This window comes from Bombus bifarius, unplaced genomic scaffold, assembly GCF_011952205.1.
Source record: "Bombus bifarius isolate JDL3187 unplaced genomic scaffold, Bbif_JDL3187 scf7180000008401, whole genome shotgun sequence".
Classification (NCBI taxonomy): Eukaryota; Metazoa; Arthropoda; class Insecta; order Hymenoptera; family Apidae; genus Bombus; species Bombus bifarius.
Genome location: NW_022884639.1, coordinates 1 through 488,336, shown reverse-complemented (window position 1 = coordinate 488,336; position 488,336 = coordinate 1). Strand labels below are relative to the sequence as shown.

At 35.6% G+C, this 488,336-nt stretch overlaps 12 protein-coding genes, 4 long non-coding RNA genes, 1 other non-coding gene and 2 pseudogenes across 48 annotated transcripts; 10 read left to right on the top strand and 9 right to left on the bottom strand.

The window, feature by feature from the left end:
• The first annotated feature begins 21,230 nt into the window (after positions 1–21,230).
• Positions 21,231–55,791, top strand: LOC117212842 (protein patched). Of its 4 annotated transcripts, none has more exons than XM_033457900.1 (9): positions 21,231–21,442; positions 23,169–23,238; positions 29,999–30,096; positions 30,941–31,154; positions 50,755–51,162; positions 51,941–53,779; positions 54,030–54,518; positions 54,767–54,890; positions 55,086–55,791. In XM_033457900.1, exons 1-9 carry the CDS (start codon positions 21,246–21,248, stop codon positions 55,226–55,228), a joined length of 3,582 nt encoding a protein of 1,193 aa, XP_033313791.1. In that variant the 5' UTR covers positions 21,231–21,245; the 3' UTR covers positions 55,229–55,791. The 4 variants fall into 4 exon arrangements, with proteins under 4 accessions (XP_033313791.1, XP_033313790.1, XP_033313793.1 ...); XM_033457899.1 differs by having other exon boundaries at positions 55,083–55,791; XM_033457902.1 differs by lacking the exons at positions 21,231–21,442; positions 23,169–23,238 and adding an exon at positions 29,724–29,872 and having other exon boundaries at positions 55,083–55,791.
• A 1,056-nt stretch (positions 55,792–56,847) lies between these two features.
• LOC117212843 (DNA topoisomerase 2-binding protein 1-A-like) lies at positions 56,848–62,863 on the bottom strand. 3 transcript variants are annotated; one of them, XM_033457904.1, is made up of 20 exons: positions 62,378–62,863; positions 61,176–61,925; positions 60,961–61,100; positions 60,736–60,862; positions 60,560–60,667; positions 60,281–60,487; positions 59,988–60,204; positions 59,806–59,919; positions 59,652–59,731; positions 59,399–59,568; positions 59,222–59,327; positions 59,046–59,130; positions 58,839–58,976; positions 58,596–58,777; positions 58,364–58,524; positions 58,088–58,293; positions 57,874–58,025; positions 57,598–57,807; positions 57,467–57,520; positions 56,848–57,383 (listed from the first exon to the last, which is right to left on the bottom strand). In XM_033457904.1, the coding sequence occupies exons 2-20, from the start codon at positions 61,278–61,280 to the stop codon at positions 57,327–57,329; spliced, it is 2,619 nt and encodes an 872-aa protein (XP_033313795.1). In that variant the 5' UTR covers positions 61,281–61,925; positions 62,378–62,863; the 3' UTR covers positions 56,848–57,326. The 3 variants fall into 3 exon arrangements, with proteins under 3 accessions (XP_033313795.1, XP_033313796.1, XP_033313797.1); XM_033457905.1 differs by lacking the exon at positions 62,378–62,863 and having other exon boundaries at positions 57,874–58,013; positions 61,176–61,280; XM_033457906.1 differs by lacking the exons at positions 57,598–57,807; positions 57,874–58,025; positions 62,378–62,863 and having other exon boundaries at positions 57,293–57,383; positions 61,176–61,280.
• Positions 62,864–63,586: 723 nt separating this feature from the next.
• On the top strand, positions 63,587–67,438 carry LOC117212853 (UPF0692 protein CG33108). Of its 7 annotated transcripts, none has more exons than XM_033457929.1 (5): positions 63,587–64,054; positions 64,707–64,893; positions 64,975–65,160; positions 65,243–65,575; positions 65,668–67,438. In XM_033457929.1, exons 3-5 carry the CDS (start codon positions 64,991–64,993, stop codon positions 65,867–65,869), a joined length of 705 nt encoding a protein of 234 aa, XP_033313820.1. In that variant the 5' UTR covers positions 63,587–64,054; positions 64,707–64,893; positions 64,975–64,990; the 3' UTR covers positions 65,870–67,438. The 7 variants fall into 7 exon arrangements, with proteins under 7 accessions (XP_033313820.1, XP_033313819.1, XP_033313815.1 ...); XM_033457928.1 differs by having other exon boundaries at positions 64,953–65,160; XM_033457931.1 differs by lacking the exon at positions 63,587–64,054 and adding an exon at positions 64,072–64,260.
• Positions 67,439–71,808: 4,370 nt separating this feature from the next.
• Positions 71,809–265,109, bottom strand: LOC117212852 (phosphofurin acidic cluster sorting protein 2). Of its 5 annotated transcripts, none has more exons than XM_033457919.1 (13): positions 264,951–265,109; positions 107,059–107,127; positions 98,054–98,357; positions 95,305–95,595; positions 93,272–93,374; positions 92,993–93,172; positions 90,317–90,421; positions 84,775–85,043; positions 83,844–84,049; positions 82,433–82,771; positions 81,382–81,779; positions 79,255–79,371; positions 71,809–77,600 (listed from the first exon to the last, which is right to left on the bottom strand). In XM_033457919.1, the coding sequence occupies exons 1-13, from the start codon at positions 265,052–265,054 to the stop codon at positions 77,467–77,469; spliced, it is 2,619 nt and encodes an 872-aa protein (XP_033313810.1). In that variant the 5' UTR covers positions 265,055–265,109; the 3' UTR covers positions 71,809–77,466. The 5 variants fall into 5 exon arrangements, with proteins under 5 accessions (XP_033313810.1, XP_033313811.1, XP_033313812.1 ...); XM_033457920.1 differs by having other exon boundaries at positions 90,317–90,418; XM_033457921.1 differs by having other exon boundaries at positions 92,993–93,148.
• A 456-nt stretch (positions 265,110–265,565) lies between these two features.
• On the bottom strand, positions 265,566–267,224 carry LOC117212847 (protein YIF1B-A). Its single transcript, XM_033457915.1, has 4 exons — positions 267,016–267,224; positions 266,629–266,714; positions 266,223–266,555; positions 265,566–266,154 (listed from the first exon to the last, which is right to left on the bottom strand). The coding sequence occupies exons 1-4, from the start codon at positions 267,044–267,046 to the stop codon at positions 265,627–265,629; spliced, it is 978 nt and encodes a 325-aa protein (XP_033313806.1). The 5' UTR covers positions 267,047–267,224; the 3' UTR covers positions 265,566–265,626.
• Positions 267,225–267,766: 542 nt separating this feature from the next.
• On the bottom strand, positions 267,767–267,838 carry Trnac-gca. The gene has a single exon. It is a non-coding gene; the product is annotated as a tRNA-Cys (tRNA).
• Positions 267,839–273,999: 6,161 nt separating this feature from the next.
• Positions 274,000–291,798, top strand: LOC117212845 (ankycorbin). Of its 6 annotated transcripts, none has more exons than XM_033457912.1 (16): positions 274,001–274,428; positions 274,699–275,033; positions 278,421–278,697; positions 280,414–280,662; positions 281,859–282,283; positions 283,810–284,068; positions 285,897–286,942; positions 287,121–287,603; positions 287,679–288,026; positions 288,081–288,463; positions 289,112–289,450; positions 289,591–289,667; positions 289,961–290,115; positions 290,550–290,620; positions 290,841–291,177; positions 291,211–291,798. In XM_033457912.1, the coding sequence occupies exons 1-15, from the start codon at positions 274,223–274,225 to the stop codon at positions 291,006–291,008; spliced, it is 4,821 nt and encodes a 1,606-aa protein (XP_033313803.1). In that variant the 5' UTR covers positions 274,001–274,222; the 3' UTR covers positions 291,009–291,177; positions 291,211–291,798. The 6 variants fall into 6 exon arrangements, with proteins under 6 accessions (XP_033313804.1, XP_033313803.1, XP_033313802.1 ...); XM_033457911.1 differs by having other exon boundaries at positions 287,673–288,026; XM_033457914.1 differs by having other exon boundaries at positions 274,002–274,428; positions 287,121–288,026; positions 288,234–288,463.
• A 3,656-nt stretch (positions 291,799–295,454) lies between these two features.
• LOC117212849 (glucose dehydrogenase [FAD, quinone]-like) lies at positions 295,455–300,832 on the top strand. 2 transcript variants are annotated; one of them, XM_033457916.1, is made up of 5 exons: positions 295,455–295,526; positions 295,624–295,800; positions 297,383–297,595; positions 298,120–298,290; positions 298,703–300,832. In XM_033457916.1, exons 3-5 carry the CDS (start codon positions 297,412–297,414, stop codon positions 300,241–300,243), a joined length of 1,896 nt encoding a protein of 631 aa, XP_033313807.1. In that variant the 5' UTR covers positions 295,455–295,526; positions 295,624–295,800; positions 297,383–297,411; the 3' UTR covers positions 300,244–300,832. The 2 variants fall into 2 exon arrangements, with proteins under 2 accessions (XP_033313807.1, XP_033313808.1); XM_033457917.1 differs by lacking the exon at positions 295,624–295,800 and having other exon boundaries at positions 295,462–295,526.
• A 3,548-nt stretch (positions 300,833–304,380) lies between these two features.
• Positions 304,381–305,003, bottom strand: LOC117212851 (annotated as a pseudogene).
• Positions 305,004–305,326: 323 nt separating this feature from the next.
• On the top strand, positions 305,327–307,437 carry LOC117212850 (annotated as a pseudogene).
• A 298-nt stretch (positions 307,438–307,735) lies between these two features.
• LOC117212854 (glucose dehydrogenase [FAD, quinone]-like) lies at positions 307,736–309,810 on the top strand. The gene is made up of 2 exons (XM_033457932.1): positions 307,736–307,875; positions 308,288–309,810. The coding sequence occupies exon 2, from the start codon at positions 308,290–308,292 to the stop codon at positions 309,787–309,789; it is 1,500 nt and encodes a 499-aa protein (XP_033313823.1). The 5' UTR covers positions 307,736–307,875; positions 308,288–308,289; the 3' UTR covers positions 309,790–309,810.
• A 10,556-nt stretch (positions 309,811–320,366) lies between these two features.
• Positions 320,367–322,978, top strand: LOC117212855 (glucose dehydrogenase [FAD, quinone]-like). Its single transcript, XM_033457933.1, has 3 exons — positions 320,367–320,550; positions 320,881–321,051; positions 321,461–322,978. Exons 1-3 carry the CDS (start codon positions 320,367–320,369, stop codon positions 322,960–322,962), a joined length of 1,857 nt encoding a protein of 618 aa, XP_033313824.1. The 3' UTR covers positions 322,963–322,978.
• An 8,862-nt stretch (positions 322,979–331,840) lies between these two features.
• Positions 331,841–336,060, bottom strand: LOC117212844 (glucose dehydrogenase [FAD, quinone]-like). The gene is made up of 4 exons (XM_033457907.1): positions 335,877–336,060; positions 335,181–335,351; positions 333,273–334,770; positions 331,841–331,876 (listed from the first exon to the last, which is right to left on the bottom strand). Exons 1-3 carry the CDS (start codon positions 336,058–336,060, stop codon positions 333,281–333,283), a joined length of 1,845 nt encoding a protein of 614 aa, XP_033313798.1. The 3' UTR covers positions 331,841–331,876; positions 333,273–333,280.
• A 10,791-nt stretch (positions 336,061–346,851) lies between these two features.
• Positions 346,852–450,417, bottom strand: LOC117212856 (trafficking kinesin-binding protein milt). 8 transcript variants are annotated; one of them, XM_033457938.1, is made up of 13 exons: positions 450,223–450,417; positions 435,064–435,271; positions 416,791–416,895; positions 406,520–406,624; positions 357,055–357,131; positions 353,937–354,312; positions 353,579–353,814; positions 353,204–353,394; positions 352,885–353,109; positions 352,422–352,759; positions 351,794–352,147; positions 351,408–351,607; positions 349,735–350,220 (listed from the first exon to the last, which is right to left on the bottom strand). In XM_033457938.1, the coding sequence occupies exons 1-13, from the start codon at positions 450,400–450,402 to the stop codon at positions 349,735–349,737; spliced, it is 3,081 nt and encodes a 1,026-aa protein (XP_033313829.1). In that variant the 5' UTR covers positions 450,403–450,417. The 8 variants fall into 8 exon arrangements, with proteins under 8 accessions (XP_033313830.1, XP_033313828.1, XP_033313831.1 ...); XM_033457939.1 differs by lacking the exons at positions 435,064–435,271; positions 450,223–450,417 and adding an exon at positions 422,440–422,457 and having other exon boundaries at positions 346,852–350,220; XM_033457934.1 differs by lacking the exons at positions 406,520–406,624; positions 416,791–416,895; positions 435,064–435,271; positions 450,223–450,417 and adding exons at positions 389,443–390,563; positions 400,958–401,128.
• On the top strand, positions 381,543–384,337 carry LOC117212858. Of its 2 annotated transcripts, none has more exons than XR_004488537.1 (3): positions 381,543–381,588; positions 381,797–382,166; positions 383,091–384,337. It is a non-coding gene; the product is annotated as an uncharacterized LOC117212858 (long non-coding RNA). The 2 variants fall into 2 exon arrangements; XR_004488536.1 differs by lacking the exon at positions 381,543–381,588 and adding an exon at positions 381,687–381,702.
• On the top strand, positions 403,674–404,973 carry LOC117212859. The gene is made up of 3 exons (XR_004488538.1): positions 403,674–403,848; positions 404,002–404,167; positions 404,495–404,973. It is a non-coding gene; the product is annotated as an uncharacterized LOC117212859 (long non-coding RNA).
• LOC117212857 (zinc finger and BTB domain-containing protein 12-like) lies at positions 429,571–461,873 on the top strand. Of its 3 annotated transcripts, XM_033457947.1 has the most exons (9): positions 429,571–429,700; positions 451,516–451,690; positions 453,543–453,643; positions 454,662–455,203; positions 456,956–457,150; positions 457,817–458,071; positions 458,345–458,480; positions 458,634–458,747; positions 461,132–461,873. In XM_033457947.1, the coding sequence occupies exons 4-9, from the start codon at positions 455,015–455,017 to the stop codon at positions 461,608–461,610; spliced, it is 1,368 nt and encodes a 455-aa protein (XP_033313838.1). In that variant the 5' UTR covers positions 429,571–429,700; positions 451,516–451,690; positions 453,543–453,643; positions 454,662–455,014; the 3' UTR covers positions 461,611–461,873. The 3 variants fall into 3 exon arrangements, with proteins under 3 accessions (XP_033313838.1, XP_033313835.1, XP_033313834.1); XM_033457944.1 differs by lacking the exons at positions 429,571–429,700; positions 451,516–451,690 and having other exon boundaries at positions 453,478–453,643; XM_033457943.1 differs by lacking the exons at positions 429,571–429,700; positions 451,516–451,690; positions 453,543–453,643 and having other exon boundaries at positions 454,598–455,203.
• Positions 461,874–467,155: 5,282 nt separating this feature from the next.
• On the bottom strand, positions 467,156–468,572 carry LOC117212848. Its single transcript, XR_004488535.1, has 2 exons — positions 468,383–468,572; positions 467,156–468,307 (listed from the first exon to the last, which is right to left on the bottom strand). It is a non-coding gene; the product is annotated as an uncharacterized LOC117212848 (long non-coding RNA).
• An 8,775-nt stretch (positions 468,573–477,347) lies between these two features.
• On the bottom strand, positions 477,348–479,625 carry LOC117212846. Its single transcript, XR_004488534.1, has 2 exons — positions 478,516–479,625; positions 477,348–478,387 (listed from the first exon to the last, which is right to left on the bottom strand). It is a non-coding gene; the product is annotated as an uncharacterized LOC117212846 (long non-coding RNA).
• Between the last annotated feature and the right edge of the window lie 8,711 nt (positions 479,626–488,336).

The window sequence follows — 488,336 nt, the reverse complement described above, 5'->3', positions numbered from 1 at the left end:
GGGCGTCGCGAGAGAACAGATACACGTGGAATTGAGGAGCAGTTCAGGTTATATTGCCCTGTTTCGCCACCTATCCGCGGAATTTAGTTTCAGAAATCTGTCACGTGGTTCAGTAATGGAGTGCGTAGCTAACTACAAGCGACGGCGAGTATATTCGTCAAACGCATTCAATGCGTTCAGTTCAAATTTATTTCGAATCCAGTTCGAAATATCGGCAACAGGAAAACTAGTTCTCTGTACGTAGCTTCGATAATGCAACAAAAGTGTCAACGCTTGGACCACCATTTTGCCAACCCAATACTTGTCGAAATACTTGCGGACGATGGTGTATGTTGGATCGTTTGAAAGGACGCAACGACGACATTCCGCGGATGGAAAAGAAGGAGAGTTTACGACTCGGTCGTGCGATTTGACGATATTCAGTAAGTGGGTGTGAGGCTAAATTTCGTCGGCGAGAGATCGATAAACGTTGCTTTATGGTTTCCTTGATTTCGCTCGTTTACTCTGTGCTCACGGTGGAACACGAGGAAAGTAATCGAGAAGGTTTTATCGTCGACACGAAGGGGGTCCCTTCGTTTCAACGTTCATTGTTTAATTGTTCGCGTTTTATTCGCAGAGATTCGTAAGATGGAGATCCTCCGGCTGCTTTAAATCAATATACACCGGTGCGTACAGACAAACGAGGAAAGTGTTCGTACCAGAGAAGCGAATTGTTCGACCACCTGCCGCTTTGCTGTTCCAATGTTTGAACATTTTACTATTACAGTCGAGTCTGCTGTAACTCGAGCCTCAAGGGAAGACCTGCATTCTTCGAATTACAGAAGTTTCGACTGATCAAACTTTTCAGTAAGACAGGCATAGCAAAGGAAAATTCGACATACAGAAGTTTCAGACAAAGGGAAAATTCAAGAGTGTTTGTAGAAAACACTGTAAGTGGCAAGCTTGACAAATTTTGACTTTTCATTGGGAAATGTTTTATATACCAGTGAGGATACTGTAGCATAGAACATGGGTGCAATTTCCCTTTCTAAATAATTATTAATAATTCCAGATGATGGTGTTATAGTGTTGTCTTTGTAGAAAAATATATGGACAAATAAACATTAGTTAATTAGTTTATTGGTAATAAAAAAGACCGTCTATGTTTCTCGTGTAAAAAACGCGAAATTACTCTCGGAACGATCGAATGGTAGAGAACGTTCGAGATATGAGCTATCCGTCGGCACGAAACGAACATGAAACACGTGACAAACCAGATCACAAGCAACATTTCCTGTGTAATTGATATTTCCGTTAATCCTGCCAATTAACTGTGCTAACTGAAAGTCGGGAAAGCAACGAAACGTGTACGAGTGGAAACGGATCGGTTTTCATAACGCGCAGCTTCTCATTAGAATACGTCATTGACGTATAAACGGCTGAACGTTATCAGCGATCGAGCGGATGCGCGTAATGTTAGCCTCAATTTTGCACGATTATTTTCTATTTGCACGCTGCTCGACACCGTACACCGACCGTGAAGAAAAACAAGCACTGCCAGGGGATGTTGTTTTCAATCACCCGCGCGCCTGCGCCCGTGTACCTGTTACGCGTTTCCTGTTCGGTTTATTTTACGAGCTTGAATCTCTGCCCCTCCACGTATTAGTTTCTTCTTGACGTTTCTTTTATTTCGCGGACAGCGTGAAAATAGAGAGAAGGTTAAAAGGAACGAGAGAGATTAAGATCGTGATGCAATTTCGGCGTGTCAGAGTGAGGCAATGATTCACGTTTCACCTTGTTTCTGCAGCTGCGATTCGAATGCGAATACGAGTATGAGATCGGCGGCCGATCAGGGCGCAATTAAAAATCGACCTCGAGGCGGCAGATAAGATCGAAACGAACGAAACACATCGCGTTACGACCAATGTATGTACCGAACACTTCCGAACACTTCCGAACACACTGTACTGAACTCCACCGAAATGGCAAACTGATCTCCAAATGAGCTAATGAAAAGGTTAATAAAATATCACGTTCTTACAAAATCAACAAATTAGAAATTCAAATTCTATTCTATGTTATAACACGTACATATAAACGTATATATATATTACACTATTTATTACTATTTTATTCCATTTATTATATTACATTATATCATCATAAATTTGCTATTTCATACACGTCAGACGCGTCTTCCAACACGAAATATTAGACCGCGTAAAATTTCTTTGAATTTTCCGGTAGACTTAACAAGCATCCAATAATACGTTTATCGCTTCTGATTAGCTCAGTGTGGTTAAGTCAGGTAAACTGAGTTGTGGTACGGTCGTAATTATTCGAGATTACGCTTTGGATCGCGGGAATATTCTGTCGAATGGGGCGCAGGTGGCACAGTCTCGCTTTTGTGAATCGAACATCGAGAGCGTCCACTTAATTCAAGCTGTTTTGCCTTTATTTTCGTGTACACACCGCAGCGGCGCGCGCGGTAGGTTCGCTAAACAGAGAAGCCTTGGCACACGCGCCGATATCTCTCCGTCTCGTTCGCTCCGGCCTCTTTCCCCTTTCCCTTCATCCGAACATCCCTGTACGGAGCAAGCGGATTCGTTTCGAATCTAGAGAGGAAAAGACGGCGCCTCGATCGCGGGAAGATCGGAAGAGCGGTTCCTTTGCCCTCTTTTGGTCGATAATACGTTCGTATGGCGGTATAGGTCATTCCAAGAAACGAGTGACAAGCTCCTTTCTTATATTTTCGAAAGATACAGCTTGTTCTCGTCGATGGATCGATGTTCTTGTTTCGTTCGTTTGTTCCCTTCTGTTAGCAGTGTTCGAAATTTACTTTGCATTGTGACTGATTCTCTGATTCAATTTGTAATTGCCTTTGGCTTCAAAATTTAATTTATGCTCGTAGTTCTTAGTCGGACTTGATTTTAAACAATTTCAAACACAATTACACAATTATAAGTTCACAAGTACAATTATAAGTACACAATTATAAGTAATATATAAGATTCTGTTTCACGTGTTTCAATCACGTGTGTTTTATGAATGTACAAATATAAAATAATATTTACATGATCGTTTTATTGTAATACAGTTGTTTCAGCGCTGTTAATCAGTAGATAATTAGTTAGTTGTTCATTAACTAGCAAGCTGCCACGGTTTGCATACTTCCATAGGCGAATGATTACGAAGGATCAAGTTTAGGTTATGTATTGTACTTTCAAATTTGCTAGCGAAGTCGATGTTCGACGCTGTTGTCAGTGCCGCAATATTCATAGGGAATAAGATTCTGTCACTTTAAATTGTTATGGGGAATTTCTAAAATTTTTGGAAAACTGAACTGTGCTATTAGTGAGCATTGTATGCATTAGAAAAATATTGAAACAAATATGTTTAATATAGCATAGAGTAGTGTAGCTTACCTTAGCTCTCCAGTGGATCCGCGGCTTTACTTTAAGCGAAATATTCACATTCACTAATTCGACAATTAATCATCTGTTTAAATACTTTTCTGATCTCCGCGAAATTTATACTTGCACCAAATATCCTTTAATTTCTACCGATAAATCCACCAAATTCTAAATTCCATATATCGTATTTCCTGCATTTTCAAAAACCAAAACCAGGCACAGATTAGTCGACTTTCTGAAAGGGACGACGTCGCATATACGTCTGACAACAAATGTTTTTAAATTGACCATAGCGCGGCAATGCACCTTAGGTTTTCGCCAAGTGGATCCGCGGCTTAAGCCGGTATCGGCCTCTAGAACTCGGAAGTGTCTAGGCAGCGTCTTCCTGGAACGACCTGTACCGAGGGCCAAGCGGCGCAAGCAGGCCGCGACGTTAGGGCGACAAAGACAGACAGAGGACGAAGGCACGACCGTGCACGAGGGTCGGCCGACTGCTTACATCTTCATTAGGCCCCCATGTCTCTGAGTGCGACGAAGAGGGTGTACAGTCGGCGGTTAGACGGAGACCGGCGCGCGGTGAAGAAGAAAACGATGATGAAGAGCGAGAGGAAGACGAAGAAGGGGCGAAGCATCGGGTCCATTGGCGAGAACGAAATGGAGAGAATCCGTAAGGCCGCAACGGGGATAAGAAAGTCAGAAGACCGTCGTCCAAAGACCCACCGGGAATCTGTTGTTGTTGCACCGACGGACGGACGGACGGACGAGAACGGCCGCGTAAACAGAGGATCTCATCTTCTATTTACTACTCGCGACTCCTCCAAGCTGCCTCGTTGAGCCAGCAGCTGCTGGATCGCGAGCATCCGCTGCTCGCTGGAACTTGCGCTTAACGCTAAGCTTAGCAGTTCATGCGACAGGTTTCAAATTTTTTGAATTGTACGTGTATTGTTCACCTAAGTTGATGTAAATTCTTATATCAAGAAAAATTGAGAAACTGATTAGTCGGACGATATACGAACTTGCACGAAGTCAGACGAAGTAAGGAAATAACAGTGAATGTACAATTTTGAAATACCTGACCAGGCCCGGTGAGCTTATTAGTGTCAGAGAATTTCTTCGATGGAGCAATCTCGTGAGAGGAAATAACAGTTGAAATTTCCCTGTACATCGTCAAGCGAGTGGAATTTAAACGAACCTTATGTGTCATCCTCCGGCTGTTACAAATAGTACATTGCTTTTGGGCATCTCGTGAATGCCTGCACCGACGCGTTCTGTACGTTTCCGCGCGTTTCAACTTCTCCCGAGCGCGTAAACATCCGCAGCACACGAGCAACGTTCCAGGCCTACGAATCTCGCTTCTCAACTGCAACCTACTCGCAGCGCTTCCTCTTTGATGCTCGGACGCGGTGGCAAATCCGCGTTAGTGAATTTATCTTGTCCAAATAAAATTCACTCGCTCGAGCTAGAAAGCAATCGCAACGCGTCAGATTTCCAACACCAAAAAGGATTCGTCCGTAACGAAGACGCCTGGCTCGGAACGAGGTTTGCGCAAGTAGAAGAGGCGCTGGTTTATCGATGAAAAATCGCGCGATACAGGCGATAAGGTAATTCGGCGTGGTAAAAAGCGTGGTGGAGAAAATGAGAACCGCTGGGATTGGATGGGGCTCGGTTCCGGTGAATGGTCGCGGTGGGTGGCCCGGTGGGCTCTGTGTGTGCGCCAAGCCAACCCAGCCAGCCAACCAGCGGTGGGCCTGCGTGCCTGAGCGATTGAGCCAAGTCTCAGCTCCTCCGTGAGCCTCAGAGAGCTAAGCCTGCTTCGAAGGGCCCGTTCGTTTCTTCTCTCGTCTTCCTTCTTCTCTGTACCGGCGCGACCCCTCGAAACTCCGTGAAGGAACCCACAGAGAAAGAGAGAAAGGAAGAGAAAGAGAAGAGAAGAGAGGAAGAGAGTGAGGAAAGGGGCCACGAGGGTTTCTACTACGCCAAGTAGCCTTAGCCCGGCTTCATCCGAGCCCTTGGCACCGCGCGGCCCGTCCTTTTTCCATCTTCGCGCCATGCCGCGTCTCTCTGTACTATCCATTCGGTGAGCATCAACCCCGAAATTTTATCTGTACGACCTAGGATAATGAAGCCACCGTAGGATATGGTTTGGGGGCAGCGTTCGCAAGCGGTAGGTAATTAGGCGTATCGGCGGGACCTTTATTCCTCGACCGGACCCATGGCCAGGTTTATCGTGGTCGTCGGCTTGCCATATAAATCAACTTTTATTGACTCCGGCTAAAACAGTGTTCTCGTACACTTGCGGCTTTATTGACTCGATGCTCGGCTATTGTTGCCTGCTGGCGATCACACCGCATTTATTGGGTTGGTGGATTTGTCAATGCCATCTAATGACAAAATCCGCAATCACTTAGTTGCCAATCAAATAGTTAACACTTTACTGACCGCTAGCGGTTCAACAGCATACGCACGTCCGACCGGCAGCTGAGGCGCAGATTCTCCGTGGCGCCGGCTCTGTTTCGGTTTAGACTCTCCAATACCATTCTTTTCGTTCATCGCGAACGTTAAGTTTTTCAAATTGGTATAAAACTTTGGGAGCTTACAAAGTAACATAACTGACGCAACCGAGGAAGGTATCTTAGTACTAAGTAACTAATTGTTGCTCAAATAATGAGAAAGATTGTTGGCGACAAAAGGCCGATTAATAGGCTATCGGTCGGTAAGCGTTGGCGACAAATGCCGATTAATTGGCTATCGGTCGATAAGCGTCGGCGACAAGAAACCGATTAATTGGCTATCGGTCGGTAAAGTGTTAACGCGTATCGATGGGCCAGCGAGTTCGGGTAATCGTTCGAATTTAGGTGGATCGCCTCGGCTCGCAGAAATTTCTATCTATTCGTTTTATTGTTCCGATCGTGGCTACGTTGTTCCACCTATTTTTCTCATTTTCCAATCCGTACTGTTCCTGTCATCGATAGATACATTCGATCTTATGGTAACGATTTCTGTTGAATGGTCTTAACAAGATCGAGAGGCGAAGTTTCGACGTGTGCGACGGTGACGCCATCGAAACAATCGGAAATTTCACCATCGATTCGTATGGTTAGGTCAGAAAAGTGCGATTATCTCGTGAAATTTTGCTTCAAGTCTTTTCAAGCTATTAATACGCAAAAGCTGAATCGAGCTAAAACCAGCATCCAGCAAGCACGAGATATAGATGTGCATGCTGTGTGTGTGTGTGTGTGTGTGTGTACGGTCGCTAAATAAATCGTTCAAGGAAATGTCACCGAGCTTCTGGCTGGTTTCATCGCTGCTTCAGAGGGGAAAACCCGACACACCCTTGGCAAAGGGAAGAACGTGATTTTTGTATTTTCACACGCCATAAAGCTGTCCACACGTGCGTTTTCACGACGTTGACATACGTTCAATCTTGTTAACACCAGGAAAGGCATCAGCTTCCAGGACGGAAGAATCCACTTTCCGGAACTTATCCGTAAAGTGTCAAGGGACAGCGTTTCGTGGAACGTTGATCCAGCGACAGATGTCGGCCCATAGGCGCTGCATTGTCCGATTCCACAAAGAGAAAATAGAATACGTTCGGTCCTCCACGACTTTCACCTATTTTATCGTAGAGTGGATCATAGGTGGGCCACGCACGTTTACAGAAACTTGAAAGGGTGCGAGAAGCTGTAAAGAGCACATAACGTACGAAAGTACAATTTCAATCACAAAAATTGTGCAGTTTCTTTCGTGCAATGAAGTCAACTGTTTGGTGATACGACTAGCGACATCTCAATGAAAGAAACAAAATTACTTCCCGAACAAATCGGGCAATTTCTTAATCGATCGTTCAATAATCGTCGTAATTTACGGAATGTCCAGCTGGACAAATTGTAAAGTACAAATTAAATAATAAAAAGAACAATAATCGTCGATTACTTCGGACATTTCGAAACGAAGTATCGTACACTATAGATTTGTGTGACAGAAAAGAAATGTTTCAAAATTTAACGAAGCATATATATAATGAAGCGATAAGACTAGAACTATAAGTTTACATCTATTGGCTTGGCAACTAGGTGATTGCGGATTTTGTCAATAGATGGTATTCGTATGATTTTCTGTTATACGATGCAGCTGAGTCTGCAAGAATTGCTTCACGCCGTAAATTCGTTTGATGAAACGTATTACACGGCTGCAACGAATATGATAATTGACAGTAACAGATTTTAGGATGCGTGATTGGTTCGCGTGACTTTTACCTACACGTTGTAGCGCCAGGCTTTCAAAAGTTTACTTTTAGCTGCTTATAATACGCGTGCCTGTACTATGTAATTACAACAAATACGATAATCGAATGCAACCAATTTCGCAACGCGTGAATGGTTCGCGTGATTTTTATGCAACGCCTGGTGCCAACCATACGACGATGGCGTGCGAAAAATATAACAAGAGGTGCCACGCGAATACTACACGCGGCTGCACACGAAGGTACTCGGCTACTCGTACGAGTCTTCCGTGAAGATATGGGCCGCTCGGCAAGTTTTCGGAAATCATTGCACTTTTTAAGGAATTTGGTCGATGCCAAAAATCGTATTGAGAAGTTTCTCGCTGGAAAACCTGAGAACCCACGTGACTCGGTAAATGTACGTCGAATGTAAACGTATTGGGTTGGCAACTAGGTGATTGCGGCTTTTGTCAAAGTTGCTTAGTGGCGTAGTTGCCAAGCCAATAAATCGCAATATTACGCGCGCTATGCGAAGCGTTTGGAAATCGCGTTCGGTCTGTACGATCGACAACGATGGACGACGCGCGCAGCGGACAATGGCCACGGACGCTCGATTAGTTGAACGTACGGTGAAAGACGATCTGTTTTGCTCTGTGTGCGTTATCTGCGCAGTTCCTCTGCCACTCGTGTTACACGACTCGTGGCATTTTTACGAACGCTGGCGAAATGTAGAAACCACAAACGCCACAAACGAGTCAGGTAGTTTCTAAGAATCGACGGAAGGCGATGGTTACGAAAGAAGGGAGGAAAAATGCTGGCCAAAAGGTGAATCCCATTCGGCTTATCCACACAGAGAGACCAATGGACGGCAGTATTTTCGACTAAGCGTTTCGCGGTTAGCGAAGAGAGCTGTGGTAGCCTTTTGGCTAGCAATATCACGAAATTAACGTATAACCGGTAATTGGACGGAATATCCCTTTAACGATTTCACGATCGCGTCCTACCTTGTCCGGCTGTTAAACCTCCTCGTTTGAAATTTAAGGAGGAGAAGTTAAGGAGGGTTGCCACCGTGGTTGTTTGTGCCGCTGCCGAGGCATTTAAGGACGAAGCACGAGAACCACGAAAAAGGGGGTGGGAGTGATCCGTCTGTTTCTCTCTTTGTCTCTCTCGCCCACTTTCTCGCTCTTGCTCGCTCTCGGTCGTTTCTGTTCGTTGCACGGAATCAAAGGGCCGCTCGTTGCACCTGTTCTCTCCCTCGTAGTTGTACGAGCCATGTTGGTTGGTGTTGCGAGAGAAAAGGAACGAGCTGTCCGTGTTGTGCTCGCTCCGTCGTTTCTTCTTTCTTTTCTGCGTCTCCCTTTCCACTCTTTTCCCCTTTTTCTCCGGACCTTGACCATACTGTTGATTCAAGGCTCTGTCGGTCGTGTCGGTCCGGTGGCCGCACTCTCCATTCCTGCTATTGGGGCGAGCATCGAATTATCGTTAAACGTCGCTTCTTCCTTCTCGCCGACAGCAGATGAGAAGAGGAGGAGGACCGCTGCGTGCTGGTTTTGTCGCATGTGGCAGAAGCAGCCCGTTTTATTCTCCGGGGAACCGTCGCCTAATTATTTTCCGGTACGTGCAATTTCCAAGGCGCTCGTTAAATCGAACTGCAGCTACGGGCGGATCGTCCGTTTCCCGAGATTCCCGCGAACGCAATCGTCACGCTGATATACACCGCTCGTCCGCACTCGGACCGCGCGGCTACGGAACCTGAATACGCGATGCTAACCGCAAGCAAGTACTGTTACTTCTAACCGAGCTCGGTGGCAACGATTAGACCGAACATTGTATCCGCTTACGGGGGAATTGAAAATTACGGAATTACGAAGTCGCAAAATCTATAGAGTTCATACAGCGCGGGAAAATACGCGAGGTATGCGAAGCATATATTGGCTTGGCAACTAAGTAATTGCGGATCTTGTCATTAGGTGGCAATGAGAAAATCCGCAATCACTTAGTTGCCAACCCAATTTGAAACAAAATTAAGGCTACGGACATAATTTCTATTTTTTTTTTTTTTTGTATTTAATTAAAAATTCCTAAAAGGGAAAGAAAGTCTAATTTTCTTCAAGTGCTTGGATGTTGTGAAAGACGATGATTTCGAACTTTTGCTCGGCAATGTACGTACAATCGTAGGTTGTCAGTGTGCACGTGTGATCACAGGCAGCTGAACGATCGTGCAATTGGTTTACTCGTTTGCGGTTTGGTATTACGAATTGCTGGTTTACAAACCTGACATTCGCTCTCTCGTTTGAGACACGCTGACGTTGGACGAATAGCGGTACGTTCGAGAAGTAAAAAATACGCCAAATGTAGAAATACGAAGCGTATTACCGCAGCTCTCTGCCTCCCATCCTTGCCTATCCGTGGCAATAATTAACGCGATTACCGAGACTTTAAAAATCGGAAAATTACTAAAATTACTCTCGACCGTCACGTTGGAAGTGATCGAAATTTTATGAATAATCATGACATATTTTCAAATTAATAATCTTGTATTAGAAAATACGCTCAGTCAACGTGATTCTTAACACGACTTTGTTCGCGATCACGCAGGTGCATAGAGTGTGATAGACAGATAGATAGATCGAAATCGAGCTTGTTTAAAAAATATCTCAGAAATTATTCCTTTTGAATCCCGCCTTTTTACGCAAAATTTGACGATTTACTCGAATTGGAGAAAAACTATTTAGACATTCCATGAGCACTGGAGGATCCCATGAGGATCCACGAGACGTTCGAAAACTGAAGGCGACTGTAATATCTCGTTACAAAACTAAGGTAACAGAAAATGAACTAGAACACCGTACGTTGCCCTAGATATCGTGCAACTTTTATTTGAAACATCTTCTCATACAACTGACGACTAACTTACGAGCTATTTTAAATGGTCGCGTTAGAAGACTCAAGCTGAACAAACAGAAAATTTGGTAGACTTACGTTGTCTTAATATACGAACGAAGCTAAGGCAGTTTTCTATAATACCTTCTACGGTATTCTGTATACAGATAGTACTTTCTCGATTCTCGTAAAAATGCGCCAATGAGAAGCGATGGCAGATCGAAGACGAGTGGCGCGATCGAACGGCTGACGATTCGTGGCACCGTCTGCGCTGCGCTGAGATCGCAATCGCCGCAACGCGACGATCTGTCGATGGAGCGCGCCACGTGGTCGATCTGCGATCGGCAAACAAACGGACAGAGCGTGCGTGGTTGTGTCGGTGGCGGCGACCCGACGCGTCGGCTGAATGAGACGGGGTGGACAAAGGCGAAACACGCGGCCATTCAAAGGTGCCCCGGAGGGACAGAGAGCAAAGTAGATTCTTACACGGTACGATCACGGTAGCCGGAAGGGCGCGGATAGACCGGGAACGCGATCTTGCCCCCGTGTGGCAGACAGGGACGGAGAAATAATTATAGAGACGCCCCGCCGATAAATCAAGATGCGCGTTTCCTCTCCCCTTCCTTCCTCTTCTTTCTTCTCTACCCTTGGCTGAATCACAGGCGCTCGGTATATTCTCCTCGCCTCTTTTCCCTTCCAAGCTTCTTCTCTCTTTCTCCTCAGCCTCCGTCTCCGTCCTTTTGCTTGCTTGCCTCCGTTAAGACGCATGTTTCGTGCTACGCAGAGCGTACAGAGAGAAAAAGAGAGAGAGAGAGAATAGTGTCTTTATTACGCTCGATGGTCCGCGCTGCATTCTACAGGCTGATTCATCTTGTACGCGGAGCGCGTGCGCGCAGAGGCTGCGCGCTCGTTCACGTGGGCGGCACCAGGCACGGAGAGGGGAGATCGAGAAACTCGTTGTAAGTGATTCCGTTCGTAAGGAAACGTTCGGCTATGAAACTCGCGCGCCTATGTTTGTAAGATGGAGTCCGCGGTCTAAGTACAGGCTGCCTCAGATCTACGGGTCCTCTGCCTCTCGCAGCGCGCGTTTTCCAGCGTTTCGATCGTCGCACCGGTAAATGTTTGCCGTTTCGGTCGCGTCTCTCTTATGGCGCTGAGCGCGACGCGGTAGCTTGCAGATAATTACAGACATCTACTTTTCCTATTGTTGACTCGATTCCGAGAAGATTCGCGGATATTCCGCCACCGCTTCTTTCTTATCTTCTTTTCTGCGCGGCTCTCCACGGAGAAATAAACGTGTACTCGGAAGCAGCTCGCTGGAATCGCACTCGCCTCGTCATGGGGCGAATTCCGCGAGACGGTTTTAACCAGTTGACTGGGGAATTTAGTTTGAGAAAGCTGTGGACGTAAATGAAAACAAGCGACGACGAGTGTACGCGTGGGAAATGCGCAGGGAGAATGCTCGTGTTGTGAATTTTACGACGAAATTAAAGCGAAATGACGGTGGCTTACAGTTTTATTCGAAGAAATGAACAGTTGATCGTTGGAAAAGTTAGCGTTATAGGAAATCTGAAAGTTGCAACGAAATAATCAAATTCGTAAGGAAGAAGAAGTAAAAGAAGATGGAAGAGATTTAGTTGGTTTTTTCAGCGTGGCGAAGTGGATTTGCTTTTGATGACATAGCTGGTATAAAATTAGGCAAATGTTTTCCGATGAGACGCGTAGGTTTTGTGGTCGACCAACTTTCAAAGTTTGCGTTTGTGGAATTGCATATTTCTCAATAATTTGTTCGACACATTCGACTAAAAAATTTAATCATACTATATTTATTATACTATATTTTCATTAAAATAGTGTAATGTAAAATATTCACCCAATTTGTAAGGCGATAAGATTACACAGACAATTCGGGCATATCCAATATAACGGGGAAAATAATAAACTTAGTTTGTAAAAAGGAACACATTATACGGAGAATAATTTTTATTTTAAATTAATCAAATTTTTTGTTCATAAAATATATAGCAGTTTTACTGACAGTATAACGTAAAAACATATTACTAAATAACATTCTTATTACTTCTTACTAAAATTTGGATTTTTTATAGTAAATGGTAACTTGTTTATTTTATACGACGAGTATACGCGTCAATCGCACTGAAATAAAGTTTTGGGTCGACGTATATACGCGACGAACGCAGTTGATTGGTTAAATTTGCAATGATTCTTCACGCTCCTAATTCTTCTTTAATATTCTCTTCAATAACTCCCTAATATTTTGCGTGTTCTACTTAAAACGTATTCTAAAGACAGCAAGTTGATGGGAAGCAATTTAAACAATTTTTTTTATCAATTACTGTTCAATATTATTATTAACATCATTATTGTTGAATACGTTATAATATTATCATTGGTCATCTAAGTAAAACAAATATCGCGCAATGTGATTCACATTGAAACCGACAGCTTAAAGATGTCTAGCGAATGAAATCAATGTGGAGTGACTGGATAAAAAAGTCGGAATAGTTGACACTAATTTCTAATTATTACTTACTTATTAATTATATTATTTCATTATTTACGAACGTAAATTCTTCTTAAATTCCATACTTCCAACGTTCCCATCGTCACGTAGGACGTTATACGCTAGTCAACAACGTTGTGTATTTTTTGCGCTCACAGCTAAAAGAAGAGGTTACCTAGAGGAAGCGTTCGATTACCATAGCACGTATCAAATATCACTTCGTCCTCGCAATAATCATACAGATCGGCCGTGTACACAGAAACGACCTGTAGCGCGTGTTGAAGCCTTCAAAGTACTCGATACCCCGTCGATAAAGTGATTTGAGTAAATGATCCCCCTGTGTACGTCGTCCGGTATCAATAACCGCTACAACACGGTTTGTTACAGCCGTACGCGTGCCACAGTGCAACAATAAAAATGATCTGTACTACGTTTTCTCGAGTGCTGTCATTGTAAGTTGAAACTGGCCGATAGCTCGCTCGGTAAGAAGGTCGCTGCTATTGTTGTCCGTGAACAAATACGTAGCGGTTTTCGACATTCCACGCTGTTCGTAGCGCACCCGTAGGAAAGAAAAGAGAAAGAGGCAGGAGGAAAAGGTCGAACGTGCGCAATCAGGTTCCCTTCTTCTTCGCGCTACCTTCATTACCGTGTTGGTCTGCCCAGAGTTTTACGCTCAGGGAGTATCTGTCCCTCTTACCCAGGTCGGTAACGATGACCCTTTATTCCACCAAAGCTAAATCGACTGCTTTCCTCGACCGTCTACGATCGTGTCCCTTCCCCCTGCCCCTCCTAGAACGGTATTACATAACGTCTCGTAACGACTTTCATTAACTCGCGTCACGATACGCGTGTATTATACAAACAGTCTATAGATTGGAGGGTAGATAAATACGGGCAATTATTTCTGATTAATTATCCGGCGTTCGTTAGCTGGCGATAATTCAAACGACCGCACACGCCCGGAAACATATTTTTTGATGGAGATTTTATTACGGGTGAAAAAGAATTCCATGTTGAGTGGAGTATACAGTGGAGGACAGAAGTTTCAGGTGATTCTTTACTTGTCGTTAGTTTACAGTCGACATTTTCTTCTACGAAATTCACACGGATAAAATTCTCTAATTCACTTCAACTAAAATTAAAACCCGGTAAAGCGTAAAATAAAAATTTTTGCAATTTGCACTTATACATTCTGCACTTAGCCCAACCTAACCCCAACCTAACCCCAACAAAACACTCAATCACGTGAATACCAAGGATGCAAAGAATCAGAATAGAGTTGGACAGTAATTGATTATTTTTTAATCGATTTCTGTAATCGATTATTTAATATAGTCGCAGTAATAGTAATCGTCAATCAATCTATGCGATCGTTAATAAATAAATCATAGTCACGAATAACTTGTATAACGGAGGATCATTAATCAATAATTTTTAAATCACTCAACGATTCATTTATATTTTATAAGCACCTGTAACGTGTATTTGTACATTTTGAAAATTATACAATACGGCTGACCGCGCATGTTTATAAAGTTTTTTACATAATTCTGATTGGCTAGTATTGTACGATTCGGTGGAACTGAAATATTCATGGTGTTGCTATTACGGGAAACCTACGGAGTAAATCGTAATCAGAAACGCGATGATTAATGGGATGATTGTTGATTAGTAAATTAGTCATTGATTGCAACAACTTTTGATTCTGTCTTTGGTCATTAATCATTATTAAATAATCAGCAATCTAATCAGCAATAATCAGTAAATAAATTCTCGTTATAATTATATATAATTATATTTGTCAAATATATTTGTATTAGTCAATTTCTCAATTTTTGTTAATATATTATATCATTGATATAATATAAGTCAATTTCATCAATTAATCATTCATTAATATAATACCAATCAATTTTTGTAAATAATATAATGTTAATCAATTTCTCAATTTTCGTTAATATATTATATAATTAATATATTAAACAAAATTGAGACATTGATTAACATATATAATATATTATTAGAAATTGTATATTAGAAATGGATTGAATTAATATAATTATAATTAATATATTAATTATATAATGTATTAACAATAATTGAGAAATCGATTAGTATATATTATATATTAGAAATTGATTGAATAAATATATTAGTATATTACAATTTTCTTTAATATGTTAATTACATAATATATTAAGAAAAATTGAGAAATTGATTAATCAGATAAAATAGGAATTTACATAAAGTCACATGTACAAGAGGAATGTACAATTTGAAATTAAATTCTGATACCGGCCACTTGACTTAACATCAGTTAATCGAATTACGTTCCGCCCAACTCTGGTTACCAGAGTGTGTGATAGAAAAAAAATCTTACAGATTCCAATCCACGCTGTATATTCGAGCCGTTCGAAATTCCATAGGAATAGGAAGGGAAGCCACGCGGTCGCGCGTCGTTTCTTCACGCCGCCCTCATTATTGCTCGTCCTTCGAGCTTTACGATCGCGGGATATTCGTCCCTGTCCCTCAGATTGGTCACGATGAGGCCTCTGCTATCCTCGTTCGTCTTCGCTTCGTACACCCCTGAATATCGACTCGAAAGACCGCCCGCCGTCTCCTCAGCCAGCTGGCTTCTTATTCACTCGCATTTCGTACGTGATGATGTAATCTGGAACACATCGAATCGTCCCAAAGCAGGTTGTTAAAAAATGGCCATTTTTGGACCTTCTTGCGAAGGAAGAATTTTTGCAGCACATTTAAGAGCGTTTCTCTCACAGGAGAATAAAAGTTACTAACATTTATTCGGCGTGCGACGATCGAGTCGTAGAAAAATTAGAAATATCAGGGATGAGAAAATGGCAACGCTGGAGGCGAATGTTGCTCGTGCGTTACACACGTAATCTTCGTGTTCTTCGGATACTGTTCTTTCTGATCCTATCGATATTTATAAACGCGGACAGTGTCGCCGTTTGCTTCTTGTCATGACTGTTATCTTATTTCCACGGTGTCGGCATTTCCAATGGTTTCATAAATAAGGATAAGACTATCGCTTTTTAAGAATCGTTTTATCAGCGTAACACGTGTTGAAAATGTTGATCGTGTTGCTGCGTATACGTAGCTATACTCGTCCGATTGAATTATTAGCAACACGAGTAGAAAGAGAAGTCGGATACCTCGGAATTTATAATTAGCATACGGGCACCTGATGGATTTTCAAACTTATTTCTCTCGGAAACGAAGCCTCGAACGTAAAAATGTTATTCTTCTTTTTCCATTTGTTTCTTTATTTAGAATCACCGCCCAAACGCTTGTACCATGCTTTCGGAGATATTTTGTATATGAACACTGATAAAATCAAAATGTGTTGTTATTGGGGAATATTACGTTTAGATGGTACAGCATTCGGATATTTACATATTACATTATTTTATTATTTCCTGATATTATTAATATATTTAATGATGTTATAATTATATGAATGGAGTAGGTTACAGTACTAATATTATAAAATATGTACGTATTTGAAACAGAAAAAATTCATTACTGGGAAATATTACGTTTGAGTGGTATTCAACATTCTGATATTTACATATTATATTATTTCATTATTTTCTGATATTACTAATATATTTAATGATATATATTATTTTATAATAGATCATATAAATGGATTATGTAACAGTACTAATATTATAAAATATTTACTTTATAATATTACATTATTATTTCATTATTATAATTAATATTATATTATTAAATATATACTATATTTTTTATAAATATTTAAAAAAAAATTCATTACTGGGAAATATTACGTTCAAATGGTATTCAATATTTTGATATTTACATATTATATTATTTCATTATTTTCTAATATTACTAATATATTTAATGATATATATTATTTTATAATAGATCATATAAATGGATTATGTAACAGTACTAATATTATAAAATATTTACTTTATAATATTACATTATTATTTCATTATTATAATTAGTATTATATTATTAAATATATACTATATTTTTTATAAATATTTAAAAAAAATTCACTATTGGAAAATATTACGTTCAAATGGTATTCAACATTCTGATATTTACATATTACACTATTTTATTATTTCTTCATATTACTAATATACATTTACTGGTCTGTTAAATAAATTGACTATATTATACATATATACAGTATTTCAATATTACATTATATAGACTGGTACGTTTACTGATATAATATGGGCAATATTTACCGATATTTACTATATCTAACATAGCATTCGATTAGAGGGGAGGGGGTTATTGTTTTACTATATCGAATTAATACTTCGAATTTCCATAATTTTAAAATAGTTCGACTAACTTTTCTCCGAGCTGCGGTTTCAAACATCCAACGTTAGTTACGTCTCATGTGGACGATCCTGTAACGGCGTTGCATGATCGTGGATGGTTGAGAACCGTCTTGATAGCGGGCAACACGGGTGGTCTCCGGAGGCCGCGCCGTGGCGGAACGAGCAAATACGCCGTCGGCATTTTTGACGGTGAAATCCGACTAGGTGGGGTCCCGACGTACCCCGTGTCAGACGTCATTCTCGTGCCCTTCCCGCGTTGCTTTCCGATGAATACGCGTATCCTTGGTTCGCGCGAGACACGGAACCCGGGACACCCACCTCTTAGTCCGATCTTCTGAATGGTTTTGTGGCTCGGCCTGTCAGTTTCGAGTCTTGGGTCATCCGGTATATTAGGAGCCTTGGAATGTATGGATTTGACGGTCTTTTTATTTTTTATTTTGGAAATCGTTCATTGATAGTTTAAAGGAATGTAGGATTTTCGATGCTCGATGTTGCTTGCGTTCGCTGTTGGAATTGTTTGGAACGAAATATCCGATGCGGGTCGTGTTTCGTTTCTTGTAATTTTGTACGGCGTGTTTAGTAATATAATATGGTATAATACGATAATGCTTTCGTTGCGAACAAAATTAACTTTGAGATTTGTTCTTTTTAACTACTTGTATGTAGTTGTATTATTCGTTATGTTTTATGTAAGTAAATGAATACATATTATTTTAAATATAAATACCAAAAATAAGTGCAAACGTAAATAACATGTAAAATGCATACATGTTTATATTATTTATACATTTACGTATATTATCATATTTACATATATTCATATGTATTCATATCAAAATATAAATATGTATTTATCATAAAATGAATGCATAATAATATGTAAAAGAATACATGTTATTATATATTATTTATGCATTTATACATATATTCATATAAATCTATAAATATGCAATCATCATTAAATGAATACATAATAACATGTAAAATGAATACACAATAATATGTAAAATGAATACATATTATTATATATTATTTGTGTATTTATATATATTATTATTTTTACATCCATTCATATGTATTCATTTTACCTATTCTGATTTATATACATCATTATTTTTCATCATTTATTGTCATTCACATGTACCATCATTTTTCCATATATTCATATGTATTCACTTTACATACATATTATCATATATGTATTTATTTCTCAGTTAAACATTTTTGCACATTATATGATAAAAGAAGCAAAGATGGAAATAAAATCTTTCATGGTATAATCAATTGAATTTACAAATAAGCGCTTCCTTATTTGTTTGACTTTTCTCAATCTTCAATGTTGAAATATTGTGGCTTCTTTGGGAGGAGAGAAAATATGTTTCTATTAGCAATAATTATCTATATGAAAATCTTTGCTCATTCGAAGGAAACACGAACATAAAGGAGTTGAGGAAACTGATTTCGTAATGGATTTAGAGGGGGCGTGTTTTGTTTTATGGAACCGGTTTTAATGAAACCGATTTGCTTTTCGTTAATGAGCAATTTGTTCGCCTCTGCCGGAGAAATCAACTAAAATGATTGTATAAGAAACATGAGACTCAGCAGGTGGATAGTAAATAACCATACAGTGTCGTTTCGTTTAATGAATCTTATAGTTTATTTATTTGTTATTTTAGGAACTTATTAAAAATCTAATGCATATATTATAGCCTTGTCGGTGTAACAGATGTACAACATAATGCTATTGGATTTAATTAACGTTGCAATTAATCTATATACATGTACAATATAGAGAAAAGTTAGAGAAGAAAAATTTGTTAATTATAACGCCATTTAATATAACGTCAATAGTAAGATTTCATTTGAAAGATTTCATTTTGAATTGCAGCTTTTGTTTCAATCTTTTCTCCAATTTGCAGCCTGAAGTACTAATTCATTTCTTGAAAGAAAGTTTCATTATTGACATTTGTAATTAATAATATACAATCAATAATAATATAATAATTAATAACATAATGTACAATTATTTAGGAATATACATATAAAATTTAACACGAATATTACAAATGAAGTTTGTTACACTTAGTTCTACTTGCTTTATATATATAATTTTATTATATTAACTGGCACTATTGTTTGCAGATTTATAAAATCTTTTTTCTTGACATTTCTGTATGCTATAGATATATATACAATAAAACTATATATATATGTATATATATAGTTTGTTATTATTATTTATATATATAGTTTTGTGTGTATATATACAAAACTGATATAACTAAACCTAACAAACCTAACCTAACCTAACAAACTATTTCTATTCTATTTCTATAACTATTCTATTTCTATCTCTATAATATATAAAATACAATTAACAATTTTAAATGGATAAACGATGCGGTATAATTGCAAAGCAGTTTCTACACCTTAACCAGTGAGAAGCTACAAATATCTATAAATATCGTCTAATAATAAAATAGTATAAATTACGTTTTAAATATGTGCAATTTACAAGCAAACAATCTGTCCAATTGCAAACCACAGAATAATTAGCATGAAACGTTCCGTGTTACGATTAATACGTTTAAACGATACGGACGGTGAACGTGTAATGACTCGTTCCGACAAGATCGATGGGGTTGTCGTGTACGTGACAGCGAGGGCGACGGTTGCGACCCATAACAGAGCTATTTCCATGTCTTCTTCGGCGAACGCTTTCATTGGTATCCTGCCAGAAATTTTTCCCGGTAGGTATATATCCGTAAAGCTATAGAAACGTGTGTTACGACACCGGGCCAGCTCTCGATGTTTCTCTTCGAGGAATCGTCTCGAGCATAAACATTACCAGGCCGTCGAAAGCTTAAAGTGGCACGAGTCGCGAATAAAGCAACCGGCCAATCCCCCTGATGGTCTGCCTCGTGACTCTGGTCAGCCGCGGTTCCAGCCAACTGAAAAGGGTCCAGGTAGTGAGTTCGCCCTTTGAAGAAAGACAACTGCGTTCCAAACCTGTATTTTAGACGCGGCATTCTTTGACGAATTACCAGAAATTACCAGAAACTATCGTACCAACTAAATACACCCGAGGAAACGCCGGAATAGGCTGTATATTTTCTTTTCTTTTCTTTTCCTTTGGTCTTCATTTTTTCTCTCCTTTTTTCTTTTTTTTTTTGCAGTATGTGGAATAACGTAGAAATGCGTTGGTAAGAATAAGAAATTTTCAAACGTACGATACTTGGCTGTTTAGTCTGGGGCACTTGACTCCTTGTTCTTTTTTACCCTTGGATGGTCAAACAGAAATATTGGGTTGACAACTAAGAGATTGCGGATCTTGTCATTAGGTGGTATTGACAAAATCCGCAATCACTTAGTTGTCAACCCAATAACAATGGATAGCACAATGACGAAAGAGAAGCAAACAGAGATTCGTTTCATTTATTAATTAGCAGCTACGTACATGAACATTACTTTGTATATTTTGTGTATTATGTATTTGTATATGTATGTGTATTTGGTATATTATGTGTTATATATTAATCACTGTGTTTTATAAAAAATCTTAGCATACATTTAAAATGAAAAATAACATAAGAACATACAGATGGTAGAAATATAAGAAATAAACATAGGTATAATAATAATACAAATATAAATTAATAATAAATATAAGATAAGAAAAAACATAAAAATAAAGTATCTACCTAAGTGGTAAATAAATCGCGCAGTTAAAATATCGTAAGGATCGTTTGAAGATTCGATAAATAAAATTTTATCAATTAACCCGGGTTTCAAAAGCTTCTTCTTGCACATGTGTCTCGTTAGACAATTTTCTCTGATTGAGATTCACGTGACGCGTATGGTATTTTTTGATGGTAGAAGGCGGAAGGTTGCAAAAAGAGTTGACCTACACCTCGGAAGCACTGGGCGAAGCAGCCGCCTCGACGCATCAGCTGGTGATTCAAACACCAAGGCATCCCGGGGCGAATATCTTGCACCCTGCCGCACTCAAGGAACACTTAGAAATCCTGAAGGCGGCCACGCAGGTCACCGTACACCTGTTCGACACGTAAGTTCATTTTTTATTTTCTTCTCTTTTTCTTTCTCTTACTCTTTTCTCTTGTTCGCTCCACCGTTTCGCCAGACACGTGGAAATGTATACGAAGTTGGCGGAGAAGGACCACGAATTTTCATTTGAATCTGCATAGGACGAACTGTTGAATTCGTATATCGAATGAAATTTTCTTATAATATGTAAGGCGAGTGATCTCGAATTTTACTGAATTATAAGGTACGAATCAACGACATACTCTTAAAGATAGGAATTTTTCATATATATATATGATATGCTATATATAATACTAATAATAAATACCATGATATTATAGTAATATTGTAAAATGTATATTTTTATAGTATATTTTACAATATCGTAAATATTGTATTGTAATATTGTAAAATGTAAAATGTATATTTATATAGTACATTTTACAATATTGTAAATATTGTATTGTGATATTGTAAAATGTAAAATGCATATATATCTAGTACATTTTACAATATATAGTATATATAGTATATTGTACAACATTGTAAATATTGTATTGTAATATTGTAAAATATAAAATGTATACATATATATATTACTTACAATTAGCATTTTTCTTGAAATAGGGGAATCTTCTTAGTCTCTTTATTAATATGAAAGAATCTTTTCAGTCTTTTTTCTACAAACTATGTTTAGTGCATGCTAAATACATTATATATAGTACATTTTACAATATTACTTACAATTAGCTTTTTCTTTTTCTTTCTTTTTACCACATTGGAAGAATCTTCTTAGTCTTTCTACTAATCAGTCAGAATCTGTTTGCAGTCTTCCTTATCGACTTGAAAGAAAGTTTCTCATCTCTGAGACTCATATGCCCTGAATTTTCTATTATTTCATATCAGCTGTTACAGATCAATTTTATCGCGTCGCACGATATTCTGCGATATTGTCGATCTTTTTATCCATAACTTCACTTGTTCCAAATTTCATTTGTTTCCATCTTCAGAATTTCTTCCCATTCCAAACTATCCTGCAGGGAATAAGCAGAAGTTAACTTTCCATCAATTTATTAACACTTTACCGACCGCTCTGTTTCGGTTTAGACTCTCTAATATCATTCTTTTCGTTCATCGCGAATGGTAAGTTTTTCAAATTGGTATAAAACTGTGGGAGCTTACAAAGCAACGAACTGAACAAGGTACCTTAGTACTAAATAACAAATTACTGCTCAAATAATGAGAAAGATTGTCTGCGACAAAAAGCCGATTAATAGGCTATCGATCGGTAAGCGTCGGCGACAGAAACCAATTAATAGACTATCGGTCGGTAAAGTGTTAAAACTGGCAGTATAATTTTATGGTTATAGAACGAGTTTCTGGTTAAGAGTGCAGCACGGTTGTAACACGTTGGTCGTGTAATTAATAATATACGATTCGTAACGATGGTTTACGTTATCCTCTGAGAAAGAAAAAAAAAGAAAAGAAAACGAATGAACATATAAAAATTGAAATTGATTTGCCTGGAAATAAAACGTGAATATGTAAATACCGCACGATTTGCCTATTTTCCAAAGACTTCGTAGACACCCTGTGAGTGGCGAGGAGACGGCGAAGAACAACGATTGCCATCGTTTCGATGGTGTTCGCAAGAGTCGATTCCTTGCCGCTGTTATCGGCGAGACGGTGGTTAAAGGGATGCAAAACTTGTTGTATTCATGAATGCATGCTTTCTGTGTCGTTTGCAGCGAGTGGAGGCTGAAAGACATGTGTTACGCGCTGAACATACCCAACTTCGACATGCACTACATCGACCAGGTAATTTAGAGCTACCACTTTATCTAGATATAAGTAGATACGCGATGTCACGTTCGTGTTCGTTGGCTGTTCAACTGTTCAGGTATTCGACGCGTGAACCACTCTATCGCGTTATCGTGCGTGCACCGTGACTCTTTCGATTTCTCATTAGGAAATTCTGAAACTAGCGATGGCTACGATAGCTACGAGACGAAGAGTAAGCTCGAGGAGCAGACAATGCTTTTCACATTTATTCATTTAGATCTTTCCTTTGTACTAGATGCAAGGAAATTTTGTTTAAAATATTACAAATGTTACGGTATAATTATACAATGTTATATATTACAATATAATAATATTGCAATATTATGACGATATTATATTATTACACATTACAATATTATGAGAAAATTTGATCACAATTATATGATTTCCATCCATCATACAATCACTTGCTGTTTTCTGGATTTTTTCTTTGCATTAGATGCATGGAAATTTTGTTTAATATATTACAAATGTTACGGTATAATAATATATGTTACAATATAATTAATATTACAATATTACGAAACTTATGAATATTATATTATTACACATTACAATATTATGAGACTCATGGATATTATATTATTACACATTATAATATTATGAGACTTATGGATATTATATTATTACACATTACAATATTATGGCAAACATATTAGTGTAATCATGTTCAATAATTAACTGAATCATTTGGTGCCAATTATATGACTTCGGCCCATTATAAAATCACTTGCAGTTTTATGGATTTTTTCTTTGCATTAGATGCAAGGGAAAGTTATTTAAAGTATTATAAATATTACAGTATAATAATACAACATTATATATTACTATATTATGACAAACACAATAGTACAATCATGTTCAATAATTAACTGAATTATTTGGTACCAGTTATATGACTTCGACCCATCGTAAAATCAGTTGCTGTTTTATGTGATTCCTTACAATGAATTTACGATTCAAGTGAGCTGCTACTTATTGCCAGGCAAACTAAAATATCCACGATTTTATATTATGAAATAAAGTTAGCATTTATGTCGAATATCGAAATGGTAATCGCGCGGAGAAAGAAAGTCTCGACTGCAATTTTGTTGAATTTCGGATACGTTGTAGGAGGGCGGGGAGACGAGCAAATGTTTTGACAAAAAGAAAACGATACTTTACATTTATTACAATTTAAGAGTTTGACTTGATTAAAAATGTGTTTGACGAAAAGAACATATCACTTGTTACATTACGTTTACTTCGATACAAGATATTAAAAATGAAATTGTATATGCATTTGCACAGAATTGCCATCCTAATAGCGGTAAGGTATGGTTAGATTAGGTATGGCTAGGTTAGGTTAAGTTATATCAGATTAGGTTAGGTTAGGTTAGATTAGGTATGACTAGGTTAGATTAAGTTATATGAGATTATGTTAGGTTAGGTTAGATTAGGTATGGCTAGGATAGGTTAAGTTATATGAGATTAGGTTAGGTTAGGTTAGATTAGGTTAGATTCAATGGGTGGCTCAAAAGATCTAACCTAACTTGACTTTTGACCTACGATCGTTCCACGGCTGGGACAAAGTGTATGTTGCTCAAGACCCTCTACAATATATCTCAAGGTCAAAATCATTAGAGTCAAGGCTATTGTAATTACGTAATGTCAAAAGTACATCATAATAACTAAACTGCGGATTTCTATGCGTTTTTTCAAAATTTGAAGGTGCAAACACGAAATATTTGAAGTATAGTATCTGTTATGATATTTGACCCTCGTTCGTTCCTCATTTTTGCAATTGAACGTGTCCTTAGTGCGTCAGATTCACACAATGGCGGAACATCGATGAAATGAAAAGATAAATAATTCATGTTGCTATTCGTGTCGTTAGCATACAATTCATCGCGTGTCAAAAGTCAACAAGTTTCAGGAAAATTGTTGTATAAGTGGTCAAACGATACAATTTTTTACCAGAGAAATGTGCAAAATTGACACGAGGGACCGGCGAGAGTCAGACGATGAAACAAATCTCCGCTTAAGCTTTGTTTCCTTAATTGTGTTCATAAGAATCTGAATTTGCATAAATATCCACTGTCTAATCGCAACGATCATTTTTGCCTGAGTAAGCAAGCGTACAGTCGCTTATGGACTATGAACAGAGACATATTAATAATATTTAGAATCTATGTAAAATCATGGTAAAACAAATTCTCATGGTAATCTGTGTAAATTTATGGTAAAATCCCACTGATGATTCTCGTAGTCATCATCAACAATCCTTAGCAATAGCTTGTGAGCTTAAACGCACAACAAAAGAAAGAGAACAAAATCCCCTTAGGTTCCATTTCTAAAAATATGAAATAGTTGAATATATTATATATTGTATTTTATATCTGTATATTGTATATCTGTATTTTATATCTATATATTATATCTGTATATCTGTATCTATATATTTATATTATATATTGTATTTTACATATATTATATATTATTATATGTTATATTATATAGATATATAAATAATAAATATATTTAAATATAATTTAAATATAAATATATAGTATAATATAATTTAATATATAATATAATATAATATAATAGAATAGAATAAAATAGAATATATAATTTAATATATTATAATATTCAATTTAATATATAATATAATATAATAGAATAGAATAGAATAGAATAGAATAGAATAGAATAGAATAAAATAGAATAGAATAGAATAAAATAGAATATATAATTTAATATATTATAATATTCAATTTAATATATAATATAATATAATATAATAGAATAGAATAGAATAGAATAGAATAGAATATATAATTTAATATATTATAATATTTGGTTTAATATATCATTTTATATAATATAATAGAATATAATATATAATCTAATATAGTTTAATTTAATATATAACTCAAATATAAATTTGAATATAATAATTTATATTACATTTATAATTCTACATATACATAGAATATATATATATATGTTCATAGGTGTTCGTGAAAATACGTTTTCCTTGTAATCTAGCAACGACGCGAACGAAGGCGACGCGTAACGTTAAACGGATCGAAAGATTCTCACAGTTTAGTTTAATAGGAGAAGCTTAAGGGAAAATCGTGGCCATCGCTAGGCGTAGCACGTATCCGCGGCGGATCTGTTCGTTCGTGTCCTGGAGTCCAGTCACCATGTCGCAGCGTCGTTCCCCAACGACTCACGTACAGTCGTAAACGTCGAAAATTGAATACGACGCTTGAAAAGCCGAACAAACGTCGCGCCGGTTTGCACGTACAAAGTCGCACGCTCGTTTCCGCGCGCTCACGCGTGCTACATCGTTTCTTGCGCGCCGCTAACGAGCGGACGCGTTAGACGCGTTTCGAGCGGCTGGGAAAAGGGAAAAGCACGAAATTACCTCAGCGTGAGAGACGCCGCGACGTCGGACGCGCCGCTTCCGCGATGTTACCAGCGCGAGTTTCACCGAACCGCACCAAAGTAGCAGTTAAGGAGGAGACAAAACTGTTCGGATAATGGAATTTTCAGATAATGGACAGTAGAAAGATAATAGAACAATAGAAATACGGATTAAGATTGATCGGTAGTTTCTTCAAATTTTTATGGATGTCATATGTTTCTGGCTGCCAAGTCAGATAACTCTTTCAACACAAGTAACCACACGGAGTGTGGTTATTCTTCTTGCATTTCCAAAAATTAAATTTTTTGAGTGTCACGAATGCCTTAATATGAGGAAGCACCTCTTCTCTTACCATCTCCATTTGCTCTTTCCATTTGGATGAAATCGTCGTTATTAAACTGCAGATTTCCATGCAGTTAAACTGGGTCCAAATATTCAATTTATAGGAATTGCAAGAAATACGTGGTATGATATACGCAGAGAGAAATTTCAATGAAAAAGGAAGAAAGAAATTGAAGGATCGAATATGAGATTTCTAGGGATTGCGGATTTTTATGCAATTAAATCGTGTCCAAATATTTAAGAAAATTCGCTAGGTGTATGTAGACTTTTGTAACTGACTGTAGTTCGAAAGAAACTCCGAGGATCGACCAACATCCGCGCGATTCATTATGTTTCAATCTCGAAGTTTCTGTTGAATGATAGATGTTCCGGTATGCAGGAATTGCCTGAAGTAACAACCGTCTAAATCACACGGCGGTCTCCTGTATCTCAGACAAACAGGAATATTATTATCCCAGCGCTTATGTACAGGATGTTTCACTTTTAACGCGACCGCGTCCTCTTATCCCTGTTCACTGGATCTCATCGATTTACAATCGCAGACAAGATTACTGTTTACACGAATAACCTAATTGAAACTATATATATATGTCAGTTGTGTATAAAATATATTTATAGAGCTATGCACTCGTGTAATTCGTAAAGTTCTAGGAGATTTAACTGTGCGAAGTTTTTATTTCATGGTTTGAATTAATCGAGGTTTGTACCCTGTACGTATGCAACCGAGACGAATACCTTTGTCTGCCTGGTTGCCGTGACGCAGGCACTTTTCTTCGCCAAAATTGCTTTCCTGATTTTAGGTATAGATTTTGTATTTGAAGAATAGTTTTTGGCAATATTCGAATGGCAAATTATTTGGGCTACTGATACTTTTATATTTGATATAAAAATGTTCGATACTGGAATTTTAAACCAACAGAAGTTGACGCGTAAACCGACATTTTGTAGATCTTGGGGCGGGATTTCGAATTGTCTTTGTTCTGTCACTTTATAAGTCAATCACAATGGTTTGAAGAGATGGTTGGATAGAAATAAAAAACGCGAAAATGCACGACGTAAACGAGTCATTATCAAGGATACAGACATATACAGTTACGCACAGTATCCGCTGCAATTAACACGATAGACTGGTGATAAGTAGACAGCGGATGTTTGTGCATTTTTCGGAAATTTAAGATTCCAAAAATCGATAGAGTGCGTGTAACATGCAAAAGTGTATACAATATTTAAAATACAGCACTTACTATGATGTTCGATAGACGAGACAAATTTCTATTTAGATAACGTTTCTTTAAATTTATCATACGCGTGTAAGCGCTAGATCGATTCTTAACTAAACACGTTCGAACTCTGTTTTCTTGAAAATAAATCCTTAAACGGAAAGATTATTTATTTTACATCTTTTACCTACTTTCGCTTCTATGATGACATCTTATCGATCGTTTACTCGTACCAGTCGGTAATTAACCATACGGTAATTAGTATACTCGATAAACGTTCAAACTCGATTTTCTCGAAAATTAAACCTTAAATGACAACATTTTATTGCACATTTTGTTCTTATTTTTTCCAAAGGAATCACCTCGTGTTCGCTTGTACGTGTTATTCGCTCGCGCCCTGTATATGTATGTATAGAAATATATCGAATATATGTTTGCAACGAGTATCATGTAACTTCTATATAGATTTTCAAATTAGTTTCAAATTTCACCGTGTCACGTTACAGTGTCAATAAACCGTGAAACGTTTTATAGAGTACGTGTTCGTACGTATACGAGTCGAAGAGCTGCCACGAATTCAACGTAGATGATTCGTAGCAAAATTTCACCTTGTTTCATTTTCGTTCAAACTAAAAATTTCTTCTCTCACACAAAGTACCTTCGATCACGCAGCAAACGTGTGTTAAATCGCCGCTGAAACCTACGATTCGTCGACTGAACGTGCAGTTGAAGTGAAAGCCTGTGTAATCGCGTTAGTTGGAAAAATGAAACAGTCGATGGGCAAAAAACGAGCTTAACGCGTTCTCGATTAAATTCGTGGTCGCGTTACTCGACCAGACCACCGCGACGATGGTGTAACAAATGTCCGCTAGGTTCCTCGAATCCTATCCAAATTCATATTATTCGTAAATCAAGGGGGCCGAAAAAACGAAACGCTTGGCTGGAGAGACCGCCCTATTCGAGTTTCCGAGAACACACAGGTGGCCTCCCATAATGCCTTCCTACCAAGAAAAACCTTATGGCGATCGTTAGTGTCCACTATCGAAGAAAAGGAGAAATAATCGTAAATCGGTGCCGGGAACGTAGCATTCGTCATCCAATAATCCATTAAATACATCAGAGCATGACAATTTCTTTCGTCTAACGCTGCTAGGGAAAATTCTTCCGCGCTGATGGCTGATCGTTAGACCGCCGATTTTTTTCCCTTCCTCGGACATTCCATGGGTTCGAAAGTGCGCGTGATATGCAAAAGTATGCGAGATATCGGAAGCGTCGTATCTCTTACGATATTTCCTAGGGACAAGCAAATTTCTCTGTGGATTTCAGTTTTTTAATTATATTCTATAATATAATTATGTGTAATTGTATAATTACATACAATATAATTATATTAAATTATATTTCAAGACATGAATGTACATAAATATCTGTCATGATTACTACGTAGCTACGGTGTTGAACCGCCATCACTGTGATGATGTGATCGATTTCTCGAACTCGCCGAATCGATAATTTCCGCGATATATCGCTCAGTCCTCGCTTTGTCTTCTCTCAGTCTTCCAATTTCTCTCGTATCTGTCATTGATCTGTTCGACGAATGATTCGAATTCCTGAACAAGCATCGGCATACGCGATTGTATGTAAAGAAATTGAAAAGATGTCGCGTGATTTGTTTGTAGTTCGATATAAATAGATTTCGCGCGAGCTTTTCTCGTTAGATATAAATACCGTGGACCAGTTTCTAACCAATTTTTAATTGCAGATCTTCGATAGAATTATACCATGCGCCATCATTACACCCCTCGACTGTTTCTGGGAAGGTAGCAAGCTCTTAGGACCGGACTCTCCTGTGTATATACCGTAAGTATCATACATATAATGTGTGTATAAATATATGAGTATATAAATAAGTAAAATTGAATGAAAAAAGTAAACAAAGTATAATTAAATTAAACGAATGAGAAATAAGATAAATGTATATAAATGAATAGGAAACAATAAACGAAACAAAATATTGGGTTGGTAGCTAAGTGACTGCGGATCTTGTCATTCGGTGGTAATGACAAAATCCGCAATCACTTAGTTGCCAACCTAACCTAACCTCAATAGTAGAAGAGATATATGTAGATATTTACATATAACGTATAACCTTTTTTTTATATATATATATGTTATATAAAATTTATACATGTGCAGTGTCACGTAGACTTCGAAATGTTTCATTTCATCTCATCAATATCTCAGTCTAACCATTAGACCACGGATTTCTATGCAAACTCACTTGTCCATGGATATAACAGAAAATACGAAAACTGGTATTGAAAATTCGTCTACCTATGAAATATCAGATAAGCCATTATACTCTTGATATTTGATACGTTATTATACATATTTATATATTACACACTTTCTATAAATTGTTCGCACTCTACGTAATAATATTGGGTTGGCAACTAAGTGATTGCGGATTTTGTCATGACCACCTAATGGTAATATATATAACAATGTATAATAATATATATAATATAACAATATAAATGTTTCTCATAAATGCATGGGATTCCGTAGTCTATTAATCATTATCAATATATCGTTCTACAAAGAGAAATAAATAGATGTATATATATATATATATATATAGAGAGAGAGAGAGAGAGAGAGTGAAGTGGTTCATTTCGCCTTTGAATTATTTTTTCCACGGTAGCGGCACGCAGATGCACAAGCCAGTGCACTGGACGAATCTCAATCCATTGTGGATGCTGGACGAGATGAAGAAACTGCAGTTCATGTTTCCCTTCAAAACTCTGGAGGACTACATGAAGAGGGCCGGGATAACGAACGGCTACCAAAGCAAGCCCTGCCTCGACCCAGCGGACCCTGAGTGTCCGGAAACCGCGCCCAACAAAAAATCCCAGCAGGTAAGCAAGCAAGCAACCAGGCAACCAAGCAAGCAACCCAACAAACGCACCTTGTCTCCGAGATTGTAGTACCAGCGGAGCCGTGTGTCGACCGATTAAGGTGAAAGTCTTGGCGTGTAATTGTTGATACACGGGTAGTCCCGGCGCGTTTCGTGGCGTCGTCTTTTGATACCGACAAATTCGGATTAAATTGCGCAAAAAGGATGCTCGTAACAGTCGCTGTAAATTAGCTTGGTAAAAAGAAAAAAGAAAAAAAAAGAAAAAAAGAAAAAAAGAAGGAGGGTACCTTGGAATGTACGAGTTTTCTTGGCGTTCTTTCCTCCTTTTTATTTTTCTATCTTTCTTTCTTTTTTTTTGTTTTTGTTTATTTCGTTTACTCGCACCGCGTTGTATTTCTTTTTATTTTTGTTTCTCTTTCTTTTCTCTTGCGTACGATTATCACGTTCTTCTCTCGTAGGTCAGCCGTAAACTGCGATGATTAGCAGAAGTAAAATCGCTGGCAACAGTAGTAGAATGGTGTTTGACGACTCTGATGAGGCGAAATAGGGGTGAAAACATGGCTTGGCGAGATAGGCTTTTTTTTTTTCGATTAGACGCTCGTCTCAGGAACAGGCTTTTTTTAACTTGGTTTTAGAGAGAATTTTTATTGTCTTTGATACACTTGTGACATGATAACATCTTATATATTAGGTGCTTTTCTTGGTATATGAACAGAGTATCGGATTAAATGGTATTTCTGCGCATCGTTTAGATATAATTACTTGCCTTTTCTCAGTTTTAACATCAACATTACCAAATGGCCGGTTTCAATGTTTAATGTAAAATTGTACATTTACTGTTATTTCCTTTATTCATCTAATTTTATGGAAGTTCTTATGTTATCCGATTAATCAATTTCTCAATGTTTATTAATATGTTTAAATGTTATTAATTTCTCAATGTTTATTCACAAAACACACGGTTCTTTGGATCTAATTCTTCTGAACTTTGATTACAATCTTTGTTTCTTTTTACGAATACGCTTCGCTATCGAAAACATACAGAGAATGGTGCAACACACTGTCAACAATAATTTTATTGGAAAAGTACAGCTACGTTTTAACTTTCAATTTTACTGTTTTAGACATTTTCATTAGGATCTTCGTTTCTTTCTATACTTACACTATACGTAGATCAGCCTCAACTCTAGTTTGATTAGAAAATTAGAAAGTTTCATTAGTTTTCATGAAAACACACAGTTTCTGTCTGAAGCTAATTTTCTAAATTTTTATTATAATATACAAAATCCAAAACATCCGAGGAGGTTGCACGCACGTGGAATTATAATTAGAAAATTAGAACTAAATTTCATCCATAAAAATACGCAATTCCTGCCTGTGTCTAATTAAACAATTTTTTAAATTGTAAATATTTTTACTACAATCTCTGCTTTTTCTCGCACGTTGATATGGAAAACTATCAAGAACGTTGCACCGCACGTGGAATTATAATTAGAAAATTACAACTAAATTTCATCCATGAAAATACGCAATTCCTGCCTCTGTCTAATTAAACAATTTTTTAAATTGTAAATATTTTTACTACAATCTCTGCTTTTTCTTACACGTTGATGTGGAAAACTATCAAGAACGTTGCACCGCACGTGGAATTATAATTAGAAAATTACAACTAAATTTCATCCATAAAAATACACAATTCCTGCCTCTGTCTAATTAAACAATTTTTTAAATTGTAAATATTTTTACTACAATCTCTGCTTTTTCTTACACGTTGATGTGGAAAACTATCAAGAACGTTGCACCGCACGTGGAATTATAATTAGAAAATTACAACTAAATTTTATCCATGAAAATACGCAATTCCTGCCTCTGTCTAATTAAACAATTTTTTAAATTGTAAATATTTTTACTACAATCTCTGCTTTTTCTCGCACGTTGATATGGAAAACTATCAAGAACGTTGCACCGCACGTGGAATTATAATTAGAAAATTTAAACTAAATTTCATCCATGAAAATACGCAATTCCTGCCTCTGTCTAATTAAACAATTTTTTAAATAGTTACAATTCATTAAATAGTTACACCATCAGTTACAATTGCAATAAAAAATTGAAACTAGATTCCATCCACGGAAGCACACAATATTTGCCTGCATCTAATTAAAAAAAGAATCTCTAAAATTGTTACAATCTTCATTATAATCTCCTCCTCTTCTTGCAAATTAGCGCCGATATGGAAAACTTTCCTCGACCGTGTAATTTAACTGAGACATGAAAACTATGTTTCATTCACAGGAACACGCAAGCCTCGTCTACACGTAATTTCCTTTTAATTAACCTTCTTTACAATTTCCGCTTCCTGCTGACGCGAGTTCGCGTCCGGATATCGGTAAGTCCGAAAACTGCAGCGCACGCGTGCACGTGCATTGCGTTTTCTCGATTAACCAGCCGTGTATCCCAAGTGGGCAAGTTCGTGACACGCTTGTTACGTCAGAGGCCGCGCGCCGAGACCATTGGCAAACGTGGAGGCAAAAAGCTCGCCAACCGCTTATTAACACGCTTGTTCGTGCGTCAGACGGATCGATGTTATAATTCATAGGGCTACGTGCAATTATGCCGGGTCCGTTTATTAGCCTTAATTCCGTCTTGGCCTCGTTAATGGCGGGATTTATGGCTGCTATCGATCTGTCGTGGGAGGCCAACGCGGTTCAAGCTGATGCACGTAAATAATCGTCTATTGCTATTACGAAACGCTATTGGGAAACGTTCAATTAGAAAGCGATCGACAAGTTGGTAGAGAAGTTGGATGCAGGGTAGTCGACAGTATCAGGCCAGTTGCTGAGCAAAGTTTCCTGAAGTATTCGTCTTTATGCGAGTCAGGCTAATGCGCTGCTGTGTAACGTTTGACAAGAGGGTGGATTAGGACTGTACTGTAATTTGTACTGTAATTTGTACTGTGCAATTTGTCCAGCTGCGTGGAATAACAGCTAAGTGATTGCGGATTTTGTCGTTAAGTGGTATTGAGAAAATCTGCAATCACTTAGGTGCCAGTCCAATAATTAAAAATATGTAAATTGATATTTATGAGATGGATGAAAATATATGCAGGATGGAAGGTGATGTGTTAAAATGTTACATGAAGCTGTTATTATATTGAAGAAAAAGAAGACAAGTGTGAGGAGTTGAGGATGCTGAAGCTTAACGAGCACGAATCGTCAACCTGAGCAATGTTTCAATGTATGAAAAGGGAAGAACATTTTGGATTGTTAAATTCTTTATAGGAGTTAGGAAGACAGAAGGAAGAATATTCGAGTTGATAGTTGAACGTATGAAGACGCACCATGATAAGTAAAAAATATATTCTAATTACTCAAACTACATTCCAATCCATAGGAAATGTTGAAGTGATTACTTCAAGAATAACTTTTGTATATCCATGACCTGGAGACCGCTGTTGCGAAGAGAATAGAATTTAGTGAAGAAAATTCAAAATAACGAGAGGTCCATATTACTGTGCCCTTGAATATAAATTTTGTTTTTGGGTTACAAGCTCTAGAAACAAAAGAGATATAAGTAGATTTCTGTTGCTGTTTCTTGTAGCCTTCAGCTAGAGCTACACACCAAGGTTAGCTTTTTGGTAATGTTCTTTGCTATAAATATATGAACGTGCTCCCTATCAGCTTCCTATTGTATTGCAATACTGTAAGAGTGAGGATCTGGATCAGCATAAACTATACCTGTACTTATACCTATACTTATTTCAATGTATTTTCCTATTACAATTTCATCCACTCGTTGCTGTATCAGTCAACCTCAACAGAAGATGGTGAAGTTTTTCAAAGAGCAGTGGCGACATGGAGCGATTAAAGTATTAACACTAATTTTACCAGGTCCAGTCGAATGGCAGGTTTGAAAATTTAATTTGAAGTTCTAGAGTCGTCGTTGCTTCTTTTCTTCATCTACTTTATGTCAATTCTTATATGCAAAAATTGAACAATTGATTAACCAGATAATAGAAGAATTTACATAAAGTTAGACGAGCAAAAGAAACGACAATGCGCAATTCCAAATGAATTTTGAAATCGGTCATTTGAAGGTCCTGTAAGGTTGGCGTTAAGGAATGCACACTTCCACTGAGAAAGACGTAAAAGATATAAAAACACGAAGAATACAGCGGCCCTGGGAAGAAATAATTTGCACCGTACAATGTTTCCCTTGGAACCAAACACCTTCTTCAAGCAAACTGCAACCCCAGAAATAAATCCCATTGCTCTCGCCTAAATGTAACACTCCGCCATCCACGAAACTGCATTAGAGCGTTGCGTATAAAACGACGAAGACAAAATGAAGAAAGAAAAGGAAGAGAAAAATGAGAAAACAATTCGTCTTCAGCTCGTAATTCCCTGAAAATAGACACGGGACAGCGCACTCCAAAATCAAACAGAAATCGCTCGATATCGGTGGCTGCTGTAAATTCGCCAGAAGATCGCAGACGTCTGGCGCGTGTCTGAGAAAATGCCGAAGCAAAGGATCCATCGTATCGCAGCGAAGAAAAGCGTCGGTGGCCCAGTGGTAGGGGAAGGAGGTCAGCTAAAAATTCCTGTCTATCGGCTGGTAGCGTGAGACGTCGCCGGGTCGACGAAATTGCTATCAAAATACCATCTCGTAGCGACGGAATTACCGAGGCCGCGGCGGCTACGATGTAGGGGAAGGCTGCGGATGCCTAAGATTCGTTTCATAGGATCGATGTCCGGAATAACAAGTGGTCACTTGGAATTCCGCGACCGATGACGACCGGTTGCGCGCGCGTAGCGAGTCCGGTAGGTCCTGGACAGCCGCACTCGTCCATTCCGCTTTGATGTCCGCGGCGCGGAGCAGATATTCCGCTGGCCGGAGCCGGCGACCTAGCCGCGGTAATGAATATTTAATTGGCCGTGCTTTGCTTCTTTGTTGCGCCTGTCTCTGTGTGCAGATACACGGCGCGGGCGCGTGCGTGCGTGCTGCATCGTCGCGATCAAAATGGAGAATTTTTTCAGCGCGTGAAAAGTCGATGGAGAATGCTGATTTCCAAACGGTGGATTCACCAACGGCGACTTCCTGGGGGGGCCGATGGAAGCGCGAGTGGAGGGTAGGAGGAAATACGTGCGGTATCTGCGCCAGGATCTGTAGAACCGGAAGTGCGAGGCAAGCGAGCGTGAAGCGTATTCGTGAAGCACTTGGGGCTTCAGCCTCGGCTTTTTATCGATGGATTGAGTTAGGGGTGGAAGCAATGATCGGGGTTAGGTTTTGGTTTGGGCTAAGTTTGACGATATGGAAGTTGAGCAGTGTTGGTAGACGTTGTTTTTTGAAGAGCGATTTTATGGAATTGTTATTGATATGGATGTTTGTAACGTGATAATGAATCGTGAGAAGGTTTGGTTAATTACTGATAATTGATATTTGATTAAGTGCAAACGTATTGCCCATGATACAGTTTTCAGCTGATTTTTTATGAAATTGAAGAATATAGAAATTAAGAGTCGTATGAAATGCATTGTAGATGTTGAAATAGATTGTTTATAACATATTAATGAATCGTATGAGGGTGTGGTTAATTATTGATAATTGATATTTGATTAAGTGCAAACGTATTGCCCATGATACAGTTTTCAGCTGATTTTTTATGAAATTGAAGAATATAGAAATTAAGAGTCGTATAAAATGCATTGTAGAAGTTGAAATAGATTGTTTATAACATATTAATGAATCGTATGAGGGTGTGGTTAATTATTGATAATTGATATTTGATTAAGTGCAAACGTATTGCCCATGATACAGTTTTCAGCTGATTTTTTATGAAATTGAAGAATATAGAAATTAAGAGTCGTATAAAATACATTGTAGAAGTTGAAATAGACTGAAATAATATACTAAGACAATGTTATTTCCATTACTGTATATCCTCCAGTCTTTAAATATTAACTTTTTCAACATGCACCAAAAGGACTTAATTTATTAATGAATATCTATCAATGTTCATAGATATCAAAAATTGATATAATATACTTGTACAATTTAGATGACTCGTATTAAAAGCAACTTCATTATTGGATTCACTCGCGCTCATAATCAATTGGATTTAAGTATTTCCATTTTTACTAAAATATACCGTACAAATGTTCACTTATTGACATTCACACTCAACTATATTTATTGTTGCCACTCGATCTGGCCATTTCTTTCACCAGTGTATTGTCTTGCTTATACTCACACTCAGCTACACTTAAATATTTCTATTTTTATTACCAATTCTTTCGCCAATGTATTGCCTTGCTTATACTCAAACTCAGTTACACTTAAGTATTTCCATTTTTACTAAAACATATCGTACGAAAGAATTGACTTATTCATATTCACACTCAACTATATTTTTTGCTACCACTTGATCTTACCAATTCTTTCGTCAGTGTATTGCCTCATTTATACTCACACTCAGTTACACTTAAGTGTTTCCACTTTTATTACCAATTCTTTCGCCAGTGTATTGCCTCACTTATACTCACACTCAGTTACACTTAAGTGTTTCCACTTTTATTACCAATTCTTTCGCTAGTGTATTGCCTCACTTATACTCACACTCAGTTACACTTAAGTATTTCCACTTTTATTAATCCATATCGTACCAATGAATGCATTCATCGTCAAATGACTCAAATACTTTCTTTGTTACCAATGGATCCTAACTTCCCAATACATTCTCATTCACGATCCTTACTCACACTAACGCTCAGTTACACTTAAGTGTTTCCACTTTTATTACCAATTCTTTCGCCAGTTTATTGCCTCACTTATACTCACACTCAGTTACACTTAAGTATTTCCACTTTTATTACCAATTCTTTCGCCAGTGTATTGCCTCACTTATACTCACACTCAGTTACACTTAAGTGTCTCCACTTTTATTACCAATTCTTTCGCCAGTTTATTGCCTCACTTATACTCACACTCAGTTACACTTAAGTACTTCCATTTTCACTAAAATATACCGTATTGTCTAATACATTGTCTCGCCCACACTTACGATCAGTTACACCTAAGTATTTCCACTTTTATTAATCCATATCGTACCAATGAATGCATTCATCGTCAAATGTCTGAAATACTTTCTCTGTTACCAATGGATCCTAACTTCCCAATACATTCTCATTCACGACCCTTACTCACACTAACGCTCAGTTACACTTAAGTGTTTCCACTTTTGCTAAAATATAGCGTACGAATGAGGTCACTCGTTGTCAGCTACACCCTGATATTTCCATTCTTATCGATCGATCCTATCGGTGCTATTCTTTCGCCAATATATATTGCCTCACACTCGCTCGCATTTCAAACTTGCTGCGCACCGGCACGTTTGCGAAACCAGTCATCGAATATCTTCGGAAATCGCACTTGTACAAAGTTGCAGCCATCGAATGTCCGGCGATTCGCAGGCGAAATTTCAGATGGCCCGATAAGGTACCCTCGGAACGATCAATTTTGGGTCGTAAAATCGTGGACGTAGCAAAGGCGGGAAAGAAAACGGGACAAGTGGACTGCGTTGAATGAAACGATTCCCATGCGAGGATCGGCGAATGCGTATGCGAGTCGCGTGGGCCGCGGCGCTCGGGACCGACATTAAAATAATAAAATCGAGAGATGCGCGTCATTATTGCGCCACGTCGGTGGTCGCTGCCGCTACACACCGGCATTACGTACGCTTTTTCGCCGCCGACACATTACGCGGCCGTCGTTTCGCCCTCATTAACATACGATCTGAATTCCGCGCCTGTCGCGCGTCCACGGATCACGTTCGCGCGTAAAAGCTCGTCCAGGCTGACGGACAATTTACAGGTTTACAGGCAAAGCGGTACGGCTAACGAATAAACAGCTTAGGTTTCCTACGTATTAAATTTATATAAAATATCCAGAATGGGATACTTGTTGTAGTAATATCTAATAAATGAAATAGGTCGTTATTTACGTAGAATTTTGTATAGTTGAAGATCCGCGGTGCAGTATTATAATTTTTATTTATTTCAATTAATCAATTAATTAATTTTATTTATTTCAATCAATTAATTAATTTTATTTATTTTAATTAATTAATTAATTAATTTTATTCATTTCAATTAATTAATTAATTAATTTTATTTATTGAATTTGGGATAAAGTTAAAGCTTGATCTAATGATGAATATGTAAAAGTAATAAAAACAATCATAATAATTAGTATATGGTGAATTAATTATACAAATTACTTATTATTTGTTTAAAGTTAGAGCTTGATCTAATAATGAATACGTAAAGGTAATAAAAACAATCATAATAATTAATATATGGTAAATTAATTATACAAATTATTTATTTCATTTTATTGGTTGTATAGCAGACTCGAATGAACTAGTATAGTTTTATACTACACAGAGATAGAGTGCTATGTGTCTACTATATTACAACGTATGCGTAACTATGGTTTCACATAGCAATTTTTCCTACTGACAAACAATCTCTTTTTCGTATTTATGGAGACACCTGTGCTCCTTCAATTCCTACCTTTTGTTTCACGTCTTATTGTATGAATCGTGTAAAGGTTTGGTTAATTACTGGTGATAATTAATGCGAACGTGTTTCCTATAATGCAGTTCTCAAAAAGCCAAGATATTATTGTTAAAAAGAAAAGCCAAGAAACGATTTCACTACGAACAAAATTGCGCATTATTCGCTGGTTAGAAGAAATTAAAATTAAAGAGAAAAACTCTTTTCTCATTGTCGATGATATGTACATGTGGAATATTCTTATTTTCATTTTTCTCTTAAGTAGGAATATTCGCCCCTATTATTACAAATTATTTAAAACAAGCTCAGAGCGCCGGTTGTTATCGTAAAAATCCAATTAATAAGAGATTATATGTTTTTCGCTTTCCAATCGTTAATTTAACATTTTATGTACCGTTGCGTGGAAATGATTTAAACGCGATATGCGCGGGTTATCTGCTGACAATTGGCCATAAATCTGGAAGAATCTTAACGACGAGTCGCGATCGCTTCTCGGAATATTTTGGATAGGAAGTAGACCCTGTTCGTACGCGGAAACCGCAAAATGACAGGCTTGTCCGTTGAAATTCTAGCGTAATGACGGGTGGAGACGGCGCGGTATGATCTTTGGGAGGAACGTGTAATTAGGGAGAAATTTGGGTTTGATTGATTGCAATTGGTGCTTGGGTGGTTGGTGAACGTGGCCGAGTAGCACGAAATTTCGAGTTGTTCTTTTTTTTTCTTTATTTTTTTTTTTTTTAAGGTGGATGGGTTAATTAGGGTAATACGAAGTATTAACGAATTCGCAGCCGATGCTGTAAAATTGCGTTTGTTTTTTTTTTCCGCAAACTGCAGCTGATTGCCACAGTTCAGGTAGAATTATGCTACCGACGCGACGAGAAGCTTGAAAGCAACGGTGGCTTTTTAATAACACGATTTATGTTTCTTTATTGCAATACAAATTACACAGCGATAAAGAACCAAATATTATATAATACTGATTTCAGTTTTACAAATTAACAAACCGTTCGATCTTCTTGAAATGAAAATTATATTTTTTAAATTTTTGTTCGACGTCGATTTTTGTTTAATTTAGTAATTAAAAATTTCTTCAACTATTTTCGACAATATTGTATTGACAATAAATGTTGACAATGTTGTCTTGACAATATGCATGGACCATATATGTTGACAGTATGTATTGACACTATATGTTGACAATGCTGTATTGACAATATATATGTTGACAGTATGTATTGACCAAATATGTTGACAATATGTATTGACAATATATGTTGACAATATGTATTGACAATATATGTTGACAATGCTGTATTGACAATATATGTTGACAGTATGTATTGACAATATATGTTGACAGTATGTATTGACAATATATGTTGACAATATGTATTGATAATATATGTTGACAATATGTATTGACTATGTATGTTGACAATACTGTATTGACAATATATGTTGACAATATGTATTGACTATGTATGTTGACAATACTGTATTGACAATATATGTTGACAATATGTATTGACTATGTATGTTGACAATATGTATTGACAATATATGTTGACAATGCTGTACTGACAATATATGTTGACAGTATGTATTGACAATATATGTTGACAATGCTGTATTGATAATATATATGTTGACAATATGTATTGACAATATATGTTGACAATATGTATTGACAATATATGTTGACAATCCTGTACTGACAATATATGTTGACAGTATGTATTGACAATATATGTTGACAATGCTGTATTGACAATATATATGTTGACAGTATGTATTGACCAAATATGTTGACAATGTACTATTGACAATATATGTTGACAGTATGTATTGACCAAATATGTTGACAATGTACTATTGACAATATATGTTGACAATATGTATGGACAATATATGTTGACAATGCTGTATTGACAATATATATTGACAGTATGTATTGACCAAATATGTTGGCAATGTTCTATTGGCAATAAATGTTAACGATACTGTATTGGCAATAAATATTGATAATGTCGTGTTGACAATAAATGTTGATAATGTCATATTGACAATATTGTATTGACAGTACATATTGACAATATTGTGTCACAATATATGCTGACAATATATGTTCACAATATGTATTCACAATACATGTTGACAATGTTGTATTGACAGTACATGTTGACAGTATTGTGTCGACAATATATGTTGACAATGTATATTGATAATACGTGTTGACAATATATATTGACAATATGTATTGACAATAAATGTTGACATTGTTCTATTGACAATATATGTTCACAATATGTATTGACAATAAATCTTGACATTGTTTTATTGACAATAAATGTTGACAATACTGTGTCGACAGTACATGTTGACGATATGTATTAACAATAAATGTTGACAATGTTGTATTGACAATAGATGTTGACAGTATGTATTGACAATATATGTTGACAATGTGTATTGACAATAGATGTTGACAGTATGTATTGACAATATATGTTGACAATATGTATTGACAGTACACGTTGACAGTATGTATTGACAATACATGTTGACAATGCTGTATTAACAATATATGTTGACAGTATGTATTGATCAAATATGTTGGCAATGTTTTATTGACAATATATGTTGACAATATGTATTCACAATATATGTTGACTATATGTATTGACAATGTGTGTTGACAATATGTATTTACAATATATGTTGACAATATGTATTGACAATATGTATTGAAAATAAATGTTGACAATATTGTGTCGACAACATATGTTGACAATATGTATTGGCAATAAATGTTAACTATATTATATTGACAATAAATGTTGACAAGATATATTGACAATAAATGTTGACAATATGTGTTGACAATATGTATTGACAATATATGTTGACAGTATGTATTGACAATACATGTTAACAATATGTGTTGACAGTGCAACTATTACCAAGGAGAAATTGTTCCTAGTACCTTCGTATATACATCCACAGGAAAGCTTTTCACATTAAACAAACAAAAATGAATATTAATTCATGCTAAAGATACTCATTAGAGACGAACAATGTCGAAGAATTAATCTCGCGATATCAAGATTAACAGCGTGAATACTATGAAAGCACATAATTCCACGTACCTCTTCTTATGAAAAGATACAGCTCCATCTTATTACCTTGTCTTTTCTTCTTCCTTTCTCCTACCTCATCCACTACGTCACAAACATATTACCTGTTCACGCGGTCCATAAAGTACAAAGCGACGTAACAAAGTCCGAGACAAAGGTACAATGAAATTTATACACAAAGTTCACGTAGGTCCGCGTGCACGATACCGAGAGCTTCACGCTGCAGTAAGTACATACTTACACGCAAGCTGGACGTGCGAGAAAGAGGGAAGGGAGACTCGGAGAAAGAGGGAAAAAGCAAGGGAAGGGAGAGATTGCAGGGAGAAGATACAAGGCGCGGTCAATTAATTTCGCATAATTGAAAGCATGGATTTATGTCATCCGATCTGGAAAGGGAGAAGAGGCGTCTCTCTTCTTCTCTTCTTTTCTTTTTCCTTTCTCTTCTCCCTCCACCCCTCTCCTTCTCATTTCTTCTCCGTTCGTTTCTGCACCACGTTCGCCTTTCGCCACGCTCCTCTCGTGTGTCTCCTCTTTCTTCAAGCGTGGCCCCTCATTTCTACTTCTATTTCCATACAGCGTACGCGCGCCCGTACTTAACGTAATTACACTTAATGGCCACGTGGTGCAGTCAGCCCTCTCCTCGGGCAATCGGCGCGTAGCTGCGGGCACGGAACGTCCCCTCGAAGCTTACGCGGAAAGGGGAGAAAATCGATCTGCTGTATATACCCCGTGTACTTGCTATTTTCACTTCGCTGCGTGTCGAGTCACAGTTGGAGCGAACGAAATATTACGATACCGATAATTTCGAATTTGTTTGTACCGATGGAGGGTTCGAGTATTCGAGTTCGTTCTATGAGCGCGAAAATCAAAAATTCTTTCGGGGTAAAATACACAGCTGGGAATTAGAAGGAAGCATTGAAACTTGTTTATCTTTCTTGCGGATAGCGACAGATTTTTGTATCGATTTTACAGTAATTGATCTTTTTCTATCGCAGCAAGCAGGCGAACCAACTCGAATTGTCTTTGAAATTTCACATAACCGCGTTGAGTATTTTTTTGAATCGCGCGCTTATTCGTTACAGGCGAATAGAATCTCATTCTCTGATAAATTCGGATAAGATTAATTGACGAAAAATAGCTTCAGATGAAATTTCGCCCGGAAAATATTCTCCAGCGATGGAAAGTCCCACGCAAACCGCTTACAAATTTAGTCGTCCGAGAGCCTCGCGTCGTTCAAGGGTTTACCGTACTCGAGCAGCACTCGTGGCACTCATCACCTTCGCGTCGAGCCTCTCGACCGCTCAAAGTAAACGGATACGCGTGGCCCGTTATGCGAAGGATCCGCGGCCGATTAAGCTCTTAACTGTGAGGTTTAAGTCGGTCGGCTTAATTGTCTTACGGATCAATTAAAATCTAGTTGGCGTCGCCACGATCTTCTCCACACGTGCACACGTGTGCGCGTCGTCCGCTTCGCTGGCTCGTTAAATTCTGCAGAACCGAGAACGGTGCTGCTTTCTAGGGAACACGGCGATAACGATGGCCACCTCTAGCCTGCGGTCTTTTAAAGATTCCTGCTTTTCATGACTGTTTAATGCAATTATTATCCGATCCATGCCGATCGCATAATTAACGAACACCGGTCGTCTGCGAGCCCGACGATCGATAAAATCGTCGATCCGGCGCAGATACGCGATCGTGCAATGGGATGGCAACTGCTTCCTGGGAAAATCGTTAATGCGCTCAACAGCTGCTCCGTTCGGCGATCCAAGCGGACGCGATTAATTAAAAACAAAGTGTATTATTATGTATCGACTGAAAAAGAAGCGTTTTATTCCTCCGTTTCTCTAACATTTGTTTATTTGGTTCCATTGACGAACCGACGAAGGCCGTACGAGCTTGCACAGACTCGTAACGTAATTTCACACTAATAGCTCTTTCATAGGGTTTTGGAGATTTCAAGGTCAGCTGGCGTCTTCATTCCCCATAGACGATGTCTAGACGCGCTCAACGATCCTTAATACGAGGTTACACGATCTATAGTTACCCCATGTTACACACTTTGCCCTATATGATCTGTTGCGAACTGGCAATTTTAACACTTTACCGACTGATAGCCGATTAGTCGGTTTTCTGCCGCCAATACTTACCGGCCGATAGCCTATTAATCAGCTTTTTGTCGCCGACAATCTTTCTCATTATTTGAGCAGTAATTTGTTATTTAGTACTAAGGTACCTTGCTCGGTTGTGTCAGTTGCGTTGCTTTGTAAGCTCCCACGGTTTTATACCAATTTGAAAAACTTATCGTTCGCGATGAACGAAAAGAATGGTATTGGAGAGTCTAAACCGAAACTAGCGCCAGGGAGAATCTGCGCCTAATCTGTCGTACGTGCATATGCCGTTGAACCGCTAGCGGTCGGTAAAGTATTAAATCGAAACACAACTGTTAGTTCCTCGCCGAGGCTGTCAATTTCTTGAACGTAATATTGGCTTGGTATTGACAAAATCCGCAATCACTTAGTTGCCAAGCCAATGGTATCTTCGTTTAGACACTCGTCGCTCTGTCACCTTCTATTTCTTTCCTTTTTTAATTTCTTCCTATTAACCTTCCCATTCTGTTTGTTTATCCCTGTCGCGCGTGTGTCGTGTTTTACTTCTGCCGATAATTGCATTGTGACTTGTAACTGCTGCATTGAACGAGTGAAACGAGCGAGTAGCGCTCGCTACATCGAATTAAACGTAAAATCTGTCGAATGACAGAGAAAGACGCGGTGCATCTGATATAACGGAAGCAAATACTGGACATGGGGAAAAATGGCGGAAGGATGGAAGAAGGAGGAAGAAAGAGGAAGAGAAGAAGAGCGACCAGGTGGTGCGAGAGCGGTGCGCGATTCAAGTGGCATATAAGAAACAGCTACTAGTCGGACACGCGGAGAAAAAGAAGAAAAGCGTGCCAGTAGTACGTTGACGTTTTGTCACAGTACGGCGGCGTAGCGCGGCCGTTCGTGGAATTACATAACGCGACGTCCGCCGTCCACGTGCAACGCGTCTGCCGACACCGAATCACAGGTAGAATCACGTTCGCCGGCCTTTATTTGGTATGCCAGCCTGACATCCGGTAGCGCATCCATCGGCCAGCCCTCTATATTTTATACTCAACGTGAAACGAGGGCCGGCGATTTACGCAGGTGATCGCCAGATATAAAAAGAGCATGCGGATGAGAAAAAGTTGCGCTAGTGTGCTTAAAAAAAGAAAGAAAAGGGAGGGGAGGGGGGAGAAAAGGAAAGAGTGAAATGAAATAGGTGTGTTGGAGAAATGGAAGAACGAAAGGTTGTTTGATGACCTACGAATGTTTAGGAAGGGAATTTTTCGAATATTCCACGCACAAGATTTGCATTCGTGTAGCTCAAAGAAATGGAACAATAAAACGCTTTTCGGTGGCCTACGAATATTTAAGGCGGGAATTTGTCAAATATTCAAAATAGAAACTTTGAATTGGTTAAAAGAATTTTAAAATCTCCTGGCTTATGTGATTTTATACTGTCGTTTTACTATTTCCTCTCGTTCCGCCTCGATGGCAAAGAAGATAGAAGTATTTGACTGGTTTAAGATTAAGCGAACAAAAGTGTTCTTTGACGTGAACTACGATAGAACTGCTTTTATAGCTTACATGAACTTGTTGGTGGATAAATGAAGTCCATACAAGATATTTAGTCCATCACTATATATCTTATGAGAATACGAAAACATTTAAAAAATCAGTGAATTATCAATTACATTAATAAATTTCAAAACCCAATATCTTTACCATAACGTACCATTTTCAACGTATTCAAAATGGCTCCTCGTTCTATATATTAATTTTCTAAACATTTTCAAATCATTCTCAAATTTGATCATATACCGGGTGTGGTCGAATAACACTTACAAATGGACACGAGGTGATTCCTTAAGAAAAAATAAGAACCAAATATGGAACAAAGTTCTTTCATCGATGGTTTAGTTTTGGAGAAAATTGAGTTTGAAAATTTATCAAGTATACTAATTACCGTATGGCTAATTACCGACTGGATATAAGCAAACGATCGATAAAATGTTATCCTAGAAGCGAAAGTAAGTAAAAAATATAAAACAAAATTCTCGCATCTAAGAAAATAGAGTTCGATAAATTTTCAAATTTATTTTTTTCGCAAACAAAGCGCCCTGAGAAGAAATTTAATTCCGCATTTTCGACTTATCCTTCCGATTATTTAATACTGTCAAGTCCGAAATTAGCCATGTACAAGTATATGGTAAATTGGTCAATTTTACAGCTCGATTTTCTCCTAAACTAAGCTTTAAATGAACAAATTTAACTGCGTATTTTGTTCGTAATTTTTCACAAGGAATCACCTCGTACTCGCTTCTATGTGTCATTCAGCCGCACCCTGTGTGAATCAGGAATTTTGTATGCGACAGTCAGTGCTCATTATCAGTGCTAACGAAATGTCGAAATATTTTATACGACGCACGCAACATACACGTACGAAGTCTTCCACGCTAACTCGCGATCGCATACGCTGGCTTACGCAGCATCAAAAATATTTTCGAAAATTCCTTTCGTCAAGACAATACGTTTGCGATCGCTATCGTACTGTCCATACTATCCATCCCACGTTATACCTTGCCGAGCTTAAATCTACGGTGAAACCAAATCCATTTGAACATTCGCAAGAAACCTGCAACCGATAAATTAGATTTCGCGCGTGCAACTCGATCAGAATTGCCCATACGATCGTAGTCTCTTGGTGGCACGCGCTTGCGCCGGGTAAATTGTTTGGGGATCGATGTTCACGGGACGATTTTCAAAAATCAGCCAACAAGATATCGTGACGGATCACGTAAGGTCGTGGACTGATACTCGAGACACGCGATAATCACCGTGGATCAGTTCTAATGTTACGTGCGTTTGTGGTACGCGAGCGTCGTGAGCTACACGATATCGTCTCGCGTTTCGCCAGCTGTCAGAAGACGACTTTTTTTTCGTCAACGTCGAATCGAAGAGCGTTTCGTAGCAGAGTTGGACATCGTATGACGAATATGTTTCTACATGTCATTGTCGTATAACGAATCGTTTGGAATAAATATTTGTCTGTGATAATTATTAAATATTATTATGTATAGTGTATATATTTATTGTATAATATTTTTTACATTAATTGGTAAGTTAACAGTGGAACCAGCGATAGTTAAGGCGAAGCTATTGCCACCTAATGACAAAATCCGCAACCACTTAGTTGCCAACCCAATATTTCTACCAGAACCAGTGGAAATGACTGGTGTGATAGTTTTGACTATTGTTAAATAATGTGTAAATATAAAATTAAAATATTACATAATAATGTATTATATAATTATATAGAAATGTAAGACACTGCAACTTTTAATTTAACTTTCTTCCTCTATCGTTTTTCGGCTAGGAAAAAATTATTTCGTTGTTAGCATGAGCTACATTTGTGCAAAGTTTCAAATTTTCCAGCTGACGTGCTTCCCTTTCGTATGTTGTATTCGCGTGGAATTTATCGTATTTTAATAGTTTCGAAAGTGTAGTTTCAATAAAAAGAACGTGGGCCATCGATGGCCACCGTGATAGCAAACGCGTTAATAAATATCGTAATTTACAAATAGAAGCAAAGGTAAGGCGCGAGGCCAATTTCTGCGCGATTCGCTCGTTTGCTTGCTGTGCGATAATCGACGAATTAATTACTGGTAATTAGCACTGGCTCGTTAGTATGCGATTAACGTGCTCGGTATCTCGCGTTTTTGCGCTTTCGTTTTTCGTCGTTACACTCTCCCTGCCTCTGCCAGCGCTGATTTTCTCCAACTCCAAGTTTCTTACCTCTGAACTACTTAATTAATCACTATCGATGCTTATACACGCGATCATCGCAGAGTAATTCAGCCAAACATTTTGTACGATATGCGATTTGTCCGAGGGGGAAGATCAAATTGATCGACTGCCGAGGGAAAATCTGCGAGAAATTGTCGAGACGATAAGATTTGACGTGTGAATATCTCCAAAGACGATCTATCTTTGATATATGATTTTTACATTCGTTTTGCATTTATCGTAACACGAGCAGAAAGAGAAGTCGGGCACCTCGAGACTCGCAATTAGCACCAACGGATATTCAAATTCGTTTTTCTCGAAAACGAGCCCTCGAACGAAAAAATGTTATTCCTCTTTTTCCACTTATTTTTGCATGCAGAATCACCACCCGACCGGTTGTACCGTGATTTCGGAGACAGCCTATATACACATACATATGTCCATATACAGGGTGGTTGTCTATATACTGTCTATATACTGTCTATATACTGTCTATATACTGGTGGTACAAGCGGAAAGGGGATGATTCTACGCGAAAAAAGAAGTCGAAAATATAGAATAAAAATTTTTTTTTTTAATTTTTCCATCGAGACAACGATCTACAGTGAGATCCGTTATAACGTACCGCACGCGTACCGAGCGAAAATTCAAAGTCGATTTTCTCGAAAACAAAGCCTCGAACGAAAAATTGTTATTCTATATTTTCGACTTCTTTTTTCGCGTAGAATCACCCCCTTTCCGCTTGTACCACCAGTTACCAACCACTTAGTTGCCAACTCAATAGAAGCCTTAGGAAATCACGTTAGGAATTTCTTTGCCTGTTGAAAGAATGATTGCGATTGAAAGGAAGATTTCGGAATGGATGGTTGGTTTGGTGGGCCAGGAAATGATAAAAACGCGATCGTAAGTGGAACGATGGCATAGGGTACTGCAGACCTCACACCGTGATTTTATGGGCACCTATAAAAGGAGCATAGCAGTGAGCACTTTAAACGATCGCCGTTTAGTTGGTTGGACGTTGTCCAATGGTTCGCTATATCATGCCAAGATAAATAACGTGAACAGGATGAACCGTGTCAAGTGTGCAGGGGCCTAACCTCTGTAACGAATGCATTGTGCTAGTCTGACGATTCATTAGTGTCCGTTTAATGAGAATCGATAAAGAGAATGATGTTGCAGGTGGCATTCCGGCTGAAATATTTCGTTTGCTGAATGACGTGCTCGAAATACCCGTACAATCAATTGATACGTTCGTTTCCTATAGATGCGCGAGCAAACATAAAGTCAAATATACATATTGAGATACGTGCTACACTGAATTAGCCGCGTAGTTGTGGCACACATATATGAGTATGAGCGTGTGTGGGAGTATGTGCGTGCGCAGCGTCGCAAGAAACGGAAGAATGCAACTGTTCCGTACGCATGGTGGAAAAGAAGATGGCGAGACAAAAAGATTGCTATGGGTATCTACGAATATCTTGTAAATCACATATTAAATAAATATGAAACTATTTTAATATCATTTCTACGTGTACTATAAGTGTTCCTATACATTTATTTCGGCGACTAAGATCCACAATTCTCAACATATACATAAACTTTTGTTCCGAGTTCTTCTAAGGTTGTAAGGGCGTGTTCCAAAAGAAGATCCTTTATACCATGTATTATTGCTGTGAAAATAAAGAAAGATGTCCATTGTCTTATGGCTATACAGCTTTCTCAAATTATTCCCTAAACTAAACACGATATTGAAAGGATACTTTGGAGCGATGTTTGGGACAACCGGAACTGTCCAGAACAATTTTGACGCTTCCTGTTTCATGAAAATGTGGGCTGGACAAAGATTCACTCGTTTGGTGTTGTTTCTCTGAACCCTCTCAAACAATTCATTATTCCTTTGCACCAACTTAGAACAATTTTGAACGAAGACAAAAAATACGAGATTAAAAGAGTAGGAAGAAGGGAGGGGGACTATCTTCATACAGACACCGAAGATGCTCATGAAGCTGCACGATTTGTTTCGCCAGGTACCAGACATAGGAGCGGAATTAACGGGAGGCTGTTACGGTTTCGCGGCCAAGTTTATGCACTGGCCCGAGGAATTACTCGTCGGTGGTGCTAAGCACAATAAGACTGGTCACTTGACCCGTGCAGCTGCGCTTCAGACCGTTGTGCAGCTGATGGGAGAACGAGAGCTTTACGATTTCTTCGACAACACCTACAAGGTACATAATATCGACTGGTCCCAGGAGAAGGCATCGCAAGTACTTAAAACCTGGCAACGAGCGTTCAGCAATCAAGTGAAGAAGCACCTGGGCGCGAATGGCTCAGCGCCGTACAATCTGTACGCGTTCAGCACAACCACCATGAACGACATACTTGGGAAGTACAGCGAGGTGTCCGTTATGAAAATCGCCATAGGCTGCGCACTGATGGTCAGTATAAATATTATTACGGTTTCTAACGCTTTCGTGGATACTCTAAGTAATAGATACGTTACGTTGGTCTGGTACATTGATCCTGTACAGTTTCAATTATACAGGGTGCTCTCTGAGTGGTGGTGCAAACGGGTAAGGAGCGATTCTACGTGAAAAAATAAGTTGAAAATGTGGAGCAACGTTTTTTCATATAACGTTTCGTTTGCGAGAAAATCAAGTTTGAAAATTTGTCGAGTATACTTGAACTTGGTTAAGTACGGACTAAGTATCAATAAATTAAGGAAAAGTATAAAATCAGCAGGAGGTTATTCTACGCGCGGAAATAAGTAAAAGATGTGAAATAAAATTTTCCCATTTGCCACCTCGTTTTCAAGAAAATAAAGTTTAGTCGAGGACTGGTCTTGTGCACACGCACGATGCATTTTCCAATTAATTTTTCTTCAAGGCATAGCATCTTATGACAAAATGTTATTCTACGTTTCTGACTTATTTTTATGTGCAATTTAACTTCCTGTCGTTTATATGCTCCTGTTCAGTCCGGGATTAGCCACGTCGAGGTATACCTACCGAATTTTCAAACACAGTTTTCTCGGAAAGGAAACATCATATGAAAAAAATGTATTCCATATTTTCGACTTGTTTTTTCACGTACAATCACCTTCCACCAAACTGTATCATCTGTATTTGACATTCTTATTTCGCCTGATTAGAAACTTGCTAAAATTTGGCTATATATAATTAAAATTGTATAACTGGCTATATAATCTTCTTTCAGGTACTGTACGCGGGTATAGTCCTTCTTCGATGGAAGGATCCAGTGCGTTCGCAAGCTGGCGTGGGCATAGCCGGTGTAATGCTCATCTGCGCAACTGTGGCCGCTGGTTTGGGGTTCTGCGCCCTCCTGGGAATCCCCTTCAACGCAGCCACCACTCAGATCGTCCCTTTCTTAGCTCTAGGACTCGGTGTTCACGATATGTTCCTATTAACTCATACTTACGCTGAGCTCTCGGTAAACGAAGTGCCCAGTGGAGAACAGACAGGAGTGGTTTTAAAAAGGACCGGCCTATCTGTCCTTCTAGCAGGAATCAGCAACGTGTCAGCGTTCTTCGCTGCAGCGATAATCCCAATTCCTGCACTCCGAGTGTTCTGCTTTCAAGCTGGTATCTTGTTGCTTTTCAATCTGGCCGCTATGCTGCTTGTTTTCCCAGCTATGGTAAGTTTGGACCTGAGAAGACGACGTTCAGGTCGTTCAGATATACTCTGTTGCTGCCTACCATCGAACGCTGGCAGAAATAAGTACGCCAATAGAATGAGCAATGGTACCGCGAAGCAAACTGTAACGAGGGCGATACCACCAGAACGCCGTGAAACCTGCACGCAAATCCTGACATCGCAAAACGTGCAGAATGAGTCCTGGGTCGGTGGAAATATCGAAGTGGACTCGGATAAGCAGTGTAGCGAAGAAGACACCCTAACAGGATGCAGCCAAGACGACTGTCTCACTTTCTCCTTAACCCAGTTAGCTGCGAAGCATTATGCTCCCTTTGTCACCAGACCAGCGACTAAGGTCTTTGGCATGATGATTTTAATCGCAGTTCTTGTTGGCTGTGTTTGGCAAGCTGTAAGGGTGAACGATGGTCTAGAGCTGACCGATCTGGTTCCACAGAATTCCAATGAACATGCTTTCTTAGCTGCCCAGGCAAAGCACTTTGGATTCTACAATATGTATGCTGTTACCCAGAGGGAATTCGAGTACCCTAACAATCAAAGATTGTTGTATGAGTATCATGATGCCTTCATGCGGATAAAGAATGTGATCAAGAACGATAACGGAGGATTGCCTGAGTTTTGGTTAAGTTTGTTCAGGGACTGGTTGAAAGGACTGCAGAACGCGTTTGATAGGGATTATAGCAATGGATGTATTACACAGGAAAGGTGGTACAAGAATGCTAGTGACGAGGCAATTCTCGCTTACAAATTGTTGGTACAAACTGGTCACGTAGACAATCCTATTGACAAATCGTTAGTCACTCAAGTCAGGCTAATCGATTCAGAAGGGATCATCAATCCAAGAGCGTTTTATAATTATTTGAGTGCATGGGTGTCAAACGATGTTTTGGCTTATGGTGCTTCTCAGGCCAATTTAAGGCCAGAACCAAGGCAATGGATTTATACTAATGATCATGAATTAAAGATTCCAAAAAGCATGCCTCTGACGTACGCTCAGATGCCATTTTATCTGCATAAACTTACTGACACGCAAGAAATTACAGAACTAATTGGCAATGTTAGAAAACTGTGCAAAAAATTTGAGGAACGAGGACTACCAAATTTTCCTTCTGGTATACCATTCCTCTTTTGGGAACAGTATATGGATTTAAGAAATTGTTTGGGTATTGCTCTGTTAGCTGCTTTAACAGCCAGTGTTGCTGTCGTTGGAATATTATTGTTGAATTTCTGGGCAGCTTTGTTAGTCGGCACTTCTCTTGCTGCTGTGGTACTACAACTCTTTGGAATCATGGGCCTCTGCAATATAAAACTGAGCGCTGTTCCTGCTGTTCTGTTGGTCGTCAGCATTGGAATTGCTGTGCACTTTACAGTGCATATTTGTCTGGTTAGTATAAATACTAGTCGAGGATAAGTTGAGACATTGAGAACAAAAGCAAACTACTCCCAATACCTAAGTAGCTAAACGAACAATGTAACAGAAAGTAAGAGTGTACAGAAAGAACATTGCTTATTCCACTTTGGTGCTCAATGTCTCAATTGTAAAACTCGTTATTTCGTTCATATTATATTATATTCTTAAAATATATTATTCTAATATATTCTAATATATTATATTCTTGTTTTTATTCTTGCAGAGTTTTGTTACGAGCATTGGAAGCAGAGATAGAAGGATTCGGTTAGCTCTGGAGCACATGTGCGCACCTGTAATTCACGGAGCAATAACAACTTTATTAGCAGTCGTGATGTTGGCCTTCTCCGAGTTCGACTTCATCGTTCGGTATTTCTTCTTGGTGTTGCTGTGTCTTATTGGGATCGGTTTGGTGAATGGATTATTCTTTTTCCCCATCCTGTTGTCTTTGATCGGCCCATCTCCAGAAGTAATACCCAATGACCATCCGGATCGTATTTCTACGCCAACTCCACCTGCCTCGCCAATCGTCAGAAGATCGAAACCTCCTGCACCCCCCAGGAGATCGTACAAAATTGATAACGCCAGGTTACACGCTGAACCATCTCTCACTACCATTACAGAGGAACCCAATTCATGGCACAGTACACAGGAGTCTTGTATTATTGTTCAGCCAGAGTTGAAGGTTGAAACGACATCAACTTGTGGCAACCAGGTACGTTATATAACATGAATATTAACTGTTTTGAAATATTTCCTGTCTCACGTGGCATTTTCTTCCAAATGTACTTGACTTGAGAGTGCTTTTGATAATATCTACCATTTGGCTTTCTATCTCTGTAACTGCTTACACATTACTCAAAATTCTTCTTATTACCCTACATACTATCTCGCGTGAATGATACCGATACTCCAAATCCACGAAGCATGATTAACGTGTGTGCTTTTGTTTTTAACTAACAGAACTGTAGCGGATCAGATACAAGTGGGTCTAGTCGAATGTCACCAGTGACATCTACGTCTCATATCACAACCAAGGTCACTGCGACGGCTAATATAAAGGTTGAAGTTCATACACCGTTAACTAGTGAGTATCTATTGTAACGTTTGACTAAAAATGTTTCTTGTCATGATTATATTACATACTTATCATAAAATTCATCGACTTTCAATGTAACTTATTCAAGTATCTTAAACAAACAATATACATACAAGCAATATGATGGAATTATTTCTTGCAATGCTCTACGTGGATATTGATTTCTGTGTAAAATTATTGTAGGTACAGTGGATCGTAGCGAAAAATGCAGACACACGACTTCCAGTAGCCGAAGGAGCTCGCGCTGCAGTGCGAACGTTAATGCTGGGGAGTCTTCCGGTTCCGGTTCTGAACCGGATTCAGACACTAACCCAAATAAACACTAATAATAAGTACCGGGAAGACCGGCAGCTGCTGCTCAAATACCATGCAAAGCGGGAACATACAGAAGGCTGACTAGGATAGATTTATAGTTTCTTTTCTTCTTTCTTTTCTTTATACATCGTATGGCGATGTGCGGGTACCCAAAGTTTAAATAGCAATGGCTTTATTCGAGATAAGTTCGCGTAATGTTCTCACATGACACGTTTCACCTCTCTCTTAATCTTTTGTAAACTAGATATACGAACTAATCTATTCACTGCCCTTATTTTATATAAAACACCGCGGACGAACAATGTGGAAAGCCAATGATCAGAGTTTACCAGGTACTCTCACATCGTTAATAACGCAACGTGCTTGTCCTCTTTGAATTAAAGAACAAAAGTATTATGACTCAGAAATACTGAATCGATACACGCAGTGATACATTGTATATAAATGTCCGCGAAGATGCATTTATATTTGTATCGTACGTCCAATGCGGGCCATACGTACGAACAGAATGTTCGTAATTCACTTTCAACGCATTGAACGTGTGATAAATTATTGGGATATATATATATATATATATATATATATATATATGTATGTATGTATATGTATAAAATGATATTTTTAATGAATCTACTTAGGAGCATGTCAAAGAAAATGCTTTACTACACGCTCTGTGGTATACGACAGTTTCCATGAAACTATAAGGATATTATTTTATGAACTAGAAAAATTTCAACGTCTGTTCTATAATTGTTAATAATACGACGAAGATTGAAAAACTGGAAATGTTTCGGGTGTTTATAGAACTTTTCCTAACAACTTATTGTAAAGTCCGTTATACAAAACAAACCTATTATATAGTAACATATTTTTGGAAACGTTTATCCGTCAGAAATATATATGTATATATATATTGAGACGTTTTCTTTTCTAGAAGATACTAATAGTATTATGCGCATAATATGTAGTTTGAGATTTTTGCGGACAATACATGACTTTCTTATTGGGTCTAATTACGTGCAGATTAATCGTTGGTACCCTTTTGGGTATATAGGTGACCGAAGGTTTACAGATTACATTTACGTAATACTGTTTAGGGAGAACTTTCTAATTTAGAAGTAATTACGACGATGTAGCTCTCTTGCGCCGTTTTTTTGCAACGACTACAATGTGGTGCCTTGAAAATGATAATAAAATTTCGAGTAACTATTTATTTTATACACTAACAGTTATAGTGCAGTGTGTATATGACTTCGAGCGATATTAAATTTAAAATCTATTTATTATTTATTTCTACGTGTCTACTTTGATATCACGATTATTTAAAGCGTTTCGTTTTGTACAATGCCTATTTCATATGATAATTTGTAAAAATACTTCATTATTTATGTCACCCTATATATTTTTATATAAAATCGTTACTTAATTTAATAAAATAAGTCGATCTATCCGATTCGTACCTCTTATGTAAAAAGGTGTAATATATTATTCCACAGCCAATATGTATGTATGTTTATGTTTTTTTTGTTAGGTATGAGACAGAATTATGTACAATAAGAGAAGTATTTTTATGTGAAGTCAATCTTGTAAACATACAGAATGCAGATAAGGTATTTAATGAAAGAAGACGTTCTATTAGAGATGTAGAATCTTTATTGTGCATAAAAAACACTTTCATAAGAAAAAACATAGTCAGTGTGTACCTCCATCGTACTTCCTAAATTATACCACAAATTCCTATTCAAATACAGTTATAGTAAAACGTTTATTTTTTCGATCGTGTTTCAAAATATAGAGCCAGTACTTCTTTTGATTTTACAATTAAATTGGAGGTGCAATAATTAACTTACTACTGCTTTTAGTATTATAGAAGCTAATAATTTTTATATATTGAATATAGAAACAATTAATTGTATGATGTATAATCTTCATTTGTATATAAATACAATGATACTATTATAATAATTTTGGAAGTACAGTCAATTACTGTTCTTAGGTCTTTATGAATATTTGCATATTTCACATACTTTGCTTATCTAAAACTTTCTTTTAACTTACATATTAATTCCATTTGTCAGTTTTACCATTGTCATCTGTGTCTTCTAATTTCTACCAGTTGAAATCATCGTTTGCTACTGCAGATAATGTCTCGTCTGCATTATAATTCTATAATGTTGTAGTATTTATTAATAAATATATATAAAATTATTTATCGATACACATATACATATATAAATGAAGAATATTACCTCTGGTAACTTTTCACTTTTTTCCTGCCAGCTTTTGGTAACTATTGAGAGAACCTATAAATTCAATTATGGTAATATTTATTAGATATTTATGTATTATGTATATAATTAAGCTTACAAGAAATACTAACTCTAGTAAATGGCCTACTCAAAGGAGGTTCTTCTTTTATTAAACTTGAGGAATAACTAATCTCTTCCAACCGAGATCTTTCTGTCTCTAGTGAAGGGATGGGTTCAAACACTTGACTACATAGTGTTTCTGATGGTTTAGAAGTTGTGTTCATAGGTAAGCTGAGTTCATTATTTAGTAACAACATGTCATCAAAATTATTATTTTGAATCTATAATATATTTTTTAGTAATAGATCATAAATTTATAATAAAGGAAATATGTAAAAAATATATACTTGTAAATTTGGAAAATATTCTTTTGGAACAATAATGTTGTGGCTTCTTGAACTACTGGCTACTGGTTCAGTAGAAAGAACTATTTGATTTGTGATAGTTTGAGGTAAACTTAAGTCGAATTTCATCGGTCTTTCTGGGCCTTTAGACGGGACTAATATTATACAAATTTTTGTATATACATATATAATATGAATTTATTAAGTATTTATATACCTAAACTTTCTACGACAAGAAATGGCGTTTCGTCAACCCATGTTGATTGAGCCGCACAGACTTTTAACCATTCTGCGGTAACAACTGGTATTTTCCACTTTACTGCAGCGTCATACTTCCTCCCGTTTGGTATTGGACAAATTAAATGTGTGTTTTTATATAGATCTCTGTCAATAATTATTTCACGAGCGAAAACATTTTGGTATCTGAAATTAAACAATGCTTTAATACTTGATTCACTCTAGTTATCCTTAAGGTATATGATAAGAATAATACATTGCACCCAATTCCATAGCTAATGTTACAAGATACGATCGTTCAACTCTTACATATGTGCTGATTGTAAGAACACAACCTACTAATACATGCTTTGCTACAGATACTGGTCTATGATAATACATAATTTCAACTATTCGATCCTGATTTACACAGTCTTCCTATAAAAAAAAATGCTAATACTAAAGAATATATCAAAATATGAAAATCGAAATAAAAAGCTGAAACTTACAATAAACAAATCGGTAACAATTTCTTTCACTGTACAATTTAAAGGCATACCACATTTTGGCACAATACCATAATCTGGAATCGTAACGAACGTATCTGGAACTACTCTTCCATTCATTGCTACTATACTTTCAACCACATTATTATACGTGTTACAGAAGGCAGATACGACAAATGTCAGACCTATATGTATATTTTACCATTATTTTAGTTCATTGTTGTACATATTCTACCACAGCATTACCTTCAAATAGTCTATTATTAATAATACCACTATTATCTGTTCCAGGTAGCATTGAATACTCAAGACTTTCTGGCGTTTGAGACAAAACAGGTATATACGGCTCTACATATTCTTGCACCTTTTCATCAGATGCTGAAGCTAGCAAAAAGTAAGATGTACATTCAATTTCTTTCATAAAAAGTGTAAGCAATTATTTACAGATACTACCGATCGTATTTTGTAGCTCCTGTTGACCGAGATTAAATGATTCTTCCCTTTGTTCTGGCATCCTTTCTTGCAGCAATTGTAAATTCTGGAAAAATATATGAACATGATAAATACCTATATTACGTACTATATTTTTATGTATATATCATAATTAATGAAGATGATGGTTCTGTAACCTTTTGGATTGCACTATCTTCTTGTTTGTATAAGAAATATTCTACTGGCGCGATCCGTTTTAATCTAATACTCTCTTCCAACCACTCCAGTTTCAATATATATGGACTACATCATATATCCATTAAATTACAGAATTTTAAATAGATATTAATTTAGACATTAAAGTAACATTATACCATAATCCTCTTGATTTCAATAATTTTAGTTCACTAGCTGCGCTATCTTCGTCCCCGACAATAACATGTGTTATAATGTCACATATATAATCAAATCGCATTGCACTACCTACATGCAATATTCTGTTAAGTTTATCCCTTTGATAAGAAGTAAATCCAGCTAGGTAAATCTGAAGAGAAGAAAAGAATTAATTAGAGAAATACCATCGGAGAGTATTATAGAATATGAAAAATGTAAATGCAATTTACGCACAATGCAACCAAATAAAAATGGACCAGCCGTTTCTGCTTCATTAAACATAGGTCTAGCCAAAACTGTAGTAACTGTAGAAACTGAAAGTTGGAATAAATTTAAAATAAAATTTATCTTTGCTGTAAGTTACTTTCATGCATTTTGTAATACTAACCAGTAGAAACATTGCTCATTGTTGAGATTTTAAATGCGGTTTCATCTATATAATTGCTGCGCTGTTTGTCATATGTTATGAAACTTGTTGTAGAACAACTACAAGTTTCACGTACTGAACATTAAAAAAATTATATTAGCCACCAATTTATAGATCTATAACACTAAAGAGATATTTTTTACCATTTGATCTTCTTGAAGAACAACATTGTTTTACTGTTTGAAATATATAGTACCTAAAAGGCAAAGCATAGCCGACTTCTATACTTTGATATAGCCAATTTAGTGTTAAACAAATAATATCTGCTTCTCTTGCATGTTTGAGCTTCTGATTTATTGGACTATTTTCTGGTGTAAGTACTACATTAACTCTGTCTACACTCAAATTATTCATATACACCTAAAAAGAGAATAATAATATAAGGGAATAGTTAGCTAAAATATAAAAGAAAAATTTTAAACAATATGTATTTTACTCCTCCATTATTTCTAATTAAACGTGAAATGTCTTCCTTTTCACATTCCTGAATATTTGTTGCTGTTACAACTAAATTATAGAACATAGGAACTTTATATTTATCAAACCTCTTGTCATCTGGATCAACATAATCTGTCTTACTCGCTTCCCATATTGCTTCAACCCATTCTTTTGTAACTATTGGTATTTTCATATGTATCGCCTTCTATTAGAAAGAATTAAATGTTATAATAAAACTATATAATAAATATAATATTAGCGATATAAATTTACTTACCTCATATTCAGCAGAGAAAACAGATGATGTTACAAGATGTGTTACTTTATCATATAACTCTATTGCAAAATTTCCACCCATCTTTGCCACTAATGCTTGTATGTATCTCTATAATAATAAGATTTTTTAATATTTCCTCTTTTATTGTGTGCAGAAACAATCATTAGTGAATATACCTTATCTTCTAAACATAAATGAGAACATGTACATATACAAAGATTTGCCATGACTGTTGTATGCATTAGACTTCTTCTACCTGGTGTTGCACTAAGAAAAGATGGCAAATATTCTGATTCAATTATGCTGTAACATTAAAATAATATTGATTAATATCATGTAATCTACTATCTTTGCAAAGTTTATGTAGCAGTATATTACATCAATATCAAGCTTCTACTTACTAACATTCAGCTGTTATTAATTTTTTCAATGGAATTTGTTCACGATTTTCCACCACAAGGATATCAGATGTCGTAAGTTCCAATTTAGTAGAATTTTTTTTACTGATCCATACTGGTTCCATATCATATTCAAGGCATTTCTGAAAGATCAATTCATTATATCGTTTTTATTGTTGCTTAAAATATATTATTTATGTAAAAATAAACCTACTAACATTGTACGCACGCATCATATTTTCACTACATATTTTAGACTTTTTCGTCTTTGATGTAACAAAATAAATCTTGGACTTTTTTGTAGATTCACTCTGTTTACTCATTTTTAAATACTGTCTAACTGGTTATTTATATATGATATGATTTTTATTTAACAAATAAATATTCAATGAAAAATAAAATCTTTATGTGTCACACAATTATACGTCAAAAACTATACCGAGCACTATATTAAGTATTGCCAGGGACGAAATTTGTTTTTAATCGCTTGATACGATGAAATAACTTTATATTTGTCAAAATGACATTCACTTGACTGATATAAGGGTAATGTAACGTTTCCACTCCCGGACCATCGAAATAGATATTTTGTCTTATTTTCATTTTTATTTATAAAGAATTGTAAATTTTACGTTATAATAGGTTAGATTTTCTTGACAAAGGTGTAGTTAATTAAAAAGATCATTAATTTTGAAAAGATATTATTTTATACCTAATAAAATAGTATTCAAAACGTTTAATTTAAATTTCTATTTAAATTTTTTGTTTAATTTTTTATGTTTTATTTTGTTTAAATGGTAGAATAACAGCAAAACTAGGTAAAATCACCGAAGGGATATAGAGGAGAAAAGTAGACGTGACCCTCCATGACCCCCACATCGTGTTCGCATGCGACGTTATCAATTCAGTTTAGTACTGTTTTGAATTAAACCTAAAACCACTGTCGCAGAAAATAACCTTCACATGTGCTACAAAATAAAAATTTTATAATTCATATATCAATTAATAACAGTGATAATTATTTTAATTTAAAGAAATGTCTTCTTTTATTTTTCAAGATAGTTTCGTTATCAATTCTCAAATTGCTAATTATTAATCATTTTGAAGAATGATAATTGTTTTTAATAAATGCATTCATAAAACAGCGTAGGACAATTATTTCATTTTTTTCTATTTAATAAGATATTATATGTAGAGTGATATGTAGAGACGAAGAAATTATATGTAAGAATACTACAATCATTTTTGAATAATATTAATTAAAAATAATCTTATTTGCCATTATAAAAATTGTTGAAATTATTTAACAAGTATGACCTATATCGATTAATCAAAATACGCCTCGATCACTGGCAATTCAATAAAGAATGAAGAATATCGGCTGGCACCGATAGACAAACTTGGTTTAAACATCTTGTACCTCAGTTGACCTAAAATATCAAGGATCGCAGTTGACGAAAAGATTCGAATAAAATCTCGTTTCAAAATATCCAACCGATGATCAGTTTGGATTAATTTGCCGCATCGTTTGGTATTCCCGTCATAAACTGTTTGATATAAATCTACGCTATTCTAAAACGTAATGGCAAATTGCTGCTTGCAAATTGGGACTGAAAATATGTAGTACAGATAGAACCGGTAGTCCAAAAAAAAAATGACTTCTGATATGGCGTTGTTCGTTTTAAATGTGTAAAGGAACTGTCCGTGACGTGATGAATAATATGTTTCTATCCTACACCTCTTTGACTACACATATCACAACATTACATATTCAAAAATTTGAAAGAATATTATTTTTCCTGAAGTTACAGTTGCAAGAAACATTGAATGTCATGTCTATTCTGTTCTTCGTCGATGCGCATACGTTGTCACGGATGCTCAAATAGGCAGAAATGTACTATAATAGTAGCGATAGTTTCTTGCGAAAAATTTCAGAAAACAAAACCGATCGCCGATTATATACATAAGAAAAATTGTACAAAATGATATATTTCAAAATCATCAAAGTCGGAGAGGGAGTACCTTTCTACAAGTTCACATGGCACATACCATATCTATATACATACATACTCATGAACTGACATGCACGTATACGCACACGTGTATGCTGCACTAACAGTAAATAGCATTTTATATAAATTATAATAGTCGCCTTAGTAAATCATAGAGGGCGTAAGAGACATTCTGATCTTTTTCTCGGTCGGTATTTCAAAACGTGAGACATAAAGTTCTATTTAATGCCATGTCTATCCTATCCTTAAACAATGATAAAACTTTGTATAATCGTCAAAAAGTCAGATCAATTAGATCTATTTTTGCTCGCCACAAAATTCAAGAAAGCAAAATATGATTACGAACATTACTATTTAAACTATCAGAACTTTGAAAATGTACAATCATATATAAATCCATAAAAAAGTTTAAATGTCAATCGCAGATTGCAGACATTTGCAGAATTTAGCTCTATTTTCGATCCTTTTGCGTGATATATTTTATATGCAGCATTTCGATGCGTCGAATTATGTCCAGCAATGGGCAACGATTGGCGTATTCGAGACATTTCAGCCAATCAGCTTTCATAGTACTATTAGAACTGCATTAAACCTATTATCTATGACAATAGTATAGGAATACGGTCTCATGCGATACGTATCGAAATCCCCGCACCTGTTTCAATTCGAGTTCGAGTCAGAGTGAAAAGAGATAAACAATATATTTCCCGAGGCTAGGGTTCTTGCAAACAATGCACTTGCCTAAACTGGTGAATCATCTTCGGAACTGCAGCACCTACGAGAAATTTCTTATCAGACTGTATATCGTGACAGACGCTTGCGAATAAGACATAGTGCGCTATGCCAGCCTGAGAGAGCTCTCTCAGAGAGGATTTAAATTTCAGTCGTATCGGGGCAGTAATCGTAGTTCGTTGGAGAATTGTCGCGCATCCGAACGTACTCTTAATACCGTCACGTCAATGCACTCGAGTGTTAATTCTAATTTCTATCGAAGAATTATATAATATATGTGCATGAGTCACAGGGTGAATAGGGGGGACGTGCAAACGTCAAAATCGTGCTGCACCGATTTTGTTGCATTTTAGGTACGGTAAACAAATACTGATCACCCGATTGATTGCCCGATCTAAATTTGATCTTCCGTGTACAACAATCGTATAATATTGGATCGATAATCATCACTTGATATGTATATTGTATATTATCGTCAACTGCTATTCCGTCCAATGTCGATCGTGCGATGTGCTGCCATTAGAACTTTTGCAACGAGTTCATCCTTATATTAGAGGCCGTAAGAAGTATTAAATATATCTCGAAACTCGGGTAAAAACATCACTGCCAGTTGTCGCGCGACCTGATTGATTTTGTCAAAAACGGCTACTGTCGATGATATCGTTTAAAATTTTTTTGCAATTCACGTTCATCGAGCTATGACAGATACCGTATAAAAACATATTCCTCAAGGTTAAATGAGTAACGGATAAAAGTAATTGTAATAATCCAGTGACTGCGTAGTTTTGTTTCTTTTTTCTATCATGTTGAAATCTTTTCGTAATGAAGTAATGGCACAAAAAGTGTTTTGTTAGAGCAAAATCGATATTAATATCGATATGTTACATTATTTACTATTTTTAAGTACCACATATGAATTGTCTTAATTTTTTTGCTAATTAATTATTATTTATGGTTTTGATTGTACGTTGCAAGTCGCATGCTGTTTTTCTACTGATATTTCAGCTTGGATCTTTGCAAGAACGTTCAATAGGATTGCATTTACGATGAACTGGAAACATTATGCGTCTTACCAGTGAACAGGAAGACTATCACTAAGAAATGGCAATTTTCAAATTGAAAATACTAAAGCGTAGGTGCATGATTTCATAGCTGTGGAAACTACCATCATTTTATTGTAACGTGCGGCCAGGTATTTGTTAATTGAACAAAGTAACTGTTCGTATCGTACTTATTATTGAAAAATGCCAGCACCACCTCCACCTCTCTCAAGTTTGCCAGAGGCACCTATGTGTGAAAAAACTGAAGTCAGCGATGCAGACTCCCTGCCTCCTTGGGCCAAGATTACCCTTACATCTGCTGAGGCAGAAATTGAAAAGCTGATATCCCGAAATGAACTGAAAGATGCAGAAGTCACATATTTTTGTCAAGTTGAACCAATTTTGCAAGACGGACCACAGTGAGTTTCATCTGTAATTTATTATTTATAGATGAAACACATAAATCTAAATAATAACAATAATTACGTTACTATTTAACAGATGTGGTTTAGTAGCACTTGCTATGGCATCGCAAGAATATACAAAACCAGTTTCTGTGAGTCAACTCCTAGCTGAAGCTCGTGTAAGGGGTTTTACACAACATGGAGAAGTGTATAGTGTTGATTTTATGGGCACACTAGCGGCTGAATATTTGCCTGACCATAGACCGGATATCTTAGTGGATTTACAGCAATGCCCAGACACATTGACACACGCTTTGGCTCATGGTGCAATGGTACTAATTCCATACGATTCTGATTTCAATCATGCTCCATGCTTAAAAAGAGGCCATAAAGCTCATTGGGCACTACTTGTGGGTCTAATTTCATCTAGGTATGCCACATCTTTTCCTATTGTTTTCAAATTTTAATTGAAAGTAAACATTCTTGTGACTGATATGTATTTCACTGTGATATGTATTTCAGACAAGGATATCATGTCTTAGCACGTCATGGAAAATCACGTCATTTAGCTTGTTGGCCGTTACGCGATTTAATCGAGAGCAATGGTAATTTGGAAGAAGAAGGAACAGCTAGACATGCTGGAGGATACGTGATACCAAAAGGAGGAGTCGGAGGTCAGAGAGGTTTGCGTGGTAGGGCACTGGCGTTGCACCCATACATATAAGATCTTGTACAAGAATTGTAGGTAATTAATATCACAGCGAAAGACAGAAATTACTATTATAATATTACTGTATCCATGTTACAGTATATGGTAAATATTCAAAGGCATAACGTTTGCACAGCTGCTACGGAATTTAATTACTTGTAAAACCGTATTGCTTTTAAGTAACATGTGTTTTAACTTGCAATGCATTTTTTGATCAACATCTGAAGGGGGGTATTAAGATTCTCAAAAATTCGGCATTAGATGTAATGAATTGACGAGAATATCATTCATTTAGTTTTAACATGCAGTGTAAATAATGATTTATTATGTACGTTTGACTGCACCTGACGGTTTGAAAGATTCTTTCTTTCGTTGTTTCGACGTATCGAGCTTTTCCTGTGGTGCGACACGTGTTAAGTGCAGGCAGAAGAAAATAAATTGGGCATGTACACGTGCATGAAAGAGACAAACGTTAACGAGGAGAAAGAAAAGTCTATAAAGAATATCTGCATAAAATAAATATCTACGTGTATTAGCTAGGATTTATTGGGATCGTAACACTAGCTGAAACAAAAAAAAAACCAAGTATATTTATTTAGCGAAGAAACTGTAGGTTTTCGATCAATAATTATGAATCTTTGTTTTATCTTAACATTGTGAATAAAGACTAAATCTATCTATAGCAAGAGTCTCGCAATTGCATTTGAGGCAATACAACTTAATGTTCGTGTGTACCGGATTGTTGGGCGCATTGCTTTTAAGATACGGAATGAATTATTATATTTGCTAGATACGGTAGACTAGTTTCACGAAATCATACGAATTAAGACACGTTTCATTATCCAACATAAAATGTGCGATTTACTTTCAAATTTATTACATATCATTTTTATATTTATGAAACAGTCTTTCAAGCTTTACTCATAAGTAGTAACTTACAAATGACAAATTGCCTAATAACGATAGGATAGCGATACATATATACACTATATCTTTGAAATTATATACTAAGCTTTAAATTGAGATTCCTATCAAATTTTCCCGCATTTTTTCAAACTTTTATCAAACAGAATTAAATGTATCTTCTCTGAATCGTGTAAATCGAGAATTAAATTTATCACTTGGTAACTATATCGAAATCTCTTTATCGAATATACAAATACATATAAAAATATCCAAACTTACACTTAAAAATCTATAAAAATTCATTTTACGAATATATCGTCAAATATCACTTTGCTGTACCGAAGGTCTTGGAAGCAACGCGCTATAAGGAGAGGATCTTACTGTGTAGAACTCTACGATATGCTTGTTTTACTATGTATTTACCGGTATGTAAAGTACGAGCGTAGTTTTTACTGATATTAATACGTAACGATCGTAAAAAGAAAAAAGAACGGAAAGCTATAAAAACCTGGAGATATCTTATGACTGGCTCGTCTTTCCAGTTGTACGGTATCTTAAGCGTTTTCTTTATCAAATTCGTCGGATAAAAACGCGTAAAGCAGGTTCGAGAGAGATGCTATATTATTTGTAGACTCCGTTGAGTAGTTTCGGATCGAATACAAAACAACAAAGAGCAAAGAGAAAGTTAAAAGAAGACAAAGAAAAAATAATAAAAACTGTACCCAAGTGCCGCAAAGTAACGAGGTTCATTCATTAAAAAAAAGGGAAAAAGGATAATTGTATACCGTGCCTATTCTCACATCGCGAAGCTTCTTCGATTTGCTGCCCTGTCGCAATCAAAAGATACTCTTGTAAAGTAAAACGAATACGACGAATGCTACTTATCGGTGCACGTACATGGTTTCTCCGTTTTCCATGATGTTTCTAATGATAATCAAAAAGGAACAAAAAAAAAAAGAAAATTAAAATAACACGTATTTTTTCTGCTCTAACTTCGTGAAACTCGTACGAATCGCGTAATAGAAGAAAATAGGGATTTTCAAGAGTAATAAAAAAATACGTCTTCCGTTACTTACCGCGATACAGTCTTTTCATTGGAGTCGGAGAAGCAGAGTTGAACCTTTCATTTCAAAAGCATTTAGAACACGTGAACTTGTTACATCTTCTATATATACCTATCGCCTTTTAATCGATGGGAAGGAAGTAGTTTCGATTAATGGGAGTTATCGAGCTTTTTTCTTCGAAGGATTTTAGTTCGTGCCGATGTATAAATCGTCATCGACTACATCGATGTACGTCGCGCCTGTGTGGTTCGAAAAGTGTAAAAGCCAACGCAACACAGAGCCAAGAGAAAGCAGCGGTACGTGGTGCCGCGTTACGTTATAAGAGATTAATATTGTGATCATTGTTAACACTTGTTTCTTTTTTCTGTAACTCGCGTAATTTTTACTTGATTTGTTGTCGGTATTTAGCTTTAAACGTGATACAAATATAAAGAGATGTTATCATTTACAAAGCATGTTTTCATTAAGATTTCTTTCCGTGTATAGTACATGTCTTTCTTTCTCTATCATCTATCTTTCACTTTTACACTTTGGCCGTTACTTTACGATGAACATCGTTAAAACGATATCCTATGCGAAAATCGACTGTATCGGGTATGGTTGGTGCTAGAGATTTTCTGAACTAGTGAGACAAGCGTGCCAATCTATATCTTTCAATTACGAGTATACATACTGCACGACGAAAGATTTACTTTCTTCTTTCCTGTTAGGAGTTTGAAAACAGAACGCAATAGTGACGTTTGAAGAGTAACCAAAAAAAAAAAAAAAAAAAATGAAGAAAAATGAAGAAAAAGGAAAGAAAAGGAGGATGTAGAGAAAAAGAAAATAAGAAATAAGAAGATATTAAATCGTTCGGATGGTACAGGTGCACTGGGATTGTAATAGAATATCGAGAAACTGCGTTACATTTATATTTCAAGCTTACAAACATCAACAACATAGTTTTTTTTCCACTTTTATCCTTTTAAAATTGTAACTTTTCCTTATTGTTGTTTTCGCTTTCTTTTTCCTTCTCTAAGCATACAGAGTTATTACCACAAGTTTATTTTTTGTCCACTATTTTCTAATTACATTATATATCTACTTGTGTCCTGAGATGCGACTGGGAATCATCGATCAATGTCCTCCCTCTTTCTCGTCTTTTGTAAATACAAAAGATCACGCCAGACGACTCGCACGCGACGAGAATGCGATTACAGTTTCGTCGCTGGAACAACGATCCTCACACGCTTCTTTTATTGAATCTTCGATCGTGGGAGAGCGTCGAAAGTCAAACCATATACATAAATATATTTCACGCGGATGCCACTAGACGAATAATTATATGTATATTTCTCTATAAAACGAAGCTACAATCTATTTTGCCGTTTTATATTGTACTCTGCATAGATGTATGTATACATATACATACGGTACTATACTGTGTATACATATATGTATACATATGTACATGTAATATATTAAAAAAAAAAGGAAAAAAGGAAAAGAAAAAAAAAGAAAAACAGAGAGAATATTCTGTACAACGATTACACAGCGTTCACAGTATAAAACGACCACGTGTTACGCCCAGGACACAAGCCGTCTCTAATTATTCTATAGATTAATAACAATGATATCCTGTATCCGAATATTATGTTTATAATAATATATATCACATATAGGTATTTCATGTTCATTATATCAACAATAGGGGAGTTGAATTAAAAAGAAGGCTAGCGTTCACTTATTAGAAATTTATTTTCTTTCACTACTTTCTCTCATTCTCTTTCTTTCCTCCTTTGTTTTGCTTCACCCGATCTACGCGTGTGTATTCACGTTCAACTTGAAAAAAGAAAAGAAACGAATTATTCGAGTCCTACAAAATTTTCCTCGATCATTGTGACATCTTTTCTTTCTTTTTTGTTCTTTTAACCCCGTTTTAGAGCAATTAACAAAAGGACCTCGGTAATGATAGTGTTTACTCGCAGTTCGTTGGTCGTGCGAGTTTTATGAAAAAATCTCGCCTTTGACTCTCTCGCTTCCGCAGTAATCTCATTTCACGAGCAATTCGGGAAAAATTACGAATAACTTTATCCTCTATCCTCGTGCAATTTCGTTCGCGAAATATTTCCGTAAATCGCTTACGTTGAATAATTTAACGATCAATATAATTTTTCGACTAATACAATTATAGTTAACGTAGTTTCTAGTTCGGGAGTAAAAGGGTTCAAGAGAAACGGCACGAACGTTCGCGCGTTATTTGTATTTTAGAAACTTGGGCGGAATTATTCGTTTCAGCCGCGAACGAAGTTTATTGCCAGGTCCGTAACGAGATCCGTACAATTAATATGTTTAAAACGTGTCTACGATATATATATATATATATGTATATATTGCGTGCGTAATAAAATTCTGTACATCTGACGTTTGGAGAAAAAGCGTGAAACAGAAGAAACGCGCAAACGTGTAGAACGAGATACCTGGAAACAGTCGACACGCGTATCAAATATCAACAAACTACCACGTAATTCCTCTTCTAATCCTTCTTATCTTTGTCAGTCTAATTGTTCGCGTAGAATTCGTGGAACGGGTTTTTTCTTCCGTAGCTTCGTCGTGCGACTCGCCGGCTTAATTCTCGAAGAGAAGGAGGAAAACTGTAAAATCAGTGCGAAAGATCTCGCGACGGGAACGCGCAACAAAATGGAAAAACGTGACTTTGCTCGTGAAGATACACGCGGAGGCCATGTTGCCCCCTCCATCTTGTCTCTTCGTCCGCCCTCTATCAATTTCGTTGCTGCCAGTTTCCCGCGCGGGAAGCCGGCACACGCGTTTTACAGCCCTTTTAATTGAACTCTCTGATATTATTGATAACAAGTTAATCATATGTACATGTACAGTTTAGACATCGGCCGCCGTAAGCGCAATAAAGACGTCTAAGAACGCCCGTGAAAGTCAAACGCCGTATCTCTGACCGATCCATTTGTTTTTTCGCTTAATTCTCTTTTTAATTATTTTCCTATTTCGCTTCTTTTTCTTTCCGATCGCTACGCTCTGGTACCGAAAAACACGCGCTCCACGTATATATTTATACAGACATATATATATATATATATATATATATATATATATATATATATATATATATATATATATATATAGATATGTGTGTATATATATATGTTTATATATATTAATTACCTCTTTTTTTTCGTTTAATTATTGTAAGCTTTGAGCTTGGGCCTGGCTGCCCACACGTGTCGAAACTTACTATACGCTGACAAAAACAATAATCGTATCGTAGCAAACGCTTTCGCAGAGTATTGCGGCCCAGGCGTACGTGCTCACGGTCCTTGCGGTCCATAACGATCGCATTCTCGCGCTCAATCGTCTGACATTGAGCTTATCGATCCATTCTTTTTTGCTGCGCTTCGCGAGACTCGCGGAAAACGCGCTGGAAAATTCGAAACCGAATGGCGACGCTCGTTACGCGGATCGATCGCCACATCGCGGATTCGTGCGACGACGGTACCGATTGCCTCGTTCGAGAAGAATCTTGAGTTTTGACTAGAATCGAGAGCTACGAGAGTCGAAGTTCGCAGCGATCGCTGCTTGTAGCAGCCTTCAAGGGAACGAATTCTTCGACGAATCTTACGATGCTGTTGTGGACCGCGGACGACAGGTATCTGACGACTGAATTTCAACGTTCGCGTGCGTCATGGAAACAGAACAAGCAAACGAACGTTCTCGTCCTCTGTCGCAGACAGTTTGCTTTGAATGTTTCATAGGTTCCCGCGTTTCGTATATTTTTCTACGTTTCAATTTTTCATAAATCCATTCAGTTTAGCTACGAGTGCGACGAGAGGAATGGAAGGGGAAGGAGAACAAAGACTGTGAGCACGCGTCACGGGTGTATCGTCGCACGTCTCTAAAGACGCTAAAATCTCGTATTACAAAGCTTATTTATTAATTGCACAACTTGGACGAGTCGAAATTAAAAAAGAAGAAGAAAGAAGACGCAAGCGTTTATTTGCGAACCAACGATAAAAGCAAAAGGAAGTAAGGTAAAATAGGAGGAGAAGAGATCGAGGAACATTAAGGAACACGCGAAGTCCTTTACACGCTGTCGTGGATTAAAAGAACTCGTTTCTGCTTCAACATTGAATACGTTCGTAAGACATAAATATGCGTAGGTATGCGTGTACGACAGTTGGTGGAAACGATATAGCAAAATCGCAGATCTCTTATAACGTTATAGAGCTTCAAATTGTACATCTATGCCATATGATCATCCGTCCTGATGCCTCCATCTCACGTCATATCATCGTACTATTGCACTGCATTATTGTACTGTCGCTGTGTTGTTGTGTGGTAACAAAACGTCTATCTATCGCTGGTCTACAATTTTTATTCTTTTCCGAATTTCGATCTAATTCCAGTTACAGAAAGTTTAGTAATCGTATTACAGAAGTAACTTGGATAAAATTGCTGGGTGTCATTTAGTGATTGCAGAGTGCTCGTAGGAAAAGCTGTAGGTGCCAAGGAACAAGCTCTCGAGGAAGGAAATAGGAACCTACGCATTCATGTTTGGGTTGGCAACTAAGTAATTGTGGATTTTGTCATAGATGGTAATGACAAAATCTGTAATCACTTAGTTGCCAACAATAGTTCAAGTTTACCAGAAAGAAAACCGTGTTCGTAGAAAAGCCTGTACGCGTCGTCTCTCAGCTGCAAGAAGAACTCAATGTTTGGTTAATTATGATAAATGGCATAGACAAAAGCCAAGCAGCAATTAACTAATTTTTATTGGCACTTATATTTCTCTATATAGAGGCGACCTTGTCACACTATTTTCTGCTATTATTAAGAACTATTTGGAATGGGAAATTGCACTTGGATCTGACGTTAAGTAATACTCGATGCTAATAATAATACAGCAGTATCTTCGTGGGTATGTGGAACATGGTCCAATAAAAAAACAAAATCTTCCAATCGTGGCACTTATAGCGTTTTCTACAGGCACTCTTCGATTATGGAAATAGCCAGTGGCGCCTGTTAATGTGTCGAAGACGCGATATTTTACAGTTTCGCAACTTTACAATTTCGCAATTTTAGCCAGCGATATTTATTGATTCAAGCTACGGTAGCTTATATTGAAAAATACATTTTTTTATACTGTTGCATAAAATTTCACTATTGTCTACATATATCGACGATGCGGGAATAAAAGGAAAGCTTGTACGTTGAGAGGTTGGTTTTCGCACGGAGACAGTCAACGACACATTGAACGACTGTTGTTCCGATTCTTGTAACGTACACAGCGTAACGCACGGCCGATTCTATGACTTCGCTATGTTCCTTCCACCAGTTACGGAACGGTATGCACGAACGTAAACGTTTTAGTCTTTGCGTTGTACAATTTACAGCCAGGCTTCCGGTGTGGCCGGAAGTATGCTTCTTCGTCCGTTTAATTTATTCGGATTCTCGACCACTGCGCGTCGTCTCCTACGACGTGTCACGATCGAACTTGCATTCGCATTGCCGGCCGCTGTTCGTCGCAACAAATTTATTGGCTTTGAAACTTTTCCATCATTGTTTTCTTTTTTTTTCTTTTTTGGCGTTCCGTCGAAATTATACCGATAAGAGACATCATTGAACACGCCTTCTGACAGAAAAGCAAAACGCCATCGTGCAAAACTGCGGAACGACGTTCTCGAACGCCTCGTTCAAACTGTGCGAGTATATATGTACAGGGTGTCTCAAGTGTTTTCGTTCAAACGACGCGAGTATATTCTTCGAGTAAAAATAATCAATTTTATACAAACGTGGACCTATGGAAAGCTTCGTGATCCATTGTTGACAACATCCTCGTCGTACAACATCAATCGTTCGTAAACGAGTACGCATAGTCATTGGCGGGCATTGTGTCAAATGAAAAATCAATCTCGCGTTATTTCGTACTTTTTTTTGTTGAATTTCTTCCTCAAGTGCTTACGTTCTACATTCCTATCAAACTTCTTATTTCTATTCGTAGAATATGCTGCTGAAAAATCATGGGTCACCCTATATATATATACACACACACACATAGTATCTATACATATGTATATACATATATTTATATGCATATGTACCTATAGAAATATATATATGTACATCGTATGGCAGGTTCGATCGCTGAAAAACGATTCAGCATATGTTCAATGAATCTGACAACGAGGCAGTTAATATCGCGTGTATGTGTGCGCGTAGCAACGTCTCTTTGTTGACTTTTCATCGTTCGCGTGGCCTGCTGGCATAGTTTCTTTCCTTTAGACTTCAGACTTGTCGCGTTCAACCGCGCTCTTATTTCTCGTGATAATGTGCGCTGCTACTGAAAACTGACACGGGTTTGAAAGTCTTTCCCGAGGGTCGCGTGCAAACGTTGATTGATCTACCGTGGCCTTTCCTCCCCTCGCACCTTTTTCGCCAAACTAACGCAACTCGAACCGACCGACCGGCTCTTCGAAAACTGCCAACGAGTCTACTTCGATACGATAAAATATTACTTTGTTAAATCCAGCGATAGTAAGAAAAATATATCAATACTTTTAAAATAGGAACGAACGTCGTGTTCATCTCGAGCTTATCGTTGTGAGGGGACCTTAAAGGACAAGCCGCGCGTCAACGCGTTTCCTTTAAGTCGTGTCACTCTCGTAAGAAAGGATCGCGCAACGTGTCGAATAAAACTTCTTTTATTTTGCGGGATCTCGCAACTGAATTTTTTTAAATGAATTAAAATTTACATACACACACACATATATATACATAAAATATAATGATAAAAAATTTCAAGACAGAAATTGGCAATTAATCAGAAGATCCGATCTCATCCACGAATTCTCTCGAATGTGAGTATCCGATCGCTCTTATCGCTCCGATCATCTTTTTTTCTCTCAGCACAGTCTCGCGGAAGGCCATCGCGCGTCGAAAAGCAGAACGTTGCCACGTACACACGCCCCGCTCGGCAATAACTTGCCAGTGCCTCGAGCTGCTATTCAAATCAACTACTTATCTCGCGGGGTAGTTCGCAGAAAACGGGTTATTGCTCTCAGCCGCTGAAGGATGTGAAATGTAGGACTACGATTTGCACAGTTCGATACTCGTTACAAACTAATTGCAGACTAGCAGAGAACAGGGGAGGGGGGCGGGACACAGAGTACGTACTATCGTATGGTATGCGTGTGTTCGTGTGCGAGTGTGTGTACGTGTACATGTACCGGCACAGGGTAAAGATTTTGCCTGTAATTTTATACCGGCGAACGTAACTTCGCCAATGTACCATAAGACGTTATTATCGATTTCCTCTTCGCTGTTTTACGCACAGTGATAGAATGCTCGTGTTCCAAATGTATTTTCTCTGAATTTAACGAATGATCGAATGGACGATCGGTTTTTTCTCCTTCTCTTTATTTCTGCTCGAGCCTTTCTCTCTCTCTCTTCTTTTTCGATTTGGCATTAGGCAGTCAGCGCGACGTATATGTCGCTGGAGACACCGAGCAGTAAACTGCTGCGTCGTTACTTCTAATTTTTCCCCCTTTTTCTTTCTCATCTATTCTCTTGCTTATCCGAAGCTACATTCCAAAAACGAAGAAATCGGAAAGTACGTGACTGCTGCACGCAGCTATCGTTCGAACGGTGCTCGTTTTCTTCTCGTGCAAATTATGATACGTGTTTATTTATCTCGTTTCTTCTTTTCTTTTATTATCCACAGTATTAAACGTTAGTCTTTATCGTTTCGTCGTGATATGACTCTATTTCTTTCTTCTTCTTCTTCTTCTGAGGGACAAGAGGAACTTACGGCCTTAACTTGCAACGCGTGACAGGCGGTTGATTTTGAACGGCGATTTAAAGTGAAATTCAATAATCAATAAATGTAATTAGAAAGGAGGAAGAAAACGCGCGAGCGCGTTTCGATTCTGTCTTTTCACCACGATAATTTCATTATCGATCGATGGTATGAGAAGAACGTACTCATTCGATATCTTTTTTTTTCTTTTTTTTTCTTTTTCTTTATTCCCTAATACCCTCGTCTACGTCTTTCCAACGAATTTATTTCTATTAAGTCTTGCTCACTCTCGCCCTCTCTTTCTTTTTCTTTTTTTCTTTTTCTTCTTTTATTCCTACCGGCTAAACAATAATACGCGGATGAGTATACTCTATACGTTACATCGAAGTCGAAGGGTGAGAAGGTCGTCTAGCAAGAATCAAGTATCAAATAATCAAATCTGAAAATAGAGTATTTAAACTACAGCAGCCTGCGGCTAAAAGTCTATAAAATGGAATACAAAAAATATGTCGAAATCTTAAACGAGAAAAGGAGTATAACGTATATAATAACTAATGAGCTAATTCGTAATCGTCCTAATCGTATTCATCATCTTATTATTCTTCTCTTCCTTTCTCTTCCCTTTCGTCTATCTTCTCTCTCTCTCCCCGGGGAAAACTTCCCGAAAATTCGCGAAACTACATCGTCTTCTCCTAAACAACAGGTTTGTGCGCTAAGAGAAATGTTTTGCCTGTATCACAGACTTCTTTCGATAACGTCGCTGTATGCTCCATTGCTATATGCGATCGTATATATATATATATATACGTGTGTGTGTATATACACACATGTGTAAGTACACACACATATATATTTACCTATGTATATGTATATAGAATACACGTTAATTAAATAAATACATAATTTAACGCTAACCTTTGCTTCGCTACCTCGCGATTTAGACGAAGAACTATCTTAGCAAATACGCGTATCAGTTCGACTCGCAGGCGAAACCGATCGATTTTTCCTATGCTCGTCCTTAAAAAAATTTCTATATGTACACGCGTTGACGGCTAGGGAGTGGGGATGCAGGAGAAGGGGTGGGGGTGGCTTGCTGAACCCGGTTCCCGAACGATTCTTCGTAATCCATCGCATGTGCCGCTTCCAACAGGAAAATCGAATATCCTATTCGTGCAATTCGCTTCCGCTGCGGACATCGTGCTCCTAACGATGTAACCGCACGTTCCCTCGCTGTATGGCATTCGCGTAACCAACGAGATCCATCGTCATCGTCGTTATCTTATATTAATCGCAATACGATATGTTTGTTGGCGTTATGCGTCTACCGGTCTTCGATACGTCTCAGTTACGCGCCTACTCCTGGCGAACTGCGCATGCGCGACGAAGAGTCGCGTCTCTTTCTTTCTCTGCGTTTCTCGCTTCTCTATGCCTTGGGACAGTTGGCAGCAAAAACGTTAACAGATCGCACAGTTTCCAAGTTTGCTTTTCGCTTCTCGAAACGTAATCGAACGAACGACCCGAGCGTAATGCAACACCGTGGGCCAATTAAACGAACAGGCAGCGTCCAAACACTGTAGAAGCCTGTACAAGCTGCAACGACTTGCGGTTTCAAGCAGCAGACTGTCCACTGTACGAACTCTGGCGCTCTATCGCGCATTACCTTCCGCTCTGTCTCGCTACTTCTTCCCTTTCTTTTCTCTATTTTCCGACGTTCCGAGGGTTTCATGGCTTTCGGGTTTTGCGCGATAAGCTAAGCGGTTGTTTCTAATTGGCAATATCCATGAACACAAACGAAATCTGGCGAAACGTCTGGCCGCTGACGGGAACGAGGCAAGCGTTTACGTGGGGTTCGCTGCTTGTTGCTGGGGGCTGTACTCCAACATCGCTATCGGGAACGTCTTGATGTGCGTCTGCCACTGCGCCGACAGTTGGAAGAATTTCACGCCGTACCACTCGGTACCGTCGATGCTCACTGAAGAAGAACAAGTTATTCGTGTAATTTCAACGTTCCACGTGCTAACGTTCCTCTGCACAATTTTCCCACATTTTACCTACGTTATTCCCTTTCTATTAAACTGTGCCAGAAATTCCTTGCGTTTTATGAGCAAACGATAGATGCAAATTGTTTGGTTCATGTTATTTTATTGAAGATATTTCTATCGTTCTATTATCGCTAAATAAAAATAATATAAAAGAAACAATGTGCATCTATCGTTTTCTTAGAAAAGCAAAGAAACTTTTCGGACAACCTGATGAATTCCTTGAGTCAAAGAAATTAATAAACATGATCTTAGGAATACAAAGACTTGAAACATGACAAAGTTGTAGACGTGTCACTTAGAAATTTGCCTTTTTGTGCGTACAATAAATGTCTGTATAGTGGCCTTGAAAATGAAAGAGATACGAAATAAAAAAAATGGAAAAGTTGTAGAATATTTTAACCTTCGGTTGTCGTTAAGTCATTAAGGTCATTTAAGTTTTACTTTGCAAAGAAATATCTTCGAGACTCTTCTGTTAATTTGCAGTGTTTTTTAAAATATCTGATGATCACGCTGCTAGACTTAGTAATGGGTCATATTGACCCAACTATGGCAAAGGTGTATTTTTCGCTGCAGCCGAACGTGTTTTATCTCTGTGCAGCTTTTGCATACATATTTTCGCGCAAGAACTGATTGAAATCATTATTACACTTTTTTACACCTAAATCTACGCATACAATTAAAACAAAAGATGGTTGTACCTGTACGTGCGAGTAAATTGATTTTCTCATTATATACAGGGTGGTTGGTAACTGGTGGTACAAGCGGAAAGGGGGTGATTCTACGCGAAAAAAGAAGTCGAAAATATAGAATAAAAATTTTTTTTTTTTTAATTTTTCCATCGAGACGACGATATACAATGAGATCCGTTATAACGTACTGAACGCGTACCGACTGAAAATTCAAAGTCGATTTTCTCGAAAACAAAGCCTCGAACGAAAAATTTTTATTCTACATTTTCGACTTATTTTTTCGCGTAGAATCACCCCCTTTCCGCTTGTACCACCAGTTACCAAGCACCCTGTATATTCACATAATTGTATTGTTCTTATTCGAAAACTATTTCTTAGAGTAACACGTCTTAAAACATGTTAAATTTTTTACGAGAAAACGTAAGAAGAGTTACAGCATTTTTCACTTAAAAATGTTTCTCTATCGAAACCTACAGTTACAAGGATTCTCTGTTTTTTTTAAATAATCTCAATTGGTTTGTTAACCGTTTTTCTTATCAAAACGTATTCCAGGATGTTGAAACTACGTTCCCAATTTTTTCCACTGAATATCTCTGTTGTTTTTATAACAGCAGCTTCGTGAAAGTTCCAATTGGAAATTGGAAAGTTGAACAACTTGGCTTTGGGCGAACCCCAGTGCGACAACCGACGGTTAAACGTAAATTTTCATTCTCTATAATTCTCTTCTAATTGTCGCTATAATTTTAATTAAATTATGAGTCTAATAGCATTATCATATAGCGTAAGAAGAAAATTTCCAATGAAAATTTCGATTTCTCTTATCCTAAAAAATACTGTGATTTTCGTACGTTTTGTATACACGTAATATTAGGAGAAAACTGGGACGTGTTGTTACCTCTTAATGGAATGTTGTGAGTCTTCGCAGAGCATATAAGTCGTGTCACGCCTTCCACCGTTTGACTCTTTGGCTCGTTTTCCTTCTCTTTCTCTTTCTTCTTACCCAGTCTCATTACTGCAAATGAAACGGACAAACGTATAAAATTTTTTCTGAAAACTAATACCATTTCAGAAGAATACAACGTAGTTAGATGTGAATTATATTTAACTCCTAATTGCTCGCGTGGGATTTTCTCGTTTTAATTTAATTTAATCTCATTTTATGCTACCAGTTTCGAATATATACTCACACATATGATCCACGTACGTATAGTATACGTGAATAATTACAAGCTCAACTGTATTTTTAGATTGTTCGTAATATTAAAAGAAAAATTGACCGAATCGTTTGTACAATTTCGTATTACAATGTAAAACAGAATTGAAGATTAGGGAAACGTTAAATTTTCTCTTAAAATTGTGCCTCTGCTTCTGGCTAAACATACAAATTCAGTGTTAATTTTGTTACGTTTTCGTTCCATATTTCGTGGATTCTCCTCTGTTTTTGATTACTATTATTAATCCCTCAGGTGTACTAATCGCGAACTTATTTATAGTTTTGTTTTGAATATCTTCCTACGTGGATTTTGTGCTTCTTTTGGGGCTCTGGGTCGTGTTCGGATTAAGACTCGATGCTGGCCATCGTCATAACTCTATTCAGCATCGTCTTGTTTGAGAAATTGTCTTTTCGTTTGCAGTTTCAGTTATTGAAAAAAATAATCTTCTTACGTAATACAGCGTTCAATTTAGCCATTTTCAAAAACAATTTCACTTAACATATTCAGGCATTTAATCAGTGGTTCCTTAGAAATATCGAAGAAACAACACAGAAAATGTTTTTGAGTTTACAATTGTCCAAAATAATGTACATATAAATAATTGAGACTAAAAATTGCACGTATGAAAATTAAATTAAAATTATACGTATATAATATACCAATGACAGTAAATATACATATATACACACAAACATATTACATTTTACTAAAAGTTATCATTAACCAGTTAGTTAGTATATTGCGTCCTCTTTGAAAAGTGTGCATCTGAAATGTGTGGCAAAAAGTGAGTGATGACGAGTATACTCGTCAAGCGCTGAACATGCGAGGCTGTTATAAATTAGAATTAAGTTAATTAACTAAATGGCTGTTTTACGGTTTAACTTCATTACTGCAATCCACTGCAATTACTAAATTGGAATTTAAACAACAAATTGTACTTGTTACGCGTGACGAGTATACTCGTCAAACGTAGAATACGCGTGGCTCTTATAAATAAGAATTAAATTAATTAACTAAATGGATGTTCTACGGTTTAATTTCATTACTGCAATCCACTGCAATTACTAAGTTGGAATTTAAACAACAAATTGCACTTGTTACGCGTGACGAGTATACTCGTCAAACGAAGAGTACGCAAGGCTCTTATAAATTAGGATTAAGTCAATTAACGAAATGACTGTTTTACGTTTTAACTTCATTACTGCAATCCACTGCAATTACTAAATCGGAATTTAAACAACAAATTGTACTTGTTACGCGTGACGAGTATACTCGTCAAACGAAGAGTACGCGAGGCTTTTATAAATTAGAATTAAGTTAATTAACGAAATGACTGTTTTACGTTTTAACTCCATTACTGCAATCCACTGCAATTACTAAATTGGAATTTAAACAACAAATTGTACTTGTTACGCGTGACGAGTATACTCGTCAAACGTAGAATACGCGTGGCTCTTATAAATAAGAATTAAATTAATTAACTAAATGGATGTTCTACGGTTTAATTTCATTACTGCAATCCACTGCAATTACTAAGTTGGAATTTAAACAACAAATTATACTTGTTACGCGTGACGAGTATACTCGTCATAATGCGAAATATCGCCGTTTCCTCGTGACGAGTATACTCGTCATAATGCGAAATATCGCCGTTTCCTCGTGACGAGTATACTCGTCAGAAACAGCCAACTGGTTAATCTTGCCAGTGGTACTCGCATACTTTTGGCAATTGCAAAGTTGCCAAAATTCGTCATCTGAATAAAAGTTGGTTAGTCAGAAAGTTACAAACGACGCAACTTGACACGTACTTTTCTGTTTCTTCTCCTTTGTGGTGTAGTTCATGGACAAATAGTGGCCAGGAGTTTCACCCAGAGGCGGAAGTCTCTGAACGTGTAACGCCCTAAACGCCTGTCTTAATGTGTTCTTGCCCTTTTCACCCTGTGTTTGCTTGCTCCAATAATCGAGTTGTAACTCGACCGGTTCCCAGCCTTCCCTCGTTGGTTGACCGACGTTCGGGCTGCTTGGTGGCGTTAACCTACCAGGAAGTGGAACAGGTAATGCAGGGGGTGGCAGAGAAGGTGGAGAGCCAGACATGGTCACGTTGCTCTCTTCGAGGTCAACCGACGCGGAGGAACTGCTGTCCGGACAACCCACGCGGACGTCGTTTATGAATGGGATGAAGATTTGGCTGCTGTCGTCTGTTTCTCTGCAAAATTAAAGCGCAACGATGTTTGGTTCTTGTTATGATCTCTGCTTCAGCGTACGAACAGCTAAAGTCCCAATTTGTATTTTTATACTTTAATATCTTCTGTAATTTGTTTTCATAATAATTTTTATAACAAGATTTTATGACGATTCGTGTCAGTAGCAGTTGGTTTTAACAACTTTCTATTGTGAAACATAAAAGCAACTTTCGAGTTTGGATGGAATTTAGACGCTTTTATGAAGATACAGTAGAGTCAGAAATTTATTTTTTGAAAGGGGATCTTTTGATTCTTCGAAGAAGATTTCTTGCAAGAAACGGGGATTAACAAATTTCCCAGCGATGCTACACTTATCCGCACTTTTTTCTGCAAATTCAAGCCGAATGGGGGGGGGGGGAGTGAAAAAGGACTAAATTGTTTTCTCAAAGGACAAACTCTATATCTGCAAAAGTTAGAGACTCGAAGTTCGGCATAGAAACTCTTTATTAAAAATAAACAAACACGTGTTTAAGCTTTTTTCGAGATTCAACCCCTAAAAGCATCTCATAAATTGAAAATACTGTGCGGGCAAAACCACTCGGGTAGCCTAGTATCGTGTAAAGAAAATCCATAATGTATAGACGTAAAAATCAATTGAACCGCCTGGATATTGTACCTGTAGGTAACCATGGCTTCCGCAATCGGCAGTAGCAAGGTTGTACCAGCCGAAGCCAAATACTCGGAAACTCTGGCCGCACCCTCGCTCGCGCCACCGCCCTCCCTTTCCAACAATTCTTTCCACTCGTCACCGAACAACATCGAGTACTTGGCGTCTATGGAGCCGAGGTATTTGGACAACGTATTGGAGCCCAGAGGCACGACGAAGAACTTGAGATAACTCTGCGGTCGGAAACTTAGCTGATCCACGTAGTGGCGGAGCACTGCATTCACGAAACCGTCACCACCGGCAATGACTACTTTGATCGGTGCCGGCGGCTTAGCGGAGCTGTTACAACTAGAAATGACAAGATGGTTTCGTTATTAATAAATATTATCATTGTTATTAATATTTTCAATATTCTACGATATTTATATTTATATTGTATTAGAATTATATCTTCCAGTAGATTCGCAGCGAAGTACTAGTGAGGATAAACCGTTAATTAATCAGTTTTGACGAGTATACTCGTCACGAAGAAATGGCAATATTTTGCGTTGCGACGAGTACGCTCGTAGTTGTTGCGGACTCTTTGAAAACTTCGAAAAGTGTGCACATAAAATGTGCCGCAAAAAGTAAGCGACGACGAGTATATTCGTCAAACGCAGAGTGGCTGTTATTAATACAGAATCAAGTTACAATAAAATGACTGTTTTGCTTTCTCGTGGTAACGCGGAATATTACCATTTCTTCGTGACGAGTATACTCGTCAAACACAGAGTACATGTTATAATACAGAATCAAGTTACAACGAAATGACTGTTTTGCTTTTTCATGGTAACGCGGAATATTGCCATTTCTTCGTGACGAGTATACTCGTCAAACGCAGAGTGGCTGTTATTAATATAGAATCAAGTTACAACAAAATGACTGTTTTGCTTTTTCTTGGTAACGCGGAATATTGCCATTTCTTCGTGACGAGTATACTCGTCGAACACAGAGTACATGTTATAATACAGAATCAAGTTACAACGAAATGACTGTTTTGTTTTTTCATGGTAACGCGGAATATTGCCATTTTTTCGTGACGAGTATACTCGTCAAACACAGAGTACATGTTATAATACAGAATCAAGTTACAACGAAATGACTATTTTGCTTTCTCGTGGTAACGCGGAATATTGCCATTTCTTCGTGACGAGTATACTCGTCAAACACAGAGTACATGTTATAATACAGAATTAAGTTACAACGAAATGACTGTTTTGCTTTCTCGTGGTAACGCGGAATATTGCCATTTCTTCGTGACGAGTATACTCGTCATGACAAGAGATATCGTAATTTCTTCGCGATGTGTATACTCGCGAAAAACAGCTAACTAGTTAACTAAAGGGAAGATCGTTATGTCGTTAAGTAAATTATTAGTTACAATTTCTGTATTCGCGTGACCAAGCACGTGAACGTGGCACGAATATCCGCCGGAGAGGCGGTCGTCAGGACCCTGTGGTTCCTCTCTTGAAGTCTCGTGGCCAGCACAGCCGCGCCAGGATCAGCCAGCGACACCAACGACACAGCGTCCGGCAAACTGTCATCCGGCAAAACTCGGCTTAATTGCTCGACCAACGCTTTCCTCGGCTGAAACAATACGTGGCCCGCTTTAAATACGCGTGTCCAGCTTAACGTACGAGCGAAACGTTTCAAGATCACGATCGCGACTGCTCTCATGTTCGAGCGCAATTAAATTCTATCATGGACAATAAATTGAATATATCGAGAATTTATACGCGTCGCTGATTACGAAGATACGTACGTAAATAAGGGAACCGTGGAGAATCGAGATTCTCATCTGTTTTATGTCGTATCGATTTGTATTTCTATGTTGTGGGAGAATCTTTTTCGTCAAATAGCTGCGAGACGAGCGACGATACGGTGACGTCGCTTTCGTATTTAATACACCGTACACTATGTGCGATATCAAGATAAATGTATATACTAGCAGTGATACACTACTGTACATAGTGTATAGTGCACATGGTCAGTGTAGTGCACAGTGTACATACTATACAGTGTATATGCCGTATAGTGTATACACTGCGTAGTGTATATAGCGTATAGTGTACACAGTATACAGTGCATAGTGTGCATGGTGTATGTAGTGCATAATGTGCATGGTGTATGTAGTGCATAATGTGCATAGTGTACATGGTGCACACGGTGCATAATGTGCATACTGTATAGTGTACACAGTACATAGTATATGTAGTGCATAGTGTACTTAGTGTGTATTGTAATTCTAGCAGCGATACACTGTAGACTATATACGATACGATATGCTGTGTACGATCGAATTTTCCATCTACCTCCGAGCTATTCAAGTCGGCAGGAGGCTTCAGGTCCACACTGAGGCTATGCTTTTTGGACTTATTGGTGGCCGGCACGCCTCTGTCACGAGTAAAAAGCCTGCTCCGTTTGTCCGTGTTCTCGGCCTTGTTATGCTGTTCCGATTTGGGCGGCGAACCCGTCACGTAATTCGGCGGATCGTTCGCCTCGTGATCCGTCCAATTTTCCGGGTGCGAGTCGCTGTCCGCTCTTCGGGAACTATCGTCACTTTGCCTATCCACGCCACGTTCTGCAACGAAATTTCATTACTCTTCGTCGCGGTGCATTTGCCTAATCGTATCGCAGGAAATTGGCCGCGCGTTACCGACCGTAAATTCGAGACATAATTTGTAAATTCCCATTTCGTTTATTTCTTCATCTTGTCCGAGAAGAGGCAGAAGATGTGGGTTACGCGTAGAGAATATCTGAGGGATATTTCGAAGGTTCGGTTTAACATTCGTTCGAAATTACTAATTTGATAGTAGAAGAGAATTTGCGAATAAAGAGGTTAATTTTTTTTTTTTTAGGGAAACAGCACCACATTTTCCTCTATTCTGCGATTTATTAGGAAATTAAATTAGATTTAGGCGAATCAAGTTGCTCTTTTCACTCGTCGATTATGGTCCCAACTTTACGATCAATAACGTACGTGGCAATTGATTAATGTGTGATCGATTAACCCGCGGAGAAGTACACACACACACACACATACTCTATTATGTGGCTCTATTAACGCGTTCAAACGAATCGTACACTACGCGTTTAATTAATCGACGCGATGGCTCGGTCCGACACATTGTACGCGTGTTGTCAGTTTGCCAGAAGTGCGACACCGCTAAATGAAGATCAAGAGACGTTTAGGTAGCTTTTCCTGGAAATCCTGAATTTCCAGAGAACCTGATGCAAACTCGAAATTATCAATTGCTCAACCATTCAGCGATAAAGCAATTTCTACTCGTTACCACTGTACAATTTGCAGCGACAAAGTGGCAACTGCAATGTGTTCAAACTGTAAAAGCAGGGGACGTCTGCGAAGTTGATAATTTGAAGTTCTCTTTTTCACGCGTATATTCGTGAAACGCAGTTAACTGATTAATTACTACGCACGAAGTTCATATACATCGCCTAATTGAATTTCATCCTCCGACAGATTAGCCTGGGGATCTCTGAACGTAAATATTCATTTCCTATCGGTGGTTTGACAAACGTCCATTTAGCCGGACTACACTTTTCAATTGAAATGATTATGATACCCTCAGAAGGTAAAAAACGATTAAAGCAATCGATAACTGTGTTACTATAATTGTGTTATTATAATTATACATAATAACTATTTTAATATTTTAACAACATTTACTAAATATTCCTGCAAAATAGCAGGCGAGATTCCCTCAGGAGTGACAGTTCCCGAATATCCAAAAATCGATGATCCCGCAGATGCGTCGCTCTTCTGTTAAACCGACGATATATTGGGTTGCCAACTAAGTGACTGCGGATTGTGTCAATACCACCTAATGGCAAGTACAGACGTTTTGACGACGTACAGACGAGTGGGACGTCTCACGATAACCAGCAGATTTGCCTAGGTGCAGGCGTTTGCGAGATCTCAAGGTGACCTTTGTCCCTTTAAATGGAACTATATATTTTTTTCACAGTTGTTCGATGCAGCTTCTAATTCTCTACAAAAAAGTATCTAGGTACTTGTATCCGAAAATGGACAGTTTGAAAGATATTGCAATGTTAACTTCGTTGGGTGCAGCGCATGGGAGACACGGAGAAGGCGAACGTAAGAGCACCATATTATCTTCCCTTGTCTCTCATACAACGAGTCTTACAAGACTAAAATGGTATAATACTTTTTTGTAGAGAATTAGAAACTGTATCGAACGGTGTATAAGAAAGTGCCTGGTTCCCTTTAGAAGAGCGAAGATCAGCAATATTGACAAAATCCGCAACCGCTTAGTTGCCAAGCCAATATGTACGTACATAGATAGTATGTATAATATATATATATAAGAGAACTTACTAAAACGTATCAATGGAAAAGGATACACCACACGAATCTGCGCGCAAAATGCAACGGGCAACAGGCGTTCGTGATTCGAGACATGTGTTTTTCTTTTCTTTTCTTTCGCTTCTATTCGTTAAGAAGATCAGTGAAGCTTCAAGAACACTCGCAATTGAACGTGTGGCGTGTTAATCGGTACAGCGACCATAGATAGATAGATAGAAAGAGAGAGACAGAGAGAAAGAGTAAGAAACAAGTAGAGTTAGTAAAAGAAGAGAGACAGCGATAGATGTAACAATATAGTTCATAGTATAAAAAGAGATACGTACGTACAAGTAGATAGAGAGAGGCAGAAAGAGAGAGGCCAGCGGGCAGGGTTTTTGGTGTTGCAATTTGCTTTTCACTTTTGTTCAAATTCGCTACGTACAGACAGGCGTATAAAAAGCACACAGACACACGGTTAACACAATCTCTTCTGCAGCAACGATCTGGACGTTCGATTCAAGGGGAGAGAGATCTGCCCGCTCTCTTTCCTTTTTTTTTTATCGTTGAGAGAAATCGAACTGGATTTTCATTGTGTCGCGGAAGCAAACAAAAATGACTACAAAAGAGATTAGATGGCAGATAAACGTTTATTTCCATCTCATTTCCTTACAGATATATCAGTATCGGTCTTACAGGTGTGTTCTAACGTCTACCACGAACGAGGGCTTTCTTGTCAGCGTGCTGATCGCGTACGACGCAAGGATAATGGAAATACGAGGGCCCTTAACCAGTTAGCTATGTCCGACGAGTATACTCGTCATGAAGAAATGGCGATAATTCGTATTATGACGGGGCGTGTCGGTGACTAAAATTGCAAAATCAAATTGTCGCTTCGTTACAACTTCATTTTATGTTGCAGAATATTGCAGTTTGACGAGTATACTCGTCTTACAGCTGACTGGTTAAGAGCAGTAGAATAATTTCGATATATTGTATGCAGCGTGAAATCACTTTGATCAGTTATATGAAGATGAAAGAAGAGCATTCGGCGCAAAAACGAGCGTAATTTTGCGGTGTTAATTTATTAATAAACAACCAAATGGGATAACTCGTTCCGATTGGCGTACGTTCGCGTCGATCAACATGCAACAGCAGAGCAATTGTCTTTTTTGAGGATGCAACTGAATACTTTTTCCTCGCACTTATTTTTCACATCGAATTATTTTGTTACTCGATTTGACGACCGTTGCTCGTCTTTCCACCGAATGCTTCGTTCGTTTGTGTTTTCTAAAGGACAGAAGAGAAATGAGCCAGGATACGAAAGGTTTCTCTTTTTGACTTGGGTCATTTGTCGTGTTAAGGTAACTGAAACGTCCAGTGTCGCAGTGAAAAGTGATGAAATTATCGAGGCTGGCTGTGATTTTAGCTGGTAGTGTATAGGTACTACGAGGAAGAAATTGCACATTGAACGATCATTGCTGGTGTACGGTGGAACTAATAGACATCTAATTACCGAGTCGGTTAGCTTCTGTCGGTTAGCAAGAGGTCATTCACGCGCTCGAGTTCCTTCTGCAATCTACAAAATTGCGTACACCGCCATATGTAGCTACATGTTTCAGTCTGCCAATTAACAATAAGCCAAAACTGACTAAATACACGTTGGCCAGATACTAGCGCGATTGTCTAATTTTAATTATTTGTCTACTTCTTCCTCTCTACGCTCAAAACTTGATACTGGACGAGTAACTTTGAACCGACCCACGCAAATATTAATTTCATTAAATACCAATTAAATTATTTATAAATGATGAATAAATTATTGGAAAAAGTCTGCCAGATAAAATTTGTTCTGTTTCGAGTGGGACGTCTCACGATAACCAGCAGATTTGCCTAGGTGCAGGCGTTTGCGAGATCTCAAGGTGACCTTTGTTCCTTTAAATGGAACTATATATTTTTTTCACAGTTGTTCGATGCAGCTTCTAATTCTCTACAAAAAAGTATCTAGCTACCTGTATCCGAAAATGGACAGTTTGAAAGATATTGCAATGTTAACTTCGTTGGGTGCAGCGCATGGGAGACACGGAGAAGGCGAACGTAAGAGCACCATATTATCTTCCTTTATCTTTCATACAACGAGTCTTGCAAGACTAAAATGATATAATACTTTTTTGTAGAGAATTAGAAACTGTATCGAACGGTGTATAAGAAAGTGCAGGGTTCCCTTTAGAAGAGCGAACATCAGCTTGAAATCTCGAAGGCACGTCCGCCTACATAAGATCGACCATCGCGAGATGTCGCCCTCGAAACGAAGCAAATTCTGTTCGAAACGCTTCTTCAGCCTCTAGATTCGGAATATTTCATTGTTTTATATATTTCTTGCTATGATTCATTGAAAAACATTGCATGGCAAACGATATTTGGAATAGTTCCTCAGATTATTTCATATAATAGAAATATATCACTTTCGTGTATTATAGCATTCTATTTAAAAAAAATTTTTTTTTTTTTACAGATAATTACAAATGTTTTAATTTCGAAAATGAAAGTGAATTTCAAATAGGTTCATTTCGAGTAATTAGAGAAATAATTGACCAACTGATTTTATTGTTCCTAAGGAGAGAGGAAAGAAGTATGTCGTTATATGAGTTGCGTTTTAAACTACAAAAGTGTACGTGCTGTCAGATATGTATATACAGGGTGGTTGGTAACTTGTGGTACAAGCGGAAAGGGGGTGATTCTACGCGAAAAAAGAAGTCGAAAATATAGAACAAAAATTTTTTTTCAAGATTTTTCCATCGAGACAACGATCTACAGTGAGATCCGTTATAACGTACCGCACGCGTACCGAGCGAAAATTCAAAGTCGATTTTCTCGGAAACGAAGCCTCGAACGAAAAATTTTTATTCTATATTTTCGACTTCTTTTTTCGCGTAGAATCACCCCCTTTCCGCTTGTACCACCAATTACCAACCACCCTGTATATGTGTATAATATTAATACAAGGATACAAAGAATATTAATATGCGATTGCGCTGCGATCAATCGACATAAATCTTCCACTTGACATGAAAAATTGCCCTGTTTCTGTAAGAACAAAATTACCCTCGCGAAACACGTTACACCTTAAAACGTCAATTTTACCGATTACATAATTACCGAAAATCACCAAGTATCGTGCTCCTCGTCGTGTAAAGTATATCATAACATGAATTTCCGCTACCAAGCACATTTTCATAGCCACGACAGCACGAAAATACCAAAAGAAAAAAATAACGACAAAAGGTCTACAATCAAATCAACTCGTTCGATCTACACTTTGGCCGATGAGCAGCAAAATCGTCGCGAGAAGGTCAATGAAAAAATGAAAGAAAGACATGTCATGCTGTTCAAATTCACGCAGGCATGCTCGTTCGGCGGCGAAGCGAAGATTCTTCAAAACAAAAGAAAAAATAAAAGAAAGAAAGAAAGAAAAACGATCCGGGGATAATTTGTCCTTGGAAATCGCGACGATCCGGTGTGCCTTTACATACCTGGAGTGGTGTGTCCGATACGCTGTTTCTCTTTAGCTGGCTGACCTGCGCTCTGCTGACCTATGGCTGTCGCAGCAGTGTTTCCGGTCTCCTCGTTGGTTACTACTACCGAATCGTAACATGCAACAATGCAAAGCCAACGCACCAGACTTTCACTTAGTTAAACAGATCTGAATCCGTATTGGCAACGAAACAACATTTGCGCTTCTATTTTTACTAAAAAATGATCGGTACTCAACGTGCGATATCTGTCGGTTCGTTACTCGTGTTGCATCTCGACGACTTTGCTAGTCGTATTTCGAATCTGTGCTATTCAAACGAACGAAGAAACGATCACGGACGATGGTAAATAATTTGCAAAGTTTCTGGGACCTGGGACGCAGTCGTATCGCTCCGAGTACAAATGAAACGATTACGGATATTTCAATTAAATTATATTGTTCAGGATGTTCGAATTAGCGTTGAAAGATTTTAATTAATATCGATTACTAGAAAGGAGGATTAATATCAGGAGGATATTACATAAAACTTGAATGTAATTTAACAATAATATTTAGTATATGATAATAATTTAATTATTGATTACTTTACTGTTTATTATTATTAAATATTTTATTGAATACTTCACAGTGTATTGTATAGGAAAAACTACTTTGCCATATTTCTCATTATTTGCCTAGGAATATCACAATATTATATCAAGTTTGCTAACTTTTATAATTATCAGGCCTGTAAGTATGAAACCGGAATTTGTCTATAGATGGACCTAGCTGATAATGCAGTTATCACTGAACTGCATCATTGATGCCAAAAGTCTTTGTTGGCATCTCACAAACATTTTCCACTCAGAACAATACGAGTTTCATACGACAGCATAGTTTGTAATAGCGTTGAACATGTCAAATTTTGTGCCTGGAAACGACGATTTGCGGACAGCATTGACTTTCTATTACCATTTGAAGAAAACTGATGCAGAATCGCATCGAATGCTTGTCGAGGCTTACGGTGAGCACGCTCTTGGTAAATCTTGGTGCTTTGAGTGGTTTAAAAAATTCAGAAGTGGCAATTTTGACGCGAGGAACGAAGAACGTGGAAGACCACCGAAAAAGTTTCAAGACAGCGAATTGCAAGCATCGTCGGATGAGGATGACGCTCAAACGCAACAACAACTCGCTGATCAATTAAACGTGACACGAGAAGCCGTCTCCATACGTTTGAAAGCCATGGGAAAGATCCAGAAGGTGGGAAAATGGGTTCCGCATGAACCGAACGAAAGACAGCAGGGAAACCGGAAAACCACTTGCGAAATGCTGCTCGCCAGGTACAAAAGAAAGTCATTTCTCCATCGAATTGTGACTGGCGATGAAAAGTGGATATATTTTGAGGATCCTAAGCGTAAAAGATCATGGGCAGCCCCAGGCGAACCACCGACATCGACTACAAGACCAAATCGCTATGGACGGAAGACAATGCTCTGTGTTTGGTGGGATCAGAAGGGTGTGATCTATTATGAGCTGTTAAAACCTGGCGAAACCGTTAATGCTGAGCGCCACCGACAACAAACGATCGATTTGAATCAAGCTTTGCGTGAAAGACGACCAGAATATCAAAAAGGCAACACAAAGTAATTTTGCTTCATGATGATGGACCATCACATACAACATAACCGGTCCAGGAAACGATCGAAGCGTTCAGTTGGGCAATACTTTCGCACGCGGCTTACTCACCAGACTTGGCTCCGTCCGATTACTATTTATTTGCATCGATGGGACACGCACTTTCTGACCAGCACTTCGCTTCTTACGAGAATGTACGAAAATGGCTCGATGGCTGGTTTGCCTCAAAAGAGCGACAGTTCTTTTGGCGTGGCATCCACCAATTGCCAGGCAGGTGGGAAAAATGTATAGCTAGCGATGGGCAATACTTCGAATAGAATATCTTTAATCATTTTCGTACAATAAACGTTTTCTATACAAACATTCCGGTTTCATATTTACATGCCTGGTACACGTCCTGGCCACGCGGGTTCTTTGATAAACCTCCGCTGAGGTTTCAGACAATCGATAAAAAGAGACGACTAGGGTACTCGTGTCAAGCGTTCAGCGTAATATATTTTTGTAGAATATCAGAATTTCATGTCGAATGCTTCTAAATGAATATTGTAGGTGTTTGCTGCGATCGCTAGGCTTGTTAGAATTGCGAACTCTTGTCCTACGCCTACGACACAACTACGAAAAGACTGCAAGACAGGGAATTAGAAATCAACAGCGATTACATTGCTCAAACAAGTAATTAGAAATAATTAGATAAATAAATAAACGAAGACAATTGTTCCGCTAGGTCGTCTTCTCTACATGTAGAAGGTGTTCTTGTCTTTTTACTTTCTAGCAGAAGCATGAATGGAAACATAGGTAACACTCGTCAAGTGTCACCATATAACCACAGTGTTCCTTACCGTGTGCGCAACTATTTCGACAGAGGCAACAATTAGACCGATCTGTACAGGTCTCGCGTTATGTACACCTGCTGTATATTTTCTCTTTTCGCTCCACTGTTCTTTACGCCGCACTGATCGTCGTATCGAGCAACTCGTATTTGCCAATCGAGATTCACATGATCACAAAATCTACGATACTCAACAATGTATGGACGAACGAAAACGAGCGATTCACTTACCGGAGTGAGGAGGCGCGAGAAGAGATCGACTAGAGCTGAAGAAAGGGCGCAGGGACGGCTTGGGCGTGCTACTGACGGACATCGTGTCCAATTCGGGGCCACTGTCTGAAAAATTTTCCAGTTCGTCGAACAGTTCCTCGATTTCCATTTCTGCCCCTTTAACAAATCCAGTTAACGAGTCTATAAAATAATCAATAAGACGATCGGTGAAACATTGGCACAATTCTTCACGTGGCTACTGTGTTTTGGGATAGGAACAGTTGATGTATGTGTACTTACCTGACAGCTTTTGCCCGATCTCCTCTTGATCTTGATCGAGGTCCTCGGATACCCTGAACCGTCTTTTCAGCAGTGCTATGAATTTCTGCTTTAGATTTCTTTGCTGCAAGAATAAAGATGATTCTATTGATGATTCTATTGATGATGACAATCTGGCTATTTGCATTGACGTTTATCGCAGCAATTTCTTTAATGTTGTTTAATTAAGATTTGTTTGGTCCCTATGCTCTTGTATAGTTGGGAGGAAGGAATTGTTATTGTTTCAATATTAATAGTAATAGTATTAATAGTACATAGTAATACAATAATAGTATGATTGTAATTGAACTGTGGATTCTTATAGGTTTATAGAAAATTTGTGCAAAATTGCACAGAGTACATATAAGGTGAAAATATATATGAAATATACAGAGTGTAGTGATTTCTATAATATTTGGTAGGTAGAGAACAATTTTCTGTTCAATTGTCTTATTTATTATACTTTGATAATATGAACTTGCACAAAAGTTTGTAGTTTAGGTATAATATTAAAATATTTTCATTTCTTTGGCAGGACTATATCTTAGCTAATAATTATTGCACCTTTGTTACTATAATCGAAATTGTAAAACAATCGCTGGATACTCGGTCCACTCATAGCAAAGCAAAACTAATTAGATTTTTGAAAATTATTCATTGAAAAATGAAATACTGTGATGTAGTAGGTCTATTACAATTTATTGCGGCTCTCGAGGGAAAATATTTATTGGGTTGATCAGAAAGTTCGTCTTTGTTCTCGTAGCAAGATGAATCTGTGTTTAAACAATGTATATTAACTTTAATTTGATCCAATTGTAAGCTGGGATTGTTGATTAATCAACGGTTAACTGTAGAGAATGAAACAATCATCTTTGAGAGTACTTGTTTCTTGTTGGCCTGGTACAAGTTCACACATGGTTCACCAAAACAACGCAAGAGTTTGAGCTATTAGTCTTAAGTTAATTTAATTGTAACTTGGTATTGTTCACTAGTCAACAGTTAATTGTAGAGCGTGAACAAATTTTTTTTGTTGGCCTGGTACAAGTTCACACATTGTTCACCAAAACAACACAAGAGTTTGAACGATGGCTATTAAACCTTAATATAATTCAACTGTAACCTGGTATTGTTGATTAATCAACAGTTGATTGCAGAAAATGAAACAGACACCCGTGGAAGAACTTGTTTCTTGTTGGCCTGGAACAAGTTCACACATGGTTCACCAAAACAACGCAAGAGTTTGAGCTATTAGTCTCAAGTTAATTTAATTGTAACTTGGTATTGTTCACTAGTCAACAGTTAACTGTAGAGTGTGAACAAATTTTTTTTGTTGGCCTGGTACAAGTTCACACATGGTTCACCAAAACAACACAAGAGTTTGAACGATGGCTATTAAACCTGGTATTGTAACTGTAACCTGGTATTGTTGATTAGTCAACAGTTGATTGCAGAAAATGAAACAGACACCCGTGGAAATACTTGTTTCTTGTTGGCCTCGAACAAGTTCACAAATGGTTCACCAAAACAACGCAAGAGTTTGAGCAATGGCTATTAACCTTAATATAATTCAACTGTAACGTGGTATTATTGATTAGTTCGTTTCTTTTTTCGTAGCAAGATGTATCTGTGTTTAAACAATGCATATTAACTTTCATTTGATCCAATTGTAAGCTGGGATTGTTGATTAATCAACAGTCAACTGCAGAAAATGAAAGAATCATCTTTGGAAGTACTTGTTTTCTGTTGCCCTGGCACAAGTTCACAAATGGTTCACCAAAACAACGCAAGACCACATTGGTCGGACAAAAACTGGTGCAACATCGAAAGGAATTGGTGCACACATTCATCGAAAACAACACACGTAAAGGAGAGAACACATCCTCGAGTTCGGCCGTAAAAGCGAAACTTTCCGTTCAATCCAATAAAATTCGCGTGGCAGACAACATACATATTAATGATACATTCATCATACACAAACAAGGAAGCAAATTACGTATGTAATTCAATTCACGTACCCTGGCGTTGGGCGGAATCTTCGCCCGGGTCTTTCGTCTGTGTCCCATCTCAAGAGTTGGTTCGCTGTCGCTGCCTTCCGCTTCGCCCTCTGAGCTGAACTCTTCCTCCTCGTCGCTATACTCGGGGCAGAGCCTCTCGTTCGGGTCGTTCATCAGTCTTTTGTCCTGGTCGACCGGCTGGGAGCTGAGCGCGACCACGCTCACGCGGGCTAACACAACCGAGTGGCCACCGTACTTCTCCGCCTTGTCAGACACTAGCTCCAGCTCCAGGTCCATCTGCTTCTGGAGAACCTGTGCACGCACGCAAGTGTAACAGTTCGATGAGAAACGAATTGCTTTTTTCTGGCCTAGTCTCACATGGCAGCCGGTTGTTTTTGTTTCAGGTGGACGAACCTGAATTTACAAAATTACACGGCGAACAGAGGTTCGGCTAGGATGCCGAAGACGTCGACACCGAGTGGTTAGTTGGAGTATGGACTTTCCTTTTAATTTTGAAGCTGACGAGTAGAACTAGAATACGTGGAGAAACGATCGTGTGCGAAAACAGTTATGTTATTGCAGAGTTTAAGCATGAGAGGCTGTTACCTCGAAGAGGATGTTGACGGTGCAGATACTGTAAATGGGCGATAAATTCGTTGGAAACCTTGTAACTCCATAGGGAACAATATGTGTTTAAACAATTTTTATTTTAACGAGGAATGAAATCTTTAGGTACGCACTTACGAAAATATCGAGAATGTGTTTAATTTTGATAAATTTTAGTACGATAGCTATTCACTGTATATGTATATAATAATTATAATTTAGGTTTTCGAAGATTACTCGATTACTTATTGACTTGCATTTATTGGTTTATCGACTAAATGAACTGTTTTGTGGATTATGAAATAGAAAAATCATTTGTCAGATTGTGTACAGTAGAACACTTTTTACAAATTCGTTGTTTTGAAAACGCTAGAGAGTTTGATCGAATGCTATAAATAATTTTCTAATGTTGTTTTGTTGTTTGTTTATTTTGTTGTGTTGTTGTTTGTTTATTTTGTTGTGTTGTTGTTTGTTTATTTTGTTGTGTTGTTGTTTGTTTATTTTGTTGTGTTGTTGTTTGTTTATTTTGTTGTGTTGTTGTTTCGTTGTTTTGTTGTTTTGTTCATTTATACTGTTTCGGTAACATAATAATCACGTAGAGAAATAAATTGAACGAATGAAATTGTTACGTGAGAATTTAACAGACTGCGAGAAAATTAGCAGTAAAATTAGATTTTTCATTTGTATTAAATCAAATTATTTGTTTAATATATAAAATATAATTAAATTTATTTCATTAAATTTATTTAAGATGTTAAATGAAATTAGCACTAAAATTAGATTTTACACACTAAAATTGAACGATAATCATTAATAACAATTTAAATAATAAAACTGATGAGATCGGACGGCTAGAAAACTGGATATTCCCTGATACTTTTTTAAATAAATTCTTGATAATATATTAGACAAGGATATTAAATTAGCTGTAATTCTCCTTTCACTCACAACCTTAATTCGCATATTCGTAGCTGCATCATGGCACAAGGTGTCCCGATTTAGCCTAATGCATTTGTAATCTAATCTCTAGAGATTCGAACGCCGCTATAATAACAGCACAACAGGGATGATGTATAGCTAAATTTCAAATTAAGCTGAACTTTCGCAGTAATAAATATGTCAATTGTACTCCAGCGCTACATATATATGTATAGTGATTTTGATAAATTTTTATATCATAGCTATTTACTATATATATAATTATTATAATTTAGGTCTTCGAGAGTTACTCGATTATTTATTGTGTGGAATAAAATTGTGGTATAGAACAATCATCTGCCAGATTGTGCACAGTGGAACACTTTCCACAAATTCTTCGTTTTAAATTTAATAATAAAATAATAATAATAAAATAAGAGTAAAACTGTGTGAAAGAAGATAGTTCAATTGATGCACATAAAGAAATATATTTTCTTCATTTTGCAAATTAACACTAGAACTACCACACCAGTCGAATTGACTGGTTCTACAATTTTATAAATGTGGCAACCCTTGTTTAGGGATCTTGGTCCCAGATGGATTAATAATACCAAAAATGTACCACATAACATGGAATTGCTTCTGTAAGAAAGTAATAAATCGAAAAATATAAAAATATTCCACTATTACATATTTTTTAAACATTTTCATTGATTTTGGTAAAAACAACGTCGTGTTAACTATCGATAGTTCTAGTGTTAATCGATTCGCAGTACACCTGCAACTTCTCTTACAATTTCTTCCACTCGCACGCTAAAGCAGCCGTAGATGTCTCTGATCTCGTAGAAAGATAAATAACAACGAAAAACAGCATTTGTTTTGTGCCAGTTTGGTCGACGTAGGAATAGAACCAACAGATAAGCTGGAAGGTCGTTAGAACGTAAACAATACCAGTCTCGATTTCAAAGACACACGAGAACTTGTCCGGCTCGTTGCAAAAAATCAGTGAAAGAAAAAGCGAAACGTAGGTCGTCGCAGCCGACACGAGACGATCAGACAAAGGAAATTTCAAACGACGAAAGTAATTTTCTTCTCGCTGATAAGAAAGTCGTCGTAGTGACGACGCATAAAACGAGGATTTTCGAGAAGAATATTCTTCTGTATCTTGTACTTGTCGTATGCTCGTGTATCTATCGAATAGAACGTGCTTATCGAATGTAGTTGTAGGTCGAAAATTGCTTTTTACCTGAGCCATATTGATAACTCCCTCGGCTAGCGTCTTGTACCCGAGCATCGTGCGATTTTTATAGCGTTTTCTCCTCTGCAGTTGTATCAGTAGCTTGTTGCCGTCCCTCTTCAGGAAATGCGGATACTGAAGCGCGAATTGCAGCTCTAGTTCGGTGTCCAGCATGCCACCGGTTGGAATGGCCATCTCGTTGGAGCGCAGCGTCCTCTTCGAGCTCTGCATCTTCACCGCGATACTAATCGACGTTAAATCGGAGCCTAATGGCCGTAAAATCACCAGCCGCGTCAAGGTCAACGAGCATAACCTAAACAAATTGCAAGAAAAACGTTCGCTTTAGATTTTGCAAATAGTTGGTAATACAAAAATATATCTACTTTTTCTTAACTAATTAAAAAGCCAAGAATTGAAATAAAATATTGGGTTGGCAACTAAGTGATTGCGGATTTGGACATTGGTGATAATGACAAAATCCGCAATCACTTAGTTGCCAGCCCAATAGTGGAATTTCACTCGTTCGCTACGTAAGTTTTTGCATGGAAATTTACTTTGGGATTTCAGTACGCTAACTTCTGCCAGGCACATGAAAAGCACGAAAGTTTCTAGCGAAAGTTTTGTTGAGCTAAGCGTAAGGCGCGTACGCAAAATTTTGTTAAGGTACACGCGAGCAAATTTGCCGCGGAAACTGTGTGTTCGTGAAAAGAGCGCCAACTCCACGAACAGCCGAGTACAATAAATAACGAACATTGTAGTTATCAAATTATCGATTCAGTGTTTTTCTTTCTTCTTTTTTCTGTTTTAGATAGGCAGCGTCACAGCTGACGTGATTATCAGAATTTTAATTTAATTTAATTGTCAGAAACGTCGCAAGTGTGGAAATTGAACAATTTCCCTTTACTTTAATACAGAAATTGTGAAAAATTGTGAAGGAAATGTTTTGAATAGCGCGATAGCCCTTTGTAAATTGTTATTAATACGCTGCTGATTTTTATGCAGCCAGATTTTATTTTTATTTTTATTTTTTTTTTTCGTGTCGAAATGTTCTACCTATACGAAGGAAACGTGTCACATTGTATAAGGTACGTGTCAAATAACGCAGGTTACACATATGCACAGAACAACTTAAATAGAAGCGGAAGAAGAAATTTGAAGACAGAATATGACTATTAAACCGTAGATTTTTACTCAGCTGAAACGTGTCCGAATATTCAACTTATTATATATATTATAAATTATAATTAGAAAATATGTGACATTACGTAAGGTGAATGGCAAATAGTGTGGAATACATACACTGTGTATATAAATAGGATAAATATAAAACACAAATATGAAAAAGAAATATAAATAGAATAAGATAAATTGCAAAATGTAGAACAAATAGAATAAGATAAATTGCAAAATGTAGAATACCTACACATACATACACATACATATGTATTACATTGATATTTACGAAATATGAATCACATTCATACGTGTACCTACATTTATTGGTAATGTTTTTAGGTTAGGTTAGGTTTAGGGTAGGTCCATTAAGTGGTAATGACAAAATCCGCAATCACTTAGCTGCTAATCTTATAGTTATCGTTATACTGCGGATTTTGATACATTTGGAGAAGGTTCAAAAACTGCAAGAACGCACAAAGTGCACGTAACATGCGAAGATATAAGAAACTCGTTCAAAGTGAAGCAGTTGTTACGACGTCTAACGGGTGAGATGAATATTCGCGTAGGTTCCACCTCTGCAGTTGTGTTAACGAAATTAAAAATAAAAATCCGCAGTCTAATTATGAGAATTTGCGTTACGATAAGTAATAACAGGTTTTCCAAGGTCGTTTAAATCGCAAGACGATCTCGCTCACGTGAAAGCATTAATTTACACATCGAAGGAGATCGTTCGGCGTCATGAAACCTAACTGAAGTGTACATATTTCAATTTCTTTAAATTAAACAAAATTATATGGATATGCCTGCAAAATTCTTGAAATTTTCAATGTCGAGTGATAACTAACATTTCTTCATCGAATACGACGAAATTTTTCTCCTATTTGTTGATCGCGTGACATAAATCGGTACGAAATCCACTTTTACGCGATTGACCGCTGTTGTGTACGTCCCTTAAAGGTATTAAAGAAATTCAAATTGTCCCGCTTGTACTTCGTACGAACTGATAAACTGATTGTACGATGATTATTATACGAAAGTATCAGGAATCATGAAATTAGAAATAAATATGTAACATGTTTATTAACGTGGTTTATGTAAAATACGCGAACCCTATGTCATATGAAAAGTACGAAAACTAAAAATTCGTGGTCCGGTTATTAATAACGCTAGAAGATGTGTATCGTAACGTCAACTTTGTAGAAATCAAATCAAAGAGTTAATAAACATTTCTTGGTTTTTGCTTATGCCATCTGCCCAAAACGAATGGAACGAATAAGTTTTCTTTGCAACTGAGACGAAAGGTGGCACTAACGTGCTTCGCATCTACAGATACACTTCTCTCTTTCATGAATTTGGCCTAGATCGATGCACAAGTTTTCTTTCGCTGTTGAAAAACTTGTTTCTCGTCGCTGGACAGTGTTCGTCAATCATCGACGATTACGACGTAATTAACAACGTAATTGCGACACATTACATTAGCTTCCATCGCTTAATTACACACCTGATTTATGTGAACCGCGAAAATGAAGTTTGCCAGTATAAAAAGAGAAGATAAATTAGTGTAAAAACAGAGGTTAGTACGTGTAAACTTTAGAAGAATTTCAAGCAGTTTTTGATACAAAAGAATAATGACGTTTCAAAAACAAACTAATTTAATTTAATTTAATTTTACACCTAATTTATGTAAACCGTAAAAATGAAGTTTGTTTGAATGACGTTTCAAAGACAAAAATAAACTTTATTCATTACCAGTGTCGCTATCCTAATTCAAAACACTCAATCTTTGCTTTTTAAAATTTCTACGAACGTATCATCTTCATCGCTTGAATATTTGCAAGTTCGGCGTCATTTTCGTCCTCAACCATTTTCGTCATTTCCTCACACGATTCTTTTTCAATCTTTTCTTCCACCAAGTTTTCCTACATTTACTGATACCGTCGCTACGACATTTCATTGAATTTTGTCGAAATTTTAAGCTTCGTTGGACGTTCCCACTTTTAAATAAAAGAAAAATAAAAAGTAAAATGCAATTTACCACGTAAGAAACAGACTCGCGTAAATTGAGCGTCGGTTACATCTTAACACTTTACTGACCGCTAGCGGTTCAACAGCATACGCACGTCCGATTGGCAACTCAGGCGCAGATTCTCCCTGGCGCCGCCTCTGTTTCGATTTAGACTCTTCAATACCATTCTTTTCGTTTGTCGCGAATTGTAAGTTTTTTAAATTGGTATAAAACTATGGGAGTTTACAAAGCAACGCAACTGACGCAACTGAGCAAGGTACCTTAGTACTAAATAACACATTACTGCCCAAATAATGAGAAAAATTATCGGCGACAACAAGTCGATTAATAGGTTATCAGTCGGTAAGCGTTGGCGATAAAAAACCAATTAATCGGCTATCGGTCGGTAAAATGTTAATTCATATTGTGCGCTTCAAACCATAATTGACCATGAAACACCATTAAACACCATTATCGTTGCAAGATAAATAGAAAATAAACTGGAATAACCCAATCTGCAGACAATTGTCAATCACGAACCTTCGATACGGTAAGCTAAACACGACAATATGCTCGTAATAAATCGGTGAAATTTATCGGCTAATAAAAGATATTCAACGAGCCAAATCGGCGATATTTTATTGGAATATCGCAGCCTATCGGTAGACATTTGACGCTGTTCGACGAGATTTATGGTGGTCGACAGGGGCCCGTTTCGAAGTGTTACAAGTGGACAGTTTTATTGCTATTGGTAATCGAGGTCGCGTAGCATATTTAGAATGATTGATGGAAGTCGTGAGATTTGTACAGAAAATGTAGGATAAGAGGATCTTCGTCAGAAAGTTTCAAACTTTCGCTCAACTTCTTGCTGCTTTGTGATAGTTGCAACACAGTTGCAAGTGGTTCAAGTGCGAGGTTTTAGTGGCACACCTGACTAGCTGCTAGGTGTTCTTCTTTCGATTTTCATATACAGGGTGTTCGTTATTAGCTGACCATTTTTGGATGTAAACGAGAACGATAGACGTGTATGTGTAATGTAAATGTTCTTGTAAGATAAGTATAACGTTTTTTGTGTGAAAGTAAGAAAAAACGTAGAATAAAATTTATTTTGCCTCGGAAACCAAGCGTTTGGAAACTTTGCGAAATGAAGAAATGGCAACATTTTCTGCTACGACGAATATACTCGTCATGCGCAGAAAGCAGTTACAATTCTCTGTTTAAGTTGCAATTTTAATAAAAACCAAAATATATTCGTAAACTTTAACATGTTTTTTAGTATTTTCAGGCCGAGATGAAATAAACCGATCAAATAAAAACATGTAAATAATTATTATAAACAAATTGTACATATAATATGAAACAAAGTATTTCCTCTTTCCTTTGTTTCCTGCGAAAAAATGATTAAGGCAGAAATATTCGCGTGATTAAAAATCTTGTTACATTTATTATACGTAGTACTATTATATATATATTATTATTCATTATATAATATTATACGTAACATTTGTGTATCTACAAAGAGCTGTGTATGCGTGTGAGAGGAAAAACAGCTTCAGAAAATTACGTGTAAATAGAAATTTATTAATAGAATAATTTATTAATAGAAATATAAAAATAGGAATTTATTAATAGAAATTTATTTAATAGAAATAGAAATGTACGTAAAAGGGATTATAACTTTTAATTCAACTTTTCCCTCCTATCCTATATACTTTCTAAAATATTTATGATAACATGAAAAGTCAAGATTTCTTCGGAGTGGAGTTTTCACCCCTAGGACCGTTCCACTGTTCAGAGAAAATTGTTTCCTTCTTAGCATCTCATGAGCTACATTTGCCAAGTTTCAAACTTTTCTCAATTCTCCAGTTGCCAAACCTTCCCCTTGCCAGTTAAAAACTTCTCCACTCAAATAGCCCAAGAAGCTTCACGATGCACGTTATCATCCAGCAAACCAAAGCTCGGGAGAAATAAAAACGAAAAAAACTCGATCGATAACCTAAAAAGGAATTTTCCCTGGAAACAATGAGAAAATCTCTTCGGACGAGAAAAATTCAACGATATAATACAAATAATAGAAGAATCGAGACTCTCATCCGCATTCCTCGCGTATCTTCTTTCCACGTAATTTCCATCGGTGAAACTTGGAAAGGCGGATCGAAGATTGAGAAAGAAAGCCCTGAGCTACGAGACAATTTGTATCGAAAACGAGCGGAGGATCTCGCGGAGGCTGGTGCTGAGCCTTCGCTTTGCGAAAACGAACGAGTCCACTCGGCTCGTGGAACCAGGCCGAATTGATGCTCGAAGCAAAAACGCTGCTGCACAATGCTATCGATCAGACGGCTACGTAGACAAAGAGATAATAATCACGCCGGTTTGAAGACGTCACCGCGTGTACGTTGCCATGTACAATGATATGAAATATGGATACGTACGACACGACCAACGTAGAACGCGTCCTTGCGGTATCTTTGTCATCGAAGACATGTTAGTTGGAAGCGGTGGCCTTTGACACGAGATCGCTAGAGTGTCTGACGTTTTAATTGCTTTGGCTGGCGAGAATTAGGTTAGGTTCAAGCAAAAGCGTTCGCGATAACGAGGGCAATGTTTCGACGTTGACTACGATGGATGAGAAATTGCGAGGTTTTGGCCGTTGACGATGAGATTGTTCGCCGAGCTTCGCGAAAGCAAAGTAACAGTTTGGTAATGAGATGGTAATGCGTAGTATTGTATTGTAGTAGGTAGATGGGTAGTACAGTTGTTAAGCAAGTTTAAGAGATTATCTAATATTTGCATCATTATTTTGTAATTACGATGTAGCGTAATTAGGATATTTAATACATGAAGTGGATCATTTGAGATTTTGTTTATTGTAGTAGGTAGATATGTTATGCAATTATTATACAAATTTAAGAAACTATTTATTTGCATAATTATTTTTCAGTCTAATTGCAATATTTAGTGGATGATGTGGATCATTTTCGATTTTGTTTATTATAGTAGGTAGATTTGTAATGCAATTATTATACAAATTTAGGAGACTATTTATTTGCATAATTATTTTGCAGTCTAATTATAATATTTAATACATGAAGTGGATCATTTTTGATTTTGTTTATTATAGTAGGTAGATATGTTATGCAATTATTATACAAATTTAGGAGACTATTTATTTGCATAATTATTTTGCAGTCTAATTGCAATATTTAGTGGATGATGTGGATCATTTTCGATTTTGTTTATTATAGTAGGTAGATATGTTATGCAATTATTATACAAATTTAAGAGAATATTTATCTGCATAACTATTTTGCAGTCTAATTATAATATTTAATATATAAAGTGGATCAGTTTCGATTTTGTTTATTATAGTAGGTAGATTTGTAATGCAATTATTATACAAATTAAGAGACTATTTATTTGCATAATTATTTTGCAGTCTAATATGCAATATTTAGTGGATGATGTGGATCATTTTCGATTTTGTTTAGTATAGTAAATATATAGATAATACAAATTTATGAAAATAAGTATTTGTACAAATTTAACAAATTATTTATGTGCATAAAAATTTTGCAATATAATTGCAATATTTGAAGGTAATTAATGCAATGTCGCTTTTATTTCTTGAACCGTATTCACCCCGGACTAACCATAATTATCAAGACTATACACGTAGACTGCATTATGCAATTCCTATTTCTTTAAATAAATATTTTTCTTTAATATGTCGTGTAATCCAGCGGCCGGAATATTGACATTCTCGCACAATTCTCTCATGGTAATGTACAATTCGTAATGTATCTGCTATTTGCATATGTGCATTACGTAAATCTCACGAGACATTAATAAGAGGAAAAAAGAAATTGTATTCGTAAAAATATGTATCATCGTATAAACTTCCACAGTTCAGTTATCACAGAATCAATTATGTTGTTTCTAATGATTTCTGTCCTTCTGATGAATCCTTCCGTCTTCGCGATTTATTATATTGAGTTGGCAACTAAGTGATTGCGGATTTTGTCGTTACGTGCTAATGACAAAATCCGCAACCATTTAGTTGCCAACCTAATAGTACGATGTATAAAACATTAAAGAAAATCTCGTAACGATGCACAATTGACAATATATGCAATTTTCACGTGTAAATTACGTAAATCACATGAGACAATTAAAACTAATAAAAGAGAAACAAAATTACATTAATAAAAATATGTATTTGTATTTTGCATTGTATATGTATTGTATCTTACTTATTTCACGTAACGTGTACATGTACAATATTTTAAACATCCACATTGCAGTTACTATAAAGTAAATTACGTTGTTTGTGACGCGATTGTCTGATGATATACGATATTTGTCTCCGACTTTCTAATAGTTTCTTTCGTCTGCGCGATTTATTGCATGGTTATAGCAGCCACGCTGTACAAAATGTGGAAGAAAATGGCACAGGAGAGCGATTCCAGTTGGACAAATAAATCTGGCGACACGTAGAAGAGGCGGGATAATACGGTGCAGAGTAACTTTCGTTGAAAAAACAAGCCGAAAATTGAAGGTACGAGTTGGCATTTGGAAGATCGTGGCTCGGGAGAAAACACGAATTGAACAAGTGAACAAGGAAATTGCTACGAAAATAAAACGACTTGCACACTGAAAAATAAATTTCTCGATATATAGAATATATTCACGAGGGAGGAAATCAATAGCGTGGAATGTTTTCCTCTTTCCGGAAAAAGTATTTCCCCTTCACTGGAAATAATTAACGTAATGTTCTAATAAATAACGTCTATCTGTTTCACATTCAATTTTGCAAAGAAATAATTCGCACGTACTAACATCAGATAATTGTGATACTTTTAGCATCGCGAAAATTGTACGCGATTTTTATTGGGTTGGCAACTAAGCGATTGCGAGTTTTGTCGCACCACCTAATGACAGCCAACTTAGTTGCCAACCTAATAGATTATCCCAAAAGTGTCTGACATTTTATAAGAAAATAATTAGATGCGCAATATTTTTTCTTTCGTATTATTTTATTGAATTTTGAGTGATCCATTTTGCAGTAATAGAACAAATTTTTGTATATTATTATTAGTATTATTATATTATTTTAGAATTATCTGCAATTCTGATTATATTATTGTTGAAAATGACAACGTGAGTTCGTGCTCGCCATCTATATGCAGATGCGTTAGTTACAAAAAATAACTAGAAGATAGTTCTAGAGACAATCGATAGATTTAATCGATAGGTTTAAGATGTTCTTTTGTTTTTATCCCTAGTCCATGTAAGAATGTGTAAATAAAGGTTTTTCTGGCTCAGAACGGTGTGATAGATTTATCTATAGAATATAATAATAGCTATTGTGATCCTACCTTTGAATATAGAAATAACAACAATTATATTATATTGTATGTTATATTATTTTGTAGTGATAGAACAAAATGGACGGTACATAATTCGATAAAATAATATAAAAGAGAAATGCAATATAAAAGTGCATCTACGTTGGCAACTAAGTGATTGCGGATTTTTTCGTACCACCTAATGACAAAATCCGCAGTCACTTAATTACCAACCCAATATTTCCTGATTAAACGAAAGGGACTTTTGGCACAAGCTAATACTTCGCATTGTGATGAAACGCGATAAATAAAATGCGGGACATGAAACGACGAACAGCGAGCAGTTCGCAGTGGAATTTACTTTCGTGATGTATGCACACGTAAAACGGAAAAGTCTAAAATGGTATCATTTGCTTGGACGTAATACATAGTTACAGTTATAGCTAAAAACTACCGACGTTCAATCGATATTCCATTTCTTGGCTTACCATTTGCAGTTCTTTGCTACTTTTCCGCGCATTATGCGAACGCTTGATCTCTTCCTTTCTTCCATAATTCTGCAAACCAACAGCACTTGAACAGATCTATTTATTCTTCGTGTTACACTAGATACAATTTTATGTTTGTTTATACTTTTTGTTTTTTCTTTCTTTTTTTTTTTTACACGTGACACTCGTGAAAGTATCGTAAAATGTGAGAAACAGAATTTACGAAACGTACGTACATCTGGAGATAAGAAGCTGGTGAATTTTGAAAACTCAACAAGAATTACGGATCACTGGAAAATAAAACTTCTAATACAGACTTATGCGTGAAATGAATAACTGGCCAAGGAATTAAACAAAAGAAAAGAACATAATGAGACATTGAAAAGATTGGGAAAAGTAAAATATTATGCAGTGCAGAAAATAATAAGCCAAGTCTCGTCGAATCATTGTATTCTACAAGATTGTACCGATTCCCTTTCTTAACTCTCGGTTGCCTTTATGGGTCACAGTGACCCATAGTTTTGTTTTGGGAAGAAACATATTCAAGATGTGACGCTTGCAATGACACTACTGCACAATCTACTGTTAATTTGAATTAATATTTTTTTTTGTATTATTTTATTGAAAGTTGCCTTTATGGGTCATAGTGACCCATAGTTTTGTTTTGGGAAGAAACATATTCAAGATGTGACGCTTGCAATGACACTACTGCATAATCTACTGTTAATTTGAATTAATATTTTTTTTTGTATTATTTTATTGAAAGTTGCCTTTATGGGTCACAGTGACCCATAGTTTTGTTTTGGGAAGAAACATCTTCAAGATGTGACGCTTGCAATGACACTATTGTACAATTTACTGTTAATTTGAATTATTGAATTATTTTTTTTTTATAATATCTGATGATTACACTGCTAAGAATCCTGTCAGTTTGCGTCTGGTAACTCTGTGAAGTTAGTGATGGGTCATTATGACCCAAGTGTCACAAATGTGCATTTTACTTTTGTGCAAATTTTACTGACAGAAATCACTATTACAGTTTAAAAAATTTTAATCTAAAAATTGTTTGCACCTGTGTGTGTAATGAACTGATTTTTCCATCTTATTCAAAAACTGCTCTTCCTCAACATGTCAAATAAACATCTTTTTAGGAACGCGCACTAAGAAACTATTTTCCCCCTCAAAATTGCACATTTAAAAAACATTAAATCTGAAAATTGTAGCGAGAAATGTCGAAACACAAGAGAGTTACAACAATTTCTCATAAAAATGATTTTCCTCGAAACTTACAGTTTCAAATATTTCCCTTTCTTTCTCGGAAACAACGTCACTTCCTTCCTTAGACTTTCATTTTTGTCAAAACATATCCCAGGATATTGGAACCGTATTCTCAAATTTCCTTTGATCCGATATCGCCGCTATCCTTTCAACAGCAGCTGCTTGGAAATCGAACAGTGGGTCAGATTGACCCGGCGAAGCGAGCGTGGCAACCGAGGGCTAATAAAACCCGTGAAAACTAAACCGGCAAAGTAGAGAAATCACCTTCCAATAAGAAATTCAACACGACACCTCTGGTCTCTCTTTCTGCTTAACCCAACCCCCCCCCCAAAACAAACAAAAACAACAAAACAACAGAATATCAATCTTACACTCAATTGTCTAAATTTCCAACAAAACAATTCCACCTGCAAACTCGTCGAGTTCGATCTCACACTATTTCAAGTCCAACGCACAACACATCTTTTCCTAAACGCTTTTCCGATTCTCGTTGCTGAGAATTAGAGAAACGACGCTCGAACACGTTGCGAAACACCGAACCGGGTTCTCTAGACGTCGCGGTAGCCTCTCGAGGTTCGCGTGGGTCAGCCACAGCCGACTGTGCAAATGGCGAAAACCATAGAAAACGAAGCGCAATTGTGGTGAAACAAGCCCGTTTGCTACACGCGAGCCGGCAAGGTAGTTATTTTTATTTATGGTAAGCTTCCCTCTTCGGTTCGGGGGCGAGCTCGCTAACTATAGCTTTACGGCGCTAAAACTACAGGTGGTGTTTCAGTTTCGCTGTACGTGTTCGCCTGGCGAGCCAAGCTACCATACACGACGATGGTGGTCGGTGAGCCGGCGACAGACTGCGGATCATTTCTTTTTTCCACCTACCAACCGCCCACGACGGGTCGTCGGTGGAGGAATAAATAGGAACCGGGGGCAGCAGACGCGGTGCAACAGAAATGATTCATCTGTCGAAGAATCGATAAACGAGCGGTAAGGTTGTCGTCGTTGTAGGTAAATTAGTCGCGTACAGAGGAGCACGTACGGTGGAAAGGCAATTTTACTCGGTTCTATTCGATTCTTTGTGTTTTTTATTTTTTTTTTAAACTTCCATGGCTGATTTTATAATTTTATTTTAAAATTCCTATTTCCTGGCGATAACAAGAGGAATAATATAACGAACAGTAATAATGGAATTGTATAATAGAAGAGGAACAATATAATGAATTTTCTGTGCTTCTATTTACTTGGAATGGAAATAATTTTGTATCGTTTACCATACCAAAGCGTGGAAGTGTCCTACGATCTGTTTACTGAAGCTGAATGAGCTATTGCTTTGCCTTATCAATGTGACGCGATAAATAGTAATCTCATATATTAATAAATATTGAGAAATTGATTAATCGGATAACATAAGAACTTACATAAAATTAGACGAATAAAAAAAATAACACTAAATGTACAATTTAACATTAAACATTGAAACCGGCCATTTGGTAATGTTAATGTCAAAACTGAGAAAAGACAAGTAATTGTATTTGTTGGGTTGGTAACTAAGTGATTGCGGATTTTATCATTAGATGGTATTGACATAGTTGCCAACCTAATAGTTTCCTTATTTTCTGCAACTTACCACGTGTCTTTAACAAACGTTAGAAGTTTTGCAGACTTGTGTTTTATAGACTTTCGAAATTTATCAGGCAATTTTCGTAATACAACAAGGAAGCAAAAAGCATTTTGATCAATTACGAAAATTGTAAACGACAGTTTCCTTATTTTTCAGATATTCTGCTCGTTGTTATTCCGTATCGTAGAGCTCAACTTAGTGTCACTTTAAAATACTCATCGGATAATGACGAATTTCAGCGTATAGTTCTCTTCCTTTCCGCTTTATATAAACGTCTGTTTTCTTTATCTAAAAATCGTTATCGTCTTCCGATTCTGAGATTCTTCTTTTATCTATTTTTACCCACTTATTTATAAAATAGCGACAATCTCAGAACTAATTGGAAATATAGAATCATTATCTGTCTATTTATTAATAATTTATATCACTGACGTTAACCGGAAGTTATCCGCCGATAAACAATTTCACTTTCGCTGGTCGAAGCAATTGACTAATAATTACTAACGATAAAAGTAGAATTTTCGCTCCTGAGAAACGATACCTTCGACAGCAACGCAAATATTTCGTAAAAATACCAATGAAAATATTAACACTTTACCGACCAATAGCGATTCAACAGCATACGCACGTCCGACCGGCATCTCAGGCGCAGATTCTCCCTCGCGCCGGCTCTGTTTCGGTTTAGACTCTCCAATGCCATTCTTTTCGTCCATCGCGAACGATAAATTTTTCAAATTGGTATAAAACTGTGGGAGCTTACAAAGCAACGCAACTGACGCAATTGAGCAAGGTACCTTAGCACTAAATAACAAATTACTGCTCAAATAATGAGGAAGATTGTTGGTGATAAAAAGTCGATTAATAGGCTATCGGTCGACAAGCGTCGGCAATAGAAAGCCGATTAATAGGCTATCGGTCAGTAAAGCGTTAATAAAACAATTTGTACAATCGTTGATCTCTGGATGACACGCGTAAGTTCCATGGAACAAATGAACAACCTTCCACGCCATTGAAAAAACGACAAAACTTCGCTGGTCAACCAATAGGATAAATGGAATTGCTCCGCTTTTATAACAAACAAAATAATTTCGCATCTTCGATCGCCAGACAAATTTACACTGACCAACTTCACGCACATACACCTGACATTGCTTTTACACAATTGAAACAATTGATTTGCGAAAAAGCATAAAACTTGCGTTTCATTCGTTAAAGGAAAATGAAAAAATATCATTTTCTGAAAAATCCGCATTTTACTCGTCGTCGATGTCCATTGGTATTGCAACGAATACGATTTTCGTCACTCAAAATATGTGCCGCCCGATCGTTCTGTATCAGTTGCGACGACGTGTATTTCGTTGTTGTTGGGTAGATGATACATTTACACTGTACATGTGAATGTGTGTGTAAGCGTTAGGGGGCGTCCAGGTCTTAGTTGAGACAAAAGACTGTTGCCAGATGTTAGAAGCTTCTAGAAGGACAACAAGCGTGCGTGCAAGAAGGTTATCGAGATCTTCAGAGTGTAATATATATGTATAGCTGTTGTGTGTGAAATAAAGTAAACTATTTGTATTTCCGAATCCTTTCTATACCTTAACAGTTGCGTTCTTGTACAAATTGAGGAAATTTGAAACGATATAATTTCAATTCTGCTCGAGCCAAATTAAATTCTCTTTACACGATCAAGTTCTGACTGTTGGTGAATGTTCAATCTGCGGCTTATTGGACGAACGAACAACACCTTTCGTTGTTTCTTTAAACAGAATGAAGAAATGTAAAACGATATAATCTCGATTCTCTTTGCATCGAATCAAGTGATTCTTTGTTCGCTCAAGATCTCAGTTGTACGATCTGACGATCGTTAAACAAATGAACAGCATCCTTCAGATGCTGTATGCTCTTACCGCGACTCTAAAACAGTCGGTTGTTTGTAACAGCGATAACAAAGTAGAATTTGTGTCTTGATGAAGCGGTTCTTGGAAGGTTCGTCGGTTTCTTCGGTCCGAGGATAAAAATAAATGAAACGTGTGAAAAATATCGTTTAAAGGTAAGTAAAACGTGCTAAGAAAACTGTGCAAATATGAATAAAACGTGGTAAAAAAAGAGTCGCATAACTTTAACCAAGACGTGTTAAACAAATCGTGTAAAAGTTAATAATACGTGCTAAAAGATCGTTGTAAAAGTGGATCTTGTAGAAAGATTCCTAGGTGTAACTAAAATTTCGATACTAATTTCATAGCAAACTATAATTTCCTTTTCGATAAAAGCCGAAACAAAGTGGAATTGAATTTTTTCGAAAAATGAAGTTACCCCACTTTCGTGATAAACGGTTCACGTATTCTACTTTAGATTAGTCGTCTACTTTTTACCTAGCTGCTACGCATATTGTAATATGACATATTAATAATAATGCAATATTATGTTATACAAATAACGTATATAATATTATATATTACTAGTATTTTTGTTTTATTCTACATTTATATTATATATTTATACTGTTATTATATATATAATTATATTATATTATACAACGTACCATTATATAATATTTAATTTTAATTTATATATTTAATTACACGCATAATTATACATTAAATATATAATGTTACATATAGCATAATATGTTACTATATGTATCACAATATAAATAATTTATACACATATACGTATAATGGTATATGATGTATATATGATAATATAATATATTATACAAACATATATATATTTATATTATACAACGTACTATTATATAATATTTAATTTCAATCTATATATTCAATTACAGGCATATTTATATATTAAATACAGCATAATATATCACTATATGTACCACAATATAAATAATTTATACACTATGGTCATTGGGACAGAATTCTGTTTAAATTTGTGATTTCCACTGAATTTCTAAGGGCTGCAAATGAATATCTTTACATTTCGTGTCCCTGCTGTTCAAGGAACAAGTGTTCCAAGGGTATTGTGAATTGCTGATAATTTTTCCTATTTTTTATTCGCCCCCTATTGTGCCGGACAAAAGCCTCGAGTAAGAGAGAAATGTGGAGATCGAGGAAAGAGATACGGTACGGTTGGACGTGGATTGTGGACATAATAGACTGACTATGACGCCGAGGAGAAATGGAGTCGCTTGCTATGTACCGTATTTTTCCCCTTCTTTTTAAAACTTATTTGTGCGGTAAAACATTACTCGAACGAATTGTTGGTAAAACAAATTGTTTGCAGAGTATATCTTTGAATTGTGAAAACATGTAATTTCCAAAGAATTTAATATAATTTAAAACGTTTATGCGTATCAAGATCATAAAACACGAATGTATCATATTATAGATATGCATCATAACGCGCATAAAATAATTCTTCCAAGTATACGAGTGTACGTATTATGTATACAAGTGTAGTAACATTAGAATTACTTTTTTAATTCCAATTAGCCACACGTAGTGGTATTTTTTTCGAGAAGATTTACATATACGTGTTTTTTATATTTTCTATGACAATTTCTTCGTTTGCAATTCCATTCTTCTGGCGATTCTATATGCATATTCTATATGTGCATAAATTTAAATAAAATTTCATGAACGTCGAAGACTCGACTAATAACTCTCTGTGTTTATGTAATGTATATTATTTATTATTATTTATTATAATTATATACATTATACATTATAAATGTATATATAAAAATGTATATAATAGGAAATATCGTGCAGATGAAATAATATTCTGAATGAAATATATATATATACATTTTTTTATTTTATTCTTTATTTAACGCTTACCTCTCGACAACTCCATGTACATGCACATCTACAATAGTAATAGCGTATAATTTCTTCATTTAGTGTATTATCTCCTCTGTTCGACATTTCCTATTATATACATTTTGTAGAAATAAAATTTCATTTTCTTAAAACTTCCACGAGCAGGTGAAAATATTAATCTAGAAATGTGTTTTAAACTCCGTACAATGCAATTAAGCTCCTTACCTACTACGATAGACGTACACGTGTACACAGAGCAAGTGTAAATGTGTTAATTTGCAGATACGAAATATATCTAAACGTATCGCGTATTAAATTACTCAACGTGCTATTCGTTTGTGCAAGAAGGCGTAGTGCAATTCTACGAATCACACGGTGTCAGCACACGAACGCATTGAATTCACCCTCTTTTCATGCCATTCATTATGCAATACCGCACTTTCTTGCCCCTCTTGGCAATTTTCTATTATTAAAACGAATCGATCGCAATCGTCTATCGCTTGGAAGAAAACCACGTATCCACGCTGATATCGATGTTTTGCTGTCGAACCAGCCAGTACATATACCTAAACACATATATAGGTGCTCGGTCGTTTTCGTATTTTCGTGCCGCGACTTGCACTTTATCGTGCGATCTTTCACACGCGTTTTCTCCTTTCTAATCATTACATGCCTAAGCTTTTTAATTTACAGACCGATCCAATAAACGCTTTTCAGCTTAATCGCCGTTCCAATAATATTTCGCCACCTCTTACAATTCTACACGACAATTTTCTAACCTCACTTTGAAGCTTCGTTACTTTATTTCTTATTTTACTGTGCTTCGAAATTATCCGGTCAGAAATCGTAATTTTTCGAAGCATTGAGAGCTCCGTAGATAAAATCCGATGAAATTACTGTGCTAGAAATATACGATCGAACGATCTGCTGAGTTTCGAATTAATTGCAGTGGTACGTGATGGCTATAGCGCGCAATAAATTATGTGTATGCAATTATTATTTTAGACAGATTACGAGACACTGATTTCGTGAATGCAATATCGTATTAAGATCGTCGCATTTGCTTTTCTCTTTCGTGCTGACAACGCCTCACGTGTCAACGCCAACTTATTTCTCGAAAAAATTGCTCTCGATAAAATCGGCGTGAATCATCGATGATTCACACGCGCTACGAGAAAGCACGTTGGACGAGTGTGTATCTGTCGGGCATAAAAAAAGTATGACATAGGACAGGAAAAATTGAAGAATTGTTTAAGTATCAAGCGAAACTGTTTCCTTTGTTAAAGATAATAATGTGATTTATGTTATTGAGCGTAATATCAATAAAAATACCAGACGTGTAGCTAATGTGCAGTACACCCAACAATTCCAAAGATTAATTACGGTTTTCACGTGATTCGTATTAAATTATCTTCTTACGAATTGCAAATATCGATGACACATTTAAAACATCGAAATGTTGAAACATTATTTGAGTGACGTATCGCGTTATTTGCTTCTCGAACATATTCCGGAATAATTAATCGAATAAAAAAAAAAACGATCTCACAGAGAATTATTTCTACGGCCAAATAAAACAGAATTCTTTAGAATTTAATAATTTAGAATTAGAATAAAAATTAGAATAGGATTTAATTTCTTTACGTTTCCCGAAATAATTTCTCGTTCTGCTATATCAACCGTGTCAGAAATCCGCATTTCCTCGCGATACCTAACCTACAACACAATTCCACGCATTTGTTATTCCAGGATAATTGAAACGAGAACAATTAACGTTGCCTCGCAAAGCAATCTTTATCGTTTGTAATTGAAACGCGCGTGAAGCACGGCTGTTCCAATATTATTTCCAAGCGTGGAAATAAAGAAATTGCAAATAAATTCCTCGAACTGTCTCGTGCTCATTGCAACATATACCGCGCGAGACAACAAATCAACTACATTCGCTGGAAGAAAGAAAGAACTCGCGTAAACATCCGCAGTCTACTGCTAATTAAAACCTTCCTTTGTCCGCTTTCGCAACTCGCAGCGATTTCGTTAACCAATTTTCCTCGCGCAACTATGCATCCGCATAAACATCCGCAGTCCACAAATCATTGGACGCAGCGACGCGAGGTAAACGAACCAGCGAACCTACCAAGAAATCCAGGCGAGCGCGTCAATCTCGTGACAGATGCGCGGCAACCAGTTGAAACTATCGTGAAACTTGCGCCAAACTTTCGTCTGGCCGTGTCACGAACTAGCGTGGCCGAGGTAAGTAACCTGACCATGGTATCGACGAGTGTGTAACGAGCGCACGAGGCTCGTGTGTATACGCTGTACACACGACAAGATGGGTAAGCGTCGATAAATAGCGGTGTAATTATTACGGGGAAGATCGATCGAGCTGCGTTGATTTGGGGCGCGACGTTCGCGCGCATCAGCGACGAGCGAAACGCTAACGATATTTCGAACGTCGATGCTTTTCCATTCAAATATCGAATATTAATTAAGTATGTTAAATATGAATATTAAATATGTTTAATGACACCGTGTATTATGCGCTGCGGTATCACGACGCTTAACTTCTGAATATCGAAACTGTCGAACGAAATTTTCAGTTGATATCAGACGAGTCAACAATACACTGTTTGAGTGCCAAACAGCGTGATCGCGCTGTTTAGATTTTGTGTCGATAAGTCCCGGCAATGACAAAATCCGCAATTACTTAGTTACCAACTCAATATACATATTTTGACAAATCTTCGCAATAATAGCTGTAATGTAAAAAGTATAGGATGTTGAATACAAATTTTCAAGACTGGCCGCCATTAGTATTGTTAATAGTTTAAATCTTCCAACATTGAGCAAGGGAGAGACGATATCCGACGTAATCTTCTGTTCTGAAAGAAACTGTAGTCGCATAAATCGTATGGACAATCGCGTAAATTCTTATCACACGAACATGGAAATTCTCTTATAGTGTTAATTCTGCGTAATATTTTCAAGACATTCTTTCGAGCGTTTTCTATGACAGTGTTGCGTTCTAAGTTTTCTTTATACTTTTATGCTTATGTATTAATTATTCAAATGTACCGCCATCACTAACATGCATCATTTCAACTCGTAAGTTAACGAAATCAGACGCGTTCTTGTGGCATCGACCAGCGTCGCGTCGTGTCATGGCAAGAGAGACCATACAGTATAGCATACACACACGGTTCGCGTGTGTCACATGAATCACCGAACGCTGTCGGCTGATGAATGAGTTCCTCGTCAAGTAGCCCTCCTCGTCCAACCCTCCACTCATCTCCTCGGCCGACTATCCTCCACCCCCGCAGCCTGCGGCCAGAAGCGGCTGGCCACGCGATTCGCGTACGCATCTTGACCTCGCTACACCCTTGTTGCTTTTCAACCACGTCTCGACCAAGTACGTAATCGCGCACTTAGGATACTATATATGTATGTAGTTTTTCTTCTTTTTCCTTTTATTTTCTTCTTTTTCAATTGTTTTCTCCTCTTCTTTTTCTTTTTTTTTATAAGTTTAAAGCTACGTTTCAAGGTGCCAGCGACTACGATAAGAGTAGTTAGCGAAAAATACAGTTACCTATGGTCGGTAAAAATCGATATGTCTGAGGAATCAGTAAGGTTAGAATCTTTTTGCAAAGACTTGCACAGAGTCGCAAGCACTCGAGTTTCGAAGCGTGTCTAGTAAATTAGTATCGTGTGTGGAAGATTTGCGCTCTTTTCGTAGCGTCGTTGTTTCGTATTTGTTTCAAGTCGCTTGTTATCTATAACAGGTAAATCGACATGTATCGGTAAGGTTAGAGATGATCGTTGATAGACAAAAGGTATCGAAATCGCGAGGAAGAATTGATATTTTGCTGTTTAAAGTACCGATAGAGGAGAGAGAAAAGAAAATCGAGTTACTTTACATGTTTGATATATCGAACAAAGTTGTATGCGAAAGAGAAGCGTAAAGAAATGTTTAATTCATATTATACGCAGGTATGTCTGTACTATTTTACTATTCCAAGTATCTTGTAAGAGATAATCCAAGCAACGTTAAGAGTCACGATATATGTTCATTATAATCTTTCTCAGAACGTTTTCTATTCGATTCTTTGGAACGTGCGCGTCTTGCGACAGAAAACTGACGCTTCGACGTGGCGGAAAACAATCACAAAGTGGTGGCGCGATTTTTTGAACTACAACAGTCTTACTGCAAACAAGTGCAACACACTAAACTTTACACGCGTTGACACGCGTTTGCTTCGGCGTAAAGCAATGGCGCGGCGTGTTGAATTCAACCACGCGCTGCAAATGCTTTTGCAAATACCGGGTGCAAAATATGAATATCGACGTGGGGCAACAAGCGCGTGGAAACTAAGCCAACGACAACGACGATAAATATTCATGGAAATTAGCGAGCTATTCATCGAAACAAGCGTAGAGAGTCGGCGCGACGAAAGACAAAAGACGAAACCCTACGATTCGATGACCTGGCTTTCTAGAGAGAAGCTGGAAATTAACGTCGACGCAATTTGATTCGAAACTGGCGACGAGGACTGCGTCAATTCCCTCTATTTCAACATTTTACACTTGCCATTTGTAAAATATTGATATCGCCCTTGTTCGTCTGTCGTTTCAGGTAAAACTGAAAATGTAGATTAATTGCTGCTAATAAATAAAAAATAATAATATTATATTAGGCTGTCCCGAAAGTTCCTTTCGTTTTGCAAGGAAATAATACACATTTTTTCTTTCTTATGTTATTTTAGCGAATGACGTATGGTACATTTCGTAGTAAGAAAAAATGTACGCCTATTATTATTATTTTCCTACAAAACGAAACAAGTTCAGGTTATTTCATATTGATTATTGTTAATTACTGACCATTACTATTATTTTAGATAAACTCACAGGCAAGTTTGTGGAACTTTCCAAATACGTGTGCGATATGCATTTCTGACGTAGATAATAGACCACACGCGTACCTAACCTAACCTATGCACATTACGTTTGCTGTGCACCGAGTGAAATAGCTGGTGGGGCGAAGAATATTCGACTGTTCAGGTTTTTCATATTGATTATTGTTAATTACTGACCACTACTATTATTTTAGATAAACTCACAGGCAAGTTTGTGGAACTTTCCAAATACGTGTGCGATATGCATTTATGACGTAGATAATAGACCACACGCGTACCTAACCTAACCTATGCACGTTACGTTTGCTGTGCACCGAGTGAAATAGCTGGTGGGGCGAAGAACACTTAAAAATGCATAAAAATTGGATAATCTGGATTCGTGTCGTGCGGCCGATAATTGTTTCGCGTATAATTTCATTGTGAAATAGTAATCAGACACGACGTATAGTTTAGCTCAATTCCATTAGGATCGATCGTTGTACCGTGCATACGTAATTCGATTATGACGCGGCTAATGATCTCTCGCGGACAGAGTTGTACGAATTCTACCAATTCTGTCGCCACGAGTCACTTCTTCTATCAAATCGTATGGTGAAATTGCGAGGATGCTCGTCGTTGCAGAATTCTATCTGTTCCGTTATCGACGGAAGATCGATCAAGATAAAAGATTGGTATTCATATTTAATCAGCCACCTTAACGGTTATTATCGATGCGACCAGAAGTTGCAGTATAGGAATCTGTAGATAAGTTTGACTGATTTTCGTTACCGATAAACATTATCAGTAAGATAATTTTCTTTTTGGTTACCGGTAACCGTTACATGCGAGAGAATTTGTTTCTTTGGTTAACCATTCTATGTGAGACAATTTTTTTGTTACCAATAACCATTATTCGCAATGGAATGTATTTTTTTTTTTGGTTATGGATAACCACTACGTATACGAGAATATTGTTTGGTTACCGGTAACCTTTATCGACGAGAAACATTTTTTTCCTGATTGTCCGTAACCACTAGGTGCACGAGAATTTTTGTTTGGTCGTAGATTACCATTATACATGACGAGATTTTTCCTTGGCCATCAATGACCATCGTAACCAGAATTTCGTTTCAGCACCAATAACCGTTATCTGTGACAGAATTCTTTTTCGTCACCAATAACCACTTAATCAGGCACCCTAACGGTTATAATTAACGTGACAAGAAGTTGCAGTGTAGGAATTAACAAATAAGATTAACTGATTTTGGTTACCGATAATTTTCTTTTTGGTTACCGGTAACCATTACATTATTGAGAGAATTTTTTTTGGTTACTAATAACCATTCTATGTGAGAGAATTTTTTTTGGTTCCCGATAACCATTATCGACGAGAAATATTTTTTTTACTAGTTGCCCGTAACCATGATGTAACCACGAGAATTTTTGTTTGGTCATCCATAACCATAATCCATGACAAAAGTTTTCCTTGGTCATCAATAACCATTATTAGTGACAGAATTTTTTTTCATCACCAATTCTAATTTTTTTCGACAGAATTCTGTTTAGTCATCAATAACCGTTATTCGCAACGGAATGTTTTCTTTTTTTGGTTATGGATAACCATTACGTATAGGAGAATATTGTTTAGTTGTCGATAACCATAATTCATGGCAAAATTTTTTCTTGGTCATCAATAACCATTATTCGTGACAGAATTTTTTTTCATCACCAATTCTCATTTTTTTTGACAGAATTCTATTTAGTCACCAATAATCATTATTCGTGACAGAATTTTTTTTCATCACCAATAATCATTATCTATGACAGAATTTCTTTTCATCACCAATAGTCATTATCTGTGACAGAATTTTTTTTCATCATCAGTACTCATTTTTTTGGCAGAATTTTTTTTGCACACCAATAATCATTATTCACAATGGAATGTTTTCGTTTTTTTGGTTATGGATAACCATTACGTATAGGAGAATATTGTTTAGTTGTCGATAACCATAATTCATGGCAAAATTTTTTCTTGGTCATCAATAACCATTATTCGTGACAGAATTTTTTTTCATCACCAATTCTCATTTTTTTTGACAGATTTAGTCACCAATAATCATTATCTATGACAGAATTTCTTTCCATCACCAATAATCATTATCTATGACAGAATTTCTCTCCATCACCAATAGTCATTATCTGTGACAGAATTTCTTTTCATCACCAATAATCATTTTTTTGACAGCATTCTTTTTGCACACCAACAACCACTATTCACAACGGAATGTTTTCTTTTTCTTGGTTATGGATACCCATTACGTATAGCAGAATATTGTTTGGTTGTCGATAACCATTATCCACGACGAAATTTATTTTTCGACACTTTCGAGTATCACCAATTTTGTATTAACATTGCTGATAATCATCCGGATGAAGTAGCTTAAGAAATAACTCTCGATGACCTGCGTGCGAGGTCTTCTCGTCTGCACCTTGTCATCGGCAATGTTAACAAAAAATGACGACAGATTCTTTCTTTTTAATTATTCACTTTCCCAAAAAATCCATCAACATTTAGTGATCACTGTCTTTCTATTTAAACTAAAAATTTAAGGATTCTTTTCATAAAAATTTCAAGGATAACAGAATCCTTTGGACCCTGCATTTAATACACAAAAAAGACAATTGCAATTTCGTTTTTTATCTTTTTCACCTTATCAGCCTGCAGATGTAAAAAAAATTCACTTTTCCAAAAAATTTATCAACATTTAGTGATCACTGTCTTTCTATTTAAACTAAAAATTTAAGGATTCTTTTGATAAAAATTTCAGGGATAACAGAAATCTTTGGACCCTGCATTTAATACACAAAAAAAACAATTGCAATTTCGTTTTTTATCTTTTTCACCTTATCAGCCTGCAGATACAAAAAAAATTCACTTTTCCAAAAAATTCATCAACATTTAGTGATCACTGTCTTTCTATTTAAACTAAAAATTTAAGGATTCTTTTCATAAAAATTTCAGGGATAACAGAATCCTTTGGACCCTGCATTTAATACACAAAAATAACAATTGCAATTTCGTTTTTCATCTTTTTCACCTTATCAGCCTGCAGATACAAAAAAAAAATTATTCACTTTTCCAAAAAATTCATCAACATTTAGTGATCACTGTCTTTCTATTTAAACGAAAAATTTAAGGATTCTTTTGATAAAAATTTCAGGGATAACAGAAACCTTTGGACCCTGCATTTAATACACAAAAAAAAATTGCAATTTCGTTTTTTATCTTTTTCACCTTATCAGCCTGCAGATATAAAAAAAATTCACTTTTCCAAAAAATTCATCAACATTTAGTGATCACTGTCTTTCTATTTAAACTAAAAATTTAAGGATTCTTTTCATAAAAATTTCAGGGATAACAGAATCCTTTGGACCCTACATTTAATACACACACAAAAAAAAAACAGTTGCAATTTCGTTTTTTATCTTGTTCACCTTATCAGATTGCACACACACACAAAAAAAAAAAAAAAGAAAGAAAGAAACGTTGCTCGGATTACAATAAGCGGAATTAGCGAGTTAGCGTTTAATATTTCAACTGGACGTTGAGATTCGACATTAAGAAACGACTATTTGTCACGCAGTGCGCATCTAAATTACGTCGTTTTCTTCGTACGTCGACCTCCCGTTTTATTTTTGAAATTGACAAGTTCATAAAGAGGATCACGGGTAAATTTAGCGTTCGACTGCAAAAAGGAGGACAAGTGTAGCAAATTAGCAGTCCTGGTGTTCGCTGGAATTTTCGTTAACCACGTTCGTGCCCTATCTGTTCTATCGTTAGTCCCGCTGATCGACGATCTATGGAAACTCGTGCTGCAACTTGCACGACAAGCCTATCGTCGCCGGTTTTCCGTGTAAGAAAACGAGACCGTGGGAAAATTCGAACAACGGTTTGCTCGTGTGTAAAAAAAAAAAATCCTAAGCTTCCACGTGGCTCGTCATAATTTTAACACTGTGTCGCACTAAGCTGATTTCCCATTTCCCATGTTCCGCCCGGTATACGGTGCATTATTTGCATATTTTGATTAAAACTTAGGTTGCATGGTTTCTCTACAAAGATCGACACGCTGTGACGTGCAACGGACGACCGTGTGATTCTCGTCGATCGAAGAATATTAATCGACCCATTTTCCCAACCATATTTCAACTACACTTTCACATACGTATTTTGTTTAAATTTAATATTTTGTAAAACGAACGTTTGCTTTCATCCATCGTGCAATATTCATTGACCTAGTTCGTTTGAACGTTCGAACACTTGGAAAAAAAATCCCGGTGAATTTTTACTGTCGCCGCGAATTTGCCAGTTTGCTGCGCAGAAATATCGCCGTGACGAAGAAATATCATCGCGAAAAATATCGCCGGAAAATTTACGGAATCAGTGATCCCATACACGTTCGACGTACGTACGTTTAATGCCGTTACATCGACAGGACCATGTTCCTATCTTGGTCGCATGTTCCACTAATCCGCTTTGATACCGTCACAGATACTCCGCGCGCATAGTCCTCTAGAGATAACGCGATTCTAGCGTCGCGCTGCATCGATTTTTCTTCACATTTTTGCACAGCGAAACGAATGCCTGGTTCGCTTCGCGTGTATTTTGCTTTTTTTTTTTGGTTCTGTTCTTTAAGGGGGGGGGGGGTAAAAGGTTAATTCGTAGAAAAATAAGGCATGTTTTTGTGAATTATTTGTGACGACAGAGTTAAAATCTCTTTATTAAGACCAATAGTACATCAAAGTATGACATTAGAAGAATATTGTATAAAATTTTCACGGAGAAATATTGAAAAATACGGCAATGGCAGCAATTATTCGTGTCTCGGAAAAAGGGTAGAATTGCGGTGCCCCTGATAACTTGGTGCTGGATCGTCTGAAATCAAAAAATCAAAGTTCATTCGTTAGGTAACAGTTTTCCCCAGGTAACGCTGCGAGGGTTTTTCGAAATTTCAATTTTTCGCTTTTTTGGAACACTTTGAAGGGAAAATTAACCGCAAATTTTCGCAAAATCGGGCAATTTATCCCTTTAAAGTGTTCCAAAAAAGTGACAAATTGAAATTTCGAAAAACCCTGCCAGCGTTACCTGGGGAAAACTGTTACCTAACGAATGAACTGTGATTTTTTGATTTCAGACGATCCAGCGCCAAGTTATCAGGGGCACCGCAATTTTCCGAGACACGTCCGAATAATTACTGCCATTGCCGTATTTTTCAATATTTCTCCGTGAAAATTTTATACAATATTCTTCGAATGTCATACTTTATTGTACTATTGGTTCTAATAAAGAGATTTTAACTCTGTCGTCACAAATAATTCACAAAAACATGCCTTATTTTTCTACGAATTAACCTAACCCCCCACCCCACCCCTTAACGAAGTAGAAAATATAATTTTTAGGACAACGATTAAACGTAATGTGACATAAATGTGTTGTACGCTTCCAGCGTGCGTTTGTTTCCAAGTAAATTGGAAATGAAGTCTCGAAATTTACTCTGAAATATTGAAAAAGTATTTGACTTTTTGATTTGTATGTATTAGGTTGTCTCAAAAGTGTGTTTCGTTTTGCGAGCAAGTGACAGATGCACAACATTTTTTGTTTCTCGTTATTTTATTGAATCGTGTACGACCCATTAGAAGTAGAAATAAAAATATCGGCAGTAGAACAACGCGAAAGAAAAAACGTTGTTGTTTCCTTACGAAACGAACGAAAGTTTCCGGACAACCTGACGTGTCTTTGCTTTTCAACGAAGACTTCGACTTTTGGGAGATCGTCGGGCGAGGATGACGTCAAAGGATGTCCGATTTACATGAAACTGCATAGTTGCACAACAGAGATACGAATGAGTAAAATCGTACTGCAAATTTCGACTATGGCATTTGCACGCGTATAGCGCGCTGTAGTCCCGCGCCGATTTCCGATTGACCAGTCCGATTGGTACAAGTGCACAGAGCTGTCAGAAAGGAGGAAAATTTTTACGGTTTTCCGCGACCAATACAACAGCGAATATCATTTTTTCGTATTTGCAATAGTTTTCGAAGAGCAAAGGCTGCCTTCGATTTTTTTTTGATAGAACGCTGTATATTTTTTCATGGCGTATGAAAGCGCACGTGCAAATAGAATGACCGTCGAGGTCGTGCAAGCTGCATAACGAAAGAATTATTTCGAATATTACGTGTCGATGCTATTCTATTAAGAGAAAATCGGAGGACACCTCTGTTCTTTGAAAAATATTGCGAATTTGAAAAAATGATGTACGTTACTTGATTGTTCAGATAAAACTGTAAAACTTTCCCCTCTTTCATTTTTTCCCTAATATGTACCATTTACGAGAAAAACGCTGGCTAATAACGGTGCGCACAGCCCGCACGTAATTGCAGCGAAGAAGCGTCCGTGTGCTGCGCAACTTATATCGAGGGAATTTACAGTACAGACGTAAATGTTGATGAACTGAAGAGTGGAAATGGAACAGTTTGATATACCGAGTAAGATTTTGAATGTAGTCGCTGTTTTCGAAAAGTTGAATTTTATAGTGGAAAAGAAAATTATAACCACTTCTCGGGACTAATTTTAGGGAATAATTTTAAGATTGTTTCCAACGTTAGGGAATGAACAACAGCGAAGAAGATCGTTCATTTTTCGTTTTCAACCTGGTGAAAAGTACTTTTTCGGGACAAATTTAACGCATCGGTAACGTTGCGCGTAGAAATGGATATTTTAAAAGCTCTTCGTTGCGAGGACAAAATGTTACTAAATATTATCCGTTGCTTTGTTACTAGTTGCTATTGTGAAAATTAGAAAACCAATATTTTTCATTTCTTCAAATAATTTGATATTGATTTTGTATTTTCATTTTATATCTTTTCTTCATCCCAAGCTAAACGATACGAGTTCAGAGAAATTTCAAAATCGTGATATTTCTTCCCTCGAATTTCATTTGCGTACGTGGGGCCCGGGCGACTCTAGGCACGGCCCTGCGTAGGAGGCCACCGCGTGTTATGTAAATCGATCACATAATTAAGGGATTTCGGGGCAAATTATCGCGAGTCATCGACAGTGTGGGCATAATCATTATCGGATACGTCGGATACAGGTGCAATCAAACGCATCGACTAGATAGCGGCGCTCCGTGAACGTACGCTGTTCCTGACAGCACTTGTTCACTTGACAAATGTTTTAGGATAAGCACCTTTGGACACTTGGGACATGTTCAAACAGTTAACAGGTCCGGTGTTTGATCAGATTTTCAGATTATCAGTGAGGGTGGTAGACCATCGAGTTAGAGTCACGTTTTGATTTTCGAAAAAAAATTTTCTTCTTTAACTACGACACGACGTAATAGTGTAAATTGTTTCTGATCAGTCAGATTATTATTCCTGCTGCGATTTTTTATATTTCCATTTCCTCTTCGTTTTAAGCAAGTAATGAGCTATTAAAGTTTTAGGAATATTTTTGAACATAATATCGAGACGAATTCTTTTTTATTTGGCTGGAATTTAGAAAATTTTCTAACGACGAAAAACTATGCTCCATCGTGAAAGATTGAAAATTGAATGTTTATATTTGTAATAACAAATCGAAGTTGATAGAAAAATACTAGGTAAGATAGAATTAAATTTATAATAAATAAATAAATTTAACGAATAACGAGAGATTATTTGAAAGCTTTCTATCTCGCGATCTGACATTTTTAGATGCGTAGAGAAAAGGCGAGAACTCATTTTTTTTTTTTATTATTATGAATATTATTTATATTTGATTCGAATATCATTCTTTCCTCGAATATCTTATCAGAAATCTTATGGGGGTAAGATTAACTGTAACTGTAACTGTAACAGCGCAGCGTAGAGGAAAAATCCCTCGATGGGAGTTGAAGAGGCTATCGATGATCTCATGTTATGTTAGGTCTCATGAATGGCTCTTTTTACACTGCTGTATTTGACTAGACATTTCAATCGGGTGTTCTTATCTGAGATATATCCCAGAACCTGTAATGTATCAACGAATGAGGAACTTATGAACGAGGAGATGGACGAAAGAAGAAATAAACGAATAAGAAATTCGAATGGAATAATAACTAAACTAAGAATGGATAAGAATTGGATGGACGAGTAAATGAATAAGAAATTCGAATGGAGTAATAATTAAACTAATAATGGATAAGAATTGGATGGACGAGTAAATGAATAAGAAATTCGAATGGAATAATAATTAAACTAATAATGGATAAGAATTGGATGGACGAGTAAATGAATAAGAAATTCGAATGGAATAATAATTAAACTAATAATGGATAAGAATTGGATGGGCGAGTAAATGAGCGAGAAATTCGAATGGAGTAATAATTGAACTAATAATGGATAAGAATTGGGTGGCAGAATAAACAAATAAGAAATTCGAATGGAATAATAACTAAACTAAAAATGGATAAGAATTGGATAAGTGAGTAAACGAATAAAAAACTCGAATGGAATAAGAAGTAAACGAATAACGGATAAGAATTGGATAAACGAGTAAATGAGCGAGGAATTCGAATGAAATAAGAAGTAAATGAATAATGAATAAGAATTGGATGGACGAGTAAATGAGCGAGAAATTCGAATGGAGTAATAATTGAACTAATAATGGATAAGAATTGGGTGGCAGAATAAACAAATAAGAAATTCGAATGGAATAATAACTAAACTAAAAATGGATAAGAATTGGATAAGTGAGTAAACGAATAAAAAACTCGAATGGAATAAGAAGTAAACGAATAACGGATAAGAATTGGATAAACGAGTAAATGAGCGAGGAATTCGAATGAAATAAGAAGTAAATGAATAATGAATAAGAATTGGATGGACGAGTAAATGAGCGAGAAATTCGAATGGAGTAATAATTGAACTAATAATGGATAAGAATTGGGTGGCAGAATAAACAAATAAGAAATTCGAATGGAATAATAACTAAACTAAGAATGAATAAGAATTGGATGGACGAGTAAATGAATAAGAAATTCGAATGAAATAAGAAGTAAATAAATAATGAATAAGAATTGGATGGGCGAGTAAATGAGCGAGAAATTCGAATGAAATAAGAAGTAAATGAATAATGAATAAGAATTGGATGGGCGAGTAAATGAGCGAGAAATTCGAATGAAATAAGAAGTAAATGAATAATGAATAAGAATTGGATGGACGAGTAAATGAGCGAGAAATTCGAATGGAATAATAATTAAACTAAAAATGGATAAGAATTGGATAGGTGAGTAAATGAATAAAAAACTCGAATGGAATAATAAGTAAACGAATAATGGATAAGGATTGGATAAACGAGTAAATGAGCGAGAAATTCGAATGAAATAAGAAATAAATGAATAAGGACTGAATATGGATAAGGATTGGGTGGATGAATAAACAAATAAGGAATTGGGATGCAATAATGACTAAACTAAAAATGGATAAGAATTGGATAAGCGAGTGAACGAATAAAAAATTCGAATCGAATAATAACTAAACTAAAAATGGATAAATTTGGATGAACGAATAAATGAGTAAGAAATTCGAATGGAATAATGTAAACGAAAATGTAAGTTTAATTTACATAAATGTAAAGTAAATGGATAATGGATAAGAATTGGATAAACGAGTAAATGAGTAAGAAAATCGAATGAAATAACAAGAAAACAAATAATGGATAAGAATCGGATGTACGAGTAAACGAATAATAAATTGAAATTGGATAAACGAATAAACGAAGAAGGAATTAAATGGGGATAACGAATAAGCGAGTAAGAAATTGTAATTGAATAAGCGGATGGAGAATTGAACGATCAATAAACCAACGAGTCGTATATCGAATAATAAAGAAATAATCCAATCGAAAGGTAAATTCGAATAATGAATGAACGAATAAATGACTACAATCCTATAAAGGAATAAATGTTCTGCTTCTATTCATTTTATTTCTGAAAATTCCTGCTTTTTGAAATGTTATTATACGTAAGAACGTGTTACGTGTATTCTACGCGTATTTTCATCTTCAAATTTCCCAAAGCTACATCTGAAGTCTGCCGTTTATTTATCATTCTAAATCTTGCTATCCATGAAAATATTTATTATTCTAAATCTTGTTATCCATGAAAATATTGACTATTCTAAATCTTGTTATCCATGAAAATATTAATTACTCTAAATCTTGCTATCCATGAAAATATTTATTATTCTAAATCTTCTTATCCACGAAAATATTTATTATTCTAAATCTTATCCATGAAAAAATTTATTATTCTAAACCTTCTTATCCATGAAAATATTGACTATTCTAAATCTTGCTATCCATGAAAATATTTATTATTCTAAATCTTCTTATCCACGAAAATATTTATTATTCTAAATCTTATCCATGAAAAAATTTATTATTCTAAATCTTGTTATCCATGAAAATATTGACTATTCTAAATCTTGCTATCCATGAAAATATTTATTATTCTAAATCTTGTTATCCATGGAAAAATTTATTATTCTAAATCTTCTTATCCATGAAAATATTGACTATTCTAAATCTTGTTATCCATGAAAATATTGACTATTATAAATCTTGCTATCCATGAAAATATTTATTATTCTAAATCTTGTTATCAATGAAAATATTTATTATTCTAAATCTTATCCATGAAAAAATTTATTATTCTAAATCTTCTTATCCATGAAAATATTGACTATTCTAAATCTTGTTATCCATGAAAATATTGACTATTATAAATCTTGCTATCCATGAAAATATTTATTATTCTAAATCTTGTTATCAATGAAAATATTTATTATTCTAAATCTTATCCATGAAAAAATTTATTATTCTAAATCTTCTTATCCATGAAAATATTGACTATTCTAAATCTTGTTATCCATGAAAATATTGACTATTATAAATCTTGCTATCCATGAAAATATTTATTATTCTAAATCTTGTTATCAATGAAAATATTTATTATTCTAAATCTTATCCATGAAAAAATTTATTATTCTAAATCTTCTTATCCATGAAAATATTGACTATTCTAAATCTTGTTATCCATGAAAATATTGACTATTATAAATCTTGCTATCCATGAAAATATTTATTATTCTAAATGTTATCCGTGAAAAAATTTATTATTCTAAATCTTGCTATCCATGAAAATATTGACTATTCTAAGTCTTGTTATCCATGAAAATATTGATTATTCAAAATCTTGTTATCCATAAAAAGAGTAATAAATACACCGCAGGCTTGAGATGTATCTCTGGGAAATTTGAAGATGCAAATAAGCCTAGAATACACGTGACACCTTTTTACGTATAATAACATTAAAAAGAATAGCAATTTTCATAAATAAAGTAATAGAGGCGCAACATTCATTCTTTTATATTATTTTATCGAATCATTGAATTATATGAATCATATGATCCATTTTGTTTTAAAACAATATATATATGTATATATATAGAATATAATATAAATATTAATATAAAACAAAAAATATCGTGTACCGATTATTTCCTTACAAAAACGAAAGAATCTTCCGGCGCAACCTGATGTTATAAATAACAGTCGTACTCTACGCTATAACAAGAAACATGTATCATGCGTCTTACTGTAGCTCATACCGTAGCTACATTCGCATATTTAGCATTCCATTATTCCAACCAGGGTATACGGATCTTGCTCAAGGCCATCTATACGTTGGCATCCTCCCTCGAGTTTCGAGCAAATCTATGCCAAAATATCGCCTAAAAGGAACTCGCGTAACTACAAAGCTGGCGCCGTTTTGTCGTCCTCTTCTACCGACAGAAATACACCAAACGCTAGTATTAGGTTGCGCAATACGCTAATTTAACTTTCAGCTTCTCAACTTTAACGTCGCCTGGCTTCAACAGATTTACTCTGTGACACCTCTGTCGCAACAAAATTTTACGGTCCTCTCGATGATTGTACACGATTGGACAATTGCACATGTTCGTTGCTTCTCCTTGCAAACTCTTCCTCGTCCTCTGCTGTCTTCTTCCTTCGTTTCACAAATAGCCCAATCGTTCAAGACGTTTAGACGTTCAAGAAACCGTTCAAATTCAAGAATTCCTTTCACCTTGATTTTTACCAATTTTCAACGTTAACAATTTTATCGAAACGTTACGTTACCGTATGACGTCGTTCACTGTTGATATCGACGTTGAACGTGAAGAAATATTACAGTTGAATATTGCGGTTGAACGATAAGATGAATTGTAATGCAAAGGAAGAAATGTAGTTTGTTGAACGTAATGCAAAGTAAGGAGAAAATGTAATTCGTTGAACGTAAATATTCATAGAATCTTGAGGTTCTTCGAAAGTACGAATGGCTTTAGAAAATTATAATGTTACCTTGTCCAATTGTATGGACCAATTGTATCGTACGTTTCACAAACATAGTAAGGAGAATGTTGGACATGAAAACAATGGACGTTGGATGCCGTTTGATTCTCACAATTAAGGCGCATCTTAATAGTTTGAGTGTTCCGATGCTGTATAAGAGAAGGATGATTTTCATTAAAAATTTCAATTAATATAATTAAAACATGCATTTCCATTTGAAAATATAATGCAGTTGTTGATTGCATATGCACCATTGCATTTCAAAAAAAAAAAAAAAAAAAAAAGAAAAAATAAAGTGGTTTCACGGATGTAGTACTCTTTGAATGATTCATTTTTCTTGAATATTTTTCTGTAACTGCACTGATAACGGAGTTAAGACACGAAACAGTTGCGTAGATCGTCCTGTGCCGATTCAGACGATGTGGCAAACTTCGCACTAAGTCTAATTATAAAATTAGCGTAATATTATGTAGAGGATATTATATTGTATTTCCTTATGGAAATTAAAATTGCCTAATAAAAGAAAGAAAAATAAAGCTCGGTTAAATGTTCCACTGTAAAGCTTCTCAATTTTTTCTGAACGTATGTACTCACTTTCTTGACATCCTGTATATTTTAATTGAACTATGGTAGCATATCATGTAAAGAATATTGTATTGTATTTCCTTGTGGAAATTAAAATTGCCTATTAAAAGAAAGAAAAATAAAGCTCGGTTAAATGCTCCACTGTAAAGCTTCTCAATTTTTTCTGAACGTATGCACTCACTTTTTTGACATCCTGTATATTGTCATTGAACTATGGTAATATATCCTACAAAGAATATTACATTGTATTTCCTTATGCAAATTAGAATTGCCTAATAAAAGAAAAATTGTCTAATAAAAAATAAAGTTTGGTTAAATGTTCCATTGTAAACCTTCTCAATGCTTCCTAACCTTACATGCTCTCATTCTGTATATTGTACATGAACTATGGTAGCATATCCTACAAAGAATATTACATTACATTTCCTTATGAAAATTAGAATTGCCTAATAAAAGAAAAGTTGTCTGATAAAAATAAAGTTTGGTTAAATGTTTTACTGTAGACCTTCTCAATTCTTCCTAACTTTGAATGCTCTCATTCTGTATATTGTACATCAACTATGGTAGCATATCCTACAAAGAATACTACATTACATTTCCTTATGGAAATTAGAATTGCCTAATAAAAGAAAGAAAAATAAAGCTCGGTTAAATGTTCCACTGTAAAGCTTCTCAATTTTTTCTGCACGTATGTGCTCACTTTTTTGACATCCTGTATATTGTAATTGAACTATGGTAATATATCCTACAAAGAATATTACATTGTATTTCCTTATGGAAATTAGAATTGCCTAATAAAAGAAAAGTTGTCTAATAAAAATAAAGTTTGGTTAAATGTTCTACTGTAAACCTTCTCAATTCTTCCTAACCTTACATGTTCTCATTCTGTATATTGTACATGAACTATGGTAACATATCCTACAAAGAATATTACATTACATTTCCTTATGCAAATTAGAATTGCCTAATAAAAGAAAAGCTGTCTAATAAAAATAAAGTTTGGTTAAATGTTCTACTGTAGACCTTCTCAATTCTTCCTAACCTTGAATGCTCTCATTCTGTATATTGTACATCAACTATGATAGCATATCCTACAAAGAATATTACATTACATTTCCTTATGGAAATTAGAATTGCCTAATAAAAGAAAAGCTGTCTAATAAAAATAAAGTTTGGTTAAATGTTCTACTGTAAACCTTCTCAATTCTTCCTAACCTTACATGCTCTCATTCTGTATATTGTACATGAACTATGGTAACATATCCTACAAAGAATATTACATTGTATTTCCTTATGCAAATTAGAATTGCCTAATAAAAGAAAAGTTGTCTAATAAAAAATAAAGTTTGGTTAAATGTTCCACTGTAAAGCTTCTCAATTCTTTCCAAACTAATGTGCTTACGCTTCCAACATCCTGTATATTGTACACGACCATGGCAGCCACTAGTTATACGGATACAAAACTACTTGCACGTAGATTTCATATTCGATTGAACAAGAGGCTGGCAACCCTCGGAACACAGTTAACCGGCCATCTTCCTCTTTGACTAGTTTCAGAGCAGCATTCCTTTGTTCTTCCATGCTGGCGTGAGTGGCGTGCAACGTGCAACCCACTCGTTAAAACACGTAATCGTAAGGAAGGATGCAACGCGTGCTTTAACCCTGGAATTCGTGTTTCCCGCGTAAACGTCGTGGGTAATTCTGTGAATAGTATAGTCAGATGCTTCCTGGGTACGATCAGCGCATATTGGCGCCATTTTACAAGACCACATTATGTGTCCGGCACTTTATGGTTAAAACCTTATGAACGTATCACAAAAATTTGCTTGCTTAACTCATGTAAATTCTGTGAATATAAAATTAATTCATGCCGCGTACACGAATTATCGGCGACTCTCCTTTAACGTTGAAATCACAACCGTGTAAATTACCGTAAGAGGCCGCCAGTGGAACGGAAGTTCGCATGCAACCGACTCGATGCATGTTATTTGCTATTCACCGCGGCGCGCCGAGTAGAAAAGAAAGAGAGAAATAAAAGAGGAAAATAAACGCCTGTCACAGTGACATACATTCGATTGGTTGCCGGCTAACTCGGTTAACTTTGTCGTGCTGCCAGCGATCGTCTACTTATCCACCTGGTTAATTAGGTGTATGCACGTGCATATGCTTTCAACGTGGAGAAATTATACTTCTCCTTCCTTCTTTCTTAGCTCTAACCAGACACGCTGTCTAACTAATTAGAAAATGATACTTCACTTTGTAATCGTCTTTTACCTCGCAACAGAATTATAATTTCCTTTCGTTTTCTTCTTTTTTTTTTTTGTTTCCTCTCTACCGGTACACTCGGTATAATTAATTAGAAAACGATACTTCATTTTGTCATCGTCCGTTTCTTTTTACGACAAATCACAATTTCCTTCGCTCCTTCTCTTACGTATCAAGATATAACGCGATATAATTATATCATTAGCAAATAAATGCATTTTCTTGTCGTCGCTTTTTTATTCACCGTGTGTCACATAATATTCTGAACGCCTTGATCAATTTGTAACGTTGCGAGAATGTTATTAAAATATACCTGGGGCGCATTTTACACGGTGTTCTTTTCACGCCACTCACTTTTACACGGATTTTTTTCCACGGTTCATTCACTTTCACACGCTTTTTTAAACACCTGTTAAGGTAGCTTTAGGCACCTTTGTGCAAAGTTAATGGTGCAAGTTAATTACAACGAAAAAGACTATTCATTCTCCGCAAGTTTAACCGAACGATGAATACAACCAACTGATGAACTCGAACATCATTTCGCTGTGAACAGTGAACGTTTCACGTGATTTCCAAGGCACTCGAGAACTTGCGTGGCTCGTTGTAAAGAACTGTTAGGATAAAAAGTAAAATGCAACTGATACAAAACGATCAGGCGAAGTCTGATTCTTCGAGCGACGATGAAGGAAATGAGGAGTTTTGAAAAGAAATTTTTTTTCATTTTCCATTACCTTCGTGTGTCTTATCGAATAAAATGTTATCATCGAATGTATAATAGTTCGAATATGTTAAATTGCTTCCTATATTATTTGCCTTAGGTCGATGCAAATTTTATATTTTTCTCTGGAAGCAATTTTTTTTTTACATGTTTTTTTGTTGCAATTTATGTATCTACCTTGTAAGAAGAGCTGCACGTTAATAAAGTATTTCCTTTTTTAAAATACACCCGGTACGTATTATTTTATTATCATTAGACGCCAGTGTGTTTTAACTCGAAAAGCAGATACATGTTGGTGCTACTTCCATTAAAGTAGCAATTAGAATCAGAAAGCAAAAATTGATGGCTTGAAACGATCCTCGTTATAAGAATAGGTTATATATTTCAATTATCTTCTTGCCATTGCGCTTTGACAATGACTCACCGATGTGACCATAGTCCTTTAAGTATTATGCCTGCAATTAATCAAATCAGTATTCTACTTAGCAGATTAAACGACGCATTTTCTTCTCTGATCCATCAAACTAAGCAATCTGAAGGCAAATAATTTTCAACCAAGGAAATATAATATAATGCAATATATATAATATATAAAAATATAAATAATATATATATATATCGTGGAATATGTATATTGTTATATGCTGTAACTTACTATATTAATACATATATATATATAGTATATATATTAATTTTATTAGTATGCAACCTATTATATTAATATGTATGTTATATATATATTAATGTTATTAGTGTGCAATTTACTATATTAACATATATATTAATTATATTAGTATGTAACTTACTATATTAATATGTATATTATATATATTACGTTTATTAGTGTGGAACTTACTATATTAATATGTATATTATATATATTAATTTTATTGGTATGCAACTTACTACAGTAATACATATATACATATCAATTTTATTAGTATGTAACCTAATATATTAATATGTATATTATATATATTACTTTTATTAGTGTGGAACTTACTATATTAAAATGTATATTATATATATGTATATTATATATATCAGAATTTTTATTCCAATACCATCATTTTGCATTAATAATTCCAAAACAAAAACAGTAATTACAATAATAGGTATTAAAAAACAATTAAATTCTCAATTTTAAAAAATGGCATTAAAAATATAAACAAATTCTGCATTTCCATTCAGAAATTCTGAAACACCATCTCTTCACATTAACAATTAATAATAAACAAAGAACAATAGCTCAGACAGTAGCTTTTCAAAAATTGTATACAGCATTTTCGAATTTTCCTTATTAGAGCCACAATTTTTACTCCAATATCATCATTTTGCATTAATAATTCCAAAACAAAATCAGTAATTACAATAATAGCAATTAAAAAGCGACTAATTCCTCAATTTTAAAAAATGATATTAAAAATATAAACAAATTCTGAATTTCCACTCAAACACCATCTCTTTACATTGACAATACCAAAACAAAAATTCTAGTTTCTCAATAGCAGATACATGAAAAAATTATTAAAGTCAGAATTTTTATTCCAATACCATCATTTTGCACTATTTGCACTAATAATTCCAAAACAAAAACAGTAATTACAATAATAGCAATTAAAAAACGATTAAATTCTGATTCCTAAAAAATGATAATAAAAATATGACTAAATTCTGAATTTCTACTCAAACTCCATCTCTTCACATTAACAATTAATAATAAACAAAGAACAATAGTTCAGACAGTAGCTTTTCAAAAATTATATACAGCATTTTCGAATTTTCCTTATTAGAGCCACAATTTTTATTCCAATATCATCATTTTGCATTAATAATTCCAAAACAAAATCAGTAATTACAATAATAGCAATTAAAAAGCGACTAATTCCTCAATTTTAAAAAATGATATTAAAAAGTATAAACAAATTCTGAATTTCCACTCAAACACCATCTCTTCACATTAACAATTAATAATAAACAAAGAACAATAGCTCAGACAGTAGCTTTTCAAAAATTATATACAGCATTTTCGAATTTTCCATATTAGAGCCACAATTTTTATTCCAATACCATCATTTTGCATTAATAATTCCAAAACAAAATCAGTAATTACAATAATAGCAATTAAAAAGCGATTAATTTCTCAATTTTAAAAAATGACATTAAAAATATAAACAAATTCTGAATTTCTACTTAAACACCATCTCTTTACACTGACAATTCCAAAACAAAAATTCTAGTTTCTCAATAGCAGATATATGAAAAAATTATTAAAGTCAGAATTTTTATTCCAATACCATCATTTTGCACTATTTGCACTAATAATTCCAAAACAAAAACAGTAATTACAATAATAGCAATTAAAAAACGATTAAATTCTGATTCCTAAAAAATGATAATAAAAATATGACTAAATTCTGAATTTCTACTCAAACTCCATCTCTTCACATTAACAATTAATAACAAACAAAGAACAATAGCTCAGACAGTAGCTTTCCAAAAAATTGTATACAGCATTTTCGAATTTTTCTTATCACGAACGATCAAAATTATAATTTTCGTGATGCTATTTTTCAAACGAATTCTGTCGCGATTTTAGGCTCAGCGACGATCGAAACTGTCGACACGTGTTTGCTCTCCATTTCACTCGTCATCGACGTACTCGATCGCGAAATACGTATATTTCGCCTAACGATCTCAGCGACCTCTGTGACGAGTCAATCCCGCCGAGAATTAATTAAAACCGGAGATTTCAATTTCACGTTCACATCTAATGCCCGTCGTTTATCCTTTTCACTTCGCCTTCCAGTGAAACGTAGTAGATTTACGTTTGATTACCAGCTTAATGGCAACTTCAACTTGCAAGAGCAAATTCATTAGAACGTAAATCTCGATTGCATATCTACAATCTTCGTACATTACGATTCCAACATGTTCGCGCACTTGCCTGTTTGTTTTTCGACAGCGCGTCGATTATTCTCTTCAATTGTTGGCAACTAAGTGATTGCGGCTTTTCTCATTACCACCTAATGTCAAAATCCGCAATCACTTAGTTGCCAACCCAATAATTCGTCTTTTAACTTCATTACGCGATTACGTTAAAATGTAATTAGATATATATGTATGTGTGCATGTGTGTATGTGTGTGTGTGTGTGTGTGTGTGTGTGTCTACGCGTGTGTGTATGTGTGTATGTGTACATGTGTGTGTGTGTGTGTGTGTGTGTGTGTGTGTGTGTGTACATGTGTGTGTGTGTGTGTGTGTGTGTGTGTGTGTGTGTGTGTGTGTGTACGTGTGTACGCGTGTGTGTACGTGTGTACGCGTGTGTGTATGTGTGTATGTGTGTGTGTGTGTGTGTGTGTGTGTGTCTACGCGTGTGTGTATGTGTGTATGTGTACATGTGTGTGTGTGTGTGTGTGTGTGTGTGTGTGTGTGTGTGTGTGTGTGTGTGTGTGTGTGTGTGTGTGTGTGTGTGTGTGTGTGTGTGTGTGTGTGTGAATATATTCCGCACAAATCGCGTTATGAGCTCACGTTAAAATGTGAAAACCGCTGTTCGAGATAAAATATCGTGCGTAAAGTGTAGGAACAAAGCATCGTAAATTAAACGTTCTTTTAACGTAAAAGAGAAATTACCGAGATCGATCGGAACAGTGATATTTCACGCTGTCGAGCAAATTTGTAATCCGACGATTTCATACGAACATAATAAGCTTTATTCGCTACTTTTACTTGATTCGCATGTTTCAGTAACGTTCGTACGTTGCTGTTACAAATCGGTCAACGTAACCGAGCACCTACGAGCGCCTAACTGTGTACCGTATGCACATACATTGAATTTACGCGGTTTGTCAAGCGAGCAAATAATAACTCGCATGAATAATTAATATTCGAAGATTAAATTACGTTGTTGGTAATTTGATAGGTGTAATCGGCTGATCTAAACGTGGAAACCAAAATCCTGATTTTACAATAATGTGAATGCAGACCAGCGTTCGTTCGGCTTCATTTTCTCGCTAATATCGCGTTTATTCGATGCAAATTTCATCGTTCGATGGCAGGTCGCGTGTACACGGAAAAAGTTTTTCGAAATACGTACACATCGAACGAATGAAGATCGTTTGCACTGCAGCTGCGATTTACGTGCGAACGTAAATCAGCCTTTGAGTCGTAACAATTGCAATCCCCTCGTGTTCGTAATTAATTGCTTGAGGTGTAAATTTATGCGAGCAAGAATCTTGATTAAACAAATCGGGCTTTGTGTAATGTTTCAATTTCTTCAGTTTGCTTTTTCTCCTATCGCCGCTGGCTACCGCTTTATACCGGATTGTTGGTTGAAGCTTGTTGAAAGAATTTTAATTTCATTTCGTTTAAGGCTCACAGCGAAATGGTGAAATTTAAATTACCACGTTCCGAGAGAGGAAGAACTACTTTGCATAGGAAACTGATTCAAATATTATCGAACCTTGTATCATCGTTTGCTTTCCTTCTTTCTATTCTCATATAATATATGATATAATTATATCATAGTTATTGTATATTGTAATATATAATATTGTAATATAATATAAAACATGAAATAATTATTATATATTGTATATTACAGAACCTTGCATCTTCGTTTGCTTGCCTTCTTTCTATTCTCATATAATATATGATATAATTATAGTATTATATATTACATGATATAATTATATCATAATAATTATGTATTACAATATATTATATTGTAATATAATATACATGATATAATTATTATATATTTTATATTATAAAACCTTGCATCTTCGTTTGCTTGCCTTCTTTCTATTCTCATATAATATGTGATATAATTATAGTATTGTATATAACATGATATAATTATAACATAATACAATATATGATATAATTATATCGTAATTATTATGTATTATAATATACTATATTGTAATATAATATAAAACATGATATAATTATAATATATTTTATATTATAGAACCTTGTTTCTTCGTTTGGTTTCCTTCTTTCTATTCTCATTTAATATATGATATAATTATATTGTAATATAAAACATGATATAATTATAACATATTTTATATTATAGAACCTTGTATTTTCGTCTGCCTTCCTTCTTTCTATTCTCATTTAATATATGATATAATTATAATGCGTAATATAATATATGATACAATAATATCATAATTATTATATATTATAATATGTTATATGATAATATAATATAAAACATGATATAATTATAACATATTTTATATTATATTATGATATATTATACTATATAATATAATTATGATATAATTATATCATATATTATTACAATTATATATATTCAATTGCATTATTTCAATTTCTATTACATGGAATATTATTTCAACTGATTGAGATTTTTCGTTTTTTTAAAGAAAATTTCTCGTCGGATTAAAATTTCCATTAACAAAGAAGAGTGAATTTTACTAAAATCTCCTCTAATTGATGCAGATCTGTCTACCAGGTGTATCCAGAAAATAAATTCCTATTGGCTACTATTAAGCAAATGCAGAGATTCATTTGCAAGAGCTTTGATAATAAAATATTTGACAATAGTGGTCACTGATAACCAACGAAATTCTCGTATATATTATATAATAATTATCCGCAGCAACAATGAAATTCTCTGCTTGATAATGGTTATCGATAACGAGAAATATTTCAATTCATTAAAATATTCAGAATATTCATAATGGATAAAATCGGTGAAACTCCTATACTGCATTTTTTTTTGTCGTTTTGGTTAGAACTGGTCAGGGTCGTTGGTTAAAAGCGAACAAATATCCGTAAACACGGTCTGATTGTTTCAAATCGGCATTTGTCACTGACCAATGAACAGAGAAATTCAGCACGCACGTGCAAAATTGCGGTTGCAGCGTTGCATCGTTGGTATTTGTTAAACGAGACTTACTTCATGGACACGCCACGTGTACTTGAATACAAAGTTAAATTTTATCCTGATGGAAAGTCGTTAAGACGACTTTCCGTAACAAACTTTTATTCTGCTCGTTAAAACTGCACATCGACTTGCAAATGACTGCAATAGACTTGCAAATTTTAGGCACTGATTTTAACAGTTTTGTTGATTTTAACAAAAAATTTCCAGGATGTAATTTTTCATTAATATAGAAGTAACGTGTAATTTTAAGTTTCAAATTCTTGCAAACATACATTTTCCTCGCTTACAAACTCACTGTTTGCTTCTTTTTGCAGTGCACAAAGCAGCACGAAAGAATTTTGAACAAACAGTCAAATACACTCACGCCCAACATTTTCAATGTCATCATACTTAATCCGATTATTAATATCTTTTTCATTCGTTATTTACAGCCTCGGTACAGGTCATTTATAGCGCGAAAGGAAAGTTGTGGCTGTAGCTTACCACGTAACGCGTTAAGTAAATTTTGTAACTACCTCTTTATTAAGCTATTTTCAATAAAAAAGTTGAATATATATATACTCACATGATATATTCATATATTCATGTGACATATCCATATATTCATTTATTATATTCATACATTCATGTTATATACTCTCATATTTATATTATACATATACATATATTCATATATTCATATGATATATTCATATAGTCATATTATAAATTCATATGATATAATATTTATATATTCATATAGTCATATGAGATATTCATATCATATATTCATATATTCATGTATTATTTTCATACATTCTTGTTATATACTTTTATATTTATATTATATATATACATATATTCATATTTTCATATGACATATTCATATATTCATATGACATATTCATATATTCATATGATATATTCATAAATTCGTATGATATATTCATATATTCGTATGACATATTCATATATTCGTAAGACATATTCATATATCCATATGATATATTTATATATTCATATGATATATTCATATTATATATTCATATATTCATATAACATATATACATTCATATGGTATATCCATATATTCATGTTATATACTCATTTATATTATATATACATATATTTATATAATATATTCATATAGTCATATTATATATTCATATGGTTATATCATACATTCATATAATATAAATATATATTCATGTATTCATATGATATATTCATGTATTCGTATGATATATTCATATATCCATATAATATATATATAGTCATATATTCATATATATAAATATATGCTTCATACATGGAATACATTTTTCATATGAATTTCATAAATATATCTTTCACAATCTGCTTTTTCAAATCCTAACATCCAATGAATACAAATACAATGAATCCCGCGAGTAGATGCAAACTACTCTCCAACATACAATTTTGGAGTGTGTTAGTAATTTTATTACGCAGTCAAACGATTAAACGTGACAGCTGTTGTATTTCCAATTGCGTACTAATTATTCAATAAATATCATCAATCCGATGGAAACGCAATATCCACAGAAAGCAGAAAACCACAGAGTTTCGATAACTTTCCACTGTATACAGTCACCGATGCAATTCCTTTCAACGGATACACCTTCTTGTTTCATCGAAAGTTCAATCTCCAATCGTTTCCACCATTTCCTTTATCAATCTTCCCCCTCTCACCCCCGTTTTCCTTTCTTCCCATCGTTCCACATTAAACAAGCTCGGATTGATTTTCGATTACTCGCAATCAACCGACCACCCCTCCCCATCCTCCCCCACCTACCCCATTTCCAAATCACGTGGACTGGAACATGCAACCAGGTACACGGTACGTGTCTTGCGCGACAAAAACAAGAATTGTGTCGCGACAACGACAACAAAATCGCGACAGGTTTCTATGACACACAACGAGGGACACGTGCGCGACTATGCCCCTGCACACGTTCGTAAAGCACAGCAGATGCATTGTACGAGACACGGTCGTTGCGGCGCAACAATACGGTCATAAAGAATTATGAAGATGGAAAAATTTAGAAATAGTCCGAGGAACCGAACAATCGTTTACAATGAAGGAAAATCGAACGACGCGGAATTTTTTGCAATCAGCGTGCTGCTTTTTTCTTTTCTTGCACGCTCAGACGCTTGAACGCTCTTCTACGAATTGGTAGTCGGACACCTGAAGGCCATCTGTCGTTGCATAACGTGACGGCTATCAACGTCACCAATTACTTTTTCTCTCCACTTCCTTCATTCGAATAGAGTACCAAGTTAGGAAATTCGAGGGTCCACCGTCAGCAAATTGCCCAACTTGAACCATTTTTCCTATCGTTTTTGAGTCTGTAATGGAACTTCGTTCGTTCACTTACACTTCGAAGAGACTCGATTGCATCAGGTTGCAGTTCGAGACAGTTCGCGTGACCGATCTTTCGATGGCTTCCTCTGATTCTGCTTTTTGTTTTGTACAGTTTCATTTATTAAGGAGGGGGGGGGGCTAAGGTTAATTCGTACAAAATAAGATATGTTTTTGTGAATTATTAGTGACGACACAGTTAAAATCTCTTTATCAAAACCAATAGTACATTAAAGTATGACATTCGAAGAATATTGTATAAACTTTTCACGGAGAAATACTGAAAAATACGGCAATGGCAGCAATTATTCGGAAGTGTCTAGGAAAAAAGGTTGAATTGCGGTGCCCCTGATAACTTGGCGCTGGATCATCTGAAATCAAAAAATCAAAGTTCGTTCGTTAGGTAACAGTTTTCCTCAGGTTCTCAGGTAACAGGTTTCTCGAAATTTCAATTTTTCTCTTTTTTGGAACACTTCGAAGGGAAAATTAGCCGATTTTGCAATAATTTGTTGAAGAATTTGCGGTTAATTTTCCCTTCAAAGTGTTCCAAAAAAGCGAAAAATTGAAATTTCGAAAAACCCTGCCAGCGTTACCCGGGGAAAACTATTACCTAACGAATGAGCTTTGATTTTTTGATTTCAGACGATCCAGCACCAAGTTATCAGGGGCACCGCAATTCTACCCTTTTTCCGAGACACGAATAATTGCTGCCATTGCCGTATTTTTCAATATTTCTCCGTGAAGATTTTATGTGCACTTGAACGAACAATAACAAGACTCTTTAACGTGGCAGGTTAAAGTTGTAACAACAATTGCTGGATTTAAGTGAAAATCGCGAGCAAAGTCAGCAATCTGAAGATAGGAAAGTTGCTGTAGCAGTTCACGAGAAGGGAAACACGTTTGTCGGAACATAGCAAATACTACTGGGAGATCTGAGACTGCTGGTAAGCAGCCACAAAAATATAGAAAAAATGCATAGCCACCGCTTATCGGAAAAGGCTCATTTACCAAGTGTCGTTGACATTTAAAATGAAATGAAATGAAATAAGAACCGCACGGAGGCGTCTTCGTGATTTTGGCCGCAAGGGACGCGTGTCACGCGAGAAACCGACTCTCAGTCGTAAATATCGGACGCTGAGAGTTGCGTCCGCCGAAGCGCGCAATCGCTGGGTAGCGCAAGATTCGGTTAAAAGCGTCATTTTTGACGAGCATTTTTTATTTTGTATTTAGTATTTTTAAGATAGCGCGATAATTTGCTAGAAAGTAGCAATCGTCTTGAACTTTTGTCCTAACTCGTGACAATATTTAGAGGGCGCAACAAACTCAGTGATTAGGTTCTTCCTTTTTCGTGTTCGCAGAAATGTAAATTTGCATGAACTTCGGCAGTCGAACTGTATGTTAACTTAACTTGATGATATGTTAATCTAACTTAGTGTTGATGAGAAACTTGATTTTTTTTGTTAAGTGAGAAGGGGAAATGAGAACTTGAAGATTTTAGACAAACGTTATTTTATTTTCACACTGAAAACGAGAGACGTGTTTAAACAATTATCAGATCACTTTTACGTGTACGTTAAGTAATCGTTGCTTTTGTAAATACGTCAGGCAAATCGTCAGGCGATTCGCGATATGTTTTGTGTGGGAATTTTATACAAAAATAGCAGGTCATTGATGGCTTCTGCCTATCTCTCTTTGCATAGGCAGCAGAAATTCTACGAATTAACCTGTCTGAATTAATAAGGTTTCCCACTGGTAGGCAGATGTACCTATGACTTAGCCACTTTGCATAGCAGAAAACTAGATTAATGAAATTATTATTGTACATGTAGAGTCGTTATATAAATAATAACATTTTTCTTATTTACGTTTTTCATTTCATGCCGTAGATTCGGAACGATTATTCGCTTTTCCTGCAAATAATTTGAAACACGAAAAATGAAATGAAACGATGATAAATCTTCGAGAAAACAAATTACGAAACGAGGTATTATCAGGATGATCTTCCTCCACGTTGATGTTTTACTATTACACGCAACGTCCTTGAAAAATATAAGATTTCGGAGGAAAACGATAGATGAACGATGAAAGGAAATGAGAAAATCGACTTTTCGTAACAGCATCGCGAGAAAAACGCATATTTAATACATCAGATAAATATTGCTTAAACGATTATCAAGCATATCAGTGTTGTACATCTAACGTGCGTAGTATCTGCCACTATTGTACAGAAATGTGATTGGAAACCAGGAGAAATCGTAGAAATCCATCGTACATATGTGCAAAGGTAGGCAAACGTATTACAACAGATTGATGCATCAGTATGCAAACAGTATGCGTCACCTTTGCGGTGGGTTGAATTCGCGATAAGCCAAGACACACACAAATAGTCACAATGAATATCACGTATATAATATATAAATATATATAATTATGATATTCATGATATATGATATATTACACATATGATAGTCACTGTGTCTATTTTTGTATGTTTTTGTTTATCACATATTATGAGTTTAAATATAAATTATATTTATAATATATATAATAAATATATATTCAATATAAATATTATATGCCAAATATAAATTAAATGTATATATTTCTGTTGTACTGTTGTATATGTTTTTATGATATTCATGATATATGATATATTACACATATGATAGTCATTGTGTCTACTTGTGTATGTTTCCACTAATCACATACTGTGAATTCAAATATAAATTATATTTATGATATGTATAATAAATATATATTCAATATAAATATTACATGACAAATATAAATTAAATATTCTGTTGTATTGTTGTATATGTTTTTATGATATTCATGATATATGATATATTACACATATGATAGTCATTGTGTCTATTTTTGTATGTTTTTGTTTATCACATATTATGAGTTCAAATATAAATTATATTTATAATATATATTATAAATACAAATATAAATTATGTTTATAATATATATTATAAATACAAATAGAAATTATATTTATACTATATATAATAAATATATATTCAATATAAATATTATATGACAAATATAAATTAAATATATATATTTCTGTTGTATTGTTGTATATGTTTTTATGATATTCATGATATATGATATATTACACATATGATAGTCATTGTGTCTATTTGTATATGTTTCCACTTATCACATATTATGAGTTGAAATATAAATTATATTTATAATATATATTATAAATACAAATATAAATTAAATTTATAATATATATTACAAATACAAATAGAAATTAAATTTATAATAATATTATAAATACAAATGTAAATTACATTTATAATACATATCATAAATACAAATAAAAATTAAATATATATATATTTATCTTGTATTGTTGTATATGTTTTTATGACATACATGATATATGATATATTACACATATGATAGTCATTGTGTCTATTTGTGTATGTTTCCGCTTATCATGTATTATGAATTGAAATATAAATTATATTTATAATATATATAGTACAAATGTTTACAAATATATTCTAATATATATAGAGATTGTATTGTAAATATAGTGATCATATTGATGTTCATTAAATATGCATTTGCCACGCAAAATATATTTTTTGTTTCATCCTATTTTGCTTCATTTCATTTTGTATTTATCTCTTCCACCACATTTTATTTAAGAACACTATCTCTTTCAAGGACGTCATACATGATATAGATTATATTTAGCAGCATTTGTACCCTATTATATTTATAGCATTTAAAGTATTTCAATTTAGATTATTGTGTATTTATAATGTTTATGTTATTCCAAATCCAAGTATTTATGCAACTTAGCTTTTCTAAAGTTTATATAACAACGATAAATTTAGTCTGAGTAATATTAAGCAACGCTCATAATGGACAACCTGCGTTAAGAAGTAGCAGTAAAGCTAAGAATACGTAAACTGTCGATACTTGAAACTTTGCTCTACGCTATAATTAGAACCAAAAGTCATTTGAAGTTCAGCTTTGAATTTATCATCAAGCAACTTCTCTCTTCTTTTCTTTTTGATGATACAACGAGCCTCATTACTGTCACGATTCTCACAACTGATCGATATTACCTATGTGCCACGTGCTTGCAATTTATTTCACAGACAAATAAATTCACCAACGAAGACGTGTAAACCGTGCAATACAACCTACAAACTTCCTACAAACACAAATCATGCATACAGCAAACAACACAAATTTAACATCTCAGCTGTTGAACACACACAAGAATACAATTGGACGAGTAGAAAATTTCAATAGAATTTAAAAACGTTGAAATTTAACAATAATATTCGTAGCTCGTGTAAAATTCACGATGAAGCTCTCTTCAATTGTTCCATGTGAAACGTAGTTGTACGTTGTTTGAAGCGGGCAGAAATTTATACAACACACAACATGAAACAACATCTATTTATAACGTTATACTCGATATAGTAGGAAAATAGCGTAAAAATAAAAGTGAGCGAGTACGAGTGTACGTATTAAGTTGGACCAGTTCAAGTACTATTACTACGGATTAGATTAAATTTCGAGCACGTAGGTTTTAAGCTCCAAGTATTAGGGCAGATAGCAGTGAAATTTAAACACTTAGAACGCAATAGCTTGTCGTATCAGTGTTTTATCGTGATCTAACAATAAGTCGTGTTTCGTGATAGTGACAGCAATGTTGAAGATAGTAGTGTCATCGTATGTTTATTACAACGATTAAAATAATCGCGAGATTACCATCTTCTACGTGTTACATAATATTGGGCTGGCAACTAAGTGGTTGCGGATTTTGTCAATACCACCTAATGACAAAATCCGCAATCACTTAGTTGCCAGCCCAATATTTAGGTATCAGGCACAGGCGTTGAATACATACAGAGTGTCTCATTTTAATCGGCCCAGCGAATGTCCCTGAACTGCACATTGATTCAATAAATCGACCGTTTCCAATGAAACTCACTGTATTTCTAGAGAGACGTCTCGCTACGGCAAAAATCTGTGGCGCATCGGTATCAATAGGACGCCGACAGATCCGCGAGTACCAACCGCCAACACCAGAGGGCTACGACGACAACGAGTCTATCTCGCTAGCGGTCGAATATACGGGCGCACGATACAAATACCGCACCTAGCGAAATCTGTCGGCGTCCTATTGATACCGATCCGCCATATATCTTATCCGGATGGACGCGCCATCCAGATTTCATGGTGGTCTTTGGTCCTCCAAATGGAACATTTGTACACTTTTTCGTGCGCCATTCGACTTAGTTTTTCATTCTCTATGAGAAGCTGCCTTTAAAATCTGATTATATTAAAACACAAAGATGAAACGTTAAGCCGCGTGGCTTCCGATTAGTTCGAATGATTAGTTCGAAAGATATATCTTAACTTTAATCTCGTGAAGCTTATCGTGGAAAGACGAGGTCAGATAACGCGGTGCTTCTGTTCCTACGTTTCTCGTATCTTCCGTACGCTCGATTTCATGAAATTGCCATCGAAATATCTTTTAAACCGAGCATTCTCAGCCACCGGTGGCTTCGTACTTTCTTGCAGAGAATTAAAAACTGCACCTAATGGTGTATCAAAAAGTCTACAGTTTCACGTTTAAAGAAACGAAAGGTACCTCGAGATCTCGGGGCGTCTGCACTTTTTTTTAAAGTTTAAAGTTTATTGAGTCCAAGAACACAGTTTTAGGTACATATTCACAATAAACGGTGAATTTTTGTAATGGTATGTTAGGCAAAGGTACCGATACGCGGCGGTACGACGTAGCCATGCTGTATTATGTGTCGGCGCTTTACATTTTTCGTTGTATGATACAATTTTTGGGGTTTAAGCCGCTGGGGAGCGGAGCTTTTTTTTTATTTATTTTTTTTTTCTGTCCTGAAAACTTGATCGCAAAACAGGACGCTTCGGTAGTTTGCTTTTTGGGTGCTGTGTAACTTTGGGGAGGGGTGGGATGAGAGGGAGGGGACGGGGGAGGGGGATGTCAAATAGGATTATTTACAATATTTACATTTTACACCTGTGTTATGCGGTGTCAGAATTGAGTTCTGTCGGTTTGATGCTCTCTTATTTTGTTATGGGTTCTGTATCCACCAGTATCTTTTTGTGTCTGCACCTCAACGAGTCTGCTGATCATCGTAGGGCGCCATCTTTTGAAACGGACACTTTTTCCAATAACCTAATAACCTATAGTTTGAAAATATGTTCACGCAGATCGATTAGAATGAGACACCCTGTATCGAAGAAATGAAAGAGATTCAATTTTGGAAGCGGTTAAAAGGCTTGGAAAAGAAAAAAAAGAAAAAACGAAAAATGTTACCAACGTCATTTGCACGTGGCTTTCGTCGCTATAATAAAAGTACAATAAAACGGTTTTTCATTTCGCCTGTCGAGAATCCGCATAATCGATTCGTCCGGTTCGCCCGCAGCCTCTTTGTCGGTAGAAAAACGCGACACGCTTTTCTCTTTCTGTTCGTTCCGTTTGCGTGAAATATCATCGAACGTATGCAGAACGTATGCGTCCAAGCTTTATAAATCGCGCGACGTTTCCGTTCCGTGTGACACTTTCCTGCACCTACTTACGTATTTGCACACCGCGTTCGTCACTCGATTTCGTCATTCGTTGATTTACGTGTACATTGCACGATATCGTAACTGGTCGATTCACGGGTTCAACGTGTCACGGAACGATTTCGTGACGTTATCTCGATCGATTCGAATTTCGAACTTCAAATTTACCGACCCTAGCGGTTCAACAGCATACGGACGTCCGACCGGCAGCTCAGATTCTCCCTGGCGCCGGTTCTGTTTCAGTTTAGACTCTCCAATGCCATTATTTTCATTCGTCGCTAACGATAAGTTTACTAAATAACACAATAACAAATTACTGTTCAAATAATGAGAAAGATAGTCGACGACAAAAAGTCGATTAATAGGTTATATCGGTCGGTAACGTCGGCGACAAAAACCGATTAATAAGCTATCAGTCGGTAACGTCGGCGACAAAAAACCGATTAATAGGCTATCGGCTAGAGGTGCGTGCGTGTTCTGTTTGTGAAAATATTAACGAGTATCTGAAAAATGGCCAGATATACAGACAGTATAAAAAGTATTTCTACGGTAATTAATTTCAACAAATACAGCGATCTTCGAGTTTCAATATTCGTCCGAAATGGAGGTACAAATTGCATGTGTCAATCTGATGCCATTCAGTGTTCCATTTTAGAGCTCTCTATTTTAAAGTGGAAAATCAATATTTGCCTGTGTAGTATAGGGACACATGACGAATTCCACGAGACTCTCTCTCTCTTTCTTTCTAAGCTGCGTTTGGGAACGAAATTGGAATTTTTTGGGAACATTTCACGTGGCGCTGCCTGTCACGCGCACGCCGAGGCGCAATGTAACAACAGTGCAATATCGAATTCCTAACGCTGCAGCTTTGCTATTCGAAATTAATGTCATAATACGTGTTAAACCATACACGCAACGCTGTGAAAATTGATAAAATGCAGCTGATTAAATCGAGACTGAGATGGAAATAACAGACGCAGTACAACATCGAATTATACACAGCAATTAATTAAATTAATAGAGGGAATTGATATCTGTTTTCAAATGTTCGACAGGGCGACGAAAATTATTTCATCTCTTCGTCTCTTTCGAATAGCTAATTAATCGGTCATTTTTTAATCTTCTTATTGAAATAAACGTCGCGAGTGGTAGACGTACGTTTTATTTATCTAACGCGCCTGTTTTTTCTAAATGAGAAGGAATAAGTCGAGTAACGTTTCTTAACGAAATATCCGAAGATGAAATCTCCGTCGGTAATACGGTTTTTCTACTGACGCCGTCGGTATAGGAGTTTTTCAGTCCGATTTCTTATCGTCTCAGGTTTTAAAAAGATCTGAAAAGATTCTGAGCTGCTTATTATAGTCGCCAATTTACCGCACAAGCGATACTTTAGCCAAACGTTCGAACCTTTCTGCAAGAAAGATACAGTTCACTTTAAGATAAAACTGGAAATTACGAAAACATTGTAATTTGTCCGGAGGTAGACAATTTGGTATGGAACAAATATTGAAACAAGTTATTGCAGAGTTTTACTCCTAAGATAACGATCCTCCAACAAGATCTAAAGAAATTTACCAGCTCTTACAAAGGTGTAATTATTTCCTTATCAAAGTATAATAAAACTGCGAATTTTTGAAAATATTGACAAAAATCAGAAATAATTTACTGATTATTGGACAATGATACGAAACACGTATCTCGTATTTGGAAATGTATGATCGTCAAGAGATTAGTATTGCATATACCAAGATAAGAAAAATTGTGAGTATAAAAGAACTCACTTAGCAAAAGACTGACGTCGATGGCAATACGAATCGCTCGCAGTACTCAATTAATTAAATAAAAACCGTAACAATTAAAAAGTAAACAATACTTGACCAGTCAGAAGCTTGTAGCTGTAAGTTTTTTTAGGTGCAGGAACCACAAGGTCCGACACCTTCGTTGGTCCAAAATGAGCCACGTTCGACAGTTCTTGATAAATTTTCAAATTCGATGTTCTCGCAAACCGAGCCTTAAACGGAGAAATTTTATTCCACATTTTCTACTTATTTTTTTATTTGCCCGCTTGTAATGTTATTCGTTCGCCCCCTGTACACTCTGAATGCTTCGTTTCGACATTTCATTTTCTCAGCTGAGACGACTAAATATGCGACTCCATTGAAAAAGCATACAGAACTATAGAAAACAGACGTCACACTCGCGCAACCACGTGTGCACGCGCTTTAATTTTTATTCAAAGGAAAAGCTTCTTTCAATGGAAAAGCTAACTCGACCATAGACTCGGATCGACTTTGCAAAGCTGCGTGGTCGCGTTCAGAGGAACTGAAATTCGCGTGACCACGAGCGAACAGAGCGAAACAGACGAAATGAATGCCTCGTAACGAGATGAAATCGTGTTACGACGACTTGGCGCGTAAAATACCGAGCAAAAGAAACAGAGAGAGAGAGCGAGAAAAAGGATAAGAGACTGGACAAGTCTGACTGAAAAAGGATAAGTCTGGACAAGAGACTTAACTGTAATTACATCCATTTACAGTTACCAGGTTAATACGGCGAAGACGCGCGGCGTTTGGTTACTGTCACGCTTTCCGGATTGCGACATTTCAAATTTAAAGCGTTCGCCGCCAACGACATTTCCCACGACATTCGCGTGCAAGCTTGTGCATCGATGCAGGTTATCGCGCACACGTGTGCACGGTGCTGTGTCGGCTCGCAACTAAGAAAAGACTGATGACGATAATTTTGAGTTTATTATAATTTGTGGTAGTTTAAGGAACGAAATAAAATTATATTTACAAAATTAAGTAATTTCGAAGAAAAAGACGAAATAACTCGTATCTGATTTCCCTAAAATATAGCGGAAACGTGGAGATCGGTAACTTTTAATGGCGTTAGAAGAGGAGTCTGCCAACTTTTAGCTCAACTTACGAACAAGGGAAGTTGGGAAACTGGGAACTGGTGAAAAATTTGAAACTTTGCGCGGACCTGGTTTATGCGATGCTAATGACGAGAACGATGTCTCTCTTCTGCAGGAAAAGCAGGCCATCGGTGAAGATACTCCTCCATCGAAGAAATCTCGAATTTTCATAGTATCGTGAATATTTCAGAAACTGTACGAGATAGAGGAGAGAAGTTCAATTAAAAGTTGCAGCGTGTTTCATGGTATCGTGGATGCGACAGACTTTCGTGAAGTTGTATTTGCTCGCTGTCACGAGCGTGGATATTTGCGATTTTTTAATTTTTCAATTTTCACAGATTACGAATTTCCAAATATACGGACGAACGAACCTCGAAAAGACAGAAATTTTCTACGAATGTTCTTTTCCTTTTCACGAGTTTCCACCACGTTAAACGCGCAAGCTGTATTCTCCTTTTGAAAAAATTGTTTTTTGGCACTCACAGTGTTCGTTTACTACAAGCGCTGTTCGCGATTGATCGAAGAGTACGACGTTTGGAAAATGGTGAAAAATCGTGTTCTTTTTCTCTTTTTCTTTTAGTTGTGTTGCTAACCAGGCAACGTGTACGATATGAACGCGCGCGAGCAAGTAAATTTGTTGTACGGGTCGTGTCGTGACGAGACTCTGTTGACCAGTTAGCTGTGTTTGACGAGTATACTCGTCATGAAGAAATGACAATATTTCGTGGTATAAGAGGCCTGCGAGTAATAGAATTCAGAAGTAAAACAGCCATTTCGTCGCAATTCAATTCCACATTACGACAGCTACACGTACTGTGTGTTTGACGAGTATACTCGTCACCAAGAAATGGCAGTATTTTGTGATATACGAGCCTTGCCGGAGATAAAATTCAGAATTAAAACAGCCATTTCGTCGCAATTTAATTCCACATTACGACGCTACACGTACTCTGTGTTTGACGAGTATACTCGTCACCAAGAAATGGCAGTATTTTGTGATATACGAGGCCTGCGAGTAATAGAATTCAGATTTAAAACAGCCATTTCGTCGCAATTTAATTCCACATTACGACAGCTACACGTACTCTGTGTTTGACGAGTATACTCGTCACCAAGAAATGGCAGTATTTTGTGATATACGAGGCCTGCGAGTAATAGAATTCAGATTTAAAACAGCCATTTCGTCGCAATTTAATTCCACATTACGACAGCTACACGTACTCTGTGTTTGACGAGTATACTCGTCACCAAGAAATGGCAGTATTTTGTGATATACGAGCCCTGCCAGTAATAAAATTCGGAATTAAAACAGCCATTTCGTCGCAATTTAATTCCACATTACGACAGCTACACGTACTCTGTGTTTGACGAGTATACTCGTCACCAAGAAATGGCAGTATTTTGTGATATACGAGCCCTGCCAGTAATAAAATTCAGAATTAAAACAGCCATTTCGTCGCAATTTAATTCCCCATTACGACAGCTACACGTACTCTGTATTTGACGAGTATACTCGTCATCGCTTACTTTTCGCCACACATTTTAAGTACACGCTGCTCCAATAAGTCGTAACAGCTATTTGGTTAAACGAATTCATGAGCCAAACGAGGATCCGCGACAGTAGAAAGTTTCGGGGCCATCGCCGTAGATCCGACTGCGCCGGAACGTCGATTTCACTTTCCACTTCCGTTTCAGCGCGTCGCGACGCGACGGAACGCAATTCATCGCCGGATGGAGCACCGACCGAACAAATTATCCTGTTCGACTTACCGCATCACCTAGTGAACCAGTTAACTGCGTCCGACGTATATATACGTCAATGCGAAGCTTTATTTCGGTGTGGTTGACGTATATACTCGTCGTGTGAAAGAAAAAATTGCCATTTAGCATAAAATGAGATTTAGTGGTACGTTTTCTTTATACTTTCAATAAACCTATAACAAATATTATAACAAAAGAGTGTGATTATTTGATTATTCTCTTTGCTGCCATATCGGCCATTCCCGAGATTGTTTTGCGTTTTATAGCAGCTTAAACAATTTTTTATCAGCTGTACCGTCAAAAGCAAATCCTCTTCGAAGATGTGGCGTCCGCCGAAAAAACGAAAGCTCGACCTGCGAAACGCCACTTTGTACGTACAAACTTGCTTTGAGAAATGCCACGCTGAAATCAACTGAATTTCTGAAATTTTCTTTTCTTTAATTTTCTCCATTTATCAATTTCATTATTTCTTTGGCAATTTTTCTGTTTCCAACAGCGATACCTTTTTCAACGATGAACCGTTAATTTCTTAAAAATATAATCCTTGCTCGTTTCGCTTCACAAATTTATAACACGAGCATCTGGCCTGCGTTGCACGTATATACTCGTCGTTTGCTTGGTTCTAACCAAGCGCCACGTAGGAGAATTCTGACACTAAATTCCCCAGTTCACAGCTTAACCGTATCTCTCGTCGTTTTAGCTTCAACGCACGAGCAGAGATTTCTGGCGATTATGGATGCCCAAATTACTTGTCAGTGTCGCAGATAAATTAGATACGGCACTGCGAACAATTAGAAAGCGAAACCTATTTGTCCCGTTGTTTCTTCGATATGAGGCGGTTAGCACGTGCTAAGTGTTGCTCAAGCGCTCCAGTCTTTTACTTTAACGACGTCCATTTCAATGTTGCGTGTGCGCTGTTTTAGATCGTAACGTTTCGCAGGTCCAGCCGAAGCGATGATGACGATGCAGAACTGATACAAACTTGTTATGACTATCTATTTGATCGACTAATGGTGTTACTACCAGCAACTATCAATTGCCTACTATGACGGACTATAATCGATTATCCACTCGCTCCAGCTTTTCCTCCCCGAGGAAACAATATGGGTATGAAACAATACATTTCTTCTGAGGCCCATGGTTTTCTCAGCAGGTTCCAGCATTTATTCTTTCACGACGTCCTGTCCTCGGACGTCGCTTCTACCTTGGAACCCTTTGTCTATGGCCATGAGCCGCTACAGGTATTTTCAAGAAACCGCTGTTCACGACTGCGGGAAGTTATTTTTCTAATGGGCCAAATTGCACGCCATGAGACGTTGGGAGATGTTGCACGACGAATCATCGCAATTAATAGCCGATTTTTTTTTTTTTTAATCGAGGAAAAGGCGATCGTTCAACGAGATGGTTTCGTCAGCGTGGCCAGTGTCACGTAAACTTAGGGGTCACACAACTGAGTCGCAACACAACTATCGTCTTTATTTCACAATACAAGTTTACACAGATCGGAGAGATGTTCACTGTTCGATAGTTTAGTCTATTTCTCCCCAGGTGTCCTCGTCTCATTACAGAGGAAAGCTCGGTGTGGGTGCGCCCTTTTTAATTAACAATTAACAGGTTCGCACCTTCCGTTAGGAAAAGTGAGGGTAACGATTCACGATGCCAATTGGTTATAGGTCATGAAGATAGGAGGAGGAAGCCTCCTACCAAGGTCATTTTGTTTATGGGAAAAACCAGCTTTTTCGTTAGTCGAGTATTGGGTCTTTCCCATTAAGTAACTACTTGCTTTCTTCGTAATTAGTAAGGGCGTATAACAACCTAAGGGCTGTTTCAAGGACCATCCATAAACAGATAACAGAAGTAAGCTTAAAAAGCTTAGGTTTATGGTGGGTCCTTGGGGCAATTGAGGGTACGAGGCGAAGACCTGCACACATCCTGCCTCTAATATGAATCCACGTTACACCAGCGTCCAGGTCCCATCTGAGGGCGAACGAGGACCTGTTGAGGAAAGTTCAGGATCGGGAGAAGCCAACCGTAGAAAATGTCGAACTTGATCAAAGTTAGTGGAACTTGGAATAATTTTTATTGCTAACCTAACTGATCGATAGAAGCAACGGAGGATAAAGGAAAATTGGTGAAACATTCGAATGAAAATTGACATTGAGTTTGTGTGTTCTCGCAGCCAGAAAGGCAATTTTCAGAGGGATTTTCATTTTTCCCGAAAGAGGAAAGTTTCTCCTTGCTGCATCTTCAGTTTTCTTTTGCAGTGTAATATGAAGCGATACAAACGATCTTGTCGACAATTTTCGTGTTCTAGCGACGACAGGGTACAGTTTATGATTCGACATCGCGTTCAAGTTCACGTCTTGCAATTATTTTTTTGGGTAATTATTATTATTTTTGAAATTATTTTTACATTAAAAGGCGTCATTATTTTTATTTATTTTAATTATGCATCGCAAGTACAGATAATTCAAGGTTTGTACATTTCAGACAATTTTGAATTTCATCAACTTTCAACGTCACGACACAGCGGCATGAATAATTATAAATTGCATATTACACTATAAACAATTATATAAAATAATTACAAATTCAATCGCATTTTTACAATTTTCACATCGCACCATTTTCCATCACGAACTTGAACAAATTTTTCATTTCTTTCATATTTATATCATATTTATATTAAACGTTGCTTCGCCTAAAACGATCTAAATGACACGAAGCGTTAAAAAACTGTCGAATGATATTCTACAAACTTGGAAGATTATTTAAGAATTTTTTTGAGATTAAAAAGAGCAAGAAGCTATAACGTCGGTAAAAACGAAATTACAGACGGAAGAGTTAAGACAAAAATTGTTTATATAATCTCATATGATAACAGAAAATAAGTAGAAATCTTCTTCTCCTTAAAAGTGAAATTTTCCCTCGAAATTGCGTTTCCTTCTGTGAGAGAAATAGAAACTCGATGTGAATTTCGTTATTACCTTCTCAATCGATATTTCCCGGATTTTCCTTTATTTTCAGTGCATTGGCCGTACTCTTGCTAACGTAATCCACTTGTTCGTCCTATTACTCGAAACTTATTGTTAGCCAATGTTTGTTGAGAGATCGTAGATAACGAGCAGAAGCAACCAACTCCTATTACATGGATTCCACTTACGCCATCTGTTTATTTTCCGATCAGTTTAGACAAATGGAGTCTACTTTACGTACTTACAGTGCGGTGAATAATTACAAGCTCAGTTCTATTTCTATGTTTCTCATAATATTCGAAGAAACGGTAACAGAATGGTTTACGTAATTTCACGTTATAATGGAAAAGGAAACTATGAAGACACTTTCTTCTTTGGAAAATGGTAAATTCTCTCTTGAAATTGTTCCCTTTTCTCTTTTGGCTGCGAAGAAACATAAACTCAGCTTCTTACGTACAAACTAATTTTCTTATATTTTCCTTCGATATTTCCTGAATTTTCCTTTATTCCCGACTGTTTCAATTAATCCACTGACTCGTTTTAAGTTTCGTTTTTAACATCCTCCCACGCGCATTTTATTCTTCTGTCAAGTTTAACGTTATTTTCTCTACCGTAAACTTGTTCTCCACGATTTTCTCGATCTCGTTGAAATCACAGCTCGACGCCGGCCACCGCGATAATTCTGTTCCGAAGCCTGGAAATCAGATCTTTCCACTGAAAAATTTACTTTGTACTTGAAAAATCACCTTTCTGTCTTCTATCTCGTCTATGCAAGGCGATAATTTTCCGCCCAACGTCTCCTGTTGTCCTGCAGCAGTTGTTCAATCTGCCCCTTAGAAAAACGATTTCTTTGGTACATCGAACGATCTCCCTTGAAACATTGCAGAAACAACGCAATAGACGCGTTTCGGCTGGCAATTATTCGCGGCACTTGCGTTTCCATGTATTTTCCACGTTCCACTCTCGTTCAACGTTATTTTCCAATCGACACGTTCGAAATATTAAATGAGTTGCGAACAGCAGCTGACTCGATCGATAAGGAAATTTTCTGTTACGACAGAAATCGAATCAACGAGTTCGATGAAACTGCCAATTAGAGAACGACGTTATCTCGAGAAAGATCGCGGAAGAAAATTTCCGCGTGTCTCGTGTTCGCTGATTAATCGATCACGTTCTACATCGCGAAGCGAAGCGATCTTTAAAATCGCGCGGCTGGCTGGCAACAGATGAGAGACGGGGTCGTTGAACTCGCGCCATCTTTTGTCAATTGATGATCGCGATATATGTTACATATATATATATATACCGCAGACCAGAACGTCACAGATCGTACGAGAATGAACGATTTGCTCGGTCGTGTCTTTCCGACCTTCTAACCTAACCTTCTCTCGCTGCACCGTAAACACCAGAATGTAATGGGATGTGGTGGGGGTAAACCGGAGGCGGGTCGGACGTACGCACGGTGCAACGAATTAAAAATGCAGCGAATTGATAATGGCGCGTTTACACGGGCGCAGGTAACACGGAATTTGATCGTGGAACTGCATCCAGATTTGCTGCTTTCCACCAGCTCTTCGGACGACGGAATACGCGTCGTTGCGCGTGATTATGATCGATGCAGCGATGCTCCGATAAATTGCAACGACGCGAGCTCGATATTTGCATTGCAAACGACGCACGCATTAATGCAGGTCAGAAATAGAACGATGGACGCGGGCTGATCTTCGCTTGCTTGGATATCGATTTCTCCGCGGACGTCGGAATCAGTCGCGTAGAAAGTCGTCACGCGTCCTGTGATAATTATAATTACGATATAGAGGTGAAATTTCACGAATTCAATTTCCTCGATTTACAAATTCATTTTCCTGCACGACGACTGCCTTCTATCTGTTGCGTATAGTCGAAAGTTTGTCACGTCGTAATCGATCGAACGTGCGATCTAATCGACGTGTATTTATACAGGGTGTGCCAGTACTTACGGTACGACGAGGAGGTGATCGTAAGAAAATACGTGGAAAATATGGAACAAGTTTGTAATATTCGAAAGAATTCTTCCACTGTTAATCGTGTATGACCTTGACGTTCACCGTGTGGTACGTGGATGAACTGGTCTTGACACACGTTCTCGTACGAGGCAGAGAAACGTACAGGGTGTATTAAAAAAAAAAAAATGGGCAAATCGTCGTTATTTGTTGAAAAATATTGCAAACATAAAAAAACAATATAGCCATTGTATTGGTCATAAAAAACTGTACAACTTTTTCCTCTGTCACTTTTTCCTAATACGTACCCGTTTACGAGAAAACCGCTGTCTAATAACAGCGCGGCTGTCCCTATAATAACGAAACGCGACTTTCCGTACTAAGAGGATTCTCGTCAGGTAGATAGCGATAAAAGGCGAATCTTGCGAAGAAAGGCGTGCGAAAATGTGGAAAATTGTCTTCGCCAGCGTTGAAATGTGGCGATGTCCGACTAGCTACTTTCCATCGAACCGGTGACAACAAATAGCGTTCGTATTCGAAAGAAACGCACAAAGCCCGACAACGCGTCAGCATATAATACGTACGTCACACCGAGAAATGTGACATTCGCAGAAAGGGAAACGGGCGGAGCCCAGATTCGTCGAAGTAGTCTACAAAAATAGCGCTAACTGGTAACGATCGCTAATTCTATTACGTTGGCTGTCGTTTGTTCACGGTGCGGCGTGTCTCGCGGAAAGACGCCAGCAACCGGACAACAACTATTTTATTTAAGGATGTTTATTAGACCCAAGATACAATTTTCAGTGCATTTTGGTATTCACAATAAACGGTGAATTTTTGTAGTGATGTTTTAGGCAAAGGAACCGATACGCAACGGTACGACGTAGCCATGCTGTAATATGTGTTATGGCATTTTACATTTTTCGTGTTTAATATAATTTTTAGGTTTAAGCCGCTGGGGGAGCGGAGCTTCTATGTGATTTTGTTTTTGTTTGTTTTTTTTTTGTCCTTTGGTTGCAAAACAGGACGCTTCGGTAGCTTAACCGGACAACAACTCTGTCGATTCTCGTGATCACTGCGGATTCTGAATGGAACTTTTCGCAGGCGTCTCCCGCCATTGTAACTCGACAGTGGCCTGAGAGATGCAGCGTACTGCGGCGCGAAATATAATTACAGTACACGCAATAGTCGCGACTCCCTCGTCATTTTTATTAAAAATTAAAACGATAGCTACATGGGAAATATTTACGTACGCTCGGCTTCCGGTCCCGGACTGTTGAGCAGTTTTGTCGCGTGTTACGCATCCAAGGTAATGTTCAGCGATTTTTTGGAATCTTCTTTATCATCTGTTTGCACTTTTTATGCGCCATAGTAAAATATACAGACTTTTCGCGAGAGTTCACATTTACTGATGTGAATTATATTGCTGATACTACTACGACGAGTATTTTGCTTTGGACACTGTTTGCACTTTTCTGTATTGCATTTTGTATTTTCTGAAATTGAACTTTATCCGCTTTCTTAATCGTATCATAGGCAATCTCACAAAGTAAAATTTCTCAACTTCTTAAATGAAGGAATAACTGAATACGTTATGCAATTACGAATTTGATTAGTTGCACCAACATTATTATAATTCTCGTGCTACTCGTCTTGCACTGAATATTTGTAAATTTATTTGCGAATTATTAAATTATTGGTGAATTATTCAACGTATGAATAATATTTACAAAGCAACCCCACTTTTCTTCATCCTGATCAACTTTAGTAGGAAAATTTCAAATTACCCTTTTCTACTCAGTTCCAGCACCCTACAAGTTGCATTTATTTTAGCCAACTTTGAATTGCCAGCGTATGCCCTACGCGCATGTGTGTTATTACACAAAATATACTAAATTAGTATAATAAATTATGAAATTCAACATTTAATAAATACAAGAGACAAATAATAACGCAGAAGTTTGAAAGAAAGTAACGAGAGTATGGTTCATTTACTTCCATGGAACGTAACTTTCCTCGATAATATTTTTCTCCTCCGTAATTGATCGTTATTCAGCCGGAAAATGGCTGGTATAAGTTTCGTTGTATCGCGGAATCTTTTCACCGCTGTTAGCGATTGCCGCGAATGGAGCAGCGCAACGGTAAATTCAATTTCCTTCCGCAGAAAGCTGCCGGCTGTTAAATTGCTTCATCTGTGATTGTCATTTGCGTTACTCGAGGCTTCTTGCAAGTCGTTCAAATTAGCTAATTTCAAGCGAACCGTAGTTACGTTTGTTGAAAAACTACGTTTACTTTCAACTGGCCCATTCCACAAAGTGTCGCTCCTTGATACTGTGGTTACTCATTTGTCAAGTGTATCTCGATATCAATTTAACTGGACATCATCATTCTGCCATCGACTGCAGAAGCGTGTAGACGTGCGTCTAGTGCTCAGTGAAGTTTACACTACAATAAGTGACGACCCTCCGTCGAAAGTGGATTGAAACAGAAATGAACCAAGTGGACTTGGTTCTAAACTTCCTCATGGAAAGTCCGACACTTCTAATCTTTAATCGAAATCACAGCCTCTCGACTAGTTATTTCAATTTGAATTAATTAGCTCGAAGATGGCTCAAGTAACTCGATCAGGCTCTCATCAGCAAAACTACAACCGCACTGTGTCTACCTCCTCCGTGGCGAAAGGACAATATATCCCTCCGTTCAATGGACACTAAAAACATAAAGAGACGTAAGGTAGGTACAGTAAAAAAGTTGCCAGCGACTTCAACTCTAAGGCGACCGCAGGGGAACCAGCCTTCTGAATGTGTCGAATCGTTCCGATAAAAATGGCATACACCGTTCATTAGGAACGGAGGAACGAGTTTTATCGACGTTGTCAGCGTAAATAAGGGACTAGCGAGGAAGTATGCCGCTGGGAGGATATCGAAAGTCTGGTCGGCACCGGACCACTGCTACGTCCTTCGTAGTTTTAAAATCAAAAGGACGAGGTGTATTCGACAAGGGACAAGGGCTCTCATGGACAAATTTGTTTTGACATTCGATGGATACTATGGCAAGTCATTTACAGATGTTATGGATGACTAGGAGGCACAGGATGATTGCTTACAGACCATCCTGGAAACGACATGTGCCCTTGAATTAAAGAAGGTCTATCCATCGATAGGGAAGAGAATGTGCGAATTATTGATAGAATGATGAAACAACTGGCCTAAGGAAAGAAACGATTAGGAGTAGGAGAAAGGCCCTGAGAGCCAGAATTACAGGCACAAACGACGCAACTCGACTGAGCGAAGAGTTTAAAACCAATAAGAAAACGCTGGTGAGGATGGTAAGAGGAAGTACGGAGAGATACCGCAATTTTGCGTGACGCTGGATCGGGACCCATGGGGGAGGCCGTACAGGGCCAGCATGTCTAGGACGGCCTACACGTGCATAGGGCTCGAGCTACAGTTGTTGAACTCTTCCTGACGAGGTCAATGGAGAAAAAGCAAGGTCTATTGAGGAATTGCAACCTCAGAGGAGGACCTGATGAATGTCTGTAGGAAGATAACAAGGCGGTTGATGTAGACGGTGTGCCAGGGACGGCGGTCAGAGCATTGGTGGAGAAGAGAGCAGAGAAAGTGTTGGGAGTGTTGAATACCGTGAACGATACAGGCAAGATCCCGGCGAAATGGAAGATAGTGAGGGTGGTGCTCATACCTAGACCGGGCAGAGATCCCACGTGAACATCATCTTTCCGACCGATCAGCGTGCTTCCAGCACTTAGTAAAGTCTGGGAGCACACGTTTAAGAACCTGAGCGAGCAAAGCCTGGGACTGGACCCATTTCATGATGACCAGTATGGGTTCAGGAGAAGAGTCAGTACGGTAGACGCCCTGCGCCAAGTAATGGATCTTGCTGACTGGTCCAAAAGGAGAAATAGAATTCGTGTGTTGGCGGTGGTGGATGCGAAGAACGCGTTCAACACTCTCAGCTGGAGTAAGATGTTGGAAGAAGCGGAGTCTAGAGGGATACCCAGGAAATTAGTGACGCTCCTTGAGAATTATCTCGAGGACAGTAAGGACGATAAGAGGAACGGTCAGGAGGAATGTGTACGCGGGTGTCCCTCAGAGATCAATACTTGGACCACTGCTCTGGAATCTGGTGTACGACGGTCTACTAAAGGAGTTGAAAGCTATTCCGAAAATGAATGCCGTCGCTTTTGCCGACGACTTGGCGGTGATTCTCGACGTGGCCAAGCAGGAAGAGATGGAGAATAAATTAAGTATGGCGGTGGGTGTGATTGTGCGGTGGTGTGCCGATAAAGGATTGAAAATTGCACAGGAGATGACCGAAGTGATACTGCTGACAAGTAAGTGGATGCCCAAGGTAATTGAGATGAACGTGGAGGGGCATCTTCTGACCACGAAGCAGGAGATTAGATACCTTGGGGTGTAGGTTGATAACTGCAGAAGGTTCGGGGCTCATTTGGAGAAAGTGTGCGATAAGATGATGCCCTTATAGGAACATTGAGATCGCTGCTGTCCAATGTGAACGCTCCCACCGGTTCTGCGAGGGAGATATCTGGGCATGATCCTGAACAGAAGAATGACTTAGAAACGGTACATTGAAGACACATCCAAACAAATGAAATCAAAACAGAAAAGATTCTACTGGCTCATTGGCAGACGCTGCAACTTAAACATGCAGAGTAAAATAATGCTATATAAAGCCATATTAAAACCTGTTTGGACCTGTGGGATCCAACTATGGGGAACAGGAAGTAACTGCAACATAGAAATTCTTCAACGATTCTAATGGAAAACTCTAAGATCCTTGATAGATGTACCTTAGCACGTCATCAACGAAGCAATATATCTCAACCTCAAATCCAAATATCCAAATTTGAAATATCCAAATTTGATAATGGATATAACATAACAGTTAACAACCACCAAAACCCGCTAGTTACTCAATTACTTGACACGACGGATCAGATCCGCAGGCTAAAAGGACTTTGGATTTGCTACAGCAGCAAGGAGGGAGAGGAAAGGCGACCTGTCGAGCGCGGAGTCCCGCAGGGCTCGGTGCTGGGACCGATTTTATGGAACATTGCGTACGACGAGGTACTGCGATGCCCGCTGCCCCCAGGCGCGGCCATGGTGTGCTACGCGGACGACACCCTGGTCCTGGTCGGGGGCCGCGGCTGGCACAAGACACTGCGCATCGGCGAAATCGCAACGGCCTGCGCAATCCGTGCCGTGCGCGGACTGGGCCTGAGGGTCTCCCCTGCGAAGTCTGAGGCCACCTGATTCTACGACAAGAAGCGGCGAGGGACCCCACCGCCCGGCCTATGCATAAACATGGTAGGCGAAACCGTCCAAATGGGATCGCAGATGAAATGTCTGGGTCTCGTCATCGACAGCCAGTGGACGTTCGAGCCGCACTTCGACTGCCTGATTCCGAAAGTGACGGTGGCTGCTAATGCCCTGCGCGGCCTGCTACCGAACATCGGCGGGGCGGGAGACGCGGTGCGCCGACTTTACGAGGGGGTCATTCGACCCCACCGCCCGGCCTATGCATAAACATGGTAGGCGAAATCGTCCAAATGGAATCGCAGATGACATGTCTGGGTCTCATCATTGACAGGCAGTGGACGTTCGAGCCGCACTTCGACTGCCTGATTCCGAAAGTGTCGGTGGCTGCTAATGCCCTGCGCGGCCTGCTACCGAACATCGGCGGGGCGGGAGACGCGGTGCGCCGACTTTACGAGGGGGTCATTCGGTCCCGAGTGATGTACGGGGCCCCGGTATGGGCGGACGACCTGATGGCGAGCCGCCGCAGCATCCTGCTCCTGAGGAGGCTACACAGGGTAACCGCCATCAGAATCACTAGAGGATACCGGACGGTGTCTCACGCGTCGGCGACCGCCCTAGCCGCGCTCCCCCCCGTGGGAGCTCCGGGCACTAGCGCTCAAAAAGAGATACACTCACCGGAGAGTATGGCATCCGGGAGAAGATCCGACCAAGCAGGCGGCTCCGAACGACATAGGAACCGCTGAGGAGGACACGTGGGACCGGTGGCGATCCCAGCTGATCAACGAGGGAAGTGAACATCGGGGCGCGGAGGCGGTCCTCCCAAACTGGGAGGCCTGGAGAAGCCGCCACGGCCTCCCGCTTACATTCAGAATGACCCAGATGCTCACCGGACACAGCGTGTTCGGCGAGTTCCTGAAGAGAATTGGACGGGAGACGACAGACATCTGTCACCACTGCGGAGAGGACAGGGACACGGCGCAGCACACCCTGGAGCTCTGCCCGGCGTGGGAGCTGCCCCGAAACTCCCTGCGGCACGCCACAGGAGGAACATTGACCCCCCCCCCCCCAGCTCACCCCTACAGGATAAGACGATGGAGAAGGATGGCAGTCGGGCGACCTAGAGCCGTCCCGCCGCCGTCCCAACGGACCACGCCTGAAGGAGCGCAGCGCTAGGGGCAAGGACCCCCCTAACGCCAACTCAATAGACGGGAGATACTAGGACTGGCTCGAACAAGAGGACGCGAGAAGAGGGTGCAACAGAAGTTAATTCATTGAGGTTCCTGGAGCACCCCCGTCGCACGCGTAGGATGGTCATCGTGAAGTTTTAGTCGGTAGGAGTCCGACACTACTCTGCTGCTACGCGTCTACTGCAGCAGCGGAGTGTCCATGAGGATTTCTCCACGTACAAAAAAAAAAAGGTTAAAAGGACTTTGTCCTTTAGATTTAAGCATTAGATTCAACTGGAATCAGACACTGAAAAACACTTATTAAACACGACATAGTATAATGCCAAAATTATGTACTTATAATTCTAAAGGAGAATCGATTGTTCTTCCAAATAAAAAAAAAAGAAAAAGAAAAACTCAACTGCCAACGGCTCTGTTCTCAAACTGCTCCTCCAAATGAAGTGCAAGGAATCTTGGCCGTGTTTGCAGAAATGCGCAGTTTTAATCTACGAACTTGGAACACGTGGAAATTCCAAATTAAATGCAATTACATGGCAAGTTTTAGACGATGTACGCGCCTAATAGGCGGATTAAGATAATTAGTTCGAGAAATTTGGAGCAAAAGTAATTCCCCTGTTTTATGACGGTTTCTTTTGACAACGAAAAGCTTATAATTACAAAACTTACGCTTGTAAGAAGGTAGAAAGCGTGCACTATAGCCCGTGTAATCACAAGCGCATCTCCGGTTCTCGTTGCTTTTGCAGAGTACTTGAACAACTTCAGAAAAACGTCACTTTGTACTTTGTACTTTGGCGCTTGCGTTTAAACGTTATACCCATGGGCAGGATATACTTTGAAACAGCGACAAGGTCTAATTGCAAAGTTTTAGAACGTTCACTGACGATTCTGTACGATAACAAAACTGTTTCTTCAAGGCTATCCATTTGCGAAAAGAAACTAAAGGAAAGGTCAGATCGAGTTTCTTATTAAAACTGTTCCACGAGTGTGTTTAATAAGAAGCAATATCTGCACATCTTGCTTTTGAATCGATTGATTCTTTATCTTGAAGTGAGAAGAAAATACATACGTTGCAAGTGTGTAAAAGACCTAGGATTGAACAGAAAGTTTGTTCCATTTTTATTTATAGATGAATCTTAGTTTAAACAATGGCTATTAACCTCAATTTAATTTAATTGTTTCCTGGTGTTGTTGATTAGTCAACAGTCAACTGTAGAGTGTGAAACAATCATCTTTGGAAGTGCTTATTGCTTGCTGGCCTCAACTTACTTCAAACATGGTTCATCAAAACAATGCAAGAGCTTCAACAATTTTTATTAACCTCAATTCAATTCTATTGTACTTTAGTGTTGTTGATTAGTCAACAATCAACTGTAGAGTGTAAAGCAATCATCATCTTTGGATGTGCTTATTGCTTGCTGGCCTCAAGTTATTTTAAACATGGTTCATCAAAACAATGCAAGAGCTTCAACAATTTTTATTAACCTCAATTCAATTCTATTGTACTTTAGTGTTGTTGATTAGTCAACAATCAACTGTAGAGTGTAAAGCAATCATCATCTTTGGATGTGCTTATTGCTTGCTGGCCTCAAGCTATTTTAAACATGGTTCATCAAAACAATGGAAGAGCTTCAACAATTTTTATTAACCTCAATTCAATTCTATTGTACTTTAGTGTTGTTGATTAGTCAACAATCAACTGTAGAGTGTAAAGCAATCATCATCTTTGGATGTGCTTATTGCTTGCTGGCCTCAAGTTATTTCAAACATGGTTCATCAAAACAATGGAAGAGCTTCAACAATTTTTATTAACCTCAATTCAATTCTATTGTACTTTAGTGTTGTTGATTAGTCAACAGTCAACTGTAGAGTGTAAAGCAATCATCATCTTTGGATGTGCTTATTGCTTGCTGGCCTCAAGTTATTTTAAACATGGTTCATCAAAACAAGGCAAGAGATTCAACAACTTATATTCATCTCAAATTAATTTAATTGTTTCCTGGTGTTGTTGATTAGTCAATAGTCAACTGTAGAATGTGAAACAATCATCTTTGGAAGTGCTTATTGCTTGCTGGCCTTGAGTTACTTGAAACATGCTTCATCAAAAAAAGGCAAGAGCTTCAACAATTTTTATTAACCTCAATTCAATTCTATTGTACTTTAGTGTTGTTGATTAGTCAACAGTCAACTATATAATGTGAAACAATCATCTTTGGAAGTGCTTATTACTTGCTAGCCTCAAGTTATTTCAAACATGCTTCATCAAAACAAGGCAAGAGATTCAACAACTTATATTCAACTTAAATTAATTTAATTGTTTCCTGATGTTGTCGATTAGTCAACAGTCAACTGTACAGTGTGAAACAATCATTCTTGGAAGCACTTGTGGCATGTTGGCCTCACACATGTTCAAACATGATTCAAACACCAAAACAACGCAATACTACCAATAGTATCTATCTGATTTTTATGATACTTTCGAAATGATAGAAACCGAAGTGAAGCAGAGTGGAATAAAAATGTACACAGAACGTAGAAATGTCAATCTCTTTGGAACGTGTTGCTCAAAAAACAGAAATTAACGCGTTATCGATGTTTCATCTCGCAACATTTTATCGAATATTTCTTTCCCAATCAATTTACATTATTCAACTTTTTAATTCCCTGGCTGTAAAAGGTAATTCCAAGGATTCGACCAATATTTTTCTCCTATCACCATGTGATTCTATTTTTACGAAACCTTACAATTTCGATTGCGATATTTTACGATACACAATCTTATGAAATCCAATGGAGCTCAAGTATTTATAGATCATGATAAACCCATGTTCGGTCTTTCAGTTAAACCTCTTCCTCCTCCATCATGCGCGACTCATAAGAAAAAAAAATGAGATTAAATTACGAATGCTGATGTGTAATCAAAGCTTAACAGACGACGTCCTTCCACGGACGTCTCTGTAATAATCACGCGACACGATGAATCGTGTAACTGTTACGTAATCATAGATTCTTCGATAAATATGTGACACGACCATCGCCGTGGCATGGAGGTCTATTTAAAAAGATATCCAAAATTGAGTAATCGAAGCTGGTCCACGCTTCGCTCTCCGCTTCTCACTGTCACCTCGTCGTCGGTTGTCTATCGTCGATCGTCGGTCGTCATCAGTTGGATGTTATTAAAATGCGTGGCCTTTCGCGTGCGCATCGCACCATCGCACCATCGCACGCCCCATCCACGCCACGGCGTTCTTCGTTTCGTAATTCTGTAGTCTCGCGCGGCGCCGTTTGCGAAGCGATGAGAGTCGTCTTCAAACTAAAGACGCACGCGACTGATGCGCGTGGGCTCGGGAAGAAATAATTACGGTAATTTGCCGCCGTTCCTTTTTCCTCTTTCTTTCTGTTTTAATTCGCGTCCTCTGTTCTCTTCCGTTTCCACCTCACTTCCATGCTGTTTGTTAGACATCGATTGCAAATTGTATATGCAAATGCATGCACCTCCTACGTGATTTGTTAGTTTGTCGATATTGTTTATTTATTCGTATGTAGGGAATATATTATTGATTTGTTTATCGAAAATTGTTATGTTATTTAGCGAGTTGCGGTTCGAATTTGGTTGAGGTAACACGCTGACCGCGGATGTTGGTGCATTTTTTGGAAATTTAACGTTCCAACAGTCTACACACGGCGTATAATGTACAAGAGTATGGTACAATATTTAAAGCTGAGCTTTTCTTTGTGATATAATACTTTATGTAGTACAATATATCTGACGGTAAATTATATTTAACGATGACGAAACAAGTTCCTATTTACATTTACGCTTGCTTAACTTTGTTCATAGAAATACAAAATTCCATAAACATTAGCAGGCTAGCAATAAGAATATAACAAGATATAAAAAATTATAGATAGAACAGTTTTATTAATAATGATTCATGATAGACAATATTATATTGGGATGGGGGTGTATATGTATGTTGGGTTATGGCGCTGTATGTATGTATATATGACATATATGATATAAAATATATGACATACATATAATATATGTACATAATGTATGATATAGTACATATAAAAATATAATATATATATTTATATATTATACATAGTGATATGCATATATCGGTATATATAGCGTCTGTTTATTAAATTATTTTTTACTGTATTATATTAGTAAATAAATATTATAATTATATTTGTAATAATAAATATATTATAATATTATATATTACATTAAATACATTATAATGTTATGAATGCAATATTGCAATTATATTTATATTTTATTTACTGTATTATAATTATATTTATAGTAATGAATATATTATAATATTCTATATTGCATTAAATATATTATAATATTATTAATGCAATATTATAATTATATTTATTTTATTTACTATAATATAATTATATTTATAATAATAAATATATTATATTAAATATATTATAATATTATTAATGTAATATCATAATTATATTTATAATAATACATATATTATAATATTATTAATGCAATAGTATAATTACATTTATCTTTTATTTACAATATTATAATTATATTTATAATAATAAATATATTATAATATTATATATTACTAATGTAACATTGTAATTATATTTACAATATTAAATATATTATAATATTACGTTATATATTGTTATACTGTATCGGACACTGTGTATGATACGTGCATGGACATTGCGTTCCTGCTAAGGGAAGCAAATAAAGCCATAGTATTCGTTTTAGTTTTCATGGCTGTATTTTGATGCAAATAATTGCTACAAAGATGAAAAACGAATATTCTATTTGAAACGATTTGAGAAGCGCGTTCAGAACAAACGATATTCCAATATTTTAATCGCTTCCTGAAATTGAGGTTACACGACGACTGGCTGCATAGCCTTAAGTCCTGTCGAGACCACGTTAGACAACGAAATTGCGGTTTATTATTTTCATCGCGTGAATGGAGACAGGTGAAATCGATTGCATGTTACGTCAGCGTCGACCAGGATAAATACGTTTATTCCGTGAGGCGAAGAAAACCAAGTACTCCATGCAGGATCATACACTTTTATCATCCACTAAATTGCCCCATGTGTCTGATAAATTATATTCCCTCATTAATTTGCCTCCTTACAAAATTTAGATTGCACTATCTATATTCGTGTTATTATATACACTTTCGTTCTTCGTTTGGAATTCAATGATCTACGTGTACCGACTAACAAATTAGCAATATAAATGGTAAATTACAATCTAGATAGCATATTATTTATAATTAGTAATTTATAGAAACACATTAGTGACATATAGCAAATTAGTAATTTCCACTATTACATACATCTTTTATTCATAAGATTTCTAATTCTCTATAGTGGCAATTAATCCGTAATTAATGAAAACAATTAAAGCCTGTAATTAACGTTTACCATTTATCAATGAGAATCTTTCCAAAAGCTGTTTACCTATTAATTAACCAATGTTTCAAGACAATTCTTCCACCTACGACTAGTCCAACTCTCCTTTCGAATATACAGGGTGTGATCGAATAACAGGAACGAACAAACAGCAGGTGATTTCTTACGAGAAAATACGAAGAGTTTTTCATCATACGACGCTTCGTTTCAGGGAGAACCAAGTTTGCAGACTTGAAGAACGCTTTGAAATTTACTCGATGCGAGTGAAGATATTTGAAACTTTCACGGTGCTCAGACACGTTGATATTGGGCCCAAAATGAAGATTCCAAGAAAACACACACAATTTACAATTACAATACAATTGCTCATCCGGGAGAACCGACATGGAGACACGTAGGTCGTAGGATCGTAATACGCGAGAATTGAAATTTCCATTTTCCAGCCGAGCGTACGATTTAACGATCGATAAATCAATATACACATTGGATATACGTCATGCGTTAGTGGACAGAACTTTCGTTCGGTTGTGAGGCGAATGACAAATGAATGCCAGCCGCGGGTCTTTTCTTCTTTTTTATTTTTTTAAGCGAGCCACGCGACTTTCCGTGATAAAACTCACAGCCATTCCGAAATCTTTTAATAAATGTTTCGTTTCCTGGTTGCTTGCGGAGCAACGACCCTGAACCTTCAAAGATTCACCGGGTGTCCCGAACCTGCGCGGCCGGGCTACGACAGCTCAACCTACAGGCGCAAAAAGAAACGAAAAGTATGTCGTACAGGGTTTGTCAATAAACGCTCTGTTGCGGAGATCGTAAAGAAATATTGAAAAAAAATATATAATACAAAATATAATAACATAAAAATGTGTTAAAATGTATTAAAATGTATTAAATGTATTAAATGTATTAAAAAATTGCTTTGTAATTCATTTCGTAATTAATCATCGCATTGTTCATCGGGCGACGTTTCGAAACGAGGAATTAAATGTACCAGGCGATCGTTTTTCGTGTTATTCATCGTCATATTATTGGGTTGGCAACTAAGCGACTGCGGAATTTGCCAATACCAGCTAATGACAAACTCCGCAATCGCTTAGTTGCCAATCCAATATTACGTTTCACATCAACGACACGGGATTGTTACCACGCGATAAAAAAAGAAGTAACTGCGATAATACGGTGGCCATCTGCGCGCTGCGATGGAAAATGAGTTAGTTTCTAACGCTGTGATGCAACGTCTATTGGCAAACTAACTCTCTGTATAACGTTTCTTCCTTCCTTTTGTCTGTAGATCGAACAGTTTGACTTTGGCACACCCTGTGTATACGTATTACGTGTGTATACGTATTACTGTAAGTATGGACCACCTAAAGCGATCACTGTCAAGGACGACTGTTGATCAAAATACCAAGGCATTAATATCTCTTTCGTGTAAAATTTCATGTTGATACATGCGGCGAACGAATGGTGCTAATAGAATAGATCGTTGACACTAATAGACGGCGGAGATAAATCGTTTTCTGGTAAGCGTAGAGACTTTCTCTTCTTTTAGACTTCTTTACTTTTTTTTTTTTTTCTTTCTAGCGAGCTGGCGCTGTCGCGCGCAGATCTTATCGCACTCAGGCCGAAAAAACATCAAAGTGAAATAAACAAAGTGAATTTTTTTTCTTGCGAGTCCGTGCTGTCGCGCACAGATCTTATCGCACACAGACCGAAAAAACATCAAACTAAAATAAACAAACCGAATTGTATTTCTTGTTATGCTGCCCGGACGCTAGTTCGTTTCTTCTCGCTCGATAAATTTATTGCTCTAATTTATCGATTGCAGCTTGCCAGAAGGATAATGTTCGAGGTAAAAAAGAGGAAGAAGAAATGTTTGATGTTTCACAAAATCTCGTAGACCCTTATACAATCTACGATTTATAGATAATAACATAGAACTATATTATATTCTGTAAATCGTCGATCATATAAGTTTCTATCGTTCGCTGCGTTCTGCAAGTTTGCGCTTCTTTCGCCGCCTCTGACGAATAAATCCACGTTACAGGATTGTTATACGAATCTTACAATATTCCCGGCGATGTGAAAACTCTGAAACTTGCAGCGAAGAATATATTTAGATAGCATCAGTTGCTGGAATTATTATGCATGTCTGTAGTAGCTTCAGTTACAAATTCTAGTGACCTTGTATCCACGACACCGCGCATCTTTGTTCGTTCTTTCTCTTCTCTGATACGTACGTTTTCCTGTAACCGATATTTGAGAATACGAATCACGCTGCTAACAGTCACGAATTACATCAATTTAGAACATGCCACAGACTGCGTTTAAATCATTGCCTAGAGTAATAATTTGTCATTTAATAATTTCAATTATCTAATTATTTTATATTTAATTTTATGTATACTTTGTATAGGAATTATTTTATATACATATTTAATATTGAAATTTCGTGAAATTTATATATCATATTGCATTATATTACAAATTTATTAAATTTCGTGTCGTGCAGACGTCAACAATTGCACTTTTATGGTACATTGATCTTATCGACCGAGTATTCCAGCTACTTCGATGGGTAAGTAAACTGAAAGTCAGCGAAGTGAAGCTCATTCTAGGTACTTTTGCAACGCTACGATCGTATCTAATCGATCGGAAGCGGCATTACTAGGGAAGTTGGAGCGGATGAGTCAAGTCCAAGGGTAGAAAAGTTTAGAAATAGTAACCGCGCGTTATCTTGATGGCGATGACTAAGAAGCAGCAAGACTCGTCGTTTCCAACAACAAAGAACTTCCGAACGAAAGTTCTTTGCTTTCCCTGGAAAATCTGTCAACCAAACGGATGCAAAAAATCCTCTACGTTGTTTAAAACGTTTTCGCGAAACGCGTGTTCGCGAAGGAAGAACTTGCGAACAAAGATCGACGCTCTCATCCTGTGGAAGCAAAATTGTATAAAATTGCAGTCAGTGCAGTCGTTGATTTCAACAAAAATATCGTAGAACTAACACTACCAAGATTTTTGCAAGTGAAAATTATGCAAATATTTTGACCAGTCTGCAAAATAATTTTCATGAAAAGGAAGATATCTATATGCATTGTGAAAATATCATCAGATCTCTAAAAAAAATGGGAAAAATATACGCGTATGGAAGAAACTAATAAGACTTTTCTGGAGAGGAAATCGCCAGATTTAATTATTTCGATGCTCAGCAGCGAGCTTTCCTCTTGGCGGTGTTTTTTATCATTTTGCATCAGTTCGTCTTGCAAACCCATTTCTTCTGCACTTCGATGCAGATTATTTTTTGAAATATCTACGTACATTTTATGCTACGAAGCGGTGACTGTACGAATATTTTTATCATTTGCTAAATATCTAATAATATTTTCACGATAGGATTATAGCTATCGCATTCTTCTTTTTTTTTTTTTTGTTTTTTTGGAAATAATTCTGGAAACTCGCAAGAATATTTTTTATTCGTTAAAATTACTGCACGAGGTTCTGCAATAATTTTATTAAACTTAGCTATCGTACGAATACTTTGACTGCAGGTACCTACGTGCAAACTTAAAAGTCACTTCAATTTCCGAAAGCAAATTTCCACATGAATCAAATTTGATGCTCTGAATTCATTTTACGTTCACTTTGCATTTTATTTAATACGCGACACTGCGAAAGAGATACGCAGTGATCCCATTCGCAACTGAAAAATTCAAAATTCAAAGTTTATTGTAAAATCGCTGTATAATGCTACAATATAACCGAAATATTCAATAGTATCTTGTTATTTCTTAAAATTCGCATATATATATATATATATTGTAAAAATATTGCAAGCTTCAAAACACAGAATTCCTAAATTCCTAACGCAGTCGATTAAAAAACGCAATCAGAAAATCGGAAACCCGCGAACAATTTCTTAAAAAAAAAAAAAAAGATCTCTGTATTCCAAGAGACACGTCCATAACCTAAACGTTCCATTAAACGTGGCATCGCGTTAAATAAAAGCATATGTTGGGAGCTGTTGCACGGATATATCGTTAGGGGTCAACGAACAATGTAGCGAGAATGTGAGAGGTTGCCATTTGAAAATAGAGGGAAAAAGTATATATTTCGAGGTAAGAGTAAACGCGGACTAAAACGGGACGATGAAATACGAGTGGTAAAAGAGGTGATGCCGCGCGAAACACCGAACGAGACTATGGAAAATGTTCTGTACCGCAGCACGTCGCTCTATGCACGTTGCACGCTGCGCACTCTACAGACTACAAGCTGTTAGCTGACTGGTGTAAGCTTGTAGTCGTAACTGACACACGGAGACGCGGGGATAAAGAATGTCCGACTCTTCCGTCGTTTATGACTCACCGTTCGACTATTTGGTTCGTCTAACGCCGAGCGTCGTCTAACCGACGAGAAAGAAAGCCAGGCGACCGGCTAAACGACGAGTGAAGCGACCTTTTCCATGTAATCTGGAAAGCGTATACTGCTCCCTTTTCCTAGGAAAATTGACGCTCCGCCAGGCGAGGCAGCGATACGAAAATACGAAGAAGCTAAAAGAAGAAGAAACGCGTATACTTTTGAAATTGCTTCCTATAGATGGGGAAATATTTCTCCAACAGATTTCTCTTCTTTTCTCTCTTTGTTGCGCGTCAAACGTAACGCGCACCCTTAAAGTTATTACGGCAGAGATGGCGCGCAGAATCACTACGAGTGATTTGTCAGAGTAATCGCAGAGTTACGATCACGGTTGTTGCCTAACTTCATTCACGACCGAGGCCGTGATTCTTTTTTTTCTCTTTTTTATCTCGAGCGAATTTGCTCGCGTAATTCTTCACGCTGATTGAATTAGGTTTTATAAAGTAATTGTCCGCATAGTTCGCGTAAAAATATCTGCGTATAATACGAACTGGAAATTTCGTTAGGTTCGCCGCATATGCAACGTAAATGCATTTTACTGAGAATTAAAATTGCAAAATAATTCAACTTTCCTTTCTTTATCTTATTTTCGTATTTGAAACGGTAATATATTAATATTAATGTTTATTCTCGATTTCGAAATCACAATATTCGCTTCATATCGTTAATACAGAGTACAGTAGAGCGTCGGGTTATTCGAGACCCGTTTAACTGAAGTTTCGTATTATCCGAGATGTTTTCGACTATAACGCAACTTCGTATTTCTCGAAACTTCGATACGTAGAGTACGAGAATCTAAATAGTCAGGCAACGCGCAAGCAAAAGTCGTTCCAGCTTTCAACTGATGAAATAATTCATTAAACGTAAATAAATGCGCACCGTTACACTGTCGAAAGTTGCCTGCGATTTTATTGTACGATTTATGAACCCAACCTTTCCGTAATATCCGAGATAAACCCGGGTCGCATCACTCCGGATCATCGAGGTTCTACTGTACAAAGGTTGCGATGAAGTACAGTTATACTGCGCACCAATCAGAAGCCATCTTCGTGAAAAATCACAAATCAGTATGAAAAATCGTCGTGATTGAGCACGAACGTGATCGAGTCGCTCGTGATACGCAAGTAGCAGTTTACGTCGTCACTTATTAGTGACCGTATTGGGAATGATTAATGGAACAGAACGAATCTATAGTAGTATAGTATAGTATTTATAATATTATAGTATATATATTATAGTGTATGCCGTAGTGCAATATTTATTGCATAAACCAACATCTTTCAGAAAATCTAAAGCTTTCCTTCTTCAGGTTTCTTTTTATAGCGAAAGAGCTTTTAGAGCGAAGCTACACCATGCTGCACACTTTTAATATTGTACTTAGTGCAGTACTTAGTGTTTAGTATCTGCTATTTTGTATTCAATATGTAGCACTCAGTATTCGGCAATTAGTATGGGCTATTTCGTATTTGGTATTTGGTATTTCGTGTTTGGTATTTGGAATTTGTTGTTTGGTATTTAACATTTGGTATTTAATATTTGGTACTTGGTATTTGACATTTGCTACTCGGTATTTGGTATTTTCATTTGGTACTTGATACTTGGCATTTGGAATTTGCTACTCGGTATCTGGTATTTTTTACTTGGTATTTAGTATTTGACATCTGGTACTTGGTACTTGTTATTTGGTTTTTTAATTTGGTACTTGGTATTTAGTATTTAATATTTGATACTTGATATTTGGTATTTGTTGTTTAGTTTTTGGTATTTGGTATTTGATATTTGGTATTTGCTGTTTGATACTTAGTACTTAGTATTTTGTACTTGACATTTGATACTTTTATTTGGTATTTGTTACTTGGTATTCGATATTTGATATTTGATATTTAGTATTCGGTACTATGTATTTAGTATTTGGTACTTGGTATTTGATATTTAGTGCTTAGCATTTGGTATTTGCTACTCGGTATTTGGTATTTTTTATTTGGTACTTGGTATTTGATATTTAATACTTGGTATTTGATATTTGGTACTTGTTATTTGGTTTTTTAATTTGGTACTTGGTATTTAGTATATGATATTTGATATTTGTTGTTTAGTTTTTGGTATTTGCTATTTGATACTTAGTACTTAGTATTTTGTACTTGACATTTGATACTTTTATTTGGTATTTGTTACTTGGTATTCGGTATTTGATATTTGATATTTAGTACTCGGTACTATGTATTATTTGGTACTTGGTATTTGATATTTAGTGCTTGGCATTTGGTATTTGTTATTTTGTACTTGGTATTTACATTTTTAGTAGTATACTGCGGAAATGTCTGCATTTATGAGAAATTCGCAGATGCAAAGGTACAGAGATGCGCACATAACGCGTAAAAATATGTAAATTATTCAATGCATAGTAGCCATTACAATTTTTAAACGATGAACTAACATCTTGTGCAAACTCCAGTTTTTCAATTATTCGTTCGAGCAAATACCGCGGGTATTTGCATAAATATCCGCAGTCCAGTTTGTCTGACCTATTCATAATCGAGTCAGCGTTGCCTGATCATTTCTGTTCAGCAAGTACAGCAATCATTTATACCGTTACGAACTTTGTGTAACTTTGTAGGTCTCGAACTCCTCCATTCTTCGTCCCGTAATTCTATTGTCGCTTGAACGTACCACTTCTGAAGATCTTCGTAAACTACAGATTCACGATTTATCGTAGACGTACCGGAGCCAGTCGTTCGCTGTTCAGTTGACGTCGTTATTTCCTTTGAAAACGACGTGTGATGGGATATAGAACATCTTTTTGGCAAACTTCAGTATTGCATCCGTTTCGATAACATTGCGAATTATCGTGTCGCTGTCGAAATTTTGCAAAGCCAACGCGACACTTTGCGGCCAGACAGAGAAAGACACAGGAGAGTAGTAAATTTGTTGGCTATCGATTTTCCTGTACATCACAGAGTTTGCAGAACGACAAATACTTGACTGGTGGAAACAGTCTTGCGGAAGTCAGGAAAGCAGCTTTTCTTCTCCATACCACACGTTCCACTATATTTTCCACGTACCGTGCGCATCCAGTCCAAAGCAAATATTTGTCTGCGATTTGGATATTCGTCGGATAATTCACTACACAAACTCGTATAATACTGGCGCATATTCTTACGCTTTCGTGGGTGGAAATTCTAACAAAAACATTTGAAACATAATACAAAATCGCTATACCAAGAACATCGTTTTTCCATTAATTCCTTCAATGCATGTAGAACCAACTCACTCGAGATTTCTCAGTTCTCGTTCAATTCCTTGTTAACTAACAATCTATTTTTTATTTTCTTTTTGCAGTTCCAATACCAATACATTAAATCTTCAAGACTAACGTAATTTTGGAATCTGACGGTCTCAATAGAATGAGATGGAAAGTACAAGGTAGGAACTGAAAGGAAACAAATTTGTCTTTAAAAACACGTGACTGTTTATCGTTAAACGTGCGGATTTGTTAACAAGTCGTTCGTTCACTGTGTCTCGCACGAGCATCAGCGTTCAGGTGCTAAATGGAGCGTCGGTGGAAACTATGTTTCCATTTCTGGCAACTGGATTTTAGTCGACGCTTAACTTTATTTTTTGGGATTAAATGATCTTTCCACTACTGAATAATTAAATTGTCACACCAATTAATGGGGCATCATCGAGTTTCGTGTAACCAATCTTCCTACAACATCAACCACATATTTGTCAATATTATGGTCTCATCCTGATCATTTTATTTTTTTACTTGATTATTTGATCAGTTCCTAATCATATTCTTACATCTATGTATAATTCTAATTAATTTTAACTTTCTGTATTGAATGAAGTATTTTATATTCTCCATTAATAAATATCGGCTCTGTATTTAATTGGCCAATAATAAATTAACAGGAATTTTGCCATTTTGAAACATCACACGTCCTATGACGTGCTATAGCTGGCTCGACTATATTTATATTATTATATGATATTATAAATATATCTGCTATATTGTAACAGGATATGTTTATTAAAACAATTCCATTCAATAATATGTATAATACGTATAATATTTGTTTTCTCTGGTATATCATTACCATAATGTTCATCATTCACATTCATATAGTGTGTTAGCTGATGATATTAACTTGAAATATAAAGTCCAACCTACGTAGGTTAATTATTTTGCTTCAAATGTTTTAACGTTATCCAAGTTATTAAAACAACACAACTGGATACGGTTAGTTGCTTGTATACTTTGGTTAATATTTGCTTCATTTTTTAACTTTAACTTTCTGTGTGTTCTATTTTTATGTAGCATTTATTTCTGCTTGGTTGTATTTTAGCTTCAGTTCAGCTCTGTGTATTATTCTGTATCCAGTAAATTGGCTGCTACATATTTATCTATTTCTTCCAAAGTCGAGCAACACGATTCACAGACTTTTAATATTTTCAATATTTATATCTTCCAAAGTCAAGCAACACGATTCACAGACTTTTAATATCTTCAATATTTTTATTTCATATTTTAGACTTTTAATATAGCGTCATTTCTTCAGGTTAGTGGAACATCCCACAAACATGTTGGCTTCAAAAAATTCAATCACAACTTCTCTTCTATCTACTTTACAAGTTGCATCCATTTATTGCCAAGTATTTTTGATACATTTTGTTATCGCGTCTCGATCACCCTATCGCTTGTTCTGAATATATTTATTATTATTTATTTATTACTTATTATATTTCACTCCTATGGTGTTCTATTATACAATCTACTATGATATACATTTAATACACATTCTGTATTTATTATTTAATATAATTTCATTGTTTCACAGGTTGGCATATATTTCTATGAATCATCTTGGCATTTTGAGCAGACACGTCGCGGTAAGTTAGCAGCTAGCCATCCACTACGCTTCTTGCAATTATTCCGTACGTTCATCTGAATGCGAACGAGCATCGGATATTTAGTTAATTATTTCTATCGTGTTATTTACTTTCAGTTTCGATTTTACGACGATTCGTGTGCGTGTAAATTACTTTAGCAAATGCACGCGAGTGTACGCATACGTACAAGACCTTAGCGTACAAAGTCTGGCCAGATCAATCACGAGACGTGTAAATTAAATTGTCGGGAGGGAGAAAGAGGAATGCGAGGCACGTGAGTTACTCACGTGACAAGGTTTCGCATCCTTCAAACGCGCAGTAAAATTCATTTCTTTCGAATATTTTACGCCTTCACGCTTTTACGAACGGCACACAGACGAACAGACAAATTACTGGCCACTTGCTACCACGTTTCCAGTGATTTACAAAGACACTTTACGCGTCCTTATTGGCCATTACACGCCGCAAAGAAGAACTCTAGTTGTCGGCTTCTATAGAATACTAGGAAATTACATTTTAAAAAACGCAGGGAAATTATTTAATTAGGTAGAAAGAATGAGAATATAAAATATACTTTAAACACACGATATGAAATTAATATCATATAAATCGTGTCGATCTCGGCAAAAATTCGATCACATGAAACATTTCTTTATTCATGTACATTAGTATCATCCCTTTATTTATAAGCAATTTATAATTTGAAAATTTTCTCCCTTTTAATTAATTGAAATTTCGTTAATAAATGGACTGCACAATGATTTATTTTGGAAGTGGCGAAAATTTTCGGAAAAGATCGAAAGAACGACAAATTTACGTACAGTATAATGTGATACTTTTATTTATAAGCAATTTATAATTTGAAAATTTTCTCCCTTTTAATTAATTGAAATTTCGTTAATAAATAGACTGCACAATGATTTATTTTGGAAGTGGTAAAAATTTTCGAAAAAGATCGAAAGAACGACAAATTTACGTACAGTATAATGTGATACTTTTATTTATAAGCAATTTATAATTTGAAAATTTTCTCCCTTTTAATTAATTGAAATTTCGTTAATAAATGGACTGCACAATGATTTATTTTGGAAGTGGCGAAAATTTTCGGAAAAGATCGAAAGAACGACAAATTTACGTACAGTATAATGTGATACTTTTATTTATAAGCAATTTATAATTTGAAAAATTAGTCCCTTTTAATTAATTGAAATTTCATTAATAAATGGACTGCACAATGATTTATTTTGGAAGTGGTAAAAATTTTCGGAAAAGATCGAAAGAACGATGAATAAGATCGAAAAAAGTCGTAGCATTCCTGTTTCGAATATTTGATATTGAGAAACTTCACTTATTTATTCGGATTCTTCTCTCTAATTAATTATTTACGAAAATGAATTACGTTTAGAACAAATGACAATAATTGAAACGCGTTTGTACAATGCGATAAAAAAAAAAAAAACGAAATGAAAGATACATGGAATGTTGCTGATATTAATCATACATTTATATTTTACAAATTATAATTTACAAATTATATTTTACAAATTATATTGAAGAGAAATATTTTATCTCTGCTGTTCCAATTTTATTTGCGAACATGGAACGATAAATTCTAAATGATAGAAATTTAACGAATTGTACGACTCGCTAGTATTGAAAGTAGCGTGAAATTATTCATTGCCGAGGCAACATATTCGTCTAAATGATTCTCGAAAAAATTATTCGTGTAACTTACATCCACTTAGGCGAACAGAAAAACGGAAAAATCGAGTGCGCTTTATCGGGATTCTTCAATCGTTGGAAAAGCCTCGAACGCTTTAGCACGTCGAAACAAATGAAAATGGAAATTCTTTCCAACTAAACGACGCAGCGTAGCTTAAACGCAATGCGCATGTAATTTAACTCTTCAGTTCCTGGTATGTACATAGAAAATGGGGTACTAAAGGTATTAAAATCTTCAAATTTCGTGAAGAAATTATTGACCACCTTTTAAGTACAGTGAATCCCCACAGAGAAGAAATGTCAAACGAAAATGAAGTAGTGGCCAAAAAACATTTACATTTTCTGTAGTCGTACCAGGGCCCGCGAGAAAAACGAGACGGCGGTGTAAACGATGTTACAAACGCATCTCTAGAATAAAAAGTAGAGAGAAAAAAGCTAAAAAGTAAGAACATATTATGATCGCCGTAAGAACCAGCCGGCACTCTGTCTAACATGTTTTAAAAAATTGCATGAAGATAGAAAACAATTACGTTGTTTATAATATTGCATTGTTACGTTTTTACTATTGTATGTCTGCTTATAACGTACAGATAATATAATATAAACCTATTTTGTGAAATACATGTGTGCCCCATCGAGATGTACGCCATCCCACGGAATAAACTCGAGTGACCCATCGGTAGTGCACGCCGCCTCACGGGACAGACCCGCCGATGGTGCACGTCGGCGACAACGTGTTAAACGCAACGCGCACGAGACGAGACTCGGGACAGAAGGGCAACGCTGAATGCTCGTTACGTTTACGTTAGGATACGCGAAGCAACTGTTTAAAATTCGAATAATGGAATTGGTAAAAATGAAGTTGTTAAATTGTAAAAAATACGCGAATAAGAGAAACGCAACGTGAAAGCAGACCGGCTGTGTTTACGATGTTAGTTTTCCTCGCGAAAAACGTAAGCAAACACAGAAAGCGGAGATGACATGCAGAAGAATCTGGCATCGAATTTATTTTTATTTTTTTTTTTTTTTGCAATCTTCCACTTTTACCTGCGTTTGGCAATGTTTCTTTTTTATCTGTAACGCAGAACAACGCTGAGATGTCAGTGTACAAAATCAACTGGCTGCTTGTGACCACGATAAAACGTGGTAAAACCGCACGAACGACAAGGAAATGTTGCTTCTTGAAACAACACAAACAGACGATAATTCGCTCTAACTGCTTCTTTTCACGAGTCAATAACTACCAAGTGTGTAACTAACGACACAAATATTCGTACATGGCAACACGATAATGTAGAAACCTGCACAGTTAATATGGCGGATTTGCTCCAGAGAAACCGTACACGTATCAATTACGTAGCGATAAATACCACGTACGACACATGTAACACACGTCTGTCTATTAGGAAACGATCATTTAACACGTTACCGTGTCGAACAGCATTTAATTCGCCGGTGTCTATGCTCGCGTTTAGTTTCGTTCTATTCGGTTGGCAACTAAGTGATTGCGGGTTTTGTCATTAGGTAGTATTGATAAAATCCGCAATCACTTAGTTGCCTACTCAATACGATACACAAGGTAAATCGAAAATATGTAGAAATCGTCGGAACGAATATAAAGCAACTAATTGAGATTTTTTATTAATGTTTTTAGCAACTCTGCTGATAAATGTAGATCTTTCGTAGGTCCTTGATTTTGTTCGTTCAACGATCTGACGAATTAGCTTTAATTACCGCGCTCGTTTCGCGCTCACCCTCGTGCCAATTCGACCAACTTCTGGAACAATGTTTCTGGAGATTTTTCACTTTTATTTCGTCCGGTTTATTCTTCGCGAAGAATGCGCAAATGTCGATAGGATAATTTTCAAGATTAATTGTTTATCTATTCGTTTCGTTGATCTTTTTTATCGTCTTTATCGTTATAATGAAATTGACACCCAGGCACGTACTGACATGCGAAAGTGAGAGGCGAGCGATGGTAAATGAAATTATTACAAAGAAAAGAATAATAGCGAGGCGAATGATGCAAGTGACGATGAAAGTTCGAAGACAAGTACGAGATTTCGTAAATTATCTCATGTGTTACGAGGCAAACGTGAATGACGTTAGTTAGCGTTGATTAATTAATAACAAAGAAGGGCCTGCCATCAAATCGATAACTGTATTTTGTCCCAGACATTATATTGCATTTCTAATCAAACCGAAAGCTGTTAGCATTTTATCGCTTCAGGAAATCGTTACGAATCCACCAGTGGTTCTTTCATCTATGATATGGATCTAAATGGGAAGTCCAATTATCTCGCCAACGTCGAATACCTATGACATCGGTCTCTAAGATAGATCGATGATTCAATCTTATCTGATCAAAGTGGATTGGAAAAATAATGTGCGCATCTACGTATGTATTCCTTTCGTATCCAGATATAAGTGGCAGGCAGATCTAAATTAGAATTATACGCGTGTACCTTTGATTAAATAAATTCGATATAGAGAATTAAAATGTACCATGTCGAAATTCACTGAGCGATTCAGGTCTCATACGATATAAATATTAATATACATGTCTATATATGTTATATTGTACTTTATATCATATATTTATATAATATTTTATATTATTATATTATACATTATACATATATATATCTAAATCATCTGATACTTAGCATTAAGTGTTATTTAGTTAAACTCTGTATATGCTTATATATATATATATATATATATATATATATATATGTAAATATATAAGGGTTCAACCGATTAACACATAAATGCAAGTACCAGTTGATTCTTATATATTACCCTATATATTACTATTCTATATATTACCATAATATTATTTTATATTATTGTACTATATATTATTATATAGATATCGTTTTATTAATATTTTATATTATTACATTATACATATACATATACATATACATATGTAAATCACCTGATACTCACCTCCGTCTGTAACTTGGTTGAACGCTGTATATACTTACATAAATATATATAAATATATAAAGGGTTCAATCGATTTAGAGAGGGAGGGAAGTACCCGGTGATTCTTATATGTTATACTATATATTATTATTCTATATATTACCATAATATTATTTTATATTATTGTACTATATATTATTATATAGATATCGTTTTATTAATATTTTATATTATTACATTATACATATACATATACATATACATATGTAAATCACCTGATACTCACCTCCGTCTGTAACTTGATTGAACGCTGTATATACTTACATAAATATATATAAATATATAAAGGGTTCAATCGATTTAGAGAGGGAGGGAAGTACCCGGTGATTCTTATATGTTATACTATATATTATTATTCCATATATTATCATATTATTATTTTATATTATTGTACTATATATTATTATATATATCATTATATCAATATTTTGTATTGTTATATTATACATTATACATACATATATATATATATATATGTATATATATATATATATATGTATATATATATATAAATGACCTGATAATTGTTTTTTATCACGCAAGAATGACAAAATAACATAGAATAAAATTTTCTCATTTTAGGCTTAATTTTGTCTCAATAAACTGCAATCAGCCTGAATGCAAAGAAACGCAACGAAAGGCGTACAACAATTTAGAATAATAATTGTAGCAACATCATGTCCTTACGATGCCATAATCGTTGAGAATGTCGACATGAAAAATATGTAAATTTGCGGTTGCAGTATCGAGCCTACGAGATTTCATTTCACTTGTTTGTTCAGGTGTTCTTCAATTCACGTTCCGAGCTCACGTTTTATTTGTCTCTTTAACGCAATTTGTTTCTTTCCCCGTGTATTTGTACACATCCCGTGTTGATTTCTCCTCCCGTGCGAGAAACATCACAAGAACTCGAGACAAGAGCCAAAGTGGAAACTTTTGTGGCATCGTAATTCCGTGCAACTTTCGTTAAATTGGATATCATTTCGAACAATACGTAGGTGTCTGCTTTCGATCTTATGGCAGATTTATCTAACAAATCGAACAATTCGATAAGCTGCCTATGGACTGAGAATAAATCGGAAATAATCTGCGTTGTTATATGGAAAAGTAACGGTAGCTGAATGATGAATTTAAGCTGGATATTTAATCATAAATAAATTATTATTGCAATATTTGATACAACAAATTAATTCCTTTCGCTTCCCTACGTTTTATCATTAATTCTTCTTTATTAACAATGATTTACTTATTTGAGGAGGTGAGTTCGTGGTGACAGAGCTGTTGTGGATGTATAAGACTATACATATATAGGCTTATACATCCTCAACAACACTATCATTACCACGACCTATCCACCTCATATTTATTCATAGGAGAAACTCTATTTACTTGAACTTGTCAGTGAACAAGTCCTTCACGTATATATTCGAAGTTGACGTAATTAGAAGCTCGGTTGGATGAGTTTGATACGCACAAACGCGAATTTTTACGAAAACCAAACTGCATTCGTTCGTCCACGATTTGTCCACGGTCGTCCAATTAAAATTTTCGCTTGTCCACGTGGTAAAAAAATTTTATCGTCAAATTAAAATTAAATTAAAAGAAACGGAATTTTCGGTTGGATAAATGTGGACAAATTGCAGACAGACGAATGTCCTCTGGTTTTTGTGAAAACTCGCATTTAGGGCTGTCATGTTCTCCCAGCTTCGCAGCTTATTATCAATTACCCCCACTACGTACTATTTTTCATATAAAGGGTGAGCATAATAAATGTACAATAGGAGGTTCACATGGATGAATTCAAGCAACAAGAGTTCGGTTAAACGAGCATTGACTCAAGTTTCGTTCAGACGAATGGAGTTCCGCTATATTTGACATTTAAGAGGAGTATTGAATCCAAGTGATTCAAGTGGAAATAATCACCACGTTACTATCCATCCGTATCTAATTTACTAAATTGATTTTAAAGACCATCTAAAGTAAGTATAGAGAAAGAAACTAATTCGATTCTGGGAACATTCAATTCTCAAATTTCAAGCTGAGATAAGCAAGCTTGCCAGATACGTCTTTATCTTCTGATCAGATAAATTTCTATTTAGACAAAGGCGATAAACAGCGCGTGATATAAATACACTTTGGAAGAAACTACGTAAATTTCGAATTATCTTTGTCTTCGCATTCGCCAACCTTATTCCAACTTTAATTTATCGTCAAACACCGAACACATTTGTGATCATAGGATATCGATAAACCACGCGCAATTTTAATTCATTTTGCAACAGGTTAAATAAAAAATGTTGCACCCAACGAACCAACAAATATCTTTGGAAGCAACGTTTCACATGTTCATCGAACGAATGGTTGGTGTCCAAGTGCACTGACAGCGAGAATAATGCACGTGCACAAATGCGAGTTCGATAGGAGGTGGAAGCGAGTGTGTACAAGGTGAAATATTGAAATGCAAATTACAGTTACTGTACGAGAAGGAGCACGTCGATGTCAAAAGTCGATAGACGGTTCTTGGTACTTGAACTTTCTGCCTCCATAAAAGCTTTCATCTTGAGGGACTTTCGACCCACTCGCTTCACTATCTGTCGGCTTACCGCGTCTCTCTACGCGGTCTTTGCCATAGTCACAAAATGCAACTGTCCAGGTATTGATATACAAATGAGAGATATATAAATTATGAGGAAATAGTTTTTATTTAAAAATATGTTAGTAAGAAGAAAATAATATTAATCAGGTATCATGAAGTAATTGAGTATAACAATAATATGCAGGGAAGCCTGTATATGTTAAGCACACGTGGTAATAGTATAACAATGTGACACTCAATTAACTCAATTGAACTCATGTAATCGTAATAACTCATACAAAAATGAGCCATCGTCTTTTGAATGAGTCTTTTGGATGAAGAGACTTCAAACGAAGGCAATTTTCCAACAATTACAAGATCAAAGTGGAAGAATGTTTGGCTAAACTTGTGAATCCTGAGATTTATCTAACCAGACAAAGAGTCTTCAAAAATGTGAAAATTCGGAAAACTTTGGAAGCAAACTAACATGAGCCTTGCAGGTTTTTATTTTTGGTAACATCAGCCCAACAATTAGCTTCCCCTGTATATTGTTATTAAGTTCAATTAACAATGATACCTGACTAAGAAAATTATTCTCTTCTTCTAGCTACATTTTTTAATGAAATCCATCTTCGTTCAATTTTCTAAATTTGTAAATTCTACTTTTTACTCTTTAGTCTTCAACTGTCATCGTCTGACAATATACGTTGAACTGCACCGTGAGATTTCTGCAAATCTCACCTCAGCCAACCAGACAATTATTTCCAACAAAAGAAACTATCGAACTTCTTGAAATTGCAGTAGAATTCCTATCATCTGGCACACTCCGGTCCCAGGCAGTGGCCATCATCAAATATCTCAATAAGATTAGATTACACTGACGAGGTGATAAAAACGAAGAAGATAATTTAGAGATCCAACGTGGACGATACGACAATGGAATTTATTAATAAAAACAACGTACGAATTCCTTCAGTTGTTTCGTCAACTGTTCAACTATCAACGTCACAGTTGGATGGATTTCTTCGTCCGCGCGAAATATAATTCGCGACGATTGCCGAAGAGAAGAGTCGGTGCAAATGCGTCGGTTAATCCGCCCATTGCGGATAATCGCAGCGCTGCTGCATGTTGTATCGTCATGGGAGATGAGCACGTGTTCAGCTTTCTAATTGATTTTGCGTTGGGCAATCGGCAAGTGGATGAAATTTCGCTGATGGAATTCCGGTTAGAGACGACAGACAGGCAACGACGAAGTAAGCTTTTTATTTAAAAGCACTGCACACATTACACAGCGTTCATCGATGTCACGACGAAACCGCGCGCATTTACTTTGCCTGCGTCCTATTTCTGGTTGCGATACGACGTAACCAGCGTGTCCCCGCGGCTCGTCTTTTGTGGTTACGGAATGCCAGTATTATCGAACTCTGGCTTCGCGCTTTTATTTCTCCTGTCACCGACAGGCTTTACGGATGCCGCTGTTCGCTTTTGTTCAGCCGCCTTTTCGTTGCGCCAGAGAACAAAGGTCGCCTCGTAATAAGTCGACATGAAAAGTGATCCGCGCTAACAAAGAAATATCGCAACGCGATACGAAATTGAGAGCTTTCGTATTTGCTCTCTTTCCTTTCTATCCTTGGAGCTTCGTTACTTTTACGAGCAACGATTCGTTTCAATTACAAGTGGAAGAGCGAAGATCTTTCAGTTACGGACCAATACGACCGATCAATGATCGTCATACAGCAAAGCTGTAGATACGCCTGGAGTTTCAGAGGCGGCGGTGATACACGTTCGATACTTGCAGAGGTGAACATCGAATTGCAGAGGCCTGGCATATTCTAAATTTCAGCTACAATCAGATAAAATCTGCACACGCGGCAAGTGGTTCGAGTTGAAACAGTTTCATCTCGCAGCGAAGCGGGAGAAAGAAGAAAATTGTAACAAAGGAAAGAAAAGAGAACGTTGTGCAATCAATTTGTCATCTTACGATACACGGCCTAGCTGTGGATAAAATTCGACAGTTACAGAGGCAGCGGCGATGCAAGTTCCACAGTTACAGAGGCAGCGGCGATGCAAGTTCCACAGTTACAGAGGCAGCGGCGATGCAAGTTCCACAGTTACAGAGGCAGCGGCGATGCAAGTTCCACAGTTACAGAAGCAGCGGCGATGCAAGTTCGACAGTTACAGAGGCAGCGGAGAATGCAGCCCTTCGCCAAGAATTATCTAGAAGGGCTGCTTGCGCTCACGAGTGCCCGCGGTGTAGCGGCCCGGCGTCCGAGTCCGGCCGTCCTCCGCGGGAGGGTAAAAGTGACAGTCGCATAATGCCCTGGAAGAGAAGTTCAACGAGTTCGGACCCTTCATATTAAGGGCCATCGAGGAGCGATTTGGAGGTCGACGACTACGTCCCCTGAATCTCGACGCAAGGCGGACCACTCTGCCACCCGTCGCACCACCAAAACATCGGTGCTCCCGAGGGAGCAGGAGGCTTGCGAATGGAGAGTAGTGGAAAGGAAAAGCAGAAGAGGAAGAGAAAGGGGAAGACGGTCGCATCTGGAGAAGAGGCGAAGAAAGGGGCGACTGCGGCTCCACCGGCAAGGATGGCAGGCGCACTGAAACCAAGCGCCGCCGCCACAATGAAGAAGGGACCGACGCAGGCACTTAAGATAGCCACGCTCCCTCGCACACCGCGAACATCCGCGGTGACTCTGACGCTGAACAAGGGAGCAAAGATGTCGTACGCCGACGTGCTCGAAGCAGCCAGAACAAAGGTCCCGCTCTCGAAACTCGGTGTGGAGTCCGTCGAAATGAAGAAGGCCATGACGGGCACAATTATCGTCAGGGTCCCTGGAGACAGGGACAGGGGAAAGGCGTCGCTGCTGGCGACGCGTCTGGCCGAGGCGCTAGACCCGACGGCGGTGAGAGTCGCCACACCAACGAGGATAGCGGAAATGTGAGTGACCGGAATAGACATCTCGGTCAAGAAGGAGAAATTGCGGCAAGCACTGGCCTCGGCGGCAGGATGTGGCTGCGCGGAGGTGCATGTCGGAGAGATCGGCGCCACCAGAGGCGGCCTCGGGTCGGCGTGGATCAAGTGCCCGGTGGCGGGAGCCCGAAAATTAGCCCAGGCAGGGAAAATAGCCCTGGGCTGGTCAACCGCGAGGGTCAGAGCCATCCCGAAGAGGCCCCTGCAGTGCTTCAAATGCTTGGAGCTGGGGCATGTACGCGCAACGTGCGTGCACACCGTGAATCGAGGGCACCTGTGCTACAAGTCGCTGTCCTGCCTCTGCGCCCAAGTGCCCCCTGTACGAGTCGCTCGGGGCGCCCGCCAACCACAGGATGGGCGGGGCGGCATGCGCCTCCCCGAAAGTCAAGAGAAGGCGACCCATCCGCGAGCCAGTTGCGGAAAGGACTCCAGGGAGCCAAAGCAGCAGCGGCAGATGGCCGGGAGGAGGCCATGGAGCTGACCGAGTAGTTCAAGCGCCTCCTTTAATGCAATTTGGGTAGATCGAGAAGGACGCGAGATCTGCTTTTCCAGACCATCCGGAAGAGCGAGGTCGCCCTTGCGATGGTGGCTGAGTCGTATCGTGTTCCCGACGCCCCAACTGGGTCAGGAACCTGGATGGATCGACGGCCATAATGTGGACGCCAATCTTGGGTGCCCTGCTCGACCGTGGCAGCGACTTTGTCGCGGTCGACTAGCTGGTCCAGCGGTGGTAGGAGTTAACATTTTCCCTAACAACGTTAGGGGGTGTGGTCCTCCCTAGCGGCCCAACTCATGCAAGGATGCATCTTCTCTGCACCAACAGGGAGATAGACGACAGGGGGCATCCCGGTAGAACTTCGCAAGAGACCCCGGGTGCACCTCTACCAAACGTCAGAAAGATCGCCGTGGAGTTTTAGTCGGTAAGACACTACTCTGCTGTTGCTTGCAATAGTGGGTGTCCATGAGGATTTCTCCACGCAAAAAAAGAAGTAACAGAAGTAGTGAAGATACACATACGTCAATTATAGAAGGAGCAATAAGTTGAACAGATACAGAGGTACACATTGATTCACAGAGGCAAGGCTACTTTAAAGTTGAGCTGTAGATTAAAATGGACACGTATTTGGAATTTACAGTCGGATACGTTTCATTCAATTTTCATGGACTTCTTGTCTCTTGCACAGAATCCTGCAACACACGATGCTTTGTTTCGTAATGTCGAAAATAAGCCACGATATTTACGACGATTTCTAAGCTTCTTGGCTTGTCCAATTTCGTTTCTCTCATTTGGCTATCGTTGGTCGTGTTTCTAAGGGGCGGACTTTGATCTAACTTGGAAAATCGTTTATACATGTTCGACAATTGCAGAGACAAATTCGGATTGTGTCAATCTACTTGAAATTTGAGCTACAGAAGTAAAATATCGCAGTGCAACTAAGTTTTATCTGAACCTGCTGACAGTTTTTCTCAACGGAACGGAAAAAAATGGACGAAATTATAATCTTATAAAGGTTTTCGAAATAATAAAGACCCGAGTCATCGAGGTCCGATTGCACGTGCAAGTATAATATCCGAACAACGAGAAATTGAATGTCTCTTTGAATTTGTGAGCGAAGCAGAACGAGACCAAGCTGAGATACATTAGTTTTTCTTCAGCCAGAGATAACGTTCCTTTTCAGTTGGAACTTCAATTAGAACGCAGCAAGAGCTTTGCTGGGAGAATTTGATATCGTAAATCCTCGTTTAATGACGAAAGTTTGACCCATTGAAAAATGGTGAATTTATACAACCACAGATGTACCAGCGATATTTCTGTAAGATGAAACTCTGGTCGTTGTTGAACGTGTAGAATGAAATTTTGAAATTCTCTACAATTTCTAAATAAATTTTTTAATGAAAATGCTCGTAAAGAGTAAAGTGAAGGGTATGGGGCATCGAACAATATCTCTTGGCGAATTATTATTTTTAATAGCTGACTCCACTCGGGCACTTACACGAAGGTTTATGAAAATGAAGCGTCGAACTTTCAGATTGAATTCGAACGCAAATTATTAGACGTTTGTCTCGTGTTTCTGAACGGCAGACTTCGTGCTAACCTGGAAAATCGTCATACGTTTTAACAACTGACGTCTCAAGTTCTCTTCATACAAGTTCCACAGTTGCAAAGACAAACTTCTAAATACTTTAAATTCGAGCTACAAAGGTAAAATATCGCAGTGCAGCTAAGTTTCATCTGAACGTTGACAAATAGTAGTTTTATTAAGGTTGTCGAGATACGAAGTCTACTCCATGTGATTAATAACGGGACGTAATAGTTTGGCCAAATTTTTCAGTAGTTTGAACAATTTACTTACATTTTCACACACCTGAGATTCCACGCGATCAATGACGCTCGTGGCGTTAGGTATGGTATTTCATCTGATCGAATCATAATCATCTTAAAGATCACAATACGGAATTATATGAACGACGTCGTCAATCTTTATTTTAGCATTATGGCAAGTCAACAAATGGGGCTGAGTTTAAAATTACTCGCGCCTCTGTACGTGCGTATATGTAGCTGCTGTATACGCGATAATTAGGGTGTGAAAAAATGTCGTGTCCTGTGTAACCGTGCTACATGAAACAAAGAATTAATGCAAGAACAATGTCTAGGTTGCAACAGTTAACAGAAGTACATATACTAACAGTATATCCCATAAGCACATATGCTACTTCCTTCTAGGAACATAAAACTAAATATATTAAAGCGATCAATAATTAAGTTGGAACAGTCAGTAAAAGTGAATATACTGAGAATATATACATAGTCCCATGATCGAATCAAAATATAAGAAATATTCTAGAAAAATTTTCTAGAAATATTCTAGAAAAAAGGAAGAGTTACCAAAATACTTGGAACATCCTCTTCATGGAGGATGAAGTGGAGTTAGCAAGATTGAGATGTGAAAACGGGACCAAAGCAAGGGAATGCCGGAAAGAAGAGGGAGAAAAAAGATGCAGGTTATGTAAGAGGAAAGAAGAAGATGTGAGACACGTAGTAGAAGAATGCGAAATAACGGGAGGACTAAATGGCGTAGAAAAAATACTAGATGAGCCTGGAGAGGGACTAATAGAATTGAAAACAATACTAGAGAAGAAAACGGTAATACACGACGGGGAGGAATGGCAATAAGGAAGCATAGCAAAGAGGCAAAATTGCAAAAGTTGCCATAGTTTTAGAGGCAGAATATACAATGGGGTGCGATATAATAGAGTGGATAAGAGGGCAAGTAGATATACAAGAAAAGATAGATAGTTTAAATAGATGTAACACATATGTAATACATGATAACACAATAAGACTGGAGGAATGTAAAGAGTGTAATAGATAAATGAGATGTAAAACCGAAAGCCATTGACTAAGTAATAATAATAATAATAATAATAATAATAATAATAAATAGCCCCATAAGCATATATGGTATTTCATCGTAGGAGTATAATACTAAATTTACTAAAGCAGCCAATAATTTAATTAGAACAAAAATGTATATACTAACAGTATACATAGTCCCATAATCACAAATGCTATGTAATCGTAATGAAGAGAAATAGGTTTATTAAAACAATCAATTACTAAGCTGGAACAGTTAGCAGAAATGCATATGCTAACAGTATACATAGTTGCATAAGCACATATACCATTTCGTTATACGGGATCAAAGTGACGTTAATTAAAACAATCGATAATTAAGTATTATAGGAAGAGTTAGCAAAAGTGCATATGCTAATAGTATGCATAGTTCCATAACTGCAATACCATTTCATTAAATCGGGAGGTACACAAAACGATTTATTAAAACAGTGAATAATTAAGTTGGAACAGTTAGCAAAAATGCATATGCTAACAGTATACATAGTTGCATAAGCACATATACCATTTCGTTATACGGGATCAAAGTGACGTTAATTAAAACAATCGATAATTAAGTATTATAGGAAGGGTTAGCAAAAGTGCATATGCTAACAGTATAGATACTTCCATAAGCACATATGCTATTTCATCATATTGGATTGTATGTGATTCATTAAAATAATCAATAATTAAGTTGAAGCAGTTAGCAAAAGTACATATGCTAATAGTATGCATAGTTCCATAACTGCAATACCATTTCATTAAATCGGGAGGTACACAAAACGATTTATTAAAACAATGAATAATTAAGTTGGAACAGTTAGCAAAAATGCATATGCTAACAGTATACATAGTTGCATAAGCACATATACCATTTCGTTATACGGGATCAAAGTGACGTTAATTAAAACAATCGATAATTAAGTATTATAGGAAGAGTTAGCAAAAGTGCATATGCTAATAGTATGCATAGTTCCATAACTGCAATACCATTTCATTAAATCGGGAGGTCGGCAGATATATTTATTAAAACAATGAATAATTAAGTTGGAACAGTTAGCAAAAATGCATATGCTAACAGTATACATAGTTGCATAAGCACATATACCATTTCGTTATACGGGATCAAAGTGACGTTAATTAAAACAATCGATAATTAAGTATTATAGGAAGGGTTAGCAAAAGTGCATATGCTAACAGTATAGATACCCCCATAAGCACATATGCTATTTCATCATTAAAACAATGAATAATTAAGTTGCAGCAGTTAGCAAAAGTGCATATGCTAACAGTATAGATACTCCCATAAGCACATATGCTATTTCATCATATCAGTTTGTATGTGGTTCGTTAAAACAATCAATAATTAAGTTGAAGCAGTTAGCAAAAGTGCATATGCTAATAGTATGCATAGTTCCATAACTGCAATACCATTTCATTAAATCGGGAGGTACACAAAACGATTTATTAAAACAATGAATAATTAAGTTGGAACAGTTAGCAAAAATGCATATGCTAACAGTATACATAGTTGCATAAGCACATATACCATTTCGTTATACGGGATCAAAGTGACGTTAATTAAAACAATCGATAATTAAGTATTATAGGAAGAGTTAGCAAAAGTGCATATGCTAATAGTATGCATAGTTCCATAACCGCAATACCATTTCATTAAATCGTGGGATCTGCAAGACGGTTTATTAAAACAATGAATAATTAAGTTGGAACAGTTAGCAAAAATGCATATGCTAACAGTATACATAGTTGCATAAGAACATATACCATTTCATTATACGGGATCAAAGTGACGTTAATTAAAACAATCGATAATTAAGTATTATAGGAAGAGTTAGCAAAAGTGCATATGCTAATAGTATGCATAGTTCCATAACTGCAATACCATTTCATTAAATCGGGAGGTCGGCAGATATATTTATTAAAACAATGAATAATTAAGTTGGAACAGTTAGCAAAAATGCATATGCTAACAGTATACATAGTTGCATAAGCACATATACCATTTCGTTATACGGGATCAAAGTGACGTTAATTAAAACAGTCGATAATTAAGTATTATAGGAAGAGTTAGCAAAAGTGCATATGCTAACAGTATAGATACTTCCATAAGCACATATGCTATTTCATCATATTGGATTGTATGTGATTCATTAAAACAATCAATAATTAAGTTGAAGCAGTTAGCAAAAGTGCATATGCTAATAGTATGCATAGTTCCATAACTGCAATACCATTTCATTAAATCGGGAGGTACACAAAACGATTTATTAAAACAATGAATAATTAAGTTGGAACAGTTAGCAAAAATGCATATGCTAACAGTATACATAGTTGCATAAGCACATATACCATTTCGTTATACGGGATCAAAGTGACGTTAATTAAAACAATCGATAATTAAGTATTATAGGAAGAGTTAGCAAAAGTGCATATGCTAATAGTATGCATAGTTCCATAACTGCAATACCATTTCATTAAATCGTGGGATCTGCAAGACGGTTTATTAAAACAATGAATAATTAAGTTGGAACAGTTAGCAAAAATGCATATGCTAACAGTATACATAGTTGCATAAGAACATATACCATTTCATTATACGGGATCAAAGTGACGTTAATTAAAACAATCGATAATTAAGTATTATAGGAAGAGTTAGCAAAAGTGCATATGCTAATAGTATGCATAGTTCCATAACTGCAATACCATTTCATTAAATCGGGAGGTCGGCAGATATATTTATTAAAACAATGAATAATTAAGTTGGAACAGTTAGCAAAAATGCATATGCTAACAGTATACATAGTTGCATAAGCACATATACCATTTCGTTATACGGGATCAAAGTGACGTTAATTAAAACAATCGATAATTAAGTATTATAGGAAGAGTTAGCAAAAGTGCATATGCTAATAGTATGCATAGTTCCATAACCGCAATACCATTTCATTAAATCGTGGGGTCTGCAAGACGGTTTATTAAAACAATGAATAATTAAGTTGGAACAGTTAGCAAAAATGCATATGCTAACAGTATACATAGTTGCATAAGCACATATACCATTTCGTTATACGGGATCAAAGTGACGTTAATTAAAACAATCGATAATTAAGTATTATAGGAAGAGTTAGCAAAAGTGCATATGCTAACAGTATAGATACCCCCATAAGCACATATGCTATTTCATCATTAAAACAATGAATAATTAAGTTGCAGCAGTTAGCAAAAGTGCATATGCTAACAGTATAGATACTCCCATAAGCACATATGCTATTTCATCATATCAGTTTGTATGTGGTTCGTTAAAACAATCAATAATTAAGTTGAAGCAGTTAGCAAAAGTGCATATGCTAATAGTATGCATAGTTCCATAACTGCAATACCATTTCATTAAATCGGGAGGTACACAAAACGATTTATTAAAACAATGAATAATTAAGTTGGAACAGTTAGCAAAAATGCATATGCTAACAGTATACATAGTTGCATAAGCACATATACCATTTCGTTATACGGGATCAAAGTGACGTTAATTAAAACAATCGATAATTAAGTATTATAGGAAGAGTTAGCAAAAGTGCATATGCTAACAGTATAGATACTCCCATAAGCACATATGCTATTTCATCATTAAAACAATGAATAATTAAGTTGAAGCAGTTAGCAAAAGTGCATATGCTAATAGTATACATAGTTTCATTACCGCAATGCCATATTTATTAAAACAGTTACTAATTAATTGAATTGTATTACAAATGAATATTGTTCGTGTTAGTCGCGAGGAATATCGTCAACTTTTTAGCTGAAAATCTTGCAGTTGCTACTTGGCTGTGGGGAATTAAAATTTTCCAGTGCAAACGGTTAATACGAACGAACAATAGATAGCAAATTTTCAATACTCGAGAATTCCATATGCTAATTTGAAACAATGAAGGAACAATTTGAGAAAATTAGGAAAAATTCTCATTGCGTTTCTTTCTTTAATTTCTCCGATTCACCAATCGTGTTGCTACTTCTTTTCCTCTTTCTTTTTTCAATTTTCAATTGTTTACTGATGTATCTACATGGTATTTATACCACGCATCAGCTAAATCAATTTACTGGACAAATTGAATATTTTTTTTTTAGGGGTACGATAAAAAGGGAAGAAAAGAGGAAAAAGAGGGGAAAATACTGTGTAGTCTATTCCAATAGTGTTACTATGAATCCGCGTTGTAGGAATATCATATACGGTACTATAACCTGTTCGTGTACAAATTGTTCTATAAATTTGGAAATTAAAAAAATTGTCGAAGAAAATCGTATAGATAGGCGAGACCACGTTTCGATATTTCATTCACAAACTAACGATCTCGCGTTAAATAGATGCATGGACATACTTGATGCTCCGCCTATTATCATTCGGAAATTGAAAGATTTAGAGAACTTTCTGTCAAACTTACACGCTTCTGCAGTAAAAGATCATCAACAAAAATCGAGAAATTGATGAGAAATCAAATAATGAGATGATATAAAAATCTACAGAAATTCAGACCATCAAAGAGAACAACGATGAACGTAGAATTTTTAGTTAAATTTCGAAACCGGTCATTTGACCAGTCCTGGCAACGTTCTGTCAATTATTTAGCTTAGAGTAGAGCTAAAAACTAAGTTTGACGATATTTGTTGTACACCGTATCCAAAACTAGGCAAATCCGTTTTATATAGGTCTCAGCTTTTGAAACTGAGAATACAATGACAAGAAGATATTGAGTGCAGGTATAAATTTCGCCAAAATCACGAAATACAGTTATTTTTCCTATTAATCGACCACTTGCGAAACAATTTTTCTAAACCTTTTCCTTTTTTCTAAATATCCTTCGCAAAGACACTTGTAGACAACACTTGTAGTATCGTGGAAATTAAGATATACATTTTTTCCCGATTACTTACAATTTGTTAATAACGAATTGAATATTAATTGGACAGAAAACAATGTTTGTTTAACTGAAACTAAATGCGATACTCGCATCTATTTCAAATAACTTTACAGTTATTTGGCAACTCTCGTCACAACGAATCTAACTCACACTCTCTCTCTTTATCTCACTAGCAACTCTACAACACTGACACCTCGAACAATTCTCTCAAATCTACTCTTCGACGTCTCGATTAACTCTGACTCTCGCAACGCACACACTTTTCGACTCGCACACTCTGACCTCTCGGTCATCCCCCCTTGAAACACGAAACCGTCCTTCTTGTTTATGGTTTCTTTTTATTTTCTTTTCTACTCTAGCACAAATAGCCCCGTTAAAACGTGTCTTTCTCTGTCTTATTCAATGCCGGCAGAGCCCCCACTTGCCCGGCGTTGGCGCAGATAACTTCGTCAGCAGTAATTTTCAAAATGAATTATTTATCTCGTTTCATTGATTTTTCACTATGGCAATAATCCACACCGAGTACAATTCACCATATACGTTAAAACGCGAAAGTGACGGGCCACCTGATGAACAGCATTTCAAATCTAAATCACAGCTACGTTATTCACGTTATAATTAACGTAATATTGGGTTGGCAACTAAGTGATTGCGGATTTTATCATTAGGTGGTATTGACAAAATCCGCGATCTCATAGTTACCAACCCAATATAATGATCCAACAACCTCCTTTCGACGAAGATCACGTGTTTCGTAATGGAACGGCGTAGCGCTTTTTACGCCACCAATTGATTTCCTTTGTTTGTTACCACCGCCCTGCTCTCGTCTCGCGTGTCGTCTAAAAGTCTAAACTAAACGGAATCTTCCGGCTTATCGATCCACCTCGGATCGCGTATTGCCTTTCCACGAGTTCAATTTCCACGAGTTACCAGCCCATTCGTAATTCCATATTACGTGAAATTCCATCGAGAACCAACACTCTGTCCCTCTGTCTTTCTTTCTTTCTTTTGCAGCTGTGAAACCGAGGCACAGGTGTTTCGAAGCTTCTTAACTCGTACGAAGCGTAACGAGCGCCATTTTACCGACTGATAGCCGATTAATCGGTTTTTGTCACCAACGCTTACCGACCGATACCATATTAATCGCCTTTTTGACGCCGATTATCAACTCCATCATTTGAACAGAAATTTGTTATTGATTACTAAGGTATCTTGTTCAAATTTACGCCAATTTGAAAAACGTACCGTTCGCGATCAGCAAAAAGAATGGCATTGGAGAGCCTAAACCGAAACAGAGCCAGCGCCAGGGAGAATCTGCGCCCGAGATGCCGGTTGGACGTGCGTATGCAGTTGAATCGCTAGCAGTCGGTAAAGTGTTAATTACGAAGGAACCCGGCGTGCGCTGTCTAACCTTCTTGCAAGAGTATTAAATGTAATCGGCGAGAAACAAAGATTTTTTAGTTTGCAAGAACCGCACAACGATGATCTGGTTTAACACCGCGTAATGATTAGACCGCGCGTGGTTCAGCGTTTACGGCCGACTCTTAAAGACGCGAAAGTACAGATAACGCGGAGAAATATGCAGGCAGGCGCGTAAAATACGTGGAGAAAAGGTACGGTACGTTACCACTCGTGACACTATACGTTGCAAGTACGTAAGCGTGGTAGCGGTGCTCGTCGATTATTTTTAAACGATGTTTCGTACGTGTACGACTATATCGACATGCGATGATCGGAAAATTCGCTGATGTTGGATCATTATGAGAATCGAGGGGGTGTAGAATCGAGGGGGCAGTAAAAATTACTCGACCAGCTGACAATGAATTTCCTTATATGTAGATTGTAGTCTGAATGGGAGAAACAAGTTGCAAGCGTTTCTTTGGTTCGAGTGGATGACCATATTCTTTTCTTTTCTTTTGTCACTGACTTCTTTTAGCTTTCGAGAGGTCAGTCTGAGACACAGACGTGCCTTGCTCGAATGTGAATTAATTACACAGATTATTGCAATATCATGAATCATTACTTCTTTTAATTTATTGTCTATAACCAACAGCGTATGTAAGAAAGTTGCATAACGTTATGTACATTCCTTGTTATTTATATTTTTATTTATAATGTTTGTAAAAATATATATGACATGTATAGTGTATGATAGAATAATACATATATTATATTATATACTATATTAATTTATATGATATATATATTATATATTTTTGCAAATATTTTACATACAATTTATTTAATTATATTATTAACGACAAATATACTAAACTACTAATAATATATTTATATTATATATATAATAAATGATATTAATAACCAATAATAAATATTTTACTATAGATAGATAATAGGTATAGAAATAAATAATTGTTATTTAAACAATTATCTATGTACATATTTCATTTCAATTACTTTAACTGTGCTAATTTGTATAAATATATTTTTTACTCTATTCATGGTGAAATAATGGATAATAATTTTAAACAATTGATTGATAGCACAGATTAATCATCACGAATGAAACTGAAACAAATTCTATAATACATTTTTCACGAAGAAATATCCAACGAAGGCAGAGAGGGCAAACAAATGCAGGGATATTTGGAAAATGTGAAAATTCGGAAAACTTTGCAACTAAACTAATACGAGCCAGCCAGCTATTTATTTTTAGTAATATGAGTTCAACAATCACGTGATATCCCATTATACGATTACCTCAACATATGCTCAACATATTTCCCTTGAACATTATTATTACATTCAAATTACTTAATGATACCTGACTGAGAAAATTATTTCCTTCTCTTTTGTACATTTTTCAATGAAAACCGTTCTCTTCGAGTTTTCTTTAAATTTACATGTTTTACTTTTTTATTTCTCAAATTTTAACTGCCATTCGACGATATATGTCCCCATTGTGACAAAAAGATTTTCTTCCAATTTCGTCTCAGCTAACCAGGCGACTATTTCCAATGGAAATTATGCAACAACGAATTAGGAAAAAATGGTCAACTTTTTCGCAAATTATATCGTATCGTAGCTCCGGCGATCTTTTTCCTCCACTTAGTACGTTGCAATTTTGTACTGATGCAAATCTATATATACCACGCATCAGCTAAATCAATTTACTGGACAAATTGAATATTTTTTTTTAGGAGTGCGATAAAAAGAGAAGAAAAGAGGAAAAATTAGGGAAATTAGCGTGTGTTGGAAATATCAGCTTTTTAGCTGTTGGAGAAGCGAGTGAAGTTCCGCTGACAAAATTCCAACCAGACGGACAGAGAGAAAAGCTAAACGAGGTAAATAAAAAACATTAATAAAAAAACAGATAGCTCGTTATCGTCGTTAGCAATTTTGCTCTGCGTGTAGATACAGACTGACTGAGTCACCGCAATGGTCTTCGTTCGCATATTCTCGTACGCTTGAACGAAGATGCACGTGACAGTGTAGCATCGACCATCAAACGCTGTTGCTAATTTCTATGCCAACGATCCGAGCTAACAAGTGTACTGTTGCAATGAAATCTGACACCGGGTATGTTGCCACCGTCAGTTTATTATTATCTTCCATTTATCTGAATTTATGATTTTGTCAACTGTTTATATTTTCTTCTTCTTTTAACGACTTCGACTTCTCGCGTTCTCGTGTCAAGTGCAACTTTCAGTTCGAAGCGATCGCTGTTGCGAATAGCCAGGCTCGTTACGCGGAAACACGTTACGGAAACAATAAATTTAGAATTAACAGCGGAGCCAGATCGTAAATAAGTTTTCCACGCTAAAATTAAACGACGTATCGAAGTCGGAACAGCAACACAACGGAACGAACGCCTGTTGAATGTTAAATGCTTATTACGCGCGTATGTGTGCAACGTTTGGCCATTTGCAACATGCACATTCAATATTTGAATATCGTGTAAAGCTAACCTCGCCGTTTTCTAATCGTATCTCTGTTAAACACGAGATATTGATTTGGACGGACGTGAATATTGCTATGCATTTAACCGATAGAAGTGCCAAGCTCCTTCAATTACGTTATTACTTGTAATAATTTAAATGAATCATTTTCATTGTAAGGGTTGCTACTAAACGACATAACCTCCAATTTTGATGGTCAAAACATATCCACGTGTACCTTATATACATAATCGTAATTATAATACATATATTATATATAATATTGAATATAGTATATACTATATATAATACTGAATATAGTATATATTATATACAATATTGAATATAGTATATGTTATATATAATAATAGACGTAATTATATAGTATACGTATATATATAGCTAACACATATAGCAATATTATGAATAATAATGCTACTCATGATAACTGTATATGCATATACCATATGTCTTTTCTAATTGTAAAGACTGATATTAAATGAATTAATGTCTAATTTTGGGGATCAAATAAGCTCGTGTATCTTATATAGATAATCGTAATTATAGTATATATATTATAGACAATACTGAATATAGTATATATTATATATAATACTAGATGTAATTATATAGTATGCGTATATATACAGTTAACACATATAGCAATATTATGAATAATGTATATATACATGATAACTGTATATGCATATACCATATGTCTTTTCTAGTTGCAAAAACTGATATTAAATGAATTAATGTCTAATTTTGGGGATGAAATAAGCACGTGTATCTTATATACATAATGGTAATTATAATATATGTGGGATGGTGTGACGTTAGTGAATGAAGTGGCTGATTGTTTATAAACGTTGTTAAGAAATGTTAATGTTGTCAAAGAGTGTTGTGAGCGTTACCAAGGTTTGTTAAAAGAAAAATGAGCGTGGTAATGCTGTCAGAGTTGAATTAATCGTGGTCGAAAGAAGTTCAACGCGTTGCTGTGACGTAAAAATAGTGATAAGCGAATTCGTGAAGCGCGGTATTATATTCGATTTTGTGAGAGTGTAACTATATTGTGTTTATCGTACTGTCTTTTCTGTTAATTTATAATAAACATTCCTACAAATATATATTATAGACAATACTGAATATAGTATATATTATATATAATATTGAATATAGTATATATTATATATAATACTAGATGTAACTATATAGTATACGTATATATATAGTTAACACATATAGCAATATTATGAATAATAATGCTACCCATGATAACTGTATATGCATATACCATATGTCTTTTCTAGTTGCAAAAACTGATATTAAATGAATTAATGTCTAATTTTGGGGATCAAATAAGCTCGTGTATCTTATATACATAATCGTAATCATAATATATATATTATAGACAATATTGAATATAGTATGTGTTATATATAATACGGAATATAGTATATATTATATATAATACTAGATGTAATTATATAGTATACGTATATATATAGTTGACACATATAGCAATATTATGAATAATGTATATATACATGATAACTGTATATGCATATACCATATGTCTTTTCTAGTTGCAGAAACTGATATTAAATGAATTAATGTCTAATTTGGGGGATCAAATAAGCTCGTGTATCTTATATACATAATCGTAATTATAGTATATATATTATAGACAATACTGAATATAGTATATATTATATATAATACTAGATGTAATTATATAGTATACGTATATATATAGTTAACACATATACCAATATTATGAATACTAGATGTAATTATATAGTATACGTATATATATAGTTAACACATATACCAATATTATGAATAATGTATATATACATGATAACTGTATATGCATATACCATATGTCTTTTCTAGTTGCAAAAACTGATATTAAATGAATTAATGTCTAATTTTGGGGATCAAATAACTAGGCGTATTTTATATACATAATCGTAATTATAATATATATACTATGTACTATGATATATACTACATATAATACTAAATATAATTATCATATATATAATAATAATACATGTCGGAGAAGGAAAGACAGCGAGATTTCCCGTGCGGAATGTTGGGACAAACCCCAATACACTAGTCCAAACTTTCACTATAGCCGCCCTTAAGTAATAAAAATAAGAAATAGTCTTAATGTTCCAATCTGACTTTATGACGATGGGTTTGGGCTCGAAGTGACATGGCAGGTCACCGGACGTAGCCAAGGTCACGGGAGGGACATGTACCTGACAGAGGTATGAAATGATTATATGGCTCTCCTTAAAACAAAGATTAACCCGAGAAGAGGGGACAGGAGTATATAAGGGCAGCCTCTTTTGGATTGACAGAGTTAGAGGGAGAGTTAGAGCTAGTCAGTTAGTTAGTGAGTTAGTTAGTGAGTTATCGGCAAGTTACTCGAATCGAGTAGCACGTTGATACGAGTCCTCCCGTGGACCGTGGATTCATTGTCGAACCTGAATTCGCTGTCACCATCATCTCGACCATCCTATTACCATTACTCGTAGCCTCTGGTAGTGTCGACATTCGTACTGATAGAGATTGGCTACATTCGCAACTGTAAAGTAAGTAAAGGATCATCGAACGCCCAAGTGCCAACCTGTCTCCGACATACATATATACTATATATTTCTTTTAATTGTAAAGACTGGTATTAAACGACATAACGTTTAGTCTTGACCATATAATAAAAAAAGGATATATATATTTCATACGTATATAAGGCACACACGAATATTATTCGATCGTCAAAATTAAACGTTATTTTGCTAAATATCAGTCTTTACAATTAAAAAAAAAGTAGATATATATACATTATATTTTATATATAGAATAATTATGATTATATATTATACATGATATAGTTATATAATAAATGTGCTGATGTAAAATAATTATTGAAATATCGAATTTGGAAGATGTTATGGGAAACATAAAATTAACTCTGTTGTGCCAGTACTCGCTAATATCCAACCAATGTATTGTTATTAAAAAATGTCCACTTTTTATCTTATTTAAACTATTCGTAACACCTGTTTTAAAGGTGAACGTATCGGATTCGCTGAGAAGAGCACACCGCAACACGATTGCCCTATTCTTCTTACGCGAACGACCAAGTCTCTGTTTGTCCCGTTGCATCTGTAGCTGCGCAGCCGAACAAACGGCGCGAACAGGACGAACGTCATTAACTGGAAATTCTGTCGTATAATTAGAAGATGTAACGATGCGCGCGATGCAAACTGTCGGCTTATGAACATTCAACGATCGCGGAATGCTGTTCAATGAGTTGATAGATCGCCGGAGTGTGAGAAGCTTCTGGAACGCTAAATATGGAAGTTTCTAATAAAGCACAGCTTATAATTAGCCTTTCTTATCCTTCAATAGTTGATCGTAACAATGAGATTTTTTTAACCGGCGCGCGACCCTGACGGGTTTATCTTGACCCAATATGATATTTGCCAACATCGCGTACGCGAAAATCATCGTATTCTTTTCAATCAGAAACCGCGTTACGTTATACTGTGGCAGTGCAGAATGGCTACTGTTTGTTTATATTTTGCTACTAATTTATCCCCGCGTCTATACTTTATTGAAAAATAATATAAAACGAAAATTTATTTCTATTTCTATGTATACATTAGAAAAAAAAAAAGAAGAAGAAAATAGCCATTATTAGAATCGAAAATATTGGATTACGTTAACCGGAGGATAAAGCCGAGGGTAAAATTTCCTATCGTTACAGAAATGTGTCGACGACCATAAATAACAAGGGTAGCGATGCACGTACACATTGCTGAATACAGATTACTATAACGTATTACTTGAAACAGTAGCGTGCCTGAATATCTCTTATAGCATCGCTTCTAATGAATCATTCTTCTCACATATCGGTATGAACGGTCCTTAATGCATTCTGCAATGATATTATTTCGTCGTCGCGCGTAACATTTCCATTTAAATTTACATATTCACGTTTCACCGAATTACCTTTTAAACTCAATAAGCAATTTTCCTGCCGGCAGTAAAATAGCGAAGATAATTACACGAGCGGTAAAACGGTAAGCAAACTATATAAAATATAGTATATAAAATATCAATTATATATATATATATATATATATATTATATCTGTATTGTGATACATAATATATATTAATTTAATTTTTATTTAGTAATATACTTAATTAATGTATTAATTTATTATTGATATATTAATTATATTTATATTTTGAGTATATAATTATATATTTATATGTTAATATAACATATTAGAGATATATAAATGTATTACATGTGTATTATATATTTATATATTTCTGATATGTATATATTGTGTTGTGTGTATGTAATATTATATACACACACAATACATATATTAACATAATTATGTATTCATATAACATATCAAATATATATAAATATATTACATGTGTATTATATATTTATATATTTCTGATATGTATATAGTGCATATATATATGTGTTGTGCGTGTGTAATATATATACACACATACAATACATATATTAACATAATTATGTATTGATATAACATATCAAATATATATAAATATATTACATGTGTATTATATATTTATATATTTCTGATATGTATATAGTGCATATATATATGTGTTGTGCGTGTGTAATATATATACACACATACAATACATATATTAACATAATTATGTATTGATATAACATATTAAATATATATAAATATATTACATGTGTATTATATATTTATATATTTCTGATATGTATATAGTGTATATAAATATGTGTTGTGTGTGTGTAATATGTATATACACACGCAATTCATATATATATTATTATATAATATATATGTATATACATATTACACACACAACACACATATATATACACTATATATATTTAATATATATTATGTATTATATATATATATATATATATATATATATATATATATTCGTACACTCTGTAAGACAGAATAACTTTTTTAAAATTGCACCGAAGGACGAGTTTTATTTTTCCCTTTTTTCTCAATTTTGATTTTCTTCAAATTTCTTTTACGCTTCATCTAACCAACTCTGATCCTCCTAGTCTCTGGAAAATGGTCAAGTGCTTGGCCGCGCTTTCAAAAAAGTCAAACCGTTTGAAACGGCGCACGAACGCTTCTCCGGCATAGTTCAAATTTCATCTTCGTTTTATTAATTTATTGCACCAACGCGCGTTTACGTAGACAGTCTCGCGTACTTTATATACATGGTGGCTCAGTGTTTCGCTGCCCGTACGTTGCCAGTGTATTGCACAGGTCAAGACAAGGGAAAAACGTCACATAAATCGTGTTGTCGTATTTGAAAGCATCGCTGTACAGTTGCAACGAAGAAAACGATGTACGAGATGCTCGCGTAACGTTCCAACGCCGGTCCAGTAACGTGCAGTCAAAGAGGTGTGACAATACTTCTGCGACTGTATCTTTTAAGACGTTGCCAATTGCTCCCAACAGAAAATCGGCAACGGTGGAAGGCTGAATTCATTACTCGTTGAAGTTGTGGTTTATTTGTTAGTCGTAGAAGTTGACTTTTAAGGATTGTACAAATGATCATCTGAATTTAATGGATAGCTGCTAGAGCATTAGCTACCATTTATGTACTCCGAAGTTCTGTAGTGGTAATTTCTCTGCGAAAAATAACCACGACACGGAGGTCCAATAATTTTCGATCAGGTCGAACTTCGTAATTTCGTTTTCGTGGATTGCTTGCTTCGATAAATTTGTTTATCGCGAAGAGATCTCGAATGCAAATAGGTGGGCCTACGCCAGTTTCTTCTACTTTCGAATTCATGCGGACGACCAGCTATGAAAATTCAATCGCGCAGAAGCGAACAGATTTTTCAAAATCTGCAACGCCAGCAAATTCGAAGATTTCGGAATTTAGGTTCTCTGACCTGTGTTTTGGTTTAACTGATCAATACGGATCATTCAGCTAGCTGTTGCATCTACGGGGTGTCCTTTCAGGATATTGACGATATCAGTACGTTGCAGCACGTGGAATTAAGGGAACAAAAGAACGTCGTATAAACGTCATTGAAAGCATCGTTAAAGGGTTGTAACGAAAAAACGATATGCAAAATGATCGATATGCAACGAACGTGTGCTACCACGTCAGAAAGTACGAAAAGATAGTGAGAGGAATCATAATGTTTCTCCAGATACAACTCCACTTGGAAATCTTCACCATTGCTGTCAATGTGAATACAAGTAAGGGAAAAAATCGAATTTATTACACTTCGAAGTTGAACTGTAGCGTAGCAACGCACGTGTTTTATCGTCCATCTTGTATATCGTTCGTCTCTTTGTCTTTCTGCACATTTGCAGACATTTAAAGATTATAGATCTTTCCCTTATGCAGTTCATCTATAGACTATACTGGCGACGTGTAGCCAGAGAAAACTGGACACCCTGTATACAAAGCCTAGGATTATCTACACGCGTATCTATAGGACAAATTCATAAAACCAAGATGACACTTGAATTATGTGTGCGTGCACCTACAAGAAGCCGCGTAATTACGTTTACGTACTGTTTTGCTGCTTGTGTAATTATTTTCATTGTCTTGGTGCTCGCAGAAAAATAACTTGATAGGTTCAAGAGGTAATTACGAGAATTAAGTAATATGATTATGTAATTTTAATGAAAATTTGACGAGGCACGATGGAACGTCGTGAGAAGATCAATTAAGGGTCATTCACACCGACGTTCGAGAAGAACGATTCATTAGACGCTATAGTATAATAAATATACAAATATGCTGTTATTTCAGTAGTATTTGTAAGTATAGAACTCTTCTTATTATGTAATTTTAATGAAAATTTGACGAGGGACGATGGACAATTTCGAGAGGATCAATTAAGGGTCGTTCACACCAACGTTCGAAAAGAAAGATTTATTAGGAGCAATAGTACAACAAATATTCAAATATGCTGCTATTTCAGTAGTATTTGTAAGTATACCACTCTTCTTATTATGTAATTTTAATGAAAATTTGACGAGGCACGATGGAACGTCGTGAGAAGATCAATTAAGGATCGTTCACACCGACGTTCGAAAAGAACGACTCATTAGACGCTATAGCACAACAAATACTCAAATATGCTGCTATTTCAGTGGTATTTCTAAGTATAGAACTCTTCTTATCATGTAATTTTAATGAAAATTTGACGAGGGACGATGGAACATTTCGAGAGGTTTAATTAGGGATCGTTCACACCGACGTTCGAAAAGAACGATTCATTAGACGCTATAGTATAATAAATATACAAATATGCTGCTATTTCAGTGGTATTTCTAAGTATAGAACTCTTCTTATTATGTAATTTTAATGAAAATTTGATGAGGGACGATGGAAAATTTCGAGAGGATCAATTAAGGGTCATTCACACCGACGTTGGAGAAGAACGACTCATTAGACGCTATAGTACAACAAATACTCAAATATGCTGCTATTTCAGTAGTATTTATAAGTATAGAACTCTTCTTATTATGTAATTTTAATGAAAATTTGACGAGGGACGATGGAAAATTTCGAGAGGATCAATTAAGGGTCGTTCACACCGACGTTCGAAAAGAACGATTCATTAGACGCTATAGTATAATAAATATACAAATATGCTGCTATTTCAGTAGTATTTGTAAGTATAGAACTCTTCTTATTATGTAATTTTAATGAAAATTTGACGAGGGACGATGGAAAATTTCGAGAGGATCAATTAAGGGTCGTTCACATCGTTGTTCGAAAAAAAAGATTCATTAGGAGCAATAGTATAACAAATACTCAAATATGCTGCTATTTCAGTAGTATTTCTAAGTATAGAACTCTTCTTATCATGTAATTTTAATGAAAATTTGACGAGGGACGATGGGACGTCGTACGATGATCAATTAAGGATCGTTCACACCGACGTTCGAAAAGAACGACTCATTAGACGCTATAGTACAACAAATACTCAAATATGCTGCTATTTCAGTAGTATGTGTATGTACACCACTCTTCTTATTATTTATGAATCTGATTTGACATTTCTGTAAGGAAGTCGTGTCGTTCTAATCAACTATTAAAGAACAACAAAGAGTACAATATTTTAGGAAACAACTGACTTTCTTCCCATAGATTCAGTTGCCACAGAAATTATTAGTATTCCATTGTAAACGTATACTATAACATTTATGCAGTAATTAATTAGAAATGAGTATCATTTAATAATGAAAGATATATAAAATGAAATTTACAGAATCTGACAGAGCAACGCTTCACTGAAAAGTCACTGTACTCGTGCAAATTCGTTTTACATCCGCTACACCTGCATCAGACGTTTCTCGTCTTACACGGTCGAAATACAATTTATTTTAATCGGTGCGTTATCGACAACAACAATAAGCACGTTAAGACCACGATAAACGTTACATCTACGTACACGTGTACGCACATAACATGGACAGCATATGCCATAAGGAGAAGATGATTGCACGGCAAGGAAACACCTGTACAAAATTGCACAAATATTTTGCTTGGCGGTGACTGCTCGTTTCACGTTACCACAAAGTAATAAAATTGCCCGAGCAATGACGTAAAGGCGGAATGTAAAGCGCAAAGATACTATCGTGGAAGAGCAAAGGGATATGTTTACCTTTGGTTGGCTAGGTCTTTGATTTTCTATCATTTTGCGAAAGTCGCGTCGGTTCGTGAAAGAGAAACACGACTCGTCGAGATACAAAGTAAAATAAGATACGGAAGAAGCTTCGCTAGCAAACCCAAGAGAGATCGATACAAGGCGATAAGATACAAAGTGAAAATTATATAATAGACGAACCGATCGTCACATTTAATTAATTGATGAAACTTTGAATTGGAAGAAATAAACGTCTGTGGAATAATTTCATGTTTCGTTAAATAATTGTTAGAAATTTTTGTATTTTTTGAAGATGCTGTATATGTACAAAGCAATGAATTTTATTGAGACACATTTAATTTCTGGTATATTTCATAACTTTCACGTGGACAATTTTCATTGTAATTTTCATTCAAAGATAACGATCGTTGAAAGCGAGTAAAGAATGTCAGTAAGATCAACGACATGCCATACATCGTATACGACATACGACCATTCAAGTTCTCGATGATGTAACTGAATGAACTTGAAAGTACATCCCACAGTCGCTTTAAATGTCTGTTTAAACTCAAACGTTCGTGAGAGAAAATATGTACATATGTGTACAATATGTGTGCATACGTAAATACGATATATTTATCTTTGGAAGATTTGTCGTTATATTTTTCGTTATATTGTTGCAAATTGATTATTATTTTTAGCTATACATTTCTTTAATAATTTCATTGTACAGTAGAATCACCATTGTTCGAGAATATTATAACTATCGAAATGTTGCATTCCTTAAAACTTTTATATTGTTAAATAATGTAAGTATGATAAGATAGTGGTAATTTTAATAAGATAAAATAGCCAAAATAAAATTTGGTCATTTGTATTGATTGCTGCCAGGAAAAATTAAATTTCCGCTATTGATAATGGTAATTAGTCATTCAAATAATATGCAGTCCATTGATAATTGTTACTGGAAAGCACAATTAAATTTCCGTCATTGATAATGATTATCCGTAATCAAAATAAAATTCGGTCATTTGTATTGATTACTGATAACAAAAATTAAATTTCCCTTAACGATAATGGTTATTCGTAATTAAAATAATATTTAGACCATTGATAATTATCGCTGGGAAGCACAATTAAATTTCCATCATCGATAATGATTATTCGTAACCAAAATAAAATTCGGTCATTTGTATTGATTGCTGACAGGAAAAATTAAATTTCCGTCATTGACAGTGGTTATTCGTAACCAAAACAGAATTCGATAATTTATAATGATTACTGCTAACCAAAATAAAATTCTGTCATTTGTATTGATTACTGATGACCAAAATTAAATTTCCGTCATTGATAATGATTATTCGTAATTCAAATAATATTCAGTTTATTGATAATTGTCACTAGGAAGAAAAATTAAATTTCTATCATCAATAATGATTATCCGTAACCAAAATAAAATTCGGTCATTTGTATTGATTACTGATAATAAAAATTAAATTTCCCTCATCAATAATAGTTATTCGTAATTCAAATAAAATTCAGTATATTGATAATTATCACTAAAAAGCACTATTACTATTATCGCTAAGCAAAATTAAATTTCCATCATCAATAATGATTATTCATAACGAAAATAAAATTTTATCATTTGTATTGATTACTGATAACAAAAATTAAATTTCCCTCATCAATAATAGTTATTCGTAATTCAAATAAAATTCAGTCCATTGATAATTGTCACTGGGAAGCAAAATTAAATTTCCCTCATCGATAACAATTATTCGTAACCAAAATTGCACTCGATTATTTATATTGATTACTGATAACCAAAATTAAATTTCCGTCATCGATAACGATTATCCGTAACCAAAATAAAATTCGGTCACTTGTATTGCTTGCTGATAACCAAAATTAAATTTCCCTCATCGATAATGGTTATTCGTAACCAAAATTAAATTTCCCTCATCGATAATGGTTATTCGCAACCAAAATAAAATTGAGTCATTCGTATCGATCACTGCTAACCAAAATAAAATTCTGTCATCTGTATTGATTGCTGGCAACAAAAATGAAATTTCCCTCATCGATAATAATTATCCGTAACCAAGACAAAATTTACTTCATTGATAACGGTTACTGGCAACCAAAGAGAATTTCAATCATTTCTAACGTTTACTCGTAACCAAACTAATGAAAGATATTAACTTGTACACCATAATTTAAACAATTTGCCTCACAACAGTAACAATGTCCCTTGGGAATACAAAATATTACGTTCAATATTACATCGACTTGTCAACATTATGTCACTTGTTGCTTACCATCGTCAATACGATATTATTTCCAGTAAAATATAAAACAATTGTTACAACGAAAATGTTTCTATCCGAGTGATCAATTATTCTTGCCACAACAATTCGAATATTGCAGCTTGCACTGTTCATCTGCCAAACTATGCAATTATACTCTCGTCCAATCGAAACAGAATAGCTCCATATAACTGAATATTCAACATAGAACCGAGTCTGTTTAAATTGTATCAGATCGACCACGTCTATTCAAAAAAGCCTTACTCATCAACCTACGCGGTTCAAGCGCAGCTAACTATGTGCAGCAAAATAGAAAAAAAGAAAAGAAAAGAAGAGAACCGATCGCAACTAATTACAATAAAAAGAGAAGGAAACAAAGTACAAGGGAACGAAAAGAAAGAAAAAAGGATCGAAAGTCCCTATAAACAGGTCTCTGTATTAATGCGATCGGTCTTGAGAGAATATACCTGGCCTCTGTATTTAACACCCGGCATACGTCTGTACGTGGCCCGCAAAGGAAGGCGGTGCGCCAATAATCTCGTGTTTCAACTCCATTAGTATACGTGGCACTTCAAAGGAGGAAAAGTGTCCTTCAAAGAACCGTGCACCGTGTACCAAGACCTTCCCTTATTATTAGAAATCCCATCGATTGCCGACATGGCTCATGGGTTGTTTAATTTCCCGTTAGCAGGTTCTTTGTACACACGTGCAGCGTGCTTTTTAAGTAAACCAGCGATCGTCGATTTAGGACGAGCCGAGGGATCCTCGCAAGATGTTGTTTCACAGATACGTGCGCCACTATGGCAAATATCGCAATCCTAAAATTCTTCTGAATAACACAGAAACTGTGAAATAGCTGCAGCCCGAAAAGCTGTGCGCTGCGTTCGGTAGAGCACTGAAGCAAAAGTACAGTAGGGTAGAGTAGAAAGTCAAATAGAGCAGAGTCAAGTAGAAACTGATCTGGTAAGAAATTATTTATCCAGACTCGGGTTACTTTTCCAGACACAAGCAGCTCTTTGCTGGCGACCCAAGATGCTGACGCGTCTGACGACAGAATTGAAAACCTGCAAAATACGCGAAACTGTGGTGTGGCCCCAAATCAACGACAGACGAGAAAAGAGGGAAGCTCGTGCGGATACTCTGCCACGCAGGCATCGAGAACAATGACAAAGCGACCAGGCAGCGGAAACGGCGATACCGAGCGACAGAGAGGGAAATCTAAAAGGACGAATCCGAAATGAGTGTGGTTGCAGAAGAGAAATCGATAGAAGACTATAGTCCGTGCAACGAGTCCAGGTACCAGCTGTAAACACACGCACGCGCTGGGATTTAAACGAGATAGAGCACTTTCCGCGCTGGCTGCGTGTTTTGTTGGCTGACAGATCCGCTTCTGATATGAACAAACGAGCAGCGTTTCGCTTGACAAGTGTCGGCCAATAGTTAGGGTCCTTTTCCACTTGCGACCAACGCCGAACGATGGTCAAAAGTCAGCTTCATCCTCCTTAGAAGAAGTTAGCTGTTTTTGGCGGTTACACGCGTCATAAAAAGATGGCAATATTTTTCTGTTACGATGGCAATGTTTCGCGTAATAAATCGATTTATTTATCAACGACGATCGACCGATCAATGACTATCGCTGTTACTATTGCAAAGCAATTAATTATTCTCATTATTATTGATTATTCAGGTTTAGTAAATAGTTGAAAAACATCTATGAACATTTTAATAGCTCTGAATCATTATGTCGCAAGTGTCGATTATGTAGGGATCTGCATACAGAGCGCGAAGAATTCCTGTTACAATAATAATTATTCTTCCCAATGGTTTCAGAACAGTCAGTTTCCAGGCAATTTTCGTCTAATTTACTGCGATTTATCAATTGGCATACGTAAATTTATGTATCAATTTATACCATCTCTTCTTCTTTTTTGAAGAGTTTAGTGGATTAAAAATACGATGCCAAAAGCTTGCTTAAATAAGGCATCGAATACGCCACAGTAAATATTAAACAGAATTTGCCAGGTGGAAATAAATTCGTAAGCAGCTTACGAGAGAAAATAGCAAACCAGCACACAACACATGAAACATGGATGGCAGGCGAGATGTTTTATTTATATTTGTATTTATTTATTTAACGAGCAATCAGCAACTTAGAACTAAGCATCTGCGTCTCCTCGACTTCCTTCTAAATATCTTGGACCAAACAATTTCGTTCCACAATGTCTTCTTGTCGTTTCGCAAGAAATCACCTGCCGCTCCTTAAGTGTCGCTATGCCTCGCTAACGATACAAATCGATAAAAGTAACAGAAGATTAAATCGAATCCGCTAAACGATTGAACAGTGCATAAAGACTTCCACGGAGAAGAAAAAGAGGGAAAAATGGAATAGAGATGCGGCTAATCCGAACGAGCAATCGATTTTCACTAACCAGAAAGAAAATCGAGCAAGTAGCTCGAACGAGGAAGGAGGAAATGGAGTGTTTCGATTATACGGCGCTGTACATACGTACGAGGAACACACGTCCGCGGATGTACAATTTTACGATGTAGGATACAAAAAAAAAAAAAAAAGGAAAAGAAAGAAGAAGAAAAAGGAAAAGACGTCCCATTGGCTGAAAGCGCGTACAGCTACGTATCCACGCGCGGAGCATTTCAATGACTTTTTGCACACATCCTCCGGCAGTGGCAGATTAGGCATATTACGATAGTGATAGGTGAACGTATAGGTAGGCGTATCAAAGTCATTTGCATAATAACGACGCAGCTGCCTCGGGGCGAGAGCCCGCAAACTGTGCTCGTTATGTGTTGATCGAATGATAAGGCAAGTACCATCAAAATTTAGCGGTCTAATGCCTGATGGGCACGTCGATTCGCAATGATTCTCAGCCGCGAATCTGGCATTGTCAGGGCGAATCGCCAAACTCGTCGAACGTGAAACTTCCAACGTGCAACTTCACACACCTGACAAACTTGCGCGTTCAAAAGAAGGTTTTCACGTTGAGAGGTGCATTTGCGTTTGACACAGTACCCCATTGGGCGCTAAAACCACACTTGGCGAGAAATGGTGTGCAGGGCTCTATAATCAATGTGGCAAACGAAATGCATAAGGAAACGAACATTGCAATATACGAAACGAAAATGAAAACTGAAAATAATATAGAGGTGGAGATTGACATCCTTAGACGAGGCAAGCAGGGTGACCCATTGTCACAGCTGCTATTCAATTTATATTTAGAACCGCTATAATATTACAAAGCAACGAATCAGTAGTATAAATGTTAGTCGTAATAGAAAAGTCTGAATCCTGAATCATCGATAACATCGTCCTACTTGACAAAGATGACAGGAAGGCACAACGTCAAGTGGATATGCTCCATAAATACATGAAGAGCCTAGGTATGACCATCTCAGGGGAGAAGAGCCAAACGTTCAAGGTGGTCACCAAAAAGGACACCTGGTTCGTTAAGGATCCAAGAGCAAGGCTCCATGAAATCCAAATACCAGAAATTGAGCCGGATGAGGTCTTCAGATATTTAGGCGCTAAAATGGGACGCATAAAAGACGAACTGAGAAGACGACGGCTGAGACTAGCGGGCAGAAAACGCGAGCTGGTAGAACGATTGCTTGCTATGTTACGCGTAGAACGGGAACACAATGAACGAGAAGATGATCCAGAGGATAATAATGAGGATGACTTCGCAAAAGACGACGAAGACGATGATTAGCATGGTTGGGGACCGTTTGGACGTTAACGGCCCAGCAAATCGCAATCCAAATAGTCAAGAAGAGGAATAATTGAACGGTTTGAAATTCCAGTGATAAGACGATCGAGGCAAGACGAGCCTAGGTGCACGGTGTTAACATTCAGAGACGTAGAGGACTCGCTAGAGAAATTCAGCGGGGACGATCTGCCGAGTGTAAGTCGGTGGATCGAGGACTTCGAAGAAATGGCAAAAGTGTACGGTTGGTCAGAGATGAACATGGTAGTTTTCGCGAAGAAACTGCTCACAGGCTCCGTTAAATCTTTCGTGCGATGTGAACGAGGCAAGACGTCCTGGGTAAAGCTAAGAAAGGCACTAAAAGACGAGTTTGAAGATGCAGTAATGATTGACAGATACACCAGGAGTTAGCGAATAGAACGAAGAGACCAGGTGAGAGTCTGCAACAGTACATGAATAGTATGCGTGAGGTTGCGGGACAAGTCGCAAATCAGCTATATCATTCAAGGCATTCCCGACGAGGTCGCAAACAAGGCTGTGTTGTATGAAGCTAAGAACGTGCAACAGATGAAAGAATACTTGAAGCAGTATAAAGAGATGAAGAGGGATACGAAGGCGGAAACAAAATTTCGGGAACGCAAGCACGATATGGGAAAACGATCGGAAGTGCGAGATCAGTCGGGGCAAAGAGTTAATGACAAAAGCGGTTTCAATTGTGTCAGTGCGGATTATTCGAGTGCTAAGTGTCCGAAGAAAGAAAAAGAACCCGAGAAGAAGGTGTCGATAGATGACTGTAAATTTATATCGGTAGTGGATACGGGTAGCGATCCCACACTTATACGGCCAGACGGGTGTGAGAAGTTAGGATCACCACCTCTAGGTAATTCCAAGCTTGAGTTTGAAGATTTGGGTTCGGCTGACAATGAGACCTGGGGCGAGTACGACTTGACGATCAGACTGACGGTTACGAAAACGCGCCGAATATATCGAAAGTTAACGTAACAGAGCAGTGCGACGAGACAGATGTATCGCACGCACAGGAAGCGATTCCGGGAAGCGATTCGCGATATCATTGGGGGGTATAAGCCGGAGAAGACGCGGGACGCCGGGGTAACTTCAAAAAGCGTTCCGAAAGCGACAAACCCGTAGCACGAAGACCGCGAAGACTGGCGCCGTCTGAAAAAAGGGAAGTAGACGATTTGATGGAGTTGTGGACAAGCGAACACGTCGTTAAACCATCAGACTCCAAGTATGCAAATCCTATAATAACAGTACCAAATGCAATGCAGGTTCAGGTAGTCAGGCAGGCGCACGAGCGTGGGTATTTTGGGGCCACCGTAAACAGAAGCGCGGGAAAAACTCCTTTCCAGCTACTGATCGGGGTCGAAAGACAAATCGAAGAAGATGCACAAGTTAGAGAGCTGATCGACAAAGAGTGGGCCGCGAGGTTCGAAGAACAACACCGCGAGCTACGGGAGGACGCGAAAAGGAAGATCGCCGCAACTCAAGAGTTGAATAGGCAAAATTACAACGAAAGAAGAAAGAGTGCGAAGCAGTACCGCAGGGGGGACCTTGTCGCCATAAAGAGAACACAGTTCGGCGCAGGGTTAAAACTCGGGGGCAGATTCTTGGGTCCGTACCGGGTAGTGCGAGCCATGCGGAATGACCGTTACACCGTGGAGAAAGTAGGGGAGCATGAGGGACCCGCGCACACCTCGACGACTGCCGATTTCATGAAACCTTGGGTCCTGAACGCAGAAGATGACGCATCCGGGGACTGCGAGAATAAACACAACATTCGAGGGCAGATATTACTGCAGGATGGCCGAGTGTAGTATCGGGGAGAAGAGCCTAAGAAACATCGAGTTAACTATAGACAATGTCGCGAGAACCGAGGCGCTGTCGGCTCCATCAATGCGTTATCGGTCCTTCAAATAAATAGTTTCGCCGAAAAGGCCTACGTGATCCTGGCTACGAGCATCCGCGGAACACGTGTGCGGTGGGCATAGCAAAAGACAAAAGAATGCTACAACGGCCAGAGAGTCAGTTGAGAAGCAGAGTGTGAGCGGACACAGAGTGTGAATCGATGTGCGACGATATTATAGTCGGTCCTTTTGTTATTGAATATCGCTTATTAAACTAGAATAAACTCTATTTATATTCCTTTTGTTATTGAATATCACATATTAAACTAAACTTTAAATTTACCGTCGTTACTTGTCCTTACTCTAAGAATCCAACTACATATATTTGTATATTTCTATATTATTATATACTTGAGGTACAGAGACATTCGCAAGCCACGAAATCCTCAATAGCAACGTCGTAGCTTCAAGAACAGGTGAATTGAGTGGAAAACTGGGTCATCGAATTTTCACGCGGCAATTAAATCGCCTGTCAGATTTGTAACATGGCCACGCGTGTATTGTCAATAGGAGGAATTTATTGTTACAACTCAACATATACAGGGTGTGACGGAATAACGCGTCAAACAGGTGGGAGGTGACCGGTTGTGGCAAAGTAAGAAAAAGATATGCGATAGAATTTGTTCGTCCGAGGCTTAGTTTTAGCTTAGTATACTCGTCACGTGTAAATAAAAAATTAAACCAGTCGTTTCATTGCAATTTAACTCTACATTACAACGGTTCGTTACATACACGCTCTGTGCTTGACGAGTATACTCGCCGTCGCTTACATTCTGCGACGTGTACCATTTTCGGTACACGTCGCCTGTTTTCTGCCACGTGTACCATTTTAGGTACACGGTTTTCAAAGAGGTCGCGACAGCTAAGTGACTAGGTGCGATTGTCACTACATAAACATCGAATGAAATTGCACTATGGCATACTCGAGCAACGATTGTATCATCCGACAGATCGATCTTCTCATCAGAGCAAATCATCAGATTCGATGGTCGCTCGAACCTGGTCGTATTTTACGCGAAGGAAGATTTCCCCGCCCGCGCACAGCCGCCTTCCGCATTGCACCAGATCGACGTTACGTCACTGTTTCACCCTTGGCAAGCGGCGAGCGCGGCCGTTTTTCCTCTTAAGTCGAGTTTGCAAGCGCGCGGCGCCGCCATTTGGCGGCCAACAGTCGCAGAAACGGCGGCAAGCAACGCTTAATTACACCGAGCGCAACTCTTTCGTCGACGTAAACGCGAAGCGAACTCGCGTCAAATTAACGCGTCAAATTAAAAATTGTGTCGCGCGGTATAACGAGCTTGCGACGACAGAATGGAAATTCGACGAGCAAACGGAAACTTCTGAATGGGAAAATACGACGTTTTCAAGCGGAGTTTGCCGCAGAAGTACACGACGGTCGTACGAGAAACGATAGAAACGCGCTTTAACCAGACAGCTGTTGAAGACGAGTATACTCGTCGAACACGGATTGCGCGTGGCTGTCACGATAAAGAATTAAGTTGTGACGAAACGACTATTTCATTTCTTAATTTTATCGCTGGCGGCGCATTTTGGTAAACCGAATGTGTGAAAAAAGAGATTCGTTTCAGAAGAAATTGTTTAATTTCGTTCGGACTAAAAATTATAACTTTTCAAATAATCATTTTCTTCCGGAATTCTTGCAAACAAAAATATCCATTTTGAACTGGAGAAGTCGTGTTATACGACAATTAGTAACATTTGTTTATTTATTTAACTGAAACATATGTAGTTTGCATATGAACGAAAAAGGTTCGGGAAAAGTCAATTAATTAGAAAAATGGTTAGTTTAAATTACAATTTTAATGAAAATACTCGATATCGCTTCGCAACAGACGATTAAACAGCAAATTCCAACTACTTTTTACACATAAACAACACAAAATGTTATCATTTCTTCGTGACGAGTATACTCGTCGAGAACAGCTACCTGGTAAAAACGTTTTCTTCGTTCGTAATTTTCGTATTCGTAAGAGTTTCGTAAAATTAATCGTAAAATTGTAAAATTTTTCGAACAGAAGTGTCGAATGGCTTCAGGAGGACGTGTTTTCGTGTTACAATTAATTGTTAAAAAAATAATTTATTTAAATATATATATTTATTATATTTAATTATATATATACTTGCATATAATAAAATCAATTTTCTCCCATTTTTCCAATTTTTTTTTAAATTTACCAATTATTTGACAAATTTCAATTTTTAAAAACTGTAATAACTAATAAATCCATAATAACAAAATTACATAAAATTAAATAGCAATTTCCATTTTTTTATTTTTTTTCAAAAAAATCTTGAGTAGAACTATACTAGGCGGACTCATATATTTTGCAACACGTGACTATAAAAGATTATCAAGCTATTTCCATGAAGAGACTATTAGTTTTATTAGGAAACTTTAACTTTCAGTTTGTCAGGGACGAGAAGAAACGTAGAGCGCTATTTTTCTATTTGCTTTCCTTATCTTTCGTACGATAAATTTTACAAACTAAAAGTTAAATTATCCGCTAAAGTAACAGTTTCTCAACAGAAGTAGGTTACTCGTTTTCTACAAATGTCGAGCTGCGTGGATTTATATATTCAAAAATATATGACGTCATTTAGAAATATAAAATTGACCTTTACCACCTATTATTTATCTATTATTTATTATCTATTGTTATCAATATTTATTTTACCGTATAATTAATAGTAACGAAGATATCTCGGCTTAGACACACTTCTGACTCACCCTGTACATTAAGTTACTTTCCGATACCAATTTGAACCTATTTCAACACTTATCGTAGTGTTCCACGAGTTTTTCTATACATTCGTCGTACACTTCTGCCGCCTGTTCACGTAACTATCGTTTCACGCGGTCCTTTAAACCCGCTAACTTTGTTCGACGTATATACTCGTCGGGTGAAATAAAAAATTGCCCTTACAATATAACAATACTATAACAGTATAAGAAGTGAAAATTTCAGTCAAAGATAACACAAATGACATTTAGCGGTAGTTTTGTGCTTCCAGTAAAATTATTATGTATTACAAAAAAAATTTTTTTTTGAAAGGGAAGGGTTCGATTATTTGATTATTCTCCCTGATATGTCGCTTATGCTGCGTAAAATGTGTAGCTTTTCATAAATCGAGTTGATTATTTTCCCTAATTCATCGATTATTCTCTCTACTTTATTACTGTTTTGCAATTTTTCAGCTTTTAATAACAATATCTTTTCTCAATAATAAATTGCGAATTTTCTCCCTCGTTTTGCTTCACTTCAACAGCAGAGCATTCGTTCTGCCTTCGACGTATATACTCGTCGCTGCTCGATCTGAACTACGCGCCCCGTAGGCGACTTTTCGAACTAAATTCCCCAGTTAGCTGGTTAAGTCATCGTTTCTTGCGAAGCTCTTGAAATTTCGTAAAAACACGCTGATCACCGACACGTTCGCAAACTTCGCCGTAATGAGAGACGAGCGCGCACGAACACACACACACACGCGCGCGCCCTTTCTACTCGTCGAACAAGCTTCTAACAGTTTCTTACCGCCGCAAACCGCTGTAATTTGACGGCGCAGTTCTTCTGCGAGAAGGTTTGCAGCGTTGGAAAAACGCGAAAGCGCGGCTTTTTCAATGAATTTTCCATACGACGACCAAAGTGTCAAATATTCAGACGGAAAATTTGATACGACTTGTGCGAACGTATGAGCCAAGCCCGGTGACCTTGTACGAACACATTCCATCGTTTTATGTGGTTTCGATATGTGAATTGGTGGTATGTGCTTTTTACATTTACGGTGCTTTCTCGGACGAGTAGTCGCGCAGCCTCTTCCCCCTCCCTCCACTTGCAAAAACTGAAGTACACAGTCACACACGTGCACACGTTCGTATTTCCGCCGTGCATTATTTATGACACATGTATTTGCTATTTTTTAAGGGGAAGTCTCGCTTCGAGAGAAAAAAACACGGGAGCAAAGAAAAAGTGGTTCGTCGTTTTTTGCTGCCTTTCAGACGATAAGCTTCGCGACATTAGAGTCGCGACCCAACTGATCATTTTTCCACCCAAAACGTCTTTTTCGTCGACAATTTAGAAATCACCCTCTAGAGTTAAACATTAGATTCAGCTAGAATCAAACGGATGATAATCACGATATTACACACGATATAATTTACTTACAATTAATAATAATAGAATAATACCAGAATAATTTACTTACAATTCTCAATCAGAACCGAATACGAAGATCTTCCAAAAAAAAAATTTAGAAATTCATCGAACGATGCACGAGGACGTGTAAGAAACAGAGGTGACCTTGACTTTTCATCGAAGCAAAGATTTTTTCGCTGGTAACATCCTTCTCGCTACACTACCAGAAGTAGCTGACAAAATCACGAGAACTGATTCTTAGGTCACCCTGTATATGAATTGTATGTATATATATATACATATTAGGCTATTGCGTATACAACACATATACAGTACCTCTACACTGTTACTTATATACGTACACGTAAATTGATTCGAAATAAACGTGAAAAAAAAAGATGGAATTTTTCAACGAAGAAACAATCGCGTTCCATGGAAACCAAATTTTTCGAGAATCTGTTTCGAGAAGCTTTTCAAAATTTACGCCTGTCGCATTCGCTATATTCTTATATTCTCCGCTGCAAGACGATATCGCGCGAACTGCCTCTCCGAAATCATCGCCGTGTTCACCGAGCAGCAGCATCGATTTCGAACAGTTGCCAGAAATGTTCGAAGAAGAAGAAGAAGATTCGAGTTCGTTTGCCTTCGCATACGATTACAGCGAAACGACGCAACTGCGTAGCTCGTCGAAGAGTACTAGTCGTCGTTTGATATTTTCCAAGTTCCATAACGTTTCGTCGCGTGTTTGAACGCGTTTGAACGTGTTCGATCGTGTTTGAACATGTTTGAAAGCGTTTGAACGTGTTTGAAAGCGTTTGAACGTGTTTGAAAGCGTTTGAATGTGTTTGAACGTGTTTGAACGTGTTTGAGCGTGCCACTGCTTCTTATATGCAAGCGCAATTAGCGTGGAATTATGTAATTTCACAGAAACGCGACTTCGCCGTGTAAAGAAGATTGCAAAGATACGCTGAATGAATCGATACGAAATAAACGTGAAGAAGAAAACAGAAAGAGGGGAGGAAATAAAATTAGTAAAAGAGGAACGCGCGTATAATCGAAACCGCATTGTTTGAGACAGCACGACGAAGTTGGAGCTGAACACGGCGACGAATGACCACTGCGAAGGCATAAAAAGAGATTAGAAATGTGCTAACAAGATTGTTATCAGAAATTGCACGTCATTGCGTGCAGCTTGTAACGATTTACATTGTCTCGTTCCGATCTCGCGAAATAAACCTCGTTTCCGTATGAAGCGGAAATTCATTCAGCTTTCGCATGAAAATTAAATGTAGAGAGAGAGAGAGAGAGAAAAGCGACGAATTTAATGAAATGTACTACAAAAGGTGTGAACAACTTGTTGTCGTGAGTGCTGTAGGTCTACATTACCACGTGTAATATAATTTGATATAATTTGAGATAATAAAATATATGTATCAGATTACATATATCAAATAACATATAATATTGCCATATTGAAATTACCATTTGCCTGAAGATTGAACAAAAAATTACTTGAGGCCAACAAACGTACTGTTCATGACAAAAAGTATGCAAATTGATACGGTTAAACAAGGCTCTTAAAATTTGTACAAATTATTTCACATTTTATATGAAGAACTGTACACGTACACGTTGTCTGTGACATGTTTCTGCACGCCACACGTAAACGAATCCTACTGACCAATCTCATTACTTCCGGTGTTGTCTAAGATACTAGAGAAAGTAATTTACGACCGAATATAACCTATAATAGTAAAAAATCAACTAATACCGGGTCACCAATTCGGATTCAGAAACAGACACTCCACAATAGAACAAACGCACAGACTCGTCAATGAAATCTTACAGGCGCCGAAAACAAAACAATACTGCACGGCACTCTTTATGGACATCGAAAAAGCATTCGACAAAATAAACCACACTAGCCTACTACAATCAATCAGGAAGCAGTTCCCGGGCCAGATATACCAACTAATCAAATCATACCTAAGCAGCAGAAGCTTCAAAAACACACACTCGGAAGCTAAAGAAATCAAGACAGGAGTTCCGCAAGGAAGCGTCCTAGGGCCCATTTCTATACACATTATACACGGCCAACATACCAACAACTAACAACAGCAAAATACTGACATTCGCGGATGACACAGCTGTACTAGTCAGGCACACTAACCCTGCAACAGCAGTTACATTACTACAAGGGCATATCACAAAAATAGAAAAGTGGCTTCAAGCAAAACAAATCAAAGCAACCCCCGAAAAATGCAAACACATTACATTCACACTGCGAAAACAGAAACCACCAAACATCGTACTAAACGGCACACGCATAATACAAACAAGGCAAGTCAAATACCTAGGACTGCACTTAGATTCACGACTCACATGGAAACAGCATATTAAAGCAACAATAGACAAAATACAGGTGGCAAGGAGACAAATGCACTGGCTAACAAGTCGAAAATCCAAACTAAGCATAGGAAACAAACTAAAAATATATAAAATGGTCATAAAACCAATCTGGACGTACGGAATAGCACTATGGGGAACAGCAGCAATGAGCCATGTAACCAAAATAGAGGCAATGCAATCTAAAATACTCAGAACAATAGTAAACGCGCCATGGTAGCTTAGAAACGAGGACATTCGGAAAGACCTGGGAATACCAACGGCCAAGGAGGAGATCAACAAAGGTGCAAGAAGGCACGGAGAAGGAATAGCAACGCACCCAAATCGGCTGGCAGGGGAACGGGCGACACATCAAGCATAAAAAGAAGATTAAAACACCCAACAGATCTCACAAAGGACATAACCTAACAAACACGTATTATCTGAGATAATTAAAGAAATAAATCAATCAAATTCGAAGATGGTATCTTCTGGCTACTGGGGGTAGCCATCCACATGTTATAATACTATATCACTAAGCTATAATATTTTACCAAATGTCCAACTGGACAAATTGTAAAATAAAATGTTTCTGCACGATTTTCTTTGAATTTCCATGAGCAGAGTTAAATGCAAAACAAATAAAAGCAGAATTATAGACAAATACAGACCAATAATAAATTGTGCCGTTTCAAATGAACAAGGAAACAAGTTTCTATCAAATTTTTCTACCAAAAGTATGCATTTTGCTGTGATCCCATGAGATGCAACAGCATTGTCCACCTATCAAAGTATAATCAAGTTGTCCATCTGTATAACAAGGACAAAGAATGGTACGTTTTATCGTTGCTATTCGAGTCACAACACTGTGGAGGACACAAAATGTGTACCTTTCCCAACTGACCATAATTTGATCGACTATGGCACCTGATATGGGGTGAAATACATAAATTGCATAAATAGTGAGTTTGTCAGAAAAATATAAATAGAAGACGCCAATGTTTCAATATATTCGCTACATCGCTATATATATATATGTCGGAGATGGAAGGACAGCGGGATTTCCCGTGCGGAATGTTGGGAAAAACCCCAATACCTTAGCTCAGAGTTTTATTATAGCTGCACTTAAGTAATAAAAATAAAAAATAGTTCTAATGTTCCAATCTGGCTCTGTGACGATGGGTTCGGGTTCAAGGTGACATAGCGAGTCACCAGACGTAGCCACGGTCACGGGAGGGACGTGTACCTGACAGAGGTACGAAATGATTATACGACTCTTTTTAAAAACAAAGATTGACCCGAGAAGTGGGGACAGGAATATACAAGGGCAGTTTCATTTGGATTACGAGTTACTTATCGAGAAAGTTACCCGGATCGCGTATTACATTTGCACTCGTCATCCCGTGGACCGTGGGTTCGCTATTGAACCCGAATTCGTTTCAGCATCATCTCGACCATCCTATCGCCACTATTACTCATAGCTCCTTGCAGTGTCCACATTTATACTAACAAACATCAGCTGCATCCACGATGGCAAAGTGAATAAAGGTTCATCGAACGCCCCCGAAATTCCAACCTTAATCCGACATATATATATATATCACTATACTATATACAATTCTCAAGGTCGCCGGATAACGACGAGACTGTGAATGTTTTTCAATTCATTTTACATCACAAAAAAAGCAATTGATTCCAGGCAAGTCTTCCATGAAAAGTGCATGAGTCGGAAACGTTCCACGTACAGGGTGTCCGAAACTAAACCAGTTAAGTTCGATTAAGGTGCGTTTGACGAGTATACTCGTCGTCGCTCGCGCGTATTTACGCGCTCCACGACCTAACCTCGCCACAGATCTCTAAAACGAAATTTTGCAGTGAACTGGTTAAACGACCAAACTGCCAGAATTTGATCTACAAAAAAAAAAAAAAAAAAAAAACAAAAAGGAGAACAAAATGTTACATAAAGTTTGCCAATAAACGTCTTGCTGCGGCGCTGCAAAGAGATAATGTCGCAGGCATGAACAGACAACGACGCAGTTGTCGAAACTCAGGAAAATTCTCTTTGGAAAACTGCGCGACGTAATTAGTCGTATTGTTTATCGACGCAGAGTTTGTGTCGGGGCGCGAGGGCAAAGCGTTTCGAAACGAGGAGCCAAAGGTAGCGGGCAATCGTGTTTGTTATATTGTTATATTTTATAACTATCAAATTGTTAGCTTGCGTACACGAAATTGTTGCCACATGATAAAGAACACGTAACTACGCTGATACGATAATACAGTCGACTTCTGCGTACTGCGATGGAAAATGCGTCGTTGTTTATTTCGTTTATTTATAACTCTGTGTCAAAGCATCCTATTGACGAACACTGTATAACGATATTTTTCTTTCTTCTGTTTGCCTGTCGATATTAAACTCTGACAGTTTGGGCGTTCGAGTTTGCGACCTACTCTATGTACAATTTTATTTTAATATCGCGATAGTTGAATGACGAATCAGTGACAATTAGAGACGCACAAATCACATCATCGTAATTATTGCGTCTGAAACTATAAACAAACATTTCGATGACTCATAAAATTGGAATGCTCTGGCTGCTCAAGTGCATCTATATTATAACAATTACGTAAAGTGGAGGAAAAAAAAATAGACAAATCTTACGAAACAGGAGAATCCAATGTGAAACTATACAGAGTTAAGGTATAGTTGTACGTACAGCGTGTCCGGTTTATCTCGAATCGTGCAAATATTTCGAAAGATACAAACGATAGAAAAAGATGTTTCAGACAAAAATTACTATAAAAAAAAAAAACGCTATATTTTTGTCAGTTTGACCTTAAAACTTCGTGCGAAGTTTGGGATTGGGATTAGTATACCTGGAAGACCTTCGTGTTTTCTTACGTGTTCTCGTAGTTGATATTGGGACGTTTTCAAAACACTACGAACTTGTGGTTTTCGCATCATCCGCTTAATTATATCGTCGTGAAAACGTTCGAATTTTAGAGAGCAATATAAGTCAGATAACTAAAACTGACTACTCGACACTGAATGACTATTTTGGAAACATTAGAAAACTGCAATTCTTCTCCTCGATATAAGTTTTGTTTGAAACGTTTTTATTATAATATTTTTATATTATATAATAATATTATAATGTTTTTTAATGTGATATTTGAGCATTTGCCCCTCAATACTGCGCAAATTTGATCTGAAACGTTTTCTCCTATCATTCAAATTATTCGAAATATTTGAGCGGTTCTCCTCTTCGATATAATTTTCGTCTGAAACATTGTCTCGAATTATTCGTACTTTTTGAAATATTTGAGCAGTTGTTCCCACGATACAAGTTTTGTCTGAAACATTTTCTCCTATTATTCAAATTATTCGAAATATTTGAGCGGTTCTCTTCCTCCATATAATTTTTGTCTGAAACATTGTCTCGAATTATTCGTACTTTTTGAAATATTTGAGCAGTTGTCCTCACGATACCAGTTTTGTCTGAAACATTTTCTCCTATCATTTAAATTCTCAGAAATATTTGAGCATTTGTCCCCCTCAATACTATGCAACTTTTATCTGAAACGTTTTCTCCTATCATTCAAACTATTCGAAAAATTCGAGCGGTTCTCCTCTTCGATATAATTTTTGTCTGAGGCATTATTTCGAATTATTCGTGCTTTCCGAGATATTTGAGCAGTTCTTCTCCTCGATATAATTTTTGTCTGAAACATTGTCTCGAATTATTTGTACTTTTTGAAATATTTGAGCAGTTGTTCCCACAATACAAGTTTTGTCTGAAACATTTTCTCCTATCATTCAAATTATTCGAAATATTTGAGCGGTTCTCTTCCTCGATATAATTTTTGTCTGAAACATTGTCTCGAATTATTCGTACTTTTTGAAATATTTGAGCAGTTGTCCCCACGATACAAGTTTCGTCTGAAACGTTGTTTCGAATTATTCGTGCTTTTCGAAATATTTAAGCATTTGTCGCTCATAATACAACTTTAATTTCAAATCCTTTCTCCTATCATTCAAATTATTCGAAATATTTGAGCAATTGTCACCCACGATGCAAGTTTTGTCTGAAACATTTTCTCCTATCATTTAAATTCTTCAAAATATTTTTTAGCATTTGTCCCCCTCAATACTACACAACTTTAATCTGAATTCTGTTCTCCTATCATTCAAATTATTCGAAATATTTGAGCGGTTCTCCTCCTCGGTATAATTTTTGTCTGAAACATTGTTTCGAGTTATTCGTACTTTCCGAAACATGTGAACATTTGTCTCCACGATATAATTTTTGTCTGTAACATTGTTTCGAATTATTCGAAATATTTGAGCAATTGTCACTCACGATGCAAGTTTTGTCTGAAACATTTTCTCCTATCATTTAAATTCTTCAAAATATTTTTTAGCATTTGTCCCCCTCAATACTACACAACTTTAATCTGAAATCTGTTCTCCTATCATTCAAACTATTCGAAATATTTTATTTACTCTCCTCCTCGATATAATTCTCGTCTGAAACATTGTTTCGAATTATTCGTGTATTTGGGTCCGATACACCTGATACACCGATACACGATACAAGTTTTGCCTGAAACACTGTGTCTCGGTTCGAGATAAACCAGACACAGTGTAGACATACGTATATATGTAATTAATGATTTTTAGGAACGCAAGTTTGCACAACTAGAATTTAATTTCCATGGAAAAGTTATCGTTGTCGGAAAGACATTAGGTGAGTTGATAAGAAAAGTGTTTCAGCTATTACAGACCGACCTTGCATGTCCAAACGATTCGCGATTACCACGCTATTATTCTCTTCCGTTGCCAACGCGTATAACGCTTCCACTATTATAGGTTTCCCTGCCAAACGTAAAAACTTTTGCCGCTCCTTAGTCCTTTCTATATAGCTATATTTCTAGCTATATAGCTATATAGCTATATGTCTATATAGCTATCTATATAGCTACACGTATAATCAGCGACAACAAGATTCGTACAATTGTAATTGCCAAGCTCTATATTTTCAGTAAATATAGCAAAGTACCAAGAAAAATGTATTACGTTATGTTACAATAGCCCACGTAGATAACGTACAAAATACTTTCCAGTTATTGTTTCTTACCTGTATTGTCGTCCAAATATTAAGAAAAATATCTTAAAAATATATTGAAAGAAATATTAAGAAAAAAAAAAAGCAACACCAAGAAAGTTCGAATTTTGATATCGCAAGACGTCCCAAATATCAATGCCAATTATACACATAAAATCAAACAGCAATTAAATTATCCAAATAAAACTGAAATTAATTACGATTACTCACGAAAGTTTGATGTGTGGTTAGGTGCTGCCCCATACGTTCGACGAAACGGTGTAAACATTTTGAAATGTTGAAAATACAATTTTTCTTAAACAATTAACACACTGTTTTCTTTCCAATCTTCCGCCAAACGTTTCTTTTTTAACGTAGCCGCTACTTCTTCGCCAATTCACTTTCTCTTCTCCCGCTGAAATAAAACTAACTCTACTGTTTCTCCAAACTTGTATATCTGTTCCTGCTTATTCCAGACAGCCTAGTAACACGACTAACGCGCACTTATAAACACCACGTGAACGCGCTTCGACCAAACGTCCTTTCCAGAAATTGTATACAAACACTGGCAGAGCCTGAAGGAGAACTAGGCTAAAAAACTGCCAAACATGGGGCTTGTGTGAGAAACTTTTTCTAACGTAGAACTTCGCTGGTTTCGGCGCTTGCCTTTGGACGTTTAGACGACCATAAATAATAACTCGACAGTTTTTTCCTACTGTTACGTATATTGCTATTGGCAACTAAGCGATGGCGTATTTTGTCGATACCACCTAATGACACGGAATTTGCAAGTTTTCAGAGAAATTATAACAGAAAAAGTAACAGACTGTATTAAGAGTTAAGTATTAATTTTATTGATTAATTTTGCATTTAATATCCAGCTATACGTATTGTATGCTTAACCACAGATTTGTACGTTTTTCTTTCTGCAAGAAAACAACAGTACGTCGCGTCTATTTTAGTATATTCGTATAGATATTTCTTATTTCGCCTAATTTCGCCATTTTAAACATCTCGCTTAGTTTTTACGATAGGAGAAAGCATCAGAGCGAGAGAATATTCGATTAGAAGGGCAAATGTGTTAGGCAAGAAAATATATGGTCAAGGTCAGATCTATTGAAATGGCGCTTTAACTCGTCGGTAAAGACGAGTTGAGTTGTCATTGGTAAGTGATTTACCTTCTGCAAAATTCTATTATTATGAAACATACTAACATATTTTCCTATATTTGTCGACATTTCAAGATCCGAGTATTTTTAAACGCGACTACGTATTTTCGTTACAACAGCAATCTTACAGCTGGCAAAAATAAAAAAGGAAAGAAATTTAACGATGAGCATTTACGTGACCTCCAACGAGAAAATCACTAAACGTTTGCCATTAATTTCAATACTCGTTCCACGACGATAAACGAACGAATCTATCGAGTCAGATGAAACAGTCTGTACATGTATCGCTGTATCTATAGAAAAGAAAAATTGCAGAGTTGAAAATCCACCGTATCTTTCACTTTTTCCTCCGTACGTTGTTCGTGCAAAGAAAAGATGATGCAAATTCGCACAGTTTCAACCAGTTGCTAAAATACGGTAAAATATTGGCTTGGCAACTAAGTGATTGCGGACTTTCTCAATACCATCTAATGGCAAAATCCGCAATCACTTAGTTGCCAAGCCAATACAAGGATTACAAGTTTGAAAAAATAGGAAAACTTCTGCATTTTCCCGATATCTTTTATTATTTTCGCATCGATTTTCACGAGAACGATGATTTACGATCATCGATCGTTCGCGGCTGATGCAAACCAGCATCGCCACGTAACTTGCGTGTCCTTTTTGTCACATGACCGCGCGACGATGGCAAATCGATCGGAAAGATACGCGCGGGACAGCGGTACTTTCGCTGAACGATGAAACCGAGCAAAAACGACGATATCTTTGGCAAGTCGGTTTTTTGAACCGACGTCGGCCGGTTCAATTTCGCGCGCTTTTTGCTCGTTCGCCGATCGTATCGCGTCGCGTAAAATACGAAAGATTTGGAAGCGTAAAAACGTTGTTGGTGGACGGTTGTTAAAAGGAGAGCGTAAGGCAATGGAAGGAGAAAGGAAGTGGGGCAAAATGACTGACTGAGAGAAGGTTCGATGTTGCCGATCTAGAAAACACGGTGCATCAACGACGACAAACATGGAACCTTAAAAGGGAAGATGGATGTCTGCGCGAGCATATTCGCAAAGTGTTTTGCATATTTTCCAGAGATTATTTGCATATTTTGCATAGAGAGAAAAACAAACGAGCTGAGAGAAACACGGCTGTTTATTTTGCAGGAAACAGTCGCAATGTTCAAAGCAATAGCTTGTTTCTTCCAACAATAATACACAGTTGTTAGCGTAAATATGTAGAACAGAACTCTCGTCATGAAAAAATGGCAACATTTTTGGGAAAATGGCACAATTACAACCTACTGTTTAAATTGCAATTTAATAATAAAATTGAGAGGTGAAACAGTCGTTTCGTTGAAACTTAATTCTGTGTTATACAGCCACGCGTACTCTCTGCTTGACGTGTGTATGCGCCAAATGTACAAAGTGATTACAATTTGTTGTTCAAATTTCAATTTAATAATAAATTTGAGAAATGAAACAATCGTTTCGTTGAAACTTAATTCTGTGTTATACCGCCACGCGTACTCTCAGCTTGACGAGTATACTCGTCGCGTGAAAAGTAGCTACAATTTTGCAGTTTAAATTTCAATTTAGTAATAAAGTTGAGAAACGAAACAGTCATCTCATTGAAAATCATTTCGTTGAAACCTAATTATGCGTTATACAGCCACGCGTACTCTCTGCTTGACGAGTGTCGTGAAGAAAAGAAGTTACAATTTGTTGTTTAAATTGCAATTTAGTAATAAAATAGAGAAATGAAACAATCGTTTCGTTGAATCTTAATTCTGTGTTATACAACCACGCGTTCTCTCTGCTTGACAACAAACCTATGAAAAGCTGGTTCCAATTTGTTGTTTAAATTTCAATTTAATAATAAAATTGAGGAATGAAACAATCGTTTCGTTGAAACTTAATTCTGTGTTACACAGCCACGCGTACTCTCAGCTTGACGAGTATACTCGTCGCGTGAAAAGTAGCTACAATTTTGCAGTTTAAATTTCGATTTAATAATAAAGTTGAGAAATGAAACAATCGTTTTGTTGAAACTTAATTCTGTGTTATACCGCCACCCGTACTCTCTGCTTGACAACAAACCTATGAAAAGCTGGTTCCAATTTGTTGTTTAAATTTCAATTTAATAATAAAATTGAGGAATGAAACAATCGTTTCGTTGAAACTTAATTTTGTGTTATACAGCCACGCGTACTCTCTGCTTGATGAGTGAATTCTAGAAAACTGGTCACAATTTGTTGTTTAAATTGCAATTTCACAATAAAATTGTGAGATGAAACAGTCATCTCGTTGAAACTTAATTCTGTGTTACACAGCCACGCGTACTCTCAGCTTGACGAGTATACTCGTCGCGTGAAAAGTAGCTACAATTTTGCAGTTTAAATTTCAATTTAGTAATAAAGTTGAGAAACGAAACACACATCTCATTGAAAATCATTTCGTTGAAACCTAATTATGTGTTATACAGCCACGCGTACTCTCTGCTTGACGAGTGTCGTGAAGAAAAGAAGTTACAATTTGTTGTTTAAATTGCAATTTAGTAATAAAATAGAGAAATGAAACAATCGTTTCGTTGAATCTTAATTATGTGTTATACAACCACGCGTACTCTCTGCTTGTCGAGTGTAGTGAAGAAAAGAAGTTACAATTTGTTGTTTAAATTTCAATTTAATAATAAAACTGAGGAATGAAACAATCGTTTCGTTGAAACTTAATTCTGTGTTACACAGCCATGGGTACTCTCAGCTTGACGAGTATACTCGTCGCGTGAAAAGTAGCAACAATTTTGCAGTTTAAATTTCGATTTAATAATAAAGTTGAGAAATGAAACAATCGTTTTGTTGAAACTTAATTCTGTGTTATACCGCCACCCGTACTCTCTGCTTGACAACAAACCCATGAAAAGCTGGTTTCAATTTGTTGTTTAAATTTCAATTTAATAATAAAACTGAGGAATGAAACAATCGTTTCGTTGAAACTTAATTCTGTGTTATACAGCCACGCGTACTCTCAGCTTGACGAGTATACTCGTCGCGTGAAAAGTAGCTACAATTTTGCAGTTTAAATTTCAATTTAGTAATAAAGTTGAGAAACGAAACAGTCATCTCATTGAAAATCATTTCGTTGAAACCTAATTATGTGTTATACAGCCACGCGTACTCTCTGCTTGACGAGTGTAGTGAAGAAAGGAGGTTACAATTTGTTGTTTAAATGGCAATTTAGTAATAAAATAGAGAAATGAAACAATCGTTTTGTTGAAACTTAATTCTGTGTTATACCGCCACCCGTACTCTCTGCTTGACAACAAACCTATGAAAAGCTGGTTCCAATTTGTTGTTTAAATTTCAATTTAATAATAAAATTGAGGAATGAAACAATTGTTTCGTTGAAACTTAATTCTGTGTTACACAGCCACGCGTACTCTCAGCTTGACGAGTATACTCGTCGCGTGAAAAGTAGCTACAATTTTGCAGTTTAAATTTCAATTTAGTAATAAAGTTGAGAAATGAAACAGTCATATCATTGAAAATCATTTCGTTGAAACCTAATTATGTGTTATACAGCCACGCGTACTCTCTGCTTGACGAGTATACACGTTGTATATAAAAATTGGATACAATTTGCTGTTTAAATTTCAATTTAGTAATAAATTTGAGAAATGAAACGATCGTTTCGTTGTTTCTTGAAACTTAATACACAGCCACGCGTACTCTCAGCTTGACGAGTATACTCGTCGCGTGAAAAGTAGCAACAATTTTGCAGTTTAAATTTCGATTTTAATAAAGTTGAGAAATGAAAAATCGTTTTGGAAACTTAATTATGCGTTATAACCCGTATGACAACAAAATGAAAACAATTTGTTGTTGAAACAATCGTTTCGTTGAAACTTAATTCTGTGTTACACAGCCACGCGTACTCTCTGCTTGATGCGTGTATTCTAGAAAATTGGTCACAATTTGTTGTTTAAATTGCAATTTCATAATAAAATTGAGAGATGAAACAGTCATCTCGTTGAAACTTAATTCTGTGTTACACAGCCACGCGTACTCTCAGCTTGACGAGTATACTCGTCGCGTGAAAAGTAGCTACAATTTTGCAGTTTAAATTTCAATTTAGTAATAAAGTTGAGAAACGAAACACACATCTCATTGAAAATCATTTCGTTGAAACCTAATTATGTGTTATACAGCCACGCGTACTCTCTGCTTGACGAGTGTCGTGAAGAAAAGAAGTTACAATTTGTTGTTTAAATTGCAATTTAGTAATAAAATAGAGAAATGAAACAATCGTTTCGTTGAATCTTAATTATGTGTTATACAACCACGCGTACTCTCTGCTTGTCGAGTGTAGTGAAGAAAAGAAGTTACAATTTGTTGTTTAAATTTCAATTTAATAATAAAACTGAGGAATGAAACAATCGTTTCGTTGAAACTTAATTCTGTGTTACACAGCCATGGGTACTCTCAGCTTGACGAGTATACTCGTCGCGTGAAAAGTAGCAACAATTTTGCAGTTTAAATTTCGATTTAATAATAAAGTTGAGAAATGAAACAATCGTTTTGTTGAAACTTAATTCTGTGTTATACCGCCACCCGTACTCTCTGCTTGACAACAAACCCATGAAAAGCTGGTTTCAATTTGTTGTTTAAATTTCAATTTAATAATAAAACTGAGGAGTGAAACAATCGTTTCGTTGAAACTTAATTCTGTGTTATACCGCCACGCGTACTCTCAGCTTGACGAGTATACTCGTCGCGTGAAAAGTAGCTACAATTTTGCAGTTTAAATTTCAATTTAGTAATAAAGTTGAGAAACGAATCAGTCATCTCATTGAAAATCATTTCGTTGAAACCTAATTATGCGTTATACAGCCACGCGTACTCTCTGCTTGATGAGTGTACTCTAGAAAATTGGTCACAATTTGTTGTTTAAATTGCAATTTCATAATAAAATTGAGAGATGAAACAGTCATCTCGTTGAAACTTAATTCTGTGTTACACAGCCACGCGTACTCTCAGCTTGACGAGTATACTCGTCGCGTGAAAAGTAGCAACAATTTTGCAGTTTAAATTTCGATTTAATAATAAAGTTGAGAAATGAAACAATCGTTTTGTTGAAACTTAATTCTGCGTTATACCGCCACCCGTACTCTCTGCTTGACAACAAACCTATGAAAAGCTGGTTTCAATTTGTTGTTTACATTTCAATTTAATAACAAATATGAGAAATGAAACAATCGTTTCGTTGAAACTTAATTCTGTGTTATACAGCCACGCGTACTTTCTGCTTGATGCGTGTATTCTAGAAAATTGGTCACAATTTGTTGTTTAAATTGCAATTTCATAATAAAATTGAGAGATGAAACAGTCATCTCGTTGAAACTTAATTCTGTGTTACACAGCCACGCGTACTCTCAGCTTGACGAGTATACTCGTCGCGTGAAAAGTAGCAACAATTTTGCAGTTTAAATTTCGATTTAGTAATAAAGTTGAGAAACGAAACAGTCATCTCATTGAAAATCATTTCGTTGAAACCTAATTATGTGTTATACAGCCACGCGTACTCTCTGCTTGACGAGTGTCGTGAAGAAAAGAAGTTACAATTTGTTGTTTAAATTGCAATTTAGTAATAAAATAGAGAAATGAAACAATCGTTTCGTTGAATCTTAATTATGTGTTATACAACCACGCGTACTCTCTGCTTGACGAGTGTAGTGAAGAAAAGAAGTTACAATTTGTTGTTTAAATTGCAATTTCATAATAAAATTGAGAGATGAAACAGTCATCTCGTTGAAACTTAATTCTGTGTTACACAGCCACGCGTACTCTCAGCTTGACGAGTATACTCGTCGCGTGAGAAGTAGCAACAATTTTGCAGTTTAAATTTCGATTTAGTAATAAAGTTGAGAAACGAAACAGTCATCTCATTGAAAATCATTTCGTTGAAACCTAATTATGCGTTATACAGCCACGCGTACTCTCTGCTTGATGAGTGTACTCTAGAAAATTGGTCACAATTTGTTGTTTAAATTGCAATTTCATAATAAAATTGAGAGATGAAACAGTCATCTCGTTGAAACTTAATTCTGTGTTACACAGCCACGCGTACTCTCAGCTTGACGAGTATACTCGTCGCGTGAAAAGTAGCTACAATTTTGCAGTTTAAATTTCAATTTAGTAATAAAGTTGAGAAACGAAACACACATCTCATTGAAAATCATTTCGTTGAAACCTAATTATGTGTTATACAGCCACGCGTACTCTCTGCTTGACGAGTGTCGTGAAGAAAAGAAGTTACAATTTGTTGTTTAAATTGCAATTTAGTAATAAAATAGAGAAATGAAACAATCGTTTCGTTGAATCTTAATTATGTGTTATACAACCACGCGTACTCTCTGCTTGTCGAGTGTAGTGAAGAAAAGAAGTTACAATTTGTTGTTTAAATTTCAATTTAATAATAAAACTGAGGAATGAAACAATCGTTTCGTTGAAACTTAATTCTGTGTTACACAGCCATGGGTACTCTCAGCTTGACGAGTATACTCGTCGCGTGAAAAGTAGCAACAATTTTGCAGTTTAAATTTCGATTTAATAATAAAGTTGAGAAATGAAACAATCGTTTTGTTGAAACTTAATTCTGTGTTATACCGCCACCCGTACTCTCTGCTTGACAACAAACCCATGAAAAGCTGGTTTCAATTTGTTGTTTAAATTTCAATTTAATAATAAAACTGAGGAGTGAAACAATCGTTTCGTTGAAACTTAATTCTGTGTTATACCGCCACGCGTACTCTCAGCTTGACGAGTATACTCGTCGCGTGAAAAGTAGCTACAATTTTGCAGTTTAAATTTCAATTTAGTAATAAAGTTGAGAAACGAATCAGTCATCTCATTGAAAATCATTTCGTTGAAACCTAATTATGCGTTATACAGCCACGCGTACTCTCTGCTTGATGAGTGTACTCTAGAAAATTGGTCACAATTTGTTGTTTAAATTGCAATTTCATAATAAAATTGAGAGATGAAACAGTCATCTCGTTGAAACTTAATTCTGTGTTACACAGCCACGCGTACTCTCAGCTTGACGAGTATACTCGTCGCGTGAAAAGTAGCAACAATTTTGCAGTTTAAATTTCGATTTAATAATAAAGTTGAGAAATGAAACAATCGTTTTGTTGAAACTTAATTCTGCGTTATACCGCCACCCGTACTCTCTGCTTGACAACAAACCTATGAAAAGCTGGTTTCAATTTGTTGTTTACATTTCAATTTAATAACAAATATGAGAAATGAAACAATCGTTTCGTTGAAACTTAATTCTGTGTTATACAGCCACGCGTACTTTCTGCTTGATGCGTGTATTCTAGAAAATTGGTCACAATTTGTTGTTTAAATTGCAATTTCATAATAAAATTGAGAGATGAAACAGTCATCTCGTTGAAACTTAATTCTGTGTTACACAGCCACGCGTACTCTCAGCTTGACGAGTATACTCGTCGCGTGAAAAGTAGCAACAATTTTGCAGTTTAAATTTCGATTTAGTAATAAAGTTGAGAAACGAAACAGTCATCTCATTGAAAATCATTTCGTTGAAACCTAATTATGTGTTATACAGCCACGCGTACTCTCTGCTTGACGAGTGTCGTGAAGAAAAGAAGTTACAATTTGTTGTTTAAATTGCAATTTAGTAATAAAATAGAGAAATGAAACAATCGTTTCGTTGAATCTTAATTATGTGTTATACAACCACGCGTACTCTCTGCTTGACGAGTGTAGTGAAGAAAAGAAGTTACAATTTGTTGTTTAAATTGCAATTTCATAATAAAATTGAGAGATGAAACAGTCATCTCGTTGGAACTTAATTCTGTGTTACACAGCCACGCGTACTCTCAGCTTGACGAGTATACTCGTCGCGTGAAAAGTAGCTACAATTTTGCAGTTTAAATTTCAATTTAGTAATAAAGTTGAGAAACGAATCAGTCATCTCATTGAAAATCATTTCGTTGAAACCTAATTATGCGTTATACAGCCACGCGTACTCTCTGCTTGATGAGTGTACTCTAGAAAATTGGTCACAATTTGTTGTTTAAATTGCAATTTCATAATAAAATTGAGAGATGAAACAGTCATCTCGTTGAAACTTAATTCTGTGTTACACAGCCACGCGTACTCTCAGCTTGACGAGTATACTCGTCGCGTGAAAAGTAGCAACAATTTTGCAGTTTAAATTTCGATTTAATAATAAAGTTGAGAAATGAAACAATCGTTTTGTTGAAACTTAATTCTGCGTTATACCGCCACCCGTACTCTCTGCTTGACAACAAACCTATGAAAAGCTGGTTTCAATTTGTTGTTTACATTTCAATTTAATAACAAATATGAGAAATGAAACAATCGTTTCGTTGAAACTTAATTCTGTGTTATACAGCCACGCGTACTCTCTGCTTGATGCGTGTATTCTAGAAAATTGGTCACAATTTGTTGTTTAAATTGCAATTTCATAATAAAATTGAGAGATGAAACAGTCATCTCGTTGAAACTTAATTCTGTGTTACACAGCCACGCGTACTCTCAGCTTGACGAGTATACTCGTCGCGTGAAAAGTAGCAACAATTTTGCAGTTTAAATTTCAATTTAGTAATAAAGTTGAGAAACGAAACAGTCATCTCATTGAAAATCATTTCGTTGAAACCTAATTATGTGTTATACAGCCACGCGTACTCTCTGCTTGACGAGTGTAGTGAAGAAAGGAGGTTACAATTTGTTGTTTAAATGGCAATTTAGTAATAAAATAGAGAAATGAAACAATCGTTTTGTTGAAACTTAATTCTGTGTTATACCGCCACCCGTACTCTCTGCTTGACAACAAACCTATGAAAAGCTGGTTCCAATTTGTTGTTTAAATTTCAATTTAATAATAAAATTGAGGAATGAAACAATCGTTTCGTTGAAACTTAATTCTGTGTTATACAGCCACGCGTACTCTCAGCTTGACGAGTATACTCGTCGCGTGAAAAGTAGCTACAACTTTGCAGTTTAAATTTCAATTTAGTAATAAAGTTGGGAAACGAAACAGTCATCTCATTGAAAATCATTTCGTTGAAACCTAATTATGTGTTATACAGCCACGCGTACTCTCTGCTTGACGAGTGTAGTGAAGAAAGGAGGTTACAATTTGTTGTTTAAATGGCAATTTAGTAATAAAATAGAGAAATGAAACAATCGTTTTGTTGAAACTTAATTCTGTGTTATACCGCCACCCGTACTCTCTGCTTGACAACAAACCTATGAAAAGCTGGTTCCAATTTGTTGTTTAAATTTCAATTTAATAATAAAATTGAGGAATGAAACAATTGTTTCGTTGAAACTTAATTCTGTGTTACACAGCCACGCGTACTCTCAGCTTGACGAGTATACTCGTCGCGTGAAAAGTAGCTACAATTTTGCAGTTTAAATTTCAATTTAGTAATAAAGTTGAGAAATGAAACAGTCATATCATTGAAAATCATTTCGTTGAAACCTAATTATGTGTTATACAGCCACGCGTACTCTCTGCTTGACGAGTATACACGTTGTATATAAAAATTGGATACAATTTGCTGTTTAAATTTCAATTTAGTAATAAATTTGAGAAATGAAACGATCGTTTCGTTGAAACTTAATTCTGTGTTATACAGCCACGCGTACTCTCAGCTTGACGAGTATACTCGTCGTCGCTCTTTTTGCCACGCGTTTTAGCTACTCACTTAACTGTTGATTTATGGACACATTGCTTAACTTTGGTAGCTTGTTTGATACTCTGCTATCGCAATTTATCAACCATATTTCAAATACGTTTTTTCCAATTTTCTTTCGTTAGCCGTTTCGTTGGCAACTAAGTGATTGCGTATTTTCTCAATACCATCTAATGACAAAATCCGCAATCATTTAGTTGCCAACCGTAATGTGATGTCTTTTTCTATGCAAACTCGCGTGCTTCCGAAAAGAAGATCTAAATTCAGAACATTTCGATCGTGCGATACCTTCGCAAAATGTGATACATCGTTTCGACGTGTACGATCGACCGTAATATCCTACAATTTTGCGCCGTTGCCTCGTAAAGCAAGAAAAATGTACGTAATCCATTTCAGGTCCATTAATTCCGTGTTTCATGACATTTGCTAAATATCAGCTTATCCTTTTCTGGCGTAATTCTGCGTTTACGTCAATGAAACAAATAATATGAAAAAAATAGAAAATAGAAAATAGAAAAAAGAAAGGAAGACTAGAAAAAAATAAAATTTTATTAGAGTCTACTCCAAAAGCCTTCTTTACGACCAACAGCGGGAAATATTTTTCTACTATTTTTTATACTAGAAATTGGCACAGTTTCATTTTCAAAGTTCTTCAAATCATATTTATAATTAAATTATATTTTTAATAAAATTGCTGCTGCCATCATGTAACGTTACCGCTGCTCAGAATCTGTGGATCATCGCGACCACTTGCCCACAGCATTTCTTTTCTGTCCAAAATTTCTTTCCAAATTTCGCTATTTAAGTTTGCACAATATGTTTCAATTAATAATTAACATACACAATTAATTAACTTTTCTAGAATATAAATATATATATAAATTAATTGCAAATGTCAATCAAACAAATTCGAATTCATCGACTGTTCGAATATGAACAGTCTGTTTAATGCTGTTTCATCGTTGGCGTTAAAATCGACTTTTCAGACAATCGCCGCGGCAGCTGGTGCAGATCATCTTGCGTTTGACGAAGCTTTTGCAACGAGTATTCTTATTGGTCTATACCTTTCCATCGAATTTGCTAATTTTAATCGACTTCACAAATTTAATTAATTTACGATGAAATTAAGGTCGAAGCCAGTGGACTTATTTATTTCGTGCAACGATGACAATTACCTTGTCCATCATTTTTCTTTTTTCAAACGGCCCCAGACACGTGACAAACGCTGCACTGTTGGTTGAAACGAAGGAAATTTCGCCGGAAAAACGAAGCAAATTTTACACGCAGGCAAATGGCAATTAAACTTGGGGCTGCGAAGTTGGCAGTTATCGCGATCGCAGCGAGCGAACCAGCAGCAGACGATTAGAAAATATTCCACCGTTTGCGTTTCCATTTCGCCGTGCGAGATCGCAGCGTGCGATATTCGTTCGCAAACTGCGAGCAACGAAACGCGCGAAGAAAAAGAAAAAAGGGAGAACAGAGATGTGTTTCTGTGTTGCGCAATATCCAATGTATTGGGTTGGCAACTAAGTAATTGCGGATTTTGTCAATACCACCCAATGACAAAATCCGCAGTCACTTAGTTGCCAATCCAATAATTAATTTACAATTTTGACTCTTGAGAAAACTGAACTACGTATGAACATATACGCGTAGAAATAAATAAACTGTTATCTTTATATTTGTAGACAAATATATACTTAAATATGTACATCTATGAAGATGGTTAAAGAGACGGAACCATAATGGCTACATAACCTCAAATATTTCTTGTACCAATTTTTTCTTATTCTTCAAAACTACGCGCGTCTTGGCAACTTGCAGGTTTCGAAATTTTCCATAAATTCCATAAATTCACCGATTTCGTTGTAGACCCACAACGACCTTCGAAATGACGCGGTTTCTTATTCGCATGGTCAGCGATCGTAATAGAAAATGGCTACTGTTAATTTATTTCCGCGTTGTGTGTGGCGCCACACGAAATAGCGATGGCTACCACGTATTTCGAATTGGCGTTGGATATCTGGTTGACTCGATATATCAAAATATTTCTATGATATCCCGTGAGTCATTTCACCACGATAAGATAAATTCCAAGAATTTGTAGCTTTGGTCGCTATAATTAGTAGCAATTACCATAACTAGATACGTATTTCGACATGGGAATGTTAATGACTCGCGCTTTTTATCATTCTTATCTGTTCCTCGATTTTAAGTTACATCGGATCAGTTGATGCATCCTCGAGTCTCGTGTATATGCGTGCACACATACAGTGCAGCCTCGACAACACAGCAGATTAGGCACACAGACGCGTCGCGTGGACGAAAACCTGCGTATCATATTTCAGTGTTCGAAAACTGAACTATTTATGTGGACGTACGTGTACGTAACAACCTGTTGTCGACTGGCAGCTTCGTTCTACATGCTACGCGTGTTATCGCTGTGTTCTTGTGGTAAAATAAGTTAGAGAAAAGTAAAGTAAGTTATTAAGAAAATTACGTGCATAGGAGGGAGAAGAAGCACGTGTGACGCATGTATGTGTACGCAGCGTATACATACATAGACACGTATACAAGGGTTGGAGTGGTGATTCTACGTGAAAAAATAAGTCGAAAAAGAAGAGTAACATTTTTTCGTTTGAGGCTTCGTTTTCGAGAGAAATGAGTTTGAAAAACGGTCGGCTGACCGTGTGCTTATCGTAAGCTTCGCGGCGCTCGATTTCTCTTTTCGCTCGCTGGATGCACCGCACGTGCGTTCGATTCTTTAAACAGAGAAACTATACTTATGGCGCAGCAATTTTTTGTTTATTTATTTATTTTTTTGCTACAATTTCCATCCTCAAAATTATAAAAATATACGGGTGTGCTATGGCGGATAAAAATGACCAAAACGATCAAAAATGTGGAAACAAAACTGAGGAATTTAATATTAGAAAGGAAGATAACATCGATATTAAACGAATTTGTAAAGCAAGATACAAAAGATACCTTGAATTTTACGAAAACAATTATTTTACGTGCACCTTTTTTGCTACTGTTTTACCACCAACCTAAAGCATCGAAAACGCATCCAACCAACTCGTTCGAGATTTTGCATAAAATCTCAGATAGAATTCCTAAGTTGCTCGTATTTCTCGTTTCTAGAGAAAAAAGGTGGAATATCTACTTGCTTCTGAAAGCGTGTTTTGTGTAAGAATTGGGGGAAATTCTGGGGAAAAGTCGTGCGACTAGATAATGAAGTGGTCCAGACGCTGCGCTCCTACCACGACTTCACGACCTCAACTATTGCCAGAGATAAAGAAGCCATTCATTCGGGCGGAAAAAACGAAGCAAGTAAATCGACAGGACTAATCGATAAATCAGTGACCCGAATCGATCTGATCGCATGATGGCACTCGGGGCCACGCGAAACCGGCCGACTGTGCACTGGTTTTTCGTCGCTCGCGGTTCCGATGCACACGACAGTGCACTCCCGTTCGAAACTCTCGATTCTCGTTCTCGTTTTATTTTCCTTCTTCTTTCTTCTGTCGTTTTTCCCTTCGTCTACTGTGACTAGCGGCCAGATCTCGGATTTCAACGCGTTTGTGGGGAAATTGTATAATATAATGCGCGTGACGATGAAAAAATATAGAAATATGTAAATTCTATAGAATTCAAATCACCCGCTAACCGATAGTTTCACTTTTGCTTTGTTTTACTATTTTGTTGAATAGATTAGATGACGAGAGAATCGGCAGAGATATTTGCGAGTATAAAAATACACGTGTTTTCATATACCTCGTTTTATTATTCAATTTATCAAATCTTAGGCACTGTATTTTATTTACGAAATACAATTTCGCGGATATTCCACTTTTTTTCAAGTTTCACACGTTCCTCTAAAAATCGAAGAGCGAAAAGCAAAAGATAAAAAGAAAGGCGAGAAATACAGCGAATAACGTGTCATCTAAAGAAGAATATTCTACACACTCGACTTACAGTTTTATCTTCAGTGTACGTTCTACCTGCAGTTGTTTATTTTCAATTTTCCTTAATCTTCTATTGCACAGCGCCCACTGTGCAATTATGTGCCCCTTTTGATTAAAAGAAAACACAAGTGCCACTGTCCTCGTTACAACGATAAATACAAAGATTGTGAAGATTATCTGTCCAGGTATTGGGAAGCATAAATACAGCGTGGTAATTAAAAGCGATAAGAATGAGATACGCGAGGGTAATAGGGCAAAAGCAATTAATTAAATTAATGACTAAATGCAATCAGTGACACGCATCAATGACGAAAGTCAGGTCATAAGAACCAGGCAAAGCTTTTTGACGTAGTGCGAACAGAGTCTTAAAGCAGTGTTTGTCAAAGCTTAGAACTCTTCCTAGTATACTAAACCGCATTAAGTAACACATAAACGTACATTAGTACTCAGTCTCATTAAGAGACTAATAAGCAGTCTAAGTGGCCAATGGGTCAGATGTAAAGTAAAGGTCTAGTATCAATTAACAGTACCAGAGAGCACACAAGAAAAAGATTTGAAATAATAGATAAGCATCCGATAAAGTGATGGTAAGCATTAAGCTCAGGGGATTTAAAGTTAGTACATAAGAATCAGGAGAAGCTTTTTGAGGTAGTGCGAACAGAGTCTTAAAGCAGTGTTCATCAGAGCCTAGAACTCTTCCTAGTATATTAAACCGCATTAAGTAACACATAAACGTACGTTAGTACTCAGTCTCATTAAGAGACTAATAAGCAGTCTAAGTGGCCAATGGGTCAGATGTAAAGTGAACGTCTGGTATCAATTTACAATACCAGAGAGCACACAAGAAAAAGATTTGAAATAATAGATAAGCATCCGATAAAGTGATGGTAAGCATTAAACTCAGGGGATTTAAAGTTAGTACATAAGAATCAGGAAAAGCTTTTTGAGATAGTGCGAACAGAGACTTAAAGCAGTGTTTATCAGAGCTTAGAACACTTCCTAGTATACTAAACAGTATTAAGTAACACATAAACGTACATTAGTACTCAGTCTCATTAAGAGACTAATAAGCAGTCTAAGTGGCCAATGGGTCAGATGTAAAGTAAAGGTTTGGTATCAATTAACAATACCAGAGATCACACAAGTACAAGATCTGAAGCAATAGATTAGCATCCAATAAAGTGATGGTAAGCATTAAGCTCAGGGAATGGAAAGTTAGTACATAAGAATCAGGAGAAGCTTTTTGAGGTAGTGCGAACAGAGACTTAAAGCAGTGTTCATCAGAGCTTAGAACTCTTCCTAATATACTAAACAGTATTAAGTAACACATAAACGTACATTAGTACTCAGTCTCATTAAGAGACTAATAAGCAGTCTAAGTGGCCAATGGGTCAGATGTAAAGTAAAGGTTTGGTATCAATTAACAATACCAGAGATCACACAAGTACAAGATCTGAAGCAATAGATTAGCATCCAATAAAGTGATGGTAAGCATTAAGCTCAGGGAATGGAAAGTTAGTACATAAGAATCAGGAGAAGCTTTTTGAGGTAGTGCGAACAGAGACTTAAAGCAGTGTTCATCAGAGCTTAGAACTCTTCCTAATATACTAAACAGTATTAAGTAACACATAAACGTACATTAGTACTCAGTCTCATTAAGAGACTAATAAGCAGTCTAAGTGGCCAATGGGTCAGATGTAAAGTAAAGGTTTGGTATCAATTAACAATACCAGAGATCACACAAGTACAAGATCTGAAGCAATAGATTAGCATCCAATAAAGTGATGGTAAGCATTAAGCTCAGGGAATGGAAAGTTAGTACATAAGAATTAAGAGAAGCTTTTTGAGGTAGTGCGAACAGAGACTTAAAGCAGTGTTCGTCAGAGCCTAGAACTCTTCCTAGTATACTAAAGAGTATTAAGTAACACATAAACGTATATTAGTACTCAGTCTCATTAAGAGACTAATAAGCAGTCTAAGTGGCCAATGGGTCAGATGTAAAGTAAACGTTTGGTATCAATTAACAATACCAGAGATCACACAAGAAAAAGATTTGAAGTAATAGATTAGCATCTGACAAAAGGATGGTAAGCATTAAACTCAGGGGATTTAAAGTTAGTACATAAGAATCAGGAGAAGCTTTTTGAGGTAGTGCGAACAGAGACTTAAAGCAGTGTTCATCAGAGCTCAGAACTCTTCCTAGTATACTAAACAGTATTAAGTAACACATAAACGTACATTAGTACTCAGTCTCATTAAGAGACTAATAAGCAGTCTAAGTGGCCAATGGGTCAGATGTAAAGTAAACGTCGAGTATCAATTAACAATACCAGAGAGCACACAAGAAAAAGATTTGAAGCAATAGATTAGCATCCGACAAAAGGATGGTAAGCATTAAACTCAGGGGATTTAAAGTTAGTACATAAGAATCAGGAGAAGCTTTTTGAGGTAGTGCAAACAGAGTCTTAAAACAGTGTTCGTCAGAGCCTAGAACTCTTCCTAGTATACTAAACCGCATTAAGTGACACGTAAACGTACATTAGTGCTCAGTCTCATTAAGAGACTAATAAGCAGTCTAAGTGGCCAATGGGTCAGATGTAAAGTAAACGTCGAGTATCAATTAACAATACCAGAGAGCACACAAGAAAAAGATTTGAAACAATAGATTAGCATCCGATAAAGTGATGGTAAGTATTAAGCTCAGGGGATGGAAAGTTAGTACACAAGAATCAGGAGAAGCTTTTTGAGGTAGTGCAACAGAGTCTTAAAACAGTGTTCGTCAGAGCCTAGAACTCTTCCTAGTATACTAAAGAGTATTAAGTAGGTATAACTTAGATCTGTACCTTAATGTGCTAGTGATTCTCTTTGCGTATAATGAAGGATGCAAATAAATAACCTAAACATACTCCACATCTGTAATTTACCTCCACGGTGGACGTTAATCTCGTTCACGATATCAACCGATCAGTCGCAACCTGATTGATGGGCGCTTAGTTGAAAATTCGCAACAACTACTGTTAAGTAAAACAGTAGAAAAGCAGAGAATGCTATAAACAGAACGTTTTACATTGTGCGCTTGAATAATAAGAAACCGATATCGACGTGCAATTTTTTTGAAAACCTTCCATTTAGTAAAGAGAAGGCGGTCGAAAATGGAAAATCAATCATTTGAATGGAGTGAAAAAATTTGTGCATGTGTATAGTCGGCTGTACCAAGCGATACCCAAAGTGTAAAATAAAAAATAATATTTGCGATAGCAGGACACTGAAGTTTATTTTAGTTTATTTTAGATGAAGTTGATTCAGACATCGGTGAAAAATCAGACGAACGCCGTTTTGTTTCTTATTATTTATAACACGTACAGATATAATATTTCGTTTCGTCCGTAAATTATAACAGTCAATTTTCAACGTATTAAATATATTATAATTTATGGTAAAATAGCTAGCGAATCACGTGGCTTTAATTACCGTAAAATCGATACGAGAGTTAATTGTACAACTGCTGTGAAGTTGTTATTATAGAATGAAGATACGATTGTTGCTTTTATTTTCAATCGCTAACGAAGCAAATATGTAAAAAGAAGTTGATAGGAATGGGTGGCATCATTAGTGAAATGTTCATTATTGCGCGTCATTAGGAAACGAAATGCAAATACTTTATTGTCGATAATCAAACGATATGACAGAAATTTGCTGTATTAATTATTTCATCAATTGTTTCCAGAAAACAAACCGTAAACGATAACAACGCGTTTCGTTAAAATGCAGATCGGTTTTCGTACAATACGAACGCAATAACGTAAACGAGAAATTTTATCGAGAACGACTATTAAAGGATATTAAGAGGCTCGTTTTCAACCAATTATTTTATTTCATTTTTCATTTTTCAAAAAATTATTATAATAGGAATGAATTATTCGTTAGAAAAATTCAGATGACACTGGTAGCAACAAACACTGTTGTATGACGTTCTAGAAGCTTGGAACAGCATTCGAGAATTCTGTGGGATTTTTTTAAAACACGAAAACCTAAAAAAGCTTTAGAGGCCTCGAACGACCCAGTTCGCAGACGTCGATAAAAAGTAGGCAGGTTTGAGCCAACGAAAGACAGCAACCATATAAAAACGACTGTTAAATAATATGTATTTTAATCAGTTGGCTGTTTTTGACGAGTATACTCGTCATGAAGAAATGACACTATTTCGTGTCACGACGAGTATACTCGTCAAGCGTAAAGAGCAGTTACAATCCACCGCTTCAATTGCATTTTCAGTGGTAACTAAAATATATTCATAAATTTCAACATGTTTCGAATATTTGTAGACCAAAACGAAATGAAACGAGCAAATAAAGAAATATAAGGAATTATTATAAAAAAACTACATATAGTGTGAACAACGTGACACATTTTAAAAAGACATTTTTCAAAGAACTCGCGACAACTAACTATACTACGACTTAAATAATAAATTGCATATATGTACATTCTATATTCATCATATTTACTGATAGATACTGATAATAAATAACATATATCAAAGAATAAATAAATATAACGATAGGCGAGTTGAATATTAAACCAATTAATCGTATCTTACATATGTCTTCTGGGTCATATTGACTCATTTATACGCTCACCGATTTATACGATGACGAAATTTACAAGCAACACATATATATATTCGCACTTTCTTCGAATTGTGTGTGTGTCGTGCACGAATACGCGTGCACTTCAAAAATTAGCAGCGACGATACGTTGGGACGAGATATCGCGAAAATAAGCGGCGTAGAAATTTGATCGCGCATTCCATTTCACTGATACAACAATGAGTTTCGAGTTTGTTGTACGAATCTATAATTGCATTTTTGTTGCAACCAAGTTGACAATTAACTATACATATTTCGAGTACAACTTACGCAAGAATCATAGATACATATACAAGTACATATATGGTGTACTCAATAAGTAAATAGTAAAAATCAATAGTTTTCCATTTAGCTATCACTTGATAGAGACTCATTCTACACACTAAACGCTAAATGTAACCAGCAGTTTTCCTCCAGTCTTTCATGAGTTTTGGAAACTAGACAATGATCCAACATCAATCAATTTATTGTAGGTGTTCATACTGTTTGTATTGACTAACTATGTATTTAGACTGACTAACTTACATGAGAATTATACATATGTATATATGTGTATGTGCATGGTATAGTCAATAAGTAAATAGTAAAAATCAATAATTTTCCATTTAGCTATCACTTGATGGAGACTCATTCTACACACTAAACGCTAAATGTAACCAGCAGTTTTCCTTCAGTCTTTCATGAGTTTTGGAAACTAGACAATGATCCAACATCAATCAATTTATTGTAGGTGTTCATACTGTTTGTATTGACTATGTATTTAGACTGACTAACTTACATGAGAATTATACATATGTATATATGTGTATGTGCATGGTATAGTCAATAAGTAAATAGTAAAAATCAATAATTTTCCATTTAGCTATCACTTGATAGAGACTCATTCTACACACTAAACGCTAAATGTAACCAGCAGTTTTCCTCCAGTCTTTCATGAGTTTTGGAAACTAGACAATGGTCGACCATCAATCAGTTTATTGTAAGTGTTCATACTGTTTGTAATGACTAACTATGTATTTAGACTGACTAACTTACATGAGAATTATACATATGTATATATGTGTATGTGCATGGTATAGTCAATAAGTAAATAGTAAAAATCAATAGTTTTCCATTTAGCTATCACTTGATGGCGACTCATTCTACACACTAAACGCTAAATGTAACCAGCAGTTTTCCTCCAGTCTTTCATGAGTTTTGGAAACTAGACAATGATCCAACATCAATCAGTTTATTGTAGGCGTTCATACTGTTTGTATTGACTATGTATTTAGACTGACTAACTTACATGAGAATTATACATATGTATGTGTGTGTATGTGCATGGTATATTGAATAAGTAAATAGTAAAAATCAATAATTTTCCATTTAGCTATCACTTGATAGAGACTCATTCTACACACTAAACGCTAAATGTAACCAGCAGTTTTCCTCCAGTCTTTCAGGAGTTTTGGAAACTAGACAATGATCCATCATCAATCAGTTTATTGTAAATGTCTATAATAAACACGATTGCATCTATAATTAAATTTTTTTCGCAATCAGGCTCACTAACTACGTATTTCGACTAACTAACTTACACCAGAATTATACATATGTATGTGTGTGTATGTGCATGGTATACTGAATAAGTAAATAGTAAAAATCAATAATTTTCCATTTAGCTATCACTTGATGTAGATTCATTCTACACACTAAACGCTAACAAGGCAAGTTTCCCAGATGAGTAATTGCTTCTAAAAAAACTAGTCTATTTTTGCTCGTAACGTATATCATACGCAAACGCAGTGCGAACTTCGAGCGGAACAGATGAAAGGAAAAAAGTGTTTAATAGTTGGAATCGAGATCGAAAATTTCTCTCTGTTCGAGTTATGGCATTTGCGTATATGTAGAAACGTTGGAAAAAATAAACAAAAATTACGAGAAGATGTCGATATCGATTCTCGAAGCTGCTTATGGCTAACCGCTTTTCCAGTCGATATCAAATTTTCCGACCGAATGCCATTCATTTCGGTTATTACGAGGTAGATACGCTGCAACTTCCAACAATTATACTTCGTTAAACTGACTACTCATCTGAGAAAATCTCCCTCCTAAGTATAGCCAACAGTCTACTCAGAATCTTTCATACGTTTTGAAAAATAGGCAGCGACTGTCTGTATCTGTAAATAAAATAACAGAAAATAACAACAATAAATACAATCGTATCCATAACTGCATTTTTATTTTTCTTGCACTCAAGCTGACTAATTAAATATTCCCAGCCTAATTTGCACGAGAATTGCAATGTATACGCGCGTATGTACACATATGGTTTCTTTTGTCAGCCCTCAACATCCCCACCGTCCATGCATTTGCTAGGCGTCCGCCATCGTTGCCACGTGCTCTTTCTTCTAGGACCTTCGGCGCAAGGACCTCTGGGATGTTGATGGTTCATTAGGCACTCAGCGATATACATTGTCGCCGAGTGCCGCCACGTCTGTATCTCTATCATCAGTCCATCGGATTTAAAGTATGCCAGTCGTAACACTATCTCCGCGTGGAGATTTATCTCTCGCACTAAACGCTTAAGTACAACCAGAACTTTCATTGCGAATCTTCCACGCGATCCGCGCTTAGAAAATTTCCCGTAGATGCATGAAAATACTGTCCGATCATACGCGACAAGACTATGGATATTCGACTCGTCTGAACAATTTCACAATGGAAACGCAACTTGTGGGAAATGTGTAAGTAAGCAACTAACCGTTGCAGTACTTTTCAACTGTATAGTAATTTTAATTTCCCTTAATTTTCAATCGTATTTACACGTCAGTCTTGTAAAAAGAGATCTAGCAATATGGCTGACCTGCGCGCGCTGCGCACAGTTTCTACGCGACTACGTAAATCGTCGCGTAAATTCGTCCTACGAAAACGGATAGCATTTCGACGTTGCCAACGATACTTCCGCGTTTGCCATCGAATTGGTGAGGCAAACGCTCGTGATCCACGCGAAGAAGGAACTCACGACGCAAGTATTGACGTCAACATTCGACTGCGATGAGCAGAAACAATGGGGGAAACGCGAAACGAGTCTGCTTATTCGATGTATCGATGACGAATCGATTCGGCTGCCACGCCAGCGATCGAACCGAGCCACTGCTCGGCGAAAAAGTTACGCGAGGAACAGAAGACGGGAAACGGAACGTGAAGTGAAATTTTGCGGATGATTTGCATGACGGATAGGCGATCTCCATGAGCAAATGCGAAGTATTGGCAGCAGCGACGATAACGAAATACAGCGTTGCGGATAGCCGTAAATTCGAGCGAATTTTATGCGTCATTTGTTCGATATTGCTCGAAAAACGACTGGTCATGGCTGGACACGTTAACCGGTCAACTGCGCTCGACGTGTACACACGTCGATTTACTTTACTTTGTCGCGGTGGACGTGTATACTCGTCGTGTAAAATAGATAATTACCATTTACTAGGAGAAGTCAAAATTTTAGTAAAACGTAATATAAATAGTATATTACTTGGTATATTACTATATTATTAATGGTAATATTTAATGGTATTTTCTTTTTATGCTTTCAGTAAAACTATTATGTGTTTTATAAAAACAAAAGTGTGGCTATTTGGTTATTAATTTTGATTATTTGATTTTTAACTCTTTATCGAATGAAAATGTGATGCTCCCTCGTTTTGCTTTACTTTCTTCGTAAAATTCACAATAAGAGCATTTAACTTGCGGTCGACGTATATACTCGTCGTTGTTTGATTTTACCTGCGCACCTCGTAAGGGATTTTTTAAACAAAATTCTGCAGTTAACAGGTTAAACGGAACTGTTTCTCGAAAATAAACGCAAGTTGAACGTTGTGGGATGTGGGATATCGCGGATGATCGTTTTCAATAAATGAAATAAACGACGGGGAGACGACTTTTTCCTGTTGACGATCCTGTACGACGAGTATACTCGTCAAACACGTACGGCTATTATACTATAGAATTAACGAAGTGACTGTCGTAATTGGAACGGAACGACTGTTTTATTTTTTAGTTTTATTACTGGCAGGGCTTGTCATAACACGACGTCATAACATAACGAGTATACTCGTCAGGAACAGCTAACTGATTAAATACTGTTACGAGACTCGACTATAGCACGACTATACTGATCAAGTCATGAAACCAATTTGAAAATACACGTGCATGAAAATTGCAAGATATTTAAACGATACATAACGTGTACAATAATGTAACAGTGTGTATCTATAGAAAACCAAAAAATTGAAACAGTCAATTATTATTACCCATTATTATAAATTAGCATAGCCAATTATTACCCATTGCACTTATGAACTTCAATATTCACTGAGACCGCATTTAAGTCTTCTTATACCCTTTAAATAGCTGTTCATGCTGTACGCTAATTTTTACTAAATATATGTGATAAATAATATGTGATATATATAAATAATATATGCTTGTGGTAAATAACTTTTAACTTCCATATAAATATATATATGTGTATGTATGTAGATGATATAGAAATGTGTGTGCATATGTACATATATATACTCTGTGTGTGTGTGTGTGTGTGTGCGCGCGCGCGCGCGCGCATAATTTAGAAATGTATGTATACATATATATAATCTACAAATGTGTGTGTGTGTGTTTGTTAAGATAAATATCTTGTCAACTTCCATATATATATACACATATGTAGATGAAATGTGTGTGTATTTATATATATATTCTAGAAATGTGTGTGTGTGTATAATCTAGAAATGTTTGTGTGCGTGTGTGTTAAAATAAATAACTTGTCAACTTCCATATATATATGTAAAAGACATAGAAACGTGTGTGTATATATAAACTAAAAACGCGCGCGCGCGCGCGCGTGTGTGTGTGTGTATTCTAGATATATGGAAGTAGACAAGATATTTACCTTAAACACACACACACACACACACACCACATTTCTAGATTGCTTTCATACATAGCCACGGCAGTCGTGTCTCGCTACAGGACCGATGAAATTTCGAAACGTGACTCATACAACTACGGACTTGAAAGTTTTTTCTGCGACGAGTGTTGAAACACGGAGGGTTGAGAAGCCAATTAGCGCAAGCCGAACGTTCCCTAAAAATTGGCTAAGTCGTTCGGAAACTAATCGATCGTTAGACTTCTCAGTTGAAAAATCAATTAAGTCCTAAGCTGCGTCGATTAAGTTCACTTAAATTCACGCACGGCGTCGACTACACCGCAGTTAAGTCGATTTGTACATCATCTTACGATACAATCTTTTTCCTGTGCAATAAATCTTTTACGATAAAATCATTTCTCTCCTTGTCTTTTTCATCCTCGCCGCTAGCATCGTCAGTTTTTTGCAACCATTTCGGAGAAGCCTTATTTACCTCGGTTTCAACGATAACGTAGCTACACCGATCGGCTTGCGAACCGCCCGTGTACCCACGATCACACACACTACGCTCGCGAAATGTCGTTGCGGATATTTCGCATTGGCCTGTGGCATCCTCCACGCGTATCCCCCATCGTCGAGTGGCGATTTGCGATTAGTACACTCGTCCGGTCTGGGTAAACGTAACGGAGGCGAGGTCGCGATTTATTCAATACGATTGCTGCGTGCTCGGAATCGACCAGCGTATGCCGGTCTGCCGTGCAGCGAGAACCGCAAAAGAGGTGGAAGAAGTTCCCAGGCGATGAGAAAACGCGACCACTTTGTCATGTAAATGAAGGAACGCTGCGAACCAAGGGTGAAGCGGTACCTTAACCCTCTCACCATGCTCCTCGACATTTGTTCCGATCGCGTAATAATGATTCTCTACCTGTTTGCTGATGCTAGTAGAAGATTTATTCGCATATCGTGCACGTGGATACTTGGCCAGACGAAATAATCGTCGTACGATGTGAACCAGTGACCCGTTCTTTGACAAACCGAGACGAGCCAGCGCGTCAACTTCTAAAGAAAAGATCTCCTCTAGCCATGCTGCGACTCGATGGTTCAATGACTCAACTGCCATGGTGACCGCGGTTATCTCTCCCTTAACGCCTTAACGACCGTACGCTCTGACGAGCATAAAGAAACCTGAGCTGTCGCGTATTTTTCGAAAAGATTCAAAAGCAGTAAGATTCCAATTTTTAAGGAATTCCGTCCACGTAAAAAATCATATTGAAAAGTTCGCTGAATGCCCGTTCGCTCGAGCTTCTGCGACAAGTTCCATGGGGTGTTTCGCGATATTTTACCAGAACATTGTTCGCGAATATTTTAGGACAAATGGTTGCCACTGAGAAAGGAATTCCAGGCGACGAAAATACCGCACGGCTACTGAAAAAAAGTGAGGAGCGTGACAAGGTATATTTGTAAATATTGCTCGATGCTTCTCTATAGAAGGAACTGTTTTCAAGGATATTGCGCTAAAACGCGTCCCTAAGAATATTTTTAAATATGCTTATTGGTTTTTAATAAAATACTGCAATTGTTAAACGTTATATTCTCTATGGAGTTTTTTTGATGGCTAAAAAAAGTATATGTTTGTCAGACATATGTTGAGAAACGTTAAAAACGGAGAATTAGAAAAATAACGTTCCATCGGACAATCTGCTTATCAAAAGATTATGTGCTTAGCAAATAATTATTTTGTAAGCTTATAAACAGTTTTCCACTTTTACTGGAAAGCTTGTTTCACTTGTGTTTCGCTTCTCAGATACACGCATACAGCCAAGCGCTGACGTGTTTACACACTTCGCATAAACATCTGACGAATTTAGTTTCCTTTGTGATTTTATGACCTTGTTGTCTCGCGATCTTCGTATTGTCCTTGGACAGTATCAGCGATATTTACTCGACAACGATACAGCCAATTGCTTCGTATTATCCGAGAAGCTTGCAAACTCTACCCGATTTTAGATTCTTTCAAATAAAATATAAAATAGCAACGAATAAAAGATAAAGAAAATAAAATAGCGTGAATAGTCAGATATTGTGAAAGCGGTTAATTGAACTTTCCATCGATTAGACGATTAATTAAACCTAAAGGCACGTACAATGTTACGCCATCGAACGTTTTCTATGATTTTGTTGTACGATTTACGAACACTGATAAACCTTTCCGTATTATCCGGATTACGTAATCTCGGACAATCGAGGTTCTGCTGTATTGATAAAGTTATTACAAGGACGAGTAAACGAAAATATGGGCTAAAATCGTTTGGGCGCTTTCATTGCTTTGTCCTCGTGTTTATTAATCTTAAATTAAATTGGTAATTTAACGAAAGGTAAAAGGTATAGGAAATATACTGGAGGAATACTCTGCGGGAAATAGACACGTTAAATAGATTAATAGATAAAGAACAGACGGAAGACAACATTTTTTCGATGACCTTATCATCTTGATATACCTTCGTATCACTTCGCTTGCGTATCTTTATATTATTTGTTAATACATATTATAATAAATATATGATAATACTATTAAACATATTTAAAACATATAACATACATAAAACGAATTAACAATATTAAACATAATATATTAATACTATTATATATGTATATATTTTAATAATATATTTAGTACCAGATTTTATAATAGTAATTAAATATTATAATAGTATTAATAATATATTTATTATGTACTATTATATACGTCTATATATAATGGTATCAATGATATATTTATTATAATATTTATTAACAAATAATATAGTACATATATATATATTATAATAAATATTATATTAATATTAATACTATTATATATAGACATATACAAACGTATATAATAGTATTAATATATAATTTGTACTTTTAATACGTTTCATGTATATTATATGCGTTTTAAATATGTTTAATATGTTATGTTTAATAGTATATGTCTATGTATTAGAATATTTATTATAATATATATATATGTACTATTATATACATTATATATGTCTTCGTACCTTTATATTATTTGTTAATAAATATTATAATAAATACATTATTAATACTATTATATATACTAATATATATATACTATATATATACTAATACTAATATATATAATATAATATGGATTTCAAACTTCAATAATGGTGTCTATTCTTCAATTAATATTTTTCCCTAGTGCAGTCATTTAATTTAGAATTTGTTGTACCGTGCCTTATCTAGCCCACATTACTTTGTAATTTACTGCACGTTAGTATGTAATTTTATAAATTTAATTTCTACGTATATTCAATAAATAACAAACAATAAATAATACTCGGTTACTTTTTCTTCCCCTGACTAAGCAGAGAAATAAATAAATAAATATCGCTTAATTAACATTGTGCAAAAGTGACATCGAAACCATAGGACAACATAATAAATCCATAAGAGAAACTGAAGCAAGATATTCGTATAAAATCAGTAATAAATGTCCGGCTACTTACGAACGAGAGCGTACACGTACAAAATAACAGAAATCCGACTCCGGTAGAGTCGAATGATAAAAAATAAAAGGTTGATTCAGATATCACTTATCGTCCTGTCGGACTGAAAAATATATTCCGCACGTACTTTACGATTTTTTTACTATTTATATCTAACGTTATTCCCCTGTTTGTACAGTTGCAACGATAACTAAATCCTAATAGCTATGCACTGTAATGCGTGGAACATACGAAACGCAGTTGTCTATCCCTCGTAGGCAATTCTCGTGCCAGAGGACTAGCAATAGTCTAGGACTAATTATAATTCAGATGAAACGGCCGATTCTAACGACGACGGTCAACTACAAAAGACCATACTGCTCGCGTAGCACGTGAGCCTTTTCAGATTTCCATTAGAATTGTAAATATTTTCCAAAGACCCTGTCGCCGGCGAGCAGCGCGTGAAAGCTGCGATCCGTGAATAATTCAAGGTAAAAAGCGTGGCAGGATCGATCTCGATCTCTTTGGTCGTTTGCCCGGTTCAGTGGGGCGTTAGACGCGCGATTGTGCAAATTTTTCATGCAATATACCAGCTGCCCTATTCGACGTGTTTCACAGTGCAACGATCTCAAGGCGACGTTGGACAATCGAACGAAACGACGACTCTAACGTCTCAGGCTACTCCAACCTTGACGAAGGTGTCTCTTCCTCGAACTTACCAGGGTAGTATGAATTTCCCGATTACGATATTTGCCAGACTGAAATGTATATAATACGGTACGTAGCGAAGGAACACACGACAAATATATTTTTCCTGACTTTCTTGACATACTTTCGCTGACTGATTCTAGGGTACTTAAAGTTACGTACTCGAAGCTAGGTACTTGGCGATTGAATGAGAGGATTTCCATACACCTCGCGTAATTGCAAACGACAGCAACCTATGGTATTCGAAGATATAGGTCTATCGAAGATAACCGTGGCGGGTTGACGTATTTTTATGGAAGACAGTTACATTTGAACACTCGATGCAAACCACTGAAAATATTACGATACGATGCGAGAATGTTTCTCTGCTTCTTGCCACAACTGGGACCAATGTTCTGGCAAATTGGAAGCGAAACGAGGAATGTAGCTGCGTCGATCGAATTCCATGTTTAACAATGATAAATATCTGGCGCTATAAACACCTATATAATCTTTACACACAACACATATCGCAATCATTCCAAGATCTTAACGTTGGATAGACACACCTGAAGCTACTGGACTCGGGCGTTTTCGTAGGGGCGGTTTTCATCCACCTTCGATTAGCTTCTTTATTTACGCTAATTAATGTCAACTGCTGTTCTTATCAGACAAATTACTTTAACTTGAGCATGCTCGTAGCACGCAGCTTCTACCCAATTAAAATTAGCGTTTTCTTATTCATAACAATTAATGTCAACTATTATTTTTATTAATGTCGACTAACCATATACGATCGCCCGAGATAAGATCACAGCGGCAAACTAGATCAACCGTTCTCGACGAGTATACTCGTCGTGAAGAAATGGCAATATTATTTCGTGCTGCGACGAGTATACTCGTCGTGAAGGAATGGAAATATTATTCTGTGCTGCTACGAGTATACTCGTCGTGAAGGAATGGAAATATTACTTCGTGCTGCGACGAGTATACTCGTCGTGAAGGAATGGCAATATTATTTCGTGTTCTGACGACTATATTCGTCGTGAAGAAATGGCAATATTATTTCGTGCTGCTACGAGTATACTCGTCGTGAAGGAGTGGAAATATTATTTCGTGCTGCGACGACTATATTCGTCGTGAAGAAGTGGCAATATTATTTCGTGCTGCGACGAGTATACTCGTCGTGAAGAAGTGGCAATATTATTTCGTGCTGCGACGAGTATACTCGTCGTGAAGGAATGGAAATATTATTCTGTGCTGCTACGAGTATACTCGTCGTGAAGGAATGGAAATATTACTGCTGCGACGAGTATACTCGTCTGGCAATATTATTTCGTGTTCGAGTATACTCGTCGTGAAGAAATGGAAAATATTATTCGTCGTGAAGAAGTGGCAATATTATTTCGTGCTGCGACGAGTATACTCGTCGTGAAGAAATGGCAATATTATTTCGTGCTCTGACGAGTATATTCGTCGTGAAGGAATGGAAATATTACTTCGTGCTGCTACGAGTATACTCGTCGTGAAGGAATGAAAATATTATTTCGTGCTGCTACGAGTATACTCGTCGTGAAGAAATGGCAATATTATTTCGTGCTCTGACGAGTATATTCGTCGTGAAGGAATGGAAATATTACTTCGTGCTGCTACGAGTATACTCGTCGTGAAGGAATGAAAATATTATTTCGTGCTGCTACGAGTATACTCGTCGTGAAGAAATGGCAATATTATTTCGTGCTCTGACGAGTATACTCGTCGTGAAGGAATGGCAATACTATATCGTGCTGCGACGAGTATACTCGTCGTGAAGAAATGGCACTGTTATTTCGTTGCACGACGAGAACAGTCGTCGTAAGGAAAAGAAAATATTAAATGCTGCGAGCAGTTTATTATATGAAGCAGTTTATATGAAGAAACTATAGTACTGGGTACGAAAATGAGTATACTCATTCTAGCGCCAAATACTATTGTTTTTTCACGACAAGTATATACTCATCGTGGGTAGAAAGTAGTTGTAATCCGCCGTTTTAAATTGCAATTTTAGCGGAAACCAAAATACATTCGTAAACTTCGAGACGTTTCGAACATTTCGAAATACACCGAAGGAATAAAAAGATACAAAAAGCTCTGAGATGAACTTCACTCATTTGCTATTATTTGAGCGTCCAAATACCGATCATCAGGACGAGTAATATTTTAATATCGCGCGAGTGATGTTCTGGAAACTTCGAAACGATCCCCAAAACATATTTAACCTGCGTCGTTTGTTAATTAAAAATTATCGACCAATGCTCAACTCTTTTGTCCGCATTTGCGCTTGGAAATGACAACAGCGCGCAAGACGTTTGCCAGGGCAAATGTATATTTCATCGTTCCATTTAGCTCGTTCAAATGGCGAGCACCCGCGCCTCTTGGAAACCAACAGGTGGACCACGTTCATTACGAATATCCGATTTATCATAGAGACGGGGCGGGCAATACTTGATACATGTTACAAAACGTTGAGGAAACTCGGTGTATCGGCAATTTATTCGACCGACGATACTAATTGTAGTCTATGACCTCGAGTAATTCGCAACTGGTATTAATTAGAACGACGAAGGTCTGTACGTAGCTTAAAACCCGTTATTCGCGGTAATTGGAGAATCGTCTACATCGAACATGTTAATCGATATCTTGAAAGTTTCTTGCTTGCGTTATCATGTGTAAACTAAATGTACCAGGCGGCACATTAAGTATAGCCGAGCACGGGCAGCGAATTACGGTTCAACGTTATATAATGATAGAATATTGATTAATTCGAATTATTTCTTATGTGTACATTGCATAATATGGTAACGAACGATTTGATTTACTAACGTAGGAAGACGTAATACAATGAAATAAATAACGTGATTAACGATAATGAAATAAACGATGTAATAACAATGATGATATATTGAAACCTAAGTAACGATAAACAACGTAATAATAGGAAGATTGCGCGAGCTTTAATTATACCGTATCCTAATTTGTGCAAGAACTTATGACCTTCCTTGGGATTATGTATCGTTCATGATGGAAGATTATGGATTTTATTTTTAATAAATTTCAAGATCGTGCGAGAGCGTTTATTATTATTATTATTATTATCGTCGCGTCGATTTATGCGAACGTCGTGCCGGATGGAAAAGAAGAAAAAAAAAACTCGACGCAACTACGCGGATATAAATTACGTTTTAGCGAATTGCGTTACGGGCACGACAAAGCGATTCATACGCAATAAGAACACCTTTATCGGAAAGGACTGGCAATCAGATCCGGAACAGCCGGATGTCACGTAGTAAAATTACTAAGTTATTGGATATTGGATATCTTCGATCGATTACAACCGACGTCCGAAATATCAGGCAAAACAAAAACCACCTTCAACATATCGCGCCTTGAGCAGAAAGAAACGAAACGAAATTAAAATACGTTTGTAAACGACTGGAAACTTTGATTTAACATTTAATACGACGGAATAATCAGTTGTCGATTCTTCAGAGAAATTTTATAAATTTATTATCATTATGTAAATAATTATTCATATTATGTTGATATTTTTATATATTTTTTGATGATGGAATTTTAATCATTTTTTGGAAAGTGTACAGATAGCGATACGTAGACTTCTTGATTTCTTTGGTACAAATTTTATGCTATAAAATGTTAAATATGTATCTGCTAACGTATAGATTTGCAGATATATCTATTAATTTTTAAATACGTAAATACATGCGAGTAATCGATTAATAAATGAATATTAATCTTTAATGCATGAGTACGCGATTAATTTAATCCTCTAACACTTATATCGTATTTTAACAAGTTATTAATAACATTATAATGTTAATGTTAAATGTACTTAATTGCGATAAAACACCAGACCTATTTTCAGCGCATTCTCTGTGTCTCTCTTACAGGAGAATACAAGATGAAAGTGAATAAAATACAAATACGTATATATTTATATTCTAGTCATCTTTATTCCGTGATTTTATCGTGTTTTAAATATATATATATATAGTAAAATGGAGAGAATACAAATAAAAATTAAATACCAAACGTAAATCTAATCCAAACTTTCATTATTTAATAATGAAGGATTAAATTCCTTAAATTCGAACAAAATGTAATAATGTGTATTAATAATATACAGTTATTCAGTTCGAATCATGGCCGCTGTCTATTTCGTTTCAAACAGAGAGAAACATGGTGAACTATTGATAAAAATGCGTAGCAGAAATAATTCGTGATTAACGTACTTACGGATTACTCGTATATTATATCCTGCATGAAGGCTTCTGTTTACTTTCGAATGTTCATCGGTGCATAGAAACGCGTAACGAGGAAAGAAAATGATTCAATGGGACATTATATCACGAAACGGAGGTTAAGATCGAATTAACGCGCCCGTGAAAACGGACAACCATGACATTCGAACACGACATCCCATTGCACGAAAGTGTGAACTTTGGCAGAACATATTCTAATCTAACGAGCGTACACGCACAATCAACACACGACTGTTTTTTTGACTTGTTTATTCACACGCGACTAAGCATCTACCATTCGACCTACAACATAGCAACAATTCTTTCCCGGTAGCCAATGTCGGTAGACTCGTACACAAAACTTTGAACTTTCCTTTCGTTCCTCTTTCTCTCTTTCTATCTTTCTCTCTCACTCTCCCGCTCTCTCTTTCTCTCTGCATCGAATCTCTTGCATTTACTCGTCGAGTATAAACCGTCGAATATAAACAAATAGAGAAAGAAAAAAGAAAGGAAAATCGCCGGTATTGGAACGATATCGATCGACTATCGGCGAGATAAAACCACTGTGAATATCGGGATGGAGATTATGATACACACGTTCGGTCATCTGTCACATCCGATTGACAGCTAGCATCCTACAATAGGCAGAGCGCGCCACGCAGTCCCAACCTGACACGCATCCCGAATAACCTATCTGGCGTATGTTATAAAAGAAACACGTTAATCCGATGGAAGGTCAAAACAGTACGCGAACACTGGTGCCTTTGAGGCAGGGGTGCGAACAGAAAAATATGAATGATCATGGAAAAAAGGGCGTGTGAATACCGTGAATGTCCGTCGAGTGTCTGGCGTCCACCAGTGACAACGGAGTAACAATGCGAATATCGTGTGTAACACAGAAGCTGTATAAGAATCTACGATTGATTATCGATTACCTGGGTATACAATTCGGTGCAGTACAATCTACTTCCCAGGAGGCAAACAGCTTCATGGGAACGGGCCGGGTGGCCGGGGCTGTCGTCTTCGTACGCTCCGCCATTTTTGGCCCGTCGGCCCACAGAAACACTCACTACGCCTTCAGTTCACCGCGGCTCGCGGCTGACTGACTGACTAATCACGCTTGTGGCGCCATATGAACGACCGTTTCGTGAATCGACGAAGAATTACGGAAAAGTACGAAGACACCTTCCGGAGAATAACCGAAGTAAACAACGCGAATTATATCAATGAGTGTGTATGCATGTACATACCTGCTATGGAACACGCTCACGAAGCAATCGCACGGTCGGTAATATTCCTCAGATACATTTCGAAATTCACGATGATTGATTAATAAATATTATATGAATATTATGAATATTATGTTATAAAAAGATAGTAAGAAACTTTGAAATAATTTACGATTATCATAATTTTTTTATTTATAACTTCATTTATACAAAATTATTTAACAAAGATTATAACGAATAGCAGGTTCATTTAATGAATAATAAGTAATTTTTGGAAGAAATTTTTATTACAAAAATGCACATATGATGTGAATAATCAAATAAATATACATATTTCGTTTTTATTTAAACGCATTTCAATTTCTTTCCATATTATTACTGATTAAACCAAATGATAAGATAACCACCACATTAGCACAGGTTGAATACCTGCTACAAATAGTATAAAATAGAGTCTCCTCTTATTTCCAGAAGCTGTGTACGGGCTATTTTGTGGAATGACTCTTAGCTTTAGTGACCGTATAAGGAAAAACCCTAAAGACGCACTGAAGTACAATAAAACTATGTAATAGCCAAATTTTCGAAATAACAAGGAAACCAAAAGAGCTGTATTCATACCGACATATTTATAACCGCAGTAAGCTAACAAATCTAATGTTGAAAGGCTTGTCTCAAGATTCATCACATAGAGGCTTACAATATGCACAACTAGTTCTATGACTCCCCAAGCAAGAGCAGTACTAGCCAAAATACTTAACTGTTCTGGGGTGAAACGTTCTTGAGTTCCTGAAACTAATACAGCTGAAACTATATATGTTAAAAACGCCATTGTTGGAATATACATATCTGGTGCATTTGTTTCATAACGTGGTTGTAATGGAGCATCTTGTTCGTACTTCACAGACCAGTCCTGTTGAAAATATTAATCGTTTATTTGAAGATAATTAAGCTCTATTTGCTAGATTCAAAATAACTTACTTTATGAGTAAATGGAAAAAATAACAAAGCTAGTTTCGAAGCAACATAATTTGTGTCAACAGCAAAATAATATTTTAAAGCTGAAACTGGCACATATTTTTCAAATTGCTGTTTCCCAGATCCAACCAAAACATTTCCATATTGTACAGCCATGTTTGTAACTACTGGCTGTGTCAATAATTGCGTCGCAAATTGTGAGGTTGCATATTCATCGCCACGACTTTCAGGAGGTAGGTAATGTTGCATCGGCGTCATATTAAATCCATATGGTGGAGGCTGTTGTTCTGGCATGTTGTAACCATACTCTGGTACTATACCATTATCCATAGGAATCTGTTAGACCAAACAAGAGCAAAGTTCTCATATTCTACAATAACTTATAATAAGTACGCCTATTAATCTTTACCTGCTGATTATACATGTATGGGCTCTGAGGCATCGATGCTGATGCAGAAATACCAGCAGATGGATCAAGTAATCTTTTTGGCTTCCCTATTAAAAATTTCTCATTTAAATAACATTACACAAAATATTATTATAATAAAACATAACTATCTCAATATAAAGATTAACACTTTATTAAATAAGAGAGGCTTAGAAATCATAACCTCTATATAACGTTTCGTAATATTACATTACATTGTACCCATATTCTTCAATAAATGTAAAATGTATTAATAAATAAATACATTATTTTTATTAAAATAAACTCATTACACTATCAAATCTAAGCCACGAATAGTAATGGATTCAATAGATAAAATGATATATATTCGCGGATCAACAAACTTACCTCGCCGCGGACTTGAATGATTATAATTCATGTTTTTCGAATTGAATTCCTTGAACTGTTTATTAAAAGCACCAAATACTAATCAAAATTGTATTACTTGCGGGTTCAGACCCGATTATTTTCACAAAGAAACTTGAAAACAATGCATGCTACACGTCGCCATAGTACGTCATACGTTGCGCTACGTTGAGAAGTTACAATTATTGCCACTACCAATCTCAGTACATTGTAATTCTGTCATGTTGTAGCAGATGTCCTTAAATTACTCTAGTTAACATAATTATTCACTACTAGTAACTTCTGCAACTTAAATATTTGTTGAATAATTCTTCCAATACAATTTTTTGTACAAACTGCACATTTTCAAATGTCCAATCATTTCCTGATTAAGTCTAATATCACAAGAGGGAATGTAGAAAATTATTTTATATATTTTTAAAGAAATGTACATATATGAAATAAGTACGTAAATATACGATTTAAAATATGTATTACAATATTCGCGTAAGTAATTGACATACATGCAGATCTTATCACATTACGTAGGATGATAATATGCCTTTGTAGTTATTCATACTATAGTATTATAGTATTATTATTATAGTATAGTATATAGTATAGGTTAAAATGTTAAACTATCCTCTTATGCATTGTAAAATACAGATATAATATCTATATTATAATATATTATACCAATAAATATGAATTAAAAAAAATTGAGTTTGAAGTAGAGCAAAAAAATAATCAAATCAGGGGGCACCCGGGTTTGAACCGGGGACCTCTCGATCTGCAGTCGAATGCTCTACCACTGAGCTATACCCCCTGTCGTATCAAATATCTTCTAATAGCAATATTTGCATTAACATTATATACATATATTTTATTTATTTACAAAATTATTCATTAACTAACTCTAATAAACATATTATCTAATTATTAATTCAACATTTGTTAACTAAAGTTTAAAACCTCGCTGTTATTTTTTTAGTAAAAGATACAGATCACTTATTAATAGGACATTTATTATTAAAAATTTCTTTATACACTAAAATATATTTATATCAAGATAAAGAAGAAGATATTTATATCAAAGCAAAATATAAAATATAAAAGAGACGTATTTACACATATATCGTTTCATTCACGCGTATTTTTCACATTACTCCACTTAATCCTTCTCTATGAAAGATTAATTACAATGAATATCAATAAATAACAACGTAGAATTAATTACTATCGTATCTACGTTGTTAATTTATGTTTCTACTGTCATTGAGTGTAATAAATTGAGAACGTAAATCAGTCGAGGAAAATAAGGTAAATATAGTAGACCTAAGCAATAAGTGCAAAGATCCAATTCCAGTCACAGAGACATATAAGTGTTTCTGCCTCTGTTGATACGTTACTGAGACGGTGGTAACTAGGCAACCTTTACATTAACTAGCCGCGGTATCAAAGGGATGTCAGTGCGCGTCCCACCCTCGTGTGGTGCGCTTCAGAGTTCTTGAAACCTCGTGGATGATGCGTCGATCAGTGACAAATACATTTTTCAAGATTACACCTCGCAATGGGAAATAGTCAAAAGCTGGGAGCGCAATTTTTCAGAAAGTAAGTTCTAAGCAAAACAACAATGTCCCATATTATTCGCTCTTTCGGCACTCTCTATCGAATTCAAACCTTATCACTGGCAATGAAACGCACGTGTAATCCTCGGACACGGTGGCTCACGTTCGGAGTAAAACACGTAATTTTAATAGTATGATAAATATACATTTGTATATATACTTTCAGGCACGTTATCATTTTTTAAGTTACACGTTAAAACTTTATAGACGAAAGCTTTATAGAAGAAGTAAAATTAATGGAATTTGTGAGCAACGAGACGACTGTTGTTACACCGACAGACAGTGTACATGTGTATCGCACAGCAAGCAGTTGTAGATGGCCACATATCTATATACTTACGCAGTCATACATTTCACATCTACATTTTTCATAACATAACACTGTAAAACTATGTATATAATATTTATATAAAATGAAGATTTATATAATGTTAAAAAGTTAATATGAAAATATTTATTAATCCCTATCGTTACAATCTTGATATGCCGCCACGTTTAAATCATGCGACGTAATTTTTAATTTTCCCGCATTAACAATTATAATATGCAATCTGTCAGCTTCGTCAATTATATTTATCTTCAAACTAGCGTCCTGTTTGTCACACGTTAAAAATAATTTCTCGCATATTTTCCACGACAAACTATTCTACGTGTTATTCACAGATGAGATCCGGATAACATATTCATCAATGAAGTACGCTTACGATACGGGGCTTATCTGAAGAGGAGCTACTCGATTTACTTCAAACACGCTAATACTACCAACTCACATTCACTTTCATTAATTTTCTCAAATAAGCACGCAACGAATCGAAGGATAAGTCTGAACTGCGCTTCGTTCTTTCTTTCCGATCGTATTTTTCTAACGTTAATAAACAACATCTCGAGTTTGAGCAAAAGTCTTTTCAGCAATATTATTTTTCTGTTTGTTGAAGCGAGAACAATATAGAAACTAGAAACTATGAGTTCGAGTTAAAAATTCCTCTTACCTCGATCATGCGCTTGCCGCTTACTTCAGATCGATTCTCATGATTGTTCGTACGACTGTGATCGTTTTCGTGTTCTATTGTCGATCGACGATCGCCAATGATCAGTTTAGTCACCAATAAACGCGATTAATCAAACGTTCTCACGACGTTACTGCGCAGCGCACGTAAACTCACGTGAAACCGGAGATGTTATCATTAAATATTAACGACGCGCCATCACGAAGGAACGAAGGCCTCCGCGAATTATTAACGGAGCAATAACGATCGACGTGCGGCACGGTGAATCAACGAAATAACGATTTTCAGTCATCGCCGCGTTACGGCAACACGTGCACGTGGGTTCGTCGTACGTGTGTATAGATATCACTAAACGTTCGCCACTTCGTTACACAGCACCACGCTGATTCAGTACTCCAGCAGAAACGCTCTTGGAATGTAGAATGCACTTTTCTTGCTGGCGCTCACTATATTCATAACGTTGTAGAGATGTCGTGTTTCTTGCCGCTTTTACTTTCTTCCTTGCAAAGTGTTGCATTACCTGCTAGACCCAGTTGCTTTCCTTCCGTCGATACGCGTGACGCTTTTACGACGACTCGACTTCTCTCCAATCACGAATTTTCTGAATTCTCTCGCGATTCAACTGACACTACTAGCGGAATTTCATAAGTCACGCGTTTGCAAGTTTGCCGATACTGACAGATCCTTTTCTATGATCTTGAATCTTCGCGATACGAGTGACCAATCGGCAGGATAATTGTTAAAATAATTAGGCATAGTTTATATGGTGATAAATAACGAGTAAGATGAAAGTAAACGTAAGAATAGAATTTGTAGCAGCAGATTTTTCTACTGTGCGAAGATATGTAAAGAATAGAAAATAAAATGTGTTATTTATTTACAAGGTTAATTTTCTCAAAAATCCCATCGTTACGATGTAATTAAAGGTTAGGTTAAGGAGGTATTAATATTCCATAGGCTGACGTGACCATGTTAATTTGAAAAATATACGAAGAGCTTTCTTCTACGAACGACTATTCAATGAATTTAAAAGGAAATACTTTCTTCGCTCCTATGTATTTGATAGTACTTTCTTCTTAGTTTGAAATCGATTTTTATCGCGATTCGCCGCTCGTCTAGAGTCTAAAGGCACATGAAGCCAATCCTTGGCGATAATTATTCAAGTATTTAAATATTATTAAATGAAGTAAAATAAAAATAGTATATAAATTAAAACTATTTCAAGTTCTTACGATCGGCATGCTGTTGGACGTATTAGGTTGTTTGAAACCTAACCTGTTTTTTTCGTTTCGTTTTATAAGGAAATAATAATAATTTTAGTGTAATAAGGACATAATAATAGAAATAGAACGAAATGGATCACACCCAATTCAATATAATAATATAAAACAGAAATTGTCATTCATCTATTATCATCTTATGAAACGAAAGAAACTTTTCGAACAACCAAACACATCATTTTTTTGAACGCACCGAGCAACAGAAGTATCCGTGCGAAGTGATGGTCGAATAATTGGATCGATTCGTCGCTGATAAAAACGAATCTCGCCAGGACGAATCTTTCTCCTCTGTAGGATTTTCAGGGAAAAATAGATCGTTACTTGAAAACCGCTATCGATTCTGCCATGCCGTTACACACATTATAAACTGACTGGAAGTCTGGTTCCACCTCCACGATAGCGTGACACGTGACGGGAAACAGGTTAGGAACGTAGACGCTGCTGTTTAAGAACGATGGTAACACTGTTCGAGGTGCAGAGCAAATTGCATTTTCGATGATGCATGTATAGGTTAGGAAACGATTTTCTGCATTTCGAGCGTGACGGGACGGATCTGTCAAAGTGATCCAATTTGGTAGAAATGGGTTTCATTGACAACAGCGATCAAAGTTGAAATTTGAAACGCCTATCTATCCTCTGTGCTTCGTTAAAGTCTCGCTTTTCAACGACACGAGAGATCTGTTAATCTTGCTCTGCATAGAGTAAACTTTCTTTCTGAGTAGAATGTCATTAAAGTTCGTGTGGCTGTAATTTGTGGTTCGCTGTGATCGTAATCAAGGTTGTAGTGTAGATTCGATCGGGTTTCGTACTTTCCATAGTCCACTCAAATTAGACTGCCCTGTTTCACGGCGAAACTCAAGGGCACTCGTCAACACGTCCGATAGAGTCAATTTCGTTCAGTGCTACTGTGCCAGTAGCGTGCACAGCTGCTCGTCTTTAGTTTTCTTATCAAACTTCTTTTCCCTTGAAGATCAATCGATTCATATCGCTCTATTTTCCACGGCCGCATACGTCTTCCAAATTATACGCCGAATACTCGGACTACGCCAGCCTTCTTCGTCTCTTATGGCGCTTCTTGCAGCCTAAAACGAGTTAGAACGAGCGTACGGAGTTTGTTGGCTCGCGCAATACGTAAGAAAGCGAGCATCGCTTACGTCGTTGAACGCTTAAGCAAAACGATACAAATTTCAAATTTCAATATCGACTGTAATAATAGCCTCGCGTGGAAAGTGATCGCTTCGCGATAAGAAAGGAGCGTGTGAAATGAACAAGCTTCCCTTCGTTTCCTTTTCTCCTCCATTTTTTATACCACTTTACGCGACATTGAAATATCCGTGAAACGTAGAAGGATCAAGTTACTCGAATATTTTTTTTCGCTTCTCCAATTATTTGAATTCGTCGTTCGACGAAGCAAGCGCGAGACGCTTTATCGGTCGCTCAATGTCTTGCGAGTTCTATCGCACGTTTTAATCGCACGGCGGGGGAAACGATGTAGGGGAGAAAGAAACGAAAATTGAAGATATGTCGACCTTGCCATGAAACCCGGCATAATAGCTCTCGACGAGTGATAGGTGTTGTGGCGTTAGGTTTCTATGGCAGCGAGTGACCTGGTCAATCCACCACGTGGTCAGTAACCGAGCTTTAAATTCGGGTCGAGTTTAGTGATAAACTTCTGATGGGATCTGCGATCGTGTCGGCTGTTTCGTATGAGAACGAGGTCTCGGTGTCAATCAATTTAATCATTATCCAAACTATTCGCTATTTTTACTTTGGAAAACGGAAACTTTCCGTACGATCGATGTCGACGAAACTTACTTACGGATATTAGAAAAATCTGCATAGAAATCTTCACATTGTCGCGTCGCAGCGTTGTCAAATTTGGTGGATTTGCGGCAACGCTGCGGGCATGTCCGTGAGTAGTTCTGTAGCGTTTATTGTTGCGATTGCTGTAAACTGTAAGGTGTTCGCTGTCAGTCACGCAGTGGCTGTGTTTACTCCCGGCGCGCACTGATTAAAGCGTTTTCAGCCAGACAATATTTAACAACAGACAGTGCTAGAATTAGGTTGTAAAAAATGTGGCAGAGACATCAGATAGCCGAGGGAATTTGACATTCATTCACGATCAGTTCTTATTCGTTGCTGGCTACTATACCTTAACGTACATTAATTACACGTTTATAATAACCGAATAATGGATACTTATGTGACATGAAAGACTATTAAATATTAATGACGTTGTTATCGTAGTTTCTTTATTGTTAATTTTATAGCGTTAACTTTTATTACTTATTTATGATCATGCAATTATTTAAGCGCAATGGTATTTCAACAATTGTTTTATACCTAATAACAATGGGTTTTTCAATTACATTTGTTGCTTTTAATTATCCATTTGTTTACTTGTTACTTCAATCAAGACGTCCAATTTGATTGCTTAATTATAAATTATAATATAATAATATAATAATACAAATTAAAAACACAGAGAAGGAAACCTCTGACAAACCCTGAGAAACAAAGCTCGTAATTCACTGTAATGGAATTTAATCGTCTGTCTTCAACCAAATAAATCAGAGTTATTATGAAACAGAAGGTTTCCCTGACTCGAAAACAATTTTCCAAATCTTTGCAATAATCTTTCTTTTTTTAATAACCCTAACATAATCTGCTATCTACACGCAACAAGAAAGCAACTTAAATTTACAGCTTACAGTACACACTCCGATTTTCGTTTCATATACAGGGTGGTTGGTAACTGGTGGTACACGCGGAAAGGGGGTGATTCTACGCGAAAAAAGAAGTCGAAAATATAGAATAAAATTTTTTTTTATTATTCTTTTTTTTTTTTAAATTTTTCCATCGAGACAAAGATCTACAGTGAGGTCCGTTATAACGAGACGTGATAGAGTGCACGCGTACCGAGCGAAAATTCAAAGTCGATTTTCTCGAAAACAAAGCCTCGAACGAAAAATTTGTATTCTATATTTTCGACTTCTTTTTTCGCGTAGAATCACCCCCTTTCCGCTTGTACCACCAGTTACCAACCACCCTGTATACGCGTATTCGCTTAAATACCAAAGAAACTATAACGCAAAAAGATTGCGTGGAATCTGTTAAAAATTTGTATTCGCTGACGCGGACAAAGTTTACATGGAATCTTATTCGAAGGGCTGACCCAGTTCACGGGTAGAGGAACCGGACATTCTCTTCGGCGCGATGAATTCGATCGGCCGAGAGGGCGGAAGATGTTTCCACGCGAGGTCAGACCAATTGTGAACCGGTGGCAGAGACGGGCATGGACACTAAGACTCCACCGATCCCGTTGAAGGTCCAGGAGAAGCCAAAACCGAAGCAGCAGAAAAGTGTGGCCGACGTGTCCTTGCCCCCGCTGACACCATACAGGAATCATCGTCAGAGGCAGAAAACGCCTGGAACTCAGTGGTCGCGTGATGTGCCCAGCGCCGTACGGTATCAGGATCATCAGAAAAAAAGGCCTTACAGGTACACTTTCCCCTGCGATCGATGCATGCATTTATTCAACCGCTGCGCTGTTTAGCAGCAGGGTCTCGATTCTTACGCGTGAGCTGAAGCATCGTTAGAAAACGTTTGAAGAAGTCGCGGTTGCGAAACGTCGGCAAATAGGAAGGATCGTTCTGCTTGAAATTTCTCCAACAAGTTCCGTGAATATATTTTCTTTCTCCTACGACCCTCGTACATTATTTCCGCGAGATTTCCTTTCGACGTGTAAAGGGCGTCGTTCAACTTTTCCAGAGTGCTTCAAATCGGCGCCACGCCTTTGATGCACGCTTGCCAACAGGGCGACAGAGCCAGGGTTTTAAGGCTGTTGAGAGAGCAAGAGGAGACGATTGGCTACAGAGATCGTACCCTGAGGAACGCACTTCACTATTGCATGGACGCTGGAACCGCAGGTGCCGTCGCGGCGGCGGCACCGGAACTGGTAAATGCACCAGACGCAGAAGGACACACGCCGCTTCATTTGGCTGTCATCGCAGGTGATACGCAATTAGTGGCTGTTTTATTGGCAAACGGCGCCGACGTGAATGCCAGGGATCTGGAGGGACACAGTGTTCTTCATTGGGCCACTGGTATTTTTATGATCACTAATCCTTAACGCTATGACGATCGATGACCACTAGACTGAGGATATTTATGCAGATTCCTGTTTTCCTGTATACGATTAAAAGAACGTAACGTAGATAGAGAATTATTTTCCTTACTGAATAGTGTAATGGTCATTGTGACATTTTTTACGTTATCTGCATTCTATGGATTTTTACGTTTCACATTTCACGTACCTAAGCGCATAAAAATCCGCAGTCTAGCGATTACACTAGCGTCATACGAGTGTAACTATTACTGCACGATATGTACACACACATACACACATATATATATATATACATTTACTTATCAATTTATGCATTTCTTTTATTATTTATTGCTTCTACCTTTCCATGTATTCGCGTTTCGTATATTTCGATCTGTTTCGTTGTAATTTCGTTCTAACGATTAGTAATGCATAACTCTGGCCAAGGACTCTCTAAATAGCCTTATTTGCAATTGGCTCATAATTGTTTCATTGCGTGGCACTCTTGATGCATTTACGTATTTGATGATATACGTACATACACCATACATTCGAATTACGTATTTTACCGAAAAGTTTAAGTGTGTTCTTGGAAATCACTTAGATGTGTACATACTTCGAATCAATCGACCTAACCTTATCGGTCACTCTATCTTACCCGTTATTTTCTCCTTATTTTACGTTTAATCTGTACATACAGTATGCCCGGTTTATCAGGAATCGCTCAACTATTTTGGGAAACATGAATGGTACAAAAAAATGTACTCTTGTGTATTTGACTATACGGCGACTTTTCATTAGTACATATCTTTATAGCTCACGTTTGGAGGTCTTTAAAACGCTACAAATTTCTGTCTTTCGCATTATTCACTGCATTGCAATCTTTGTCTGACATCTGTCTATCTTTCATATTTTTCCAAATATTTGAGCGGTTCGAGACAATCTAGACACATTGTACATGGCACTTTCTTTGTAGACAACAATATTTTATACATGGTGTTCCGCCTATCACCTGGAATATCGCTGGTGTGTTTAAAATTTTATACAAGTATTTCCTAAAAAGATTCTCTAGTAATGTAGTCAGCGTATATTAATCATAGTTTTAGTTTATTAGGATGATTTATAAAGGAAGAAAATTTGTTCCATCTTTTCCAAGCAAGTGTTTTATTTTAATTCAAAAGGAAGATGGGAGTAACATTCTTTTATGTTATACAAAATTACAATATATAACAAGAATATCGTAATTCAAAGATTGTTCTAACCTTTTCGTTAACAGTATAAACAATACAAACTTACATATATTTATATAATAGATATTTTAGAAAGATCTTAGAAATCCAAAGACCACTACTATAATTTGTAAACAAAATTTGTCCATCGTGAAATAATCAAGCTACTAGTCATTTTCTATAACACCTGAAAAATTGTATTCCGAAAGAATTTCCTTCGCGTAATATCCTTTCCTAATAGAGTCACTTACTTCCAGCAAGGCGATGATATGTATGCAATGAATTTTCAAAGTCGAGACTAACCCATTCCTGAGAAATCAACCTTCGAATGGAAAAATTTTAACCTATAATTTTCATTTATCTTTACACGCATAAAAGAAATCCTTACCTGTACATTTCTATACTTCCAATCGCACTCTGTATGAAATCTTTTCTTGCTCATCCAAACGCTGACGACATTACACCCTGCATATAATATTCAATTTACAATAACTACATCTTGCGTGAATGGTAATTTTACGGTCAGAGAATACGCTGGCGATCAAGATTAGCCAAAGCGTCGTTTAAGTCCGCGGTAGAAAGTGGGCATAAATTGGCTTATAAAGAGCCAGCTTTAATTTTGCCGGATGAAAGGTCGAATCGCAAACGGCCACACGAGCTCGGTAACGATTCCTTAGAATTTGCGGAAACTGTGAATTACAGGGCGTATCTTTTCTACTAATCTCCGATAAAATAAGGGTTCAGTATTGGTCAGGTAAGGTTAGTGGGTCAGTTCTGGTGACGTCATTCCGGTTCTCTAAGGAACACGCGAGCAAGACCCACGCCGAGATAAACCGAGAGATTGACCATAGTCGTCCTTGGTGTATTCAAATGACCAGAGATTTATAGCCGTACACCGCAATTGCCCATGTATTACGTTCGTCTGTCGGATTTACGGTATGAAAAAGAAAGTTTTCTCTATCGACGAGTCGCATCTGTGTAATTCACGAACGCCTCGAGTTGTAAGCGCGGACGCAACAAAGCCAACTTCTCACCAAGTAATATTCCGACCTACTTGTCGATGTCGCTGCTTTATCGCTTGTAACGTTACTCGAGTGTTCCGAATACGGACACGCGGGACATGATGCTATCTTGCGAGCCTATTATCGAAGACAAGCAGAACTATGGTCGAAGGAAGTCTATCTTACCAATGCTGAGTCTATACTACGCGATTTGTTTGACTTACATATGCACTATTTGTTGATATTTTTTTCTTAGAAAGGCGACGGCTTCAAGAAAATACTTCGCATAAAAATTAGTTTGCTTGCTGCTAGCAACTTCATAGATGATGATAATTCAGATGAAACATCTCTTTGCACATGTTTTATAAAGTTGACATGTATTGCATAATAACTGCTAATATTTCTGATTTGCATTTTTCATTGGCAAAAAATGAAACTGGATGGCAATTTGTTTAGAGAAAACAAGAAATAAAAAATTACATGCGTACGCATAATAATGATGTTTTTAATTCTTGCAACATAATGTTTACCAAATTTGATTTTACTACTGTAGCGAAAAAAGTTCATTGCTAGTTTAATGTGCGTAGTAAATTTATTTATATGTTTATATTTAAAATAACTAACCACCTTAAATTTATTAGTATAAAAACAGAGACCTATCGTTCAAAATGTTTAATCCAAGCTCTTATGTAGTTTATTACATTTGCAAAGCAAAAGGCCTACGAAGTTTATATATTAAATTTAAAATTTAAATTTATTTAAATTGCTGCAGTACGAATGATATTATATTGTTTAATAATAGTCATGAAAATATTTATTTATTTATTTCTTATTAATATTATTACAGAATACATTATGTGCATTTTAATAAGTAGCTTTAGAGAATACTGTAAGTAATTGGAAACTGAAAGTAATAAAAAAAATAATTTAATGGTTACTTCGATAAGCAGTACAAAAAGTGTAAGCAATGAATCTCTTGAAACATTACAACTGTTTCTAAAAACTAAATTACCTTGAATTGCTATCTTCCCAATTATATCCTCTGAAAAAGGTTTCAGAAATTTGGCTTGTTAGCAAACAATTATATCGGGATAAACACATGCAAAGTTGAAAACTCGATAAAGAAACAAAAATGTATGTTTATTTGTTGCTCAGTGTGCGGGGAAGCAGAATGTGTTCGCTTGGTGTTAGCAGCGGGTGCTCGGCCATCCACACCCGATCTTCGCGGAGGATCTCCTCTTCACTATGCCGCTCAATGTTGTGGTGCAGCTGCGACTGCGGAACTTGCTGTACCTAAGAAAGTTGGTTTAAAAGTTCTCCAGACTCTGCTGGAATTCGGTGCCGATGTGAACGCGAAAGACGAAGATGGAAGACAGCCGATTCTATGGGCGGCAAGTGCCGGTAGCGTGGAAGCTGTGTTGGCTTTAGCGAGGTAAAGTTTGATTTCATTCGAATACGCGGTCTTTCACTGTCGTTGAACGTTAACGCCGAAAACAATTCTATTTTAGGGTAGCTTATCGCGCAAAGAATGACGCTTTAAATTTTAACAATACATAATGGTAATTTGAGAAAATAATTCTTTTTAAAACTAGTAACACATTCGTAAGTGACGTCGCTGGGATTAGAATTGAATTTTGCAACGTTAAATATTTATATCGCAAAATGTATGAAATACCTTAATTGATTCTCGAATTCATGAGACTTTCGTGCTTCGGAACGGGTCGGCAAAACTCGGGCGAGATCGAGCCGGCTCTCGCAAGTACAAAATTCGCCAGGATCTCGAAACTATCCGATTGCGTGCGAACATATCGAGATCTCGAAACTATGCAACTACAATTGCATGTGAACGTACCAAGATCCCGAAAGTACCGTAATATATAATTAATTAATTGTGAGATCTAGAAACGATCCGACTATGTATGAACGACAAATATGTATCGAAATTCTGAAACTACTTACATATTATATGGTGGAACTGCAGAGAAACTATCTCCTCTCCGATTTCGATGATTTTGAAATGTGTTGTTAACCTCGGCATGTTGAATATCTTTTTCCTATACATATAAATCACAGTCGGTCTTGATTTTTGAGATATTTACTAATAACTGTTGGTACCACTATAGAGAATTCTGCCTATAATTGTGCGTTCGTAGCAAGGTATGCGTTAGTATTGTTTACCGGCCGTTCCACAGTGGCGGTCAGATAAAATGACACCTAATCTAAACCTAAGAAATTTCCGTGGAATAAGGCCCAATATGATGTAGAAGATCTCTGGCAACGTTCTTAGTACCCAATAATGACGCTAGAGGTCAGGAGTTGCTATAGTTGAAAAGAGAGTAAACAGTAGCGAAGAAGTGGAAGAAAGGCGTATTACCAAGTACGTTAAAAGAAAGAATTATTTTTATGACTTTTCAAAAATTTACTTGCCAATGTAAAAAATAATGACTTTTATACCCAATGTTATGTTTTCAATTAATAAATTACTTTCTCATTATTAATTTAATACTTCTTTTACAAAGTTGAAGAATGCTGTATGTTACACCAGCTGCTTCTTTTATTACTACAGTGAACAATGAATTGTTTTTACGTTCCCTGTAAATTTTATGAAATGTAACATACATCCTTTTCTCAGACAACCATCCCATTAAGGTTAGACGTAATTTTATCTAGCCGCCGCGCCGTGAAGCAATACTGACGCGCATACGCTGCCACGGATGTACAATTAAAAGCAGAATTCACTGTAATGGTACCTACCGACAGCATTTACGAACATCTCGAAAACTAAGCCTGGCCGACGGTTCTCTGTACAGGTAAAAGTTGATAAAAGTTGTTGAAATAGGAGAACAAAAATTAGATTGTTCGGAAGGAAAATAGTTTGCAATAAATAAATCCGGAAAAGCTTATTACCGAGATCAGCGAGGATATACCTTACGAGGCAAAACGAATCATCCCGATTGGTCAAGCGATTTCGAATACATCGGCGAACCCAAAAAAGGAAAGAAGAAAATATATCCATCGAGTTGAGATGCCTTCCATCTTTTCCCAAGTCAGTATACAAATCATCAAAATCGGGTAGGAAGTAGTTTTTCGATATATGTTCAACGAAGAAAGAAGACGAATGATTCTAAAAGCAATAATTAAAATATAGAGCCGGTGGCTCAGCTGCCGCAGGAGCTGCAGACAAGGATGGCCTGACAGCACTTCATTGCGCTGCTTCCAGAGGTCACGCTAGGTGCGTCGAGGCCTTAGTGAATCTCTGCGGTGCTCACCCTGATCACGTAGACGATAATGGATGTTCAGCCCTACATTATGCTGCCACTCTTGGTCACGCTGATGCCACAGCCTTAATTCTAAAGTTAGGAGCCGATCCGAATCGGCAGGATCGAAAGGGTAGAACGTAAGTACTGTAGAAAGCTGGAACGAATGTTCATTGAAGCACAGACTTCAATTTTATGATACAATTTTGTCGGTTAAAATAAGAAACAAATTGTATTGATATTAACGAGACTGTCAATTAAAACAGAAAATTTATTTTTCACTAATCTATTAAGTAGATTGGATGTGCATAGTTCTCAGAGAATACTCGTTCTAGCTTTCTATGGTAAAAGCTTCATAAACGAAAGATTTGTTAGGGCATTTCAACATCTTGATGTACGACAAAAGTGATAGAAGTTTAGATTTTTATTTCGAGAGTCTTTGGTAGTAGTCGAATACGCGTTTAATCAGTGGTCTCAAAACAGTGAGGTCATAAATTAGAACGTCTTTCTCAAGACAGGGTTTATTAAACTGAGTGCATTCATAACTCAGTAAGTTTTCAGTAAATACACTTGAAATTTTTTAGGAAGGGTTGTTATTAAAATTATCTTTTGATTAAATTTAAATCTCAACGAAATCTTATATTTCTATATATCTAAATAAAATAATAAGAAAATTTATATTTATATTGTAATTTAGATAATTTTTATTTTCCTGTAACGTTAAGAAACAGGTCAATTTTTTAACTATACCATTTGATGATTCACATCATACGTACAGCGTCTTGAACTAGGTCCTTATGTCTCTCAAAATGCCTCAATTTATAATTATTTTCTTTACGGCCTACCTATACTTTACCAATAATCTACCCCTAACCGGTTTTATGACCTTACTGTATTTCTTCTACCGACTATACTGCATCTATGTCAACATTAATTTTGTCCTGTCAGTATTATAGTATTAAAATTCATAGGTCATAGGGTGCATTGACACTATTATCTTGCATATACACATACGTACATACATAATAATAGACAATACCAGACAGTCTATAGATACTACATATAGACAGACTGTCATTATCAATAATGATACACGTTTCTGATACAATGTACTCACATACATAGACGTTGCCTTTAGATATGAAAACTAAGGAATGTGACTCGAGCAGTTATAAAGTTAAAATGAATGTATAAATGGAAGTGAGCTAAAATATGTAATATCTGGCTTCCAGGAAATATAAGAGAAAAGCTAAATCAAACGAGAGTATGAAAAATATCCAGCTTAGACGAAAATACAAAGAAAGCTCAAAGTTAAAAAAAATCTGAAATATTTTAGACCAGCACTTTGTGCGGCAGCGAAAGGACAACTGGAAACCTTGAAGATTCTTGCCCAGCACGGTGGTTCTCTTTACGCGAGAAGTGTACGAGGAACCGGTGTCGCCCATGAAGCTGTTGCTTCCGGTAGGATCGAATTAATCAAATGGTTGGCGAAAAAACGACCAAGCACTTTGGACGTTGCCACGCAAGATGGCAAGACACCTTTGCATGTGGCTGCACTTCACGGACATTTGGATGTGTGCAAGGTTCTTCTGGACAATGGCGCGAGGATCAATGCTGTTCTCCGAACTAGCAAAGGCAATCTGATGACAGCTCTGGACGCGGCGCTTTACAGGGGACACAGGGATTGTGCGAAATTGATCCAAATGCACGGTGGTACTACGGCACAGAAATTGAGGATGCAGAAAACTGTGCCGAATAAAGGTCAGGTCAGGTATATACGTATTTATTTACAAAAATGTCTTTAAAGTGTATTAAGTATAAGAAAAGTCTTATAACGTGTATTATGCGGAGAAAAAATTTTATGTTCTATGCTATGAGCTTCAAAGACGCAATATCAGACTTTTTGGCGTTAAAATTTTTCTTATAAACCGCCACTTTTTCTTCATAACATTATTCCTAGGGACATTTGATAATTCGTTGTAACAATGAGGATTAATAGCACGCGAATGACAATCTCCATTAAGATACCGGTACGAGATAGTGGTAATTTGCATATTTGTCGTACTATACCGTAATCAAATCTGATGTATCACTTCCTGTTTATGGTACAAGCTTTATGCACATTTGTGGCAAGCTTATTAGTACGTATTATATACAATTATTTTATCGTATCCTTTTGCGAGGTTAGGGACCTTCTCACACGCTGTTGAAGCTTTTATATCTTAATGAATATCTCTATTTCTAACCTATCGTTTAGCTTAAGTGAGCCATCCGATACATTCGCATCCTATCGATGATGTTATCGAGTGACCCCCACGTGGATCTCCTTATCTCAAAGGGTTTCGTCTGTCATTGCATGCGATAATATTCTCTTTTCATTTTACATTACTTATAATATATTCACATACATGTACAACAACTGTCTCTACCCTAATGTAGAAACGACATAAAAAGTAACAACTCTGTAGTAAAATTTTGCATTTCATTCTAACAGAAATGTCGTTTTCATAAGACGTACGATGTACCCAAGTCTTTTGTTGATTGCTACGTGTAATACATGCTAAATGCGGCTGTGATTTGACAAAGGAAGTGATGCGTCGGTGAGATACGAATAGGACGATGTGCAAAGAGATTGAATGTTTATATAAAAATATCGCTTACGTTAAAATATTTATTTGATTTCTGACAAGAGGTTTGGTTATACATGGCAGAAATGCGTGTTGTTAGTGGTGAAAGCTGCAAGACTGTGGTAGTGTAGCATGACTGAGAATCAAGAAAGTTATCTTACAATTCTTTCAGTCGTCTGAAAATCCTAGAACGTTCACGTGTGAATCATTGAAAAGTTATTCGATAATAGTGAAAGAGTGGAAAGCATTATTGTTGTGATAATACTAATTGCGATTAGTAATTGTGGTGATAGTGGCGGTTGTAATAATTGAAAATAAATTGTTCGAGACTTGTCAAAGGAGATCATGATTAGATTATATAAGATTTATCAGAAAATCGTAATTAAATGTTCAGGAACTTGTCGTAGAACTGTGAATAAATTGTTCAATGTTTCTCAAGGAATGATATTGGTGATGATGATATTGATGACAATATCCGACTTACTTGCATGTTTAAGAACCAATACAAGTACGTTCATTTTACCAAATAATCGATTTCGTATTACAACAAAATTTTCGTTCGTAAATGCTGCAACTTTCACCAATTTCCCTTCGAAGCAATTTCCATAATAGTTTGATTCGGATTTTTTGGATTTTTCATTTTTATCGAATCGATTTCAGTATTCTCAACGAAATTGCGAATGAGGCATCTGGATAGCAGCACCGATACGGAAAGCAGTCCCCGTAGACAAGATCGTAGTTGCAAACTTCCGGAATTATACTACGAGGAGCAATGGATTAAGAAGAGAACGCGACGAAGAGGAAATTTAAGAAAGTTGGCGCGCCAGGATAGCCGGAGCTTCAGCGAGGAAGAGGTTAGATTATCGAAGTCATCCTCGAAAAAAGATCATCAAAGGAGAGCTCGTAGCGAATCAGCACGGTAAGATATTTTTAAATTACATACGGTGTTTCCTCGAATAACACGTCTGTTAGGGACACCGACTGACCGCGTAGTTGCGGAAGCTGAAGTACAGTAGATGTATTAGGCTGCCCCAAAAGTTTCTTTCGTTTTATAAGGAAATAATAAATGCGCAAGATTTTTTGTTTTATATTCTTTTATTGAATTATGTATGATCCATTTTGTTCCAACAGAACAATAATTCAATAAAATAATATAAAACGAAAAATGTTGTGCGTCTATTATTTCTTTATAAAATGAAAGAAACTTTTTGGACAACCTAATGCATACATACGCATATTTATATTTTTCCAATGCTTAATATGTACTACTCAAAATTTACACTTGTTACATTCACTCGTTATATTCTTCACTGCAAGATTCTTTGATGCTAGTTGGAAAGTGCTTGTAGAAAACACTGTAAGTGCCAAGAAACAAGTCTCTATAAATTTATGCATTAATATAGTCGAAATTTGTATACAGAACGTATTTTTATTTTATAGAATTATAAAGTACAATGAAATTATTATTTCTGTTTTTCAGTGCAATTGTCTTTCATTGTAATTTGCCCGAGTTGCAATTTAGTTGTCTTCTCTTCTTTCTTCCACTGTCGTTACACATAATATCATACATGATGCATGTTCTTTGTAATTTAAACATTGAAAGCATCATTTAAGCCCATTTAGCATCCACTGATGCAGTGTCGTTGTAGCCGCCGTGTGAATACCGACTAAAAGTATAGCACCTATCTCAAGTGCCCGGGAGAGACACCGCACTTTCGTATTTTTCCGTGCTACGCCGAAAATAACCTATACCTGCAAATAAATATTTCGTAAATTCATCTTAACGTACTTCGTTTCAAAAAACTAGAAATTTTTAAGTTTTATGACAGTGCAAGTGAACTCGACGAACAACTTGCGAAGGAAAATGCAAATACAAAGTGCAGTAGACTTGCTTTGAAATATAACACGATCTTACAGGGAGACATAGAGGAAAAAGACAGACAGCTCGACGTGCGCTTCGACGGAAATGCACGTGGCAGTGCAGCATCGGTGATCAAAAGCCTTTGCTGATCCGATGCCGAACACTCGAGTTACAAGCTACAAAATATTCCGTTAAAAGCACCGCCGGCCACATCGCTACCACGATTCACTTACAATCTGTAAAACTAACAAACTTCGTTAACGTAGGAAGACAAACAGCATAAAGCAAATGAAACGAGCAATGCTATGTTTTGATATTGGCAACACTGAAATCCCGAAAGCCTGACGTCTCTCCTCGAACGTCATATCTCTCATAATTATATTCTTCTTATACTCATTTACGTTTATTAAGTATTATGTTTTTTTTATTTTCGCCGTAGAAAAAACACAAAAAGAACTCGACAATTTTTAAATGCTGCAAATTTGCAGATTTGTAAACGCGAATATTCGTTAATTTGAAAGTATAAGAGATTGGAATTTTGGAAATACAAAAACCTAAAAACCTAAATGTCTGATGGTTTGCAGGTTAAGAATTTGCAAATTCGAAAGTATGGAAATTGAGAAATCGAAACGTAATATTTAAAACATAAATTGAAACGTTCACAAATTATACTTTCAAATCGCACGAATATAATCTTTTTTATTTAATTACTATCATAATCGGAAACTATCAATTATTCGGAGAACTTAAAGTAGTAATAAAATGTCAAATCATCCTGCAGAGATGAGATTTCAATTTATTCATAACTTTAAATATGAATAGTAACGAATCTATTATTTGTTCCAAAGTACACTCTTAAATAAATAATCACGACAACATATTGCAGGTACGAAGAAGATGATACGGATCGAAAATTGAGAAGGGAAAGAAGTAAAAAACGATCATCGAAATCCAGACACGACTCAAGCGGATCATCCTCAGAGTCAGGCAGCTACGAACGCGCTAACGACACGTCGAAGCAAAAATTCGATTCGAGAAAAGACGAGAGCAAAACTAATGGAACGGAGGGTTCAAAGAGAGGCGATGACGACGAAAGCGTGAGCGACGATAGCCTGGAAGTGGTGGTGGTACGAAAATCTTTGGAGAGGAAATGCGAGAAGGTGGTGTCTGGAAGAAGATCAAAGACACCCAGGGAAAGTTCAAGAGAAACGAAATTCACAAAGACTCACAGAAGCACCAGAAGGAAATTGAAATCCAGCAGATCGAAAACATCGGACAATGGCGAGAGTGCAACCGATCGAATGCATTCGCTGGACAAAGAACAAGGACCAACAGAATCAACGCTTCACAGCGAACAAACACCTAGAACATCGATAGACGAGGAAAAGCAAAACGAAGGGAACATCGTTGAAAGTCGATATCGTAGAGACGTGACCGACAGCACCAGCCAAGAAACGGTGGAACGCGTCGTTGTGACAGCGATGGTCCATAAAGATCAGGGTCCAGATACGCCAAAATCCGTAGCGGAAGCTTCGAAGGAAGTCACCTTCGACGACAGATTAAGAACGGAAGTGATCGAGATGCAAGAAATAGCGGGAGACGTTAGTTCAGGCAAAGCGGACGATATTTTAGAGCAGAGTGACGCATCACGTACCGATCTCGTGCAGAAAGCTGCCAGTTTGAAGAAAGATGTGGAAGAAATGAGACAGCAGGTTGCACAAGAGAAAATTGAACAAGAAGAAGGCTCGAAGCAGAGTCGAGAGAAGGAAGATTCCAAACGGGACCAAGAGAAGGAAGATGTAAAATCAGACCGAGAGAAAGAAGACACGAAAGCCGTGGACCACACGAGAAAAGATCAGGATGATCAAATCGAGACCTCGTTTAGTGATGAGGCAAAGAAAAAAGATCGGAGGAAAGATGAAAGCGAGAAAGGTAAGACTTTAAACGGAATAACAGCTGGATTGTATGTCAATATCATTGTTACTGAATTTATTTTTATGCGTAATATATTGAAACTGTAACTTACTGTTAAAGAAACATTTTTGTTAATTTCCTGTAGATTTTATTTAAAAAAAGTTTCTGCCAATTTTCTGTAGAGTCCTCTTTCCAGGCAGGTTAGATGCACGCGGGCCGATTGAGTCGGAAAGTCCCACGTTGGATTCTGAAGAGTATCAACGACACCAGAGCCGACAGGAAAACGATCTCGTTTCCAGATCAGACGAAGCGTCATCTGGAACAAAACCTGACGAGAATTTCGATAAAGAGACGCGTAGTGAGAAAACGGACGTGTCTGAGTCGATCTTAGTGAAGGACCACGAAGATTCGGAGACAGCGACCAAATCTGGAAGTCCGGAAAGTCAAATAGGTTTAGAGAAAGAGGACACTACACCAAGGACAGCCGTGGAAGGCGTTTCACCGTCAGAAGGAGAAGAGAAAAAGTCGGCGTCGGAAGAAACGAAAAGTAAATCAAAAGTTAAATCTGCAACCGTAAAGAGAAAGGCGTCTTTCGATGAAAGAAGATCAAAGTCCTCGTCTTCGAAGTCGGATGAGAGTCCCAAAAAGAGCGGCGGGACTCAAAAGAGGAAAGAATTTGGTAAGAAGCGCGAATCTTCCACGAAAAACGTTTCCATGAAATTGTCCAGGGAAAAAACGAGCAAAGTAGTTGCAGAGAAGACGTCAGAAGTGCAGAAGGAGGATGAAATTGCTGTTGACGGGGTACAAACGAAAGAGGCCACATCGACCGTCTTAACAAAAAGCTCGAGCAAGGAGTCACCGGATGAGAAGGAACAAACTGCTCATAGAAAATCTGTCGATTTCTCATCCTCCAAAGACTCTGCGTTAATGGAAGACAAATCGTTAAGCGCAGATACACCAACTGCCACGAAACGAAAGATTTACGACGAGGAGGAAGTTGCTCAAGACTCGTCTCCTGCAAAGTCCGATTTAGAAGATCACAAGGATGAAGACGAAGCTAAAAAAGTGAAGACACATCCTATGGAAGACGCACTGGGGACAGGTGAGTACTGAAACCACTCCATGAGTGTCTTTATACCGTTTGCCGTGCTTTTAGTAGAGACCTTTCGATATATTGACGAAAGTTCCTCGAGTTCTCCGAAATCGGCGCAAACCAGACGCTCGAGACCGTCAACGGGAAAAATTAGACAAACTGGACGATCGTCGGTAAGAAAATGTTTGTTCGAAAGTTCAGAAGAACGTTCTCCAGATAGGAGCGCTATAGTGGCGGTGATTGAGAGTCCAGAATGGGACGAAGAGGACGAGGAGATTGACAAGGAGATCAGAGACGCTATCGGGGAGGACGGAGAACACGAGACGGAAGCCGAGGATGATAATGAGATGGGTGTCATCAGGGTATTGCCAAGCACGAGCGAGGAAGAAATGTCTCGAGCTGGACATGATGTTTGCAGGACTTCGGCGACCGACTCGTTATCCCAAGTAGGCTAATTCTGATGGTAGAAAAAGTAGAATAGAAATAGTATTTAGTCTTTCCTCGTCGTTTGTGAGATTGGCGATAACCCGGTGGATCTTACGTCTTTCCCTACAATATACTTTGTGACATATTTAATGGGGAAAATTTCATTATTTACAGTATTTCAATTTTTGCAAGTTTATTTCATCCCTGAAATCAATATGATGCAATTCAATGTGACATTTACTATACACCCAATATAAAAATATGAAATATAATTTTTGTATATGTATAAATATGTATAATCAGTTTAAAAGATAAAATAAGCTTCTTGTGCGTGAATTTGAAAATTAAATGTTTATAATGTCAATAACAACATGCGAGTACCATTCGTATTTATTCGTATCGATCAGTGGTAGAAATTTGTGAAAATGAAAAGGCACATAAATGTACAAGATTGCCTTGACCATCTTTTTCAAATTTACCATCGAGAATGTTTCATTATTTAATGTCATATTTTAGTACGAAATAGATTCACATTAATTCGTAATATTGGATTCACCATATCAAACAACACATCAACAATAGTATTGTAATACATATTGTGTAAATAACATTGCAACCAGAAGATTGTCTTCTCGTAACCAATTATTTTTTCTCTTCATTTCACAAAGGTGCAATCCGGTACTCGAACTCGTTTGACACGAGTTCAAAGTCCTCAGGAAAGTAGAGTCAGTCGACTGCAAGGGAAACAACGCCGTGACAGCGGCGGCAGGGATAGTGGCATAGAACCCAGTCCTAGGGTATCACGGATACCGAGAAGAAGGATCATGAAATGTTGTCCAAACACCGATAAGCAACAATCCCTTAACAAAGACACCATAATAAGAGATGTCCAAATCAGTTTACGACGATATCACTTGGAAAGAAAGATATTCTTCCAACTGATGGAACTGAAGAGACTGCAGATACGTCATGGCAGAGCGAATGAACAAGTTTTGGTTAAGAGACAAGTAATAATCCTGCCTATTTCTCCCTATGGAATGCAACATAATCTACGCATTGATCTGTTTAATTGGAATTTAAGATTTTATTTAATTCAAAATACTTAATCAGGATCTAAAATCACACTGAATTATATCCTTTGTTTCAGGTGGATGCTTTCCATAAAGCTGGGATGTCTGGACCCACCCTTGGTGTGGCAAAATACGATCAACCCTTAACGTTCAGGTTATTGTTTTCTAAATATAAAAAAATACGCTGTTTAAAACAATTAGAAGATCGTTTTTTGTGTCACTTTGATTTTTATGTGTCTGTGCATTTTTTGTAACGACTGTCTTAAAATCCATTTTTTTAAAAGTATCATATGAATAACATGACGGTCTATCGAGTCTATATATAGGACTCGTTTGCTGCTGTTTACTTTACTGATGCTATAAAACCATTCATAATGATTCCTTAATTGACTTAGCGTATATTTTTATAGTATTGTGAATGAAAATGTAATTAATATTTCTTACTAGACACTTCGAGGCCTTCCTGTACGATCAGCTCAGGAAGATTCAAAAAAGGCCAGCAACTCCAGACTTCTGTATGGAAGCGAAGCAATGCATCCAAAAAACTCACCGCTGTCATCACGCCACTAGTGCTTACACTTCTTTCCCAGCGTACACATATCGTACGTTATTTCCGTGCATTGTCGTAGTTGATAGGTTTCAGGATTCCATTTCAGACGTTTATACGTGAAATAGTTGAATAAGAAAATTTATACAATGTTAATTGTATTCTTTAATTTCTTTTAATTATCAACGTTTGATATGATAACATTTCAAGAATATTTCTCAACCTTCCACCATTAACGTTCTAAATAATTAATAAGTTGGGAAATAATAGAAAATTTTTTCATAAGAAATTTTTATACACAAAAGTTTCGCAACGTTTTTTTGAAAAAATATCCATGAGACACATATACATAATCGCGAAAAGTTTAAAGGAATGTTACTATTTTTATGATTAATAATTCCGAAATGGTATGCTGAATACGAGAATCCAATCCAAATGACTTTCAAAAGGAATCAGTTTCCCTATTGTGATTGTAGATTATAATTGCAGTAGGTGGAGGCGGCCAAGAACAAGCGGATCTTCTTCCGAAGATAGAGAGCCGTGGAAAGGGGCAAATGAGGGTAAAATCTAGTCATTTAAACTGAAAATAATTATGCAAGAGTTGCATTAGTGCGATAATTAAATACTAAGTAATTAAATACTTGATTCAAATCAAGTTAGTTCGTATCAAATGAAATCCTTATGTGCTTACTTATTTGAACAAAAATAATATGAGTAATGTGCGTGTTTCTTTAAAAATTACGTTAAGAAACTATACAAAAAATTCTATCTTTGTTGCAGGTGGAAGTAACACATGGAGAAGAGAAGCAAATAATAGCTCTTCCAGCTGAAAGACTGGATCGTTCGAAAAAATATTACGTAACGTTTACTGTAAGAGGGGAAGCACAACAAGAAATCGAGAAGCCGAAATCATCGATCGGTATCCAAAGGAATGCCAAAAGTGTTTAGGAAGTCTTCAACTGCATTTATCGTATCTTCCCACTGTGGTGATTTTGACTACGTTTTTTCTATTCGAAGCAATATCAAAAACGTTTCCCATACTTTTTTACACAATCTTCTATTCTACCAATCTTCATACTATGCAACTTTCATAATAATTTTAACTTCATACTATGCAACTTTCATAATAATTTTAACTTCATACTATGCGATGTTTCACATTAGATTTTCTACGATAGTATAAATTGTAGCCTCATTGCAAAACATTGATTCTCCGATTTTGAAGTAATGAGTGTGGCAATACAAAAAAGAAATTTAAAAACTGCCAGAGAAAAACGGTTCATGTACATACTTAGAGTATGAAGCAGAATATATTCTGTACAAATTTCATTAACATTGCTGTAAAAATAATCAATGGTATAAACGTGTAAGATTGTATAATATATTGCATCGAAAAAGTTCTATGCATGGACCCTCAACTTTATTACACGCGAATTACATTGTGTATAAATATTCAATTGTATTAGACAAGACAAATGCGAACTTTTGTAAAATAAGCTAGATTGACTCAGTCCAAGTTCATTGAAAAGATCTCTTAATCTTACCTTAGTGTTACATTAAATTGTATTCATTAATACTGGTCAAGAAAATACGAATTTATTCTATGTGTACAATAAGAGATATTTCGTTCCTGCAAAAGCAGGGACCATGTTGCATACAGGTTCTGTATATTTGTGTAAAGGAATCCGCTAACTTGTAATTCTGTGTAAAATAAAAAAGAATCACAAACCGCATAACTTAAATTATCTTAAATTCATTTTTACGTACATGTTTGAACGTTGAACGCAAGCGTTTTATAATTTCCTCACAAATCTTAATAAATGCACGTAAATGCAGTTTTCAAGTTAAGAAGACGTTTTTGAATCAATTTGTAACTCAAACATATTCAAAACAAAAAATGAAGACAGCCGTAATTTTTCTTTGCGTTATTGTATGAAATAGCAGATGCAACTTTTTAACGTATCATGCATAAATGTATGCATAAATAAATAAGGTCAATTTTCTACATTAATGATGCATTTTAATCTTCTGCCACCAGTTGGCGTATCGAACATTCTTTGCCGATATTTATATCATAAAGGAAGACGATTTCCACGCCAGGATGCGTGTGTCCAGTGTAATCTCAAAAGCTACTCAAGCGATTTGAATAATTTATTCTCCATTGGAAAGAACATTTCCTCAAAATAATCACGTAGCGAAAGTGACGGATATCTGGCGTGTCTGCCGTGACCTTGACTATCCATCGAGCAAAGTGTAATCTGATGCACACGTACCTTACATGTTGACCTTTCCTTTATAACATTAGAAAAGTAGAAAGTCTAACTGAATTTGGAAGATTTTTTGGATATGTCGTAGAAATCAACATTTTGAACGATTTCCTACTGTACATGTAGCTGCCTGTTGGGTAAAGATTTCGTTTACGTAAATATACTCGTCCCGGCATTTGGGAATGAAATAGCATACGCTATTATGGACACGCAATTATATCGATAATTTTTTGCGAATATCATGGATACTATGTACCAGAATATGTGTATGCTGATTTATAGTTACATTAGAGGAAAAAGTTGCTCAAAATGCTTTATAACATATTTAAAAAATATTGAAATCTGAAATGCATGTTGGTTTCTATAGTTTTTCATTAGAAGTACATACAGAATAATGCATATAATTTGATTATGTATAAAATGATATCGAAAGGACTACTGTACATACGACACGGTGTAAAGTACGTAGTCGTTTTTAACATTAGTATATCAGTACAGATAGTATAAATTATCTAATTCGCGGTTACTTCTTAGATAATCATGTATAGCCTGGATCCATAATAATATTGTTGTGTAGTCTCATATAATATAGATTTCATATCATTCATAATTATCATACATAAAAATAAACATAGAAAAATCAAAATGGAAAACAAGAAGGTTAGGTTCAACGCTTGCGTGTCATGCTATGTCTGCTGAGATTCTCGATTCATTTCTATCTGTCTCGCAAGATCCTGGAATACGATAACTTTCCATGTAGATTTTTCACGACTAGAGACGACTCAGTTTTCCGACGGTTTTTCCTAGCCAATTTCGAAATCAGTTTATATGATCATATTACTGACGATAGAGGTAGCACCTAAACCCCGAATTCTCATAGTTCCCGCCGATCTGCTTTTCACGTTCGAACTATTGTAGGTTCCAGCTAAACTTTCTCTCGCAATAATTATCAACAAATGGTAAGTTTAAATTCATAAATACATAGATACAGATTTAAAGTAAGAATGTTTTTCTCATCGGTAATAATATGCCTATGTAATAATATGTCTATATCTAGATCCGGAAGTTCACAAAATCGATATATATTAATTCCGACTGGGAATAAAAGTAAAATTGTAAGTAAAGTTTACGCAGAAGCATTACAAGATCAAGAAATAAATAGAAAAAGATATCAGCTTTCTACCTGGACGGGCCCGCAGGTAATTCCCTGTATAATATAAAAGTATGGGAAGAAACCACTTGAATAAAACGTTTCAAATAAACTTGACCATGAAATTTAAGTAATAAATTCAATGTGAATGAATTTCAAGTGAATAAAATCCAGTGTTTTTATAACAGCATTGCACTTTGAATCGGCGTAAAACTCGAAGGATAGGCAGTACTCCCGTGTCAGCAACGATTCTACTAAAAACACTCGAGTATTTTAGGCGTTGCATCACGAAATCGTCAAGGCCCACTAGCCAGTGACGCAAAAGGCATAATTTGCGACGCCATCAAGTGTTCGCTATCTTCTCCTAGATCCACGGATGACGGAATTCAGCCCACCGTTACGAACGTTTGAAACCTCGCGTTTCCTTACATAAATATAGAGTAAGTATACACAATAAGTACTCAATATTGAATACATAAAGACAAGTGAAATTAAACGTTGTAGGGACTAAAACATACCTCCGTTCGTGTTATTCGACCAGGTTTCGAATGCGGATCTTCCACTTGTGGGGCAGATGCTGGTTAAACCATCCAGGCAGTCAGCGAATGCTTTCTTTCAAGTTCTTATGTGGCTCTTAGTAACCGCATACAATATAATATGAGATAAAAATTTGAATGTAATATATAAGATGTTTCCAGTACTTTCCTAGGTAGTCTTTGAAGGTACAGATATTAAATGAATGCAGGCAGAAAATAGAAAATAAAGAACACGGGAGGTTTGCCTGCAGCATAGGTAAACATTTTGAACATCGATTTGGGGCCTGTTTCTGCATTAAAATATTACTGTTCGCGTGCCTTGTGTTTTGTAGCATACTGTAACATTTGTAGCATTTACTGCCTTCGTGTTTGATTTCTTTTATTTGTAAATTTCTATGATCTTACATCTCGTATAATGATGCATTTCCTATTATTTGTAGCATCCTATTTTCGAATCGCTGTAATATCTGCTCTCTGCACGCGTATTCATTCAAAACAAAGGAGGATATCACCGCGCACGTAGGTGCTGCTTCTCTCAAAATATCATAAACATACGCTCAAAACAAGGAAAGGAGAGGGTCAAGATTTAGGAACGGAAGCTCGTCAGTCTCGACTGTTCGATAGTATACAGTTATAGTCGTAGTACTTGAATTAAGATTTTTGTGAATACATGATCAAACAAGTCATTAGCACAAAAGACTAACAACAAACGCGGTTATCGCGTTTATGCCATAATGTACCTGCTCAGAAATCACCTTAGAGTTAATGATTGAAAAAAGAAGATGGAGCGTATCGAAAGAGCGTGCGCCAAAATTACATTAGATACGCTTAGAGCAGTTCATCAATCATCCCTACATTCTTTGCAGATATAAGCAAAGATAAGCGGCGAAAACTTTAGATAGAAATATTCAAAGCAACCGATACAATTACACTCCCTATTTTATCTGATTTTCAGGTACAAGATCAACTCAGGGTCACCTTATGACAGATCATTGGATTGTGCTTTTTATCGGCTATGACGTAGAACTTACAAAAAAAGAACATTGAGCTTAAAAAAGTTCAAAATCACCTTAGTATCTGCAACAGAATGAGATATAACAAAATTAAATGGCACACATCCGGTGAATTCCCAAAAATGTAACATAATTTATTCAAAACAATCTTTAACACAACCATTATGTAAAGTTATTTTAACTAATAGTTATATTTTCTCGCTGATATTTGTGAGCAGCACATTTCTTAGCGCATACTTGACTAATTTATTTTCATGTTATTTTCATTTCTAATGAACGTATGCTAAATAGGAAGCACGCATATATTTATTTGGTGCATATTTATATGTCTTTTGTTATATATGAACTATGAATTGACCAGATGATAATGAGATAACTGATGAATAGAAACAAAATAGTTAATTAGAATTGAGTATTCAAAGGTTCGCTAGCAAAGCAGCATTTGCCTCCTTGCTTTGCGTTTGATCGGTGCACTCTCTTCCGTTTGACGTTCATTCCACGTACGTATTCTCAAAGTCTCCGCATTTTCGCTTCCGATTTTTCCGTTATTTCTAATCTTCTACACCATAAGATATAAGATTCACGTATATGTTATAGGTTTTCCAATATCTGATAGTTTTATTTGCCATTTGTGTACATGTCAAATAGAGAATTGTTTAGAATAGGATACAACTCATCAATTTGGATGAAACCGAAACATTTCGTCGAAACAAACATTCTGGACAACTTTTTACTACATCTACATACACCTGTCACTCGACGTTAGTTTTCAAGGTAGAACGAAATTTATGTTTAATATGTTTTATTTAACAATTCGTTTTACAAGTTTTTTCTCTGTGAACAACTTCTCAATAAATAAAGGTATATATATCTGACACTTTCGACTAATTGACGGTCGGTATTAAGTGCAGCATCCCAAGCATCAGACAGTTTATCGAATATTATTTTGTGCCATCCGCTATTAATACAGCCCAACCCATAAGCCATTAATCAATTTCTTTTTCATATTCGTATAAAATTAAAAATAGTTATCTCTCTCACTAGTGAGTGCTGTTTAATTCGGTTTATATGAAAGTGTGGTCGCCTGTTGCAGGAAGAGGTGTCGTCGTAACTTAAATATATTCTTGCGAATGCCTTGGTAACCCAGGCCAAGCGGCGTCTACAAATATAGAAAAATATTGCTCAGAATGTCCATCTTCAAAATGTGTTTCAACATTATTCAAATCGGTTATGAGTACCTTCTATAGAATAATTACCATAAAAGAATATTTATTCCGCTACTATGTCTTGGAGAAAAGTAAATAGACAGTGTAACATCCAGATATCAGTAAATAGCTATAATACACAAATAAATAAAGTAATAAATATATCTTCCAAATTAAATTAGCATAAAAAATGTAACAAGCCCGGGTGAAGGTTTACGTATCATTATGTTCGAGATTACTGAATGCTTAGTAGTTTCCATATGGACGCTGTCCAACGAGTTTCTTTGATACATTTAGTGCTTTGTGTAACAGTTAATTCCAGATATTTGTAGATCCAATTTCCATTACTTATCAGCTATAGTACATTTTTACTTATCAAGGTCATGATATTTTTCTCTCAGAGGAAGAGGATCAATTTTGCAGGAACAATTTTTTGAAGAACTAAATATAAGCTGCATCGAAATCGTCTCAATATATTTTTCTTATATATATCCTGTAGATATTAAGTTAAAGACGCGCTAACATCACCCAAATGCGCATATTAATTACACATTTATACCTTAATACGTTATAAGTGTAAGAAATTCTAACCTCTCTAGTACCAATAACATTATGCGCGAGAACTTAGCAGCTTCTCAAACATAGCATTATATTTGGGTGTCCGAGAGATCAAAGTATGCCAGTCGAAAAGTATGTGTGTTGCGAGAGTTAGAATTGATCGAGACATCGAAGAGTAGAGTTGAAAAAATTAATCAAGTTGTAGAGTTGTAGAGTTGCTAATGAGAGAAAGAGAGAGTGAGAGAGACAGTGAGAGACAGAGTGAGAGTGCTAAGTTCGTTGTGGCGAAAGTTGCCAGATAACTGTAAAGTTACTTGGGACTGATACGAGTATCGCATTTAGTTTCGGTTAAACAAACATCGTTTTCTGTCCAATTAACACCTGTATATTCAATTCAATATTAATAAATTGTAAGTAATCGGGGAAAAATTTATATCCTAAATTTCCGATATTACAATTATATGTTGTTACGCATTTGAAAAGGATTTATTGTGTGCTATGGTCAATGGGAAAACTCATTAAATTGCCGCGAGTGGTCACTTGCAGAAGTTTATGAAAGATAATTGGTAAACTGTTATATCTTAATGTTACAGTTCGATAAAGAAGATCGGAGACGTATAAAATGGATGTCAGCCGCAATATTCTGGGAGGATTCCAATCAGAAATGATCAGATCGACGATTTCCATTCTCTTAACCGTATTGCTATACGTCATATATTCGATTGTTAATTATTCCTCGAAGAATCTTCCTTCCGAATCACTCTTGCCATCTTACGATTTCATAATCGTAGGCGGCGGTTCTGCAGGTACGTTTTTTCATGATGTCGATAGAAAATTACATCATAAACGAAATGAAAGTATGAGAAAGAAGCGCGTATCTGTGTGTTTTCACGCGAGATGGAGCGCTTTATTATCCATATAATAAAGTAACACACAAATCTAACAATATACACATCTCGATTACCCATTACACCTTTCTTTTAGCCGCTCTATCTGTTGTGCAGTACATTTAATGCCGTTATGCGTGTTGTATATATTAACAAGGAAATTTTAACTTCACCTTTCCTGCATATAAACGTAATTTAAGTTTATTTTATAATATGTTATAAATATATATTACATTATAAATATCGTATAAATTATACATTATTGCAACATATTTTAGGATTATCACGAAATCCATTTTGTGCTATGAACTAAATATTTTTCCTTTTTCGATGATTTGATATTAAACCACAAATTTTTGAAATAAAAGTATTTCTAATATTTGAGTAGATTGATGTTTTCTTACTTATGTTTTATAATGTTCTACCAATTTACATGATTATAGGAGCCGTGGTAGCGAGTCGGTTGTCCGAGATAGAAGAATGGAACGTACTCCTTTTGGAAGCAGGTGGCGATGGAAACGTTATATATGATATTCCTCTTCTTGCCGCCAATCTGCAGCTCACCGAGATCGACTGGAAATACACGGCGGAGCCCAATCCAAATTACTGTAGAGGTAATTAATATCTAATAATACTAATGCACGCATAACTATACATCCTAATAAATATTAATACCAGAATTACCCAATACGTCTATATGAGTGGCGGGAAATTTTGATTTTTAAAATTCATAGAAACATGCATAACATATCTTTAACAAGATTAATACAGATTTTTGCTTAAATAGTTAAATAATTGTATAGATCTATTTAGTTTAACTAATATTGTCTGAATTATACCGACCTATATATAATATTTAGGTACGTTTACGTAGTTCTAACGTTAACCCATTAACGTTAACTGGCAAATGATCTTATCGTCGCACCCAAAGAGATATAAACTCACATCAATCACCAACCAACATTAATAATCGATTACATATTATTCGCATTGTCTTCCATGTTTTATCGCAAATTCTGCCTACAGCGATGGAGGGGGGTCGTTGCCGGTGGCCACGTGGCAAAGTGATCGGAGGCAGCAGCACGATAAATTACATGCTCTATGTTCGTGGTAACAAAAAAGATTACGACATCTGGGAACAACTGGGCAATCCAGGATGGTCCTACAAGGACGTCCTGAGTTATTTCAAAAAATCGGAAGACAATCGGAATCAGAACTACAGCAAGACTCCGTATCATTCGACCGGGGGTTACTTAACTGTCGAAGAATCAAAATGGCACACACCACTGGCTGATGCGTTCCTTCGAGCAGGACAAGAAATGGGTTACGAGAATAGAGACATTAATGGAGAACGGCAGACTGGCTTTACGATTGCTCAGGCGACCACTAGACATGGGAGCCGGTGCTCCACGGGGAAGGCCTTCCTGCGGCCTGCCAGCGCGCGTAAGAATTTACACGTCGCTATGCACGCACATGTTACGAAAATTTTAATAGATCCGTCGTCAAAGAAGGCTTACGGTGTAGAGTTCTTTAGAGACGGAAGCACGTTGCGCGTCAATGCCAGCAAGGAGGTGATAGTTTCCGCAGGATCTATCAACAGCCCTCAATTGCTGATGTTGTCTGGAATAGGTCCTGAAGAACACTTAAAGGAACACGGGATACCAGTGATTCGGAATTTAAGTGTGGGTCATAATCTTCAAGACCATATAATTGTGACAAGCCCTACATTCTTGGTTAATGAAGAAGTATCGTTGGTAGAGAGCAGGTTGTACGATATTCGATATTTGCTGGAATACGTCATATACGGAGCCGGTCCTTTGACAGAGCCAGGAGGTGTCAAAGGACTAGCTTTTGTCAATACCAAATACATGAATGCCTCCGACGATTTCCCAGACATGCAACTGCATTTTTTTGCATTGGCTGAGAACACCGACGGCGGCAGAGTGTTTAAATATATTTACGGTCTGAATAGAGAATACTACGATGCTGCATTTGGGGAGTTTATTAATAAGGACGCATGGACCGCGATTCCCACGCTTATAAGGCCGAAAAGTAGAGGGGTTATCAAGCTTCGAAGCAACAATCCCTTCGATCACCCGTTGATTTATCCCAACTACTTCGAACGCCCGGAAGATATGGCGACATTGGTAGAAGGAATTAAGTTTGTGGTCAAGATGAGTAAAACTGCATCATTTAGACGTTATGGAAGCAAATTATTACCGAAGTCATCGTCTAGCTGCGCGAATATTTCTATGTATACCGATCCATACTGGGAGTGCATGATCAGATCCTATGCCACGACTCTGTATCACCCAGTGGGTACTTGCAAGATGGGGCCTAATTCGGATCCAACGGCTGTAGTAGACCCTCGGCTTCGAGTTTACGGAGTCACCGGACTTCGAGTCATAGACGGCTCGATTATGCCAAACATAGTCAGTGGTAATACCAATGCTCCGGTTATCATGATCGCAGAGAAGGGTGCCGATATGATAAAAGAGGAATGGTTGATGAAACGGAATTTGAGAGTGGATAATTTGTTTTGTAGTATTTCGAATGATGAAAATTAATGTACATCGACTGTTATTGTTTATATTACATAATGGAAACTTATAATTATTAACTCAGAGTAAATTTTCATCATATATTATGTATATGAATATATTCATTTCATCAAATGAATATCAAGTAAGTTAAATTTTAAGAAGCGCAAGTTAGTCCGTTAAAATTGTGTTTATCCGAGCTTATCGGAGAACAAACGGTTAAAAATGTAGGAGTTCTACGATTTCACCTATTACATACTTTTGATGTTATGGTTCATTTATTGCATTACTATTGTATTCTAGAACATGAGGAAAGCATAACATCGATGATGAAAAATTGTTACGGACATTCATCTTGTAATTTATTTCCTTCGTTCTCTAGACACAGGTTAATTATAGTGTATAAAGTAGTATATAGTATAAGCATAGTATATAAGATAAAAGGAGATACTATAGATAATCGCAGTATGAAAATTATTGAAATTCTTTTCGTCAACAAATGAGACTCTCATAAATTATTAAGCGTATTGATTTTCCTTTAGACAGTGAAATACGATGTAAATTATAAACATGTAACCCATAAACTTTGTTTATTAAAGTATATACATGTATGATATATCTGTGAAAGAAATTTTTAAAGACCTTTTATGATTTTCAAGTCATTCAATTTAATGATAGATATTTCTGACAGCACTTAATTCAGACCATAACCAATTTATGTCCTTTGTGAAACGGAGCTTTGCTCGCCCGTGTAATTTTTTTTAAATGCGTGTATCTATAATACAATAAACAGCATCCACGAAATAACACGCTTCTTTAGTAAATACTTAATCACGGTGTCGTTGTTTACGAGTAGAGGACACTAATGTCAATATTGAATTTTGTTGAGGTTATTCGATGTGTAAACAGAGAAAACTCGTGGATAAATTGTAAGGCAGAAAATATATTTAAATAGAAGTGTAATTATAACTAAGAATACAATTTGAACTGGTCCAGATCCGCACGCTAGCTGTGTTACCCAATAACTGAAAAAACCCGGAAGCCAACGTCGCCTGTCTACTGTTTATGATCTGTCTTCGTCGCAGTCTTTTGTCTACACGCTGTCGATGGCTCGAGTGCTTAAGAAAACTAAAAAGACCAGATGTAGAGTTTTCTTATAAGTGGTGACCACTTCAACAAATTTCTATGTCGGTATGGTGGTTGCGCTGGGCTACAAAGATTTCTGAGGTGATTTGTCTATTCGTATAACTAGTCTGTGTCTGCGGTTCGTCGATAACGGAAACTCAATAGGTTCTTGTATTCGCTAATGAGGAACGGCTACAGCATTTGACCACTTGGTGCAGTATTTGTATTGGGGATAACTCAACGTACAAGAAACGAACTAGTGTTGTTCAGAAACTTTTTTACCTGAACCCACAATGAAAATTTGAGCAATACGTTTTGTACATTCATGTCAGTAACGTACATGCTGGAGAGATCATCGAGATGGGCAAACATTGCTATAAGTTACAAATGGTTAAAATTTTTAAATCATCAAGACGTATTGTTTAAAGTTCTATTACAGCAGCAGATAAACAAGTTGTAAAGAATGACCTTTATTTTCTTCTTCCCGATTCGGCCCAGTTGCAACTTTCTACAAATTTTTAGACGTCATCTAGTAAACCCATTCTTCTAACATTTAAAGAAAAACTCGAATCTTTCGGTCCAATTTTACAAAAGTTATTCTGTGTTACAGAATGTCCGAATATAAATACATATGTGTACGTATGAATATCGGTTACTGTATTCTACTTTTATTTTGCCTACGAGAAATATCCATTGCACAAATTTATATAACCGCATACAGCGGCACAGGAGTCACAGGACGACGCGAGTCGACAGCCTCGCTGTTGTTTTGCCTCAGGACATGGTCTTAGCCTTGATGCATGAAACATAACAATAAATAAACCTCGGGCGGAAACAATGTCGCCGCTATATGCAAGTCGAATCAAGACGAATTTCAATTTTTCGACTTTCCCTCCACCAGTATAAATAAACGAAGACAACAGCATCGAGAGTATTTTCTGAGTATCTCACGAGCGTCTATCAAGTTACGCGATAAGCCTTTACAAGTATTGATTCCGCGATTATATTCTGCGATTTATACTTCGTACCAACGTCTCACGTTTACGGCTGTGTACTAATTTATCGATTTAAATATATTCGGCGGTTGCAACAAGTAATCTCGTCATTAATTCTCACGCACTTATATCCTCTTCACATAACCTCTACACGCATAAAATAATTTTATCATACTCATGTCGATTTGAACATTGATCATATTATCGATACCTGACATACTCACAGTTTAATTTTCTGACACTAGTTGGCATATCGAAATTCTCCGCCAATATTAAAATTATAAAGCAAGAAGATCTTCATATAAGGGTGCCAGTATGTCCAAGGTAACCTCAAAAACCACTCAGCCGGTTTGATTAATTTTCTCATCGTTGGAAAGATCGTCATATCCAAATAGAAGTAGGCTATGTTTTATTGCGTTTGCTCCTCAGTGTAAATATCTTCGTCTGAAATCGTACCTCTCGTTCAGTGGTGAGATTTGTATTATTCGTCCTGCTTTATTTTTTAATTGCTGTAGTAGTATTTGAATTGCGCGCTTTCTGCGCGCGTATCCATTCAAAAGAAAGGAGGATATCACCCCGCAGAAAGGTATAGCTGTGCAAGATCAGTCAGAGCATCGTTCCGACACTCTTTGGAGAAACGTGAAGAGGTAAATGGCGAAAACTACGAATAGCAACACTAAAAGTAACTGATATAATTACACTCGATACTTTGTCTGATTTGCGGTACAAGATGGAGGGCATTTAACACTGGATTTTTCGAACTTCGAAATGAAATATCTCAAAAACCAATTTTAACCATTTTGCATCGTAAATTAATCATTTCATCTAAAGAATTTATGCACAAAATTATTTTTTCCTAGGCCTTCTAATTTTTGAAATCCGTATATAGTGTATCTATCTCTACGGGACCCGTCAAATTGACGGGTAAACGAAAATACGCAATTTTCTTTAAAAAATCGATTTATTCAAATTGAGTCTGAAAAGAACAATATTAGACTTCGCGTTTAAATAAATTGTTAATAAATAAAAAGTCTTTTTTCAAATTATCACTAAAAAAAATAACAATAACATTAACGATACAGGGTAATCATATCTATTGAACACACTTTTTGCAAATATACTGAATGTTGTTTTTTTGCAATATTTTTTTGCAATAATCCACTTGACAAATTTTTCGCACTTGTGACGTCACAGAAATGAACCGTCTGATCTTTGGAAAATGTTTTCCTCGTTTTCTCCAGATAATTCCTCGGCTAAACAAAATATGAATTCCTTCCTGGATATTTTCGATCGGATGCACTCTTTACATAATATTCACACGCTTATCGCCGACATCTAAAATATTGAAAAATACTTGAAGAGGCCATTGGAGACTCCCTGCTTTTACACTATACTTGCGTGCCATCTGGTCGACCACGTCCACACCAAACATTGTTTTATGGTAAAAAGCAATGGTTCCTGGAACGGATTTATACAAATGTGAGGAAAACAAAGTCATTTTGCGCTCTGTTCCCTTGAGCATCGAGTTTCTAAATCAATCGAACCATCTAAAATATATTTTGTTTGAACTTCAACTGATAATGAAAACCTAATGCCAAATTTATGAAGCTTATTCAGCATATATTGCATAAACCTGTATCGGGCTGCCGTTGAAAATTTTTATGTCCATTCTAACAAGCCTGGTTATTACTAATAAATCTTTCCCGTATTTCGAATATCAGCGCGAATTTATGTAAAGAAATTTATGTAATCTTTCGGAAACTTCTAACGATCTCGCTTCATTTGTGTCCCAGACATATATAATTTTTAGAAAATTACGTAACTCAGCATTTGTGATTATACAGTTTGTTTTTCTTAAACTCGATAGGTCTCGGTTTCAGTGCAATATTCCATTATGTGTCTGTCAATTATCAATTCGAAAGCGCTAGTTATACAACCCGATATAATATTTCTCTTAGCATAGCCACTAGGCCTTGCGACATCCTTGAATATCATACGAATGGGCGTCCTACGCGTGGATCCACACGCGTTTCGCATTTATCCACTATGTCCCGTCAATTGAAATTTCAATTTCACCCATTACATTTTGAGATATGCTTGCAATGCGCGTTCTTTCATTCGGAGTTTTTTCAATCGGAGTCAGAACTAGAAAGAATCATCATCATTTCCTTGTTACGATATACTTTTAAGAAGTTTTCGTCTTCATTATTCGAAGATCCTTCTGTCTCTCCACTTTCAGTGTATTCAGAAATTTCACTGTCAGCTTCGCTTTGGCCTAATTCATATTGATCTTCTACGGAGGTATCCTCAGAACAATCTTCATTAATGTTGACAATTTTATTCAACATCTTATTATATCTCCTGGATTTACTCGTGATTGCTAGAAGAGGGGGATTGATAGAAAAAAAAGAAAATACTGAGAATACTTACAGTAAGCGGAGACAATAATGGGAAATGTCTACAATAACTGAAACTTTTGCACACTGTCTTTGAAAAACGGTTTGTTCATGAAATCAGTTAGCCCGTCAATTTGACGGGTTTCGTAGAGATAGATGTACTACATACAGATTTCAAAAATTAGAAGGCCTAGGAAAAAATAATTTTGTGCATAAATTCTTTAGGTGAAATGATTAATTTACGATGCAAAATGGTTGAAATTAATGCCATGGTTTTTCAGATATTTCGTTTCGAAGTTGGAAATCCATCAAATTGGCGGGTCCCGTAAACCTAGTGTTAATTACTGATCATTGAATTGTGCTTCTTATCGGCAAGAATATGGCACATACGTGAAAAATGTAACATAATTCGTTTAAAATATTATTTAATACAACAATTACGTAACTAGTCATTTCAAATAAGGTTGTTGTTTTGTCGTCCATGGTTACGAGCAACACATATCTTAGCATCCACTTTTTTTCTTCACAAGTTTTCTTCAAGGTATGTATAGACTACATAAGAAACATGCATATATTTGTTTGACGTATATTTATATGTTCTTCGTTGCATATAAGCTATGTTGCAGAATAATTAGTCAAGATCGAGTACACGGGAGATCACTAGCGAAGAAGCATTCGTCTCCGCACTTTGCGTTTGATCGGTGCATTCTCTTACGTTTGAGGTTCAACCCACGTACGTATTCTCAAAATCTCCGCATTTTCGCTAATATTCGATTTTTCCGTTATTTCTGATCTTCTACGTCATAAGATATAACATTCTCGTATATGTTATAGGTTTTCCAATATCTGACAGTTTTATTCGCCATTTGTGTACATGTCAAATAGAGAATTGTTTAGAATAGGATACAACTCATCAATTTGGATGATACCGAAACATTTTGTCAAAACAAACATTCTGGACAACTTTTTACTACATCTACATACACCTGTCACTCGACGTTAGTTTTCAAGGTATAAAGATATTTATGTTTAATATGTTTTATTTAACAATTAATTTTATAAGTTTTTCTTTGTAAACAATTTCTCAATAAATAAAGGTATATATCTGACACTTTCGACTAATTGAAGGTTGGTATTAAGTGCGGCATTCCATGCATCAGTCAGTTTATCGAATATTATTTTGTGCCATCCGCTATTAATACAGCCGAACCCATAAGTCATTGATCAATTTCTTTTTCTTAATTTCAATTTCTTAGCAATGTCTCTTCTGTAAACAATTTTTCAGTGGCGGTAGAATTATTTGTTACATTGTTGACCAATTGAGGATCGGTGAAAGATACAACAGTCCATGTGTCAATTAATTTATCGAGAATCATTATAAATTCAGCCGGACTTATGATCCATTTTCTGGGGTTGTGTATAATTAAAAATTGCTATCTCCGCACTAGTGAGTTAAGCTTCGTTCGGAAGATTTGGCCGCCTGTCCTAGGGCGAATTGCAATCGTAATGAAAATTTAATTGAAGTCTTTTGCGAATATCTCGGTAACTAAGATAGGGCGGTGTCTATAGTTATAGGAAAAGATTGTACAGAATGTCAACCTTGATAACGCGTTTCAAGGTCATCCAATTGGCGAGGTGTACGCCTTTCTAACTAATTACCAAAGAGATATTTATTGCGCTATTATATGTTAGAGATAAGTTGATCAAGAATGTAACAATGAAAGCCCCAAAGCCGTCTGAAGGAACAAATGAGGTATCAGTAAATGAGTAAAATAAATAAATATACAAATAATTTAAAAAATAGATCTTTTGAGATAAACAGACGTAGAAAATGTAACACGACCGGTTGGAGATTTCCGTATCATTTTATTAATATTTACTGAATGTTTGTCATGTTCCGTATCGATGCGGTTAAAGAATTTTTTCGTTGTGTGTACTACGTACCCATGAAACGTATCAAGCAACTGACCTCAGAAATGTACAGATTTAACGGTCGTTTTTGGTACGTTGCGGTACGTTTCCACCTGACGATGTTATGATCTGTCTGTGGAAGAGATATAGTGACAGTAACAAAATTTATTGCTGTAATATTCAGCATCGTACGATACCTGTAAATGTCATTACGTGCAAACTATTATTCAAATTAGTCTGTGTAAGGCAAATTGTACCATGGTTCAAAGGTACAGGATCCGATTTCATTTTTTGTGAGCAAGAATTAAATTAGCTTCGCTCGTTAAACACACATGCTTTTATTAATCTTTTGTCGAGAACAAATTTACAAAAACAAATATTTATTTATTTATTTATTTTATTTATCAAAGACGAAATATGAACTGGACAAAATCGTAATACGCGTAAAAATCATTAGAAAGATTATTAGGCATAGAAAGGCAAGATTACTAGAAAGGTAACAAGACTTATTATTACAGGTTGACAGGGGAAACCGGAGAAGTGCAAAATGGATGTCGTAAAAAATATTCTCGGAGGATTGCAATCGGGAAAGATCGCATCGGTGCTTTCGATGTTCTTGAGCGTGTCGTTATATGTCACGTACTTGTTTGTTAATTACTCCGCGACGAATGTTCCTTCTAAATTATTGATGCCGTCTTACGATTTCATAGTTGTAGGTGGCGGTTCTGCGGGTATGTTCTTTCGATGCCATCGACACAAATTCCATGATAAACCTAATAAAAGTGTGACAGAGACAAACATAACTGTATGTTTACGTGGAAGAAAGAATGCATCTGTTATGTAGTATAGTTATGACGTTGCGCGTTCTTATGCAAATTGGCGTACAAATTTTAACTTCCTATTGCCTACGTATAAACGAATTTCAGATGTATTCTGTAAACATATTTTAGGTTTATCATGAAATCCTATTTGTAGTATCGACAAATTTTGAATTTCAACTAACAACTTTTGATATAAAAATATTTGAGATATTTAAATAAATTAATTTTTTCATATTACAGGAACTGTCTTGGCGAATCGTTTGTCCGAGATAGAAGACTGGAACGTACTCCTTTTGGAAGCAGGTGGCGATGGAAGCGTTATATATGATATTCCGCTTCTTGCCGCCAATCTGCAGCTCACCGAGATCGACTGGAAATACACGACGGAGCCCAATCCAAATTACTGTAGAGGTAATTAATATCTAATAATATTAATGGACGCATAACTATACATCCTAATAAATATTAATATCAGAATTACCCAATACGTCTATATGAGTGGCGGGAAATTTTGATTTTTAAAATTCATAGAAACATGCATAACATATCTTTAACAAGATTAATACAGATTTTTGCTTAAATAGTTAAATAATTGTATAGATCTATTTAGTTTAACTAATATTGTCTGAATTATACCGACCTATATATAATATTTAGGTACGTTTACGTAGTTCTAACGTTAACCCATTAACGTTAACTGGCAAATGATCTTATCGTCGCACCCAAAGAGATATAAACTCACATCAATCACCAACCAACATTAATAATCGATTACATATTATTCGCATTGTCTTCCATGTTTTATCGCAAATTCTGCCTACAGCGATGGAGGGGGGTCGCTGCCGGTGGCCACGTGGCAAAGTGATCGGAGGCAGCAGCACGATAAATTACATGCTCTATGTTCGTGGTAACAAAAAAGATTACGACATCTGGGAACAACTGGGCAATCCAGGATGGTCCTACAAGGACGTCCTGAGTTATTTCAAAAAATCGGAAGACTATCGGAATCAGAACTACAGCAAGACTCCGTATCATTCGACAGGGGGTTACCTAACTGTCGAAGAATCAAAATGGCACACACCACTGGCCGATGCGTTCCTTCGAGCAGGACGAGAAATGGGTTACGAGAATAGAGACATTAATGGAGAACGGCAGACTGGCTTTACGATTGCTCAGGCGACCATTAGACATGGGAGCCGGTGCTCCACGGGGAAGGCCTTCCTGCGGCCTGCCAGCGCGCGTAAGAATTTACACGTCGCTATGCACGCACATGTTACGAAAATTTTAATAGATCCGTCGTCAAAGAGGGCTTACGGTGTAGAGTTCTTTAGAGACGGAAGCACGTTGCGCATCAATGCCAGCAAGGAGGTGATAGTTTCCGCAGGATCTATCAACAGCCCTCAATTGCTGATGTTGTCCGGAATAGGTCCTGGAGAACACTTAAAGGAACACGGGATACCAGTTATTCAAAATTTAAGTGTGGGTTATAACCTTCAAGACCATGTAGTGGTGGGAGGCCTTGCATTCTTGCTGAATGAAGAAGTATCGTTGGTAGAGAGCAGGTTGTACGATATTCGATATTTGCTGGAATACGCCATATTCGGTGACGGTCCTTTGTCAGAGCCAGGAGGTGTCGAAGGACTAGCTTTTATCAATACCAAATACACGAATGCCTCCGACGATTTCCCAGACATGCAACTGCATTTTGCGGCATTGGCTGAGAACACCGACGGCGGCAGAACTCTTAGAAAGATTTACGGTCTGAATAGAAAATACTACGATGCTGTATTTGGGGAGTTTCTTAATAAGGACGCATGGACTGCGATTCCCACGCTTATAAGGCCGAAAAGTAGAGGGGTTATCAAGCTTCGAAGCAACAATCCCTTCGATTACCCGTTGATTTATCCCAACTACTTCGAAACCCCGGACGATGTGGCGAGATTGGTAGAAGGAATTAAGTTTGTGGTCGAGATGAGTAAAACTGCATCATTTAGACGTTATGGAAGCAAATTATTACCGAAACCATTTTCTGGCTGCACGAATATTCCTATGTATACCGATCCATACTGGGAGTGCGTGATCAGATTCTATGCCACGACTCTATATCATCCAGTGGGTACTTGCAAAATGGGGCCTAATTCGGATCCAACGGCTGTAGTAGACCCTCGGCTTCGAGTTTACGGAGTCACCGGACTTCGAGTCATAGACGGCTCGATTATGCCAAACATAGTCAGTGGTAATACCAATGCGCCGATTATCATGATCGCAGAGAAGGGTGCCGATATGGTAAAAGAGGATTGGTTCAAGAAACGGAGTTTACAGTGAATAATTGTTTTGTAATATCTCAAATAAGTGAGCAGTTTTTGCAAATTAATTTACAGCGACTGCTATTGTTTATTGCATAATAGAAACGTATAATTATGAACTCGAAATATATTTTCATCGTATATTGCGAATAGCGGAATTCGCGTCAGAATATAGTCTGTTTATCCGAACTTATCGGGGAACAAACAGTTAGTAAAGCAGCGGTTCAACAATTTTTCCTGTTACGTTCCTTTGATGTTGATATTTTGCATTGCAATCGAAATGTATAGTGTGAGATAAGCATAGCGTCGATGAAGAAAAATTGTTACAGACGTTGAGTACTATATTTCGTAATTTCTTTCCTTCATCCTGTGGATATGATTTGTACATACATATTTGATGGAATGCAGTCGACTTTCTGAATAGCGTAACAATGTGAATTTACAATATCTGTATGTATGTTTATTATAGTGGTACAGACAAAGAAAATCGAATCATCCTGTCTACTTTTATAAATAATAAATTACAGAATGCTTTAAAATAAAATTAGATATGTACAAGAATCGAATTATTTTTTACTATAATTCAATTTATGGTCAACTCCTACATACATTAAACTTATGGCTGATGATAATGCTGGCAGTATATTTGCTGACCCAAGAGATTGTTGGTTCTTTTTGACACCTGCATACAGACAGTTGGGCCATAGGCGTTACAAAATTTCGGCAATTCAACTAGTCGAAAATGAAAAATGAGGAAATTACGTTGAAAACCTTGTTCATCAATTATTAAGGCGTGTACACACTGTTGTCGATCATGCGCCGGCAACTACTGGATCATTGCTGTATTTGAGCCAATACGCACTTGGTTTCGGCGAACAACGAAACGCGCTGAATCAAATGGAAATGTTGACAGAACAGGTAATTAATTTTCCTGCAGACCAGATATGGTTTAATATTAATATTAGTTGCTTGTTAATCAACAAGATTGACACTTCTTCACGGTAAGTGTACAGTTAGATAAGTACAACTCCGCGAGATATTACTGCGACCATATGTCTGTCTTCGTTGTTCTTAATTGAGAAAACAGAGAAGGACGTATGATTGCAGTGATATCGTGCGGACAAGGATTGCTCGTATACAACGAACTCAACATAATAAAAAATTAACTATGCAAAGCAAAAACAGAAACGATTGATTTATTGCGAGATTATACAAATGACTGTAGGATTACATACAGCGAAGTAAACAGAGTGTCTAAAGGTATTAACCCTTAACCTGTAAAAAAAATGCCCGTAAATGCCCGTAATATTTACATTTGGTCTGATCGTCCTACTGCGGGCTATGCCCATAGTTGTAGGTTAAGGGGTTATTAAATGACATGAGAAAATTAGTTTGTTGCAGAAATTAACGATTAAGGCAGTGATATTGGCTGTAATGTGTGCGATCGATTTTAGGTTAGTTAATAAAAACTTTATTACAAACAGGAAACTGAAAACTCTGATTAACATAATAATAACATGGTTTTTCTATAGTATATGCGTACATGTATATTTATTTTTATATTAAATTATTTATTTGTGGACATTATGGTATGAAAACTAATATTTTAATAATATTTTATTGGCGTCTCGCAGGTTGGGAAGTAATGTAATGCTGCTTAGACATTTCAGGTTTCCACTTATTCCTATCTGTCGTTTTGGTTTTATCTACTAATGAAGAAATCAAGCGTTTGCATATTTTCTTTTTTCACTGCAGTCTTCAAGATGGCTAAGATAAATTTGGAAAATTCTGAAGTACTGACATACATTTACAACACCTTGTTTATTAATTTTTCATTTAAATCTGTCACAAATGCAACATACTCGATGTCATAATTAATATGTGTGTCTTGATTGCTAGTGTATAAAGTAGCAGTATGTGTAGTAGTAGTAGTAGTAGTAGTAAGTGTATTAAGGAGTTAAAAAATAGCTCATTAGATGCGAGTCTTTTTATTATACCTTGAAAGGCGAACCAATGAAATTTTTGGCAATTAAAAAAGATCTCTAATCTTTCGCATGTTTTTACAGTTTCTGCTGTACTATTTCTTAACTTGATAATAATATCTGTGGCATAAGCACCAACATGAATTTATTTATTATTGCTTAGTCCATGCCTTTCGGTTTTACATCCCTTATGTCTATTTCTCTTCTTATATGTCTACCTCCCCTCTTTTCCACTCTATTCTATTGCACTATCTTAATTATTCTATCTCTGAAAACTAAAACTAGAAACTACAAATTAGGAACTAATGACTAAAAACTATTGCAACTTTGGTCTCTAGCCTCCTTGCTGTGCATCCTTCCTGTCGTTTGCCCTTCTCCTCTCTATTATTGCTTTCAGTTCTGTTAAACCTTCTCCAATCTCATATAGCGTTTTTCCTATGTCCTTTGGTCCTCCCGTTATTTCACATTCTTCTATTACATGTCTCAGGTCTTCTTCTCTCCTTCTACATAGTCTGCATCTCTTTTCTCCCTCTTCTTTCCAGTATTCCTTGCTTTGGTCTCGTTTCCACATCTGAATCTTGCCAGTATTCTGTCCTTCCACTTTATCCTCCCTTCTAAGTACTTTGGTAATTTTTCTTTGGCTATATTTCTGTAGTGTATATTATATTTGGATTCCCTTATCTTTTTCCCCCTTTCTTCTGCTTCTCTCTTTCTTCTTTCTTCTATAATTTGGTCTGCTGTCATCCTTTCTTGCTTCTCTCCTGCTTCTATCTGCGTCCCTCCCTTTCTCACCTCTTCTAGTCCCTTCTTTCTCTTTCTTGCTCTTCTCCCTTCAAGGCCTTTTCCCCAGTTTCCCTCTCTTTCCTTTATACACTCCTTTACTAATTCCTCTTTTGATTCTAAGGCTTTCTCTTCATACCTTGCTGCTCTTTTTAACGCTTTTCTTTTTATTTCCATTCTTCTATCAATATATAATTTGGTGTTGTCATATCTAAGCCTAATATCCATTTCGCATATCTCCTTTGTACACTATCCAGTCTTTCTTCCATGTTCCAGCCCCATGCCTCTGCTCCAAACAGCGCCACGCTCTCTACCAGTGCTCCAAACATCTTCATTCTCCTTTTGTAGTCCTGTTTGAATATTCTTTCTCTCACGCTCCATGTTTTCTTCATTGCTATTGTTGCTCTCTTTTTCCTGTCTTGTATGTGCTTCTCATCTCTGCAGTATGTACCCTAGGTGTCTTATCTTGTCCACTTCTTCTAATTCTTGCTCTCCCCATTTCCATTTTCTTTGTCTCCTTTTGTTCCTTCTTTTTTCGAAGACTACTATTTTGGTCTTTTCCGTGCTCAGTTATAATTCGGCTTCCTTAAAAAATTGTTTGAACCTCTTTAACATTTCTTTTAGCTCCTCATCATCTCTATCAGCCATCAGCACAATATCGTCTGCATATGTTAGTGAACATACCTTTCTTTCTCCTACCACTATACCCCCAGCCTGTCCTTTCCCTAGTTCTTCTTCCAGTCCTGCCACGTAGATATTGAATAACGTCGGGCTCAACGGGCACCCTTGTCTGACTCCCCTCACAGTCCAAAATTCTCTTGTGTTGTGGTTCTTGACTCTCACTACATTCCTTGTTTCTTCGTATATCTCTTCGGGTTAGTTTTCCGCTAATCCCCATTTTCCTCATTTTCTCCTCCAGTTTCTCTCTGTTTAGTCTGTCGAACGCCGCTCTTAAGTCTGCAAAAGATTGAAGCTAATTGAAAACGAGCAAATAGGCGACAGAACGCCTTCCCAATTTTACGGGGATTTGAGGAGCATCGTCACCCCCGCAACACCAGATGATTTCGTTCTCACCGTGCGGGAAGGCCGGCTGCCGGTTCACGTGCAGCATGTCCTGGCCTCTATGCAGAATAAGAGGCCCGAAACACTGACCCGAATCGTCGACAGCATCCACGACATACGCCCGGACCCAGGACAAATTGCTGTGGTTAGCACAGATAACAGCGGAAAGCTGTCCACCTGTACAAAACGTCGGAACGAGCGATTCGATCGCCGCCGCCATCAGCGCGTTAAGAGATCAGATGAATCACATGCAAGCGCAAATGAATGCGTTGTGCATGGATAACCGTCGACAACCGCGACCACGATCACGCTGTCGTACAAGATACCGCCGCTGTTCGAGATCCCGAGACCCGCCACGGCAAGATGGGTTATGTTTCTGTAGGTGTAGTTGGAGCTAGGTGGTGAAAAGAGAGTCTTGCGTTTCGTCCTGGGACTACCGGTGGACTCGTCAGTAAGGCTATGCCCGGTAGTCCCTGCCTTAGGCGTAGAGGGAGTCTCGCTAGGTGCGGTATTTGTATCATGGCCCCGTATATTCGACCACTAGCAAGATAGACAGACTCGTTGTCGTCGTAGCCCTCTGGCGTTGGCGGTTGGTACCCGCGGATCGCCAGGGAGGTGTTGCGCCGCGTTGATGCCTCGACCTGTCGGCGTCCTGTTCATACCGATCCGCCACATTTCTACCACGCGACGTTTCGGCAACGTGCGAGAAGATGCAACTTACCGTGCAATTGGAATTCGGGAAACGCGGCCAGCCGTCCGTGAACGCGGCGAACGACGTCGGCTTGATATCCAGCCGCATTTTCGTATCTGGTAGACACCGGCGCCGACATTAGTGTCCACCCGCGCAGCAAAATCCGCGGACCCGCGAAAAACAGCGAGTACGAGTTGTTCGCGGCTAACGGGACACGAATGGCAACGTACGGGACCGTCGCGATCCACCTGAATTTGTCCCTACGGTGTGCCTTTAAGTGGAATTTTACCGTGGCCGACGTCCAAACACCTATTATCGGCATGGATTTCCTAAGTCACTTCGGGTTGCTCGTGCAGCCACGTAATAAAAAACGACGTAATAGATACGACGACCCAGTTATCTTCGAAGGGACACGCGGCCGCGGACAACGCCCCGTCGATAAAAACCGGTGATTTAGCGTACCACCAACTGCTAGCGGAATTTCCTCGCCTCACTCGTCCGTTGATTTACGGGAAAGAGAAGGCTCGACACAGCGTGATACAAGCCAGGCCCGCCAATTTACAACTCCGCCGCCTCGCACCGGATAGGCTCAAGCAGGTAAAAGTGGAATTTGAGCCCATGATTGAGCAAGGCGTGATGCAACCATCGAAAAGCCCGTGGGCATCGCTTCTGCACATCGTGCCAAAAAGGAACAGGTATACGCCACCACACCTAGAGGACTTTGCCCACTATATACACGGACGCCACGATGCTAGCGCATCCGATACCCGGTGCGCCCGTCAGCCTTACGGTAGACGCGTCCGACTACGCAATAGGAGACTTCGTAACCTATACCGACCACAAACCCCTCATTTACGCGTTTCGACAAAAACTGGAAAAATGTTCGTCGCGACAATTTCGCTGCTTAGGTTATGTAGCACAATTTACGACTTTCGGTTTGGTTCGGTGCGATGGTAACACGCGGGCGGAGAAGAGGTTAGGAAGGCAAAAGCGCGGCAAATGAAGTAAGGCGGGGAAACAAAAGATGGCGTTAAACGGAGGAAGACCAAGGAACGCGGGTAAAGCGGGAGATAAGGAAGATTTGAAAAACACATTGGATAGTTACAGCTTGTCAGAAAAGAGACGCCAACCAGGGAGAGAGGAATTGAGGTAATGATGGAAAAAATAGAGAGGATTTCAGGCGATGATAAAAGAAATAAAAGGGATATTTGTAGCACAATTTACAACCGACATCCGGTACATCTCCCTCACTTTCCGAACCAAAGCTTTTCTCAACGAATCCGATGACCTCGCATCCTTAGACATCTCAGCACAGTTTCCCTTCGCAGCAGCATCGTGACGGAAAGTCAGTCTATCTCAGGGAGTCAACACACAACGGTCGTTACAATCGCTCGTCCGAGTCAACTAACTATCCAAGCCTTCGACATCTCGCGCAATCATCGTCCGCACTCGTAGCGCATCTCGGATCATAGCTATCCGAGCTCGAACTTGTAACCGTGCACCGCGAACCGAATAGAACCTAGTGTACTCATCAAGCATTACAATTAATCAAAATTTATCGTTGAATACATCTGACTATTCCTTCCGAACCTGTCACGACATACCACCTCACGTGTATCGGTCGTTTTTCGCGTTGGCCCGAAGACATTCCTATCGCTGACATGGAAGCGCCAACCTCGGCCCTCCTTTCGACCTGGATCTCTCGTTTCGGCGTTCCCTTAAAGATAACAACCGACCAGGGACGCCAATTTGAATCGCGTCTGTTATGCCGGTTGCTGGGAGTCACCCATCTACGCACGCTGGCCTATCATCCCGCGTCTAATGGGATGGTGGAGCGCTTACATAGACAGCTCAAAGCGGCAATCAAGTGCCACGACACGAGCAACTGGGTGGAGATTCTACCAATCGTGCTATTAGGCATTAGAAGCGCGATAAAGGAGGACCTTAACGCAACGGCAGCCGAAATGATCTATGGCACCGGCATACGATTGCCGGCGTTCTTCTTACCAACCAATCAGCGGGCCAACTCGGAATTCGCGAACCTGCTAAAAGAACGGATGGAGAAAGTCAGACCACGGCCTGTTACGCGACAGGGCGAAAAGAAAATATTCATTTTCCGCGAGGTGGAGTCGGAGATATGACGCGATTAGAGGCCCTCTACGGCCACCTTACGACGGGTTTAAAGTAACGCGAAGAGACGAAGAAACATACACAATTAGAGTCAACAATAGGGATCTAACGGTTTCCGTAGACGGATTAAAGCCAGCCTTTGTAGTACCTGAGGACCTCGAAACCCGTGACGTGCAAACGCCCGCAACGAAAGTGGCTCAATTATCAATCATCAAAAGAATGAGGCAAACACCAGCAATAGGTACGTTACGCGGTCTGGGCGAAGAGTCCGTTTTCAGGATTGGTCACAGGCAGGTTTCGGTTAAGCATTGTAATTATTGGACACGGGATATACTACGAAAATTAAAAAAGAAACAGCGACGTTCAAGTAAATGTAATAAAAATGTTATTACTGGTAGGGGGGTAGTGTAACGGCATAGTTAAAGGACGACGCGAGTCGAGAGCGACACGTGCTGTTTTTTTTTTTTCATCAGGACTTTGTCATAGCCTTGAAACAACGATAAATAAACTCCGGGCGAAGACAATATCACCGCTACATGCAACCGCCGAATTAAGACGAATTTCAATTTTTCGACTCTCCCCCCACCAGTATAAATAAACGAAGACGATCGCGAACGACAGTACATATCGTGTACCTAATAGTATCGAGAGTATTTTCTGAGTAACTCACGAGCGTGTATCAAGTTACGCGACAAGTCTTTACAAATATTGATTCCGCGATTATATTCTGCGATTTATACTTCGTACCAACGACTCACGTTTACGGCTGTGTACTAATTTATCGATTTAAATATATTCGACGGTTGCAACAACAAGTAATCTCGTCATTAATTCTCACGCACCTACATCCTCTTCACATAACCTCTACACGCATAAAATAATTTTGTCATACTCATGTCGATTTGAACATTGATCATATTATCGATACCTGACATACTCACAGTTTAATTTTCTGACATTAATTGGCATATCGAAATTCTCCGCCAATATTAAAATTATAAAGCGAGAAGATCTCCACATAAGGGTGCCAGTATGTCCAAGGTAACCTCAAAAACTACTCAGCCGGTTTGATTAATTTTCTCATCGTTGGAAAGATCGTCATATCCAAATAGAAGTAGGCTATGTTTTATTGCGTTTGTTCCTCAGTGTAAATATCTTCGTCTGAAATCGCACCTCTCGTTCAGTGGTGAGATTTGTATTATTCGTGCTGCTTTATTTTTTAATTGTTGTAGTAGTATTTGAATTGCGCGCTTTCTGCACGCGTATCCATTCAAAAGAAAGGAGGATATCACCCCGCAGAAAGGTATAGCTGTGCGAGATCAGTCAGAGCATCGTTCCGACACTCTTTGGAGAAACGTGAAGAGGTAAATGGCGAAAACTACGAATAGCAACACTAAAAGTAACTGATATAATTACACTCGATACTTTGTCTGATTTGCGGTACAAGATGGAGGGCATTTAACACTGGATTTTTCGAACTTCGAAATGAAATATCTCAAAAACCAATTTTAACCATTTTGCATCGTAAATTAATCATTTCATCTAAAGAATTTATGCTCAAAATTATTTTTTCCTAGGCCTTCTAATTTTTGAAATCCGTATATAGTGTACCTATCTCTACGGGACCCGTCAAATTGACGGGTAAACGAAAATACGCAATTTTCTTTAAAAAATCGATTTATTCGAATTGAGTCTGAAAAGAACAATATTAGACTTCGCGTTTAAATAAATTGTTAATAAATAAAAAGTCTTTTTTCAAATTATCACTAAAAAAATAACAATAACATTAACGATACAGGGTAATCATACCTACTGAACACACTTTTTGCAAATATACTGAATGTTGTTTTTTTGCAATAATCCACTTGGCAAATTTTTCGCACTTGTGACGTCACAGAAATGAAGCGTCTGATCTTTGGAAAATGTTTTCCTCGTTTTCTCCAGATAATTCCTCGGCTAAACAAAATATGAATTCCTTCCTGGATATTTTCGATCTGATGCACTCTTTACATAATATTCACACGCTTATCGCCGACAAATCTAAAATATTGAAAAATACTTGAAGAGGCCATTGGAGACTCCCTGCTTTTACACTATACTTGCGTGCCATCTGGTCGACCACGTCCACACCAAACATTGTTTTATGGTAAAAAGCAATGGTTCCTGGAACGGATTTATACAAATGTGAGGAAAACAAAGTCATTTTGCGCTCTGTTCCCTTGAGCATCGAGTTTCTAAATCAATCGAACCATCTAAAATATATTTTGTTTGAACTTCAACTGATAATGAAAACATAATGCCAAATTTATGAAGCTTATTCAGCATATATTGCATAAACCTGTATCGGGCTGCCGTTGAAAATTTTTATGTCCATTCTAACAAGCCTGGTTATTACTAATAAATCTTTCCCGTATTTCGAATATCAGCGCGAATTTATGTAAAGAAATTTATGTAATCTTTCGGAAACTTCTAACGATCTCGCTTCATTTGTGTCCCAGACATATATAATTTTTAGAAAATTACGTAACTCAACATTTGTGATTATACAGTTTGTTTTTTTTAAACTCGACAGGTCTCGGTTTCAGTGCAATATTCCATTATGTGTCACTCAATTATCAATTCGAAAGAGCTAGTTATACAACCCGATATAATATTTCTCTTAGCATAGCCAATAGGCCTTGCGACATCCTTGAATATCATACGAATGGGCGTCCTACGCGTGGATCCACACGCGTTTCACATTTATCCACTGTGTCCCGTCAACTGGATTTCGATTTCACCCATTACATTTTGAAATATGCTTGGAATGCGCGTTCTTTCGTCCTCGGAGTCAGAACTAGAAAGAATCATCATCATTTCCTTGTTACGATATACTTTTAAGAAGTTTTCGTCTTCATTATTCGAAGATTCTTCTGTCTCTCCACTTTCAGTGTATTCAGAAATTTCACTGTCTACTTTGCTTTGCCCTAATTCATATTGATCTTCTACGGAGGTATCCTCAGAACAATCTTCATTAATGTTGACAATTTTATTCAACATCTTATTATATCTACTGGATTTACTCGTGATTGCTAGAAAAGGCGGATTGGTCAAAAAAAAGAAAATACTGAGAATACTTACAGTAAGCGGAGACAATAATGGGAAATGTCTACAATAACTGAAACTTTTGCATACTGTCTTTGAAAAACGGTTTGTTCATGAAATCAGTTAGCCCGCCAATTTGACGGATTTCGTGGAGATAGATGTACTACATACAGATTTCAAAAATGTAAAATAATTAATCAAATAATTTAAAAAATAGATTTTTTGAGATAAACAGGCGTAGAAAATGTAACACGATCGGTTGGAGATTTCCGTATCATTTTATTAATATTTACTGAATGTTTGTCATGTTCCGTATCGATGCCGCTTAAAGAATTTTTTCGTTGTGTGTACTACGTACCCATGAAACGTATCAAGCAACTGACCTCAGAAATGTACAGATTTAATGGTCGTTTTGGCACGTTGCGGTACGTTTCCACCTGACGATGTCATTGATCTGTCTGTGGAAGATATATAGTGACCAAAATTTATTGCTTTAATATTCAGCATCGTACGATACCTGTAAATGTCATTACGTGCAAACTATTATTCAAATTAGACTGTGTAAGGCAAATTGTACCATGGTTCAAAGGTACAGGATCCGTTTTCATTTTTTGTGAGCAAGAATTAAATTAGCTTCGCTCGTTAAACACACATGCTTTTATTAATCTTTTGTCGAGAACAAATTTACAAAAACAAATATTTATTTGTTTATTTATTTTATTTATCAAAGACGAAATATGAACTGGATAAAATCGTAATACGCGTAAAAATCATTAGAAAGATTATTAGGCATAGAAAGGCAAGATTACTAGAAAGGTAACAAGACTTATTATTACAGGTTGACAGGGGAAACCGGAGAAGTGCAAAATGGATGTCGTAAAAAATATTCTCGGAGGATTGCAATCGGGAAAGATCGCATCGGTGCTTTCGATGTTCTTGAGCGTGTCGTTATATGTCACGTACTTGTTTGTCTATTACTCCGCGACGAATGTTCCTTCTAAATTATTAATGCCGTCTTACGATTTCATAGTTGTAGGTGGCGGTTCTGCGGGTATGTTCTTTCGATGCCATCGACACAAATTCCATGATAAACCTAATAAAAGTGTGACAGAGACAAACATAACTGTATGTTTACGTGGAAGAAAGAATGCATCTGTTATGTAGTATAGTTATGACGTTGCGCGTTCCTATGCAAATTGGCGTACAAATTTTAACTTCCTATTGCCTACGTATAAACGAATTTCAGATGTATTCTGTAAACATATTTTAGGTTTATCATGAAATCCTATTTGTAGTATCGACAAATTTTGAATTTCAACTAACAACTTTTGATATAAAAATATTTGAGATATTTAAATAAATTAATTTTTTCATATTACAGGAGCTGTCTTGGCGAGTCGTTTGTCCGAGATAGAAGACTGGAACGTACTCCTTTTGGAAGCAGGTGGCGATGGAAGCGTTATATATGATATTCCGCTTCTTGCCGCCAATCTGCAGCTCACCGAGATCGACTGGAAATACACGACGGAACCCAGTCCAAATTACTGTAGAGGTAATTAATATCAAATAATATTAATGTATGCATAACTTTACATCCTAATAAATATTAATATCAGAATTACCCAATACGTCTATATGGGTGAGGGGAAATTTTCGTTTCCAATATTAATAGAAACATACGTATACCTTTGGCAAGATTAATATAAATTTTGGTTTAAATAACTAAATACTTGTATAGATCTATTTAGTGTAACTAATATTGTTTGAATTACACTGAACTATATATAATATTTCGGTACATTTACGTAGTTCTAACGTTAACCCATTAACGTTAACCGGCCAATGATCTTATCGTCGAACGCAAAGAGATATAAACTTAGATCGATCACCAACCAACATTAATAATCGATTACGTATTATTCGCATCGTCTTCCATGTTTTATCGCAAATTCTGCCTACAGCGATGGAGGGGGGTCGCTGCGTGTGGCCACGTGGCAAAGTGATCGGAGGCAGCAGCACGATAAATTACATGCTCTATGTTCGTGGTAACAAAAAAGATTACGACATCTGGGAACAACTGGGCAATCCAGGATGGTCCTACAAGGACGTCCTGAGTTATTTCAAAAAATCGGAAGACAATCGGAATCAGAACTACAGCAAGACTCCGTATCATTCGACAGGGGGTTACCTGACTGTCGAAGAATCAAAATGGCACACACCACTGGCTAATGCGTTCCTTCGAGCAGGACGAGAAATGGGTTACGAGAATAGAGACATTAATGGAGAACGGCAGACTGGCTTTACGATTGCTCAGGCGACCATTAGACATGGGAGCCGGTGCTCCACGGGGAAGGCCTTCCTGCGGCCTGCCAGCGCGCGTAAGAATTTACACGTCGCTATGCACGCACATGTTACGAAAATTTTAATAGATCCGTCGTCAAAGAGGGCTTACGGTGTAGAGTTCTTTAGAGACGGAAGCACGTTGCGCGTCAATGCCAGCAAGGAGGTGATAGTTTCCGCAGGATCTATCAACAGCCCTCAATTGCTGATGCTGTCTGGAATAGGTCCTGGAGAACACTTAAAGGAACACGGGATACCAGTGATTCGGAATTTAAGTGTGGGTCATAATCTTCAAGACCATATAATTGTGACAAGCCTTACATTCTTGCTGAATGAAGAAGTATCGTTGGTAGAGAGCAGGTTGTACGATATTCGATATTTGCTGGAATACGCCATATTCGGTGCCGGTCCTTTGTCAGAGCCAGGAGGTGTCGAAGGACTAGCTTTTATCAATACCAAATACACGAATGCCTCCGACGATTTCCCAGACATGCAACTGCATTTTGCGCCATTTGCTGAGAACACCGACGCCGGCAGAATTTTTAGAAAGATTTACGGTCTGAATAGAAAATACTACGATGCTGTATTTGGGGAGTTTCTTAATAAGGACGCATGGACCGCGATTCCCACGCTTATAAGGCCGAAAAGTAGAGGGGTTATCAAGCTTCGAAGCAACAATCCCTTCGATTACCCGTTGATTTATCCCAACTACTTCGAAAACCCGGACGATGTGGCGAGATTGGTAGAAGGAATTAAGTTTGTGGTCGAGATGAGTAAAACTGCATCATTTAGACGTTATGGAAGCAAATTATTACCGAAACCATTTTCTGGCTGCACGAATATTCCTATGTATACCGATCCATACTGGGAGTGCGTGATCAGATTCTATGCCACGACTCTATATCACCCAGTGGGTACTTGCAAGATGGGGCCTAATTCGGATCCAACGGCTGTAGTAGACCCTCGGCTTCGAGTTCACGGAGTCACCGGACTTCGAGTCATAGACGGCTCGATTATGCCAAATATAGTCAGTGGTAATACCAATGCGCCGATTATCATGATCGCAGAGAAGGGTGCCGATATGGTAAAAGAGGATTGGTTCAAGAAACGGAGTTTACAGTGAATAATTGTTTTGTAATATCTCAAATAAGTGAGCAGTTTTTGCAAATTAATTTACAGCGACTGCTATTGTTTATTGCATAATAGAAACGTATAATTATGAACTCGAAATATATTTTCATCGTATATTGCGAATAGCGGAATTCGCGTCAGAATATAGTCTGTTTATCCGAACTTATCGGGGAACAAACAGTTAGTAAAGCAGCGGTTCAACAATTTTTCCTGTTACGTTCCTTTGATGTTGATATATTGCATTGCAATCGAAACGTATAGTGTGAGATAAGCATAGCGTCGATGAAGAAAAATTGTTACAGACGTTGAGTACTATATTTCGTAATTTCTTTCCTTCATCCTGTGGATATGATTTGTACATACATATTTGATAGAATACAGTCGACTTTCTGAATAGCGCAACAATGGGAATTTACAATATCTGTATGTACGTTTATTATAGTGGTAGAGGCAAAGAAAATCGAATCATCCTGTCTACTTTTATAAATAATAAATTACAGAATGCTTTAGAATAAAATTAGATATGTACAAGAATCGAATTATTTTTTACTATAATTCAATTTATGGTCAACTCCTACATACATTAAACTTATGGCTGATGATAATGCTGGCAGTATATTTGCTGACCCAAGAGATTGTTGGTTCTTTTTGACACCTGCATACAGACAGTTGGGCCATAGACGTTACAAAATTTCGGCAATTCAACTAGTCGAAAATGAAAAATGAGGAAATTACGTTGAAAACCTTGTTCATCAATTATTAAGGCGTGTACACACTGTTGTCGATCATGCGCCGGCAACTACTGGATCATTGCTGTATTTGAGCCAATACGCACTTGGTTTCGGCGAACAACGAAACGCACTGAATCAAATGGAAATGTTGACAGAACAGGTAATTAATTTTCCTGCAGACCAGATATGGTTTAACATTAATATTAGTTACTCGTTAATCAACAAGATAGACCCATCTTAAATATTCTATATTTTCGACTTCTTTTTTCGCGTAGAATCACCCCCTTACCGCTTGTACCACCAGTTACCAACCACCCTGTATATCGGGCATATTGCTCCTTTTTTCCAATCTTCTGGTATCTCCTCCCCATTCCATATTTTCCTTAGCAACTCCCATAACGCCTCCCGCATTTCCTTCGGAAGCACAAACATAAATTATATTTTATATATTAATTTTTAATATTATATCAATTATAATTAAATTATATAAATCATATATGAGCACCAATATAACCTCAGGAGGAGTAAATCACTTTGATTGGAAGCATCTACTTCATGCAAATTTTTATTTTCAATCATAACAGTATCATACTAAAGAAATTACCAGCTGTTGACTGCAAAACTCTATGGCATTCCATTAACAAACAATGAATTAAAATTTGGCAACTCTGGAACAATGTGCTAAAGCTATGTAAATATCTGTAACAGAAAATCTAAAAATGCCAGATATGCTTCAGTATATAAACAGTATTTAAACAATTTAAGATCATATTCAATGTCATTAGCAGTGACGGATTGAACTTCATCTGCAACAAATTCCACAGCAAATATTCCACATAATGTTCATCATTTTCTTTATATTCATTTGATGCATCAAATGCTAGCCAACTTACCTGTCCTCGATGACTGAACTGCTTTTTGTCCAGCCATGCCCATCCATTTTTCAGCTTCTTCGGGAACCTGTTACTTCTTTTCACTTCTTGAGAAATATGGAACATTTCTTAAGAAATTTCAGGCTCGATACAGCGACGATTTGTATCGCGTGAATATTTTTCAGGTGCATCAGTCATATGTATATGTGTATATTGAATTACACATGTTGAGGTTAACTGATGAAGGAACGAATGGATTGTAACAGAAAACTATATTGAAATAAGTATAGTATAAGTATAAGTGTAAGTGTAAGTGTAAGTGTAAATATAAGTATAAGAATGATAAGTGAGCAAAATGCAGTACTCAGACAACAAACACAACAAATTATGGTTATGCTACAACTACTTACAAACATGTTAAGTAAAAGATAGAAATGGACACGCTGAAAGTAGCAGCTTAGAACTGCAATGGTCTACAACAACGGACCCTCGAAACTAAAACATTTCTCTATAACAATAATATTGTGGGAAAAGTATATAAAATATGTAAAGTATCTTGTATAAGTATACAAGAATATCGTCTCACGTGTTACCCAGCTCTTCATCTAAAACGAAAGTCGATTCTCTGCCTATCTGCAATTCTACGGATTCCGAACATGTTTTTAACGCGTTCCTAACCTCGACGATCGACATACCACGCAATCTACGTCTACAAACTTGAATGATCTCGTCACCAATTCGAAACAACTTCGATTTGGCTGCTACTTCATTTGCATCCATCTTCGAAATCACGTTGAAAGATACTACAAAACCTTTCGACGTTCCACCGTTGTTTGTTCGCCTGTACAGTTCGCACGATACTCTGTAAATCCTACAAAACCTCATCGCAACCATCCGTGTTGTCCGCGCGCGTACCGCGGTTAATTTGGGCGCTCCAATTCTCACACACTGATCCGCTCGTATTAAAATTATGAGATGGATAGGACGTGACGGGTACCAAAGAAACACTCGGAAATGTTTAAACAGTATATTTATTAACAATGCTTGCTTTCGACGCTTTACGTAGAACTCGCGATTACAATTAACGATTCACGCTTCTCTGTTACAACTCGAATGATACCGATCGAGTTAAGATAGCGATTGAGCAGAGTACGTGCTATAAGTTAAGATGATGACTGCTCATGATACGTCGAGGAACTGTGTTTTCTTTTTTTTTTTTTTTTTTTTATTTATTTGTTGAAATTACAATCAATTCTCGCGTTGAGAATTTTCAGTAATTTTTCTGGCGTGGCGCAGTGACATGGCTGTTTATTTACAATAAGTTAATACTTATTATAGATAGGTATAATTTATAAGTATTATAAGTAAGTGCAAATGCTTAATTTGGATAACTAAATGAATCTAACGTTTAGGTCTAGCGGGTAGTGCCTCTTCAGCCTTCGAATCTGGTCCGTCGTATCGAGTAGTCCAGTGATTAGGGGGTTTCGGTGCTTCTTGACTCTTTTGCTATATCTGTCGCTATATTTTGCTATTTCCTCTTTGACTGTAGGTATCTTGAGGTCGCGATGGATGGTTTCGTTGGTAACATACCAAGGTGCGTCTATTAAGGCTCCTAGCGTTTTCGATTGGAATCGTTGTAGTATTTCGATGTTGGAGTTACTTGCTGTTCCCCATAGTTGGATTCCGTAGGTCCAGACAGGTTTTATTACGGTCTTGTAGAGGGTAATTTTATTCTGTATGTTTAGTTTGGAGCGTCGGCCCGTGAGCCAATAGAGTTTTTTTAGTTTGTCCTTTAGTTGCTTCGTTTTATCTGAGATGTGTGTCTTCCACGTTAGTCTCCTGTCCAGGGTCATGCCCAGGTATCGGACTGTGTCCCTGCTAGGAACTGTTGCATTGTTGATGGTGATCTGGGGGCAGGTTTGTTTTCGGAGCATGAAGGTTACATGTGAGGATTTCTTTTCGTTGACTTTGAAGCCCCATTTGTGAAACCACTTTTCCATGGAGTCGAGACTTCGCTGGAGAGTGGATGAGGCTATTACCGGGTCTGCGTGGGTAGCTAATAACGCTGTGTCGTCTGCAAATGTCGCTATTGTTATATCGTTTGATATAGGTAGGTCGGCAGTGTAGATGGAGTACAGTAGGGGTCCGAGGACACTACCTTGGGGTATGCCGGCTTCTATTGGGAATGTTGCGGAAGTGGCGTCTAGGCATTTAACCATGAATTGTCTATTGGTTAGGTAAGATTTTAGGATGGAGTAGTAGGGGTGAGGTAGGATCTTTTTAAGCTTGTATAGTAGCCCTTCATGCCATACTTTGTCGAATGCCTGTTGGATGTCTAGGAAAACCGCTGAGCAATATTTTTTCTTTTCGAGTGTTTGGCTGATCGTATGAGTTAAATGGTGGATTTGCTCTACTGTAGAATGATGTTTTCGGAAGCCGAATTGGTGATCTGGGAGTGTTTTCAAGTTCTCTAGGATTGGAAGGAGTCGGTTCGTGAGCATCTTCCCGAATAGTTTGGACAGGGTAGGTAAAAGACTGATTGGGCGATAGGAGCTGGTTTCGTATATCGGTTTACCGGGTTTAGGGATGAGAGTAATCAATGAGATTTTCCAGACCTTAGGATAGTGTTCCAGGCGAAGGATAGCATTAAAAATCGATGTGATGAGTGCTATCCCTTTCGTGGGAAGTTCCTTGATTGCTTTATTGCCTATTAGGTCGTGTCCTGCTGCTTTCTTGGGGTTTAGGCGACTGATTGTTTCTATAGTCTCTGCAGAGGAGAAGGGTTCGATGTGCAGGTATTCAGTAACGTCCGCGGCGGCTTTGGGGGAATGGGGTTTGAATACTTTTGACAAGTGTTTAGCAAACAGGTCGGCTTTTTCTATAGGGCTTCGCGCCCATCCACCTTGCGGACGGCGGATAGGTGGGATTATTTGTGGGGGGCGTGTGAGTTTCCTGGAGGCCTTCCATAGTGAGTAGTTGGAGTCGGCTGTGGGGGATAAGCTGGCGAGGTATTTATGGAAACAGTCGTTTTTATAGTTTTTTAAGTTTCTGGATAGCTTTCTAGTTGCGTTGTTTAGTTTGCGTTTGTCATCCGGTGTTCTATGGGTCTGCCATACTCTTCTTAGTCTACGTTTTTCTGCTATTTTTTTAGTATGTATTGGGGATATTCTTGTTTGCTGTTAGATGGCTTTGTCGGTGTGGAGAGGCGGATTGCGTTTATTATGCTCGTGTTTAAGTATTCCGTGGCTGCTTCGATTTCTTCCTTTGTTTTTAGTGGGGTGAAGGCTGAGGTTGAGTGTGTAAAGACTTCTCTGAAGAGCTGCCAGTTGGTGTGTTGGTTGTGAATGGAGCCATTAGGTGTATTCTCGATGATTGTTGAACTGACTGTTGCTATCACGGGAGAATGATCAGAGGAGAGATCAGCCGAGGAGTTGATCTGTACGTGTCTTTCTGAGATATTTTTAGTTAGGAAGAAGTCGAGAAGGTCGGGTATTTTGTTGGTGTCAGTGGGCCAGTATGTGGGTTCGTATGTGGTGAGGTAGTTGAGGTTGTTGTTTATTATGCTGTTTAAGAGGTTTTTGCCTCTTGCTGTAACCAGTCTGCTGCCCCCATTGGTTGTGCTCGGCGTTATAGTCTCCTCCAACTATGAATCTATTGCCCAGGGTGTCCAGGAAGTTATCAAAGTCTTCTTTGGCGATGGAGTGTCTGGGAGGGCAGTATACTGCTGAGGTGGTGATTGTGCCATGACAGTCTTCTATTGCTACGTTTGTTGCTTGGAGGTAGTCTTTCTGGAATGATGGAAGTTCGTAGTGCTTAATACTTGCTTTGATTATTATTCCGGTGCCACCGTGGGCCTTTCCGCTGGGGTGTTGGGTATGGTAGAATTTGTAACCATTTATTTTCAGGTAGCTCTTGTCGGTGAAGTGGGTTTCCGATACGAGCATTACGTCGATTTGCTGGTGTTTTAAGAAGAGTTCTAGTTCAAGTTTGTGTTGCGCTAGACCGTTGGCGTTCCAGAGTGCTATGCGCCTTGGTTTTATTTTGAGTCGGGGCGTGCTAATTTTTCCACGATGAGTGTTAGTAGCGATAGCAAGTGATTTATTTGCTCTGATTGTTTCTCTATTAGCTTTTCAAGCCTTGAGGAGTTGTCTGTGTTAGGTGGGTTGGGGACACTGTTTTGGGGAAGATTCCTTTGGCTGTTCGGGTTATTTTGGGTGCTTTGTACTGCTTGGGCATAGGAGGTTGAGGTGGAGATGAATTTGGTAGGACTGGGTGTTTGGTTGGTTGAGGGGGTTGGGGTAGTCGTGAATTTCGGCGGGCTGGGTGTTTGGTTGGATACCTCTTTTGCTCTGAGCTTAGGGTACCTGTTCGTGTATAGTGTTTTATATGCTGGGCAGCCTTTGTAGTTGGCAGGATGGTCCCCTTGGCAGTGGATGCATTTCGCTGGGGTTTCCGGTGATTTGGCGCACTGGTCAGTGGAGTGAGTGCCCTGTGTTTTCTGTGACGATGATGCTGCGGAGGAAAACTGTGATGGATCTGTATCTAAGGATACGAGATCATTGGATTCGTTAAGGAAAGTTTTCGTTAGGAAAGTGAGAGAAATGGACGTCGCTGTTAATTGGTTAATCTACTAGGTTGGTAGGTAAGGAAGGATGCTAACCGTCCTCGAGTAAGTTGCTAGCAAACATCATATACATAGTCAAATTAGTCAGGAATACGTTCAAGCAACCATCGTTACAATACAAACTAACAGCAATTACTTCCAGATGTCAGGAGTATATGCACCACCGCGACACAAAGTGATATTACAAAAATGGGAAGAGTATTTTCAATCCTTAGGCGACAAAAATTAACTCAAAAATTAACATATCTTGAGGTAGAACACTAAAAATATATTAGAATTAGTAATCTCAACATATTATCCACAGGAAGACCAACATACTGGTCAACAGATCTAAACAAAATACTTGATTTGTTTGATTTTTCAGTTATAAGAGGACTAAACAAATTAAAAATAACACCCAGTCTTGAGCTTAGTTGATCATACACTGATATTAATAGAATACATAAGTAAGCCAATACTTTACAGCAATCCAGCTTTGCAATAAAACCACAAAAAGGTAAACATTTAAAGAACTAATTGAGAGCAAAATCAACTGCAGTATTGTACTAAAAACACCCGAACACATTGAACAGGCAATATCATTGACAGAAATTATACAAGAAGCAGCATGAGCAACTACTAATTATGAACCAAACAACAGGTAAACAAAAATAATTCCAACAGACAACCTTGACAAAATTAAAGCAAAATGGCAAGAACATAGAACATCTGGCAAACAAAAAACATCTAAACAATCTCTCAAAGGAAATAAAAAGTAAAATAAAAGATCATAATAATAACGAATTCTCAAAATTGATACAGTCTATGGAAATACACTTTGTGGAAAGACACGAACAAAATAGAGAAACCAATAAAAATAATCCCAGCAATCAGAAAAACACAAAACATATGGGTCAAAAACAAAGAAAAGCAAGCTGGAGAATTTTCCAGCCATCTTTGTAACACATTTACTCCATATAATAGTAACAACAGTAAAACAAAATGTCATTCAGATGAAGATGCATAAAATACTAATACTTCAACTAACAAACATTACACCATACCTAATACAACACCACAAGAAATTAGAATCATAATTGTGAAAGCAAAAAACAATAAGGCACCAGGAATTCTAATCAATGGTAAAATCTTCCCCCATAAACAATACGTTTCAATATCCAATACAATTTTAAGAATCCAATACTTTCCTGATCTACGGAAGTTAGCACAGATCATAATGTTACCTAAACCAGCCAAAGGCCCACACCAAACTGTGTCTTACAAACCAATATCACTACTTCCTATGTTTTCCAAAATTCTACAGAAAATAATATACGATCGTCAAAAACCAACAATAATCATGAATCAATGAAATTTTACTAGCAATAGAAAAGGAACGATACTGTACAGGACAATGAGATTGTACTTCATGGACATTGAGAAAGCATTTGACAAAATGAACCAAGAAAGTCTCTTACAAACAATCAAAAAACACTTCCCGGAACAAATCCATCACTCACTCAAATCATACATAAGCAACAGAACCTTTGTAGTAAAAATAAAGGATGTATATTCTGAAGTAAAAGATATCAAGGCAGGGGTATCGCAAGGAAGCGTTTTAGGGCCAATATTATACACACCATACACGGCCGACATATCAACAACTACCAACAGTAAAATAGTGACATTCGCGGACGACATGGCTGTACTAGTCAGGCATACCAATCCAGAAACAGCAGGTACATTACTACAAGAGCATATCACAAAAATAAAAAATGGCTACAAGATAAACAAATAAAAGCAAACCCCAATAAATGCAACCATATTACATTTACACTAAGGCAAGTTAAATACCTAGGACTCCACTTAGACACACAATTGACGTGGAAACAACATACTAAATAAATTATAGACAAAATAGGGATAAAAAGAAGACAGATGTACTGGCCGACTAGTCGAAACTAGAAAATAAACAGAGCATAGAATATAAACTAAAAATCTACAAAACGATAATAAAATCAATATGGACGTACAGAATACCGCTATGGGGGACAGCAGCAATGAGCCACATAAATAAACTAGAGTCGCTGCAATCGAAGATACTGAGAACAATAGTCAACGCCCCGTGTCAGAAACGAGGATATACGCAAAGACTTAAAAATACCAACGATTAAAAAAGAAATTGGCAGGTATTGCAGGTACATCCAAACCAGCTGCTGAAGCGAGCAAAATTAAAAAAAAATAGAAGACTAAAGAGAAAACATCCCATAACCTCACTAAAGAAATAAAATAGTCAAACTCGAAGATGGTATCCCGCTGGGGGTAGCCAACCACATGTTATTTAGCAATTAAGTTAGAAAAATTTACCAAATGTCCAGCTGGACAAATTGTAAAGTACAAATTAAATAATAAAAAAAAAACTTCGATGCGATATGTTCGTACCCTCTACATTTAAAACACTTAGGGCCTTTCGACTTGTTCGGACAATCTGCACTTACATGTTCTTTATCATCGCAATTATAACACGTTTTATCCTTCACATTTTCAGATTGACTGTACTTCTTGTTGTTTCTGTTGAGAAATGTTAGGTTGGCATTTTTTCCGCCTAACTAATCGACCAAAGGATCGACGACACATTGATAGGTCGTTCGGCCCATTGAAGTTTCCAGACCCTTTTGGCCTATCGGCACTTAAGCTTCCCTGCAACATGGTTTATGGTTCAACGATATTTCATAGGCAATCTGTCAATGATACTGTATTTTCGACCAATCGCGAGGAGAGACATTAACGGGAGTCGTAAATTCCCGTTACGATTATAGTAATCGACACCACGAGTTAATCGATCCCCTGATTTCGGTTAAGATAATAGGGGTGATTCAGTTAGTACAACACTGTGATTCACAGAATTATAAGTTATATATTTCCAACACTTAAGTTACACTGTTGAGTAGGTATAAATCGTAGATAACAACTTGTCGCACGAAGATAAGATAGATGTGCACACTAGAGCAAGGCTCTTATAACTGAATTTAGTATGTTAGTGGACCCTACCCTTGTCAAGCCGTAGTAGACAGTAGTCTTTAGAAATGATTTGGAAAAAGGATATTTGTTGGGTCTGAAGGACCTTAGCTAGCAAATTAATGAAATTTATGATGGGTCCTTAAGACTGTTGAGGGTACGCAGCAAGGATGAGCGGACATCTGGCGTCCGTCTGGCCTGCGGTGTATGGTGTCACGTAAACTTAAGGGTTGGTTGATGAAATAATATAGCTGAGTCGTAACACAACTATTAATTTTATTTTAATTAAACTTTATTATGAATTCAGCAACCACAATGTAATACACACTGAATTAAAATGAATCACAATTCACTCCAACCACGTTATGTAAGACTTAGTTACAATGATACGTTAGGTGCGCGACTGTTATAAGGGTAGAGACCGGTAAAGATATGTTGAGTATTCTGAGGATACAGAATAAGTGACTTTATTGTGTCTGAGGAAGGCTAGGGGTGGGTGTGTCCAAGGACACGGGACTATCGGATTTGTTGATAACAATTTTGGTTAAGGAAGTGAGGGCAGTAGACACCGTCTCCGATTGGATAATAAGACAGTTGGTGCACCAACCAACACGTGGTAGATAATAAACGTAAAGGAAATCTAAGACAAGAAATACTCGCTTGGTCCGAAGGACCTTAACTATGAAAATTCCAAGAGCCCTGGTGGGTACTTAAGACTATTGAGGGTGCGCGCCAAGGATGTGCAGACATCTGGGTGCCATCCTGTCCGCGGTGTGTAGCCTGGTCTCTGATGTGAATTGACGTTACAATGGCCTAGTCTAGGTAGAGGGTCGTCCGACGTAACAGATACTACACTTAAGTTCTGAATTCCAACGGCAATGTAAGAAATGAACCAGAACACATAAAAGTACGTAACAGGTGAAGTCGTACAGCTCCTTCTTCTTGAAGTGTTTGTTCCTTGCTAAGTTCGTAACGTAATATAGAATGGGCATTTACATTGAATTTATAATTACAAGTGTCCACTATGTAATAAACAGTAGCAGCCGCTTTAAGTCAATTTATAAGAACAGCTACTCACTCTGTATCCTATTTCATCAACCATTCCTCTTTTATCATATCGGAACCCTTCTCTGCGATCATGATAATCGGAGCATTGGTATTACCACTGACTATATTTGGCATAATCGAGCCGTCTATGACTCGAAGTCCGGTGACTCCGTGAACTCGAAGCCGAGGGTCTACTACAGCCGTTGGATCCGAATTAGGCCCCATCTTGCAAGTACCCACTGGATGATATAAAGTCGAGGCATAGAATTTGATCGTGCACTCCCAATATGGATCGGTATACATAGGAATATTCTTGCAGCCAGGAAATGGTACCGGTACAAATGTACTTCCATAACGTCTAAATGATGCAGTTTTACTCATCTCGACCACAAACTTAATTCCTTCTACCAATGTCGCCACATCTTCCGGGTTTTCGAAGTAGTTGGGATAAATTAGCGGATAATGGAAGGGATTGTTGCTTCGAAGCTTGATAACACCTTTGCTTTTCGGTCTTATAAGCGTAGGAAGCGCCACCCACAAGTTTCTGCCGACTAACTTCCCATACACAGCTTCGAAGAATTCTGTGGACAGACCATGAGTAGTTTTAAAAATTGTGCCGCCGTCGGTGTTCTGACTCAATACCCCAAAATGCACTTGTATGTCTGGGAAATCGTCCGAGGCATTCGCGTATTTGGTATTGATAAAAGCTAGTCCTTGGAGTCCTCCTAAGAGAGTTAATGGGCCGGTTCCGAATAAGGCATATTCTAGCAAGTATCGAATATCATACAAATTGCTTTCTGGCAACGATACTTCTTCATCCAGCAAGAAGTAAACGCCTCCCGCAAATATGTGATCTTGAAGATTATGACCCACACTTAAATTCCGAACCACTGGTATCCCGTGTTCCTTTAAGTGTTCTCCAGGTCCTATTCCAGACAGCATCAGCAATTGAGGGCTGTTGATAGATCCTGCGGAAACTATCACCTCCTTGCTGGCATGGACGCGCAGCGTCCTTCCGTATCTAAAGAACTGTACACCGTAAGCCTTCTTTGACGACGGATCTATTAAAATTTTCGTAACATGTGCGTGCATAGCAACGTGTAAATTCTTACGCGCGCTGGCAGGCCGCAGGAAGGCCTTCCCCGTGGAACACCTGCTGCCATATCTAATGGTCCCCTGAGGAAACATAAAGCCAGTCTGCCGTTCTCCATTAAGGTCTCTATTCTCGTAACCCATTTCTCGTCCTGCTTGAAGGAACGCCTTGCCCATTGGACTCTGCCAAGGTGCTTCATCGACAGTTTGGTAACCTCCCGTCGAATGATACGGAGTCTTGCTGTAGTTCTGATTCCGATTGTCTTCCGATTTTTTGAAATAACTTAGAACGTCCTTGTAGGACCATCCTGGATTGCCTAGTTGTTCCCAGATGTTGTAATCTTTTTTATTACCACGAATATAGAGCATGTAATTTATCGCGCCGCTGCCTCCAATCGCTTTGCCACGTGGCCACAGGCAACGACCCTCCTTCATCGCTATAGGAAAAATTTGCGATAGAGTACATGAAAGGCGATGCGAATAATTTGTAATCGATTATTAATGTTCGTTGGTGATTGATTTGCGTTTTTATAGACGTTTATTGCGTTTTATCATTTGCCGGTTAACGTTTGTGAGTTAACGTTAGAACTACGTAAATGTACCTAAATACTCTATATATAGATCAGTATAATTCAAATAATATTAGTTAAACTAAATAGATCCATACAATTATTTAACTATTTAAGCAAAAATCTGTGTTAATCTTGCTACAGATATATGTATGTTTCTATTAATATTGAAAACGAAAATTTTCCCTCACTCATATAGACGTATTGGATAATTCTGATATTAATATTTATTAGGATGTAAAGTTATGCGTACATTAGTGTTATTAGATATTATTTACCTCTGCAGTAATTTGGACTGGGTTCCGTCGTGTATTTCCAATCGATCTCGGTGAGCTGTAGATTGGGGGCAGTAACAGGAATATCATATATAACGCTTCCATCGCCACCTGCTTCCAAGAGGAGTACGTTCCATTCTTCTATCTCGGACAACCGACTCGCTACCACGGCTCCTATAATCATGTAAATTGGCAGAACATTATAGAACATAAGTAAGAAAACATCAATCTACTCAAACATTAGAAATACTTTTATTTCAAAAATTTGTGGTTTAATATCAAATCATCGAAAAAGGAAAAATATTTAGTTCATAGCACAAAATGGATTTCGTGATAATCCTAAAATATGTTGCAATAATGTATAATTTATACGATATTTATAATGTAATATATATTTATAACATATTATAAAATAAGCTTAAATTACGTTTATGTGCAGGAAAGGTGAAGTTAAAATTTCCTTGTTAATATATACAACAACGCACAACGGCATTAAATGTACTGCACAACAGATAGAGTGGCTAAAAGAAGGGTGTAATGGGTAATCGAGATGTGTATATTGTTAGATTTGTGTGTTACTTTATTATATGGATAATAAAGCGCTCCATCTCGCGTGAAAACACACAGATACGCGCTTCTTTCTCATACTTTCATTTCGTTTATGATGTAATTTTCTATCGACATCATGAAAAAACGTACCTGCAGAACCACCGCCTACGATTATGAAATCGTAAGATGGCAAGAGTGATTCGGAAGGAAGATTCTTCGAGGAATAATTAACAATCGAATATATGGCGTATAGCGATAGGCTTAAAAGAATGGAAAACATCGATCTGACCAGTTCTGGTCGGACTCCTCTGAGAATATTGCGGCTGACATCCATTTTATACGTCTCCGATCTTCTTTATCGAACTGTAACATTAAGATATAACAGTTTACCAATTATCTTTCATAAACTTCTGCAAGTGGCCACTAGGGGCAACTTCGCCAGTTTTCCCATTGACCATAGCACACAATAAATCCTTTTCAAATGCGTAACAACATATACTGCTATGTTTGAGAAGCATGTCCTACTGGACAAATTGTAAAATTCAAATAAATAAATAAAAAAAAAAATGTTTGAAAAGCTGCTAAATTCTCGCGCATAATGTTATTGGTTCTAGAAAGGTTAGAATTTCTTAGACTTATAAAGTATTAAGATATAAATGTGTAATTAATATGCACATTTGGGTGATGTTAGCGCGTTTTTAACTTAATATCTACAGGTTATATATAAGAAAAATATATTGAGACGATTTCGATGCAGCTTATATTTAGTTCTTCAAAAAATTGTTCCCGCAAAATTGATCCTCTTCCTCTGAGAGAAAAAAATCATGACCCTGATAAGTAAAAATGTACTATAGCTGATAAGTAATGGAAATTGGATGTATAAATATCTGGAATTAACTGTTACACAAAGCACTAAATGTATCAAAGAAACTCGTTGGACAGCATCCATATGGAAACTATTAAGCATTCAGTAATCTCGAACATAATGATACGTAAACCTTCACCCGGGCTTGTTACATTTTTTTACCCTAATTGAATTTGAAAGATATATTTATTAATTTATTTGTTTATTGTAGCTATTTACTGATATCTGGCTGTTACAATGTCGCTTTACTTTTCTCCAACACATAAATATTCTTTTATGGTAATTATTCCGTAGAAAGTAAGCATCATAGATTCGAATAATGCTTGGCCTTGGATTCCAAGGCGTTGGCAAAAAAATTCAATTACATCTAAGTTACGACCACACTTTCTCCTAGAACAAGCGACCACACTTTCATATAGACCGAATTAAACAGAACTCACTAGTGAGAGAGATAACTATTTTTTATGTTATACGAATATGAAAAAGAAATTGATTAATGTCTTATAGGTTGGACTGTATTAATAGCGGATGGCACAAAATAATATTCCATAAACTGGTTGATGCATGGAATGCCGCACTTAATACCGACCTTCAATTAGTCGAAAGTGTCAGATATATATCTTTATTTATTGAGAAGTTGTTCACAGAGAAAAAACTTGTAAAACGAATTGTTAAATAAAACATATTAAACATAAATATCGTTCTACCTTGAAAACTAACGTCGAGTGACAGGTGTATATAGATGTAGTAAAAAGTTGTCCAGAATGTTTGTTTTGACAAAATGTTTCGGTATCATCCAAATTGATGAGTTGTATCCTATTCTAAACAATTCTCTATTTGACATGTACACAAATGGCGAATAAAACTGTCAGATATTGGAAAACCTATAACATATAGGAGAATGTTATATCTTATGATGTAGAAGATCAGAAATAACGGAAAAATCGAATATTAGCGAAAATGCGGAGATTTTGAGAATACGTATGTGGATTGAACCTCAAACGTAAAAGAGTGCACCGATCAAACTCAAAGGAAAGAGACAAATGCTGCTTTGTTAGCGATCCCTTGAATACTCAATTCTAATTAACTATTCTGTTTCTATTCATCATTTATCTTATTATCATCTGTTTTATTCATAGTTTATATCTAACAAAAAAACCTATAAATATGCATCAAATAAATATATACTTGCTTCCTATTTAGCATATACGTACGTTAGAATTAATTCCCATGAAAATAAATCACTCAAATATGCGCTAGGAAATATACTGCTCACAAATATCAGCTAGAAGATACAATTATTAGTTAAAATAACTCTATATAATGGTTGTATTAAAGAATGTTTTGAGTAAATTATGTTACATTTTGAGGGATTCACCGGATGTATACCATTTAATGTTGTTATATCTCAGTTTGTTGCAAATACTTGTACCTGAAAATCAGACAAAGTATGGAGTATAATTGTATCACTTGCTTTTAATGTTTCTGTCTACAGTTTTCGCCGCTTACCTTTAACTGTGTTCTCGAGTTTATCGGCGGAGATCGTTCGCGTTGTAGCTTCTGTCAAGTGAATACAAATTGACCTTACCGGCCGAGAGTTGTTTCCAAAATACTTTTATGATAGTAATTGCCTGTGAATGCCAAATGAGCACAGCTATAACACACTGCAACAAATGTTATTTTTTAGAAATGTTGAGATGTTATTAGATACCGTAATAATTTGCATAATTTTAATAATCTTTCGGCAAGAGTAAGAGATTTCAAGATTGACTTAATTTTTAGGGTGCAATATGGTATCTTTGTATTTCAAATACGCTTAATGACAACGATTAAGGGAGTGTCCTGAATTAGAATGTTCTAAAACAGCGTTTTTGATTTTTTTTTTTTTTTTAGAAGGGAAAGAAAGAAATGAAGTTATTGAATTTTGAGATATGGTTTTCTATGTCGGAGTCAGGTTGGCATTTTGGGGCGTTCTATGAACCTTTACTTACTTTACCGTCGCGAATGTAGCTAATATTTATCAGTACGAATGTGGACGCTACAAGAGGCTATGAGTAATGACGATAGGATGATGGTGACAACGAATTCAGGTTCGATAACGAATCCACGGTCCACGGGAGGACAAGTATCAACGTAATACTCGATTCGGGTAACTTCTCGATAACCCAATCAGCAATTCGTCCAACGACTAACTAACAAACTAACTCTCCCTTAATCCAAAAGAAATTGCCCTTATATACTCCTGTCCCCACTTCTCGGGTCAATCTTTGTTTTTAAGGAAAGCCATATGATCTTTTCATACCTCTGTCAGATACACGTCCCTCCCGTGACAGTGGCTACGTCTAGTGACTCACTATGTCACCTTGAATCCGAACCCATCGTCATAAAGCCAGATTGGAACATTAGAACTGTTTCTTATTTTTATTACTTAAGTGCAGCTATAGTAAAAGTCTGGACTGGGGTATTGAGGTTTTTCCCAACATTCCGGGCGAGAAATCCCGCTGTCCTTCCATCTCCGACATGCATATATTTAACGAATACAAAAAAATTTGTTAAAGTAAAAAAAAATTATAACAGATTTCTGAACCTGTTTCATGGGCTGCAGTTTTTAATCGGTGGGAAAGATCCACCTCATAATCCTTGACTGAAACAAAAAACCAAAAAAGGGATTAATTATTATATATTTTTCTTCTCGATGAACTAAAAAAGTTCGTCAAAAAGTTTATTTAAATAATTGTTGTAGCACCTTAAAGTTTATTTTTTCTTTTTATAAAACACATTTTTTCTTTAAACCAGCCAAAATTTTTAATTTCACACTATTTTCTGCCTTTTTTTGTAGTTCATCGAGAAGAAAAATATATAATAATTTATGCCTCTTTTGGTTTTTTATTTTAGTCGAGAATTACGAGGTGTAATTCTTTTTTTTACTTTAAAAAAATTTTTTTGCATTCGTTAAATATATACAAAACCATACCTCAAAATTCAATAACTTCGTTTCTTCCTTTCCCTTCTAAAAAAAAAAAAAAAAATCACAAAAAGACGCTGTTTTAGAACATTCTAATTCAGGACACCCCCTTAAGTAATAGGACGATCGTTTGAGAATTACTGTATATTACTATCCCAAGCTACACAAATTAGAATTAAAAATAACATAAGGAGTTAACGTTTCATACTTCGATAAACAATTACAATATACATACACAATACACAATATACATCGATAAACAAAACACAAGTTTCCTCACAAAAGTTAAAAAACACGAGCACTGTCATGTGGTCTCGATGCTAATGTAATCAAATAACCAGGTTAATTACTCATTTCAGAATCCAATTGAACGTTTGTGAGACTATGTTAAACGTGAATTATCAAGACGTTATTTTATAAAGAAAATGCAATCACTACGACAAATTATAAAATATAGTCTGAAATATCGGCTGAGTTTCACATTTGTTTACCCTTAATCGCATCAATGCCACGCAGATTTCATGCAGTCCTTCCAAATCCAAAGTTAGGTACACAACTGTGGAAGGCAGTAGTGTGACTGGTTGCTTTTCATAAGTTGCCCCGTTCAAGTCACTTCGTATCATCGTGTGACGTACACTACGTATCACATATTAACACTTGCTACTTTAGCAGCCTTGATTACATGTCGCCATTTAATTTCATGCTAACCAATAAAAACGGGTAAAAGAAGAACACTACAATATAACCTTGAAATTAGCACTAGGTCCACAGGGCCCGCCAAATAGACGAATTTTAAACTTCGATATGAAATACCCCAAAAACCATAGCATTAATTTTAACCATTTTGCATCGTAAATTAATCATTTCATCCAAAGAATTTATACACATAATTATTTTTTCGTAAGCTTTTTAATTTTTGAAATTTGTATGTAGTATATCTATCTCTACGAAACCCGTCAAATTTCATAAACAATCCTTATATGTTTGCTTTGTTTGTAAAAATTTCAGTTATTGTAGACAGTTCTGGAATACACTGAAGGTAAAGAGGTACGCTCCTGATCAAAAAGATAGTTCAGGTGTGCTATCTTCAATTTCTCAATGGTACGTTTAATGTTTTTCGTTTGTAACGTATAATAAAAAAAAAGCAACGTATAGTAAAAAAAGCAAATTTTTGAACTAAAACAGCAACAGTTATCACTGGCAAAAAGAAAAGAGACAACGTTAGTAATTCGATGACAAATGGGAGGAGGCAGCGTGATGGTTTGGGCCAGTGTTGACAAGTATCAAGTTCATCAATGGGAGAATGAATAGCGTTCGATACATAAATTTAATCAAAGAACAAATAAATAATCATGTAGAACGCATTTCTGGATCTGATTACATCTTTTAACAAGGTAATGCATCTGTACACACATCAAAATTGGTCCAATCATATTTTAAAATAATATATCTATTTTGCCATGGCCTGCACGCTCTTGGAATCCTTTTATTGAACCCTATTATTGAAAATTGCTGGGCAAAAATTATTCACGGCGTATACGCGAATGGAAAGCAGTATGACACGTACAAAAATTTGAGGTATATAAGGTTATGATAGGTACCGCTGGCGTATAAGATTTTTATCTTTATCTGGGTTGGGGGAATGTTCTTCCAACCATTAGGACCGCCCCTTTCTTCTCTTCTACAAATCGTGAAAAACAGGACTATGAGTGCCGGAATTCGAACCTGGGTCTGGAATGTTCGTAACCGATTACGCTAACCACAGCGCTGCTGTCGCCCTTCCATAGGATAGGGTCTTTGTGTAGCAAGTCACGGTACAGAAACCGTTGCAAAGTTTGTTGTTGAGTGCCGCTAGAAATTAAAAAATGCAATTGTACGCGAATGGGGGATACGTTAAGTCAAAATTATATCCAGAAACTATATAAATCGATATTAAATCGTACAATAGAAGTAATAGAAAATAAAGGGGGATGTACCCATTATTAAATAAGTATGTATGTTTGATAAGTAATTATTGTTAGTTACAATTTATGTTAATTATTATTTTCTTATTGTATATGTGCTATCATTTCGTTCTTAAAATAAAACAATTTTTTTTGTTAGACACTGAACCTCATAATATTTTTAATTATTTTTAACGAACCGCATATTTTGAGCTCGTAATGTTTTGATATTATACGTTACAGACGAAAAGCTTTGTGAGTGAAGAAGGATCTTCGAATAATGAAGACGAAAACTTCTTAAAAGTACGTCATAACAAGGAAATGATGGTATTCTTCCTAGTTCTGACTCCGAGGATGAAAGGACGAGCATTCCAAGCTCATCCCAAAATGTAATGGGTGAAATTGAAATTGCTGATCTAGGGGTAGGATGTCTAACTAGACCTTTTGAATTGATAATTGAGAGACACATAATGGAATATTGCACTGAAACCGAGACCTATCGAGTTTTTAAAAAAATGGATAATCACAAATGCTGAGTTATGTAATTTTCTAAAAATTATATATGGCTGGGACACAAATGAAGCGAAACCGTTAGAAGTTTCCGACAGATTACATAAATTTATTTACATAAATTCGCGCTGATATTCGAAATCTAAGACATATTTATAAGTAGTAACCAGCCTTGTTATAATCTACAGAAAAATACCTCAATGAATTAATTATTTTCAACGGAAGCCCGATACATGTTTACACAATATATGCTGAATAAACTTCATAAATTTGGCATTAAGTTTTGGTTATCAGTTGGAGACCAAACAAAATATATTTTAGATCGTTCGATTGATTTAGAAACTCGATGCTCAAAGGAAAAACGCACAAAATGACTTTGTTTTCCTCACATTTATATAAATCAGAAAACTGTACGCTTACTGTGTATAAAAGTAAACCTAACGTAAAAGTTCTCATTGTAAGCACCAAACATACAGATGTATAAGTAGAAGACAATTATAAGCGTGTTCCAGAAACCATCACTTTTTATAATAAAACAAAGTTTGGTGCGGACGTGGTCGACCAGATGGCACGCAAGTATAGTGTAAAAGCAGGGAGTTTCAAATGGCCTCTTCAAATATTTTTCAATATTTTAGATTTGGCGACGATAAGCGTGTGGATATTATGTAAAGATATCATGAAAACAAAGAGAACATTTGTCAAAGATCAAACGCTTCATTTCATTTCAATTCTAATTTTTTCATTTCAAGGTCAGAAGTGCGAAAAAGCTTCCAAGTGGGCAACTGCAAAAAAAAGGAAGCAATAATTGTTATATATATTGCAAAAAGATCATATGGAGAAAATGCACAAACAAAATTCAGTATATTTTGTATATTTGTAAAAAATGTACTCAATAAATATGATTACCCTATATCGTTAATATTATTGTCATCATTTCCATAATAATTTAGAGAAAAAGACTTTTTACTTACTAATAATTTATTTAAATGTAAAGCCTAATATTATTCAATTCAGACTCAATTTGGATAAATCGATTTAAAAATAAAATGTGTATTTTTGTTCACTCGTTCGTTTACCCGAAACGTCCGTAAACCTAGTGTTAAGTAAATGTAAAAAAGAATTTTAAATGACAAATTCATGCTCCATTTACGTTAGTATGAAGTACATTCGCGAAAGCAATAAAAATAAATTAGTTTATAAACATATGTAATCTTTCCCTTTTGAAGAGAAGCTTTTCTTTCCTGAAAGTTTCACTGTGCGCATGTGCTGGAGTTGCTCGTTGATAGTATCGAAACATGTTCAGAGAATAAAGGATTCATTTTAGCGTTGACGACTGTAGTGATATCCGCAGTAAGTTTACATTTCGAACCAAATGTCCAACTACAATTTGTGAGGCAGCCTCTCAGTAACTGTCGCATTGTCTGAATTCATAAAGAACGATCACTGACTTAGAAAATATCATTTTCTACTGTACCATGCCATTAAACACAAAGAGTTTGCTTTCGTTTCCAACTATATAGACGTATAGACTAGTATAAACTAACCTCTCTATTAGTATATCTGTAACTAGTATCAAGAATTCGATATGTATTATTAAAAAAATCTTTTAAAACTCAATATCTCATCATAATATACAATATATATTCCAATAATTTATAAGAGATACAAGAACACTAATGGATAAAAGGAATTATAAACCACAGACAAGGTTCTGTACCTGGACATAATGCATAAACACGGCATATTGAATTGAAATATATTTTTATCAAATACTTATGATTATAATGTATGTTTTACAATTATAATTGTAAAACATGGTAGATCGAAATAGATCGATGCGCCTTATTGCAGATAAGACAACCAACATCGTCCGATCACTAAGAGCTATATCTCTTTCGTTAAAGTTTCCATGCCTGTATATACGATCGTGATCAATACTGGCGCATACACGATCGCGAACGCGCAACTATGGGAAAAATTCACTGTAGCAATAAGAACAATTTTTGACGAATATTTCGGAAACTAAGCGAGTCTACCTCTTAATTGTATAAGAAAATATTATTCAAAATGTCCTGCAAAATGCTTTACAACATATCCAAAAATCATCGAGATCGGAGGATAGTTAGCATCTCTACAGTTTCCCCGTTTTTACTAACATGTGTTAATGTAATATGTAGCAAGAATAATTAACAATTTATACTCATGCTAGTATCACAATTTATTCAGTCTGCATTGCTTACTACGTACAAGTAGATACAAATATAACCTAACTTAGAGATTTTTAAATTGCACATTTGTTTTGTTTTACTGGTAGTTTATTCTAGGTTAATTTTAGCTTAACCTGTCTTGACTTTGTTTTAACCGTATAATTTTGTTTATATTTCGTCATTTTAATATTGTTTTTTTTATTGTGAGAACAATGTGTGATTTTGTTTGTGTGTAACTGCATGTATCTTTGTTGTGGCTTTTGTTTGTGTGTGATTATCTAAACACTGTCATTCTTTAGTTACTGATATTTTGCTATATGTACCTCAAATCCATAGTTGTATTTATACGATCAATATCTTAATTTTTAATGATGTTTGTGTTTAGAAATTGCAGGAGAGGTCCCATCTTTTGTGGAGAAATGAATCTTGATTCTTTTTATTTCCTAATCATTTAATTTCGGTTGATTGCATAAAGTGAGTATCTCTATAAGATGTGGTTTACATCCTGGATATCTTTTTCTCATTCACATGTGCTATTTTGATTGAATTTTGATTGATAATTCCTATGTTTACTAAGTAGGCTGCTAGGCTATGTTGATTCCTTTCATATCGCGGGGATTTGCTGGATATCTTTATTGATGAGTTCACTAGCAGGTCCTAGACGAAACACTCTTTTTCGTCTTCCTTCCTGCATATCCTTTCTTCTCTCACTCTTGTTTCAAAATCTCACAAGAATTCCTATTAACTGAATGACAAATCATAGATGCTGGGGACAAATACGTAGACTGCTATTATGAAAACGACTTGGTTATATGAACCAACTTGTCCCCCAACAGATTCATATAAACGAAATTTTACTGTATTGCAAAATTACTTATTATGTACGAAAAAACCATTTCATATAAAATTCGAATGTATTACGTGTTACGTGTCGTCCTTAACCCCTTGGTCTACACGTTATCTGCCGATCACGCGCCGTGCCATTCATCTGTTTAGCCGTGTACCCGAACTGGCGTAAGATGTATACTTCTTATAACATGTATATTTAAGGGCTACAAAAGTAATCGTGAAATAATAAACAACGTTTGAGGACAAATAGTGTTTTTAATAGTGTTTTAAGTTTAATAGTGCTTTAATAGTGTTTTTAGACTCGTGGTTTTCGCTTATGCCACAAATTCTTTACCACGTGTCAGACTCGTGGGTTCCGTTTTGGCACAAATTCTTTACCACGTGTCAGACTCGTGGGTTCCGTTTATGGCACAAATTCTTTACCACGAGTCTTACTCGTGGTTTTTGCTTACGGCACAAATCCCTTACCACGAGTCTCGCTCGTGGTTATAGGCCAAAGGGTTAAATGTTGGTGATCAATTTTTGATCTCGCACGGAGTAATCGTACATACGACCACACCTTCAGCAACAGTACAGCGTGACAATTTCTGCTCATAGATTGAAGTACGCGCATTTTTGCACGTGCGTCCTGAGTGGCATGAAGGTTAGGCGGGTTGCAGTGAGCGCACCGTCACCTGTTCCGTCCTCAACTTGCCCGTCCAGGAATGTGTAAATTCGACAATTACAGTATCGTGTTGCGAGGTGAGTCTGATAGGTTTCAAATAGGGGATTTTCCCGTGCGTCCAGCAGATAGGTAGATAGGAGAACAATTAAGGAGAAAAGTGTCGGTAAATTAATTAAGTCGTGACCGTCGGTAACGCGAATTCACAAATTTCTTGCTACGAGTTGCGGACGTTTGTAATAAGTCGCGCGTGTATGGCACATATTTGTAAAAAGTAGAAAGATAATAGGCCGGAATTCGTGGGATAGTGTGATGCTTCGTCCAGTGGTTATAAAGCTCGAGCAGGGCGTAAGTACAATTGTGCGTTAACTTAGGACGCGGGTTGAGACAGCGATCTTTTAACGTAACTTTTGCGGCTAGCGATATTACGAGACCGAGAGGAGTGTGTGAATGTGAGTGCATAGCACGGTAACGATGAACGAACGAGCGTCTAGAGTGAGTCGTCCATATCATATCAATTATTATATTTCTATTTTCTTTCCTTTGGTATCATAAATAAAAGTGTATTATTGTTTGTGGAATTCAATATCCTTTTCTTTTCTTCACTATGCCTCTTTTACACCTTTCAGGTAATCTAGAGTGGTCAGAACCTGTATAGATCCGATAAAGATCGGATTCACGTTAAAAATGAAGCTCGGTGCTTCTCGCTCGAGTATTCAGCCGTGTGGCGTGCTCGCTACCATAATTGCTCGTGCTCGCATGTCACATTAGAAGACATATAAAGGACATATGAATCTAATTCGCAATAAAAATTTTGGACCAAATATGAGCATCATAATTCTTACTCGTGGAATCTAATTCAGTAATTAAGATCGGGACAAAATTGTATATATTAGGTTGACCGAAAAGTGTCTTTCTTTTACAGACCCGTCTTTTACAACAATGCATCTTTACACAAACATGAAACCTAATCTGTTGAACGTTATGATTTTTATTTTGATAGAATAAAATGGATCGTACGTAATTTGATAAAATAATATAAAACGGAAAAAGTTGTGCATCTATTATATTCTTATAAAATGAAAGAAACTTTTCGGACGAGCTAATATCAAAACAGTGTAAGACTTTTTTCAATTTAATTTATTAATCTGTATTCCTCTATGTACAAGACTGCGCCTGCTAAATAATCCTTTCTATGATACAAGGTAGAGGTAATTTATTGGGTGAAATCGCATCTCATCGTCAAACTCACTCAATACATTGCAATCAATTTTTTTAACCATAATAGATTAAAAAAAGAGAGACAAAACGAAAGAACAATTCAGATTATTATTTACAAAAATAATTGATCAATTATTGATCGATTAATTATTGGACAATTCATTTCCGCATTTTTACAAAGGGAAAGAAATATAAATTCAAGATAATCATTCTTTCTTTGTACTGCTTTCAATCAATATAATGAACACAACCTGTGAATTAGGCAATAGTTAATTCATTATTAATTATGTACAAGTAATTATTATCGAATAAAGAATTAATGAAGGGATATAAAAATTTTTCGTGGTTATTTCATAATGACAACCCATCAATTAATCGAAAAATACGGAATGACTAATTAATTAATCATCGGTACTAATTGTAAGGTCTTTTTGTTAAAGACCGACAGTAGTGACACAATTAACTAATTAATCTTAGATATAATTGATCAATTAACGATAAAATTTCTTAAGCTAATTAAACGAAATTGATACTATTTAAAGCACCTGAAAAATTCTGCTCTTAAAAATTGTGCTCCGCTTAGAAAATTCACTGCGACTTTTACTCTTTTTTTTTTAATAGTAATTAGTGTGATCATATTTACTTGTCGCAATCTGAATCATTATGTTATAAATTAATTTTGTTTTATCATGTTATTATATATGAAGTCATTTATATTCTTTTACGTGCATTATTGACCTTGCATTTTTTTGGTAACTGTCTCGTTTTTTCTCTTTTTTGGACACTTTGGCATAAAAGATAAATAAATATATCAAAGTGACGCGGCTGAAACGAATCAATTTTGATTCAAATAATCTTTAAAATGAAGAATATTACTCTAACTAAAAAGAATAATGCACAATATTAAAAAAATTTCACATAAAAAATATGTTTCGACTATTTCAATGGTAACAAGAAATGTCATTACTGATAAAAATCACATTGAGTAATGTAACATTTCGCATTACATGATTGCAACGTTCTAAGTCATTTTAAGTATTAACTACAATATGCTATTATTCTCTATACAATGTAAATTAATTCACATAATACACCTCCCTAATACCCATTTGATTTTCATATATGTGTAAATTAATAATTTCAAATTACTTTTTTTTTGCACGCGCCTCTACATTGATATTCACATAACAATAGATACCAAAAATAATCATTTACAAGTTTTTGGTTTGTTCTTCGATTAAGTAAGATTTTTCTTTTTCACATATGAATTAGTTATGTACAACAAATCATTTAAAAATTAATCTAATAAACGTAAAATAGCTGCTGTGTAAAATTAAAATATGGAGGTTCTCAATTATTTTCGTAATTACAATATGTCAGAGCGTTGATAAAATGATCATTTAAAAGCTTTAAATTAAATATTTCTATAGTCGAATATAATACTGTAATTTTAGGAATACGTTACATCGTTTTTTATGTAATACCTTTCCATGCAAATATTTAAAAATATTGAGTTATAAATTTATAGTCTAAACAAATAATATTTCAAATATTTCTCAATATTCACGCAGAAGAAAGATATAGTATCAAAAGTGAAACTTAAAAAGAAGAGCGAAAAAAATAGCTAATGTAGGAATGTTAAGTTAATTTAAATATTACTGGCCAGCGATGCGATATTTCACAATATTTCACAGAAATTGAAAATAAGGATATTGTCAATTAGTGTCCAACAATAACATTATAGTGCGTACAAAAGAATAACATTAAGTAACATCAGATTCTCAAGCTTGACACTAAATATGTATCTTTATAATGTAAACGGAAGTATTATTCTGTTCTGTATAAAATAGTACTATAAAATAAAAGCATATTCAATTTACTTCCAATTTTAATCCTTTGTGCTCGAGAGGCGACTTTCGGTCGCCACGGAGTTTCGTGCGGCAACTCGAGTGACGAGTGAGAGGTGACAGTCGTAAATACGACTTAGCTCTTTATATTCTTTGTTAGGAAGTATAAAGTATTACACTTCAAAATGGAGATAATATATTTAATCCTAAATCCCTCCGAAACTATAATTCTATCAACGTCTCCGATGTTAATTCGGATTTGACGATCATGGCAAAAGTGTTATAATTTAGAAGTACTAAAAAATGATTTTCAGAAGTGAAATTAGTTCAAATGAAGATGAACTTGATTTTGAGCTATTGAGAAATGAGATCAATTGTACTCAAGAATGCACGAGTACGATACATACATAAAGTATGATACAAAGAAATACAGAAATTAATTATTACAAAATCATATTTTCAAAGATGTAAATATATATATATATATTATTAGAATATAATGTTTTCGTATGTCAATTAGTGTATAAAATCATTTTACACTAGCAGTACACTAGCACGTGTCACGTATGCGCTAAATCATCTCGAATTGCTACTTCGCCCGACTGAAAAAGTCCTCGAGCGCAAAGATTTAATATTAGGACACATAATTAATGGTACGTAAGCTTGTGTATGATATTTAACTTCGTTCCTTTTTCTTTTTTCTTTCTTTTTTTTTGGTACATTAAAAATTAAATTTTGTATTCTCTTTAGCTACATCGTGAACTGTCTGTGAATAAAATAGAGATTTTTATCGACATTTTTTGATAAAACAACTGTGATACAGATGAAATGAAGTAAATTGTTCATTTTATCACCGCTCCGACAATCGTATATTACGTTCTGTTAAAAACTTATCTGGCTTTTCCTTTATAATTTAGTCAATACTCAGTAAACAGTGGTTTCAAAGTAATCCACCCTTTCGTCCAAACAGCAGCGAGCTAATACTTCCTAAAGCGGATTGCGCAGGAGGAGTTTCTTTTGCAGACGTAACAGGGGCTGCAGCAGATGTAACCACCTGTCCGAGATCAGATCTCATGGCCCTAGTACTAGTTCTTCTTTGTCTAGATTCTCTGTTTGGTATAGACTCGTCTTGTTTTTTATCAATTATGTTTCGTTTTGTCGTCGAGGAATCACTAGCAGTGGAAGAAGGTGAAAGTTTCTCTTGATTCCCACTCATGGAGTTTCTCAGGAAAGTTAACTGAGCCATGGGGCTTACACTACCATGCCTGGCATATAAAGAACCTTGTAACACTAATGGGGAGAAAGATGAACCATATGTTGAAGCCATTATTGTGTCAATGCCTATTCTTTCAAGTTTCTCAACCAAACGGATACTGGTAAGAGCTTTTTTATCTGATCTGGATAGTTCGGGTCGTTTTCTCTTTGCCTGTTGGAAAATACAAGAAATATTAACATAAATCAAATTCATAAAATAATATATAATAAAGATAAAGATAAAATATATAATAAAGACATATAATAAAGATAATAAAGAGAATAAAATGTGTTTGATATAAAGAAATAGTAACAATTTCCCATTCTAATACCATATTTTTTTAAGGTTAAATACTTCTAAAACTATTTGATTAAGGAATAAGTAATTTTTGAATATTAAATTAATTCATCTTATATGTTATAGAAACAATTCTCTTAAACGTTTCTAATTTCTTTTTTCAATATTTAATCATTCATCAAATTTAAAATAAATTAATAATGTCCTTTCTAATGTAAATTCCTTTTATTTTCAGGAAACAATCCACTATAATAATTTGTTACACTTTTGTATTTAAATACCTAATTTTTAATTAGCAAGTGATTGTTAACGATCAATTAAAGATCTGAATTTGAATTATAAATAAGAGAATTATCATTTATATATTGATAAACAGAATATGCTTTCTATTCTCAACAACAAAACAGTAATATTATTTCTAATAATATAATTGAACTAATAATTCCTCATTTTTATGACAATTGTTCGTCAATATGTGAAGGAAAATTTATTTAGTTCAATATCGAGAAAATTCTATTGGCATTCCACACTTTTCAATATTCACATAAATATGTGAAATGATGTCATGATTAAGATCAGAGTTCTTTAACTAATCGGAATTACTTATTAATGTCGTAATCTTTTACATGGAACATGTATAAAGATGAGATTTATTATATTATAGTGGTATTATGCACGATTTGGTAAGATTTTTATTCAAGAAACGTTATTACTTATGAAAATTAACCAGTATTTTCTTCTTGCTTCATTATTTTATCAAATTTTAATTAATAGATCGCTCATGTTTAAGGGAAATTTTTACTCTTTAAACATACGTATCATTTAAAAGATACATATTGAATGTTGAATGTTTTACAATGCTTATCAAAATTAGAAAAAGTCAATTAGATGTATTTTATAAAATTATTATTTTTTATGTATTTTATAGAAATATATGTTGTGCGTAATGCGAGCTGTCAATACAACATATCCGAACTTCATTATCAAATCATATTGAATATAACTGTAATTTTGTCACATTAAAACTCCAAATGTCTTTGCTTATAAATGTTTATACATACCTGAGTTTCTCCACCGAATGTTCTCTTTAATAATTCAGCTCCGCTGGATAATAACCCTAAAGAAAGTCCACTTTCTGGAGTTGGTGTACTAGATCGACTATCTGGAGGACTAGCATCAGGACTATTGCAAGGTGTTGCAGTGGGCGTATAATTCCTCTCTCCACTCGGCGTTAATGAAGAAGGAGATGCAGCTTTTATACCTATTTGAATATGTTGATTAAATTAAGTTACTTTTTAAGTTAAGTTAATTTAACTTAACTTTAAGTTAATTTAAGTTTAAGTTAAGTTAAGTTAATTTTTTTACTAGCGGGTTTTCCTAATAACTAAACTAGATTCTAATAGAAAATATATCTTGTATTATTTAAGAGGTATTTTTTGTAAAATACCTCTTTCGTTTAACATTTTTGCAAGACCAAGGGTTGTTGAAAATGTTGAAGTTGAAGTTGAATTTTTTCTGCTTAACGTGCTTGGAGTACTCATACCAGAATTTAAACCACTACTAGGTGCTGTTTCGCCAGTACTATCCACAATACTTGGAGTGACATTTCTGTGATCATCAGGATGAAGAACAGTACTATTGGTGAATGTATATATGGAACCTGTATCTTGAAAAATTTTTCCAGGGTTACTATATTCTTCATCTTCTTCAAGATCGCTTAAAGTGAAAGTAACTAGGCCTAAATCCTCCAGGCCTCGACCTCCTCTTGTTTTTACTCCTGGCCGTTCTTCTAAAAGACAACCTAAGAAATAAAACAGTGATTTAATTAAATATTTTTATATTCACATTCTGTGATAGTTTCATTTCTCAAGAAGTGCAATTTAATTATATACAATAACGTGGTAGATAAAATACTGGTAAATATAATATTTCTCATTGTATTCTTGCAAGAGATAAAGCTATTTTATGTATATTATCTATAACTATTACAATATATTATACATATACTGTTATCAAAATATATTAATAAAATATATTTTTTAAAATAATTTTAACAGAGGATCATACAACATTACCTAGTGTAGGTGTAGCTAATCGAGTCCAATGATGTAAAGTTTGAGAACCTTCAATAGGTTTCACTATTTGTAACTTCTCAGGAACTCTCCAAGTATTTCCACCATAGCCACTTAAATTTCCACTACTTCCCGTAGACATAATACTGTCTGGAGTTCTACAACCATGAGGTGCGGAAGTGGAAGGTGAATGCATTCCAGCCTCATAGTCATAACTATATCCTGTTCCAGTGCTGAGACAAGCACGCCTTGTAAGAACTTCTGCAGGTGTTAATCTACGGAGTGCTACTTCCAAATCTGCTGCACCAGGAGCACCTGGCACTCCTACTTTTTGTGGACCTCTAAAATTTTTAGAACATATTTACTGATTTGTTTTATAAATTAGTAATAAAGGAAATGATTATTAGCAAAATTAAAAACTTCTTATTTTACATATTGTTAAAAAGGCTAATAAATATAAACTTACGGATAATCTTCAAACTCTTCTGAATCGCTATGTGCAATGGAATCCACACCAGGAACTGATGCCACAGGTCGAGGCTGACCACAACTCATTCGTGGTCCAGTAGAACTGCTTGATAGAGTTGATACTGTCATTGAACCTATTCGTGGGAATTGATTTGCATCAGCTGGATAAGATGTATTTCTTGATGCGCTCCTCACTGTTTCAAAAACTTTCTTATATGTTGGTCTGTGTCCAATATCAAAAATATAAATTAATACTTTTCTTGAATGAATGATAGCAAAATGAAAAATGTGAATGTGAAATGAAACAAAACACATACATCCTATCTGCAATGATGCCAGAATCCAAACTGAATTCAGAATAAAGCGATGATTCCAATTCTGAAGCGATAGAGTCTGCTTGTGGAACAGCACCCAACGAAGGAAACAAAGAGCCTCCCCTAACAGTTGGCATACCTCTGTGTCTTTGTTTTCGTAATTGTTCTTGAGTTTCCGTCAATAAATTTATCACCTTATAGCATAAAACATTAAAAAAAAATGTATTATTGCTTAAAATACTTTAATATCATTTAAGAGTATCATCTAGACTAATTTTATTTAATTTAAAAATATTCTTTAAACTTATTCTCCTAGTATAAGAAAAGAGATAGTCAGTGAACAGTAGTATGGTAATATAAAACTGTCTGAGAATATACCTCAGCATATCGTTCTTTGAATTCAGCCAACTCGTTCGCTAGAGTGTTTTGATTATCCTTGGTGATGTGCAAAGTAGTGCTCATTTCATCATGCTCAGCCATCAACTGTGCCAATCTCAGTTCTGTTTTAGCTAGTGTTGCTGTCAAATTGGTAATTTGTTCATGTTGCAATCGATTTTCTTCCTTCTGTTTATCAAGCTCATCCGATATTCCATTTACCTCCATATTTGCAGTTGCTACATACAAAATAATCTAATTACTAATAGAATTTTAAACTTCAATCAATACGAACTTTAAACATTCTTATGGAATTCACAAGCTTTTATCTAAAAATTTTAACAAAAATTCATCAACTAACCGAGTTGAGCGGCAATATCTTTGACAAGTTTTGCCTCTTGTTCCTCCGAATTGTCGGCATCGTGCATCAATTTCGCGAATTCAGTTCTTAATTGCTTATTTTCATCCTCGAGGCAGCTGATCTTTTTCTGCATCATGTCCAGGTTGATACTGCGAAGTCCGGTGGGCGAACCGGCTTCGGAACCTGATTCTTCGACATCATTTGTTAATATTTGGATTAATTCTGTCTTTTTTGCGAGTTCGTGCGTGAGTTGGGTAATATTTTCATTGGCTTCCTTTAAATCGGTCTCTAAACTGGTAACTGTAGCTTCGAGTTTTTGATTGTGCGATAGAAGTTCTTTACCGATACGTGCGGTTAGTTCCAAGTCCTTTTCTTTCTACAAATTAATTATTTACTTAACATTTAACGAACACGACAAATAATAATTCAACAATTTACAAGGTGTGATTAACACATACCCGGATTGATTGTGTTAAAAGCAGTCTTTATTAGATATCGGTACAAACAACTAATCCCTTTCAAAATATTCCCTTTTTGAGGTTATACACTTATGCCAACGTTTCTGTCATTGATTTTCTAAACGAATCTTTGGAAATACTCCTCAGACGCGTTATTATATTCGTTCAATACATTTGAACATCGCACATTGCTTACTCCGTGAGGAATATTCTTTTAGCAACGTAGCGCAGTTCTATAGTTAAACAGTTACCTTATTCATCTGACATGACTTCCTGCAGTTTCTGGCTCTTTCCACAATTGAAAGTGTTACCAAAAGGACGAAGATTCGACGACATTGAGACGACAAAGGCGAATACAATGAAATATAAGAACAGCATTCCGAAAGATTAGAAAATCTTCAATGGGAGAATCTGGCATAAATATCTAACAAAGTTTGCCTTTAACATAACCATTTCGGGTATTTTTTCATCACATCTCGTATATATTATATACCTTAAATTGTAACTTAATAAGCTTTATTCTAATTTTGTCTTGTTCTACTATCTACAGAGAAATTTTTGCGACTAAGTATAAATTATACATCGTTAGAAGTGTGCGGAATCATGTCTACACTTGGCTGAAACAAATTATATCTCTATTCTTCTAATATCCTATCTAGCATTTTTTCATTTTTTCAGTTATGTTGAAAAATTTCCACGTGTTTACGTTTTAGGTAAAGTTATACACGCTAATAGGAAATACTGAGTAGGTATTTCAAATTGAGTGAAGACCAAGATGACACAAACAAAATGATAAAACTTTGATTTTCTTCAGTGTCTGATAAAAAAAAACGAATGGTATGTGTCAGTACCTTTTGCAGCAACTGTACAAGGTGATTCATAAATGTATGTCCATACTTCAGGGGATGAATCTACACATTAAAATAACTTTAAAAAAAACGTCGTATGAACATGTCCTATGTAAGTACTTTTAGTTTTCGAGATATGGATTTCACACGTCTTAACATACGTTATTGCACTTTTACCTTTCAGCATCTAGAAAACTGTAACGAGCCAGCGAGAATAGAATACTGACTATCTGAAATTTGATTTCATTAATATTAATTGATATTGCTTAGCACATGTTGCACTCTGACTGAACGGCTTGCAAGTTGGTTACGATATGAACTTTGAATTTACTCACAAGACAACTAACAAAGTCAACTTCGACGAACATGTTATCTGTTTTGCTTTTATAATAAACAACAGACTTATTGGATGACAAACTTGATATTTGTTAGATTCCCAATGAATAGATTTGATACTTGCTAGAGTGATAGATGCTAAGTATAAGAGTTAGGATAAAAGATGGCGGACCAAACTATACTGTAGATTTTATAGAGTGACGAATCTCAGGAATGTTCTTCTTTTCAAGATTCGCGAAAATTCGAAGAATAGGCAATGCCTATTGTTGGGAGTAACACGTGGATTGGAGAATTTGCAAGTTACTCGAACTTAGAGAAGTGGCGGAAAAGAACGATAATTGGTTACAGGAAAGTTCGTAAAAATGAACTCTGTCTACTGGTTATCCTCAGTTAGCGATTGACTTGGGTCGACGTGCGTGACGTCCGTGCAATCAGTTAACGGTTCACAAGTGATGAAATCATAAAGCATGTAGGTCTTGAAAACATATTGATTTGTAGAATATATTTCCTATAAATTTTTAGCCATCTGGGCCACAGCTGCAGAAGACAAACCCATTGGATTTATAATCCTATGTTTCCCAGAAGTAGGGAAAGGCTATTTTTCTACATAATTAAATCGAATTTATGAAAAAGAAGAATAATGATTATAAAACAGGTTTAAATGTATTTTTCCCTCATTTTTAGTTTCTAACAATGGAAAACTACCAAACTACTACTAACCATCATTGTAGGCAGAGCGTAACTCATAATGAGACGCATTTATAGGATAACGTCATCTTTACGAATACAATCATTTTTTCAATTTTTATGAAAAAAAGACAATGACGAAAAAGGAATTTGCTAAAACATTCTGGTTATGAATAACTGTTATAAATGATCAAAATATTTGTGGTTACTGATAATAATTATAGGTGATCAATCAATCAAATTAAAATCATTATATGTGAGACTATTTTTTTCTTTCGTTTATCGATAACCAATGACCATTATCGATGACAGAAAAAAATTCTGTCACGAAAAATGATTAGCGACAACAAGCAAAAAATTCTTTCATATATAATGACAATGGGCAAACAAAAAGAGTTTCTCTTACCGATATTGATCATCAGTAATTAAAAAAAAAATTCCCTCACACACAATGGTTATCGATAATCAAAAACATTCTGTTCATTTATTTTATACTAATTCTTATGCTGCAACGTTTAGTCATTTTAGTTACAACTGTTAGAGTCTTTGAACATTTTGTTTAGTCATTCCATATCTTGGAAATTAAAGTACGTAGGACACACGTTCACATAACGTTTTTTACTTATTTTAATATGTAAATCCATTTCCTGAAGTATGAACGTGAATTTCTGAATCACCTTGTATATTTATATGCCGAATTGAGTCTCGAGATCCCATTACAAATACGAGTTTGTAATCCCTGGATCCTGCACACCCCTATATATATTTTATATTAGCAGTCATATTTACCTCCTCCAGAAGCCTTGTAACTGCTTCTATGTCATTATAGGTCTTGGTCATTTGGCTCACCCGGTTGCTACATAAAACTGAAATGAGAAATAATCGTCTCTGCAATAGTTTATAAAAGAAATATCATTTAAGAGTAAATGATTAGAAAAAATAGTATAATCTAATGTGGTATAATAGTACAACCAGCATATTATATAATAAAGAAGCAATAACTAAATAATGAAATAGAATAATTGTACAAGCAATGCGAGTAATAAATCAAAAGGCAATAATAAGAAATTAATATATATATATAATATTCTAGAAAAGCTAAATGCATTTGTAATGATACATTTGTTGTTTAAGTCATAGACGGTATAAACAGAAATTTAAATTTTGTGTATACCAAATACTTCCTGTTTATGAGTCAGTAAGAGTTATATGAGTTAGTGTTTCTATAAACATTTACAATGATATTCATTGTCTAATTTGATACACAGTGTAATCAAACATTAATATTTTGTGTACATCAAATTCTCCCTATTTGTGAATCAATAAAAGCCTGTTACACGAGTTAGAATTTCTTTGATCAATATTTTGTATACGAGACATAAATAACACTGCTACTTAAAATGTTATGTCACGAACAATAAGGTTAATTATATCACAAAAAGTGATTCCTGAAATTTAGTTTAGAATTTTAGATACATGGCTGACTATCCACACATGTATTTAAACATTGAGTTTTTAAATTTATTATTTTTGTTATTGGTGAATATACAAATGTTTTATACGTATCCGACAATGCAAATGAATGAAAAATGCATTATGTTATTCGTAATAACTTTAATTACCCAAATATCTCCATTATTTTCAGTAACACATAAAATGTAATTAAAGAAAGCGTAGAATTTGTAGAAAACATTTTATGGTCAATAGTTTTCACAACTCTATTCTTTCTTCACTTTTTAATAAAACTGTAGATTTAATTATACGCTTTTAATTACCACAGTTTCTATGAAATTTTATTTCGCTGGTACGTGAACTTCTTTACTACCTCTAATTCTTTCTTTTCCTCCCATTTCCAACTCATTTCCTTAGCTCTGCCACTTTCATTTAAAAAAATCATAATCGCTTTTAATTACCCAAATGACAATTTACTTCTTTTTCTTTGATTTACTAAAATTCTTGAATTCAACATATATTTTTTATTAGACAATATAAATTAGACAATATCATCAATACTTGCAATTTGCACAGCTCCTACATAATAAATAGCATTTTTCATTGAATCTCTTAGGTTTTAAGCAAATAGTAAATCTTTTATTTTCGCTAGCCTGAAGTTCTTTTTTGTTGTTTTCAGCATAATGAACCTATTTAGTACAACCTTCCTTTTTTTGTTTCAGCAAAACTACTTTACATATCGTTATACACGTAGAAAACATAATACAGTAGATTCAAGATATGAATCTGTGCAAAAAAAAACAAAAAAGAAACAGAGTATACATTGTTCATAAGAAAATGAAAAAAAGATGTTTGGCGCCAAGTTATTCAACGAGCTTACAACGATAAACCGAATATCGAACGATCGGAATGCTGACGTTCAGACGTGCTATTTTTGGAAATAGCTTCAGTAAAAAAATGCTGGAATCAATTATTCTAAGAGTCAAGAAGTAGAATCTGTTCTACCACAGCAACTTCTGTATCTCTGTAGAGCACGTGTATTGCTAGCATCTTCGTTCTTTATATTTTATTTTTTCACCTAAATCTTCCTTTGATTCGATGCAGAATTTTGACTTCGTTGATTCATTGAAGTCAGTATGAATTTTCTAAAAAATTTCTTTGATCAATATTTCACATATGAGACATAAATAACATATTTAAAATGCTATGTCACGATTACAATAAGATTAATTGTACCACAAAAAATGATTCCTAAAATCTCTTTTTGCATTTTCTCAAAAGACATCATTTCTTTTTTAACATAATATCCGTGAGATCTTAAAATTTATTGCGCTTTCAGCCCTCGTATCACTGTAACTTGAATTAGAATAAACTTAGTACTTTTCCTTTTCCTGTTTCTTTTTTTTATCCTGAAAAGTTGAAAAGATATGAGAAAAATTAATAATCAAACTCCATAGGATTGAGTTAACAAAAATATCATGTAACATACTTTTTGAGTTTGTCGGAAGGTCCACTACAATCTCATGAAAAAGACATATGATCCTATTTATGTTACCCAAGGTGACCTTGGTTTCGATATAGAAACAAAGTATTTTCGCAATTTTTTTTGTCGCTTATAGTACACTCGACATTGTTAAAGTACGTAATAAAAGTTAATGTTTATTTAAATGGAAGCCAGTTATCAATAAATATCAAAGAAATTTCTAAAAAAAGTGGTGGTTAAAAAAATTTTTTTCTATCAGTAACCATATATAACCATAAAAAATATTTTTGACTTGTTTCATACTTTTTCATATCACTTTTCGACTTAATAACATATGTATAAGTTCCACAATTCACTTACTTATGTTATCAATGAATATGTACTAATTAATATCAGTAATGCTGATAATAATTGACAGTAGTTGAATGTAACCAGAAATTATTTTTGTATATTTCAATAATGGTCGCCGATAACAATCATTGGTAATCAAGAACATTTCCAGTCATTTATATTGATATACTCGTAACCACAATTACATTTCCGTTATTGATAAGGATTGCCGACAATCAAGACAAAAATTTTCCGTTTATAATGCTTATTCATAACCACAATTATTTCATTAAAGATATTAACTTTTACACCACAACTTTACGAATTTGTCTTATAACATTTACGGTGTCTGATCATAAGTGCTATTCCTATTCGCAATTTAGCACCTGGTATTGTTTGATAAGAGAGCATGATCTTATCGAAAACAAATGGATCGGATCGATTTAAGAAAACTTTTAAAGAAATGGGTTCACAATAACAACGATAGCACGATATCGCGAAGAAAGGAGTTGCAATGATGCATTGTCTTCTCTGTAGCAAGTTACTCTCATCGCTTGAGAAATGAGAATACAAACACGATACTATAAAATTTAATGTAGTTACATAGCAGCGAATTGTTGTTATTTCTGTATTTAGAGGTAGGAGCATAATAGTTATTATTTTATTCTTTGGATAAATCAATCACACCGTTCTGAGTCGAAAAACCTTCATTGCACTTCTTACATGGACTAGGGATAAAACGAAAGAACATTTTAAACCTATCGATTAAATCTATCGATTGTAACTAGAACTATCTTCTAGTTACTATTTGTTGGAACTAGCGCATCTGCCTATGGATGGCGAGCGCGAACTCACGTTGCCATTTTCAACGCGAATATATTAACAAGAATATATGACACAATTTGATAATACATGAGTAATTATAAAATAATGGAAATATTGATTTTGGAACCAATTTGTCATTAAAGATATATATATATATTTCTCTTCTTAAATAAATAATTTCTCTTTTTAGACATCTACGAAGAATGTGTTCGTAATTGGTTTTATAGAGCTTTTTATGAACGCAAGGAGAAAGCGAATGAATAAAAAATTACCGAATTGCACTTGACTTTTTTTTATGAATCAGTTAACAGAAGAATCATGCTTTTCATTCTACTCTTATTTTACTTTCGAATAGCAAATTTCATTCAGTTGCATTAATTAGTCGGAAACATTCGTATCACGTTTGAAATAATATACTGTTTCAAAGTTTAAGCTATACAGTGAACAGATAATTAAGGCCGTCAATGAAATTCTTTTTCAAAATATAATCACCAACATAAGAACCGATATATAGGGTATCTCATTTTAACACCGTTTCATTCTCTATGTTTTTCTATCCGAAAATTTCATCGCGAATCTTCTTTCGTTTATTTCTACAATATTCATTACACAGAGAGTATCAAATAATAGGTAAGCTGTTGTTTTTAAAAAGTGACGCATCGTATTATTTATGTAATTGGTAATAAACAGTTTACGAACGCTAAACTTTTACGTCACCAATATGTAGTGATAAAATGATACAGTTAACGAGATGTAACATGTGTAAGAGAATATTGTATTACTCTACTCTCTATATTGTGTGTTGTAAGTACAGGTATACTCGTATAATATTACAATGTATATGACGACGTATTATACGATACAAGAAACAGTACAACAGACGACAACAAAAAAATAATATCAACGGTAGATTAAATGATTTCCAGGGGAGGTGTAAATAAATTTCACAGTGGTTGTTTATTATTATATATAATTGTTACATACCCTTCGTATTTATTGACAAAATATAATTTACAACTGAAGGGTCAATGGGAGAAAGAGGGAATGTCAAATCTAACAAATTTTGGGTTTAACATTTTTTGTTGCTATGTGTGCACTTTATTTGTGTCGCATTGCGAATTAAAATTTCCCCAGTTTTACAGTAGTTTCAAGAAATTCACTTGTACAGCGAGAAATGAATACTTTTCATTTCTTATAGTTTAACGTGCTACATATTACTCGAAGTTACAAGTAAAAGTTGCGAAAGATGTAGAATAAAATGAAAAATAAAAAGATGTAGTGATTTTGATGTGTGGAAAAATAAGGGCTGATGGAAATATGGGAAAAGATTGGAAGAATGCAAAAAGCAGGCGCATCAAAATGGCGATGGACCCACATAGAGACACCCCTGACTATATTTTGAGATCGCGTAATTATGCAGAAAAGGGAGCCTAAATTACAATTTGTCGTTATATTATATATTGGATTTTTTCCGAATATATTGTAGAAGATCCTGAGTAACGTATATTATACTTTGTCTAGACATGCAATGATCGTGGTTCAAAAGTTACAGCAAAAAGAAAATAGCACTTGTTACGTTACATTGACTCCAATATAAATGATTAAAAATGAAATCATAGCCGTATGCATTCGCATAGGGCTGCGATCCTAATAGTGGTAAGGTATATAGTTAGGCTAGGTTAGGTTAAATTAGATTCCATTGGCGGCTGTGGCCGAGGCAACCAGACGCATCACAGAATCTGACCTAACCTAACATTTAAACGACGATTGTTGCACGCACGGTGTAATATATGAAGTATTTTTTCTGGTGGTTTGTGATTATTTTCTAATAGTTCTCTGACTAGATTGCATCGAAGCAGAAAGGGCATATATATATACTAATACCATCTCTAAAAGTTGTATTACTACTACAATCTCGTTAACGCACACGTACATACCTTTCTGACAACGATGTCTCTAGCTACAGTCAGAGGAACTACCAACTGACCGACAGGATGGAGGTGCTTTGGCGGAACACCTTATATATTACACGGTCTTATGTCTCGGACAAAGTGCATGTTACTCAAGACTAGGGATGCCACACGATTCCCTTCATTCGACGATAACATGATATCACGTTATCCCTACTGCCATTCTACAGCTACGTCGCTTGTGTCACGTGACATGAATTTCATCTCACGTTTCTCAGCGTCGCGTGTACCAATATTGTCCCCCACCCTTCCACTTATCTACGGTATGAGTCACGACGTCACTAGTTCACAGACTATACTACTTCCCCACTACCACAGGGATTCCTTCCCTTAATTCCTTCGATCTGGTAACGCTGCTCAGGACCAGGGTTTCCGGAGGGGTTCCTCGCACGAGGAGAGCCACTTTCGATACAACCATAAAGGTAAAAACTCGCGTATTGGTCGAGAAGCCACATATACAAAGAAGATCATATTGCTACGTGACAGTGGCAGTAGTAGTAGAGGGATTAAGTGGTATAAGCGTGGAATTTTTCCTGGTTACTTTGCTTAGGACGGTTCCCTCTACAAAATATTCGAAATTCAACAAAACTGAAGTTGAGGCTCCCTTCCTGCATAATTACCGGGGATTGGAACCGGGCAGAACGAAACTGGGCATGCTAGTCAGAAAAAGAACCAGCATATACATCCTGGCAATTGAAAGGATCGAGGAAGGCAGGTGCCCTAAGATCTGCTCAACAAAGAAATAAAAAATATTCAGAATGGTCAGCCCTCGGAATGGGACAAGCAACTGCTTGGAGCCCTCAACAAGGTAGGAGATGGGGCGATGGGCAAGCTGCCATCGCCTGAGCAGGAGTACAAAGAGTTGGAAAATAAAAGATGAATTATGCAGGAAGATAGAGCGTGTTATTCGAGAAGATTGAAGCAGAGTCGGCATACTGCAGTGAATACCGGTTAAGGAAGAAAGAAGTGGCGGTCGAAAAGTACTGAATGAAAAATGGAATCGTAGGGGCAGTGGACAAAGATAAAGGTCAGGGCTACACGAGCGTTGGGCCGGTGCTGCGTTGCGTAGCTACATACATGCACAACGCTAAATGTTCTACAAGGCTCACGCGTGTATGCGTGCGTTTCTACACGTAGGGTCGATCTAACACTCGTGTAGTCCCAGTCTTAAGTGCGAGAATGTTGGGGGGACAAGGCGGTATGCTGAGACAGAGAACCTCAAGCGTAGGTTGTGCGAGCTGGACGAAGAGAGTTTTCGTCACATGTAGCTATGCAACGGAATGTAGGGAAGCGGGGCAAGGAGGCAGAGATTTGGATGCGGGACATGATGGGAAATGACGAATGAAAGGAGGATATGAATGATGTATTACAAGGAAGATTGGTAAGAGAGTTGAATATGTAGTATATATATGTATAATATATGTAGTGTATAGTAGAATATTTGAACAATTAGCAAGAGAATTGATTGTGAGTTGCAATAAGAACCAAAGATCCGTTGTCACTACAGATCAGTTGTGGATCTAGGTTTTGTATTTATGGTGTAAGAATAACATAGATTATTATCCAGAAACTATAATGCATGGAGAAATGAATATACCATATACATGTATATGAGCAAATATATGAAGTTATAACATTATACGTATATTAAAAAATAAATCTTCGTTTTCTGAGAAATGCTAAAACTTGACATTCCCCCTTCACCCCGTAGACCCTTTATTTTTAATGCACAAGGACTGTTATATATTAAATTCCTATTTAATGTAAATATATCTGATCTGTGGATTATATGTAAACGCGCCTAATAAATAATAACTATATTAAGATTGTATACTAGTATAGAATATTACTTGTATTATAGGTAGTAGTTTTAAGCTTAGTTCAGTTCCCTGTTTGGTGTAGTTTAATTTTAGTTCTTTAAGCAAGACAAAATAAGCTTCTTTTTCAAGGTCCTTGGAGCGAAGATTAAAGTATAATAATAACGATAATAGAATAGTTGTTTAGTAGTAATTTCCAGAGCCTCTGAGCGATAAGTAAATTAATTGTTTATCGCATTAAAAATATTAACGAATTAGTAATACATCTAATGCATAGAGAACAAAATTTGAGCTAAGAATTAAATAGAGCGTTTGAACTATTTTTACAGTTATACTGTATTTAGCAAGAAAATAACATACTTCTGTTGGATTTATGTAAGTGTATTTTGTAAGAGCCGGAAACAAATGTTTAACTTTTTGAAGTGTTTTAAAGTGCTCCGCTTATTATAAAAATTAAACGATTAATTATAAGAAAAAGTCAACAATCCTTGCTATAGATATGTATATACCAGTGCTTCATTCAAAAAGCGTGCAATAAATTCGTGTTAATCAGCACTGCCTGTAATTTAAAGATTTGCGAATAGAATAATGAAACTGAAAAGTCGTATGGACTGACGAATATTTATAATACAATAATTACAATTAAGATTATGATAATTATAACTAGGAAAGGCTAAAATTTCAAAACGCAAATGGACACAAAGATCTTACGATAAACAGAAATTGCATAATTAATGCTGACATAAATTTGATTCGCCAACGAAAAGGAAGATAAGAATAAAACAAAAGCTTGCTTTTTAAACTTTTAAATAATATGAAATTGATAAATAATACACGATAAGTAACTGGCATATTCGATTAAATTCAAATTTAATTCTAATATTCCTTTAACAAATGTTTCTCGTAATAAATATGTAATTAAAAATAAAACATTGAATAATTAAAAAGATTTACAATCGAATAAATAATTAAATAAATTGTGATATACATACATAAGTTATGCTTCGAAGATAATACAAATATTAGATGTTTTAACGTTCTACACGTTCCTAGCCATTTGTAATAATGTAACAAAACAGTTGTTAAACAAATTTATCGCACTGACTATACAACACAAAATAATAAAAAACGCATCGACAATAATATTCTCCAAAATATAATCCGATGTATATTAAATTTTTCAAACGAAATTATAACACATTTTTTCGGTCAATATTCACAGAAACAGAGCCATCTCCGATTTACATAGTTTTTTAATATGTTGTCAAGATCATCGATCAACCTGAGTAATACGATGAAGATCTTAGTTGCGTGTCGCCGTTTGTTAAAAAATATAATTATCAAAAAAAGGTTGCACAAAAGTACAATAACTTTCCGGACACCATGTACGTTTAATGGAATGTAAATAACCGAGACTTTTTTTTAGATAACCCAAACCTCACTCAAACTCGTTTGTGATGAACTTTCTACCTTGAGCGCCACCTATATTTACTCGAAAACTGGATCACCAAGCGGAAAATTGAAATCAATGAGGTTAGGTTAAACCCTAACAGTTTCTCCTGAAGGAAAGGACAATGACCACTCTTTGTTAATAGCATAAAAATACCGGAACTATCATCAGTGGCATATTTAGATCTTCACTTGGACAATAAATTCAATTGGAAGCAACATATAACAGTGAAAGGAGAGCAAGTAGATCGTAAGATGCAAAAATACGTACTGGATACTTGGCAGAAAGTCGAGATTATCGCTGGAAGATAAAATATTTAATTATAGAATAATAACAAGGCCGCGTATGGACTTCTGGTATCGAGCTATCAAGTCTGGGTTAGGTTATCGGTAATCGAAAGCAGTTGGTCATTTATAACGGTTATTCGTAACCAGAATGTTTAACAATTATTTTTTCTTTTCAATCACTTCCTTTTATTTCTCTAGAAATTTTTTTACAAATTTATTGATCTTCCATTTGGGTTTTCTGCTTAAACGAAAATTAGCCCTCTGTCAATGACATTTTTCAGAAAAATTTTAAGGAAGGAAACACCCAACAGATCTCATAAAGGATATAACCTAACAAACACGAAGATGGTACCCCACTGGGGGTAGCCACCCACATGATAATCAAACAGCCAAAAAATTCTACCAAATGTCCAAATTGGACAAACTGTGAATGTAAACAACTAAATAAAAAAAAAAAACTTTTGACTGGAAAAGAAGTGGCCAGTTGACCTGAAATAAGGTACAGGTATGTCAGGATGGAGAGATGGGTCATCATGGACCTAAGGCTCTAACCCACCAAACCAGTCTATACAATAGAAGCCTATAGAATCCTAAAGGAAAGGAACAAAAATTCTGATGGGTTTCTAATCTGATCTAACTCAAATCTATTTTTAAGTCCACCACAATTTTTTCTTCTTTCCTTTGGAATTTTTCTCAAAGTGCAGGTGCAAGCTTTTACTTACTGACACTGCTGCATAAAAATACAACATAATTTACAAACATTTCCTGATAATAGCTTTTAATATACAGCTATCTTAACTAAAACCTTCACAGCGCTACTTAGAGTGACGACTTTGACAAATCAAATTAAAAAAGCATCGGAATTGGAGAGCTCTTTTCGCGAATATTTATCTTTTTTTTATAATATCGTAGAGAGAATTAAGACAGACTATGGTATATATAAAATATTGTATTCTCATTTACATAATATATCGTTTATGAAGGAAACAACAAAAGTTTGTAAATTATATGTACTATAAAACCATAGAAAGTACAAAATAAAACAGCACTGTGATTCTTACAAATGTTCACAGAGTATACGAAATATGTTGTGATCTGCGAGCTTTGTACACTTTCTTCGATCCTCTGGCATTGTAGTTCACAGTAGCATATTCGCTACTAAGAAAGAAACTGACATAGCAATTACATTTTAATCAGTTAAATTCATTTTCAATGTTTTCTTCTAATATTGCACAAATTTCTTAGCTACCACTTTGCGTTCCCCCACGAGCACAAATTTGTCTGATACAAATTTTTTACTGATTATTCTTTATGACAATAAAATAATCACAATATCAGAATAGAAATAAAACATAGTAAACGATTAAAAACTCGTGCAGATCGTTCAAACAAACGTCTTGTATATATAGGTATATAATATAACGTATAACTAAATATACATACATACAAAACGTGATAAAATTTGTGATACAAACGACAACAGAATACATGTATCTTTCTCATACAAAGCTTTCGCTTTCAAACGAATAGCAAAGGCTATCGAGTATGAAATTTGATCCGGTACGTCTACCTGAACGCCATCGGTATGATTGCGAACTAACTAGTCTTCTACTGGTATTTATGGACTCCACGACTTTACTGTATGACTCGACCGTTCAATTAAAAATACAAGGTGAAGTCGTACAGAACACATGTCCCAACACACTTACATATTCATTCATTGATTATTCATGTGCGGTTCGACATTTCTAACTGTGTAAAGTTAGAACATGCGTAAGATAAAGTACGTGCCACTGCATTTGGAACTGAGTGGTCATCAATTGTGTAAAATCTTATACGTTTCTTTTTATTTTATTTATTTAAACGATTAGCGTCGCATCGACATCTCAGTCATTAGCGACGTGTCCTGCTGCCTAGCTTACGCTTAGATGAAATCGTAGATAAGTTTGAGAAGGTTCTCAACTTTCTTCGTATTATGAAAGGAATCGTCTGACGATTTGCGAAGTTTCACCCGATTTCCTGAGATATGAGTTTCTTAAAAAAAAAAAAAAGAAAAAAAGAAGTCAATACGCGCCAAGGGTCAAAGAGCATTGGTACGTGTTGCAGTGAGGTGTTCTTTTTAGGAGGAATTGGCGAGCAAGTCTCGCGTGACCAACACAGTTTTAATGACGGTTTGTTCTATCGAAGGATCTTCCCACCATGTTACGGGAAGAAGTCGTTTGAATTATCGCTCGGTTTCGTTGCAGTTTCAGTTTACAAAAAGATTGTGTAAAGCCTTTTAGTAAAGTGATTACAAAGCAAAATCTCTTCCAGATAATATAGAAAATTGTAGAACAAATCCTCAAATATCAGATCCTTTTATTTCACCAGAATTTTGTTGATAAAAGATTGCCAAAAATTATTTATGTGATATTGCAGTGATATTGCAGTTGTCGACGATTATAAATGTTATGAAATTTCAAACGTAGTACCTTCTTTATTTATCAATGTACAAACTATTTAGTGTAAAAGTGCAAACTAAAGATCCTCCATGTGTTGTGGCAAATGAAACCTATGTATATGTTTGTAGATGGATAAGTCGAATCGAGGTAAATGCGCATTTATTGAATCAAATTTCTAAGTTATTTTTCTTGAAGAGAGAAGAAGCTTTGTACGTAAATAAAATTTCTTTTACTAATTCTACTTGTCTCTTTCTGAGAAACCATTGGTCTCGTTCATATCACAAATATCTCTTTGTATACGTATACGTACATGAAGAACTTAGAATTCAAAAGACACACGAACATGTGCACGTACAATAAATAATATTAAATAAATAAAATACAATAAATAAATAATAAAGCGAAATAAGACAAAAGACACAGAGAATATGAAATACAAAGTTCTCAGAGAATATTTTCCACAGAAAAGATCTCGGCTTTAGTGTGGTGTCCAAACTGCAAAATATTCAGCGTGAAGTCGTTGAGGCTGAAGATGAGGGTCGTTTTTATGCAAATAAAGTGTACAAAATTTCGGTCAAATCTGTTGATGCGTGAGATTCTGGCGGATTTTGGCGAGAGCTTCCTTAAAATTTAGTCTTTAACCAGTTAACTGCGGAATTTAGTTTTAAAAATCTCTTACAGGGTGCGTAATTAACAGAAATCTTACCCGGTTTCGAAATTTAACCTAAAATTGTGCACTGTTATTTCTTTTGTTCACCTAACAATAATCAATTAATAATAAATTTAATCAGTTTCCCAATTTTTGTTAATATAAATATGATCTCTGTCTAGAGATCTGCGGATTTTGATGCATTCGTAAGAAACGTGCTAACATGCACAGGACGCACGTGATACGAACAAATGTATAAAATATATTCAAAGCATAGTGCTTTCTATAATATTTGGTAGGTAAAACAATCCTCTATCGAGGTTTTATTTTTCTAATTATATACTCAAAAATACGAATTTGCATAAAAATTCGCAGCCTAATGATCGCGGTCCTACGCGGATTTCTAAAATTGAGACCTCTGTTGGTGAAACGTTCACAACACTAGAACCTACCACACTAGTCGAAATGACTGCTTCTATAATTCTATTTTAAAATTCCTACTTTATGTTACATTTCCCCTCCTGCAAAGTCAGCAGTCATAACTAAAGGAATAATATAATGAATTTTTTTTTATATATTCAAAATGAAAGTAGTTTTGTATCTCTGTTACTTATACCAATACCAGTGAAAATAACTGGTTCTACAATTTTGTAAACGTGGCAACCCTCGTTTAGGGATCATAGTCCTAGATGGATTAATAATAAATACCAAAGAGTGTACCACATAACGTGGAACTCCTTCTGTAAGAAAGTGAAAAATCACTAAATATTGAAGTATTCTATTATTACGTACTTTTTAAAGACTAGTTGTTTGGTTATGATTGAAATAGCTTCGTCTTAACTGTAGATGGCTCTAACGATAAAGACGATTTAGCCAACTGCGCGCGCCACAGCGAGCTATATGTTTCCACCGCGCATTTTTCCAAGTATCGAGGATCAATATTCATTTACTTAAAAATCAAAGAAGTCTACAAATTATTTAAGTGGCCAACTATATTTTGCGGTAATGATTTTATTTTACGATTTCATATATTGTTCATACGAAATATCCAATTGAAAGTATATATTAAAAGTATAAAAAAATATAGGTAAAATTAAAGACGACTAAAGATAAATAATACGAATTGAACGTGAAATTAAAAATTCATAACGCATTTTAATATCTGTTTACAGTGTGGTTTCCATTATAATTTTATTTAGTCATAACTGATAGTGTAACATTTCAATTAATTTTAACACCACTAGATTGGTGTATTTTATTTATTATATACTGTACTTTATAAAAGTAGAAAAGGTGGCGCAATTAATTGGGAACAATTCCAGGTAAACAATAACTGATAACAACAACAAAAAAAGAAGAAAAAGAAAACGTGTTGCTAAAATATGAAAAAGGGAGATCTCCTCGTTCAGCGGTGTTTTTCAAAGAGGGGAGATCTCCTTATTCGGTTGGCTAAGTGTTAACTGTCGGTGGCTCGAACGATAAAGACGACTTGTTAAGACGGTGAAAAACGACCCTCGTTTTCGGCTTTAGCGGCTCAAAGTACCCTCGTAAAGAGACATGTTCGGACCGATAACTTTACGGTCCGGACACTATACTAAGTCCAAGGTCTCGAAAGAAGTGTAAAATTAGAAGCTTTTGAATGCTTTGGTATCGCGAATCCTGCTACAGTGACATTGCCCTTTCGCCCCTTTCATCCTGGGGTATAAGTACACAAGGTCATGAGCAAAGGGTAAAGAAACAAATAGGAAATGTGAAATGTGACCGTGGCACGCGAATGAGTCACGAACGTTCGAGAGGAGAGACCGTGGTGACGCGCCTTCTCGTCATCTCGGTCTCCGACCAACCGGATGCTGCGCATTCACCGTCAACTTCTCATTCAGCGTTTCTAATATACTGTTCAAAATAACGGAAGAACCTTACGATCCAGTCGCTTTATATCCTAAGCGTGCACAGTTTTATACTATAACGGGAAACTGTGGCGCATTGATAAGATAATTTATACATTACGACACCTTTGTTACGGCCAAGAAATTTTTTCCTCCAGCAAGAATTTCAAACACGCGCGGATAATACGAGTTTCGAGTGCCAGCGTGTTTTACTTCTGACGAATATTGTCGCGTTACGAATACAGTTACAGTTCGAGCAATGCGTATGGAACGTTTGAATAATACGTTGAGACAGCTGGTCTTTGGATACTGCGGTTTTTGCTATATCAAAGTTTCCTAACCCTCGGTTGTCATCATGGGTCATAGTGACCCACAGTTTTACTTTGGATAAAGATATCTTCAAAGTGTAGCCTACAATGTCATTATGTGTATTAGTAATTGTATTTGCCTGTATTTATGTGTATTATTAAATGTATTATCTATTATTAATTTGTAGTGTTCTTTTATAACATCTGATCCCATTAGTTTGTGTCTGGCGATTCTCTAAACTTTGTAATGGGATAGGCTGACCCAAGTGTGACAAAAGCATATTTTTCCCTGCAATCGAGCAGATTTTATTTCTGTGAAAATTTTCCATAGAAATTCTTGTGCATGAATTGAGTGAAATCGCTATTATATCTTCTTAATACCTAAATCTGGGTACGTATAATTAAAATATAAAATTTTCGTATGTTTGTGTAGGAATGAATTGACTTTTTCATATAATTGCAGCAGATTCTTTTCTATTCACAAACAGCTCATCCTCGACGTGTCAGATAAATATCATTTTTGAAACGTGCACTAGAAAACTATTTTCCCCTTAGAGTACCACGTTTTTAGCATAAAGAAACATAGAAAAGATCACAAAAATGTTTTTTTTTCTAAACAATGTTGGAGATCTCTTTTTCGAAAATAATGTCATTTCGTTAACCTTCTTTTGTTATCTAAACAAATATTCTAGAATGTTCAAATTATGTTCCCAAATTTGTTCGATTCAATATCACTGCTATTCTTTGAACAGCAGCTGCTCGAAGATTGATCAGGGTCTGGCTGACCCAATGTGACAAGTGCGTTTCGTGAGCCAATGTGACACCGAGGGGTTCAACTATGACGATCCTCTACGAAGAAGATACACAATACGATTTGTTTATTTCCGGTTTAGTTTTCGAGAAAAACGAGTTTGGAAATAAATTAAATTTGACCAATTCGGGACTAGACGGGACTAGATAATCGACATTCCACGTCATTCTACGCGCGGAGGTAAGTCGATAATTTAGAACAAAATATCGCGCTCTGTTCCCGAGAAAAAATTAAATTGAAAAAATTAATCACACGTATCAAACCGAATATCATCTGATTAATCAGTTCCTCAATTTTTCTTAATATAAGAATTTGCGTAAAGTTGAACGAACAAAAGAAATAACGACGAATGTACAATTTTAAATTATTGGGTTGGCAACTAAGTTATCCAACCTAACCTCAATACATTTTGAAACCGGTCACCCGACCGGGCCTGTTACTGTAAATTAAACACGTTCAAACCTCATTTTCTTGAGAACGAAGCCTCAAATGGAAGAATTTTACACTACGTTTTGGACTAATTTTCACACGTAGAAGCAGCTGTCGATTGTTTAGTGTTCGTCTAACCCGCAATAAGCCACGTTCTAACTATTGGGTTGGCAACTAAGTGATCGCGGATTTTGTCAGTGCCACCTAATGGCAACATCCGCAATCACTTAGTTGCCAACCTAATAGATAACTCGATGAATTTTCAAACTCGAATTTTTCGAGAACTGAGCCGAGAACGAAGAAATTTGTAAAATCTGTAAAACCTGATTCCACGTGTTCCATTCGTTCGAATTCTGTACCAAAGCACCGGCGCATCACACACTGATTAATTTCGTATTTTGAACAGTGTATCAGCTACTTACGTTACAGGCGAGGATTTGCGAAACTCGAAGGGAAGTGTAATGCAAGAACTGAAAAGGAAAAAGAAGCTCAAGCCATTTCAACTGATCCCGGCAATTTGAGAATTACTGACAGGAAACACAGGTGCAAGATGGCTCCGTCGGCGAGGAAGCCAACAGGAAAATCGGTGTATGCAATCCGGTGCAATCGGAACATCCCCAGCAAGGCGCGGGTATCCTAGAGGAGCTGGGACAATTTCCATCCAGGAAACCTTCGTTTTCCAACAAATCCTCGTTCGACGGTCTGATGTCTTCGTCGTATTCATAAGGGTCATCCTCTTGGGGATCCTGTTGCTCCTGGTCGGAAGATTCTTCCGGTTCCAGGAGCGTATTGTTCGAAATGCTTCTCTCTTCCTCCGCCAGGATCGGCCAGGAACCCAGGGAGGATCGGGAGCAATGGCTGATTCGTTAGCTGTATTTATTAATTAATGCAATTTTCCTCCAGGACCTTCTCTCTTTCTACTTTCTTATTCCTTTCAAAGCGTCTATCTTAGCTACGTCTTGCTGCCTCATACAGTTCTCGCTTCTATTCTGAACGTTACAAAGTCTGTACATAAATTTGAATTTCGCATCTGCGCTCGCTGTTAACGTTCAACGCCGGACTGTATCATTTTACGATTATGTTTCGAAAGAAGTTCGCGATAACTGTGTGTCGATAAGCAAGTGTCCTTTTATGTTTGTTACCGCCATTGGTAAAAAAGACAGTGGAAGGAGATCTGCATTTTGAAGTGAATTTTTATTAAAGTTGGGTTTATTATATTACGCTCACTAAAATGAAATCAATGCCGTAATTACGATAATTTATTCTATTTAACATTGGTATTGTAAATGCTCTTTTTTTCTTCCGTTCAATAAACCTTGTGAGATATGTACAGTTTGCACGTGCAATTAGCGTACATTGCTAATTGGACAGCGTTCTGAACACTTGTCGATATTCCAATTGCTGGATTACGTAATATAGCGAGAAAAGTTTCGCGAGATAAATAGGAACTGTAGAGTGCAATTTGATCACCGTGTGACTGTCCGAGGGTTCGTTGGAAGTTGTAAACACTTTCGGCTAAGAAATATACGTTTTTTACTGATTGACCTAAGCTTCGTTTTTTCCCTTTCTACGAAATCTTACAAAATTCTGAGAATGTCACAATATCTCCTTTGATATCCTCGTAACAAAAGGTTGGACTTCAGAATAAGATACAATGTGTACGATGCTATACACAATTTAATAATCTTCATTATAAATAGTTTTTCAATCGCATTTTATTCCTCGTTGTTTGCAATGCTAACGATAGTTTAAACTTCACGAGTAATGCTTGTCATAGAAACAAAGAACACAAATATATACTTCATCATTCTATGTTTAATTAATTTCCTATCAAATATTTATATGTGTATATATGCACATACATTGTAAATATTTGTTTTTATATGAAAATAATTCAATTTGAAATGTGGGGGTATAATAATTATTATAATTAATATATATAATATATATAATTTATCTAAAATACAGTATATATATAGATCTTTATTTTATGTTTATATTATGTTACATATATATATATATTGTATTGTATTTTATATAAAAAATATTGATTGATTGAGTGGTAATATTATCCATTAACTTTTTCCCTGTCAATTGTCACCAACTATCTGCTACATGACTGAACGATAACAATAAACAATTAAAAAAGAAACCAGCCGTAACGCGCGAGTATCGAACGCAAGTGAACTTTACGATGGAAATATTCAAATCTTGATATCAGCTATCGTCGATAATTATGACAAGTTCTGAGAAGAAAAAAACGTAAGCGAACATAAATTTTGCATACGCAAACGGTTACATAAATGTTGTAAGAGTTCAACTAACAGTTTACTCGTAAGCTTCGAGATTAGTAATATTTCATTGCGAAGCAAACGAAGCAAAAAGACGGAGAATGTCATCAATGAAAATAACATTCCAAGAACTATTACTGCTGCTATTGACGATAATCCAACGTGGATGGAAAAAGAAATATCGCATAATTCAGCAAGCGCTAGTGTCTTCGGGGTCTACGCTGTACACCTGATGCACAGCCTACATGCTGACCAACTACTGTAACTATTTGACGAACATCCACAGATGATGCAGCAATTCTAGCCATCGACGAATATCCTAAGGTTGCGTCGACACATCATTGCAGCAACACAGGCTAAGTCAGTGGAGAATGGAAATAAATACTGACAAATGGACATGTCACGTTTGCCTTGAATTTACCATAACCACGTCGCACTTAATAAGTGCATTATATCCCAAAATCAACTGGTTGACCATTTTGGGTTACGTCTTGACCGCAAGGTAACATGGAACCAGCAAACGACAAAAAGACCCAGCAAATTCGACTCTCAGGAGGAAAGCAACGTTCTGGTTGACCGGTGGACGTTCTAAGTTCAGCATAGAAGCATAGTCACTTGTACATAAGCGCATCATGAAACCAATCCTGGCAGCCAATCATGGGGCATGGAAGCGAAAAGCCTACACAGCAAAGTGTGCGGTTCTTCAGCCAGGACCAAGCCAAGAGAAATCCTCAGGACGATAGAAAACGCAACACAATTGCTACGTTGGAAACGACGGAATTCGTGAAAATCTGTGGACAAACTGTGTTACAGTTTGCGGGTGACGTGGCTGTGCAGCCAGTACAGTTCAAGACTAATGGACCATCCCATCTTGGTAGCCAGGGACCTACGCTCACTCAATCAGCCTCGCAAAGTCCGAAGAGGACATGTTGGTTACATCGACAACAAGTTATCGGTGAGAAACACTTACGCATTGACGCCAATGAAATATAATTTCGTACGGACCCCGTCCAAAAGGATAGTTGTTCACTTACCGAATGTCTGTGTCGTGAATGTGTTTTGAACAGACTGTGAAGACTCTAGGCTACTAGAAAATGAAAAAGGAGAAGATTCAACAAGCCACTCTAATCGTGTCTACGTTACTTGATTCAAATGGAAAAAAATGGCAAAGGAGGTAGATACAAGCCATTTTGATCGGTGACCCAAAAACAAACGACGATCGAGAGACCTCGTGATATTGCTTCTGACGTTGGTTTGGAAAAAATCGAAGATGCAAAACACGCGTCAAAGGAAAGAACGAGATGCAAAAGCCGAAATGACGCTGACCCTTCGATGGTCATCTGCAAGACTCGCTCTTTACTATTCCGTGCAAGCTAGCGATGTGTTGATGCGAGATGAAGTTGACGTGGAATTACCAAGGAAACGACGAGAGCTGGCGAACAAATGCAAGGTGAATTTTGACACGGTACCAATAGCTGCGGTCAGCTTATTGCGTTCGTACGCGTTTAGTGACGACTTTTCTGTTTCCTAACCTCAACCTTCTTCTTTTTTTTTTTAACGTAGAGAAATCCTCATGGACACTCTGTTGCTGCGAGGACAGCAGAGTAATGTCCGACAAAAAAGTTATGAGTCGAGTTATATTGACCAGGCTGTGACTGCAGTTCCACTTCTGGGCGCCATTCCACTACCGCCCGCCATGGAGACAACCTAACCTCAACCTAACTCCAACCTAACCTCAACGATCGTCATCTTTTGACTATTCTCGAGCAGATGAACACACTGTCGCTCAATTAGTCTCATTAATTAGATGTAACATTTGGGGAAAGATGGGACATTTCGGTGGACGCTAACTTTTAGATAAAATGGACGTACGGATGGAGGACAGAGCGACAATGTTGGACCGGAGAATGAGCGCAGATGGCTGTTGAAGTAACTGCACGGAAGCAATGGGCTGTCGTAAAGCAGTTGCAGCTTTTAATGTCTTGAAAACTGCATTGGACAGGAAGGTGGGTCTCTGTCGAGAAAGTCCTCGACAGTTGTTGAGGACTAGTTTAGAACCTTCCCAAAGTGTATTTTCACTGGAGGAGGAGGAAGCATTAGTATTTGAGTGAGATGGAAGACCTATTATTTGGTTAACAACAATTAACAGCAATTTATGCGCCCCATTGTGCATTTTTTATACACTTTTCATGTCAAGTTTTGAAAGTTTATTTTAAGACATTTCGATAAACAAATATTGGCGCTAGACACAACATTTTTTGTGAATGCAACACCAGTGGTGCATATAGTATTTTAGAGCAATTCTTTCTGTAGCGTTCTCATCTTGTCTTTCCTCTGAATTTCCTGGATCAAAACATAAAACTTCTGCAAATGTTCACTCTTTTCAAACACTAGGACAATTTTATGACAGCAAGTTATTTCATATAGAGTCATGAAAAACTAGTTTAAGAGTACACTTACAATTTTGAAGTCTGTGACAATGTTGAAAATTGTTTAAACAATTAGGAAAATGCAGAGAGTAACAACAATAATTAGAAAATTAGAAAATGTAGAGAATAAGAATAATTCTTTTTAATAACACTCGTTCTCCTCGTAATTCGATGTCCAAAGTTCAAAGTCATACAGCTAAATCATAAATTATTATTCATAAATTGCGGTTAGCACATGAAGATTTATTTCTCTTGTCAGTGCCAACATTTCAAGAGTAATTTCTTTTAAAAAGTGTAAAAATCGTGATTCTTCTTAATAAGACTTGAAAATTGCTTACAAGTTTTCCGACAGCAAGGACGAGTGACAATGAGAACACGTGAGACATATCTACACGATGTGTTGCTGTTTATAAATTATAAATAAGCATTGTTGAAAGTCAATAGAATAATAATCCATTTGATCTGTCCTCCGCTGAAAAGAATACAAATGTAAATACTGTTACGTAAGAATGTAATAAGAAACATTGCAATTTGACTTTTCATCAATAGGGTTTTATCAAAAATTAAATCTTAGATATCCTCGTTTCGTGTTTGATGAGTCATTAATAACACAATAATAGCCTTCTACGAGCTTCCGTCTATCGCAGTCTTATCTAGGTGTCCTCAGAGATTTTTCTCATTTTAAATTCTCATTTAAGTTTACTTAAGCAGAAGACTTTTAGTTTTAGCATTATTTGTGTAAAGCAATACGTATATTGATTTCACTTGTTCTTCTTTGGTTATTAATAGTACTCCGGCATATTCCGTTATAATGTGCAATCTGCACGTTCAGCGCTGTGGAAATTTGTATAACATGTACTCTCTGCTTTCGAGCTCGCAATTACCGCATATCGTACATTTCGCTGTTTCTCTAATCCTATGAAACATGTTGTATTTACCGACATTTACCGGTTAAGCTAATTTCTTCCTATCCAATTAGTCCAAGCTGCTCTATATTATTTATACGTGTTGGTAACTGTAACTGGATATAATCTTCACGTTTGCGTGTCTGCAGCTACTTCGATTCTCTCGTACATCGGATCGAATTTCAAGATTCTGTGTTTGTCTCTGGTATAAGCTTCTCTCTTATCTCCTTTGGGATGTTTGGTGTGGTTTGGTGGGAGGGGTTACTAACCTCAAACAATTCTCTAAATCGTAGCAAGCGAACGTCTTTCGAAACATTATCGTAAAAAATTGCATTATGTAATCGAGAACTTTGCATAATATATACTCTGTTGATAAGGAATCGAGCAGCTTTTCTTTACCTGTATCGTTTGAAACGTTTCAATATTTCCCAGGGTTAATAATTTTCTATAAACTTAAGCTTGAGAGCAACAAAAAGTATGCACTGTCTGAGCTTTTTAGACTGTTGAATTTTGAGTAAAATTGTGACATAAATTGCTGGCATTTATTTCGGACATGAAACTCGATACTATGTTTTAAACACGATAGCGGCAAGCTTTATGAAGGCCCTGGAAGTGTTATAAAATATACTTGGACGTTTTACATTCTTATTACAAAAATATTCTATATTTACTAACGGCCATTGAATAATTTAAAAACAAGAAGTCGTATCGACTGAACAAGCAACAATGCGCAAATATGGAGAATTGTTATCGTTTGAGAGTGCGGGTAAAAGGGGAAAAACACAAGTTTAAAAAGTTATGCTATAAGACTTATTCAATTAAAACAATTTGATTACGAATAATCATGATAAGTAATAAAAATCTTTTTGCTTATCAACCAAAACGATTTTTTGCCATTGATGATGGTTGCTAAAACAAAATTCGGGTTATCGACAATTGGTAATGGGGTAACGAAAAAATCCCGTCATCGATAATGATTATCGGTACCTAAAAAAAGTTCCGTCTTTGATAATGGTTATCAGCAGCCAAAAAGAAATTCGCCAAAAATAACGGTTATTAGTCACCAAAGAAATTCTCTAATTTATGATGATTATCGGTAGCAAAAAAATTATGTCGTTGATAATTGTTATCAGCGATAAAAAAATGCTTTCTTACATAATAGGTATCAGTAACCAAAACTATAATGGTTAGAAGTAACCAAAAACCCTCAGTCATGAAAAATGGTCATTGGTGACTAAAAATAACTCCGTCACGAATAATAGTTATCGACAGCTAAAAAATGATTCTGCCATAATGGCTGTCGGCAACAAAAAATATCTCACGTAGATAATGGTAATCGGTAACCAAAAATACTGGAATCATATATAAGGGGTTCAAATATTCGTAAGTAGAATACTTGAAAATTAATATTGTTTAATCATTTAATATTTTGAAAAATTTCTTTGGTACTTAGTGTTCACTGTCTTCTATTACAACAAAAGTTACCAGTATGTCAGTCTCCCCCCCCCCCTATAAAGATTGTAAAAATAAATGTTACTTTTGATCTCTGATTACGGTTAATTTATAGTGCAACAATCGAAAATAAAATTACCAAAAGTTCTGACGTAACATCTTAGGTAGAGACGTCGCAGGTGATTATTGATTTTTCCACGCGGTAAAGCTTGCATAAGAGTATGCACTGAAGTGATAAACCGAGACTACGCGGCTCTCGTCATTTATTTATAGGAACAAAGATGTGGCTACATGTCGACAAACTACATGTACTTGCATCGTTAACTTTGCACTTTATCAATAGGCTGACGTTCCTCGACATTAATTACGAAAGTTGAACCTACTTTATGCGTTTAATTTTAAGTAATCAATACGAGGCATATATAATAAGAATATTTGTTTAAAAAATGTTGAAATTGTTAGATATTATACGACGCACCGGTTGATGTATTTCTTGTAAAATGAAATGATTGTAAAATTCTCGTAAATAATGATACGAAATGACCGGCCAGAGAGTAAGCACGTGGCAATAAGCATCAATCTAAAACGTTGCATAATGTATCAAAGATATACACGAACGATTGACCTCCAAAATAATCTCTTACTGTTCGTCACAATCCATTAAACATGATTCTAGTTATAATGTAAAAACAGTGAACCTTGTGTTTCATTCGTGTTTTTAATCCTAAGATATCCAAATCGAATTCCATGTAACGTTCCAATAACAAAGAAACATTACTACAATGTTTTCTTCATATATTTTTTAATTTTTCATTGTATATTCCGTATACCTATGACAGACAGAGAAAAAATCAAAATAATAGCAGAGTCGTAAAAGCAATTATAAGTAATGAGAAATGGAAACAAAATATTTAGAGATAATAATTTAAATATAAATTGTAGTGTTAGAGATATTTTATATATAATTATCTTAAACAGATAAGCTTGAACACAATTAAGTCTATTTGAAATAATACCATAATAATTGCTTGAAATCGTTTCAAAACATTAATTTATCAAATTGTAGTTGTTAACTTCCGTATTTTATATAAATAATAGACAACACATTGCACGTTAATTTAATTAATACAATTATAGAAGTAAATAGAATGGAAGAATTAATAATTATAGTATAATAAATTATTATGGAACAGAATACTCTTTAATCCAAGATTTAAACAAACAATAGATTTTAATTAATTTCGATTTCTTAACAAGTTTTGATTTTCATTAGAATTGTCGTATAGTTAAAATTTTTAAACTATATGTAATTATAAAGTAGTTGAGAAAATTTCGAGGGAAACATAGCACAGGCTATGAATAAACTGTGATTTCTTATTAGCGAAAGAGAAGAAAAAAAGTAAACAAAGGGGTTAAAGTTTCGAGATTTTAAAAATGGCGTCATGTCTCGAGGGTTGACCAGCAATGTTGGGAAGATTAAAGAAAAGGAAGTAATACAGTAGTCGTTATTTATATGCGGAATAATCTATCTACGCATGAATACATCATTTCAAAATTTTGTAATATTTCGTTTATGATTCAATCGAATTTGAAATTTCAAAATTATCGTCCAAGTATATTTTACGATAAAGTACGTTGGAAAAATGAAGAACAAAAAGTGAAGAGGAGATTTGCTTATAATCACATGTTGATCACTCGATGTAATTAGTTGTGTTTCAAAATAAATACTTACCATTCAGCACATTAATTTTCCGCCTCTGACGTCAGAGGATGTACCGGGCACATTTCACTAATCTTCTTGAAGTTCTCAAATTTTAACAATTAAATGTCTATATAGACACTAGTTGACACAACAAACAGTGATCTATGATTCACGCACGTCAAAGAAAGAGAATATTACTTCTTATTATTAAGAAACATGAAGATAGCGTGAAACGAAACAAACGACAAAATTACTCCGGCGCCATGACGCATAGCTGTCAGAGCAAGCTGCGCAGCCGAAGATGCGTATAAATACGGTTGAGAGGGAAATTTAAATCCTAGAAAATTCCTAGGGAAATAATTCTACGTAAGTATTAGATGGATCTGGTTTTTGTAAAACAATTAAAGTAATTACTTGACAATTTGTTTGGTATCTCCGATCCTTTTCAAATTTTCATATATTGAAAAGCTTCTTAAAAGTTAAATATTATTTTAAAAAAGTATCACAAACAGTTCTAATTGTAAGTACTTTTAATTTTATATCGAAACTAAACTTAAACCTAACCTAAAACAGGCTACTACTAAAATATTAGTTTGTTATTTGTTATTTCACAGATACACAAAATTTTGCCCAACACTGCCTACCAACAACAGCAGCAATGAGATTATCAAATTTTCTAAATCCATGACCTAAGTTCATTTATTACGGATTGTCTGGCAACTTTCCGATAAGCGTTGACCTGTGGAAACGAAACTATTTTTCCTACGATCTTTGTGACTGCATTTAATTCATCTACAATATTTCGTCACTTTCCAATATGTTAGTTCATATGTTCATTATCACACATATAATACATATATTACAATACTTTGATTACAGAAGGAGAAGCAACTAAAAACTACTAACAGGCCTCAGAAACAAGGTCAAACTGGTTTATATTATATAATAGAAATAGAATACTGTTTTTATGAGTATATATTATAGGTATTACTTAACGCTTTCACTATCACCGTTTAAGGAAAAAGTCACTGTTCACAGCTCAACATTCAAAATTTTTAAATCTTACATAATGTGACATATATTTTTACATATATAGTAATAAAACCTGCTAAGTAGACAACACGATTCTTAGAATCGCACACATATGTGTAACGCTGAGCTGTGAGTAGATTGCTTCTTACTGCAAACTACTTGTCACACATATCTAGATATGTAAGGTATTGTATTGTTACTTACTTAACGCACACGATGCTACTAAGGCAAAGTCGTCGTCAACGAGTTTCGACGACGGATTCAACAAGGGCGGAAACCTCCATGTTTACATTTCTCTGTCGACCGTTCGAGCGATTTACGAGTGTTGTGTTACAGTGTCTCATGTTATACGTGTGACTATTTGCACAAAATCTGATATTCTACGTGTTCCAAACAATTTTATGTACAATCTTTGTCAATCGAGAAGAAAAATTTAAAATAAGTGAAAACAATGTGTTGCAATGTCAGATTAGTGGTAATTTGGCGTTGTTTATAATAAATAGAAATGGTATCTCAAACGAAAAAATAAGATTTATCCTAAAGACAATTGAAACGCAATATACATGCGGTCACGAGAATATTGGCACACTGTTAAAGAGTGAATAACTTTTTTAAATTGGATCAAACGACTCGAGCCTTTTTGAGAAGTTAGGAGGATTATTTTACTAGATGATGTGGCAAAAGATTCTTGAAAAAATTGCAGTTGATCGGAATCGCAAAGGAAATAGTGAAGATAATTTCTTACAAATTTTATCTGAATTTCTAAGGAAAATTTGTATATAGTATAAACATGTAATCTATCACATATGTGTGACGAGTGGTAGCGAGAAGGTAAATAATAAAGTAAATAAATAACGTAAATAATATGTTAATTAGACTGTATGGAGGAGTTCAACAGCTGCGATGATGGAAATTTGGAGGATGCGGGGAATGTAAATTTGGAGGAGATTACAAAAGAAGACTTATGATATTTAACGTCATGATGAAGAGTATAATGAAATATGGGGGACAGAAGAAAGAAGAGAAATGGAAGCAGTATAAGAAAGGTATCTAAGAGCAGTATTAGTGACTGGAGAGGTGCACACCTACAGTAGGATATTTAGACAAGAAACGAAGACGGAGAAAATACCTCTGGGGTCAGGAGAAAGGTACATAAAATATGAAGATATGAAGAAGAGATTAGAAGATCAGAAAACTCACTACTTGAGGAGTGCAGAATGGTCATTGATAGGGAAAAATGAAATAACATGAGCCATAGAATGGCAAGAGAGAAATTTAAAGGAAAATAGGAACGAGCAGATGGGAAATGGAAAACAGAAATAACCTTTCGTTTATTACATATACATGTAAGTGTGATTTAAACTATATCATGTTTAGTCTCATTTTAGTCAGAAGAATGTCGCAAATGCGTGGGTAAAAGATTAAATTCGAGAAAATCGAAGATAAACAAGTTCCATCATCGTCTCATGGATAGTTAGTGATTTTTCATAGACGATTGAATACGATAGATCAGGTTACGCTACTCAAACGTCGAGCTCCGTGTTGTGTTGAAGCGAACAACATTAGAATCGATGACGGCCTATCAATTAGGACGAAAGAAAGTATGTACCTACGAGAGGAAAGGAAAGTCAAGAAGATAAAGATAACAAAGTTAGGTTCGGATTAGGGAACGAATGGAGGATGAGTAAATTCCAGATGAGGAGAAGAAGGAATGCGGTATATGTGGGAAGGAGGAGGGAATAGGAGAACACGTTATAGCGCGATGTGAATATACAACAGTGGGTGAACGAACAGAAATTCTTATCGAATAAGAGGCTAATGGAATAGGATGGATGAAGAAGGTGACGGATAAAAGGGGATGAGTAAATGAATCCCAACAGAGAACAGGAGCTTATAGCACATTTTGGTCAACATTGGGTGAACAGTATAATATGATTCTAAGGTCACTGTAGATTATTTTACTACACGCAGATTATAGATTACATGACAGTAAGGGAAGATGACGTAATGTTGAAAACAAGAAGCGTGTTAGGCGTTTGGAATTTTTTTTACCATTGTTCATCGTCGTCCTTAACGACTTCGCTTCGTTGTAATAAATACTGAAATAAAATATATTATTACGACGTAGTATAACCTACAAACCGATTTATCTCGAAATGTGCTAAATGTGCTCTAGACCTGTATTACCGGTTGGTATTCAAATATTGGAGATATACAGATGTTTACTGATGCAAAATAAATGAGATATAAAATGGAATTATGTAGGATATTTAGGATGCAATCACACGTAATAATATGCAAGAGCGATTCAATGTATGCCGGGAGGGATTTGAAATGAAAAATAAGCGTAATGTAAAATGGAAATAAGTAGAGCTTCCTTATCCAGAACACAGCATTTTCCAGTAACGAATGACTTTTCTCTTTCAAATATGTACATATTTTATTATTGCCCATACAAAACGTATTTTTTCCCTTAAATCGATCAAATGGATTTTGATTAAAAGAACTTAGTACGAAAGCAATATCGTTCTATCTGTCGAGACAAAATACGACATATTTAAAAACCTCGAAGCTGCCGTAGGTGCAACAGAATTGGCATATGTACATGATGCTGGGAAAATTACAATCGCGAATATTAAAAAACAAAAATATGATACTGATTTCAATTATTTGAAGCACGTAGATCCTTCGAGTGCTGGCAACAGTAGGAAAATCTGAAATATACTGATGCAATGAGATGGTTTCGTTACGATAAAAACGATATCTTCTCATACCGATGCATTCGTGGCATTCGATAAGGAGCTTCGAACGTTCGAAGTAGACAAAGAACGTGGCTCTATGAAATTCCTTATGTTGATTGAATTATGATTAATAATATAAAATATACTAAATATAATAAAAGGTAATAAGGATCCTTAAAGATTCAATTGATCCTAATTTGTATTTGAATAAGTGAAATTTCATATGAGAAAGATAATTGATCCATTATCCAAATATTTCATGATTCGAACAGTTTCGTCTTGCTGTTCCTTCGGATAAGGAAGGTTCCTACTTTGTAATTACCAACAAATGTCCATCCAATTTCAAAGTTTTAGTGGACCAGATGTTCAACACGCTAAATAAATATTGCTACTACTACTACTACTACTACTACTAGTACTACTATATTACAGTATCTGAGTAATATTAATTCTGAAAAGAGGTGGATAGATATCTGGAATACAATTTTTTGAATTTCTTAACTATAGTCTGATAACGATTAAAAAATAAAGCGTGGAACAAATAATTTCTTCGTAATGTTTCTGTCGGCTGAACGTGATAAATAACGAATGATTACTGATAAAAATTATGTATATCATTGTTTTTACAATTAGTCAGCTGATTAATCTTTTGTTGCCATAGTATTACAAGATTTAGATGTTTCTCCAACTGCAATCAATTACCAAACTTAATGGGACAAGTAATCCGTCCAGTTTATTAATTTCAGCATTTATTCGCAGCGAGTATTGTACGATTTGATAAGTAGAAGATAAGGAACGTCAAAGAAATCTCTTAACCTTTCAAAGTCACCTTCAAATTCTTCCAACAGAATTCTTAATTTCGTATTATAAAAAATTATTAATTTCGTATTTTCCTAATAACTTTTCCCTCATTTCCAACGATTTCGTATTTAATTTAAATTTCCTATTGGAACAAAACTCGCTTATTTTCCAATGCAGTGCTTTTCGAAAGATCACATCCGCGATTGGAAATTTTTCTACCCTAATTGCGGCAGAGTATTTTCATTTCCTGTATATGTCAATTATGCCTAATCACATATTTCTGAAATACTAAGTTTGTAAAAATACTAAAATACAAAAAAAGAGAAAAAGAAAAATGTTATTCCCAGTCAAACCGACAACCTTCGATTAACATTCTTTTAACGATACATAATTAGTTTTTAATCAAAAGAAATTTCTTTTCAAGTTTCTCCTGGACTATGTTAATTTCGTTATCGATGATCTGTACAGAGTGATACTCGTATCTGGAGGGATCTTGAATATCGCTTGATACATCCTCCGTTTCACTGATCGTACTCCATCAACGAATTCCGAACAGAGAAATTAAAGCGGCGACGAAACGAAGGCAAATGAAAGTAGACCATCATCGATTTAAAAACGACAAGATCGAAATCGCGCTTCCTTTCTTCGTGCATTCGATACATGAAAGTAACGTGACTTCCTCAGTCGTTAAGAAAGAAAACTTTCGCGATACGAATATCGGCCTGCTTGTTCCTAAAACGAATCTATTTTGAATGGTATATGCGTATACGGTTACTGACATTAATATTTGGACATTCTTTCAAACAGAATAACATCTTTTACAATTCAACCAGACGACTTGTTTTTTTTTTTTTTTTAGGAAAGGGGAATTTTATTAATATAAAGAGAAGATTAGTTTACCAGGTGTAACAAGAATTTTGAAATGACGCTAGTAGTTTATATGCTACTGCAAGCATATATTTTTTAAATATACTTGCATCAATATTCGAAGTCTTTCTATCAGATTAGAAAAAATTTTCTTTTTTAATTCGATTTATAATTAAAAGATCAAGGAATCTGTAGATGTGCTTATCGCTGAATAAAACGGTTCTAGGTTTGATAATTACAAATATCAATTTCATAATTTCGTATTGTACGAAGGAAAAAGAAGAAAGGAAGAGAAAAGAAAGAGAAGAAAAATGTAGTCACATGGCAATATCCTATCACACGTAAGAAATAATGAAGATTGTAAAGAATAAAATTGTCGCGGTTTGACTCATCTATGACATTGTAATTAACGTGCACCTTATCAAGCGCGAGAAGATATTCGGATACCTTTCAGAGAGTGAAGTGTATCTATATAAAGAATGACAAATCTAAAATTGAACTAAACTACCATTAAGAGACATTCAGGAAGCCATCGTTCTATATATATAATGCTATCGTTTACATTTCGCATTCGTCCCCGTCACTTTTTCGTATTTAGAGAGATGTCTCTCTAGTCGAGCTATTAATATCCAATTTCGTAAATGGCGAGGTCGACTAATCGATATTATAAAGCGGAGCTTCCTCGGCTACGGGTCGTGACCCCATGTGGGGTCGTGTAACAAAATTATGGGGCAGCGGAAATTTTTGCAACTGCCACACACCAGAGGAATAAAAATGTCGATGACCTGTCAGCAAAGGATGAAGAAGAATTTATCGAATTATTAATCGACATGGATATAAAACAGCAGTTTTTTAACAAATCGTTTAAATGAATTTTTGCTTAGAATTAGAACAGAATTTTCAACAATTTTTAAAATGATCTTGAACACGCTTATGATATTTTATATCACATATGTGAAAATGTGACTCAACAACTCTGTTTAAATAACATCTGATGGTAAGTAAATTGGTTAAACGTATTAGTATTCAGTCATACTGTCACAATAGTTTACAATACTAATAATGTGCCTCAAATATATTATTAATATTAATGCAACTATTCAAATTTGTTAACGTTCGACAAAGTTATTTGAATAATATTTCATGCTAAACAGATCCAGCAAATCTATCAGTAATGTTTAATACATAGTATTATTCAAATTTGCTTACGCTCAACAACTCTATTTGAATAATATCTGATATTAACTAGATTCCTCAAGGCAATTAGTATTTACCTATACCATAACAAAAACCTATTAATAATATTAATGTACTACTATTATTAATAATGTTAATACCATTATTTAAATTTGTTGGCGTTCAGAAAGTATACTTGAAATAATATCTGATATTAAGATCTAGGTCCCTCAAGGCAATTAGTATTCACCTACAATGTAACAAAAATCTATTAACAATACTAATGCTATCTCTCAAATATATTAGTAATGTTAATACTATTATTCAAATCTGTCTCAGATTCAATAATTCTACTTGAATAATATCTGATACTATATAGAACCCTTAGCTCTATTAGTATTCAGCTATACTATCACAAAAGTCTATATAGTTTATATACTAATTATATTCGCCAAATATATTAGTAATAGTAATACTACCACTCAAATTTTTTAACGTTAAGCAGCTCCATTCGAATAATATCTAATGATAAAGCAGATCCCTCAAATCTACTAGTTTGTACTCAGTCATGTTATTACAAATATCTATAATACTAGTAATATCCTTCAAATATATTAGTATTCAACGTTATTATTATTATTCAAATTTATTAATAATCTGAATATTAAATCCTCGCCTGAATTATATAATAAAAATTGTAAATGAATAATTAATAATAACATGAAAAAACGGCGTCTTTATTATTGATGGTTGTAAAATGAAAATATCAATTCACTCTGAGAAACATTGAACATACTCTGTTATATCAGATATTCAGCCAGAATTGAATTCTTTATGCAAAAATAAACAAACACATCTGTTTCACCGATATGCAAATTTAATTCTGCCCTAACAGGTGATAATAAATGATACAATTATAAATGTAACAAAAAATTGTTTAGAATTAAACTTCTTTAATTTGTTGTCGATTAATGTCTTATTTGTACAGGGTGGACAATATATAACTGACCAATTTCAAAGTCCCGCCATTCCGAAACAATGCATCATCTCCTGTTCCGCTGTAACAATCGTATCATGGACGTACGACAAAATAATCATTCAAAATTGTCAAAATACTTCATCAAAGTAATTCGTCGATAACGATGACCTCACACAAATTACTCTGCCGGTATCGTCCGGCCATCAAAGATCGCCTGATTCTATTGCAGTGGGTTTCTTCTTACGAGGTTATCTCAAAAGTAAAGCGCATGTCGATAAACGAAAGCCAATCGAGCAGCTAAAAGATGCTATTCGAGAAGCGACGGCGAACATAACTTTCGAAACGTGCGAAGATGTAACGAAAAATACGACTGACAGTGCTGACTTTGTACAGCGTCCGAAGGCAGACATCTTTCTCATATGATTCCATACATAATTTCCAAATATTAATAAATGACTCGTATTAAAAAATACTGTTATTTTTTACTTCGTCTAAAAGTTATCGACAGTGAGAATCAGTCGGTCATATATCGTCCGCCCTACATATCTATTTCATGTACCTTCTTATGTACAAAACTGTGGCTGCGTAACATTCTCTCGACATAAAATGGGTTGGCGAATGGGAAAAGTTTAAGAAGCGTTGTCATAAACCATTCATATCCTACCTCGATTAAGGAGCAATGTTCTGATAACTCTGATATATATCTTGCCATATTTCGTTTTGGCAACGTGAAATAGAAAGTCTGACACGATTCCATCGCCTTCGTGTATATCGGTCTCCGCCAAAACCTCTTTCAGCGCCTCCACCCGTTCTTCCGGCGTACTTTCGTCGTACGACGACAATTTGTTCTCCAGGCACTCGACCACGCTGAAGTCTTCCCAGAACTCGGGCGGATCAGTTTCGAGCCTCCTGGAAGATTCGGTATCCAGGAAACCAGAGATGTCCAACCCTGCGTAAGACACGTCCAACGCCAAATTCGCGAATGTGGGAGTTCGTGCTAAAGGAGAACTGGCTTGCAATTTCCACTGATGATTCTCACGATCTCTCGACTTGCAGCGACTTTGCGAGTCGCCGGTCCCTATGGAGCTCGCTCGGTTGTTAGTCCGAGAACGTTCCTTTGAGTCAGCGAAGGAATATTCGCTCATTTTCTGCGAATTGCTTGCCTCTGGTCGCCAGAAGTATTTTTCCTTCAAATCTGCCGGCAGATTTTCGTTTATCCCCAATAACAGTTGCCTGTCCTCGCTGCTTTTCCACGAGGCCGCTTTCAAATTCCAAACGGCCTGTAAATCACGGTGTTCCGCGACGTTTCCCTTTGTTTTCCACGTAAGATTTCCTGCTTCGCCGTCGATACATTCCGAGCAACTTTCGCTGTTCCTTGGAAGAAAACCATCGTGAGAAACTTGAATTGTCTGCCAAGACGAGTCTTTCTGGGAATCCGTCTCCGCCGCGCTCTGGGAATACTTTGCTGGCTCACCGATTCTTCCTCGCACGCCAACTTCCGACAAATTTTCAACCGGCTCTCGATCCAACACATTTTGAACCGTGTCAATCGTTCTCGAAGAATGGCCTACCTTCCTTTGACCTTGATAGCTACGCTCAAATTTCCCAGACACTGGCGGATCGTGCTCGTTGCTCATGTCCCATAATCGGATTTTCGATCTTAAGAAGATCGAAATTTACGTACCGCTGTTCATGAGATCACGTTATCCCAACACTATCTTTCCATTTGTCTCTTTCTCGTCGACACAGCTTCGCCTCGTTCGTTCATTTATTTAATTCTGCACTCTACACTGTTACGAATGATGTTGGGATCGTATGATGAATTTTCGTGAATTAATGCCAATGGTAATTTCGAGAGTGCGCTACAAGAAGCAGTTAGGTTTTAAGGATTGCTGTCTTATGCTGGCATATGCTTGGGTGGGCAGGAAATGTGTGACGCTGACAAGAGCATGGAAAAACGACTGAACTGCCTTGACGATACCACACAGGACGAAATGGAAGATAATGTTACGACAGATGTAGAAGATGCATACAATACCGAGAATATAACGGCAATAATGGCATTCCTCAACACTTTGAAATATTTGAGGCGATAGAAACAGTTGAGATGATCGAAGGCACAAAAGGAATGTAACTTCGTCGAATTGAATCTGCTAAAAAAGTTGTGTGATTTAGCAGTTAAAATGTTTGATCGAATCATATTTAATTGCATTATTTGTATTGCTATTATTATAATTTATATTATTCTTTTTAATAAATAGGATAAACATGAATTTGCGAAGATGAACATCCTTCTATTTAATTTCGTTATTTGTACTGCTATTATTATAATTTATATTTTTTTTTGGAATACACAGAACAAAGATGGACATGCTTCTCTTTAATTTCATTATTTGTATTGCTATTATTAATATCTATGTATTCACATCTATGCATTCACTATGTATCACATACATAAACCTTTGAATACACACATACGAAACACATACGAAAACCTTTGTCCCCCAACAATTCAGATAACCGAGATCCTACTCGAATTAATTTTTACAAACATGGAATATCTCAATTGGATTCTTGCTGGCACAAGATCATTAAACCTAATGGCATATATATTTTGACTCAATGAAGATTATAATACAGCAATGGGAAAGAAAGTGAAGACGAACAGCGTCCTCTCACATTGAAAACGTCAGTGACTCGTTCTTCCAAAAATACGACATAACCCCCTCACTACTCAGAAGAGACCAAGTCGCTATTACTCGCATCCGAATAGACCACACAAAAGTCTCCCACTTGCATCGATTGACAAAGGACGCAGCTCCCGGTGAAGAATGCGGAGAATGCAACGTACCAGTCGTTTTATTTTATCCTGCCTGGAGTGGTATAACACACATCGTTCACAAACTGAAACCGTGTATTAGAGACAATGTCAACAAAGGAACAATCAACGATCTGTTAAGGCCCATTAAAGGAAGCAAGATAATTAACGTAAATAATACTTTAAGCATATCTGCCTTCGTAGCTAATAATCTTGCAATCGATGCAACGTTAAATTTATATATATAAAATTTTACGAAATTAAATTAAATACCAGACTGGTCCTTTGTGATTTGAAATATGGCGCCCTTACGTCTGTTTCCATAGATTTGTTTACGAAACTATATATTACAGAGAGAGATAACTTAAAAGTGAAATTAACACCTAACCTATTTTATAATGTGATTGGCTAATGTGTTATTAGAAACGCGTCTCCTATTGGGCGATCAGATCGCCCCCTGTTGGCTGATACAAAATGGTAATTGCGTAGCCACATTCTCAATGGCAACGCGCTTATATAGCAGATCGCCATACATAGTTAAAGATTAATTATGGTTAAAGAAAAAATTAAGTGGAGAATATACAATAAAATTGACTCATACGACGCATCATTTCTGAGAAAATCGAGTTTGAAAAGTTGCCAAGTATACTTTAACTTGGTTAAGACTAGGTGTGAGTAAACAATCAGCACGAGGTTATTACACACGTGAAAATAAATAAAAAATGTTGAATAATATTTTTCCGTTTAAGGCATCATTTTCAAGGAATTAAAGTTTGATGGAAATAATGTTTAATTACGAACTGGTTTGATACAGGCGCATGATATATCTTCAAATTTATTTTTCTCAAAAAATAAAAAAAAAAAGAAACAAAGCGTATTATGAAAAAAATTCCATTCTACATTTTTTACTTATTTTCACATAAAGTTTAAGCTCCTGTCGATTCTTTACTCTTGTTCAGTCTGGAATTATTTAAATTTAAGAATACTTGTTAAATTTTCAAACTCGATTTTCTCGAAAACGAAACCTCGGATGGAAAAATGTTATATCAAACGTTTTCTATTCTTTCACGTAGAATTGCCCCTTGCTCGGTTGTATTACAAAATTGTAATTGTGGAAATCCACCTCACGTGTGTATAGAAAACAAAATTATAGTTTTGCAAATACATCGTTCGTATTGACCATGTTATGTTGTGTGACCTAATAACTAATACTATTGTTTTATACCTGTGCAAAATTACTTGGAACTGAGATACCTTTGTACTACCTATTTCATTGTGCTATCAAAATAAATAAAGCATGTACGTATATACTCATCAAAAGATATTGATGTACAATTGAAAGTATATCACGGTGCTGTTTACAAAAATCATTTAGATCGCATCGATAAGAATATAAATACTCGGAACTTTCAATACATGCAATTGACTAACTGATATCAGCTATATAAGCGCCGATAAACTGATCACATTGTTATAGACCAATTGTGTATATCCCTACAATCAGAAATTACAACTGCAACATGAAATTAATGCTAATGTTAATAAGAAAATGTAACTATGAAACAACAACAGAATTCTATATAGAGGGTGTTTTAAACAAATTGCATAAAAATTTGATCACAACTTTTATGTGTCAAAGTAGGAGAAAAGCAGTTCACAGTTCATATAAATATTAAGGTAGCTCTTAAATAAATTAAAATTTAAGATTACTCTCAAATTTCGAGCAAAATTAATCTTCAGTTTAGGTCAGATAAGACATTAAATAATATAATTCTGAGTTTAATTTATTTAATGCCGTTAACTAATTTTCTCAAGTTTTTCACAAATTTTCATTCATAATTATCAATTCTCTCTCCTCCTTTTAACAATTCGAGATTGATATTTTTCTTTCTTGTTGGATACTTTCTTTTCAACTTGACGATTTTGTCAGATCTGCTACCTCAATTAAATATCGATTTAATGTTCTCTCTTCGTATTGCAATTATTTATATCAACTTTTGACTTTTCAAGATAAATACAAATGATATAAAAAATTATTATTATTATTTCATATCATACTAGTCATCAATATCATATTATCTTTATATTTAGCATTTATTAATCAACTCCAAATTGACTAATATAGTTGACTAGGGAACTACCTTATCGATAGAAAAATAAAAGCAGAACGAATGTCAAAGCGTTTGCCATGAAATTCGCGAACATAGACGCGTTTCATACAAAATATCTAACGTGTTTAAATATAATTAGTCTGCGAATTTTTATAGATCTATAGGAAACTTAGAGGTTTGAAAAGGAACAAGATCCACGTAAAACGCAAAAGTACATAAAATAATCCAAAGTAATCGTTACGATATATACTTGTAAATAGTGGAAACATTTCATAGTTTTAGTGTTAGAATTTTGTACAGGCCATTTTGAACATCTATTCTAATTCAACTTTTTTTTATCGTTAATATAGAATATAAACATTTTTCTCTACTTTGGTGCACAAATATGAGACGAATCTTCAATTTTATTTCCATAATTGTATTGTGTTCATTATATGAATTAATTGTATTCATTTTATTTCCATTGTATTCACAAATAAAAATTTGCATAAATATCCTCGGTTGAATTATGATAATATATTTTCGATATACATATTTATGATACAAATTTACAGTATCAGACAAGATTAGACGGTATTAGACTAAAATATGTTAATGTTAAACTAAATTACATGTCAGTAACGTGCGCATTAATAATATAAGTTTGAATAATTTTCCTCCTGCACCCAAATTCCTACCCATCATTTTTTAAACACGCTGTAGCCATAATAAATAAACGTTCTAACAGACGTCCGCATATTTTTTGGAATTTCTTCCAACCAAAAGTGGTTGAAATCGAAAATAAAACACTGTATGATTGATGATTATTGCTTGACAGCTAATAACGAATCAAAATTAATCAAAAAATATAATATCACAGTTTTTTTTACGATGATCATAGATAGCAAGTATCTCGCAAATTTTACAATTAATTTTAATACGTCTCTTATACTTTTCTTCGATCCTAAGAACGAGCGAACATCGAGTGTTATAGCACAGAATTTCCGTGCACGCTGATTAAATTATATGCATTAATTAAATTGCTGGCAATAAATTGGTGTGAAAGAGCCGCACCGTAGTTTCGAAAACAATAAACCATTATACGTATCACATTTTCTTTTCCTATTCCATTTAGCTGACGGATTATTTCTATGAGAAAGCGTTGAACTATTCGAAAGGGGACGTGTCTAAAGAATTACACGGTTTTTCTTTAACAAGGAAAGCTTAATTCATCGTCTAATTGATTGTTACGCAATTCTCTGAGAAAATCGGCTACAAGACTTGAGAAATTCCTTTTCCCTGATAAGTCGCGAGTTCAGCCACGGACTACCTCGTTGCTTCACTCAGATTTACGCAGGCTGTCTCAACTGAATGAGATCACCTAGGTATCTGACTTATCTACGATTGTATGAAAAAACCTCTCAGGGCAAAGTTAAATTATTTGCCGTTATGAATCTCGCTGATTATGTGAATTTAAACTATCAGTATATATATCTTAGTAATTATATAGAATAATTGCACTATATAGAACTACAGAAAAAGATATATTTATAATTATAGATAAATATATATATAATTATAAATATTATATATATAATTATACTTACTATAAAAAAAATATAGCTATAAATATTTACAAAAATTTATAAAAAATATAGCTATAAATATATACTATAAATAAAATATAAGAACTTACTAAAGGAGAGGTGGAATGAGATGGGCATTTTTGTCTCGCACAAGACATAACAAAAATTAAAAGACCATTCAACTTCTAATCGATAACACTGACAAGTTATCGTCAATGATCGTCTAAATGTTTACGTGACTTATCTTTTGCTTCTTAAAGACGAGTATTTTGTGTCCCTCGTATATTATCTGTATTGAATGGGACAGTGTAATAAAAGAGGACAATAGTAATATGTTATCTGATTAATCCATTTCGCAATTTTTGTTAATGTAAGAATTTATGTAAAGTTAGACGAACGAAAGATATAACAATGAATGTACAATTTTAAATGATATGTTGAAACCGGTCATTTGAACGAGCCTGGTAAGGTTAGTGTTGATATCTCTAGACACCAAAATCATAATATTATGATCAAACTTACGTGAAACTTACTATATCTACGTAACGATCAAGAATAATCACGAAATTGAAGAAGAAGAAATAAATCCTCGATAAAAAATATAGTATAATTCTGAAATTTTATCGGAATTAATGTAAATATATAATATTAATTTATAGTGAAATTAAAAAATCAACGGCGAAACTTATAAAATTAAACAATATTAATTAACGTGAATAATAAATTCATAAACCTTTTTATTCTGAAAATATGCCAACGATATTGAAAATATACGGAAGAATTGGAAGAGTATTAAACGAACGATACCGGGCACCTCATGTTATAATATAGTTCATGGTACAATATAGTATTTAGTGCCAGTTCCCATGTGGCACTAAAGAAATTCGTCGCTAATAACAATACTTTGCGAAAGATTTCGATGAAGTAACAAAAATTGTATCTCTGATATACAAAGAATTCAATTAAATTTAGTAATATGTTATTGCTATCTTTGAAACAACAACCACTTGAAATTGCAAGCGATAGCGCATAGCAGGCAAACGCGAACAAAGGATTTGCGCTGTATTAGGGCGCTCGTGTCATAGTCAGGCCATCGGGTAGACAAATAAATATGTATTTCAGAAAACTTGTCATAGCCTCGGGAGAGAGCTTGGTAAACGATGCTTTGCTATGGAATTAAAGATCAACGTAACATTCATCTTATATATATGACAAAGATATTGGCGTCTTTGACGAATATGGTTAGCGTGGATCTGTGACATTTTATTCGAAGAATATCCTCGACGTTGCGAACGTTACATACAAAGAGTGTTTGGATATGTTTAGATAGTTCCTGCTAGGATAATAAATCAATTAGGACACTGAAAGTGGACAATGTACAATATTAACATAATTCATAAAAGAACGACTTAACGAAAATATAAATGGGGTATATATGGTATAAATACAAGGAATAAAAGGAAGAGTTCTCACGGTCTCGATCATTACACATACACTTACTATAAAAATTAGGAAATACAATAATTCCCTAGAAATTACTGCATATTTTTTTTATCTTCTGAGATATATTGAATGGGACTAAAAATACCCATACACCAACATACAATAAGTTTTAACGTTAAATATCTAAAACCAAGAGTGAAACTTGCTGGTGGTAATTTAACGAGGTGTCGGGTTGGTAGCCCTGGTCCGCTAATACACATGAGAGAAACAACAATAAATTCGTGAATTGAGATATCTTACAAACGCGTATATCGCCATTTGTAAACGAAAAAATGGCAACGCGACAATGGCCCGAAACGTTGAATTAATGAAGGCATTTCTTCTGTAACAGAATGTTGATATAATTAAGTGGGTAAAAGGGAATCTCCTGACTGGAACCCAATTGAACATTTGTGGGATTACACGTTAGACGCCAATTGGGAAATTAAATTATACTTAATTAGAAATAAAAAGTAGTTAACACAAAAAACTACAAAATCATGATATACCGACTGGGGTTTGTGTTCGATTAATTGAATTAATGCCACACAGATGGCATGCAAACCCAAGGGTTGCCCAACGCCTTTCTACATTATTTTTTATTTAGGTTTTGTTAGAAGTGGTTATATAATTCAAACAAGACATGTTTCTTAACTTTTGTCGTTAGGTTTTATCTTGTTCTCTCGATATCAATATTAGCTGCAGATGTTACGAGAGTATAATCGACAAACAACGATATTATAATTTCATGTATGGACTGCTCTTCCTTTATCGTATTTTTAATTCCAATGATTATCAATGTATCTGAGAAGATAAAAAATATACAGTAATTCCCAAGCAATGGTTACGTTTTTTAATTTCTGTCAAGAGAACGTACACGAGTAAAAAATGGTCCTTAGACGCAAAGTCACAGGCTGGCACTAAAAATCAAACTTTATATCGTTAATTCTACATGCATAACTGGTGCTACAAAATAAAAAAGATATCGTCGCCAGATGAATTTTCAACGTCCCTCTTTCAAATTATAATAAACGCACCTTCGAGTGGTCTTTAGAAGAACTCAAGATACCATTCATCAAGCACGTGATTGGCTCTCATGCGGCAAAACACGAAAACCGAAATGCAGATTACGACAGTCCCCTCATTAAAGAATTAACAAACCAGCCAAAAAGTACAAGGAAGACTCGAGAAAAATATTGGCAGAAGTTATCATTGCCGAATAATAATTAGCGGTTGAACAATCAAAAGACAGTATCCCAGCTTAGTGGATTTAGCAGGCCCAAATGTCAATTTTTGCAAGAAATGAACGTTTATCCACGTCTATTCAACTATTTGAGAATTTTCCTTTGTTCACCCCCTAAGAAAATTTTTTAGAAATTTTAGGTGAGATACAATTGTCTGAAATCAGTGAAAAAATTTATGTTACATTCAAGTCAGCTTTTTAAATATTTAATATTTTAGATATAAATAAAGATTTTTAAAGCCCATACGCTCCGACTTCTAATTTTTATAATACTTTGGTCTAATATTCGCAACGTAAAAAGTTATAAAGTGAATTTTCGAAACTAAAGTAATATTTATAGTTTTAACAATAATTATTTTAATCACAATAATTATTTTTGGTTTCGATAATAATTATTTTATTATAGCGGGAAGCATCACCGCATTTTCATACTTGTCGATAAGATTAAAAACAGTCGAGAATTAATCACAGAGTATTACTACACGCGCGAAAGTGGTGGTCCGATTGTTGGCTGTTGCAAGTCACATGATAAAAATTGCATAGCTCCTTGAATATGGTCAATATTATCGGATTCATATACATATGCAACCCTCACATACGTAATGTATCCATCACCATTTTCACGGATCAAAATCAAGAAAGATAAATGTCGCAGTAGCAGGTGTTCTTTAAATATATCGTACGCCATATTGAATCGGCCATTGTGAATTTTGCAAAGCTAAGTTCAAATTCGTTGCAAACGGTCGACAAAATCTCTGGGAACGATCCTTTAAACTATCAGACTGACGTAAAAATTCGTACGTCGAAACGTATGAGTTGACACGTTAATGGATTTCCACATCTTTGACTTCCCATGTCTCAGAAACTAATTGTCAGCTCAACTTGAAAATTTATTGTGGTAGATGTTTCATCATAAGGGATCATTCGACACGAAATACAGTTCCAAAATTCGGGGGCAAGAAATAGGTGACTTTTTGGGTCAGTTTTTGCAATAAAAAAAAAAAAAAAGATTTTTCATCCCGCGTTTTTCCTATATAGCTAATGTTTTAGATATGCTGAATCTAAATGAATGGAAACACCTTTTATTTAAATGTTATTAAACACGTGTTCATCAAATATAATTGACGTGAAAGCAAGAATTTTATTCTCACGATAGAACGTAATGACTTCTTATTACAATGTCCATTAAAGTGTTCCTTACAAAAAAAAGTACTTAAACGCGGAAAATAATCGGAGCGCAAGAATAGCCGTTGATTAATGCAGGTTTGGATACGTTATATTACTATTTAAGCTCTGAAATCACGAAAACGACCTCCATGTTCGCCAACCATTCACACAAATTATACGATCGTTAATTTTATTAAGAAATTATTCCATTGATTTAGAAAGAGTTAAGCAATAAAACACAATAAAATATCAATATAATACAGTAACTAAGAGCTGATTCTAAGAATATAATATAGTGTAAGAAATTAGGAATAAGAAGGCAACAACTTCCTTGTAATAGGCTGTAATAGGCCTAAAGTACAGATAAAATTATTATTGTTATATTCTTTGGACGATTAATTTGTTGGACGAATAGCAATAGCGTAGGTTTCTTTTTACGATAACAAGGAATCAAAAAATTGCATTTAACTTTTATCACATTTACTTGCGAAATGAAATGATTCCCGTTAATCTCATTAACGTCGGTTAGTCACTGTTCTCAAATTGTTTGTACAATAACAACCACAATATGCACATCTCTATTAATTGCATACCAATATACATATAATAATCGTGTACATATTTGACACTAAACAATGAATCCAGAATAAATTCATATATTTCTGTCAAATTTTATACAACAAACAATCTTCGATTGCTGTTAACAGCAAGGATCTTTGAAATTTATCACGTTATCAACGACATGTTTATAAAGATAAAACGATGTTATACAGTTATGTAATAACGATATGCAAAAGTTATATCACATTTGGATAATGTTAAATAACGAAAGATATAAAGCATTATTTTAACAGTACATAGCACGATAGAGTATCGTGAAGTTAGTGTATAACCTGAAAAGCAGTACATATTTAAAATCTAATCGATGCGAGTTTCAATTTAATTTAACCCAATCCCATTATAACTAACGATATTCGTAAATATAAATGTATCTCATGCGAATCTTTTTAATTTTTGTCGTGAAACTTGAAGAAAATATGTTATTCTTCAAACCTAACCTCACTTCATCCGAATACGCATGCTTTGATGAAAGGCATATCTACATTTTCAAGTATCTTTTAATAATTATAAAATTAACTTTTGGAATGAATATCTTTACTGTTTTACAAAACATCAATTAATTTGCTATAAATAAGGTGCAAATTAATCTATCTCAACAATCAAGCAAAGAAATTATTTTCTAAGAATCATTTTAACCTAACCTGATCGAAAGGGCAGTAGATTTCTAAACATTCCAATCTATTAGACATTGACTAACTTTAAACTAACCAATTTAAATAAAAGAAATATTCTACAGTTTTACTTATTTCTCACACAGAGTATTAAATTAGAAATTCTAAGTAAGAATTTTATGACAAAGCATGTTTATTACGGAAACGTAACGTTTATTGTTCCGGTGTTCGATATTAGCAATCACTTTCTTAAAAGCAGTAAATGAATATATGATATGTAAATACTGCAGTAAGCTGCACTGCATTCCGATTAGTGTCAGGCTTCGCATACGAAACAATACATGAAACACATAATAAAATATTAGATCAAATTTTAATCCCGATTATATTGCGAAAATTATAAATGAGCGAACTGTCGAATTTTCACTGTGGCATTAATTCACGAGAAATAGCTACGAATCATTCATCGTGTGAATGAAATTTTCGTCCAAGATTATATAAAACGTTATGCGTATGTACATCACAGAGAGTTAGGAAAAAATATGTGAAATAAAAGTTCACCATATCAACACTTCACTTATAATTGCCACATCTTAAGATTTAGTTCACTGCACTAGACCACTTTTCTTTGATAAACACTAACTGAAAGGAGTACGTCAGTTTGCCAAAAGATTAGACGAGTTCTTGTGAATACAATATCGACGGAAAATAGACGCGCACAACGTCCTTCCAACGTGGAGGACGAGCGGCGACTAAAGTTCATCATATAGAATTTCCAGCAGCACTGCCGGGTCGAGCGCTCTGATTGGTCGAGCACTCTTCCGGGCGGCTCTTACGATTGGATATCCGACAAAAGAGCGCCTAATTGCATGTGACTTGTTATCACGGAGACGTAAAACGATATTTTAAATAAAGAACAAATGTATTTAGAAGTATCTACCCAAAGCATTTTTGTTGTAACTATCCTTTTAGCAAAATTAATGTATCACGCGAATCTTAGATTGCAAAACAAAATATTAGTATACAGGGTATTTTAATAATAATAATAACTGGAACAGGCTATAACTCCGTCGTAAATGAAGATAGAGAAAAGTCGTAGAGTAAAAGTTTGCACTGTTTAACACGCTCTATCATACTACCGTGCCAGTTTTTCTCGCATATACACCGGTGCAATTGCGAAGCGCGTTGCACACTTTTTTCAAACGAGTCTCTGTAATTTTTTATAAACCATTCGATGCATTTCTTAGTTTTCAGAAAGTATTAACGTACTTGGATCGATGAATGATACAAATTTGAAAGATATCTCAATTCTAATTTCACCAAATTTGATATATCAAGTACCCCAAGTACCTCAATACTTTTTTCCAGAGAATGAAAAAACACATCGAACGATGTATAAAAAAGATATGTTCCATTGAAAAAAAAAAAAATACAGATGACCTTGAAATCTTTGATACGCCTCACTTTCACAAACACGTGTAATTTTTCCTAATACAAATTTTTTCTATCTTCTACGTTTCAACGCTATAGCTTGTTCTAATTCTTAGAAACACCTAATAAGCTGTGTAATATACTACTCTCGTATATCTAAATAGAGATATTTGAGTGATCGCAAAGAACGTATAAAACTTGTGAAAAGTTGATTTGATAAAAGTATTTAGATAACGATTTATGAATAAAATTGAGATACCAACTTATTGATAAAACTGCACGTGTATAATGCTAGAAACGTACGACCATAATTCCTCGTGTACATCTGTAGCAATAAATGATTCATTACGCTTTAAATCTCTCACAATCTTCTTATGATATAGGTAATTATTTACCTTCTAGTTACGTTTGAAAATAACATGGAAATATCTTTGCATATGAGTTATTAAATATGTATCTACATCGACTGTTTTCATTCAAATGTGTATACGTATGTATTTCAAGGAAACGGCGGTCTTAGTGAATGAAAGGAATTAAAATAATCTTTAATTTTGAAATGTAGCGAAGCAAAGATTAAATATAGGAATGAAGCAAGCTACAAAATCCGCAAAGCTGAGAGATAAGCTGAGAGGGGGTTCGAACATCGCACATTTCCCGATAAACACTCGAAACAGCGAATTCTTTGAGTAATTCGGCCGTACGTACGAAACCAAAACTAGCGAAAATAAGATGTTCGAGGAGAGAAATCAGTCGCTAATGACGACGTCCAAGGAGCATTATCGCGAATTAACGATAACGAGCGAAAGATAAAGGTAGAATTTTATCGATGAAATTGCTAGCTTATCGATGAAATAAAAAAAAAAAAAAAACGCTAACTAACAATAAGTTCTAAACATGATTTACGAAGGCGATAAATAATCTGCAATTTCCTGTGCGAAATTCGAGGGCGAAATATTTGAGGATCGAGAGTTGACGCACAGTTTGCTGCACAGTTTTGCACAGCTGCGAGAGAATTCTGAGAGAAATAGTGCGCACAATTTTACTTTCTCAGGTCTTTTTCGGTTAAAAACCCATTGTTATGTAGCTCTTGAAAAGTGCTGCTTTAAAAGGTGCTATGTACCTCATTTTCTTAGAAAATTCTTCAATTTCTTAAAAATAAAAAATCGCCATCACCGTGTGACATCGGTAAGTGCCATATACAGAGTGGTCCAGTTGTAACTTCGTCATCTGTAACACCTTGCTTGTTTTTCACGATATTTAAAAATTATTTTACGTATAAGTTGAACGATTTCGAGGGGAATATAATTTGCAGCGATTAGACTTTTGGTAGATGAATGCGTAGAGGACATACGAAGGTCACCGATGCTTTCTTCAATGGGATCACGTGTGTTCTTAAAACGTTAGTCGATCCAGCTAGACATTATTTCCAAAAAAGTACTATTTATGTCGAAAAACTATCTTATTTGTTAGTTACCATTATAGTATTATTTATTATTTATTTACTATTATTTAATATATATTATATTTATTTAGCATTGTATTATTTATTAGTTCAGTAGATATTTTTACTTCAATTTGTCATACTTAACGTATGACAGACAAAGATAGTCTCTCGTTGCCAAATTTTCACAAATTAAATTTTTAACTGTCTGCTATTTTTAAAAAATTGATATTTTTTCGATATAACAATATATATACTATAAAATATTATAGATGTATTAAATACTACGCAAAATTATACCTAATATGTAACTATAATGGTATTTTTAAAAATCTCCCAAATGAATATCTCTCGAACGCCTACAGATGATCTCACTCAATCACTTTGTTATCGTACGCATTGTGGTTCATCGGTCGAGCGAACGTATAACGTCGTAGCATGATCGTTTTACCTTGTCGATGTTCGAAAACTTTCAACGCTGTTTAAATTTGACGTGTTTCTTCCTTTTTTCCTTTTCGTATTTCTTATTATTTTACCATACTTATTTGTGCTTCTCGTTGCTGCTCACATACGAACTGAAGTAAGTACAAGCTGAATATCGTGTTTTCAACTTCGTGCAGTTCCAAATATGGCCACCCCAGTAGTGGCGCAATTACGCAATATTCCATATTTGCATCGCTTTCTTTCTAAGTTATTTTATTTAGAGGAACATCTAGAGGATGCTCTGCTGCAGCATTAGGAAAAATCAACACGAAAGAAAGTCATGAGAAGAAGGTGGCTCGAGCCATAAAAATCATTGGAGAAAAGAAAATGGGGTATCTGAAAGCAGCAAACTACTTTCAAGTGGACAAGAAGCTGCTGTGCTGCAGTCCAGTTTGATACTTGCATTTACGACTACTGTAAGCATCTATTTCTTAATGTGGTTCTTTTAAAATGTGATTTTATTATCAAAAAAGAATAAAGTAGGACGAGAATAGAACTATTCTTTGTTTGTTTTCCATGAAACTGTGGTACCTCGTGTCGGTATTACATCTTTGGGTACGTGTTCCATATTAGATATAATTTCTGTCCTTTTTAAGGTTAGTTCGGGAGAGAAACTTGTTCATAGCGTAATGAGTATAAAGTAGCCTTAAATTGAGTGTAAATATACGAATAACCGTAGAAAGCTTTCTCTGTTGTGATTTATTTTCCAAGAATAACATTCGAAATACGATATGGTATTGCAGGTTTGGCTAATTTACTTTTTTATCGGGGACGACAAGATGGATCGATTGCTGCAGGGCTTCTTAAACTATGAGTCGTAATCCTATATAGGATCGTGTAACAGAGTTACGAGGTCGTGAAACTTTTATAACTGTCACACATCGGTGAACTAAAAAGTGTCAATCATCTGTCACCGAATGATCAAGCGATTAATCGACATAGATATACAACAGCATTCTTTTAAAAAACAGTTTGAATGAATTTTTGCTTGGAATGAATACAGAAGTTCCAATAATTTATAAAATGTCCTTAAACACACACTTATCACTATTTTATGCTATGTATCTACTGCAAAAGGAGAACATCATCGTTGACGATTGCAAAATGAAAATATCGATTAATTCTGAAAAACATTGAACGTACTTTGTTATATCAGATATTCAGCCAGAATTTAATTCTTTATGCAAAAATAAACAAGCACATCTGTCTCGCCGATATGCAAATTTAATTTTGCTCTAATATTAATATATAATTATAATATATAATGTATAATTATAGTCTAATTATAAATGTAACAAAGAATCGTTTAGAATTAAACTTCTCTAATTATTTAATTAATAAATGACTCGTATTAAAAAAAGCTGTTGTCTTTTACTTCGTTTAGAAGTTATCGTCAATGAGAATCAGTCAGTTATATATCGTCCATTCTGTATATTTAAGTTATGTACCTTTTTATGTATATAGGTTGTCTTACCTCACCCTGTTACACTTAATTACTCGTTTATTTGCGACGATACAAGAGAATGTTTCGGACGAAAGTTGCATGGTACTGTGCTTTTGTCTATCTGACCTTACGATGACCTTGAGTCGTATAGCAAAGGTGGCATAAAAATTTATTTTTCATTAGGTACTCTCGTACTTGATATTTAAACGTGTTGCAAAAGGCGCAAACTTGTGTCCTCCGCAGCATCTGCTATCGAGATATAAACCTTTAACTTCGACATACAAGAAATTCGATGCTAGGAAATTAGCTGAAAGTGACTGCCCGAAATGAATTGACTATTTTGGACACGTTACAAAACTGCAATCTTGTGTTTTTTTTATGCGTGATCGTAGCGTACACCAGGTAACGTTAATGCGTGTGGCGCATTGAATTTTAGCACGTTCACGCCGGCGTGTGCCACCGGTGGCTCACGCTTGAGTCTCCCACCAGGCGGCGCGCACCACCGGTGGCTCACACTTGAATGTTTCATCAGACGGTGCACACCAGCAAAAATGTAGTTCGTAACTAGAAAAAATTGCCATTTGGTTGAAAATTTAACGTATATTAATTGAAAAAAGTAGGATTTATTTAATAATATAACAATTCAGTACTATAAACATGTTAGAGTCCGCATCCCGATAGTGTTGGATAGCGCGAAACACACGAGTTTGTAGTGTTTTGAAAACGTCTGAACGTCGGCTAAGAGCACACGTAATAAAAGACAGAGTTTAAAGATTTAACGTCGTCCTTACAGGACGCTTCAAGATCGTCGCAAGGTTAAATAAATAAAAGCACTCGATACCAAACAAGTTTTGCCTGAGACATTTTTCTGTATCATCGCAAATAAGGGTGTAATTAAGGATGACAGAGTTAGGTGGGACACCCTGTATAACTGGGGTGGCGTGAAATATTTCCTGGCAAAATGGAGTTGCGAATGGGAGGTTTGAAAAGTGCTGAATTAATGTATTGAGAAATTCATGATTCCATGAAGAAAAAGAAAGAAGAAAAAGGAAGGAACATCGGTGACCTTCATATGTCCTCTACGCGTTCACATAGGATAAAGCTAATCATACCAAATTACGTTCCCCTCGAAAGCATTCAACTTGTACCTGAAACATTTTTTTTCTTAATATTATCAAAATCGAGCGATATATTCCAGGTGATAAAGTCAGGTGGACCACCCTGTATAAGAAACGATGTAACTTACCAATATAAAGCGATTTGCCTAACGTTTAGAGAAGCAGGAAAGACAGTGATAAAAGAATTGATATAAACAATTACTTACTGAAATAATTGAGAGTCTCCCGGATTTGCTCCGGTGACAATTTTAAGTCAACGTCTATTGATTTTAGGGCCGGTGAAGGGATGAACCAATCCGCGTTCTCGTATCCTATAAACAATAAATAACATCAGTCATACGAATATTTATAAAATAACTACCTGTAACGCTTAAATATATTTGGCGACAAGAAAAAGAAAATAGCAATTACAATTAGACAATTTTATACAAATTCACATGTTTGAGAACATAATCGAGAAAGTAGAACCTAGGTAGAAAATTGATTTAGTTACCAAGTATTTATTATAGAAAAAAATCTACTTCGAATATTTTAATGCAAATTGCCTTATCTTTATCGATTCACGCAAATATCTCCCAAGCTACACATTATTCGAAAAAATGTCTCGAATAAAGCTTATTTTGTTTCCAGTAGGCTATTTTGTGATAGCCACAATTCTTATGTGGGTGGACGCACCTTCGACGTTTCATGGTAACCTTCGCTTTTTTTTAAATACAACTATACATTTTTTTATAACCATTCGGTGTATTTTTTAGTTCTCTACAAAAAAGTATCGAGGTACTTGGGTGGAGAAACGACCGGTTCAAAAGATATTGTAACTTTAATCTTGTGAAGCTCATCGTACACCCACAACTTGACAAACTTAACGTTGAGATATCTTTTAAACCAAGCATTTTCAGATACAAGTACCTTAATACTTTCTTCTAGAGAATTAAAAACTGCATAGGATGGCGTATAAAAAAATGTACAGTTCCATTCACAGAAACAAAGATCACTTGCAGATCTCGAGAGCGTCTAGGCAAATCTGGTGGCCATCACAAGACGTGCCATTTGAAACGCGACGTGTTTTATTCACTAATGGGTCACTTTTTCGGATAATACACAGTTTGAGAGATGTTCGGCTCGATGAAAATGAGACATCCTGTACATCTTTTCACATTATACACTTTCAAGTTTTTTATAAATGCATAAAAATCTAATTGTAGTAAACGAGAGAGGTAAAAAACACACGCATACTCATACACGTGCGTATAATAAAAATATTTTGTTATTATTTAGATTCTTTGGTTGCATCAAAACATTTGGATCATTAGCAGCCAACGTTACTTACGTAACAGCCATTACGTAAGGTTACAAGTCGGAATATTACAGATTGTGTTAAATTAAACGAAAAAATATTTTTTCGCGTTGTCATAACAAATTTTCGTATTACTTCGCGAATAAAAATCATTTATTCTAAATAGGGTATCACAATAATACTACTCGTAACAATGAAACACATTCGAGTGAAATGACAATGGTAATTATTTCTTTGTACTGCTGATGTTTCTCGTCACTTTTGTAAACATGTATAATTTATTAAATTTATTGTAAATTAAATTTATTGTAAACACGTATATTTTGTGTATTAGGTTGTCCCAAAAGATTCTCTCGTTTTATAGAGAAATAATAGATGCACTAAATTTTCTGCTTTATATTATTATATTGTAATATAATTACATCATATTATATGTAATATTATTTTTATTTATATTATTTGATTTTCTATTATTATTTTATCGAATATTCTATTGGAACAATATGGATCACACATAATTCAATGAAACAATACGAAACGAAAAATGTAGTGCATCCATTATTTCCTGATAAAACGAACGAAACATTCGGGACAAGCCAATATAATAAAATTGCAAGTTTAACCTCAATTTACAGAATTTACGCGTAAACGAAGTAATTAACGCCGTGTAAAAATAGGCTGACTAAATTAGATTGATATACAAGTCTGAAAGACGATTTGCAAGTGTTATAATGTAATAGATTTGATGCTTACGAGTGTACGTTTTTACAAACACACTAATAACAGTGAGAACTAGAAAATTCCTGGCAGAATGCATTTTATATATTTTTCTATACACCGACGTCGTCGATCTTGTTATCGAAATAATATAGTTTACATGGCCTTTGTAATAGAATTGCCTATTTTATCTTTGACGAAGACTTTGTAATAATTAAGTTCAGCTTATGCGCCATCATAAAGTTTCAAAAGTAAATTACACTACTAACACGTATAGTTGTTGATAATGACATCTACAACGTGTATTTGTTTCAGCGAGCAGAGTGTCCTATAATTTTGCTGTATATGGTAGACTCTATCAGCGCGCTCTGTACGTAGAAATACGATGAAAAGGTCTCGTGATAAAATGTTCGTAAAAATGCTTCATTAAGAAAATATAAAGTATAATAAAATAAGGGAGAAAATAATACTAATATTGTATCAATATTAATACTACATTAATAATACTAATATTCTTAATAGTATACACGTGTATGACAATGAGTTAATTAGGAAAATCGACACTGCAATAGCAGAAATTCGAAAAAATTCCAACGAAATTTAATCCACGACAGACTCGATAGACCCGTGTACTAAAATGTACCTACGTCGGTACAAGGTATTTTGCGATGTATTTAACATTTTACTATGTCGGTAACATGTTTCCTATCGATAAGGTCACGCGACGCTTTGAAATGGAAACGTGAGAACGTACATACAGGGTTAGATCGAACAACATGTGAAATCGCAGCACGACGTGATTCCTCGTGGAAAAATACGACAAAAATGTGCCACAGAATTTTTCACTCTCGGGTTAGTTTACGAGAAAATCGAGTTCGAGAATTTGTCAAGTATACTCGATCATGCGCAGGTCTCGATAATCGACAGAAGGTCATTCTACGTGTGAAAACAAGTGGAAAACGTGAAATGAAATTTGTTCACAGGACGCTTCGTTTCAGAGAAAAATAAATTTGTAGATACACCAGTTTCCTTGAAAGTAGAACGAAACCACAAACAGGAAAATTTTATTCCACATTTTCGATTTATTTTCGCACGTGCAACGACCTGCGGTCGATTATTTGGTTCTAGCTTATCCGAAATTAGCCATGTTCCGGTCTACTTCATAAATTTTCAAACTCGATTTCCTGCGAAACTAAACAGAGAAGAAAAATTTCTACGCTACATTTCCCCCCCCCCCTGTTTTTCCACAAGGAATAACGCCGTGCCAACTTTTACGTTATTCCATCGATCTTATACGAAACTTGTGAATAATACATGAAGTACGTATGGGCTTTTTGTTGGATTTGTTTTACTTTTGTTTTCATCGAGTTTATTTACGTAAATTCAGACGATCAATATATTATTGCCAATATTATTCTCAATACTGGAGGTTCCACACATTGTACCGACAATATACAGAGTGTGACAGAAAATGTGGGGCTCTCTTTGATATTTAAAATCAATGGAGGAAGTTCCTGTAAACATGTGCTCCATCTGTCTTCGTTTATGGGATACAACGACGTTTGTAAACCTATATGATAATTAACCTATGGAAAATGATGAAATACTGAGGCTGAGAATAGAGCAAGTTCTTCGACAAAATCGGTGAACACCAGCAACCGTACAGAGTGCAGCCGGATGCATGACAAGACATACACAGTTTTACCTTGAAATGCAAAGTGGTCATTTCAAGCATCTTCTGTGAATCTAATTAGATGACACAACATCAGAATAGAAAATTCGTAACATCTCATAAACGAAGACCGACAGAACACGAGTTTATACGAACTACGTTGCTTGCTTTTCGACGCACGATCAGCTCCCGAAGTGGATGCCACATGTTCTGTCGCACTCTGTAAATTGATCGTCTAGAGAGTGTATAGGGTTTCTTACGCACGACGATCTGGAAAAACTGAAATGCTGACGATAATATCGATCGTCTGGACGCTCGAATGCCACGCCAGTTTTATTCGGTTGGCAACTAAGTGATTGCGGATTTTGTCAATACTACCTAATGATAAAATCCGCAATCACTTAGTTGCCAGCCCAATACAAGGTTTGGCCGTGGTTCCACGACGAATTTTTTATTTTGCGATACATATAATGTTGAAATACTACCTACAAGAGATACGTTACGGTGTATAATCATCACTGATGAATTTATTTCACTGGGGTCACCGGTGACCCCCATCGGGCTGTAGTGCAATTTCGCTCGATTCACTTATTTTTTGCGATTATCAATTGTCTCATATTGTTTCTTCGCGTTGCTAAATAATTGTTCTATGTTGCTTCGTCCCGAGACCTACCACAAACCATAATCCATCCCTCGGTCATACTTATTCGGACCTGCAATAATCCCAAACGACCGTCACAAGATTTAGCATTTGTTACTTTACTTTCAAGGCTCTTAATTGCCATCAAAGATCTTTCAAGTGGAAACGTTGCTTAGAGTTATTGTTCATTAAGGTAAAACACGGAAAAAGCGGGGTTTTCCATGTTCGACAGCCATTGATGGGGGGCGCACATGATAGATCTATATTTCATGTATAAATAAAACTATTTTTATATGTTTTATACTGCATTGATTTCGTCACACCATTGTAGTAACGATGGTAATAGTACAACATTTATAACTATTGACATTTGTTCAAATTATGTATTTCCACTAATCTTGGTGCGTGGGCCACCGGTGAGCCACGTGGCATTCAACGCGTTAACCGTTTGAGTTCCAGGAAAAAAGTTTGTTATTTTATGAGATACATCTACGTTATTATACAGGGTGGTTGGTAACTGGTGATACAAGCGGAAAGGGGGTGATTCTACGCGAAAAAAGAAGTCGAAAATATAGAATAAAAATTTTTTTAAAAAATCCACAGTGAGATCCGTTATAACGAGAAGATAACAACGAAATACGAAACACCGTCAGTCGTCCGTAGCGTTCAAACGTACTGGGACTTTTCCACACAAAATCTGATCAGCGCTGCTTGGAACTCAAACGGTTAATCGATTCGCAACCGATGACGTACCGCTACGTCAAAATCAAATTAGGTGGTTGTCACCGACGACGTAGCAGTACGTCAAGCTTCGAGTGAGATATTAGGTGAAGTAAAAAGTTCTGAGCGCTTTTTCGCTTTATTTCGACGATGAAATTAACATAGTCAAGATTATTCGATTTAGATTAAATATGCGCCGTTTTGTTCGATTACTTTTGTCCATTTTGAAGGCAATTTCATAATTCCGCGGTTGAAGAAGTCCTCGTCCCTATTGGTAAAAAACTTGACCAGCTCATTTTCACAAGCCTCTCTTGAGGCCAGTTTTGTACCATCAAGAAAATTTTGCAAAAACTTAAAAAGGTGATAATCGCTTGGTGCCAGGTCTGGACTGTACGGCGGATGCGATAGAACCTCCCAGCCAAGCTCTCGGAGCTTCTGACGCGTCGTTAAAGATGTGTGCGGCCTGGCGTTGTCTTGATGGAACACAACACCTTTCCTATTGGCCAATTCTGGCCGCTTCTGGTCGATCGCCTGCTTCAGTCTGGTCAGTTGTTGACAATAGAGGTCCGAATTAAGTGTTTGCCCCGATGGGAGCAGCTCATAATGGATGATTCCCTTCCAATCCCACCAAACACACAATAAAACCTTCTTGGCCGTTAATCCACGCTTGGCGATCGTTTGGGCCGGCCCACCGCGATTGGACCACGATCTTTTTCGGCTGTTGTTCTCGTATGTGACCCATTTTTCATCGCCAGTCACCATCCGCTTCAAAAATGGGTCGATTTCGTTACGTCTCAACAAAGAATCGCAGGCATCAATTCGGTCCAAAAGGTTCTTTTGCGTCAATTCATGTGGCACCCATACGTCGAGCTTCTTCTTGAGACCAGCCTTATGCAAATGGTTCCAAACGGTTTTCTGGCTAATCTTCAGTTCCTGGGCAATGGAATAAGTGCTCACATGCCGGTCCGACTCGACGATTTCCATGATTTTATCCACATTTTCGACGATTGGCCTACCAGAGCGTGCCTCATCTTCGACGTCCATATTACCAGAACGGAATCGTTGGAACCACCGCTTTGCTGTTGCATTCGATACTGTACTGGGTCCATAAACAGCACAAATTTTTTTGGCCGCCTGCTCCGCCTTTTCACCTTGGTCGTAGTGGTACTGAAGAATGTATCGAATTTTCTCTTTTTTTATCTCCATTTTCGAACGCTGTAACACACAACTGGCTTCACCGAACACAAAACTGACAAAGAACCTTTTTGATGCGTAATATCACCTTGAAATCGGTGTATACTATGACTCGATGCGATGTGCACATCGTGAGATATGGCTCACTAAAGACATCTAGCGAAAAACGCTCAGAACTTTTTACTTAACCTAATATTTTGACCGGTCACATGCTGCTAGTACTAAATCTTCACTCTGACATATTTTCATCGCGGCTTTAATTGCATGACCTGTTTCTTATAACGACAACAGCGAACCTGACGATGTAGCTGTATCAGAGGAACATACACATGCAACCTGACCGTACGTAATCTGTCATATTCAATGGGTCACATTCAGTGAAAATAGAACAGAAAGTGGAATTGTTGAAGCAAGTGAAGAGAATCTTGTGACGGACACTGTGGCGTCAAAAATGAAAAAATGAAAAGTGGATATCAGTGGAGATCGTATGGCGTGGAATCGAAGGACACGAGGGAGTGTTAAATAGAATAAATATTTCAAGAAATAGAAATGGAAAGATTGGAAGAAATTAATATACTATCACTAAATGATGAACGAGGGCTCGTGACAAAATAATTAGACACTCGAGGCGGATGCAGAAATAGCACACGTCTTGTGAAACACACCGAGCGACTTGACACGTTACGTTCATCCACTGTATGCAGTTTGAGTCAGTTCGACACTGCGGCGGTTGCGAATGGGATAAAACACAGTGGAGAAATTTGTACGAAAAGATACAGGCCACCCCGTATGATACTTCTCTTGTATTACATTGGAACCTGCATTAGTCGAATGTTCTATTCGAATTCGAACATTCCACTACCCAAAAATTTTTCGCTTGTGTGGCAAAGGACACTTACGTGTGTCTTCTGTAACTTCATATTACTTTCCTATTACTTTGATACGAAGGTAATGTTGTACGCGTTAATATCTCGTGTCTAATGACATCAAAGAGGAAACGTGTGGTAAGAAGCGTGGAAAGGAAAGAAGAGATACATGAGAAATTAGAAAAAGGCGTGGAAGTGCCGGAAAAGTTGCAGAAATCTATGACCTTAGAAGATTGATAATTAATGACGTGAAAAACAGAAACGTGTAATTAAAAATTACTCAGATGTTCCGACAAGTAGGAAAACATTAATCCATATGAAAAATAAATACCTATGCTGTGTTGTTTTATAGTAATTGTGGTAAATCAGCAATAAAGAAATACCAGTATCTAGATATGTATTGTGAGAAAAAGTTTCGGAATTTTGATAAATATCTTCGTTGACTGATAAGTCGAATAAGTCTTCGTGTTGAGAAAAAGAAGATCACAGTGAAAGCAGAAGACGACGCCTTCTTGTTTTAAATTGTTTATAGCGTTGGAGAGAGGAACCGTGGATGGTTTGAGACACAAACAGAATATAATTCAAAGCAGTGAAATGTATTGGCTTGAACAGAAAGTTCGTTCCGTTTTTCGTAGCGAGATGGACCTCAGTTTGAACAACAGCTATCAACCTCAATAAGATTGGTAGAAACTAGTATTGATTAATTAACAGTGTTGAGTGTAAAACAAACATTTTCCGATGTCTTTTTTTGTTGCCCTGTCATCAATTCAAACATAGTTCATCAAGACAATGCAAAAGTTTAAGCAATAGCTTTTAATTACAATTTAATTAATTTAACCCGATATTGATGATTAATTGATAGTCAACTGTTGAATATTAAACATTTTTCCGATATCTTTTTTTGGTTTTGTTGACCAGGCACCAGTTCAAACATAGTTCATCAAGAGAACGCAATAGTTCAACCAATAGCTTTTAACCACAATTTAATTAATTTACCTCGATATTGATGATTAATTGATAGTCAACTGTACAGTGTAAAACAAACATTTTCCGAAGTCCTTGTTTTTTGATGGCCTGCCATTGATTCAAACATAGTTCATTAAGACAATTAAAAAGTTTAAGCAATAGCTTTTAATTACAATTGAATTAATTTAACCCGATATTGATGATTAATTGATAGTCAACTGTACAGTGCAAAACAAACATTTTCCGAAGTCCTTGATTTTTGATGGCCTGCCATTGATTCAAACATAGTTCATTAAGACAATGCAAGAGTTTAAGCAACAGCTTTTAATTACAAGTCAATTGATTTACCCGATATTGATGATTAATTGATAGTCAACTGTTGAATGTTAAACAAACATTTTCCAATGTCTTTTTTCTGTTGGCCAGGCCCCAGTTCAAACATAGTTCATCAAGACAATGTAAAAGTTTAAGCAATAGCTCTTAATTACAATTCAATTGATTACACTCGATATTGATGATTAATTGATAATCAACTGTTGAATGTTAAACAAACATTTTCTGAAGTCTTTTTTTTGTTGGCCTGTCATCAATTTAAACATAGTTCATCAAGACAATGTAAAAGTTTAAGCAACAGCTTTTAATTACAAGTCAATTGATTTAACCCGATATTGATGGTTAATTGATAGTCAACTGTTGAATGTTAAACAACCATTTTCCAATGTCTTTTTTTTGTTGGCCAGGCCCCAGTTCAAACATAGTTCATCAAGACAATGTAAAAGTTTAAGCAATAGCTCTTAATTACAATTCAATTGATTACACTCGATATTGATGATTAATTGATAATCAACTGTTGTATGTTAAACAAACATTATCCGATGTCTTTTTTTTGTTGGTCAGGCACCAGTTCAAACATAGTTCATCAAGAGAATGCAATAGTTCAACCAACAGCTTTTAACCACAATTTAATTAATTTACCTCGATATTGATGATTAATTGATAGTCAACTGTACAGTGTAAAACAAACATTTTCCGAAGTCCTTGTTTTTTGATGGCCTGCCACTGATTCAAACATAGTTTATTAAGACAATGCAAGAGTTTAAGCAACAGCTTTTAATTACAAGTCAATTGATTTACCCGATATTGATGATTAATTGATAGTCAACTGTTGAATATTAAATAAACATTTTTCCGATATCTTTTTTTGGTTTTGTTGGCCAGGCACCAGTTCAAACATAGTTCATCAAGAGAATGCAATATTTCAACCAATAGCTTTTAACCACAATTTAATTAATTTAACCCGATATTGATGATTAATTGATAGTCAACTGTTGAATGTTAAACAAACATTTTCCGATGTCTTTTTTTCGTTGACCAGGCACCAGTTCAAATATAGTTCATCAAGAGAATGCAAAAGTTTAAGCAACAGCTTTTAACCACAATTCAATTGATTTACCCGATATTGATGATTAATTGATAATCAACTGTTGAATGTTAAACGAACATTTTCCAATGTCTTTTCTTTGTTGGCCTGTTATCAATTCAAACATAGTTCATCAAGACAATTTAAAAGTTTAAGCAATAGCTTTTAATTACCATTCAATTGATTCAACTCGATATTGATGATTAATTGATAGTCAACTGTACAGTGTAAAACAAACATTTTCCAAAGCCCTTGATTTTTGATGGCCTGGCACGAATTGAAACATGCTTCGCCGAGGCAACGGGAAACTATATGTGTCAAACGTCACACGACAAATATTGATACAACTCGAATGGGATGTTCTGCGCCATCTACCATATTCTCGCGATTTTGCACGCTCAAATTATCACTTACCCGCTCGTTACAAAACAACCTTCGCAAAATAAGAACTCGTGTTCTTTGGAAGACTGGAAAAACAAATTGGAACTATTCTTTTTCTCGGAAGACTAAGCGATTCGACGCCAATAGAATAGCGAAGTTATCAAAAGGATGACGAGAAGACATCGAAAACGGTAGACGTAAAAGAGAAAACACGTCCTACAGTTTAGCCGTAAAAACGAGACGAACTTTCCATTGAAGCCAATATTAACAAAATTTGTTTCACCAGTAAAGAAGATGTAGAATCCACAAATAATTAAATTCATTTAATTAAATCACATTCAATTTTGATTTGAATTTAATTAATTCAATAATTTATAATAATTCAAAGGATGCATTACATTTGCTTTATACCGTGTCCTTTCTCATTTTGATGATTTTGAAATACAGAATGATAATGATAAAAACAGATTTACTCATCTGCTGACTAAATTAGGATACTGGATTGTACTTCCATTTTTCTTTATGTACTTATATTTACATTTAATATGATAAATTATATTTATGTGCTATGAATTATATTTATATATAATGTGTTCATATTTACCTTGAAATTGAGTGAGAGTATCGGCTCGCAGGCGGTATCGAGGTATCTGTTCTTCTAGCAAACTGATGATCTCAACTTCTGGCAGTTCAGCTCCACTGCATACCTCTACAATACAGTTAATTTCGTAATTATATTTTACTCTTATCACTCGATCAAATCACTTTTAACAGTTGTACTTAACATTTATATTAAACAACCAATTGAATTGTAAGAAATCCGAAAATTTTACCTCTAACTTACTGTACACCTTATTTATAGCAATTTGCTTTCCCTATCACAGACGCGCGTATCATTGGAGCGTTAAAAATCATGGCAGTGTAAGTCAAGAGATTCTGACAATTAGAATTTAGCATTTCAAATCCTACAAACATCGTCTCCTCGTAATTAACGATGTTACAGTTTTACTTTCTTCCACGATACGTTTTCGTGCTCTGAGAACGTACGATAAATTTCTGGTAACAATGAACGTTGCACGCTATTTTACGAAGAAACCAGTGAATTCACTTACACCACTACGATCCTCAGTCATCCAATACGTTACGTGCATGTCTCTGATAAAGCTGAATAATTAATTGTCGCTTAACATTTGAAACGATATAGAACAATATAATTTAACAATTTCTACGTATCTATTATTACAAATAAAATATAATATACTCTATAAGTTCGTATAAGCTTGGGAGATTTTCACGTGTAAGATTAGCTGCAAACGAAATTATTTTCTACAGCTTCTGCAATGCACATCTGCTTGGAAGTCTCAGACGTTTTACACGTGTTTTACAATGCGTTTATGAAATCAATTGCATGGAATTTTCTCTCGAAAAGTAATTACGACAATGCAGCTGGAAAGTATGTATTTTCTATACGATCCTTTTAATTTCTCATAGCGGGATCATCGAACCGTGATACGTATGCTTACAAAGACAGGGTCTAATATGCTGATTTAATACGACAAGATCTAACAAGCTACACTTAATTGGTGTGCCATTACTCGAAAAAGTGTTCTCAAATTTGTCTTGTTATGAATTATTCCATCAGATTGTTTGAGATTATCATGCGATAAAGAAAAGAAAAAAAGGAAAAAAAAAAAAGAAAGAAAAGAAAAAAGGGGGAACATTATCGTAGTTAATTATCTTAATCGTCAGCAGTGAAGTTTATTAATTACTAAATTATCCAAGTTCGTTAAATTGAAAGCATGTGATATATATGGCGAAAGAAATCAAATTGCGTTGTAATAGAACAATTCTCATTGTCTAACGATCACTATGAGAAACACTGATGTAATCGATTCTACTGCATACTGTCAAGCTAAATTAACTAGAAATACAAAACCACTTATACCAACACTCAATCTGATAGGCAATCATGCTTGCTGGTAATAATGCACGCATTTAATAGAGCGCACGATTTCTTCAGCGATTTTTTATTCGTATATAAAGCAACATTATTTTTCAATACGGTTTAGCAATTAGAATAGAAAAACATTTTTTAATACTGTTTCTATGAAATTTTTGCTTTTAAATTGGCATTATAATTAGATGATACGTTTGAATAATCGAACTACTCTAAATATGTATTTGTTGATAATTTGGAAGAAATGAAGTGAATTTAAGAGAAAGTTAGGTGCAGAGACTTCTTGGTAGAAAAGAAACATTTTTCTTCTATGATTTAAGTTCATGTAATTGTGATTATTTAAGTTTAGCTATGTTATATTTCTTTGTACAATATCAAACAATATCGAAGCAAATTTTTAAATTTCAAATGAATCTGAAAATTTTCGAATATCGAATAAGCTTGAACATTTTCAAATTTCAAATAAGCTGGAACATTTTCAAATTTCGAGTAAGTTTGAACATTTTTAAATCTCAAGTAAGGTCGAGCGTTTTCAAGTTTCAAATAAGTTTGAACATTTGCAAATTTCAAGTAAGTTTGAGCGTTTTCAAGTTTCAAGTAAGTTTGAACATTTTCAAATTTCAAATAAGTTTGAGCGTTTTCAAGTTTCAAGTAGTTTGAATATTTTCATATTTCGAACAAGTTTGAACATTTTCAAGTTTCAAGTAGTTTGAATATTTTCATATTTCGAACAAGTTTGAACATTTTCAAGTTTCGAACAAGTTTGAACATTTTCAAGTTTCGAACAAGTTTGAACATTTCAAGTTTCAAGTAAGTTTGAGCATTTTCAAATTTTAAGTAAGTTTGAGCACTTTCAAATTTCAAGTAAGCTTGAACACAATCAAGTTTCAAATAAGCTGGAACATTTTCAAATTTCAAGTAAGTTTGAGCATTTTAAAATCTCAAATACGTCAAATTTCACAGATGCTTCAACATTTTCAAGTTTCAAATAAGTCTGAACATTTGCAAATTTCAAGTAAGTTTGAACATTTTCAAATTTCAAGTGAATTTGAGCGCTTTCGAGTTTCAAGTAACTTTGAGCACTTTCAAGTTTCAAGTAAGTTTGAGCGCTTTCAAATTTCAAGTGAGTTTGAGCGCTTTCAAGTTTCAAGTAAGTTTGAGCATTCTCAAATTTCAAGTAAGTTTGAGCATTTTCAAATTTTAAGTAAGCTTGAACACAATCAAATTTCAAATAAGCTGGAACATTTTCAAATTTCAAGTAAGTTTGAGCATTTTCAAATCTCAAATACGTCTGATCGTCTTCAAATTTCTCAGATGCTTGAACATTTTCAAATTTTAAATACGCTGGAACATTTTCAAATTTCAAGTAAGTTTGAGCGTTTTCAAGTTCCAAATAAGTGTGAACATTTTCAAATTTCAAGCGAGTTTGAGCGCTTTCAAGTTTCAAGTAAGTTTGAGCGTTTTCAAGTTTCAAATAAGCTGGAACATTTTCGAATATCAAGCAAGTTTGAGCACTTTCAAATTTTAAATAATCTTGAACATTTTCAACTTTCAAATAAACTGGAGCATTTTCAAATTTCAAATAAGCTTGAACATTTTCAAATTTCAAATGAGTTGGACATTTTCAAATTTCAAGTTAATGAAAATTTCTACATTTCCGATAAAGGGTGACCAAAAAATTACACGTTTTTAGTCTCACGATTTTGGGATGGAACATAGTGCCTAATGATGAAATGAAATTGTCAAGTTGAGTTGACTATTAATTTGTCAAACACAGGAAGTTAAAAACATGAAAATTCACTAACCACATCAGCTGATCATACGCTTCAACCTACAGACTTCTATATTTAAGAAATTGTTGCCAGACCTTTAGCCGATTGCTAACAACGAACTCGAACTTAGATTTTCAAAATTCACAATGACCGATTCAACATAGCGATCCAAATAATATGCCAAAAAATGTCCTAACATTCATAAAACTTTCATTCAAAGAACTCTGATGTTAAAAAGTTATAAAGGGAGTTTTCAAACTTAAAGCAATATTTAATAACAATAATAATTTTAATAGTAATTACTCTAGTTATAATAATTACTTGCTATTTTAATAATGATTTATTTTATTATAACGGAAAGCTTGTTTGAAACAGCTTGTTTGAAAATGATACTTGTCGGTAAAGTTAAAACCAGACGAAAATTAATCGCAGAATATTACTACACACGCTAAAGTGATAACTTTCCGACTGTTGGCTATTGCAGTCACACTATACCAATTGTACGGTTCCTTGGATATGGCAATATTATGTGATTCATGTACATACCCAATGCTCATATACGTAACGTATCCATCGTCATTTCCAAGGAACAAAATCAAGAAAAATAAATAACCCTGTAGCAGGTGTTTTTTTTTAAATATATCACCCGCTATATTGAATCGGTCATATGAATTTTGTAAACCTAAGTTCAAATTCGTTGTAAGCAATCGGCAAAACCTCTGGCAATAATCTTGTTAATTACCAGACTGACATAAACGTACGTCGAAACGTATGAGCTGTCGCGTTAATGAATTTTCATATTTATCACCTGCCGTATCTCTCAGAAACGAATTGTCAGCTCAGCTTGAAAACTCGTTGCGATTGATATACCATCGTAAAGTACGATTCGACGCAAAATTCTGATCCACTTTTTGAAAATTTCGATTTATTTCTTTTAACAATCGATCGAATGTGTCGTCATAAATTAGTAACATAATAATTTTCTTATCAAAATTAATAGTATGATCAAATAGGTTTTTGTATGCGTAAATATTATTTTTGTTTGCTTATTATGTTGTATATTATATTGTACGGTTATCTGCTGGTTGGCTCAACAGAGCCAGTTGTAAACGTAAAATGGATATTAAAAAAGAATGTTGTATAATTAAAAATAAAAAAGGTGTGTTATATAAGCATAGGATCATAAATGTTTTCTTACAAAGTTATAACAACAATATCGAAATTATATCTGTCTGATTCTGCATGGAAACGGATGTAAATTTTGTATTTATTAGAACAACAACTTCAATAAACATGATCAATCGATCGAACGAGAATCCAGTCACTTATAATTTTCGTATTGTTGTTGTCACTTTGTGATAAAACGTTTACGATCTTACCTTTGTATAACAGTTATTCTTATTTTTGATCATAAAATTTGGCGGGATAAAAATGAGACACCTTGTATATATTTTCATGAACATAACCTATTACCACACATTTCTACGTAAAAGAAGTTATTAATTACTTTTCATTTCCTCTAGCGAAGCTAAATGCGAGGAATTGTAAAGTTAGAATTATTCCTATTCGCAAACGTTTTTACATATTTCCAGAGATACTTTGGTATACATATTTATAAGATATTTAAGTACATATTCCAAAAAGATTGCAACGCTGGTATAAGTGTACAACTTTCTACAAGATGCTTTACTAATTGCTAATGCAGACGCTATACGCATAAACATGACTTACGTTAATTAATTGTAATAAATGTCAAATTGCATTTTTTTTTTCAGATTTACTAATACATATACTACGATATATCAAATATGGCATCGCTTCCCATTTCTAGGCAATGTGTACAAATTTGATTATATATGAAAAACTGATTTTAATATATACGTTACACTTATTAAATATTTCCCTCGAGGAATTAATCGTGAATACCGTCAAATGAATAAAAAAAGAAAAAACTTATTGAACTTATATTTTCAATAATTTCAGAAAAATTATATATACGTGATTTATCAATAACAATCAATTGCAAATTTTACATATGTAAATACGTATTCGTTTATCTATCGTACTTTAAATATCAAATCAACGTCATGCCACGTAAGAGTCATACATAGCTAGAATTCTCGTATTCGTTTCCTATTTGTTGAAAAGTATTTTAAGTGTTATTTCTCAAGGAAAATTATTTAAAGATACAAAATTATATAATCGAAGGGAAGCTCTTCATTTCCCGGCAAACGAAAATAAGCGTTTAAGTCGTAAAATACTCTGACTTTTGAAAACCGTATAGGTTTATGTAATGTTGCCGGTGCTGCCACCTAGTAGCGTGAACACAATACAAAGCAAAACACAAAGTCGGTCTCTGTCGATAACAAAGCTCTATTCACATTATGTACATAGATAATCGTGAACCGAACAACGAAGACATTCGAGATTTAACGAAACAAAATACGCAGCTCAGAACTGAATACAACAATACGGTTTGAACGTAAATTAGAAAGTGGAAAGACTGCCTGGTAAAGAATCGTACCGTTTCTCCATTTGTTAAGAATGCTTTCCTTCTTTTCCAGGATTTTTTTAAGTCTCGCAGGGCCACTGGGCCGACTAGACTCAGCACTTCTTAAGTACATAATCCTTAATTCTAACTCATTTTAGACACGAACCGCTCTATCTTTCTGAACACAATCACTTCAATGCTTAATTATGTTTAGAATATTTTTTCACTCGTGTAATATTACTGTTCACTTATCCACATGTATTTATCGTCAGTGGATATCTAGCTTTAATTTCTTTTTATGTATATATTACAACCTGTTAGATATGCTTTATATTTGGCACATAAAGTGCATGACTACGTAAACACTAAATAAAAAGCTTTACAATACCGAATGAGTTTACAACCTTATTTTTCGGTATCAAGAAGTGCAAAAAGGAAGAAAATGAAGGAGAAACCGAGAAAAATGACCAACAGATGTTCGTAATGTCAATGTAATTGACTTTTCGCAGTCGATATAACGTTACGAACGTTCAAATGACATTATGCTGCATTGAAAGAGGCGATGAGCACACGTCTTTTATGTCATATCTCTAATTTATTTATACGGTAATTGTTATTTATAATTTCACAGGACACTTCTTCTAGTCGAAAAATATAACATTAAAATTTCTCACAAAATTTATGATATCACCAATAGTTAAATTTGCAACGAGTTCTTATTAAAAAGTAGAATTGGTGAAATTGAAATTCTGCAGAGTGAAGGAAACGATCAGACGGATTCGCGAGTCGAGTGAGAACTTAGTGCTCGAACAGACCGAACAAAATAGCACAAATCTATTGGCTCGTGGCCAATCTTGTTTCTTTAGGAACCCTGAATAGGTTGATCGAAAAACATCGATTTCTATAAATTTTACTCGCTATCATTATTTTTTTATTATCTCGCACCTCGCAGTAATTCCATTTTGCCAACGGTCGAATTTACCGAAATTTACCGGCTAAGATAAAAACCTCCCGAATCGGGTCGACGAATTTTTAGGCTCTAGAACCGATGACGTTCCCACGGGATAAATATAATTTTTGCAAATAACTATTCCTACAGCGACTCGTATATTTTTCGTTTCGTTTCAATGTTACGAATTTTTGTAATGTTCAATTAATTTTCATTTAATTCTAATGAAGTTTACGAGCTAAATAACAGAACACTGTTCTGGGAAAATTCGATTCTGCGAATCTTTCGTAACATCTTTTCCTTGTTTTCCAACACATCTACGCGATAGATCGATCAACATAGAAAATTGTGAAAATATTCGAATCGGTCCACGTTAATTAATTTACCAGCTTGTTATCGATGGAATCTTATGAAAAGTTTAAAAATACCAAAATACATAAAACGCACGCAACATTGCAAAAACAGACAGAACATCCAAATAACATTACAACATAGCACTTCTTATACTTAAATATAAATATTAAGTATAATATTCTTATACTTAAATATATACAGGAAAATGAAATATCAGCCTGGGTTCCACCATTTTAATCGTGCTCGTGAAAACATTACCTTGCATAAAGATCCGTAATCTACTTTATCGGTATTATATTCAGCATTAGACAAATGAACGCTAAAGTAGGAGAGCGTAAAATGACCGACCCTTTATAGGTCGGTTATTTTTAGAGCCACGCAACGAAGTACGTTAGTTATTTCGGCATCACCGTCAGAATCGTAAAATTATCTCGTCAGCTGATTCGAAACACCGTACACCTGCTTCAAATGCTTGGAGCACTGCTTAGGTGAATGGTCGTCATAACTTACGTCAGTGGGCGAATTTAAATGTTCCAGCTACATCGAAAACCAGAAACTACACTTATCAAGTATGGCGGATATGTGCGAAGCAAATATGTCAGTACTATCACGGTCGCGTTAAATCTAAAGCTTTGCCTGATAGAGAAAATTACAGACGATCGATACCATTGACAATATTATTTTGAAGCAATTTATTTATTTATAGTATTTTTATTACAACTCGCAATGAAGCAAATGTGTGGAGATTTTAATTGAAATAAATAAATAAATAAAGTAGTTTTATTTCCATTGGCTGTAGCTTCTTTCTTCTCGTTGTGTTATCGGGTTGAACGGTAAGATCGTTTCGTTTTTACGGCCAAACCGAAGCATATCTTGTTACCCCTACGTCTATTGTTTACCATCGACGCACGCGTTTAACCTTTCGATGACTTTTCGTTATGCTTGTGGTGATGTCGTTATTCTATTGGCGTATAATCGCTCGGTTCCCCAAAACAGACGAGTTCTAATCGTCGAGCTAGTTTTGTAACGAGCGCAATGAGTAATAGCGTGGCGTGGAAGATCGCGAGAATATGGTAGATGGGGCAGAACATCCTATTTAAGTTGCACGGATATTTGTTACGTGACGTTTGACATGTGTAGTCTTATGTTGTGAACTTATGTGGTGAACCATGTTTGAGCTGGTGCCACGCCAACGAGAAACAAATATTTGGGAAAATGTTTGTTTTACACTTTACAGTTAACTGTTAACTGATCATCGATAGATCAGATTAGAGCAATTAAATCGAGGTTGACAACCATTCTTTAAACTCTTACGTTGCCTTGGTGAATCATGCTTGAACTTGTGCCAGGTCAACAAGAAACAAGTACTTCCGAAAATGTTTGTTTTCCACTCTACAGCCTACTGCTAACTGATCATGTATGATACTTGGTTACAATTAAATTAAATCGAGGTTAACAGCCATTGTTTAAGGTTAGGTTCATCTGGCTACGAGAAACGCAATGAACTTTCTGTTCAACCCAATACGATATTTTTTGACGGTTTATTTAATAATTGATAGAATAATTGGTATTGTTTGAAATTTTCTGTAGCTTTTGTGGATTGATATTTTAGTTTAAGTGGTCTGTATCAAGTTAGCCTCCAATTTTTTACATTTTAAACTTTTTATTGTTGTTCCAAATTGCTCCACACGTTTGCTCCAAAGAAATAATCATCTGTTTCTAAAGATTACAGGAACAACGTCAAAAAAGTGAATTATTAATCAGACCATTTTTTTATAATGGAATATTTAAAAATTGCTGTAGATTGTTCTAGTTGTCCTGAACATTGTTCCAAGCTATAGTTTAAATGTCATATTTAGATTAGACATTTCTCTCCAGTTTGACATAAATATATATAAATATATATAGAATAATATTGTACAATATACAATAAATTGCATAACATGTATTGTACAGTACAATGTACTTGTACAATATACATTATACACAGTGATATATATAATACATATTATATGTAATATTATTACTTTGTATAGTATATATTGTACAAGTAACAAAGTAAAATAACTAAGAACAAAATGTTCAGCATTATACAATAATTAGCAATTCACAATAAATTGTATAATATGTATTGTACAGTACATGTACTTGTACAATATACATTATACACAGTGATATATATAATACATATTATATGTAATATTATTACCTTGTATAGTATATATTGTACAAGTAAGAAAGTAAAATAACTAAGAACAAAATGTTCAGCATTATACAATAATTAGCAATTCACAATAAATTGTATAATATGTATTGTACAAGTAGCAAAATAAAATAACTAAGAGGAACTAAACGTTTAGCTTCATTAATTATTTAGCTGACAGGATTATGACACCTCATAACATATAATATGTAAGCAGCATACACAAACAGGTAGAGAAAAAGAAAAAAAGTGTAAAATTAAAGATGAAGAAGGATTTCTCAGCACAATTTTCCCTTTCCACGTAAATATACAAGACAATACAGATAAAGGACATATTGCACATTGACTGAGTAACAATAATGGTAAGTTAAGCAGCGGTTGTAGAAACTACACAAAAGCGGAAACAATTGGAGAAACAGTTTAATGTAGGCATACAGTGCACTGAATAATTAGAAACTCAATCCTATCGTTCATAATATTAAAACAAACGTTGACGAAACTATTTTGACAAAACAAATTTATATAATTTTATGTTATAATAAAAAACAAAAACAAAAAACGTTCTTTTTTTCAAATCCGGTAAAAATGAAATTTTCTCTGGAAATTGTGTTTTTGATTGTGAAAGAAATATAAACTCAATATAAATTTTCTTACGTCCTCATTCGATATTTTTTCTTATTTTTTTTTTTTGTTTTTATTTTATTCCTTTATTTTTGATTGTTTCTATTAATTTGTTAGGTGCGCCATCCACTAACTTATATGATGTTTCGTTTTGAATAAATTCCTCGTGCACGCGGATTTTATTCGTTTTTTTAAGTTCAACAATATTTTTTATAGCTACTTCTCCTGATCGTAAACTTCTCTCGCTAGAATTCCACACAGGTTGTCGATAACGTTCAGATGAGGAATCGATGCTGGCCATGGGAATAATTCTATTCAGAAATCTCGAAGCCACTTTTTTTTTATACTCGCGGCTATACGAATGGCAGCGTCGTTTATTTCAAAAATTGTTTTTTCGTTTTCTATTTTGGTTATCAAAGGCAATAATTTGTCACGTAACATCTCCCGATATCCTTTAATTTACTATTTACATTTTACTACTTACGAAAACAATTTCTCTTAACTACGACGCCCATATCCGCACACGATTTTTTTTTTTTTTTAATTTTCAAGAAATAACGCGAAAAACATGTTTGATGCTATAATTATTCACAACACGGTATATTACATACTGTATGTGTTATATAGGGTGTCATGGAACTGGCGCACAAACCAATAGCAGGTAAATCCATATGAAAAAATAAGTCGAAGATATGGAACGACGTGTTTTATACGAAGCTTCATTTTCGAGAAGATCCAGTTTGCAAATTTATGTATAATCAAGTATAATTGAACGTGGCTAATGGCGGATTGGACAGGAACAAATAACCGGTAGGAAGTTGTTGTACGCGCGAAAATAAGTCGAAAATGTAGAATGAAGTTTTTGCACCAGACGCTTCGTTTCCGAGGAAAATAAATCAAAAGCTTGATGGTAGACGTGCGCTAGCCCAGTTCTTAATTAAACGTGTTCATACTCTATTTTCTTCGGAATGAAGCCTTAAACGAAACCACTTCATTTCACATTTTTCGCTTGTTTCCGCACGCACTCCGTGCATTTGCTTCCACGTTGATAAAATGATCCTCAAAAATTACGAATCTTGTCCTTATTTATGAAACCATTCAAATTAAACAAAGAATATGGCGAAAGTAACAATCGATATCGCGGAGATAAGATACGGAGATAACGGCAATGGCAGAAACACACCAGGACGTTTACCAGGACTATATATAGTAATAGAGAATGATATTTAGTAATATAGGTGCGAGGAAAGACAGAGATCTCGTAATTCGAAACTTGCATTTAAAATACACGGGTAACCTGATAGGTTTTCAGACTCATTTTTCTCGGAAACGAAGCGTCGAACGAAAAAATGTTATTCTCCTTTCTCGACTTATTTTTTATTATTTTTCCACCTAGAATCACCACCCGACCGCTCGTACCATACTTTCGGAGACACTCTGTATATTATCACGTATTTCTCCATAAGACTGACACAAAAAACAAAACTAAACAGCAACATGTACACGAATACTATATATTAGTATAATTACAAACACAATTACACACCACATGCAACACACACTATACGAAACTTGTATTATATTTTATTATATATCATTATATACTTGTATTATATAATTTGTATACCGGTTGCGTATTAGTAACGAGTAGAAAGAGAGTAGAATGAGATCTCATTCATTCTCATTGATGTAGCTAAAGACTGATACCAAATAAATGATCGTTAAAAAAGAAAAAAAAGAGAAAAAATCTAAAAGAAAGACGAAAAAATAATATTCTATATTTCTTTCCTATTTTTCCGCAAGGGATCGTCCTCACCGTTCGTTTGACGTACGTATATACGTATATATAGTTAAATGTAGGTACAATAGCAAATAAAAGGAAGCTTAAAATTGATACACTATGGATTTTAGTAACTTTTGTTACCGAACATTTCCTGCCATATCGATAACGATCATCTACTCTGCAGTATACGTACGCTGTACTTGTTTGTTGCTCTTATTAGTCGACTGCGGATGTTTACGCGTCTTTGTAGGAAATTTAAGATCCCAAAATTCTCGGGAGTGCGTATAATATATAAGAACATACGCGATATTTAAAACGACACCTACTGTGATATTCGATAGACGAAACAAATTTCCATTTAGTTTCTTTAATAATCCCGATAAAAACGTGAAATTGCATAAACATGCACAGTCTGCTAGTTACATATAAATTCATCTCGCAAAATTACCATGTCGTTTTATACTTTTTATTTTCTAAACTTTCTTTTTCCCGCCAAATGTAAATATATAAATAATATTATAAAAATATCACAAAAACATTTTTATCGATCGATCAATAGTATTCAAAAGTTGCAAACGTTTATCGTTACCGATAACAGGTAACCGTGAATTTACAGCAGTAAATTAATTTCATATCGATTGATTTCGAATTGGCTACGGTTATTTCACTCGAATTATTTTCCTATTTTATTGATTTAGAAAACGAATTTCTCACTTAGTTGCAATGGCTCTACCGATTTTCTATAGGAATATTCTACAGGAAACAGGAAGCTTCGCAAATCTCGTTTATTCTCCTTAAACGAGGAAAATTATTCGTTTATGCTAGTTTGATGTCGAAATGCCTCTATGGAACGATGACTATAACGAAGAAGTGGTAGACGATGACAACGGCAACAATGATGATGATGATGATGATGATGACGACGATGATGATGAGGATAATGATGATGGTGATGATGATGATAATGATGATGATGATCGTAACGATAATGATGATGATAATGACCGAGAGAAGTAATCATCATTTGCCGGCGGTGAATGTCGTTTGCCATGGAGGTTCGCAGACCACCATAAAATACTCGTTCTCGAGAACAGAGGGGATAGTTGCTTCTTTGAGTTCAAGAAGATTAGAGCACTTCTTTCATGCATGAATCGCACCCGAGAACTCCTCATCGAACGTGGAAACTTCGTCTGCTCGGATCAATTCAGTGATTGTATCAGAGTGCTGAAAGTGTTTACGCGGGAAACGATCGCGAAGGATCTGTCGGAAAACTAATTGTCGCACCCGTGACATTCGCTTCCGCGAATTCTAACTTATTCTGTGACTTGTGAACATTGCATCATTCGTAAAGTTGCATCTGTACTGTTCGTAATTGAGAACGCAGGTAAGTGGTTGACACACGCGTCGCTAACCGGATTTCCATTACCCAGGATATTAGGTGCTAATGACTAATTTCCATGAGAAATCCGTTTGTATACTGTACGATGTCACGCGTGCTTTACGTGAATTATCGTGCAAATTTGGTCCGCCAGTTTTCATTCGTATTCGGCATTCGAATCGTGTATTACGTAGTAGCATTTCCGGTAACTATAGGACAAGCCATAGCGTTCAGACGGTAGAAGATTAATTTTTTCTTCATTGAAAATTAATTTTAACCGAGGAAGAAAAATTTCGTTAACAAAGATTGAATGATTTCGAGTAATGCGTCATGTGGTACGTGTTTCTTTTCCGAAAGCAGAGATGTTTGAAAGATTTCAAGGTTATGTATCTTGTTCCTTTTTTTTTTTTTTTTTTCTTGGATGAAGCTATATATTTTACTGTACACCGTTTGATACGTTTGTCATTTCCTACAAAAATGTATTCAGATGCCGAAAAATGGCTAGTTTAAGAAATATTGTAATGAAACTTTGCATATGAGGAACAAGGAGAAACGCAAAGTAGAATGCTTGTGTTTTCGCTTTCTTTATCTTGCGAAGTAGCTTCATATTTCTTGAGAAATAAAAAATGCATCGAATGGTCCATAAAAAATTAGCGAGTTTCCGTTAAAAAAATGAGCGTAATGGAACTTTGCAAATTTTTTCTCAAACTTTTTTTGGTACGAAGTTATAGTTACACTGTTTCTGTATGCCAGAAACACCTTGTATACAGTACGTTCTGTGTAACCGGGAACGTTCAAATATTCGGAAAAATACGAAAAGATGTTCGGAACAAAAGCTGTATGGTATCGAGGCGGACACACTTAACCGGTAACATTGAAATATAACATTAAAATAAAATATTGACATTTGAGTATAATATTGAAATTAAAAAATAATATTGACAGTAAAATTTTTCATTCAAAAATCATCATTTTTGTTACATATTCTTATAGCTGACTTACAGACGTTTTCAAAACACTGGACACTCGTGTCGTTTGCATCACCCGTTAGCGAGATATGAATTTTAAAATTCGATGTGCCGCCGGCATTAACGTTACCGACGCACACCACGCGGCGCATAAAGACGTTTCTCGTAACGCTGCTACTGGCACGGTATTACCGAAACACAAGATTGCGATTTTCTAACGTGTCCAAAGTAGTCGATCAATTCTCAGACTCGGTTACTTTATGTAATTGCTCGTATCGAATTTCTCATATGTTGAGTTTAAAAGATTATTTGTTTCCAGAGTTTAATTGTTTATCTTGCAATGTTTCGAAAACATCTGGGTGTCGGCTACGAGAATACGTAGTAAAACATGGGGTATCCGTTTACGAATTTTAATGTCGCGTTTACACAACGTTTCAAGGTCGTTGCAAGATATGTGACCCTCGATCTTATATAAGTTTTGTCCGGAACATTTTTCGTATCACTAGTATTTTTCCAGATACTTGAGGATCTCCGATTAAACGGAACACAGTGTATTACCGTAGGTGGTGTGTGTTCTATGTGGCGTATTATTCGGTATCCGAATTGATACGCACTATGAATATATTTATATCATAAAACGCGTTGCCAGATTAGAATTCGAAGCGTGTACAGTTACATGATATTCGGATACAGCAGTATCTCTGTATTTTGTTGCTTTGTATAACAGAGGACGATTTAAGTACCTAGTCATTTATTCTTCCAAAAATGTGAATCATTTATTGTAGGTTGAAAATCAGACAATATAATTGTCATAAGACAAATCTTAAAAGTTATGGTATAAGAGTTAATATTTTTAATTAAAGAAATATTTAATACGAATAACCATTGCAAATGATAAAGGTTTGTTGGATAACCGGCAATAATTATCGATCGCGGGAATTTAATTTTAGTTACCGATAACCATTGTCGATAACCTGAATTGTATTTTGGTTACCGATAACCATTATCGATAACGAAAAATATTTTTCGTTACCATCAAGCAGTACCCACGATAAAAATTTTGTTTAGTTACGTTCGACTATTGTCAATTGCTATTAATATTACCGATAATTAGTACATATTCATTGACAAAATAAAAAAGACATACATTTTAAAGCTTAAACATATTTTATTAAAAAAAAACACGATATGAAAATATACGAAACAAGGAATACGATAAAAGACATTGTAGTACAATATTTTTATTAACACTTGTATTAATATATTAATTAGTAAGTAATGTTAATAACAACTGACAATAGTCAAATTTTTATCGTAGACATTGATTGGTGATAATTAAAAAAAACATTCAGATCATTTATATTGGTCACTAACAATCAGAATCAAATTTTCGTCATCAATAATGTTTACTGGTAGCCAAAAGAAATTCCATCATGAATTATCATTCATAATAATTATTCCTAATCAGAAAAATAAAAAATTAATATTTTTTGTTCATTTAATTGTTTTGTCGAGATTTGTCGATAACCGGCTTCCGTTCAAATAGAAATTGATTTTTGCTCGGTCATTTCTCCAAAAAATATTTAAAATGGCTGTTATTTTGGATCTCTGTTGAAAATACGTGAACAAGAAGTTGTTCATACAATAATGTTTAATTGTACAATTGTTGAATACTGATAGATTCGAGGGAGCATAATATCATAGTATCAGATATTATTTTTAAATGGAATTATTTAACGTTAACAAATTAGGAAAGTAATATTAATATCCACAAATTAATACCAATAAATTTGAATTGTTTAATATAAAATACGAATAGGTTATTAATAAAAAAGTTATAGGTGATTTTTTCGTATAAGTAGTTTTTATATAAATTATTTTTATATAAATAATGAAATAATTTGCAAAATACATCTTTAGTAGAAAATTGTCTTTACTTCACGTCACACTAATAATATCAGGACACTTTGTTTAGGTTCTACGATTTGGCAATTCTTAAAAATGGTTCGATCTGCGAAATAGATTTATTTTGTGTAATTATTTTGCATAATTAAGGGTAGAAAAAAATTAACATCAATACGCCAAGATTTAGATCAAATTTAACGTGTCAGGAAAACGAAAGAATGCCAAATTGCATTGCCACTGCATGACGCAGAGGTTTTGATAGAAGACAGCTTGCAATTTATTATGGAGAAAAGGATAAAAGCTTGGTGAAACTGCACAATTGTTAGTACTAGCCGTGGCAGATATTATTAAAAATATGTACAAAGATGACCGTATCGAATTTAAGAAACAATGGGGACCTCTTTTTCGTTAAAAATTTGTTGTACAATTAAACGTTATTACTAATTGAACAATTGACTATCTAAGAAATTGTTTACGTATTTTCAAGCTAAAGTTGTATAGAATAACGATTGAATTACTCCATAAATTATACAATAATACAATTATGCAAAATAACTACAATTCGTAATTGCAATTAAAATGCAATTACAAAGTACAATTGAATAATGTAATTAGAAGATATAAACACAAGACTGAGTCACTTATGAAATAAATAATAAATTGGGTTACTACCTACAATTTAATATTATTTATATATATGTGCATGTAGTTGTTCAGAATGTCCACCTTGACAACATATTTCAAGGTCATTGAAATCAGCGAGGTATACCGTTTTCTGTATAATTATTTAATTAGTAACAGAGCTACGTATTTATTGTTCCAAATTATCTACTTAATTTCCTGAACACATATCAGGTAAAAGAATATTTTTTTTTTAACTTATATCCTGATTAATTCAAGCAATAAAGATTAAAATTTAAAACCAGTAGATCTGTCGATGAATTGTGTAAATTTTAATATAAAATTTGGAAGAAATAATTAAATTGTATTATTTGTTGACTTTAGAAAAGAATGGCAAGTATTGCTCGCATATCATTACTTTTTCATTAATTTATATATTTTACTAACGTTCACGTGTTATTGATGCACTAATGCACTATATTAAAGCGTCCGAGTATTTATGAGCGTTAGTATATATGTAAGTACAGTAGCTCACAAAAGTATTTAAATGCTTGCAGAAACTTGTTACAAGTATACTTTTACGAATATATTTTGTGTGTTAACACGATTATTCCCAAATTGTAATATTTAACATTTGAAACTTGAATCTGAAAGTATATATTATATAGATGTTACAATATATCTACTACAAGCATATATGTATTTCTATATCAACAGACGACAGCATCCCTTATATTAATAAGTCACCATATTTAATGCCATCATCTTTAGCAATAACTATGTATGTTTAAGACCACTGCTGTATACTAACTTCCTACTACTAATAAGTGTATGCTTGCAGTAAATGTTTTTACCAATGTGCAATAATTATCGGACTTAGAGATGAAAGGATGCATAGAATGCATCACATGCTATGCAAAACAATATGTATGTGCTTATAAAAACATAAATTGGCATAAATTCCCCAATTCTCTAGTAATTATAGGTGGTATTCTGAATTCAAGATCGTCTCAAGGTCATAGTATAGCAGGTCATTCAATTCATCTTGATGTCAACTACTACTCAAAACATATGATGCCATTAAACGAAGTCCAGGTAATCTTAACTTTTCATTGAAAGACATTTTTTAGAAATTCTTGATACCCAAATGTGCCGACTAAAAACTACCTTTTGTTTCAAACATGTTCCTGGCTTACTATCGAAACTACCCAAAAAATGGTGGTTCATCCTGCAGGGTACATAGTAGTTTAAATGAATTGAAAAAGGTGTGTGTGTGTGTGTGCGCGCGCGCATGTGTATTAGTAACAAGTTTCAATTCATTTAATAATAATAAAAAGAAGTTGGTTACCTAATTTTAGTTTCATCCCAAATTTTATCAATTTTTTCAACTAACAAGAAACTTGAAAACAATTGGGCATAATTCCTTCTAGCAAAAAGCAACATTATGTACTTACTACAACAGCTACTCGCATTGATCATAGCGCATTATTGATAATGATTGTGTAAAAAGAAAAAGAAGATATCGTTGAAACAATAGTTTCTTAAGATCGTTAATACGTGAGCGTCGATAAAAGAACATAAAAACAGCACTACGCGGATTCAATGTTTATCGATAAACGATCATCCGATAAAGAATTATTAAAGTTCTGAAAAATGAGGGAAAAGAAAAAGACAAAAAAAAATGGAGATAGCGAAGATAAGTATGTACAGTCGGTCACAAAAGTGTCCCTACATCCTTTAAAACAAACCAAACAGACCAAACGATTTTAGTCTTTTGAAGAAGTTAGAAGGATTAGCTCTTACCAGATGACGCGTAAAGAAAATTTGGAGAAAAATGCAATTGGTTGGAATTGCGAGGAGAATTTGCTCACTCACCGGTGATGGTTTCGACATCCTTGGTTATCGGTGGAGGAGGAGTAAGAGGGCCTGATATTCTGTTCCTTGGTGACCGAAGAGCCTGTAGGGCGGCCCTTGCTGTAGGCGAGACTTTCGATCGAATCGAAGTCTCGGGCCCCTTGGGAGCCGCATCCTCCACGGCGGCCAGCTTGGACGCTGTGGCGACGAATGGTATCGCCTCACCTTCCTTCACGAACAACCACACATGCGAAGAAACAAAATAAATAACAAATAATTACGTCGCTTATTTTCGATAACATTCAACAAACAGCGAATAATTTGAAATTCTTTAAGAACGGTGACAGACAGGTCGATTAAGACCCACTGTCCACGAAAGCGTCATGTCAAAGAGGCGTAGACATAACCTTATTAAGTCCACACTATCAGACAATTTTCCACAGATACGTGTCGCAGCCAATTAAAATCTGTCTTTCATGAAAAATCCGCAGAAAAATAGATTCTGATTGGCTGCGCCACGCGTCTATGGAAAATTGTCTGATAGTGTGGACTTTGCTTCAAACGTGACGATACGCCGGTGTTCAAACTACGAAGTGTACATACATTTTGTAACATTAAGAAAATGTCAGGCAATGAGAAAGACGCTTTCATCCTGAATCACTAGAACTGTCGTTTCACTAGAAGCTTCAACGCACGTTTAGCTACTGACTGACTGAATGTTAAAGCCAAGCTTGACGAAAACCCTGCTGTTTCGTGCATATTGTTTTACAACATAATATATACAGGTATATACAAGCCCTGAATAAGAGACAGGAGGTTTCGTCTCCTAAAGCGAAGTTTAATCATAAATAGAATTGTTTATGGATAAATAGTGTATACCCATTTATAAAGTATTATAAAAGCTATAAAATATTCATTGGATTATTTTCTGCACGTGTTACTCTGTTGAGATCGTTGACTACTCGACATCAGCGCCCTGTGTTTGGTGGACAATACAAGAAACTTTCTGTCCTCAAATCTGAAACTAACCTAACCCCACCACGGAAGTTGCAGGACCTATTTATACCATAGGGTTTTACAATAACCACTGCATGAAAGCATATTTACTGTTTACTTACATCAACGTGTCTAATATACTTTTATGAAACAATGCTTTACGGTCAGTGGATTTAAGGTGGTAGATTTTCAGGGAGCGAGGAATTTTATTTAATTCCTTTGTACAAAGATCAACTAGCTCAATCAACGGTCGACTAAGTGATCCATTGACAAGGAGTGTCAGGTACAGAACCCTCACAAGTCAGAAAATCTATAAAGTTGTATTCAGTGGTCGATTCAACACAGTTAAGTTTTATTAACCCACGCAACTACATTATTGTGTTCAGAGAGATCGAACTGATTCAGAAATGAACCGATGGTATGAACGTGTTTCTCGATTTACCATCAGTGAACCCGTGATTTTTCGAGTGTTGTTACGGTGCACAGTGGACCAAACAGCGATTTTACTTAATAACAGATCATTTTTGATCATTTTTTATGAACTAATTCTCAGTTTTCTTACATTCCTAAAGTCCAATAGATCTTCAGATGAAATACCATTTATCTATGAGAAAGATACCATTGAACTAAAGAGTAAGTAATAAGAAGCGATCATAGTGTTCCTTTTTTATTGACCCTATAATTAACTTACAATTAGTTTCTTTAAATACTCAGTAAATTATTGTATAATTTTATCGATTAGTAGACCCGGGTTTGCGTCTGTTCCTAGCAACACTGACTTATTGTGCCGTGATCAGATCCTCTGGATGGATGTGCTTTCCCCAACCTTCGAGCTAAATTCAATATGTACAGGTTTCTGGCTAAGCTATCTGCATTGCTTTCGAGTCGGCTTTTATATTTCTTTGCAAGACATTCTGTTTCCTCTTCGACTGTTTTAATACCTAAACCTATCCTAAGGTCATCGTTACGAATATACCCCAGGCCATTCGCAAATGCGCTAAGTATTATCGAACACGTTGAACTCATACTGTGAATATCCATAATCAAAATCATAGGATAGTAATTTGGCCGATGCAAGATCGAACCGAGAGTGGACCAATATTCTTTCCAGGAATCGTTTCCAGACTGGCATCAGACTGAGGTCGGATCGTTATTCATAATGGGAATATCTACAGTCAAACTCGAAATGGGGTAACAGTTTGACCGAACCGACAACGAATATTTAATATTTAATATCGTTAAAAGTAACAGAGATATCGCTTTGTAACAGAGTTAGTTCGAACACTACACGAGTGTTAGCTACAACACTGAATGTACCACACGACTCGTGTGCAGGTGTATTTCTGCAACGCAGGCCATGCATAGCAGTGTCGGTCCAACGGTCGTGTAGCCTATATATTTGAGAATGTACTATTAAATTTTGGAGGAGAAATTTCAAGTACTGTGTCATCAGAATGCACAACCACTTATGTACATCCAACACCCCTAGCGGTGAATGACCATTTCGGGTCCCTGACCGTAACAAGTTTGTTGCTTACCTACTTCTATCTTTTGTACTATCCTGTTACGAAACCCTAGAGCCGAAACTGTTACTCGATGCATTTAATCTTCACAAGTTTAGTGAACTTATTTGATATAAAACTTTAACACGTTGAATGTCACGTGGATCACCGGTGACCCACGCGCCAAGATTAGTGGAAATACATAATTTAAACAAATGTCAATAGTTATAAATTTTGTATTATTGCCATCGTTACTACAATGGTGTGACGAAATTAATGCAGTATAAAACATATAAAAATAGTTTTATTTATACATGAAATATAGATCTATCATGTGCGCCCCCCATCAATGGCTGTCGAACATGAAAAACCCCGCTTTTTCCGTGTTTTACCTTAATGAACAATAACTCTAAGCAACGTTTCCACTTGAAAGATCTTTGATGGCAATTAAGAGCCTTGAAAGTAAAGTAACAGATGCTAAATCTTGTGACAGTCGTTTAGGATTATTGCGGGTCCGAATAAGTATGATCGAGGGATGGATTATGGTTTGTGGTAGGTCTCGGGACGAAGCAACATGGAACAATTATTTAGCAACGCGAAGAAACAATGTGAGATAATTGATATTCGCAAAAAATAAGTGAATCGAGCGAAATTGCACTACAGCGCGATGGGGGTCACTAGTGACCCCAGTGAGATAAATTCATTAATGATGATTATACACCGTAACGTATCTCTCGCAGGTAATATTTCAACATTATATGTATCGCATAATAAAAAATTTATCGTGGCGCCACAGCCAAGCCTTGTAAAACTGGCGTGACATTCAACGTGTTAAACGCGTCTTCCACCAAAACGTATTTTTATCACCTGACGTAGGTAAAATCTCAAGATCTACATGGCCCTGGTCGCTCTAAAATCTTTACAGGATATTGCACATACTACTAGCTCTCGTCGGCACAATGGCGCGTTTGGTGAGAGAATGTGACGAAAGCTAACTTTCGACTTGACAGGCAATGAAAACGTAAGCAGAGGGAAATCTTCTTACATACGCGCCGATGATTATGAAAATTGTGTAAGTCTACAACTTAAATAGAAGTTGAATTTTTATTTTTTTTTCGTGTTACAATCTACGTTACAATAATATGCAAAAATTTCTGCATGAGAAGCAATTAACTTAAGTCACTTTCATAGTCACTGATACGTATGTCTATTACGCCGAAACTTTTGTCTCTAAAAGAATTACAGACTGCTCAATAAATGGTTAAATCTCAACAATATTTCCGATCCACTTTGGAAGCATTATTTTTCTTTTGTGTTTGCCGCATCAAGGATTGTATCATATCTCTGTCATAATCAGCAATATGGCATGTTCCAAGATGAACAGAATGAGACCTACACGAACCTTCTTTCTCATTTGTAATATTTCCTGCAACATTTTTAGAAAAACCCCTTTTCAGAAAAGTTTTATCTTCACTTCTTCCTAAAAAAAAATGTTCCACATTGTGCTGCATTAAGAACTGTATTCTCGAATAGCCAAAGGTGTATGTGTACTACCGAATGAAGTAAAAATCATTTGCTCCCAGCTGATCCTTTTTGTGGTCAGTGTCGAAGACTATCGTAAATGGTAAAGTAATGGTAATTACGCAACAAACTGTTCGCTGACATGCATGGAAATTTCAAAACGACACATGACAATAATAAATCAATTGTTCTGTACATACGACAGAAATTCCCACTGTTAGACCTTCACACCTCTTCGGACAATCTTGGTAAAAAACACTTCAGAATTGCTGATACCTTTTATTTTAATGACTAACCAGTTATTGACAATTCAAACGTTAACTACTTAATGAGATAAGTCCTGTTGCGTAGTTGTCGAAACATAGCTATAAAATCACTTTTGTAATCTTTTGTACAATAGTCAATAGGGTATCGTGCATCCTAGTTACATCTATCTGCTGTAATACCGGGCACTCGCGCCTTTTTCGGTACTTGCGGTGAGCTGGTACCTACATACGTCTGATTATTCACTTTAATATTCGGACACATTTGAAGGTAATTCTTAGGTAAACCTCAAAATTCAAGATTAAACCTCAAATTTCAAATTTCGAGCAGAATCAATTTGGAGCGCAAGAGACCCTCGTGTAAAATCTGAAATCGATTTATCACATAGTTATCGAGAAATTGTTAATAAAAGTCGAAGCGTTGTCATCACACAGTGATGGAAAAGAAAGGATTTTAGTTTTACTTTTCCTTCGAAAATGGAAAAGCTATATCCAAGAATCGTACCAAAATTGGCAGAAAATTGTATCCAAGTGTGAATTTTTCTATTTCTGTAGAACTGTCCAGATGTTTTTTACTTGAATACTAATGAAAACCACAGATTCACGTGGAAATCTTCCAGAAGCTAAGCGATGCAGCCGATGTGGCAACGTCTCACAATGTGTGCGTTTAGACGTTTGAATAACGAGTGACGATTGTTTGAGATACAGCAATTTCTTTAGTTAAAGCTAATTCTGTGAAAAAGATACTTCGTTATAAAAGACACAATGTATAATTGTCTCAAATTCATATTAAATCTGAACCGTGTTAGCTATCCGAAATTTGGAGATAAGACATTAAATAATATAATACTAATTTCAATTTATTTATTACTGTCAAATAGTTTTCTCAAATTTAACGAATTTTCTTTTATAATTATTAATTCTCAAATATTTTTTTGGCAATTCTAACTCGACATTTTTCATTCTTGTATTTTTTTTCATAATGACAATTCCATTCAGACATCCGCGGCGACGTTGCCAAGCCTGCTGTTTCAATTGGCTACGCTAGTCAATTTAACATTCTATTTTCGTACAGCTTTATTTATATTAATTATTAACATTAACATTTAACATTCAACTTAATTTATATTAACATTTAACTTCTTAAAATAAATATAAATGATGTCCATATTATTTCCATATTATTATTATTATTATTATTAGTAGTAGTAGTTGTAGTAGTAGTAATAGTAGTAGTAGTAGTAGTAGTAGTTGCAGCAGTAGTAATGGTAGTAGTTGTAGTAGTAGTAGTAGTAGTAGTAATAGTGGTAGTAGTAGTAGTAATAGTAGTAGTAGTAGTTGTAGCAGTAGTAATGGTAGTAGTTGTAGTAGTAGTAGTAGTAGTAGTAATAGTAGTAGTAGTAGTAATAGTCGTAGTAGTAGTAATAGTAGTAGTAGTAGTAGTAGTAGTAGTAGTTGTAGTAGTAGTAGTAGTAGTAGTAGTAGTAGTAGTGGTAGTAGTTGTAGTAGAAGTAGTAGTAGTAGTAGTGGTAGTAGTTGTAGTAGAAGTGGTAGTAGTTGTAGTAGAAGTAGTAGTAGTAGTAGTGGTAGTAGTTGTAGTAGAAGTAGTAGTAGTAGTAATAGTAGTAGTAGTAGTAATAGTAGTAGTTGTAGTAGTAGTAGTAGTAGTAGTAGTTTCTACTCAGATTTTTCTTTTTCACAAATTTCATTTTTTTTTTATATTTGTTTCAAATCAATTTATGTATAAGTATAAGTAATAGTGTCAGTACTGTATATATGTAGTATAAATAATAATGTAACCGATCTATATACAGAGTGGTGTAAAAATCAGTAACCACGATTTTTCTCAGCTACTTCCGATAATCGTACGAAAAAATGTTTCGAGCAAAAATGAATCAGCTTCCAACCGACTACAAATTACAATATCAAAAATTTTTAAAAATTCAGCTCGATGAAAAGACAAAGTCACGTCCATTGTTCTTTTTTTTTTTAAATCTTCAGATTTTTAAATTAAAAATTGTTTAATTTAAGTTTCAGCTCAATGAAAAGACAAAGTCACGTCCATTGTTCCAAATGGAACAATACATTTTTTTAATGCATCATTCGATGGATTTTTGAATTCTCTGCGAAAAGGTGTGAAGGTACTCGGATCGAAAAATAATTAGTTTGATAAATATTTTAACTTCAACCTTGTGAAGCTTGTCGTATGAAACACGAGGACAGATAGCGTAATACTTCGTTATTTTTATATTTCTCCTCGCAAAGTAAAATCTCCTTTTGAACATATGATGAACATATATGATGAACATATACACATGCACGGGAAGAATATAAATGTGTGTACGTATGTGAGTATGTTGTGCTCCAGTTTTTGTGGGAGGAGAGTCGCTTCGCAACTACGCGGTCAGTAGGTGTCCCCCACGTTGATCGGGGGAACACTGTACCAAGTCTAAAAATGATATGCAATTTAGCAGGAAAAAATGTCAGAAAAATTAGAAGAACAGAAATGATTAAAACATACGAATGTAATAGCTGTGATACATATTTGTAAGAAATTTTACTAAGATTCAATTTTACTAATTTTTATTAAGAATATTGTAAATTACATATTTGTAAGAAATTCTAATTTTTCATGTAGAATTTAGTTAGACGTGAGTCGTTCGATTATTCGAAAAATTCGATTATACGATCATCGTGAACGCAATTAGTTCGGACAATCGTGTTCTATCGCATTTCGAATCGTCATATTTCGAAACACAGGTGGTAAAAGGGCGTAAACTTGTTTCGTCACACTATTTCGCGAAACGCGTCACTGTGGCATCGGTAAGAAAATTATATTTTTTTTATGTTAATACTAAATCGTCCTTTTGGCTTTTAAATTACCAAAAAAAGAAAAAAAAGGAAAAGAAAAGAAATTAGGAAATTTGCAATTTAAGCAGCCGCGGTTTTGCCGATTTTCGACATGAATTATTCATTTTGGTACGGGCGATGACGATAAATATACTGGTTAAGAAATTTCTTGATTTTTTTCTTTTAGTTCTCCTCGCCAGCCCCAATCATTAACTAACCAACCAACCGGCGGGATAAGATTTTTAAACGCGCGTTTATTGCAAGATGAAAACAAGAAACAATCAATTAAAACACTTTACAAAATTGCTATGTTCGACGAACAGGTGATTAAATAAACTAAAAAAGAAATATCGTTACGTTAGACGTACAATGCGTCATTTAAAATGAAATTCACGACAATTATGAAATATTTCAGCGTTCACAGAAGCATACTAACTTCTTCCTAACTTCTTTCCTAACTGTATTCAATAAATGCAGTGTTTCATCAAATATCTACTTAAATGCGAAATATTTATTTGATTTTTGTATTCGGTTGACCTTGAATTCTATCATACCATAAATCACCATTTGATACAACTGATGCGATATAATACGAAGAAATTAATATACAATATAATATAAAAGATATATTAACATAACACAATTCAGAAATCTATTCAGACCATAACAGACTATAACAATCTAACAGAAGTTTCAACTTCTATTTCTCTCATAAATCTACACCTCGCGAGACAAATACTGGGAACTAGTGACGTGAATATGTTTATTAGTTCATAAAAAAAACACATTAGAATAGTAGGATAACGATTTTATATAGCGTTATATGGTAATATCGTTATACAGGGTGACTCAGCTGGATGGAATCACCTAATATCTGCTTCACGTATTGCTGCATGAAAAAACTGTTCAGGGCGAAATTAGGCTATTTCAAGGGGCACGTGTAACGGTGAAAAGAATTCTTCACGTTCGTTTCTTTTCTAGGAGACTTCAAGGTCATCGGTGTTTTTCTTTTAAATAGAACTGTACATTTTATTACACCAATCTATGTGAATTTTTATTTTCTATAGCAGAGCTTCTCAAATTATGGGTTCAGGCCCCATATGAGGTTGCGTAACAGAATTACGGGGCCGTGGAAATTTCCGCAACCGTCACATACCAATGAAATGAAAAGATATCGATCATCTTAAATTCATCAATCAAAGACTCACAAAGTTGTTTAATCGACACAGGTATGAAACTGCAGCTTTTTAAAAAATCGTTTAAACGGACCTTCGCTTGGAATTAGCACAGAAGCTCCAACAATTTCTAAAATTATTATACTAATAATACTACAATGATAAAAAAATCATAAACACACTCATAACATTTTATACTACGTATCTGTTGCAAAACAAAGTCTTTGTCATTGAGAACTGTACAACCGAAATGTCAATTACTTCTGAGAAACGTTGAAGATGCTCTGTTGCGTAGGATCTTTACTACAATTAATTTATTTACGATAAATGGATTAAACAGGTGTTGGTCAAACAGGAAACGACGGTTGTTCAACGTGAACTATATACAATAACGTACTATAATTTAGACAACTAAATAGTTAATTTGCAACTCTCGTCACCACTGATCCAACGCTTTCTTTTACGCGGACCACACTCTCTCGACAACACTATCTTCCTCACTTCTCGATTCTCACTCTTTCACTTCTCAACTAACTCTCTCACTGTTAATTCGTCTTTCTCCCTTAGCATCCCTTTGTTTTTGGTCTTAGCTCCACCACGCACGTGTTCCGCAAGCACTCGTGGCCAGGGTCACGACCTATCGACACTTCGCCTTTCTCGCGACATTGTTTATAGTTCGCCCAATATCTCGTAGGCCTTTCGTCCACGACTACGGTTGTATCAAGTATCCAGACAAAATTTGATTCTTTATGCGAAAGTAAATAAACATATTTATTTCGTTACGCAAATTTAATTTTGTCCTGCTAAATAGTAGGAAATGATACAATTATAAATATAACAAGGAATTGTTTAAAATTAAACTTCTTTGATTTATTATCGATTAATGATTTATTTGTATATTTATTTTATACACTTTTTTACGCATACAAATTGGGTTGGGTAAAATTTTTCGGGGCCTGACGAGTGGGAGAAATTTAAACAAAACAATATATATATAAACAAAATATAAGATATAAGATATAAACAAAAATAAGAGATTCTATTTAAAAAGTAGGCGCATAAACCATTTTCACGCTTTTTGCATCTTGCAAGTATTTTCCTTCAAACAATTTGTGTTATCGTTAAATAAAAAATGAAGATCTCTTGCATCAAATGCAGAGTACGAAACACAAGAACACGAAAGATAAACACAGGAGTATCTTGCCCTATCTTTCACACGCCAAGTTGTACAAAATTAAGTATCTTCAGGCAAAGGTAAATACCATCTAAAAGATACCGATGACCATGAAATCTCTTAAAAAAAAAAAAAAAAAACACCTGAGAAAAAGTCCAACTCTTACGCGTGACGCCTGAAGTAGCGTAACTTTGTACTGAGAAGTTCTTCCTACAACAATAAATAAAGCAAGCATTTAGGTGATCCCATTCAGCTAAGCCATCCTCTGCGTAAATAAACAAAATAAAAATCTAAAGAACAGAGGTGTAATATTTTTCTTTGTCCAAGAGTCTATAAATTTACGTATAAATTCTTAAGATTAAGGTGTCGATTACAAGCTGACAATATATAAATCAATGTTTAAGTAAGATTATCTCTGAAAAGAGATTCCGCTAACAGGGCAACTAGTTTTATTAACAGTCGTACATCAGTTGCAATATACGTAATCAATTGCAATAATGACCAATCATCGAAATCAGTCTCGGCAAATTATCGCGTTCCCATCCGCTATGAAGCTTTCACGAATGAAAATTTATTTCGTTTAGTACGAACGTTGATAAACAGATTTGATAAAAATTTCTTCTTCTGGTCTCCTTATTTTCTACCATATCGCATTTTTTTTTATCTTTGTCAATAGAAATAATTTTTACTGTAACGTGTATTCATGTTACATTTGTATTTACTATTTTAATTTTATAGAGCATTTTTATATATTTCAACAAAAATTGTGCAAGTTCGATTATCGTGGAATTACGTTGGAAATTCTTCTTAGAAATTTCGCGCCAACGAAGTAAAAACAGAAGATTAATAATACACGTACAATAAAATACAGTCGAACATCCAGTAGCCGAGGATCTATTATCCGAATATTCTACTGTCGAAACGTTCAATTAGCAGAACAAATCTTTCGCTTGTGCCCATCGCTACGATGTGTCCTTTCTGTAATTTCGTATTATTTTCCTATTACCTTAATACGAAGGTAATATTGCACGCGCTAATATCTCTAATGACATCAAAGAGGAAACGTGTCGTAACGAGCGACGAAAGGAAAGAAAAGATGCTTGAACAGTTAGAAAAAGAAATGGAAGTGTTGCAAGAGTTGCAAAATCTACAACGTCCGAAGATCTGTAATTAATAACGCGAAAGACAGAAACGTGTAATTGAAAATTACTCGTGTGTTTCAAGTAGTAAGATAACTCTAATGCGTTTGAAAAATAAATTTGGCAATGACAATAAACCAGCAATAAAGAACTGTCAGTATCTTGATATGTCTTGTGCGATAAAGTTTTGAAATTTGGATGGATATCAATCATCAAGGTTTTAAATCTTCGTACTGAAGAAAGGGAAGGTCACGGTGAAAACAATGATAAAAACCTAAAATGATTCTTGAGACGTTTATGGCATCAGATGGTTTGAAGCACAAAGAGAATAAATATGAGTCAACCTATAGTTCAGTGTATAATTGTAAAATTTGATTTAGCAGTAAAGGAGATGCAGAGTCCATAAATAATTTTGTGTCCTGTTCTCTGTAATTGTTCTTCTATTATTGGTTTCGAAATATAAAGTAATAATTGTAAAAAGAGACGCTTAATTTAATTGAAATTAATTGCACAGCTTCCATTGCACCACGTAAATAATGAAATCTATTTCTTTTTTTTTTCTTGTTTCCTTTTAAATAGGTGGAAAGATTAAAAAGAAGTTTGAAAGAACTCACGATATCTTCAAGTTAATTACAAAGTATAGTTAAACGATAAAAATGGTATCATTTGCAAGGTTCTAAGATATTGGCGCTATTTCTCGTGACACTGATACTCACGAAGTAAACACTAGCAACTGCAAGCTAAAACCAAGCAAGGACGAAACGTTACTGGAATGTACAAAAGAACGAATTCAAGCTATTAATATACATAGAGAAAAGTGTATACGCGCTGTATCCAGTGAACTGTATTCAGTCACTAAGTTCACGTGTCTCGTGTTTCCATTAAGGGAAACCTACTACCATTTGTACGAAACATACAAGATATTTTAATATTCTTAATACGTAGAATGTTACGGAAATTTTATATTATTTATTTATATATATATATATTTTGTCCTGGGAGTCGCAATGCATTGAAACACGCCAGACATCCGAAATAACATTTAGATATTTCAAGGATTTTTTTGGAAAAGTCATTGAGTGAGAATTAAATTTTATTTAAATGTAAGCAAGTTATCAGTAAAACTGAAAGAAATTTCTCAAAATATTGAATGACTACAAAATATTAACCTTTAATTGTTTTGTTTACGAATAACCATTATGGATAATTACAAGGTTTCTTGCCTGTCAGTAAATGTTATTGATAAAGGAAATTTAATTTTGGTCATCAGTAACCGATACAAAGGAAGGGAATTTTTTTTTTTTTTTTGGTTACCAGCAACCATTATTGATGAAAAGAATTTTGTTTTGGTTACAGATAACCATTATCCATGGCAAAAACTTTTTTTGGTTACATTCGACTATTATCAATTGTTATTAATATCACTGATAAAATTAGTATTCATTGACGACATAAAGCAACTTAATTATAAAACTTATTTATTAATTATGTAAAGATTGTAGTACAATATTTTTATTCACACTTGTATTAACGTTGTACTACAATATACCTTTTTTGTTTCATATACTTTCATACCCTTTTTTGCTCAGTAAAATGTATAGCTCTCATAATTAATATTATTAATATTTTTATTTTATTTTTTATGTTGTCAATGAATATGTACTAATTATTATCAGTAATGCTAACAACAATAAACGATAGTAGAATGTAACTGGAAAAAATTGTTGCCGTGGATAATGGTTATCGGTAACAAAAATAAAATTTAGATCATCGAGAATGGTAACTGGTAACCAAAATTAAATTTTGTCGATAATGGTTATTTGTAACCAAAATAAAATTCCCCTCATCGATAATGATTGGCGACAATGAAAAAAACGTCAATTACTTATAATGGTAATTTGTAAAGAAAATAAAATTTGTGTCGTCAATAATTTGTTACTGGTAAGCAAAAAACATTCCGATCATTTATATTGGCATTTGGTAACCAAAATTAAATTTCCGTCATCAATAATGATTACCGGTTATCAAAAAAATTTTAACCATTTATAATGGTTATTCGTGATCAAAATTTTGTTAATTAATTTTATTTAATTCTTATACCACAATTTTTAAAAATTTGGCTCGCAGCAATTATGATTTTTGAAATATCATAACATCTAATTTTTGTGAAATATTGTATTGAATTTGCGCATCTTTTTTCTGGCGATGTTATCGAAGTCATTCTGTAAAATTTACGAAAAATTGAATAGAACTTGTATCACCGGAGACCACCGGCGTGTTAAATACAAAGAATTGGAAAATTTTCTGGAATTATGTTTCATTACATTCATTTCAAGTATTATTTCAAATGATTTTCAGAATTACAACTACTGTATCATCAGTTATATATCCAACAGATGTTCATATATACATACATATTAATATTTCGGTAATCTTATCTATTTTGAGAAGATTCTATTGATTAAATCCAATTACTTTGCAGAAACTAAATTCACATATATTAAATAACCATAATTGAATTTATAAATATACTATAAATCGTCTATCATTTTTATAAATAAGCTTTATTGTTCCTTTCTTATATTAGAATGAGATATTCATCAATCAAGATATTTGAAAGTGTTACTAATTTATCACCATATAAAATATTGAGGAAAATTTTTATTTGATTTTATCGTCGATACGTTATCACACTGCGATAAGAACGAAATAAGCAAATACGAACTTTCTCCTGGCATCGTGTTAAATAGCACGTAACACAATATGTACATCTAATATACATATATTCTATCCTAATCTTTCAAGTATTTATCAAGAAAAGTAGATTAACATGCAGTTACGACGCCTGGTCAAGAAAAGTATCTTAAAAGCACAACTAAAGTGCAAATGAAATTTGATACGTTGCATTATATCTTATTTATATTGTTATTTCTGCATTTGAATATATACAATTTGAATATAAGCAAATCGTCAGCATTATACAATGTTCGAGACGTTTGAAAAATCGCTACTACATATAATGAATCTATGTATTATTATTGTTATCCATATGATGATTTGACAAAAACGTTTCCACGTCTGTCGATATCAAATTACACATATTTTACCGCGAAATATATTTTACCGACGTTTACAGCATTATAAATTGACAAACTTCAGCCTGTCAATTCGCTTGTGTCATAGAACAAACGAAAGATAGATATGAAAATGCCTATGAAAATTGGAAGGCTGAAGACAGTCACTGAAACAAAGTGTATGAGAAACGAATATAAAAATGAAAGTGACAGGAGAAACGATTCTGCAATTATTTTGAATAGTTTGTACTGCTGCAGGTACCATATGTAGCTGGTTTTTGCAGCTGTTTCTTTTATACAAGTGAGATCACTAAAGAAGACCAGTTTAAAACTTCTATGTAGCCTTTTGCTATTAGACTCATTACGATTATATATTTACAGTTAATCTACATCCATTTAAACAAATCTTAAAATTAGACACCAGCAGTGCTTATGTCATAGAATAAATAAAATGTGATACCTACTCATGCCTATGAAAATTGAAAAAGTATACGAGGAATAAATATAAAAATGAATGTAGCTGATGTTTGCAGCTGTCTGCAGCTGTTTCTCTTATAGAAAAGACACTACCAAACATCTGTTTAATACTTCCTCTATATGAACTTTACAAATTTTATCTCAATTATATTTACAATTGATCCATATCCATTTTAACAAATCATAAAGAAACGACATCAGTGCTTCAACACACTGAATAGAATTAAGAATTTGCTTATGCCATAGAATAATAAATCTCCCATAAAATAATAATACATGAAATACCAATAAAAATTGAAAGATAAAAAAAAAAAAAAAAAGAAATTGAAACAAAGCGTATGAGAAATGTCAGAAAAAAACTCCTCTAATTGCTTTGAGCAGCATCTATTACTATAGATACCGGATGTAGCTGGTGTTCGCAGCCGTGTCATTTATACAAATGACATCACTAAAGAGGATCCGTTGCAAACTTTACAAATTTTATTCCGATTATATTTGCAATTGATCTGTATTCGTTTGAACTTCGTTTATATTATTATGAATTATTATATTAAATATTGTTATACTAAATTTAATAACATAAATTTTAAATCGTAAAGAAAAACACCAATGATCGTTCAACCATACAATATAAAAAATTGTGTAAAACTCATTTATTAAAACGTTATTTTTAACGTACATTGATTTTCTCACAATTTCTTTGAAATTCCGACGATTTCTATATTTATGTATTATTATTTATATATTTATATCTATTATCTATACAACGATTCATTTTTCAGGGAGACCAGTTTTACTTAAAATATTTATCTTCAAAGCTAGTAATAAAATGGCTAGAAGAATTTCTTTTAGAAAGAAACGTGTGTTTTATTTTTAGAGGTTATTGTCACACTACAAATATCTTAATATGTTGAATTTAGCAGGAGTAAGAGGCATTTGTCGTATTTCACGCTGCGTCGTTTCGTGTAAAATTAATTTATATTATTTTCAGGCATGAATAAAAACTTACAAGAGTAGATTCGCCGATTGATCGTGAAAGGTTATTTGCCTTCGATCCCAAACTACGCTGAAAGGCTCCATCGTAAGTCAATTCAGCGTTATCCTTTTCGCAAGCGGAATTTTGAGGTATTAAAATACGTCTGGCGGAATTTCGCCTTGCTTCCGCGAATGCAATCCCTCTAAGCAACATTTGTTTGAAAACAATTGTGAACTATCACCTCCAAGAATACTTTTCTCGGCACGTACGCCTGACTCCCGACATAAAAATCAGTGTTTGCAGTTTCTCCAGATATGCTTATCGTTATACCGAGAGAAAATTCTCTTAATGCCGAATAACGATAACGACGAATTAAAAATATACAAAAAATCCTTCAGACAGGAAGTAAAGCCTTCTTCATTTCAAATTATTCAAAAGTATGAATTAATAAGTACGAATTCCGTATATGTAAATATGGTATTAAAAAGGATTTTACGTTCAACACGTGATTACAGGCTTAAAAATTATTCTTTCGATAATCGTAAATATTTTTGTAAAAACAATTTCGACTTTAACACAAAGTTATAAATCGAAATAAATTTCCAAGGACTCCTAAACTTTCACTCAAATCTCACTTGAAACTGAATATTTATCTTAAAGGAGTGTCACAGAATAAAACGAACACAGATATCGGAAACGTTTTGGACGAATAACTCGTCAACTTCTAAATAACTTCTGAACACCTCAATCCTCACATAAGAGAATGCCTTTTTCCTCCGCTCTCGTTATCACTTGCCCCGAGCCGATAACAACTGTACAATCATATCCAAAAGTCTGTCAATTTTTTAACACCTATCCGTAAAACAATGATTATATTGACTTTCCTTATAATTTACTAAAATTAGGAATTCGCGGATAACATTCAAAGAATAATTAAGGTTAAACCTTCGTAAAAAGGGTGTGGAGTTGAAGTAAGATTCAAACAATGTATTAAACACTTCAGAATAAAAGTTTTAAAAATATATTTAGAGAATATATCAGAAATAAAAAAAAGAAATAATACATAAAAAGATTATATAATAATTTTATATAGCAGAATCAGAAATAAAGTTATGATATGTTAAGGAGCATATGTATAAGTGATGAACTATAACAAAATAAAAATCAGTGAAATAACATAAGACAATCTTATAACATTAATGTAAATTAGTCTAAAATGAAATTATAAACTCTTCGTAGTGTTATCGACATGAATACAAAATGAAATATATATAAATAATAATTTCAAATCACGAACTAACATAACTCGGTTTATTTTTCTTTCAGAGACTGTACTATCCTAATACTAAGACAATTATCTCTATTCAGATTAAAATAACCGTTGTCTGATATGGCATAACAGTTGAGCTAATTTATTGGTGGCTAATAGTACACTTAACTGTTGAGGAACTGTAATTTGCTACAATATTAATCGGATTAAGATTTCTTAATTTAGCAGAAGGTAAGAAACATTTCTATAATTATAATTGATTTCTTTAATTATTCATGAAATTAATTATATACTAATTAATATATTATAGCAATGCGATAAAGAATTTTAATATATAAATGATTAATATCCAACCAAAACAAATTTTAGTAATGATAATTCAGAAAAATAAGCTGTCTCAGCGTTAAAATTATATGTTAACTAAAACAACATTTAATGAAACCAAATCATTTAAATACTCAATAATTTACCTCGTAACTTTACTTAATGGTTTAAGGTTACATAATCAATTTGTAAGTTTAGTTCATTTAGGAACTCACCGTGACGTAGTATAAAATTTTTGGTTTCCAGTAAGGAAACCACGATGATCACCAAAACAACACACTGTATAAATTCTGCAAACATAAAAGAAAACATACAATTATTTTAACAAAGAGTTGTTTTAACTTCTTCTTATTAAAACATAACATAATATGAAAATATAAATTAATTATTCTTAAAATTCACTTATTCTTAGGTTTACATTTCCATATACACATATATAACACGAAAAGAAAAGAGAAAAACATTTTGAATCAATGGAAAAAAAACAACAAAACATGGAAATATATAAACTATTTAAATATAAAATGCATTTATCAATTTAATAACTGAGTAATAGAATTTTTAAATCTATATAATTAGTTTTATCATTATAATTATAATTATATATAATATATCAAAATATTTAAATAATGTCAAATAATATCAACATAATAACTAAAACTATTTTTTAAAAATAAAACCAAAAGCAATACATAGTATTCTTTAACTTAAAAACAAAAATTACAATAAAATTAATAAGAAAATATCACATATATTTTAATTTCTTAAACTATGCTTTTTTCTCAACTTTTATGTAATTATAATACTAATGTAATAGTATTTAATATAAATTCACTGTTGTACATTAAATAAACTAAATAATAATTTACACACATTGTTATGTTCAGACTTTATAGAGTATTTTATAATATAGTAAGAAAAGAAAGCAGACAATATCTCTGTTTCCACTATTTTCTCAATATTTTGTTTTAACTATATTTAAGAACAATAATACTTTGAAACTGGGCTACTAACAAATTGAGTTTAAATTGTTTTACATTTAAAAACATAAAAGAACATTCTATTTAATGATACTTATTTCATTTCATAAAATTTAAGATTATATAATATAAACAAGAAATATCAATTACATTTCACTGACATTAAATAAAATTTTAAAAAGTGTATTTTGAAGGTTAACTTAATGAAGGTTACGATTAACTTTTGTTCATTAGATATAAATTTTAATAGAAAAATCAGAATATTTCCCCATTGTAAAAAACTCTCGGTAATTCTAATAAAAATCTCATGTGTTTAACAAGCAATTAGTTATACTGGTTACTCAGGAAAACGAAATTCGAGGACAATGTATCGATTGAGTCGCCCGCAGTAACCTTTCAAAACGAGGTTAAAAACAATAATCATTCATTTTCCATCGAATTTCACTATTGAATGTATTAATTTCTTCTTGTTTAAATGTTGGTGACTGAATTTTTGAGAAATGAAAATGATACACTGAAAATACATGAAAATATAATAAAAAACAGAGAAGATTGACTCACCTGTCTTTTTGACATTTTTCACTTGCATCACATAACTGTCAGTTTTCCGTAATTATCATGTTTTTATACAATCTCTCTCACATATACCGCGATAGTGTGACGAAAAAATTTAAAAAAAGTTATTTTGTGAACAAAATTCGGGCGTCCATGACGGCCCGAAACTGTTCGAAGCTATGAAGACGATCATATAATGGGTGGTAAAATTTGGTTTAATTTAGAATACGACGGGAGTTGGAGAAACTATCTGCAATCACGGAAATATTTTCTATATTCTCTTACAATACAAATTCAAAGTTTTCACTTTTCGGAGATGTGGAATGTAAGTATATAAGATAATAATACATTTTATACCATAATTTTATAGCATTTACATTAGAACATTATTGCGCAATTTAAATTTACAAATTTTATTTGTTTGCTACTTTCTTCACTGTGATCACAATTTAGTTTTAAATACAGTAAGTGTTCAAATTTTAATAATGCAAACATATTTTTTAAAGTATTTAATAATTACATATTCATACAATTTAGGAATGTATTATAAAATTATGTAATGAAATGACTCATTTAAAAGATATGTCAGTATTAACAGATTAACAGTTTTATTTTCGTTAAAAATGTTTTAACCGTATAAGCGCATGCAATTAGAAATATTATGTTTCGTAAATTTGAAATTCTTTGTTAAGTGTATATAATATGATCTATGAACTGATGTAAGATTTATATATATAATCAGAATTACAATAAAAAAAATTAAAAATAGTATTGACGTGAACACATTATTTTTAAAAATAGTACCAGATAGTACCATAAAATATTAAATTTAATATGAAAATTACTAGACGTTAATCTAATATTTTTAATGTAATTGAAAATCGTATAATATATTATGTTTTTTTTAATTTTTCAGTTTTGTATTCTAATATTAAAGGCATTAGTACTAGTATTAAGTACTATAGATTTTTTGAAAGTTGTGATTTCATTACTTACAAATATATGTTGATATTACTGTATGAAAAGAAAAGAAAGAAATGACAAGATTATGGAAATCTCTAGGTACATTTCTAGTGACTTAATAAGATTAAATGTTTTTTGTAGGAAAAATGAAAATTTTGTTGATTAGTTGAAATATAGTGAGCAGTGACGCTTTTTATACGTTTATCCAATCGAAATAGGTATAATATAAAAATGTAAAGGTTTTTGTAAAAAGTACTATACATGAAATATGTATTTCATTTATCTCTTAATGTTGGTAAGCCGTCTATCGATTCTCCCCACGTACACACCTCCTCTTCAGTCATCGATTGCACTTTTTGCACCTGCCATTTTTTTTCCAGAGTAATGAGAGCCTCATCTCAAACCAGTAGCACGAGGGTGCAGTAAAACAGGCCTGACCTGCGAAACCACCCTCACCCTCTTCGTCTCAATGAATCTTTCATATTCAATATCTTTCGAAAATTTTTGAAGTGTCTCCTGCAAGAAAGAAAGACAGAGAAAGATACACTTGAGAAGTCAAAGTGTGGAACGAAGGAAGAATAACGCTGCCATCAGTAAGAAAGAAAAAGAGGAAAAAAGACAGAAGTAGAAGAAGGTGAAAGTAAGAGAGAGACGGACAGAGGGTGGGTGGTGGGGGGCTCTCGGTTTAAGAGAGAGGGAGAGAGAGGAGGTCGAAGGGAGTCGAGCGAGGAGAATGACGGATAGCCAGCAGCAGTTTTGCTTGCGTTGGAACAACTTTCAAGCTAATATCACCAGCCAATTCGAGGCCCTCAGGGATGACGAGGACTTCGTTGATGTCACCTTAGCCTGCGATGGTAGGCGTCTCCAGGCGCACAAGGTTGTCCTCTCCGCGTGCAGCCCTTACTTCAAGGAGTTGTTCAAGGTTAGAAAACCTTCCCCGCCTTGCTTCTCTCAGTGCTAGTTCCTCGATGTTCCCCCCTCCCTTCACCTTAACCCATCATTCTTACCTTCTTTGAGACTCATGCTTTGCTTTAGATATGGTTGAATCGAAATTAAAGTTCTTATTCATAATTCTCCTGTATATGTCGTGATACTATGTCGTAATGTTCCTATATATCTTCATATATAGTTTGCATGGGAATAGTTTTCCCTTGATGTTATTTATTTTTCAATATCTGATGATTAGTTAGATTGACTTCAGCATAGCTAATTTTATACAAATTCTACATAAATTGCTTAAATTCAGTGCATTATTTATATAATTACTAACAACAGTTATGATAAAAAAAGTATAAAATAAAAATCTAGTTAGGAATACAGTTCTTTGGTAGTAAGCAATATATGATTTGAATTTTAGTACTTTTGATGTAAGAGCTAACATATTTATGATATTTATAGAATAAATTTTTTGTTATATTAAGCAAAAGATCGTCATCTAAAAAGTTCTTACATTACACAAAGTTTTAACATTATTTTAGCATTATTTACTTACAGTTTGAAGTTTATACTTTGCATTAAAATAAAAATAAAAAACTAAATTTTGTTTTTTTATCTTATATTTTCCTTTATAGTTTGCCATATGTTGAATTTATTTATGTAACTTTACTATATTAAATAAATTGTATAATACTTTGTTTGGTTTAGTTTGGTTTAGTCATTAATTGGACAATTCTGTTGCTTTTAGACATTCAAGTATAAATTACTTTTTTATTTCTAAAACTTGGATCTATTAAAGGAAATAAATAATAACATTATCTTGGTATACAAGTGTTGATTCTAATACCTTGCATGAAATAAGGAGAAATTTGTTAATGATAATACAAATAGTAAATAAGTATATGAAAATTGAATGTAGATTATATTATATTAAATGATTATAAAATATTGAAATTTTTGAAAGACATAATATTTAATTACAAAAATTTGTATATCACATAAGATTGAGATATAGAATAGCATTTTGTAATTTTCATATGAAGATATATACTTGTATAAGATTATGTTTTAACATAATGGTCTGGCTAAGCAAAATGTCTGAATTAAACATTAAGGTAGTATAAATACTAACAAAAACCAAGAATTATAGTTCTGATTAATTGTTCATTGTGTCTTATTCTTTGTATCGCTATGTTTTTTATCTCCATATTTTTTAATCAACGTTAAATCTGTAAACGTATTAAAAATTGTTATTCATATATATGTCAAAACATTTTAAGTTAAAACTGACTGATGTTTTACTATAATTTGAATGATATAAGTTATGTAAAAGTTGTATCTTAAAAGAAATTAATTGAGAAATAATATATGATAACTATAATAATTCTAACAATAAGTAATGATATTTTATACATATTATATAGATAAATTTTTGAAATAAGATCTTCAGTTCCAGAAAATGCTAGTACCAATTCTATTTAAAACTTAATGATCATTTTATTGGAAAAATTAGTACTATTTGCACTTTTAGTTTTTATAAATATTGCTTTCATCGTCAAATACTATAAATTGTTATGTAGTATTTGCTTAATAAATATATTTTCAATTTATATCTATAATTTTTTATTTGTATTGATTTACTTAGTAATAGTTTTGTGATAGAATTAAATATAAAAATAAAAATAAAAAGTTATTTCTACAAATATATATTAAATAAATATATGATGTGTATTTATAGACAAATCCATGCAAGCATCCGATAATATTTATGCGAGATGTGGAGTTTGAACACCTGCAGTCACTTTTGGAGTTCATGTATGCTGGGGAGGTTAACATATCTCAAGCAGAATTACCCACATTTTTAAGAACTGCTGAGTCTCTACAAATCCGTGGCCTCACTGACTCTCAAAATAATCAGCACAACAACGAAAAGGTATGTTCTAAAAATTTTTTGGATGTTATATGTTGTACACATTGTTCTTAATATAAGTAATTTGAGATTCTTAAACTAATATTAGTGGTAATTACTTTTATTAGCTCTTTCTCCAAAGGGTTTGAAAGACTCTGTATCCTTAAACCTTACAGTATCCTTAAACTACCTTATTAAATACTTTACTTTCTACAACCCTATTATCTAATTGCTTTATCGACTATACTACTTTTTACCGTTTAAGATTCTATAGGCTTGGAGTATTTCCAGAACTTCCATTTCCCCTTATCTTCTGTTTCATGCCAACTATGACTTTACTTATTTATTTTGCTTTCATAACTCTTTTTCTAATGTTAATGGTAATTACTTAATACAATATTATATTAAAGAAGGTGATGTACTTTTTCGATACATTAATATTAAGTTTGCTTAAATAGTAAAATTATTTTATTTATTATGTAAAATTATATAAAATATATATAAAGTTCATAGAAATATTACTGTGCCAATAATTCACAAGAATATGTGAACAAAAAATTATTGTGCTACAATTATTATGATATTAAAATAATTACTTATTTCTTTTAAAATATATTGTATTATAATTCTTATATATTATATTATAATTCTTATAAAATATGTTATTTAATTTAAATTTTTTATTTTTAGCATTTGAAGACAAACAACATACACGCATCAAATGGCCGTGGGCTGATCTCACCAAATTTGGAGGAGGACCGTAGTAAAACTCCACCAACTTCAAGTCCTCCACCATTAAAAAGGCTGTGCAAACGAAGTGATTCGCCTCAAATATCTAGTCCAGTACCAGCTCCGGCGGCCTGTGCAACTGGAACGCCACGCACACGGCCATTAATTGAGCCACAGGTTCAACTTGACTGTTATAAAGATCTCGATATTGTTGAGGTTAGTTTATTTTCTATTATAGTTTTATATTCATTATTCAAAGATATATTTTTTAATATACTTGTATAAGCATTCTTGTATAAGCATATAACAAATACAAATTTCAACAAATTTTGGAAATATGTGAAATAAAAATGCTAAATTTATCTTTCACAATTTTCTGATAATTTTTTTACTGTAATAAATAAATGTATATCATTAATGAAAGGCAATCAGTATTAGAATAAATCTCTGTTTTTAGGAAAAATAATCATAATAATTTTTGTGTTTTAGCCAAAAATAGAATTACCAGAATATGGAAGCGATGATGATTGTTCTCCAAAGCAGGAGGTCAACACACTGCCAAGTGGTTTTCTTAGCCTCGATGGTGGCATGGAAGTTTTGCCATCTTATCCACCTTCCTATCAAGGTAATTATACAGTGTGTGTATGTTGTGTATGCATTAATATATTAGTATTTAATTTATTTATAATAATTATTTAAAATTTGTATCATTTCTACAATTTCATAAAGATTATAAAATAAATTTTTTACCTTTCTACAATAATTTACATTTTTGTAGGTGGAGGAGCAGGAGGAGGAGGAGGAGGTGGAGGAGGGGGTGGTGGATCACTAGAAGGTGGGATGCCAGGACCATCTCATGCTGGTAATACGGAATTAAATCAAGAACAACAAGGTAAGTGATCGTCCGTCCCAACCCTAATTTTTTGGTAGTTGCGAGCACCATTACAAACAGCAACAACCTAGCCGATCATGTCGGACAGAATTTTTTGGATGCGAATATAAAGATGGAAGGAGAAGGAGAGCCTCGGTTTGAAATGGTAAGCTCGTGTAGCTCGGTAGCTCTTGCTAGGCGGTAGGAGAGAAAGGGAAAGAAAGGAAACAAAAGGAATGTGTGTATGTAAGAACGAAAGTGAGAAACAAACATTAAGAGAGACAGAATGTAAGGAAGATAGAGAGAAGAATGTGTAGATGAGTGTGGGAGAGGGAGAGAGAAAGGTAAAGAAGAGACATTTGACACTCGGAGGCGATTTTCTGATTTTATCCAGGGGAGTGCAGTTTGCGGCTGTTGTGTGAGAAAGTCAGCTGCGTGTACATATATACTCGAGCTCTCTACCTGTCTATATTATTTGCCAGAATTGGAGGTGATACTAAAAGATTATAATAAATTTTATGTATATTAATTATTACAAAAAGAGAACATTATACAGCTTGTGTTACTTCTGATTTTAGTTAAAAATTATAATTTATTTTTTATATTAAGTTTTTTAAATCAAAAGTTGTTTTAGTTTTACTTAAAATTGTAAATATAATTATTATAAGTTTAAACAATGAGAACTGAGAAAATGAGGGAAGAAAAGAAGAATTTTAAATGGTTAAATGTAAAATCCCTCCGTCTGGTAAAATTGCCTGTCCGTTGCTTCTATGTTTTCCGTTATTGTCTTTCAGAAGCTACGCCAATTGGAAATATTGGATAATTTTAATTTATGATTTTTATTTCCTTAAAATCCTTTAAATTATAATACTTTAGAGTATATCAGCCAATAAAATAAAACATTGATAAAATTTGAATTTATTTTAATTTACAGTCAGTGTTTATTATTTTACATTATAAGTTTTTAATATTTTATATTTCATCTAATTGGCGTCGTTTTTCTGTGTACTCATAAATATCCCATGGCAGAACACCCTAACTTGAAATATATAGCAAAACTGTTGCTTGATGCTAAATTTTGTTATAAGCTTTTTGGTTAAGGTCAGTGTTTAAGTACGGTGTTGTAATTAAAAAAAGATTAATATCTCTGGCTTCACTAATCAAATTATGTAGCAATATAATAAGGTTTATAATATAATAAGTGATTAATTCCCAAAAAAATTCGATTGCTATTAATTTTGAAATTTTCATATAAATTCTCAACGTATGATTCTATTTCTGTTACTTTTTATTTTAATTATAATACTTCTCGTTTAGATAAACTATTCAAATTTAAATGGATTTACTTTTATTACTGCAAAGTTAAATTAAAATTATTTACAATGTAGAATGCAGAACAAGTAAAGAAAAAAAATATTATGCATATTATAATTGCAAAAATTATTTGTTTTTATTTATCGTTATTGTTTTAACAGTGATAGTAACAGCAACTATATACGATTATATATCAATAAGATTTATACGTGTCAAGCGAAAATTTGTAAACGTAAAAGGGTGTTATTGTCAAGAAACATTGTATAATAATCTTGGAGGATGCAGCGCGAGCTCTCACGCCTCATGTCCCAATAACACACGCTTACCATTTGTCTCCGATGTGTGCGCGTTAATAAACGCGCGATATCGTTGTACGCACGACAGGTAGTAATAGGATCAACCAATATATTTTTTCTTAATTTTTTATAAAACAAACAAATTATCTTTTATTCACTAATAAATATATAAATGAAATATATGAAATCATACATATACAAATTCAGGAAATATTATTTTGATTTGTTACTTAATTTGTTATGCTTTTGATTATTTTAGGCTAAAGTTGTAAGAACTTTGAATTATTATCAATGAATAGAATATAAAATCAAATTACGAAATTATTTGACTCATTTACTTAAGGTTAGAGGTGGTAGTTTTCAATGTTGCAATTGAACGTTGAAATCTAACCACATTGATATTTTTACACTCAAAATAAAATGTTATATAATTGTAATTGATGGGTTAAGAAAATGGCACTTATTGAAGTGTTTTTATCTTTTTGGAGAGGAGATGTAATAATTTTGGTATAAACATTTATATAATTTGTGTAGAAGGAATTGTACAAAAAATAATATAATTGTAATACATAAAAATTGATATTTAGAACTCTAAGAATGATCCTATTGCTAAATTAGAAAGAGTATATAATAGTCGTGTGGCTAGGGTTTCTTAGCTGGTTGTTGCTGTCCGGTGGTGGCTGGCAAATCGGAGACCCCACCCATAAATCCATTCAATAAAACAAAACAAAAAAAATTAACTCCCTTCTCCGTGCTGCCTCTACCGGGTTAGAGCAAGTTGTGTGTGTGTTGCAGCTGACCTACGCAAACTGCACTCGCTGGACCCACGCCCCTGTCCTGTCTGCAACCGCATGTACAGTAACTTGTCGAACCTACGTCAGCACATGCGCCTGATCCACAACCCTCAGAGTGTCACATGCCCCCTCTGTAACAAGCCATTCAAGACCAAGCTCTACCTGAAACGCCACCTGGTCAGCTTCCATGAGCTCAGCGTGGCAGACAGGCATCGTCAAGAAGAAATCTACCAACAACAACAGCCTAAAGCGCAACAACAGACTGGAGCGCAAACTCATCTACAAATCCAGGCACAACAAACAGATAATGTTAAATCCTTTTCTACGCCCAGAGTTTCTATGGAAGAGGGCACAGCTACAGTAACTCTGGAAAACAAATCAAGAGTTTTCCAAGATGGTGCTTATGAGGTCAATCAGACCAATGCCGAATCTAAGCACTTTCAGAGCAGCATGATGCAATTTGATGCTGCATACCACTAATGCGCCTTAGTTTCTTCGGCCCATTTGTGATAGCTTTTTGGTTGAGTAGGCTTAATGCCAGTAATTTCTGGCCACCATAAACTCCAGATGGAGATTAATATAGTCTTTTGAAGACAGATTAAGGTGCAGTGAAGAGATTAAGGGTGTGTGCTGTGATGGAGAGCATTAAGAATTTATAGAATTCTTAACATTGAATATTTTTATAAGATTACTTATCAACCACTCTATTCTTCATAGCAAGTGCTTAAATTTAGAATTTCTTATTTCCTATTTTTAATAGGTATAAAGTAACCTTGCTTTAATAGGTATAAAGTAAAGTTGCTTTTATTTTTTTATATAAAAATATAATTCGAATATTTTGTGTTTATTTATAATAAGTGATATAGTAGTAATGATTATTAAAAGTCTTTAGAGTATGATACGAGTATGAACGAATGGAATGAAATTTTAAATATTAATCAGTGAACAATGATATTTTTTAGTTTTAACTTTTTTAGTTCTATTCTTTCTAATTTATTCTATTTTCATTATTTGTTTTATCATAAGCATCAAATTATTTTTTTTATTGTTTTCTTAATTATATTTTTCTAATATATAAAAGTAACAGATTATATGATGCATATGCAACATATTTTTCGAAATATTGATAAATTTATTACATGTAAAAGAATATAAAGTTTTTACGTTTTGAATAATAATATTTATTAAGATATGAATATTATTTTTAAAACTAAGTGCATTAAGAATTCAGGGTCTCTTTATTATAGCTTAATAAAGAAATTATTTATTAGTGTATATATTAAAAGAAGATATAAGTTACTATTACAGCTTAATAAAAGCACAGAAGTATTGAAAAATATATAGAAATATTCGGAAGCAAAAATTGACAACAGAGCTTGAATTTAAAATTCATATTCTCTTTGTAAACAGTATTCTTAATTTGTTCAGTGCAACAATATTCTTGTATGATTTTTTTTACAGCAAAAAGAATTTTTTCTTTTGCTACTAATAATAGTAAGATTCATTTTTTTTAGCTACAAATCATTCGCAACTGAAACTGCGAAATTCTGCTCTAAAGATTTTTAACGAAACGACTACTAAAATTAGCTTCTGAGCTATCCATCATACAGCACTTTGCTCCATAGAATAATCTTTTCACAGTGTCTTACAATAACTAATGAAACAATAGTCCTCCGAAGGACAATTCGCAAAAGGTGCCGTGCCTATTCGTCGTAAGGAAATGCGAGAATATTCCTTAAACAAAAGAAGAAACAAGAGAGAAATCACAAATAACCGCCGCAAGTGGAACAGCCATCCCACCTCGTACTGATTATTCCGCGAGCCAGGATAACTTGTTGTTTTATTTGATGCTATACAGTGTTATACAGACTACAGATATTTACAACGATATTATATTCTTACAGAGGATTATATTTACTTTATCGATTGCGTCACACGACTGGGTGACACGCACAGAAACTCCCAGGATGACGTACGAACATATTATAATATATTTTTCACCGCATAGCAGTTTAACGGTGCAATAGACAGCCAACCGATTTTACAGCTCAAGCAGATTTACAGAGGATTTATTATTGACAGTTATCGATGGGAAACCACCGTGATGCAGCAGATTGAATTTAATATATTATAAGAGGCCTGTGCCCGAGATGGCTTTTCTTGCTAATTTTTTTATACGCTCTAATGTGATATTACAGAGCTGAATTTATCACTTTTCTCCATAGTTTTAGCAAATTACGTACAATCCAACTTCTTTGGAATTTCTTTTAATTCTTTGAAATTACTTTTTAACATCACCATAAAACATTGCATTTCTGTATTTTACTTTTACCGCTGTCATGTTTACTACATTAACCAATTATTTTTAATGGTATTGATTTTTGAAATATTGGTTTCTCCATTAAGTGAATTTCTCGTAAACAGTATTATTATTTTTATTATTCTCATTTTGTCTTTGTTAAACAATGATATATTTGAAACTTTAACGTATTGATATTACAAATTAACTATATGCTTAGAAAACATATATTACTAATTTAGAAATAACGGAATAGTTTGTCCCAAGTGATTTATAGAGTATTATTTTATAAAATGTATTGCTTTATCGACCAGCAATTTATTATTTAATAACGTTAATCATATATTTTACAATCTTTAATCAATCTTTTAGACCAAGTTGAATCTTTTTCTTTCTTATTAATGCTTTATTATATGATAAAACTTTATAGCGATAACAATTTATAAATATTTTATTATCTTAGTAAATGCGTTTAGTAGATATCTAGTAGATATCTAGATTTTTGAAAATACTTCTATGCAAACTGATTATTAACACGTTAAGTTACTGGTTAACATAAGTGACATGTATAATTAATCAGCCTACCTACTTTATTAAGTGACACTAATTTTTAAATTTGTTTGTCAGTATCTTAAAGTATGTAGACATTATGATACATAGAAGGTGAAGTATTTTATATTTTATTTCGGCATTGCAGGATATTTAGTTTTCCTAGAACTTGTACAATATTCTGTATGTATTATTTGAAGAGAAAAGAGGAAAGATAAAGCCATCTCAGTCACCGCCGAACTCCATAGCCATAGTACCACACAGTACAACTCAGGATCTTTTATATTATATTTTACAGATGACAATAGTTCCGTGAGCGCGATGTTCTCGACAAATGTTTCACTATATACTTTACGTTAGAGTCTAAAATTTCCATCAATTTCATAGTTATTCAAATTATTATTACCTAAGTAGTAATTTTCAAAATTCTCGATCTTCTTTCTTTTCTATTAACCAGATCATCGTTTCAATTTTATTCTTTCCTTTTATTTCTTATTTCATTGATTTAAACATTGAAATATTTAATTATTGAATATAAATATCGAAATTTCAAATATCGATTTCTTTTTCTTTTTTTTCTTTTAAATCTTCTTAGCTTCTTACATATTGTAATTATATGATTGAGTGTGTAATTATAAGATTGTTGGAAGTTTTACGGTAGACTCCGAGTTCGAGGAAAGTGGAAACGTTTCTCGAGTTGATCGCGCCATTCACACAGGCTCCTTACCTCACGATTTACAATCAAATCACAGATGCAGCTATATATTATTATAATAAGTATATTTACATACCGTTTTACAATAGTGCCGGGGTCGCAACGACTGCGACGAATCAAATTTTTTAAAAACGCCAGACTCATTAACCACGAAAGAGATAGGAAAACAAACTAATTCCGATATTTTCGTCTCGCACGTGGACGGTTTTCATTTCCTTATTGTTACGCACTTTTTCCGAAGGTTTTTCTATTCGTTTTTTAACGCGTGGAACAGAGAGCTTCGTGCCCAGCGCATAGTTTTTACTGACTCTAAGATTAGAATATAAATGTTGCATATCATGTTATTAAGATTGTTGTACAGACAGCCTGTTGCAAGCCTCGGTCTACGGTTCCTCCACTAACACTATACTACTTCGATTCTTCTTCAATATTTTATTCATTCGTTTCTCACATCTTCTTAACGATTATATATCTTTTGATCGTCATACGATCTAATCTCGCTTATTGACTTATTTTTTCTGTTAGATCATAGCTCGCTATGAATTCTCATTTATTTTCTTATGGCAATCATTCTTATAGCCTCAAAGGAGAAACTGTTTCAGTTTCAATTTCCAGAAAATAACTAAATGACTAAATATCGCTTAGATGTGAATTTTAGATACATTCCATTAATTGAATACCGTTTGTAGAAAACACTGTGAGTGTCAGAATGGAGAACACTTGGAATATTTTACTGAAAAATGTTCTACCTACCAATGAGAATGCTGTAGCGTAGAATTCAAGTGCAATGTCTTTCTAAATTGTTATTAAGAATGCTCAAAGGTGACGTGACAACCTCATCTCTATGCAAAAACATATGAATGCTAATAAAGAGCAGACAATTGTTTCCTAGCTTTTGTTATGCCATCTGTCTTCATTCAATTGAATGGAACATTGAGTTTCCTAGAAGATACACTTCTCTTCTTCATGAATTTGCGTTATATTAATACTATAAGTTCTCTTCTTCTCCCGAGTATCTGTTGCTTGGCACTTGCAATGTTTTCCACGAGCACTCGTCGATTAGGTGATACAGTAAAGTCTCCATAAAAGCTGAGAATTGGCAAAAAGAAAAGAATAGAAGTAAAGAGCAACTCGACCTATTCGTAGCTGTATGGTGTTCATTTCAGCGAATGACAAGCAGAAAAATGTGTAGGATTTCAATAACTTTCAAGTAGAATTGTTACTTGTGAGCAGACTGCGGATTTATGCAAATTCATATTTGTTTGTTCCTACAATTAAAGAAACGGAACCTAATGAAACACTTATTTCAATCGCTAAATATTATGACACTATACTTTGGGTATCTCGCATGTTTTTCCATATCATACGCTTTCCAGTTGAACTGTAATTGCGTAAGAACCAGCAGTCTACTTATGAGATGCCTGGGTGAGAAACATCACCACCAGGTACATGACATGCTTCTCTTTCTAAACTTAGTTATTTCTCTCTACAGTTTGTCCTATTGGACATTCGGTAAATTCTTCCATATTCTTTATAAATTATCACCTGGATGACTATTCCCGGTAGGAAAAAGAACATGTCATCTTGTATCATCTCATGAGATTAGCAGGTCAGTAGGATGCTTGTTTTTTCATCTTCGTTTAGTCTTGGCTTTGTAGGCCTGCAGGGCTAGTTGATTAGGACGCTGTGCGACTCTTTTCTCACGCTTCGTTCCATTTCTCTTAATTTCCTCTTGGATCGTTGGTAGCCTAATTGGCTGTTTTCTTAGACTTTCGCTGCTGATACACCGCGCTGCATTCTCAGCTGTTCTCGGCGCGGCTGGTTGCAATGATTCAAATTTAGCCACGTGCTTTATCACTGTTCTTGTCCACAGAGATGAGATAGCTGAGAGTAGAGCTATCGCTACTCGGATGCTTGCTATGTTTCACTCGAGTACCCTACTCGTGTCACAGGCGTTCACAATGTCTCTATCTATGTGTTTTTGATAGACAGTCAAACAATCATTTTAAAGTAGACATTTTTAGTTCTGTACGGAAATGCCAACGAATCAACATTCTCGAGTAGTATGTTGTTAGGCTATACGTTGACGATATTGTCAGCTGTTGGAACTACACGTTGAGAGCTTGCAACTTGTATACACAAGTACATCTTAGCAACCTGTGCCAATGTGTTTTCAACAGCTGGAAATATGTGGAAATGTTGAAGCCAGCCAGTCTACCTGCTGAGAACGTTAACTTGTTGGTATTTCGGTACAAAAATGAAGATATTTCATTTAGATATTCGATTGAGTCAGAAATATAAATTCTTCGAAATATTGTAAACATCGGGTGACACGAGTAGAGTGTTCAAGCAGGTTGCATCAGGTATTTTTCTGATTGCGAGTACCCGGGTACCTGATTGGTCGGATAGGACTCGAGAAAATTTTTATTTTATATTTTGAGACAGTCAGTTATCTCTTCTTCATCTTTTTTTTTCATTTTGAGATAGTCAATGATTGCCTTTTCGAGTATAAGAGAAGCCGATATAATAGAAAAGTAATTTTCTTTATCTCGAGACAGAACCTCTCGAGATGGAAGTCGGTAATTGGCCTTTTCACGTAAAAGAGAAACTCCAACGCAACACAATGCGATTGGCGAGAAATTTAAAACGAAGAAGCTTCGTCTTGGCGCTAGTATCGTCCCACTGAAACGAACACGAAACAGATCTTCAACGCTAGGTTTACTCACATTTCCTATATATTCCTATCTCTACGCGTCGATTTGACGTATGAACAAAATCATAAATTTTCTTGAAAAAAGAAGACAATATAATTATACGCTGTTAATTTATAAATGAAACGATGATATATAGGATTTATAATGTTCAACGTTATATGTCATATATATTCCGCGCATCTTTTACACGTGTGCTGAATTTTGTACGTAAACCTTCCAATCGTTCTCTTCTTTTATCAAACTTTTATCAAATCGAAGAATTTGCATCAATTCATCTCTTGGCATTGTGGTCGAGAAGAAAGCGACTGGCCATTTTCCGCGCCATAAATAAAGACCTTTCAGTATCTTTGCTTCGTATGCTGCCTGAGCTTACAAAATCGCAATAAAAGCAACTGACATAGCCATTGAAATTGTCCAATATTTAAGACACCACGTGTCTTTGCTTCGGTGCAACATTTTCTATGTTGCAACATGTTTCTGTCGATGATTAAGTGGAACTGCTGACGCTATCTGTCGCTACCACTTAATGACAAAATCCGCAATCAATTAGTTGCCAAGCCAATAGACATATTCGGACGCATAGAGAAGGGCAGTTTGTGAGAATTTGAAGCGACAAGTTGAATTTGAACAGCTGCAACTGCAATTGGTTGCGCGATTTTTGCAATTACGCGACTCATATACCGAGTTTCGTTTCTTCTTCCGAGCTTATTGCTCTGTTCTGCCTAAGGTTTTCCAAGGTGAATACACAAGGTGAAACAGCATTTCATCCACTCGAGATTTGAGAAATTTTTTTTTGAGAAATTTGAGAAATTTTGTCGCAAGTATGGTCGATGTATTCTTCGTGTTCACTTCCGGCGTTCACTTTCGTCAAGAGCTGGCTCGTTTATCGTATTCATATTTCTAATTATATTGTTAAATTATTATTGATATTATTCAATTGTATTATTATCTTTCTAAGCCAATTTACAAACTTACTTTACGATTATGTCAAATCGACGCGTATCCGTAGAGATAGGTACACCAGGTAGAGAAGCTTCGAGGAAAATGAATTTCCATGTATATTCGTCTCGTTGAATGGATAGAAATCGGTAGAAACCGTACAAGAAGAACGTACACGGCTTGTGTAATTTTCCTCGTGAAATTCGAAATGCGTCAAAAGAACGCGCGTTCCGTGAAATTAGCGTCGAAGAGAAGTTGACGCGTCACGTTACTCGCGTCGATGGTTCAAAGGGGAATCCCGCCATTGGTGGGGATAAGCAAGCAGCAATTAAGCGGCAGCTACTTGCGAGCAATTATGGAGTCTTTACTGTTAATCCAATTCAATTAATTGATATTTTTACTTCGTTTGTTAATAACATCGAGTGACACCTGTCTTGAGTTTTTCGATCTAAAACACATCTGCCAGAAACTTTCGATTCACTTTGTTGCAACGTATAATACGATGATTCGTTGAAAGCGTAAACTGTAAATATTTTTTCTACGTTATCAGTTTCTTGTCTTCTTCTTTATTCGGATATACCTTTCTTTTTTTTAATTGAAATATTACATCGTACGATTCGATACCTTTCGATTCACTTTGTTGCAACGTATAATACGATGATTCGTTGAAAGCGTAAACTGTAAATATTTTTCCTACATTATCAGTTTCTTGCGTTCTTCTTTATTCGGATATACTTTTCTTTTCTTTAATTGAAATATTACATCGTACGATTCGATACCTTTCGATTCACTTTGTTGCAACGTATAATACGATGATTCGTTGAAAGCGTAAACTGTAAATATTTTTTCTACGTTATCAGTTTCTTGTCTTCTTCTTTATTCGGATATACCTTTCTTTTTTTTAATTGAATATTACATCGTACGATTCGATACCTTTCGATTCACTTTGTTGCAACGTATAATACGATGATTCGTTGAAAGCGTAAACTGTAAATATTTTTCCTACATTATCAGTTTCTTGTCTTCTTCTTTATTCGGATATACTTTTCTTTTTTTAATTGGAATATTACATCGTACGATTCGATACCTTTCGATTCACTTTGTTGTAACGTATAATACGATGATTCGTTGAAAGCGTAAACTGTAAATATTTTTCCTACATTATCAGTTTCTTGCGTTCTTCTTTATTCGGATATACTTTTCTTTAATTGAAATATTACATCGTACGATTCGATACCTTTCGATTCACTTTGTTGCAACGTATAATACGATGATTCGTTGAAAGCGTAAACTGTAAATATTTTTCCTACATTATCAATTTCTTGCGTTCTTCCTTATTCGGATATACTTTTCTTTTCTTTAATTGAAATATTACATCGTACGATTCGATACCTTTCGATTCACTTTGTTGCAACGTATAATACGATGATTCGTTGAAAGCGTAAACTGTAAATATTTTTCCTACATTATCAGTTTCTTGTGTTCTTCTAAATTGAAATATCACATTGTACGATTCGATATGATAGATTTTGATGAAAATGTTAGTTCGAAAAGATCGATAATATTTCCATTGCAGAAATATTACACGGTCTTTGTTTCACGACAGAGGATCAGTTGTGGTAGCAATTTGATTATTTGTTTACAGAATAATCGATCGATTGGCTCCCTAGACCGAGATTCATGTTCATATACATATATCATACACACACATACAGCACATAGGCAGAATGAAACAGCGAGCCACAGAGATAGAATACATAGAACGAGTAAAGCAAAGAAACTGAGAATCGATGATTTGAGGCAAAAAAAAAAAAAGGAAACGAAACGAAGCAGACAATTACAGGGAAGTCATTTTTCTAACTCGCAATCTTTCGCTGGGCATTAAAAGTGATATTAACGATCAGCCGATTAGTTGATTGATTGATTAATTGATTAATTGAGACATTCCAATAGACAATGCAGTTTTTCCATTTTTCCCAAACAAAGAGAAAGAGAAACAAAAAAAACCGCCGAATAATCAACAAATTACTACGAAAAAAAAATTAATGGCAAAACCGAAGAAATTACAGGAAAATTCGTTATCTGGGAAACGTCTAAGTCTGGAGAAAGCACCTTTTCGCACCATTCATTCCCCGTGTTTCTTTTTCAAACGGTTTATTTGATCGGTGGGCGATTTGAAAATTGGAAAGTTGAGATGCTTGTTCGAGTTCGAGGAGCGAACATGACAAATCCGAAATGGAAAAAGAAAGAAAGAAAAAAAAAGAAAAAGAAAAGAAAAGAAAGGAAAAAGAAAAAGATGGGGAAACGTCGGGCTAGAAATTAGAAATATTTTTGAAACTTGAAAGGGTCAAGGAATCTGGGATTTAGAAAGTTGGACAAATTTTCTATTACCGGCGAGGTAATAACTTAGAGCAAACTAATGAAATTGTCCTGATCCAGATAGGTTTAAGGTTGCAATCATTTCATTCGAAATTTTACTATGAAGGTTTCTATTCGAAAGCCGCGAACTTTCTAATTTTCGATTCAACTAGATTTCCTTTTATCAGTCGAAGAAACAAAAGAGTATAGTCAGAGATTCGACGAGTAGCTACGGATGTTAACATTCCCGTTTTTTCATTAATATCGATTCGTTTCGCTTATTATTTATTTTCCCCGTTATTTATTCCGAATATTACTAACGATCATTCGAAATGTTCGCAGGATGCATTGGGACGAGTTTTTCCCATTCAATTTTTAAGTTTCTCTTCGTTCTTGTCCTATCTGACTCCTTTTGTTTACGAAGGAAAGTGCATTCGCTTAGTTGTTGTACATATTGTAAATTACAGCGATTCGTGTACTCGACAGCTAGTAATTAACCATAGTGTTAGGGCTTAGGGTTAACGAAAAGATGAAGGAGGATTGGTTTCTCGTTCGGAACGCTATATAGTTTTTCTATTTGGAAAAGGATGGTAGTTAGCTTGTTTAATTATTCATAAGGATAAAATCTAGTCAAATTGAAGTTTTACGAAGAATTTACGAGGTTCGACAAAATTTCTCTGACGTGTCAAAAAAGGAAGTTACGTTGCTTGTCGAGTTAAGCTGCTTGCTGAAGCGTCAAGCGCTTGAAACTGAACTCTACGCTCAAACTAAAGTATACGATAACAGGGAAATTAATTAAATAAGGCAATTTAAAACTGCTCTCTTTTTAAGAATTACAATTTCTCTTTGACCTTATGATATTTCGATAATTTTGCAAAATTCTGATCAGCTGATTTTGGCAGGTTGGTCAATGTAAACGCGTCGATGGCTTGCTGGAAAATGTGAAAGCTTCTCTTGAAATACTGCGAGCAGCGAAGCTTAATGTAAAAAGGTAGCTGGCGAAAGTTAAATTTGCATCGAATGAAATACAGTGGAACCTGCAGTACTCGAATTAGCTGAGAGAGTTTTGATAACATCAAATATTATATTATCACACGAATGAATAATCCAATCACCTCGATGAAATTCAAAAAATTCTACTTAAAAAATAATAACGCTAATTGTTCGATTATTTTTCAATTGAGATCAATCAAACGAACGATGAATTCCATCAGGAAAAATGTTGTCTTTAGACGCGTTATGTAGTCCAATTATATTCTGTTTATGCCTCAAATCGTCTAATTAAGATATCTTTCTCTAATGTCAAAAACGTTTCCAAATAAGAAGGCTTTTGTCGTCGTCAGTTTCACTGTAATCTTCTTTTTTTCAACACGAGGATTTGAAACGTTTATGATATGATTTATCCAAACTCCAAAACATCTTCATACGCTACATATTAGCGTCTCTTTGTTGCTGATTTATTAGTATTACTATACAACAGAGCATAGATATTTATTTTTCAAGTCCATCGAAGTTTTTCTACTTCTCAAAACACGCACGTTTTTGCTTTTCATTATATCGATCATATTACAGTCAATTTATATTATATTAATTGTATGTCTCTTAACGTTGTAAACGTTCGTGATTTTTGCAACATTTCCACACCTTTTTCCGACTTCTCTCAGCAGCTTTCTTTCCCCTTGAACGCTCAGTGCAATGCGTTTGCCCCCTGCCTAATTTGCTTACTACACACAAGATATTCATTTTTTGTTATTATTTATTTTATTATTTAAACACATTATATATATACATGAAAGTGATATGAAATTGTTATATATATATTATATATTATATATAATAAAAATACATATTATATAATATATGTAATATATATAATATATATTACATATATATAATACATATATATATATATTACATATATATAATACATATATATATATTACATATATATATTACATATATATAATATATATTACATATATTATATAATATATATGTCGGAGATGGAAGGACAGCGGGATTTCCCGTGCGGAATGTTGGGAAAAACCCCAATACTCTAGTCCAGACTTTTACTATAGCTGCACTTAAGTAATAAAAATAAGGAATAGTTTTAATGTTCCAATCTGACTTTATGACTTTATGGGTTCGGGCTCGAAGTGACATAGCGGGTCACTGGACGTAGCCACGGTCACGGGAAGGACGTGTACCTGACAGAGGTACGAAATGATTATATGGCTCTCCTTAAAAACAAAGATTGACCCGAGAAATGGGGACAGGAGTATATAAGGGCAGTTTCTTTTGGATTAAGGGAGAGTTAGTTTGTTAGTTAGTCGTTGGACGAATTGCTGATTGAGTTATCGAGAAGTTACCCGAATCGAGTATTACGTTGATACTTGTCCTCCCATGGACCGTGGATTCGTTATCGAACCTGAATTCGTTGTCACCATCATCCTATCGTCATTACTCATAGCCTCTTGTAGTGCTCACATTCGTACTGATAAATATTAGCTACATTCGCGACGATAAAGTAAGTAAAGGTTCATAGAACGCCCCAAAATGCCAACCTGACTTTAACATATATATAACAATTTCATATCACTTTCCTGTATACTTATATATATACTTTCAAAAGTATTGTTCCAGTATACTCTACTATCAAAAGTATTGTTCCATGAACGATAGTTCTATCCTTCACTATTATACATCCTGTCTACAATATCATATCACTTTCCTGTATATTTATATATATACTTTCAAAAGCATTGTTCCATGTATTGTTCCAGTATACCCTACTATTAAAAGTATTGTTCTATAAACAATACTTCTGACCTTCACTATTATACATCCTGTCTACAATTTTATATCACTTTCCTGTATACTTACATATATACTTTCAATAGTATTGTTCCATGTATTGTTCCAGTATACTCTACTGTCAAAAGTATTGTTCCATGAACAATAGTTCTGACCTTCACTATTATACATCCTGTCTACAATTTCATATCAATTTCCTGTATACTTATATATATACTTTCAGAAGTATTGTTCCATGTATTGTTCCAGTATACTCTACTGTCAAAAGTATTGTTCCATGAACAATAGTTCTATCCTTCATTATTATACATCCTGCCTGCAATTTCATATCACTTTCCTGTATACTTATATATATACGTTCAAAAGTATTGTTCCATGTATCGTTCTATGAACAATACTTCTGACCTTCACTATTATACATCCTGCCTACAATTTCATATCACTTTCCTGTATACTTATATATATACTTTCAAAAGTATTGTTCCATGTATCGTTCTATGAACAATACTTCTGACCTTCACTATTATACATCCTGTCTACAATTTCGTATCACTTTCCTGTATACTTATATATATACTTTCAAAAGTATTGTTCCATGTATTGTTCAAGTATACTCTACTTTCAAAAGTATTAGTCCATGAACAATACTTCTGTCCTTCACTGTTATACATCCTGTCTACAATTTCATATCACTTTCCTGTATACTCATATATATATAAATTCATGGAACAATACTTTTGAAAGTAGAGCATTCGAGTTACTTTTGATTTTTTTTTCTTTTTTCATTTATATCATCCTCGAGTCTTTACGATTTGTTTGTACGTGAACATTCGACAAATTGGACTGACGATATCGTTGGTTACTGAACACGCAGTAGGTAAATTATTGGACGGATATTTGCATAATTTTTGCATTTGGATGAAAATATTTGCATGGATGTTAGGGTGCTGCAGGTTCTACCGTGTGTTCGATAAGAAGCAACTGATTAAACGACGATAGTCGAGTGTGCTTGATCTTTAACCCTTTGCACTCAGAATTTCATTTCAATTTCGTTAGCAGCATCTGCTAACGCTTTTAAGTGTTTTATTTACTTTAACTAAAAACTAAGGCAATTTAAATAAATAAAGGAAGAAAGAAATTCACTTAAAAATTAGAAAATACAACAATAATGTGAACAAAACTGGCATTTAAGTGTATGATATATCTTGAAACAATTTCCAGGATGTAATCCTCCTTTTCTTTTGCACGTTTCACAAAAAAAAAAAGGTGGCACTGAAAGAATGTCGACTGACACTCGACAACGGAGCTGCTGATGTCGAGTCACACTCGACACAGGAGTGCAAAGGGTTGAGAATACAAATTTGTACATAGCGTTTTTGGATAGCTTTACCTGACAATTCCGAGAACAGTCTGATGAGCTCTCGGATTGGTTAACTGATCGATGCAAATGCTGATGGTTTGCTGGAAAATTTGGAAAATTTGAAAGACCAAATGGCCAAGCTTATTGTAAAAAGGCAGCAGGCTTATAGTAGATTCGTTGAATGTATAACGCACGTTTATTATTATTTTCTTTTTTTGACACAAAGTGTAGAACCAAGGGGAAAGAGAAACTAAAGGTGAAACTAGGTGATATACTAAACGAACAGATAAATTTTGCAATACGAGAATGAGAATTACTGTATGAAGAATTTCGTAGGTAAGAGAAGTATAGTTCACTGAAATTGCGACCGTACAACTTACTAATTACGAATATTACGTATTAAAAATTAATCTTATATCTCTTCGTTCTTTCCTATCTCTTCTTCTTCTTCTTCTTTAAAATATGTACGTCTATCACTCTTGTATCTAACGTAAGGAATTTTCTACTCGATAGCGTACTCAAACGACCAGTATTTCACTATATTTTTTAATAGTGATTTTTATAACTGTAAAGGTGAGGTAGTCGATAGTGCAATCTTTCGAGCGTAAGTGTAGTTAGTGCATCAGTATTAAAGTGAAAGCATAGGGATATATGCAACTTTCGTGCAATTTTCTATAATTATGTGTTTTTTTTCTTCTTTAATTTTTACATGAAATTATCGATAATGTGATTTTTACAGCTACTTTTAATCAAACGTGTTACGCGAATTGTACGAAAACAATTAATAGATCGAATAATGCTGTGAGTCCTGTGTTTGTTAAACGTTCGATTGGAAATGTGATTTCTTTTTTCTTTGTTTTTTTTCTTAGTCTTAATTACTCCTCTCGTTCCAATTAGTTTTTATATTTAGCGAAGTTAGGATGATAAATATGATCGAATTACGAAAATATAGATTGCATTTGCCGATTAGGTTCGCGATTTTCTAATGAGAGACAGAATACGAACATAGAGCATTGAAAATGACTATTATTAATTGCTACTATTGGAAATTAGGTTACTTTCTGTGAAAAGAATCTTCAATTAAATTAATCCAGAAGATTTGTAATTTAAATCACGATTTATATTTCTCGTCATTTGTTAATGATTCACTTTAGTTATTAATTATGTGGAATGGGTAAAAACCCAATAAATATAACGGAGTAATTTTTTCGTGAAAGATGTGTAATTACATTTCGAGTTTTAATTTAAAATTCAGGTCTTTCAATTATGGGAAACATCTCCCTCTCTCCCTCCCTCTCTCTCTCTCTTTCTCTCTCTTCCTTGATTATACAATGGATTTCAATTACAAATACAATCTACTGAAATATTTTCATCTTAATGAAATTTCTAATTTCATTCTTTATCGTCGTAAATCGTACTTATAGTTTAGTACGATTTGAAGGAATATCATAATTAGCTTTAAATTAGACGTGTAAATATTTCCCTTGAATTATCAGTCTTGCTATGGTTTTCGTTTATTCAAATATATATTTCATTTGAATATAACTTCTAAAAAGAAAAAAAAAACAAGTTGATATGAACCATTTTAATATGAGATAAAGCACTATTAAATAAGATACCTATCTATTGATATTTATCTAAAAGTAAAGTAAAAATTACCTGGCTGATAGCCGAGCTGTATATTATTGCTTTATGCGTTGGATAAGAGGCCGGTTGCTAATTTCAGTGAAAATTAAGTCGCCGAACGAGAATCCAAAGTAATACAAATCACATGATGCAACGTTTTTTGCAAATCTACTTGGGTGAAGTCCTTTTCACTTTCTTTCAACAAAAAGTGAGACAAGTTTCGTGTGAAAGCGAAAAATCCTAATTGCAGACATTTTCACGAGAAACATTCTGACAAATATTATCGGAAATTGCTTTTGCAGAAAGTGTACATTGTTGCGCTTCTTTGCAAAACATTAAATCTCCTCGCAACTTTTTTCAGCGATTTTTAATGTAAACATTGAAGCAGAACATTGTTATTGTTCAGAGTTCTTTTTGGAAAAACATTCGAGCACATGGTATGCGGAGATTTTTGAGTATCGAAAGGAGAAGCAATTGGGGCTACTAATTTTTACTAAAGTCACGCGATGAATATAACGAGAAGCGAGGGAAAAACTGGGATTTTTGGTAGTTTAGGGAATTTTTGAAAAAGGAAGAAGTATGTTTCTCCGGAAAATAGAGGATGCTACTGATAAAGAAATTAATGATACTATTATTACTATTAATAATATTCTTTATTCTTAATAATAAAGAAATTAATGAAGACTACTACGTTCAAATGTTTGTCAGGTTTCTGCAAAAATGTATGACTTTAGAGGGAGAACTAGGGAGAAGTGTCTTGCAGGAAGATTAAGAACATTTAGATTTTAGAACATTCGCAAAGAAACTGAAGAAAGTTAGAATTGCAATTTTTTTGCAACTACGTATTCAGAGGGGAACGCTGAATATTAAATTTTAAGCCTTTGACAATTTTGCAGGAGTCGTTGCAAATATTGTAATCCCAGATTTTTGCAAAAAATTGCAAACATTAGATGCAAAAGTTTTTACCGAAAAGTCATAAAAATTAGATTGTAGAATTTTTACGAGAAACACGAATAACAAACGGGTTTATAGATTTTTTGCAAAACGAAAATAAAAGGGAAAGTCTTGTTCAATAAACACGGGAATTATCACGTTCAATTTCTGTGGAGATTCAAATGGGAAATTATCGGGTACAAAAATCATTTTAACGGCAATGTGACATTCCAGATAGAAATATTTTTCAAAAATGCGAAATTGACCTTTTTTTTTTGCAAGAAATCTATGAAACGAATTCGTTCGAATAATTAAAGAAATTAAAGAATTCCGTAAATTACGCGCTCGTATTTGTATTGAGGTTATTTCTAAAATTTCTACAAGGAGTGAACAATATGAAGTGAAGAGAAATGAAGGAATTGGAATTGAAATTTTTTATGTATTTTCTCATTCAGAACAAAACATTGCATGTACATAGAGGAAATACACTCCGAGTGGATTTTCTTCGGATTTTCTCGCTTCTGATGTAGAAATTTTTCACGCTTTAATCTAAGGAAATTTATTTATTAGAATCTATTATTATAAACTGTCCCGAGTGACATAGTGTAGGTATATAAAAATAAGAATGATTCATAACTATTCACATGAACGACTGAATAATCGATTCCTTTCCTTTCTTCGCTATACTAATGTGAATGACAAATGAAAATACAATTTTGTACTTAGGAGTCTGTCTAGACAGATAATTGCGGTGTATCTGCCGAAATCAACTATTCCTTGTATGTACGGTTAATTTTAATTTCAAAAAAGGAACATGTATGTGCTTGTAAACGAATAATTTTTTATCTAAACGTGTAGCTTGCTTTGAATTCATCGTAGTTGCTTATCAATCGTGTTACGCAGGATGAGTCAGAACATGTGTGAAGCGCGGCAGAAGCTGATTTAGCACGCTAAAATAAGAAGAAAAGTTTATGTAAATATATGCTCGATATGATTTTGTTTTGGAGTAACAGTAGTTTCTACTAGCAATCTTTTAATGAGTATTTTAAAGCGGCTATTTTTAAATTACGTAGAACACCTTTTCCTTTTTCCTCTACCAAACGATTTCTTTCCTTTTCTGCATTTTCCACTTGCAATTGGCTGCCTCCTTTTCCTTCCTATTGAGGATATTCCGCTTTAGCCACCGTTCTATGTATTTTTATCCACGTTTCCTTCTTACTTTTTCATAGAGAATCAGCTCATGCTTGCGTGCTATTGGACCTTTGTACAGCAAAGTTGTATAACGCCTTAAAAAAAGACGCGTTACACAACACTTCTGTGTAACACGTTATACAATTATGTTACATATGCAGCAGTTGTATGTTATACAGCGAGCGCCGGTAGACTTCGTAAGATCAAAGATCACATTGCTAGGCATACTGAGAACATTGGCCACATACATATGTATGTAGCTGTTCACAGGGTGTATTAATGCAGCAGCGACTGCTTCAGCACACTAAAATAAGAAGAAAAGTCCGCGTGAACGTATATACCTGATATGATCTCGTTTTCGAGTGACAGCTTCTTTTATATTGTAATGGTCGCTTACCTATGTTCAGACCAATTGCTCCAAGTGATCAGAGATACAGCTCACATAGAAGCATGAATGCATCGCGTCATATATCGTCGAAATTGTCCCAAATGTTTACGCGAATTTGTCGGCAACTTTGGTCGTCACGCTGACGAAGAATTTCAGCACTGTCGTTTGAAGTTTTATGAACAAAAGATTTCTAACGTCTCAGAACTAATAATCGAATGGATTCAGATCTGGAAAGCGAGCTGGTCAGGAAATAAGACCAGCACGAACATTCGCCAGGAAATTGTCGATCTAAGCAATGCCTAGTGTTGCAAATTAAGCTGCAATTCGAAATTCCTTCTTATTTTGGTGTACTGTATCCTTTGGTCTACTACGACCTTTGTCGTAGTTGTCACATGACTCATGACTGTCATGTCAACTGACTTACACTGTATATTACTTTGTGAGCCGACATTTAAGAACTTCTCTAGGCTTACCCTGAAACTCACCGCTTTAGGTTATGTTTTGTACTTGCTATGGTAAAAGCGGTATCTCTGATTAGCCAATCATTGGAAGGCCGTTCTCATTGGTCCAGTCGGGACCGGGTGACCAGAAGACGGTTCTCATTGGCCGGTCAGAGGCACCGATTAGTCCATAAAGAATGTGCACATAACCTGAAATACTAGGTTTCAGAATACCCAGTGAACGAAACGTAAACAGTATATAAAATCATCGATAATTCTAAGAGATCAACTACGATGAATTCAGAAAACCACTGTGGATGTCCTAAATCAGTTAATTTGCTTGAAACTGTGTAATTTATTTTAAAGTATGACATTGTAGCTTTCATCGTAGTATTATTTTATTACTTTCTGTCTAACTTCGTAAACGGATACGTGATAAATAGGAGATAAGTATTAGCTTATTAAAGTACTAATAAGTGCATTTTTCATTGCATTTCTAGTGTTGTCTCTTTGAGAGTTGATCATTGCCCATTTACTTGTAGCACAAACACTCTGAATCTTTACGATTTGTTACGATCGTAACAGAAAGGTGGATATTCGAAGAATGTGTCGTACAATATTTTACTAAGTAATTGCTGAATAATTGAAGAATTAAGACGAGCAATTATCTGTACAGATTGAACTACGAGATAAGAACAGAGAGCAACAACTGTATGGATGTTTTGCAGTTCGATGTAACGTTTTGTTTATCGCTGCGAGACGCAGAAGCTGCGTGTATTTTTCTACGTTATTTTGCGAACGTAATTTATAGAAAACATTATGTTCGAAACTGCGAAGTGTCGACGAGTAAAACGTTTTGTATTCCACATAATTGTAAACAATAAATAATTAAGCTTCTATGAGTTTGTCAGAATAGAAATGGAAACGTATTAAACGTCAATCCTTCTTTGTATACGAATTAATTATTTATTGTTGAAGGTAACGGATGTGAATTAAGTTCAAACGAATTTAACTGCAAATTGTTTAAAAAATCGATCGACAAAGTTCCTTTCTCGATTCTCCATGAAATCGCTTAGCTAACTAATTGATCGTTTCTTTGGTTAATTGATTAACCGAGAAAAATTCTTACCGCGATACTTAATAAAGTGTTTGATTAAATGATTGTCCGATCGAACGTCGTTTATTCGGAACAAGTTTCACATGTCCGCGAATTTTCTGTATAAAATTCTGTTAAACGCGCTCTAACGAAACACTCAAATGTTTCTGCGTTATTTTGAGTTCCTATCTTATTTAATTCTTCGATATTATTCTTTAAGTTGACAATCGCGAACGTAAACGACCGTATTTTTTTTTTAAATTCGACTTTACGACGATTTTTATATGCTTACATTTATTTCTGAAAGCCAGACGAGTGTAGATATTTTTAGTTAACGATTGATTATATCACTAATCTACCAATAATTACTCCGTAAGTCGTTTTTTCTAATAAAATATGTGAATATTTGTTGGATGATTCTTTCTTACACGATCAATATTTTCCTAATTTACCGTGTGCATTTCAAATCTCACAACGCTACGAAATGTTAGGAAAACGTTTCAAGTCATATTTCATGGAATGAAAATCACGTTTAAGGAGCAATATAACCAAAAGTTTTTTTTTGGCACTTTAATCAAGAGGATTGGGGAGACACGGGAACGCTAGGAAAAAATTGCCTCAAAATTTATTTCTTGATATTTTGATCTTATTAATTGATCTGTAAAAAATATACACATACTATCAATATCTGTTTATGGAAATATCATGAAATAAACTTTCGAAACTTGACACGGAAAGTGCAAAAAAAAAAAGAAAAAATAATTTTAAAGACAGTGTCAGTGTCTTGTAAGAGACGCACCTGTTGTTCCAAAGGTTTCCTTCTTTTTCCAAGGAAATAAATGTGCAACATTTTTCGTTTTATAATATTCTTTTATCGAATTATTTTGTCCCAATAGAACAGATTACTTATAATTCAATAAAATAATATAAAACAAAGAATGGTGTGCATCTAGTATTTCCTTATTAAACGAAAGAAACTTTTGGAACAACCTAATATTTGGGTGTGTTCGTTGTTGTTAGACCAAATAATAGGCTCTCCATTTCTTTTAAACGAAATACTAATACTTCCGCGAAAACACAGTTTGGAAGGCTTCTATTGGTTGAGAATATTCTCGAGATAGACCCGGGGCTCTGTGCAATGTGGTTTTGACAACATCAAAGGCTGCAGCTGCTTTACCATAGCAGCTATTTCTTTTGTACAATTGTTTCCACTTTGTCGCTCTGTCCTTCTTTTGTACGTATATCACAATTACAGAAGTACAGAAATTTTATGTAAAAAATTATCTCGATGTCTTAATTCGTTTACGAACAACGTTCATAGTTTAAATAGCTCAAGCAATTGCTCACTTGATAATATTCCAGACATTCGATCGAGAACTGTCACTTACCTGTTGATGTTCAAACGATGGTACAAGATAAGATCAGGATCGTTAGAAACAGAAAAATGGTCGGTGAACGCATGGGGGCGCCATCAACTCACTGTAACTTATTGGTGTCGTGCAAACGTCTGTCTGCTTTCAGCATTTCAGGAAGCACAGCGATGCAAAATAAACGGCAGTTCCACCTTGCCCCATATTCTTCTTCTTTTTCTTATTGTATCGACGTTCTTTGCAGAGTGGCAATTTGTAAACAATTTTTTAACAATTTTTAAAGAATTAGTGTTAGTGCAGAGTTAATGTGAAACAATATTTCAAATTAATATATTTCGAACGAAATATATCGAACACATGGAGGATTCAACTGCAGAGACACTTGACAATTTCGACCAATTTCGAAGAAATTTTGCGTGTCGACGAAATCGTTTTACAGGCGTCTGGATATAAAACGTAAAACGAGGTTAAATCAGAAAAATTACTCTAACTACCATAATCGATCCATTCTCAACGGGAGTAAGAAGGTACTTTAAGAAAATAGAAAAAAAAAAGAAATTCTTATGATGATTTCTTTGCGTAAGAATATGTGTTACAAAATTTGTTGCATCCATAAAGCATCATCCAACAACTAGTTAAAAGAACGAATGATCTGTCAGCAAATTTGTCGATTAATCGTCTACGTAACGATGTTAAGTACTTGTACTTTCGTTTCAAACTTTGACAAGATCGAGCTCCTTTTCTCGAATGTAAACGTAAAAACAAGACTTAGAGAAACAGCTGTCTGAACGATGGACAGCTGGTTTCGAAGAATTAACGATAGATATTTAATATAGGTAATCACCGGGCTCGGGATATCGACACAGATACACGTGCAAGTACGTAAGTGTGTTTACAATTTCTGATGATTTGGAACCGGTGCGTTTGTATCGATATTCCGATCCACGTTAACTGTATGCGACCTTTTAATTGTCAGCGCGAAGATATCAATGAATAAAGATATTCAAATTTGTACGTCAGCTTCGATATAGTTATTTCACGTTTCACATTTCGATTATTTAGCCGGTCAGAGGCTTGCCGAAAGCTCGAGCAACGAGCAAAGCGTGTTGATTATTTCAGTTTTGTTAAGTCTGCTTCGCATCTTCTTGCGAAAACGCGAATTTCTGCGCAGTCATTCGGCCAGATTTATTGATCGGGCTAGGAATTTCAGCCGTGTTATGGCTCGCAGTTGAGGTTTTAATTTTCAGTTGAATGTTTTCCACGCATACGCTTGCCAATGATCAACGCTTTACCGACCGATAGCCGATTAATCGGTTGTTTGTCGCCGATGCTTACCGACCGATAGCCTATTAATCGACTTTTTGTCACTGACGTTTACCGACCGACAGCCTATTAATCGGCTTTTTGTCGCCGACGCTTACTGACCGACAGCCTATTAATCGGCTTTTTGTCGCCGACTATCTTTTTCATTATTTGAACAGTAATTTGTTATTTGGTACTAAGGCACCTTGCTCGGTTGCGTCAGTTGCGTTGCTTTGTAAGCTCCCACAGTTTTATACCAATTTGAAAAACGTAGCGTTCGCGATGAACGAAAAGAATGGTATTGGAGAGTCTAAAGCGAAACAGAGTCGGCGCCAGGGAGAATCTGCGCCTAAGTTGCCGGTCGGACGTGCGTATGCTGTTGAACCGCTAGCGGTCAGTAAAGCGTTAAGTAAGAAATTCATTACTTGAAGGCTTCTTTTCAGACAGTGACGATGAATTTAATGCTTGAAACGAGCAAAGTATATTTATGAAACGTGAGCTTAGGTTTAGAAATTTCTTTCCATTTGATGGCAAAATTTTCGAATATTTCGATACCAATCAACAGGTTGTTCGAAATGTTTGCGAAATATTATTCAGATATTTGTAAGCACGTGTCCCTTGAAAGTCACGTTACTCGACTATTTCATCCCACACTTCGTGTAATTACACGAAATATTGATCGAATTATGTCACTGTGAATACTAACTCACCTGGTTGCTTGTAAATCGCCTGCAAAATTTTATTTTAATTATTTAATCTAATTTTTATTGCCTCTTAATTATCATATAAAAATGCCAACATTATTTCGATCGACTTACAACAACATCGATGCGTTGCCGCGAAAAGATTTCCCACTGTCGATTAACCATGAAATTTTAGTAAAATCGACAAACTTTTTACGATTTTGCAAGCATACCGTTCCGTTTCGATTTTATTTTAATTTTAAGTTCCGCAGCGTAAAGTGTTCAGCATGAAGATCTCCTTCAGCGAAGATTATTTAAACACGAGACGAACATTCGTTAGAAACAAACGAATTTCTATCAGCTTTATTTAATAAATATTATCTTTCGAAAGTTGTAGACGCGAGATATCGTTGGAAATGGACATACGTGTTTTATCGAGAAACCTGTAATTTTCTGCGATCGATTAGCCGATTGAACACGAAACATCACAGGGTTTGCTGTTACGAGCGAAGCGTACTTTTTGAACGATAATTACAGGCAAACGTTCTTCCCCAACTTTCTCTTTCTCTTCTCCTCGTCGCTCTTTAATTAAGATGGAAGAAGGTCCTCCTTCTGATTGGTCTTCTGAATTTCACCCCTTTTTCCAATTAAACAGTTCTCCCCTCTTTTTTGTTTTAAATGTATTTGCGGCCAGTTTGTCATTTCAAATCTGAGAATCTGGAGAAATATCTTGGCGGACGAGTTACACAGGCAATTTCTATTATATCTGTTTATTATTTCTTTCTAAGCTTAAAAAGTGCAAGCGAAGGAGCTGCGCTGAGACATTGAAATGGCTGAGAACTGCACAGTTTGTGGTACGAGAGCGAGCTCGCCAAACATTCGCATAGAATCTGTTTATCGTACAGAATGCTATCGAAAGTACGAAAACGAAAACACGTAGAAACGTGTTCGACATTTTCAGATTTCAAACTCTCGTGTGATCGTCAGATGATTTTGGTCCACGAGTGTCACATCCGTACGATTTGCAAGTGCACTTTACGGGTCTTGCAATTCGATTGGCTGATCGAATTGAACGGCTTCCGGTTAGATTTTGTGATAGTTAGAACTCGCGAGTTGGTTGATCAGTTCGATCAGCCAAGCGGAACGTCGCTCGGTAGAAATGGAAACAACGGGGCCAGGGACCCTCAGTTTCAGGTCTGCGCTGAAGAAGCAGACTGCGATGTCCAGGAAACGTTGGCACCAAGTGCAAGTGCAACAGCTACGCGATTGTTAAAAAAAAACAATATTATGGCTCTTTTATTATTTATTCAGTTAGTATGAATATTTTACGTCTATTTAGTAACAAATATTCGAAATAAAATGATAGGTACAAATATGTCCGAACGATGGGGCTGCCAGGTTATCTAAGAAAAGAAAGAGGAGGCCGAGAGTTAACAGAACAAGCAGAGTGTAGAATTTTGGAAAAATTGAGAAATAGATACTGAGGATAGAAGGTGTGATCTGTGCGTGGATAGATTGGGAGGAGCCTGTTGTACTCTCAACGACCGCAGTTGGTAGAGGGAAACGAAGCATTCGCCTACCAAGCACGTGGTCAGGCAAGCAGGAGATCAGCAGTTGAGCTGAGGAGCCGGTTCACACGAGTCATTGTTCACACAGATCTCCATGTGACAGTAAAAGTCACGATAGTTGCTGTTGTGACAGCGTAAGACGAAGCAAGCTCAACGTCATGACAAAAAGAGTCTAATATTCACAACAAATGTCGTATCATTTAATGTCATGAGTGTGGAAATCATATCATCAAATTTAGGTCGTAGGACTCTAAGTCGTGACTTTGGAGTCACGAGGCTAAAAATTAGAACAGTACATTGTGTTGCTGCCTGTCTGCCTCCTAGAGAGGAGCTTCGTCACTTTGTACCATGTGCAAACGTACTGTCACATTGAACTGTCGCGTGGAAATGTACCTTTGGGCCCAGTTTCCAGCTTTCGGGTTTACGACACGGTATCTCTGAAGCTTGCGAATACGCTTCTGTTCCAATCACGTGAGTTTGTTTACCTCTGCTAACTCGATTCGTTGGATGGAGTTCAGAGCACGTGACAAAGGACTGCAGCGAAAGCGAAAGAGGTGTCAGGCTAGAAGACGTAGTAGGCGAAAGATGGGATAGAAGGATTGTAGAATGGCTGGAGAGACTGCAGGAGAAAGAGAAATAAAAAGATAGGCTAGTAAAAAGTAGATCAAGGAGAGTTTTGAGCAAACAGACAAAGGTATAATAAAAGGGCAACTAGTCTTGGAGTAGGTCGGAGTCAGTATGAATGGGACAAAGAGAATGAATGAATCAAAGTGCTTGGGTGAGATAGCTTTGTCAATATAGGCACAGTAGAACCTCAGTTATCTGAATTAATTGGGGGAATAAAGATGTTCGGATAAAGGAATTTTTAGATGATAGGGCAGTTAATTCCCTTATGTTCAAGGAGAAGTTCATCTTTGTTCTAGGTATCTGAAAAAGGACGTACATGTTAATAATAGTAATACAAATAATAAAATTAGATGGGAAGACGTTCATCTTATGTTCTGTGTATTTCAGAAAAGGATATGTAAACTAATAATAACAGTACGAATAATGAAATTAAATAGAAAGGTGTTTATCTTAGCAAGTTTATCTTTGTTTTTTATATTTCAAGAAAGAACATGGATTATAATAATGACAATACAAGTAATGAAATTAAATAGAAAGGTGTTCATTTTAGCAAGTACATCTTTGTTTTATATATTTCAAGGAAGAACATGGATTATAATAATGAAAATAAAAGCAATTAAATTAAATAGAAAGGTGTTCATCTTAGCAAGTACATCTTTGTCTTATATATTTCAAGAAAGAACATGGATTATAATAATGAAAATAAAAGCAATGAAATTAAATAGAAAGGTGTTCATCTTAGCAAGTACATCTTTGTTTTATATATTTCAAGAAACAATATAAATATTAATAATAGTAATACAAATAATGAAATTAAATAGAGAGGTGTTCATCTTAGCAAGTACATCTTTGTCTTATATATTTCAAGAAAAAACATGGATTATAATAATGAGAATACAAGTAATAAAATTAAATAGAAAGGTGTTCATCTTAGCAAGTACATCTTTGTCTTATATATTTCAAGAAAAAACATGGATTATAATAATGACAATAAAAGTAATGAAATTAAATAGAAAGGTGTTCATCTTAGCAAGTACATCTTTGTCTTATATATTTCAAGAAAGAACATAATTATTAATAACAGCAATACAAATAATGAAATTGAGTATGATCCCATTAAAGATTTATGGATGCCAAGTGGTTTTAGCTGCTAAATCAACTTTTTCATCGGATTTAATTCGGTAGAGTTACATTCCTTTTGTACCTTCTACCACCTTAGCTCTATTTTTAAGACGTCAAATACTTCAAAACTTTGGAGAATATCATCATTACCACTATATTCGTGTTTCAATCCATTATTCGAAGTACATATAACATTAATGTCATGATCAATTGAAGATGATTCGTCAGATTGAATCCATTCTGCCGCGTCAACGTTGCTATCAGCGAATCTTATCTGGTATTGTATTCAATGCAAAACGATTATCTTCCACGTTCTTGTTCAATATTATCTTCCACTTTTTCCTATATGGTATCTTCAATGTAATTCACTAACTTTTTCCATGCTCTTCTTGGTGTCGAACATTTGACACACCCAAACATGTGCCGCCATATAATTGTGCAATTTTTAAAATTTAATTACTTGCAAAATTGCATAATCTTTTCGCCAGTAATATTAGTAATCGTTAACAGAATTTTTTGTAGGGGATTGAACTTTTTACATTCGAAACCTGTTCTTCTCTTCGTTAGATATAGAACATTCTATGATTATGAAGGTGATTAATAAAATTCATAGAATTAATAGGATTAATAGTATTCATAGAATTAATAGGATTCATAGAATTAATAGGATTCATAGAATTAATAGTATTCATAGAATTAATAGAATTCATAGAACTAATTGAATTAATAGAATTAATAGAATTAATAGTATTCATAGAATTAATGGAATTCATAAGATTAATAGAATTAATAGGATTTATAGAATTAATAACATTAATAGAATTAATTGAATTCATAAAATTAATAGAATCAATGGAATTCATAGAATTCATAGAATTAATAGAATTCACGGAATTAATAGGATTATTAGAATTCATAGAATTAATAGAATTAATTGTATAAAATTCTCCATTAATCTTCAAATCACAGAGTCCAGGAATTGATGCGAGGATATCATTAAGATTATTGTCGACATTATATTTTATCTTCTCTTCGTTACATATACAGGGTGGTTGGTAACTGGTGGTACAAGCGGAAAGGGGGTGATTCTACGCGAAAAAAGAAGTCGAAAT

Coding starts and splice junctions, on each gene's coding strand:
- LOC117212842 (XM_033457899.1), top strand. CDS start 21,246: ATGGTAGAAGGCGGAAGGTTGCAAAAAGAGTTGACCTACACCTCGGAA. Junction 30,097..30,940: donor GACTCTCCTGTGTATATACC/GTAAGTATCATA, acceptor TTTCCACGGTAG/CGGCACGCAGATGCACAAGC. Junction 53,780..54,029: donor TTACAGTGCATATTTGTCTG/GTTAGTATAAAT, acceptor TTATTCTTGCAG/AGTTTTGTTACGAGCATTGG.
- LOC117212843 (XM_033457904.1), bottom strand. CDS start 61,280: ATGAGTAAACAGAGTGAATCTACAAAAAAGTCCAAGATTTATTTTGTT. Junction 59,920..59,987: donor TTCTTCAAGAAGATCAAATG/GTAAAAAATATC, acceptor TTTAATGTTCAG/TACGTGAAACTTGTAGTTGT. Junction 58,026..58,087: donor TCTTGTCGTAGAAAGTTTAG/GTATATAAATAC, acceptor GTATAATATTAG/TCCCGTCTAAAGGCCCAGAA.
- LOC117212853 (XM_033457924.1), top strand. CDS start 64,946: ATGCCAGCACCACCTCCACCTCTCTCAAGTTTGCCAGAGGCACCTATG. Junction 65,161..65,242: donor ATTTTGCAAGACGGACCACA/GTGAGTTTCATC, acceptor ACTATTTAACAG/ATGTGGTTTAGTAGCACTTG. Junction 65,576..65,667: donor GTGGGTCTAATTTCATCTAG/GTATGCCACATC, acceptor TATGTATTTCAG/ACAAGGATATCATGTCTTAG.
- LOC117212852 (XM_033457919.1), bottom strand. CDS start 265,054: ATGGCGGAGCGTACGAAGACGACAGCCCCGGCCACCCGGCCCGTTCCC. Junction 85,044..90,316: donor TATCGGACACACCACTCCAG/GTATGTAAAGGC, acceptor ATTTCGTTGCAG/AACGTGGCGTGGATAGGCAA. Junction 82,772..83,843: donor GTCACGCGAATACAGAAATT/GTAACTAATAAT, acceptor TGTCATTTCTAG/TTGTAACAGCTCCGCTAAGC.
- LOC117212847 (XM_033457915.1), bottom strand. CDS start 267,046: ATGAATTATAATCATTCAAGTCCGCGGCGAG. Junction 266,715..267,015: donor TCATTCAAGTCCGCGGCGAG/GTAAGTTTGTTG, acceptor AATTTTTAATAG/GGAAGCCAAAAAGATTACTT. Junction 266,155..266,222: donor TTTTTCCATTTACTCATAAA/GTAAGTTATTTT, acceptor TATTTTCAACAG/GACTGGTCTGTGAAGTACGA.
- LOC117212845 (XM_033457908.1), top strand. CDS start 274,223: ATGGACACTAAGACTCCACCGATCCCGTTGAAGGTCCAGGAGAAGCCA. Junction 289,451..289,590: donor AAGTTTTGGTTAAGAGACAA/GTAATAATCCTG, acceptor CCTTTGTTTCAG/GTGGATGCTTTCCATAAAGC. Junction 290,116..290,549: donor TTTCCCAGCGTACACATATC/GTACGTTATTTC, acceptor TTATAATTGCAG/TAGGTGGAGGCGGCCAAGAA.
- LOC117212849 (XM_033457916.1), top strand. CDS start 297,412: ATGGATGTCAGCCGCAATATTCTGGGAGGATTCCAATCAGAAATGATC. Junction 297,596..298,119: donor CGTAGGCGGCGGTTCTGCAG/GTACGTTTTTTC, acceptor ACATGATTATAG/GAGCCGTGGTAGCGAGTCGG. Junction 298,291..298,702: donor CAATCCAAATTACTGTAGAG/GTAATTAATATC, acceptor TTCTGCCTACAG/CGATGGAGGGGGGTCGTTGC.
- LOC117212854 (XM_033457932.1), top strand. CDS start 308,290: ATGGAGGGGGGTCGCTGCCGGTGGCCACGTGGCAAAGTGATCGGAGGC.
- LOC117212855 (XM_033457933.1), top strand. CDS start 320,367: ATGGATGTCGTAAAAAATATTCTCGGAGGATTGCAATCGGGAAAGATC. Junction 320,551..320,880: donor TGTAGGTGGCGGTTCTGCGG/GTATGTTCTTTC, acceptor TTCATATTACAG/GAGCTGTCTTGGCGAGTCGT. Junction 321,052..321,460: donor CAGTCCAAATTACTGTAGAG/GTAATTAATATC, acceptor TTCTGCCTACAG/CGATGGAGGGGGGTCGCTGC.
- LOC117212844 (XM_033457907.1), bottom strand. CDS start 336,060: ATGGATGTCAGCCGCAATATTCTCAGAGGAGTCCGACCAGAACTGGTC. Junction 335,352..335,876: donor CGTAGGCGGTGGTTCTGCAG/GTACGTTTTTTC, acceptor ACATGATTATAG/GAGCCGTGGTAGCGAGTCGG. Junction 334,771..335,180: donor CAGTCCAAATTACTGCAGAG/GTAAATAATATC, acceptor TTTTTCCTATAG/CGATGAAGGAGGGTCGTTGC.
- LOC117212856 (XM_033457934.1), bottom strand. CDS start 390,415: ATGAGCAACGAGCACGATCCGCCAGTGTCTGGGAAATTTGAGCGTAGC. Junction 357,132..389,442: donor AACATTGCTCCTTAATCGAG/GTAGGATATGAA, acceptor TTCTCATTTCAG/TTTTATGTAGCAACCGGGTG. Junction 353,110..353,203: donor GGCATCATTGCAGATAGGAT/GTATGTGTTTTG, acceptor TATTGGACACAG/ACCAACATATAAGAAAGTTT.
- LOC117212857 (XM_033457947.1), top strand. CDS start 455,015: ATGACGGATAGCCAGCAGCAGTTTTGCTTGCGTTGGAACAACTTTCAA. Junction 458,072..458,344: donor AAGATCTCGATATTGTTGAG/GTTAGTTTATTT, acceptor TTTGTGTTTTAG/CCAAAAATAGAATTACCAGA. Junction 458,748..461,131: donor ATTAAATCAAGAACAACAAG/GTAAGTGATCGT, acceptor TGTGTGTTGCAG/CTGACCTACGCAAACTGCAC.